The following is a 492,368-nucleotide window of genomic DNA, read 5'->3' as shown; positions in this document are numbered from 1 at the left end:
TTCCGATACATTGATGACTGTAATGGTTCAGTTTCTGGCTCTGAGCTTGAACTGGTGAACTGCAACTTCGTTTTGCAATTTTCACTCTTCACATATTACACCTCTAATACTTCTCTTTCCTTCCTCAATCTGCCAGTCTTGTTTTCTGGAACGTGTGGATCCATGTCTTCTAACAGAGGCATCTTTGCCCACAATTACTTTGAGGGCACTTCCTCACAACCGGCTTCCTGTAAAGTTTACTCTATTCTCTCAGTTTCTCCTGTTCTATCTCACTTGTTCAGACAATGCCAAATTTCTTTACCATAAGACTCTATAGGAGCAGAAACTAGGCTATTCAGCCCTTCAAGTCTGCTCCATCATTCGATCATGGCTCTCATGTTTTTCAACCCCATTTTTCTGTTTTGTCCCCATAACCTTTGATCCCCTTGGCAATTAGGAATGTATCTATCTTGGTCTTAAATGTACTCAATGATCTGGCCTTCTGTGGCAATGGATTCTACAGATTCATCACTCTATGGCTAAGAAGTTTCTCCCTACTGCCATTGTAAAAGGCCTTCCCTCTTCTCTAAAGGGGCACCCTCCGGCCTTCATCTCTCCTGCTAATGGAAACACCTTCCCAACATCCACTCAGTCCAGAATGTTCAATATTCTTCAAGTTTCAATCAGATCCCCCCTCAAACTTCTAAACTCCATTGAGTATAGTCCCAAAGTCCTCAAATATTCCTCATACATTAAATATTTCTTCCCTGGATTCATTCTCATGGACCTTCTCTGGACCTGCTCCAACGCTAATACATCCTTCCTGGCCCAAACTTACTCACAATATTCTAAATGTGGTCTGGCCAGTGCCTTTTAAACCCGTAGAAGTGCATGGTTGCTTTTGTATTCCAGTCTACTCAAGGTGAATGACAATATTAGATTAGATTACTTACAGTGTGGAAACAGGCCCTTCAGCCCAACAAGTCCACACTGAGCCGCCGAAGCGCAACCCACCCAGACCCATTCCCCTACATTTATCCCTTACCAAACACTACGGGCAATTTAGCATGTCCAATTCACCTCACCTGCACATTTTTGGACTGTGGGAGGAAACCAGAACACCCGGAGGAAACCCACACAAACACTGGGAGAATGTGCAAACTCCACACAGTCAGTCGCCTGAGGCGGGAATTGAACCCAGGTCTCTGGCCCTGTGAGGCAGCAGTGCTAACCACTGTGCCCATTGTATTTGCCTTTCTAACTACTGACCCATCCTGCAAGTTTACTTTAAGAGAAACCATGACTAGGACTCTCAAGTCCGTATGTGCTCCAGATTTCTGAATTTTCTCCCCAGTTAGAAAATAATTTATGCCTCTATTCTTCCTACCAAAGTACATGATCTCACACTTTCCCACATTTTATTTCATCTGCCACTTTTTTGCCCACTCTCCTAACTTGTCTAGATTTTTCTGCAGCTTCCCTGCCTCCTCAATGCTACCTGCCCTTCTACCTATCTTTGTGTCATCTGCAGACTTAGCCAGAATGCCGTTAGTACCTTCATCCAGATTATTAACGTATAAAGTGAAAAGTTGTGGTCCCAATACTGACTCTTGTGGAACACCATTAGTCACTGGCTTCCATCCTGAGAAAGACCCTTTTATCTACACTCTCTGCTTTCTGCCCAACAGCCAATCTTCTATCCAAGCTAGTAACATCATGGGCCCTTATCTCACTCAGCAGCCTCCTGTGCGGCTCCTTATCAAAGGCCTTCTGGAAGTCCAGATAGATAACATCCATTGGCTCTCCTTAGTCTAAGCTTAGCTCCTTAGCTCAAAGGCTTCTTTGAGGCTTGTTACCTCAAAGAATTCTAACAGGTCTGTCAGGCATGACCTCCCCTTGATGAAACCATGAAAACTTTGCCCTATTTTACCATGCACTTCCAAGTATTCAGAAATCTCAGCCTTCACAATGCAGTCCAAAATCTTACCAACGACTGAGGTCAGGCTAATCAGCCTATAAATTTTTCTGCAGCCTCCCTGTCTATCTGCCCCTCCACTGATCTTTGTATCAGCTGCAAACTTTTGCCTTACTCCCTTCTTAAACTGGGTGGTGGGAGAGGTAGGGTGATTACATTAGCAATTTTCCAGTCCTCTAGGCCCTCCCTGACTCCAGTGATACCAGAAAGATTACCACTAAAGGCTTCACTATCTCTTCAGCTATCTCCTTTAGAACTCTCCGGTGTAGCCGATCAAGTCCAGGTGATTCATCCACTTTCTGGCCTTTCTCCTGGTTGATGGCCACCATACTCAGTTCTGCCCTCAATTCTCTTGAATTTTTGGGATATCACTCATGTCTTCCATTGTAAAGACTGACACAAAGTACTCATTCAATTCCTCAGCCATTTCCCTGTTCCCCATTACTATCTCTCAAGCATCATTTTCCAACAGTCCAATGTCTACATTTGCCTCTCTTTTGCCCTTTATATATGTAAAGAAAGTCTTGCAATCTTCCATAATTTTACTGGCTCGCTTACCCTCTTTTTGATGTTCTCCCTCTTTATTTCTTTCTTCATTTTCCTCTGTTGGTCTTTGAAGGCTTTCCATTGGCCTTCGCCACATTATATACTTTGTCTTTTCCTTTTATGCTGTCCCTGACTTCGCTGGTCAGCCATGGTTGTCTCACCTCCCCGTACTATGCCTCTTTTTCTTTGGGATGAATCTCTGCTATGTCACCTGAATTACTCCCAGAAAGTCCTGCCATTGCTGTTCCACTGTCTTTCCTGCTAGGCTCCTCTCCCAGTCAGTTCTGGTCAGTTCCTTCCTCATTCCTCTGTAGTTGCCTTTATTCAACTGGAATACTGTTACATCTGATTCCACCTTCTCCCTCTCAAACTGCAGAGTAAATTCTGTCATATTATGGTCACTGCCTCCTAAGGGTTCCTTCACCTTAAGCTCCCTTATCAAGTCTGCCTCATCGCACAATGCTAAATCCCAGTATTGCTTGTTCCCTGGTGGGCTCTACCACAAGCTGCTCCAAACAGCTATCTCAGAGACATTCCACAAATTCCTTTTCTTGTAATCCATTACCAACCTGATTTTCCCAGTCCACCTACATATTGAAATCCCCAATGATCACTGTAACCTTGCCTTACTTACAAGCCTTTTCTATCTCTTGGTACATCTAAATCCTGACTACTGTTTAGAGGCCTGTAGATAACTCCTATAATGGCTTTTTCTTACCTTTTGGCTCATCATCAGATTGTACATCATCAGACCCTAGTTTTGTTATTGCTATTGATTTAATTTCATTTTTTTTATAAAAAAAAACAATCCCTACTCCTCTGTCCACCTGCCTGTCTTTCCAAAAGAGACAAAAAAATGCAGATGCTGGAATCCAAAGTAGACAGGCAGGGGGCTGGAAGAACACAGCAAGCCAGACAGCATCAAAAATCAAAAGGCTGTAGTCCTTCTGAAAAATTAGAAGTCACAGGTTCTCGACCTGAAAATGTCCCGTTATGCCAACCCAATGTCTTTCATTAGTTAGTAAAACCTCAATCCAAACTAGTTTACTGTTTTCAACATCATGGATTCTTATCTTATTAAGTAGCCTAACATCCAGCACCTTATCAAATGCCTTCTAGAAATCCAAACACGTGACATTCACTGCTTTCTGTTGGATATTATGATTCATCAAAAAATTATGTTTCCTAGTATTTACTGTGTAACATGATACTTTCTTTAATAGCTATTATATAAGTACTTTCCAAAATTCCAGTGTTGGATAATAAAGGAAAGAATTACAAGAAACAGAGGTCACCATATCCAATAGAGTACCTTCAAAAAGTTAACTGGTGCCAAATATACCCTATTTTCAATATTTATCATTTTTAAAAATAAGAATTTATTCTGAGGAAAAATGGTAAACTAACCCTCAGATGAAGGTGGGCAAGGGGAAAATGGTCATCCAATGTCAAGAAAGTAACCTGCCCCCATAGAAACAGCATAGGCAGAGGCAGAGGACAATTCTTGTAGGAAGTAGCTCTCATCAGGTGGTCCTCAGGGAGCTGTCCTTTTCAGGCAGTCTTCATTAGACAAATGGAAAACAGACCAAAAGAAACGGAGGAAGACCCAGGCAAGAGTTACCCAACACCTTAGCTAGAGAATAGGATGTTGTCCCCACCATTTTATCAAGACCAAAACATTCGGTGCCAACAGTCTATTTATTGGCTGGTATCAGTGAATCATGCCCAATTCATATCTGACAATTTATTAGAAGACTTTGAGGAGGTAACTGAGGATAGATAGAGGGAAGTGTTGATTTTAGGGGATTTGTGATCACAGTTATCTAATATAGACAGTTAATGATTTTAACAATTTTCTGATCATCTATTGCAAAGCAGTATTTTAGGTATGATACATTAGTTAATTAGATAAATTTTACAAAGTGAGAATTGGGCATGATTCACTGATACCAGCCAATAAACAGACTGTTGCTTTTATTTAGGTTATAGAGTTGGTGTAACTTGGTTGTCTAACGATCTTTCAGAGGCCATTTTTAGATAAGCACATGTTTAGAATAAGCAGAAGAGATCCAGGGGAGGTTTAGTTAATAGACAAATAGGGAAGATGGTGTGCTGGTTACAGTTGATCCAGATGAATAGGTAGTCTCTTAGTGGTAAAGGAGTCCTGTTGAGTTGAAGCTCAATTTGTGGTTCCTTTCAGAAGTTGGACACGAATGGTAATTGGGCACAATTACCAGGCTGAAGCAGATATTGAGGAGCATTGGTTCAGCTATGTGATTGTACCAATCTCAATGCAGAATAGCTTGGCCTCCAATTTGTGGTAAATGAGACACTTGTGATCACATTGTCAAGCAAAAGTCAAAAGCTAATAATTAATTTTCCTGGATTTCTAGGAATTTTCAAAGGACTTCACATTTGATGGAATAAAGTGTCTTTGATCTATAAAGGCCATGAAGAACTCTTTGTGATGTTCCAGACACTTACCTTTGTTACGACACAAGGATAGCAAGCCAGACTAAGCCAGATTTACTAATCATAGATTCACAACACAGCAAAATTAAAACATTTGGTGACCCTCAAAATTATCCATTTGTCCAAAATAGACTTGAAGAATAACTGATATCATCCACCAAGTTTATAACCTCGAAAGAAATCATCAATATGCTATTGTTTAACAGAACATAGGTTAAAAAAAAGGCAACTTTCTTAATATCTATGATTTAAGCCCAATTTTCTTTAACCAGAAAACCCACTCTCACATTGACAGACTGACAGACAGACAGACACAGTTAAGGGATAAAGGGAAGAAAAGAATTGTAATGTGACATACCTTCAGAAATGCTTGGTTAATAGAGATCTTCACAGACAAGTAAACTGTAGGTCTTGCTTGAATTCCAAAGTCACTGATGCATCAAACCAGCTCCAGTAACTTTCCAGAATTATTCACTCACTTCTTACGAAGGAGTATTTTCTTATCAAACAACAATCAATTTGACAATATAGTAAAACCAAAAGACAGAGGGAAGAAAACAAACCAGAAGCTTTTTCAGAACACACTCACAGCTCGAAAGTCCCACTCAGCAGTGATTCGCCCATTATTTCCTCTCTTTTAGCAATCTTCTCTATGATTGGCTGGACAACAACATTCCATTCTTGATTAGTCAACTCAACATCCAACCAGTTGCCAGTCTTGAGTGGAGAACATCTCAGTGCCAAAACAACGTAGGTATTCTTAAGACAATAATTAACCTACAATTATCCTTCCAGGCCAGTTTCCATAACCAAACTATCAGTTTGTTTGGTCTCTCCTCCTTTCCAAAAAAAAGCTGCTGCTCAAAATTCAAAGTTTGATCCTTAATTTGAGTTCCAAAGCAAGAATAAAATAATGAAGGTCTCAAAACCATGGATGGTTATAAATCACATTGGACTTCTTAAAGGTAATGGGTTGGGGTGAAAAAAGGTGTTATTCACTTCATGATATAAACGGTTGAAATTCACTCCCTAGAAGGTTTGAAATCGATAAGGAGGTCATATTGGAAGATCTCATAATGTAGTTCCTCTCACTTTGTTCATGGTGCATGTGGTAGGTGTCATTTCCTTCCTTCCTTCTCATAGATGAAAGTGAGCATTACAGATGCTGGAGATCAGAGTAAAGAGTGTGGTGCTGGAATGATGAAGGTTTTGTGCCCAAAACATTGATTCTCCTGCTCCTTGGATGCTGACAACTTCCTTCCTTCTCCTCCCAAATCAGATTCTGTATCCCAGGAAATACAGGCTGGGCACTCAGAATTCCCATTTCATAAGTTCCAGATCATACAGAGTTGAATACCTTCTCATATGCTAATAAGACTAGAGAGTTTATTAAAACCATAATCAAGCCTAAAAACAGACATGAAACTAAACAGATCTCCTGGCATCAGCTTAGGCACTGAAAGAACAACGGCAAACACATCCCCCTTGAAGCATCAAAGTCCGCTTTCTCAATCTCCTATTGATACAAAGCAAGAAAAATCCAAACCAGCTGGTTACTGCCCCATCAGGCCACCCTAATCATCAGTAAAGAAGGTGTCTTCAACAATGTAATCAAGAGGCTTGCTCAGCAATAACCTGCTCACTGCTTAGTTTTGGTTCCATCTGAGTCAATCAGCACCTGACCTCTTCAGAGCTTTGATCCTGACATGGAAACAATTCAATTGCAAAGGTAAAGTCAGAAGACTGCCCTGAACATCATGGCATCATTTAAGTAATTTTGGCATTAAAGAGCACTTGCAAAATGAAGTTAATAGGAATTGTGGAAAAACTCTCTGCTTGTTGGAATCATAACTGACAGAAAGAAAGATGGTTGCGGTTTTGGGAAGTCAATTATCTCAGTCCAAGGACATCACTGCAGGAGTTCCTCAGGATAGTGTTCTAGTCTAACCATCTTCAGCTGCTTTATCAGTTGTCCTTCCCTTCACCATAAGGTCAGAACCATAGAACAAGAACATTACAGCACAGTACAGGATGTTGGGCCAACCTGTGAAACCAATCTTAATTCCATCTAATCTACACTATTCCATTATCATCCAAATGTTTATCCAATGACCATTTAAATGCCCTTAAAGTTGGCGAGACTACTACTGTTGCAGGCAGTACATTCCATGCCCTTATTACTCTCTGAGGAAAGAACTTACCTCTGACATCTGTCTTATATCTATCACCCCTCAATTTAACGCTATGCCCCGTTGTGTTAGCCCTCACCATCTGAGGAAACAGGGTCTCACTGTCCACCCTATCTAATCCTCTGAAAATCTTGTATGTCTCTATTAAGTCACGTCTCCACCTCCTTCTAATGAAAACAGCCTCAAGTCCCTCAACCTTTCCTCATAAGATATTCCCACCATACCAGGCAACATCCTGGTAAATCTCCTCTGCATCCTTTCCAATGCTTCCACACCCTTCCGATAACGCAGAAACCAGGACTGTATGCAATACTCCATGTGCGGCTGCACCAGAGTTTGCACAGCTGCAACATGACCTCATGGCTCCGAAACTCAATCCCTCTACTAATAAAAGCTAACAGAATGTACACCTTCTTAACAGCCCTATCAACCTAAGTGGCAACTTTCAGGGATCGATGCACATGGACACAGAGATCTTTCTGTACATCCACACGACTAAGAGACTTACTATTAGTCCAGTATTCGTATTCCTGTTATTCCTTCAAAGTGAATCACCTCACACTTTTCCACATTAAACTCCTTTTGCCACCTCTCAGCCCAGCTTTGCAGCTAATTTATGTCCCTCTGTAACCTGCAACATCGTTTGGCACTATCCACAACTCCACTGATCTTAGTGTCACCTGCAAATTTACTAATCCGTCCTTCCACGCCCTCATCTAGGTATTTACAAAAATGAAAAACAGCAGTGCCCCCAAACATATCCTTGCAGTCCACCTCTAGTAACTGAACTCCAGAATGAATATTTCCCATCAACCACCACCCTTTGTCTTCTTACAGCTAGTTAATTTCTGATCCAAACCGCTAAATCACCCTCAATCCCATGCCTCTGTATTTTCTGCAATTGCCTACCTTGGGGAACCTTATCAAATGCTTTACTGAAATCCATATACACCACATCAACCACTTTACCGTCATCCACCTGGTTGGGCACCTTCTCAAAGAACTCAATAAGGTTTGTGAGGCACAACCTACCTTCACAAAACAGTGTTGACTGTCCCAAATCAAATTAGTCCTTTCTAGATGATTATAAATCCTATCTCTTGTAATCCTTTTCAACACTTTACCCACAACTGAAGTAAGGCTCACAGGTCTATAGTTACCAGAGTTGTCTCTACTCTCCTTGAACAAGGGGACAACATTTGCTATCCTCCAGTCTTCTGGTACTGTTCCTGCAGACAATGACGACATAAAGATCAAAGCCAAAGGTTCTGCAATCTCCTTCCTGGCTTCCCAGAGAATCCTAGGATGACTCCCATCCAGCCCAGGGACCTTATCTATTAGAACACTTTCCAGAATTGCTAACATCTCCTCCTCATGAATCTCAATCTTGTCTACTCTAATAGCCTGTATCTCAATATTCTTCTCGACAACATTGTCTTTTTCCTGTGTGAATACTGACGATAAATATTCATTCAGCACCTCTCCTATCTCCTTGGACTCCACACACAACTTCCCACTACTGTCCTTGATTGGCCCTAATCTTACTTGAGTCATTCTTTTCTTCCTGACATACCCACAGAAAGCTTCAGGGTTTTCCTTGATCCTGCCAAAGACTTCTCATGTCTCCTCCTGGCTCTTCGAGCTCTCTGTTTACATTCTTTCTGGCTAACTTGTAACTCTCAATCGCACTAACTGAGCCTTCATGTCTCATCCTAACATAAGCTGTCTTCTTCATCTTGACAAGAGATTCAACTTCTTTAGGAAACCACTGTTCCCTTGCTCGAGCACTCCCTCCCTGTCTGACAGGTACATACTTATTGAGGACACACAGTAGCTGTTCCTTGAACAAGCTCCACATTTCAATTGTGCCCATCCCCTGAAGTTCCCTTCCCCATCCTATGCATCCTAAATCTTGCCTAATTGCACCATAATTGCCTTTTCACCAGCTATAACTCTTGTCCTGCAGTATATTCCTATCCCTTTCCATCACTAAAATAAACCTAAACCGAATTGTGGTCACTATCATCAAAGTGCTCACCTACCTACCTTCATTACCCAGCACCAAATCCAATGTGGCCTCACCTCTTGTTGGCCTGTCTACATACTGTGTCAGGAAACTCTCCTGCACACATTGGGCAAAAACTAACCCATCTAAAGTAGTTGAACTATAACTTTCTAAATATTGATTGGAAACGATAAAGTCCCCCATAACAATTGCCATGTTACTCTCACTCCTTTCCAGAATCGTCTTTGTAATCCTTTCCTCTGGAGGTCTATAGAAAACTCCCAACAGGGTGACTTCTTCTTTCCTGTTTCTAACCTCAGCCCATACTACCTCAGTAGACGAGTCTTCATCAAATGTCCTTTCTGCCACCGTAATACTGTCCTTGACTAGGAACGCCACACCTCCCCCTCTTTTACCATCTTCTCTGTTGTTACTGAAACATCCAAACCCCGAAACCCGCAACAACCATTCCTGTCCCTGTTCTATCCAGTCTCTGAAATGGCCACAACATCGAAGTCCCAGGTACCAATCCATGCTGCAGGTTCACCTACCTTATTCTTGATGCTCCTGTTGCTGAAGTGAATATCTTTCAAACCACCTTCCTGCCTGCTGGTACACTCTTGTGACATTGAAACCTTATTTATGACCTCACTATTTTCAACCTCCTGTACACTGGAGCTACAATTCAGGTTCCCGTTCCCCTGCTGAATTATTTTAAACCCGCCCGAAGAATATTGGCAAATATCTCCCCAGGATTTTAATAACCCTCTGGTTCAGTTGTACACTATCCCCTTTGTAGAGTTCCACCTACCCCAGAATGAGCCCCAATTATCTAGGTCTCTGAATCCCTCTCTCCTGCAACATTCCTGTAGCCACATATTCAACTGCTCCCTCTCCCTTTTCCTCGACTCGTTAGCACGTGACATGGGTAACAATCCAGAGATAACAACTCTGTTTGTACTAGCTGTAAGTTTTCACCTTAGCTCCTTGAATTTCTGCCTTACATCCCCATCCCTTTTCCTACCTATGTCGTTGGTGCCCATGTGGACCACGACTTGGGGCTGCTCCCCCTCCCCCTTAAGGATCCCAAAAACACGATCCGAGACATCAGGACCCTGGCATCTGAGAGGCAACACATCAACCGTGAGTCTCTCTCATTCCCACAGAACCTCCTATCTGTCCCCCTAACTGTGGAGTCCTCAATGACTAATGCTTTACTCCTGTCCCCGCTTCCCTTCTGAGCAACAGGGACAGACTCTGTGCCAGAAACCTGTACGCCATGGCTTAACCCGCTAAGTCCCCCCCAACCAGTAGTATCCAAAGTGGTAGACTTGTTATTGAGGGGAATGGCCACAGGGGATCCCTGCACTGTTTGCCTGTTCCCTTTCCTTCTCCTGACTGTAACCCATCTACCTTTTTCCTGTATCTGAGTTGTGACTACCTCTGAGTAACTCCTCTCAATTATCCCCTCAACCTCCCGAATGATCTAAACCAGGATGCTCTTTGTTAATTGCACAATATTCTGTATGATTTGTGAATTCTCAGATACTGAAGCAGACCAACGTCGACATTGTGTAAGACCTGGGTAACTGTCGAATTTGTGATGATAAATGACAAGTTATATTTGTCCCCTGCATGTGTCGGGCTATGGCCATCACCAACAAGAGGCAATTTTACTATTCTCCCCTTGAAAGTAATGTCATTACCATTTTAAAAATTGGATGTGTCTTGTTTCATTCCCTTTGTTGTTCAACATATAAAAAGGAAAGTTAGCTGTTGCCCTTTCATTCACGGTTATTTTGGTATCCCAGTGTTGAATCAGTCTGTCCATGTCAAATCTAGTTTCACCATACTCTTTCACCATTTAGATTAGATTAGATTACATTCAGCCCAACAAGTCCACACCGACCCGCCGAAGCGCAACCCACCCATACCCCTACATTTACCCCTTACCTAACACTACGGACAATTTAGCATGGCCAATTCACCTGACCTGCACATCTTTGGACTGTGGGAGGAAACCGGAGCACCCGGAGGAAACCCACGCAGACACGGGGAGAATGTGCAAACCCCACACAGTCAGTCGCCTGAGGCGGGAATTGAACCCGGGTCTCTGGCGCTGTGAGGCAGCAGTGCTAACCACTGTGCCACCGTGCTGCCCCACGCATTTTTGGGCACGCAAGATGGGATGCAGTACAAATGTGCTCACGGACATGTGCAAACCTTGTAGAAAGTTTGGCTGTTCTTCATGTTCAAGAAAATATCAGATAGGATTTCACAGACAGGCAAGACACTACTGATTCCAACATGGTTACTTATTTTAGTAAAGCTCCCCAGTCATGTCTTAATGCCAGGACTGGGTTTTGCATGTGTTCCAGAAAAGGAAGCTAAAATCTATAGTACAATAAACTAAAAAAAAGTTATTGGTTATACACATGGTTTAAAAGATACACTGCTGCAGGACTTCACCTGAACTCTTCTTTGCTACATGTGGCCTGGTATCACCCAATAGGACTGATGATGCATCCTGTAGAATAGTAGCTAATAACCCCTTATAAAAACAAATCTTTCACTCTATCCATAAACAGCATACATTTTTATCCTACTGTTATTCCATTGCTCCCCCCACCAACACCAACTGCACCTTCTGTGTAAGAGGTATATCTCTCCAGTTGTGTTCACAGGAGATATGGGTGATGTATGCTCTCTGCTGCCTTTTCTTTGAAGGGCACTGATATTAACAGTCTGAATTTCTGCCTTCTCAATTAATGTAGAAAAATAATGGATGGAGATTTTAATATTTTCTACTTTTTCTTTTTTAAACTTTCTAGAACACTGGAGAAAAGTTAAGCCACTTGCTGTTGCAGTTTGTTCAGCTCATGTGAAGAATTGTACAGCTATAACCTCTACTGCTATAACACGTGAATAGTGAGTAATAATCAGTGAATGAATCAAGTGACTAAAAAGAAGAGGAAAGAATACTCTGGAGAAGAAATGATGATTTCCCACTAATACTATAGCGATCTCTCTTTCTTTAGATAGGTCCTTCTTGCAGACTCTGTTTATAGTGAGTCTGCTCCTCAGTAGGCAATAACACCTCTAAAAGCCCAGCAAGTTGTGTAATGTCATTAAAATCAATGATGAAGAAAGCTTGTAAATTCAAATAAATGTTTTCTTCTTTTACTTCCGTGTCACTAATAAGATTTGGTATAAGCTCCTCTGTAATTTTCTGATCTCCAACTTGGTTGTAGATTAAACAATATCAGGCACTCATCCTGCAATAGTTACCTTGACAATGAAAAGTATCAGTTTTGGTACTTCTTCACATGAAGAAGTTACTACAAATGAAGTTGCATCAAGACACTGTTCAAAAGGGCCACAACACACTGCAGCACACCAGAACTGCAAAAAGAGGAAGAGGAACACCTATACAAGGTATTCGCCAAAAACGGATACCCGCGCAATTTCATCAACAGATGCCTAAGAGAAAGACAACGGAACGAGGACATGCCGCAACCCAAAGGACTAGCCACACTACCATACATCAGGAGCATTTCAGAAATGACAGCCAGACTACTGCGACCACTAGGACTTATAACAGCACACAAACCAACAGCCACCCTCAGACAACAACTCACCAGAACGAAGGACCTGATACCCAGCATGAGCAAAACTAATGTAGTGTACAAAATCCCATGCAAGGACTGCACAAAACACTATATAGGGCAAACAGGAAGACAGCTAACGATCCGCATTCATGAACACCAACTAGCCACGAAACGACACGAACAGCTATCCTTAGTAGCCACACACGCAGACGACAAGCAACATGAATTCGACTGGGACAACACTACCATTATAGGGCAAGCCAAACAGAGAACAGCCAGGCAATTCCTAGAAGCATGGCACTCATCCACAAACTCCATCAACAAACACATCGACCTGGACCCAATATACCGGCCACTACAGCGGACAGCTGAAACTGACAACCGGAAGCGGCAGGGACAGGCCACTATAAATGCCGGAGGAAACACCACAGAAGCGCTTCACAGGAGGCTCCCAAGCACTGAGGATGTCACCTAGACAGGGGACGAAACGTTTGCAACAAAAATTTCCACTCGACGAACAGAACCACAACAACGAGCACCCGAGCTACAAATCTCCCAAACTTTGAGTTACTACATCATGCTGTTGTTGTCACAAGTCATCGATGTCGTTAGTAGAATGAACTAACTGATTTGCATTGTTGATTTTGTGAAAACCTTGCTGATCACAACACAGGAAACCAAACTGACCTCTTCTATGCAACCTGTAAAAAGTAAAGCAAGGTTCAGGATCTCTTCCGGTGATAAATCATCAATTTCAGTGACATTTTGATATTCATTCTCTCCCATTCTTCCCTGAAAAATAAAATTAAAATGTTGAATATTTTCTTGCAGGTGGTCACTTTCATCTTTGTGCACCTCTTTACTGTTTCTTCTAACCTCTACTCAAAGTAATATTCTCCTATGATCCTAAGGATGAAGGTTCTTCACTGGATATTAATTCACTGCATATTTAGTCAACTTGAATTTCATATGCAACTGGTAATTAAGTATGATTCAAAGACACCCAAGCTTCTCTGCTTAATAAAGAACTATTCAGCTAAGAAATGACATTAAGATGATCTCTCTCTACCATTATGTTAAAATGTGACATGTATCTGCCCTTGTACCATGAGCAGAATACAACTTACACCCAGAAATTGAATAGAAAATGGTTGAAGAAGTTTAGGCTTCAATCATGCTTTTGGGAAAAAAATAGTCACTCCTACTCCTGAATCAACTTTAAAATTCATATTCTTAAAAACTATGATAACTGTATACCAGCACAAAGGAATATAGAGTAGGCCATTTAGCCCTTCAAGCCTGTCCCATTGTTATTGATCATGGGTGATCATCTTCTCAATGCCCTTTTTCTGCATTATCTCCATGTCATTTAGTGTAATTGGTTTCCAGAAAGCTATTGAATTCTGTCTTGAGCTTGCTCAACGATCAAGTTTCCACATGCCTCTGGGGTAGAGAATTCCAAAGATTTGTCACCCGCCGAACGAAGAAACATCCCCTCATCTCAGTTTTAAGTGGCCTGCTACCAGCCAGGGTAATACTATACTTACTATATCCACACTGTCAAGCCCTGCATCAATTTTATTAGTTTTATTTGTTGAAACACTACAGAATACCATGAACTAGCTTTCTTAATTACTCCTCATAATGAAAAATCCAGAAATCCATTTGTGGGTCTGCTATTTCTCCTCAGAAGAAAACATCTTTTTCTTTAGTATCATCTACATTTGACACTTACAGATTGAAATGGTCGAGTTTTAAATGCTTGCCCCACAGATGAAAGTTTTCTACTGCTGCAAAGTATCCTTAAACAGCACAGCTGGCACTAGGCATAATGACTGGGACAAGCTTTGTACTGAAGAGGGATTTTCCTGCCACACTGCAGATGTGGAGTAAAATGGTCACTGTGCCTTCTTTCCACTGTCACTGTTTATTGTTGACACATTATTTACCCTCTGATCAACCAAGTCAATGATCAGAGTCAGTGGTGTAGCCTGGGAAGCTTCCCAGCAACCTCCCCCACTCTCCTCCCCATTCCCCCCCCCTCAACCACCACACCACGATCATACAAAAAGCTTGTATTGTCTGTGAAATTCAGCCATGAAATTAGCCAACTGGTGAAACAGCTAAATCTGTTCTTTGCTCCCTGGCTTCTTCTAACTTAATAGGAAACAGTTCATCCAGTGCTGCTGATTTATCAATCTTCAAGGTGATTAATTCTTCCAGTACTCACTGTGTCATTATGCATTGTTTTATCTAATGTTTCACATTCCTCTTTAAATAGAATGTCTGCATCATCCATATCTTTAGGAATGGTAAACGGATTTTCAGACTTAGAAATATCTTAGAAACAGATAGATTGGTATTTAAAACTATATACACAAAAAATACCATTGTTTATTGAAGTCATAACCCAAAAGTTACTCCCAGGTGGGAGTAAAACTAACCAAGAAGAACTGGTTTTAATTTTGTTGTGGGAGTTTCCGTCACAGGGAGTTTGGTCAGTGGATTCAAAATGAGAGCAGAGGCTGCTGGATGTGGAGACAAGCTGCACAAAATGCTTTCCCATCGTCCCAGCATTGTGTTAAGGTTTAATTAAATGAATAAAACTGAAAACAGTTATCTAGACCTCACTCCTCATATACTATTACCCATCCTATGCATCATAGAAGTCCATACATGCCAACCTCTGCAGTGTCATGCCAACCACTCATCCCCATAAACCTTCATACTGAATATGTCATTCATACCTCTCCACAACTCAAACTCCTCATACCATCCATAGCATTCCTTGCACCACCACCCTCTCCACCACAGCCCCTCATTTCCAAACATGGCCCCACTCATCCTCAAAGCTTTTTTTAGTCAACTCAATGCCAGCTCATGCCAACGTGCGTAGTATCTGTCATGGTCATGTCTCAGGAATCACGTTGTCATAAAGGTATATCTCTATCAATGATGTCATTACTGAAATAAGCTCATGGTTTATTTTTAAAAATCAATACACTGAAATTTCTTCAACTAATCTCTTATGAAAACAATCATTTCACTAAATATTTAATCCCTTATTTTATGAAAACAAGTATTTCAAATAAGTGTTTAATCCTTATGAAAAGAAACATTTCTGTTCTATAACCACACAGAGTTATCAACTGAGCAGACTGCCTACTAATAATGTGATATCGGTAAATCATAAAATCTGACATAATGCACAAATTCTATATTGAAAGCCCTTAAGTTACTTAAAAAAGAGCAAAATAAAAACAAACCTTTGTAAAAACAAACCAATTTCTTTTGTTAATTTAAAGCTTAGTACAGCTAGATCCCTTGGCTGATCTTATGGATCCACTGAACTTTGAAAGATCCAATGAGTTTTGACATATCCAATGTCCAATTGACATCTTAAGAGTTTTTGATAACTTTGAAGTTCTAATTAGTTCTTGCACTTCATGCACACATTCATGTTTATTTTTAACAACACTAAAAGGAATCAAAACATAACTTGCCTCTCCAAAATGGTACCTGACATCTTCTAAAAGTGTCCCTGAACTATATATAAAAGGGCACCTTACCTCTCCAAAAGGTTACACTGGTTATCTAAACAAATTCATATGATTCAAATCTGTTCCTACCAAGTCCAATCTGCACACTTTGTGTTTCAGACATATACTACACCAAAGGCAACTGCTGAATTATATGAGCATCTGCTTTCTGGAAGTGAATATGTGAATTTCAAACCTTCCCACTCCCATCCCCTCTCTCCTTGCAGAATTTGTGGTGGCCAAGTTTAGATGGACTTCTTGATTTGGGCTTCTGACATCTTGAGCCTTTGTATCTGCATGTAAATTCAGGCCAATGTTTTCATGCTTCAATTGAACTTTTTACAGTTCCATTTACTGATTTTGTTCTGTATAGTATCTACAAAGGAACACTATATACAAATTGTTATTTCAAAGTCATACAATCATACAGTGAGTGTTAAACTAGGTGATAATTTTCTTATCGCTAGTTTTTCAACCAGCAAAGAAGTTGAAAGTATGTACAATTTATAGATTCAATACATCCAGAGGAAACCATGGTTATGTTAAATACGGAACTGAATATTAATAATTTATTTGTGGTGGATGGTTTCTTGAACTCATACATATTTAGATTATTATAATCAGCTAATCTGTAGTATCTTTATATTGTTCAACCTAGTAGGACATTGGTTAGGTCACTGTTGGAATATTGTGTGCAAATCTGGTCTCCTTCCTATTGGAAAGATGTTGTGAAACTTGAAAAGGTTCTGAAAAGATTTACAAGGATGTTGCCAGGGTTGGAGGATTTGAGCTATAGGGAGAGGCTGAACAGGCTGGGACTGTTTTCCCTGGAACGTCGGAGGCTGAGGGGTGACCTTATAGAGGTTTACAAAATTTTGAGGGGCATGGATAGGGTAAATAGACAAAGTCTTTTCCCTGGGGTTGGGGAGTCCAGAACTAGAGGGCATAGGTTTAGGGTGAGAGAGGAAAAATATAAAAGAGACCTAAGGGGCAACGTTTTCACACAGAGGGTGGTACGTGTATGGAATGAGCTGCCAGAGGAAGTGGTGGAGGCTGGTACAATTGCAACATTTAAGAGGCATTTGGATGGGTATATGAATAGGAAGGGTTTGGAGGGATATGGGCTGGGTGCTGGCAGGTGGGACTAGATTGGGTTGGGATACCTGGTCAGCATGGATGGGTTTGACCGAAGAGTCTGTTTCCGTGATGTACATCTCAATGACTCTATGACTCTAGTAAAAGTATATTCTTCACTTGCTCTAACTGGAACTATCTTCAGAAAAAATTCCTGATGTGAATAATTCCCAGAGAGTTTTCCAGACTAGGACATTTGTACATTCAGTTGACCCTAAATGAGTCTGCACTGCAATGACTGCAGCTGGGTCAAAGCGAAAAAAGTTAGTCACACATCCTGATCAGAATGAAATGCATTTACTGGACAGCATATCTTTGTAGATAGAATTTTAAAATACACTTAAGGTCCAGACTACTATTTCTGCAATTATAAGATGCTATTTCCCCTTTTGCATTCTATCTACAATATCTCTCACTCAATAAGAGATTTCCTAATTTAGAGTGGACAACCTCTATTTTGTCACACTGAAGGTAGTTTATGCAAAGCAAGAAACTTCAGGAGCTGCATTGTGCTTGTCATCTTTAAACACAAAGTTGAACTTCATCTTATTGTGATCGCTTTAGAAGTGGAGATGTTCACTGATGATTACATCATGTTTGGCATCATATTTGCCTCCTCAGACATTGTATACCATGGACTGGAGACAGCATACAATATACAGGCTTAAGTGATCCAATGGATCAGACCTAAACTCTACAGTGCTGCCAGATCCAGGCATGAATGGTGGTAAACAATTAAAAATTAACAGAGAGTGAGGCTCCACGAATAACCCCATCATCCTGAATGATGGGGGAGCCTAGTACCTTGGTACAAAATGCAAAGCTGATCTATTTGCATTCATCTTCTGCCAGAGGTGTTGAATAGATGATCCTTCTCAGACTCCTTCTGAGGTCCCCAATAATACAGATGCTAGTGTTCAACCAATTCAATTCATTACATGTAATATTAGAAAACAACTAAAGACACTAGCTAATGCAAAGGCATACCTTGACAATGTTCTGACAATAATACTGCAGATTTTAGCTTCAAAACTAGCCACACACTCCTAAGCAAGCCATTTCAGTACAGCTATGATACAACATATACTCGGCAATGTGGAAAATTACCAAAGTATGTTCTACCTACAAAAGAGAGGACAAATCCAACCCAACGAATTACTTTTCCATCAGTCTACTCTCAATCATCAGTAAAGCGGTGCAAGGTGTTGTTGGCAGTTCCATCAAGATGCACTTGCAAAGGAATAACTTGCCCACCCACTCAGCTCCTGATTTCATTCCAATCCAACCATAGGCAAATGAGCTGAACTCCAGAGATGAAATGAGAGCAACTACCTTTGACATCAAAGCAGTATTTGACCAAGTTTGACATCAAGGAGTGCAAGCAAAATTGGAGTCAATAGGAATTGGGGAAAACTTTCAACAGTTGGATTCATACATGACATAAAGGAAGACAGTTGTGTTTGTTGGAGATCAGTCATCTCAATCCCAAGGAATGCTGACCAGAGAAGACAGAGTGAATCTTTCATCTGGAGCCTGCAGAACCCTCAACCCAAAGGCACATGGAGAGGTGCCATGCATCTCTTGACTAAACCTTCGGTAATTGGTGGGAGTTTAACAATTATTTTGTAATTCATCACAAGAAGGTTTAACATTGATTGTGTCATATTGAGATTTGTTATTTGTATTAAACACACTCTTTTTATTCATACATCTTAAATCTGTGTTAATTGTATCCTGCAATGTGGTTCGTAAAGCCTAGGTCTTCAACCACAAATAAGTGAGTTCAGCTGTGATCAGTAATAACTCTCATACCTTCAGAAATACTCTTTAGGTTGGCTGATCTCTTTTCTTAAAGGAGATGAATCAACCAGATGGGTTTTTACATTTTACAACTATCGGCAATGGGTTGCACGGTCACTATTACTGAGACTAGTTTTCAATTCAAAATGGAGTGATTTAATGTAAATCCCACGAACAGCTATGGTGGAATTTGAGTCCTGTCCTCAGAACTGGATTACCAGTTTCTTATACCACCACTTCGCCATTGTATGAAGAATGCTCATGTGGGCCTCAGAAACGAATCTGCCCTTTTGGTTTAACATTTTGCTCATATGTTTCTTAATTCTCCTCCCTGGTTTAATACTTTTACATCTTTTAGAGTTAGGGTTACATCTTCAATCCTTTTACATCTTTGGATAAATGTCAGCTTTTGACTGTTACACTACATTTTCCCCTTGACCTGTTTTAATCTGATCCTTTCCACTTAAGTCCAACCATTAATTTAAAGTTAATTTGACCACACTATTTGTCCTTTCCAATAGAATCCTGGTTTCAGGGAAATCATTCCTAATGGTACAGATCCTTCCAATCCCAGTCCTGATGTCACAAACTCACCAATCAGATTTTTTCATTCCAGGCAAAAAAAGTCCAGATTTTCCAGTCTTTCCTCATAACTAACTATTTTGATATTAGGAATAAGCGTTGTGACATTTCTCTTGACTGTTTTCAGTGCATTAATGTCTTTTTCATTTCATTAATTCAAATTGGGCACAGACTTCAAGATGTGACCCAATCAGTTGAATGACTATGAAATTCAACATTCTGTTGCTTTTCTTCATTGCTGCTCTAAATTCGCTGGATAGATTCAAAGCACATATTACAAAGAACAAAGAAATTAGACACTTATTTTTTGTTAATATATCTGCATAAAACATCACCTGTGTCCTTTGTGAGAAACCTATTATGTGGTTCAATGGGCTCTGAGATAACTAATAATCCACTGTACGATCTGCAGACTCTGCCACTCATAAACAGCATCTGCTCGAAGGGCCAGGGAGTTGAGATATTTGATAGCTTCTTTGCTCAGTCCAGAGATATAGATTTCAGCTGTTCCATATTTGATCATGTGTTTGTTAACTCTTTTTGTCTCCATGTGCTGATATCAAATCTGGTTATGGTCACTGAGAAAGAGATGGTAAAAGTAAGCAGGGAACTTATGGCTGATACAGACGTTAAGTAAAGAATTGACTAAAATTTCTGTCCATGTAGAATCTGGTATGTCAATCTCTGTGACATAAAACTGAACAATTTCCATTTCTTTGCAGGGAGATCCATTCACTCTGTGGCATTGATGAATTCCAGGATTCAAGCCCTATTTATTCACTCGGCGTATGAACAGTCTGAATAAAGCAGTGATCCACAAGAAGGCAATACTTGTCTTGCAGCAGCAAGCTAGTGAAGGTTCAAGCAGCTCAACAAGATCCATCTATGTTTAGTATAGTAGTAAGTACTCATGAAAACAATTTAAAACCAAAGGAAAGTGTGATGAAAAACAATGTATATCTTGCTAAAGATTCCAGAGAAATGGTAACCCTAGATTGCAATGTATAACAGCTTTGTGACAATTGGCTTCCATGTAAATTTGGCACATTAAATAACAAACTAGACTGAAAACGCTGCAATTTCATGAAAGTGGCAACACTTCTCATGGAGAATAATAATTTAACCTTGTAAAAAGTGAGGAACTAGGTAGTTCAAAACACATTTCACATGGTTACATAGGAATGCGCCTTCAGTGTCAGGGCGATAGACACAGCTTTCCCAACCATTTCACATGCAAAGGTTATGGATAAAGAGTTCACTGCAGTTTCAAAGAACAAAGAACAAAGAACAAAGAAAATTACTGGCCCGTCAGCCCTCCAGATCTGCGTTAATCTAGATCCTCTATCGACACCCGATGCCTATTTTCTAAGGATCTGCATCCCTCTGCTCCCTGCACATTCATGTATCTGTGTAGATACATCTTAAATAACATAATCGTTCCCGCCTCTACCACCTCCACTGGCAATGCATTCCAGGCACCCACCACCTGCTGTGTAAAGAACTTTCCACGCATATCTCCCTTAAATATTTCCCCTCTCACTTCGAACTCGTGAACCGAGTAGTTGGGTCCTCCACTCTGGGAAAAAGCTTATTTGCTATCCTGACTATACCTTTCATGATTTTGTAGACCTCAATCAGGTCCCCCCTCAACCTTTGTTCTTCTAATGAAAATAATCCTAATCTACTCAACTTCTCTTCATAGCTAGCACCCTCCAAACCAGGCAAGATCCTGGTGAATCTCCTCTGCATCCTCTTCAAAACATCCACTCCTTCTGATAGTGCTGTGAACAGAAATCTATGCAGTATTCCAAGTGTGGCTGAACCAAAGTCCATTACAACTGTAACATGACCTGCCAACTCTTGTACTCAATACCATGTCCGATGAAGGAAAGCATGCCGTATGCATTCTTGATCACTATCAACCTGCATTGCTACCTTCATGGTACAATGGACCTGAACACCCAGAATCCTCTGTACATCAGTTTTCCCCAGGGGCTTTCCATTTACCATACAGTTTGCTCTTGAATTGAATATTCCAAAATGCATCACCTTGCATTTGCCCAGATTGAACTCCATCTGCCATTTCTCTGCCCGACTCTCTATGTATTATGCTGAATTCTCTGACAGTCCCCTTCACTGCCTGCTACTCCACCAATCTTAACGTCATCTGCAAACTTGCTAATCAGACCACCTATACATTCCTCCAGATCATTTATATATATCACAAACAACAGTGTTCCTAACATGGATCCCTGTGGAACACCACTGGTGACAGTTCTCCATTTTTAGAAACTCCCTTTCACTACTATTCTCTGTCTCCTGCTGTCCATCGAGCTAGTATAAAGAGAAAGTGAGGACTGCAGATGCTGGAGATCAGAGCTGAAAATGTGTTGCTGGAAAAGCGCAGCAGGTCAGGCAGCATCCAAGGAGCAGGAGAATCGACGTTTCGGGCATGAGCCCTTCTTCAGGAATGAGGAAAGTGTGAGCAGGAGAATCGAAGTTTCGGGCATGAGCCCTTCTTCAGGAATGAGGAAAGTGTGAGCAGGAGAATCGACGCTTCGGGCATGAGCCCTTCTTCAGGAATGAGGAAAGTGTGTTTCGGGCATGAGCCCTTCTGTGTGCTGGACACACTTTCCTCATTCCTGAAGAAGGGCTCATGCCTGAAACGTCAATTCTCCTGCTACTTGGATGCTGCCTGACCTGCTGCGCTTTTCCAGCAACACATTTTCAGATCTAGCTAGTACACCCTGGATCCCATATGGCTTCACTTTCTCTATCAGCCTATCACGGGGAACCTTATCGAACGCCTTACTGAAATCCATGTATGTAACATCTACAGCCCTTCCCTCATCAATCAACTTTGTCACTTCCTCAAAGAATTCTATTAAGTTGGTAAGACCTTCCCTGCACAAAACCATGCTGCCTATCACTGATAAGCCCATTTTCTTCCAAATGTCAACAGATTCTATCCCTCAATATCTTCCCAAGCAGCTTCCCGATCAGTGATCTCAGGCTCACCGGTCTATAATTACCTGGATTATCCCTGCTACCCTTCTTAAACAAGGGGACAACAATAGCAATTATCCAGTCCTCCGGAACTTCACCCATGATCAAGGATGCTGCAAACATATCTGTTAAAGCTGCAGCTATTTCCTCTCTTGCTTCCCTCAGTAACCTAGGATAGATCCTATCCAGGTCGAAGAATGTGGTGCTGGAAAAGCACAGCCAGTCAGGCAGCACCGGACGAGCAGGAAAATCGATGTTTCTGGCAAAAGCCCTTCATCAGGAATGAGGCTGGTGACCGAAGACATAAATGGAATGGGGCTGAGGCTGGGGGAAGGTAGGTAGGGGGTGATAGTGATAGGTCAGAGATGAGGGTGGAGCGGATATGTGGGAAGGAAGATGGATAGTTCAAGAGGGCAGTGCTGAGTTGGAACGTTGGATCTGTGTTAAGGTGGGGAAAGGGGAAATGAAGAAACTAGTGAGAACCACATTGATCCCGTGTGGTTGAAGGGTCCCAAGTCCAAAGATGAGGTGTTCTCCTTCCAGGCAGTTAGGGTTTTGTAGTGGAGGAGGCCCAGAAATTGCCTGTTCTTGGCAGAGAGGGAGGGGTTAAAGTATTTGGCCACCAGGCAGTGGCATTGTTTAGCGCATGTGTCCCAGAGATGTTCTCTGAAATGTTCTGGAATTTCCCAATGGAGAGGAGACTACATCGGGATCAACAGACACAGTAGATAGCTCACGGTCACTGTTGGGAGGTCTGTAGGACAGTCCCAAAATTGTTTCCACATCCTTCCTATTTCTGAGCTCTGTCCTTTTTGTCTCACTGCCCGAGTCCTCTGTAGTTCCCTCCTTCAGCACAGCTGTGAGCAGTAATACAACTCCTCCACGCCTTTTACCTCCTTCTCCAATCTGCCTGAAGCATTGATATCCTGGGATATTTAGTTGCCAGTCATGCCCTGCTCTCAACCAAGTCTCAGTAATAGCAATAACATCATACTCCCAGGAAATAATCCAAGCCCCAATTCATCTTCCTTACCTACTACCTTCCTCACATTAAAACAAATGCAGCTCAGACCACCTTTCCCTTTGTGTTCATCATCTGCTCCCTGTCTACTCTTACCCTTGGTCACACTGACTTCATTATCTAGTTCCTTACAGGCTTTAGTTATTACCTCCTTCCTGTCCACTAACCTCCCCATTTGGTTCCCATCCCCCTGCCACATTAGTTTAAAACCTTCCCAACAGCGTTAGCAAAAGGACCCCCTAGGACATTGGGTTCAGTCCAGGCCATCCAATTTGTAGTAGTCCCACCTCCTCCAGAACTGGTCCCAATGTCCCAAAAATCTGAACCCCTCCCTCCCTCACCATCTCGCAAGCCACACATTCATCCTGCCTATTCTTTCATTCCTACTCGGACTGGCGTGTGGTACTGGTAGCAATCCTGAGATTACTACCTCTGAGGTCCTACTTTTTAACGCGGCTCCTAACTCTCTAAATTCTGCTTATAGGACTCCATCTCATTTATTTTAGCTAGATCATTGGTGCCTATATGTACCAAGACAGCTGGCTATTCACCCTTCCCCTTCAGAATATCCTGCAGGTGATCTGAGACATCCCTAACCCATGTACATGGGAGGCAAAATATCATTTGGGAGTTTCGTTTTTGGCCACAGAAACCCCTATCTACTTCCCTTACAATTGAATCCCCTATGACTGTAGCCCTTCTACTCTTTTTCCTGCCCTTCTGTACAGCAGAGCCAGCCACAGTGCCATGAACCTGGCTACTGCTGCCTTCCCCTGGTGAGCCATCTCCCCCAAGAGTATCCAAAACAGGTCTCCTTCCTATCGGAAAGATGTTGTGAAACATGAAAGGGTTGGAGGATTTGAGCTATAGGGAAAGGCTTAACAGGCTGGGGCTATTTTCCCTGGAGCGTCGGAGGCTGAGGGGTGAAAACAATGACTGCAGATGCTGGAAACCAGATTCTGCATTAGTGGTGCTGGAAAAGCACAGCAGTTCAGGCAGCAACCGAGGAGCAGTAAAATCGACGTTTCGGGCAAAAGCCCTTCATCAGGAATACAGCATTCCTGATGAAGGGATTTTGCCTCAAACGTCGATTTTACTGCTCCTCAGATGCTGTCTCAACTGCTGTGCTTTTCCAGCACCACTAATCCAGAGAGATGACCATAGGAGACACCTGCACTGCCTACCTGCTCTTTCTCTGCTTTTTGGTCATCCATTCCCTTTCTCCCTCAGCAATCCTTATCTTCATCAACAGGTACCCCATCATGATCTGATACCTTCAAAAATGTGACAAATTATGGAGTTTATTGAGTCACAACAAAATGTCGAGCACAGTAAGGGAAATGATACTTAAAGTGGAATGACTTCAAAAAGCTGTGCAAGCTTTTGAACAAATAGACTTCATTATAGAGTCATAGAGACATGCAGCATGGAAACAGACCCTTTGGTCCAACCTGTCCATGCCGACAAGATATCCCAACCCAATCTAGTCCCACTTGCCAGGACCCGGCCCATATCCCTCCAAACCCTTCTTATTCATATACCCATCAAAATGCCTCTTAAATGTTGCAATTGTACCAGCCTCCACCACATCCTCTGGCAGCTCATTCCATACATGTACCACCCTCTGCGTAAAAAAGTTGCCCCTTAGGTCTCTTTTATATCTTTCCCCTCTCACCCTGAACCTATGCCCTCTAGTTCTGGACTCCCCGACTCCAGGGAAAAGACTTTGCCTATTTATCCTATCCATGCCCCTCATAATTTTGTCAACCTCTGTAAGGTCACCCCTCAGCCTCCGACGCTCCAGGGAAAACAGCCCCAGCCTGTTAAGCCTTTCCCTACAGCTCAAATCCTCCAACCCTTTCATGTTTCACAACATCTTTCCGATAGGAAGGAGACCAGAATTGCATGCAATATTCCAACAGTGGCCTAACCAATGTCCTGTACAGCCGCAACATGACCTCCCAACTCGTACTCAATACTCTGACCAATAAAGGAAAGCATACCAAACGCTTTCTTCACTATCCTATCTATCTGCGACTCCACTTTCATGGAGCTATGAACCTGCACTCCAAGGTCTCTTTGTTCAGCAACACTCCCTAGGACCTTACCATTAAGTGTGTAAGTCATGATAAGATTTGTTTTCCCAAAATGCAGAACCTCCCATTTATCTGAATTAAACTCCATCTGCCACTTCTCAGCCCATTGGCCCATCTGGTCCAGATCCTGTTGTAATCTGAGGTAATCCTCACTCTCTCAGCAGAGCAGGTAAGGGCTGTTTGGCAGTGGCTGCTTGAAGGCTCGGTGACGGTTGTTTAACGGTTTAAATTTGAAAGTTTTTTTTTAAAAAGCGCGGAGCGGACCCGGAAGCTGGTGTAACGCAACCTTACCTGGGTAGGTTTTTTTTCCCTATAAAAGCGCGCAGGAGAGGAACCCGAGGCACTACAGAGGTAGTGCCTCCCACTCTCCCTCCTCCTCTAACCTAATAATAAGACCCGTTGTGGTAAGTAGGTAAGTGCTGCATTTTGCTTGTTCTATTCTTTAGACCTAGTTTTATTTTAAAAGGTTACTTTTAGAGGGATGGCAGTGAAGGCAGTGCAATGTTCCTCTTGCAACATGTTTGAGGTGAGGGATGCCATGGACGTCCCTGCTGATTACGCTTGCAGGAAGTGCACCCATCTCTAGCTCCTCCAAGACCGTGTTAGGGAACTGGAACTGGAGTTGGATGAACTTAAGATCATTCCGGAGGCAGAGGGGGTCATAGATCGGAGCTTTAGGGAAGTAGTAACTCCAAAGATTGCAGACAGATGGGTGACACTGAGGGGGACTGGGAGGAAGCAGCCAGTGCAGGGACCCCCTGCAGCCGTTCCCCTCAAGAACAAGTATACCGTTTTGGATACTTGTGGGGGGGGGGGACTTACCAGGGGTAAGCAATGGGGTTCAGGCCTCTGGCATGGAGCCTGTCCCCATTGCTCAGAGGGGAAGGGTGGAGAAGAGCAGAGCAATAGTTATTGGGGACTCGATAATTCGGGGCACAGATAGGCGGTTCTGTGGGGGCGAGAGAAACTCACGTTTGGTATGTTGCCTCCCAGGTGCAAGGGTACATGACGTCTCTGATCGTGTTTTCTGGGTCCTTAAGGGGGAGGGGGAGCAGCCCGAAGTCGTGGTCCACATTGGCACCAATGACATAGGTAGGAAGAGGGCTGAGGATGTTAGGTAGGCTTTCAGGGAGCTAGGTTGGAAGCTCAGAGTTAGAACAAACAGAGTTGTTGTCTCTGGTTTGTTACCCGTGCCACGTGATAGAGAGTCGAGGAATAGGGAGAGAGAACAGTTAAATGCATGGGTACAGGGATGGTGCAGGAGGGAGGGATTCCGGTATCTGGATAACTGGGGTTCTTTCTGGGGAAGGTGGGACCTCTATAAACAGGATGGTCTACACCTGAACCTGAGGGGCACCAGTATCCTTGGGGGGAGGGTGGTTTAAACTAACTCTGCAGGGGCATGGGAACCTAGACTGTAGCTTTAGGGTGCAGGACCTGGAGTGTAGGGAGGTTAGGAACATGCATCAAACTCAAAGGAGGGTGCCTGTAAACAGGAAAGTGGCTTGAAGTGTGTATACTTCAATGCAAGAAGTATACGAAATAGGGTAGGTGAACTTGCAGCGTGGATTGGTACCTGGGATTTCGATGTTGTGGCTATTACGGAGACATGGGTAGAACAGGGACAGGATTGGCTGTTGCAGGTTCCAGGGTTTAAATGTTTTAGTAGGGTCAGAGGTGGGGGTAAAAGAGGGGGAGGTGTGACATTGCTTGTCAAAGAGAGTATTACAGCGGTGGAAAGGATGATGAATGAAGACTCGCCATCTGAGGTCGTTTGGGCTGAGGTTAGGAATAGGAAAGGTGAGGTCACCCTGTTAGGAATTTTCTACAGGCCTCCTGATAGTCCTAGAGATGTAGAAGAAAGGATTGCGAGGAGATTCAGGAGGAGTGAAAGTAATAGGGTGGTTGTTATGGGGGACTTTAACTTTCCAGATATTGACTGGGAAAGCTATAGCTCGAGTTCGTTCAATGGGTCGGTGTTTGTCCAATGTGTGCAGGAGGGTTTCCTGACACAATATGTAGACAGGCCAACAAGAGGTGAGCCCATACTGGATTGGTTCTGGGTAACGAACCAGGCCAGGTGTTAGAATTGGAGGTAGGTAAGCACTTTGGGGACAGTGACCACAAATCGGGTGACTTTTACTCTAGTGATGGAGAGGGATAAGTGTGCACTGCAGGGCAAGAGTTATAGCTGGGGGCAGGGAAATTATGATGCGGTGAGGCACGACATAAGATGCGTGGCTTGGAAAAGTAGGCTTCAAGGGAAGGGCACAATTGATATGTGGAGCTTGTTCAAGGAGCAACTATTGAGTGTCTTTGATAAGTATATACCTGTCAGGGAGGGAGGAAAGGGTCGTGTGAGGGAGCCATGGTTTAATAAGGAATTGGAATCCCTTGTTAAAGGGAAGAGGGCGGCCTATGTAAAGATGAGGCGTGAAGGTTCAATTGGGGCGATTGAGAGTTATAAGGTAGCCAGGAAGGATCTGAAGAGAGAGCTAAGAGCAGCAGGGAGGGGACATGAAAAGTCCTTAGTTGGTAGGATTAGGGAAAACCCAAAGGTTTTCTATAGGTATGTCAGGAATAAAAGAATGACTAGGGTAGGAATAGGTCCAGTCAAGGATAGTAGTGGGAAGTTTTGTGTGGAGGTTGAAGAGATTGGGGAGACATTGAATGAATACTTTTCGTCAGTATTCACTCAGGAACAGGACATTGTTGCTGATGTGAATACTGAGTCACAATTAATTAGAATGGACGGCTTTGAAGTATGTAGGGAAGAGGTGTTGGAAATTCTGGAAAGGGTGAAAATAGATAAGTCCCCTAGGATTTATCCTAGGATTCTCTGGGAAGCAAGGGAGGAGATTGCAGAGCCATTGGTCCTGATTGTTATGTCCTCGTTGTTTACAGGAATAGTGCCAGACGACTGGAGGATAGCAAATGTGGTTCCCTTGTTCAAGAAGGGGAGTAGGGATAACCCTAGTAACTCTAGGCCAGTGAGTCTCACTTCTGTTGTGGGCAAAGTCCTAGAGAGAATTGTAAGGGATAGGATTTATGAACATCTGGATAGGAATAATGTGATCAAGGATAGTCAGCACGGTTTTGTGAAGGGCACGTCGTGCCTCACAAACCTTATTGAATTCTTTGAGAAGGTGACTAAGGAGGTGGACGAGGGGAAAGCGGTAGATGTGGTGTATATGGATTTTAGTAAGGCGTTTGATAAGGTTCCCCATGGTAGGCTACTGCAAAAATTATGGAGGTATGGCATTGAGGGTGAGTTGGAGGTTTGGATTAGGAATTGGCTGGCTGGAAGAAGACAGAGGGTAGTAGTTGATGGTAAAGGTTCATCTTGGAGTGCAGTTACTAGCGGTGTTCCGCAAGGATCTGTTTTGGGACCATTGCTGTTTGTCATTTTTATAAATGACCTGGAGGAGGGGTTAGAAGGTTGGGTGAGCAAGTTTGCGGATGATACGAAAGTCGGTGGAGTTGTTGACAGTGAGGAAGGATGTGGCAGGTTACAGCGGGATATAGATAAGCTGCAGAGCTGGGCAGAAAGGTGGCAAATGGAGTTCAATGTAACTAAGTGTGAGGTGATTCACTTTGATAAGAGTAACAAAAAAAAGATGGGGTACTGGGCTAATGGTCGGATACTTGGTAGTGTGGATGAGCAGAGGGATCTTGGTGTCCATGTACACAGATATCTGAAAGTTGCCACCCAGGTAAATAGTGCGGTGAAGAAGGCATATTGCGTACTGGCTTTTATTGGTAGAGGAATTGAGTTCCGGAGTCCTGAGGTCATGTTGCAGTTGTATAAGACTCTGGTGCGGCCACATCTGGAGTATTGTGTGCAGTTTTGGTCGCCATACTACAGGAAGGATGTGGAGGCACTGGAACGGGTGCAGAGGAGGTTTACCAGGATGTTGCCTGGTATGGTAGGAAGATCATATGAGGAAAGGCTGAGGCACTTGGGGCTGTTTTCATTGGAGAAAAGAAGGTTTAGGGGTGACTAGATGGAGGTGTACAAGATGATTAGGGGTTTAGATAGGGTTGACCATGAGAACCTTTTTCCACGTATGGAGTCAGCTATTACGAGGGGGCATAGCTTTAAATTAAGGGGGGGTAGGTATAGGACAGATGTTAGGGGTAGATTCTTTACTCAGCGAGTCGTGAGTTCATGGAATGCCCTGCAAGTAGCAGTGGTGGACTCTCCCTCTTTATGGGCCTTTAAACGGGCATTGGATAGGCATATGGAGGATAGTGGGCGAGTGTAGGTTAGGTGGGCTTGGATCGGCGCAACATCGAGGGCCAAAGGGCCTGTACTGCGCTGTATTTTTCTATGTTCTATGTTCTATGTAACCCTCTTCGCTGTCCACTACACCTCCAATTTTGGTGTCATCTGCAAACTTACTAACTGTACCTCTTATGCTCGCATCCAAATCATTTATGCAAATGACAAAAAGTAGAGGGCCCAGCACCGATCCTTGTGGAACTCCACTGGTCACAGGCCTCCAGTTGAAAAACAACCCTCCACCACCACCCTCTGTCTTCTACCTTTGAGCTAGTTCTGTATCCAAGTGGCTAGTTCTCCCTGTATTCCGTGAGATCTAACCTTGCTAATCAGTCTCCCATGTGGAACCTTGTCGAACGCCTTACTGAAGAACATGTAGATCACATCTACTGCTCTGCCCTCATCAATCTTCTTTGTTACTTCTTCAAAAAACTCAATCAAGTTTGTGAGACATGATTTCCCACGCACAAAGTCATGTTGACTATCTCGAATCAGTCCTTACCTTTCCAAATAGATATACATCCTGTTGCTCAGGATTCCCTCCAATAACTTGTTCACCACTGATGTCAGGCTCACCGGTCTATAGTTCCCTGGTTTGTCCTTACCGCCCTTCTTAAATAGTGGCACCATGTTTGCCAACCTCCAGTCTTCCGGCACCTCACCTGTGACTATCGATGATACAAATATCTCAGTAAAAGGCCCAGCAATCACTCCTCTAGCTTCTCACAGAGTTCTCGGGTACACCTCATCAGGCCCTGGGGATTTATCCACTTTTAACCGTTTCAAGACATCCAGCACTTCCTTCTCTGTAATCTGGACATTTTGCAAGATGTCTCCATCTATTTCCCTACAGTCTATATCTTCCATAGTAAATACTGATGCAAAATATTCATTTAGTATCTCCCCCATTTTCTGTGGCTCCACACAAAGGCCGCCTTGCTGATCTTTGAGGGGCCCTATTCTGTCCCTAGTTACCCTTTTGTCCTTAATATATTTGTAAAAACCCTTTGAATTCTCCTTATTTCTATTTGCCAAAGCTATCTCATGTCCCCGTTTTGCCCTCCTGATTTCCCTCTTAAGTATACTCCTACTTCCTTTATACTCTTCTAAGGATTCACTCGATCTATCCTGTCTATACCTGACATATGCTTCCTTCTTTTTCTTAACCAAACCCTCAATTTCTTTAGTCATCCAGTATTCCCTATACCTACCAGCCTTCCCTTTCACCCTGACAGGAATACATTTGGCACAGTCTCTGAAAATGAGACTCAGGATATGTGTAACATCACTGATGAGAAATCACCAGCTCAGTCAAAATTACAGGCATCTCAGTGATGGTGCTCATCAATGTTGGTGTGAAAGTATCTCCAGAGGAACCTCGATTATACGGCATTTGATTATCTGAATATCGAATTATCCGGCAAGATCACAAGGTCCCAATGTCTGGCTAATCTATGTTATCCAGCATTTGATTATCCACAATTCAATGACCTGAATGAAATACTCATCACCCGTGTCCTTCGGATAATCTAGGTTCCTCTGTATTTGAGAGACAAACTCTACAGAGTTTTGTTCTTGCAACTTGTTCACACTCTTGCAACACGTACACATCAAACTTATAAAGACTTAAATTTTCCAACGTTGAGAGTGTTAAAAGTCACAATAGATTATTGTCCAACAGATTTATTTTGAAGTACTAGCTTTTGGATTGCTGCTCCTTGATCAGGTAACTGTGAAACAAGATCATAAGACGTGTTCCACAGCTACCTGATGAAGGAGCAGAACTCCAAAATCTAGTGCTTCCAAATAAACCTGTTGGACTATAACCTGGTGTTGTGTGATTTTGAATTTTGTCCACCCCAGTCCAGCACCGGCTCTCCCCATTAGAACTTTGAGACCGATCACAGTTGCAATGCACTATAAAACAGTCTTCTCAGACAAGTTCCACACAGCCAAAGATTATTATTTGTGGAAGCCTGACTAGACCTGATGTAAACGTGTCACATCAACAAGCCTAGCTTTTAGCTTGAAGACATAATAATTTGTTTTCCATATTTCCTGAATTTGTGAGAGTTAAGGGTACAGGCCTGCTTTTCATGTCGACATGTCAATTGATCTGAAATCAATTGAAGCAGATATTCTCAAAAACCAAATTGACTCATCACGACAGATATCAAAACTAGCTATTGAACAATGCGAAAACAGCAAACTTCAACTATGAATTGACATAAAACAAATTCCAGAAAAATATCCATTTTGTATTATTTCATTGCTATACAGCATTCACAAAGCTTGATATGTGACAAATCAGTATCAGAGCAAAGATGATATCTGAAAGCTCTGTTACTGATGAATATGTCTTTCAATAACTTGGTTAAAAATCACACAACACCAGGTTATAGTCCAATAGGCTTAATTGGAAGCACACTAGCTTTCGGAGCTTTGTACCTTTATAGTGGAGGGCTCAATCCTAACACACAGAATTTATAGCAAAGATTTACAGTGTGATGTAACCGAAATTATACATTGAAAAATTGATTGTCCGTTAAGTCTTTCATCTGTTTGAATACCATGATAGTTTCACTTCTTTCATGTGTAAATCAGAAACCTTTTCTTAAAAAGTTGCATTCTCGGGTTAGCTATTAACAATGGTGATAGCTCAACAATATGTTGAAGATGTTGGCCCCCTGTGTTGTCTGTCTATGCCATGATGTTTAGATTGATTCTAATCTAAAAAGTGAGATAACAGAGTTTTACATAAATTCATGCAGTTTTTGAGCTCAGAGTTCTACATGAATGCATGCAGTTTTTGAGCAAAATACAATGTAACCCTGAAAGTACAAATTTACCCCACAAAATATATGTGTGCATGTGGGTCTTTGTCAGTCTGTGTGTGTGTCTGGACTGGAGGTTGTGAGTGTGAGAAAGTGTATGTATGTGCGTGTAGTGAGTGTAGAGTGTCTTAAGTCTGTGAGGGGGTGCATGTGTGAGTGTGGGATTGTGTGTGTCTGTAAGGGTGTGTGTGGGTGTCTGTGTGTGGGTCTGTATATATGTGCGTCCGTGTGTATGTATGTATAGGAGTGCCTGTGTGTGTGTAGGAGTGTCTGTGTGTATAGTGCAATGGTGACATGAACCCAAGGTCCCGGTTGAGGCCCTCCCTATGGGTACCGAACTTAGCTATCAGCCTCTCCTCGGCCACTTTTCGCTGCTGCCTGTCCCGAAATCCGCCTTGGAGGATGGTCACCCGAAGGCCTGAGGATGAATGTCCTGGACCACTGAAGTGTTCCCCAACTGGGAGGGAACACTCCTAAATTACGTTCGAGACACCACCCAGGCCCTCCACCTCCTCCAAGACTTCCGTTTCCCCGGCTCCCAACGCCTCATCTTCATCATGGATATCCAATCCCTCCACACCTTTATCCGCCATGACCAGGGCCACCAAGCCCTCCGTTTCTTCATCTCCCGACGTCCCCAACAGTACCCTTCCACTGACACTCTCATTCGTTTGGCCAAACTGGTCCTCACCCTTAACAATTTCTCCTTCGAATCCTCCCACTTCCTCCAGACCAAAGATATAGCCATGGGCACACGTATGGGCCCCAGCTATGCCTGTCTCTTTGGTGGCTACGTAGAACAGTCCATTCTCCGTAATTACACCGGCACCACTCCCCACCTCTTCCTCCGCTACATTGATGACTGCATTGGCACCACCTCATGCTCCTGCGAGGAGGTTGAGCAATTCATCAACTTCACCAACACATTCCACCCTGACCTTAAATTTACCTAGACCATCTCTGACACCTCCCTCCCCTTCCTGGACCTCTCCACCTCCATTAATGACAACCGACTTGACACTGACATTTTTTACAAACCCACCGACTCCCACAGCTACCTGGATTACACCTCTTCCCACCCTACCTCCTGCAAAAATGCCATCCCGTATTCCCAATTCCTCCACCTCCGCCGTATCTGCTCCCAGGAGGACCAGTTCCACCACAGAACAGACCAGATGGCTTCCTTCTTTAGAGACCGCAATTTCCCTTCCCACGTGGCTAAAGATGCCCTCCAACGCATCTCATCCACATCCTGCCCCTCTGCCCTCAGACCCCAACCCTCCAACCGTAACAAGGACAGAACCCCCCGGTGCTCACCTTCCACCCTACCAACCTTTGCATAAACCAAATCATCTGCCAACATTTCCGCTCCAAACGGACCCCACCACCAGAAATATATTTCCCTCCCCACCCCTTTCCGCCTTCCGCAAAGACCTCTGTGACTACCTGGTCAGGTCCACACCCGCCTACAACCCACCCTCCCGTCCTGGCACCCTCCCCTGCCACCACAGGAATTGCAAAACCTGTGCCCACACCTCCTCCCTCACCTCCATCCAAGGCCCCAAAGGAGCCTTCCACATCCATCAAAGTTTTACCTGCACATCCACTAATATCATTTCTTCTATCCGTTGCTCCTGATGCGGTCTCCTCTACATTGGGGAGACTGGGCGCCTCCTAGCAGAGCACTTTAGGGAACATCTCTGGGACACCCGCACCAATCAACCACACTGCCCCGTGGCCCAACATTTCAACTCCTCCTCCCATTCAGCCGAGGACATGGAAGTCCTGGGCCTCCTTCACCGTCGCTCCCTCACCACCTGACGCCTGGAAGAAGAATGCCTCATCTTCCGCCTCGGAACACTTCAACCCCAGGGCATCAATGTGAACTTCACCAGTTTCCTCATTTCCCCTTCCCCCATCTCACCCCAGCTCCAAACTTCCAGCTCAGCACTGTCCCCATGACGTGTCCTACCTGCCTATCTTCCTTTCCACCTATCCACTCCACCCTCCTCTCTGACCTATCAACTTCATCCCCACCCCCATTAACCCATCGTACTCTTTGCTACCTTCCCCCACCCTCCTCCCTGACCTATCACCTCCATCCCCACCCCCACTCACCTATTGTACTCTATGCTACTTTCTCCCCACCCCCACCCCCCTCTCATTTATCTCTCCACCCTGCAGGCACTCGCCTCTATTCCTGATGAAGGGCTTTTGCCCGAAACGTCGATTTTCCTGCTCCTCAGATGTTGCCTGACTTGCTGTGCTTTTCCAGCACCAGTCAGCCTAGAATCTGGTTTCCAGCATCTTCAGCCCTTATTTCTACCCTGTAAGAGGAATGTGCACTGCACCCTGTCTGCAAAAGGACATCTTGGTGTTATCAAAATAAAACAATTCTACAAAGTAGTCTGATCAGCAATAAAACTGTTCAGACATTGTCACACATCTCCAGACAGGACTTGAACCCTAACCTCATGATCCAAAGTTCAGGACACTTCCACTCCATGAACGCTACCACATAGCTTATACTTAATGAAAATCTGTTATACCACATCCTGGACCTCTGCAACTGATCGCATGGCTGGATGTGGCATTAAGGGACCATAGTAAAATTTTAAAAAAGGGAATCAGGGATAGCTCTCCACTAATTGGAGTCATACCTGGTCTAATTGTAGGTCAATCATCTCAGCTCCTCAAAGAGGGTTCTTAGCCCAATCACCTTCAATTGCTTAATCAATTATCTTCTCTCCATCATTAGATCAGAAGCAGGGATGTTTGCTTCTCAGTGCACAATGTTCAACACCATTCATGACTCCTCGTAACTTAAGCAGTCCATGAGCAAATACAGCAAGATCTAGACAATAACATTTGTGCCACACAAGTGCCAGGCAATGACCCATCTTCTACAAATGAGAAACTACCATCATCATTTGATGTTCAATGGCATTACCATTGCTGAATTCACAGTTATCAACATCTCAGGCATTAGCATTGACCAAAACTCATCTGGAGCCCCCAGTATAAATACTGTGCTGACAATAGCAGGTCAGAGGCTATGAATTCTGCAGTGAGTAACTTACCCCCAACTCCATAATCTGTGTCCACCATGAACATGGCACAAGTGAGGAGTGGGATGGAATATTCTTTCATTTGTCTGGACAAGTACAGCTCTGACAACACTCAAGAAGCTTGGCAGAAAGCTCCTCAGACAGCATCCTCCAAACCCATGACCATTACCAGCTAGAATGACAAGAGGGCAGATACCGGAACACTTACAATTTGCATGTTCTCCCCCAAGCCACTTGCCATCCTGACTTCAAAATATATTGCCATTTTTTCATTGTCACTGAATCAAAATCCTTCAATGGGTCTACTTATACCAAATGGTTCATGATGTAAATTGACCACCACAATTAGGCAACTAGGACTGGGCAATAAAAGCTGGTCCATCTAGCAACGGCCACATCCTCTAAACAAATGAAATTGTAGTGGAGCTCACAGGTCACCAAGGGTATCATTCTCAGAACAAGGTCCAAGCCATGTAGAATTGGAATTACAAGGAATTTTTTGACTTCAGAGGGAAGTGAAACTTTGGAATTTTTTTTACACCAGAGAGCTATAGAAGCTCAGTCTTTGAGTACTTTCAAGATAGAGACTGTTAGTTTTCTAGATATTAATGATATTCTAGATATTAATATCAATAGCCATGATGTTAATCATCTGTAACAAATTGACTGTACTTAACCACAACCTCAAATTCATAGTCTTGAGTGCCATAGTCAATGATCTTCATATCTCAAACAGTACTTTGTATTTTGACAAAATGGACACTCTGAACTTCAAGTTATGACTTGTTGTAAATAGATGTACAGGATGGCTAATGTATTTTTACTTGTGGGAAATATGTTACAATCAATTGTCCAGTTATCTGGTGTTTGATTATGGGTGTCTGTTAACTCATTTTTGTTCTAAATGCTGCTCATCAAGCTTGAATGTGGTTACAAGGCAAGAGAAACTAAAAGTAATCTGGGAGTTACTGGTTGCTGCAGACATTTGAAAACATTGACTAAAGCCACTGTTCAAACTTATAAATCATGTTTCATCTCTGTACATCTCTGAGGCACAAAACATTGCAGATGCTTAGTTTCACTTCTGTGTGCTCCCAGTGAAGCTTCTCAATATGTTCAGTGCCTAATCTAAATGAACCCTCTCCATTTTGGTTGGCCTCAAGGCCTGATGTTTGACCTGTTCAGAGATGCTTTGAAGGCATCACAAAAGCATTGCCATTGTTTCCTGGGAATCTACTGCTGTGACCAAGTTGTAAGTAGAACAGTTGCTTTGGGAATTTGGTATCGGGCATATGAATGACAAGTCCAGTCCATCAGAGCTGGTTTTGAGAGATTAAGACTTTGTTGTTGTGTTGAGAGAAGATGCTGCTGTTAGATCTATCAATCACATGTCAATATTCTGCCCTCTTACATATTTTGTCCAGTACTTTCTCCTCTGTAACCTTTTCTGATTCAAATACCCCTCCTTGTTTCATATTATCAAACATTTGACCAAAGTATGCTTTTTTTTTCTTGCTTAGGCTTTGCGTGACTGAAATGAACAGTACAGGTGCTAGTTAGAAACTGTGGAGGATTTTATTCACTATTTCCCCATATGTGATGTTCTTGCAATCAGGATCCATTGCTTTCCATTATTTGGCTAATTTCTTATCTCTCCTACTGGAGAAAGAGCAAAACTCAACTTTCTCTTGCAAATTAAGGCAGGGCAAGTGACTAAGGTGTCAGTGGGGGAGCACTTGGGGACAATAGAGTCATAGAGATGTACAGCATGGAAACAGACCCTTTGGTCCAACCTGTCCATGCTGACCAGATATCCCAACCCAATCTAGTCCCACTTGCCAGCACCCAGCCCATATCCCTCCAAACCCTTCCTATTCATATACCCATCCAAATGCCTCTTAAATGTTGCAATTGTACCAACCTCCACCACATCCTTTGGCAGCTCATTCCATACACGTACTACCCTCTGCGTGAAAAGGTTGCCCCTTAAGTCTTTTTTATATCTTTCCACTCTCACCCTCAACCTATGCCCTCTACTTCTGGACTCCCCGATCCCAGGGAAAAGACTTTGTCTATTTATCCTATCCATGCCCCACCTAATTTTGTAAACCTCTATAAGGTCACCCCTCAGCCTCCGACGCTCCAGGGAAAACAGCCCCAGCCTGTTCAGCCTTTCCCAATAGCTCAAATCCTCCAACCCTGGCAATATCCTTGTAAATCTTTTCTGAACCCTTTCATATTCATAATATCTTTCCGATAGGAAGGAGACCAGAATTGCACACAATATTCCAACAGTGGCCTAACCAATGTCCTCTACAGCTGCAATATGACCTCCCAACTCCTGTACTCAATACTCTGACCAATAAAGGAAAGCATACCAAACGCCTTCTTCACTATCCTATCTACCTGTGACTCCACTTTCAAGGAGCTATGAACCTGCACTCATAATTCTATTAGTTTTAAAATGGTTATGGAAAAGAATAGACCTGATCTAGAAGTTAAAGTTCTGAATTGGAGTAAGACCAATTTTGATGGTATTAAGCAGCAATTTTCAAAAGTTGATTGAGGGAGGCTGTTTGCAGGTAATGGGGCAGTTGGAGACCTTCAAAAATGAGATGATGGAAGTTCGAGACAGTAAGATCCTGTTAGTACTGAAAATGTGTTGCTGGAAAAGCGCAGCAGGTCAGGCAGCATCCAGGGAACAGGAGAATCGACGTTTCGGGCATAAGCCCTTCTTCAGGAATGAGGAAAGTGTGTCCAGCAGGCTAAGATAAAAGGTAGGGAGGAGGGACTTGGGGGAGGGGTGTCGGAAATGCAATAGGTGGAAAGAGGTCAAGGTGAGGGTGATAGGTCAGACTGGGGTGGGGGCGGAGAGGTCAGGAAGAAGATTGCAGGTTAGGAAGGCGGTGCTGAGTTCAATGGATTTGACTGAGACAAGGTGGGGGGAGGGGAAATGAGGAAACTGGTGAAATCCGAGTTCATCCCTTGTGGTTGGAGGATTCCTAGGCGGAAGATGAGGCGCTCTTCCTCCAACCGTCGTGTTGTTGTGGTCTGGCGATGGAGGAGTCCAAAGACCTGCATATCCTTGGTGGAGTGGGAGGGGGAGTTGAAGTGTTGAGCCACAGGGTGGTTGGGTTGGTTGGTCCGGGTGTCCCAGAGGTGTTCTCTGAAACGCTCCACAAGTAGGCGGCCTGTCTCCCCAATATAGAGGAGGCCACATCGGGTGCAGAGGATGCAATTACAAGGGGTATGTGTGCTATTACAAGGGGGCATAGCTTTAAATTAAGGGGGGGTAGGTATAGGACAGATGTTAGGGGTAGGTTCTTTACTCAGCGAGTCGTGAGTTCATGGAATGCCCTGCCAGTAGCAGTGGTGGACTCTCCCTCATTATGGGCATTTAAGCGGGCATTGGATAGGCATATGGAGGATAGTGGGCTAGGGTAAGTTAGGTGGGCTTGGATCGGTGCAACATCGTGGGCCGAAGGGCCTGTACTGCGCTGTATTCTTCTATGTTCTATGTGTGTGGAGGTGCAGGTGAATCTGTGGCGGATATGGAAGTGTCCTTTGGGGCCTTGGAGGGAGGTGAGGGGGGAGGTGTGGGCACAAGTCTTGCACCTCCTGCGATTGCAGGGGAAGGTGCCGGGAGTGGAGGTTGGGTTGGTGGGGGGTGTGGACCTGACGAGGGAGTCACGGAGGGAATGGTCTTTACGGAATGCTGATTGGGGAGGGGAGGGAAATATATCCTTGGTGGTGGGGTCCGTTTGGAGGTGGAGGAAATGACGGCGGATGATGCGCTGTACATGGAGATTGGTGGGGTGGTAGGTGAGGACCAGTGGGGTTCTGTCCTGGTGGCGGTTGGAGGGGCGGGGCTCAAGGGCAGAGGAGCGGGAAGTGTATCTCTTCCACTTCCCGCTCCTCCGCCCTTGAGTCCCGCCCCTTAGCCTGCTGGACAAACTTTCCTCATTCCTGAAGAAGGGCTTATGCCCGAAACGTCGATTCTCCTGTTCCCTGGATGCTGCCTGACTTGCTGCGCTTTTCCAGCAACACATTTTCAGCTCTGATCTCCAGCATCTGCAGACCTCACTTTCTCCTCAAAGATCCTGTTAGTATACAGGGTAAGGCTGGTAGGTGTAGAAAATGCTGAATGACCAGAAACATTGAGGCTCTGGTCAAGAAAAGGAATGACACACATGTCAGGTATAGACAGCTGGGATCAGGTTTTTCCCGAGAGGAGTTGGAGGCAGTAGGAATATACTTAAGAGGAAAATCAGGATGGCAAAAAGGGACATGAGATAGCTTTGACAAATAGGGTTAAGGTGAATCCAAACAGATTCTACAAATACATGAAGAGCAAAAGAGTAACTAAGGGAAGAATAGGGCCCCTTAAGTACCAACAGGGCCATCTATGTATGGAATCATAGGAGATGATGAGATAATAAATGAATATTGTGCATCAACATTAATTGTGGAGAAGGACACAGAAGCTAAGGAATTTGGGGAAATAAATATTGCATAACAAGAGTGTTTGAGACCTTAAAATGCACAAAGGTAGATAAATCCCTGGAACATGATCAGGTGCATCACAGAACTTAGTGAGAAGCTAGGAAAAAGATTGCTGAGATACTTGTATTATCAACAGCTATTGGTTAAGTTTGGAAGGCTGAAGGGGGGCTAATGTGATGCCATTATTTAACAAAGGTGGCAGGAAAAAGCCAAGGTGAGTCTGACATCAGCAGAGAGATTCTGAGAATCATAGAATCCTTACAGAATGGAAGCATGTTAATCAGCCCATTGAGTCCACACCAACTCTCTGAAAAGCAACCCACCCAGACCCACCCCATTCCCATTAACTCTGCATTTCCCATGGCTAATCCACCTAGTCTGCACATTCCTGGAAATCATGGGCAATTTAGCATGGCACATTCACCTAACCTGCACTTCTTTGGATTGCGGGAGGAAACCAAAGCATCCAGAGAAAACCCATACAAACACTGAGAGAATGTGCAAGCTACACGGACAGTTGCCCAAGGCTGGAATTGAATCCAGATTCCTGGCACTGTGAGGCAGCAGTACTAGCCACTGAGTGACTGTATCACCCTGAGGGACAGGATTTACATGCATTTGAAAAGGCAAGGACTGATTCGCGATAGTCAACAGAGCTTTATGGATGGAAAATCATATCTCACTAACTTGAGTCTTTTGAACAGGTGACAAAGAAAATTGATGAAGGCACAATGGTAGACATTGTCAAAATGGACTTCAGCAAGGTGATTGAAAATATTCCACATGGTAGACTGGTTAGGAAGGTAAGATATCATGGAGTCCAGGGAGAGCTAGCTAAGTAGATACAAAACTGGCTTCAAGATAGGAGACAGGGAACTGTGCTGGAGGGCTATTTGTTGGACTGGAGGCTGTGACCTGCAAGGATTATTGCTGGATTCAGTGTTTTTCATCATATATATAACTGATTTTGATGTGGATATTGAAGGTATAATTAGTAAGTTTGCAGATGACACCAAAGTTGAGGGTGTAATGGACAGTGAAGTAACTTATCTCAGAGTACAATGGGACTTTGATCAGATGGGCCAAGGAGTGGCAGATGGAATTTAACTTCAACAAATGTGAGGTGTTGCATTTTGATAAGGCAAACTAAGGCAGGACATATACAGTTAATGGTAGGGCCCTGGGCAGTGTTGCCAAACAAAGGGTCCAAGAGATGCAGGTGCATAGTTTGTAGGAAGTGGAGTTGCAGGTAGCTGACGAAGATGGTGAAAAAGGCATTTAGCACACTTGCCTTCATTGGTCAGTGCATTCAGTACAGGAATTGGGACATCATGTTGTGGCTGCACAGGCCATTGGTTAGGTCACTTTTCGAATACTGCATTCATTTCAGGTCTTGGTTTATAAAATCATGAGGGGCATGGATAGCGTGAATAGCCAAGGTCTTTCCCAGGGTAGGGAAGTCCAAAACTAGAGGGTATAGGTTCAAAGTTTGTGAGAAGATTTGTAGCTCGGGTGCTCGTTGTTGTGGTTCTGTTCGCTGAGCTGGAAGTTTTTGTTGCAAACGTTTCGTCCCCTGGCTAGGCGACATCATCAGTGGGAGCTTCGCAGGAGGCTCCCAAGCACTGATGATGTCGCCTAACCAGGGGACGAAACGTTTGCAACAAAAACTTCCAGCTCGGTGAACAGAACCACAACAGAGGGTATAGGTTTAAGGTCCGAGGTGAACAATTTAAAAGGGACCTGAGGAGTAACTTTTTCATGCAGAGGGTGGTACATGTATGGAACAATCTGACAGAAGAGGTGGCAGTGGTACAGTTACAACATTTAAAAGGCACCTGGGGTACATGAATAGGAAGGGGTTGAAGGGATATGGGCCAAATGCTGACAAATAGGACTATATTAATTTAGGATATTGGGTAGGGGCAGACCAGTTAGCCAGAAAGGTCTGTTTCTGTGCTAACTTTTTGACTACAATTCCTTCCAACTACACCGAATCTAGTGAGTTTACAAACCTTTTGGATTTAAATCCAAGTGGTACTAATCCGAAAGGTATAACGCTACCCTCCTTTTTAGACTATTATTTACCTCTTACAGCTGTAGATTTAAGTGCAATTAGTGTTTTGGAAATCAGTTTGCCGTAAAAGTTGTAAGAACCTATTTAGCAAATGAGAGCTTCTTCGAGCGAGCCCTGCAGCCAAGCGTGAGCAATATAAAACTGGCTTCAGAGTGGAAACACGCCCCTTAAATTGTTCACGTGTAACGTGAACACTATACTTCGCCTTTCGCATTTTACTTAGAACACTTCTTGTTTCATATGAAAACCATTGAGCAATTAATCATTCAGCAACTACTTTTTGCTCTTTCCACAAATACTGTCTGACCTGAGTATGTTTTCCGTTGCTTTCCTTTAAATAATAAGCTATCCTCTATCTGTTTACCCATTGGCTATTGCCAACCCACTTGAGGTTTTACGACGCACATAATGTTTTGCAAAACTTGTGTAGTGCTTATCATTTCTGCACTTCGAATTTGTGTGATGGGAGTTGAAAACAAGCGTCCCTGACGCGCTGGTGAAAACCAAATCCTTTGAAAAGTACGTGATAACTAAGAATCAGGTCAAAATCCGCAAAAAATTGACAGGGTATACATTGCGATTAAAACCGATCGGAATTCCCTGCAGTATCGCCATTGGCATTAATAATAATTGGCCTTTCAATCACGGCGAGAGCAGGCGACACTTTGAAAAGTAGTTCAATCACTTCTTTGGCACTTTTTTTTGATTTTATATATATATATATATATATATATATCTGCATATAGAGTTCCTCTGTTATCCTAAAATGGTCGGTAAACAATCCGAGGGGTTGACCTGCAAAGCGTACAAGGGGGATTAAGGCTGCTATGGGAATCTGATGTCTGAAGGGTTTTTTTTTGCCCCTGGAGAGATTTGCAGCCAGCAATGTTACAGCACCTGTCGTGTCGCCAGTTGGCGGCTCAGGAGTCCGAGTAGACCCCAATGAGACTGAACAGAGTCGGCGATGGCCTCGGTGCGGCTTGTAGTAGGGGCTGGTGGGAGCATTAAATGTGTTAAACTGTAACCTTTCGTTGCACACGGCAACAGGCAGCCCTTGGAAGTTTTTTTTTGTGTGTTTTTAGCTGACGTCAAGGGAGAGGGAAAAAAAAATCTTAGATCAGCCCCTTTTCTGTGTTTTGTTTTAAAGGAAGAAAAAGCCACTTGAAAGTACCCGGGAATAATAGAATCCAGCTGTTCGCTGGTAAACTACCTTTTAAAGTAATTTCTCCAAAACGTTTGTTCGAGCAGAAAAACTTCTTGCACTGTCAGACAGTGTCAGGAGAAGGCAGGCAAAGAGCATCAATTTTATACATATAAGCTTTTTCTCTTTTAGAAAAAAAACGCTGGAAAGTTTATAAAAGTTGACAGGTGTGCGTAAGTCCTTAGCTGCGCCTTTAAAACAGACCTTCGGCTCTGGCATCAGCGTCTGTCATTTTTTTTTCCGCCTTACATTAAGCCATTGAGTAGATAAGTGCGATCGGGGCACGTTGGAGAGAGAAGGGAGTGCTGTGGATCGGAATGTGGAAGCCACTGTGTGATTATCTGGTGGAAATGCTGGCACACCAGGGTCCTTGCCCTCCGCATCCTTCATGGTAGGAGCGGCGGCGGCTGTGAGTGAGTCCGTGTGAAAAAGCCCAGTTTGTCTGCTCTGGCCTGATAGCGTGCAACCACTCTGCCCCAAATGTCCTTGTCATTAGTATTACTGCTAATATCGGCTCTCCACTTCCGCCATCATGGATCGGAAGCCCAAATCAACAAGATCCAGCCATCAAGTAACAAGGAGCAGAACGGTAAGTGTGTCTTTGCTTTCTCCCGTTGATGCGGAGAGATTGAGTTTGCAATGCCTGGCGTGTTTCCTTTCTAGCTTCGCTCACTGGCCACTGCTTCCAGGTATGGATTTCAATACACACAAGCGAAAGCACTTCAGAACTTCGGGGATCCTGGCCCTGGCAGGGATATTGTTTATTTAGTAGGAAATGTGGGTTTGCCCGCTGTCAGAACAAACTGTTGCTTCTGAATCCTTTCCATCTCTGAAAACCTGCAGCCTAGACCTGATTTAATACATGACGACTGGCCGGGACGGTTCCGGCTGTGTATCCCTCATTCTGTTTTTTTTTAAAACATGTTTCGATCTTAAGGAAGATCGTGAGTTTTCAATCGAGTGCTGCTGCAGTAGGGCTGATGTGTGTGTGTGTTTTTTTTTAAGCGCTGAGACACGCTGCTTGTAAAAATGCGATGACATCTGGCACCTGCAGGCAGTCAGGCGCTGATCAAAGAGCACCATTAACAAAGCTGGCCTCACAGCCCGAACAAGTTGGAAGAGCCAATGAAAGCGATCAAAAGAGCACTGACATATCGCCACCAGCCCTTACAAAGCCATAACCATCGCATCTTGAGAGTTATTGTGCACTCACACAACGACTCTATAAACTTTCGCTTTTTACTGCACAGAGGGAGCCATTTGGCCCATCGTGTTTCTGCCTTTTGCATTCAGTGTTACTTGGACACTTTTGTTCCGTATCAAAGTTTTCGCCAACTCGAGCCTTTTGCTGAGTGTCACTCTCACATTGCGAAATCATCTATCCGTCTTCGATTTTATAAAGCCATGTTAAGCCACCGGTATCCCTGCATTGTGACTCTAATTGGATGGAAATTATGGCAAGTATTTTGTCTGCAACCCCTAAACATAGCGTTGTGTTTTTAAAATCGAAGTGGAGAAGGTGAAGGTGTTTTGCTGAAGGTGCCCAGCCTTCCTAGCAAAACAAAGCTCGGTACGTTCAAGGCTGTGATAAACTCACTCTCAATTCCCATACATTACTACTTAATTATATAGCTTTGGGACTTGACAGTTTTAGATTACAACTTCGACTAGCTAATAAAAAAGAAGCAAAGCATGACATTCCTATGTTTTTTTTTTAAAGGTGTCCATCCCCCTCAATGAGAAATGTTTAGAATAATCCAGCGCAGACTCGAAACAAAATAAAGGTTGAGATTACTTTAATGAGTACATAAATATGCCCCCGTGTAACCAGATTTATGGACATGACAGAATCTCCTACATTTTGTATAACAATTTGCAGCTGAGATCACAGGATCACATCAAAAGGATTTCATGCTTTAGAAGCCTAGCATTTGTTTGAAAAGTAAAACCGTGAAAGCATTACTTTATGTCTGAATGCGAGGAACACTGGGTATTTATGTTCAGCGTGTGGACCATGCTCAAGAATGAGGAATTTTCTCCGTGGGTATTTCAGCATTGGGTGTGGTCCTGGGAGCTGGCACTGGTCAGTGCACAACAATAGCCCACAAATGGACAGCTTCAGTTCAAAGCACTGCTGCACCACGGAATAACGCGTGACTTTTGTTGTATGGAATATCAAACGGTGTAATTTCTAGGAACATTTTGAACGTTCGGTCGTTATTAGATTTAGATGTTGATTAAGTCGGATGTGACTGTTGTTGAATTTAATGTGTTCAGACCACTCATATACTGCACTTAAAATATAAAACTCAAATGCATATGTTGGAAAGCTTAGATTCAATAATAAAATGCCAAATGGCAGAGCTAGGCCAGTCAGCATCTGTAAGAAGAAAAGATAAGAGACAAAAATTCTACTATCTGAAACAAACAGAAAATGCTGCAGAAACACAGCTGCTCTGATATTATTGTATCCGTTTAAAGAAAAATAAAGTTAATGTTTTGAGTCCAGTGAGCCTTTGTCAGAAACATTCGGATGGGTGTCTCCAGGACTGTCTGTCTTTGTTTCATATTTTCATTATCTGCAATTCTTTGTGTTTATAATTCTACAATATATATCTATGTTGTGCTTGATAAACAAGAAACCAAATATATTTGAAGTTATAGTGATAGTGATATTTTAATACACTTTTTTTAAAGAGAGAATTACTTGCACTTTAGTTAAAAGAAACACGAGTCTTGCCTTTACCACATAAAGCAACTTCCATAAGCTTGAGATGTATTTTTAAGTCATTTTTTTGCCCTTGAGAAGGTGCTGGTGAGCTGCCTTCTTGAACTCAATGCAGTCCAAGTGATAAAGGGCAATCTGCAATGCCCTTAGGTTGGGAATTCCAGGATTTTGACCTAGTGACAGTGAAGGAATGGTGATATATTTCCAAGTCAGGCTGGTGAGTGGAGTGGAACTTGTAGGTCGTGAAGTTCCCATATATCTGCTGCCCTTGTCTTTCTGGATGGAAGTGATCATGGGTTCAGAATGTGTTTTCAAAGGATCTTTGATGAATTTCTGCAGTGCATCTTGTAAAGAGTACATAGTGCTGTACTGACCATTAGTGGTGATGGAGTGGATGCTTGTGGATGTGGTGCTAATCAAGTGGGCTGCTTTGTCCTGGATGGTGTCAAATTTCTTGACAATTGTTGGAGCTGCATCAGGCAAGTGGGGAGTATTTCACCATAATCCTAACTGTGTCTTGTAGATGATGGAGAGGCTTTGAGGATTCAGGATGTGAGTTACTCGCAGCAGTATTCCTAGCCTTTGACCCACTTGTGCCTACTGTGTTTATGTGGTGAGTCCACTTGAGTTTCTGGTCAATGCTGATCCCAAGAATGTTGAGAGTGGGAGATGGTAACACCACTGAATGTTAAGAGGAGGAAGTTGGATTGCCTCTTATTAGAGACATGAATTGCTTGGCAGTTGTGTGATGCAAATGTTACTTGCTACTTCTCAGCTAAAGCCTGGATAATGATCTGATCTTGATACATTTGAATATGGACTGCTTCATTATCCGTGAGGTTGTGAGTTATTGGCGAACCTCCCCACTTTGGATCTTATGATGGAGGGAAAGTCACTGATGAAGCAGCTGAAGATGGTTGGGCATTGGACACTACCCTGAGGAACTCCTGCAGATGTGTCCTGGAGCTGAGATCACTGACCTCCAACAAATAAAACCATCTTCTTCTGTGTCAGAAATGATTCTATTCAACAGAGAGTTTGCCCTGATACTCATTGATTCCACTTTTGCTCGAGCTCCTTGATGCCACACTTAGTTGACTGCAGCCTTGATGTCAAGCGCAGTCGCTCTCACCTCACCTCTAGCATTTAGCTCTTTTGTCCATGTTTGAACCGAGGCTATAATGAGGTCAGGAGTTGTCAGGAGGCTATAATGAGGTCAGGAGAACCCAAACTTGGTAACACTGAGCTGGGTATTGCTGAGCATGTGCTGCTTGATAGCACTGTTGATGTCACCTTCCATCACTTTATTAATTATTGACTGTAAACTGCATGGCGGCACGTTGGTTCAGTGGTTAGCACTGCTGCCTCAAAGTGCCAGGGACCCGGGTTTGACTCCAGCCTTGGGTGACTGTCTGTGTGGAGTTTGCACATTCTCCCCTGTCTACGTGGGTTTCCTCTGAGTGCTCCAGTTTCGTCCCACAGCCACAAAGATTTGCAAATCAGGGGAATTGGCCATTCTAAATAGCCTGTAGCTTAGGTGCATTAGTCAGAGGGAAATGGGTCGGTGTGGACTTGTTGGGCCGAAGGGCCTGTTTCCACACTGTAGGGAATCTAATCAGACTGATGGGATGGTAATTGGCCTAGTTGGATTTGGGCAGTTTTCCTCATTGATGGATAAACACCAGTGTTGTAACTGTATTGGAAGAGCTTGGCTAGGGGAACGGCAAATTCTGCAGCACAAGCTATCAGTACTATTGCTGGAATGTTGTCACGGTCCATAGGTTTTTCAATATCCAGTGCCTGCAATCACTTCATAGAATCCCTACAGCTATTTGGCCCATCAGGACCACACCAAACCTCCGAAGATCATCCCACCACCCTATGCTGTCCCTGCATTTTCCCATGGCTAAACTACCAAGTATTGGTGACATTGGGATAACTGAAGGAGGCCAATTTGATCATCCACTTGGCACTTCTAGTTGAAGATTCCAGTGAATGCTTCAGGCTTGTGTTTTGCACTGATGTGTTGGACTTTTACATCATTGAAGATGGCAATGTTTGTGGAGTCTCCTCTGGTGAGTTGTTTGATTGTCCACCACCATTCACAACTGGATGAGGCAAGACTCTTCTGTTTGTTGAGAGATTATTTAGCTCTGTGTATCACTTGCTGTCCATTCTGTTTGGTAGATGCACCAGGTTGCTGGTAGCAGTTGAGTGGAGGATATGCTGAGCCAAGAGGCTGCAGATTGTACTGAAGTGCCTCATGAATGCCCAGTTTTGAGTTGCTTGATCTGTTCAAAGTCTGTCCTAAAATGCTTTACAACCATTGAAGTACCTTTTAGAAGTGTAATTCCTGTTGTAAATGTAGGAAGCACAAATATATTTTACTCCTTCACATTTTGCTCAATCATTGTTTCTGCAACAGAACTGATTGCTATGATTTACAAAACAGCAACACAAATTTAAATAGCACATTTCATGTAGTAAAACATCACAAAGCACTTCGTAGGTATGTTATCAGACAAATTTAGTACTGTGCGAGATTTAAAACAAGCAAATGTTTGAGTTCTTAGATTAGATTAGATTAGATTACAGTGTGGAAACAGGCTCTTCGGCCCAACAAGTCCACACCGACCCGCCGAAGCGAAGCCCACCCATACCCCTACATTTACCCCTTACCTAACACTATGGGCAATTTAGTATGGCCAATTCACCTGACCCTGCACATCTTTGGACTGTGGGAGGAAACCGGAGCACCCGGAGGAAACCCACGCAGACACTGGGAGAACGTGCAAACTCCACACAGTCAGTCGCCTGAGGCGGGAATTGAACCCGGGTCTCTGGCGCTGTGAGGCAGCAGTGCTAACCACTGTGCCACCGTGCTGCCCACTAAGGTGCTGCCTTAAAGGAAAGAGGGTGTGAATAGCACCATAGAACTATAGAAAGGGGCCATTCAGTCAATTTTGTCCATTCTGACCCGAAGACACCCAGATACCCTTTCTAATCCGATCTCCCTGCAGCCCATAGTCTGCTGTTTACAGTTTAAGCTGCACATCCAGGCATTTTTCAAAAAGGTAAAAGGGTCTCTGCCTCCACTACCAACTCATGCAGCAACCTCCAGACACTCACCACCCTCTGCGTAAAAAAAAGTTTTTCTCTTGTCTCCTCTAACTCATCTACCACTTGGCTAGAATTTATGACCCATGGTTTTTGAACTCTCTGCTAAGGGAAACAGGTTCCTCCAATCTATTTTATCTCTACCTCTCACAATTTTGTACATTTCAATCATGTCACCCCTCAGCCTTCTTTGTTCCAAGGAAAATATCCCCAACCTCTTCAATATCTTCTCGTAGCTACAATTCTCCAGCCCTGGCAATATTGAAGTAAATACTCTTTGCACTCTCTCCAGTGCTATTACGTTTTTCCTCTGATGTGGTGACTGGGACTGCACAACTTGTGGTCTCATCAGTGTCTTATATGGTTCATCATTATATCCCTGAATTCTATACCTCTGCCAATGAAGGAGACCAGTTCCATATGCCTTCTCTATAACCTTATCTAACTGTACTACTACTTATAGGGACCTAGGCACTTGCATGCCAAGATCTTTCACTTCATTTACCCCTCTCAGTATATTCTCATTTATTGTGTATTCCTTTTTACTGTTTGACCTCCCTAAATGCATTAACTCACAATTATTAGAGTTAAACTTTCCCACCCACTCCACCAAGACATCTATATCAGTCCCGAGCTTACAGCTATCATCAACACTATCCACTACATGGCCATTTTTTGTGTCTACACATTTCCAAATTGTTCCCTCCACGTTCAAGGCCAAATTGTTAATCTGTAATGGGAGAGGAGAAGAAACTGAATCCTCAAGAGGTCAGAATCTTTGGAGGCTACAGAGTTAAAGAAGTGCAGGGCTGTGGAGGAATTTAAATAGCATGGTTGAAAGTATTATGTATCTAAGCATTGAAAGATTAGGAACCCAAGACCTCAGCAAGCACACTGTTAGCACACAATCATTGAGATCTTCTCCTCTCGCCTCAGCAGCCCATAAACTGCTGAAGCCCTTGACAATGCTTTAGTCATTCCAGATTTGACTATTCCAATGCTTTCTTGGCCAAACACTCATCCTTTATCCACAATTAATCTGAGCTCATCCAAAAATCGTGTTTCCTTTATTCTAACATCTGCATGTCATCATTGTGTATCAGCCATGATTGAATTGCAAAGCAGACTCAATGGGCTGAAAGACCTAATTTCTGCTCCGATGTCTTATGGTTTGATTGTGCTGGAAATTTTCATTACGCATTTTTCTAAGCTACATTCTTACCATACTAGATCAGTGGGCACTTTTTAGAGATGCTATGGCCATCATTTCTTTGATCAATGTGATATGATGAAAATCTCAGTGGTCACTGTGATACATTTTAGCCTTTCTGCAGGACTGCATGGAGAAATCCACCTTCTTTTTGGGAAATGCAATGTGTTCAGTAGCCAAGTTCTGAACTTCCTAGTTTCACAGATTTGCACCATTTATTGCAAAACTACATTATTATCATTTCAATTTAGCTCCTACTCTGCTCACAGCTTCAAAACATTCATCATAAAAGACAACAATGTCTTATCTAACTGTGCAGTGCATCAATTTGATTTGTTCTCCTTGACTGCAATGAGGTGTTTAACATGATTGTGCTTTTTTCCTCTCCTTGCCTCTTCCTCAGCAATGTGCTGTTTCTTGGTGACATTAAAGTTACAGGCTCAGCTTTCATAGATATGCTAATAACATGTAGCTCTGTGCCTTCACCAATTAGTTTGGCCACAACTGTTTTCACTTTGAGCAATTTTTGTGCCTACACATTTCCCAGTTGTGCCCTCCATCTTGAGCAAGACATGGAAACAACAGAATCACATCCAGCTATATTTGCTGATGTTGAACTAGAGAATGCAAGACCTTGGCATCTTTATTTCAAATCTCACATTTATTGATCAGCAAGGTGGTACATGAGCCACACCCATATCCATCAGATCTGCTGAGATGATTATTTGCACTAGTCAGCTCTGGAACCTTCATAATGCTCTCAACTGGCTTCTTATCTGGCTTTGATATTGACTCCAATTTATATAAATTATATCCTACTGCATCCTTTCCCAGGTTAGATGTAACAAATCTACCATCCTTTTCTTGCTATTTAACATTGGTTTGCTGTCCTAATTTAATTCAAATTTCTTTTCTTTAAATTCTTCCCCTACTTCATCTTACCCCATCATTATAAGCTCCTTGAGCAATGCATTTCTTTTTCCATGCTTCACTTTTGGCTGACACTGCAACCTTAGGAAATGCCTTAATCTGCATGTGGTCACTATCAGTGATGCCACAGTAACTTCGGCATCAATAAACATTGGCTGCCTTCTGATCCTCACCCTACTCCCAACATCTAACCACCTCACTCACTACCTTCTTGCTGCTCGAAACAGTACCTTTGTCTCAATCCTTGACCATTTTGCTTGTGGCCACAGTTCTGATCCCTTTCTATCTTTCCCATGGCATGCAAGATGGAGAAAGGAGCAGCAAGAGGAGACCGGAATGAAGCACGTTCCAGTGAATAATCATTCTGGACTCAAAATGTTAGCTCTCTTTCTCTCTCCACAGATGCTGCCAGATCTGCTGAGTTCCTCCAGAATTCTGTGTTTGTTGTTAGCAATAATTCATTCATTCATTCTTCAACCAAAAAAGAGTTTCACATTTCAGGGTGCCTTGGTGAACTGTAGTGTAATGTTAATTACCATGTGTAAAATTAGGAAATCTTAAATTTGAAGCCAGAAGTCCTTTTTGTTTGGAATACAACATAAACCATTTTGCAGGCTTTTGTACAGACTGCTTTCCTGCCTGTATAAACAAATATTTTAAGCTCCTGTCATTTTTCATTACGAACAAAGTGGCTAAATAAATACATGGGCAAAAGGAAAGCTACTTGTTCATTGGTGGTTTTCATGCTAACGTGAGTCAGAGGAGTTTGCATCTGCCTGTACACTGAAGTCATGGCACACTGTATCCTCAGTTAAAGGCCTTCTTGCAGTATTGAACACTTCACTGCGTTTGCAGTATGATAATGCAGCACCTATCTTACTGTAGAATTAATGTTTTTGTTGGTTTCTGATGAGTTGAAATAATAATGCTATTGTGTCAATAGTTGTAAAATTTGTAACTCGTTATCTTTGAAAGAGGAAGCCTACCTTATGAAGAGCCATCTGTTAACACAGTAGGTGTTATCAGGGACCTTTCAATATTTCCTCCCTTAAAAGGGTGGAATGAATGTCACCTCAAGTAGTTGCTCTTACGTTTTGGATGTTAGTGTCAGTTTAGTGGTTTTGTGTGACCTTAGGACACTCCTTTTGTGTCAGTTGCTGAATGGGGAAGCCACAAATGCCATGTTTTAAAAGAAGAAAGGACTTGGATTTGTATTGTGCCTTTCACATTCACATGACATTCCAAAGTACTTCACAATTTACAAATCACTTTTAAAATCCTGCCCAATTTGTGGATATAGAATAAGTTGATCACCAGAAACAAAATATGTTGGAAAGACAACATTTTTGACAGTTGCTCTTATTAACAGTATGCTTACTAAATGCAAACATTCAAATTTCACTGCTCAAACATGCACGGGGAAATACTATGGCATTAACATTAGTTTTAACGAGGAAATTGTGAAACTAAACTCCACAATCTGTTCCACTGGGGGAACTGACTGAATAAATGACCAGATCGATTCAAACAATTAAAGAATGCAGTAGTATATCAGCAAGAAATAATACATTTTCTTACACATGCCCTTGAGAATGCTGCAGACTCCAATATTTCCTTTATTTACACTTCTGAAACAATGGTGTCCTTATTATTAAGGTCTCCCCATGACAAATATATTCTGTAATTGAGAAGCCAGACAGGCTGCCTGTTTGTAAGTGGCTGCCAATGGTTCTGCAACAACTGCAGAAGGTGTATGTAGATAATCCCAAGGGATTCTACATTTGTTTTTTGCGCTTCTATCTGAGAAAACCTACAGTTTACATCAATCTCAGTACCTGGGGAAAATGAGAGTTCAAAAGTCGTGTGCATCTGTTCAAAATGTGAGATATTGGTGTTCCAAATTAACTTACAATACCACTTCAATGCTGTGGTTCTGTTCGCCGAGCTGGAAATTTTTGTTGCAAACGTTTCGTCCCCTGTCTCGGTGACATCCTCAGTGCTTGGGAGCCTCCTGTGAAGCGCTTCTGTGGTGTTTCCTCCGGCATTTATAGTGGCCTGTCCCTGCCGCTTCCGGTTGTCAGTTTCAGCTGTCCGCTGTAGTGGCCGGTATATTGGGTCCAGGTCGATGTGTTTGTAGATGGAGTTTGTGGACAACACTACCATTATAGGGCAAGCCAAACAAAGAACAGCCAGGGAATTCCTAGAAGCATGGCACTCATCCACAAACTCCATCAACAAACACATCGACCTGGACCCAATATACCGGCCACTACAGCGGACAGCTGAAACTGACAACCGGAAGCGGCAGGGACAGGCCACTATAAATGCCGGAGGAAACACCACAGAAGCGCTTCACAGGAGGCTCCTAAGCACTGAGGATGTCACCTAGACAGGGGACGAAACGTTTGCAACAAAAACTTCCAGCTCGGCGAACAGAACCACAGCAACGAGCACCCGAGCTACAAATCTTCTCACAAACTTTGAATACCACTTCAATTTTATCACAAAACCAGTATTTCAAACAATATTCCCAACATTTCAAAATCTACCCTCAATTGTCTTGCACTGCCATTGTGTGGAGTTATGGTGATCCTACCTGCAGTCTTTAATATAATAAGGAAAATGAAAGTAACTCAATTAATTGACTTCCTGGTGTCCAGAAGTTACTTGGAATGTAAACTTGGTTGCCATATCATAAAGTGGCAACCACCTGCCTGTGCTGTGCACCAATTCAGACACATTAATGTACCACTTGGGGGAAAGCTGATAGCACACCATCAGAACTTTATTGACAGTGGATGGGTCCGGTGCTCAAGTCAGAGCTCAGTGCTTAACTAGTGGTGTTTTCCCAGCAACGGAGATTGGACAATTAGGGCATCGACACCTTTTCTCAGTCATAGAGTCACAGAGATGTATAGAAAGGAAACAGACCCTTTGGTCTAACTTGTCCATGCTGACCCAGATATTCTAAATTAATCTGGTCCCAATTGCCAGCCCTTGGCCCATGTCCCTCTAAACCCTTCCTATTCATATACCCATCCAGGTGCCTTTTAATTACTGTAAATGTACCAGCCTCCACCACTTCCTCTGGCATACACACACCACCCTCTGCGTGGAAATTGTTGTCCCTTAGGTCCCTTTTAAATCTTTCCCCTCTCACCTTAAGCATGTGCCCTCTAGTTTTGCACTCCACCCCCCCCCCCTCCCCCCCCCCCCACCACCAACCCAGATAAATGACCTTGTGTATTTATCCTATCTACGCCCCTCATGATTTTATAAACCTCTATAAGGTCACCCCTCAGCCTCCGACACTCCTGGGAAAACAGCTCCAGCCTATTCAACCTCTCCCTATAATGCAAATCCTCCAACCCTGGCAACATCCTTGTAAATCTTTTCTGAACCCTTTCAAGTTTCACAACATCTTTCCGATAGGAAGAACACCAGAATTGCACACAATATTCCAAAATTGACCTAACCAAAGTCCTGTACAGCTGCAAATTGACCTCCCAACTCCTATACTCAATGCTCTCACCAATAAAGGAAAGTATACTAATCTTCTTCTTCATAATCCTAACTACCTATAACGCAAATCCTCCAACCCTGGCAACATCCTTGTAAATCTTTTCTGGCGCCTCGCAGTGCCAGAGACCCGGGTTCAATTCCCGCCTCAGGCGACTGACTGTGTGGAGTTGGCACGTTCTCCCCGTGTCTGCGTGCGTTTCCTCCGGGTGCTCCGGTTTCCTCCCACAGTCCAAAGATGTGCAGGTCAGGTGAATTGGCCATGCTAAATTGTCCATAGTGTTAGGTATAGGGGTAAATGTAGGTATAGGGGTAGTGTTAGGTATAGGGGTATGGGTGGGTTGCGCTTCAGCGGGTCGGTGTGGACTTGTTGGGCTAAAGGGCCTGTTTCCATACTGTAATGTAATGTAATATAATCTAATCTAATCTACCTGCGACTCCACTTTCAAGGAGCTATGAACCTGTACTCCAAGGTCTCTTTGTTCAGCAACATTCCCCAGGACCTTACCATTAAGTGTATAAGTTCTGCCCTGATTTAACTTTCCAAAATGCGGCACCTCACATTTATCTAAACTAAATTCCATCTGCCCTTCCTCAGCCCATTGGCCCATCTGATCAAGATCCTATTGTACTCTGAGGTAACCTTCTTTGTGGTCCACTGCACCTCCAATTTTGGTGTCAGCTGCAAACTTGCTAGCTATACCTCCAATGTTCGCATCCAAATCATTTATTTAAATGACAAAAAAGCTGTGGACCCTGCACCGAACCTTTTGTGGCATTCCACTGGTCACAGGCTTGCATTCTGAAAAACAACCCTCCACCACCACCTTGGAGCCAGTTCTGTTTCCAGATAGCCAGCTCTCCCTATATTCTATGTCATCTAACCTTGCTAACCAGTCTACCTTATCAAACCCTATCAAACGCTTTACTGAAGTCCATTTAAAGCACATTCACCACTTTGCTTTCATCAATCCTTTTCGTTACTTCTTCAAAAAACTCAGTCAAGTTAGTGAGACATGATTTCCCATGCATGAAGCCATGTTGACTATCCCTAATCCGTTCTTGCCTTTCCAAATACATGTAAATCCTATCCCTCAGGATTCCCTCCAGCAACTTGCCCACCATCGATGTCAGGCTCACTGATCTATAGTTCCCTGGCTTTTCCTTATTTCCTTTCTGAATTAGTGGCAGCACGTTAGCCAACCTCCAGTCTTCTGGTACCTCACCTGTGACTATTGATGATCTGAATATCCCAGCAAGGGGCCCAGCAATCACTTCCCTAGCTTCCCACAGAATTCTAGGGTTCGGGTCCTGGGGATTTATCCACGTTTGTGCACTTTAAGACATCCAGCACCACCTCCTTGGTAAAAAAATGTGGACATTTTTCACGATGTCACTATCTATTTCCCCACATTCTATATCTTCCATGTCCTTCTCCACAGTAAATACTGATGCAAAATACTCGTTTAGTATCATCCCCCATATCGTGCGACTCCACACATAGGCTGCCTTGCTGATCTTTGAGGTGCCCTATTCTCTCCCTAGTTTCCCTTTTGTCCTTAATGTATTTATAAAGTCCCTTTGGATTCTCCTTATTTCTATTTGCCAAAGCTATCTCATGTCCCCTTTTTGCCCTCCTGATCTCCCACTTAAGTATACTCTTACTGCCTTTATACTCTAAGGATTCACTTGATCTATCCTGTCTCTACCTGACACATGCTTCCTTTTTTTCCCTTGACCAAAACCTCAATGTCTCTCATCATTCACTATTCCCTACACCTACCAGCCTCGTCTTTCACCGTAACAGGAACATATAAACTCTGGACTCTCGTTAACTCATTTCTGAAGACTTCCCATTTTCCAGCTGTCCCTTTACCTGTGAACATCTGCACCCAATCAGGTTTTTGACACCGTCAAAATTGGCCTTCCTCCAATTTAGAACTTTAACTTTTAGATCCTGCTTATCATTTTTCCATCACTATGTTAAAACTAATAGAATTATGGTCGCTGGCCCCAAAGTGTTCTCCCATTGACACCTCAGTCACCTGCCCTGCATTATTTCCCAATAATAGATTGAGTTTTGCACCTTCTCCAGGAGGTACACCTACACAGTGAATCAGAAAGTTTTCTTGTACACACTTAACAAACTCCTCTCCATCTCAACCCTTAATACAATGGCAGTCCCAGCCTATTATTCTTACAGATAGAGTCATAGAGATGTATAGCATGGAAACAGACCTTTCGGTCCAACTCATCCAAGCTGACCAGGTATCCCAACCCAATCTATTCCCACCTGCCACCACTCAGCCCTCCAAACCCTTCCTATTCATATACCCATCCAAATGCCTCTTAAATGTCGTAATTGTACCAGCCTCCACCAGTTCCTCTGGCAGCTCATTCCACACACGTACCACCCTCTATGTTGCCCCGTGTTTCTCAATTTCCTGCTGACTATTGGGATGTCTATAATACATTCCCAATATGGTGATCATCTTATTTCTCAGTTCCACCAAAATAACTTTCCTGGATGTATTCCCAGGAATACCATCCCTATGTACAGCTGTAATGTTGTCCCTTATCAAAAACACCACTCTCCCCTTCTCTCTTGCCCCCCCCCCCTCCCCCCTCCTTTCTAGCCTTCCTGTAGCATTTGTGTCCTGGAACATTAAGCTGCCAGATCTGTCCATCCCTGAGCCATGTTCCCAACCATAACCTTAGTTCATCTGCATTCCCTGTTAGGCCTCTTGCATTGAAATAAATGCAGTTTAATTTACCTTGCTCTCTGCTTTGTTCCTGCCTGACCTCACTGTTTGACTTTCTCCTTTCCCCAACTGTACCAGTCTCTGACTGATCTCTTCCCTCTCTATTTCCTTAGGTTAAATTCTCCTAACCTGCTCTAGCAACTTTCCCTGTCAGTATGTTAGTCCCTTTCCAATTCAGGTGCAATCCGTCCTTCCTATACAAGTCACTTCTACCCCAGAAGAGATTTCAATAATCCAAAAATGTGAACCTTTCTCCCCTGCACAAGCTCCTCAGCCACTCATTCATTTGCTCTATCCTCCTATTGCTACTCTCACAAGCTTTTGCACTGGGAATACTCCAGAGATTATTACCCTCGAAGACCTTTTTAAATTCCTGCCTAACTTCCTATATTCTCCCTTCAGAATCTCATCGTTTTTCCTTCCTATGTCGTTAGTTCCAATGACCTCCTGCTGGTCCTACTCCCCTTTGAGAATATTCTGCATTTTGTCCGAGATATCCTTGATCTTGGCACCAGGGAGGCAACACACCATTCTGATAGCTCCCTGCAGAAACGTCTGTCTGTACCTCTGACGAGAGAGTACCCTATCACAATTGATTGCTTGAAACCTGATGTACCCCTCATTACAATAGAGCCAGTCTCAATACCAGAAACTTGGCTGTTTGTGCTACATTCCCCAAGAGTCCATCACCCCCTACAATTTCTATAACATCAGACTTGTTTGAGATGGGGATAGCTACAGGAGACTCCTGCACTACCTGCTTCTCTCTCCTCCCATTCCTCGAGGTAACACATTTACCTGACTGTATCTGCGATTTTTCTCCCTTCCTATTGCTGGTATCCATCACATCCCCTCGCTCTTATAAATTCCTCATTGCTTCTAATAGCTGCCTCAAACGATCTGTGCAATCTGATAAGATTTGCAACCAAGCACACTTACTGCAGACATAATCATCAGTAACAAGGAAATTCTTCCTAACCTTCCACATCTGACAGAATGTGACACATCACTCTACTAAAGGCCATCTTCGCACCTTAACTATCTACAGAAAATAGCACAGTCTTACTGCTCTAAAAAAAAGTGCTTCAGGCTAACTTAGTATCTATGTTTTATATTTTTTAGTTTTAATCAGTTCACAAATCTCAGTAATACATATAACCAAAAAGAATCCACTCTACACACTATTAATAAAAGACAGCAAGGTTATACTTAAAAAACTATGCACTTATCTGTTCCTGTGCTTTGAGCTCTCCCACACAGGTTCCTCCAAGATCAGCTATGGATTTTGCTGTTTACTAATTTTTCTTAGGTGCACTCTGATATCCACGAATACTTGAACTCAAACAGTAAAGGCAGTAGCTGTGCAGATTTACTGCTGTATCAGACAGCAGTGGAGGTTTCTTTCTCTCTTTCTCTCACAGACGATTTTGTCTCTACCTTTGTTCTCTTCCTCCTTTTTAAGGTGCCATTGTTTTGGTCTTTTTTCCCCCCCCCAAAGTTCCAAACTAATGCAACAGCTTATAGAACAGTAATTACTGCTCCTGGAATTCTAGGAAATCAACTCCAACAGCTAAAATACCTCAAAAAAGGAGCAGCTCTTACAACCACAATATTTTCCAGTCCTCCATCTTGGATTACCCAGAATCCTTAAAGACACATTTTAGTAAGGGAGTGCTGGGATGTGCTGGCACAATAATACGGTAATCCTGCATGTTTTAAATGTTTTTTTTCCAAAGCTACATAGATCTTCTAAATTTTGTGTACTCCTAAGATCACCTGCTCCTTAATCTCACCATCTATATTTAAAAGCTGCTTCTGGAAGCCCCTTGTTAATGGCTGCCTCCAGAATGTTGTGATCAACATGGGGGAAGACTAACATGCAGTTGAGGCCAGTGCTAGGATATGATCAAACTAGGAAATTTCAATTCATCTGTCCCTAAAAGAATTGGCTAAAATCAAGTACTAAGAGGAAAATTGTTGGTAAGAAATTTTATCCAACTTTTCAATGGGACTGCAGAGAGACACAGAAAGGTAAGACACTTTTTCTGATTTTTAATCTCCCACTGGGAAGGAATCCTTGTATCACAGTTCACATTGATTACTGGCAAACGTGGGCTCTGTTTTTGATTATGTTTGCAAATAAAACTTTCATCAATGTGCCAGATGCATCCTGGCAAGTAATTAAGGTAAACAGCTACAAATGTTCATGAAATGCATTACAAAACAGGAATAATTGTATGTTTTGAAAAGCTCATCCCATTTCTGCTGTGGTATTATTATAGCAAAGGCCAAAACAGGTATGGGCACAGAAAGCTGAGACTGAGAATGTTTGGCATTTCATCCATGAATTTCCAAATCAAGAACTGTTATGAATGATAAACTGGTCTAAAAATTCTCAGCTTCATTGTTTAGAACTTGTAAGTTGTAAGTCTGTGACACAGCTGAAGCCTTTTCAGAATCCAATGCACAGCTGAAGATTTCAGTAACAATGATGCTGATGGGGTTTGAGGAGGAGAGTGAATGTGCCTATTGTACAACAAGGAAAGCAGATGGAGCATGATACACCCTCCCATCCTTCAGTGCAACATTTAAATTGTGTCAAAGTTAGGAAAAAGATTGTCGAAGATCTAAATTAAAACCAGCTGGTCTGAGGCCACTTACAGAGAGCACTTATGATCGCTAAGCTAATGATGTCATAATCCCCTCATGTATTACGATTGAAAGGAAAATTTCACTCATGTCAATCCCTTTTGGTAACTGAATGATGTCATTAAGTCTTTTTATTTGAGCTTGTCACATCTGGGATGTCATAATTGGCAACACAATAATGTACATCAATCAACGAGAAATGATCTTTTGTCGGTTTGCAATTTGAACTTTTTCTTGTTGGTGAAAATTAACTTGAAGACCATTAGTATATGCTTTATAACAACTACTTAATGGCAATCCTAGAAATTAACAGACCATTCATCTTTCAATTTGTAAAAAGATTCTACAAGGTGTATTTTATGAGGACGCAAAATGTATTTACAAGTTCCAGACTAATTATATGAATTCTTTTGTAATTTTGGTCAGTTTTTAAAATTGGTTTAAAGGTGATGTACAATTTATAGTTTATCCTGGTGAAGAAATCTTTTCCGTATACGCAGGGAAAAAGATGCTAATGTCTATACTTTTGAATCAACTACTTAGCCGAATGAGAATCTTCACTTCCATCTGATGTATCATATTGGGTGACAATGGAGCATGATGCCAAGTCTAAACATTTCTCCTCCAATGCACAAAATTATTTAGAAGGAAGAGGATTCATTCTGAAATTGATAGCAGAAAACATTTTGATCGCCCTTTCAAACTGTTTAGATCCGCACAGCTCCTACTTCTGTACGCCTCACTGTGAAACTTTTTCACCCACTTGTAGTTGACAAACAGAAGAGGCTGAATTCATTGCAAATAGCTGGGAGACATCAGACTGTCATGTAGATTTCTGAAGGACTGTTCATGATTGTTTTTGAGAGTGTTGGCATGAAAGGTGAGATCTAGCAGAAGTTTTAGTTATTCTTTTAAGTGTTAATTGACTTTGTTGCAACCAAAATGTCAATCAGAGGAGGAAAAAAACAAGGAAAAAAAAACTTGACTAACTTCTGCCCTGGTATGATACTTATGTTCTGCCTGTCCTAGGAAGTTGAACAATTGTGAAACAAATTTGCAATTATCATCTGTGCCAAACATCACGGTACTACAGGCAATCACTGCACATAAATATCTTATTAGGAGAACATTTAAGTGCATAATGTTAATGGTAATTTTGGAGAGAGAACAGTGCAGCTGGAAATATAGTATAGTATTCTGCATCCTCAAGTATATGGATGCAATCTTTCCATTTGTGGTAGCATTAAGCAGTATGTTAGTATCAGTATAGTAGTTCTTTTGCAACTATCTAAAAAGTTTATATGTTTAAATCTCAGTCCAGAAATATGTAATCTACTCTGACATTGTAGTTTTATATTGAGCAGATGCCACATTTTTGGAAGTGCAATGACTTGGTTCAAACCTAGATCCTGTCTGTCTATTCAGGTGGAAGTTAACGACTCAATGCCAATATTTGAAGATAGGTTTACTGGTAATCTGGTCAACACTTCTACTTAAATCAGTATTACCAAAATAGAATGTGTGATCATTTATTAATGTGATCATTTATCATGTTAGCTGTTGTGAAACCATGTGTGTAAATTGAATGCCATGCTTGCCTGCAGGTTAATTATACAACTGCAGACCAAATGGGCAACTGCCATGCCCCGTAGTAAATGATAATCTGATTTCTTTCCATTTTGTAGAAGTGACGACTGTTCGAGACAGAACAAATCAAAGTTATGATCACAGAAGTATGTTGCTTTTAGTGTTTGTGCCAAATCCATGGCAGATGCAGTATAACATCGATAAATGTAAAGTTATGTGCTTCATTGTAAAAAAACCAAAAAAACTTATTTAACGAGTAACGGTTTTGGAAATGTGAATGTACAAAGGAATCTGGGTGTCCTTGTACATTAGTCAACAAAAGTAAACAGGCAGATGCAATAATCAATTTGGAAGGTAGGGATATATTAGCCTTCATTGACTTGAGCTCAGAAGGAGGGATGTCTTACTGAGTTATACATGCTTTGGTGAGGAGGATCTGGAGTATTGTGTGTGAAATAACTCCACAGAGGCCGGTATTCTGTTACCAAGTCACCCTTTATTTAAATGTAAGCAGTACTTTACAATCGTCCAGGTTCCTCAGGGCCAGCTATCAGAGTGAACACCTAACACTTCTGTTTATTTTTCTTTTTTTTTGTGTGTTTGTTTTTTTCTTTTCTTTCTTATTACCCCCACACTACCGCCTAACTGCGGTAGTGCTTATTTTTTTTCCCTAGCACCCATGGTGTGTGTGTGGAGGTGTGAGACACAGTGAAAAATACAAGGTGCATGAATCTTTATTCAAATTTCCACCACCAGGAAGAAAGGAAACACCCGAGTGGCCAGTGACAAGCAGTGCCCTTCACATCAAAGGAACACTTCTGTTTATTTTTTAATTTTTTTTTCTTTTTTTTTTCTTTTTTAAATCCCAACACTACCGCCTAACTGCGGTAGTGCTTATTTTTTCTCCAGCACCCATGTTGTGTGTGTGCAGGTGCGAGACACAGTGAAAGACACAAGGTGCACAAATCTTTATTCAGTTTCCTATGCCAGACTCCTGCTCATTGACTGCAGCTCTGCCTTCAATACCATTATAGCCTTTAGACTGATCTTAAAACTCTGTGACCTTGGTTTCAGCTCCACCTTCCACAATTGGATCCTCAGCTTTCTGCCTTACAGACTGCAGTCAGTGAAGATAGGTAACTGCACCTCTTCCACAATAATACTTAACACTGGAGGCCCCTAAGGATGCGTCCCAAGCCCCCATTGTATTCCCTGCACACCCAGGACTATGTTGCCAAATTCTGAATGAATGCCATCTATACATTCTCTGATGACATCACTCATAGTTAGATGGATATCTAACAACATCGGAACAAAATACAGAAGGGAGATCGAGGGTTTAGTGATGTGGTGCAATGACAGTAACCTCTCTGTCAACATCAGCAAAACTAAAGAACTGATCATTGACTTTAGTAAGAAAGGAGTAGGACAAGCCCTCAGCAGTAGAACTGAGATAGAGAGGATGGATGGCGTCAAGTTCCTGGGAGTGATGATAACCAACAACCTGGTCTTCCCATGTAGCCAGTCAAGAAGGCACAATAATACCTCTTCTTCCTTAGGCAGCTTAGGAAATTTGGCAAGTCCATAAAGCTCTCACCAACTTCTACATTCTGTCTGGGTGCTTAATGGCCTGGTATGGAAATTGCTGTGCCCAGGGTCGTAGGAAACTATAGAGGGTGATGTGCACAGCCCAAGCCTTCACAGGAGCCAACCTTCCATCCATGGACTCCATTTACATGGCTGTCTGCTGCAGAAAGGCTGCCAACATTATCAAAGACCCACCCACCCTGGTAGTGATCTCCTACAACCTCTTCCATCAGGCAAACGATACAGAAGCCTGAAAACATGCACTAGTATGTTCAGGGACAGCTTCTTCCCTATCATTATTAGACTATTGAATAGATTCTTTAGCCTCAAGTAATGCTGATCTTGGTAACATTGATCTCTCTTGTACGCCCTGTGCAATGTTACCTGTATGCCTCTGTCTAAGTGTCTTGTTCAGTGCATCATTGCTTACTATGATCTGCCACTACTGCTCATAAACAAAGCTTTTCACTGTACTTCAGTACACGTGACAATAAATAGACCAATCAAGCAATAAGAGGGAATTTTATTGAAACATAAAATTCGAACAGGGCCATTCAGACTAGATACTGAGAGGATGTTTCCTCAAATTGGGCATCTGGAACCACGGCTCTCAGTCTCAGGATGCGAGGTGGATCATTTAAGACTGAAAAGAGTAAAGCCAGCCGGTGGTCAACCTGTGGAATTTGGTACCAGAAGGCTGTAGAAGCTGGTCCTTGGGTATATTGATAAATTTTAGATATTAAAGGCATCACTGGATGTGAAGAGAAAATGAGAATGTGGCCCTGAAATGGAGGATCAGCCATGATCATATTTTATGGTGGAGGAGGCTCAAAAGGCTGAGTGGCCTCATCCTGCTCCTAATTTTCATTTTCCATATTTCAATGGTCTCTCTGAAAGAGTTAGGTTCAGTAATATGCAACTTAGACTCCAATGCATGCCCAACATTCAGTGTTTATTGCTTACAAAACTACGAAAAATATATAATTCTCAAAATACTGGAGCTTTCACACAGGATTAAGGTGGAGCAGGAACTTAATAAAGCAGTCAAGGAAAAGTTTCACCACAGAATGAAAATCCGACACAAATTCAAGCAACCTGATTTACCAGTACTCACTCATTCATGCTCTGATGAATACAATACATTTTTTTTTACTGTTGCCAAAATCATGTTAAATGTGCAACAATTTATGCAGAAAGAGAAGAATGCACACCCAATGTTCTGTTTTGGTTTATATCAGACAGACTTTATTAACTTATAGAGGTGTTATAGTAACATCAAAGTCGCTTAAATTCTTTGTGAAGCATGCAATTATCAAATGCTTTAGGCATGTGTTGATAGAGGATAATAATAATTAACTTGCTGAAGAGTGTTGCCAGTGGAAAGAAGCTCAATAAATAGAGGTTCAGAGTGAACCTGTGTTCAGTACTGTGCAACATCCTTGGTTAGTCAAGTTTAAGACATTATCCAATAGTTCAAAACCATCCTCGAAACTTTGAGTAAATCAGGTCATTTTTGTAAAGAAATGTAAGTTGGGTGTAGAGCTATTAAAAAGACATAACACAGAATGGAGAACAGTTCAGATACAGGTCTGATCCATTGGTTTGTGACTTCTGTACTGTAAGAGTCCAATATATGACACAGGAATTGGCTTTTAAGACGGCTCTTTGGAACTTGAAAGCTGAAGGTTTTCTTCCCTGGAAATCTAAAAAATCAGGTTTATCTATGAATAAATAGACAAAGTCTTTGATAAGGAAAGTAATGGCCGTGAACATATTTGCCTAAATAGCAAAGTACTTAGACATGTCATTGTTCTGTACACCTGTTGAAATCAATCTGGCAGGCACTATAAAAGCAGAATTGAAGGGTTTCTTTACTGAGTCAATGAAAGAGCGTTTTCTAAAGGATGGCGACTTACTGTACAGGCTGCTTGGTGCTGCGCTATAGGTCTGCACTGAAGCAGCCATGGGCACTTTTAAAAACACTGTACCTGAAACAGTGCCTTTGTTCTCCCTCAAAGAAAGCATTAGGGGCCAATGAACCGTTTCAGCAGTTTCAAAGCATTAATCAAACATGACATGCCAAATGCTATCACTACAGCAGCCCACCCAGTACATGACTGTGGTTCATAGGATTTCAGAAAGCAAAATAGTTTAATATTAACAACCTTTTGAAGCATTCCTCCCATAAAGTTAAAATGTAAAACATGAAGCTGGTTTAATAGGAGACCAGAGTAGAATTTTTAAGAGTTTTCTAAAGCATTACTGTCAGAAACTCAGTCTGAGGTTTAGCACCAAACTAGCGCCATCACCTATACATTTTTAAGGGTGAAATAGAATTTTGTTCCAGCAGCAACATGATCATTCCATAGTCTTGCTCTAGGGCACCGAAGACAGCCTTTTTATTGTTAGACCTGACACTTATCTCTTTGCTAAAGCATAGAATTTAAATCAGATGTTTCTTGAAAGACTGAGAGAAAGAAAGATGTTTTATGTGAAAATGAACATTAGAATATATAATGAACTGGCATTATATAGTGAAATTACATAAGGCATATTACAGGAATGTTTCAAAACAAAACTTGACACAATCCACACATTAGGACAGATGGACAAATAGTTTTTAAAAATTCTTTTGTGGGCTGTGAGTATCACTGGTTGGCCAACATATATTGTCTATCCCCAGTTGCCCTTGACAAGTGCTGAGTTCTTCAACTGCAGTCTATGGGATATAGGAAGATCCACAATGCCATTCGGAAGGGAATTCTGGGATTTTGACCTAGTGACAATGAAGAAGCTATGATATAATTCCAAGTCAGGATCATGAGTGATTTGGAGAGGAATTTGCATGTGGTGGTATAACTTGTATCTGGTGCCCTTGTCCTTCTAGGTGACGGTGGTTGCAGATTTGAAAGGTGCTGTCTAAAGATCTTTGATAAAGTTTTGCAGTGCAACTTATAGATTGTACTCCACTCCACCAAGGATATGCAGGTCCTTGGCCTCCTCCATCGCCAGACCATGGCAACACGACGCCTGGAGGAAGAGCGCCTCATCTTCTGCCTAGGAACCCTCCAACCACAAGGGATGAATGCAGATTTCTCCAGCTTTCTCATTTCTCCTCCCCCCACTTTTCTCAGTCCCAACCCTCAGACTCAGCACTGCCTTCTTGACCTGCAATCTTCTTCCCGACCTATCCGCCCCCATCCGCTTTCCGCTTATCATCCTCATCTTAACCTCCTTCCACCTATCGCATTTCCAACACCCCTCTTCCTAGTCCCTCCTCCCTACCTTTTATCTTAGCCTGCTAGGCACACCCTCCTCATTCCTGAAGAAGGGCTTATGCCCGAAACGTTGATTCTCCTGTTTCTTTGATGCTGCCTGACCTGCGCTTTTCCAGCAATACATTTTTAAGCTCTGATCTCCAGCATCTGCAGTCCTCACTTTCTCCTTATAGATTGTATACACTGGTGCTACTGAGTGTCAGTGCTGGAGAGAGTGGATGTTTGTGAATGTGTTGTTCTCACTTTCTCCATTGGTGAATGCATTGTCAATCCAGCAGGCTATTTTATCCAAATTAAATTAGATTCGTAGCCTCTTCGTAGGATATGTGGAACAGTCCATCTTCCGCAGCTACACTGGCACCACCCCCCACCTTTTCCTCTGCTACATCGATGACTGCCTTGTGCTCCCATGAGGAGGTTGAACAGTTCATCCACTTTACTAACTCTTTCCACCCAGACCTCAAATTTACCTGGACTGTCTCAGACTCCTCCCTCCCCTTCCTAGACACCTCAATGTCTATCTTGGGCGACCGAATCAACACGGACATTTACTATAAACCGACCCTCTCCCACAGCTATCTAGACTACACCTCCTCCCACCCTGCCCCCTGTAAAAACGCCATCCCATATTCCCAATTCCTTCGTCTCCGCCGCATCTGCTCCCAGGAGGACCAGTTCCAATACCGAACAACCCAGATGGCCTCTTTCTTCAAAGACCACAATTTCCCCCCAGACGTGGTCGACGATGCTCTCCACCGCATCTCCTCCACTTCCCGCTCCTCCGCCCTTGAGCCCCGCCCCTCCAATCGCCACCAGGACAGAACCCCACTGGTCCTCACCTACCACCCCACCAACCTCCATATACATCGTATCATCCGTTGTCATTTCCGCCATCTCCAAACGGACCCCACCACCAGGAATATATTTCCCTCCCCACCCCTATCAGCGTTCCGAACCGCGAACCATGATGACACCCCCTATTGACTGTCAAAGGCTAGTGGTTGGATGGTCACTTTATTGGAGATTGTCATTGCCTGGTATTTGTGTGGTGTAAATGTTACTTGCCACTGTCTAGTTTTGGTACAATCCCCCAGATGTTAGTAAGAAGGACTTTGCAGGATTGACAGGCCTGGGTTTTAAAGCTATTGTCATTTATGGTATCTAGGTTGATGCCAGGTGGTCCATCAAGTTTCATTCCCTTGTCAAGAATCCATAACAATTGACACAGCTCAGAGGCTTGCTAAGCCATTTCAGATGGCAGTTGACTGTCATATGTAGACCAGATGAGATAGGATGACTGATTCCTTCCCTGAAGGACATCAGCAAACCAAATGAGTTTTTCCAACAATTGTTAGTGGGTTCATGGTCATTATTAGATTCTTAATTCCAGATATTTTATTGAATTCAAATCCTACCATCTGCCCAGATTTGAACCCAGGTCCCAGGTTTTGGACCAGTGGTCGAACAATGATTTCATCAGTCTGTTGCCTCCCAACCTAGTCAAGGAGTTATGTTTTTGGAGTACCTTGAATGAGGAAAGGGAATCAGGAAGATGGAAAGCATTCGGATAGAACTTGGGACCTAGGCTGAAGGTGCAGCCACCAATGGTGGAATGATAAAAATTAGAAATACTTACAAGGCCAGAATTAATGGAATGCAGATTTCTTGAAGGGCTGGAGCAAATTATAAGAACATCAAGAGATGATGAGGTGAGAGGAATTTGAAAACTAGAATGACAACTTCAAAACTGTTTAATCAGGAGTGTATGGATCAGTCAGCATGGAGCTGGTGGGTGAGCAGAATTTTGTGAGAGTTTGGAGACAGGTACCAGAGTTTTGTATAACCTCAAGCTTACACAGTTGAAATTTGGAAGGTGAAGAAGCAGAGGCATTTTTATAAACAAGTATAGAGATGACAAAGGCATGGATGATCCTGAGATGAGGATGGATTCATGCATTGTTATGGAGATCTGAATAGGTGCATATAAGAACAACCACCAAAAAGAAAAGGAGATTTACAATGCAGTGTCTGTTTCGACTGCATTCAATTGATGCAGTTCTCACGTAACCTGCTAACAGCTCTGTTAATTACCATTGACTCTGGGCAAACTGTCAGCAGTTCAAAATGTTGTGTCAAGAAGGAAATGAGGGAAGGATTGCATGACATACTGTCATAATTTGGTGGAATGGAAAAAAAAAGAAGGTTCTTCGTCCAACCGGTTCTCACAGATAAACTGCAGCAAATGGAAAATGGTTTGTTTTGCTTATTACATCAACAACACTTAAAATTCTGTGTGAGAAATAGTAGTAAGAACTCTTAGCATAGAGATCTGATTAATTTGCATGTTTGGAGGAATAAACATGTAACTTCTGGCATCACATCTAATTCTGCTGTGCTTACTGTTAATAATCCTCAGTACTAATCAAACAGTACAGCTTGTAATCCACATGGACAGAAACAAAATTGTGGTTCATGTAACTACATGTTACCTTGTGCTTTGAGCACAAATTGCTGAACAGCGCAAGTTTCAGCAATGTTGCTTTGATAAATGTGTGGAAACATTGGTAAACAGTGCTGAAAGGGATTTATTAGCCATAAAAATGGGTTTCCTTTTGCCTTGGTGAGTCTAACAGCAATTTTTAGAGATGCTTAACATCCTCTGGTGTGGACTGTTCATTTAAGACATACATGCACAAAACAAGATCTAGCAATGTTAATGAGCATTTATCTGCCTGATCTGCTTTCTGTTAGTTGTGATTTCTTTTAAAAAAAAGTCATTTCAAACTTTCTTTAACTAAACATAAGCACATTTACCACAGTGAGTGTGATTACTTCTGCAATTGGCAGGACTCAAAATTGGATCTTGTACAGCGAAAGTTTTGCATTTTACCTTACAAAGGCACTCCAGATTTGGCACTTGACTATCAAAACACTTTCCTGGCAAGCACTGACCTTTTAAATCTCCATGAACTTGAGCTCATTCAAAACTCTGTAGCCCATGTCTAAACTCGCATCAAGTCCCTTTCACCCAATACCTTAGCTCTTGTTGAGCAATAGTATGATTTTAAAATTGACATCTTTGTTCTCAAATCCATCATGACCTTGGACTGCCCTATCACTGTAATCTTCATCAGCCCTTAACACATCTGATTTCTCTGCAATCCTCCAACTTTGAACTCTTATGCATGCCCACTTCTGTTGCTTCAGCCATTCCAACTGTGCCTTCAGTTGCTTAGATTCTAAGCTCTATAATCCTCTCCCAAAATGTATTCACCTCTCATCCTCTCTAAAATTTCTTTAAGATGCTCCTTTACACTTCTTTGCCTTAATTTCAATGTTCAGTGTTATTTGCTATGTTACTTTCCTGAGACGTTTCTTGGGATGTTTTACAAAGATAAGGTGCTCTAAAAATTCAAATTGTTATTGTTCCATTTTTTTCTATAATAAAATAAGTAACTTGCACTAAAAGATGTATGATTTCAACAATTTTGAGTTTGATATTTTTCATTGTGATCGATTCATCTGGCCTACTCTGATGCTGTAAAGTTGCATTTGTCCCACTGAGACCCCAGTGGCTGTTCCTTCTCTGATGTAGAAAAATGAACACAAACAGAAAAAGTGGCAACGTGGCAAGGCACGGAAGGATATGAAGGTTCCCCATCCAGAAACATCGGAGAAGATGAGGACCCAGAGGAAAGTCTCCTTTGGGATGCTAGGACCTGCAATGCACCCAGTATAAGCCAACTCCAAGCAACTGGGAACAGTGATGCCCTTGACTATGATTCAAGTGGAACAGCTGCACCGTCAGATTTGGAGCCTGATATCAAACCTGATCTTCCCAGCTGCATATTTCTTTTGATGATTCCCACATGAGACCGTGCCCTCAGGGGAAACAGTACAGCCATCTCTGCCATACGAGAGTACAGCAGTTTACTGACACCACATCGGTACAGGGACTTATCCAGCAACAGGAACAGGCTTAGACCTTGTGACCTTTGAACACTTGGAGTACTTAACTAAATCTAAACATGGGTTTCACTATTGCAAGTAACAATGGACAAAACATTAAAGCTTATCCATGATGAATGGCAGGTGAACATGGAAGCTGAACTGTTGACCCCCCAAAAAACATTGTGGAACTCCAAAGGGATTTCAAAGGTTGGAGAATTGTGAAGCCCTTCCTTGCGTCTTCAGCGCACTGATGGGAAGCAGCTAAAGTGAACAACAAGAAGTCCTTCTTCTTCAAAGGTATTCAGAAGCAGAGAGAGAGACAGGTGGAATTGGCCTGACTCCAGAAAAGTCTCAGGACCTACTCCTGCTGCAAAGAATACAACCCCTACAGTGTGGAAGCAGGCAATTTGGCCCATTGAGTCCACACCAACCTTCCAAAGAGCATCCTACCCAGACCCACCCTATCCCCATAACCCCGCATTGCTCATGGCTAATCTACCTAACCTACACATTGCTGGACACTATGGACAATTTAGCATGGACAATCCACCTAACCTGAACATCTTTGGATGGTGGAACAAAACCAGAGCATCCGAAGGAAACCCATGCAGATGTATGGAGTACATGCAAACTCCACACAGATAGTTCCCAAAGAGGATGGAATTGAACATGGGTCCCTGCTGCTGTGAGGCAGCAGTGTTACCCACTGAGCCACCGTGCCGGCTTAATAGGATAAGGGTTGATGTCATGGAGGATCTGCAAAATACAAAGAGCCAGTAACGCTTCCTCTTTTGTGGGCAGCACGGTGGCACAGTGGTTAGCACTGCTGCCTCACAGCGCCAGAGACCCGGGTTCAATTCCCGCCTCAGGCGATTGACTGTGTGGAGTTTGCACATTCTCTCCGTGTCTGCGTGGGTTTCCTCCGGGTGCTCCGGTTTCCTCCCACAGTCCAAAGATGTGCAGGGTCAGGTGAATTGTCCATGCTAAATTGCCCGTAGTGTTAGGTAAGGGGTAAATGTAGGGGTATGGGTGGGTTGCGCTTCGGCGGGTCGGTGTGGACTTGTTGGGCCGAAGGGCCTGTTTCCACACTGTAAAGAAATCTAATCTTTGCCTCAGGCCTCCAAGATAATCTTCTGGTCTAGGGTCCTCTCCATGGAGATGTTCTCACATGCCTTCTTTCAGGAAGTGCACAGGGAGAGTTCCCGTTATCAGCATCCTAAGGAAGAAGATGAGTCTGCAGTGTAATCTCTGTCTGACATTTGAAGATCAGCCAATTATTTTGTATGACCTGAAGCCCATAGACAGCATGATCTCTGGTCATTCTTGTCCTGTACCTTAACTGACACAATATGGGAGATTCTGGACACTCTGAAGCGACTGCTCTGTATGAGCATATGCTTTTGGCCATATGCCAGCAAATGGGACGAGACTAATTTAGGATATCTGGTTGGCATGGATGAGTTGGAGTGAATGGCCTGTTTCCATGCTATACCTCTCTATGATTCTATCTGTAAATCCACAAGGAAAGATATCCACACCCTCATCCACCAGTGGCAGGGCGAGAAGGGAGGAAATTAGGAATTAGTCATCATCTTACAGCTGAAGGTAGGTGACAAAATTCTGTCCAAGTCAAGTCTTCTCTGGTGTTGATGATTCACTGTGACCAGATCTGTGTTGTATCAGACAAGATAATCTTTGGTAGGCAATTGTGTTCCTGAATAACATGAGGCTATGTGCAGGACATGGGAGTGGACACCTGCCTCCTCAGCCTGGATCAGGGGAGACCATTGACAGAATATCACACACCCATACGATGGATATGCTGTCCAAAATGGGCTTTCGGGAAAGAATTTACAATTGGACCTGATTCTCCTGCGCAATCATTAGTAGTAAAGTTTCCAACAATGGGTGGGAATCAGAAAGCCTCCTTATCAAGTCAGGAGTCAGGCAGTGCTACCCTGTTTCCCATGCCTTGTTTGTGTTGTTGAATTGAGCCTTTTACCAAGTCCATCAGGAAGTACTTGAGAGGGGGGACGATTCCAGGCAGCGGAGGCCTGCAAGTCAAGGCATCAATGGATGACATCATTGTACTCTGATTGGATCTGCTGTCATGAGCATCTGCTACCTGCTCGAGCTGGGCCTTGGCAGCCAAAGGTCAATCAAGGCAAAATATTCTCAGCGAATTGGGCCAACTGATCCTTTATCCCCTTCACTGTCAGGTCAGATTATCTGCTGCATATGTTACTGAAAAGGAGTACTCAAACCTTTTACCCAGATGTTCTTGTGCAAGGCAGAGAAGCAACTCAGAATTAATTAAACAAACTGCTTTAGTTTAACTCTTTAAATATAATACTCAATATAAAATATACATTAGTAACAACATTTATTTCTTACTTTATTCAACTTCAACTTTCTCACTTAATTTAATTTCCCTTTACCTTACCTGACTTTTCCACATTTAACTCTTAACTTTAAGATTGGCTTGAATCAAATGCTACGACAATTCAAGAGGAATGGCCAACTTTGCTCTTCATAAAGGTCTCAGGTGAAGTCGGGGCATGTACTTGACAAATGTTGGTCTCGAAGGCTACTCCAGAAAATCTTTTGCTCTGCTAACTTTTATGACAAAAATGTATCATAAGAGTCATACAGCACAGAAACACAGCCTTTTGGTCCAGCTCCTACATACTGACCAGGTTTCCCAAACCAAACTAGTCTCATTGACCTGCTTTTGGCCCCTCTAAATCTTTTATATTCATGCACCTGTACAAATGCCTTTTTAATGTTGTAACTGTACCTGTACCTACTACTTCCTCTGGCAGTTCATTCCACATATGAATCACCCTTTGTGAGGAAAAGTTGTCCCTCAGGACCCTTTTAAATCTTTCTCCTCTCATTTAAAAATATGCCCTCAAGTTTTGAACTTCCCTAAGTTCAAAACCCTAAGGAATTGACCTTTTCTATTCACTTGTTTATGCCCCTCATGATTTTATAAACCTCACCCCTCAACCTTCTATACTCCGGTGAAAAATAGTACTGGTCTATCCAGACTCTCCTTATAAATCAAACCCTCAGTCCTGGCAACATCCTTATAAATATTTTTCTGAGCCTCCTCCAATTTAATATTAATCTTCCTAAAGCAGGGTGATCAGAATTGTACAGACTACTCCAAATGTGGCCTCACCCACGTCTCGTACAACTCCAACATGACATCCCAATTCTGTATTTGAAGTCTGACAATGAAGGCAAATGCGCTAAATGCCTCTAACCATTCTGTCTACCTGTGATACAACTTTCAAAAAACTATGTACGTGAACCTCTAGGTCTGTCTGTTCAACAGCGCTATCCTGAGCCTTACCATTAGCTGTAGAAGTCCTACCCTTGATTGTCTTAGCAAAATACAACACCTAGCATTTATCCAAATTAAACTTAATCTGCCACTCCTCAGTCCTTCAAATTAAGAAGTAACAAAGAAGATTGATGAGGGCAGAGCAGTAGATGTGATCTATATGGATTTCAGTAAGGCGTTCGACAAGGTTCCCCATGGGAGACTGAGTAGCAAGGTTAGATCTCATGGAATACAGGGAGAACTAGCCATTTGGATACAGAACTGGCTCAAAGGTAGAAGACAGAGGGTGGTGTTGGAGGGTTGTTTTTCAGACTGGAGGCCTGTGACCAGTGGAGTGCCACAAGGACCGGTGCTGGGTCCTCTACTTATTGTCATTTACATAAATGATTTGGATGCGAGCATAAGAGATACAGTTAGTAAGTTTGCAGATGACAGCAAAATTGAAGGTGTAGTGGACAGCGAAGAGGGTTACCTCAGATTACAACAGGATCTGGACCAGATGGGCCAATAGGCTGAGAAGTGGCAGATGGAGTTTAATTCAGATAAATGCATGGTGCTGCATTTTGGGAAAGCAAATCTTAGCAGGCCTTATACACTTAATGGTAAGGTCCTAGGGAGTGTTGCTGAACAAAGAGACCTTGGAGTGCAGGTTCATAGCTCCTTGAAAGTGGAGTCGCAGGTAGATAGGATAGTGAAGAAGGCATTTGGTATGCTTTCCTTTATTGGTCAGAGTATTGAGTACAGGGGTTGGGAGGTCATGTGGCGGCTGTACAGGACATTGGTTAGGCCACTGTTGGAATATTGTGTGCAATTCTGGTCTCCTTCCTATTGGAAAGATGTTGTGAAACATGAAAGGGTTCAGAAAAGATTTACAAGGGTGTTGCCAGGGTTGGAGGATCTGAGCTACAGGGAGAGGCTGAACAGGCTGGGGCTGTTTTCCCTGGAGCGTCGGAGGCTGAGGGGTGACCTTATCGAGGTTTACAAAATTAGGGGGGGGCATGGATAGGATAAATAGACAAAGTCTTTTCCCTGGGGTCGGGGAGTCCAGAACTAGTGGGTATAGGTTTAGGGTGAGAGGGGAAAGATATAAAAGAGACCTAAGGGGGAACTTTTTCACGTAAAGGGTAGTACGTGTATGGAATGAGTTGCCAGAGGATGCGGTGGAGGCTGGTACAATTGCAACATTGAAGAGGCATTTGGATGGGTATATGAATAGGAAGGGTTTGGAGGGATATGGGCCGGGTGCTGGCAGGTGGGACTAGATTGGGTTGAGATACCTGGTCAACATAAACAGGTTGGACCGAAGGGTCTGTTTCCATGCTGTACATCTCTATGACTCTAAGACCATAAAACATAGGAGTGGAAAGAAGGCCATTGGGCCAATCAAATTTACTCTGCCATTTAATCATGGCTGATGGGAATTTCAACTCCACTTACCCTCACTCTCCCCATAGCCCTTAGTTACTTGCGAGATCAAGAATTTATCAATCTCTGCCTTGACGACATTTAATGTCCTGGCCTCCATTGCACTCCGTGGCAATGAATTCCAGAGGCCCACCACTCTTTGGCTGAAGAAATGTCTCCTCATTTCCGTTCTAAATTGACCCCCTCTAATTCTAAGGCTGTGCCCACAGATTCTAGTCTCCCCACCTAACGGAAACAACTTCCCAGTGTCCACCCTTTCTAAGCCATGTGTTACCTTGTAAGTTTCTATTAGATCTCCCCATAACCTTCTAAACTGTAATGAATACAATCCCAGGATCCTCAAACATTCATCATATGTTAGGCCTACCATTCCAGGATCATCCATGTGAATCTCTGCTGGTCACACTCCAGTCCAGTATATCCTTCCTGAGATGTGGGACCCAAAATTGGACAGAGTGTTCTAAATGGGGCCTAACTAGAGCATTATAAAGTCTCAAAAGCACATCGCTGCTTTTATATTCCAACTCTCTTGAGATAAATGACAACATTGCATTCGCTTTCTTAATCATGGACTCAACCTGCAAGTTAATTTTTAGAGAATCCTGGACTAACATTCCCAGATACTTTTATGCTTTTGGTTTTATGAATTTTCTCACCATTTAGAAAATAGTCCATGCCTGCATTCTTTTTTCCAAAGTGCAACACCACATATTTGCTCATGTTGAATTTCATCAGCCATTTCCTGGACCACTCTCCTAAACTGTGTAAATCTTTCTGCAGCCTCCCCATCTCCTCAGTACTACCTGCCTGTCCACTTAACTTCATATCGTCGACAAACTTTGCTAGAATGCCCCCAGTGCCTTCATCCAGATCATTAATATATAAAATAAACAGCTGCGGCTCCAACACTGAACCCTGCGGGACACCACATGTCACCGGCTGCCATTCCGAAAAAGAACCTCTTATCCCAACTCTCTGCCTTCTCTTACACAGCCAATCCTCAATCCATGCCAGTGGCTCACCTCAAACACCATAGTCCTCACTTTACTCAGCAGCCTCCCGTGTGACACCTTATCAAAGGCCTTTTGGAAGTCTAGGTAGATAACATCCACTGGGCTTTCCTGGTCGAACCTACTTGTTACCTCTTCAAAGAATTCTAACAGGTTTGTCAGGCATGACCTCCCCTTATTAAATCCGTGCTGACTTGTTCCAATCTGACCCTGCATTTCCAAGAATTTAGCAATCTCATACTTTTGTATTTTTAGATAACCTCCTTCACTGTCCACTATACCACCTATTTTAGTGTCATCTGCAAACTTACTAACCATGCTTCCTAAATTCTCATCCAAATTGTTTATATGAATTACAAATAACTGTGAACTCAGCTCTGATTCCTGCAGAGTTCTGCTGGTCACAGGCTTCTGGTCCAAATAACAACCCTCCACCACCACTCCGTCTCCTACTGTCAAGCAAATTTGTATCCAATCGGCAAGATATCCTGAATCCCATGTGATCTAACTTTACTAACCAGTCTGTCATGCAGAACATTGTGAAAGGCTTTACTAAAGTGCATGTAGACAACATCTATTGCTTTGCCTTCAAGTAGCTTTTTAGTCGCATCCTCAAAAAATGCAATCAATTTTGTGAGACATGGTTTTCCGTGTGCAAAGCCAAGCTGACTATCTGTAATCAGTCCTTGCCTTTCCAAATGCATGTAATTCCTATCTCTCAGAATCCCCTCCAATAACTTACCCACCACTGATGTCAGTGTTGTTTGGAACATTGGTCTATTGTTCCCAGGCTTCCCTTTACAGCCTATCTCCAATAAAGGCACAACATTAGGTCCCCTCCAGTCCTCTGGCACCTCATCAGTGGCAGTAGATGATGTAAATATCTCTGCTAGGGGCCTTGCAATTTCTACGCTGGCTTCCCACAATGTCTTGGGATACACTTGATCAGGTTTTATCCACCTTCATGTATTTTATGTGCTTTAAGTGCTGTTTTCCTCGAAACTGCTCTGACACTAATCCAATTAATTGACTAAAATCTGATCACATTGTTCAATCCCAGCCAATGGAGTTTACTGGTAAACAACTCCCAAATATTTACACCAAGTCATGAACAGCCACTACCATACGCCATATAAGGTAATGGCCATATAAGGTAATGGTGGTGTCAGCATGTCTAAATTCCACCGTGACACTTGCCTTATTTGGTCAATACTGGAAACAGCATGTCCTGGCTGCAGTTTTTTAATCAAGGCCATAGTTTGAACTAACTTGATAAAAATTCCCAGCATGCCTGATAGTATGTCTTAACCAGCCTGTTGCCGGTCACTTGACCATAACGGCCAGGGAGCAGAGGTGTATGTTAAAACTTTTCAGGAGCATATCACCAAGGTGAGGCACAAGCTGGGCATGTGGGAGCACCACCCCATCTTCACTGCAGGCAAAAAAAACTGATCATCAGTTATGAGGTGCTTTCAGTGTTGCAGGTCTGATGTCTGTGTGACAGCAGTTGCCATCAGCATGTCTACAGGATCACCATGTCCAAATCTCTGAAGAGACAGAGAAATAATGTACCCAATATTGCCCACATCCTGATGGCCACCTACGTTTGTGGCTGCATCAAGCTGCTTGGTACGTAAGTATCAAGTATCACTACATACTGAGAAGGATAGGTCTGGCCACATAACTGTGGAATGCACCAAGTAGTTGGACCGTACCATATCACAATATCAGAGTGGTACAGAAAACAATTTTGACCAAACATTTATCAGGAATGGTCAGCATGTAACATACTCAAGACCCTGTTAATTCTTAAGGTTAATCCAACCAGATTGCTCTCTGAGCAGACTGTCAATAAGATTTGCTCGAGTGCCTCATCACCAGAATTTTCCAAATAATACAAAGACGTAGTTTGCCTGGTGGTGAGAAGGCAACAGCTCTTTCATGCATGCACAGATTCTCTGCACCAATTCACATTGCCCTCAAGATTGCTGCAGTGGTGAAGAGACGGTTTCACATATCCATCTGAAATGTGCCTTTGCAAAAATTTTCAGGAGAGAGATGCCGTGAGTCTTGTTGTGGTTTGTCCCGAGCAGCTCCTGTGTACTCTGTTGTCTATGGCCTGTTCCCTGCGATGCACACTGAGACAAATATTCATTGTGCCAGGATGACTATCAGCTCAGTGACAGATGATTTTTTTTTGTCTGCCCGAAACTGTTGGCCTTCCAGAACAAAGATTTTAAATTGACCAAGTGTTGCAGACTGAAACGTTCCAACATCCAGGACTATGTGCTCAGGTATGCACTAATGCTTGGGTAGCCTCCATCTGGGCACAGTGCGCATGTCCATAGTCTCAGGTCTTCCATGATGTACCAAGGTTCTATTAACGTTTAGAACCTCTCATGAATTGTAGATATATTTTATTCATCCTGTTCAGAGATGTTATGGCTCACCTTTGGAACAGGTGGGACTTGAACCCACGCTTCATAGCTCAAAAGTAAGGAATCTACCACTGCACCACAAGAGCCCTCCTCATAAGTTATATTTGAATGTAAATAGTCTCTTGACATACTTAGTCTGATGTCCCAAGTTTTGCATTTGGATTCAGGCATCTAAGTGCAAATACTGAAATTAAAAATGTTGTTTCTTCATCAGGTAAAGTGAAGGGAAACACACACGCACATCATTTATAGACAGAGATTAAAAGATTGGACAAATGAGTGGAGTCTCAACAGGTTGAACAGCAAGTCTCTGCGTGTGGTCAACAGTGTCAGATGGTGTAAGTAATGTGTCAATAGCTGAATAGCAAGTGAAGGGATGACCTGTGATCCAATTAAATGAGGCAGAGAGATAATTACAACAAACTAAAAATAAGATGGTGCTGGAGACAAACCAAATGGCTGGAATACCATGATAGATATAAGAGTTGCATGCCGAGGGTCTAACCAAAGTAACAAGTAATCCAAAACTGTACAAACTAACGAAGGTAGAGAGATTATAACAAGTTATCATGGTGCTGGTGTCAAAACAGGACAGTAAGGAAGATTTTACAAATATAAAACAAACATAGAGTGGACACAACGCAACAGTCACTAGACAGGAATTTTCCCTCCCAGTCGAGGAATACTTCAGCGGTCAATGCCATTCGCCCTCCGATCTTTGGGTAAGCATCCTTCAAGGCGGCCTTTGAGATACACAACAACGCAGTATCGCCAAGCAGAAACTGAGTACAAAATCAAGTTCCGTATCCATGAAGATGATCTCAACTGTGACCTTTGGTTCAAGTTGCGCTACACATAATACTGTTCTGAATCTGTCAAATCTTCCCTACTGCCTTGTTTTGACCCCAACAGATTGATAACTTATTATGATCTCTCTACCTTAATTAGTTTATATAGCTTTGAGTTATTTGTTACTTTGGTTAGACCCTCAGCATGCAACTGTTTTACAGAGGAACCTCGATTAACTGAACGACATGGGCAGCAAGTTTTTATTCGGATGATCAAATGCTGGATAACACAGTTTAGCTAAGAATCGGGACCTTGAAATCTTGTTCAGATAATCCAAAATTCGGGTAATCGAATGCCAGATAATCGAGGTTCCTCTGTACCTATTATGTTATTCCAATCATGTGGTTTGTCTCCAGCAACATCATATTTTTAATTTTTCACAACTATTTCTCTACCTCAATTAATTGGATTATCGGTCATCTCTTCACTTGCTATTCAGCTGTTGACACTTTACTCACACCGTCTGACGCTTTTAATCACCCGCGGACACTTGTTATTCAGCCTGTCAACAGTCCACTCACACCATTTGTATGATCTTTTGATCTGTCTGCCTATAAATTCTGTGCCTGTGTGCTTCCCTTTACTTCACCTGATGAAGGAGAATACTGTGAAAGCTTGTGATTTCAAATAAATCTGTTGGACTATGACCTGCTGTTGTCTGACTTCTGACCTTGCCCACCCTTGTCCAACACCAGCACCTCCATATCAATTAAAATATATTACTTTTATTGTATTTTCTGCAACGTCAAGGACTTTCCACATGTAAATGAAGGGTGATTTGGTGACGGAATACCAGCCTCTGTGGACGTGTTTCTACCGACCTGAACGGTTTTGTAATGTACTTATAGATAATTTATGAATAAAGTATATTTTTGCAAAAAAGAAGTGTAACTCAATACAGGTACAGGCCAATCAGCCTATCTCATCTCTGCTGCCATTTGGGCTCCACACAAAGTCGCCACCTATCATATTCAATCTAACTCTACCAGCATATCTTTTGTATTTCTTTCTCGTTCAGGTGCTAATTAAATGTTACCTTAAATACCATTTACATTGATTACTCCTTGAGATATCCAATTTTACTTTTTAACAATGAAGATTTTGTTACTTGAATTTCCTATTGGATTTATTAGTGATTTGCACAAATTTATGTTCAATTGTCTGATTTCGCTGAAAGTAGAAATTTCGACTGTATATCTGTATTTCAAGTCCATCCATCATCTTAAAGAGTTACATCAAGCTGCCCCTCAGCCTTACCTTTCCTAGAGAAAAGTACCTCAATTTGTTGCATCTTTCCTTATAAGTTTAGCCTCTCAATTCAAGGAACATTGGGATAGGAGTAGACTCCGTAGCCTTACACCACACACCTATTTTTGCCCTGTATCTTATAACACCCGTGGTTAACAAAATCAGTATTAAAAGCAACCACTAATTTAGAATCGTGCAAGTGTTCTAAACTGCAACATTGTACTTGTAGAAATGTGTCCTAATTTCACTACTGAGCGGTCTGGTATCATCTTTGTGAATCCTTTCTGGACCTTTTCTAAACTGAAATATGCACATAACTCATATCTGACCTAACTTTGGCTTGATACAAGTTTAACATCACTTCTGTTTTTTTCAAATCTTTCCCTCTAGAAATGTATCCACCAGCACATGCTTTGGTTTACTTATAGCCTCCTTTGCCTGTATTGCTATTTGGGTATCTGTACTTTTGGACTGCTCTACATTCAAATCCAGGTTGTCTAAGCAGTATATGGCTTCCTTTCTCCCCGGTCAAAATACAGAACAACCTCAGTTATCTGAACATCAATTATCTGAATTTCGGATTATCCGAACAAGATCTCAAGGTCCCGTAAAAATGTTACACCAAAGAGGTGTTACTGACGCTGGTGCGATGATTACGTCTTTTGTTTACAATGACTAAAAGTGAATTTGGATTACTGAAATGCTGCCGCGAGCATTCCTGGACATTGATGGGAGCCCAAGCACTGTCTCAAAATCTCTGTCTTTCTCTCTCTCACTCTCTGTTCCATTACACAAGCTTCACATCTGAGTTTTTGAAAATAATAGTTCTGCACTCACAAGAACACTAAAAGTTAACTGTTATCTTTCTTTATCAGAGTTTTTCAGGAATAATTAAAAATGGGACACACACACACACACACACTTTGCAGTAGTCCCCAAACGTTGCAATCGGCAGATGAGAAAACCGTCAGCTCTTTCTGTGAAGTAAGTAGGAATCTCCATCTGATTCACATCACCCCGACACGTGCCTCTGAGCAGTAAACAAGTGGAAAATAAAACACCAGAGGTGGGAACTCCCTTGAACGGTTTGCACTTTTCACGTTCTCTACAGCACCTTTGAAGTCTCTAGATTTGAAAGGAGGTGAGTTTTCAACTGTCCTTTCTTTAAAATAACACAGCGGCTTGGACTAACCTGGAGGTCACAGCAAGCACTGGGGTCTTTCTAGGGATCGAGACATCCCCACTGGCCCCCTTCCCCAGATAATCTCTCCAACATTCTCCTGTCCAGGACAGAGTGGGAACATGGGAACTTGTCAAAAAGTTGCAGTAAAAAGTTGTGTGCGCGCGCGCGCGTGTGTGTGTTCGCTCAGAAACAAATCCTGAGGCAGAGAGAGGAGAAAGGAAACTTCAGAAAACTGAGTCCCAGAGGAGAGGCATTGGATCAGTTATCCAAGCAATCAGTTATCTGAACAAAATACCCTCTGCCTGTCTCGCTCGGATAATTGAGGTTGTTCTGCACGTTACAATTAGTATTGAAATTTATTCGTCAATTACATTACATTCTGCAAATTATTAATGTCTCCTGCTTTTTTTTTTACATGTTTATATTAACCAGGCATTACAATCTGATGTCTCCTGCAAATTTTGAAATTGCAATTGAGATTGGAAATTAACTATGTGCATCTCTGGCAGGTGTGAATTTCCATGTCTCAACCTCAATATACGGTCACAATACTGCATTCACACTGCCTTTATATCATCGAACAGTGAGGAGGTTAGGAGGCTATTCAAACAATGACCTGAATGACTGTTTAATGCAAATAATGCACAGTGGCTCAGTGGTTAGCCCTGCTGCATCACAGTACCAGGGACCTGGGTTGGATTTTAACTTCAGGTGACTGTCTCTCTGGGTGGAGATTACACATTCTCCCTGTGTCTTCATGGATTTCCATCAGCTGCTCCGGTTTCCTCCCATCGTCTAAAGATATGCAAGTTAGGTGGATTTGGTGTGCTAAGGTACCCTTAGTGTTCAAGGGTGTCTCAGTTACATGCATTAGCCATGAGAAATACAAGGTTACAGGGATGGGGATGGGTCTGAATGGACCTAAGAAAGCGAGTTGAAAGCTATTAGCTGCATGTGTGTCCTATGTGCAAGGCGACCTGGCAGAAGCATGCAAATTGATATAATCCCTCAGCTACAAAGTAGAGTAGAAGAGCTGAATTGGTGTCGAGTTCAAAAGCAGACATGGTATGTGGTGAGACTGGTGGTTTGACAATGCTGTCATGCCAAAGGGTAGAGGAGAATGGTGGCTAAGGAGCATGCAAGGACATCGTGGGAAAGACAGAGTTGAATGAATGCCATGACAAACAATTGGTTGGCTGAAAATGCCATGTATCTGCTCTGACTTACATGTGAGGAATTTGCACCATGTTGTGCCTCAGGGAAGGAATTGGGAATTGGAAATACCTTATAAATAAAGTAATTTGGAGAAATAATAAGATGCAAACTCCAGGAAATAAGGTATTATCACACAACAGAGGGATCCTCATTTACTATTTAAAGCTAAAGGGGAAAATTGCAGAACTCTTTCTTGATGTCAGAATTTTAAAATTCTCTCCATACTTTGTGGTAGTAGAGTCAGATGCATTAGGGATGTTTAAGTGACTCTTGGATAGGCACATGGATGATAGCAAAATGAAGGGTGGGTAGGTGAGTTTGATTTTAGATTAGAATAAAAGGTTGGGATACATCGAGGGTTGATGGACCTGTACTGTGCTGTACTGTAATATGTTCTATGTTCTATGTTGACTCTCATTCAGGTTCTATGGAGTCAATGCCACCATAGTGTATGGGCATACTGCATTCACAGGATAGCTAGTGAGTTAAACATACTTTTTCTGACAGTTTTGTCTCCTAATGATGTCTGAATTAGTTTGAAAGACACATATTGGGTCTCTTGTTTTAATGCAGTTTTGTTTAAAAGTCCCGTTGCCGTGAAAAGGCCGCCAACATCATCAAAGACCCCTCCTACCCTGGTCATGCTCTCTTCCAACCTTTTTTTTATCAGGCGGAACATACAGATGCTTGAACACTCAGGCCAACAGGCTCAAGAACACCTTCTACTTTGTTGTTATTAGACTGCTCAATGGACCTCTCCAACTTCAAATAACGGTGATCTTGCTGTTGTGCACCTCCTGTGCAACCGTAACCTTGTGTGCCTCACTCTGTCTAAGGACCCGGTGATCTGTTTGTCCTTGTTTGCTGTTATCTGCCTATACTGCTCGCAAAACATTATCACCATCGCTCACTCTACAGCAAGAAATTTCAAAATCTACTCTATAAGCTCTTGTGCTGCAATATTTTATGTACATCTTGGGATGGCATGGTGGCTCAGTGGTTATCACCGCTGCCTCACAGTGTCAGGAACCTAGGTTTGATCCCAGCCTCGGGCAAACTGTCTGCAAGCAAGGTGGATAGCCAAGGTAGGTATCAGATTATGGGATATGGTGGGGTTTGGGTCTGGGTGGGATGTTCTTTGAAGGGCAGTGTGGACTCAATGGGCTCAATGGTGTCCTTCTGCACTGCAGGGATTCTACAATTTTATTAAGTCTTTTTTGGAAATCCAAAAAAATACACCTACTGATTCCCTTATGCCCACTAACATTAGAACTCCAATAAATTTGTCAAATCTATCTTGATTCTGCCCAATTGTATTCTCATTTTCTATATGTCCTGCTAATATATTGTCAATCATGGATTCTAGCAAATTAGATTAACCGGCCTATAGTTTCCTGCTTTCTATCTCTCTCTTAATTGAGTCATTCATTATGTGACATTATGCTGTTCAACTTTTTCATGCACTTCAGTACTGAGCTACTGAACCTGTAAAGTTACAGGCCTGAGTTCAATGTCTGCTATTGTCACAGTATAAAAGGTAGTATTACACTGTTCAGATACAGAATATTATTATCAGCACCTCTCTAAATTTAGGCAGACGCTAATTTGATTAACACCTTGTTCAGGGAATCTAAATAATAATTTGTATTACTTCTGCATGGAAGTTACAGAAGGTGCACCTCACATGAAGTGAAATTAAAATAATATTTTCCTCCTTCATGAGTTTATGGATTTTCCGCTTGATGCTAAGAAATGTAGACAGTTCTGCTTTTTGAAGAAGTGAGGGGGGCAACATTTCTAATTGTCGACTGTCCAGAGTTGGTCAAAATTAGAAGTCACAACACACCAGATTATAGTTCAAAAGGTTTGCTTGAAATCACAAGCTTTGGAGGGCTGCTCCTTCATCAGGTGAAGTCCAGATTTGAGTTGAGAACTTTATTGTTTGTATGGGAATAGTCTTCATGAATGTAAACTGGGAAGCACTAAAAATCAATGAAAAATAAAATCAGGTGTCACTTCACCATTACATGTTCATTGCTACTGTCCAACACGTTTTACAGTGCCCTATATTTCATTCGTTTTCTGCCAGTGTCATTTGCAGTTTTAAAATGAAGCCATCACTTACCAGTAAGTGGAGTAACAGATGCAAGCTGCTCATGATGCTGCATCTAAATTTTCAGCAATTAAGTAAAGAGCTGGAGAAGAATCAAGGAATTTACTCTCTCAAGGTTGAAAAACTGTTAAGGGTAGTTCAGTTTAGGTGAATGATAAGGTGAAGGTGGTATACTGTTAATGTCTAGGTATTTAGTCAGAGGCCCAGTATAATGCTATGTGAAAATAGGTGCAAGTTACACAATGACAGCTAACAAATCTGGAAGCTAGTGTCAGTAATTGTGGCTGTGGCTTTTGTAATCCAACTGTTGGCTGAGGGACAGAGAATGATGGTTGAGTGGTTTTTCTGACTGAAAGTCAATGTTCAGTGAGATGTACAGGTGTCAATGTTTGCACACTTGTGTGGTTTATGTAAGTGATTTATATTTGAATGTAGAAATGTTGATCAGTAAGTTTGCAGGTGATACAAAAATTGTTGGGGTGGCAAATAATGAGCCTGAGATACAAGAGGATATGGACAGGCTGGTCAGATAGATTGACCAATGGTAAATGGAATTCAATCCAGTTAAATGTGAGGTCATAGCACTTGAGCTGGACAAACGAGGCAAAGGAATACATGATGAATGGTGGGACCATGGGAAGCACAGAGGATCCGGTGGACTTTGGTATGCATTTATACTGGTTCCTTATGGTATCAGATTTGGTGGATAAAATTGTTAAGAAGGCATACAGTATTCTTGCCTATATTAGCCAAGACATAGAATGTAAGAGCGGGGATATTATGCTGGAACTGTCTAAAACATTGGTTCGGCCACAACTGGAGTATTGTGTGCAGGTCTGGAATCCACATGAAAGGAGAGATGTGGAGACTGTGCAAAGGAGATTTACCAGGATGTTGCCTGGGCTGGAGAGTTTCTGTCATGAAGAGAGATTGGACAGACTGAAATTGTTTTCCATAGAACAGAGAATTTAGAAATTTAATTGAGATTTATAAAATTAGAAGGGGCATAGATAGGATAGAAAGGAAGAAACTTTTCTTATTGATGGGAAGGGGTTTCAATGACCAGGGGCATAGATTGAAGGAAAGGGGCAGCAGATTTGAGGAGATGTGAGGGAAACCTTTTCACACAGAGTGTGCTTGGAACCTGGAACTCATTGCCTGTTAGGGTAGTAACATTTAAGAAAAATTTAAATGTGCACTTGCAGTGCCATGACATAAGAGTTTATGGGTAAATAGATGAAAAGTGGGATTAGAATATTTTCAGTGGTTGTTTTTGATCAGCCTGGACATGATAGGCTGAAGGGCCTTTTTCTGTGTTGTAGATCTCTAAGACACTACTAAAAACTCCTCTGGTTCACTACCATCCTTCATGGAAGAAAATCTGCAATCCTTGCTTGGTATTGCCGACATGTGGCTTCAGAACTACTGCAATGTGGTTGACTCTGAAGTGCCCTTTTGACATTGTCAACGGGTCTACTCAGTTCAAAGGCATTATAGATGGGCAACAAATTCTAGGCTTGCCGTAACTCCAGGGAATTATGGGGAAAAAAAGCATGCTGTGTTTGGAATAGTGTAGCAAATTTTTATTTTACGGCTTGCTTGATAATCTGATGGGGTGCAGTGCTTGCTCATGAGGAAATCCAATTCATTTCACTTTTTTGAGGGGATCATTAGCAAGGTCACCATTTATTGTACATATTTAATTACCACGAAGAAGGTGTTGGTGACCATCCTCTTGAATCGATACAGTGCATGTGATGTAGATAGATGATGATGTTAAGAAAGAAAATCCCAGAATCTGGTGCAAATAAAGTGATGGAATAGCAAACTATTTCCAAGTCAGATAGTGTGGACTCAGAATGAAATTTGCAGCACACCTTCTGCTCTTGATCTCCAAAGTGGTGGAGTTCATAGATTTGGAATATGCTACAGAAGGACCCTTAATGACCTGGTACAATACATCTTGTGGGTGGTACATATCATTGTCACTGTGCATTGGTGTTGACAGAAGTGAATATTTAAGGTTGTGGATGGGGTGTCAACCAAATAGGCTGCATTGTTTGAGTTGGAACTTCTTGAGTGCTGTTGCCTTGAGTGTTATCGTGTCTCTACTTATCCAGAGTAAGTACTTATTCAAGTAAGTACAGTAGAGAGTATTCTCTCACACTCTGGATTTTCCCTCGTGGATGGTGAAAAGGCTTTAGGATGTCAAGAAGTGGGCATGGCTGAAGAATGCCCAACCTCTGGTCTGCTATTATAGATATAATTTTCTGTGGCTGATCTCATTAAGATTCTTGTCAGTCATGATCTCCAGATTATTTATGGTAATTCCGTTAATATCTAATTTCTTTTGATATTGTATTATTGAATATCGTCATTGCCTGACACTTTCTGTGGTGTGAATGTTATTTGCTATTTATCAGTCCAAGCCTGAATGAATGAACCTGCAGTGTCTAAGATGTTGAAAGTGGAAACTGAAGATTGCACATTGAATATTCCAAACTAACATTCTGATGGTGGGAGTAGTCAATTAACTGATGATTATTAAGCCCCCAGCACCACCTTGATAATCCTTTAAATTACCATTCAGATTGCATATAACTGTACTCTAGACCTTTGATAGAACTTTTCATGGTAGGATGACTGAGCTCTCAGCTGAAAATGTGTTGCTGGAAAAGCGCAGCAGGTCCGGCAGCATCCAAGGAACTGAGCTTTCAGTATTACCTGCTGAATATGTTGTTGAGCGTATATTTAGTCCTATGTTGCAGTTTCACTATGCTTGTCACTTTATTTTGAGGTGTGTTTGGAGCTTTGCCTGTGAAGGTTTCCTACACTGGTGAAAAGCTTATTAATCCATTGGCTGGACATTTATGGTAGACTGAGGAATACATTGGATCATGAAATTACAGATTACAGTGAAATACAATTCTGTTACTGTCAGTAGTTAACAGTGCCATATGTACTATAAATGTTGATATAAAGAAAAATTAGTCCAAGAGAGGGTGGACTTATACACCAAAAATAAAAGTGAGCTGCCAGTGTTGGTGGTCACAATTTTGAAAAGTCTTTGGTGTCCAATGCAAAGATTGGGATTTTGGAATGACTTAAACTCCTGTGTGCCTTTGCAACACAACCTGAATTACCCGCTTGATTTGTTATGCCCCATTAGAAGGTGCAAGTAAATAAAACATGCATTTGAGCAGTGAAAAAGTGAGGCTTACTACAATGGTTAGTGTAAGAGTTCATAGTTGAAAATAGGTATTGAAGTATACATTGAGCATATGCAAAATTGTCATCTTTGGATCTGGATAAATGATTTATTTTATACAATGGTTGATTTGTAAGCCGTGATATACAGCAAACTGTACTCTGTCTATCCTACTTTGCACAGTGGTATCTCCATGCAATACAATGGAGAGTTCTATCACCATGAAGATTATTGTTAGTCACTTCAAGAACTATACAGTGTTCACTCAAACTGATAACATTAAGGCTGTATGCTTCTGTTTGAGGTGGATTATGAAATTATATTGCCGTGTCAAAATTTCTCATAATAACATTTTTGCTGCACTTACCAACATGATTCAAGAGGCAGTTTGCCATCGCTTTTGCAAGAGCAATTTAGGATATGCGATAGGTGCTGGCCCTGCCAGCAATGCTCATGCCTTTGAGTGAATAAAATGAAAAATAGATTGGTGAGGAAGCTATAAAGTAGGTTCTTTCCCTCCTGTTGATTCTCTTACAAGTGCCACAGCATGAGATTAGATTACCTACAGTGTGGAAACAGGCCCTTCGGCCCAACAAGTCCACACTGAACCTCCAAAGAGCAACCCACCCAGACCCATTCCCCTAAATTTATCCCTGACTAATGCACCTAACACTGGAGGCAATTTAGCATGGCCAATTCACCTAACCTGCATATTTTTGGACTGTGGGAGGAAACTGGAGCACCCAGAGGAAACCCATGCAGACACTGGGAGAATGTGCAAACTCCACACAGACAGTTGCCTGAGGCGGGAATTGAACCCAGGTCTCGTGGCGCTGTGAGGTAGCAGTGAGCCACTGAGCCACCGTGCCATCTGGCAGGTGTACCTTTCATGACTTGGCCTGCTCAATAAGTAGTGATGCTGTAAGCCATTCATGGCAATGGAAACTGATGTCTTTATTGGAGTTTGTATTCCTCGTGGTATTCAACTTGTAGGAATATTGAGTTAATAGCTGGGAAGGGTGGTAGATGATAATTAGCAGGAGGTCTCCTTGTCCAATATGTCCTGGATATTTTATTAGGCCCAGAGTAATTAATCCTGGGGGCACTGTATCCTAATTGTGTACCAGTGTGCTACCATCACTCCAGGTGGGACACAAACCCCCCCCAGACAGTGGTCCAAGTATGCATCCCTGCGGAACACCACTAGAGATGGACCTCCAGCCTGAAAAACATCCTTCCACCATGATGGCAAGCCAATTCTGAATCTACCTGGCCAAGTCACCACAGATCTCATGCATCCCAATCCATTGGATGAGCCTGCCATAAGGGACCTTTTCATAAGCCTTACTAAATCCATGTAAACAACATTCACTGCTCTACCATCATCAATCACCTTAGTCACCTCCTTGAAAAATTTAATCAAGTTAGTAAGACATGACCTGCCCTCTACAATGCCATGCTGACTGTTCCTAATTAGGCCATGCTTTTCCAACATGCTAAGAATTCATAAGAATTCTCTCCAATAGTTTCCCAAACACCAATGTGAGACTCACCAATCTATAGTTTCATGGATGATTACTATTCGCTTCTTGAACGGTGGAACCTATTAGCTCCTTGCTAATCCTCTGGGACCTCACCAGTGGCTAGTGAGGATACAAAAATCTCTGTCAAGGCCCCAGAAATCCCCTGTCTTGCCTTTCTCAATAACTTGGGGTAGATACCATCGGGTCTTAATGCTTTTCAAGAGATCAAACACCACTTCTTACTTCATCTCAAAATACCCTAGAATATTAGCATGCTCCACACAAATCTCACGATCCTCCATACACTTCTCCTGGTGAATACCAATGCAGAGTACTCACTTAGAATCTTGCCCACATCTTTAGCCACCAAGCACAAGTTCCCTCCTTTGTCCTTGCATGGTCCTACCTTTTCTCTAGTTATTCTCTTGTTTTTAATGTGTGTCCAACAAGCCTTGGGATTCTCTTTAAACTTACTTGCCAAGGTCATTTCATGGCCCTTTCTTGCTCTTTTAATTCCCTGTTTGAGTGCTTTCCTACTTTCCTTATATTCCTCTCAGGTGCAATTTTAGCTTCCTAAATCTTACATGTGCATCTTATTTCCTTTTGGGTAAATTCCCAACCTCCCTTCTTATCTAAGGGTCCCTTACCTTGCTATCCTTGTCCTTCCTCCTTAGTGGAGCATGCCGGTCTTGAACTCCCCCCAGTAGGTCTTTAAACAATTCCCACATGTCAAATGTGGACTTGCCTGATAACAGCTCCACCCAATTAACTCTCCCAAGCTCCTGCTTAATACTGTCACAATTTGCCGTCCCCCAATTTAGTACCTTTCCGCAAGGCTTTGACTAATCCTTATTCATAGCTATCTTAAAACTTAGAGTTGTGATCACTGTTTCCAAGATGCTCTCCCATTGAAAAGTCAGTCCCCTCTCTAGGTTCATGAGCCAATATCGGGTCCAGTATGGCCTCTCCTCTAGTTAGACTATCCACATTCTGTTTCAAGAAACCCTCTTGGATTCACTTAACAAATTCCGCCCCATCTAAGTATTTTGCTCTAAGAGAGTCCCAGTCAATATTGGGGAAGTTAATGCCACTCACTGTGATAACTTGTTTTATTGTACCTTTCCATAATTTGCCGACATATTTGTTCCTCAATGTCTCAGTAACTGCTGGAGGGGCCGACAGTATATTCCCATCAGAATATTTTTGAGCTCTAACCATGTTGCCTCAGTGAATGAGCTCTCCAGTTTGTCCTCTGAGTGCAAATGTGACATTCTCCCAAATTAGTAATGCAACTCCTTCACCTTCCTCTCTATCTCATCTAAAACAACAAAACCCTGAAACGTTGAGCAATGAGTCCTGTCCTTCTCTCAACCAAGTCTCTGTAACGGCTGCAACATCATAGTCCCATGTACTCATTCAGGCGTTATGCTCATCTGCCTTACATATAACACTACTCACATTGAAATAAACATACTTCATCCCATTAGTACCATTGGGTTCATTTACCTGTCTCTGCCTGTCCTTTCTTTCTGCTTTACTTGGTCTTAACTTCCACCTTCCCCTCAATTTAGAACTATGCCCCCTCATCCAGCCATTATCATCTGAGAATAAAGGCTCTCACTGTCCATTCTATCTAATCCTCTGATTATATTATATGTCTCAATTAAGTCACCCCTCAACCTTCTTCTCTCGAATGAAAACGGCTTCAAGTCCCTCAGCCTTTCCTCGTAAGACCTACCCTTCATACCAGACAACATCCTAGTAAATCTCTTCTGAACCCTTTCCAAAGCTCCCACATCCTTCCTATAATGCGGTGACCAGAACTATACGTAATACTCCAAGTGCTGCCGCACCAGAGTTTTGTACAGCTGAGCATGAGCTCATAGTTCCGAAACCAATCCCTCTACAATAAAAGCTAACATACCGTATGCTTTCTTAACAACCCTATCAAACTGGGTGGCAACTTTCAGGGATCCATGCACATGGGCGCCGAGATCTCTCTGCTCATCCGCACTACCAAGAATCTTACCACTAGTGCAGTACTCTGCATTCCTGTTACTCCTTCAAAGTGAATCACGTCACACTTTTCCACATTAAACTCCATTTACCACCTCTCAGCCCAGCTCTGCAGCTTAGTCATGTTTCTTTGTAAACTGAAACATCCTTCATCACTATCAACAACTCTACTGACATTAATGTCATCTGCAAATTTACTAACCCATCCTTCTATGCCCTCACCCAGGACATTTATAAAAATGACAAACAGCAGTGGCCCCAAAACAGATCCTTGCAGTACACCACCAGTAACCAAACTCCAGGATGAATATTTCCAATCAACCACCACCCTCTGTCTTCTTTCTGATCCAACTGCTAAATCACTCTCAATTCTATACCTCTGTATTTTGTGCAATAGCCATGGGGAACCTTATCAAATGCCTTACTGAAATCCATATACACCACATCAACCGCTTTACCCTCATCTACCTGTTTGGTCACTTCTCAAAGAACTCAAAGTTTGTGAGGCATGACGTACCCTTCACAAAACAGCATTGACTATCCCTAATTCACTTATTCCTTTCTAGATGATTATACATCCTATCACTTATAATTCTTTCCAACACTTTACCCACAACCAAACTAATTACCAGGGTTGTCTCTACTCCCCTTCTTGAACAAGGGAACAACATTTGCTATCCTTCAAACTTCTGGCACTATTCCTATAGACAATGACGACATAAAGATTAAAGCCAAAGGTTCCGCAATCTCCTCCCTGGCTTCCCAGAAAATCCTAGGATAAATCACATCTGCCCCAGATGTTTTTACACTTTCCAGAATTGCTAACACCCCCTCCTTGTAAACCACAATTCCATCTAGTCTAGTAGCCTGTTTCTCAGTATTCTCCTCGAGATTTTCTTTTTCTAGCGTGAATATTAAGAAAAGTATTCATTTAGCGCTTCCCCTATCTCCTGACACTGCGCACAACCTCCCACTCCAATCCTTGATTGGCCCTATCTTACTGTAGTCGTTCTTTTATTCCTGATATACGTATAAAAAGCCTTAGGGTTTTCCTTGATCCTATCCGTCAATGACTTCTCATGTCCTCGCCTGGCACGTCTTAGCTCTCTCTTTAGGTCTTTCCTGGCTAACTTGTAACTCTCAAGTGCCCTAACTGAGTCATCACATCTCATCCTTACATGAGCTGTCTTCTTCCTCTTGACAAGAGATTCAACTTCCTTAGTAAACCACAGCTCCCGTGCTTGAAAACCTCCTCCTTGCCTGATAGGTACATACTTACCAAGGATCTACAGTGGCTGTTCCTTGGATAAGCTCCACATTTCAGTTGTGTCCATCCCCTGCAATTTCCTTCCTCATCCTATGCATCCTAAATTCTGCCTAATCTCATCATAATTGCCTTTCCCACAGCAATAACTGTTGCCCTGTGATATATACTTATCCCTTTCTATCACTAAAGTAAACATAACCGAACTGTGAACACTATCACCAAAGTGCTCACCTACCTTCAAGTCTAACACCTGGCCGGGTTCATTACCCAGTGCCAAACCAAATGTGGCCTCGACTCTTGTTGGCCTTTCGACATAGTGTGTGAGGAAAACCTCCTGCACACATTGGACAAAAACTGACCCATCTAAAGTACTTGAACATAGTATTCCCAGTCAATATTTGGAACGTAATAGACCACATAACAACAACTTCAAATCCGCTATCATAGAACATAGAACATAGAAAAATACAGCGCAGTACAGGCCTTTTGGCCCTCGATGTTGTGCCGATCCAAGCCCACCTAACCTACACTAGCCCACTATCCTCCATATGCCTATCCAATGCCCGTTTAAATGCCCATAAAGAGGGAGAATCCACCACTGCTACTGGCAGGGCATTCCATGAACTCACGACTCGCTGAGTAAAGAATCTACCCCTACCATCTGTCCTATACCTACCACCCCTTAATTTAAAGCTATGCGCCCTCGTAATAGCTGACTCCATATGTGGAAAAAGGTTATCATGGTCAACCCTATCTAAACCCCTAATCATCTTGTACACCTCTATCAAGTCACCCCTAAACCTTCTTTTCTCCAATGAAAACAGCCCCAAGTGTCTCAGCCTTTCCTCATACGATCTTTCTACCATACCAGGCAACATCCTGGTAAACCTCCTCTGCACCCGTTCCAGTGCCTCCACATCCTTCCTATAGTATGGCGACCAAAACTGCACACAATACTCCAGATGTGGCCGCACCAGAGTCTTATACAACTGCAACATGACCTCAGGACTCCGGAACTCAATTCCTCTACCAATAAAAGCCAGTACGCCATATGCCTTCTTCACCGCACTATTTACCTGGGTGGCAACTTTCAGAGATCTGTGTACATGGACACCAAGATCCCTCTGCTCATCCACACTACCAAGTATCCGACCATTAGCCCAGTACCCCATCTTTTTGTTACTCATACCAAAGTGAATCACCTCACACTTAGCTACATTGAACTCCATTTGCCACCTTTCTGCCCAGCTCTGCAGCTTATCTATATCCCGCTGTAACTTGACACATCCTTCCTCACTGTCAACAACTCCACCGACTTTCGTATCATCCGCAAACTTGCTCACCCAATCTTCTAGCCCCTCCTCCAGGTCATTTATAAAAATGACAAACAGCAATGGTCCCAAAACAGATCCTTGTGGAACACCGCTAGTAACTGCACTCCAAGATGAACCTTTACCATCAACTACTACCCTCTGTCTTCTTCCAGCCCGCCACTTCCTAATCCAAACCTCCAACTCACCCTCAATGCCATACCTCCGTATTTTTTGCAGTAGCCTACCATGGGGAACCTTATCAAACACCTTACTAAAATCCATATACACCACATTTACCGCTTTCCCCTAGTCCACCTCCTTAGTCACCTTCTCAAAGAATTCATTAAGGTTTGTGAGGCACGACGTGCCCTTCACAAAACCATGCTGACTATCCTTGATCACATTATTCCTATCCAGATGTTCATAAATCCTATCCCTTACAATTCTCTCTAAGACTTTGGCCACAACAGAAGTGAGACTCACCGGCCTATAGTTACTAGGGTTATCCCTACTCCCCTTCTTGAACAAGAGAACCACATTTTCTATCCTCTAGTCTTCTGGCACTAATCCTGTAGACAATGAGGACATAAAAATCAAGGCCAATGGCTCTGCAATCTCCTCCCTTGCTTCCCAGAGAATCCTAGGATAAATGCCATTAGGCCCAGGGGACTTATCTATTTTCACCCTTTCCAGAATTTCCAACACCTCTTCCCTACATACCTCAAAGCCGTCCATTCTAATTAATTGTGACTCAGTATTCACATCGGCAACAATGTCCTATTCCTGAGTGAATACTGACGAGAAGTATTCATTCAGTGTCTCCCCAATCTCTTCAGCCTCCACATGCAACTTCCCACAACTATCCTTGACTGGACCTATTCCTACCCTAGTCATTCTTTTATTCCTGACATACCTGTAGAAAGCCTTTGGGTTTTCACTAATCCTTCCAACTAAGGACTTTTCATGTCCCCTCCTTGCTGCTCTCAGCTCTCTCTTCAGATCCTTACTGGCTACCTTATAACTCTCAATTGCCCCAATTGAACCTTCACGCCTCATCTTTACATAGGCCGCCCTCTTCCATTTAACAAGGGACTCCAATTCCTTATTAAACTACGGCTCCCTCACACGACCCTTTCCTTCCTGCAAACTCATCTAGTAGCTACCATGGACAGAACGCAGGACCTATGCAAACATTAGAAAAATGTTCTATTAAATAAACTGAGTTTATTACAGACCACATTGTATTGCGAAAAACACTAATTCATAAAACATGTTTATTACCTTTAAACTCCTTCACCTCAATATATCTTTAGAGAGCAAATATTTAATTGTAGTGCAATAAGCATTGAAATTCATAGTTTGACATCAAAGAGTCTACAACCATTTTTAACTGTCTATAAATCTGTGAAATTGAATTCATCTCATGGTAAAAATGGATTTTACTGAAAGCTGTCTGAAGTGCTTAGTAATAGAAATTTTCAGGTGTGTGTCAACAGAGTGAATAGAAAGTATTTTTAAACTCACCAGACTTTGCTCACATACTGAAACAAGTTTTATATATCTTTTATAATCTTGGCTGGTCCTTTGACTTGGCTGGTCCTTGAAAGTGCTTTGACAGTCCTAATGGGTTTATCTACTTCTAATATACAAGCATGTCTACTTTTAACAATCCCAAAAGATACCTTACCTCTTCCAGAGAGTGCCTTACTGGCAACATAGGGTAGCTGATTTCTTTGAAATGTGTGTTAGGAGCAAATCCAAAGAGTTAATTTATTTCTCCAGGGTACCTCAGTTATCTGGATGAGTTCACAAGGTACATACTTGCTCTTATTGGGTCTTATCTACACTCAGAGTTTCAGACACTTTCCCATCGGATGCAAAAGTAGAGGCAGCTGACAATTTAAGTGACCAGCTGCCTTTATTAGTCATGCTTTCAGGAATCCTGATTTGTCTGCGTTCCCATCCCTGTAAAAACAGGAAGTGCTGGGTATGATTTCCAGCCACCTCTGTTGTTTTCACCAGGATAGTGAAGCTCCCAGGATAGTGAAGTGTTGAAAATCTGTGTCACGGAGTTACTACTTCATGTCCATTTGACTGAGGACTAGAATCCTTGGTATAGTAATTACAATTTGTTAAAATAACAAGGAACACCACAATGTAGGTCTTAATACAGGGATCATACTCAAATATTTAAGAAGCACATTTTCTCGTATCATTCAATGCCTCTCTTCCAGAATTCTGTAATGCTTAATTGTCAATATGTTTATGGGTCTCTAAATTCATTTTTGCAGATTCAGTTTCTCAAAATTCAAAATTCAAATCCCATCAAATAACAAGCAGGGCTAACTCCACATTTCCTGCCAATAAGACAGGAAAGAATAACAATAGGAGAGGAAGGGAAAAAATGCTGATCAGGAGCACAGAATTATATACTTTTTCTTTTATTATCCAGTATGATATTTTCCAGTTTTAATAACAAAATTTGATAAATGTCAAAGATTAGGATTTCTGTTCAGTTGCACTGCTTTTTTCAGTGTAGCTCATTCCAACACAATAGAACCTCCAGAAGCAGGTAGAGATAGTGAGGGAGGGCAGCTGAAATGGTCAAATGGACCTGTCCTGGAAAAAAAGGGATTTTTGGTAAGCTGGCCTCAAGGGAAGAAGGAGCAAACAAATATCTGAACCTGATGTAAAACAGAGGCTTCATTCCATGTGAATACTTCTTTGATTAATCTTAATTTGCTTTCATGATTCTAATGATCCAATGCCAGTGGAATAAAGGATCCCTGCCTTGTGATCTTTCATCTATTTCATTCAAATCTCATGTTACATTATTGCTGTAATCAGCAGGTTTCTACAGCACAGATATCAAGTCATGCCAGATGAATTTGAAAGATACCTGGCTGAGATAGAGAAGATGATGGAGGAATTGTGGAAGGAGGAAGAAAACAATACTCCTGGTTGAATATTCTATTGCCTATGAGTAGGAATATGGTAGATTCAGGAGAAGATCAGAAACATTGAAGATTCAGTGATTGAAGACTGGACCGAGGATGTACAGATGATCAAAGTGTCCAGGAGCCTAGATGTGAGAATTTTTCTGTTGGAACGTGGAATATGTAAGATGATTGTAAGACCATAACATCTGTGCTGGAAAACCTGTTGTGAAATACTAGGAAGAGGTACAGATATTTCAAGAAATCTGCAGGAAATACAAGGGTTTTAGACAACAGCAGTAACCATGACACAGCTATAGCAGAGCTTTTGTGAGTTTAGGCTTGCTGAAGTGGAGGACCTTGTTTCTGTATCCCTTGATGTGGTCAAGTTGTATGCGCACATTATCCTCCTGGATCGCTCCTTGAAATCAACCAGGGCCAGTACACTGAAGGACCACTAGCAAACGCCATGAGGTTTGATAATGTCCAGATAGAGTTGAGGAGGCTTCGTAGTAATGCATTTCAATTATCACTCTTTAAAATGTGGCATCACTTTAAAACATGCCATCATTGCCATAACCGGCAAAGACTCCTTCCAGAGTAATGGTCTTCCCTTCTCCATCGATGTTAAACGAGTTGGGTTTCCCACCGAGAACCAGTTGGTGGAGGCAAGATTCCTTTAGGAAAAGGTTCAGACTTGTGTAGTGTGATAGGGATTTGCCCGACAGTGAGTGTGAAATTTGACAATGTAGAAGTAGAGTAGAGATGACAATTATTATTCAGCAGTTTTTCTGTGAATATCTTGCTGAGGAGTGTGAGCTAATTGATGTCTTTTACCTTATCTGTGCCTGCTTTGCAGGGGTCAGACATTCCTTATCATGGCCACACCAAACTCTCTGTATCTGTGCTTAATAACATTTTTCATAGCCTGTCATTTCTGGCAGATTGTGACAAGATCGATACTTTAGTGGAAATGAGGAAATTGAAAACATCCATGGTGTTATGAAATTGAAGGCAGATATTGTAACTTTAAAAGAGAGTAAAAACTGTTCTGAACTGAAAGCTTACAAACACCTGTGTATATGAATAGATGGCAGTCCCAGAGTGTACTGGAAAATTGAAAATATGTTACTTTTGTCTGTGAATGGATACCTGAGTTTTGGTTGCTGTTTTGACAACAACTCAAACTTAACCAATCAGTTTAAATTATGCCCCAGGATACATATTGTTAGAGTTGGAGGCAGGTAATAGCCCTTTATTACTTAAACCAGCCACCCAGAAAGGCACACCTCGCCTTGTAATCTGTTAAAACATGAGGGACAGAGAAGTCCCAAATTCCACTATTTAAAGAAAACATAATCAATTTATGATTTTGAGATGTTGGACTGGGGTGTACAAAGTTACAAATCACACAACACCAGGTTATAGTCCAGCAGGTTTAATTGAAAGCATTAGCTTTCAGAGCTCTGCTCCTTCATCAGGTGACCCACAACCACCTGATGAAGGAGCGGCGCTCCAAAAGCTAGTGCTTCCAATTAAACCTGTTGGACTTTAACCTGGTGTTGTGTAATTTGTAACATCATCAATTTAGGTTTTTTAACTATACAAGTGAACACTAAACAATAACTATTCACAACTCTAAGCCCCCTTTTTCTCTTAACTGCTTATTACCTGCCTCCAAATCTATAACAATGTATTGTTTCAATAAGACACTAATTAAAATTACATCAACTTAATTTCAAAACCACACAGTCTCTGTCATCTTCTTTAACTTCACTCTCCCGGTATGGAAAACTGAGGGGATTTATATCAAATGTTGGGTTGTCAATGCAAAGACTCATCAGGATCTCTGTCTTGGAATGAGGAAACATCGCAGGTTCTCAAAAATGTAAAATATTTCTGCAGATTTTATTTGACCCACAGTTATAAACCAGTTACACATCGCTGACCAAACATTGAAAAGACAGCATTCTGAACAGGCTTTGGGGGACTTTGAGTATATTAGAATGTCATTAAGACTCTGTAAACACTTTTAGATGTGTGATGGATAAAACTTTTGCCAATCGTAATTTCCAGTTTTGACTTGTGTATTGGACACCAAACTCATTTACAGCTGAACATTTGAGGAGAGGCTGGCAAGACCAGACACTGTCTTAATTCCCTTGTCACAGTTTAAGTTGAAACTCAAACCAGAGAAGTACCAAACTTTCTGGACAAAAAGTAGCTAACTTGGACACTTCATTGCCAAAGAAGGCATTATAGCTGGTGAGAAAGTCCAAGTGGTAAAGGAGTAGTCCCAGCCTAAGATGGGAACAAAACAGCATGGCCTAATAGGTTACTATAGAAGATTTGTGCAAATTGGCTGGTGCATTCGATGATTTTTCTGAGGAATTTGGGCAATGCTGAGGGAACGGTTGGGAAAGGAGGGACATGACACTTCATGATACTTCATGGAGCATCAGAAGGAATTGTACCAGAGAATGTGAAGACTCCTTTTGCACACACAAGCAGAAGCTCATCTCGTCACCTGTCCTTTGCTCCCAGATTCCCGACTCCCTTTTATATTGCAACATAAGAGGACTGATAGGTAAGGCCGATGAACTCAGGGCATGGATAGGTACGCGGGACTGGGATATTATAGCCATTACAAATTCATGGCTAAGGGAGGGACAGGACTGACAGCTTAACGTGCTAGGGTCCAGGTGCTTAAGGAAAGACAGAGGTTGTGGATGAAGAGGAGGGGGAGTTGCATTTTTGATTAAGACGAAACTCACAGCAGTAATCAGCGATGAAATAACTGAAGGATCATCCAGTGAGGCTTTGTGGGTGGAGCTAAGAAATAAGAAGGGCATGATGATGTTGTTGGGGTTGTACTATAGGCCCCTAAATAGTCAACAGCAATGTGAGGAACAAAAATGCAGGAAGACTTGGGAATCTTGCAAGAGCAATAGAATTGTCATAGTCAGGGATTTTAATGTTCCTAACATAGACTGGTACTGCTGAAGTTTTAAGGGCTTAGATGGGGTGAAATTTGTTAAGTGCACTTAGGAAAGTTTCCTCAAGCAACATATAGAGGGTCATACTTGGGGAGGGGCAAAAGTTAACCTGCTGTTGGGAAATAGGGAAAGATAGGTGACAGAGCGCTTTGGGAACAGTGACCAAATTTTATTAATTTTAAATTTGTTATGGAGAGGGACAAAACTGGCCCACAGGTTCAAGTTTTAAATTAGGGCAAAGCAAATTTTGATGGAATTAGACAGGAGTTTGCACGGGTTGATTGGAGTAGTTTGTTTTCAGGCAAAGAAACATCTGGCAAGTGGAAGGCCCTTAATGGTGAGATAGTTAGAGTTCAAGGTCTATTTGTTCCTGTGAGGATGAAGGGCACGGTTGGCAGGCATTGGGAACCCTGAATGACAAGGGATACTGAGGCTTTGACTAGAAAAAAAGAAGGTGGTGTGGCTCAGGTAAAGAAAGTTGGGATCTCGGGAATCCCTGGAGGTATACAGGGAGACAGGAGTTTACTGAAGAAGGAAATCTGGGGGGCAAAAAGGGGGCATGAGATAGCCATGGCTGAGAAGACTAGGGGGAATCCAAAGAGGTTCTTTAAGTATATTAAAGGAAAAAGAATATCTAGAGAGAGAATAGGACCCCTCAAGGACCAAATTGGACATGTATGTGTCGAACCCCCGGAGATAGGCAAGGCCATCGATGAATATTTCTCCTCTGTGTTTATCACGGAGAAAGACATGAAGACTTGGGAACTTGGGGAAGTTAGTGGTGATATCTTGGGGACAATCTTTATCACAATAGAGGAGATGTATTAGAATGTACGAAGGTAGATAAATCTCCTGGCCCCAACCAGATACAGAGGGACCTCGATTATCCGAATATCCAATTGTCCGAAAATCGGATTATCTGAAGGAGAGCTCGAGGTCCCGATAGAAACATCATATCAAAGACTTGTTTCCAACAGTGATTGCTTCTTTTGTTTACAGTGATTAACAGGCACCACATGAAGATTCTGAGAGATAAAATGTACATGCATTTGGTTTGATTAGGAACAGTCAGCATGGCTTTGTGTGTGGGAGATCATGCCTCACAAATTGGTTAGAGTTCTTTGATGAAATGGCCACGAAAATTGATGAGGGCATGGTGGTGTATGTAGTCTATATGGATTTCGGTAAGGCCTTTGACCAGTTTCCACATGGTAGGCTGCTCTGGAAGGTTAGATCACATGGAATCCAGGGGGAGCTGGCAAATTGGATACACATTTGGCTTGATGGTTTAAAGCAGAGGGTAATAGTGGAAGGATGCTTGTTGAACTGGAGGGCTGTGACTAGTGGAATGCCTCAGGTTTCATTACTGGGCTCATTACTGTATGTTATCTATATCAATGATTTGAATGAGAATGTACAAGGTATGATTCGTAAGTTTGCTGATGACATTGAAATAGGTGGTATTATGGACAGTGGGGAAAGTTATCTGAAATAGCAGCAAGAACTTGATCAGCTGGGGAAGTGGCTGAGAAATGACAAATGGAGTTTAATATAGATAGGTGAGATGTCTTGCAATTTTGAAAGTTAAATCAAGGCAGGAGTTTCATGATGAATGATCGCTCCTCTGGAATGTTGTGGAACAGAGTGACCTTGGAGTTCAGGTGCTCAGGTACTCAGAGCAATGAAGAAGACTTTTGGCACACTGGCCTTCATCAGTCAGGGCACTGAGTATAGAAGTTGGGAAGTTATGTTGCAGTTGTACATGACGTTGGTGAGGCTGCACTAGGAGTATTGTATTCAGTTTTGGTCACCATGTTGTAGGAACAATGTTATTAAACTGGAAAGAGTGCAGAAGAAATTTACAAGGATGTTGCCAGGTCTCAATTGTCTGAGTTATAGGGACAAATTGGACAAGCTAGGACTTTATTCTTTAGAGTGTAGGAGAGTGAGAGGGGATCTCATACATGTGAATAAAATCATGAGAGGCACGAATAGGTTGAATGCACACAGTCTTTTTCCCAGGGTTGGGGAATCGAGGACTAGAGGGCATTAGTTTAAGGTGAGGGGGAAAGAATAAAATAGAACCTGAGGATGGTACACATATGGATTGAGCTGCCAATGGAAGTGGTTGAGGTAGGTACATTAACAACATTTAAAAAGGCATTTGGACAAATACGTGGATAGGAAAGGATTAGAAGGATATGGCCCAAATGCAGGGAAATAGGGTTAGCATGGATGGACATTTTGGTCGACATGGACCAGTTTGGGTCAAAGGGCCTGTTTCTATTCTGTAGGACTCTATGACTGAAAATGAGTGTCAGTTTTCTTGGTCCAGGAGCAATTCTATCACATGCCCAAGGACAGAAAACAGTGGTTTTACTTATGACAGTCAGAGTCTCGAGCCTAACTGAAGAAAAATGGGGATTCACTCATGTACAAACTCTGAACTGTTTGTATGGAGGTGGGCAATTTCTAAGATGTTAAGTGACATTCTGATTAGTTCTGAGTTTGGACTGATGAGTGACAACATTAGAGACAAAAAAAACTGCAGATGCTGGAATCCAAGGTAGACAAGCAGGAGGTTGGAAAAAGACAACAAGCAAGGCAGCATCAGGAGGTGCATCCTTTGAAGAGACTTAGCTGTGGTACAAACTCAGTTAGAGACAAAAAAACTGCAGATGCTAGAATCCAATGTAGACAATCAGGATGCTGGAAGATGCTGCCTGACTTGCCGTGTTCTTGCAGCCTCCTGCTTCTTTAATAACAACACTACCCTCGGTTAGCCAAGTTTGAAACAACAGAGACCTAATGGACCACTGGACCTTCTCAGTTTCAATTCCACCCACCCCTTCCCATCTGTCCAGATCAGACGTAGTAAAAAAACACATTCCATAAATGTGAACGTGAACATACTAGCCACCAAGGTGTAAGCGAACTTGCTAATCATACAACCGCTTAGCAAATAGTCACTCTGTGCCTTGTGTAGCTGCCAGGATGTCAAGATGGAAACAGAAAAGGATATTACAGAATTCCCAGTAGCTGATGACTAAGCTGGAAGAGGGTTCCAAGATGGGAGTTTGAGCAGTTATGTGAGGACATATTGGTGAGGACATTCACCAATATGCAGGGTGTTGAGGGGGTACAGCTTGATCAGTCAAACAGACCCTGTCTGGATAAGAGAGTGTCTTTGGGGGAAGGAGGCCCCTGTGGGAAGAAGGAGTGAACAAGCAAAGGATTTCTGAACCAAAAGTAAATTATAAGATTCAGTTCACGTAGGTACTGTAAATACTTCCTTGTTTAACTTTAATTTTCTTTCATGTTTGCAATTACCCGATGCCAGTAGGATAAACAATGCCTCCTAGTGATCTTTTGGTCTTCAGTGTGTTCAGGTCATGTCACACCAAATCAGTGTAAACTAAATACGGGTAAGGAACTTTCAGCATAAATTACAATGGGCACAAGTTGAGTTTCATGATCCTTTACACTATTTTAAAACAAAACTGTGCAGAGAGCAAGTGTTGCCCACAAAACTGGCCACGTTCTCAGGATAAATTGATCACAACTGGGAGTTTTTGTTAATTGCGGAACTTAAAGGAGGGTTTAAAAATTAAGCTGGTTCTTTTGTGAGCAAGGATAACAACAGGCTTCCTTCAGAATAGGCATTTAAAACATTGACAAAAGTGAGGACTGTAGATGCTGGAGATTAGAGTTGAGAGTGTGGTGCTGGAAAAGTATAGCAAGTCAGGCATCATCTGAGGAGCAGGAAAATCAACATTTCGGGCAAAAGCCCTTCATCATTTGTGATGACCTGCTGTGCTATTCCAGCAACACACTCTCGATTTTAAACATTGCCTGATTGCACTGGTACATAGAGCTATTAAGATTGGTATTATGTAATAAGCTTAGCAGAGTCCTGAGAAAAAAGGCAGTTCACAGAATTGATGCAATTTATGCTTAGATTGCCCATTGTGCTCAAAATGGACAGCTCTGCACCCAGAAGCTGGTTGACAAATTAACTTAGCCAGTTCTCTGTTTAACTAGAACGTGCCAGATTTCTAAGTAGCTTAGACTATGATTACACAAAACTTGTCTTCTTTTGGTATTGGGTGCCAGTGCGTGACAGACATGTCTCGAAAGAGCATAGTGCTTGCTGTTGTTGGAGCCTACAGCTGTGAGGGAAATTACTTTGTAATTTCTGAAAATCTGCACCATGTCTGTCAATTGCTGGAGCATAGCCAGGCTGTGTGTGTGTTAATTGTGTCGCAGCCTTCTGATGAAACAATTGCCATATACTGCAAACCATGAAAGTTTACAGTAAATACACATGTAGGCTATAAAAATCCAGCATTCTTGGAAAGAAGGATGTTGAACTCATTGTGAGCTTTTAAAATATTAGGTTAGATAGTTGTTTCGGAAAAATAGGAGAAAAGGACAGGCACAAGACATTAGCATTATTCTTCAAAGGCAGGGTAAGCACCAAAACAACTAGTTAAATAATATTATTTCAGTGCAATAATATCTGTTGAATTCTGTGGAATTGGTGAATGCAGCTCAACGTAATTTGTGTCTTAACTGCAGACCGATAACTCATTGCAGACTGATGGATACTGCTGTTCAGCTTCTTGGAATCATGTCACAGCTAAACTTCTTGGAGAGAAAGATATTTAGGAAGGATGAAATATGCCTACTTGCTTCTCTGAACTATGTTGTGTTGCTCCTTTTGGATAAACATTTATTTCCTTGTTGATTCCTGTTGTGTTACGCACAACTCTCAAGTACACATTGGGAAGCATACTGTTATCAGAATACATCACTAACATGACATGTAAAACAATCCTTCAACATTTTAGGACATTCATTTCATTAGATTATGCTTCATATTATATGCTTTGATAATGATTAAGTACTGATGAGATAACGTGCTACTTCATGTAAAAATGAATCAAGTCTAGGTCTTGCTCCATGTGTTTAACCAATTAATAATGGACGGAAAACATAATTCTATACTGAATCCAGAGAGTTCATTATTTTGTAAGTGTTGAGTTTCATACATACAACACACTATTTCAACACTCTTAGTAATCTGATCATCTGTTATTTTAAAATGTATGCAATTTACTAGAAACGTGACCATGAAAAGGCATTTATTCAATTTTAGGAGAAAGGACCTCTTACTGCAATGTTGTGATCTACCACTCTGCTTTAAATCTATCTCATAGAAACAGAAAATAAAAGGAGGAGTAAGCCATTTGGTCTCATTGTCAGCTTTTAAAGCATTAGGTCCTTGAACCTGCTCCACCAATCAATATGATCATGGCTGACCATTCAATTTAGCATTCTGTGAACACTCTGTGATCCCTTTAGTCCTATGAGATATATTAAACTCATTCTTGAAAACATTCAGTGGTTTGGCCTAAACCACTTTCTGTCGTAAACAATTCCACAGATTCACTTCTCTCTGGGTGAAGAAATTTCTCATTCTCTCAGTCTTAAATAGCCCAACCAATATCACCAGCCTATGAACCCTGGTTCTGGACTACGTAGTTATCAGGAACATCCTTGCTGCATTTATCCGGTTGAGTTATGTTAGAATTCTACAGCTTTCCATGAGATCACTCCCTTCATTCTTCTAAACTCCAGTGAATATCATCCAAACTGATCCAGTCTCTCTTCATTCACCAGTCTTGCCATCCCAGGAATCAATTTGGTAAAGCTTAATCTGTCCATAGCCAAAACTTCATTCAGATAAGAAGATCAAATAGAAAATAGAACATAGAACAATACAGCACAGAACAGGCCCTTCGGCCCACGATGTTGTGCCGAACATTTGTCCTAGCTTAAGCACCCCTCCATGTACCTATCCAATTGCCACTTAAAGGTCGCCAATTATTCTAACTCTGCCACTCCCACAGGCAGCGCATTCCATGCCCCCACCACTCTCTGGGTAAAGAATCTATATACAATGCTCTAGCTGCAGTCTTAGCAAGGCCCTGTAGAATTGCAGCATAACATCCCTGCTCCTGTATTTGAATGCTCTTGCTAGGAAGGCCAAGATAGCGTTTCCTTCTTCACTGCCTGCTGTACTTGCATGCTGATTTTCAGTAATAATGTATAAGGGCACCCAGGTCTTGTGAAAAGGGCAGCTTCAATAATCTATTGTCGTTCCAGTAATTTTGTGCCTTCCTAATTTTGCTACCTCACATTTATCTACATTATACGGCATCTGCCAAATGTGACATAGAGACTTATAGCACAGGAGAAGGTCCTTTGGCCCATAAAGTCAGTGCGAGTCAAAAACAACACCTGGGTCTTCTACTTCCATTTCCAGCACTTGACCCATAGCCTTATATGGAAATGTGTTGCTGGAGAAGCGCAGCAGGTCAGGCAGCATCTAGGGAACAGGAGAATCGACGTTTCGGGCATTAGCCCTTCTTCAGGCTAATGCCCGAAACGTCGATTCTCCTGTTCCCTAGATGCTGCCTGACTTGCTGCGCTTCTCCAGCAACACATTTCCATCTCTGATCTCCAGCATCTGCAGACCTCATTTTCTCTCCATAGCCTTATATGCCTTGGCTTTGCAAGTACATATCTACATATTGTTTTTTTTTGTGTGACTTCATCTGATGTGCTATATATGGTTTTGGACTCTGCACCTGAGAGAGGCTGTGCTTGCTGAAAGGAGTTGCAATTGATTCATTTCTCAGATGAGATGGTTGTCTTCTGAGGGGAGAGGGAGAGAGCATATAAAGGGCCCATATACCCTGGAATTTAGAAGATGATCACAAGTCAGTTGAAGACTCTCAATGTGATCTCCATTGGGGAAATAAAATGCAGGCTGGGTGACCACTTGTAGGAACATGTCCACAAAACTGACCCAGAGCTTCCAGTTAGCAATTGGCTTCCCATTATCAACAATTGATTCCTTTGTCTATTCAATTGCTGTTCTCTCTCTCTGCGCTTTATGTCCACCCATTGTTTATTCTTTCCACTCTCGCCACCTCATCTTCAGCATATATACCAACCTAACTACATACCTAGCTACATACCTAGCTATATACCTATCTACAGCCCGAAAAAAGCTCAGTGGTCCCGAAATGTTACGTCTGCTTTCTCTCACAGATGCTGCCTGATCCTGCTGAGTTTTCCCAACAATTTCTGCTTTTGTTTCTGAGCTTCCAGTTGCTTGCCACTTCGATACACCCCATGTTCTATGCTAATCTTTCTGTCGAAGGCTTGCTGCAGTGCTCCAGCAAGGCTAAATGCAAGCGAGAAGAGCAAAATCCCATCTTCCACTTGAGGACATTACAGCCTTCCAGACTCCATATTGAGATTAATAATTTTAGAACATGAACACATCTTTCCATTTCTATTATCCACCTTCACACCCCTCACTCCAGGTCCTGCCATGACATAAGTTGTTATTCCTGATGAAGGGCTTCTGCCCGAAACGTCGATTTTGAAGCTCCTTGGATGCTGCCTAAACTGCTGTGCTCTTCCAGCACCACTAATCCAGAATAAGTTGTTTTCAGCACAGCCAATCCATTTTCACTCACTGCAGTCCAGATTATCACTTGTTCATTTTTTCTTCCTCCCTGGTTTACTATCAACAATCCCTTTGTTCCTACCCCATTTTTCTGGTTTTTAAAATCTCTTTCTGCGCTCCCTTTCCACCTATCTGATCACTCGTTTCTACCCCGTCATCAGCATAAGTACCCCCTGCCAACAACTCTGAAGGGTCACTGTTTTGAAATGTTAACTTTGTTTTCTCTCCACAGATGCTACCAGACCTACTGAGTTTCTTCAGCAATTTGTTTTTCTTTACAAAGTGAACTTGATGTTTAGGTTCAGCCATGAATGCATGGTGCACTCTTATTTTTTAAATTATTGTCGACTTGCATAGGGCCAAAAATGACTAGCAAATTTTCAGAAATTGTGTTTACTCATTTCATTAGTGTTGGCACTCCCCAAAGATTAATCCTTAACCCCTCCCAATAATGTACGTAATTAGAGCAGGAATAGAGAATATGACTCTTTGAGTTTGCTCTGTCATTGAGTGCAACAAAGGTTGATCTTCTGTTTCAACTTCACTTTCCCACGTCATCATAGAGTCCCTGAGAGACCAAAATAAATGTACTGTACTTGAGCTTTAAATAGATTTAGTAATGGAGCATCTACAATCCTCTGGGATAAATATTTCCAGTAAATCATAAGCTGCAGAGTGAAGTCATTTCTTCTTAAGTTAAATCTCAAATATTTAACTCCTTATCCTGAAGCTGTGCTTCTATGTTCTTGATTCCCCAGCCAGGGGAAACAAATTCTGTACCTGTATTGTTTGGCCTCGTCAGAATCATGTTTGTTTCAATAAGGTCCCCTCTTATTTTTCTGAACTCCAGAGAATAAGGATTGAGTTTTCTCAGCCTTTCATTACAGTGCACCCTCTCATCCAGGGCACCGTAAGGGCCAACATGTAATTTCCTTGCTCTTTGCTTGCTGTGCCTGCATACTAACTTCCTTATGTTTGTGAACCCAAGTCTTGGGCAACAACATTTAAAAGTTTTGCTGCTTTGAGGAAGCATACAAAAATAAATAAGTTCACACATGTTTTCAGTCAATGTCTTCCAAATGCCATCATGGTTTCCTTTTACTTGGTCTTGTATATATTTTCACAGTCTCTTTATATTCTTGCTTAGCATAGCACTGTGAGTAAACCTTCAAGATATTACTGTCAGTCCCTTTGTATAAGTCATTAAAATAAATTGAGGTCCCAGTAGTGATCCTTGCTTCAACCAAAAGTTGCAATTTGCGTGGCATGATGACTCAGTGGTTAGCACTGCTGCCTCACAGCGCCAGGGACCCAGGTTCGATTCCAGCCCTAGGTGACTGTCTGTGTGGAATCTGCACATTCTCCCCGTGTCTGTGTGGTTTCCTCCGGTGCTCTGGTTTCCTCCCACAATCCAAAGATTTGCAGGTTAGGTGAATTGGCTGTGCTAAATTGCCCATAGTGTTCAGGGACGTGTAGGTTAGGTGTATTTGTCAGGGGTAAATATAGGGTAGAGGGAATGTGTCAGGGTGAGTTACTGTTTGGAGGGTCAGTTGTGGACTTGTTAGCTGAATGGCCTGTTTCCACCCTATAGGGATTCTATGAACTTGTCATCTTGAAAGTGCCCTATTTTCTTTGCTTTCTGGTGATTAACCATTCCTCCCTCTCCATGCCGACAAATAACTTGCAACATTACAGGCAGAATTTATAATCCTGAGGCAGGCAGCAGGAAAGTAATTTAATTAGTTGGGGTGGTAGCATCCCAGAATTCCATCACCTTCCTACCTTCTCCTGAAATAGTAGGGTCTGGGTGCAAAGGGTAAAGTTCCACCTTCCTGTCCTGTTGCCAGTTGGGGCTGACCTTAGGGCCAGTTAAGGATCTGTTTCCATTTGGACTTCAATGATCTCAGCTTCAGCCTGGATAAAATCATTCGGCACAAATTTATTCGATTGAGGACATAGTGGAGGATGGCTGCTGAAAGCCCAATGCTTACTTTGGAATGCCTAGTTCTCCTCTACCCATAACCCCAATCCCAGAAATACACCTTCCTACTTCAAACAACATGCAACAGGCACCTTGGTTCTTGCAGTTCTGGTTGACCTTCTAGCAGTAGCTACAACCTGTTTTATGGTTCTGGCTTCTGTGAGTTAGTGATCTCTGACTGGACAAAAGCTACTGCAGAGCAGAAAATTCTGCTATCAGGAATGTGATTTCCAATAAAAGCCTGCAGCTGCCCTCCCAGCTGCCTGATTGTAGGAAAAATGTGCGGGTTAGATAGATTGGCTGTGCTAAATTGCCCTGTAGTGTCCGGGGATGGGCAGGTTTGGTGGATTAGCCATGGTAAATGTGGGATTGTGGAGTTAGTGTGGTGGGGTGGGTCTGGGTATGATGCTTTTTGGAGGGTTAGTGCGTAGTTGGGCTGTAGAGCATCTATGATTCTAAGGTGTGGTGGACCTTCCTCCGACGAGTTAGCTTAGTTGTCTTGCAATCTTTTCAGCAAACGAGACACACCCGACAAGAGTAACAGATTCCATCTTTACATATGGCACATTAATAAATCCCTTCTGGAAGTCCTGTATCTACATCTGGCAAAAACAATTCTCAGATTTGTCATTTTGGCATAAGGACATATAATGGTGAATGTGGTAAATCTGACGAGGGAACGGTAGACCATAGTGTTTTCTAAGTATTAGTGCAAGAACCACCTTTTAAATAAAAAATTCCTTTGGATATTGGAATACACAGTTACACTTTGGAAATTTGCCAATGATATCAAACTTGGAGATGTGGATAAACTGTGAAGATGATACGAATTTGACTATGATACAACATAGATTGTCAAGCAGAATGGGCAAAAACAAATAGAATTTAATATAGGGAAGACAAAGCTTTTTTCTTGACAGTGAAAGAAAAAGAGAACACAGACTTAAGGGTATTGTCCTAAAGGGTGTGTTGGGACAGACTGATCTGGGTTTTTATCTTCATAAATCTGTCAAGATGGCAGGACATATGGAAAGATTAATTAATAAAGCCTAAGTTATATTTGACTTCATAGACATAAGTACAAAAGCAGGGAGGTTATGCTGAACATTTGTAAAGCTTTATTGAGGAACATTTAGAGTGTTGCATTCACTTATAGAGTCATAGAGATGTACAGCATGGAAACAGACCCTTCGGTCCAACCCGTCCATGCCGACCAGATATCCCAACCCAATCTAGTCCCACCTGCCAGCACCCGGCCCATATTACTCCAAACCCTTCCTATTCATATATCCATCCAAATGACTCTTAAATGTTGCAGTTGTACCAGTCTCCACCACTTCCTCTGGCAGCTCATTCTATACATGTACCGCCCTCTGTGTGAAAACGTTGCCCCTTAGGTCTCTTTTATATCTTTCCCCTTTCTCCCTAAACCTATGCCCTCTAGTTCTGGACTCCCCAACCCCAAGGAAAAGACTTTGCCTATTTACCCTATTCATGTCCCTCATAATTTTGTAAACTTCTATAAGGTCACCCCTCAGCCTCTGACGCTCCAGGGAAAACAGCCCCAGCCTGTTCAGCCTCTCCCTATAGTTCTAATCCTCCAACCTTGGCAACATCCTTGTAAATCTTTTCTGAACCCTTTCAAGTTTCACAACATCTTTCCGATAGGAAGGAGACCAGAATTGCACGCAATATTCCAACAGTGGCCTAACCAATGTCCTGTACAGCTGCAACATGACCTCCCGACTTCTGTACTCAATACTCTGACCAATAAAGGTAAGCATACCAAACACCTTCTTAACTATCCTATCTATCTGCGACTCCACTTTCAAGGAGCTATGAACCTGCGCTCCAAGGTCTCTTTGTTCACTCCCTAGGACCTTTTAAGAGTATAAGTCCTGCTAAGATTTGCAGGACTTAATACCATTAAGAGTATAAGTCCTGCTAAGATTTGCTTTCCCAAAATGCAGAACCTCACATTTATCTGAATTAAACTCCATCTGCCACTTCTCAGCCCATTGGCCCACCTGGTCAAGATCCTGTTATAATCTGAGGTAACCCTCTTCGCTGTCCACTACACCTCCAATTTTGGTGTCATCTGCAAACTTACCTCTTATGCCCGCATCCAAATCATTTATGTAAATGACAAAAAGTAGAGGGCCCAGCACCGATCCTTGCGGCACTCCCCTGGTCACAGGCCTCCAGTCTGAAAAACAACCCTCCACCACCACCCTCTGTCTTCTACCTTTTGAGCCAGTTCTATATCCAAATGGCTAGTTCTCCCTGTATTTCATGAGATCTAACCTTGCTAATCAGTCTCCCATGGGGAACCTTGTCAAACACCTTACTAAAGTCCATATGAATCACCTCTACTACTCTGCCGTCATCAGTCCTCTTTGTTACTTCCTCAAAAAGCTCATTCAAGTTTGTGAGACATGATTTCCTATGCACAATGCTATGTTGACTATCCCTAATCAGTCTTTGCCTTTCCAAATACATGTACACCCTGTCCCTCAGGATTCCCTCCAACAACTTGCTCACCACCGAGGTCAGGCTCACAGGTCTATAGTTCCCTGGCTTGTCCTTACCACCTTTCTTAAACAGTGGCACCACGTTTGCCAACCTCCAGTCTTCTGGCACTTCACCTGTGATTATTGATGATACAAATATCTCAGCAAAAGGCCCAGCAATTAGCAGGACATGAAGATCCTTGACAGTGTGTGGAGGGGATTTCCCAGAATAGATAGGGATTCGGAATTTTAATGACAAGGTTGTTCTTGTTGAAACACATGAAGTTAAGTGAAGATTTGATAATGGGATGATGACAAAGCAGACAATGAAAAGCTGTTCTTGTTGTGTATGTTAGAATGCATACGACACACAAATTTAAGATTTTGGGCAAGCGATGCAGGGGAATGCAAGGAAGAATTTTTCCCTGCAGCAAATAGTAATCACCTGGAACACGCTGTACCTGAGGGTAGTGGAAGTGGCGAGGATTTCTGATTTATGAGGAAATCGAACGGCTCTTGAGAAAGTAAACTTTCATGGAGGTAGAGTGGATTGGGACTGCCACCATAGATGACAGAGAATTGGCACATACACTGTAGGCCCAGTGGGCTCTTTCTGTGGTGTAATCACTCAATGAATCTTTTTAGCTTCTTAATTACACTCTTTCCAACTCAATCTTTTATTGTGAAGACAAAAATCTTCTTCTATATTTAATATCTATTTCTTCCATGATAATTTTTCCTGTTTCTGCCTCTAAGGGACAGTGTTTTTTTTAATGCTAGAGTCCTTCCTAAATATTTATAAAATAGATTGCCAGTGCTTTTGCATTCCTGACTAGTTTAATCTCATTGTCTTTCCCCTTCTTTTAACTTTTTGGACAGCCTTTGCTGATGCTTACAATCCTAAGGCTAACTACTATTCTTTACAATATTGTACACCTTTTCTTTTAATCAAATGCCATCCTTAACTTCCCTAATAAACTATAAATGAATCTTCCTCACTTGGGTCTGTGCTTCTTAATGCAATAAATCTTTGCTGATCTGTATGCTATCTATCATAATCTGCAAGCATATGCATCACCTTTCCCTTGGATACCTATGACACATAGTTCTACCTCTCTTGTTCTTTCCATTGCTTCCATGTTGTCAAACTGATTGTCTGATACCCAATTTTGGAACTACTGTAATTTTCCTACAATAAATATTGGGAGGCTGAATAAATTTACTTTGGCCCCAGTCTGTACTACTTACTACTGATTTTTTTCCCTCTCTAACCACTGTCTCAGTTTAGGCCAGATATTTCCAACATCTGCATGAGATTTGATCCTGCGTAGTCTTCAAACCCTGGTGAACGTTATAAAGACCATCTATTTGCCTTTCAGTAACATTGCCTGACACTGCTCTTGTGTCAGTCTCAGCTGCTGACCATATCTTTATTTCCTAGACCCCTACATTTTGGTCCTTAATCTATATTTCACTAAACCATACTCTTCAAGCTTTAAATTAACTTACAAATTTTCAAATTAAAATCACCATCCTCATAAAATTCTCCTTCTGTTTATCTATATTACTATTAGCTCTGGACTTGGTTCCTCTGACTCTGATCTCGTATGTTTTATCCTATCTTTGCCCTGCCATTACTGTCTGTGTTTTGAGCTGCCCAGGCTCTTTATTTTAGAATTCTTTCCTGAAAATTCTTTGCCACTCTGCTGCTTTATCTTCCTGTAAACCTTTCATTAAGTCACCACTTTCACTCGGTTTTTGGTCTCCGTATATAATATCTTATTTGATCTTTGAAGTTTTTCAGGGTGCTTTTTTTTCTGCATTAAAGGCAAAAATAGTTGACGCACAGGGGCATGTTCTTAAATTTTTATCAATACCAAATGATGCAAACTATTTACTAACTGTTATGACCAATTAGGTATCTTCATATTAGGCTTCCTATGTGTAGTTTTAATTTTGGATTATAGTGTTCTGAATTTGGACAGTATCCTGAATTTTATTTTCATTAATTTCTCTGAAAAATATGTTATTGAAATCAGCAAAAGAGGACAGCAACTTTAACAAGAGGAAAAATAAAGTGAGAGTACAATTGCAGGGAATATAGAAACTGATTGTAAAAGCTTCTCTAAATGCTTGGAGAAAACAAGATCTGGGAAATAATAATAATAGACTACAAAGAAATGGTAGAAGAATGGAAAACATACTTTGTTTCTCTCTTCACAAAAGAGGGCAGAAACGTTGGGGAACCAAGGATCAAGTCAGAGGGTGGATTTGCAGGAAATCAGTTTGAGGAAGAAAACTTTGCTGAAGAAATTGTGGGATCAACAGTTGACAAATCATCAGCTCTGATAATCTACATTCCTGAGTATGAAAGTGAATGGCCCTGGAACTATTGATTGTCATCTTTCAAAATTCTTTAGACTCTGGAACAATTCCTCCAGATGGAAGGGTGGCAAATGTAACTCCAACATTTAAAAAGTTAGGGAGAGTGAAAAACAGTGCAGACCAGTTAGCTGAACATAAGTTAGGGGAAAATGCTAGAGTCTTATTACAAAAGCCATGATAACAGAACATTTGGAAAACATTAGTAGATTTGGGCAAAACTAACATGGATTGATGAAAGACAGTCATGCTTAAAAAATCTAATAGAGTTTTTCATGATATAATAAGTAGAAGAGATAAAGTAAAACGAGTGGATGTGGTATTTTTGGATTTTCAAAAGACTTTTAATAAAGTTCTGCACATGAGGTTGGTGGGAAAAGTGAAAGATAAAGGATCAGACATTAGTAGAGATCAGGAATTAGTTAACAGAGTGGGAATAAATGGGTCTTTTTCTGAGTTGCAGGCTGTGACTAGTGAGAATCTGCAAGAATGGGTGCTTGGGCCGTAGCTATTCACAATATGTACAAATGACCTGAACAAGGAAACGAAATACAATATTTCCAAGTTTGCTGATGACACAAATCTAGATGGGATTGAGAGTTGTGCAGACAAGACAAGGAGTCTTCAAGGTGGTGAGCTAGTTGATTGTGTGGGCAAACACTTGGCAGATGCAGTATAATGTGTCTGAATGTGAAGTTATACACTTCACTTCCTTGAAGGAATAATATTATTTAAATGGTGATATTTTAAGGATTGTGAATGTATACCAAAGAGATTTACCTGTCCAATCAATGAAAACAGCTGGGCAAATGCTGTGAGTAATTCGGGAGGCAAACTGTATATTGGCCTTCATTGCAAGATGATTTGAATTCAGAAATAGCGATGCCTTACTGTAGTTCTACAGGGCTTTGGTGAGACCACAGTTGGAGAGTTGGGTGCAGTTTTGGTCTCCCCATCTAAGAAAAGATGTGCTTCCTATGGAGGGAATGCAGCAGTTTAATATTGCGAATGGCAGGACTGTCCTATCAGGAGAGAGCATTTTGACTGGGCTAGTACTCACTCAGGTTTATTAGGATAGGAAAGAATTTGATTCAAACATATAAAATTCTAACAGGGTTTGAGCTATAGGGAGAGGTTAAATAGGCTAGAGCTGTTTTCCCTGGAGCATCGGAGGCTAAGGGGTGACCTTATAGAGATTTATAAAATTCTGAGCAGAATGGTAAATAGACAAGGTTTTTTACCTTGGTTGGGCGAACCCAGAACAAGAGGGCATAGGTTTAGATTAAGAGGGGAAAGATTTAAAAGGGACCAAAAGGGCAACTTTTTCACGCAGAGGGTGGTGCATGTATGGAATGAGCTGCCAGAGGAAGTGGTGTAGGCTGGTACCATTATAACATTTAAAAGACATCTGGATGGATATATGAATAGGAGGTGTTTATAGAGATATGGGCCAAGGGCTGGCAAATGGGACTAGATAAATTTAGAATATCTGATTGGCACAGACGAGTTGGACCGAAGGGTCTGTTCCCATGCTGTACATCTCTATGACTCGATGTGCGAGGATCACCGGCTCTACCAAGCAGGCCCACCATTGGTGGGAGTCTTGGTGGATTTACCATGGCATGCAGCGGGTAGCATCTGTAATTGTGAATCTTTTGTAACCCGTACTCATTCTAAAATATGCAGCATTATCCAACCCGTGAACAGCGATCTATTGAATGTATAAAAGAAAAGGATGAGTTTATATCTATGGCACCAATTTTGACTTCAGGACATCCTAAAGCACTCCATAGCTAATGATGTACTTTATAGTTTCACCACTGTAAGAAATATTACTTTTGACAATGTAACTGGCATTTAAGATTTCATTGTCGAGAGCGTGGTGCTGGAAAAGCACAGCCAGTCAGGCAGCATTTCGAGGTGCAGGAGCGTCGACATTTCGAGCATAAGCTCTTCATCAGGAAGAAGAAGATAAAGACTTTATGTTTAAATATCGATTCTCCTGCGCCTCGGATGCTGCCTGACTGGCTGTGCTTTTCCAGCACCACACTCTTGATTCTGATCTCCAGCATCTGCAGTCCTCACTTTCCCTCTTTATGATTTCATTGCTAAGTTATGTCGGAAGCTTGTTAATGTTTATTGTTACTCTTGGTAATTGTACAATTGGAACTTATTGGTCAGCATACCTGGTTTCACAGGTCAGCATCGAGGGCCGAATGGCCTGTATTGCACTGTAATGTTGTATGTTCTATGCAGTTTACATATTTAACACACAACATTGGCAAGGATTAATCAATGAATAAATTGTTTCCAAATCATTCCAGCTTGCCGATATCAGAAAACAACAGTTTTCTAAAAAATATGGCAAATTTTTTTCTAAATGCTGATGTGACGAATTTGTTTGGAGGTCGGGGGGAGAGGAATGGTGGAGGTAGAAAGTTGGGCAGCAGTGGAGATTGATGAACTCCCCAACCTCTGACCTTTGACAGTAATTGGTTTGTACTTGCAGTAAAACTGAAAAAACCAACCTATCAAGAAGAATTCTTTTTGATTAAAAATATTAAAGAATTTTGTAAATTCAATTTGTCATAGAATAAACTGAACATGTGGGAACAAGATAGACACTTTCACCTAAGTTACTACGACACCACTGTACCCATGATGTGATAGGAATGGCACTCAGACCAGTACAGGCAAACAGATTATGTATTGGCTCCCCATGTTTCTTTTTAGAATCTGATCTAACTTTTGGTTTCTATAACATCAAACAGTTTGCATGAAAGAATAAGTTGGCACAGATTTGCATCAGATGGATAGCGTGTGGTTAAATGTGTGGGTGAGCTAATTGTTTGGAGTAAAGTGCACTGTGCAAATATGCCTTGATCAAATAGGTAAAGAATTACAAAGTAGAATACTGACAGGTCAAAATTAAACCTCTTTAGTAGACAGAAAGGCATTATTAATAATGGCTAAAAATGATAGCAAATTAATTTAAAATGAATCTCACAACTGCAAATAAGGGGCGTTTGAAATATTAGCATAAAATGGTGGAGATACTCAATGAGTTGTGTGCCATTTGTGGGGCAATAAGCAGGATTAACATTTCAGTTGATTAACTCTTGAACTTAGTTTCAGTTTGTTACAATGTCACATGTGGATTAAGACCTGTAATGAACCTGCACTAAAAACAGTACATATCCTATTATAATAGATGCTGTTTTGTATAAATTAATATAAATTAACGATTTCATGCATTCTTCAAGTAAACACGGATTTCACAGTTAGAATATACATTAACATTTTTAACAAAGTCAGGCAATGGTTGTTATGCAAGTGCACGTTCTCGTTCCAAATTCTCACTGAATTTAAAAACTCAAATAGAAATTTGCAAGTGGTGGCTGGTCTAATCTCACTTGATTGATGGCACTGGCGACTAGCCATTCTTACAATGAAATGAATTGCTGTGATTAGAAAAATAAGACTTTAAATTACAGTGTGGAATTAGAAAGATGGAAATTTTTTTATGCTTGTTTAGTGATACCATGCATGTTTTGTCATCAGTTCAAAAACTGGAAGTAGTTGGAGTTGCAGTTTAGTTGATTTTAATATTGAGAGATTGTGGAAAGCAAAACTCCCTGTCAGTTTGAAATACAAAGCGTAATGACCATGCTACTTTTGAGAAGATCAGGATTGGGCTGTTAAAAGTTTGAAAAGTAGGAAACATATCCTCAGCCTGTCATGTTTGCAGCTGCAGTCGTCATGTTTTTGAAAAATTAGGCAATTCATTCATCTAAAACATTGTTGGAGCCAGTTGGGAACCAAGGATTTGGAAAACTTGGTTGTGAAAGACTGGCAGGAGTTGACAGTTGAAGACAGTATATGCCACTCAGCGCACCCAAGGAGCAGCAGTGATTCTTTCTGTTCTAGAAGAAATGTTAGCCTCTCCTCTAACAATCATTGCTCCTCCCACATGGCAATCTCTTTATTCAGTACCTTTCCCTTCCAGCTATGATTAAAAGAAACCTCTACCCAATCCTTCCTCTGTCACATATCTTAGGGACTGATCTCTTGTGCTGTCCACCCTCTTTGTTGTTGGGAAGAGACCAGGGGGATCCCTTAGATGCTACTTTCATTCATTTTTTTCCTGCCTCGCTGTGACCAATATTTCAATTTGGCCAGCAGTTTGGTGGGAAATAGTAGAGAAAATTTATAATAAGGTCCTGACATTAAATTTGGAAGGGCCTCTGACCTTGTTGGATTTCCTTGATACTCCCCTGCTTTCTCACAGCCTTCCTGCTTCAATTGTGTAGGAGCTTGGTTTAACTACACCTGGAGTAGACTGTCCAGATTTGATCTTCTTGCCTTAATAAGAATATTATTCCCATAGAGGGAGGGCATGTAAGACTACCCTACAAAGAGAAGTTTGGGAAGCTGGACCTATATTCTGTCGGGTTTCAAAGAATGAGAGGTAATCTCATTGAAGCCTATACAACATTTAAAGGGATAGATCGGGTTGCTGCAGATAATGTTTCTCTTGTTTGGGAGTCTAGAAGGGAGAAGCTATAAAAGACTGGCATAAGGAAGAATTTCTTCATTCAGATGGTAGTGAATCTTTGGAATTTTCTATGCCAGAAGGCTGTGGAAGTTCATTTATTTTAATATGTTTAAAATACATATTGATAAATTTCTAAAAACCAATGATGTGTTGGGGAAAGGCAGTGAAATGGATGTTCATCCGTGATCGAATTGAGTAGTGAAGCAGACTCCTTGAGCTGAATGTTTGTTTTTGTTATTCTCTGCTAACATTATAGTCTCCCCACTCCCTGGTAATAGAGAAGAGATGTCGACGAAGAAAGAGTAGGTGGGTATGAATAGTAGATACTAGGTTAGCTCGACTAAGAACACACCCATGTAAAAAAGACAAGGTTAAGGGGACAGTGGTGGGTGGGTAAGGGAATGTGTTTAAAATTGAGGATAGTGTTCACAATCTCAAGTTTTTGAACTCAGTGTTGAGTCCTGAAGGCTGTAAAGTTCCTGACTGGAAAATAAATTGCTGCTCCCTCAGCTTGTGTTTGGCTTCTTCGGAAGACAAAAGGCTAGGGCAGAAATATGAGCATGAGAACATAATGATATATTGACATGGCAAGCAACCAGAGGTTGTGGTCATTCCAGTGGATCATGTTTTGAAAAGTTTCACCCAGCACTTCATTTGGTCTCACTGATGGAGTGTAGACTGCATTGTGAGCAATGAATACAGTGGACTAGATTGAGAGAAATAAATATAAAACACTTTCTCATCTGAAAGAAGTGTTTGCGAATTGGACAGTGGGGAGACGGGTGGTGAGTGTTACACATGGGCCAGGAATCCATGTAGGAAAACAAACACTGAAGAGATCAATGAATGGAACTTGGTGCCATTTGGGGATTGTGCAGCACAGTTTTTGATGACCTCAAGTTATGGAGCATGGATAATAAAATATCATGCAGATAAGCATCTGAATATTCAGGTTTTGAGTTTCAAAATAAAGACAATCATGAGGGTTTCATAAGCAGATGAGCTGCAGCAGGTGAGGAGTTGAGTGCTATTACAGGAATGCCATGTTAGTAATTATGTTATTATGTGGTTGAAGCTCATCCTGCATGAATTAAATACCAATCTTTGGCAGACTAGTAGGGGTAGTGTTCAAAGTACAAATAGTGAATTTCATAGACAAGATGTGCTTGGATTGGTCATGAGGGGAGTTGGGACTTAAATTTTGAAAAATGTAAATTCAGAGTTGTGGAAACAGTGGAGAAGGTTTGGCCTGATGGATTAGGGTGGATAGAAAAATCAGAGATGGCTGAACAGATGGCCTAAATCTAGTGGTAAAGAAGCTCCTCATACTTGTTGGATGAACAAAGAACAGTATGACATAGGAATAGGCCCTTCGGCCTACCAAAACTATAGACCGGTGAGCCTGACATCGGTGGTGGACAAGTTATTGGAGAGAATCCTGAGGGACAGGATTTACATGTATTTGGAAAGGCAAGGGCTGATTAGGACTAGTCACCATGGCTTTGTGCGTGGGAAATCATGTCTCATGAACGTGATTAAGTTTTTTGAAGAAGGACCTCAGAGGATTCATGAAGGTTGAGCAGGTGTGCTGATCTGTATGGACTAGAGTAAGGAGTTCAACAAGATTCCTCCTGGTAGATTGGTTAGCAAGGTTCGATCTCATGGTTTGGAAGTAGGACTAGCTATTCAGATACAGAACTGGCTCAATGGTAGAAGACAGAGGGTAGTGGTGGAGGATTGTTTTTCAGACTGTAGGCCTGTGACCAGTGGAGTGCCACAAGGATCGGTGCTGGGTCCACTACTTTTTGCCATTTATATGGGCATGAACATGGAATTGTTTGGTTGTTAAGTTTGCAGAATAAACCAAAATTGGAGGTGGAGTGGACAGTGAAGAAGGTTACCTCATATTACAATGGGATCTTGATCAGATGGGCCAATGGGCTGAGGAGTGGCTGAGGTGCTGCATTGTGGGTGGCACAGTGGTTAGCACTGTTGCCTCACAGCGCCAGGGACCCGGGTTCAATTCCCGCCTCAGGCGACTCTCTGTGTGGAGTTTGCACATTCTCTGTGTGGGTTTCCTCCAGGTGCTCCGGTTTCCTCCCACAGTCCAAAAATGTGCAGGTTAGGTGAATTGGCAATGCTAAATTGCCTGTAGTGTTAGGTGAAGGGGTAAATGTAGGGGAATGGGTCTGGGTGGGTTGCGCTTCGGCGGGTCGTTGTGGACTTGTTGGGCCGAAGGGCCTGTTTCCACACTAAGTAAGCTAATCTAAAAAAAAAATTTTGGAAAGGCAAATCAGGACAGGACTTATACACTTAATAGAAAGGTCTAGGGAGTATTGCTGGACAAAGAGACCTTGGAGTGCAGGTTCAAAGTTCCTTGAAAGTGGAGTCGCAGGTAGGTGAGATAGTGAAGAAGGCATTTGGTATGTTTTCTTTTATTGGTCGGTGCATTGAGTGTAGTAATTGGGAGGTCATGTTGCACCTGTACAGGACATTGGTTAGGCCACTATTGGAATATTGCATGCAATTCTGGTCTCCCCGCTATAAGAAGGATGTTGTGAAACTTGACAGGGATCAGAAAAGGATTTACAAGGATGTTGCCAAGGTTGGAGGGTTTGAGCTATAGCGAAAGGCTGACTAGGCTGGGGCTATTTTCCCTGGTGCATCAGAGGCTGAGGGATTACTTTGTAGAGGTTTATAAAATCATGAGGGGTGTGAAGAGGGTGAATAGCCTGGGGTGGGGGGCATTCAAAACTAGAGGGCATAGATTTAGGTTGAGAGGGGAAAGATTTACAAAGGACCTACTGGGCACCGTTTCCATGCAGAGAGTAATGTGTGTATGGAATGAACTGCTAGAGGAAGTGGAGGAGGCTGGTACAGTGACAATGTTTAAAAGGCATCTGGATGGGTATATGAATAAGAAGCGGGATGTGGGCCAAATGCTGGCAAATGGGACTAAATTTATTTAGGACCTGTGATTGTTATGGATGCATGGGCAAGTTGGACTGAAGGGTCTGTTTCCATGCTGCATTTTTGTGTGACTATGTGACTCTATGATTCAAATGCTGAATTTGAGCAATTCAGAATGAAAAACATGTTGTAAGATTGATGGTTAGTTAAGTACTCTCCACTGCACAACAGAGAGCTATATGCTGAGCTGCTGTGGTTTTGTTTTTGGCTTTCAATGAGAACAAACTGTTGTTCAATGAAAAGATTATCTAGGAATATGAGTTTGTTTCACATTTGTTTGGAAATTACAAAATTTGAGGAGGTAACGCATCATGAAGCAATGATTTCACCATTAAAACATGATGGGTCATAGATGCTAAGGAAATAAGAGAAGCAAGGGATATGCTTTGGACTGCATTCATATTATCAGAGAGGAGGTATTTGCAGCCTTAATGTGCATTAAGTTGGATAAATCCCCTGGGCATGATCAAGTCCATCCTTGGACATCGCGGGAGAAATTGCAGAGGCCCTTGCAGAAATTTATGCTTCACCTTTAGCCACTGGGGAAGTTCCAGAAGTCTGGAGGGTGGCTAATGTTGTGTCATTGAATAAGAAAGGTGGCAAAGACAAGCCAGGGAACTACAGGCCAGTGAGTCTGAACATCAGTTGTCAGCAAGTTGTTAGAGAGGGTACTGAAGGACAGGATCAACTAACATTTGATTAGGGATAGTCAGCATGGATTTGTGTATGGGAAGTCATGTATGGCAAATCTTGTGAAGATTTTCCAAGAGGACAGATGAGGGTAGGCTGTGGATGTTGTCTATATGGACTTTAGTAAGATCTTTGACAAGATCTGACAGGCAGGCTAGTCATGAAGGTTAGGTTGCATGAGATCCAGGGAGAGCTAGCTAATTGTATTCAAAATTGGCTCGATGGTAGGGTAATGGTTGAAGATTGTTTGTCACTTGTGGTGACTTGTGGTGTGCCACAAAAATGATGTGGACTTGAATGTACAAGGCATGATTAGTAAGTTTGCAGATGATACACAATCAGGAGGTATCGTTGAAAGTGAGGAAATCAAACATTACAGATGGGGATGTGGGCTGAGGATTGACAAGTGCAGTTCAATACAGATAAGTGCGAGGTGTTGCACTAGGGAAAGTCAAGCAAAGGTAGGTTTTCCACAGTAAATGGTAAGGAGTGTTGTGGAACACAGAGACCTAGGACTACAAGTACATAGGTGTCACAGGTAGACAGGATGGTGGAGAAGGCATTTTGCATGCTTGCCTTTATTGGTCGAGGCATTGAGTATAGGATCTGGTACATTATGTTAAAATTGTATAATTCATTGGTGAGGCCACACGTGGAGCATTGTGTACAGTTTTCATCACTGTGTTATAGGAAAGACATAGTTAAACTGGAAAGAGTGCAAAGAAGATTTATGAGGATGTTGCCAGGGCTACTAGTCCTGAGGTATATAGAAAGGACATAGAAGCACTCTTCTTAGAATGTAGGAGAATGAAGGGTGACCTTTATTAAGGTGTATAAAATCATGAGGGGCATAGATTGGGTAAATGTATATTGTCTTTTTCCCAGGGAATGGTGGAATTGAAAACTAGAGGTTTAAAGTGAGAGGGTAAATATCTAAGAAGGACCTGAGGGGCAATTTCTTCACAAAGAGAGTGGTGGGATATGTCAGATAAAGTGGTTGAGGCATGTACAATAGCAACATTGAAAGAAACATTTGGATAGGTACATGGTTGAGAAGGGTTTAGAGGGACATGGACCAAATGCGGGCTATTGAAATTAGCTGAGTGGGCACCAAGGACTGCATACATAAGTCCCTACACATGGACCAGTTTGGACCCAAGGGCTTGTTTCCATGCTGTATTACTCTATAACTGTGTGAATAGTGTCAACAACAAAGAAACGGAAATAGCACCCCAGGATTGAATTTTCATCTCCCTCGTGTGTGCACATAATAATGAGAAAGCTGGGGAAGTATAGAGAATGGAAACAAAAAAAAACAATGTTTTTGCAATTTTCCCTTCAAGCCTTGAATGGTGTCTTTAGAAGCTTGCCATTGAGCTCCAACTTCCCTTATTCCCATAGATTTGCATCTTATTAAAGCTCCAACTTGCCTTATTTATATACTACTTCCAATTATGCTTTCCTTTCCTAGATCATGCACATTTATGACACGTGAATCTGGGCATGTACTTGGTGACTGCAGCTTGCTGTTTCCTCACAACATCTCTGCATGCTCCCTGATTACTGTCCTCTTGAACTTTCATCCACATAAGTTGGCATTGACAAACTGCCAATCTGACCATATTATCATGTCTGCTCCCAGTGCAGCTCACGTGTCACACATGAGGCTTGGACCTTAGGGACACCTTATGATCTGCATACTTCTGCCAGGTTTCTTTGTCTGCAGGGAGACATGCACATCTGATGCATTTGCAAAGGTTGCATCCTTTGTGGGTTTTGGCTGCAAGGGTCTTCAGTGCTCTGTTACAGTCTGCCAGTCTCTGTGTCTTGCATTGATGTTTAACTCATAGAGTGAGGACAACTGAATAGTTGAGGAGCTAGAGATGTTGCCATTTGGTACCACCTTAGTCACAGTCAGTCAGGCATATGGTTCCCACCAGTGTCCAGAGTCACAGAGCCATGGAGTCCTACAGAACAGAGACAGGCCCTTCGGCCCAAACTGGTTCATGTTGACCAGTTAGCAGTGGTTAGCACTGCTGCCTCACAGCGCCAGGGACCCAGGTTCAATTCCAGCCTCAGGTGACTGTCTGTGTGGAGTTTGCACATTCTCTCTGTGTCTGCGTGGGTTTACTCCAGTTTCCTCCCACAGTCCAAAGATGTACAGGTCAGATGAATTGGCCATGCTAAATTGCCCGTAGTGCTCTAGTCAGAGGGAAATGGGTCAGTGTGGGTTACTCTTCGGTGTGGACTTGTTGGGCCGAAGGGCCTGTTTCCACACTGTATGAAAGAAGAACATCCCTGCATTTGTCCTATACCCTTCTAAACCTTTCCTATCCATGTATTTCTCGAAATACCTTTTAAATGTTAATATACATGCTGGCAGCTCATTCCAAGTGCATACCACCCTCTGTGTAAAAACATTGCCTTTCAGGTTCTTTTTTATTCTTTCCCCTCTCACCTTAAACTGATGCCCTCTCGGCCTTGATTCCCCAACCCTGGGGAAAAGACCGTGGGCATTCACCCTATCCATGCCTCTTATGACCTTGTACACTCGTATTAAGATCCCCCTTCAGTCTCCAATGCTCTAAAGAAAAAAGTCCTAGCTGGTCCAACCTCTCCCTATAACTCAGACTGTTGAGTCCTGGCAACATCCTTGCAAATTTCTTCTGCACCTTTTCCAGTTTAATAACATCCTTCCTATAGCACGGTGACTCAAACCGAACACAATACTCCAACTCTTCACCAACATCCTGTACAACTGCAACAAAAGTTCTCAACTTCTGTACTCAATGCCCTGACTGATGAAGGCCAGTGTGCCAAAAGCCTTCTTCACTGCCCTGTCTCCCTGTGACTCCACGTTCAGAGAACCATATACCTGAACTCCAAGGTCCCTCTGTTCCACTATACCCTTTAAGGCCCTACCATTCACCATGAAACTCCTCCCTTTCCAAAATGTAAGACCTCACATTTTCCTATACTAAACTCCATTTGCCATTTCTTGGCCCACTTTTCCAGCTGATCAAGGTCCTGCTGCTGCAATTTCTGATAACCTTCCTCACTGTCCGTGATATCACCTATCATGTGCTTGCAGTCCAGGGATTGGTCCACAGTAAGTCAAGGGATAACTGAGGTGTTATGGTGACATCAGTCCAGAGGGTATGCCAATTCTTTTCTGCAATGAGTCAAAGCGAAGGATTCAGTGAGATGGAAGCAGCTGGAAAAGCAGTAGATGACAATAAAGGAGCAGGAGAGATGATGAGGCATCCCCAGTGAGTAGGAAGTGCAAATGGAGCCAGAATTAGCAGTTTGGGTGAATAAGGTGGGTGAAAGCTATTGAGTGGGCATGATATACAAAATATTGAGAGTTGCGATCCTTGAGCCTCATTAAGAGGCATGTGCATTGTCAGATTGAGAATGAGTGGTGATCCTGTAAATGTGAACTAGCAGAGAGATGATGATGGCACTTAACCTTTGGAGGGAAGAAAGTCATTGAAAATCTTTCTGCACTGCTGGTGTTCCACCTTATCTGGGACCAAGCACTGGCTATAGTTTGGGCACAGGCTGGCTGTGTCTGGTAGTGTGACCTCTTTTGGTGGTCAGCTGAAAACAAGATACTCTTCTCTCCATTACCTTGTCCACTGATACCTCCAGCTCCCTGCACTTGAAGAAGCAGTGAATATTCCTTCCTTCTTGGCCCTGTTCTTAGTGATAACTGTCAACAAGGGTCACTCCTGGCTGTCAGTTTTTGAAGTGATATGGAGCTGGGCTTTAACTTTGCTTCCAATGGTGTAAATACCAGAATCTACTGGCAGTGTCAAGCACTTCCACCTCTCCACTCACATGATCCCAGAGAAAGGTGCCCAAGAACCTGGTTGCATAATTGAAGTGAAAGTGGAAGATTGCATGAGAGGATCACTTTGAACCATGACAATTTACAATAATGACTTGGATGCACCAAATGTGCAGGTGGCACTAACATCAGGCGGGTAAGTAAGTTGCACTGAAGAAATAAAAAAATTACAAATGAATAGGGATAGGTTAAGTGAATGGAACAAAATCTGGCAGATGAAGTTTAATGTGGTTAAATGTAAGGTTATCCATTTTGCTCAGAGGAATAGAAAACAAACTTATCTGATTGGAGAGAAACTTCAGAGTGCTTTAGTATAGAGGGATCTGGGTTGGCCTTTTTCCATGAAATCATAAAAAACTAGTATTTGGTTACAGCAGGTAATAAGTACGGCAAATGGAATTTTGGCATTTATTGCTAAAGGAATTGAGTATAGAAGTAGGGAAGTGTTGCTGAAACTCAATGCATAAGACATTAGCAGATTGTACCTGGAGTAATGTATACAATTTTGGACCCTTCACTTGAGGTGGGATATAGCTATGTTGGAGGAAGTTCCAAAGAGGTTCACTCAGTAGATTCCATGAGGTGAAAGATTTGTCCTTAAAGAGAGATTGAGCAGCTTAAACCTGTACTCTCAGTTTAGAAGAATGCGAGTTGATCTAATTGAAGTATATAAAATGCTAAAGGGAATTGACAAAATAGACATAGAAAGGATATTTCCTCATGTTAAGCAATCAAGAATGAGAGGTCATAGTTTTCAGGTAAGGAGAAACAGTGCTAAAACAGAGAAACTGCTTCTCTCAAAGGGCTGTGAATCTGTGGAATTCAATAGCCAAAAGTGTGGTTGAATGAGGGAGATGGAGTCTAATAAGTTAAAGGTGAGATAGACAGGTTTTTAATTAGCAATGGTTTGAAAAGTTCTGCAGAGTGGGCAGGAAAGTGGAGTTGAGACAGAGATGAGATCATGTGTGATTGTTTCAAATGGCAAAGCAGGCTTCAGAGGCTGAATTGCTTACACCCATTCCTAGTTCTTGTGTTCTTAAAACCTATCTCTTTGTCCGTGCGTTTGATCGTCTGTGGAGAGCTTGTCATGGAGTGGTGAGAATTCTTGCCTCTGAACCCGAAGCTTAAGGTCCAGGACTTGGTGACCAAGGAAGATAACTCAGCCAAACAATTTGATTATCAATTTAGAAACTTTTCCAATGTATGGCAGTGGTAAGAATGAAAAATATTCCTGGAACTAAAATTGAAGCCTCTACCATCACTATCTATAGCTCCTGGCTATTTTACATGCATGGAAAAGTGCCACAGCATTTTGGAATTCTTTGGATACACAGATGTCTAACTTTGGCTGGATAGTCGCTGTTAATCAAATTGGTGTCAGTGGTATGAGGTTTGAATTCTTTACCTGGCTTGGATTTAGACTTGACCTGTGTTGGATCTCCCTCAGACAGTGAACTGAAAAAGAAAATTTGTCTAATATCTTTGGTAAAGCATCTTGGTAGCAAATTTTGTTTGCTAATGCTCCTGTGAAGTGCCAATGGACATTTTTCTCCAGAATTGCTGCACGCAGTGAACAGAAATTTAATCTTTAATCCATAGTTGGCAATCCTATTTAGTATTCAGCAACTTCAGATGCAGAGAACATGTGATGAGTATATGTGTGAGAGCAAGAATTATGAGCTGTGGTTAAATGTCCCATGTGATTTGAGGTGAAGCTTGTCAACAGGAGAGGGTAGGATAGATCATTCTGGAGTTGTGGAGAGAGTAATAGAGATGTGAAGTGGCGCCTCACTTTGGCATTCCAGCTAAGGTTATTACATTTCTTTTCTGCCAGATTTTTGAAATGAAATTCCTGGTATTGACCTGGCCAGGCATTTCTCTGCTTTGCTTCTGACTTATTTGATGAGGCATCTGTCAAACACGTGAAGGATTTTTTTTATTCCTTGGGATGCCCTGATCAACATGGTGCTCCCCACTGATGCAATAAATGCTCTCTACTGATCACCTTTGTCAAGTGACCCACCCCTTGAACATTTTCAGGTTTCCTTTGAGTGGAAGCAGCCAGCAGAATTACCTGCCCTGCCAAATGGCGAGATGCCTAGAAGCAATGTGACTCCAACTGGCAACTTGCCTTTGCTATTTAAACAAAACTGGGCTACCAAAGCTGAACAGACCTTCTGCCAGCAACATCAGGGAGTCAAAAGGGGCATTCCATTCCAGGCCACTGGCAAAAAAAATCACCACATTGTTTATGGGACACAGCACAGCTCGTATTTTTGATATGGACGTGGAGGAGATAGGTCCTCTTTAAACATTAATATGATAACAAAAAGCTGCAGTTGTTAGATTTCAGAAGTAAAAGTACAAAAGCTTAAAATATTCAGGTCAAGCAATGTCTGTGAGAAAATAAGTAGGTTTGTAAACGTTAATGGCTTGTTAGTGTTTTTACTTTTGATTTAAAGTCTTCACAATATTTACTTTATGCAGAAATATCATGAAACCAGCCGCAGTGGAATAGCAGTCAGCAAGGTTAGTATTTGAAACTTCCTTAAAAATGATTAGTTTATGTTCTTTGGGTCATTGAAAAATAAGAATTTGAGAATAGATTCATCTAGACTTAACAATCATAATCTTCTATTTTGTACTTTTAAAAATAGTCTATTTTATCAAAACTTCCATGCAGATTAGCATCTGCTCTAGTTTGAGTATCCAGCCAGTTCAACTGCTTAATCAGGTTTCCAAATGACTCTGACTCTTTGTAAACTTTATAGGTAGTCCTTGGGTTATGAATGAGTAAATTTCTTGAGTACATTCGAAAGTTGATTTCTTTATGCAAGTTGGAACATTATAGTATACAAAATAAAATAACAGTGCATAAGTACAAGAAAGCATTCATATGTCAAATCTTTTACTATTAATATGGGATCTCGTTTATAAGATAAACAGAGGCTGAATTGCTTACACCCATTCCTAGTTCTTGTGTTCTTAAGTTGCATGTTTGCAATCAGGGACTATCTGTAACATCATCTTATTGTGATGATGTAATGCAATTAAAAAAGACTGGTGTGACCCTCTCTACAACGAATTGTCGATTTAACACTGTTGCAGACATGCTCCACTTATTGTAAAAGCCAATGTATTTACAAGGTTGATTCCCAGTTTTAAATTCTGCTCGAATCTTAATAACAGATTTCTCAAATTCTGCATTGCACCCCTTAATAAATCGAGAACATGCATAAGAATATAACAGCGTAGGATTTGCTTTAGACAAATGGAATCCTTTAAGAGATTTAACACATTTAATTCTCTTTTCTAAGCTTTGAATATTTTTCATTAACTACATCAACATTCTTTAGTAGGATTTACTTTCAGCTTTGACAACAAATAGACTGAACAAATTGTCCTTTGTAATTTTGAGATTTCTTTTTGTTTGGGTCTGATGCCATGTGTATGTGTCCAATGTCAGGCTTTATTAAGGGGTGCAATGATATCCTGGAAAAGCGCAGCAGGTCAGGCAGCATCCAAGGAGCAGGAGAGTCGACATTTCGGGCATGAGCCCTTCCAGCTGCGCTTTTCCAGCAACACATTCTCAGCTCTGATCTCCAGCATCTGCAGTCCTCACTTTCTCATGCAATGATATTCTGACTGGATAACTTACAGATAAACTGACCTGCCGAAATTAACTGTCATATCATGGTTTACATCAAGGTTCATGCATGCCTTTTCTATAAAGTATTTAAAGATGACCTCACTGCTTATGAAATGGATTATTGCTCTCTATAATGACCTCAGTGTTGTTATCTGCAAACCTAAAGCAAGTTGTATTATTTTATTTCTTAAACTTCTGCAACATGCTCTGCTAAGTGAAGCAATATAAGATTTTAATCAACCTGTTCCACATACTTTTGGAGTAGAAACACTTCCTATAGTAAAAAGGATTCTGCAACTAACACATTGGTCACAAAGAGTTTTAGTGGTGTGACCAATGTAGTTCTTCTGGTTGATCATCTTCCTCCACTTCCTCAGAATGCCATTCATGTATGAGTTTAAAGACCCTGGCCTTTGTTTTAGTTATTCATTGAATGGTTGAATGATACAAATTCTAGTCATACCGGAAACAGTTATTTACTGTTCTTTGAATATTTCTGGGGTTCATTTGGCAAGTATTGCTCTTTAAATTCTTTTTAAACTTTGGCTGTAATAGCCACACCTACCCAATTGTTTTCATCCTCATTCTGCCTGTCTAAATTTCCATGCGTGCCTGCATCATTACTTGGGCTTCTTTAAAATCTGGAATCTTTTATTGTTTGTGTCACTGCAGCATATCGCATTAATTCCATGATAAGGGAAATTCCATTTCAAGAAAATGACTCTTTCCAGGAATATTTTGAGTTAGCAGATATCTGATCCAACAGGATATTTTCCTCGAAGAACTAAACACAAGAAGTTTGTTCATACCACAGAATGTTCTAGTAATGTAACCACTAGCACTGGTCCAAGAATACCCAAATTGAATTTTAGTCTTCAATGCATTCTCATTTTTCTGTCATTACAAAGGCCCAGCTTTTTGCCAAGACCTATTAGGTACTCATCATTTTCAAAGATTTCATCCGTAAGCTCACATAGAAAACCCAAACAGGTAAACATATGATTCAGGAGCATGAGTCAGCCATTCAATCTCTTGAGCCTACATCACCATTCAGTAAGATTGCTTATAACATCAACTTCACATTTGCAACTAACCTTGATTTTCATCCGAATGCTCACCAAAAATTGATCTATCTCTATTTTTAAAAGCTGCAAAGACATTGCTTCTATCATCTTTTTAAAAAATGAGTTCCAAAGACTCATGACCCTCTGTGAGAAAAGAATTCAAATCATTTGAAAACAGTGACAGAATTATACAAAGGGAAATTATACTTGACAAAGGAACTCTTTGAGGATACAACTAGTAGATTTGAAGAAGGGGAGCCAATGGATGTTGTTTGTTTGGACTTTCAGAAGGTTTTGACAAAGTCACACAAATGTAAACAATGTGTAAAACTAAAAGGTATGATATTGGGAGTAGTGTATTGAGATGAATTGAATATGGTTGGCAGACAAAGAGTAGAAATAAATTGGTCTTACTGAGTTTTGAGAAGATTTGTAGCTCAGGTCAAGGTTCTACATGTAGTTTGCTCGCTGAGCTCGAAGGTTCATTTTCAGAAGTTTCATCACCATAACAGGTAACATCATCAGGGAGCCTCCGATGAAGCATTGGTGGCATAGCCCATTTTCTATTTGTGTTTAGGTTTACTTGGGTTGGTGATGTCATTTTATGTTGTGACAGCATTTTCTGTTCTGATGCCATTTCCTGTTCTTTTTCTTAGGGGGTGGTAAATGGGATCCAAGTCAATGTGTTTGTTGATAGAGGTCCGGTTGGAATAAATTTGTCTTTTTTCAAAATGGCAGGCACAGCAGGGATCAGAACCAGGATCCCAGCTACTCACAATATAGATTAAGGATTTAGATGACTAAATACAATATCTCCAAATTTGCAGATGACACCAACCTGTGGAAGGGTGAGCAGTGAGGAGGATGCAAAGATGCTTCAGTGTAATTTGAACAAGCTGAGTGGGCAAATGCATGATAGATACAGGATAAATATGATGAATGTGTGGTTATCCATGTTGGTAGCAAAAACAAGAAGCCAGATGATTACGTGAATTGAGAGAGGGGAATATGCAACAAGACCTGGGTGTCCTCTCACTGAAGGTAAGTATGCAGGTGCAGCAAGTGGTAAAGAAAGCAAATTATATGCTGGCATTCATAGTAAGAGGATTTGAGTATAGGAGTGGGAATTATACAGAGTCTTAGTTTGACACAGCTAAAAAACTATGTGTAGTTTTGGTCGTCTTATCTGAAGAAGGATGTTGTTGTGATGGAGGGAGTGCAGCAAAGATTTACCAAGCTGATTTCCTTAAATGGCAGAACTGATGTATAAGGTAAGGTTGAATTGGTTAGGATTATGTCAGAAGAATGAGGGGAAAATCTCATAGAAATCTGAAGATTCCTGACAGGACTAGACAGGATATACATGGAAATATGTTCCCAATGGGAGGGGATACCAGAACTAGTGGTCTTCACCAAGGAATATGGGTAAGCTATTTAGGACTGTGATGAGGAGAAATTTCTTCATTCAAAGTGGTATGCATAGAATTTACTACAACAGGAAGCAGTCAAAGCCAAAACAGTATAGTTTCAAGAAAGTGTTGAATATAACCTTTGGAGCTCATGGGATCAAAGGATATGGAACAGGAATAGGCTATTGAGTTCAAGTGTTCAGCCATGATCATAATGAATGCTGGAGCATGTTCGAAGAGCTGAATGGCCTATTTTAGATTACATTACATTACATTACAGTGTGGAAACAGGCCCTTCGGCCCAACAAGTCCACACCGACCGCGCCGAAGCGCAACCCACCCATGCCCTTACATTTACCCCTTACCTAACACTATGAGCAATTTAGCATGGCCAATTCACCTGACCTGCACATCTTTGGACTATGGGAGGAAACCGGAGCCCCCGGAGGAAACCCACGCAGACACGGGGAGAACATGCAAACTCCACATAGTCAGTCGCCTGAGGCGGGAATTGAACCCGGGTCTCAGGCGCTGTGAGGCAGCAGTGCTAACCACTGTGCCACCGTGCCGCCCCTTTCTGTGTTTCTATGTTCCTGCTTCCTCTGTCTTAAATGAATAAATAGATGACCCCTTATTTTTAAACAGTGACCCTTCAATTTTTAGATTCAATCACAAGCAGAAAAGCCTTTCCACATCAATCCTGTCAAGCCCTAAGAGGATCTTACATGTTTTAATCAAGTCATCTTTTAGTTTTCTAAACTCCAATGAATATGAACCTAGCCCGTCTAACCTATCCTCAAACGACAACCCACATATTCCTGGTATTAATCTAATGAAGCTTATCTGAAATACTTCCAAAACATTTACATCCCTCCTTAAGTACTGGTACACAATATGCCAGATATGGTCTCTCCAATGTCCTGTAATGACTGAAGCATAAACGTTCCTGTTGTTTCCACACACAATGAATGATAACATTCTATTCACTTTGGTAATTGCTTTGATTCACTAACTGATACACTGCTATTCCTCTGCAGCTCAGAGCTCTGCCATGCCTCTTTTTCAATCTTCCTGCTGAGATGTGCAATTTCACATTATAATCCATTTTTCCCACTTGTGTATCTGTATATGTTGGTAGTATTGTCTTGTCCTCTTCACAATGTACCTTCCTACCTACATTTGCATCTTCAGCGAATTTGGCCAGCTTATCTTCTGTCCCTTTATCCAAGTAATTTGTTCTTATGAAGCAGAGATCAATCTCCCTCTTAAGTAAAACTGAAACACCCAGAGAGGCTTGCCTTGCCTTATAATCTGTTATAAGAAGTGGGAAAAGTGGAATAACCTAATTCTCACCTCCAACACCGCGCCCCCGCCCCCCCCCCCCACCCCCCGTCTGTTATAAAGGAGTGATTAAATGAAATGAAATCGTTTCACTCAGTCTGTAATCAACGAGTAACAATTTATTTATGTAACTCAACAGTGAATAGATTTACAGAACCACTAACAAACTGAACAATTCTCCTCTAACTACTAACTATTCCCAAATAAAACAAAATCCTAATGGTATGCTGTTCCAACAAAATACACATCGGTCTTATATAACAAAACAATAGAATTTAGTCTCTCAAAATTACGGCTAGGATATGCCTTCTGGAATGCTCTGCGTCTTCTCCACTGATCTTCTTTCAGGAATGCCTCCTCCTTCATATTCTTGTATCAGGAACACCTCTCCCATTTCAGTCAGGAATGTTTTTTTTCTGTGATTTCTGCTGTCTAGAATATTAGCTAGGAGTGCCATGGTACCTTTATTAATTAGATGGTGTTTTATCAGAGAGCTGAAAGTTGTTATCTCTTGGCAGATGGCAGTTGGTTCTCGCTGATTTTCCAAATGCCCTTATCTTTTATATCCTTTATGACATATCAATAGTTTTACAATCGTATTCTATGTTGTCAAAACCATCAGATTTGAATTTACTAGGTTTTTGGTAGCTCAGTGTTTGGTTTAAATTGATTGGCTAAATTTGAAAAGACTTGTCTTGGTAAAAATTCTGCTTGACTGTTCGGTACAAAATGTTTCAGTATGGGTGTTCTCTGTACCCTTCACTTTAAGCTGCTGTTCAGACATCTTTTAAAAGGACCACGCAATGCATTCCCCCATTTTAGTATTTTTCACAATTTTACACACACCAACTTCGCAACAACATAAATTGTAAAAGTTGAGGTCCAAAGTCCTGATTGAGGTGGCAGACCACTTATTACATCTTGGAAACCAGATAATGACTCTTTTATGGTGACTCTGTTTTCTATTAGCCAGCTAGTCTTTTATCCATGCCATAAAATTAATCTTTATATCATGAGCTTTAATTTTCCACAATAATCTTTATAACCTTATCTAAATATATGAAATGTGCCAGTTTTGCTTTATTTACAGCACATGGTACTTCAAAGAACACAAGTTGTTGAACGTAACTTTCACAAAACCATATTAACTGGTTCCTCATTGGAGACTGATTAGCAAGGTTAGATCTCATAGAATACATTTGGATACAGAACTGGCTCGAATATGGAAGACCTGGTGGTGGAGGATTGTTTTTCAGACTGAAGCCTGTGACCAGTGGTGTGCCATAGGGATCAGTATTGGCTCCACTGCTTTTTGTCATTTATATAAATGATTTTGATGTGAACATAAGAGGTATATTCAGTAAGTTTGCAGATGACAACAAAAATGGAGGTGTCGTGGACAGCGAAGAAGAAGGTTACCTCAGATTACAACGGGATCTTGATCAGATGGGCCAATGGGCTGAGGAGTGGCAGATGGAGTTTAATTTAGATAAGGTACTGCATTTTGGAAGAGCAAATCAGAACAGGACTTATACACTTAATGGTAACATCCTGAGAAGTATTGTTGAACAAAGAGACCTTGGAGTGCAGGTTCATAGTTCCTCAAATGTAGAGCCACAGGTAGATAGCTAGTGAAGAAAGCGTTTGGTATGCTTTTCTTTATTGGTCAGAGCATTGAGTATAGGAGTTGGGAGATCATATTGTGACTGCACAGGACATTGATTCGGCCACTTTTGGAATACTGCGTGCAATTCTGGTCTCCCTCCTATCGGAAGGATGTTGTGAAACTTGAAAGGGTTCAGAAAAGATTTACAAGGATGTTGCCAGGGTAGGAGGGTTTGAGCTATAGGGAGAGGCTGAACAGGCTGGGGCTGTTTTCCCTGGAGCATCGGAAGCTGAGGGGTGACCTTATAGAGGTTTACAAAATTATGAGGAGCATGGTTAGAATACATAGGCAAAGTCTTTTCCCTGGGGTGGGGGTGTGGGAGTCCAAAACTAGAGGGCATAGGTTTATAATGAGAGGGTAAAAACAATGATTGCAGATGCTGGAAACCAGACTCTGAATTAGAGGTGCTGGAAAAGCACAGCATCTGAGGAACAGCAAAATTGACGTTTCGGGCAAAAGCCCTTCATCAGGAATAAAGGCAGAGAGCCTGAAGGGTGGAGAGATAAATGAGAGGAGGGTGGGGGTGGGGAGAAAGTAGCATAGAGTACAATAGGTGAGTGGGGGAGGGGATGAAGGTGATAGGCCAGGGAAGGCGGCGAAGTGGATAGGTGGAAAAGCAGATAGGCCGGTAGGACAGGTCATGGGGACAGTGCTGAGCTGGAAGTTTGGAACTGGGGTGAGGTGGGGGTAGGGGAAATGAGGAAACTGTTGAAGGCCATATTGATGCCCTGGGGTTGAAGTATTCTGAGGCGGAAGATGAGGCATTCTTCCTCCAGGCGTCTGGTGGTGAGGGAGCGGCGGTGAAGGAAGCCCAGGACCGCCATGTCCTCAGCAGAGTGGGAAGGGGAGTTGAAATGTTGGGCCACAGGGCGGTGTGGTTGATTGGTGCGGGTGTCCCGGAGATGTTCCCTAAAGCGCTCTGCTAGGAGGCGTCCAGTCTCTCCAATGTAGAGGAGACCGCATCGGGAGAAACGGATACAATTAATGATATTAATGGATGTGCAGGTAAAACTTTGATGGATGTGGAAGGCTCCTTTAGGGCCTTGGATGGAGGTGAGGGAGGAGGTGTGGGCGCAGGTTTTGCAATTCCTGTGGTGGCAGGGGAAGGTGCCAGGACGGGAGGGTGAGTTGTAGGGGGGTGTGGACCTGACCAGGTAGTCACAGAGGGAACGGTCTTTGTGGAAGGCGGAAAGGGGTGGGGAGGGAAATATATCCCTGGTGGTGGGGTCTTTTTGGAGGTGGCGGAAATGTCGGCGGATGATTTGGTTTATGCGAAGGTTGGTAGGGTGGAAGGTGAGCACCAGGGGGGTTCTGTCCTTGTTACGGTTGGAGGGGTGGGGTCTGAGGGCGGAGGTGCGGGATGTGGACGAGATGCGTTGGTGGGCATCTTTAACCACGTGGGATTGGAAATTGCGGTCTCTAAAGAAGGAGGCCATCTGGTGTGTTTTATGGTGGAACTGCTCCTCCTGGGAGCCGATACGGCGGAGGCGGAGGAATTGGGAATACAGGATGGCATTTTTGCAGGAGGTAGGGTGGGAAGAGGTGTAATCCAGGTAGCTGTGGGAGTCGGTGGCTTTGTAAAAATGTCAGTGTCAAGTCGGTCGTCATTAATGGAGATGGAGAGGTCCAGGAAGGGGAGGGAGGTCTCAGAGATGGTCCAGGTAAATTTAAGGTCAGGGTGGAATGTGTTGGTGAAGTTGATGAATTGCTCAACCTCTTCGCAGGAGCACGAGGTGGCACCAATTCAGTCATCAATGTAGCGGAGGAAGAAGTGGGGAGTGGTGCCAGTGTAATTACGGAAGATCGACTGTTCTATGTAGCCAACAAAGACACAGGCATAGCTGGGGCCCATACGGGTGCTCCTGGCTACCCCTTTGGTCTGGAGGAAGTGGAAGGATTTGAAGGAGAAATTAAGGGTGAGGACCAGTTCGGCCAAACGAATGAGAGTGTCGGTGGAAGGGTACTGTTGGGGACGTCGGGAGAGGAAGAAATGGAGGACTTGGAGGCCCTGGTCATGGCAGATGGAGGTGTAGAGGGACTGGGTATCCATGGTGAAGATGAGGCTTTGAGGGCCGGGGAAATGGAAGTCTTGGAGGAGGTGGAGGACGTGGGTGGTGTCTCGAACATATGTGGGGAGTTCCTGGACTAGGGGAGATAGGACAGTGTTGAGGTAGGTAGAAATGAGTTCAGTGGGGCAGGAGCATGCTGAGACAATGGGTCAGACAGGGTGGTCAGGCTTGTGGATCTTGGGAAGGAGGTAGAACCGGGTCCCGGACTATGAGGTTGGAAGCTGTGGGTGGGAGATCTCCTGAGGTGATAAGGTTCTGTATGGTCTGGGAGATGATGGTTTGGTGTTGGGGGTGGGTGAGAGGGGAGAGGGACCCAAGGGGCAACCTTTTCTCACAAAAGGTGGTATGTGTATGGAATGAGCTGCCAGAGGAAGTGCTAGAGTCTAGTACAATTACAGCATTTAAAAGGCATCTGGATGGGTATATGAAAAGGAAGGGTTTAGGGATATGGGCCTAATGCTGGCAAATGGAACTAGATAAAGTTAGGTTATCTGGTCGGCGTGGACGAATTGTACTGAAGGGTCTGTTTCCGTGCTGTGCATGTCTATGACTCTGCCTAATTGTCTTGAAATTTTCTACATGTCCTGTTATGATGTATTAGAGTTGTAGAATCATTGAGTTATGCAGCATGGAGCCAAACCCTTTAGTCCAATGTGGAGGAAGTGAGGATTGCAGAAGCTGGAGATCAGAGTCGAAGTGTGTGGTGCTGGAAAAGCACAGCTGGTCAGCCAGCATCCAAGGACCAGAAGAGTTGATGTTTTGAGCATAAGTTTCATTCTTGATGAAGAGTTTATGCTCGAAACGTTGACTGTTCTGCCCTTTGGATGCTGCCTGACCAGCTGTGCTTTTCCTGGGCCACACTCTTCGACTTTCGTCCAACTTCCATGTTGATTAGATTTCCTCAACTAACCTAGTCCCATTTGCCAGCATTTGGCCCAAATCCCTCTAAACCTTTCCTCTTCATGTATCCATCCAGGTACCTTTGAAATATTGTAATTGTACCTGCTCCCACCACTTCTCCTGGCAGCCTGGTCTGTGTATGTACCAACTTGTACATGAAAAGATTGCCCTTCTGGTTCTTTTTAAATCTTCCCCTCTCACCTTAAATGTATGTCCTCTAGTTTGGGACTCCCCCTACCCTGAGAAAAAGATCTAGTCTATTCACCCTATTCATTTCTCTCATGACTTTAAAAAACTGTGAGGTGACCCCTCAACCTCCAATGCTCAAAAGCCTCAGTGTGTTCAACCTCTCCCTGTGCCTCAAACCCTCCAACTCTGGCAGCATCCTTGTAAATCTTTTCTGAACCCTTTCAAGTTTCACAACGTGCGGCACGGTGGCACAGTGGTTAGCACTGCTGCCTCACAGCACCAGAGACCCGGGTTCAATTCCCGCCTCAGACGACTGACTGTATGGAGTTTGCACGTTCTCCCTGTGTCTGCGTGGGTTTCCTCCGGATGCTCCTGTTTCCTCCCACAGTCCAAGGATGTGCAGGTCAGGTGAATTGGCCATGCTAAATTGCCCATAGTGTTAGGTAAGGGGTAAATGTAGGGGTATGGGTGGGTTGCGCTTCGGCGGGTCGGTGTGGACTTGTTGGGCCGAAGGTCCTGTTTCCACACTGTAATGTAATCTAATGTAATCTAATCAAAAATGTCTTTCCCACAGCAGGAAGACCAGAATTTAGTGCAGTATTCTAAAAATGTCCTAACCAATGTCCTGCGCAGCCACCACATGACATCCCAATTCCTGTTCTCAGTGCATTGACGAATGAAGGCAAGGATTCCAAATTCCTTCTTCACTATCCTAACTATCTGCGACGTCACTTTCAAGGGACTATGCACCTACTCTTCTAGATCTCTTTTTTTGGTAAGACTCCCTAGGGCCCTACCATGAACTGTGTATGTCATGCCCTAATTTGCCTTTTCAAAATGCAACACTTATCTTTGTTAAACTCCATCTGCCACTCCTTAGCCCATTGGTCCATCCCAGTGTACTCTGAGGTAACCTTCTTCGCTGTCCACTACACCTCCAATTTTATGTCATCTGCAAACTTGCAAACATTACCTCCAATACTCACATCCAAATCATTTTCATAAATGATGAAAGGCAGTGGACCCAGCACAGATACTTGAGGCACACTACTAGTCACATGCCTCCAGTCTGAAAAAAACAACCTTCTGCCACTACCCTCTGTCTCCTACCTTCAAGCCAATTTTGTATCCAATTGGCTGGCAACCCCACATTTCATATTGTCTAACATTGCAAACCCGTTTACCAAGTGAACATTGTCGAACATATTTATGAAGTCCATGCGGACAATGTCTACTGCTTCATTAATCTTTTTTGTTGCTTCTTCAAAAAAACTCAATCAAGTTAGTGAGATATGATTTCCCATGCACAAAACAATGTTGACTGTCCCTAATCAGTCCTTGCTTCTCCAAATGCATGTAAACCCTTCAGAATCCCCTGGCTTTTCCTTGCCATCTTTCTTAAATCATGGCATCACATTAGCCAGCCTCCAGTCTTCTGGTACCTCACCCATGACTATTTTGATGCAAGAGGGGCCCAGCAATCTCTTCCCTAGCTTCTCACAAAATTCTGGGGTACACCTGATCAGCTTTCAGGGATTTATCCACTTGTATATGTTTAAATACATCCAGCACCTCCTCTTCTGTTATATGAACATTTTTCAAGATATCACTGTTAATTTTCCCAAGTTCTCTAGCTTCCATGTCCTTCTCCACAGTACATACTGATGCAAAATATTAATTTAGTATCTCAGTGTCTTTGTGGTTCTGTGTGTAGATCCCTTGTGATTCTTTAAGGGATCCCATTTTCTCACTAGTTACTCTTTTGCACTTCATGTATTTGTAGAATTTCTTTGGATTCTCCTTGAACCTGTTTGCCGAAGCTATCTTGTGTTCCCTTTTTGACCTCCTGATTTTTTTCCTTCATGTCTACTCCTCCTGTTCATTATACTCCTTGAGGAATTCACTTGATCCCAACTGTCTATACATGTCATATGCCTTCGTTTTCTTTACCAGAGCCTCAAATTCTCTAAGTTATAAATCACACAACACCAGGTTATAGTCCAACAGGTTTAATTGGAAGCACACTAGCTTTCGGAGCGACGCTCCTTCATCAGGTGGTTCTGACCACCTGATGAAGGAGCATCACTCTGAAAGCTTGTGTGCTTCCAATATAACCTGTTGGAATATAGCCTGGTGTTGTGTGATTTTTAACTTTGAGAAAGCTCAAAGTTTTAACTTAGAGCAGATGCTGGAGATCAGAGCTGAAAAATGTGTTTGTATATCCTAGTCCAACACCAGCATCTCCAAATCATCAAATTCTCTAGTCATTCAGCACTGTTAAACCTCAGGTGTGGCATGGTGGCTCAGTGATTAGCTCTGCTTCCTCAAGGCGCCAGGGACCTGGGCTCGATTCCAGCCGAGGACATGTGTATGGAGTCTGAATATTTTCCCTGTGGGATTTCTCTGGGTGTTCTGGTATCCACCAACAGTCCAAAGCTATTCAGGTTGGTTAGATTAGCCATGTTAAATTATCCATGGTGTCCAGGGATGTGCAGGCGAGGTGGATTAGCAATGAGAAATGGAAGGTTACAGGGTTAGGGTAGGGGGTTGGTTTGGGTGGGATGCTGTTCAGAGGGTCATTGTGAACTCGATGGAGCAAATGGCCTGATTCTACACAGTAAGGATTCTATGATTGGGGACCTATTGTACAATCCAAATAAGGTAATCATCCCTTTCTTATTTCTCAGCTCCACTCACACAGCGTCACTGGTGTACTCCTCGGATGTGTTCCCTAAATACAGCTGTATATTATTTTTACCCGAAAACACTACTTCCCTTCCTCTCTTGCCCCCTTTTCTGTCCTTCCTATAGCATCAATCCCTGCAGCATTAAGCTGCTAGTCCTGCTCCCTGAGCCATGTTTCTGTAATAGCTGTGATATCCCAGTCCATGCTCCCAACCATACCCTGAGTTCACCTGCCTTATCTGTCAGGCCTCTTGCATTGAAATAAGTGGAGTTTAAATGTATCAGTCTTACTTCATTCTCTGTCTTGCTGTTGTCTACTTTAAGCTTTTAATTTGCTCCCCTTCTTTACTGTTCGAGCCTCAAACTTATCTCTTTTCTCATTACCACTTTGGGCCCAAACCCCACCCCTACCCTCCACCACCATCCAGCTCCCATTTCCTCCTTTCAAGATTAAAGCCTGGTAGCACTACTACCAAATCTCTCGCACCTGAATTGGAAGGGGACCAATATCCTGGTGAACAGGTCACTTCTGCCCCAGAAGGGATCCCAAAGATCCAAAAATGTCAATCACTGCTCCCTGCACCAGCCATGCATTCATCTCCCCTATTCCCCTATCCTGATAGCAGGAATAATCCAGATATTACACTACCCTCAAGGGTCTACTTTTTAAATTCTTGTCTAATTTCCTACATTCTCTCTGCAGAACCTCATCCCTTTCTCTTCCTATGTTGTTGTGTAGTGTTGTACAATGGTCATTCTCCCCTTTGAGAATATTCTGCACCCTCTCCGCGACATCCTTGACTGCAGCACCAGGGAGGCAACACACCATTCTATTGTTTTGTTGCTGGTCACAGAAATGTCTGTTTGTGCCCCGACTAGAGAGTCCCCAACCACAATCGATTGCTTGCAATCTTACAGAACCCCATTATAGTATAGCCAGACCTGGCCCCCTGGCTGTCAATTCCAAATCCACCTGAATTTCCCAATATCACCTATCGACCCTACATTTTTTAAAACAGCATACTTCTTTGAGTTGGGGTTAGTCACAGGAAACCCCTGCACTACCTGCCTACCTCTCCTACCCTGCTTAGCACTAACTTATCTAGCTAACTGTATCTGCAGTTTTCTACTTTCCTGAAACTGCCAACCATCACAGTCTCTGGGTCCTGTAAATCCTTCATGGGCTCTAACCGTTACTCCAACCAATCCATGTGTTTGCATCCAGGCACGATTCCTGCACACTTAATCTCCATGAACTTTGAAATTCTCCCTAATCGCCTACATCCGACAGGAGGAGTACATCAGTACTAAAAGCCATCTCTGCACTTTTAACAAGCTACAGACCCAGAATATATCCCAAAAACCCACTTTCTCATAAACTCAGCATTAGCAGAGTCTTGCTACTCAAAAACACTGTTTTTAATACCTCTATATTTTATGATTCGGAAGTGTCAGTGTTGGACTGGTGTGGACAAAGTTAAAAATCACACAACACCAGGCTCTAGTCCAACAGGTTTATTTGGAAGCACTAGCTTTTGAAGGTGGTTGTGGAGCAGGACCAGAAGACACAAAATTTATAGCAGGCAGGGATGCTCTGAGGCATGGTACATTGGCGATACCGAGCAGACGCTATAACAATGGATGCATGGATACCACACAATTATCACCAGACAGGAGTGTTCTCTCTCAGTCGGGGAACACTTCAGCGGTCTGGGACATTTGGCCTCAGACCTTCAGTTGACTGTCCTCCAAGGTGGACTTTGGGTCAAGCAACAATGCAAAGTGGCCGAGCAGAGGCTGATAGCCAAGTTTGATACCCATGGGGTTAGCTTCAACCGGGAGCTTGGGTTCATGTCACACTACCACTGCACTACACACACTCTCTCACGCATATTCACACACACTCATGCAAACCCTCTCTCATGCACAACTCTCTCATTTGCACAACCATGCACACACCCTCTCACAGGCTTATACCCCATCACACTCACACACATACTTGACCAAGCTTAAGCACACACTTTCTTTCACTCACACCTACATGCACACACTCACATACACAAGCTCACTCTGTCTCTCCTGCACACGCACACATAAAAGTTTATGGGGTGGATCTGTAGTTGCAGAATCACATTTTATTTTGCTCAAAAACTGCATATATCGATGTAGGATTCTGAAAGTCCCACGTTAGAAATAAAACTGACTCAACATTTGGACACACTTTAAGTTCACACCTTTTTAATACATTATCTGAGCTAAGATAACACCTACTGTTAGATAAACTGAAGCCACTTGACAATATAACTTAAAAGGAGTTTTCGAATTTACATATTAAAGACCCTAAACCAGTGTATCCCACCCTAAAAGATGCAAGACTTAATCTAAGTTTGTTTAATTTATCATTACAACTCTGTCACACTGTAACCCTTTTGTTATAAATTCTGTCTCTTCTCGTCTTGCTCCACAACCATCTGAAGAAGAGGCAGTGCTCTGAAAGCTGGTACTTCCAAATAAACCTGTTGGACTATAACCTAGTGTTGTGTGATTTTTAACTCTATATTTTATGTTAAACATTTAACCGAGACAGATTTAAGTAAAACATGTTAAAAACAAACTCACCCTACTCACAGATTTATAGATTTACAAATAAAGCAACTTAACTTATAAATCTTTTAAAATCAAACACTTAGTAGTCAGTGGTAGTTTCAAACTTCTTCTCCATGACTTATGTTAATCTAACTAGCCTCTGATTTTCTGCTTTCTGTTTCAATAAAGGAGTTGTATTCACTATTTTCCAATCTAATGGCACCTTCTTCAAGTCTAAATGGTAGTAATTTCTTTTAGCTCCTCCCTCCCTTCTAGCCCCTGTTGCACAACTATTTCTGGGATATTATTTGTATTCTTTATTGTGAAGATCGCTGCAAAATACCTGATCAACTTATCTGATATGTCCTTATTTTCCTTTTTCAATTCAGCAGACTTATTTTATATATAACTGATGCTTACTTTATTAGGTTATTTCTTTTTTCACATCTTTATCTTTATATTTCCAGCTAGCATTTTTGTGCACTCTAATTTTCCCCTCATTAAATATTTTACTCACTCTTTGCTGTTCTCTCTGCACTGTTGAATCTTCTGACCTGCTACTCTTCTTTGCACAAGTCAACATTTTTTCTTTAGGTTTGATATTATCTTTAAACTTTTAAATTGATCAAGAATGGTGCAGTTAGAAATTATGCTTTTTGTTGAACTGGATCTTTTCTGTGAATTCTAAACTATTCCCTTTAATGTCTGCCATTAAAACTTTATTGACCTATGCCTTATTCTAATTTGCCAATACATTCTTGCTAGCTATGCTTTTATACCTTCATAATTGTTTTTATTTAAGTTTAAAACACTAGCCTTAGACCTACTGCTCCATCTCTTAAAATTAATATAAGATTATACTACGTTATGATTGCTGCCACCAAGAGGCACCCTCACTTTGAAGTTATTAATTAAACATAGCTCATCTGAGTGCACAATATCAGGTCTAGTATAGCCCGATTGCTGGTTGGTTCCAGAATAGGCTGTTCTTAGAAACCATCCCAAACAATATTTACTTTAAATTCTGTCCTACCTAGTGGTTACTGTTTTGAGGGCCTGTACACCACCCCCACAAATGTTTTTTTTGCATTTAGTATAGTAATTTGTTGTTACTTGTATTTTTACAAACAAAAAATACAGTGAGAAGTGTTGGTATAGAGCCTTATCCTTTTAGTATTATCATGCCTTATCTTAGATTTACACTCTCTATGGCATTTTTTCATGATCTGTCTATCATTTTCCATATTAATATGTTTCCCTATAGCTTTGACTTTACTATTTGACTTCCCATAACTTTCAAAATGTAATCTCTTGCTTTACTATTTAATTGAAAACTCTGTCTACCCGTGTAGCAATATAGCTTATTAGAACCAGCCAATCATACACATGTTTTAATGTCTTTAGGTAGTGAAAATGAAAGTATAAATGTCAACTTCAATGCTAAAATGAGATGAGATCACAATAGCCAGGTGGAGTAGCAATGACAGCATGTATTTATTTGTAATCTTTGGGTCATAAAGCATTGCAGAGCTTCACAAGACTGTTGTCAAACAAAATTTGACAGCATACATCAGAGGAACAAAGATAAGAAACTAAAATTTTGGTCAGAGAGGTCAGTTTTAAAAGATGAAATGTGGGCCTAATAATTTAAAGAGACAGTTGTAGAGCAATTTCTGTTTTTAAGGCAGAACTTAAGGTTAGGTAGCTGAAAGCACAAAGCACTGAGTGACTACAAATGTGGATACCTAAGAGAATTGCAAAATGCAGGAGATCTCAAAAGGTTAGAGGACTCAGAGGTTAGAGCAATAGTGAGAGTAGTGGACGTAAGGAATTTGGGAAGTCGGATGGGAATTCTACGATTGAGTTTATACAGATAGGTGGCAGTGAGGGCAGGGATGATAGGTGAATAGAACCTGGTGTAAAAGTTAAGTGTAGATCTAAATAATGTCAACAGGAATTGAGCTATGGAATGGTTAGATGCAGGTTATGTAATAAAGATTGATGTGATGGATTTGGAGATTATGGATATGGAGTTGGAAATGTAGTTCTGGTTTGAGTCATGTGCTATGGTTACAAACACCGCAGTTCAATGTCAGACAATGGGCAGGACTGAAACTGAGGACTAAGATGATAAATCATTCAAAGAATTGCAAACCTTTTGAATTATCTACCCCAAAGACCTGTTGTTGCTTCGTAATTCAGAAGTGGATTTATTTTTGGATACTAAAGGAATCAAAGGATACAGGGATAGTTCAGGAAGGTGCAGTTGAGTTGAACGATCAACCATGATTCTATTGAATGATGGTCAGGCTTGAGGGACCAAATGGTCTACTTATGATCTAATTTGTTATATTTATATGTTGATAGAGCACCATGATGTCAATGGTGAGGAAACAGAGTATGTGGCAAGGACCAAAGAGAATTGCTTCTGCTTGTTCAACAGACTATTACACAGTAGATTAAACTCAAATTAACTTGGTGCTGCATAATTCTGAACAAAATTATGAAATATCTCCCTCAATAAAGTTCATGTTAAAACAGATTCTTTAATGATTTGATTAATTGACTTGTTGCAGTTTGTGTAAAAAGTTAGAAAACGTAATACTTTAAAATGCACTTTTAGAAGGCTAATCATTCAAACATGTTTTGTTTCAGTCCAAATATTCATTCTTTGTGTGGTCTAGCCCGACTTAAATCTTCAAATTGTTTAGCAATACTCGTATAATGTGACAAGCCTTAAATGGAATAGTTCTCAATATTTTGGAATCTTAGATTCAGCTGCATAGGACACACACTGCACAAGTCACATAAGGGGCCTTATATTTTATTGTGGATTGCTGTTTATTTGGTAAATATATTTTCTGGTATTGGATACCTGAGACAATTTTCATTGTAACATTTCTGTTTGACATGATCATTAGTTTTATCCCATAACTTGATGGGATAAAACCTGGGCTACGTGGAGATGAAGATTCTGAAAATATTCCTTGTCATCTGCAATTGAATTTCTCAATAAACTTATTTGGACACTAATTTAAAAAAATACAGAAGTAGCACAATCAGGAAAAAAGACTGACTTGCATTTAAGTACGGCCTGTCAGAATCATTAGTCATTTTTAATGTTTGTTACAGCTGAAGTATTTTTGAATTGTAAAATTTTGTAATTTAGGGTATGTAATGACTGATTTGCCACAGCATTCCACAAACCAGATATGAGGCCACTATATTCTTCTTTGAGGTGGTGCCATGGAATCGTGTAAATGTGACTGCTTTCTGAGGTAAAGCTTTATTTTGAAGTTCCAATGAGGTGTATTCTGCCAGCACTGCTGTTTGGAGTGAACACCTTGTTTACAGTGGTCACAATTGTTTATAGTGATCATTGTTTGATTACAGTGATCAATTGTTTAGAATCATCACTATTGCTCACTAACCAGTCTTTGCAATGGCTACCATTGTTTACAATGATCATTGTGGTTAAAGTTGTTTGAGACAATCATATTTGCAGTGATATGTTACATTTGTCAAATCTGTTTTTATACTAATGAATTGAACTAAATTAGCTTTATTGTCACGTATACTTAAATGAGTACAGTGCAAAGTTTACAACTCGCCACATTACGGTGCTTTCTTAGGGACAAAGGTACCTAGTACAGATTCTTAAGAACAAATTCTTAAGGGGAAAGACATGGAAAATAAAGAAATAAAAATTCTAATGTTACATATCATAGGAATAAATTAGAAAAATAAAGAGATAAAAGTTTCAGAATGACAGTCTTTCCAACCGAGTGCATAATGGCACCTAGCCTTCACTGACTGAAAGAACAATCACTTCTGCCTTGGCACTACCTGTGCTGGACTCACCAATGTTGGAGTCACCACACTCTTTGCTACTGGGCCCACCTTGCTGACTCTATTGAACCCACACTCGCCATGCACCCAGGAGTCCCCAGCTCCACTGCTGCTGCTACCTTGCCGATAACCAAAGTCCCTGCTCTGGGCCTACATTGACTGTAACCGGAAGTCCCTGGCTCCACTGCTGCCTTGATGATGTCAGACATCCCCGCTCTGGGTAGAACATACTGCTGCCGCTGCCACACCTGTGCTAGGCCCTGCTCTGGGCCCACTGCAACCAGGAGTCCCTGGCTCCACTGCCAGGCCAGGCTGCTGCACTAAGAGTCCTACTTCAGCTGTAGATGTCACCTTGTTGGCACTGCCATCTTTCAGAGGCCGCTGTCGCCACCACTGCTGCCCCCAATAATTGGAGGAGCTCTGTTACCACTGTCGCCGGTCCAAAATGGCAGGTGGATGTCCTTGCTGCCACTGTCTCCAGTCGCTGAAAGAAGCCACATCCACGCAGTCTGCTCTTGCTACCATGCTGATGCTGCCGACCAACCTGCCATAGAAAAATTTAAAAACAAAAATGGAGAAATAAATTAACAAAAGAAAGAAAAAAAAAGCAGAAGCAAAAAGAAAAAGAAAGCAGCAAATGGGAGCAGATGACCCCGGCACAGCCCGACTATGCTGCCGCCATCTTTAGTTGAAAGGTTCGTGCTCAGGAAAGCTGATCCATTTCAGTATGGAGGGGAAATCCTTTGCCTGTTTGTAGTATCAAAAACATCACAGACACGTACATATACACAGCAGTGACATATCTCTCAAATATACCCTAAAAATCTGTTGCTGAAATTCAGCATGTTTGTCCTTTATGGTGCGCGTATTTGAATCACAGTGGGGGAAAAAAAATGGTGAAGATAGTGGAAAGTTTAAGAAGTCAGGTTTCAGTGATCCATTTGACTTTCCTTCCCTCCCATTTATTACCTAATGTTTATCTGCACAGTTTTTAAATAACAAACGAATTTACTTCAGAATATTTGTTCAAAATGCTATGAAAGGTATGGCATCAATTTAATATTTTTAACTGAAAATATATGTTATGATTTTAGATGGTGACCTTTTGGTTCTGCTTTGATAAGGACGATCATGCACTGGGCCACAGTTTGATTTATATAATATGTGGTGATGGAGTGGCTAGGATTCATGACGTAACTTTCTCATCTTAACAAAGTTGTCAAGGTGATACATTCAGATATGGAAACAGACAGCAGAGAAAAAGATGTTTTGTTTCTGTGAAAAAAATGGAAGTTAATCATATAAATGTAGAAAATTAAAGATGCCTGCCTGTTAATCACGTCTCAAATAATTTGATGTGCCAGTTAAGCTGTGGCATTGGTGGAGGCTGGGGTTAGAATTACTTAAAGATTCAAGGACATGCTGCATTTTAATTGTGTTTCTCATGGAAGAGCAACATTAGCAGATGCTAAACAGGAAGGAAAACCAACGGAATTGGTGAGTAATGAAAGAGGATTTTGAAAGTGGAAATAGATGTGGCAAGTTGGAGGGAATCTTGAGAGAACATTATCAAGCATGGCATTAGGCTCTAAGAAGTGTGTTTAACTTAGAATTTAGAATCCCTACACTGTGGAAACAGGCCTTTTGACCCAACAAGCAAATGCGAGGTCTTGTACTTTGGAAAAAAGAATACAAGCATGGACTACTTTCTAAACGGTGAGAAAATTTGTAAAGCCAAAGTACAAAGGGATCTGGGAGTGCTAATTGAGGATTCTCTAAAGGTAAACATGCAGGTTGAGTCCGTGATTAAGAAAGCGAATGCAATGTTGTCATTTATCTCAAGAGGGTTGGAATATAAAAGCACCGTTGTGTTCCTGAGACTTTATAAAGCTCTGGTTAGGCCCAGTTTGGAGTACTGTGTCCAGTTTTGGTCCCCACACCTCAGGAAGGACGTACTGGCAGTGGAGCGTATCCAGTGGAGATTCACACGGATGATCCCTGGAATGGTAGGTCTAACATGTGAGGAATGGCTGAGGATCCTGGGATTGTATTAATTGGAGTTTAGAAGATTAAGGGGAGATCTAATAGAAACTTACAAGATAATACATGGCTTGGAAAGGGTGGACGCTAGGAAATTGTTTCTGTTAGGCGAGGAGACTAGGACCCATGGACACAGCCTTAGAATTAGAGGGGGTAAATTCAGAACAGAAATGCGGAGATATTTCTTCAGCCAGAGAGTGGTGGGCCCGTGGAATTCATTGCCGCAGAGTGCAGTGGAGGCCGGGATGCTAAATGTCTTCAAGGCAGAGATTGATAAATTATTGATGTCACAAGGAATTAAGGCCTACGGGGAGAATGCGGGTAAGTGGAGTTGAAATGCCCATCAGCCATGATTGAATGGCGGAGCAGACTCGATCGGCCGAATGGCCTTACTTCCGCTCCTATGTCTTATGGTCTTATGGTCTAAGTCCACATCGATCCTCTGAAGAGTAACCCACCCAGCTCCATTCCCCTACCCTCTCATCCTGTATTTACCCCTGACTAATGCACCTAACTTACACATCCCTGTACACTATGGACAATTTAGCATGGCCAATTCACCTAACCGCACATCTTTAGATTGTGGGAGGAAACCGGAGCACCCAGAGGAAACCCATGCAGACACGGGGAGAATGTGCAAACTCTATACAGTCGCTCAAGGCTGGAATCGAACCTGGGTTCCTGGTGCTGTGAGGCAGCAGTCCTAACCACTGAGCCACCGTGCTGCCCTAAATTAAAGTTTAGATCTTTAATGCATCACTAAATTGCTTAGAAATAGGTACAGTACAACATTGAATTTGAATGGTTAACTCTGTTTCTGTATCTACAGAACCTGTCAGACTTCCTGAGTTTCATTAGCACTTTGTTTTTATTTCAGACTTCCGGCATCCACTGAACTTTAATAAGGCTATACATGGCTGTGTCCACTTGAGAATTCAAAATTCCAAATAACAATGATAAAATATTTTGAACCTTCATCATAGATGTAGAATCCCTCCAGAAAGATGGGTCCATCTGGTCTACACTGACCCTTCAAAGGGTTCAAAGCCCTTCAAAGGCTACTCTCTGAATGGAGACTTCCATGGCTGATACACCTAACCTGCAAATCCCTTGGATACTTTGGGGCAATTTATCATGGTCAATCCACCTAACTTAAAAAGGGGGAGAATGTACAAGGAGTTCACATAACTGGGGCAGCAATGATTAACACTGCTATCACACATCAACAATAACCCAGGATTGATCCTAGCCTTGGGTAGAATGCTCCTTGGACAGTCAGTGCAGACTTGATGGACTAAATGGTCTCATTCCACAGAGTAGGGATTCCATGAAGTGTTATTTTGTAAGAAGCAGCCATTTGGCACATTGTATCCACACTGGCTTAAGAAAAAAAATAAGTGAAGCTAACAAATGCATGAGAGATAATTTTGTTTTTTGTGGACATTAAAACCAGAGAAATGGGCATCATTTGTTGTGGGTTTAGAAGAAGTCAGCATAGTAACAACTCTCAGATTGGTCAGTTCTCAATTCAACACAAATCCTATGAAGGGAGTGAAACAGAGAAGCAGGAAGTCCTCTAGAATTTAGCTGCGTAAAGTTATGCAACACTGATCCTGTAAATTTAGCTGCATAAATCTCTCTCCTTTCTTCATAAAGTGGAAACAGGCGATTTGGCCCATCAAGTCCACACTGACCCTCTAATGAGCATCCCACCCAGATGTGCACCTCTACCCTATCCTTGAAACCCTGAATTCCCCATGACTAGCCCACCTACCTTTTACTATAAATTCTGTGTCCTATGATCCTGCCCTATGAGCTGCCTGACAAAGGAACAGCGCTCCTTTGTACTTCCGAATAAACCTGTTGGACTATAACCTAGTGTTGTGTGATTTTTAACTTTGCCCATAGTGTCCAGGCTAGATGAACAATTTAGCACAGCCAGACCATGTAACTGCACATCTTTTGACTGTGGGAGGATATCAGAGGAAACCCATCCTCATGGGAATGTGCAAACTCCACACAGACAGTCACTCAAGGGTGGAATCAAACCCAGGTCCCTGGTGCTGTGAGGAAGCAGTACTAACCCATGAGCCACCGTGCTGCTGTAGATAGATGATCCCTTGTTCCATTGTTTTTTTTTAATTTGTTCTGATCCGAATGGACTCTTGTGTTTCTTTTATGTAATGTTTATGTCCTCATAAGTCTCACAGGTTCATGCTTCATTGACAACAAACTTCTATTAGGTTAATCAGACTGTGATCTCAGAACATCCCTGTCGAGGAGAATTATAACTTTTGAAATCCAGTCAAACATCCATCATGACACCATGGAGAAACGGTAACAAAATCTTGAGGGAAATGGCATGACCAGATACAACTTTTCTTCTTAACACACACCTGTCCATAAAAGCCGTCCAACAATTATTTTCTTGCTTGAACTCTTACTGACATCTACAAACTGCTTTATTTTAAAGCTATGATGAGGAAGTGCTGGTATTGGACTGGGGTGGACAAAGTAAAACATCACACAGCACCAGGTAATAATCCAACAGGTTTATTTGGAAGCACTAGCTGTCGGACTGCTGCTCGTTTGTCAGGTAGCTAGTGGGGCAGGATCATAAGACACAGAATTTATAGCACAACATCATAGTCTCATGCAACTGTTACAATAAACCTAGATTGCTGCTCAGTCTTTCATCTTTTAGAATGAGCTGCAGGTTTTGATAAATTAATACGTAAATCCCAAAACTTCTTTCAAGTCACATTCCCGAGATAACTTATGGTTTAATTTTGAAAAAGTGACATCTCAACTCAGGCAATGCATGAAGGGTGTAAGTTTAGAATCTGGATGTATGCCAACATTGAGTCCGACTGGTTCTATTTCCAAAGTAGGAAATGATAAAATGGCACATGGATTGACTGCCTGCAGATTGTGTGCATTTTGAGCAAAATAGAATGTATCTGCAAATACAATTCTGCAAATGTAAATGGTGTGTGTGTGTGTGTGTGTGTGTGTGTGTGTGTGTGTGTGTGTGTGTGTGTGTGTGTGTGTGTGTGTGTGTGTGTGTGTGTGTGTGTGTGTGTGTGTGTGTGTGTGTGTGTGTGTGTGTGTGTGTGAAGAGAGCACGCATGGGTGAGAGTTTGGTGGGGTGTGTGTGCTTGTGTCTGAGAGAGAGTATGTATATGAGAGAGGATCTGCATGAGTGTGTGAGGATGTAAGGGTGTGTGTGCATGTGTGTGTGAGAATGTATAATGTAGTGGGGTCACCTGTAGTGTGACACGAACCCCAAGTCCCAGTTGAGGCCATCCTCATGGGTATCGAACTTGGCTATCAGCCTCTGCTTGGTCACTCTGCGTTGTTGCGTATCCCGAAGTCCGTCTTCGAGGATAGTCACCCAAAGATCCGATGTCGAATGTCCCTAACCACTGAAGTGCTCCCTAAATGGGAGAGAACATCCCTGTCTGGCGATTGTTGTGCAGTGTCATTCATCCGTTGTCGTAGCGTCTGCTTGGTTTTGCCAATGTACCATGCCTCGGGGCATCCTTGCCTACAGTGTATGAGATAGACAATGTTGGCTGAATCACATGGGTACCTGCTGCGTACAAGGTGGTTGGTGTCCTGCAACCCATTCTAAAAGATGAAAGACTTAACAGCAATCTGGGTTCAATATATTATAACAGTTGCATGACATTATGATATTGTGCTATAAATTCAGTGTCTTATGATCCTGCCCTACGAGCTACCTGACAAACGAGCAGCACTCCGACAGCCAGTGCTTCCAAATAAGCCTGTTGGACTATAAGCTGGTGTTGTGTGATTTTTAACTATTTTAAAGCTGAAAGAGTGGACCTTAAAAAAAACTTTTAAATCATGACAACTATACAAATCTTATCCAACTTTCAAGGGCAATTTTATATACCTGCTCAATTTCTGATTCCCACTTTGAGGCCTAACAACACCGCAAATGCCTGTTTGACTAAGCACTAAGCCCAAAACTGCTGGCTGAGTTCAGGTTTCCTATCGATGTTAGTCATGTTCCACCCTTCCCCTATTGTGAAAAACTGGATCTATCAGAAATAGGAATGCGACTTATGCAAGGAGACTCTGCTTGCCATTTTTACAGATATGTAGAGGCTTCCTAACTCTGAAAATTCAGTCATGAGTTACTTAGATTAGATTACATTGCAGTGTGGAAACAGGCCCTTCGGCCCAACAAGTCCACACCGACCCGCTGAAGTGCAACCCACCCATACCCCTACATTTGCCCCTTACCTAACACCACAGGCAATTTAGCATGACCAATTCACCTGACCTGCACATCTTTGGATTGTGGGAGGAAACCAGAGCACCCGGAGGAAACCCACGCAGACACGGGGAGAACATGCAAACTCCACACCCGGGTCTCTGGCGCTGCGAGGCAGCAGTGCTAACCACTGTGCCACCGTGCCGCCCACAAAATGGAGAGACCATTCATCCCAACCCCCAGCTCTATTTACAGAAACTGAGTCAGTCTCATTCTACTGCTTGATCCCTGTAGGCCATGCAATTGATTTGCATTTCCACCACCCTTATCACGGACAGGGTTTTCCAAGTCATTGCCACTTGCTATGTTATAAAAACGTTTTTACAGTTCCCCTGAATCTCTTGCTCAAAATCTTAAATCTGTGCCCCCTATTCCTTGTAGCATAAGCTAAGAGAAACAGATTTTCCTTTCTACTCAATCCAAAGTTATCACAATCTTGTTCAGGTGTCTCCCCGTATCTGCGGATATGCTTTCCAAGACCTACCGTGATGCCTGAAATAGCAGATAGTAGCGAACCTATTCATTTAAATGGGAAACTTACCTCACTGGCAGCCCCCTGGTTCCTGATCCTGGTATTTTCCATGTAATATTTTCCGGCCACAGCAAACCGCGGATAACTGAAACAGTGGAAGCTGATTCTGTAGATGCGGCAATAGCCCTGTACATCACAATCAAAATACTCTGCTGTCTCTTTTGCTTCCAAGAGAATATTCCCCGCTTCTCCAGTCTTAAACTCCCAATTATAAACTTGCAGCCCTGGAACTATTATGATAAATTTCTTCTGCTTGGTGTCAAGAGCCCAAGAATTCTTGACAAAGCTGAGCAGGATTGAGTTGCCAGGAGAAGATAACACTTCAAGATGATTTTGACAAGTTGAGTGAGTGGGCAAACACATGACAGAAACTGTATGACGTGACTAAATGTGAAATTACACACTTTGTGAAAAACAGAAAGAAGGAGTATTATTTAAATGGTGGTTTATTGGAAAGCATGGATTTACAAAGAAATCTAGTGACTCGTGCACCTGTCAATGAAAGACAGACAGAGCAACAAACAATTATGAAAGCAGATATGAAAGCAGATAGTACATGGGCGTTCATTGCAAGAGGATTTGAGCTCAGAAGTAGGGATATCTTACTGCATTTGAGAAACAACGGCTGGATTACTGTGTGCAGTTTTGGTCTCCCTATCTCAGAAATGATATGCTTCCTATAGAGAGTGGAAATCTGCTAGACCAATACTGGGGGATAAAAGCAGCTTTGACAAAGAGTCAGTTAGACTCGAAACATCAGCTCTTTTCTCTCCTTACAGATGCTGCCAGACCTGCTGAGATTTTCCAGCATTTTCTCTTTTGGTTTCAATACTGGGGAATGTCAGGATTGTCTTTCAAAGGAGAGATTGTTTCAGCTGGGCCGCTATTCACTAGAGTTTAGAGATGAGCAGGGATCTGATTGAAATGTCTAAAACTCGAACAGGGATGGACAGAACAGATGCAAGGAGCATGTTATCCCTATTGGGCAGTCTAGAACCAGGTAGCAGTTTCAGGAAAGGGGATAGATCATTTAGAACTGAGATGAGGAAATGTTTCTTGAGTCAGCGTATAATTAACCTGTGGAATTCCCGACTGCAAAAGGCTATGAAAGTCAAGTCACTGAATATATTCAAGGCAGATAGATTTTAAAGGCACCAAAGCATATGGTGGGGGAGAAAGTGGGAAATTACATTGAAACAGAGAATCAAGCATGGTCATATTGAATGGTGAAGCAAGATTGACAGGCTGTATGGACTACTCCGGCTCCGAGTTTCTATGTTTTTATGACAGGCCCTTCTGAGCGAGCCTATCTTTTGTATATCATGCACTTAAACAAGGTTCCCATAGTTTTTTAGACAATCCTTTCATTCTCTGGAACTACTCTTTTAACAATTTATTCTAACCTGTTAAGTCCCGTGGAAACTCTGATGTTTTGCCAGTTTTTCCAGTTCCAATGCATACATCTGTTATCTCCAAGCCATGTAGATAAGGCTGGCCTGATTGAACACAGACAGGACAGTGCTGCTAAATATCTTTACTTGATAGGCCCCTCAGGAGTTTCCACCAAACAAATTCCCAAGGAAAGGAGAAGTGTTAGAAATTTTAATTCCCAAATTGGGCAGGTGGGCATTGCATTCTGAAAAACTGAAAACTCACCTGGGCCGTTCTTAACTGTGATACATTCTTTCCTAAACCCTCCTCCCTTCAATCCTCGTCCTCCCTCTTCCCTGTTCTCCCCTCTCCCTTTTGCTGACTTCTGCCGATGATGGTGTTTATCGTGATTTTACTGTGCGAACTGTTATTGAACAAGGGCATGAGGAGCTATGTCACAGTGACATCAGATCACATGACAGTGCAGCCCGAGTCTGTAGGGTACAGAAGATGTCCTCTGTTACAATCTCTTGAATATTATTACTCTTTTCAAAGCTTGTTAAGAGAGTATTGACCTCGTTTTAGTACACAGTGGCAATGGTGACCAATGTAACTGGAGGTAAGTGACAAGAAATATCCTAAATGAAACATAGTTACATCATAATCCTACAGGTGAAACATAAAGCTAGTGATGTGTAGAGAGGAACATCCTGTACAAAACCTGAAGTCACATGAGAAAGCCATAAACCAAATCAATCATGATGCTTATGAAATTCTTCTTCATCAGAAAGAGAAGGGGATAACCACACAAAGAAACATAGCAGAGAGAAAGACCCAATACAAATGGTTACAAATGAAGTACCTCATTATATATACAATAATGATGGTGAAGGTCTTGCTTTTAATGGACCCTCTGGAAAACACAGACAGTTCAGACCAGGCAGTCTGCTGCGTCCTAATACACCAGCAATTTCAGAAGCCATTTTGCTGCACATGTTGAACCCAGACAAAGACTAGATTCCCTACAGTGTGGAAACAGGCTATTTGGTTCAAGAAGTCTATACCGACCCTCCGAAGAGTAACCCATCCAGACCCATTCCCCTACATTTACCCCTGACTAATGCACCTAACACTATGGGCAACTTAGCATGGCTAATTCACCTAACCTGTACCTCTTTGAGTTGTGGGAGGAAACCCCTTCAGACACTGGGAGAGTATGCAAACTCCGCACAGACCGTCGCCCGAGGCAGGAATTGAACCCGGGTCTCTGGCACTGTGAGGCAGCAGCACTGATCCACCATGCCATCCCACTAAATCCCCTACTTCTAGAGACACTTCCTTAAATACTCTGGGAGGTAAATTTATGGGACCTGGGAATTTGTTAACATTTAATCCCACAAATTTCCCCAACACCATTTCCCTCCTACTGTTTTCCTTCAGTTGGGACATCTGTGGCACAGTTGAAGAAACTGCAAAATACCAGGATGTAATTAAGGCCTTCAACGTCTATTTCAGCTGAAAATGAAATTCCATTCGACGCAAATTCTAAATATATGCAAATTTCATTAAGTATAAATTCTAATTATTGCAACCAAGAGCAAGATGATTCTCCTATGAAGAAGTTATGTTATTTTGCAGATAATTGAATCTTGAAAGAGGGCATCAAAGAGTATCATTTTGTAGTGGGAATGCCAAAAGAAGCTTTATCAGAATCTTTACAGCCTAAACAAGAAGCTTATTGAATCACTAAAGGCGCAGTTTATCAGACAGGCTGAACATCATAGGCAGAACAGACTTCTTGTCCCAGATAATTGGATAAGATCTTTTACTCCAGCCCACTGACTCAAATTCAGTTAATCTTAGGTCTCCTAAAGGGCCAGGAAAATAGTAGCCACAAGGGGAAAAGAACCATCACTCTCACCACTGCTTCTTGCCTGCATCCTGACAGAAAGCTCCACACTGACACCAATATTGTCCAGCCAGCAATGCTGAATGCCACGCATTGGCGCTGAATGTGCCATGAGGTAGACTAATTTCAAGTGGGTTGTAAAAGCAGGAATTGAAGGTTTCAATCGAGAATGAGAAAGTTTCTGAACAAATCACCTCAGTCAGCAACTGTCAAAGAGGTACATGATACTGAGGACCAAGAGATGTTCTACTTAGGGGAAGTAGTAGGTAATAAAGTGTAGTAATCGATTAAAAGCTATCCAGGAAAATATATATGTATAAGTCCAATTTGTTTCATGCCAATATCTGATATTCAACAGCATCTTTATTTTCTGTGTAGAGTGAGGAAAGCTCATCTCCTACCATCCATCCTCCCCACATTCTACAGAGGGTTCATTGAGAGTACACTGAGCAGCTCATCACTGCTTGGTTTGGGAATTGCACCGTTTCAGATCGTAAGACTCTACAATGGATAGTGAGGACAGTTGAGAGGATCATTGGGGTCTCTCTCCCCTCCATTACAGACATTTATTCCACATGCTGCATCCGCAAGGCTAAGAGCATTGTGGAAGACCCCGCACACCCCTGACTCAAACTCTTCTCCCGCCTGCCATCTGGCAGAAGATACCAGAACATTCGATCTCTCATGACCAGACTGTGCAACAGTTTCATCCCACAAGCCATCAGGCTCCTTAACACTCGATGATCATACTCTATTCTATCTGCAATTCTTTGCATGACTTTTCAAATTGTTACTAAAACAATGGTTTGGTAATTCATTATTACATTAATTTTTCCACAATGAAAAGACACATTGATGGAGGAGTGAGCAGTTAGTTGATGAAAACTTTTTTTCAATTAAAGAGTGATGATCTTAAGTGTGAAAACAACTATGTTGAGTTAAGGGAAATAGATTAGATTAGATTACATACAATGTGGAAACAGGCCCTTCGGCCCATCAAGTCCACACCGCCCCGCCGAAGCGCAACCCACCCATACCCCTACCCCTACATCTACCCCTTACCTAACACAACGGGCAATTTAGCCTGGCCAATTCACCTGACCTGCACATCTTTGGACTGTGGGAGGAAGCCGGAGCACCCGGAGGAAACCCACGCAGACACAGGGAGAACGTGCAAACTCCACACAGTCAGTCGCCTGAGGCGGGAATTGAACCCGGGTCTCTGGCGCTGTGAGGCAGCAGTGCTAACCACTGGGCCACCGTGCCGCCCATAAAAATAAAAAAATCTTTATTCACATATTCAGCAAAGATGGTAGTAAAGATGTTAAATGTTCATGATTCAATATTAACTGCAAAAAGGTACCATGAAAGAACTTTGTGGGGGAGGGTGTGTAGGGTGAAGGGTTAATTATACAATGCTTTGTCACAAGGAGCTATTTCACAGTGTTGTGGGATTATATGGCACTAGAGCCTGAAGGTGTTCTCTGTCTGTGTCAAAAGAGAGGGTAATTGGCTCAGAAAGACAGGAGATAGGGGTGGGAGGAAGTACTGTCATGTTGGGAGAATAACAGTAACTGAGATGGGCTATGTCGTGTTGTTTGGAAACATTGATTAATGCCAGTGATGGTTCAGGATGGGTTAAGATCATGATTAGGTGAGAGGATGGAATACAGGCCAGCAACTGTTCATGTGTTTAAAATATGAGACCTTGAGGAACATTTCTACTTCTCATGGTTCACGTCTGAGTTGGAGGCATATGTATCTTTTTAGAAACCATTGACTTTGACTGCAGCTTGAAGTGATTCCTTTAAAAGCTGCCTATTAATAGGCATGTTTTGTCCTGACTTCAGTTGTGGCTAGTTTTGTTTACGGAATGTATTAGTGTCCAGTTTTGCAGAGGGGACTTCAAACAAGCATTCTGCCTCTTAAACTATGCCATAGACCTTCTGCCTCTGTTAGTCTCAGTCACTGGAAGCTGATGTTTCTGCAAAAACCAGTGTGGAGGGTGAGGCATAATGAACTTGTGCATCCATTCTGCAATTGGAGATCATGCAGCATCTGAAAATGGGTGCTGTGTGGACAATCATCTGCGCTAGTAAATTTTTATTATGCAAACCTTACTGTCAGATTATTAAAATGTAGTATCATGGGAGTTGACTTGTTATAATTGTTACATGTTTCATTTTCCAATCTGGGGTACATTGCAGTGGTAGCAAGTAGAGAATGTTGTGTTTCCTCATGTGGTGTTTCGACAAGGAGAGAATTTAAAAGGTAATACTTAACCCCATACTTTGGTTGAGTTCAACTTAAGAAACATAAGAAAACCAGTTTTCAGTCCTCTCTGTCAGTATTTAACAGACTCGGGCTGATTTATACCTCTACTTCATTTACTCTCCTTTGTTTCATATCCATTGACACTCTTATTGAAGAAGAATCTATTGCTCTTAGTTCAAGCTATCTTGGTTGACCCAGCATCTACACCCTGATTCAAGAAAACTGGAAGCAGGTTTGTTGACCCTGTTCCTGGGCACTAGAAATCATGACTGCCAGCTAAGCACAGATCCAGCAATAAACAGCAATGGTGCCCTGAAATGAAGAGTACTAAGGGTCCTTATCAGACCAAATCATGTGAACTGCAGGATCCATTTAAACGCCCAGCTCAACTCATGTCTCTAGGCTGCTAGGATTTTGCCCTTTCCAATGTTCAGATGTCGATTCTGGAGGGAGGGATGTCTTTTTGGATGGGAATGACAAAGGGAATCCATGACTTTCTGACTGTAATTTGGAAAATTTTGAAAGTATTCAGGCCACTTTTTGAGTTGTCACTAACAGTCTTGTTAAGGACTGCTGATTAGGCATCTCAAGATGCCAGTTAGATCACATGCTAAGATGAGAGCAAACAAATTTAGAAGTCTGTGTCTGAATTTAGTGCAGGAGTTTCATTGCGATACCAATATAGCGTTGACCTGAAACCACCAACACAAGGATTTTGCCAGTGTTAAATGATTATTGCTGTGTCCCTTTTAGATGCAGCGATGTTAAACTTAGTCCCTACACAGTTTTCATGGACATTTAATTAATATTTCATTGTGATGTAGCAGAAGTTAGAATTTATTACAATACACTGAAGACTCTTTGCACTTTAGTTTCCTTTTCTTTTTAATAGCAAATTTAGCTGCAGAGTTCCATTGCTCGCCATCTGATTTCACCTCTATTTGGGGGTGAGTTCATTGCTGACTAGGAACCTTGTCAGCATTGCTTTGTGAAACCAAACATAAAAAATTATGTTAGTCAGCGTTGATACGGAAGATGAGGGAAGTAAACTGATACAAAGAGATAGACTACTATTTTTAAGCAGACTACAGAATAACTTCCTGCTGTATCAAGATTGGTTCAATCTACTCAATTTCCATGATGTGGAGGTGCTGGTGTTGGACTGGGGTGGAAAAAATCAGAAGTCACACAACATCAGGTTATAGTCCAACAGGTCCATTTAAAATCACAAGCTTTCAGAGCGCTGTTTCTTTGCCAGGTGAACGCCATCTGATGAAGAAGCAGTGCTCTGAAACCTTGTGATTTTAAATGAATCTGTTGGACTGTATTAAAAATCACATAACACCAGGTTACAGTCCAAAAGGTTTAATTACAAGCACAGAGTGTGAATATGTTCATAGTCCAACAGCTCTGGGAATGAAAGATCTCTGAAAACTGGCAGAGCTCAGAACAGCTGCTGCAAACCGTGTTCATGAAAGCTAGTGCAGGCAAGAAAATCCAAAGAAGATTCAGGCAGGCTGCTCCTCCTGTCCCATCCAGAGGTTATGTTTGAACCAGTGAGGGCCAGAAGGGATTTGCTGTTTTTTTGGTATGAGAGGAAGAAGCCAGCAATCAAACACATGGTGGGAAGCAACGCAAACAAGCAGCAGGAATGTGGTGGCCAGAACCTGGATATAATGGCAGGAGCTGTTTATTGGTCTTGCGAAGTCAGGAAAGGTGGATGATGTGTCACTTCTAGTTGTCTGGTGCCATTCGTAACATTCTCCTGCACAGACTCCTCAGAACAATGCACCGAGCAATTCCGAACATTTGTTTCTTTCCAGACTTGTGCTTAAGTATCCATTAGAACAGCCAAAATTCTCATTCACCCTCAGTGCTATCTTGAACCCACCTCTCACTATCACCTACCACAAGTTATCAATCTTTCACATCCTCATTATACCTGTCACACTCAACAGCTCCACTTTCTGTCATTGCAATGCACAAGTCCAGTGAGTGAGAGAAGAACAGAAGGATCTGCAGCAATAGTTGCCCTGAATAAATTGGAGAAGGATGACATTGAAAAAACTCTGTTGAGGGATGCAGATCACTCAGCTGGATGCTAAGCCCCAGATGTTGTTCTTGAAAGTGAACATATGCAGCCTATGTGTGCTTCTGTCATCAGTCAACATTTCCAGAAACAATGTGTACCCTTGGAGCGAGTGAAGGAGTTCATCTTTACCATATACGCCACGATGTCTCAGGCATTTGACATATGATGAGAGATTGAATCCATTAGGATTGTACCACGGGTGTTTAGAAGAATAAGAGGGATCTCATAGAAGCCTATAAAATTTTAACAGAACTAGACAAGTTAGATGTTGGGATGATGTTCCTGATGGTGGGAGAGTCCAAAAACAGGGGTTATTGTTTAAGAATAAAAGATAAAGCTTTTATGACTGACTTGAAGAGAAATTTCTTCATCCAGAGAGTGTGCAGTGTGTAAAATTCACGAACACAGAAGGTGGTTCAGGCCAAAACATTGTGTTTTAAAGAAGGAGGTAGATATGACTCATGTGGCTAAAGGGATATGGGGAGGGCAGGTTTAGGATATTGTGCTGAATGATCAGCCATGATGATATTGAAGGCGAGCTGAAAATGTGTTGCTGGAAAAGCACAGCAGGTCAGGCAGCATCCAGGGAACGGGAGAATCGACGTTTCGGGCATAAGCCCTTCTTCAGGAAGAAGGGTTTATGCCCGAAACGTCGATTCTCCCGTTCCCTGGATGCTGCCTGACCTGCTGCGCTTTTCCAGCAACACATTTTCAGCTCTGATCTCCAGCATCTGCAGACCTCACTTTCTCCTCAAAAATATTGAAGGCGAAGCAGGCTCAAGGAATTGAACAGCCTAATCCTGTTTCAGTCTTCTATGTCCCGATGTTTACTCTGATGACGACCATCATAGAAAGAGTGGTCACCTCTATGAAAAATCAGATGTGGTAAGCAACTAGATTCATGTTTGCCTTGCCTTTTGCAGTCATTGATTTAATGAAATACAACAAAACACTGCTTATTCCTTTGCTCACCTCCAAAGACTTATGACAGACCCAATATCTCCTGCCCTGATGATCAAATGTGTTTCAGCATGATGTAGGTGAGGAAGTTTTGTGCAACTGTCTTATGCTATATTATCGAGGGGATATTGTTGAGGCCTTCATTATTTTATTTTTATATTTTTATCAGTTTTAGTTTGGAGTTATGAACTGTGAGCTGAGAGTTGAAAGTGACCTTTGTACTGTGAGCAAAAGCTTCTTTTCTTTAAAAAATTCAGAAAAACTAATACAGACGAACCTGGATTATCTGAAGGTTGCGGGTAGGGAGTATTTCATTTGGTTAGTCAAATTCCGGATAACATAGTTTAACCAAGCATTGGGACCTTGTGATCTTGACAGATAATCTGATATTCAGATAATCAAATGCCAAATAATCGAGGTTCCTCTGTATTTGCTTGTGAGGCCAGGCCTGGAAGTTGGTTGCAGTTCTGTTGATGTTTCAGTTCCGATGATGCATTATGCTCACATACATGGCAGATGTTAAATGTTAACTGGAGCCTCGAGAGACGAACTAAGATTGAACTGGTTTGAGATGTGTTTAAGTCAGAAAGGTTGTGGCTGTGAAAGCTAAAGTGTGGAAATTTTGATTGCTCCCTGGTTATTCCCTCATTATCAACTCATTGAAAGTTTGGAGAATGGGATTGGTTGTAAGCATGAAGTGAATACTCCTCCTAGTCTGGAAGCTAATTGCATGCATTGGTATCTTCAGAAACCAAACAAGTTGCAATCCCATGTGTGTGTGAGATCACGGATCATGAGTCTGCATAAGTAAACCGACCAATAATATCTCTTTCTTTTCTGTTGATTTATCCATTGACTGTGTCTGTTTATCTGTCTGTCTTTGTGTGAGTGGAGATTAAAATCAAAGAAGACTGCTTTTAAATCATAGATACTAATTGCATTATCTTGTTGTTTACATTTGCTTTGCTAAAACTACAGCAGCATTGATAAATTGTTAATTACTTTGTTTAAGCTATTAATTTGGTGCTTAGTATCAGTTATTCACGAAGCCTGGTACTGGTTATTGAAGGGGTCTGGTTATAAATCATTGAGGTCACATTGGAAGATCATTGAATGTTTGAGTTTTACTGTATTGTGAATACAAGAATAGGGAGGTGATTTAAATTGGCTGTCTTTTGTGTTGTAAACTGTCCATCACAAGTATGAGCATGTTAGAACAGGGGAAGAAACAGCTGCCTTCTGGCTCCTCGGCAGCTCCAAGGCCTGTACTATGTGGAAGCATTAGGAAGTGAATGAGTGACATAATTGTTCTACAATGCTATTCGCATTAAACTGATGTCTATGTCTATGTCTATGTCTATGGTATGATGATGTTCATTTCAACTAATGAAAGAATTTATTTGAATTTCTCATTCACTTGGCCTCTACTTGGTTGAATTCTCCATTCTCTCTGACCAGTGGCCTGCAAGTGATTGATATGATTGAAACTGGAGTCACAGGTGGACAAGATAGTGAAGAAAGCACTGCTTGCCTTTATTGGTCAGTGCATTGAGCATAGGAGTTGGAAGGTCATGTTGTGGCTGGTGGTTAGGCCACTATTGGAATACTGCATGCAATTCTGGTTTCTCTGCTATAGGAAGGATGTTGTGAAATTTGAAAGGCTTCAGAAAGGATTTACAAGGATATGGCCAGAGTTGGAGTGTTTAAACTATAGGGAGATGCTGAATAGACCAGGGCTATCTTCCCTCGAACGTCGGAGACTGAGGAGTAATGTTATAGAGATTTATAAAATCATAAGGGGCATGAATAGAATAAATAAACAAAGTTTTTTTCCCTGCAGTGGAGGAGTCCAGAACTACAGGACTTAAGATGAGAGGGGAAATGCGTATATGGAATGAGCTGACCGAGGAAGTGATGGAGGCTGGTACAATTACAACATTTAAAAGGCATCTAGACGGGTACTTGAATAAGAAGGGTTTAGTGAGATATGGGCTAAATACTGGCAAATGGGAATAGATTTATTTAGGATATCTATTTGGCATGGATGAGTTAGACAGACTGGTCTATATATCCCTATAATTCTAATGAGGAAGAAAAGTTGTGAATGTTGGCTTGTTGACTGTTGGAATGAATTTTGTTTGAGGCGAGACACAAGCAGGTCTCCAGTGGTGCTATTAGATAGTTTAACACACACCAGTAAGGTAAAGATGAGGTCATTGCAGGCTTTTCTGGTATACCATAGCCACATTGATGCTGATTTTCACTGTTCTACCTTCCCTTTCTACATCTGCTAAGAGTCTGAAATACTCCTTGCCAACCCCATGGCTTGCTCATTCACTGCACTGTCCTCATGCTGCTCTTGTTAAACAACCTCCTTTCTGTTTCTGGGAAGGTTCCCCACAAGAATCTTCAAACAGACCATCAGAGGGTAGTCAAGGAGCCTCTCACTGGCATTCTGTGGAGGAAATTAAACCTGTGGGCCATTTTTCTGTCACAAGGTGAATGCTTCATCTCTGTTTCAAGACTATCAAGCACAGACATACATGATCACCTTCTGATGGTTGCAAACTGTTTGAACACAGAGGAGTGAAATCCATTGTGATTGATGAAGACTTCACGCTAGCATATTAATTGCCATAGGCATACATTCAGTGACTTGCTGTACTTATAGGAACTCAACCATTGAAATGCAAACAACAACCCTCTGTGTTTCACTGACCTCATCTCTGACAAAGTGGCTATCAGCAAATACTTAAAAACAAGGCATTGTGACCTGGGACATGCATTTATGAGGAGCAGATTGTGAAATCATTAAGCTGTCACTAGAAGTAAGGAGCTTGGGGCAAAGGAATTCAGGCTGTGGTGAATTTGATGGCCACTGGTTATTCATGCTCAACTGGCTGTTTTAGAACAAAGTCTTGTTGCAGGCAGTTGTAGATATCTGTTATTACCTACCTTGAAAACTGGGGCTTTATGAGGCATTGTTGTCCTGTCATGTCAAGGAATCTGATCTTCTGTCTTTTTATCTTATGCTGTATGTGTCCCTTCCTTTGAACTGGAACTTTGAATTAATCCCCTTGACGTATGTGGCTATAGTAACAGTGGCTGCTGTTAGTGTTGTTGTTCCTCTAGAAGTCCCTCCCAAACCTCACTACCTCTTTACTTCACTTTCCTTCCTTAAGATGGCAATTAAGACCTACCTCTTTGACCGAACTTTTGCCAACCAGCCTAGTTTCCTGTATATGGCTCATGTCTGTTTTTTTAAAGTGTTTTGTTTTATTAAAGCTGCTATATAAATTCAGTTTATGGTACAATTTAAAGAATTCAGTAGTGCACATCATTGGCAGAATTTAGTGCCCTCTCCCTGAGGTGACTGATACTTAATCAAGTGACATGATGCTGGGAGGGGAACCTGCCGCCTTTTCACCTCTGTCTCGCTTCCACCTTGGTGCTGAGGCTTGTGGATAGCGTTCCTGCATTGGCACAAATTAACATTCAATAACCAGTGTGTGTGACAGTCACCACAGATGCCCATCATGCAAATTCTTTCACAGGAGTACATCTTGTTGAAAATGTCCAGTTGCAGGCCCTGCCACTGAACGGGAGGTGGGGGGAGGGCTGCTGAGAGCCAGCCTCACTTTCCTTTGATCCCTACCCCATGATGGACGGTTTCATCCTCTGCTGGATGCATGAACGGTGCCTATAACTGCTTCTACTGGTGCTGCCAGCAGTAGACAATCACCACCCTCCTATTGGGAAGAAAGTGAGGTCTGCAGATGCTGCAGATCAAAGTTGAAACTTTATTGCTGGAACAGCACAGCAGGTCAGGCAGCATCCAGGGAACAGGAGATTCGACGTTTCGGGCACAGGCCCTTCTTCAATGCCTTTAGGTGGTGGCAGGATTTCTACTCCCACCGTCTTTAATTGTACAGTAGTATGTTCAGCAGTTAATTTAGCAGGCTTCTCTGAGAGGACATGATACCAAGCTCCTGTTGAGTTGACAGCCAATTGCTGAGAACTCCATCACCTCGATTACACCCTGCACATGTTTAATCTATGTGTAATCATGGGTTGATTTTTTTAGATATGCAGTGACAGGTTTGGGGCTGGGGAAAATATTATGGAGCTTCATAAGGTATCGTCCCCACTGCATTCCCAGAATTGGGAAATTTTTCCATGGGAAGCAGATAAGACCATAGGAGTGGGCCATTCAGCCCTTTGAGCCTGCCCCACCATTCAATAGCATCATGGCTGACACAACATTTCCTTCATCAACCTGCCTGCATTTTCGCCGTAATGCTTGATTCCCCTTCTAATCAAGAATCTATTTCGGCCTTAAATATACACAGTCTCTGCCCCACACAGATTACTTCAAGTAGGAAATTTAAATAGTTAAGGCCCCAAATAGGGATTCTTTTGTGACACTGCTGCTATTTTGTTGATGGCGGAGCAATCCCTGCCCTCTGTGTCAGTCACCAATTTCCTACTTAAAAGGACTTACCTCGAGTATTAGTGGCCTTCATTTTCAGTAGCAGCGGGAGTGGTGTGAGTGAGGAGCTGAGGGGGAGCGGTGGAATTGTGCTCTGGGAAGGTGAGTGAACTGATATATTTGGGCAGCAACAGAACCCGAGACACTACACGTATCTCCCACCCACCCTCCTCTAACCAAAGGAAAAGGGACTCTGTGATGTGTTGTTAAGGTAAGGATTTTCTATATTTGTTATCATGTGATTGGTAAAAAGTTTTTTTATTTCCTTTCTCATTCATCTAAATTTAGCTTATGATTAAAAATAGCAGGAGATCTCAGACCTCTGTTATGCTCCTGTTGCTCAATGTGGGAGCTCAGGGATACAGCTGATGTCCCTGACTCCTTCATGTACAGGAAGTGTGTCCAGCTGCAGCTCTTGTTAGACCTCATGATGGCTCTGGAGTTGTGGATGGACTCACTCTGGAGCATATGCAATGCTGAGGAGTCCAGGATAGCACGTTTAGTGAATTGGTCACACCGCAGATTAGGATTACTGAGGGAGAAAGGGAATGGGTGACCAAAAGGCAGAGAAAGAGCAGGAAGGCAGTGCAGGTGTCCCCTGCAGTCATCTCCCTTCAAAATAGTTTTGGATACTGTCGGGGGGAGATGGCTCACCAGGGAAGGCAGCAGTAGCCAGGTTCATGGCATCGTGGCTGGCTCTGCTGTACAGAAGGGTGGGAAAAAGAGTGGAAAGGCTACAGTCATAGGGGATCCAATTGTAGGAGGAGTAGATAGGTGGGTCTGTTGTCAAAAACAAGACTCACAAATGGTATGTTGCCTCCCAGGTGCATGGGTCAGGGATGTCTCAGATCGGCTGTAGAACATTCTGAAGGGGGAGGGTGAACAACCAGCTGTTGTGGTGCATACAGGCACCAATGATATAGGTAATAAACTGGATGAGGTCCTACAAGCAGAACTTAGAGTGTTAGAAGCCAGGACCTCAGAGGTAGTAATCTCCGGATTGCTACCAGTGCCACGTGCTAGTTAGAGTAGGAATGAATGTATGGCTTGAGAGATGGTGCAGGAGGGAGGGGTTCAGATTTTTGGGACATTGGGATTGGTTCTGGGGGAGGTGGGACTATTACAGATTGGACAGTCGACACCTGGGCCGACTGGAACCAGTGTCCTTGGGGGTGCTTTTGTTGACGATGTTGGGGAGGGTTTAAACTAATGTGGCAGAGGGATGGGAACCAAATGGGGAGGTTAGTGGACAGTAAAGAGGTAATAACTAAAGCCTGTAGGGAACTAGATAATGAAGTCAGTGTGACTAAGTGGAAGAGCAAGCAAGGAACAGATGATGAGGTACCCCCAGTCATAGTTTGTGCTTTGTTTAGTACATTTAAATATTTTGTCACACTCTAAATTCTGCTCATTTCTGTTTTTTTTTTTACCTTGGACGTTATAGTCGTAGTGTCGTAGAGTTATATAGTACGGAAACAGACCCTTCAGTCCAATTCATCCATGCCAACCAGATATCCTAAACTGATCCAATTTAAATTGCCAGCAATTGGGCCATCTCCATCTAAACCCTTCCTATTTATGTACCCATACAGATGTCTTTCAAATATTGTAACGTTCTTTACCCCATTCCCCTCAATCCGTCACTCTCTCTCTCTCTCTCTCTCCCCCCCCGCTCCTCCACCTATCTTATTCTCCTCAATCCCATGTGCCCTATTGGGCACACCCTACTGCCATTGGGAAGATTCCCTCCCTCACTGAGTCAATTGAATGACCACCCCCCAATGATTCTGAACACCTCGATTCAATCCGCCCCCAATCTTCTCCACTCGCAGGAGAACGTTTCTGGCTTCTTCCAGTCTTTCCTTGAGAACTGAAGACGAGAATCATAGAGAGGAAGGGTGCTTCTATACAAGGTGTGACTTCACTCAGACACTTGACACTTTCTCAAAGTTTGTTCCCTCTAATCTTGAAGGGGGCATATTTCTGACCAGGCAAGCAAAGCCAAAGGCAAATGGCAACTGTGGCTGAACAGCTAATGTGCACAAACTATCCTTTCTACACACTAGTCTTGCGTCTCTTCTCTGAACTGCTTTCAACACATTCACATTCTTCCTTAAATAAAGAAATCAATGCCATGCAATACTCCAAATGCCATGTTAAGATGATCTGGGGTATCTTTGTCACACAGAGTGTGATTTTGCTACACACAATGGACTACCATGTTTCCCAAGTTGTAACAGTGTTGTCATTTCAAAACAGCTTTGATGCTTGTTACACATTCCCGGGTGTACTAGATTGATCAATAGGATTTTGTATATGAAGACAATTAGGGACATAGAAAAAATGTAGGAAGATGCAGCTGAGGTAGAAGGTCAGCCGTGTCATACTGAGGGGATGGGTCAAAGGGCCTAGAGTAACCCTGGCTCCAGGTCCTGAGATCTCCTCATTTTTCTCTATCAAGATCCAACATAAACCTAACACCTTTGAACAAGTGTTGTTAGCCGTCACAAAATCTCCTCCTTTGGGCATTCACTTTCAGATTATATGCGATAGTATTGTGGACCTTTCAGGTTGAAGTAGAAATGTCAAAGCATGTTTTTGTTTGTTTTCTTCTGAGGGTTGTTAGCCTAGCCAACCCAGGATAATGTTAGGAAATGATAAGTTGGAGATAATTAGAAAATATAGTGCACTTAGTTTTCAGCAAACGTATACTTTAAGTGAGATATCAACATCAATTGAAATAGAAACTTCTGGTGCGACTTTCCTCCCACAGTCCAAAAATGTGCAGGTTAGGTGAATTGGCCATGCTAAATTGCCCGTAGTGTTAGGTGAAGGGGTAAATGTAGGCGAATGGATCTGGGTGGGTTACGCTTCGGCGGGTCGGTGTTGGGCCGAAGGGCCTGTTTCCACACTGTAATTAATCTAATCTAATCTAATCTAATCTAATCTAATCTAATCTAATCCCGTTTCTTAATATGCCATTAGAAGACCAATGCATTCAGTAGTTGAACTACTCAAGTTCAAAACTTTGCAAGTAGCGGTTAATATGTGTCAGTTATTTTTGTATTCTGTTTGCAGTTAATGATGCTGTGCATAGAATAGTGCCTCCATGGACAATATTATGAAAAGTGTTTACCTTGAGCAGCAAGTATACTATTGCATTCAGAAGTACATTTTAACCTAGTTATCCAAATTTTGACATAACAATTTAAGCAATACTTTTTAAAAATCTGTTATATACTGATATACTGTCTAAAATTTTGAACAGGTAGCTGGTTAACAATCACGAGTCAGAATAGCAAAACTAAAACTTCCCTTTGGTCTTAGATGAGTCCATATATCACAATTTGTCCTGCACTGGTCTTCAGTATGCCCACCAATTGGGTAGTTCAATATAAAGTTTATCACTTACTGCTTTGACTAGATGTCTCTCAATATCCCTTGCCCTATCAGCAATTCCAGGGCTAATCATTGTCAGACAGGAAAACTTAAGTAGTATTATATTTCCTTCCATATACAACCTATGTTGTTTCACTCACTGCAGACTATCTAAATCTTTGGTTAATCTTATGAGATGCTACATTTCTTGCTAGTGACAATATAGGACACGAAGTAACGTACAGAGGATAGATCCGTTTGCATTTGGGCCAATTCAGAAAAGGGTCTATCAGCTGATTGCTGGGATGGGGGTTTGCCTTCATAGGTGTGCTTGAGCAGAGTGGGCCTATCCTGATTGAGGTTTTGAAAAACAAGGCGTGATCTAATTGAAACAAAGATTCTGAGGTAGCCCCACAGGGTAGACACTGAGAGGATATTTCCCTGTGGGGAAGTTGCACAATTTTAAAATAGTGAGTCTCCCATTTAAGATGGAATTGATGAAGAAGTTCTTCTCCCAGAGGATAATTATGTTTGGAATTCTCTTTCCTGGAGAGCATTGAAGGCTGGATCATTGAGTCTGATATATCTTTTGTTCAGAAGCAGCATCGTGAGAGGTAGACAGGAAAGAAGACCAAGACATATTGGCTATGACATCATGGAATGGTTCAAGGGGTCAGAGGCAGGGCCCTGTTACTTACTATTTCTCCTGTGATTGAAGATGATGCACTAATCTGCTTTGTACAATGATGTATTTGGAGATAACGGAGAAAAATTTAGAAAGAATGAGAAAGGAAAGGAAAAGTGAACGCTCTTCAGTTTAATCTCAATCATCAGATGGGAATCTGTCAAGATGAGTGTGAATGCCCACTAATACCCATCTAATTCTGTCCATAGATGTTGATCTGATTACAGTCATTTCCCACTGGGCAGTTGTTTCCAAAATGGGCACCAGGATTATTCATCTAATAGAGAACAAGAGAGAGAGAGCAGCACCAAACAGTGTTCAGAGGCTAGAGAGGGATTACAGAGTTTCCCCTCTCAAAGTATGTGAGAAGTTATAGTCAAAAATAATTTAGGGTCTTCAGTATTCAGAAGCAGAAGAGATTTCAGTGAGAAAATCAAGCAAATTGCAAAAGCAGAGACAAGAGAGACATTAAATTCACTCTGTTTTTTCAGTTGTAGTACTTCTTTGATTTTCAGAAGATCTTGATCTGATTCTGACATAGCTTCTCAACTAGCTTTTGAGTTCTTAACACTTTTACTTAGATTAGATTACTTAGATTACTTACAGTGTGGAAACAGGCCCTTCGGCCCAACAAGTCCACACCGACCCGCCGAAGCGCAACCCACCCAGATCCATTCCCCTACATTTACCCCTTCACCTAATACTACGGGAAATTTAGCATGGCCAATTCACCTAACCTGCACATTTGTTTTTGGACAAGGTGGCCAGACAGGAAGAAAACGTGGAGGCGACATTGGTCTCAAAGCAGCCATACACTCACTACCCAGCAGGGGGCAGTGGATGGAAATCAGGAGCAGGTTCCCAAGTTGGTTTCATCCTGACAGAGATGAACACAAAAACACAGCTTGCAAGTGGGACATGTCATCTGTGTGGATCAGTGTGCCATCTGTTGCAGAACTCAACCATCAAGGTAGTTATGGAGCTGGTTTGGTTTTAACGTGGGTTTGAGCTCTGTAGCACAATTGCACTGTAGCCACTGTTAGAGAATCTCAGTCACATTAGGAGGAACAGATTCCAATAATAAAATTGACAAGTAGATGGGGAGAGGTCAACAGAAGGACAAGAATCTGTTAAGGTAATCTCTTTAGTTTGGCAATTGAAGAATTTGGCTGGAGAATGCCTACTGTAGCACATTGTTTAGCAATGACTGGTTCTCAGCTTATATGCCTGGGATATTAAATATGATCAGCAGCATCTACATTGTCCCAATCACCATCATAATCTTTTGAGAATTGATGAGAAATGGTCAGAATTTCTCATGTTACAGTACCAACCAATATACACAAGATGTTACTACACTGGTAAAATTAAGCCAAATGGGTCAAATTCACCTTATCTTCCTCACACCCTGCCACCTGTAAAAACGCCATCCCATATTCCCAACTCCTTCGCCATCGCCGCATCTGCTCCCAGGAGGACCAGTTCCAATACCATACAACCCAGATGGCCTCCTTCTTCAAAGACCACAATTTCCCCTCAGACGTGGTTGACGATGCTCTCCACCGCATCTCCTCCACTTCCTGCTCCTCCGCCCTTGAACCCCGCCCCTCCAATCGCCACCAGGAACCGAACCCCACTGGTCCTCACCTACCACCCCATCAACCTCCAGATACATCGTATCATCCTTCGTCATTTCCGCCACCTCCAAACAGACCCCACCACCGAGGATATATTTCCCTCCCCACCCCTATCAGCGTTCCAGAAAGACTACTCCCTCGTCAGATCCACACCCCCCACCAACCCGACCTCCACCCCCAGCACCTTCCCCTGCAACTGCAAGAAATGCAAAACCTGCGCCCACACTTCGCCCCTCACTTCCCTCCAAGGCCCCAAGGGATCCTTCCATATCCGTCACAAATTCACCTGCACCTCCACACACATCATTTACTGCATCCGCTGCACCCGAGGTGGCCTCCTCTACATTGGGGAGACAGGCCGCCTACTTGTGGAACGTTTCGGAGAACACCTCTGAGACACCCGCACCAACCAACCCAACCGCCCTGTGGCTGAACATTTTAACTCTCCCTCCCACCCCGCCAAGGACATGCAGGTCCTTGGCCTCCTCCATCGCCAGACCATGGCAACACAACGCCTGGAGGAAGAGCGGCTCATCTTCCGCCTAGGAACCCTCCAACCACAAGGGATGAATGCAGATTTCTCCAGCTTTCTCACTTCTCCTCCTCCCACCTTTTCTCATCCCAACCCTCAGACTCAGCACCGCCTTCTTGACCTGGAATCTTCTTCCCGACCTCTCCGCCCCCACCCCCTCTCCGGCCTATCACCCTCACCTTAACCTCCTTCCACCTATCGTATTCCCAATACTCCTCCCCCAAGTCCCTCCTCCCTACCTTTTATCTTAGCCTGCTTGGCACACCCTCCTCATTCCTGAAGAAGGGCTTATGCCTGAAATGTCGATTCTCCTGTTCCTTTGATGCTGCCTGACCTGCTGCGCTTTTCCAGCAACACATTTTTAAGCTCTGATCTCCAGCATCTGCAGTCCTCACTTTCTCCTGCTTAAATTTATTGTTAACCAGTATTTAGAAATGCAAATTCTTGGCAAACATTTGCAACTTCTTGCAAATAATTTCTTTTATTTGTTTCAGTCATATATTTCAACTAAATTATCATGAGTTATCATGAGTCAAGTCCTTTTGCAAAAGTCTACCAGTGTTTGGCCTTTTTTGTTTTTCTAATCCAATTGCTCTTCCCACTCTCCTGTCCAATCAGGATTAACCTATTAGTTTTAAGATACCAAGCCAGGACCAAATGATTGTCTGAATTCCACAGTTGCCAGTGCCGAACCACCAGAGCTATTGTACTAGATGATTTCCTAATTGGCAACCTTCACTGTCACCATCCTTAATGTTTTTCAGTACTACATAGTTCATCAACTTCCTTGTCTGTATGTTTGCTTGTCAGCAAGTATATCTGAATGATGATCAGGGAGATGAAGTGACTAAGAAGACATGTGGGATACTCGTCTTCATTAGCCAAGGTCTAAAGTTTAAATGTAAGGCGGCTATGTGGCAACTGTATAAAATGCTGATTAGGGTGAATGTAGGGTATTGTGTGCAATCCACATTATAGGAGGGATATGATTGCACTGGGAAGGAGCAGGGCAATTTATCAGGATGTTGCCTGTTCTAGAGAGTTTGTTAGGAAGAGAGATTGGATAGAACAAAGAACAAAGAAAATTTACAGCCCAGGAACAGGCCCTTCGACTCTCTAAGCCTGGGCTGATACAAGCCTGTACTGTCTAAACCTGTCAGTCAATTCCTAAGCATCTGTATCCGTCTGCTCCCCACCTACTCATGCATCTGTCCAGACGCATCTTAAATGAATCTACCGTGCCTGCCTCTCCCACCTCTGCTTGCAACGTGTTCCGGATGCCCACCACCCTCTGTGTGAAGTACTTGCTGCGTGTATCCCCCTTAAACTTTCCACCTCTCACCTTGAAAGCGTGACCTCTGTTACTGAATCCTTCACCCTGGGAAAAAACTTGCTTCTCTCCAACCTGTTTAAACCCTTCATGATTTTGTAAACCTCAGTCAGGTCCCCCCTCAATCTCTTTTTATCCAGTGAAAATAAACCTAACCTAGTCAACTCTTGATAGCTAGCACCTTCCATACCAGGCAACATCCTCGTAAACCTTCTCTACACCGTCTCCAAAGTGTCCACATCTTTTTGGTAATGTGGCGACCAGAACTGTACACAGTATTCCAAATGCAGCCGAACCAACGTTCTGTACAATTTTAACATGACTTGCCAGCTCTTCTACCCAACACCCCGTCCAATGAAGGCAACATACTATATGCCTTCTTGACCACTCTATCCACCTGTGTAGCAACCTTCAGGGTACAATGGACCTGCATTCCCAGATCTCTCTGCTCATCAACCTTTCCCAAGGCTCTTCCATTCATTGAATAATTCGCTGTAGAATTAGTCTTGCCTAAATGCATCACCTCACATTTGTCTAGATTGAAAGCCATCTGCCACTTTTCCGCCCAACTCTCCAGTCTATCTATATCCTCCTGCATTCTCTGACAGTCCCTTATGCTTTCTGCCACTCCACAAATCTTTGTGTCATCTGCAAACTTGCTGATCATACCAACAGTGCCCTCTGCCGGATCATTTATGTATATTACAAACAACAGTGGCCCCAACACTGACCCCTGTGGAACACCACTGGTCACCTTTCTCCATTTCGAGAAAATGGAAAATATCAGTTAGGAAGAAAATGACATACATGATGAAATGCTGAGGAGCACGAACAAACAACAAATTTGCTGAATTAAGTAGAATCAGCCAGTGTCTGATTTGGGTATACATAAGCAATAATAGACATTATGGAGGGAGGGTTTCAATTAAAAAGAGGAATGCAAGGAAAGAGAATATCAATGATATGTGCCTTAAAACTTAAGGAGATTATTGGGAAATGAAATGACAGACACAGGACAGTGGTTAGCACTGCTGCCTCACAGCACCAGAGACCCGGGTTCACTTCCCGCCTCAGGCGACTGACTGTGTGGAGTTTGCACGTTCTCCCCGTGTCTGCGTGGGTTTCCTCCGGGTGCTCCGGTTTCCTCCCACATCACAAAAGATGTGCAGGGTCAGGTGAATTGGCCATACTAAATTGCCCGTAGTGTTAGGTAAGGGGTAAATGTAGGGGTATGGGTGGGTTTCGCTTCGGCGGGTCGGTGTGGACTTGTTGGGCCGAAGGGCCTGTTTCCACACTGTAATCTAATCTAATCTAAAAGGACAATGAGACATGGAGAAAATAATGAGCCAAGGACATACCTTTAGATAACGCATACATTTATCACATCATTTTGAAGATTATGGGCATATTGTAACAACTTTGAAGACAGGTATCAAGAACATTTCAAAATTGTATGTTAAGATGGCTCCATAATATGTTTATGTATGAGCTATCTTGCCTAGGATGGGATGACGTTGTTGTGCAGCCGCAATTAGACACTTTTCCATTGGCCTTTTTGCCTGTTCAGCCTTTCCACCATCACCTCCACTCCTTCCTTAATTAGTCAGGATTCACAGAAATGGCTTCCTAATGAGCTACCTTCCTTAAGAATGCTCAGATGGGCAAACTTCAAAAACCATCATGGTGATGAGGTAGAAAAGGTCCTGAATGCTAATAAAAACTAGGTTGGCAAGATTCTGAGCTGCCCATGGTATATTCTGTACATGGTTAATGATATCACTTGGCCAAATTAAAAAAAAAATATTCAAAACGACTTTTATTCTTAAGAACTGATATCACTAAATAACCATCTTGTTGTTATGTCATTGATAGATGTGTAATAAAAATTTAACATGTGGATGCAACTTGTAGCTTATAGCAACAGAGCAACCATTTCTGTCATGTATTTTTACTCTTGGAGAATATTCAGCAATCTTTGCCAAAGTAGAATTTCCAACTCCATGGTAATAGTAAATAGAAGGAGCTTTTGATTTGTTCAAGGCGTAGGGTATTGGCCATGTAGGGAAAATAGAAGGTTAAGATTTGGAATGAGTCCAGCGAAGTGGCTCTAAAACTTTGTATGACACATATCAAAAAAATTCCATGGAACTCTGATCTCAATCCTAAAGGATTCCATGATAACCTTTGGGGTCTTTTCTCTCCATTTGTCACTTGAAAGAAAACATGGATTTTGGAACCTATAAGATGTTCTCTGTAATTAGATTTCAGTTTTCCATTGGCCCTGTCAGCATTATGGCCACAAGGGCTAAACAGAAGCTTTGCTACTGATCCACTGTAATGTTTGCCTTTACAGTATTGTCAATGCTGGCACTCACTGTGAAAGTAAGTGCTGGATTCACTTTGCAATACACTTTATTCCATTGCCAGCTTTAGCAGTGGCACTATTTGTAACATTCTGCCTGTGGTATTAGTCAGCTGACAGTGGAAATGCACATATTACATGTGGTTATTGTCTAAACCACAGTAATTTTGAGTTTAGGTTGATTACATCATCTCTGTAAGAAAGCTGCTTGTAATTTAAGAACAAAAATGCCACAAATTATGTATATATGGGTGTTCCTTTTAAAATCATATTTAATTACAGTTGAGAATGTATTTCAATATTAAAGTTGTATAGTTCGTTTTTGATCTCTGCGTATACATGTATCTTAACATTCCAAGGCAAGATCTCATTGTCATTTTTGTTTGTGGAGAATTTTAAAACCAAAAATCGCAAGAAAGAATTGCACCTGCCGGAGTGATGATCTTTGAATAATATGTTTTTATTGGACAAATTAAAGTGCATTATTTGTGAAGCATAGGAGGCTATTAAGTATACAAGTTAAGTCTTTACTAGGGTCTACTTTCAATTTTGGTGCAATCAGCTATTCTGCTGTTTGATGGCAGTATCAACATTCATGAATAGAAGAGTGGCAAGCTGCAGCACTTGCTGATTGTGGTATTGAGGGATTGAATTTTGGGCTCTTCTGCAGAATTTGGTATATGAAAAGGATAAAGTTTGGATTATGTGGTGCCGTTCCTGGTTTCAAGACATCCAATATGATTTAGCAACCAATAAAGTACTTGTAATGTGTGATGACAACTTGTAATACAGAGAATCTTGGCAACCATGGGAGAGGCAATGATGTGGTGATATTTTCATTGGATTAGTCATCCAGAGATCTATATAGTGTACTGGGGGCTAGAGTTTGAATCCCATCATGGTAGCTGTGAAATTTTAATTCAATAAAAACATCTAGAATTAAAGATTCAATTCGCTCACCTTTGATTTGCGGTTTCTGAAAGGAAATCTGCTTTCCTTAACTGCCTGGCCTACATGTGACTTGAGACTGACAACACCATAGTTGGCTTCTAACTGCCCTCTGAAATGGCCTAACAAGCTACTCATTTATTTCAGACCATTCAAAATAAGTCTTAAAGAGATCGACATAAACACTGGAAACAACAATGGGCAAACTCAGCCCCGTTGGCCCTACAAATACCTTCTTAAGAACTTCTGTGGGTAGGCCGAAAAATAGGAGAGCTGTTTCACAGACTACTCATACCCGTCATAGTCATTCTCACAGAATTATACCTAACAGTCATCACCACAAACACTATTGTGTTCGGTGGCACTATCATGATTTTGAACAAATTTAGCATTTCAACGCAGGGCATGCATGAATCGTTCTGGGCCATCAGCATCCATGGAATTGTACTCACACACAGTCTGCCACCTGATGGCCTGGTATATCCTCCAATCTATCATTATCATAAACCTAGATAATCAACCCGAGTTCAATTAAGAATGCAGTCAGGAGCAGCACCACAGAGCCCTAAAAATGAGTATCAACTTGATGAAGCTAAAAAAAGGACTAATTTCTTGTAAAAGAACATAAGCAGCAAGAGACTGACAATCTCAAAATCAATAAATCAGACCTCAGCTCTGCAGTCCTGTCTCATCTAACAATGATGGACAATTAAACAAATTGCTGGAGGAGGCCAAATCCAACCCAGTCAATTACCATCCGATCAGGTTACTCTTAATCGTCAACGAAGTGGTAGAAAGTGTCATCAAGGTACGCTATCAATAGCACTTGCTTAGCAATAACCTCACTGACAGTTAGGTTGGGTTCTGCCAGAGCAGTGTATCTGTTGATCTCATTGTAGCCTTTGCTCATAGAATATAGAACAATACAGCGCAGAACAGGCCCTTCGACCCTCAATGTTGTGCTGACCTGTGAACTGTTCTAAGCTCATCCTCATACACTATCCCATTATTATCCATCTGCTTATCCAAGGATTGTTTAAATCTCCCTAATGTGGCTGGGTTAAATACATTGGCAGGCAGGGCATTCCATGCCCTTACCACTCTCTGAGTAAAGAACCTGCCTCTGACATCTGTCTTATATCTATCACCCCTCAATTTGTAGTTATGCCTCCTCATACATGCTGACATCATCATCCTAGGAAAAAGACTTTCACTGTCTACCCAATCTAATCCTCTGATCATCTTGTATGTCTCTATCAAATCCCCTCTGAGCCTTCATCTTTCCAATGAGAACAGACCCAAGTCTCTCAATCTTTCCTCATAAGAGCTTCCCTCCAGACCAGGCAATATCCTGGTAAATCTCCTCTGCACGTTTTCCAATGCTTCCACATCCTTCCTGTAATGGGGTGACCAGAACTGTACACAATATTCCAAGTACGGCTGCACTAGCATTTTGTATAGTTACAGCAAGACATTGTGGCTCCGGAACTCAATTCCTCTACCAATGAAACCTAACATACCGCATGCCTTCTTAACAGCACTATCAACCTAGGTTGCAACTTTCAGGGATCTGTGTACATGGACTCCAAGATCCCTCTGCACATCCGCACAACCATGAATCTTTCCATTGACCCAGTACTCTGTCTTCCTGTCATTCTTCCCAAAGTGAATCACCTCACATTTAGCTGCATTGAACTCCATTTGCCACCTCTCAGCCCAATTCTGCAGTTTATCCAAGTCCCCCTGCAACCTGTAACATTCTTCCACACTGTCCACTACTCCACCAAGTTTACTGTCATCTGCAAACATACTAACCCATCCACCTGCATCTAAATTATTTATAAAAATCACAAACAGCAGTGGTCGCAAAACATCTTTGTGGCACACAACTAGTAACCGGACTCCAGGTTGAATATTTTCCATCAACCACCACTCACTGCCTTCTTTCAGAAATCCAGTTTCTAATCCAAACTGCTAAATCACCCTCAATCCCATGCATCTGCATTTTCTCCAACAGCCTACCATGTGGAACCTTATCAAAGTCCATGTACACCACATTGACTGCCCTATCCTCATCTACATGCTTGGTCACCTTCTCAAAAAACTCAATTAGGTTTGTATTACACAACCTGCCCTTGACGAAACCATGTTGACTATCTGAAATCAAATTGTTGCTTGCTAGATGATTATGTTTGGTCATAGAAGACAAAGAGTAGCAATGGTCTGTTAAGTAGTCTGTTGTCTACCTCATTAGGAAGAAAGCTGATTTGCAAATGCATTTTTCCCTCCGTGGAACAAATGTTCACCATGCAAATCATAAAATATTGAGATGTCGATGTTTTCTGATGTAAGTTGTGATTTTAGTGCAAAAAATAAGTTTTCTGATGTAAGTTGTGATTTTAGTGCAAAAAATATCACTGTGCCAAAAAGGCTTTAGAACATTCCATGCAGATTTTAAGGAAGAACAATCTAAATTTAAAAAAAAATCTTGTTATTTAAAAGGTGGAATAAAAACCCTCAGGAATGCATTTGAGATTAAACAATGCACAAATTAGTTTTAAATGGTTCTTATTGAGTAATGTATGTTTAAAAAAATTAAATCTATTATTAAAAATATTTACTTCTAATGTTTACAGTCAATCTTCAAAACAGCAGGAAGAAGAATTTTTTTTTTCCATTTGAAACCTCTAACGTGTCTAGTTCTTAGTGATGGCAAACTCTGAAAATCCTAACAGCACGTGTTATTTATTTTTTCAACGTTTTTGCTTTTGCCAAGTATGTGATAAAAGTTTAGGCCCCATGCCAATCACTAAGAAGGAACTTTATACCTGGTAAAAATATTATAGCATAGAGGATGGTTAAATACACTCCAGATTACAAATATTTCAATGTAGGTCTGGTTCTCTTGTGTTATTATCATTTATTGGATAGCTGTTGTGAGATTCATGTTTGTTATACCAGACTAATTTATAGCTGACAAATGAAGTAAGTAATATCCATTGGTCATGGCTGAGATTTAAGACCCCTCTGTTTTGCATTACAATTACATTGGCCTTTTTTTTTAATTGAATTAGGAGTACATGATCATCAGCATGAAAAAATTATCACAATATCAGAGGATGGATTTGTGCAGAGTCCACGATTTCCTCAGAGTTATCCGCGAGATGTGGTGCTGCTGTGGAGATTAATAGCAGCTGATGAAAATATGCAAATACAACTAACCTTCGATGAAAGATTCGGACTTGAGGAACCAGAGAACGGATTGTGCAAGTGAGTGTCTCCTTTCTCAGATATAGGTAGACCAAACTATTAGTAAAGAAAATTATTGCTTTTGAGATAGGAGATGAATGAAGAACAGTAATGTAATTTAATATACATTGAATGGATAGTCAACTGTGTGTTCCTGCAGAGATTCTGGATTGTTTATAAAAAAAATTCATAATGGCAATGATCACTTTAAGAGAATTGCTGATTAACAAAATTAAAACCAGAAGCCCAATCTATGTTAGTACACTTTCTTCTAGTAACATAAGTAATACTGGTTATATTTTACAACATCACAATGAGGTATTTCAAGGATTGAAAAATTTCCTTGATTGCGCTTTTTGAAATATAATGCCTAACAGGCATAAAAAGCTTCAATTTTCAAGCATAAAAGAAATTCCATGCTTTCTGTGGTGCTTTGTTGTTTACACTCGTTTCTGCTTGTTGCTTACAGACTTTGAGAATAAGTTTGATGTACCATGATGTTTTTACCATGTTGGAAACTGATGGCCGTAGAATCATTGTACATTTTACCTGTACAAGATTTTTGAAAGATTATCCATTTAGTCCCATTCACCGGCCCTGTCTTTGTAGTCCTGAAAGTATTTTCCCTTCATATTTTTGTTAATTTCTCTTTTAAAAATTACTATTGGAATCTGCTTCCTCAACTTTTCCAGGTAATGCTTTCCAGATCATAATGTCTTGATGCATAAAAAATTGCTTCTCAAATTTTTTTGTTCTTTATCATCCATCCATATCTTCTGATTTTTGACCCTTCTGCCTTTCAAAAATATTTTCTCCTTATTTATTCTATCAGAACCCTTCTTGATTTTAAGCACCAAATTTAAGCACCATATCTCATCTGCTGTAAGGACATCAACTCTACTTTTTCTAGTCTGTCTTCCGAATTGTAGTCCCTCATTCCTGGCTTTACTTTGGCAAATCTTATCTCCACACTCCCTGAAGTCATGGCATCCTTCCTAAAGAATGGTGCCAAAATTGTAAACTGTGCTCCAACTGGGGATCAATTAGTCATGTACAAAAGTTATCAAATTTTGTCCAGCATTTTTTATTTTCTGTACAGATTCCAGCATCTAGTTGCTCCTATATCACATTTTTCTTATTGCGTGCTCTTCTTCTTTGGTTCCTTTCTGCATCAAGTGGCATGTGAGGCAAAGAGAGCACTTGTTTATGCCCATTTCTGTGGTTAGATATCCTGCCAGCTTTTTCACTCTATCCCTCTGCTTATGATATCAAGGCCGTCTTTTTTTCTTACTGCTTTCTCAACTTGCCATGTACCTGTGTATATACACACACACACATCTCCTGAGCCTTTTGTTCCTGTATTATTAGTTTTTAATGCCTCTGTCATACCTTCTATCACAGTTCCCTTAAATTGCATGTTCCCTCCAGCTTCTCATTTCCAGTCCATGCAGAACTGATGTATGTTTCAATCCTTCTCATTGTTTTTTATATTTTCAAGTTTCATGTTGTCTGCAAATTTTGAGACTATGTGCTGTGTAGCCAAACCCAAGTTATTTGTATCAAAAAGTGCTCCCAACATCAGCCTCTGCAGAACAAAACTGCAAACCTCCCTCCATCAGGCTAACAAATGATAAGCTGAGAAGCAGGCAGAGGTGGAATCAGAAGGCGAGGACAAAGAAGGGAGCATGATGTATATATAAAGGACTTAGGCATGTGCTGTAATATCAGTAAGCACAATTCTGTCTTTGCCCATTCACCAATAGACTATTACTATTAGCATTGACTAAGAGCACACACCTGGATCCAGATTATGCAGTAGATGTGGTGTCCTGTAGTCTTTGGGCATGGGGGACAGCAGTTAGCTTGGCTGATTGACAAGAGCACTAATGGAATGGTAGGTATGGAAGACAAATGATGCATTCCTGTGAGACAACTGCAGACCCACCTTTCTCAGAGCCACTTACACTCCTGGCCCTGAGGTGGTGCCTCAGTAATCCTAGTAATCATCTCCAGACACCCTCCAAGCATTTTTGAACAGTTATTTGAACCTATGATAACAGCAGACTGAGTTCAACACACATTAAGTTGACCCTTATGTGATTCCAGTGTAGCACTCAGATCTTTGATGGAATTGAGTTGTTCCACAGTGGAAGCTGAGATATCTGTCATCTGCAGTATGTATCAGCAAAATACTGCAGATGCTTGCAACTTAAAATATAGGACAGAAAATCCTGGAAAGATTCAGCATGTTTGGTGACCTCTGTGGAGAGAAAAACAGTTGACATTGTTGGTTGCTGACGTGAGTTCTGCTGAAAGGTCAGTAACCTGAAACATTGGCTGAGAGGTCTAGGCCTCCAAGCGCTGCACAATGACTGGTGTCAAGTTGCTATGGAGCTCCTTCATGCTCCATTACATTAAATGCAAGTTTTCTGATTGGCTTTTCAATTTGTCAGGCATTTTGCTGTGAACGATCATCAAAGTGCTCATCTGAATCCTCTGTGGCAGTTCCCACATATGTTAAAATAGATTCTCTACAGTATGGAAACAGGTCCTTCAGCCCAACAAGTCCACACTGACCCTCCAAAGAGTAATCCACCCAGACCCATTTCCCTACCCTATACTTACCCCTGACTAATGCACTAACACTATGGGCAATGTAGCATGGCCAATTCACTTGACTTGCACATCTTTGGATTGTGGGAAGAAACTGGAGAACCCAGAGGAAACCCACGCAGACACGGGGAGAATGTGCAAACTCCACAAAGACAGTTGGCCGAGGCGGGAAACGATTTTGGGTCCCTGAAGCTGTGAGGAAGCAGTGCTAACCACTGAGCTACTAGCCCCCCCAACGCCCCAACCCACCCCACCCCACCCCACCTACTTCCGTGTTCTGTGAAGTAACCTTCTTCACAATCCACTACAACTCAAATTTTGGTGGGATATGTTGAAATATTTTTACTCATTCATGGAGATAAGTGACTTTGGTAGGGGCAACATATTTTATCCATCCTATTGCCCTTAAACAGATATTGATGATCCAACTTCTTGAACTGCTGCTGTCGATGGTGGTACATCCACAATATTGTTAATGATTGGAATTCCAGACTTTTGACTCAAGAAGATTGAAGAAATAACTGCACTGTTCTATGTTCGGACATAATCTGCTGTTCTTCTTTTTGATGAATAGGCCACGGGATTGGATGCGGCTATTGAAGGAGGCTTTGTGAGTTGGTGCAGTGCACCTTCAGTGCCACTGAATTCAATCTGGCAAACACTGCTTGATGCTGTGCTGGGTCAAACGCTACTCTAGTATCGAAAGCTCAGCTCTTGAATTCAGTCAAATGACACTAAGGCAGGCAGAGTTGTGGATAGTGTGGAAAGATGTTGTGGGTTACAGAGGGACATAGATAAGATGCAGAACTGGACTGAGAAGTGGCAAATGGAGTTTAATGTGGAAAAGTGTGAGGCAGAAGTAACAGGAATGCAGAGTACTGGGCTAATGGTAAAATTCTTGGCAGTGTAGATGAACAGAGAAATTTCGGTATCTAGGTGTGTAAATCCCTGAAAGTTGCCACCCAGGTTGATAGGGTTGTTCAGAAGGCATATAGTGTGTTAGCGTTTGTTGGGAGGGGGATTGAGTTTCGGAGCCACAAGGTCATGCTTCAGCTGTTCAAGATACTGGTAAGGCCGCACCTGAGTATTACGTGTAGTTCTGGTCACCGCATTATCGGGACGATATGGAAGCTTTGGAAAGGATTCAGAGGAGATTTACTAGGATGTTGCCTCATATAGAAGGAAGGTCTTACAAGGAAAGGCTGAGGGAACTGAGGCTGTTTCATTGGAGAGAAGAAGATTGAGAGGTAACTTAATTGAGACATATAAGATAATCAGAGTGTTAGATAGGGTGGACAGTGAGAGCCTTTTTCCTTGGATGGTGAAAGTGAAGAGAGATAGCTCTAAATTGAGGGGTGATAGATTTAGGATAGATATCAGAGTAGTTTCTTTATTCAGAGAGTAGTAAGGGCGTGGAACGGCCTGTCTGCAAGAGTAGTAGACTCGCTGATGTTAAGGGTATTTAAATGGGCATTGGACATACATATGGATAATAATGAAACTGTGTAGGTTAGATGGGCATCAAATTATTTTCACAAGTCAGCGCAACATCGAGGGCCAAAGGGCCTGTACTGCGCTGTAACATTCTATGTTCTATAAGTCTTCTGTACGAGAGCCAGGATGTTGCCTGAGGTCATAGTCTTGCGGTACTCAGTACCTTCAGCTGTTTCTTGATTCAAATTTTTTTCTATCACTTGAATGAAATTATATTGCCTGAAGAGTGGTATCTTTGATGCTTGGGACTTAAGGAGGCAGCCTGTGTGATCAAGTTGAATTTTGTGTTTTTTTTTAAATCATTGTTTTTATTCATTGGGACATAGATGCTGATTGGAGAATCTCCTTTGTTAAAAATCAGCCAGGAATGTGAAGAGCCTGTATTCTTGCCTTTAACAATCAGTGCACCACAGAAAAAGAGGCAAATGTGGTGTGAGAAGTAAACCTTTTGCACAGTTAGTAACTGATTGATTTATCATTAGTCACATGTACTGAGGTACAGTGAGAGGTGTTATTTTTCATGCAATACAGGCAAATCATATCGTATGAAGTGCATCAGAGTAACAGACCATACTGCAGAATAAGGTATCACAGTTGCAGAGAAGGTGCAGAGAAAGAGAGCTGAATTAACATTTCAGAGATCCAGTCAGATGTCTGCTAACAGTGGGAAAGAAGCTGTCTTTGAATCTATTTGTATTCAAACTTCTTTGTCTTCTGCCTGACGGAAGAGGGTGGATTATGTTGGAGTATGGGGTGGGAGGTGTTTTGATTATGTTGGATGCTTTCCCGAGGTAGTAGGAAGTATAGATGGAGTCACTGGATGGAAGACCAGTTTGCGTGATGATCTGGGTTGTGTTCACAACTCTCTGTAGCTTCTTGCAGTCTAGGGAAGAGCAGTTACCATGCCTTGCTGTGGTGCACCCAGATAGGATGCTTTCTATGGTGCAACTATAGAAATTGGTAAGAGTTCTTGTGGACATGCCGAATATCCTTAGCCTCCTGCGGTAGAAGAAACATTGTTGTGCTTTCTTGATTGTTCCAGGACAGATTGTTGGTGATCATCACACCCAGGATCTTGACACTTTGAACCATCTCTACCTCAGCAACCTTGTTACAGATAGGGGCATGCCCTCCATTCTGCTTCCTGAAATCAATGACCAGCTGTTTCGTTTGGCTGACATTGATGGAGAGATTGATGTCTTTACACCACTTCTGCCAAGCACTCAATCTCTTTCCTGTACTTTGTCTCGTCATTGTTTGAGATCCGATCTATAATGGTGGTATTGTCAGCAAACTTGAAAATGGAATTCGAGTGGAATTTGGCCACACCATCGTGAGTGTATTAGGAATATATAGGGGGCTGAGAACATAGTCTTGCAGGGCACAGGTGTTATGATGGAGGGAGTGTTGTTGCCTAATCTTACTCATTACGGTCTATAGATCAGAAATCGAGGATCCAGTTACAGACAGGAGAGTCGAAATCTAGGTTTTAGAGTTTAGAGATGAGTTTGTTTGGAATTATGGTGTTGAAGGCTGAACTGTCATCAATAAGTAGGAACGTGACATAGGATACCTTGTTACCCAGATTTTCCAGGGATGTGAGTAAGGCCACAGAGATGGAGTCTGCTGTGGACCTGTTGCGTCCGTTGGCAAATTGCAAAGGATCAAGGCAATTTGGTAGGCTGGAGTTGATATGAGCTATGACTAATCTCTCAAAACACTTCATAATTATGAAGGTCAAAGTCACTGGGCAAAGTCATTGAGGCATGCTGCATGATGTTTCTTTGGCACTGGGATGATGGTGGTCCTCATGAGGCATGTGGGGACTGCATGTCATAATAATGAGAGGTTAAAGATGTCTGTGAGTACTCCTACCAGCTGATTCACACAGGATCTGAGTGCACAACCAGGGACTCCATCCTGGCCTGTCATGATTCTGTTCAACTTTGCTTTGTAGTCCAGTATATGTAAGCCTTGCCACAAATGATGGGTGTCCGTGTGTTTGGTCTGGGTTTCAAGCTAAGTTTGGTATTTCCTTTTGGCATCTCTGGCTTTACGAAGGTCGTACCTGGATTTCCTGTTCAGGGTTACCTGACTTTTATGCCTCAGATCTGGACTTCAGTAGGGAGTATATCGACCAGTTCTTCTATGGTTTCTGGTTGGGGAATATTCAGATTAATTTCTTAGATTAGATTAGATTACTTACAGTGTGGAAACAGGCCCTTCGGCCAAACAAGTCCACACCGACCCGCCGAAGCGCAACCCACCCAGACCCACTCCCCTGCATTTACCCTTTCACCTAACACTACGGGCAATTTAGCATGGCCAACTCACCTGACCTGCACATTTTTGGATTGTGGGAGGAAACCGGAGCACCCGGAGGAAACCCATGCAGACACGGGGAGAATGTGCAAACTCCACACAGTCAGTTGCCTGAGGCGGGAATTGAACCCGAGTCTCTGGCGCTGTGAGGCAGCAGTGCTAACCACTGTGCCACCATGCCGCCCATTTCAGCATGCTTATGAATAAAGTCTGTGATGGCAGACTCATTTAGTTTGGCTGCTAAATTCTTGAATATGGACCAGTCCACTGACTCGAAGTCCTGTAGAAATCCTTCCATTACTTCGGACCAATGCTGCACTACTTTCTGTATGGTGTCCTCATGCTTCAATTGATGCTTGTAAGGAGGAGGAGGAGCACAGCATTGTGACCTGATTTTGCAAAATACAGACGGGGATTGAGTGGTTGGCATCTTTGATGGTTGTACACCAATGATTGAGGGTGTTTGGACCTCTAGTGAGACAATAAACCTGATGATAGTATTTTAGTAGCACATTCTTGAAGTTGACCTGGTTGAAGTCACCATCTACGATGAACAAAGCCTCAGGATATTCTGTCTCGTGACTGCTTGTAGTATTGTGTACTTCTTCAAGTGCACAAGGGGTGGTATGTAGACGACTGTCAGGATAATGGAACTGAACTTAGAGGCATAGAATTACACAGATGTACAGCACGGAAACAGACCCGTCAGTCCAACTCGTCAAAGCCAACCAGCTATCCTAAATAAATCTAGTCCCATTTGGCTCATATCACTCTAAACACTTTCTATTCATATATCCACCCAAATGCCTTTTGAATGTTATAATTGTACTAGTCTCCACCACTTCCTGTGGTAGCTCATTCTGTAGACGGTGACTTCAACCAAGTCAACCTCAAGAATGTGCTCCAAACACACCAGCCTCTCAAAGTGTGAAAAAAGTTACCCCTTAGGTCCCTTTCACATTTTTCCCCTTTCACCTTAAACCTACGCTCCCTAGTTTTGGACTCCCACAACCTGGGGAAATGACCTTACCTATTTACCCTACCAATGCCCCTCATGATTTTATATAGTCACCCCTCAGTCTCTGCCCTTCAACAGAAAATAGCCCCAAGTCTATTCAACCGCTCCCGACAGCTCAAATCCTTCAACCCTGCCAACATCTTTGTAAATCTTTTCTAAACCCTTTCATGTTTCACAACATCCTTCCTGTGGCAGGGAGACCAGAATTGTATGCATTATTCCAAAACTGGCTGAAGCAATGTCCTGTACAGCCACAACATGACCTCCCAACTTCTTTACTCAATGCGTTGACCAATAAAGGCAAATATACTTAATGCCTTCTTCACTATATTATCTACATGGAACTTGACTTTCAAGCACTCCAAGGTTCCTTTGTTCAGCAACACTCCCCAAGACCTTACCACTAAGCATAAAAGACCTGTCCTGATTTGCCTTGCATGGCATGCCATAGGGATGTGCACTTTACTGTGAGATATTCTAGGCTAGGGGAACAATAACATTGCCATGGTTACCACATCTGAACACCAGTTGGTATTGATTAGAATGCAGACCCCTCTGCCCCTGGCCTGCCCAAGGATGCTGAGCGGTCTGAACTGAGGAACACTCAGGTTGCAAAAGCAGGAAGGCAGATTATTTTCTGAATGGTGGGAGTTTAGGAAAAGGTGAGGTGCAACGAGACCCAGATGTCATGGTCGAACAGTCGCTGAAGTTTGGCATGTAGATGCAGTAGGCAACAAGGACAACTAATGGCATGCTGGTCTTCATAACGAGAGAATTTGCGTATCAGAGTAAGGATGACTTGCTGCAGTTGTGCAGGGTCTTGGTGAGGGCAAACCTTGAGTATTGTGTGTAGTTTTGGTTTCCTAGTCTGAGGAAGGATATTTTTACTATTGAGGGATCCCAGCAAAGGTTCACCAGATTGATTCCTGGGATGGCAGGACTGACATAAGAGGGAAGACTGATCAACTGGGCATGTACTCACTGGAATTTTGAAGAAAGAGGAGGAGTCTCATAGAAACATATAAAATCCTGATGGGACTGTACATAGAACATAGAACATAGGAGAATACAGCACAGTACAGGCCCTTCGGCCCTCGATGTTGCGCCGATCCAAGCCCACCTAACCTACACTAGCCCACTATCCTCCATATGCCTATCCAATGCCCGCTTAAGTGCCCATAATGAGGGAGAGTCCACCACTGCTACTGGCAGGGCATTCCATGAACTCACGACTCGCTGAGTAAAGAACCTACCCCTAACATCTGTCCTATACCTACCCCACCTTAATTTAAAGCTATGCCCCCTTGTAATAGCTGACTCCATACGTGGAAAAAGATTCTCACTGTCGACCCTATCTAAACCCCTAATCATCTTGTACACCTCTATCAAGTCACCCCTAAACCTTCTTTTCTCTAATGAAAACAACCCCAAGTGCCTCAGCCTTTCCTCATTCGATCTTCCTACCATACCAGGCAACATCCTGGTAAACCTCCTCTGCACCCGTTCCAGTGCCTCCACATCCTTCCTATAGTAAGGCGACCAAAACTGCACACAATACACCAGATGCGGCCGCACCAGAGTCTTATACAACTGCAACATGACCTCAGTACTCCGGACCTCAATTCCTCTACCAATAAAAGCCAGTACGCCATATGCCTTCTTCACCACACTATTTACCTGGGTGGCAACTTTCAGAGATCTGTGTACATGGACACCAAGATCCCTCTGCTCATCCACACTACCAAGTATCCGACCATTAGCCCAGTATCCCATCTTTTTATTACTCTTACCAAAGTGAATCACCTCACACTTACCTACATTGAACTCCATTTGCCACCTTTCTGCCCAGTTCTGCAGCTTATCTATATCCCGCTGTAACCTGACACATCCTTCCTCACTGTCTACAACTCCTCCGACTTTCGTATCATCCGCAAACTTGCTCACCCAACCTTCTAACCCCTCTTCCAGGTCATTTATAAAAATGACAAACAGCAATGTTCCCAAAACAGATCCTTGCGGAACACCGCTAGAAACGGCACTCCAAGATGAACCTTTGCCATCAACTACTACCCTCCGTCTTCTTCCAGCCAGCCAACTCCTAATCCAAACCTCCAACTCACCCTCAATGCCATACCTCCGTATTTTTTGCAGTAGTCTACCATGGGGAACCTTATCAAACGCCTTACTAAAATCCATATACACCACATCTACCACTTTCCCCTCGTCCACCTCCTTAGTCACCTTCTCAAAGAATTCAATAAGGTTTGTGAGACACGACCTGCCCTTCACAAAACCATGCTGACTATCCTTGATCACATTATTCCTATCCAGATGTTCATAAATCCTATCCCTTACAATTCTCTCTAAGATTTTGCCCACAACAGAAGTGAGACTCACCGGCCTATAATTACTAGGGTTATCCCTACTCCCCTTCTTGAACAAGGGAACCACATTTGCTAGCCTCCAATCTTCTGGCACTACTCCTGTAGACAACGAGGACATAAAAATCAAGGCCAATGGCTCTGCAATCTCCTCCCTTGCTTCCCAGAGAATCCTAGGATAAATGCCATCAGGCCCAGGGAACTTATCTATTTTCACCCTCTCCAGAATTTCCAACACCTCTTCTCTACATACCTCAAAGCCATCCATTCTACTTAATTGTGACTCAGTACTCACATTGACAACAATGTCCTGTTCCTGATTGAATACTGACGAAAAGTATTCATTCAGTGTCTCTCCAATCTCTTCAGCCTCCACACGCAACTTTCCACTACTATCCTTGACTGGACCTATTCCTACCCTAGTCATTCTTTTATTCCTGACATACCTATAGAAAGCCTTAGGGTTTTCCCTAATCCTACCAACTAAGGACCTTTCATGTCCCCTCCTTGCTGCTCTGAGCTCTCTCTTCAGGTCCTTCCTGGCTACCTTATAACTCTCAATCGCCCCAATTGAACCTTCATGCCTCATCTTTACATAGGCCGCCCTCTTCCCTTTAACAAGGGATTCCAATTCCTTATTAAACCACGGTTCCCTCACACGACCCTTTCCTCCCTGCCTGACGGATACATACTTATCAAGGACACTCAATAGTTGCTCCTTGAACAAGCTCCACATATCAATTACGCCCTTGCCTTGAAGCTTACTTTTCCAAGCCACACATCCTAAGTCATGCCTCACCGCATCATAATTTCCCTGCCCCCAGCTATAACTCTTGCCCTGTAGTGCACACTTATCCCTCTCCATCACTAGAGTAAAAGTCACCGAATTGTGGTCACTGTCCCCAAAGTGCTCACCTACCTCCACAAGTTAGATGCAGCAAGAGTGTTCCCAATGTTGGGGAAGTCCAGAACAAGAGGTCACACTCTAAGAATAAGGGGTAAGCCCTGGTTCAGGACTGAGCTGTGGAAGAATTTCTTCACTCAGAGAGTTGTGAACCTGCAGAATTCACTCCCACAGGACGCTGTTGAGGCTAGTTCATTAAATATATTCAAGAGGGACATGATGCTTATGGCTAAAAGAATCAAGGGGTATGGAGAGAAAGTGGCAATGGGATACTGAAATTGCATGTTCAGCCATGATTATATTGAGTGGTGGTGCAGGCTTGAAGGGCCAAATAGCCTACTCCGACATCAATTTTCTGTGTTTCTATGTAAGGCACAGTCAGGTGCAGTAGAGGTGAGCAGTGTTTCTAAAACAGAGCACACAGCGGTCACTCACTTCCCTTTCAGTTCATCCATTTTATTCTCAATGGATCTCCGGTTTAACAGTCCAGTGACAATACCAATAGCCTTCCTCCTTGAGAGAAAGCAACTGCCATCCTTACCCAGTCTGGCTTACATGTGACTCCAGACCCTCAGCAATTTAGATGACTCTGAAGTGCCCTCTGGGCAATTATGGATGGACAATAAATGCTCACCTAGACTATGACATCCTCATCCCATGAAAGAATAAATGAAATGAAAAGCAGATGAGTCTCCTGTAAACTGCTTGAGTAGTCACTTGTCTTTAGCTTTGAGATCAGTATTTTCTTATTCATTTTTGGGATGTAGGTATTGCTGGGCCAGTATTGCTTGTGCCTAGTTGGCCTTGAGTAGGTAGTGGTTACCTTCCTTCTTAAATTGAAACAGTAGTAGGCAATGTCACTTAGGAGAGTGTTCTACAATTTTGACCTTGTGACACTGAAGGAGTGGTGATATTTTCCCAACCTCAGATCGTGAGTCACTTGAAGTGGAATGTGAAGGTGATGGTGTTCCCACGTATCTACTTGCCTTTTTTTTCCTAGATGGTAATGGAATTAGAAGAAGCCTTGGTGAATTTCTGCCTTGCATATTATATAAAGTACATACTGACTAGACTACAGGCTATCTTAGACTGGGTAATATGCAATGGAAAGGAATAATTGGTAATGTAGTTGTGAGAGACCCTTGGGGATGAGTGACGATAACATGATAGAATTCATCATCCTGATGGAGAGTGAGGTAGTTCATTCTGAAACTAGGGTGCTGAATCTGAGTAAGGTAAAGTATGACGGTATGAGGTGTGAGTTGGCTATGCTGGATTGGAAGCTATTAATGAAAGGAATGACAGTGAATAGGCAATGGCAAACATTCAAAGATCAAATTGGTGAACTGCAAAAATTGGTCTGGCGCAAGAGTGCAGTGAGAACAATGGCCAAACTGTGGCTTATGAGGGAAGTTAGAACAGTATCAAATGCAAAAAAAAGCATACAAACTGGCAAGAAAAAACACAATAAGCCTGAGGATTGAGAACTGTTTAGAAATCTGTGTTGTTATAGGCGGCACGGTGGCACAGTGGTTAGCACTGCTGCCTCACAGCACCAGAGACCTGGGTTCAATTCTCGCCTCAGGCGACTGACTGTGTGGAGTTTGCACATTCTCCCCGTGTCTGCGTGGGTTTCCTCCGGGTGCTCTGGTTTCCTCCCACAGTCCAAAAATGTGCAGATGAGGTGAATTGGCCATGCGAAATTATCCGTAGTGTTAGGTGAAGAGATAAATGTAGGGGAATGGGTTGCACTTCGGCGGGTCGGTGTGGACTTGTTGGGCCGAAGGGCCTGTTTCCACACTGTAAGTAATCTAATCTAAGTCAGCAAAGGGAAACAGATTATGAGAGTGAGTTTGTGAGGAACATAAGAACTGACTGTGAAAGTTTCAAAAGGTATGTAAAGAGAAAAAGATTGATGAAAGCCAATGGAGGGCTCTTACAGCCAGAAACAGATGTAAATAATAATGGGAACAAAGAAGTGGCTGACAGAATAAGTTCATATTCATTACAGCCTTCACAAAGAAGGGAACAAAAAAGTAGCAGAAATAATGGGGAACACAGGGTTAGTGAGAGGGAGAACTGAAGCAATTCTATATTAACAGAGACATGGTTTTGGAGAAATTTATGGGTTTGAAGGCTGATAATTCCCAAGGACCTGATAACTACATTGTGGAGTACTTAAGAAAGTGGCCCTTGAAAAAGTAAATCTGTTGGTGATCATCTTCCATGATTCTTTAGACTCAGGAATACTTCCTACAGATTGGTCAATAGGTCACCCTAATATTGAAAAGGGAGGCTGAATCCAGGGATGACACTAATTCAATATCAAAGATTCTATGGCAGTGCACTTAGAAAAAAATAGTGTAATCTGATACAGTGAGGATAGATTTACAAAAGGGAAATCATGTTTGTCAAATCTATTGAATTCTTCGAGGATACACTAGTAGAGTAACTGAGAAAGCTATTAAATATGGCTTGCTTGGACTTTCACCAGGCTTTTGTTAAAGTTTCATAGAAAAGATTAATGTGTAAAATTAAAGCTCATGGGACTGGATGTAGTGTATAGAGATGGATAGATAATTGATTCGCAGATGGGAAAAAATGAGCAGAAATAAATGTTTTTTTTTTCTGAATGGCAGGCAATGACCAGTGAGTTACCATAGACCAGGAGAAAATGAGGACTGCAGGTGCTGTAGATCAGAGTCAAAAACACAGCAAGTCAGGCAGAATCCAAGGAGCAGGAGACTCAGCGTTTCAAGCATAAGCTCTTCGTTCCTGATGAGGCGACTGTCCTTCTCGAATGCCGCCTGACCTGCTGTGCTTTTCCAGCGCCATACTTTTTGACTACCACAGGCTAGGACCCCAGCTATTCACAATGTATGTTAATGATTTAGATGAAGGAACTAAATGTAACATCTCAAAATTTGCAGATTACACAAAGTTTGGAAGAGTTAGCTGTGAGGATGATGCAGAGATATTGTAATCTGATTTGGACAGGGTGAATGAGTGGGCAAATGCATGGAGGGTGCAGTAAATGTGGATAAGTGTGAGTTTATTCACCTTGGTAGCAATAATAAGAAGGCAGATTATTGTTTAAATTTCTGTAACATGAGAGGGGAAGGTCCAATGAGACCTGGGGATCATTGTGTTTCAGTGACTGAATGTAAGTGAGTAGGTGCGGCAGGCAGTAAACAAGGCAAACTGTACGTGGCCCATCATAGCAGGAGAATTCTTACAGGAATAAGGATGTCGTGCTGCAACTATATTGGGTACTGGTGAGGCACACCTGGAATATTGTGTGCAATTTTGGCCTCCTATTGGAGGAAGGATGTTCTTGCTGTGGAGAAAGTGCAGCGAAGATTTACCAATTTGATTCCTGGGATGCCATGACTGTCTTATGAGGAGAGATTGAGTCAGTTAGAATTGTATTCGCTGGAGTTTAGAAGACTGCGGGAATCTCATTGGTATCTATAAATATCGAACAGGCCTAAATATGATAGATGCAGGAAGGATGTTCCTAATGGTGAGGGTAACGAGAACCAAGGACCACAGTTTAAGGGTGAGGGTAGACCTTCTAGGACTGAGATGCGGAGAGATTTCTTCACCCAGAGAGCAGGGAGCCTGTAGAATTCACGACCGTAGAAAGTGGTTGAGGCCAAAACATTAATTTTTCAAGAAGGGGATGGATATATCTGTTACGGCTAAAGAGATCAAGGGATGGAATGGAGGATTGGTTTAGGGTACTGACCTCAATGATCAGCCATAATCATAATAAATGATGGTGCAGTCTTGAAGATTGACTGACTGACTCCTTCTCCTATGTTCTATGTGTTTCTGCTGCTACTATATGTTGTTGGTGGAGGGATGTGTTGCCAATCAAGTAGACTGCTTTGTCCTGGACAGGGTGTCAAACTTCATGAATGTTGTTGGAGCTGCACTCATGCAGGCAAGTGAGACTATCTTACCACACTGCTGTCTTGTGCCTTGTAGATTGTGGACAGTCTTTGCAGGGGCAAGAAGTAACTTAATCCCTGCAGAATTCCTAGCCTCTGACCTGATCTCGCAGCCACAGTACTAGTTTGAGTAACATCTTCTTGCGGGTCATTTTGACATCTGTCCACCATCAGTCATCATTCTGAACTATCTTGAACCCTGAAATCCATCAATCACACGGCATGGGTGGACCTCCCAGCCCAGAAAGAAAAGGCATTGGAGGTAGTAAATTCAAACTGTTCTCCATCTTGTCATTCATTGTTGTGGTTTGTGTCTCAGAGATCTGCAGAGATGAGACCAATTCCTATACGTAAATTAGAACTTTATCAATGCTTTAAAATATCTGCTGTCACAAGCTTAAGCTTTTTGCATTAGGTTAGTTTCTCATTCCATTTCATCACACTCAAGTTTGAGTAAATACACATTGAACAGTGAACATATCAGCATTTTTAACATTAAACAATTGAATGTTACTGTTATGAAGGTGTAAGGGGTACTGTACCTTTTAAGAGAGTTAAAAGCTAGCAGAACGACCTGACACAGCATCAAGTGTTCTGAACAATTTCTGAACAATGTAACATTTGGTCGAACAGCTAGAGTAGCTGTTTCCCAGAGACAAAAACAAATTCAAATTCAGCCAATCCGTTTAAATTATGCCCCAAAATACCAAACTCCAATCAAGTTTGAATTTAGTATTTTGACAATATTGACACCAATGAAACAATCTGATGCTTTGGGGTTTAAAACCGAAAACAAAATTGAACAGTTGGAGGAGAACTGCCAAAACACCAACACCAACACCAGTAGGCCACTGGTGAGAACTCTCTGAGAGCTACCTGTCGAGAGAAGGAGTTTGCACAGAGGAAAAAAGCATCGACACTGGTCTGGAGTGCAAATCTACAGAGGAAGATGCCAAGAGAAGATTCGATTGGTTTTGAAATTTGAATTTTTCCATAAATCTTAATCAGGGTTTTTATCGGTCTAGTATTGTAGAGGGAATGGTTTCGAGAAAGGAGTTGTAAGTAGTTGTTAATTAATTATTATCTGTTAGACTTGTAAAAATTAACAACTTTTTTTTAATTTAAGTAGTGACTTTTGGGAATAGTGCCTTGCCTCTCGAATTTTCACAGATTACAGCATGGGTTGAATCATTTCTGTGTTGCAGGTTTAAATCAGCAGGGAGGTTTACCCATGTTGTAACATTACATATTAGTTAACTTACCACGTAACAGCTATTGAAAGTAAAGTACTGGGCGGCTGGAGATCGGAAAGTCTGGGTGAAACTCTGGGTGAATTATGTGTTCTGAAGAAGAGCCATTTTGGACTCTGTTTCTGTGTTCAAAGATACTATCAGATTTGTTGAGTTTCATCATCATTTTTTGTTTTTTATTTTGTAGAATAGGCTGATCAGCAAATTTGGGAAAGGACAGTGATAATATGAATACAAAATTGTTTGGGTGCAAAAGTAGTAAAGAATGACAGTTTTGTTTTAAGATGGCAGGTATGCATATATTGGGTTCCCCGGGGTTGGTATTAGGATCTTAGCTTTTCTAAGTAAAACAAAAATTAAAAACATAAGGTTGGGTGTACAGGAATCAATTGCAAAATTTACAGATGATATGAAACTTAGAAATAATGTATACCATGAGGAGGGTAGTTATAAACTTCAAAAGGAAATAGAATGGATGTTGGAATGGCTGGACAAGTGATAGATTAAATTTAGTACTGTAGAGAGAACAGTGAAATGAGGCATTTGTAACAAGGTCAATGAGTTAACGACACAAATCATCGCGAATGAATATGATGTAGTTGCCATTACAGAGACATGGTTACAGGATGGTCACAGCTGTGAGTTAAAATTCCAGGGATATCAGACTATTTGGAAGGACAGACAGGAAGGTAAGGAAGCTGGTATAGCTCTGATATTCAAGGACAACATTAGGGCAGTGCTGAGAGATGATACAGATGATGGAGAATAAGGTTGAATCCATTTGGGTGGAAATTTGAAATTCTAAGAAGACAAAGTTACCGATAGGCATAGTCTCTTGGCCCTTCCACATCCATCCCCCAAAGGAGCCTTCCACAACCACCAAAGCTTCACCTGCACTTCCGCACCTGTCATTTACTGTGTTGCTCCTGATGTAGTCTCCTCTACATTGGGGAGACTGGACATCTACTTGCAGATTGCTTCAGAGAACATCTCCAGGACACCCGGACCAAGCAACCACACTACCCCATTACCGAACATTTTAACTCCCCCTCCCACTCTGCCGAAGACATGCAAGTCCTGTGCCTCTTCCATTACATTCCCTTACCACCCAACACGTGGAGGAAGAACGCTTTGGAACCCTTCAACCCCATGGTATCAATGTGGATTCAGTTTCCTCATTTTCCCTCCCCCCACCTTACCCCAGTTCCAATCTTTCAGCTCAGCACTGTCCTCATGACCTGTCCCACCTGTCAATCTTCCTTCTCACCTATCTGCACCACCCTCCCCTCTGACCTATCACCTTTACCCCCACCTCCATCCACTTATTGCACTCTCAGCTACCTTCCGCCAGCCCCACTCCCCTCCCATTTATCTCTCCACCACCGAGGCTCCCAGCCTCATTGCTGATGAAGGGCTTTTGCTTGAAATGTCGATTTTCCTGCTCCTCGGATGCTGCCTGACCTGCTGTGCTTTTCCAGCAATACTCTAATCTTGACCGTAGTCTATAGGCCACCAAATAATAACATCACATTGGAGTGGGCAATAAACAAAGAAATAACTAATGCCTGTAAAAATGGTATGGTTATTATCATGGGGGATTTTAATTTGCATGTCGATTAGTCAAACCAGCTTGGTCAGGGTAGCCTTGAGGAGGAGTTCATTACATTCTTGCACAGTATGTAATGGAACCGGCGAGGGAGCAAGCTATCCTCGATGTGGTCCTGTGTAATAAGACAGGAATAATTAATGACCACATAATTAGGGATCCTCTTGGAAGGAGCAATCACAGTATGTTTGAATTTAGAATACAGATGGAGAGTGTGAAGATAAAATCCCACACCAGGGTCCTGTTCTTAAACAAGGGAGATTGCAATTGAATGAGGGAGGACTTGACTGAAGCAAACCGGAAACAAAGATTTTATGGTGGGACAATTGACGAGCAGTAGAGGACTTTCAAAGCAACTTTTCAAAGTGCTCAGCAAAAGTATATCCCAGTGAAATGGAAGGACTGTAAGAGAATGGGTGTTTCAGGAAATGAAGTAGGCTATCAAAGTAAAAGAAAAGGCATACAAAGTGGCCAAGATCAGCGGGAAACTAGAAGATTGGGAAAACTTCAAAGCTCATATACAGGCTGTAAAGAAAAGTATGATCAAATATAAGAAAAAAAACTAGCACAATATAAAAACAGATAGCAGAAGTTTCTGTAAGTATATAAAACGAAAAAGAGTGATTAAAGTAAATGTTGGTCCTTTAGAGGATGAGAAGAGGCATTTAGTTTTGGGATATAATAAAATGGCTGAGGCATTGAACAGGTATTTTGTATCGATCCTCACAGTAAAGGACATTAATAGCATGCCAAAAATTGACAATGAGTTGTGTGCGAGAGTGTGTGTGCGAGAGAGTGTTTGACTAACAGAAAGCAAAGTGGGATAAATAATTGCTATTCTGGTTGTCAATCAGTAACTAGTGGTGTGCCTCAGGGATCAGTGTTGTGACCGCAAGTATTCACAATTTATATAGATGATTTGGAGTTGGGGACCATGTGTAGTGTGTCAAAGTTTGCAGGTGACATGAAGATCAAAGCAAAAGCAAAGTATGCAGAGGACTGTGAAACTTTGCAGAGGAATATAGATACTTAATTGAGTGAGCAAAGGTCTGGCAGATGTAATACAATGTTAATAAATGTGAAGCCATCCATTTTGGTAGGAGTAACAGTAATTACTTGAATGGTAAAAAGTTGCAGCATGCTGCTATGCGGAAGGACCTGGGTTGGTCTGCAGGTACAACAAGTAATTAGGAAGGCAAATGGAATTTTGTTCTTCATTGCTAAAGGGATTGACTTAAAAGCAGAGAAGTTATGTCACAGCTGTACAGGGTTCTGGTGAGGCCATACCTGGAGTACTGTGCGCAGTTTTGGTCTCCTTACTTGAAAAAGGATGCACTGGCACTAGAGGGGAAGCAGAGGAGGATCACCAGATTGATTTCAGAGTTGAAGGGATTGGCTTATGAGGAGAAGTTGAGTAGACTGGGATTATATTCATTGGAATTTAGAAGAATGAGGGGATATCTTATAGAAACATATATAACTATGAAGGGAATGGATAAGATAAAAGTAGAGAGGATGTTTCCACTGGCAGGTGAAACTAGGACAAGACAGTGGAGCCTCAAGATTAGAGGGAGCAGATTTAGGAATGAATTGAAAAAGAACTTCTGTGGAATTCTTTGCCCAGTGAAATAGTTGACGTTACTTCAGTAAGCATTTTTAAAGCTAAGACAGATTTTTTTTGGAACAATAAAGGAATTATGGATTACGATGAGAGGGCGGGTAAGTGGAGCTGAGTCCACGAAAAGATCAGCCATGATCTTATTGAATGGCAGAGCGGGCTCAAAGGGCCAGACGGCCTACTCCAGCTCCACGCTATGTTTTTATGTTTGGTGTGAAGATTGAAGAGAGGTAGTTCAAAATAAGGAGTTTAATTGTGTATGGACTACAGGAGCAGAGAGATCTGTGATATATGTGCATAAATCAGCAGGCCATGGGCACATTGAGAAAGAATTTTATAAGGCATATGAGGTCCTGATTTTATAATTTGTGACCTAAAGTACAAAAGCAAGGAAACTATGATGAATTTTAAATGTTGGATCATTTTTGTGATTTATAGTTCTTCGGGCTAAAGTGATCAAAGGATATGAGGAGGAAGTGGGAACAGGTACTGAGTAGGATGATTAGCCATGATAATAGTGAATGGTAGAGCAGGCTCAAAGTGCCAAATGACCTATTCCTATTTTCTATGATGAATCCACACACTGTTGTGTATGAGCTAGCTGGATGCTTGGACACCTGAAGGAAGATTTTGTTGCTCCTATCTTCCTTTTAGGTTAGAATCTACAGAACCTACTTTATCTAGTGTGGTTGAGAAAAAGGACCAAGTAGATTTAACAAGATGAGGTTCTTGCATTGGAGAAAGTGAGGACTGCAGATGCTGGAGATCAGAGCTGAAAATGTGTTGCTGGAAAAGCGCAGCAGGTCAGGCAGTACCCAAGGAGCAGGAGAATCGACGTTTTGGGCATGAGCTCTTCTTCAGGAATGAGGAAAGTGTGCCAAGCAGGCTAAGATAAAAGGTAGGGAGGATGGACTTGGGGGAGGGGCGTTGGAAATGCGATAGGTGGAAGGAGGTTAAGGTGAGGGATCTTGAGGGAGATAGACTTACCATTGAGGTTGCCTCACTATATTAGCAACACAATCTTTCATATCAATCTAAATGTGTTTTATCATCATGTTTAGACAAGTCATGACATGCCTTGGTATATTTGGACTTGAATTCAAACCTTCTGTTTCAGATGTGGAACATTACCACTCCTTCCACCTATCGCATTTCCAATGCCCCCCCCCCCCCAAGTCCCTCCTCCCTACCTTTTATCTTAGCCTGCTTGGCACACTGTCCTCATTCCTGAAAAAGGGCTCATGCCCGAAAAGTCAATTCTCCTGCTCCTTGGATGCTGCCTGACCTGCTGCGCTTTTCCAGCAACACAGTTTCAGCTCAAGGCTCTTGCATTGATCAACATGTTATTTATTGCACAATAACAGTCATTTACAGAATTAGGGATGACAGGATGGGATAGCCACATGCTTCAAGTGCAGTGTGGTGACTCAGTGGTTAACACTGCTTTCTCATTGCACCAGGGACCTGGGTTTGGTTCCACCCTTAGGTGACTGTCTGCATGGAGTTTGCACGTTCTCCCTGTATCTTACATGGGTTTTCTCCAGGTGCTCTGGTTTGCTCCCACAGTCAAAGATGCGCTGGTTAGGTGTATTGGCAATACTAAATTTCCCATGTATTGTCCAGGAATGTGCAGGTTAAGTGGATTAGCCATGGGAAATGCAGGATTCTGGGGATAGAATAAGGGGGTGGGTCTGGGTGGGATGCTCTTTGGAAGATCAGTGTGCACTCGATGGGCCAGATGACCTGTTTCCATATTGTAGGATCCATATTCCATATGATTCTGTGAAGTAATAGTTTAGGAATCCACTGGGGTCTCCCCATGCAGATTTGACTATGTTTGTCAGTACTCCTGCCCCTAAACCTGCTCCTGTAGAGTTAATTATCAACAGCAGGGAACAAAACTCGGATCTTGTGAAGTAGTGGTAATGTTCCACATCTGAAACAGAAGGTTTGAATTCAAGTCCCAACTATACAAAGGCATGTCATGACTTGTCTGAACATGATGATAAAACACATTTAGATTGATATGAAAGATTGTGTTGCTAATATAGTGAGGCAACCTCAATGGTAAGTCTATCTCCCTCAAGATCCAGAGCTATTTACCTTCCCAAGTACTTATGATATCATCCCATTGGGTAGAGCTTAATAAATTTCTCAGAATTAACACTTTCAAAATCCAAACACCTTATACAACAGTTACTGTTACTGGTGTACTTTGTCCATTTCTGGGCATTACAGTTTTAGAAGTATGATAAGACAGAGAGAGGTTGCAGAAACAATTTACTTGGTGCAAGAGATCAGAATTTTCAGTGACATGGATAGGTTGGAGAAGCATGTCCTATGCCCTATAGAAAAGAAAGGATTCAAGTTCATTCAAGGTCAGAAGGAGACAAGATAGTGTAGATACGGAACACTTTTTATCACTGGTGGAAGTGTTGTGAACCAATGGGTGAAGGTTTAAGATGCTTGCCAAAACAAACAATGGTATCAGGAGAATGTTGGGGGCAGATCCAAATGATGCCTTCAAAAGATTATTCGAAGAGAAAGCATTGAAAGGGGCTTCAGGAAAAACACAATAGTGGTAATGATTTGTACATAGGCCAAGATGATCTAAATAGCCGCCTCTGGTGATACAGTGTTTTGTATTCTGTGCTGTTATACTGCTTGCATGTTAAAGATGTTTGCTCAGATTGTAGCATTTAGTTTAAAACAAAATATATCGGAGTTCTGGCTGTTGTCCGTGTCTTCAGGTAAGGTGCCTGCATGGAGAAACCATTGTTCACTTTATACTTTTTACTGAATGTAACAGGGAGTTTCTTAAATGATTCAAGGCAGGTGAATCTATGAGGATATTCTAGGGTTGGCACTGAATAAAGTCCATGATTGTCTTTGTGCCCATTTAGATCTGATGCTGGGAATTTGCCAAAGGGAGGGAGCATGAAATGATGTAAGTGAGCAGACTATAAAGAGCTTCTGGAAACAGTTAAAGGGATGTAACCACAGAAAGAAAAATGCCAACACATGGAGCAAAGATTTCTTTAGACTTTACAAACGCTTTAAATATTTAAAAGATATGTTTCAACATTTCCAAAGCGAATAAGTGGCCGTCGGAATCCAGTGTATCCAAAATAAATTTAAGGCAGAAAACAAAGTTTGAGGAACTGAAGAAGTAGCACAGTGTCCAAGAAGTAGCTCTCTTATGTCTTTCCCTGTTGAAACAGCTTCATTACCTCAGACACTTGTTCCCTGTGACATCGGCAACCTGCATTTTGCCTCTGCATTGTGCTAAATCCTCTGTGTTTGTTACATGGTCAAATTAGGAGGTGCCACCATAGCTCGTGGTACTATTTAAAGTCGAGGGAACCTGAATGGTGCTAATACTTTGAGGGACAAGTGCCTGTAATGTTACTGATACAGGTGAGGTTGCTAACTTAATTTTATTTGAAGTTCTTTCAAATAGTACAGATGTTGCTGGCAAGGCAAACATTTACTTACCATTCATAGGTGCCCTTGACTGAGTGGCTGATTAGGCCATTTTAGAGGACAATTTAGAGTAAAAATCATTCCATTAATCTAGATAAAGGAGAGCTGGTCTCCTTTCTTAAAACCATTAATGAATCAGATGGGTCTTTATAACAATTGATAGTTACATATCATTATTGACAGAAGCATAGAATTTTACTGTATAGAAAGAGCCCATTCAACCCATCTTGTCTGTACTGGCTCATGAAAGAGCTATCCAGTAAGTCCCATTGTCCATCCCAATCTCCTTACCCCTGTAACATGTAAGAGAATGGTTTTGATCCATTGACCTCTGGGTGAGGGGCCCAGAACACACTACTCGCTTTGATGTGGTTACATCAAAGTTCAAAAATATGTGTAGAGAGAGGGAGGCAATCGGAGGGCATCACAATCTGTAGGGGCACATTTTCTCCTATTAAAATTAAATTTAAAGTTTTTTGAATTTATTGCACAAAGGAAAACTTGATGAGAATTATACATGTACATTGGAGTTTGCCAATATTTCCACACATTTAAATAAATCCTGTCTGGGCAGGTTTTCTTCAGGATGTCTCAACTTCTTTGCTCGATATCTCTTTGTGCCCTGTGCCCAGGCAGTAAGCCCAGGAAACATGTAAAATTCATAATATGTCTTTACATTTAAAAAACAATTAAACATGGCTAAATGTCAACCAAGGATATATAGAGAAATGTTACGCTAAGCACTCAGAAACATTATTCCAGGTACAGAGAATGCACCAGATTTGAAGAACTCCTGAATTTCTAGTTATAAATAGAACAAAACTTCAAATCAGGAATTCTGAAATGTACCCATACACTGTAGTTGGTTATTGCAGCATTGCCAGTATAACTTGAGTGTTGAAAATTGATCACTAGCCAATTAAAATTAATTTGTACTTGGACCTGAATTTGGACATGTCTCCTTGCTGTATTTCAAAAGAAGTAATTAATTTCTAACCAGAAGCATGAGCTTTATAAACAGAATAATTAATGAAGATTAATAAAAGTGTCACTCAATTTTACAATATCCACTCATGGCAAGGAAAATTACATTTCTCATACAGCTCACTTTATTATTTTCTTTGTTTTCCATCACCTCAGCAAACCAAAATTCTGGCTATTACTGTGCTGCAATATCTAGAACAGTACTTGTTCATGGCATTCCAAGGTTAATACATTAAACATTTGTGAGTAAAATCATGGTATGATTTGATGACTTGAATAGGGGACTGGGATTAAACGATAATGCTGTTAGAGCTAACAAATTGGTTGGAACAGCCCCAGTGGGTCAAGGGATCTAAGCATTTCCTGCAGACTGAGTTCCTATTTCCTTATATTCCTTGAAGGGAAGACTGAATTTTCCCTTCCTTTCCCCTAGAAACAGCAGTAGGCCTTTTGTTTATTTGCGCCAATTCCACCATTAAAGAGGATCGTGGCTAATCCTACACCCGTTCCATTCACTTTCCTACCCTTTTTCCTTAACCCTTGATTTCCCTGTGGTCAGGGATTTGAAGAGAAATCCACATTTGAGATGTGGAAGGCTTTCAAAGATAGTGCAGGATAGGCATGTCCCATTGAAGGCAAAGGATAGGAAGGGCAAGATTTGTCAACCATGGAAGACAGGAGAAGTTGTACTAGCCAAGAGGAAAAAGGAAGCGTACATAAGGTCTAGGCAGCTAAGAACAGAACGGGCCCTGGAGGAACATTGGAAGAGTAGGACAAGTCTTAAATGAGGAATCAAGTGGGCTAAAAGGGATCATGAAATAGCTTTAGTGAGCAGAATTAAGGAGAATCCTAAAGCATTTTATTTTTATATAAGAAGCAAGCGGGTAACCAGAGAAAAGATTGGTCTACTAAAGGATAATGAAGGAAGGCTGTGTGTCGAACCTGAGAGAATGTCCTTTGTTTTTTTTATCAAGAATCTATCCACCTTAGCGTTAAATATACATAAAGGGCTCTGGCCCCAAAGCTGTCTGTGACAAGGAATGTCAGAGACTCTCAACCCTCAGAAGAAATTCCTCTTCCTTAAATTGGCCGCCTTTACTTTGAGACAATTTACTCTTGTCCTAGCCTCTCCTGCAAGGGGAACATCCTCTCAACATTTACCCTGTCAAGCCCCTTAAGAATCCAACAAAATCAGAAATTGCTGAAACATCAGCTGGTCTGGCAGTATCTGTGGAGAGAAAGCAGGGTTAATGTTCTTGCTTGAGTGGCTCATCTTCAAAACTGATTATAGCTAGAAAAAGATTGGTATACAGAGGAACCTCAGTTATCCGAAGGCGTGTGTATTTCTTTTGGTTAATAGAATTCTGGATAATTGAATGCTGAATAATTGAAGTTCCCCTGTATATGCTTAGTGGAATATGAGGTGGTGTTCTTCCAGTTTACGTTGAGCTTCGCTGGAGCACTGTAGCAAGCTCAAGGAAGAGATGTTAGCTTGGGAATATGGTGGTGTGTTGAAATGATAGACAAGTGGAAGCTCAGGGTTATATTTGTAGACAGAACGTAAGTGTTTTGCAAAGAGGTCACCCAGTCTGCACATCATCTCCCCACTATACAGGAGACCAGACAGTGAGCAGTGAATAAAGTAAACTAGATTGAGTGAAGTGCATTTGAATCACTGCTTCACCTGGAAGGTGTGTCTCGGAGCTTGGATAGTGAAGATGGAGGATATAAACAAGTATGTGTTACACCTTCTGCAAATACATGGGAAGGTGCCATAGGGAAATATTGGGAGTGGATCAAGGTATTCTAGAAGGAATGGTCCCTGTGGAGGACTGGCAAGGGAGGGAAGGAGAATATGTATGTGGTGGTAGTATTCCGTTGGAAGTGATGGAAATGGTAGCTAATGATCCTTTGGATGTGGATGCTAGTGGGATGGTCGGTGAGGATAAGGTGGGACCATTTTTCTGGTTTGAGAGGGAGTAGAGGGGATGAAGGCCAAAGTGCAGGACATGGATTGCACATGGATGACAGACTGGTCAACCAAGGGTAATAAGGAATCCTCGGTTAAGAAAGAAGGTGGACATTTTGGAGGCACTGTTGTTGAAGTTGACATCATCGGAACAGATGTTGTGGAGACAGAGGAACTCGGAGAATGGAATAGAGACTCTGCAAGAAACAGGAAAAGAGGATATGTAGTCAAGGTAACTGTGGGAGTCATTGGGAATTTGGCAGCCAGCCTATCCCCAGAAATGGCAACAAATGTCATGGAAGGGAAGGGAAGAGCCAGGGATGGACCAAGTGAAGGTGAGAGCAAGATAGAAATTGGAAGCAAAGTAGATAAACGTTTCCAATTCTGGACAAGAGAGCGACTCAGCACCTGATAATGTCATTGATATACCAGAGCAAGAGTTGTGGATGGAGGCCCAAATAGCATTGAAACGAATGTTCCATGTACCCCACAAAGAGATAGGCACAATTGGGGCCTATGTAGATACGAATGGCCACCCCTTTGACCTCAATAAAGTGGGAGGAATTAAAGTAAAAGTTATGCAAAGTGAGGGTGAGCTTGGCCAGGTGGAGGAGGTGGTTGTGGATGAGGACAGATCAGGCCTTTTTTTCCAGGATGACATGAAGAGCCCTGAGACCATCCTGATAGGGGATGGATGTGTAAAGAGATTACACTACTTACAACAATGTCTTCTTTCTCCTGTTGTTTTTCCATCTCTGCGTAAATGGAATCGACATCAACTGAGCTGCACATGTACTGAAACTGCATCATAAAAATTTGCAGTTGACAGCTACATTACTGTTTCCTTGCTATTCATTGTTTAACTTATAATGAAAAATAAAAAAAGAACTGTGATCACTTGGTGTTTATTGCTTATCCCTAATTAGTCTTCAGAAGAAGATGGTGAACTGTTGCAGTGCATTGGCTAGGGGGGTAGGAGTGCTATGAGTGTGTGCATGTGCATATGTGTGTGTACCACAAGCACAGAACTGTTAGGAAAGGAGTTCTATGATTTTGATCCCTCAACAGTGAAGGCCTGACAAAATAGTTCCACATCAGTATAGAGTGCGGTTTGAAAGGGAACTTCTTCATGGTAAAGGTCCCATACATCTGCTGATCTCATCCTTCTTGATGTTAAGAGGTCATAGGTGTGGTGGGTACAGTTGAAGATACTTTGATGATTTACTGCAGTAAATCTTGTAGATATTATGCAGTAGTGCCTCATTTCATGACCAGACTCAGGCAATGTTTTTTCATTACATTATGCTTCCAGATGGAATACCCCAAACAATAAGCTCCTGTGTAAGGAGTGACAAATTGTTTCCCATCCCCTTGTTTGATTGCAACAAGGTAATTTTTAAAAGTTGTCTTCCCTTGTGGATGGTTTTCTCCCAAATCCAAATAAACTCATGTTTTAAAAAGAAATAATTTAATCAGGCTTTCTTGGATTAAAGCAAAATTAGTAATGCAACACAAACACAGATTAGAAATGAGTGATTCCCAAAGGATAAAACTTTTTAAAGAAAGATATAAGTATCAGTCTCTGAATTGTTTATGAAGGGAGGATAGTTGATCATTGTAGCTATTGCAGTGTAGCCCTGTTACTGTTTGACCTTGATCAACTTCCACAATTCGGGATGGAGAGAATCCTTTACTGTCCTGTTTTTTTTATTAGGTATGGAGCAATCAGGTTGGATTTTTACTGATGATACAGGAGTACCTAATGTTTTGTCCCAGTGTCCTGTTGCCATTTATGGAGCTCAACAATTTCTGAACACTGAATATTGGCATGATTCTTTTTGAAGGAGAAAGTGAGGACTGCAGTTGCTGGAGATCAGCGCTGAAAAATGTGTTGCTGGAAAAGCGCAGCAGGTCTGGCAGCATCCAAGGAGCAGGAGAATTGACATTTCGGGCATGAGCCCTTCTTCAGGAATGAGGAGGGTGTGCCAAGCAGGCTAAGATAAAAGGTAGGGAGGAGGGACTTGGGGGAGGGGCTTTGGAAATGCAATAGGTGGAAGAAGGTTAAGGTGAGGGTGATAAGCCGGAGTGGAGGTGGGGGCGGAGAGGTCAGGAAGAAGATTGCAGGTGAGGAAGGTGGTGCTGAGTTCGAGAGTTGGGACTGAGACAAGGTGGGGGGAGGGGAAATGAGGAAACTGGAGAAATCTGAGTTCATCCATTGTGGTTGGAGGGTTGGTGGGGTGGTAGGTGAGGACCAGTGGGGTTCTGTCCTGGTGGCGATTGGAGGGGCGGGTCTCAAGGGCGGAGGAGCAGGAAGTGGAGGAGATGCAGTGGAGAGCATCGTCGATCATGTCTGGGGGGAAATTGTGGTCTTTGAAGAAGGAGGCCATTTGGATTGTTCGGTATTGGAACTGGTCCTCCTGGGAGCAGATGCGGCGGAGATGAACCTCTCCACCCCTCTCACCCACTCCAACCTCTCACCCTTGGAACATGCAGCCCTCCACTCCCTTCGTTCCAACCTCAACCTCACTATCAAACCGGCAGACAAGGGAGGCGCGGTAGTAGTTTGGCGCACCGACCTTTACACCGCTGAGGCTAAACGTCAGCTCGTGGACACCTCCTCCTACTGCCCCCTTGACCATGACCCCACCTCCCACCACCAAACCATCATCTCCCAGACCATCCATAGCCTCATCACCTCAGGGGATCTCCCATCCACCACCTCCAACCTCATAGTCCCACAACCCCGCACCACCCGTTTCTGCTTCCTGCCCAAAATCCACAAACCTGCGTGCCCCAGCCGATCCATTGTCTCAGCCTGCTCCTGCCCCACTGAACTCATCTCTGCATACCTCGACACAGTCCTGTCCCCCTTAGTCTAAGAACTCCCCACTTACATTCGGGACACCACCCACGCCCTCCACCTCCTCCATGATTTTCGCTTCCCCGGTTCCCAATGCCTTATCTTCAGCATGGACATCCAGTCCCTATACACCTCCATCCCCCATCATGAAGGACTCAAAGCCCTCCGCTTCTTCCTTTTCCGCCGTACCAACCAGTACCCTTCCACTGACACCCTCCTTCGAACCGGGGAAGCGAAAATCATGGAGGAGGTGGAGGGCGTGGGTGGTGTCCCGAATGTAAGTGGGGAGTTCTTCAACTAAGGGGGACAGGACTGTGTCACTCACTCTGAACAACTTCTCTTTCCAATCCTCCCACTTCCTCCAAATCAAAGGAGGAGCCATGGGCACCCGCATGGGCCCCAGCTATGCCTGCCTCTTCATAGGATATGTGGAACAGTCCATCTTCCGCAGCTACACTGGCACCACCCCCAATCTTTTCCTCCGCTACATCGATGACTGTATCGGCGCTGCCTCGTGCTCCCACGAGGAGATTGAACTTCTCATCCACTTTACCAACACCTTCCACTCCGACCTCAAATTTACCTGGACCGTCTCAGACTCCTCCCTCCCCTTCCTAGACCTCTCCATTTCTATCTCGAATGACCGAAACAACACGGACATTTACTATAAACAGACCGACTTGCACAGCTACCTCGACTACACCTCCTCCCACCCTGCCCCCTGTAAAAACACCATCCCATATTCCTAATTCCTTCGTCTCTGCCACATCTGCTCCCAGGACGACCAGTTCCAATACCGAACAACCTAGATGGCCTCCTTCTTCAAAGACCACAATTTCCCCTCAGACGTGGTTGACGATGCTCTCCACCGCATCTTCTCCACTTCCCGCTCCTCCGTCCTTGAACCCCACCCCTCCAATCGCCACCAGGACAGAACCCCCACTGGTCCTCACCTACCACCGCACCAACCTCCATATACATCATATCATCCGTCGTCATTTCCGCCATCTCCAAACGGACCCCACCACCAGGGATATATTTCCCTCCCCTCCCCTATCAGCATTCCGAAAAGACCACTCCCTCCGTGACTCCCTTGTCAGGTCCACACCCCCCACCAACCCAACCTCCACTCCAGCACAATCCCCTGCAACCGCAAGAAATGCAAAACCTGCGCCTACACCTCCCCCTTTACTTCCCTCCAAGGCCCCAAGGGATCCTTCCATATCCATCACAAATTCACCTGCACCTCCACACACATCATTTACTGCATCCACTGCACCCGATGTGGCCTCCTCTATATTGGGAGACAGGCCGCCTACTTGCAGAACGTTTCAGAGAACACCTCTGGGACACCCGGACCAACCAACCCAACCACCCCGTGGCTCAACACTCCAACTCCCCCTCCCACTCCACCAAAGACATGCAGATCCTTGGACTCCTCCATCGCCAGACCATAGCAATACGATGGCTGGAGGAAGAGCGGCTCATCTTCCGCCCAAGAGCCCTCCAACCACAAGGGATGAACTCAGATTTCTCCAGTTTCCTCATTTCCCCTCCCCCCACCTTGTCTCAGTCCCAACCCTTGAACTCAGCACCGCCTTCTTGACCTGCAATCTTCTTCCTGACCTCTCCGCCCCCCACCCCACTCCGGCCTATTACCCTCACGTTAACCTCCTTCCACCTATCGCATTTCCAACACCCCTCCCCCAAATCCCTCCTCCCTACCTTTTAACTTGGCCTGCTTGGCACACTCTCCTCATTCCTGAAGAAAGGCTCATGCCCGAAATGTTGATTCTCCTGCTCCTTTGATGTTGCCTGACCTGCTGCGCTTTTCCAACTCATTTTTCAGCTATGATTCTTTTTGAACCAAAGTATCTTTTTTTTTCCCTCTGGTTAGCTTTTTATTAGCTACTTATAGTTATTGCACCACAAGTTGATGAGCTATTTCTAGGGTTTGAAGTTTTTCCCTAATTATGTCAAGTTCATATTGATGTTGTCAGTGTGTATATAGAGGTGGAAGCTGCCAATGCAGATGAGGCAATCTCCACCCTTCCTGAAGCTTCAATGTGTTAGAGCTGCGACATGTTGCATGCATGTTCCCTTTCTCGCTCTATTATCTGAGAGATTTCAGATATATTCCTGACTGTGCAGGAATTTTTAAAACTTCACATGTTTTGAGTTGTGATAGAATTGTAATTGAATTTTCCTCTCATGGCCTGGTGGCCTTCATGAAAGGAAAGAATTGCTTCAGCCAACTGCAGTTGAAGTTATTGTTGCTGCATATCCTTGGAAGGTTTGACAAAAGAAGTAACTAGATCAGGAGATGGAAGGGATAGAAGGAGTTGGTGAAATTACAATCACTGGGAAAGTAATATCATGAATCACTGGGGTAAGCACCCTAGAAGTCAAGCCCTATTATACTCAGCGTTATCACAAAAGTTAAAGGATATAATAAGCAAAATTCCCAATTTAGACTATGGTTGACAGAAAGCATGGACTACGTTTTGTAATTAGCAAAAATCACTGTTTATTATAAGAAATACGACTTCAGCTACGGGTAAGTACTTATGAACCATCAGATGATTGTTTTTGACTGGCATGGATTCAATGGGCTGAATTGGGTCAGCAGCACATAAGAGGAGTGCCTTAGAGAAGGGGTACGTATTTAATGAAGCCAGCTTGGGACAACAGCATGAGAAAATTAACTAGGTCTATTGCGCAAAATAGAGAGGCATGGGATTGAGGGTGATTTAGCAGTTTGGATCAGAAATTGGCTTGCTGAAAGAAGACAAAGGATGGTGATCGATGGGAAATGTTCATCCTGGAGTTCAGTTACTACTAGGGTATGCAAGGATCTGTTTTGGGTCCTTGCGTACCCCATTTTTATAAATGACCTGGATGAAGGCGTAGAAGGATTAGTAAATTTGCTGATGACACTAAGGTCAGTGGAGTTGTGGATAGTGCCAAAGGATGTGTAGGTTACAGAGGTACATAGATAAGCTGCAGAGCTGGGCTGAGAGGTGGCAAATGGAGCTTAATTTGGAAAAGTGTGAGGTAATTCACAGGAGTAACAGGAATGCAGAGTACTGGGCTAATGGTAAGATTCTTGGTAGTGCAGATGAGCAAAGAGATCTCGGTGTCCATGTACGTAGATCCCTGAAAGTTGCCACCCAGTTGATAGGGTTGTTAAGAACTGAAAATGTGTTGCTGGAAAAGCGCAGCAGGTCAGGCAGCATCCAGGGAACAGGAGAATCGACGTTTCGGGCATAAGCCCTTCTTCAGGAATCCGAAACGTCAATTCTCCTGTTCCCTGGATGCTGCCTGACCTGCTGTGCTTTTCCAGCAACACATTTTCAGCTCTGATCTCCAGCATCTGCAGACCTCACTTTCTCCTCAGGGTTGTTAAGAAGGCATACGGTCTGTTAGCTTTTAATGGTAGAGGTATTGAGTTTTGGAACCATGAGGTTATGTTGCAGCTGTACAAAATTCTGGGGCAGCTATATTTGGAGTATTGTGTACAGTTCTGGTCACCGCATTATAGGAAGGATGTGGAAGCTTTGGAAAGGGTTCAGAGGAGATTTACTAAGATGTTGCCTGGTGTGGAGGGAAGGTCTTACAAGAAAGGCTGAGGGGACATGAGGCTGTTTTCTTTAGAGAGAAGGTGGTTAAGAGGTGATTTAATTGAGAAATATAAAATAATCAGAGGGTTAGATAGGGTGGACAGTGAAAGCCTTTTTCCTCGGATGGTGATGGCTAGCATGAGGGGACATAGCTTTAGATTTTGGGGTTGATACATATAGGACAGATGTCAGAGGTAGTTTCTTTATTCAGAGAGTAGTAGGGGTGTGGAATGCCCTGCCTGCAACAGTAGTAGACTCGCCAAGTTTAAGGGTATTTAAATGATCATTGGAAAGACATATGGATGAAAATGGAATAGTGTGGGCTTGATGGGCTTCAGATTGGATTCACAGGTCGGTGCAACATTGAGTGAAACACTTCATGAAACTCAACAGAGTCAACACTTTCTAAAAACAGAAGATTCATCCAAGATTTGAACACTGAGTCTACTATCAAGAGCCAAGCAGTAACTCCCAGTTTAAGCAGACACAATGGATATGGATTTCTGATGGGTTTGACATGATTTTGCTGAGCTTAATGATGTTTGTAAAAGCGATTGTTTGGATCATAATGTAGTTTCAGAAAAGAGTCTGAAATGCATCTAAAGCAGAATTGAGAAAAAAAAAGCGGAATCATTCTAACTATCTTCAGCCAGTAGTAACCATTGGATAATCCATTGTAGCTTTTTCCTGAGGTCCCCAGAATTACACTCATCAATCTTAAATTAATTTGCTTTACAACATGTTATATTGATAAGTGGTTGAACACATTGAATGCTGCAAAGGCATTGACCATGACAAACCCTGGCAATCGTACTGAAGGGGGAGGCGAAGTGGACGGGTGGGTGGGGTGGAGGAGGAAATCAGTTAGCTCAATTGGCTAGGTGGAAGGCTTATGTCACAGAGTAATGCCAACAGCATAGGTTTAGTTCCCACAGTAGCTGAGATTACTATGAGGGACTGACCTTCTAGGTCGTCAAGTTAACTCACTATCAGTTCTCTCTCACTGATGAGATAGGAGCCTCATGGTCCAGAGTTGAAAAATGTGGTGCTGGAAAAACACAGCAGGCCAGGCAGCATCCGAGGAGCAGGAGAATCGACGTTTTGGGCATAAGCCCTTCTTCAGGAATCCCCAGCATCTGCAGTCCTCACTTTCTGCCTCATGGTCTAGTAAGACTACAGCGACTTTATTGTTATTTTGTTGAAGGATTGTGCTCCAGATTTGACTATGCCATAGCCAAGCTGTTCCAGTACAGCCACAACACTAGCATGTACCAACAAAATGGAAATTTGTCCAGATATGCCTTTCCACGAAAAAGCAGGACAAATTTAATTTGGCCAATCACTACTCCATCTAACTCCTCTTGATCATTAGCAGTGTGATGAGGAGGTTATGAACAGTATTGTCAACTGGGAATTACAAATTAATAACCTGCTCAGTGATGTTCAGTTTGGTTTCTGTCAGGGCAACTCAGTTCCTGGCCTTCGTCCAAGTATGGGCTAAAGAACTGAGCAGAGGTGCAAGGGACTGCCCTTGACATCAAGGCAACATTTAACTGTGTGTTACATCAAGGGGCTCTAGCAAAATTGAAACTGGGGAAAAACTCTTTGCTGATTGGAGTCACACATAGCAGAGAGGAAGATGGCTGTGGTTGACTGAGCTCAAACACAGCTTAAATATCAATGAGCTGCTTAATCAATGACTTGCCTTCCATCATGAAGTTGAGCTGGGGATATTCGTTGATGATTGCATAATGTTCACAACCATTTGTGACTCCTTAGATAATGAAATAGTTTGTGTCCATGTGCAGCAAATATGCCCCAACACTGACTTCACCACCATCAGCATCTTGCTGGTCACTATTAACCAGAAACTGAACTTGAGCAACTGACTTGTGGCTGTCTGTGTAGATCAGACATTGGGAGTTCTGAGGTAAGTGACTCACTTCCTGATTTCCTAAGGTCTCTTCATCAATAATGAGGCACAATTTAGGAATGTGATGGAATACTCTCCACTTGCATGGATGAAGGCAGCTCCAACAACAGACAAGAAGCTCAACACCATTCTGGACAAAGAGATACACTTAGTAGGCAAACTTTTCACCAACTAAAACATTTGCTTCTCCAGCAAAACGGCCCTAGCCTATAGGTCCAAACTTATGACCTATACAATTAAGAAGGCCAAAGGCAGCTGATGTCTGGGAACACTATATGTGTCCTCCAGGACACACATTAACCTGGGGACTTGGAAATAGTTTGCCACCCTTAATTGTTGCTGTCTCAAAGTCCTGGGACTCCCTCTGTCACAGCGCTGTGGGTGTACCTTCACCAGATGATAGCGATGGTTAAAGAAGGTGGCTCTTCCCAAGAACAATCAGGGATGATCTGATCAAAGTCTTCAAAATAGTAACAGGAAAAGACAGATAGGTAAAGATAAACTATTTCCACTGATTGGGGATTCTAGATCTCAGGGACGTAGTTAGAGAATTAGGGTCAGACCATTAAGAAGAGATGTTAAGAAGCACTTCTACACACAGAGGATGGTAGAAGTTTGGAAATCTGTTTCACAAACAGCAGTGGATGTTGAATCAGTTATTAATTTTAAATCTAAGATAGCTAATTCTTTGTTAAGCAGAGGCATTAAAAGACAGATATCAGGGCTGGTACATGGGTTAGGCCATAGATCAGCACAATCTCATTGAATGGTGGAACAGAGTCGAGGGAGTGAATAGCCTACTCCTGTTCCTATGAATGGGCAATAAATTCAGGCCTTAGATTAGATTACTTAGTGTGGAAACAGGCCCTTCGGCCCAACAAGTCCACACCGACCCTCCGAAGAGCAACCCACCCAGACCCATTCCCCTACATTTATCCCTTCACCTAACACTACGGACACTTTAGCATGGCCAATTCACCTAACCTGCACATTTTTGGACTGAGAGGAAACCAGAGCACCCGGAGGAAACCCACGCAGACACGGGGAGAATGTGCAAACTCCACACAGACAGTTGCCTGAGATGGGAAATGAATCCGTGTCTCTGGCGCTGTGAGGTAGCAGTGCTAACCACTGTGCCACCTGTGTGAGCAATGTCCACATCCCATGATAAACCTTTCCAAAACATTAACCTGAAACCAATGAAATCACTCGACATGCTGAAAATTACCTGGAAACAATTACACCAGCATCAAAACCAGAAAGCTGGTAAACTAAAAAGAAATGTTTCTTTTGTAGTTACTTGCTGGCATAGCCATTGATAATTGGTGTAAGAGACAACTGGAATGATAGAAAGTTGGATTGCTCATGAAAGGAGACAATTGTACCAGGAGAAATTTTAAAAAGCTGATCATGCAGAACAGTTTTGTGCTCAATTGTCCAATTTGGGTCAGCTGAAAATTATATGAACTAATCTGAATTGTCCCACTTTTAAATTATATGTTAATTTGTGGCAGAAGCATTATTGTATCTGGGAATACAAACCATCCAGTAAATTTCATTTCATCCATTATATATAGTTTTCTATCCTTATTACATAATTCTGTGTTATAAGTAAAGCCAGATGCAATTAGTCGTCAAGTACGCAAAGACTCCACTAGTTGGGCAAAGAAGCTAGGTGGTTTATTTTTTGGAACTGATTACTGCTGTTTGTTGTAAAATGCATTTTAATAATGTGCTTAAATCACCAATGCTTCAGTCATAGTACTGTCAGAATAGCCATCTTTTAACAATTTTCAAGTTGCTATTTGCAATCAGACAGCATGCAATAAACTGAACTAGTATTTTAATTTGAGGACCAGAAAACCATCAGTAGAAGATCTTTAAATGCTGGTAGAGATCAAAACTATTGAGATTGATTTTTAAAAGACAGAAGAGCTTTTATTACTTCCTTGGTTGAAAACTCCTTTCATCCTGTAAAGAAGAGAAATTAATTATGGGAAACAAGGAAATGCCCGAGAGTTTCTATCCATCTTTAGTGCAGGAGGTTTGTAAAATATATATGTAATTAAAACAGTAGTAGCAGCAAATCATGGGGCAAAAGAGATGGAGACCTTAAAATGATTATTATTGCTGGAGAAGAAGTACTAGGAGAAAACTAATGGAACTAAAGGCTAGCAACTCCCATGAAACTTTTTTAAAATTTATTTTTGAGATGTGGTATCACTGGCTGGGCAGGCAGTTGTTGCTAGTCCCTAATGCCATGTGAACGCAGTGGTGAGCTGCCTTCATGAACTGCTATGGTCCACTTTATGCAGGTAGATCCACAAAGCTGTGAGGCAAAGAGTTCCAAAACTTTAACCCAGTGACACTGAAGAAATACTGATATATTTTCACATCACGATGGTGTGTGGCTTGGAATGGAGCTTGCAGGTGGTGGTGTTCCCATTTGTTTTTTTGCCCTTGTCTTTCTAGATAACAGTGGTTGTGGTTTGGTAAGTTGCTATCTAAAGAGACTTGGTGAGTTTCTGCAATGCATCTTGTTGCTGGTACATACTGCCCCAACTGAGTGTCAGTGGTGATTGGAAGTAGACACTTATGGATGTGTCGCCAATCAGATGGGCTGTTGCAACAAAAACAGCAGATATGGCACCATCTGTAGAAAGAAGACAGAGTTAACATTCTGTGTCCAGTGACCTTTCTTCAGAACTGATAGATACTTGGAAAATATGCTATTTATGCTGGTGACAGTTAGTGGGAGAGGGTAGATGGCAGAGAGAGAAAGTTTAAAAAATGTGTTGCTGGAAAAGCGCAGCTGGTCAGGCAGCATCCAAGGAACAGGAGAATCGATGTTTCGGGCATAAGCGCTTCTTCAGGAATGAGGAAGGTTTGCCAAGCAGGCTAAGATTAAAGATAGGGAGGAGGGACTTGGGGGAGGGGCATTGGAAATGCGATAGGTGGAAGGAGGTTAAGGTGAGGGTAATAGGCCGGAGAGGGGGTGGGGGCGGAGAGGTCGGGAAGAAGATTGCAGGTCAAGAAGGTGGTGCTGAGTCCGAGGGTTGGGACTGAGATAAGGTGGGGGGAGGGGAAATGAGGAAACTGGAGAAATCTGAGTTCATCCATTGTGGTTGGAGGGTTCCTAGGCGGAAGATGAGTTGCTGTTCATCCAGTCTTCGTGTTACGATGGTCTGGCGATGGAGGAGGCCAAGGACCTGCATGTCCTTGGTGGAGTGGGAGGGGGAGTTAAAGTGTTGAGCCACGGGTCGGTTGGGTTGATTGGTCCGGTTGTCCCAGAGATGTTCTCTGAAATGTTTCGTAAGTCGGCGGCCTGTCTCCCCAATATAGAGGAGGCCACATTGGGTGCAGCGGATGCAATGAATGATGTGTGTGGAGGGGCAGGTGAATTTGTGGTGTATATGGAAGGATCCCTTGGGGCCTTGGAGGGAAGTGAGGGGGGAGGTGTGGGCGCAGGTTTTGCATTTCTTGCGGTTGCAGGGGAAGGTGACAGGAGTGGAGGTTGGGTTGGCGGGGGGGGTGTGGACCTGATGAGAGAGTCGTGGAGGGAGTGGTCCTTCCAGAACGGCTCCCCTATCAGTGTTCCGGAAGGACCACTCCCTCCACAACTCCCTCGTCAGGTCCAAACCCCCCTCCTACCCAACCTCCACTCCTGTCACCTTCCCCTGCAACCGCAAGAAATGCAAAACCTGCACCCACACCTCCCCCCCTCACTTCCCTCCAAGGCCCCAAGGGATCCTTCCATATACACCACAAATTCACCTGCACCTCCACACACACCATTTACTGCATCTGCTGCACCCGATGTGGCCTCCTCTATATTGGGGAGACAGGCCGCCTACTTGCGGAACGTTTCAGAGAACACCTCTGGGACACCCGGACCAACCAACCCAACCACCCCGTGGCTGAGCACTTTATCTCCCCCTCCCACTCCGCCAAGGACATGCAGGTCCTTGGCCTCCTCCATCGGCAGAGCATCGCAACACAACGCCTGGAGGAAGAGCGACTCATCTTCCGCCTAGGAACCCTCCAGCCACAGGGGATGAATGCAGATTTCTCCAACTTTCTCATTTCCCCTCCCCCCACCTTATCTCAGTCCCAACCCTCGGACTCAGCACCGCCTTCTTGACCTGCAATCTTCTTCCCGACCTCTCTGCCCCCACCTCCTCTCTGGCCTATCACCCTCACCTTAACCTCCTTCCACCTATCGCATTCCCAATGCCCCTCCCCCAAGTCCCTCCTCCCTACCTTTTATCTTAGCCTGCTTGGCACACCTTCCTCATTCCTGAAGAAGGGCTTATGCCCGAAACGTCGATTCTCCTGCTCCTTGGGTGCTGTCTGACCTGCTGCGCTTTTCCAGCAAAACGTTTTTCACCTCTGATCTCTAGCATCTGCAGTCCTCACTTTCTCCGAGAGAGAAAGTTACCCAATTTGCTTTTATCTTGCCAATCTCGAGGATAATAAACTGTGGGCAGTGAATACTATACTGTTGTTTGACAGTAAGTACGAGTAAGTCACCATTTTGGGGCCCTACACAAAGAGGATGAAGAAGGCAATGCATTGTGTTTCACCTGTTGCAATTACATTGGAAGATGCCAAGGGAAGGGAGTGGTGTTGGGGATGACAGAGGAATATCAAGGGAAGTGTTTGAGGTGATAGAGGAGTGGAACAGGGTATCACAGAGGGAGCATTCCTTTTGAGGTACTGACAAGGGAAATGGGGAAGATGTGTCAATGTGGCATTGTGCTAGAGACGGCAGAAATGACAGAGGATTATCCTTAAATGTGAAGATTGGTGGGTTTAAAATGAGGTAAAGGTGAACCATATTGGAGCTGTGACAGGGAGCAATCTCTTTTTTGTTTTTCTTAAATCCATTCATGGAATCACGGCATTGCTTGCCCATCCCACATTCTCCATAAGGTATCTCAGAGTCAGTCACATCATTTTAGCTTGAAGTCACATGTAGACAAGACCAGGTAAGAATGTCAAATTTATTTCTCTACAGGACGTTAGTGAATCAGATGGGCTTTTGCAACAATGGTTACATTGTTCACCAATAGTGTAGCTTTTTATTCTTTTTTTTTAACTGAATTCAGAATTCACCATCTGCCATGGTGGGATTCAAAATTGTTCTCCCAGAACATTAGCCTAGGATTCTAGGTTACGAGTCCTGTGACATTGCACTTGTGTGATCACTTCCCCTATGAAAAAGAGTTGAACAGTTGGGGGTAGCACAGTGGCTCAGTGGTTAGCACTGTTGCCTCACTGCACCAGGGACCTGGGTTCAATTCCAGCCTCGGGCGACTAACTGTGTGGAGCTTGCACATTCCGCGTGTGTTTCCTCCAGGTGCTCTGGTTTCCTCCCACAATCCAAAGATGTGTAGGTTAGGTGAATTGGCCATGCTAAATTGCCCATAGTGTTAGGTATATTAGTCAGGGGTAAGTGTAGGGTAGGGGAATGGGTCTGGGTGGGTTGCTGTTCAGAGGGTCAGTGTGGACTTGTTGGGCCAAATGGCCTGTTTCCACACGGTAGGTAATCTAACCTAATGTAAAATGCCCTATCCACCGCAGTGCTGGTGGGAGAAGTTGTCAGTTGGGGGTGGGGGGAAAGAAGACATTTTCGAAAAACCATTGTGGAAGTGGTATCATTGGAATAGATTCATTAGAAATATAGAAACTGGCAGAAATGTAATGCAATCCTTGCAGGATGTAGGTTGTGAGGAAACATAGTGGAGGCATTTGTGGGAGTTAGTGGGTTCATGATGAATAGTGGTAGACAGCCTATTTCTAGAAATGGAGAAAGAGAGGCCAAGAAAGGGAAAGGAAGAGTTGGAAATGGACCATGTGAAGAGGAGATGTCTTTGATCACACAGGTAATGAAGGTTAAAATAATCATCATTGGCTCAAATCTTCTAAAGTACAGCAATGATAAATAGATTACCGCTATGCTCTAATACTTCCCTGCTCGATATTGGGATACATTTCTTCTAGATCCCGGCTTTCAAAGAAATGTGGAGTACTGCATCCTTCAGGAAACTCTTTTGGAGCAGAGTTGATGAAAAAATGAACATGTGTCTTTTTGAAAGACAAGCTACATGTGGTAAATTTAAAGATCCAGTCTTTGAATGTTTGTGAATGGGTGAATACATCGTGGGTGGATGGCAGGGGTTGGTCAGTGGGTTATTGGGTAGATGTGAGTTGATTAGGTTGCTCAATAGGTGAGTGATAGCATAGATGGTGGACAGGAAGAATGTTCTGGGAGCTGAGTTGTTGATGTGAAATTGAAAAGTAGATAAGTGGGTAATCAAATTGGGGTAGCTGGGTCAGGATGTTGTCTGGTATGTGGGTGTATGCTCAGGCAGTCTGGGGAAGGGGAGAAGATGGGCACAGGCAAAGATTGTTGGGTAGCAGTCTATAGTACACAGTAGTTGGTGAGGTCATGGGTATAGTTGGGTGATTGGAGGGCTGTCCAGTTGTCAGTGTGGTGTAGTTGTAAATAGTCAGAGGTCTGATCGGTTAGTTGGGGGCTTGGAAGATAGTATTAAATTGAATTGAATTCATTGTCACGTGTACTGAGGTGCAGTGAAAAGCTTTGTCTGGCAAGCTATACAGGCAGATCACACAGTTAAATAGCTTGATAAGTAATTTATAGGTAAACAGCAGCAAAAACCAAAACACAGGTACAGGCGAATGTTGAGAGTTTGTGAGTCCATTCAGTATTCTAACAACAGTAGGGTAGAAACTGTTTTGAAACCGGCTGGTGCCTGTGTTCAGGCTTCTGTACCTTCTCCCTGATGGTAGAGGTTGTAGAAAAACATTGCCGGGGGATGGATCTTTGAGAATGCTGGTGGCCTTTCCTTGACTGTGAGCCTGGTAGATGGATTCTATGGATGGGAGGTTGGCCTTTGCGATTGTCCGGGCCGAGTTCACCACTCTCTGTAACCATCTCTGATCTTGAATGGTACAGTTGCCATACCAGATAGTGATACATTCAGACAGAATGCTCTCGATGGCGCACCTATAAAGGTTGGCAAGGGTATTAGCCGTCATCCAAATTTCCTCAGCTGTCTGAGGAAGAAGAGACCTTGTTGGACCTTTGTAGCCAGTGGGTCCACATGAAGAGTCCAAGAAATCTTGTTGTGGATGACCACTCCCAGGAGCTTGACACTCTTCACTCGTTCCACCTCTGTGCTGTTAATGTGTAGAGGGGCATGAGTAACATGCTGCTGAAAGTCAATAATGAGTTCCTTGGTTTTGCTGGTATTGAGAGCTAGGTTGTTCTCAGTGCACCATTTTTCTAGTCTTCTACCTCCCGTCTGTAGTCTATGTCATCACCATCTGAGGTTCAACTGACTGTGGTGGTGTCATCATGGAACTTGTAAATGACAGTCTGATATTTGGTGACGCAGTCATGGATATACAGAGAGTACAGTGGGGGGCTGAGTACACACCTCTGGGGAGCTGCAGTGTTGAGTGCTAGTGAGGATGAAATATTGCCCACAGTTTTCACTGATTCTGGCCTATGGGTCAAGAAACTGAGGATCCAGTTGCAGAGAGTGGGGCTTAGTCTGAGATCACTAAGTTTAGTAATCAGTCTTGAGGGGATAATAGTGTTGAAGGCTGAACTGTAATCAATGAGTAGGGTTCTTCCGTAGTTATGGGGAGTAGGAGAAACATATCAGACCTGACCTAGTGATGGAGCAAACTCAGTGAGCTGAATGGCCTGATTCTACTCAATTTATTTTATAGTCTTATGGTCCTACACCCCAAAGGGCTCAATAGTTTCAGAAGGCAGCACACTCTAGGACAATTAGGGATGGACAAGAATTTTTAACCTGGCCAATAATGCCCATATCTTATTAATAAATTCATGAAGGGATGAGTTTGCCAGGAGATGGTAGAGCTGATGTGTTTTGTTTTCAGTTCTGGTGAAAACTTGATCAATTATGAATAAATGTGCGCTCCCTTTTCATGTTTTTATTAACTGTGGTTCTCCTTTTCTTAGTTATCTTATTGGACTTTGGTGTAGAAGGCTGTAACCAATTTGCCTGAAACTTTCTTCATCTGTTTATTTTAAATGAGTGTCTGTCCATATTAAAATAAGATTTAGGAAACTGAAGACAAACTGAGCCTTCAAAGAATACAAAAATGGCAGGAAAAATCTCAAACAAGGAATTAGGAGGGCTAAGGGGGCTATGAAATGTCTTTGGCAAACAGGATTAAGGAAAATTCCAAGGTGTTTTATGCATGTATAAGGAGCAGAAGGGTAGCTAGGGAAAGGATAGACCCACTCAAGAACCAAATAGAGAATGTATGCATGGAGTAGAGGAAGTGTGTGAGGTTCTTAAGAATGCTTTGTGTTGTTATTCACAAAGCAGAAGGACATTGTGACTGGTGAGTCTCAAGAGTGGTATGTTGATATTTTAGGTCATGTCAATGTCATAAAGAAGGGCATGTTGGGTGTTTTGAAAAGCATTAATGTGAACAGGTGCTTAGGACCTGTTGGGACCCCTACAGAATACTGAGGGAGGCAGGTGAGGAAATTGCTGCGATCTTATATGATAACAATATGAAATAAATCCACAGAGGCCAGTATCCTGTCACTAACACTATTTATTTACATGTGGAAAGTTCTTGACAGCGATGTAGCTTTCTCAGAGCCAGCTCCTAGAGTGAGCAGAACCTCTGACAGTTATGATTACGTTTGCCAGCCAGGGATCCCTGACTGGACCATATTAACAGCCCCAATGTATCATTTTTAGTCACTGGAGAATAGCCAATGTTGTTCCTTTGTTTAAGAAGGGCAACAGGGATAATCTTGGAAATTATAGGCCAATGAGCCTTACCTCAATGATAGGGAAATTATTGAAAAAGGTTCGTAGAGATAGGATTTATTCGTATTTGGAATAATATGGACTTATCAATGTTAGGCAGCATGGCTTTGTATGGGGAACGTCATGTCTCACAAATGTGATTGAGGTTTTTGAAGAAGTGATAATGATGATTGAGAGTAGGGTAGTAGATGTCTGTTTGGACTTTAAAGAAAGGCCTTTGAGAAGGCTGATACAAAAGGTGAAGTCACATGGGATCCACGAAGAGCTGATAAGATGGATACAAAACTGGCTTAGCCATAGAACATAGTACTGTGTGGAACAGGAACAAGCCCGTCGCCCCACAGTGTTGTGCCAAACCTAATGTCAAATTAAACTAATCCCTCTGCCTACCCTTGGTCCATATCCCTCCATTCCTTGCATATTCATGTACTTACCTAAAAGTCACTTAAACATCCCTATCCTATCTGCTTCCACAACCATCCCTGGTAGCACGTTCCAGACTCCTACCACACTCTGTGTTTAAAAAAAAAACTGCTTGTCACATCTCCTTTGAACTATTTTCCTTTCACCTGAAATGTATACACATTTCAACTATGTCAACTCTGTCTACGCATCTCATAATTTTATAGACTTCTATCAAGTGTCCCCTCAGCCTCCACCACTCCAGAGAAAACTACCCAGGTTTTTCAAGTCTCCCCTTATAGTTCCTTAAAGAAGATAGAGAGTTGTGGTAGAAGGACGTTTTTCGCACTGCAGGTCTATGACCAATGGTGTTCACAGGGATCTGCGCTGGGACCTTGTTGTATTTATTATGTATAAATGATTTAGAGGAAAATGTTGGTGGCCTAATTATTAAGTTTGCAGATGACAAAGGATTGTGGGAGCTGCTGATAGTGAGAAGAATTGCCAGAGGATACAGCAGGATATAGATGGGCTAAGATTTGAGCAGAGAAATGGCAAATGGAGTTTGATCTGGACAAATGGGAGGTGATGTATTTTAGAAGGCGTGATGAAGAAGGGAGGTCTACAGTAAGTGGCAGCACCTTGATAGCGTCAACCTATAGAGGGATTTAGGCATACAGGTCCACAGTTCCCTGAAAGTGGTCAAGATAGCTTATGATATGTTGCCTTCATTAGTTGGGACATGAAGAACAAATATTAGCATTTCTTGGTGTGGTGGTTTTGGAGAGGGTACAGTATTGGTTAACAAGGATATTGCCTGATTTGGAGAATATTAGCTGTGAAGAGAAATTGGATAAAATTAATTTGTTGTCGTAAAGGCTGAGGGGCAATCTGATAGAAATTTAGGGGTAGGATTAAAATTATGAGAGGAATAGATCATTGGAATCTTTTTCCCAGGGTAAAAATGTCAATTACTAGGCAACATAAGTTTAAAGGAGATGGTGAGTGTCTGGAATGCCCTGAGAGAAGAGGTGGTAGAGATGGATACAGGAGCAACATTTATGAGGCATCTTGATAGATATATGAATAAGGAGGAATAGAGGGTTACAGATTGTGTGGAGGCAAAAAGTTTTTGGTTTAGAAAGGCATACTGTATGGGCACCTGCTTAGTCAGCCAAAGGACCTATTTTAGTGCTCTATTGATACTTGTCTTATCCAGACTCGCTGGAAATAATTCCCAGCTAATGATCTCATGAGGCAACTTCGGCTATCCCTTTAAACATAATAGTCTTCCCCGGTGACAAAGCATCTGAAGGACCTTTTTAATAAGGAACTAACCTGAAATTAACTTCCAGGCTTGGCCTCAGGAATAAACAAAAGCTTGTTGGTCTGCTTTCCCGTTATTACAAGCTGTTATCCAGAGTGCAAAAGTTATCTTTAGCTCTCAGTTTCCAGTTCATAGCTCCAAACCAAAATTACCCAAAGAATAAAACACAAAGAATGAAAAATCAGTAAGGGATACAACACAGCTATTTACAGTGCACTGAACAAGTGGCAGGCACATTAATCACCTGCATTAGCAGTTTCAGCTGCTGTACATGGACAATGGTAGCAACATTTTAGAGTTGAGATTTTCCCAAGGTTCTAAGAAATTGTGGGATTTCACCCTTCTGACTGTGTGTTCCCTTGCCATTACTTGCTGAGAGGACTCTGTTTTCACAAAGAGCAGTTTGGATAACTTGTAGTACCAAGTTTTGAGGAGATTTGTAGCTCAGGTTGAGGTTCTGGATGTAAGTTTGCTCTCTGAGCTGGAAGGTTTGTTTTCAGACGTTTTGTCACCACACTAGGTAACATCATCAGTGAGCCTCCAATGCAGCGCTGGTGTTATGTCCCACTTTCTATTTATGTGTTCAAGATTCCTTGGTTTTCTGATGAGAAATCAGCAGACAGCGTATTCAAAAAGAACAGGTACCCAATGGACACAGTCCAATCAATTTCTCAGCAACAAACCCAAACAAACAGACACAATGCGTCCAGAAACCCTAACCACTCTCCCCTACATCAAAGGCATCTCAGAAATGATTGCCTGACTACCCAGACCTCTTGGCATCATGGTAGCCCACAAACATACCAACGCACTAAAACAACAGCTAATGAACTTAAAAGACCCTAAAATGACAAAAAACAAAACAAACGTCATTTACAAAATAGCATGCAAGAACTGTAACAAACACTACATTGGACAAACAGGCAGAAAACTAGACACCAGGATACATGCACATCAACTAGCCACAGAAAGACATGACCCACTTTCCCTAGTATCCTTACATACAGAGGAGCTCATCCATCCTAGGACAAGCCAAACAGAGACACTCACAAGAATTCCTAGAAGCATGGTATTCCAACCGGAACTCTATCAACAAACAGATTGATTTGGATCCCATTTACCACCCTCTGAGAAAAAGAACAGGAAATGACATAACCACAGGAAATTACATTAACCCAAGGAAACCTAAACACTTAAATAGAAAGTGGGACATAATACCAGCGTTTCATCCGGAGGCTCACTGATGATGTTACCTAGTATGGTGAAGAAACCTCTGAAAACAAACCTTCCAGCTCAGCGAGCAAGCTTACATTCAGAACTTGTAGTACCATTTAATGTTCATTCTCTAGCAGTTGGTATTATGCATTCACTTTAAAGCAAACCATGATGTCACCATCAAAAGGAAGCTTTGAGATGGCCCTTACAAGGTCAAGGATATGCTTTACAACTCTGGCTGATGATGCTTGCATAGAATTCCAAAATGTAATTTCAGTGCTGACTAGTTGCTGTTTGGAACCCATTATAATGTACCATTATTATGAAAACAGTGTGCTGTCTTATTTGATTTGGGGAAAATTAATCTAAAGTGTCATGGTAGTTTTCTGCTTTCTTCTTGCTTGCAAAGAGGAGAGGAAGCCACCCAGAATTTAGGAGCATAGGAACAGGAGTAGGCCGATCACAAAATCTACCTACTCTGATACAATCATGGCCACTTGAACATGTCAATGCCTTTTACCCAACCCATCCTCATATGCCATCAAGGATCAAGAATCTTATCAACCTCTGCCTTAAACATACTCAAAGTCTGAGTTTCCACTGCCCTCATGGACATATAATTCCAAAAGATCACAGCTTCTGATCAATGAAATTTTCATATGTAGGTCCTAAATGGTGTCTGCATTATTGTTAAATTGAGCCCCTAGTTTGTGATGTATTAACCAGATAAAACATTTTACCTGCACCTATCTTGTATATACCTTCAAGAATTCTGTAAGTTTCAATGAGGTCACATCTCATTCTTCAAAAGTCTGCAGAATACAGACCCAGTTTTCCTAATCACTCAAAATAGAGCAGTCTAGCCATCCTGGGAATAATTTTGGTGAACCTTTGTTGGCCTCACTTTCTTGCCCTCATTGTAGTCATATTGTTCCTGAAATAAGGAGAGCAAAACTATACTCAGTCTAACCAAATTCCTACACGATTGAAGTAAGACTTCACTTCCTGCACTATCATCTTCATTCAATAAAGGTTAACATTCCATTAGCATTCCTAAGAGCTTGCTGCATCTGCATGTTGGCTTTCAGTGACTTATCAACAAGGACACCTAGGCCTCTTTGTACATCTACACTTTTAAGCATCTTAACATTTAAAAAATATTCTGCACATTTGTTGCTCCTACCAAAGTGGATAGCCTCATATTTTTTCCAATTATATTCCATTGTTACCTTGACCACACCAACCGTCCAAAATCTTCTTTAAGCTTCTCCAAATCTCCCTCACAGCACACATTCCCACTTAGCTTTGTGTTACATTTTTGAAATGTCACATTTGGAGCCAACCTTCAAATCTTTGATATAGATTGTGAATAGCTGGGCCCAAGTATTGATCTTTGTCGTACTCAAGTCAGAGCTGCCAATGTGGTATAGATTCATTTATTCCTTCTATCTGTTTTCTGTCCATTAGCTAATCATCACTTCATGCTAATATGTTACCTCCTATTCCATGTACTTAAATTTTTCAAACCAACCTCGTGGGGATTTTATCAAAATCCATCTGAAAATCCATTCGCTTTCCATTATCAATTAGAGTAATGTCTTCAAAAACCTCCAAGAAGTTAATCAAGAATGGCTTCCCATTTGCAATCCATGCTGAATCTTTCCAATGTGATTGTTATTTCTTAAGTATCTATTTGTCGCATCCTTTCTAATGAATTCTCATGTTTTCCTTCCTACTAACAAGTCTTAGTATCCCTGTTTTTCCTCTTGTTCCTTTCTTAAATAATAAGTGCATGCTATCTTCCACTCCATGGGAATTATTCCAGAATCAATAGAGGTTTTGAAGATAATCATCAATGCATCCAAAGCCATGGCTTCCAACAGTTTGGGATGCAGAATATCAGACCCTGACGATTTTCTTAACCTTTAGCTCCATTAATTTTTCCAGTACGATATTCCTACTGCTAATTTCTTTCAAGTCTTCATTCTGCCGAGCCACTTGAATGTCTACTTCTGGGAGATTTCTTCCATCTTCTTCAGTAAAAACAGAGAGATTGTAATAATTTTGTTTCACTGCCATTTCTCTATTCCACATTTTAAATTGCCTTGACTCTGCTTGTAATGAAGAGAAAGTGAGGTCTGCAGATGCTGGAGATCAGAGCTGGAAATGTGTTGCTGGAAAAGCGCAGCAGGTCAGGCAGCATCCAGGGAACAGGAGAATCGACGTTTCGGGCATTCCTGAAGAAGGGTTTATGCCCGAAACGTCGATTCTCCTGTTCCCTGGATGCTGCCTGACCTGCTGCGCTTTTCCAGCAACACATTTCCAGCTCTGCTTGTAATGAACTCAGGTAAAAACAATGACTGCAGATGTTAGAAACCAGATTCTGGATTAGTGGTCCTGGAAAAGCACAGCAGTTCAGGCAGCATCCAAGGAGCAGTAAAATCGACGTTTTGAGCAAAAGCACTTCATCAGGAATAAAGGCAGAGAGCCTGAAGGGTGGAGAGATAAATGAGAGGAGAGTGGGGGTGGGGAGAAAGTAGCATAGAGTACAATAGGTGAGTGGGGGGAGGGGATGAAGGTCATAGGTCAGGGAGGAGGGTGGAGTGGATAGGTGGAAAAGAAGATAGGCAGGTAGGACAAGTCATGGGGGCAGTGCTGAGCTGGCAGTTTGCGACTGGGGTGAGGTGGGGGAAGGGGATAAGAGGAAACTGTTGAAGTCCACATTGATGCCCTGGGGTTGAAGTGTTCCGAGGCGGAAGATGAGGCGTTCTTCCTCCAGGCGTCGGGTGGTGAGAGAGCGGCGGTGAAGGAGGCCCAGGACCTCCATGTCCTCGTCAGAGTGGGAGGGGAAGTTGAAATGTTGGGCCACAGGGCGGTGTGGTTGATTGGTGCGGGTGTCCTGGAGACTTTCCCTAAAGCACTCTGCTAGGAGGCGTCCAGTCTCCCCAATGTAGAGGAGACCGCATCGGGAGCAACGGATACAATAAATGATATTGGTGGATGTGGAAGGCTCCTTTAGGGCCTTGGATGGAAGTGAGGAAGGAGGTGTGGGCGCTGATTTTGCTATTCCTGCGGTGCCAGGACGGGAGGGTGGACCTGACCAGGTAGTCACGGAAGGAACGGTCTTTGCGGAAGGCGGAAAGGCGTGGGGAGGGAAATATATCGCTGGTGTTGGGGTCCATTTGGATGTGGCGGAAATGTTGGCGGATGATTTGGTTTATGCGAAGGTTGGTAGGGTGGAAGGTGAGCACCAGGGGCTTTCTATCCTTGTTACGGTTGGAGGGGTGGGGTCTGAGGGCGGAGGTGCGGGATGTGGACGAGATGCGTTGGAGGGCACCTTTAACCACATGGGAAGGGAAATTGCGGTCTCTAAAGAAGGAGGCCATCCGGTGTGTTCTGTGGTGGAACTGGTCCTCCTGGGAGCAGATACGGCGGAGGCGGAGGAATTGGGAATACGGGATGGCATATTTGCAGGAGGTAGAGTGGGAAGAGGTGTAATCCAGGTAGCTGTGGGAGTCGGTGGGTTTGTAAAAAATGTCAGTGTCAAGTTGGTCGTCAAGCTTTAATTACTCAGAGTGGACTCAGATTTGTTTTAACTCAACCTTTCCTTTTTGCTTACCCATTGAAGTTTTTACAGTCCATTTGCTAAATTGTATCCATATTTTATTCACCCATTCCTTATAAATTTCTTAAAATCATTTTCATTGAAAACTTCCCATAAATCATAAGCATATTATACTCTAATGCGGTTGGATTGGTCTCCACTGTGAATGAGCAGATATCGAACAATGTTTTTGTGGTTTCTTTGCAGTGTCAGTTGATGACAGTTACAAGTAGAATTCAATCTCTTTGGATGATGGCATGTTTCTGTGACTGTGAAAATCTGACCATTTATTTGAGTTTACCTAAAAATATACCATTTGGTAGAGGAATAAAGTGGTTTCCTAGATGTGTCATGTATTTATTTTTTTGTAATTAAAACTTAAAACCTGGTGGCCTCTTCATGTGTGTGATATCTCTGAATAGCCTTAACTCTGAAATGACAGCAGATCATAGAATTTAGCTATAAAATAAAACTGCATAATTCCAAGACCTTGCAGCTCTTCAAAGTGTTAGTGATGATAGGGTTGTAGAGGAGATCACAGGAACTTGGATCAGAGAAAATAAAATCAGTAATAGGCCATTTTATCCCTTAAGCCTGTTCTGCCATTCAACATGATCATTGCTGATAGTTTCTCTCAATGCTATACTTGTGCTCTTGTCCTACATCCTTGGATGGAGGATCACACAATCCCTACAGTGCGGACAGAGGCAATTCAGCCCAGCAACTCTGCACTGCCCTTGAGGAGCATCACGCTCAGACCCAACCCTCTACCTATAACCTTTGCCATGGCTAAATCTGCCTATTCTGCACGTAACTGGACATTATTGACAATTTAGCATGACTAATCCAACTATCTGCACATTTCTGAACGGTGGGAGGAAACCAGAGCACTTGGTAGAATCCCACAAAGACACATGGAGAACATACAAATTCCATCTGATAATCATGCAAAGTTTGAATCGAACCTGGTGCTGTGACTCAGCAGTGCTAACCACTGAGCCATTGTGTCACCTCGAACATTTAGAAATCCAACTAGCTCTTTCTTAAATATTCTGAATGACGTGACTCTCACATTGGTAGAGATTTCCACTACAGTACCGAATTTCATTGGTTCACTACACCCTGTGTTAAGTCATATCTCCTCATCTCAGTCCAAAATGGTCTACTATACATCCTGAAACCATTACCTCTTGTGCCAGTCCGCCAGTCTCTCATTTTAAAATTCTTAACTTAATTTTGAAATCCTTCCATGGCTTCACGCCTTTCTATCTCTTCCAGCCTTACAAACCTCCAAGATATCTAAACTCCTCTAATATGGCTTAATGAGCGGTCTGCATAATAATTGCTCCACTATTCATAACCATGACCTAAGCTCTGGAATTTACTCCTTAAATCTCTCACCTCTATATCTGTATTTCTTCCTTTAAGAAAAAATCTACTCTTTAACCAGACGTTTGGTCATCTGGCTTAATGTCTCCTGACTTGACTCAGTGTCCTGCTTTTGCTTTCCAGCACTCCTGTGCAATGCTTTAGAATGTTTTATTATGTTAAATACAACTTTAGAATGTTTTATTATATTAAATACAACTTTTTCTTGCTGTTATGTTTTTCTTTTTGCTTTCAGCACAATACATTTGACAGAAGAAACCTTACTCAAAACAGAGGAAATTGCAAAAGTGATCAGTCAGTTGTCATACAGCATAGAAACAAACCCTTCAGCCCACCATGTCCATGCTGACTAACAAGCACCAAAGTCTTCTAATCCAAAGTGCCTGTACTTGGTCCAAAGCCTACTGTGCGCTGGCATTTTCAGCACTCAACTGGATGCTTCTTCAATGTTATGAGAGTACCTGCCTCCAAAACGCACTCTGGCAGCATGTTCCATACTTCTACCACCCTCAGGTGAAAACAAAATCCTCAGATCTCCTCTAAACCACTTATTCCTACCTTAAATTTGTGCCCTCTGGCCTTAGATACGTCTGCCATGGGGAAAAAAAAAATCTCACAATCTATCCTATCCATGCCCCTCACAGTTTTGTAAATCTCAATCAGATCCCCTCCTCAGCTGCGTCTGCTCCAGGGAAAACAAATCCAACCTGTCAGTCTGTCCTCATAATAAAGACAGCTGTCTTAACTCACTGACATCAACTTGTTTTCTGTTTGGTCACTTGTTCTGCCAGTGCAAAGGGTATAATTACAGCCTGGTAAATCACAAAAACCCTCCTTATACTCATCTGCACTTTACCGATTATCCATCTGAGTATTTATGCAAAAAGTGTATTGAATGTCAGTGACTTTAGTCACCTCTATTGTCCATAATGTGGTTTTGTTTGGTGCCCCATACCCAGCATAAGACACAAGCCAGTAAAATAGGAGTATAAGTTTGTAAGCCAGAATGAGTGGAAAAAAAGAATCCATTGTCAATAAATTTGAAATCTCTAATGTGATTTTATCAGACGTGTGTCTTAGCTAACTGCAATGTAGTGCTGCAGCCAAGTGCGTGAGTTGGGGTTACATGCTGATTCACCCCAAAATATAAGGGTAGAATATTTATGTAGTTAGATGATACTCCCAGAGTCTCATGTATAGAATATTGGAAATTTGTTAAGGAATTGAAGGATTTTTCAGTTTCAACAGCTGTAAAAAGAGCTGCACCACCCCTTCAGAAGTAATTTTCCTTTTTGTTGGAAAATGAATGAGAACAAAATAGTGCCATTCTGCAGTTAGATTTTGAAGGTCTTGTTTATGGAAGTCCTGTATTGACGGGTAGCTAAATATGGAACAAAGGCTCTTGGACCACAATCTGTAGCAGTCTGTTTTGTCCCTATTCAACTTATTGGAGAATCAGCTGGAGACAATTCAGAATGCAGAATTTTTTCAGCCTTATTGCTGTGGTACAGTCCGTGTTTTCAGATCTCTAGCAATGCTGTATGGGTGAGAGTATTTCAGGCTGCCAGTCTCGAGGGACATGCACAGTTTGAGTGACAAGTAAAGAAAGGAAAATTAGTTGAGATTCCATTAGGGTTTCACCAATGCCCTACTGTAACTCTGGTGAGAAACTGGTCAAGCCTTCTGCTTTCAAATTGCTTTTGACTATTTGTTTGAATGTTAACTTCAATGTTTTAAATGAAAACTATATGCTAATCAGGTGGGATTGTGATTGGAAATGGAAAGCAGGTCACATCTTGTACAGTGAATTGCAAAATGCTTTTTTCTTCTGTTCCTTTATATTAGCACAAGTATAAATCACTGTCTATATCATTTACCCCTCAAGTATTAACTTATTACATTTTTACTTGAGACACTTGTATAAGGATCACACTAATTAGATTACTTACAGTGTGGAAACAGGCCCTTCGGCCCACAAGTCCACACCGACCCGCTGAAGCACAACCCACCCATTCCCCTTACCTAACACTACAGGCAATTTAGCATGTCCAATTCACCTGGACCTGCACATCTTTGGACTGTGGGAGGAAACCGGAGCACCCGGAAGAAACCCACGCAAACCCACACAGTCAGTCGCCTGACGTGGGAATTGAACCCAGGTCTCTGGCGCTGTGAGGCAGCAGTGCTAACCACTGTGCCACCGTGCCGCCCACCGGTGGCACCGGTTGTCAACTAATGTTGACAAACATGAAGTTAAACTAGAAAGGTTTTAAGTTGGAATGAGTTTTCAACAAGGCTGAGAGAAGTTAAAATTTCCTATCTTTTTTATTACAAATGTGAGACCAAATGGTCATTGCTCAAATGCCTCTTTGAATGGAGGTATTTCCTAGAACATTGATGAATAAATCATATGCAAGTTTGTTTAAAGAGAACAAAGTTTAAGACTTTAGCTAATAGATATAGAATGGGCACTGTGGTGAAATGTTATGATTTTAATCATTTAGAATGTGTGTATTACAAAACCTTATTAATTTTTGATAAGTTGGTTACCTGTTGTGGAGAGATTTCTTTCAAATCATGGTTGCACAGTGCAAACATTTTTAATTACTTCTGCTCTTAGTGTTGTGCTTTAATTTATACCACTATGCACACAACAGATATTAAAAAAGGGTTGAAATAATAAAGCTTCATAAAATCCCTATGCGTTAATCACAGAAAGGAGACCAATATATTGTGTTGACATGAAAATGGGGCTGCACTGGCTATAGTGCACAGTGAATAGGCTCAGCAAATGCTCTGCAGACTTGATTTTGTGCCATTGTCTGCTCTGTAATATAATACTGAAAAGTAGTTTATAAGCATTGGAAGACTTCAGCAATTGCTGCCTGGGGACTTGCAATGTTTTGTTTATTGCCCTGTGTAATTTATAGCTTTAGCTCTCCTTTTACTTCTTCCTTTGATTTTCTGCATTGGTTATCTGATTGCTACCTTTCAACTGAAAATTCTACCTTCCTCTTCCTGAATAATTTGAGGTCACTAGGGATATTTTTATTTTAGACAATAGGTTAAATGGCTAATATTGATTTAGCTACTCCTCTCCTGATTTCATTTTCACAATGTTCCTTCTCTAGTCAGAAATTCATGATAAATGCTGCTCTGTGACTAGTGACTAAGAACTGTGTGAGAGTGATCTGTAAAGGCTAGACATCTGATTTAAGCTGACTCTTCCTGTGGGAAAGCAGGTGGGGGATCATTTTAACTTTATGCAACAGTGTAAAATTGATGATAACCAATTGGCAGTCATCTTTACATCTCTCTCAATTTTATTCAACGTTGTCGGCGGCTGCCACAACTTGCAGCATGTCCTGTTTAAGCATTATTCAAATGCTTATTGACTTATTATATTGGCTCACAATTGGACAGCACATTGATTTTGAAATCCTTATCCTTGTTTTGAATCCCTGTGTTGCCATGTCCCTTTCTATCCCTGTAATCTCCTCCAGATCCGGTGTCTTTGCTTCTGTAAATCTGAGCTGTTCAGCAACTTTGATTTTAATTGCTCCATCGCTGTCAGTGGGCCTTGTCTAAGCTGTAGTATTCCCTTCCTATACCTCTCCATCTCACCTCCCTTCTTTAAGACACTTTTAAAAGTCACCTATTTGACCTTTTTGTATAATAGTCCTAATTTCACTTTCCATGGCTCAGCGTAAGATTTTATTTTATTTTGCTCTTATGACTTCTCTTGAATGTTTTATTGCATTACAAATGATAAATACATGTAGGTTGTAATCACCTACAATCAAAATTACCCTGAAAAATTTAAAACCCTTCAGAATTTCAATTTAAAAAAAATGTCCACATCTACAACATTTGTTTTAAGTTCAACTGAATTGTATAGATTTCACAGAAAACAGTGTGCTGTGTGTTAAACATGGTATAAGGATGAAAATCCATTTAAAAGCTACATGCAATTTTGAAAGGAGGGAAACCCTTTTACAAATTAAAAAATAGTGTCAGATGTTTAACCTCAGATTAATAATGCCTTAAATTCACTGAAATTTGCTACTACTGGAACTGTCAGTTTTCCCAATCAGCCATGAATTTTATTTAGTTGAGCTGATGCATTGGATACTTCAGTACTGGCAGCATTTGTTACAACCTGTACTCACTCAGCAAATCATCCAAAAATGTTGGTGGTTGGCACCTTCCAAATATAATGTAAAATATTTAGGAAATGCTAATGTTCCATAACTATAATATCTGAGAAATATTGCCTTGTGCCTGTGATGGATATCTGTTCATTTTCTTTAAATAGATTCAACAGACAGAAGATAAAATTGGCAGCACATCCATGATCTTACGAGCAACTATTAAAATACTAACCCTGATACACAGATTAAGACTAATCCCCATGGTTACAAACAAGAACATCCTACTATATTTGTTTTACTGTCAAAGACTTTAACAATTGTGGTAATGATTTGGCTTTCTTGAAGTGATTAAGAGCCTTTTCCAGGCTGAAATCTGTTTTGTAGGTAGAGTTGTTTTTCATACCTTCCAATTAAAGACAGGTCTGCAATTGGAAAGCTGTCAAATCTGTTTGCAAAAATGTGAGTAATTAATTGGTAGTGTCCCTATTTTAACATTTTGGAAGTTTTCACACATTATGTTTTTGTATGTTTATACATAAACGCTTAAAAATGCACACAAGGTCAGAAATAATACTTGGACAGTATTTCTTTACCAATGACTCAAGGATTTGTGTAGTAAAATCCAGTTTGTAAAAAAAAAAATCATAGCAGTCAGCTAACGTTTGGTAAATGTTATTTGAAAGATATCTCCCTCTGCTTCATCTCCTCTTCCTTGTCATTCCACCTTCCAATATGCTTTGCTGCAACTAGTAACCAAGAGAAAAGCTGATTTGAATCTTTCTTTGAATCCATATGAATCCTACTTTAAATGAGTGAGAGAACCTGAAAGAACACGTTTTCCCCCCTGGAAGGAGGTTATTGGTTTCTGCTTAGTACATCCCTTAGTATGTTGGTGAGATTGCAACCTTATTTGGAGTGCATATTGGGTGTATGGACAGAATTGCACTGTTTTTTGGCTCTGCATATTGTGCTGACTTTTTTTGAAGGGTTTCTTGAAATGAGGCACAGTGAGACCCAACTGTATCTTACCCAATGTGCCTCATTAACTACCTACCTTATCCCTTTGGCAACCCCTTCGATCTCCATGTCACCATGTACAGTTCCCAGAACAGCTCACCAATCAATGGACATTTGCTGAGAAACTGGCATCACTTGTGCCCATTGGGTGAAATCTTTAAAAGGCTGATGTGCACCTGGATAAGTACTGCAGCTCCCTTACACAGTTCCTCACATTTGCGGTGGATATGGCAGACTTGGGATCATTAGTGTCCCACTTTGCAGGCAGGATCCTGGAGGATCTGCTAGAAAGTGTGTTAGCCAACATCCAGTCCTCTAGCATTTCACCTGTGATGATCCAAATATCTCAGCAAGGGGCCCAACAATCACTCCCCTCGCTTCCTATAGAGTTCTAGTGTACAGCTGATCAGATCCTGGGAATTTATCCGCCTTTGTACATTTTAAGACATCCAGCACCTTCTCCTCTGTAATATGGATATTTTTCAAAATGTCACCATCTATTTCCCCACATTCTGTATCTTCCATGTCCTTCTCCATAGTAAACACTGATGCAAAATACTCATGCAGTATCTTCCCCCATCTCCTGCAGTTCCACACTTAGAATGCCTTGCTGATCTTTGAGGGGTCCTATTCTCTATTTAGTTACTCTTTTGTCCTTAATATATTTATAAAATCCTACTGCAGCTGCCTTATGGAAACTGGCAATTAACCATTTTATGAATGCTGATACTCAGAGCTGATTCCTGCAGGTGTGCAGTTATTTGGATACATCATAGGTGATTCTGGAGCGAATTCTGGCTGCCATCTGTGAAATTCAAGTCACAAGGCATGGGTGAAATCCATCACAATCTGCTCCTTTTTCCATAGAATCCCAGTACTTCGGGGAAATGGAAACATACAATAATGAATGTGCTGTCATTGTACTCCTAACTTTGCTTTTCCACTGAGGTGGATACTTGGCTGAACTACTGTCATGAATTTTGCAAGCAACAAAATTGAAACTTAGCATCCTGCTTTATACAGTCTTACTCAAAAACTATTCCCACTTGCCCTGATCCTGAATCTGATTTAATCATGTTCAAATCCTAGGGCACAACCCATCAGGTCCACTGGGCCTTAACTATTTACAGTCATAGAATCATACAGTACAGAAGAGGACCCTTTGACCTCCAGGTCTGTACCTCCAAAAGTACACCACTACCTATACTAGCCCCATTCTACAACACTATGCCCATAGTTTTGAATATTTTGACACTTTAAGTACGCATCTAAGTACTCTTTAAACGTTGTGAAGTTTCCCATTCTACATTCCAGACTCCCCCTACCCTCTGGGTGAAAATGTTCTTTCCCTCAAAATCCATTTAAACATCCTGCATTTTACTTCAAAATTGTGTTTGACGCTTCAATCTAGAGGAACAGATGCTTTCTGTTTCCTGGCAATGCCCTTCATGATTTTATACACCGCCATCAAAGTGCTCTCCTCTGCTGCAGAGAAAACAACCCAAGCTTATCCAGCTTCTCTCCATAGCTAAAATACTGCATCACAGACAACAACTTGGTAAATCTCCTTTTGTACCCCCTCCAGTGCAATCCCATCATTCCAATAGTGTGCTGACCACAACTGCGCACAGTACTCCAGTGTGGCTTAACCAAACATCTCAACAGCTCTTATAATCTATGCCATGACTGAAAAAGTGTCCCATCTGTTGTCTTAATGACCTGTCCTGGCATCTTCAGGGATATGTGGACAAGCAGTCCATGATCCCTCTAATTCTCTGACCTTCTTGTGCCATGTAATACTCCCTTCTTGTTCCTTCTTCCAAAGTGCATCAAATCAAAACCAATCTATGGGATAGAAAATATTATAAGTAAAATTTGCAAATGATGGTAAAATAGGTGGGAAAGTAAGCTGTAATGCAGAGATAAGAAATTTATAAATGGATATGGATAGGTTATGTGAATGGCCCAAAATTTGGCACTCAAAATTTAACAGAGGTAAGTGTAAAGTTATGCATTTTAGTTGGAGGTAACCAAAAGGCAAATTATTATTTAAATGGGAAGGAACTTCAGAGTGCTTCAGTGCAGAGGGTGTCCTCTGACATGAGTCACAGAAAATTAATATGTACGTATTACAGGGAAAATGGAAGCTATATGGAATTTTGACATTTATTGGTAAATAAATAGAGTACAAAAGTGGGATAGTTTTGTTGTAACTGTACAAGGCATTAGTGAGTCCGCACCTGGAGTATTGAGTATACTTTAGCTCCTTACTTGAGGAGAGATGTAGTTGTTTCAGGGGCAGTTCAGAGGAGGTTTACTGGATTGATTCCAGAAATAAGAGATTTGTCTTATGAGAGAGATTGAGCAATTTAAGCCTGTACTCTGAGTACAGGTCAGACTAGTCATGCCAGTGGGCTGATTGGAGAGATCAAGGATTCAGAGTCTTTAAACTGGTCAATCTGGACTCATGAGTGTTTGGGATATACATCAATGGGAGTGCTTGGAAGGATTAGGGCTGGTGGACGGTCATTGGGATGAGTCGCCAGAATAATTTAACATCTAAGAGGCAGTATACATGGACCTGAAGATGAAGAAAGTGGTGATCTGAATCAGAGAGATTGAGATTGCTTGTTGGGGAGTGTTTCTTTGTGAGCATCAATGTCAATGGAAAGTTTTAAAGAGCTAAGAGATAATTTGGGCACGGGGAACACCAGTGGGGGATTTGTGAATACACAAGATTGGGTTGACGAAGATTGTGAGAGTCAATAGCAGTTTAGGGAGAACATTAACAGAGCATTGGGTCATATGGTAGTGGAGGGGGGTGGGGAAGGTTGGGGTAAGTGAGGAGCAGTGGATTCAGTCATTACGGAGGACAACAAGGACACTCAGGGAAGTTATCCATTCCTTTGTGCAGTCCTCATCTGCTTTCAGTTGTTTATTTTTCTGAGGCCTAGGAAACAGTGCTGACCATTGTGCGTAAATAAACACTCACGCACATATTATAAATGTTTATATAAACGACTTGCCTCCTGAGGTTTGGTTAGTTTCCTGTTTTCTTCACCTACTCTGTCTGCATTTCCTCTATTAAAATTGCAATTTCCTACATAATAATCCACTGTTTCTCCAGTTAATTCCTTTAATATCCTAGGATGCAAACCTTCAGGATCTTATTATTGGATATAATTTAGTTCCATTAATTTCCCAAGTATTTATTTTCTCTCGTGATAGTCATTGTATTTATTCATGTCCCTTCTAGTTCCATTCACTCCCTAAATAACTATCCTGAAATGCCGCCATATCTTTTGTAAACATAAGTATCCCCTTGCCTGAAAACTTCCACCTCTGTTTATTTTATCGTCTTCTTTGTAGGTCGAGTTGGTCATTTAACTCACTAGGATACTGGTCCCTACACAGCTGAAGTGAAGCCCATCCTTTTGAAATAGCTCCTTTCTACTCCAGTACTCATAAACTGAAACCCATTTTTCCCAAACTAGTCTTTGCACTATTCATTTATTTGCCTATGCCAGTTTGGCCTACGCAGATAATAGCCCTAACACTATTACCTTGGAGATTCTGCTTTATATTTTAGCTCCTAACTGTTCAAATTCTTGCAGTGGCAACCTTTTTCTAGCTCTAACAATGGCAGTTGGCTTTCTCCCTTATCACTCCAAGTTCCTTTCCAGCCCAAGAAAGTGTCCTTAACTCTGATATGTTCCTATTTCCTTCCCCAACTTGAGTAACTTCCTGTATCATAGTCAGTTAGTTTTGCACCCTTGCATTCTCCACTCTTATCTGCATATCTCTTATGAGAACTTTGTAACTGTTGGCCAACTGCAGCCTAGAGTTCTGAAGATTTTTCTTTATTCATGCATGGGATGTGGGCAATGCGAGCTAAGTCAGTTTTTATTACTATGCCTTAAGAAGGCGGCGTCTTCTTGAATTGCCACAGCCCGTAACCAGACTCACAACGCTGTTCGGAGAGAGTTACAGGATTTTGATGATGAATGAATGATGACATATATCCAAGTCAGAATGGTGACTAGTTTGGTGGCTACTTGCAAGTGCTGTTTTCTGCCCTTGTCCTTCTTGATAGTAGTGGTCATGGTTTTGGAAGATAGTGTCTGAGGAGCCTTGGCGAATGTTTGCAGTGCATCACATAGATGGCAGTGGTAGAGAGAGTGGATGCTTGTGGATTTGGTGCCAATCAAGCAGGCCATATTGTCCTGAATGATTTTAATTTTCTCAAATGTTATTGGAGCTGCACTCATTCAGGCAAGTGGAGACTATTCTACCATACTCTTGAATTGTACCTTTGGATGGTTAGTAGGGGTGCCAGGAGGTGTGTCACTCACTGCAGGATTCCTTTGACCTGCTGTTGTACCACAGCGTATATATGACTAGTCCAGTTCAATTTCTGGTCAGTGGTAAGTCCCCAGCATGTTGATAGATGGAGATATAATGATGGTGATACCATTGACTGTCAAGGGATGATGATTAGATTCTCTTCTATTGGAGATGGTAATTGCTAGGTGTTTGTGTGGCATAAATGTTACTTTCCACTGGTCAGCAAAAACTTAGATTTATAAATGACTGGGATGAGGAGGTTGAGGGGTGGGTTAGTAAATTTGCAGATGACACAAAGGTTGGAGGGGTCGTTGATAGTATAGAGGGCTACTGCAGGCTGCAGCGCAACTTAGACAGGATGCAGAGCTGGGCTGAGAAATGGCAGATAGAGTTCAACCTGGATAAATGTGAAGTGATGTATTTTGGAAGGTCAAACTCGAATGCTGAATATAGGATTAAAGGCAGGATTCTTGGCAGTGTGGAGGAACAGAGGGATCTGGGTGTGCAAGTACATAGATCCCTCAAAGTTGCCACCCAAGTGGATTGGGTTGTTAAGAAAGCATGTGGTCTTTTGGCTTTCATTAACAGGAGGATCGAGTTTAGGAGCCGCGAGGTTTTGCTGCAGCTCTACAAGTCCCTGGTGAGACCACACTTGGAATATTGTGTCCAGCTCTGGTCGCCATACTATAGGAAAGATACAGAGGCTTTGGAGAGGGTGCTAAGAAAGTTTACCAGGATGCTGCCTGGACAGGAGGACTTGCCTTATGAAGCAAAGTTGAATAAGCTTGGACTTTTCTCTCTGGAGAGAAGGAGGAAGAGAGGAGACCTGTTCGAGGTGTACAAAATAATGAGAGGAATAGATAGAGTCAATAGCCAGAGACTTTTCCCCAGGGCAGGATTGATTGGTACGAGAAGTCATAATTTGAAGATATTAGGAAGAAAGTACAAAGGAGATGTCAGAGGTAGATTCTTTACACAGAGAGTTGTGAATGCATGGAATGCGTTGCCAGCTGTAGTGGTGGAAGCAGAGTCATTGGGGACATTTAAGCGACTGCTGGATATGCACATGGATAGCAGTGAGTTGAGGGGTGCGTAGGTTAAGTTACTATATTTTACATTAGAATTAAATCTCGGCACAACATTGTGGGTCAAAGGGCCTGTCCTGTGCTGTACTTTTCTATGTTCTATCTAGTTCTTGCTTAATTTAGAAGTGGACTGATTTAGTATTTGAGGAGTCACAAATGGTGCTGGACATTGTGCAATCATCAGCGAACATCCACTGACCTTATGGAGTGAAAGATGTGCATTCCAATTGCCTGAGCTGACCTGCCATAATGTAACTGTGCAAAATATTTATTACAATTAAAATAATTCATAAATCAGCTTGTCCCTCTTTGCCAAAATAAAACACAGTTACCGGATACTGTAATAGACAGAAAAAGAAAGGTGCACCTTCTCTCCTACTCCCTTCCAACTCCTACAACCTACCCTACTTGAACTCCTTTATTCACCAACTTGCGGCTAAAATATCTATGCACCAGAACAACACAAGGCAGTGTATATTTGTATTTTATTGGCTGGAATAAAATGTAACTTTTTAAAAATGAGAGTAAATTTTATGTAATTGCTATATTATAGAAATCTAGACTGTGTGGTTGTGTCCACCAGAACTGTCTGATATTCCTTGCGTAGATTCACTACTACCAATTCTTATTAGTATTTGGCTAAGATACTGATACCGTGTGGAAAGGAGGCTTGGCCTTCGTGAGTACTGCAGATTTATTACATAGTACTGTACATAATAGAGAGTTACATTATGTCTGAGTTATACGACAGTTCCTTTTGAGATCTTAGGTTAGACAATACAGTAGTGAATAGTTACTCTCTAGCCACAGAACTTAGCTTTAGCATAACTCAAATGAAATGGAGAGAAAAGCATGCACTAGTTACCTCCTCTCAGGAATAGTCCTTTACATCCTGATGTGTGGAACTTAGTATGTGATGTTAGTTAACCCTTTCATGTACTCATTACCTTATGCTTCACACAGAATGTGACAGAGCAGAGCTGAAACAATGCTTTCACTGTCTGGACTAAATGTGAAGATTTGTGGCAGTTTCTTGTATATCAAGCAGGGTAATGCAGAGGAAGCAGAATGGACAAGGTAATTTAGACAGCCCTTTTCAGCCTAATTTGTCTGTGATTAATTAATTAACCTTTATAGTACTGCAAAAGGAGGGGACTGTTTTTATGGTATGGGCTCCATCTGAGCGAAGCTGGGACCTGAGTCTTGGTGAATTGCATAATTATGGCCATGGATAATATGTACAGATACATGTCTTATTGAAAGGACGGGCAGCTAGGCAAAGGGGTTGTCTTGATAGTAAGAAATCAAATTAAATCAACAACAAGAAGTGATATATTGAGTTAGAAACCTTAGAATCTGCATGGGTAGAGTTGAAGAACTACAAAGGAGAAAAGATACTAATGGGAGCTGTGTACATGCCTCCTAGCAATAGTCAGGAAGAAAGTAAATCAGGAGATAAAATATGCATGTAAGAAAGGCATTATTACAATAATTATGGGGGACTTCAATTTGCACTTGGACTAGGAAAATCAGATTAGTATTGGATTTCAAGAAAAAGTATTGATGTAATGTCGACAAGATGTTTTCTTTTAAACATCTTGAGGTAGATTCTACTTAAGGTATTATTAGTAGTAATGGTAATTAAAAAGACATGATGAGGGAGGAGCTGTCCAGAGATGGTTGGAAGGGGAACCTAGCAGGGAAGATGGTGGACCAGCAATGGCAAAGTTTTCTAAATGGTGAAAGACTTAGGAAATCTGAAGTACAAATACTTAGGAGTCCTAGTTTAGCATTCTCTTAAGATTAACATGCATGTTCATTTGGCAGTTAGGAAGGCAAATGCAATGTTAGCATTCATTTCATGAGGGCGAGAATACAAGAGCAAAGATATACTGCTAAGCTCTATAAGGTTCTGATCAGATCACGTTTGGAATATTGTGAGCATTTGTGGGCCTTATATCAAAGGAAGGATGTACTGAAATGGGAGGGTTTTGCAGAGGAGGTTTACAAGAATTATTCAGGGGTTGAAGGACTTGTCATAATGAAGAGTGGTTGACGACTCTTGAGTCTGAACTCGATGGAGTTTAGATGGATGATAGGGGATCTGTTTGAAGCGTACAGAATACTGAGAGGCCTGGAGAGAGTGGATGTGGAGAAGATGTTTCCATTTGTGGCAGAGACTAGAACCAAGGCAACAACCTCGGAATGAAGGGAGAACTCTTTTTAGAACTGAGATGAGGAGGAATTCCTTCAGTCAGAGGGGGGTTAATCTGTGGAACTCATTGTTTTGGAAGGCTGTGGAGGCCAAGCACTAGAGTGTATTCTTAGTTGTAAGGGGATCAAGGGTTACAGAGAGAAGGCAAGACAATGGTATTGAGAAACATATTGGTTGCGATTGAATGGTGTCGTAGACTCAAAGGGCCTAATTCTGCTCTTATTTCCTACAGTTTTAGCAGAAACTGTAATATCAAATTCCTCTTCACCAATGGCCGCATAACTTACCATCTTTCTGTCACTGACTGTCACAACATTCAATACAAAAGAAAAGGCACAAGAAAATAATCTTTCCAAATTTATGAATTAAAATGTAACAACTTATCAACAAAATCAAGCCAAATTTGTGTACAACATAAACTTATAGTCAGAGAGTTATAGAGATGTACAGCATGGAAACAGACCCTTCGGCCCAACCTGTCCATCACGACCAGACATCCCAACTCAATCTGGTCCCACCTGCCAGCACCCAGTTCCTATCCCTCCAAACCCTTCCTATTCATATACCCATCCAAATGCCTCTTCAATGTTGCAATTGTACCAGCCTCCACCTCTTCCTCTGGCAGGCCATTCCACACACACACCACCCTCTGCGTGAAAACTTTGCCCCTTAGGTCTCTTTTATATCTTTCCCCTCTCGCCCTAAACCTATGCCCTCTAGTTCTAGACTCCTCCACCTCAGGCAAAGGCCTTGTTTATTTACTCTTTCCATGCCCCTCATGATTTTATAAACCTCTATAAGGTCACCCCTCAGCCACCGACGCTCCAGGGAAAACAGCCCCAGCCTGTTCAGCCTCTCCCTATAGCTTAAATACTCCAACCCTGGCAACATCCTTGTAAATCTTTTCTAAACACTTTCAAATTTCACATCTTTCTGATAGGAAGGAGACCAGAATTGCATGCAATATTCCAACCATTCCAAGACATTAGCCTAACCAATGTCCTGTACAGCCGCAACATGACCTGCCAACTCCTATACTCGATACTCTGACCAATAAAAGAAAGCATACCAAATGCCTTCTTCACTATCCTATCTACCTGCGACTCCACTTTCAAGGAGCTATGAACCTGCACTCCAAGGTCTCTTTGTTCAGCTACACTCCCTAAGACCTTAACATTAAGTGTAAAAGTCCTGCTAAGATGTGCTTTCCCAAAATGCAGCAGCTCACATTGATCTAAATTAAACTCCATCTGCCTATTGGCCCATCTGATCACGATCCCATTGTAATCTGAGGTAACCTTCTTCGCTGTCCACTACACCTCCAATTTTGGTGTCATCTGCAAACTTACTAACTATATCTCTTATGCTCACATCCAAATCATTAATAAGTAAGTAGTGAGCCCAGCACCAATCCTTGTGACACTCCACTGGTCGCAGGTATCCAATCTGAAAAACAACCCTCCACCACCACCCTCTGTCTTCTATCTTTGAGCCAGTTCTGTATCCAAATGGCTAGTTCTCCCTGTATTCCATGTGATCTAACCTTGCTAACCAGTCTCCCATGGGGAACCTTGTCGAACGTCTTACTAAAGTCCATATAGATCACATCTACCACTCTGCCCTCATCAATCCTCTTCATTACTTCTTCAAAAACTCAATCAAGTTTGTGAGACATGATTTCCCACACACAAAGCCATGTTGACTATCCCTAATGAGTCCTTACCTTTCCAAATACATGTACATCCTGTCCCTCAGGATTCCCTCCAACAACTTGCCTACCATCGATGTCAGGTTCTCTGGCTTCTCCTTACCAACTTTCTTAAATAGTGACACCACATTAACCAACCTCCAGTCTTCCGTCACCTCACCTGTGACTATCGATGCAAGAGGCCCAGCAATCACTTCCCGAGCTTCCCACAGAGTTCTCAGTACACCTGGTCAGGTCATGAGGATTTATCCACTTTTATACATTTCAAGACATCCAGCACTTCCTCCCCTGTAATATGGACATTTTTCAAGATGTCCCCATCTATTTCCCTACATTCTATATCTTCCATGTTCTTTTTCACAGTAAACACTGATACAAAATACTTGTTTAGTATCTCCCTCATTTTGTGCGGCTCCACACAAAGGCTGCCTTGTTGATCTTTGAGGGACCCTATTCTCTCCCTTGTTAACCTTTTGTCCTTAATGTATTTGTAATAACCTTTTGGATTCTCCTTAAGTCTATATACCAAAGCTATCTCATGACCCCTTTTTGCCCTCCTGATTTCCCTTTTAATATACTCCTACTGCCTTTATACTCTTCTCGGGACTCACTTGATCTATCCTGTCTATACCTGACATATGCTTCCTTCTTTTCTTAACTAAACCCTCAATTTCTTTAGTCATCCAGCATTCCCTATTACTACCAGCCTTTCCTTTCACCCTAACAGGAATATATTGTCTCTGCACTCTTGTTATCTCATTCCTGAAGGCTTCCTATTTTCCAGCTTTCCCTTTACCTGCAAACATCTGTCTCCAATCAGCTTTTGAAAGTTTGACCTAATACTGTCAAAATTGGCCTTACTCCAATTTGTCTGTCTTTTTCCATTACTATTTTAAAACTAGTAGAATTATGGTCGCTGGCCCCAAAGTTCTCCCCCCACTGACATCTCAGTCATCTGCCCTGCCTTATTTCCCATGAGTAGGTCAAGTTTTGCACCTTCTCTCATGGGTACATACACATATTAAATCGAAACATTTTCTTGTACATGCTCATCAAATTCCTATCCATCTAAACCTTTAACATTATGGCGGTCCCAGTCTATGTTTAGCAAGTTAAACTCCCCTACCATAACCACCGTATTATTCTTACAAATAACAGAAATCTCCTTACAAGTTTTTTTCTCAATTTCTCTTTGACTATTAGGAGGTCTATAATACAATCCCAAAAAGGTGATCACCCCTTTCTTATTTCTTAGTTCCACCCAAATAATTTCCCTGGATGTATTTCTGGGAATATCCTCCCTCAGTACAGCTGTAATGCTCTCCCTTCATAAAACTACCATTCCTCCTCCTCTCCTGCCTCCCTTTCTGTCCTTCCTGTAGCATTTGTATCCTGGAACATTAAGCTGCCAGTCCTGCCCATCCCTGAGCCATGTTTCTGTAATTGCTATGCTATCCCAGTCTCATGTTCCTAACCATGCCCTGAGTTCATCTGCCTTCCTTGTTAGGCCTCTTGCATTGAAATAAATGCAGTTTAATTTATTAGTCCTGCCTTGTTCTCCACTTTGTCCCTGCCTGCCCTGACTGTTTGACTCGCTCCTTTTCCCAGCTGTACCAGTCTCAGATTGATTTGTTTCCTCACTATCTCCCTGGGTCCTATCCACTCCTCCACCACCACCACCTTACTAGTTTAAATCCTCCAGAGCAGCTGTAGCAAATCTCTCTGTCAGTATATTAGTGGAGAAAGTGAGGTCTGCAGATGCTGGAGATCAGAGCTGAAAATGTATTGCTGGAAAAGCGAAGGAATCAGGAGAATCGACGTTTCGGGCATAAGCCCTTCTTCAGGAATGAGGAAAGTGTATCCAGCAGGCTAAGATAAAAGGTAGGGAGGAGGGACTTGGGGGAGGGGTGTTGGAATTGCGATAGGTGGAAGGAGGTCAAGGTGAGGGTGATAGGCTGGAGTGGGGTGGGGACGGAGAGGTCAGGAAGAAGATTGCAGGTTAGGAAGGCGGTGCTGAGTTCGAGGGATTTGACTGAGACAAGGTGGGGGGAGGGGAAATGAGGAAACTGGAGAATATTAGTCCCCTTCCAATTTAGGTGCAATCCATCCTTCTTGTACAGGTCACTTCTACCACAAATGAGCTTCCAATGATCCAAAAATGTGAATCCTTCTCCCATACACCACCTCCTCAGCCATGCATTCATCTGCTCTATCCTCCTATTCCTACCCTCACTAGCTCATACAGTAATCCAGATATTACTGCCCTCAAGGACTTCCTTTTTAAATTCCTGCCTAACACTCTGTAATCTCCTTTCAGAATATCATCCTTTTCCCTTCCTATGTCATTGGTTCTAATGTATGCAATGACCTCCTGCTGGACCCTCTCCCCCTTGAGAACATTCTGCACCCTTTCTAAGACATCCTTGATCCTGGCACCAGGGAGGCAACACACCATTTTGATTTTTCACTGCTGGCCACAGAAACATCTGTCTCTGCCTCGGACTAGAGAGTCCCCCAAATGAATCGATCTCTTGGAACCTGACATACCCCTCATTGCATTGGAGCCAGTCTCAGTACCATAGACTTGGCTATTTGTGATGCATTCCCCTGAAAATCCCCCTGCATTTTCGAAACGGCATACTTTTTGGAAATGGGGATATCCACAGAAGACTCCTGCACTAACTGCCTTCCTCTCTAACTGTTCCTGGAGTTAACCCATCCATGTGACTGTATCTGAGACTGTTCTCCCTTCCTATGACTGCCATCCATCACACCCCCTTGCTCTTGAAAATTCCTCATTGGCTCTAACTGTCGCTTCAACTGTTCCTTTCGATATTATAGGATTCGCAGATATAATCCTCAGTAACACGTAAAATCTCCCGAAACTCCCACATCCGACAAGAACAGCATATCACTTTTCTCAGGGCCATTTTTGTTTCTTCCAATCTACAGTCCCAGAAAATATCCCCATCTTATCCCTCTACAAAACACTGTTCCAGGCTAACTTAATCCTTACGGCTTATATTTTTAAGTTTAATCAAGAGACGTATCCCAACAAAACAAATAATAAAGAAAGAACCCACTCTTCACTACTGCAGATTCCCCAAGGCCAAACTTAAAACTATTCACTTATCTGTTTCTGTGCTGTGACCTCTCCCAAACAGGATCCTCCAAGATTAATTGTGAATTTCACTGTTTGCTTTTTTTTCCAGTTGCACTCCGATGTTCAGCGATACATGAATTCAAACAGCAAAGGCAGTAACTGTGCAGGTTCGCTGCTGTGTCAGTTAGCAGTGTGGGTCTCTCTCTCTCTCTCTCTCCCCTCTCTCTCTCTCATCGTATACTGCCTTTGTCTCCTCTCCCTTTTAAAAATGCCCTTATTTTGACTTTTTTTTTCAAAGTTCCAAAACAATGCAACAGCATTTAAAACAGTAATTGCTGCTGCTGGAATTCGAGAAAACTGATCATTTTTGTGCATTTTCTTTGTGCCTGTTTTCCATGTGTCTTTGACTACCCGAGTGTTTCTGTGCAGTGTTAATCCAGTGATTGCTACTAACCTTTAGTCAAGGAGACTGTAGTTAGCCTTACAAGATGACCAGCTCTGGAACCAGAAAATCTGATTGCAGATGGCATTTCCTTGGCCACCCCTGCTCCTTATAGGATCTGTCATCTGATTATGTGAGACTCCTAAACCAACTTGCAGTCACAGCTGCAGTGTAATACATTTTAAAGCAGCTGCTGATGCTGTGCCACTTTTCCTAGTGGCTTCTAGGTCTAAGACCTGGCATCTTCTGATTGGTTGTCAACAATTTGAGATGGGTTTTCCATGCTGAGTGGAGCAAAATCCACCTCAAGGCAATTAATGACCAGTCAGCTGTTAGAGGCAGCCACCCAGAGCCAGGATGGGATTCCACTCTGACGTTTTAGCAAGAGGGTGCAGGGTGCTCAGTACCCCTATTTAATCCAACCCATGTTTACTATCTGCAGGTTCTGGGCTAAGATATGATGTGAGAAGGAGAATTATTTATGAGGACCTCATTATCTTCAATAATTTCAGTTCTCCCAGAAAATACACAGAAGTTTTAAAATCAAACTGATCATAGTCATTATTACACATCTCTGAAACAGATGGAATTTGGATCCAAGTTTCCTCGTCCATGGTATGGACACTACCTCTGCATCACAAGAACCCTTTGCAGGAAATGTATATCAGTTGGGACTCAATTATATTTAGATGATGAATATTAACTGGGCAATTAAAAAAGGGGGTTGTTGGCCTGCTGGAATTGTTGCTACACTACAATTCTAGAGACTCAGGTAATATCCGCCATGACAGATGGTGGAATTGGAATTCAATACAAATATGGAATTAAGAGTCTGAGGATGAACACAAAACCACTGTTGATTGTCTTAAGAACCCTTTAAGGAAGATAATCTGCCATCCTTCCATGGTCTGGCCTACATGTGACTCCACCTTCTCAATTTCCATCAATAACCTTCATGACTATTTGCTGTCACAGCCTTTTCTATGTTGGAGAGTTTTGTGTCCATCTATGGAGACAAGTCATTACTGCCACCAAAATCAAAACCTTCAATGCAGCATTGAAAATCCTTTCAGCTTACCTTCTCCCGAGGTGTGCTATTCCCCACTTATTCCCAGTACATTTCCTGATGAATTTCTACTACTTATTTCAGCCACAGTTCACCTACCTCTTAAGGGATGTGTTGGAGTTTTAAGCAGTGCAAGCTAGTAATGTTAGAAGGTTATCGCTTTGGGCCGCCTCCTGACTGCTGCAAGCAATGAACAGCAAGGGTAGCATTAGCTGCATGCACAAATTATTACAGCAAGCACACAGCTCAAAATTGGTGTGGTGCCTGTGGGAAATCAAATGTAGCTTAACTCAATATTATGTACCTAACCAATTTAATAATTTAGTAGTAATTCAAAAGTAATTACTTGACTCTGAAGCATTTGGATGATGTGCTGTGAGGGGCTGACGTTTACTCTGGAAGAACGTGCTGGTTGAATGGTAGTAACAAGTTTAGAACCAGCAAATTGGAAAGATGGTTCCAACCTGCTGACTTCCACATTTAACACCAGTGTGTTGGGCTGCCTGCATTCTATCCCTTAGAAAAGAGAGCTTGTCATTTAGTATATTCAAATTCATAAATTGGAGCAATATTGAAACACTGCTTTCAATTAATATTGTCCTCATTATTTCCTTCACATTTTGGAAATCACCAGTAAAAGCAAAATTAAATGTACATCAGGAACTGAGGACCCCAAAATTAACCTCGTGCAAAGATGCCAATAGATATTAAGCATTCACAGTTGCTTTCTTACTTGTCAGAACGGGTTTGTTCAGAATGATTTTGCTGAAAGGACACTTCGTGCAATTTAGAAGAAACTTTCTATATTTCGACCTCAGTTGAAGACCAATATGATCACAGACTTGTAGCTGTATAAAATAGAGAGGGGCAGCTCGCAGGAGGCACTATCATTAATACAGAGTTTGCGGACATGGGATCAGGTGTCTTAAGATCCGAAAATCAGTATCTCAGGAAGTGCCACATTACATCAGGTGGAATCAGCCATCTATAGCTGCCTGTTGGACCTGGTAGCAAATAATTATCTACAGCTGCTCACGCCACTATCATCATCAATTTTGCCTCCAGATCATTACCGAGTTCTGTTGCAAACCTGATCTCTCAGTTGTTGGGTCATAAGAGCAAGAAGCATGTTGTGCAGTAAATGGGTTGTTTGCCTAGTGCAGCAATTATGTTGAATTTTACATAATTAAAATAAATCAGATTGAGTGCTTCCTAGCTTTGAGGCTTTTGAGTGATTTCCCAAAGGAGCATGAAACCACTGGGTGCAGGGAAGTGAGAATTCATGCATGCCTGAAATAAATGGGAATCTTTGTAAATCCAAGGGCTCCCATTGAATCAAGGTGCCACTGATGCAACAAAATTGCTTCAGTGCAAGAGAGTACTAGGGCTATTAGCTACATGGGATTCCAATGGAAAATATTGCTGCTGATACTTGTCAGAAACCCAACAACATCATAGTGAGTACCATATCACCACTGGACATGCTGAAGATCATTTTTCATACCTGGACAAATGTTTTTCTGCATACCCAAGCAGGTCTTCCAAAATGGTTGTATCTTACTATTCTGTGCACAACATTGCTTTGCTGTGAGTTTTGATTATAAAGAAGAGCTCAAACCTTCTTGACTTGATGGGGAATAGCAAAAGAAAAAGGATAAGTGATGAAGACAATGCACCCACAGCTGCTCACATTTTGCTCAGATGACAAGAATGCCCCGATGAATAGGCTGCCCCCTTGGTGCGGCACAGTGCTTCAGTGGTTAGCAATGCTGCCTCGTAGTGCCAGGGACCCAATTTAGTACCATCCTGGGGCAACTGTCTGTGTGGAGTTTGCACATTCTCCCATGTCTGCATAGGTTTCCTCCAGATGCTCTAGTATTCTCCCACAGTCTAACGATGTGCAGATTAGGTGGATTGGTCATGCTAAATTGCCCATAGTATCCAGGGATGTGCAGGCTAGGTAGAATGGCTGTGGGTAATGCAGGGTTGCAGGGATAGGGGGGTTGGGGGTGTGTGCATGGGTCTGGGTGGGATGTTCTTCAAAAGGTCAGTGTGGACTTGTTGGGCCAAATGGCCTGCTTCCCCACTCGAGGGATTCTATAACTATATGATTTTATGAATACAATATTCACTTGGCCTGCACCATCGCATTTGTGACACCAGGAAATGCAACAATCAAGCTTCCACCATTTCCCTGATGCCTGGGATAAGAAGCAGTTGTTCAGACAGTCAGCCCTTAAACATGCCCCTCCCCCTCTCAATATCTCCACCAATTAATATCATTAATTATTAGACAAGTTAAAAGGTGGCTCAAGAATGGACAAGATGGGGAAGTGGTTAAAAAAGTTACTCTGTTCTAAGTAACTAAAAAGTATATATCAAAATTGTACAATAAGATGGAAGTCTATGTAATAGAACACAGAACATAGAAGAATACAGCGCAGTACAGGCCCTTTGGCCCTCGATGTTGCGCTGATCCAAGCCCACCTAACCTACACTAGCCCACTATCCTCCATATGCCTATCCAATGCTTGCTTAAATGCCCATAATGAGGGAGAGTCCACCACTGCTACTGGCAGGGCATTCCATGAACTCACGACTCGCTGAGTAAAGAACCTACTCCTAACATCTGTCCTATACCTACCCCCCCCTTAATTTAAAGCTATGCCCCCTTGTAATAGCTGACTCCATACGTGGAAAACGATTCTCACTGTCGACCCTATCTAAACCCCTAATCATCTTGTACACCTCTATCAAGTCACCCCTAAACCTTCTTTTCTCCAATGAAAACAACCCCAAGTGCCTCAGCCTTTCCTCATACGATCTTCCTACCATACCAGGCAACATCCTGGTAAACCTCCTCTGCACCCGTTCCAGTGCATCCACATCCTTCCTATAGTATGGCGACCAAAACTGCACACAGTACTCCAGATGTGGCCGCACCAGAATCCTATACAACTGCAACATGACCTCAGGACTCCGGAAGTATCCGACCATTAGCCCAGTATCCCATCTTTTTGTTACTCTTACCAAAGTGAATCACCTCACACTTAGCTACATTGAACTCCATTTGCCACCTTTCTGCCCAGCTCTGCAGCTTATCTATATCCCGCTGTAACCTGCCACATCCTTCCTCACTGTCAACAACTCCACCGACTTTCGTATCATCCGCAAACTTGCTCACCCAACCTTCTAGCGCCTCCTCCAGGTCATTTATAAAAATGACAAACAGCAATGGTACCAAAACAGATCCTTGCGGAACACCGCTAGTAACTGCACTCCAAGATGAACCTTTACCATCAACTACTACCCTCTGTCTTCTTCCAGCCAGCCAATTCCTAATCCAAACCTCCAACTCACCCTCAATGCCATACCTCCGTATTGTTTGCAGTAGCCTACCATGGGGAACCTTATCAAACACCTTACTAAAATCCATATACACCACATCTACCGCTTTCCCCTCGTCCACCTCCTTAGTCATCTTCTCAAAGAATTCAATAAGGTTTGTGAGGCCCGACCTGCCCTTCACAAAACCATGCTGACTATCCTTGATCACATTATTCCTATCCAGATGTTCATAAATCCTATCCCTTGCAATTCTCTCTAAGACTTTGCCCACAACAGAAGTGAGACTCACCGGCCTATAGTTACTAGGGTTATCCCTACTCCCCTTCTTGAACAAGGGAACCACATTTGCTAGCCTCCAATCTTCTGGCACTACTCCTGTAGACAACGAGGACATAAAAATCAAGGCCAATGGCTCTGCAATCTCCTCCCTTGCTTCCCAGAGAATCCTAGGATAAATGCCATCAGGCCCAGGGAACTTATCTATTTTCACCCTTTCCAGAATTTCCAACACCTCTTCTCTACATACCTCAAAGCCATCCATTCCACTTAATTGGGACTCAGTATTCACTTTGACAACAATGTCCTGTTCCTGAGTGAATACTGACGAAAAGTATTCATTCAGTGTCTCCCCAATCTCTTCAGCCACCACTAGCAACTTCCCACTACTATCCTTGACTGGACCTATTCCTACCCTAGTCATTCTTTTATTCCTGACATACCTATAGAAAGCCTTAGGGTTTTCCCTAATCCTACCATGCTAATATGCTAATAAGACTATATACCAAGGGAAGTGATGCAGTGCACTCTTGTGAAAAGATGTAAATATAATCCTTTCCTTCCCTTAGTAGATTCTGACTTTTGTTTTAAAAGCAGAGTAATGTACTCAAGAATGTTGTAAAAATTGATTAGATATCTTTGCTTGCTTCATTGTATAATTAGGTTTACTCTTTTTGTACTATGCCTTCATGTTAGATACTGTATGGCTTCAGTAGAGATGGAGTCCGCTGCTTACACCCTTACTCTGACTGCCATGATGCTGTTGGCCAATGTTCCTTATGTTTTGGGGGTCTCCGGACCCAGTAAAGGCACATTTCACCTTCTTCTGTGTGGGGGAAGGTCAAGGCAACCTGTGGACTAACTGTAAGTGAGAAGCCCAATTATTCTGCTGAATCCATAGACATAGTACTCCTGGAGGAATGCATCATCTCAGTATTCTGAGCATCAAATCATACAGGCATGAGGTGGACTCTTCCAATTTCACTGCAATCATGTGAATTTGACTTTGATGACCTATTAATGCATTGTACATTGTCTGCTGTTTCGTTAATTGTGGTATTGTGCACATGGTCAGTTGATTAGAGTTTGACATCTCTGCAGTTATTCATAGAATCATAGAGCATAGAAACAGGTCTTTGGTCCACTATGTCAATGCCGATCATCAAACACCAAACTACAGTAATCCCACTTGGTAAATAGCCTACTACTCCCTGGCATTTTAAGTGCTCATCCAGATGTTTCTTAAATGTTGCGAGAGAACCTGCCTCCAAATCTCTCTCAAGCAATGCATTCCAAGTTTCTACCACTCTCTGGGTTTAAAAAAATGTTACATTTCCTCGAAGCCATGTACTTCTCTTGCCTTGTGACCTATCGGTCTTAGCTGAAAATGTGTTGCTGGAAAAGCGCAGCAGGTCAGGCAGCATCCAAGGAACAGGAGAATCGATGTTTCGGGCATAAGCCCTTCTTCAGGAATGACCCCACCTCCCACCACCAAATCATCATCTCCCAGACCATCCAGAACCTCATCACCTGAGGGGATCTCCCATCCACCGCCTCCAACCTCATAGTCCCACTACTCCACACCGCCCGCTTCTACCTCCTGCCCAAAATCCACAAACCTGACTGTCCCGGCCGACAAAAAAATAAAATCATTCCTGAAGAAGGGCTTATGCCCGAAACGTCGATTCTCCTGTTCCTTGGATGCTGCCTGACTTGCTGCGCTTTTCCAGCAATACATTTTCAGCTCTGATCTCCAGCCTCTGCAGCCCTCACTTTCTCCTCGAAGATTTTAACCTATCGGTCTTAGACATGTCTGTCATGGGGAAAAACATTCTTACCATCTGCCCTGCCTATGCTTCTCATAATTTGGTATATCTCAATTAGGTCTTCCCTCAGCCTCCTCTGCTCCAAGGAAAACAAACCCAGCCTATCCAGTCTATTCTCATGCTGATTCTCTCCTGCTTGACCTTGCTCAGACATCTTCTCTTGACCACTTGTGAAGTGTCAGTCATCAGGTGAAAATTCAATTGTTTATTTTATTGGTCCCATTGAAATGTGAGGACCTGAGCTGATACTTGATATGTGTGTATCTTGTGATGGTACACCTACATAAGCACTCAGCTCCTTTGAGGAATTGATAGCAGTGACTTCCAACAGCTGCTGCTGCTCATACGAAAGCCCTGTGGGACAGGAAAGTCACAAATTAGTCCTGGTAAGAAGAGGTTTCCAATTACCATCATCAAGATAATCCTATTCTATTTACTGTTGAAATAAAACCAACATGGTTGACTGCTACATGAGATCTGGGTGAGTTTATTTCATAGTGTAGACAGTGAGCGGGGAGCTCTCCATCTCAACATCCCCAGCCACTTGAAAGGGTGAGAGGAAATTCCCCTAGTTTCCAGGCAGCTCCTCCCCTGCCATAATCAGTTGGGAAATCCACAAATTTCTGTTTTCTTACATTCTCTGACATCCGTGCTACTATTTCCATCAGGAAGAAAGAGGCATGTGAATGAGTCTAATTGCATGAGAGTGGATTTGAAGCATAGAATCCCTACAGTATGGATGCAGGCTATTCCTGATGAGGAGCTATTTGACCTATCAATTTCAAACCAACCCTCCAAAGAGCATGCCACCCTATCCTTATAACCCTGCATTTCCCGTGGCTAATCTACCTAGCCTGCACATCCCCGGACATTATGGGCAATTTAGCATGACCAATCCACCTAACCTGCACATCTTTGGACTATGGGAGAAAATTGGAGCACACAGAGAAAACCCATGCAGACATGAGGAGAACTTGCAAATTCCATTCAAACAGTCATCCAAGGGTGAAATTGAATCTGGGTCCATGGTGCTGTGAGGCAACAGTTCCATTCCACCATTCACCCATTGCATTCAGGAGCAGGGTACCACACGCCTGATCTGTACTGTATCTGGAACTCTGAAATGCTGCTCCTTTGTCTCTGCTGTGGACATGTTTCTTTTGTTGGTTGGAAAACACTTATATCTCCTTACAGACATTATAGAAATAATTAGCAATCTATGCCTGTCTAAATGTCATTTGTACTTTTACCTTAAAGAGACCTTTAAGGTATATTGGTTGAAACTCTATGTAGAGTCAATGTGACTGAATATGCTAGCAGTACTCACTGAACTCAATTGCTTTGTTGTAACGTTTATGTCATAACTTGTTTTGCTATGTAACCAAGTACAGTGGCACGATGGCTCAGTGGTTAGCACTGCTGCCTCACAGTGCTAGGGACCCAGGTTCATTTCCCGCCGCAGGCAACTGTCTGTGTGGAGTTCGCACAATCTCCCTGTGTCTGCGTGGGTTTCCTCCGGGTCCTCCGGTTTCCTCCCACAGTCCAAAGATGTGCGGGTTAGCCATGCTAAATTGCCCATAGTGTTAGAGCATTAGTCAGGGGTGAATGTAGGAGAATGGGTCTGGGTGGGTTGCTCTTCGGCGGGTCGGTGTGGACTTGTTGGGCCAAAGTGCCTGTTTCCACACTGTAAGTAATCTAATCTAATCTAATCTAAAGTCACACAATTGAACCTTCTCGAAGGAGTGACTGCATGTTGGACCAATATCATGACAGACACTTGCTAATCTTCAGTTCCTGACTCCAAATTAGGACCATTTTTATGTTTGGATTGTCTCTTTACATATTGGAATGAAGATTTTACCATGTGGGTCCAATTCACACTTGCTGCTGCTGAGTAGATGGTAACCCAGAAACCACAGAATAAAAATTCTGTGTTACGTTATCAGAGTCACTGTTCCCAGAATATCTCAGAATTAAATTTGGTGCAGCATTCTGGAAAGTTAATTTATTTCCTCTCAAAAAGCCCACAATGGTGTCACTAGTGGAAGCTCTTGGCAACAATACATATACATCCAACTAATTGTGTATATATAGACATCAAGATATTTATATTTCTGACAATAATTGCTGATGTGCTGCGCTATTGGTGCTCTCTGAGCTAAGAGATTGTATTGCCATAGACACAACAATAACCAAATGCAGCATGCAGCAGAGAAACGCATTCACTTATTGCAAAAACAACTTCAATTCAGTGTTATAAAACAGTAAGCACATCTAGGAGCATTGTCAGAGGAAATTTAACAAACCACAAAAAATGAAATTAGGTCAAGTGTACAAACGTTGGTCACAGGTATAGATTCAAAGGACTAAAGTAAAGCAGCAGTAAGAGTTAGAAAAGACAAGGGAGAGGGCTCGAGAGATTTTGGCAGATACAGCTGAAAACATGGCTGCCAATAATAAATAAAAGGTGAAACAAATCAAAGTAGGGAAGAGACCATGAATTGATCTGAACACAGTTGTAAGAATGTTAATTTGAAGTGTATGTGTGGACCAGGAACCAAGAAAGGTCAGTAAGAATAGGGTGATAGATCCCAACATGTGTGAAGAGAATTTTTTTGACATGCACCAAGAGAATTTCCTCCTTATCAATGTCCACAGTGTTTTTCTCAGAAGACTGTTCCCCTTCTCCTAGCTCCTCAGCATCCAGTACATTGCCAGTCCCAATTGTGCAAATGTTGTAACATATTCTGTCAGGAATATGTCTCTGTCCCTCTCTTGCACTCTCTCTCTCTCTCTCTCTGTCTCTCTCTGGGTCTCCCCCACCCCCCTCCCTCTCACACGCGCACACACACACACCTTCGCACACATGTAGCATCCTTTATCTGGTTCACCACAATGCTGGTTGAGGCACGTTCAGCATTGCGCCTGTACTTTGCACCATTCACAGACTTGCAGAATGGCGTCGTCAACCAAGGTTGAGTTGATAGTCCTTGTCTCCCATGTCTGACAAATTTTTTTGAGTTTTTCGAAGACGTAACCAAGAGGATAGATGAGGGTAGGGCACTGGATATTGTCTACATGGACTTTAATAAGGCCATTGACAAGGTTTCACAGGCAGGCTAGTCATGAAGATTATGTCGCATGGGACCCAGGGAGAGCTAGCTAATTGGATTCAAAGTTGGCTCAATGGTAGGAAGCAGAGGGTGATGGTTAAAGATTGTTTCTCAGACTGTAGGCCTCTGATGAGTGGCGTGCCACAGGGGTTGGTGCTGGGACCTGTGTTATTTACATAAATAATCTGGATGTGACTGCGCAAGGCATGATTAATAAATTTGCAGATAATACAAAATTAGGAGGTATCGTTGATGGTGAAGAAGGTTATCAAAAATTACAGAGGGATCTTGGTAAGATGGGGAAGTGGACTGAGGATTGGCAAATGCAATTCAATACAAATAAGTGTGAGGTGTTGCACTTTGGAAAATCAAACCAAGGTAGGACTTAGAGAGTAAATGGTAAAGTCCTGAGGAGTGGTGTGGAACAGAGGGACCTAGGAGTACAAATGCATAGGCGTCACAAGTAGATAGGGTGGCGAAGAAAGCATTTAGCATGCTGGCCTTCATCAGTGGAGGCATTGAGTATAGGAGCTGAGACGTTATGTTACAGTTGTAAAAGTAGTTGGTGAGGCCGCACTTGGAATATTGTATGCAGTTTTGATCACCCTGTTATAGGAAAGACATAGTTAAACTAGAAAGAGTGCAAAAACTATTTATGAGGATGTTGCTCAGACTAGTTGGCCTGAAGTAGAGGGAGAGATTGGCCAGGATAGGACTTTATTCCTTGAAACATAGGAGAAGGAGGGGTGAATCATAGAATCCTTACAGTGTTGAAACAGGCCTTTGGCCCAACAAGTCCACACCGACCCTCCGAAGAGTATCCCACCCAAACCCATTTTGCACGGCCAATTCACTTGACCTGCACATCTTTGGATTGTGGTAAGAAACCGGAGCAGCTGGAGGAAACCCACGCAGATACGGGAAGAATGTGCAAATTCCACATGGACAGTTGCCAGAGGCTGAAATCAAAACCAGGTCCCTGGCACTGAGAGGCAGCAGTGCTAACCACTGAGCCATTGTGCCGCCCATGGTGATCTTATTGAAGTATATAAAATCATGAGGGACATAGATAGAATGAATGCATTTAGTCTTTTTCCCAGGGATGGGGAATTGAAAACTAGAGGGCATAGGTTTAAGGTGAGAGGGGAAAGGTATAAGAAGCACCTGAGGGGCAACGTCATCACACAGAGAGTGGTGCATATATGGAATGGGATGCCAGGGAAAGTAGTTGACGAAGATACAATCTCAACATTTAGAAAACATTTCGATAGATACATGGATGGGAAGGCTTTAGAAGGATATAGATTAAAGGTGGGCACTTGGATCTTGTTGAGTGGGTACTATGGTCAGATTGGACCAGTTTGGGCCCAAGGGCCTGTATCCATGCTGGATTATTCTATGACTCTAATAACCAAATTTGTAAGGTTCCTAGACCTTCAAAAGCTTGGAGTATACTTGAGTGCTTCAGAAAGTGGATAGTGTCATTGCAGTGGGTAGTGTAGCTCCAGGAAGTAGAACATGTGATTGCAGATCAGCTAAACATTTATGAAATAGAAGCCCTTCCTGTTTATTAACTCTCCTGCATTGTGATATAGCTCTATCAGTGCCATGTGTGTGCAGTCAATGGTATCCTGCACTTGTGGAAATCTAGCTTTTCTTCCAAAACTTTACAGCCTGAGCTGCAGTGTTAGTCAGGTCATTGGGAAACAAAATGAATAAGTGTGATCTTGCATAAATAGCATAGGTCGCTGTCCTGGGTGACTGGTGGGATTACTGAGCAATCCCGTGTTAGTCCCTCAATGCTTCCTGGAAGAAGCTAGTTGCATGGAAATTCAAAGCAACTTTATAGAGTATGGCCTTGATTTTTGCAACCCTCAGGTCTAAGGTCCGCACTTCTTTCACGGGAACCGAGGACATACTGAAACAGGAAAAACTGTAGCATGTCAAGGAAAAAGCCCATCACTATTTTCTCGATGACAAATAGGAATAGGCCATAAACTTTGGCTTTGTTTATAGCAACACATACCAATCTTAAAAAAGATTAATTGAACTTGGGCTGGAATCTCTGTAATTGGGTATCTTTGTGGTGTTGTAGCAGCAGCTGCTCAATACAAGATGTTCTTACAAACAAAAGGTAGTCTGAATATATGAATTGGTTATTCCTGTTTTGTATGTTGGGAAATGAAAATAGAAGATAAAAGGACAATTAATTAAGGAGAAGTATACAGAGGGTTGGGAGGCATGTTATTGGATTATTAATGGTCCAGCTTGAAAGAGACATTTAATGATACTAGTGATGGTTTAAGAGTTAGAATCTATACATTTACAATGCTTCACTTTGTGCAGGAAGTGCACCCATCTCCAGCTCCTCCAAGACCGTGTTAGGGAACTGGAGCTGGAGTTGGATGAACTTAGGATCATTCGGGAGGCAGAGGGGGTCATAGATCGGAGCTTTAGGGAAGTAGTAACTCCAAAGATGGCAGATAGATGGGTGACAGTGAGGGGGACTGGGAGGAAGCAGCCAGTGCAGGGACCCCCTGCGGCCGTTCCCCTCAAGAACAAGTATACCGTTTTGGATACTTGTGGGGGGGACGACTTACCAGGGGTAAGTAACGGAGCTCAGGCCTCTGGCACGGAGCCTGTCCCCGTTACTCAGAAGGGAAGGGTGGAGAAGAGCAGAGCAATAGTAATTGGGGACTCAATAGTTCGGGGCACAGATAGGTGGTTTTGTGGGAACGAGAGAGACTCACGTTTGGTATGTTACCTCCCAGGTGCAAGGGTACATGATGTCTCTGATCATGTTTTCCGGGTCCTTAAGGGGGAGGGGGAGGGGGAGGGGGAGCAGCCCGAAGTCGTGGTCCACATTGGCACCAATGACATAGGTAGGAGGAGCGCTGAGGATGTTAGGCAGGCTTTCAGGGAGCTAGGTTGGAAGCTCAGTTAGAACGAACAGAGTTGTTGTCTCTGGTTTGTTACCCGTGCCATGTGATAGAGAGTCGAGGAATAGGGAGAGAGAACAGTTAAATGCGTGGCTACAGGGATGGTGCAGGAGGGAGGGATTCCGGTATTTGGATAACTGGGGTTCTTTCTGGGGAAGGTGGGACCTCTATAAACAGGATGGTCTGCACCTGAACCTGAGGAGAACCAGTATCCTTGGTGGGAGGTTTTCTAGTGCTCTTGGGGGTGGTTTAAACTAACTCTGCAGGGGCATGGGAACCCAGACTGTAGCTTTATGGTGCAGGACCTGGAGTGTAGGGAGGTTAGGAACATGGCATCAATTTCAAAGGAGGGTGCCTGTAAACAGGAAAGTGGCTTGAAGTGTGTATACTTCAATGCAAGAAGTATACGAAATAAGGTAGGTGAACTTGCAGCGTGGGTTGGTACCTGGGACTTCGATGTTGTGGCTATTACGGAGACATGGGTAGAACAGGGACAGGATTGGCTGTTGCAGGTTCCAGGGTTTAAATGTTTTAGTAGGGTCAGAGGTGGGGGTAAAAGAGGGGGAGGTGTGGCATTGCTTGTCAAAGATAGTATTACAGCTGTGGAAAGGACGATGGATGAAGACTCGCCATCTGAGGTAGTTTGGGCTGAGGTTAGGAATAGGAAAGGTGAGCTCACCCTGTTAGGAGTTTTTTACAGGCCTCCTAATAGTCCTAGAAACGTAGAAGAAAGGATTGCGAGGATGATTCAAGAGAAGAGTGAAAGTAATAGGGTGGTTGTTATGGGGGACTTTAACTTTCCTGATATTGATTGGGAAAGCTATAGCTCAAGTTCGTTAGATGGGTCAGTGTTTGTCCAATGTGTGCAGGAGGGTTTCCTGACACAATATGTAGATAGGCCAACAAGAGGTGAGGCCATACTGGATTTGGTTCTGGGTAATGAACCAGGCCAGGTGTTAGAATTAGAGGTAGGTGAGCACTTTGGGGACAGTGACCACAATTCGGTGACTTTTACTCGAGTGATGGAGAGGGATAAGTGTGCATTACAGGGCAAGAGTTATAGCTGGGGGCAGGGAAATTGTGATGCGGTGAGGCATGACTTAGGATGTGTGGCTTGGAAAAGTAAGCTTCAAGGCAAGGGCGTAATTGATATGTGGAGCTTGTTCAAGGAGCAACTATTGAGTGTCCTTGATAAGTATGTACCCGTCAGGCACGGAGGAAAGGGTCGTGTGAGGGAGCCGTGGTTTAATAAGGAATTGGAATCCCTTGTTAAATGGAAGAGGGTGGCCTATGTAAAGATGAGGCGTGAAGGTACAATTGGGGCGATTGAGAGTTATAAGGTAGCCAGGAAGGACCTGAAGAGAGAGCTAAGAGCAGCAAGAAGGGGACATGAAAGGTCCTTAGTTGGTAGGATTAGGGAAAACCCTAAGGCTTTCTATAGGTATGTCAGGAATAAAAGAATGACTAGGGTAGGAATAGGTCCAGTCAAGGATAGTAGTGGGAAGTTGCGTGTGGAGGCTGAAGAGATTGGGGAGACACTGAATGAATACTTTTCGTCAGTATTCAATCAGGAACAGGACATTGTCAATGTGAGTACTGAGTCACAATTAAGTAGAATGGATGGCTTTGAGGTATGTAGAGAAGAGGTGTTGGAAATTCTGGAAAGGGTGAAAATAGATAAGTTCCCTGGGCCTGATGGCATTTATCCTAGGATTCTCTGGGAAGGAAGGGAGGAGATTGCAGAGCCATTGGCCTTGATTTTTATGTCCTCGTTGTCTACAGGAGTAGTGCCAGAAGATTGGAGGCTAGCAAATGTGGTTCCCTTGTTCAAGAAGGGGAGTAGGGATAACCCTAGTAACTATAGGCCGGTTAGTCTCACTTCTGTTGTGGGCAAAATCTTAGAGAGAATTGTAAGGGATAGGATTTATGAACATCTGGATAGGAATAATGTGATCAAGGATAGTCAGCATGGTTTTGTGAAGGGCAGGTCGTGCCTCACAAACCTTATTGAATTCTTTGAGAAGGTGACTAAGGAGGTGGACGAGGGGAAAGCGGTAGATGTGGTGTATATGGATTTTAGTAAGGCGTTTGATAAGGTTCCCCATGGTAGACTACTGCAAAAAATACAGAGGTATGGCATTGAGGGTGAGTTGGAGGTTTGGATTAGGAATTGGCTGGCTGGAAGAAGACAGAGGGTAGTAGTTGATGGCAAAGGTTCATCTTGGAATGCCGTTACTAGCGATGTTCCGCAAGGATCTGTTTTGGGACCATTGCTGTTTGTCATTTTTATAAATGACCTGGAGGAGGGGTTAGAAGGTTGGGTGAGCAAGTTTGCGGATGATATGAAAGTCGGAGGAGTTGTAGACAGTGAGGAAGGATGTGTCAGGTTACAGCGGGATATAGATAAGCTGCAGAACTGGGCAGAAAGGTGGTAAATGGAGTTCAATGTAGCTAAGTGTGAGGTGATTCACTTTGGTAAGAGTAATAAAAAGATGGGGTACTGGGCTAATGGTCGGATACTTGGTAGTGTGGATGAGCAGAGGGATCTTGGTGTCCATGTACACAGATCTCTGAAAGTTGCCACCCAGGTAAATAGTGCGGTGAAGAAGGCATATGGCATACTGGCTTTTATTGGTAGAGGAATTGAGTTCCGGAGTACTGAGGTCATGTTGCAGTTGTATAAGACTCTGGTGCGGTCGCATCTGGAGTATTGTGTGCAGTTTTGGTCGCCATACTATAGGAAGGATGTGGATGCACTGGAACGGGTGCAGAGGAGGTTTACCAGGATGTTGCCTGGTATGGTAGAAAGATCGTATGTGGAAAGGCTGAGGCACTTGGGGTTGTTTTCATTGGAGAAAAGAAGGTTTGGGGTGACTTGATAGAGGTGTATAAGATGATTAGGGGTTTAGATAGGGTCGACAGTGAGAATCTTTTTCCACGTATGGAGTCAGCTATTACAAGGGGGCATAGCTTTAAATTAAGGGGGGGTAGGTATAGGACAGATGTTAGGGGTAAGTTCTTTACTCAGCGAGTCGTGAGTTCATGGAATGCCCTGCCAGTAGCAGTGGTGGACTCTCCCTCATTATGGGCATTTAAGCGGGCATTGGATAGGCATATGGAGGATAGTGGGCTAGTGTAGGTTAGGTGGGCTTGGATCGGCGCAACATCGAGGGCTGAAGGGCCTGTACTGCGCTGTATTCTTCTATGTTCTATGTTCTATGGATAAAACTAAAACTGCGTAATGATGGAATTCTGGTCTTCTCTGTCATTAACCGGCTACAACTCATGGGGTGGTAATGTGTTAATCCAAGTGTGCAATGTATGAAATGGTGAAGAAGCACAAAGAGGTTGTACAAATACTAGGACATGAGAAGATTATATGGTGTGAAGAAAGGAAAGCAAAGACTGAGTGTGGAATGAAAAAGGGTGGTACACAATGTACCCTTGAAATCATAAAACCAAAAGAAATGGGAATAGACGTAAGCCATTCAGCCCCTTGAGCTGTTCCACCATTCAATAGGACTGTGGCTGATTGAAATTCCTCACATCCACTTTCCTACATTTCCCATAACCCTTGATTCCCATTCTGATTAATAATCTATCCATCTCAGCCTTAAATACACAAAAGAACTCTACCCTCACAGCTCTCTGTGGCAAGGAGTTTAAAAGACTCTCAGCCCTCTGACTAAAGAAATTCTCCCTCACCTCAGTTTTAATTTGGTGCCTCTTTTTTTTGAAGCTCTGCCCTCTGGTCCTAGACTCTTCCATGAAGAGAAACATTCTCTCAGCATTTACCCTTTTATGTCAAACTTCTTTGTTTCAATGAGATCACCTCTCATTCTTCCAATTCCAGTGAGTAGAGCCCCAACCTGTTTAGCCTTTGCTCATAAGTCAATCCCTCCATATCAAGGATCACCCTAATGAACCTTCTCTGAACTTCCTCTTTCCTTAAATAAGGGGAGCAAAATATCTCTCAGTCCTCCAGATGTTGTCTCAGTGTTACAATGTGCTGTAAGACTTTCTACCACAAAGAACAATACAGCCCAGGAACAGGCCCTTTGGCCCTTCAAGCCTGAGCTAACACATTTTGTGAAGTATGAACCATCCTTACTAAAATTGTCTTCACGAACAGAATCCCCAACCTGCTATTCCCTTCCTATTCCCGTTTTCGTCCAGGTGATTCTTGAATGCTGCTATTATGTCTGCTTCCATCATCTCCTCTGGCAGCTCATTCCAAGCACCTTTATGTGATAAATGTGCCTTGTACATCTGTTTTTACCTCCTCCCCCTGCCCCCAACCCTGGAACCTTGAACTGCGTCATGGGTCACCTAGTAACTGACCCCTCAAAAAGCCTCATGCATTCCACTCCATCCATGCCATTCATAATCTTAAACATCTCTTGGGTCACCCCTCAACCTCCTGAGTTCTAGTGAAAACAAACCCCAGTCCATCCAGGTTTTCTTCATCGCTAAAATCCCCCATACCAGGCAACATCCTGGTAAACCTTTTCTGTATCGTCTCCAGAGCATCCACATCCTTCTGGTAGTGTGGTGGCCAGAACTGTTCGCAAAAGTGTGGTCGAACTATAGTTCTATAAAGCTGCAGCATAAATTGTCTACCCTTATACTCAATGCCCCTTTGAAAGAAGGCAAGCATGCCATAGGCCTTTTTTAAACTCCCTTAGATACCTGCCCTGCCACCTTCAGTGATCTGTGGCCCTGCACACCCAGATCCCTCTGCATATCAATACTCCGAAGGATTCTGCCATTCAATGTAGGATTTCCACCTGTACTTGACCTTCCAAAATGCATCACCTCACATTTGTCCAGATTAAACTCCATTTGACATTTTTCTGTCAATGCTTCCAACTGATCAATATCCTGCTGTGTCCTCTGACAATCTTCCTCACATTCTACAACTCCACCAATCTTTGTATTGTCCACAAACCTATTAAATAGAGTAGTTACATTTTCCTCCAACTCATTTATGTAGACCATGAGCAGCAAATGTCCCAGCACTGATCCCTATTGAACAACACCAGTCACAACGCCCCATTCCAAAAAGCATTCTTCCACCGCTACCCTCTGTCTCCTATGACTAAGCCAGTTCTGTATCTATCTTGCCAGCTCACTCCTGATACTACGTGACTTCACCTTTCGTGCCAGTTATCTATGAGGAACCTTGTCAAAGGCTTTATAGAAAGCCATGTAGACAACATCAAGTGTTGTTGTGGTTCTGTTCGCCGAGCTGAGAATTTGTGTTGCAGACGTTTCGTCCCCTGTCAAGGTGACATCCTCAGTGCTTGGGAGCCTCCTGTGAAGCGCTTCTGTGATGTTTCCTCCGGCATTTATAGTGATTTGTACCTGCTGCTTCAGGTTGTCAGTTCCAGCTGTCCGCTACAGTGGCTGGTATTGGGTCCAGATCGATGTGCTTATTGATTTGAATCTGTGGATGAATGCCATGCCTCTAGGGATTCCCTGGCTGTTCTCTGTTTGGCTTGTCCTATAATAGTCCTATAACCAACAGCCACTCTCAGACAACAACTCACCAGGACGAAGGACCTGATACCCAGCATGAGCAAAACCAATGTGTACAAAATCCCATGAAAGGATTGCACAAAACACTACATAGGACAAACAGGAAGACAGCTAACGGTCCACATCCATGAACACCAACTAGCTACGAAACGACATGACCAGCTATCCTTAGTAGCCACACACTCAGATGACAAGCAACATGAGTTTGACTGGGACACTACTATTATAGGGCAAGCCAAACAGAGAACAGCCAGGGAATTCCTAGAGGCATGGCACTCATCCACAGATTCAATCAATAAGCACATCGACCTGCACCCAATATACCGGCCACTGCAGCGGACAGCTGGAACTGACAACCAGAAGCGGCAGGGACAGACCACTATAAATGCCGGAGGAAACATCACAGAAGCGCTTCACAGGAGGCTCCCAAGCACTGAGGATGTCACCTAGACAGGGGACGAAACGTCCGCAACACAAATTCTCAGCTCGGCGAACAGAACCACCACAATGAGCACCCGAGCTACAAATCTTCTCCCAAACTTTGAACACCTACGGGCGAGAGACGCTAAGATAAGCCAGGAAATGGGAATCCTGTGCCAACCGCCTAAGCACCACATACAAACAACTCCGATTCCTGCACGAATGCCGAAAGAATCAAATCCTTCCACCATGTGTCAGATACAGACCACCAGTCAACAACCCACAAGCCAGGGACCCAGCCAGACGGAACGGATTCAGGATGATCCAGGTAATGATTACAGACGCACACAACAGACTACACAAATACAGACAAGAAATTGCGTGCCAAAAATCATTAATTTCAAAAACCACCAATCAGGAATGGACCCAGACCATAGAACAGGCCGTCACCATAGTACAGAACAGGACCACACACCGCAAAAAGACGGTACTAAAAGAAAAAATGGCCAAACTAACACACAACAGAGAAGACACCACAACACACTCCTGGATTAGAAACCTCTCCCACAGACAGCTCACAGACACGGAAAGAACAATACTGGCCAAGGGACTCAACCACAATCACAGGGACGCCAAGACAGCAGACTTCCTAGCAGCACTAGAATGCACACTTAGAAACAATGGACTGACAGATGAGACACAACAAACAATGAGACAAAGTATCGTACCCCTGATAACAAGGAAAAGACAAACACATAACCTCAACACCAAGGAGAGGGAAGCAGTAAAATCACTAAGAAACGATAAGAACATAATCATACTACCAGCAGACAAAGGCAGAATGACGGTCATCCTGGACAAAGCAGACTACATCCAAAAATCACAACAACTACTTGCAGACACCAACACCTACCAAAAGAGGGAGTTTGACCCCACCCACAGCTCACCAATAGGATAAACAACACACTGAGGAACCTACAAAAAAATGGACAGATAACCAGGTTTGACCGACAGAGAATGAAACCTGAAAGCAACAACAGCCCCAGATTCTATGGACTACCTAAAGTCCACAAACCAGACATCCCACTCAGACCCATAGTATCACTACCAGGGACACCATCACACAAACTGGCTAAAGAACTACATCAGAAACTGAAACAGCTGATCAGCAGATCCAGACACTCTATACAATCAACACAGGAATTCTTGGACATCATCAGAAATATACACATAGACAAGGAAGAAACTATGGTCTCATTCGATGTAACGGCACTATTCACCTCTATCGATAAAACCCTAGCCAGAGAAACAATAGCCAACCTGCTGGACATACAGAACAGACAACAAGACGGTGAACCTATCAACAAAGACTGCATACTCAAACTACTGGACCTGTGCCTCACAACACACTTCAGATTCAACAACCAAATATATGAACAAATCAACGGCACACCCATGGTCTCACCCATCTCTGGACTCATAGCAGAAGCGGTAATGCAAAGGTTAGAACAAACAGTCTTATCGCAAATTCAACCCAAACTCTGGGTCAGATATGTGGATGACACCTTTGTAATCATTAAAAACACTGAAATAGAGAACACACACTGGATCATCAATGCCACACTCACAGGAATCCGATTCACTAGAGAGGAAGAAAAGGACAATCAACTCCCATTCCTAGACGTGATGGTACAGAGAATACCGAACGGAGAATTTACCACAAAGGTATACAGGAAAGACACACCCACAGACCTAGTCCTAAACTACGAAAGCAACCACCCCAACTCACACAAAAGAAGTTGCATCAAGACACTGTTCAAAAGGGCCACAACACACTGCAGTACACCAGAACTGCAAAAAGAGGAAGAAGAACACCTATACAAGGTATTCGCCAAAAATGGATACCCCCGCAATTTCATCAACAGATGTCTAAGGGAAAGACAATGGAATGAGGACATGCCACAACCCAAAGGACTAGCCACACTACCATACATCAAAAACATTTCTGAACTGACAGCCAGACTACTGCGACCACTAAGACTTATAACAGCACACAACGCAACAGCCACTCTCAGACAACAACTCAGCAGGATGAAGGACCCGATACCCAGCATGAGCAAAACCAACGTAGTGTACAAAGTCCCATGCAAGGACTGCACAAAACACTACATAGGACAAACAGGAAGACAGCTAACGGTCCGCATCCATGAACACCAACTAGCCACGAAACGACATGACCAGCTATCCTTAGTAGCCACACAGTCAGATGAAAAGGTGACGAAGGAGGTTGATGAGGGGAAAGCGGTAGATGTATATATGGATTTTAGTAAGGCGTTTGATAAGGTTCCCCATGGTAGGCTACTGCAAAAAATACGGAGGTATGGCATTGAGGGTGAGTTGGAGGTTTGGATTAGGAATTGGCTGGATGGAAGAAGACAGAGGGTAGTAGTTGATGGTAAAGGTTCATCTTGGAGTGCAGTTACTAGCGGTGTTCCGCAAGGATCTGTTTTGGGACCATTGCTGTTTGTCATTTTTATAAATGACCTGGAAGAGGGGTTAGAAGGTTGGGTGAGCAAGTTTGCGGATGATACGAAAGTCGGAGGAGTTGTTGACAGTGAGGAAGGATGTGGCAGGTTACAGCAGGATATAGAGAAGCTGCAGAGCTGGGCAGAAAGGTGGCAAATGGAATTCAATGTAGCTAAGTGTGAGGTGATTCACTTTGGGAAGAATAACAAAAAGATGGGGTACTGGGCTAATGGTCGGATACTTGGTAGTGTGGATGAGCAGAGGGATCTTGGTGTCCATGTACACAGATCTCTGAAAGTTGCCACCCAGGTAAATAGTGCGGTGAGGAAGGCATATGGCGTACTGGCTTTTATTGGTAGAGGAATTGAGTTCCGGAGTCCTGAGGTCATGATGCAGTTGTATAAGACTCTGGTGCGGCCGCATCTGGAATATTGTGTGCAGTTTTGGTCGCCATACTATAGGAAGGATGTGGAGGCACTGGAACGGGTGCAGAGGAGGTTTACCAGGATGTTGCCTGGTATGGAAGGAAGATCGTATGAGGAAAGACTGAGACACTTGGGGCTGTTTTCATTAGAGAAAAGAAGGTTTAGGGGTGACTTGATTGAGGTGTACAAGATGATTAGGGGGTTAGATAGGGTTGACAGTGTGAACCTTTTCCCGCGTATGGAGTCGGGTATTACAAGGGGGCATAGCTTTAAATTAAGGGGGGGTAGATATAGGACTGAAGTTAGGGGTAGGTTCTTCACTCAGCGAGTCGTAAGTTCATGGAATGCCCTGCCAGTAGCAGTGGTGGACTCTCCCTCTTTATGGGCATTTAAGCGGGCATTGGATAGGTATATGGAGGATAGTGGGTTAGTATAGGTTAGGTGGGCTTGGATCGGCGCAACATCGAGGGCCGAAGGGCCTGTACTGCGCTGTATTCTTCTATGTTCTATGTTCTATGACAAGCAACATGAGTTCGACTGGGACAACACTACTATTATAGGACAAGCCAAACAGAGAACAGCCAGGGAATTCCTAGAGGCATGGCACTCATCCACAGATTCAATCAATAAGCACATCGACCTGGACCCAATATACCGGCCACTGCAGCGGACAGCTGGAACTGACAACCGGAAGCAGCAGGGACAGGATTTGAACCCGGTTCCCTTAACATTATCTACGTATCTCGATTAATAGTCCAACAATAATACCACTGAACTATCACTTCCCCTAACGTAACTCTCTATATTAATGCTGGAGGAAACATCACAGTAGCGCTTCACAGGAGGCTCCCAAACACTGAGGATGTCACCTAGACAGGGGACGAAACTTCTGCAAAACAAATTCCCAGCTCAGTGAACAGAATCACAACAACGAGCACCCGAGCTACAAATCTTCTCCCAAACTTTGAACCTCAACTGTTTTTCACTCATCAATCATTTTCATGACCTCAAAAAAAAATCAAGTTAGAGAGGCATGACCTCGCCAGCACAAAACCATCCTGTCTATCGCTAATAATACTTTTAAGCTTCAACCCACTTGAAATAAGTGCTAACGTTTCAATAGCCTTCCTAATTACCTGCTGTATCTGAGCTTGCTTTCTGTATTTTATACATAAGCACCCAAGTTGTGTGCAGCTTTCTGCAATTTCTCTCTGTTTAAATAATACTCTTCTTTTGTTCTTTCTTCCAAAATTAACAATTTCACATTTTCCCACATTATACTGCATTGCCAATGTTCTGCGTATGTATTCAGTTATTAATATTATCAATAACTCTGTTAAAGGATGGAAAGGGGATGAGATTAATTGAGAATGTTGACCATGTGTGTGAAATGAATGTTATGAAAGCTTGTTGTTTTAATTCATTCATGGGATGTTGAAATCACAGGTGAGGCCAAAGTTTCTTGCTGAGAGGGCAGTTCATATTCAACCACATTATTGTCGTCTTGAGTCTCATGTTGGTCAAACCCAAGTGAGGAAGATAGTTTCCTTCCCTATCAGTGAATCAGGTGTATTTTTCAGGCAATTAGCATCATTTCTAGATTTTTATCTGATTCAAATTAGATTCATGGCAGGATTTGAACCCGGTTCCCTTAACATTATCTACGTATCTCGATTAATAGTCCAACAATAATACCACTTAACTATCATTTCCCCTAACGTAACTCTCTATACTAATCTTGTGAAATTTTGAAACCAGAACTGAGACATCTGCCTCTTCTGCCTGACCTGCAAATGTTTTGTTCTGAATATGTAGCAAGAGGGCTGGAGAACAGAACCTTTTTCCCTGTCCTTATTTCCTTCAGCAAGATCCTTAGGAAGGCATCAGAAAACATGGGTGTGGAAAGGAGAAGGATTCCTCTGACTCATGTCTGTTCCACAATCATTTCTGGTGTTGTTTAGCCATAAATTAATGCAGGGACTGCAACTTCAGTTTAAATTTTGCATTCCACTTTGAATAGGCGCGTGGAAACAATAATGGAAATTTTGATGTCCGTAGCTGGGCTGTCTGTGTTCCCATTGCCATCAGAGAGACAGCCTGCCGTCAGAAGGAAACTGAGAACCAAGTATAAAATTGCTCCTCTGGCAGCATCTGGGGAGAGAATACGGTTTCTCTCCACAGATGCCAAACATGCTGAGTTTTTCCAGCATTTTCTGTTTTTGTTTCTTTCAGACCTCCAGCATCTACAATCTTTACATAACATAGAACATTACAGCACAGTACAGGCCCTTTGGCCCTCGATGTTGCACCGACCTGTGGAACCAATCTGAAGCCTGTCTATCCTATACTATTTCATTTTCATCCATATGCCTATCCAATGACCATTTAAATACCCTTAAACTTGGTGAGTCTACTACTGTTGGGGGCAGGGCATTCCACACCTGTACCTTTCTCTGAGTAAAGAAACTACCTCTGACATCTGTCGATGTCTAACACCCCTCAATTTAAAGCTATGTCCCCTCATGCTAGCCATTACCATCCGAGGAAAAAAGACTCTCCCTGTCCACCCTGTCTAATCCTCTGATTATCTTATATGCCTCAATTAAGTCACCTCTCAACTTTCTTCTCTCTAATGAAAACAGCCTTAAGTCCCTCAGCCTGTCCTCATAAGACCTACCTTCCATACCAGGCAACATTGTAGTAAATCTCCTCTGAACCCTTTCCAAAGTTTTCACATCATTTCTATAATGCAGTGACCAGAACTGTACGCAATACTCTAAGTGTAGCCGTAATAGAGTTTCGTACAGCTGCAGCATAACCTCTTGGCACAGAAACTCAATCCCTCTACCAATAAAAGCTAACACACTCTATACCTTCATAACAACCCTATCAACCTGGGTGGCAACTTTCAGGGATCTATGTACAGAGATCTCTCTGTTCATCTACACTATCAAGAATCTTACCAGTAGCCCAGTACTCTTTATTCCTGTTGCTTCTTCCAAAGTGAATCACCTCAAATTTTTCTGCATTAAACTCCATTTGCTACCTTTCAGCCCAGTTCTGCAGTTTATCTATGTCCCTCTGTAACCTGTAACCTTGAGCACTATCCACAACTCACCGAACTTAGTGTCATCTGTAAATTTACTAACCTATCCTTCTATGCCCTCATCTAGATCTGCTACTGAACTTGATTGGCCCTAATCTTTCTCTCCTCATTCTTTTATTCCTGATATACTGATATAAAGCTTTAGTGATTTTCTTGATCCTATCTGCCAATGACTTCTCATGTCCCCTCCTGGTTCTTCTCAGCCCTCTCTTCAGGTCTTTCCTGGCTAACTTGTAATTCTCAAGCTCCCTAACTGAGCCTTCAAATCTCATCCTCACATAAGCCTCCTTCTTTCTCTTGACAAGAGATTCAACTTCCTTAGTAAACCATTGCTCCCTCACTCGAGCACTCCCTCCCTGTCTGACAGGTACATACTTATCAAGGACACACAGTAGCTGTTCCTTGAATAAGCTCTGCATTTCAATTGTGCGCATCCCATGCAGTTTTCTTCTCCATCCTATGCATCCTAAATCTTGCCTAATCTTTGTTTTATTCTAAAAAATTGTTCGGCCTCACATTCATGATATTATGGGGTCTGCCCACTTTTTGCACATAACTGTTTGGAACTGAATGATAACAAAGTGTAAGTAGTACAATAACTCCCAATGATCTGGAAAAGTGAGTGGTTTGTCAGATGATTTCCACTTAAATGCATGACCGCATGCATTTTGTCTTCAGCCATACTCATCACTTCCTTTTTTTTTCCCTGACCTAATGCTGGCATTTGATTCAGCACGCAATTCATTCAAGGCACACCCAGCTGTTACAACTGTGATAAACCAGTTGTTAACTTGGAACTATTTCAAATATGGATTATTTATCTTCTGTTTTGAAATTATGAGTGCAACTTCTGCTCATTTTGTTAATACATGCTTTAAATTTATGCATTTTTTGATAGAGTCCTATGAACGATTTAAACCATGAAGCTTCGTTTTTCCACAAAATTAGTAATATTTAATTTCTGAATTCAACAGTTTAGACATTTTTAAGAAATTGTATATTATTCTATTGTGGAAACCTTTCTTGGTGATGTCACCATAAAACCTCCTTCATGGATTTATATCATGTTTGTCTCACTGAAAACTGTCTGACATTATTTTAATAGTTGCTTGGTAGTGCATTTTGCCTTGCTTATTGTCTTGCACTCAGCAGGGCAAGAATGGTAAATTTCACAAAGAATCACAATTTATACTCCATGAGAGAAGCTGATTGGTTGGCAAGTCAACTCTGATCATTTGGGACATTCCATGTGGTATATACTAGGGAATTATTGCACCCCATCCTTTTGTTCATTTCGTACTCAGCAACTTGTTACAGTTAAGTTGGCTAATGCTGCCATTAAAATATGTTACGACACGGCGGTGAACCCCTCTGTTAATTAAGCCAAACACCCAGAAAAGCTCACCTCATCTCATTATCTGTTAAAGTATAAGTGACAGAGAACTTCCCAAATGCCACTATTTAAAGAAAGAAAATCAACTTATTCTGTAACTCTAAAGGTGCATGTAAACAACAACTATTTACAACTCTGAGTCTCCTTTCTCTCAAAGGTTTGTTATCTATCTCCAACTCTATAACAATATACTGTTCCAAAAAAAAACCTATTAAAATTCCATAACTTAATTTCAAAACCACATAGCGGCTATTGTCGTCGGTGTTTGTCTTCCTCTGGTTGAAGATCTCCCTGGGTCGTCTTCCTCTGGTTGAAGATCTCCCTGGGTCATCTTCAGTCTTTTGCGGCAAGGATGTTTCATATGAAAAAGGTACCTTTGATAGAGAGTGTTTTGCTGGCAGTTACACTGATGATGGCAGTTGGTCACTCTCTGTGGCTAACTCTGAAAATGCCAGCTTCTTTCTACCGCAAACATCGGATCATCTCATTGGTTAAATGCTGTCAAAACAATAAAATTCAGATTTGATTGGGTTTTTATATCCTGGGATGACATTTAAACTTATTGGTTCAATTCAAACTTTGTGCACATAGCAGCCAAATGTTAAATATTTACAATTTTCCAGTACACTCTGAGACTGCCAGTCAGTCAGATGACGGGTGCCTGCAAGCTCTCAGTGCAAAACAGTTTTCACTCTCTCTTAAAGGTACAGTACACCTCTTCAACTTCATACAAATAGTGGAGAAGGATTTGATTTGAGCATGTTACTGTCATGTTGAACTATAAATTATACCTTCAAACTTATCTATTAATTGTTAAAGGTTAATTGCTCATGGCAATGAACAATTGAAGCAAAGTGGAAAAATAATGAAAATATGCATGATGGTTCAAAAAAATGAATGTTTTGGTGAGGAGATAACTGCAGAAGCATGATTGTCTGTGGAAACCATTCTTTTATGTAGTTAACATGGAGCCATAGTGATCTTTTCAACTTGTTTTCTGCACAACAGAATGTCTGGAAAAGTACTGATAGTAAAATAAAATGATGATACAGTACATAACCAGAATAGTATTCATATCAAGGACATTGTCCCACTCATTGAACTATTCAGCATCAGGTGAGAGTTCACGAGACCAATGCCGTGGAATTTAAGAAAGAGCTCTGATTGCCACTGTCACTGAAGTTCCCGATGGATGCAATGCAGTGTGAGGCTCTTTCTTCATATTAATGTGCACGTCTTGTATTAATTTTGATCAGACCTCAAAGAACTGATTAGGGACTTTCAGCCAAACAATGCATTTACTGACTTGTATGATAAGTGTTGTCATCATTAGAATAGTAGTAAATTGAAAATGCCTGGAAGTTTTCTTTGTTTGTTATTTCGTTGGATCTGAAAACAATTCATCTGCATTTACTTTTCTTCTTTAGGTTTGATTTTGTAGAAATTGAAGATCCAAGTGATGGTACAATTATTGGACGGTGGTGTGGCTCCACTGTGGTCCCAGGCATACAAATATCGAAGGCAAACCAAGTGCGGATACGGTTCCGATCCGATGAGTACCTGCCGTCAAAGCCAGGCTTCTGCATTTACTACTCCCTTCTGGAATCTGTAAGTCAAAGAGAAAATGCTCTTATTTAAGGAATATATGTGTTCATTTGGAAATCATTTGGTGAATTTTAAATCACTATAAAGTATGTTTAAATGGCATCTTGAAACATTTCACTGTGTTAACTCTAACATGTATAAGTTTTAGCATTGTAAGTTAGTCATCTGTTACTAGGGCTGGGCTACAAGAAAAAAAAATGCCTCATGGTGCAAATTTCAAAAGATAATTTGTTAGAGATGTGCAAGACTCACACATGAATATATCCTCAACATAAGATATGCAAATAAGACAATGCAGTATCTTGGCAAATGTACAACCATTGGCATTTTTAGGACATACAGTAAGACTTTATTAATTAGGGAGCATTGATATGAAATTAGGAATGGACAGATAGACCCATGAAGAAATTGCTACAGGTTTTGAAAGTATTTTGCAAGATCCCAACAACATTGTGCAGAATAGCTCTCTGTTTGAAAACATATCTATTTCCTATTAGATGCTCAGTGCTCAATGCTTGATGTACCATCACTTATTAGGACACCTCTCCCTCCAGTTGTCCTGAAGATTGGATGCATTCTACTAAGTTGGGTTGAACTGGAAGAATGTATGTGTGATACCTAAATTTGCTGCTTACTATTTACCACGCTGAGATTCCGGTAATTAACGTATAAAATTTCATGAACTCTTACAGTGACTTTTAACAATAAGTGCAATGGAAGAAAATGTAGCCAGACAAGGAAAGCAACAACATGCAAATAAAACAAACATTTACCTCAGGTTTATAAGTTATGCTTGAATGAATGAAAACAATTTGGTTTTCACTTTTAATTACTGCAACTACTTTTTACCCTAACTGAATTCTATAAAACGCATAATGTCTGCAATAAATCAGGTTATCAATTATCCACATATAACCAGAATATCACCACAGGAACATTTTGTTGTAGGTAATAAATATCTTCCTTCCAGAATTTGACTTGTGCAATTGAATTGGAGATAGGTGAGCACTTCTGTGAGAGTGATTACAATTCTGTTATGTTTACTTCAGCAATGCAAAGGGATAGGTATGTACCGCAGGGCAGGAGTTATAGCTGGGGAAAAGGCAATTATGATGTGATTAGGCAAGATTTAGGATGCATAGGATGGGGAAGGAAGCTGCAGGGGGTGGGCACAATTGAAATGTGGAGCTTGTTCAAGGAACAGCTACTGCATGTTCTTGATAAGTATGTACCTGTCAGACAGGGAGGAAGTGGTTGAGCGAGGGAACTGTGGTTTACTAAAGAAGTTGAATCTCTTGTCAAGAGAAAGAAGGAGGCTTATGTGAGGATGAGATTTGAAGGCTCAGTTAGGGAGCTTGAGAGTTACAAGTTAGCCAGGAAAGACCGAAAGAGAGGGCTGAGAAGAGCCAGGAGGGGACATGAGAAGTCTTTGGTAGGTAGGATCAAGGAGAACCCTAAAGCTTTCTATACGTTTGCCAGAATAAAAGAATCACTAGAGTAAGATTAGGGCCAGTCAAGGACCATAGTGGGAAGTTTTGCATGAAATCTGAGGAGATAAGAGGGAGGCACTAAATGAATATTTTTCCTCAATATTCACACTGGAAAAATAAAGTGTTACCCAGGAGAATACTGAGATACAGGCTACTAAGGAGGAGGTGTTAGCAGTTCTAGAGAGTGTGAAAATAGGTAAGTCTCTGGGCTGGATGGGATTTATCCTAGGACTCTCTGGGAAGCTAGAGAGGAGATTGCAGAACCTTTGGCTTTGATCATTATGTCGTCATTATCGACAGGAATAGTGCCAGAAAACTCATGAAGAGCAAATGCCCCTTCATCAAGAAGGGGAGTAGGGACAACCCGAGGGGTAATTATAGACCAGTGAGCCTTACTTCGGTTGTGCGTAAAGTGATGCACAAGGTTATAAAAGGCAGGATTCATAATCATCTAGAAAGAAATAAGTTGATAAGGAATAATCAACACGATTTTGTGAAGGGGTAGGTTGTGCCTCACAAACAGGTGAACGTGGCTGAAGCGGTTGATGTGGTGTATATGGATTTCAGGAAAGCGTTTGATAAGGTTCCCCATGGTAGGCTATTGCAGAAAATACGGAGATATGGGATTGAGGGTAATTTAGCAGTTTGGATCAGAAATTGGTGAGCTGAAAGAAGACAGAGGGTGGTGGTTGTTGGGAAATGTTCATCCTGGAGTTTGGTTACTAGTGGTGTACCGCAAGGATCTGTTTTGAGGCCACTGCCGTTTGTAACTTTTATAAGTAACCTGGATGAGAGCATAGAGGATGGGTTAGTAAATTTGCGGATGACACTAAGTTCGGTGGAGTTGTGGATAGTGCCGAAGAATGTTGTAGGTTACAGAGGGACATAGATAAGCTTCAGAGCTGGGCTGAGAGGTGGCAAATGGAATTTAATGTGAAAAAGCTTGAAGTGATTCACTTTGGAAGGAGCAACAGGAATAAAGAGCACTGGGCTAATAGTAAGATTCTTGGCAGTGTGGATGAGCAGAGATATCTCGGTGTCCATGTACATAGATCCCAGAAAGTTGTCACCTAGGTTGGTATGGTTATTAAGAAGGCATACGGTGTGTTAGCTTTAATTGGTAGAGGGGTTGAGTTTTGGAGCCATGAAGTCATGTTGCAGCTGTACAAAACTCTGGTGCGGCCGCACTTGGAGTATTGCGTACTGTTCTGGTCACCATATAATGGAAAAGATGTGGAAACATTGGAAAGGGTGCAGAGGAGATTTACTACAATGTTGCCTGGTATGAAAGAAAGGTCTTATGAGGAAAGGTTGAGGGAGTTGAGGCTGTTTTTGTTAGAGACAAGATTGAGAGGTGACTTAATAGAGGTATATAAGATGATCAGAGGGTTAGATAGGGTGGACAGTGAGAGCCTTTATTCCTTGGATGATGATGGCTAGCAGAAAGGGACATAACTTTAAATTAAGGGGTGATAGGTATAGGAAAGAGGTCAGAGATATTTTCTTTACTCGGAGTGCAGTATGGGTGTGGAATGCCCTGCCTGCATCAGTAGTAGACTTGCTAAATTTATGGGCATTTAAATGGTCATTTGATAAACATATGGATGATAATGGAATAGTGTAGGTTAGATGGGCTTCAGATTGATTTCACAGGTCAGCGCAATATTGAGGGCCAAAGGGTCTGTACTGCGCTGTCATGTTCTGAGTTCAAATACTATTTCTTCTTTTGTGGATTTATAACATGTTGTACTTTAGCTGGGCAGGGATATATCAGCTATGCCAATAAGATGTGGCAATACTCTAATATATGTCAGAAAGACAGCCATTGTGTTCTTCACTTACACAAATGAAAAAAATAATACTTGGCAATAGTGGTGAGATAATCTGTTTGCTCAGTGAGTATCTGATTCCTAACACAACCCCAGGCATTTTCTGAAATAGCCTTACTGCTGACTGCTAACTTTTGTGCATTATCTTTTTAGCTCTTTGATTAGCCATCATACCCTACCCAGGAATGTGGCAAAGCAACCTGCTCCCAGGCCTCTGGTCACTTCTCATTTCATACAATCACTGCATCAGAAAATTGTGGAGCAATTAACTCAACATTTTTCATTGTCTGGCTGTTTTGAAGTGCCTGGCGTATCTTTTCAGCATCTCTTTAAGAACTTGTGGGCGGCACGGTGGCACAGTGGTTAGCACTGCTGCCTCACAGTGCCGGAGACCCGGGTTCAATTCCCGACTCAGGCGACTGACTGTGTGGAGTTTGCACATTCTCCCCGTGTCTGTGTGGGTTTCCTCCGGGTGCTCCGGTTTCCTCCCACAGTCCAAAGATGTGCAGGTCAGGTGAATTGGCCATGCTAAATTGCCCGTAGTGTTAGGTAAGGGGTAAATGTAGGGGTATGGATGGGTTGCGCTTTGGCGGGTCGGTGTGGACTTGTTGGGCCGAAGGACCTGTTTCCACACTGTAATGTAATCTAAACTTGCTCTCAGAATTAGGTTCACATTCAAGGAGATAAAGCATACTGTCATTCAGTGTTGTAGCAAAGTGGTCCTGAGGCAGACTCTCTCTGCTTTCATCTTCAAGATTGATTCTGTGGTTACTGACTTTGTATTCAATAAGGACTGAAAGCTGTGTGAGTGAGGAGAACTCCAGAGCAGGATGTTTTCTCTTCTGTGCTTTACAGTGAATTGTAGCTGAAAGTTGCATCAGTTGTGAATCAAACAATCCTGAATGAAGACTGGGATTTTCCTGATTTAGGACTGGTGGGAGGGTGTCCAGGAAAAAAACTTGTTGCCAGATCTTCTGGAATTTAGACAACTCATTAGCTGTTGGTGGGCTTTCTGTTGGATTACAACCTAGATTAGGAAGTCCCACCAATCAAAAAGCTGTCAGCTCCAGAATCTGGCAGTGCTCATGCAGACCCTATGGCTTCAGTTAGAATAAGTGGACTCCCAGATAGGGTGGCATACTGGTCAGCACTGCTGTCATACAACACCAAGGACCGCTGTTCAGTTCCAGCCATTGGTGTCTGTGTGGAGCTTTGTCCCCATGTTTGCGTTGGTTTCCTCAGGGTACTCTGGTTTCTCAAAATGTCCTTGGATGTGCAGGTTCGGTGGATTATCCATGTTAAATGCAAGGTTATGGAGATAGGATTGGGAGGCTTGGTCTAGGTGGTATGCTGCTTGGGGGTGAATGTCGACATGATGGACCCAATGGTCTCTTGCTGCTCTATAAGGATTCAATGCAAGAAATTTCTCAGGAGAGAGATGATATTTGAGATTTGTGGGAGAGGCTGCAGGTGATTTGTATTGAGGGCTGGTGTAGTTCAGAGGCATAGTCCTAGGTGCAGTCATATTGAAGCAATCCCTTCCAAACTGACAACCTGCTAGCATTTGTATTTACAAATGAGAGGGACCGTATTGTTGAAGAGGAGAGTATGAAACAGACTGGTAAGCTAGAGGAAGGAAGATGTGTTGGGCATTTTGAAAAACTTGAGAATAGACAAGTCCCCTGGGCCTGACGGGATATATCCAAGGATTATATGGGAAGCAAGAGAGGAATTTGCAGAGCCGTTGGCAATGATCTTTTCGTCTTCACTGTCAACGGGGGTGGTACCAGGGGACTGGAGAGTGGCGAATGTTGTGCCCCTGTTCAAAAAAGGGAATAGCGATAACCCTGGGAATTACAGGCCAGTTAATCTTACTTCGGTGGTAGGCAAAGTAATGGAAAGGGTACTGAGGGATAGGATTTATGAGTATCTGGAAAGGCACTGCTTGATTAGGGACAGCCAGCACGGATTTGTGAAGGGTAGGTCTTGCCTTACAAGTCTTATTGAATTCTTTGAGGGGGTGACCAAGCATGTGGATGAGGGTACAGCAGTGGATGTAGTGTACATGGATTTTAGTAAGGCATTTGATAAGGTTCCCCATGGTAGGCTTATGTGGAAAGTCAGGAGGCATGGGATAGTGGGAAATTTGGCCAGTTGGATAGAGAACTGGCTAACCGGTCGAAGTCAGAGAGTGGTGGTAGATGGTAAATATTTAGCCTGGAGCCCAGTTACAAGTGGAGTTCCACAGGGATCAGTTCTGGGTCCTCTGCTGTTTGTAATTTTTATTAATGACTTGGAAGAGGGAGTCGAAGGGTGGGTCAGTAAATTTGCAGACGATACGAAGATTGGTGGAGTTGCGGATAGTGAGGAGGGCTCTTGTCGGCTGCAAAGGGACTTAGATATGGTGCAGAGCTGGGCTGAGGAGTGGCAGATGGAGTTCAACCCTGTCAAGTGTGAGGTTGTCCATTTTGGAAGAACAAATAAGAATGCGGAATACAAGGTTAGCGGTAGGGTTCTTAGTAAGGTGGAGGAGCAGAGGGATCTTGGGGTCTATGTTCATAGCTCTTTGAAAGTTGCCACTCAGGTGGATAGAGCTTGTAAGAAGGCCTATGGTGTATTAGCGTTCATTAGCAGAGGGATTGAATTCAAGAGTCGTGAGGTGATGTTGCAACTGTACAGGACCTTGGTAAGGCCACATTTGGAGTACTGTGTGCAGTTCTGGTCGCCTCATTTTAGGAAAGATGTGGAAGCTTTGGAGAGGGTGCAGAGGAGATTTACCAGGATGTTGCCTGGAATGGAGAATAGGTCATACAAGGATAGGTTGAGAGTGCTAGGCCTTTTCTCATTGGAACGGCGAAGGATGAGGGATGACTTGATAGAGGTTTATAAGATGATCAGGAGAATAGATAGAGTAGACAGTCAGAGACTTTTTCCCCACGTACAACAGTGTTACAAGGGGACATAAATTTAAGGTGAAGTGTGGAAGGTATGGGGGGATGTCAGGGGTAGGTTCTTTACCCAGAGAGTGGTGGGGCATGGAATGCGCTGCCTGTGGGAGTGGTAGAGTCAGGATCATTGGTGACCTTTAAGCGGCAATTGGATAGGTACATGGATAGGTGCTTAAGCTAGGACAAATGTTCGGCACAACATCGTGGGCCGAAGGGCCTGTTCTGTGCTGTATTGTTCTATGTTCTATGTTCACTGGTTGACCAGCTGGAATGGCCAGGTCTTTCTTGTCCTGCCTGGAGCTGAAGTTATTGCAGCACAGGTAAGGTAAGGCCTTAACAAGTCAGAAAGTGACCATGTAAAATCCTCAATATGACGGGACAGGAAAGTCAAACTTGGGCTTTCCTGCCCAGAACTGATTTTCTGTAATGGCAAGAAGGTGGTTGGTGTCTCACCAGTGTTGATCTGCCCAATTACCTTCTCCTCCTGTCACCTCTTTGGCTGTTTATCAGGGTAAGATTCTGTCCTAACTATACACTTATTTGAGGACTTAATATGATTTTTCACCTTGATAGATTAATTTGAAGCTGTCAGCCATGACCACAATGATTGATTTCTGTTTTTCACATTGAATTTGACTTAGTGCAGTCTGTGCAAGTGAATAGTAACAATTCGTGAATACACAAAAGTGGAAGGAAAAGACCAGCTGCTTTATTGAGTCTGACATTTAGAGTAATGGTGCAACTGAATATCCTGATCAGAAATTCTTCTAAAATAACAAACTACAGGGATTAAAAAATCTGATTTTAAAAATCCCAGGCAAATTTAGGGAAACAAAATGTGGAAAATTTTGCTTTGACCCTTGATGGTGACAAAACGAATTCCAGATCACCACAGTGACTTAAGCACATTCTCCAACACTTCACTAATCTTGTATGCATTTGCATTAATCTTCATCAGGAGCTCATCAAGCTTAACATTTGAACACATGTAATGAATCCCCACACACTGTATGAGCCAGAAATTTGTTCCAAATGTTGATGCTAAGCAACAAAAAGAAAACTCCCCTTCTATCTACCCCTGCTCTGTGCTCATGTGATTGTATCATTGTCTATCTCTGTCACTTATATAACTTACATGCTTTATCCACAGAGATGCAGACTAAGCATAGAATCACGAAAAGCGACAGCACAGGAAGGTACCCTTTGACCCATCAGATATGGTGTGTTCTTTGAAGAAACAGTCTGCTTAAGCCTACGTGTCAACTTTTACATTCTTCAGTTGATTTGCTCATGCTAATAGGGGAGGTTTAAATTATCCAAGTGGAGGTGTGGGAATTGGGAGGTAATATTAGAGAGGAATACCAAAATAAACAGAACACTGAGAGAAACAGGCAGCATTATGTCAGTAAATAAAATGATATCAGGTGGATTCAGAGTAAGGTGGAAATAATCAAGTCTAAATTAAAGTTAATGTGCAACTATTTACCTGAGTGAAGAGTGTTAAGGTTAGTGTGTTGGAAAGCCAAGTGTAAATATGATGTGGCAAGAATGAAGAACTGGCTCAAAGAAGGACAGAATTGAGCATTAAATATTATTAGATGCAATATACTCAGGAAAACAAGGAGTGGGAGAGGAGTGGTGGTATTGACTAAGGAGAACACTGCAGTGCAGGAGAAAGAAGGTCACCAAGAGGGGTCAAGGACAGAAGTTCAGTGTTGTGAAAAATTCCTGGTTTCCAAACCTGACCAGTGAGAAGGTTCCCCAGAACTTTGGATTGTCATTCTGAGGGATGCTGTGGCATCTGGGAATCATGCTCATGCTAGAAATCCTGCTGTGACACAGGGACTTTGTCCAGGCTTTTCTTTAAAACAATAAGTTAAAACAGCAGACCAGTCTCACTGTACAGAGCTACTCTTCTCCAACATCATGGAATACCTACTCTCGTATACTCCATGGCCCTTTACACCTTCCACACTGAACAATGTTCGCTGTACCTTCTTCATAGCCCATTATATCTCTTGTGCCACTCATGCCAACCCATGCTCCCATATACTACCTTTTGCCTTTACCATGCCGAGTCACCCAGTATCCACCATATGCAAATGTCAGGACTCATGCTGAGATGAGATAAAGACAAATTCTTCACTGAAATTGGAAGAGTTCATTACTCAAAAAAAGAACCACTCCCTATGATTGAAAATATACTCAGTATGTTTAATTTGAACATTGTTAAAAGGAGACTAGAAGTTGAAACGTTTTATCTTGCACTCATCAGAACTAGGACTCGAGAAAAAGACTTGAAAAAGATACCATTTTATAAGCATGAGAAGAGGGTATTGATTGGCTGTTATTGGCATAGAGAATGCAGCAAGAGCATCAGAAACCATGAAAATGGGGAGGCGATGACCTAGTGGTATTATCATGAGACTATTAATCCAGAAATTCCACAAATCCTCGCAGGAATCATATTCAAATCCCACCATGATAGATGGTGGAATTTGAATTCAATATAATATCTGGAATTAAGAATGTAATGATGACAATGAAACCATGGCCAACTGACAGAAAAGCCCATCTTGTTCACTAATGTCCTTCAGGGAAGGAAATCTGGCATCTTTGTCCGGTCTGGTCTATATATGATCCAGAGCCACAACAATATGTTCACTCTGAACAGTTCTCTGAAATGGCTGAGTAAGCCACACAGTTGTATTAAATCAGTATAAGTCACAATACAGATATGAAACTGGACAGGCCACCTGGCATCGAGCTAAGCACTGGAAGGTACAATGGCAAAAACAGTCTTCCTTAGGAGCACTGAGGGCGTGCTAGTGCCAAACGTAGGAGACCTGTCTCATAGGTTATTTAAGCAACTGTCTGACATAGTCATATTCATGGAACCATACTTTACAATTGCCCAGACACCACCATCACTGTCCCTGGATATGCCCTGTCCCACTGCAGTACAGAGGTGGCAACACCATCATATACAGTCTGGGGAGACTTCCCCTGAGAGACTTCAACATTGACTCTGGATCCCATGAAGTCTCATGGCATCAGGTTGAACACGGGCAAGGAAATATCCTGCTGATTAGTATGTATTGTCCGACCTCAGCTGATGAATCAGTAACTCCTCCATTTTGAATAACACTCGAGGAAGCATTGAGGGTGGCAAGAGTGCACAATGTTTCTGGATGGGGGCTTTCAATGTTCACCATCACGAGTGGCTTGACAGCAGCACTACTGATCGAGCTGGTCAGATCCTAAAGGACATTGCTGCTAGACTGGATCTGCAGCAGTGATGAGGGAACCAACAAGAGTGAGGAACATACTTGACCTTATCCTTACCAATCTGCCAGGTGCAGATGCATCTGTTCATGAAAGAATCAGTAAAAATGACCATTGCATAATCCTTATGGAGATGATGTCCTGCCTTCATATCGAAAGTACCCTCCATCATGTTGTGAAGCACCATTATCGTGCCAAGTGGGACAAACCTCGGCGTGATCTAGCAACTCAAAACTGGGCACCTATGAGGCACAGTAGGCCATCAGCAGCAGCAAAACTTTACTCCAATACAATCTTCACCCTCATGGCCCAGCAGATAAACCATTACCATCAAGCCATGGTTGATCCTATAGAGAGTAGAGGAGGCCATGCCAGGAGCAGCACCATGCATACCTAAAAATGAGGTGTCAACCAAGGGAAGCTACCAAACAGGAAAACCTGCATGTCAAACAGTAAAAACAACAAATGATAGACAGAGCAAAGTGATCCCACATTAATCATCAAATCTTAGCTGTCCCATCTTGTATACCTCATTGTGAATAGTAGTGGACAATTAAACAACTCACTCGATGAAAAGTCTCTACAAATATTACCATTCTCAATGATGGAAGAGCCCAGCTCCTCAGTGCCAAAAATAAGGCTGAAGCATTTGCAACAATCTTCGGCCAGAAGTGCTGAGTAGATGATCCATCTCAGAGGTAAAAACAATGACTGCAGATGCTGGAAACCAGATTCTGGATTAGTGGTGCTGGAAGAGCATAGCAGTTCAGGCAGCATCCAAGGAGCAGCGAAATCGACATTTCCGGCAAAAGCCCTTCATCAGGGCTTTTGCCCGAAACGTCGATTTCGCTGCTCCTTGGATGCTGCCTGAACTGCTGTGCTCTTCCAGCACCACTAATCCAGATGATCCGTCTCAGCCTCCTCCAGTGGTTGCCAGCATCACAGATGCCATTCTTCAGCCAATCCATTAACTTGATGTAATATCAAGAAATGCTTGGAGGCACTAGATACTGTAAAAAAGCTTTGGGCCCAGATAACATTCCGGCAGTAGTACTGAAGACTTGTGCTCTAGAACTTGCCGTACACCTATCCAAACTATTCCAATACAGCCACAACACTGACACCTACCTGATAATGTGGAAAATTGCTCAGAGAAGTCCTGTATGTGAAAAAAAAACTGGACAAATCCACCCCAGCCAATTACTGAATGAATTGCGGATGCTGAAATCAGAAACACAAACGGAAGTTCTGGAAAGCTCAGCAAGTCTGGCAGTATCTGTGAAGAGAAATCAAAGTTAACGTTTCTGGTCCAGTGACCCTTTCTCAGAACTGTTTAGAAGAAATGTCACCGGACCCAGAATGTTAACTGTGATTTCTCTTCACAGATGCTGCCAGACTTGCTGAGCTTTTCCAGCAACTTCTGTTTTTGTTTCTAGCCAAACAAAACTGGAATTATTGGGAATCAGAGGGCAAATTCTGTGCTGGTTGGAGTCATATCTTTTTTTTTAATTTGTGGGATGTGGGCATCACTGGCTGGCCAGCGTTTATTGCCTGTTCCCCTTCCCCATGACAAGGTAGTGGTGAGCTGCCTTCTTAAACCACTGAAGTCCACCTGCTGTGGGTTGACCCACAATGCCTTTAGGGAGGGAATTTCAGGATTTCAACTCAGCGATAGTGAAGGAACAGCAATATGTTTGCAAATCAGGTTGGTCAATGTCTTGGAGGGCAACTTGCAGGTGGTAATGTTGTTATGCATCTTTGTCCTTGTCCATCTAGATGGAAGTGGTTGTGGGATTGGAAGGTACTTGCTGAGGATCTTTGGTGACTTTATGCATTGCATCTTGTAGGTAATACACACAGCTGCTTCAGAACGTCGGTGGTGGATGGAGTGGATGCTTGTGGATGTAGTGTCAATCAAGTGGATTACTTTTCCTGGATGGTGTAAAGCTCCTTGAGTGTTGTTGGAGCTGCACCCATCCAGGCAGGTGGGGGGTATTCCATCACACTCCTGACTTGTGCCTTGCAGATGATGGACAGATTTTAGGGAGTCAGGAGGTGAGTTAACCATCACAGTATTCCTCGCCTCTGACCTGCTCTTGTAGCCACTGTGCTTATGTGGTGACTTCAGTTGAGTTTTGGTCAATGGTAAGCCTTCAGTATGCTGATATTGGGAGATTCAGTGCTGGCAACACCATTGAATATCAAGGAGTGGTTTTTAGATTGTCTGTTATTGGTGATAGTCATTGCCTGGGAATTGTGTGGCATGAGTGTTACTTGCCATTTGGCAGCCCAAGCCTGTATATTGTCCAGATTCTTGTTGCACTAATGTGGAGGGCTGGAGAGGGCAGGAATTGGGAGATAATGGACTTGAATGTGTGGGTGAGTAACTAGTGCAGGAAGCAAGGATTTAAAATCTTGGATCACTGGGTATGTTTTTCAGTAAGGATAAATTATACAAGAGGGATGGGTTACACCTTAATAGGTGGGGGACCAGCCTTCTGGCAGGCAGGTTTGCCACTGCAACACAGGCGTGTTTAAACTAATTAGTGGGTGGTGGTGGGGGGAGAGGGGACAAACTGGAAATTCAAGAAGGAAGTTAATGGGAAAGTGAGAATAAGAGAAGTTAAGAAAGACAACAGAATGGAGCAGAAAACTCAAGAAGGGATCATACAATATGGTCAAGTGAAATTGGGATTGATAGGAAAGGTGAGTGGAGTAACAAATTAAGAATATTACATGTGATTGCACAAAGCATAAAAAATAAGGTGGATGAGCTTAAGGCTCAGTTGGAAATTGGCAGGTACGATGTTATGGGGTAACTGAGACGTGGCTTCAAGTGGATAGGGCCTGGGAAATGAATATTCAAGGCTATACATGCTTTCGAAAGGACAGACTGACGGGCAGTGGGGTCAGGGTGGCCCTGTTGGTGAGGAATGATATTCAGTCCCTTGCGAGAGGGTATATAGAATCAGGAGTTATAGTCAGTTTGGTACAGCTCAGAAATTCTAAGGGTAGAAAGACCCTAATGGGAGTTATCTACAGGCCCCCAAACAATAGTCTGGATGTAGGGTGTAAGTTGAATAAGGAGTTGAAATTGGCCTGTCACAAAGGTATTACCACAATTACTATGGGGGATTTCAACATGCAGGTAGACTGGGAGAATCAGAGTGGTACTGGACCCCAAGAAAGAGAGTTTGTGGAGTGCCTCCGAGATGGACTCTTAGAACAGCTGGTGCTGGAGCCTACCAGGGAGAAGGCAATTCTGGATCTGGTGTTGTGCAACGAACCGGATTTGATCAGGGACCTCGAAGTAAAGGAGCCATTAGGAGATAGTGACCATAATATGATGTTTTAATCTGCAATTTGAGAAGGAGAAGGGAGAATCGGGAGTGTCAATATTGCAGTTGAACAAAGGGAACTATGGAGCTATGAGGGAGGAGCTCAATGGTTCAATACCCTACCAGAGATGGCAGTGGAACAACAATGGCAGGTATTTCTGGATATTATGCAGAAGGTGCAGGGTCAGTTCATTCCAAAGAGGAAGAAAGAGGGGAGACAGGGGCGGCCGCGGCTGACAAGGGAGGTTAAAGACTCTATAAAGATAAAAAAGAAGTATAAAATAGCAAAGGTGAGCGGGAAGCCTTAGAACTAGGAAACTTTTAAAGAGCAACAGAGGATAACTAAAAAGGCAATACACGGAGAAAAGATGAGATACGAAGGCAAACTGGCCAAAAATATAAAGGAGGATAGTAAAAGCTTTTTTAGGTACATGAAAAGAAAAAAAAGGTTAAGACTAAAATTGGGCCCTTGAAGACAGAAATGGGTGAATTTATTATGGGAAACAAGGAAATGGCAGAAGAGTTGAATAGGTACTTTGGATCTGTCTTCACTGGGGAAGACACAAGCAATCTCCCAGATGTAATAGTGGCTAAAGGACCTAGGGTAATGGATGAACTGAAGAGAATTAATATTAGGTAGGAAAGACTGTTAGGTCTGAAGGCTGATAAGTTCCTGGGACCTGATGGTCTGCATCCCAGGGTACTGAAGGAGGTGGCTCTAGAAATCGTGGGCGCATTGGTGATCATTTTCCAATGTTCTATCAAATCAGGATCAGTTCCTGCAGATTGGAGGGTAGCTAACATTGTCCCACTTTTCAAGAAAGGAGGGAGAGAGAAAACAGGGAATTATTGACCGGTTAGCCTGACATTAGTGGTGCAAAAGATGCTGGAGTCAATTATAAAAGATGAAATTACAATTTATTTGAATTGCAGTAACAGGATAGGTCAGAGTCAGCATGGATTTATGAAGGAGAAATTGTGCTTGACTAGTCTTCTGGAATTTTTTTGAGGATGTAACTATGAAGATTACATGCTCAAAACTAAGGGTGGCACAGTGGCTCAGTGGTTAGCACTGCTGCCTCACAGCTCCAGGGACCCAGGTTCGATTCCAGCCTTGGGTGACTGTCTTTGTGGAGTTTGCACATTCTCCCTGGGTGTGCTCCGGGCGTCCTCCCACAGTCCAAAGATGTGCAGGTCAGGTGAATTGGCCATTCTAAATTGCCCGTAGTGTTAGGTGCATTAGTCAGGGGGAAATGGGTCTGGGTGGGTTACTCTTCGGAGGGTCAGTGTGGAGTAGTTGGGCCGAAGGGCCTGTTTCCGCATTGTCGGAATCTATTCTAATCCAATCTAATCAAAAAAAGGTGGACAAGAGAGAGCCAGTGTACCTGGACTTTCAGACTCCTTTGATAAGGTCCCACAAAGGAGATTAGTGATAAAATTAAGGCACATGGTATTGGGTCCCTTTCGGAATGGCAGGCAGTGACTAGTGGAGTACCACAAGGTTCGGTGCTGGGATCGCAGCTGTTTACAATATACATCAATGATATAGATGAAGGCATTAAAAGTAATATTAGCAAATTTGCATTTGACACAAAGCTGGGTGGCAGGGTGAAATGTGAGGAGGATGTTATGAGAATACAGGGTGACTTGGACAGGCTGGGTGAGTGGACAGATGCATGACAGATGCAGTTTAATGTGGATAACTTTGGTGGCAGGAAGAGAAAGGCAGATTACTATCTAAATGGAGTCAAGTTGGGAGAAGGGGAAGTACAACGAGATCTAGGTGTGCTTGTACATCAGTCAATGAAAGCAAGCATGCAGGTACAGCAGGCAGTGAAGAAAGCTAATGGCATGCTGGTCATTGAGTAAAGGAGAAAAGAGGTCTTTCTGCAGCTATACAGGGCCCTGGTAAGACCGCACCTGGAGTATTGTGTGCAGTTTTGGTCTCCAAATTTGAGGAAGGACATTCTGGCAATTGAGGGAGTACAGCATGAGTTCATGAGATCAATTCCCGGAATGGCGGGACTATCATATGTTGAAAGATTAGAGTGACTGGGCTTGTGTAGACTTGAGTTTAGAAGGATGAAAGGGGATCTGATTGAGATGTATAAAATTATTAATGGATTGGACACTCTGGAGGCAGGAAGCATGTTTCCGCTGATGAGTGAGTTCAGAACCAGAGAACACAGTTTAAAAATAAATGGTAGGCCATTTAGAACAGAGTTGAGGAGAAACTTCTTCACCCAGAGAGTAGTGGATATATGGAATGCTCTGCCCCAGAAGGCAGTGGAGGCCAAGTCTCTTGATACTTTCAAGAAAGAGATGGTTAGAGCTCTTAAAGATAGTGGAATCAAGGGTAATGGGGATAGGGCAGGAACAAGATACTGATTGTGGATGATCAGCCATGATGATAATGAATGGTGGTGCTGGCTCGAAGGACCGAATAGCCTACTTCTGCACCTATTGTCGATTATCTATTGTAACTGTGTCCCACAAGGCAATAAAAAAAGTTAACCATAAATCTAACTTCAGAATTACTGTAACAGTTCTTTCAAATATATCAAAAACACTAATTTCAAAAGTCTTGATAACTTGATTGTTTGCTTTAATAGCTCTGTTGACAATTGGGTTTTGCAGCTTTATTCTCTAGTTCCTTTTGTCTACTTTCCAAACAGTTCCAATCAGTTTATGCATTTTTTTTCAAAGATTCATGTCTACATTTAACCCTGCTTCCAAGTAGTTAATGTAGATTGTAAATAGTTTGCCCTGAGGACTGAATCCTGTGGCACCCCACCACTTACATCTTGCCAAACAAAAAAAATCCATTTATCTGACACATTTGGGGGCAGCTGCTGTCTATAGGAAGCTGCCTCCATGAACCAAAATACGTGATTTGGGGCACACCCCCTCTAACCCCCAAACCATAATTATCCCCATCCCCCAGTGAAAACAGTGGATGCCATGTTCAGGGGGACCCTGTCATTGCAAAAAATCAGATTGAAGTGTGATGAGGTGAATGTTTAGAGGGCAGTAATATCAAATATGTGTATGTACCACTGGGCAGCAGAGTGGCTCAGTGGTTAGCACGCTGCCTCACAGCGCCAGGGATCCAGGTTCAATTCTAGCCTTGGGCGACTGTTTGTGTGGAGCTTGCACATTCTCCCTTTGTCTGCGTAGGTTTCCTCCAGGTGCTCTGGTTTTCTCCCACAATCCAAAGATATTCAGATGGGTTAAGCTAAATTGCCCATAACGTCAGGTACATCGGTCAAGGGTAAATGTAGAATAATAGGGTACGGGAATGGGTTACTCTTCAGAGGGTCAGTATGGACTTGTTGGGTTAGTATATTAAGTATCACATATTTAGGTTAATTGACAAACAGGATAAGGAATAATAAGGTGTTAGAATAATGTTCGGATCAAGATTGTAATGAGGTTAGGGCTATAATAATAACCCAAACTGACTATCAGTCATAAGATTATTCTTAGTGGATTTGCCAAATCTACTCAAGCACTGTCAAGTGCCACTCCCATCAATTTGTTGATAATCAAGAGTGGAAATAGAAACTGAACTGCATGGCCAGACAATGGTTGAGTAGTATTATCAATGGACTATTAATCCAGAAACTCAGCTAGACTTCTGGGGACTTGACTTCAAATCTTGCCATCACAAAAGGTGGAACTTGAATTCAATTAAAAAAATCTGGAATTGAGGGTTGAAGAATGATAATGAAACCATTGTTGATTGTTAGAAAAAACTAATCTTGTTCACAAATGTCCTTCCTTTGTTTTAGGGAAGGAAATCTGTCATCCTTACCTGATCTGGCTTACATGTGATTCCAGATCCATAGCAATGTGGTTAATTTTTATCCCACTAGTCAATAACTGCTGGTCTAGCCAGAGATACCCACATTCTGTGAGTGAATAAAAGTTTAAAAAAACTCACGCTAGCCAATTCTTCAAATATTCAAATGCAAAAAAAGCAAAATGCCTCAGTGGTTAGCACTGCTGTCTCACAGTGCCAGGGACCTTAGTTCAATTCCACCCTTGGGCAGAAGTGGAGTTTGTTAGAATAATCAACATCGATAGGGAAAAGGTACTAAGCAAACTATTAGGATTCAGTTAAAAATCACACAACACTAGGTTATAGTCCAACAGGTTTATTTGGAAGCACTAGCTTTCAGAGCGCTGCACCACCTGATGAAGGGCGGCACGGTGGCACAGTGGTTAGCACTGCTGCCTCACAGTGCCAGAGACCCGGGTTCAATTCCCGCCTCAGGCGACTGACTGTGTGGAGTTTGCACGTTCTCCCCGTGTCTGCGTGGGTTTCCTCCGGGTGCTCCAGTTTCCTCCCACAGTCCAAAGATGTGCAGGTCAGGTGAATTGGCCATACTAAATTGCCCATAGTGTTAGGTAAGGGGTAAATGTAGGAGTATGGGTGGGTTGCACTTCGGCGGGTCGGTGTGGACTTGTTGGGCCGAAGGGCCTGTTTCCACACTGTAAGTAATCTAATCTAATCTAATCTAAAAACCTGTTGGACTATAACCTGGTGTTGTGTGATTTTTAGCTTTTAACCTGCACTTTTACTTCCTCCTCTAATTTGGGTTTTCTAATTTACCCGACAATTGAACCCTCCTCCCGCAGCCTCTATTTAATTTAAATTCCTGTCTATAGCCCTGCTTATCCGATTTGCCAGGAGCTCCTCGAGAAACCAACATTTACTATAGACACAGTCTCTGGGAACCACAAGGGCAGCCACATCATGCAAGAACAACACATCACCTGACCCTCTCTCCTTATTTATTTATCTAGTTTTGAATTTGGTTTTTAAAAGAATTTTAAAACTTATTTGTATCTCTGCTTATTATCTCAATCTGACTGCAAGTTAAAACCAATAATTTAACACAGATTCCAATTTAACATACATTCCCTATTAGCCAATCAAATCACAGTCTTCCTGTGATGTCACTTTTCAAATCCCTACCCCCAGTTGAAGCCCTCAGAATCAGAAAGTCTCACTTTCTCAGGCTGCCCTCCAACTTGGTCCCACTCAGCTCCACTCCTGAGGTGAATGTTTGCCTTAATTGGGTTTTTGGAACCAGGATACACAGTTTTTGAAGCACAGGCTAGCCATTTAGGACTGAAATGAACATTTCTTCATTTGGAGGGTGGTGAGTCTTTTGAATTGTGTGCCACAGAGGACGTTGGAGACTCAACCATTAAGTATGTTCAAAACTGATGGATTTATAGATATTAAAAGCTTCAGGGATACAGGTACAGTGCAGGAAAATGATGTTGGAGCAGGGCTAAAGCTCCTTTTGCTATTTCTCGAGTTACTTTTTGTTTTTCAAAAGTTATCTTTCAGCTTCCCTAACTCCTCCTTCATTAGGTGATGTCATCACTTGGTAACAATACATTTTATATTTGCGTTAATATATGGGGACTGTCACAGGCATAGAATTAGAAGAATTAATCAATATTCCCAATAATCATCACTCATTGTTTAAGATGAAAGCCAAAACAAACAAGGAAAGAATTAATTTCCTGGACACCACAGTATTTAAATTGGCATAACAGGCATAAATTAGTAATGTATTCAGTTTTATAAAAATAACTGATACATTTCTATATGCATAAAACTGTCACAGCTAAACTGTTGCATGTTTGTTTCTAACAAGCCACTGCACTTCAACTCATTGATAATATGTCAGACGTTTGAAATGTGACGAAAGTAATAGTCCATAGCCTCACTGGCTTTGCTCTCCATTGCTTCCCATTCCTGGATCTACTTTCTCGTGTCTCACTGTATGCTGCCATGTACTCACTCCTCCAATCACAGCTGATTCTGTCTGAGATTTGCTGCTGAAAGGCTCGCAATAAACCTCTTAATGGCATACACGTTAGAAAACTGCACAGTAACTCAGTGGTTAGCACTGTTGCCTCTCAGCCCCTGGGACCCAGGTTTGATTCCAACCTCAGGCAGCTGTCTGTGTGAAGTTTGCATATTCTCTTCATGTTTGCATGGGTTTCCTGTGGGTGCTCTGATTTCCTCCCACAGTCCAAAGATGTGAATTGGCCACTCCAAATTGCCCACAGTGTTCAGGGATGTGTAGGTTAGGTGCATTAGTCATAGACAATGTAGAATAGGGGAATGGGTCTGGGTGGGATACTTTTTGGAGGGTTGGTATGGACCTGTTGGGCCAAATGGCCTGTTTCCACACTGTCGGGATTCTATTCTAGGAAAACCAGTCTGCAACTGGAGCAGTGGCTCATCATTATTTTCTTCCATTCTATTTGTAGAAACCCGTGGAAGTATTTTCAAGGGTGGTTTGTGGATTTTGGGATGGGTGCCCCCATGTGGCCAGTGGCAGAGTGGGCTCAAAGGACTGAATGGCTGACTATTGTTCACATTTCTTATGTTTTTGTGTAATGGTAGGAGAAACAATCCAGAGCTCTCTGGACAACAAAGGAGGTGGAGATTAGTATGAAGAAGAATCTTTGGTTTGGACAGCTCTCAGGTGGATAATTTTCACAACTGAAAATTGTGCTCAAAATCAGAGGTTCTGAAAGGAATTGAAAAATTAAGAGAAACAAACAGACAATGTAAAGAAGAGTCTGGCAGCTACATGAAATGAGGTCAAACAGCGTGTTAATAGTCAAAGTGTCATGAAAGCAGGAGTGGGGCTGATTGGGGACCAGAAAGGAGGTTTCTAACATGCATGTGGGCACATGGCTAAATTATCAAATCAATGTGTTCTAACTGTCTTTACACAGGAAAAAGATACTGTGTAGATTATTGAGAAGGTGAGGTATTTCAGACCTTGAAGAGTTAGAAATTGTTAAGGATGATTATAAGATGACAAAACCCAATAAGATGCATCTAAAATTGAGAGCCAACATAGCAGAACCATTTGCCTTTTTTTAAACTTGTGTAAACTCAGATGTGATGTGAGAAAATGAGACAATTGCAGATGTTACACACTTGTCCATAAAGTATGTAAAGGTAAAGCCAGTTTAGGCACAATGGTGAAAAGCATTCTGAATAGAATTCATAGTTAATTAGCTCAATGTAGATTAATTAAGGAAAGCCAGCATGAATTTATTAAGGAAAACTCATGCTTAATTAACTTGCCTGAGCTTTTTGATGAGATTTCAGGAATGGTTGCTGAGGTTAATGCTTTTGATGTGGCGTGCATACATTTGAGAAAGTGCCACAGGACAGACTTGATAACCAATTTAGAGCTCACGGAAAGAAAGGGCAGTAACAGCATGGATATGAAATTGGCTGAATGAGAGGAGACAGAGAAATGGGTAATAGAACTGTTCTTGTAGCCATGTTATTATATGGCTAGTCCATTTCCAATTCTGCTCTTCGACAGTAAAAATAGATAAGTCCTCTGGGCCGGATAGGATTTATCCTAGGACTCTGGGAAGTCAGGGAGGAGATTGCTGAGCCTTTGGCTTTGATCTTTATGTCATGATTGGCTACAGGAATAGTGTCAGAAGATTGGAGGATAACAAATGTCCTCCCCTTGTTTAAGGGGAGTAGAGACAACCCTTGTAATTATAGACTTGAGCCTTACTTTGTTTGTGCTAAAGTATTGGAAAAGGTTATAAGAGATAGGATTTATAATCATCTAGAAAGGAATAAGTTGATTAGGGTAGTCAACACAGTTTATGAAGGGTAGATCCTGCCTCACAAACCTTATTGAGTTTTTTGGGAAGGTGACCAAGCAGGTGGATGAGGGTAAAGTGGTGTATATGGATTCTCCAGGGTAGGCCATCACACAAAATACAGAGACATGGGATTGAGGGTGATTTAGCGGTTTGGATCAGAAATTCGTTCTCTGAAAGAAGACAGAGGAAGGTGGTTGATGGGAAATGTTCATCCTGGAGTTCAGTTACTAGTGGTGTACCTCAAGGATCTGTTTTGGGGCCACTGCTGTTTGACATCTTTATAAACGACCTGGATGAGGGTGTAGAAGGATGGGTTAGTAAATTTGTGGATGACACTATGGTTGGTAGAGTTGTGGACAGTGCAGAAGGATGTTGTAGGTTACAGAGGGACATAGATAAGCTGCAGAGCTGGGCTGAGAGATGGAAAATGAAGTTTAATGCAGGAAAGTGTGAGGTGATTCACTTTGGAAGGAGCAATAGGAATAAAGAGTACTGGGCTAATGGTAAGATTCTTGAAGTGTAGATGAACAGAGGGATCTCTGTGTTCATGTACATAGATCTCTGAAAGTTGCCACCCAGGTTGATAGGGCTGTTAAGAAGGCATATGGTGTGTTAGTTTTTATTAGTACAATTACACTTTTGGAACAGCTGTACAAAACTCTGGTGCTGCCACACTGGGAGTGTTACGTACAGTTCTGGTCTCTGCATTGTAGGAAGGATGTGGAAGCTTTGGAAAGAGTTCAGAAGAGATTTACTATGTTGTCGTCTGGTACGGAGGGAAGGTCTTATAGAACATAGAACGTAGAACAATACAGCACAGAACAGGCCCTTTATCCCTCGATGTTGCATCGACCTATAAACTAATCAAAGCCCATCCCCCTACACTATCCCATCATCATCCAAGTGCTTATCCAAGGATTGTTTAAATCTCCCTAATGTGGCTGAGTTGACTACATTGGCAGGCAGGGCATTCCACGCCCTTACCACTTTGAGTAAAGAACCTGCCTCTGACATCTGTCTTAAATCTATCACCCCTCCATTTGTAGTTATGCCCCCTCGCACAAGCTAATGTCATTATCCTTGGAAAAAGACTTTCACTGTCTACCCTATCGAATCCTCTGATCATCTTGTATGTCTCTATCAAATCCCCCCCTTAGCCTTCTTTTTTCCAATGAGAACAGACCCAGGTTTCTCACCCTTTCCTCATAAGACCTTTCCTCCAGACCAGTCAGCATCGTGGTCAATCTCCTCTGCACCTTTTCCAATTCTTCCACATCCTTCCTGTAATGGCGGGACCAGAACTGTACACAATATTCCAAGTGTGGCCGCACTAGCATTTTGTATAGCTGCAACATGATATTGCGGCTCCGGAACTCAATCTCTCTACCAATAAAATCTAACACACCATATGCCTTCTTAACAGCACTATCAACCTGGTTGGAAACTTTCAGGTATCTAGTCTTGTGAGGAAAGGCTGAGTGACTTGAGGCTGTTTTTGTCAGAGAAAGTTGACAGGTGACTTGATTGAAACAAATAAGATAATCAGATCCATCTACCTGTCTCGATACGTGCCACCCCCGACCACTAGCCAAGTTTGGGATTGTTAATCTAAAGGGTGTGAATGTCTTCTGAAGCACAGTGTCCAGGGAGCTCTCCCTTCCCTAATCCAGCTCATCAACTCTTAGTCAGAGTTTCTCAACATTTGCTACAGAAGTCACTGTGAACCACATATGACCACCAGCTCCCACATCATGCAGTTACAACACATCTCCTGGCCTGGCCACTCTGTTTAAAAATTAAGTAATTAAAATATTGAGTTGAAAACTTTGAACTGTTCTTCTAGTTTGTAGTTTGCAAAGATTTCCCCTATTTGCCTTCAATCTGAAAGTAACCTAAAATAGATGGGAACCCTGTAATCATTCCGGAAGATCTCCTCTGCACCCAGTCAAGGCCTACATCTTCCCTAATGTAAAATGAGAAGATCTGGAAACAGTGATCTAAGTGTGACTTAACAGAGCTTTATAAAGTTTCACTTTAAGCTTCCTGCATTTGCACTCAGACCTCTATTTATGAAGCCTAAGATCCAATCTGCTTTTCTCTCTGTCAATACATCTCTCTCAATATATACCGTCACTTTCAAAGAGCCATACACCTGAGTATTCAGATTCCTGAGCATGTCCATGCATTCTTTACAACTTAGCTGTTAAGTCTATATTACCTCTGCCCATCTCTTCGATGAAAATGTACAACCTATTGCTTCTGTATTCGGTTCTGTCTCTTGCTTGTCTGCTGAGCCTGCCCCCTTCCTGTTGCAACCAATTAATGTCATCTGTTTACGAATCTCCAAGTTTTGCATCATCAAAAATCTTTGTCACTTCATTCTGGATTCCAACAACCAAGTCATTTAATTATACTTCGTCAAAGGCTTTCTTAAAATCCATGTAAGAAATACCGGTGACAATTCCAGTATACAATCTGTGACAGTCATCATTAATTTATGTTAGGCATCAAAATAATTCAATGAGACTCATAAAATACAATTTGCCTTTAGTGCATCCATGCTGGCTAAATTAAATAATTTAAACCTCTCGTTTTTTTTTTCTCTGATTATCATTTCTAAAACCTTGCCCACCACTAATATTAAACTAGCGAATTCATAGTTACTAAGAATGTCTTTAACCTTTTTATAAACTTTCTTTTGTGAGATATTGACTTAATTTGCAAGTTTTTGCTTTTCATTTGTTGCTGATCCTTTGTTTCATTTGCGAAGATTTCTTAAGCAGCTGTAATGTGTCTGGCATAGTCACATGTCTAGCTCTGTTAAGAAGGAGTTCCAGGACTTTGGCTCATCAACAGTGCAGATTGCGATATGATTTCAAGCCAGGATAGTGCATGGTGTAGAGGAATCTGCAGCTCTTTTCCTTCTAGGTTGTTGAGGTTGTGGGTTTGTCAGGTAAGTCAAATGTATCTTGGCAAATTACTGCAGTGCCTCATGTAGATGACATCCATTGCCGCCACCAGGCGTCAGTGATGGAGGGAGTGAATGTTTAAGTTTGGAGGTAAGATGTCAATAAAACAGAATGCTTTGTGTTGGATGATGATGTTGAATAGCTTGCATATTGTTGGACTGCTTGTATCTTGGAAATTAGAGAGTATAGTTTCATCATACTTCTGACTCGTACCTTGTTAATGATGGACAGGGTTTGAGTGAGGAAGTGAATTAGAATCCCCAGCTTCTAATCTGTTCTTGTCAGCACATTGTCTCTGTAACTGGCCTAGTTTAGATTCTAGTCATTGATACCCCCAGGATGTATGACGGGGGATTCAGCATTGATTATGCCGTTAAAAGGGGAGATTGTTAAATTCTCCCTTGTTTACCTGGTCATTGCCTGACATCATTGTAGTATGGTTGGTGATTGTGATTTATTAGAACAAACATGAATGCTGTCCATATCTATTCGTAGTATGTTCTATGTGATAGATGTGACGCCAACTGATGTTTTCCAACTGATGCCCGTTGACTTCAGTTTTCCCGGGCTGTTTAATGTTGAATTAAATTAACCCCATTAAGCATTGCCGTAATGTTAAGGATGGTTACTCTCACTGAACAAGTGTCACTTTTGCTACTGTACAATTCATTGACATCTTTTCTGTATATAGAAATGAGTTGAAGATTATCACACATCATTCCCTTATCTGCATCCATATTCCCTTAGGAACCTAGGGTCCAAGCTATCAGACCAGGTGACCTAAATACTCTGAGCAGAGTGAATCTGCTGAGTAAATCCTGCCTATCAATTTTTCTCCAGACATCCGTTTCCTTTACCATCTCCATTTCTATCAATATTGTGTCAGCATCCTCTTCCTTTAGTAAACACCAATCCAACTTACTATGTAGTTTGCCCTTGTGCAACTCTAAGCATATGTCACTGTCTTTTTCTCTAATAACACACTCCAACTCTTACTATTTAGATGTTGCTTGGGTTTTTTGGGGTTTCTTTCATGTTTACTGCCATTCTGTTCTAATATTCTCCCTTTGCCAAACGTATTTTATTTGTTTCCTTCTCCTCTCAATTTATTGACCCAAATATTCAGATCAGGGATAGGACCCCTATGTATGAGGCTAACTAGACTGAAAATTACCCATATTTGCCAGCATACAATCTCTGTCCATTTAAGTAAGGAACCTGAAGAACTTCCTTAAAATGGTAAATCTTGGAGACAGCAGCAAAGAGAATTCATGTACACTCTCTGTACCACTCTGACTACTTAAAAGGTACCGACCCTTCTCAACGTGTTACTGAATGAATGAATGAATGGATGATGATGTAATTGAATAGATGGGTGAGGTAAGTTGGTAGGTTGGAGGTGGGTAGGGTGGCAAGCCTGGTTGAGCAGGAGGTGGACAGGATAACAGGTGAGGTTGTAGGACAACATGTGGATGAAGTAAGGGGGGGTGAATGGGTATGTGGGTTGAGATGTAGTCAGGTCAGTAGCAGTTCTCAGGGCATGAGCTGTTGGGGGAGGGATGAGTGAGTGGTGGGAACATTTTGTGGGTGAGTCTAGTTGGATAGAATTTGGAGGTCGGTTTAAGAGACGACTGGAATGGATGCCAGAGAAATTGATGGGTAACAAAAATTTGATTCTACCAATGTGATGGACTAGACTCTTTCTGTATAATGTTTCCTTGGTAACTATTCAAGTAAGTAATTTGGAACTATCCAATTTTCAGAAGTCCCAGGGAGCTAGGCATTCCCCTTTAGAAGTTTACACTTCCTTGGCAAATCCTACAGACTGAGTGTGTCAGAACCTCTGTGGGGTCACAATGTATATCGTGGGTCAAATGTTTGGTCTCAGACTGTTTGGAGGCTGGAAGATCAATCATTGTAGTTGACAAGGTTCTTGCATGAAGAATTAACTAGACATTAGATTAGATTAGATTCCCTACAGCGTGGAAACAGGCCCTTCGGCCCAACAAGTCCACACCGAACCTCCGAATAGTAACCCACCCAGACCCTCTGACTATGGGCAATTTAGCATGGCCAATTCACCTGACCTGCATATCTTTGGACTGTGGGAGGAAACCCACACAGACACAGGGAGAATGTGCAAACTCCACACAGGCAGTCACCCAAGGCTGGAATCGAACCTGGGACCCTGGTGCTGTGAGGCAGCAGTGCTAACCACTGAGCCACCATGCCACCTTACAAACCTCATTTGCCATATTCTTTCCTTTCTCTTCCTTGTTAGAAGGTACTGAACCAAATATCTGATTTCTAAAGGACACTTAGTATTCCAATACCATTTTTTTTTGTCAGGTTTTGCTTCCATTTTACCTTGGTTAGACCTCCACTCTTGCCCTGGAAGTCCGTTCTAATCCAAATTTAGAAATTTTACTTTAAAATTGTTCCTTGATCTTCTCCATTTTCCACAAAAAAACTTTGGCTCATATCAAGCTTTAAAATTCAGACCCCGCTAAGCTTCTTTCACAATTGATCTGGAAATGTACATAGAACATAGAACATAGAACAATACAGCACAGAACAGGCCCTTCGGCCCACGATGTTGTGCCGAACATTTGTCCTAGCTTAAGCCCCCATCCATGTACCTATCCAATTGCCGCTTAAAGGTCACCAAAGATTCTGACTCTACCACTCCCACAGGCAGTGCATTCCATGCCCCCACCACTCTCTGGGTAAAGATCCCACCCCTGACATCTCCCCTATACCTTCCACCCTTCACCTTAAATTTATGTCCCCTTTTAACACTCTGTTGCACCCAGGGAAAAAGTTTCTGACTGTCTACTCTATCTATTTCTCTGATCATTTTATAAACCTCTATCAAGTCACCCCTCATCCTTCGCCGTTCCAACGAGAAAAGGCCTAGCACTCTCAACCTATTCTCCATTCCAGGCAACATCCTGGTAAATCTTCTCTGCACTCTCTCCAAAGCTTCCACATCTTTCCTAAAGTGAGGTGACCAGAACTGCACACAATACTCCAAATGTGGCCTAACCAAAGTCCTGTACAGCTGCAACATCACTTCATGACTCTTGAATTCAATCCCTCTGCTAATGAACGCTAATACACCATAGGCCTTCTTACAAGCTCTATCCACCTGAGTGGCAACTTTCAAAGATCTATGAACATAGACCTCAAGATCCCTCTGTTCCTCCACCTCACTAAGAACCCTACCGTTAACCCTGTATTCCGCATTCTTATTTGTCTTTCCAAAATGGACAACCTCACACTTGACAGGGTTGAACTCCATCTGCCACTCCTCAGCCCAGCTCTGCATCATATCTAAGTCTCTTCAGCCCTCCTCACTATCCACAACTCCACCAATCTTCGTATCATCTGCAAATTTACTGACCCACCCTTCGACTCCCTCATCCAAGTCATTAATAAAAATTACAAACAGCAGAGGACCCAGAACTGATCCCTGCGAAACTCCACTTGTAACTGGGCTCCAGGCTGAATATTTGCCATCTACCACCACTCTCTGCCTTCGACCGGTTAGCCAGTTTTCTATCCAATTGGCCAAATTTCCCTCTATCCCATGCCTCCTGACTTTCCGCATAAGCCTACCATGATGAACCTTATCAAATGCCTTACTAAAATCCATGTATACTACATCCACTGCTCTACCCTCATCCACATGCTTGGTCACCTCCTCAAAGAATTCAATAAGACTTGTAAGGCAAGACCACCCCTTCACAAATCCGTGCTGGCTGTCCCTAATCAAGCAGTGTCTTTCCAGATACTCATAAATCCTATCCCTCCGTACCCTTTCCATTACTTTGCCTACCACCGAAGTAAGACTAACTGGCCTGTAATTCCTGAGGTTATCCCTATTCCCTTTTTTGAACAGGGGCACAACATTCACCTGGTACCACCCCTGTTGACAGTGAAGACGAAAAGATCATTGCCAAAGGTACTGCAATTTCCTCTCTTGCTTCCCACATAATCCTAGGATATATCCCGTCAGGCCCGGGGGCCTTGTCTATCCTCAAGTTGTTCAAAATGTCCAACACATCTTTCTTCCTAACAAGTATCTCCTCTAGCTTACCAGTCCGTTTCACACTCTCCTATTCAACAATACGGTCCCTCTCGTTCGTAAATACTGAAGAAAAGTACTCATTCAAGACCTCTCCTATCTCTTCCGACTCAATACACAGTCTCCCACTACTGTCCTTGATCGGACCTACCCTCGTTCTCGCCATTCTCATGTTTCTCACATACGCATAAAATGCCTTGGGGTTATCCTTGATCCTATCCGCCAAAGATTTTTCATGCCGTCTCTTAGCTCTCCTAATCCCTTTCTTCAGGTCCCTTCTGGCTGTCCTGTATCCCTCCACTGCTCTGTCTGAACCCTGTTCCCTCAACCTTACGTAAGCCTCCTTCTTCGTCTTTACAAGACATTCAACCTCCCTACTGGCAGAAAGTTCCTGATGAAGGGCCCGAATCGTTGATTCTCCTGCTCCTCGGATGCTACCTGACCGGCTTCACTTTCCCAGCACCAAACACTCGACTCTGAAAATGTACTGGTCAAGGAAGTTATCTTGAACATGTTTCTTCTTCCTGTCCTACACACGAGATCCTCAAGACCTGTGAAGTACCCTTATGTTTCTACATGTTAGAGCAAGTGCAAGCAATATGTATCAGTTGTGCCCCATAATTTTAAGAAAACTCCTGTTTCCTTTTTTGAATGTAGTACTAAATACCTTCTTTAACTATTATCAATTTTATGTCATACCTCCAGACCTGCTCTATAGTCATACTGTTGTGTTTAGCCAACTTGATTGTTTTTACATTTTGAGTTCCAGTTCAAACTAATTACCTAGTTTTCAGGGAAAGCAGACAACTACTCATCAATCATTCACTTGCCTGCATTCCAGTATTGCCACACTAGAATTTTGTTTCCTTGGAACTGGTTACTGACTCCCAACCTATTTATTGTTGCTGTCCTTGTTCACCTCCCAAAGTAACAAAGAAAGTTGAACTCTTATCATTAATTTTTGAATAAACTCCATCTTCTTTCCAATTCTGTAACTTTCTTTCTTTAGTTTATTTTATCACCTTATCTTCCATTCTACAAACACTTCCCAATCATTGTTGTCCGAGAATGCTATGCATTAGCCACGATACCCTGTTGCCTTGTCCGGCTGTGGCCTCTTTTTCCTCACGTTGAGATTTTTCTCTCGTACTTGTATCAAGAATTTTAGAAGAAATCCTCTCTACTGTGCAGCACCTTTTCTTCCTCAATTAGTGCTGAAACAGAGATTTCTAGTTCTTTACTCTCTGCTTTCAAACCATTGCCCTCACTTCTTGTCCCTTATCTTGGATTTTTAGCTGGTTTTAATATTTTCTTGCAGACTTGAGCACATCCCATTATCATGGCCGTCTAAGTCTGCTTGCTGGTAAACTACCTGTGAACTTTAGACAAATGAAGTAAGTATTTTTCATGTTTTTTCAGAGACAGTATGTATTTCCTGAGCTCTTAAGTCCTGCCCCAGTAGTTCCAAATTGTTGAACTTGTGGAAATACAAAGTATACAAGATAATCAAAGGATTAGCTAGAGTGGACAGTGGAAGTTTTTTTTCCTAGGATGATGACGTCAGCTTGCTACAAATTGAGGGGTGATAGATTTAAGCCACATCAGAGGCAGGTTCTTTACTCAGAGACAGCAGTAAGGGCGAGGAATGCCATGCCTGCCAATGTAGTTGACTCAACCACATTGGGCATTTAAACAGTCCTTGGATAAGCATATGGATGATAATGAGATAGTGTGGAGGGGGCGGGCTTAGATTAGTTCACAGGTCAGTGCAACATCGAGGGCTGAAGGGCCTGTTCTGCGCTTTATTGTTCTATGTTCTATCTGGTGCCTTGTTAACACTTTGTCACATTTTTTGAGACTAACAATTCTTAACTTACCTCCACCACTAGTGAGGAATGGATCTTGATAGTCTAATTCTAACATTGTATTATGATAGATTCCCCATCATGTCTTGGCCTTTTCCATTCTCTGTGACCTCTCTCATAGAAAACCAAGTCACTAGATCTGAAATCTCCCAATGATGTTCTGATGTGATGTCTTAATTCTCCCAATTCTTTCTGACACTTGATCCTTAATGAAATCTGTCCGACCATCATGTCAGACATTTGGATGGGTGTTTAAAACAAACGTCATTGTTGTTTTTTCCAGTGCTGAGGGTTGTCATGCAGTATTGAAGGCAGTTTTGGGTTCTGACCACAGACTGATTGGGATGGATTTTATCCCGAGGAGAAAGTGAGGGCTGCAGATGCTGGAGATCAGAGCTGAAAATGTGTTGCTGGAAAAGCGCAGCAGGTCAGGCAGCATCCAAGGAGCAGGAGAATCGACGTTTCGGGCAGAAGCCCTTCTTCAGGAAGGGCTTCTGCCCGAAACGTCCATTCTCCTGCTCCTTGGATGCTGCCTGACCTGCGCTTTTCCAGCAATGGATTTTATCCCCCCCAATTACCTGTAAAGAATCTTTTGCATTTACTACACATGTCAATGCCATTTGTAACTCAAAATTTAACTTATCTGCTAGTATTTTATGCAACATCCCAAAAATACTGCATGCTTCCTTTTGCACAAACAATTGCTGAATGGGCTTTCTGTCACAGAATGTATTACTTTAACATTTAAGTTCTTACACCTGCCCTAATATTTATTGTTCACAAATTTACATTCATTATCTGTTCAGGATTTTATTGGTGACCCAAGGCCTGGGTGTGTCCACTTTTTCATAGCTTTGTTCATTATACTCGATCTGCACTTGATTTTTATTATAGTGGATGTGCTAAACCTTGTCAACAAATCTACAAAATGTAATCAGTAGACCTTCCAATCTTTATTCCAAATTTTCAGATTCTTGGATACCACGTGTTCAATTTCTGTACTAAAGGAACACTTCTAACGGATGTTGTAGTATCTTAAAATATTAAATATACATATCGCATTGTGATGTAATCTATTCCACAAAGGATTCATGTTCTTTATCCACAGCTCCAGCATCCCTTTAATGGTGTGTTTTTGTGTGGAGGTACACACAAATTCTTTAGTTGTGTCAGCCAGACTTCTATCTACAAAGGTAAATATTACCTCTTGGATCTCTTGACAAGGAACTCCAGGTTTTTTTTTTATTTACACACGTAGGATATGGGTGAGCATGAGTTGCTGTCCCTTGATGCCCTTGAGGAGGAGGTGGTGATTTACATTCTTCAACTGTGCTGTAGGTGGACCCTCAGTGCTATTCGGGAGGGAATACCAGGATTTTGACCCACGGACAAATAGCAATGTATTCCATATCAGGCCGGTGAGGGGAACTTGCAGATGGTGGTGTGCCAATGTATCTGCTGCCCTTGTCCTTCAAGATCGAAGTAGTTTGGAAGGTGCTTTCTAAGGAACTTCAGTGAATTTCTGCCGTGCATCTTGCAAATATTACATACTGCTACTGAAAGTCAGTGGTGGAGGGAGTGGATGCTTATGGATGTGGTGTCAGTCAAGGTGAGTTGCTTTGTCCTGGTTAGTATCAAGCTCCTTGAATATTGTTGGAGCTGCATATCCAGGTAATTGGGGAGCATTCCATCACACTCCTGATTTGTGCCTTGTAGATGGTGGCCAAGCTTTGGGGAGTCAGGAGGTGAGTTACCTGCCTGAGTACTCCTAGCCTCTGACCTTCTCTTGTTGCTGCTGTGTTTTAATGGAGAGTCCAGTTAAGTTTTTGGTTGATGGTAACCTCCAGGATGTTGATAGTGAAGGATTCAGTGATGGCAGCCCCATAGAATGTCAAAGGGCAGTGGTTAGTTTGTCTCTTATTGAACATGATTAGATTAGTTTTCCTACAGGCCCTTTGACCCAACAAGTCCACACTGACTCTGTGAAGAGTAACCCACCCAGACCCATTTCCCTCTGACTAGTGCACCTAACACTATGGGCAAATTAACATGACCAGTTCACCTGAACTGCACATCTTTGGACTGTGGGAGGAAATCTGAGCATCCGAAGGAAACCCACACAGACACTGGGAGAATGTGTAAACTCCACACAGACAGTCGCCCAAGGCTTGGAATTGAACCCAGAACCCTGATGCTGTGAGGCAGCAATGCTAACCACTAAGCCATCGTGCTGCCCATTGCTTGCCATTTGTGTGGTGCAAATGTTACTTGTCACTTATCAGCCCAAGCCTGGTTATTGTCTCAATCTTGTGTATTTGGACATGGACTACTTCAGTATCTGAGGAATCGCAAATGGTGATCCATATTATTGCAATCATTGATGAATATCTCCACTTCTGACCTTATGATGGAGAGAAGTTCATTGATGAAGCAGCTAAAAATGGTTGGGCCTGGAACACTGCCCTGAGGAACGCCTACTGAGATGTCCTGAAGCCGCGATGACTGAACTCCAACATCCATGACCATTTTTTGCTGTGCTAGATATGACTCCAACAGTTTGTCCCCCAATTCCCATTGATTCCTGTTTTGCTAGGACTCCTGGATGCCACACTGGGTCAAATGTAGTCTTGATGTCAAGTTCTGTCACTCTTGCCTCACCTCTGCATTTAGCTCTTTTGTTCATGCTTAAACCAAGCCTGTAAAGGAGCTATGGTTCTACCCAAACTGGGCATCGCTGAGCAAGTGCTGCTTGATAGAACTTTGAGGACTCCTTCCATCACTTTACTGATGATCAAGAGTATTCTGATGGGGAGATAATTGGCTACGTGGTATTTGTTCTGCTTTCTTTCATACGGGACATAGCTGGGCAATTTTTCACATTGTCAGGTGCATGCCAGTGCATTAGCTGTACTGGAAGATCTTGGTTGGAGGAGCAGCAGGTTCTGGAGTACAAGTCTTCAGTCCTATTGTTAGAATATTGTCAGAGCCTGTAGCCTTTGTAGAATCCTGTGCATCCAACATTACTTGATATCACATGGAGTGAATCAAATTGACTAAAGACAAGCATCTTTGATGCTGGGGACTTCTGAAGGATGTTGAGATAGATTATCCACTCTGATCTGCTGTCTGAAGATTGCTGCGAATGCTTCTGCCTTGTCTTTTGGACTGACGTGTTGGCTCTTCAATCATTAATGATGAGGATATTTGTAGAGGCTTCTCCTCCAGTGAGTAATTTCACCACCATTCATGACATTTTCTCCACAGAATAGATTATACTTGCAGTTCACGATCTGAAAATTACTGCTTTACCAAATACAAACGTTTTATAATTCTCCATGTGCAAACCTATTATAATTTATTTTTAACCAAAGACTTACTGAATAATAATGATATGCTACCCTGGATGATGTCAGCGTTTTTAAGGATGGTAACAGATTATCATTATTGATTCAAAAGCTGGTAGAGCTTTTGTGTTCTTTGATGTGTTTTTTTTCTGCCTTGTTCAGGGTTCCCAAATAACAGGAGAAAGTGAGGTCTGCAGATACTGGAGATCAGAGCTGAAAATGTGTTGCTGGAAAAGCGCAGCAGGTCAGGCAGCATCCAGGGAACAGGAGAATCGACGTTTCGGGCATAAGCCCTTCCTGAAGAAGGGCTTATGCCCTGGATGCTGCCTGACCTGCTGCGCTTTTCCAGCAACACATTTTCAGTTCCCAAATAACAGTTCACCAATGGACACTATATACTGTTGAGACGCAACTACAATCAACAAAATGCCCATTGGTCAACTTAAATCTTCGGCCAACATTTTCTTGCTGTTCGCACTTATCGTATTCATCCTCAAAGCCATCGGTTTCATGATCTAGTTCAAATACTTGATTGCTCATCCTCAGACAATTCCTAATGTAGTGATATTTGAAGTTTCACTGGAAACATATATTAACTATTCCATTGACCATAAAAAGTAGGTCCAGGAGTAATCAGCTTGACTTCTTGGCCCAGCACCTGCCACTCAATCAGATCATGGCTGATCAAATATTGCTCATGTCCACTTTCCTGCACTTTCCCCATAACCTTTCATTACCATACTGATCAAGAAGCCATCTATCTCAATATTTGCAAGGACTTTTTCCCCCACAGCTCTCTGCGGCAAAGAGTTCCAAAGACACTCTTTTAAGAGAAGAAATTCTTCCTGCTCTCAGTCTTAAATTGGTGCCACTTTTGTTCTGAGAATATGCCCTCTGGTTGTAGACTCTCACATGAGGTGAAGCAGCTTTTCAACATTTACCTGTTAAGCTTCTAAGAATCCTATATATTTCAATAAGATCACCTTTCATTCTTCTAAACTCTAGTGAGTAGAGCCCTAACATGTTCAGCTTTTGCTCAGAAGACAATCCTCCATACCAAGGATCATCCTAGTGAACCTTCTCTGAACTGCCTCCAATGACCTTTGCAATAAGCAGATCAAACCTGTTCAGCATTCATGATGTGATCTCACCAGTACCTAGTACAGTTGCAGTAAGACCTCCCCACTTTTATACTCCAACCCCTTGAAATAAGGGCCAGCATTCAATTGTTTTTATTCATCCATGGGATATGGGCATCACTGGCTGGGCCAGAGTTATCACTCATCCCGAATTGCCCAGAAGGAAGTTGAGTTAACCACATTGCTGTAGGCTAGACCAGGCAAGGATGGCAGTTTCCAGGTCTCTTCTGGAATACTGTGTCCTGTTCTGGTTACCCAGTTATATGAAGGATATTATTAATCCTGGAGAGGGTTCAGAAGAGATTCACCAGGATGTTGCCAGGTATAGGAGGTTTGAGTTATAAAGAAAGGCTGGATTTGTTTTTTGTTTTCTGGAACGTAGGAAGTTGAGAGGCGACCTTACAGGAGTTTATAATATAATAAGGAGTACAGATGGAGTTAATGGTAATTGTCTTTTCCCTAGGATGGGTGATTTCAAGGACTGTGGGCACATTTTTAAGGTGAGGGGAGAGAGATTTAAAAAGGACATTGAGGCAAATTTTTCACACGTATGTAGTTCACGTGTGGAATGAACCTATTGAGGAAATGGTGGATGTTGGTAAAATTACAATATTAAAAAGATATTTGGAAAAGTACATGAATAGGAACAGTTTGGAGGGATATGGGCCAGGAGCAGGCAGGTGGAACTAGTTTAGTTTGGGATTATGTTTGGCTTGGCTTGTTGGACCAAAGGGTCTATGACATTTGTGAACCAGGTGGATTTTTCTTGACAATCGACAATAGTTTTGTGGTCATCATTAGACTCTTATTTCTAGATAATTTAATGAATTCAAATTCCACCAGCTGTCATGGTGGGATTTGGACTCAGGTCCCCAGAACATTACCTGGATCTCTAGATTAATAGTCTAGCAATAATGTCAGTGTCACATTAACCTTCCTGATTACCTGTTGCACCTGTGTACTAGCTTTCTGTGTTTTGTGCACTTGTATCCGTGAGTCCCTTTGTACTCCTGCTTTAAGCAGCTTTTCTTTATTTAAATAATACATTCTTTTGTTCTGTCTTCCAAAATGAGCAACTTCCAATTTTCCACAATATATCCCATTTGCCAATTTTTTTTGTCCATTCATTTAACTTATCAATACCTCTGTATACTCTTTGTACTACGTTCACAACATGTCTTTCCCCCTTTTTTGTTGTCTGCAAATTTGGTTACAGTACATTTTCACTTCCTTCCTCCAAGCATTAATATATATTGTAAGCAGCTGAAGTCCCAGGGCATTGATCCATGTGGACCCCAGTGGTTTCAGTTTGCAAACCTGAAATATAACCGATATCCCCATTCACTGCTAACTGTGAATTTGACAGTTCTATATTCATACCAACATGTTATCTCCACATCATGGGTTCTTGTGACAACTATTTGCGAGTTACCTTGTTGAATGTTTTCTGGAAGTCAAATGCAACACATCTACTGGTTCCCCTCTACCCACTCTTAAGACTTCCTCAAAAAAACTCTAGTTTGTTCATTGTTGGCTGTCACTCCAAGCCAGCATGTTCCCTTCATTTGGAAATCTACTAAAGAAATGACTTTTCTCAAAACCCTTTTCAGCAATTCCATCCTTATATCGACACCTGCAACTAAGCGCCTTCAACTTTGAGAATCAGTAATCATGTAATCTTCATTTCTGCATATCATTACAGAGCATAGAACAGTACAGCACAGTACAGGCCATTTGGCCTTCAATGTTGTGTTGACCTTTTATCCTACTCTAAGATCAGACTAACCTACATATCCCACATTTTACTATCATCCATGTGCCTATCCAAGAGTTGCTTAAATGTCCCTAATGTATCTGACCCTACTAAAAACTCCAAACATGTCTTGCAGAGGTACCTAGAAATATTGTGTCCTGAAAAATCATTTAGGGCAGCAGTCATTTGTTCAAAATGAGAGTCATTGCCGTGAAATTAAATACCTGGCAAAACCAAAATACTTCATACAGGGTTTGTGAGTGATCTAATAGTTTAAACACCAGCACACATTCTGGAAATTCTGATTTGAATTTCTTTAACCCTTTATATATCGCCTTTCAAACTCCAGGATGTAATCCTCTCAACTGATTATCCATCTTATTAAATGTATCAAACATTAAAATACCTTAGTGGTGGGCGGCATGGTGGCACAGTGGTTAGCACTGCTGCCTCAACAGCGCCAGAGACCCGGGTTCAATTCCCGCCTCAGGCGACTGACTGTGTGGAGTTTGCACGTTCTCCCTGTGTCTGCGTGGGTTTCCTCCGGGTGCTCCAGTTTCCTCCCACAATCCAAAAGATGTGCAGGTCAGGTGAATTGGCCATGCTAAATTGCCCATAGTGTTAGGTAAGGGGTAAATGTAGGAGTATGGGTGGGTTGCGCTTCGGCGGGTTGGTGTGGACTTGTTGGGCCGAAGGGCCTGTTTCCACACTGTAAGTAATCTAATCTAATCTTAGGTTCCCAACCAGTCATCCTTTAGTAAATTCTGTCCATATATTAGATTATTATGTTCAGTTCCTCATTGGAATCCAAGTCTGTTAAATCCAGTTCTGAAAATATTTATGGTTCACTTCCAGTGGGGAACAACTCAGCTCTGTTTCTTGGCTGCACCAACCACCAAATCACCCATTTAACGAATTCAACAAATAAACTACAAATACTGCCCACCAAAGGCAAAAGAAGAACTCAGATTTTTTTTTCAGACACTTTTATTCAATCTGTTCAGCCATGTTATGATATTGCTTTGGAGCAGGTAAGCCTTGAGCAGGTAAGCCTTGAGCAGGTAAGTCTTGAGCCCAGGCCTTCTGGGTCAGACATACAGACACTACCATTGTGTCTCAAGAGCCCTTCGGAGAACTCAGCTCTTAGGTACAAAAGTCCTGTTCTCAATCAATCCTGGAGCTAATCTGTTTGATCCTTAAAGAGACCTGCATTTCTGTTGAGAAATATCTTGTACAGAGTGGGAGAAAGGCAGAAAGGAGGGAATAATAAGGTGTGGGGAGATCATGGGAGGAGGTCTGGATGGATTAGAAGTCTGTTTCTTTGACTTGGTAGCTTCGATGTTTGATAGGTCGGTGTTGAAAACACTCCAGGCTCACATCGCGAGTGCTGTAAATGCACTTACCTTTCAGATCCCCCGCTTCTGACCAGCTTTTATCTGAGATTTACTGTGATAAGGGAAACTGGAACATATGGGCATTCGGCTCTGTTACCTTTTCTAACAACGAATGCAAACACAGTTACCATTTTAGACCACTAGCTCGCCTACTCCATCATCATTAAAACATTTTCAAATGTTCACTTCGCTCTCTGTCAGTTCACTCATTGTTGGATATTGAAATCCTCTCATTTCTCTTGATCCCTTCTAGCAAGTCATTTGTTGCTGAAAGCATGCTAATCACCCTACAAATTCCTGGATCTGATTTGTTGTCCTGTTTGCTTTCTTGCATTTTTCTGATAATATTTGGCTATGGTATATCAGTGTTTTAATATGTTTTCTATATTTATATTTAAGTTATCACCTCTAGGATAACCATATGGTAATAATGTGCAAACCATGTTTGAGGGGCATGCATAAGTGAGTGTGTGGAGTTTGCCCATTCTCCCCGTGTCTGCATGGGTTTCCTCCGGGTGCTCTGGTTTCCTCCCACAATCCAAAAATGTGCAGGTTAGGTGAATTGGCCATGCTAAATTGCCCGTAGTGTTAGGTGAAGGGGTAAATGTAGGGGAATGGATCCGGGTGGGTGGCTCTTCGGAGGGTTGGTGTGGTGTTGGGCCGAAGGGCCTGTTTCCACACTGTAAGTAATTTAGTAAGTAAGTTTGTTTGCAAATGATGAGGTGAGATTAAGATCTTTGGTTAATTTTTAGTACAACATTCCAAAATAATGTTGAATTTGGTTTCTTTTAATTCTAGTAGATTTACCAATGTAATAATTAAATAACAGATCAAAAGCTTATTTGCATGAGTTCAGTGATTGAGAATTTAAATTGAGTATTTAATTGCTTGCTCTTGAAGAAAAGTCTATCGAGCATTAGAACCTTTTCCATTCCATTTGGTAGATAAGGCACCAACCTCTGTAAATGAACAGCCTTGAACATTAGAACGGGGTTTATAAAGAGGTCAAAGAGCTTCAAGTTCAAAGGCACAAGTATTGAAGTCAGCTACTTACTGCTATTAACTTTGAGGCCACTAAACCCATGCCACACCACCTTCTGTCTCACACCTCACCCCAGACATTGCTGCCCAGGGAACCATGACACATAGAGTCTCACAATCCCCTTAGAAGTCTGCAACCTTCCCAAGGTTTTCAATTTCTAAGAGTCACTGCAGTATTAGTAGTGATACAGTCTTTCTCCACCCACAAGACCATCCCCAGATGAGTGACTTATGAGCTGCAATGTCTTCGAACATGTCCATTCTTGGTCAGAGTTAAGTACAAATAATGGCTCTCATGGATTTCTAGGGCTGTGTTTTAATCAAAACTTTAATTGTTGGCCATAACAAAAACAGAAAGTGCTGGAAAAGCACAATAGATCTGGCTATACCTGGAGAGAGAAACTAAATTAACATTTCAAGTTTCTTCTTCAGAACTGAAGGACACCTTTGTTCCAAAGAAATCATATTTGGCTTGAAAGGCTGTTTGTTTTTCTCATCGTAGACGCTACCAGATCTCCTGCACTTTTCCAGTACTTACTGTTCTCATTTCATATTTCCAGCATCCATCGTGTTTTGCTTCTAACTGTTGGCTGCAGGGTGTTTTCCATGAATGGACCAGGTGGCTCTTCCTCTTATAGTCTAACTGGTTTATTTGGAAGCACTAGCTTTCAGAGCACTGCTCCTTCAGGTGATTGTGGAGTATAAGATCATAAGACACAAAATTTATAGTGAAAGTGATGTAACTGAAATTATATATTGAAAAATATCTGGATTGTTTAAATCTGTCATCTTTTAGAATGAACGTGTTGGTTTCAGTTCTTTCTTATGTAAATTGCAGAACTTTTTTAAAAGTTACATTCTCAAGTCAACTTTAACAATTGGTGGCATGTCGGCCCAGATAATGCATTTTAAGGTGTGAGTTGCAACACTACAGATTTCTTGCAGAAACTCAGCACCCACGGACCAGTTGAATCTGGAATATCCCTTGTCATAAGGGATGTGTCAGCACTCAACACCAGCATCCCCCACAATGATGGCATTGCGGCAACAGCCTCAGTATTGAACTCCAACAACTGCCAATCTCTGAGCACCATCCTACAACTTATCCGTTTTATCCTCGACCACAACATCTTCACCTATGACAACTAATTCTTCATCCAGACACACGGAACAGCCACGGGCACCAAACTTGCACCTCAATATGCCAACATCTTCATGCACAGGCTCAAACAAGATTTCTTCTCTACACAGACCTCCAACCAACACTATACATCAGGTACGTTGACAACATTTTCTTCCTCTGGACCCCTGCTGAGGAGTCAATGAAACAACAACACAGTGATATCAATGAGTTTCATCCCACCATCAAACTCATCATAGACTACTCTCTGCTATGTGTCTCATTCTTGGACACACACATCTCCATCAAGGATAGTCACCTCAGCACCACACTCTACTGCAAACCCATGGATAACCTCACAATGCTACACTTCTCCAGCTTCCACCCAAAACATATTAAAGCAGCCATCCCCTATGGACAAGCCCTACGCGTACACCGGATCTGCTCAGATGAGGAGGAACAGGATGGGTATCTGGAAGTACTCAAGGATGCCCTCCTAAGAATGGGGTATGATGCTCAACTCAACGACCGCCAGTTCCGACGTGCCACAGCGAGAAACCATAATGACCTCCTCAGGAGACAGGCACGAGCTGCAACCGACAGTTGTCCAGTACTTCCTGGGAACTGAAAGACTACACCATGTTCTTTGCAGTCTGCAACACATTATCAATGAGAATGAGCACCTCATAGCATCATAGAGTTGTATAGAATGGAAACAGACCCTTTGGTCCAACCCGTCCATGCCAACCAGATATCCCAACCCAATCTAGTCCCACGTGCCAGCACACAGCCCATATCCCTCCAAACCATTCCTAGTCTTATACTGATCCAAATGCCTTTTTAAATGCTGCAATTGTATCAGACTCTACCACTTCTGCTGGCAGCTCATTCCATACATGTACCACCCTCTGTGTGAAAATGTTGCCTCTTAGGTCTTTTTTTATATCTTTCCCCTCTCACCCTAAACCTATGCCCACTAGTTCTGGACTCCCTGACCCCAGGGAAAAGACGTTGTCTATTTATCCTATCCATGCCCCTCATGATTTTGTAAACCTCTATAAAGTCACCCCTCAAGCTCCACTCCAGGGGAAAAAGCCCCAGCCTGTCCAGCCTCTACCTTTAGCTCAAATCCTCCAACCCTGGCAACATCCTTGTCAATCTTTTCTGAACCCTTTCAAGTTTCACAACATCTTTCCAATAGGAAGGAGACCAGAATTGCGCACACAATTCCAACTGTGGCCTAACCAATGTCCTGTACAGCCATAACATGACCTCCCAACTCCTGTACTCAATACTCTGACCAATAAAAGAAAGCATACCAAATGCCTTCTTTACTATCCTATCTACCTGCGACTCCACTTTCAAGGAGCTATGAACCTGCACTCCAAGGTCTCTTTGTTCAGCAACACTCCCTGGGACCTTACCAATAAGTGTATAAGTCCTGCTAAGATTTGCTTTCCTTAGTGGGCGGCACGGTGGCACAGTGGTTAGCACTGCTGCCTCACAGCGCCAGAGACCCGGGTTCAATTCCCGCCTCAGGCGACTGACTGTGTGGAGTTTGCACGTTCTCCCCGTGTCTGCGTGGGTTTCCTCCGGGTGCTCCGGTTTCCTCCCACAGTCCAAAGATGTGCAGGGTCAGGTGAATTGGCCATACTAAATTGCCCATAGTGTTAGGTAAGGGGTAAACGTAGGGGTATGGGTGGGTTTTGCTTCGGCGGGTCGGTGTGGACTTGTTGGGCCGAAGGGCCTGTTTCCACACTGTAATCTAATCTAATCTAATCTAAAATGCAGACCTTGCATTTGTTTGAATTAAACTCCACCTGCCACTTCTCAGCCCATTGGCCCATCTGGTCCAGATCCTGTTGTAATATTAGCTGTCCACTATACCTCCAATTTTAGTGTCATCTGCAAACTATACCTCTTGTGCTTACATCCAAATCATTTATGTAAATAACAAAAAGTAGTGGACCAGCACCGATCCTTGTGGCACTCCACTGGTCACAAACCTCCAGTCTGAAAAACAACCCTCCACCACCACCCTCGGTTTTCTTCATTTGAGCCAGTTCTGTATCCAAATGGCTAGTTCTCTCTGTATTCCGTGAGATTTAATCTTGCTAACCAGTCTCCCATGGGCAGCCTTGTCAAACACCTTACTGAAGTCCAAATAGATCACATTTACTGCTCTGCCGCCATCAATCCTCTTTGTTATTTCTTCAAAAAACTCAATCAAGTTTGAGAGACATGATTTCCCATGCACAAAGCCATGTTGACTATCCCTAATCAGTCCTTACCTTTCCAAGTACATGTACATCCTGTCCCTCCGGATTCTCTCCAATAACTTGCCCACCACTGATGTCAGGCTCTCTGGTCTATAGTTCCCTGGCTTGTCCTTACCGCGCTTCTGAAACAGTGGCACCACGTTTGCCAACTTCCAGTCTTCCGGAACCTCATCTGTGACTATCGATGATACAAATATCTCAGCAAGAGGCCCAGCAATCACTTCTCTAGCTTCCCACAGAGTTTTCGGGTACACCTGATCAGGTCCTGGGGATTTATCCACCTTTATGCATTTCAAGACATCCAGCACTTCCTCCGTAATCTGGACATTTTGCAAGATGTCACCATCTATTTCCTTACAGTCTATATCTTCCATAATCTTTTCCACAGTAAATACTGATGCAAAATACTCATTTAGTATCTTCGCCCATTTTCTGCGGCTCCACACACAGGCCGCCTTGCTGATCTTTGAGGGGCCCCATACTCTCCCTAGTTACCCTTTTGTCTTTAATATATTTGTAAAAACTCTTTGGATTCTCCTTAATTCTATTTGCCAAAGCTATCTCATGTCCCCTTTTTGCCTTCCTGATTTCCCTCTTAAGTATACTCCTGCTTTCTTTATACTCTTCTGAGGATTCACTCGATCTATCCTGTCTATGCCTTACATATCTTCCTTTTTCTTAAGCAAACCCTCAATTTTTTTAGTGATCTAGCATTCCCTATACCTACCAGCCTTTCCTTTCAACCTAACAGGAATATACTTTCTCTGGATTCTCGTTATCTCACTCCTGAAGGCTTCCAATTTTCTAGCCGTCCTTTGCCTGCAAACATTTGCCCCCAATCTGCTTTTGAAAGTTCTTGCCTAATACCATCAAAATTAGCCCTTCTCCAATTTAGAACTTCAACTTTTAGATCTGGCTTATCCTTTTCCATCACTATTTTAAATCTAATGGAATTATGGTCGCTGGCCCCAAGGTCCTCCTCCACTGACACGTCAGTCACCTGCCCTGCCTTATTTCCCAAGAGTAGGTTAAGTTTTGCACCTTCTCTTGTAGGTACATCCAAATATTGTATCAGAAAATCACCCATACCTCCACCTCTCACCTTGAAACAACCACCAAACGTCAAATAGATCATTGTTTGCAGGAAAATGCCCAGCCTTCAAGGCAACACCATACAACCTTGTCACGGTAGATAGAACATAGAACATAGAAGAATACAGCGCAGTACAGGCCCTTCGGCCCTCGATGTTGCGCCGATCCAAGCCCACCTAACCTACACTAGCCCACTATCCTCCATATGCCTATGCAATGCCTGCTTAAATGCCCATAAAGAGGGAGAGTCCACCACTGCTACTGGCAGGGCATTCCATGAACTCACGACTCGCTGAGTAAAGAACCTACCCCTAACATCTGTCCTATACCTACCACCCCTTAATTTAAAGCTATGCCCCCTCGTAATAGCTGCAAGACATGTCAGTGTGGACATGGATACCACCATTACGCGTGGGGACACCTCCCACCATGTACATGGCAGGTACTCATGGGACTCAGCCAATGTTGTCTACCTTGTACACTGCAGGCAAGGATGCCCCGAGGCATGCCATATTGGTGAGACTGAATAGAGGCTATGACAGCTGATGAATGGACACAACAATCAACAGACAGGAGGGTTCCCTCTCAGTTGGAGAACACTTCAGTGGTCCAGGACATTCGACCTCAGACCTTCGGGTGACCGTCCTCCAAGGCGGACTTCGGGACAGGCAACAACGCAAAGTGGCCGAGCAGAGGCTGATAGCCAAGCTCAGTACTCATGGGGATGGCCTCAACCAGGACCTTAGGTTCATGTCGCACTACAGAAGGCCCCATTGCACTATGCGCGCACACACGCTGGCACTCCTGTACACGCACACAAATGCCTGCAGACCCATTCGGTCACACAAACCCTCTCTCATGCGCTGACACATACACTTCCACACTCAGACACGCACCCTCTCAGTCTTATACCCCTTTACACTCCCACTCTCTCTCAGACGCGCAACCCCTGCCCCGGTGTTGTAAATCTTAAATTCTTCTTCTTTAAATATTTGGATTCTTAATTATGCCATAGCCATGCTAAACAACTCGGTGTGTGTGGGTTCAAAAATGGTACACTTGTCCCATCATATGTGGTCCATCATACTGGAATTCAATGGAATATGCTACTGTGAAATCCAGTAAGTAGTTGGTGACAAGGAATTTAAGGAAAATAGAAATTCTCTATTTTTAATCTTCTCTGGTTTATGTGGTTTGAAGTCAATTTTCCTTCGGTCTGTGTGCAGCATTATGTGAATGGTTGTTACATGTCAGTTTTTATGTGGTCGTTTGATGTAACTGGATTGTTGTTGACTTGTGATTAAATATTACCATTTAAAATACATTCTATTGTTTATTTTCATATCATTCTCTGCAAGGCTATTTTGTGGATAGTCATCAGTAACTATTCCTGTCTCATTTCAAATCGAACCTCAGCACAACCTTGGTGCTGTATTAATCCTGAGTTGAGCCACATATTAGCACCATCACTAAGAAACTCACTAATTTCCCCTTTGAAATATCGTCCAACTCAATTCCACCCTTAGCTCATCTGCTGTGAAGCCTCTAACCTTGAATATTCGAACATACTCTTGATTGGAGATAGTTTTCCCACTATACATATCTTAACCTCATCAACTTTGCTCCACATTATAAGTCTCACAAAGTCCCCTTCAATAATCATGTCAGCGCTTGCTGACATATAGTGGCCCCTCCCAGTTTGGCGAAGACACAATTGTAAAATCCTCACAAAATAAACCAAAGAACTGTGGATGCCAAGGATCTGAAACAAACAAAAACACATTGTTGAAGACACTCAGCAGATCTGGCAGCATCTATGGAGAGAAACCAGTGTTAACAAGTCCAGTGACCATTCTTCAGAACTGGAAGCAGCTAAGAAAAGGTTGGATTGATGCTGGTGAAGGGTGGGGTGAGGAAGAAGTGATTGGATGGGTGGAGATGAAACCAGGAGAGAGAATGAAAAAAGGGTAGGTGGACAAAAGAATTGTTGATAGTAAGCTAGGGAAGAATAGACGTGTTAGGTGATAATGGAGACTGAGTAGCTGAAAAAGGGTTGACTGTGCTGAAAGCAACCCATTTCATGTCAGGACCTGGGTTGTGAGGGTAGGAAATAGACCAGGAAGAAGGTGTTCATGCTCTGAAATTGTTAAGCTTTATGTTCAATCCTGAAGGCTTGAAGATGCCAAAGCAGGAAATGAGGCGTTGTTTCTCCAGCTTGTGCTGAGCTTTGATGGAGCACTGGACTTGGCCTGAGACAGGGCAGCTTTGGACAGAGAATGCTTGTCTGAATGTACAAAGGACATTAAAGATCATACAGGACGCTGTTGTGGGAATAGCATGTGGTAAGGTGAAGTGGAAATTGAATGTGAGAAGGGTGGTGGTGCGATTATATTACTAACACGGGTAGTTTGATTAAGTAAAGTGAAAGAACTTATTGGCCTCATGGCTGCAAAACCTCCAAAACCTTGACTCAACTCACACTAAACTGATAAAAGCAAGATTCATTCCATACATACTAATGATTTTTAAATTCAAAGGACCTTTCCATGCTAGCCAACTGTACAATGTGTCAGAAATGCTGAATAACAGGCAAGCTACAATGGCATGCAGAGAAAGAAATATTCTTAACAAAGAACTGTTTTCTTCCAACCTTCTCTGCCCCCGACTCTGCAATTCAATGTGCCATGATAGCAAAAACAAGAATACAAAGCACGCATTGGAACATTACTTGTGATGTTGAAGAAACTGCAGAATTCAGGATCAAGAATGACTTTCCTGCACGGCTCCATCACAGCCGCCAGAATATAAATGATTCATAGTTTCATTTCTGCTAATAGTTAAGCAGACATGCTCAACTAGTGCTGCTTAAATAATATAGTAAATGCTAACCATGTTTTGACACCATTTAAAAATAAGAATTCATTACTGTTGATGAAGGTAATCTGATAAAATGGCATTGTCCATTGATGCTTAACTGATAACTTATAGCCATTTGAAAACGAGCATCTTCCAAACAGAATTGATTGTGAACTAGAAAATTGAAAGATAATATCAAACTAAAAGAAAAAGCATATAATTGTGCTAAAGCAGGTGGGCAAGTTAGAATATTGGATAGCATTTAAAACAAAACAAAGAATAGACAAAGGAGGGAGAAGAGCAGACAAACAAAGCACATGGTGAGGACAGTGCAGGAGAGAGAGAGAGAGAGACAGAGAGAGAGAGAGAGAGAGAGAGAACCTGCACAGTTACCGCCTTTGCTGTTTGAATTAGTGTATCGATGGACATCGGAGTGCATCTGGGAAAATTAACAAACAGTGAAATTCACAACTAATCTTGGAGGAACTGTTGGGCGAAGCTCACAGCACAGAATTAGATAAGTTAATTGTTGTTTTAAGTCTGTCCAAGAGAGAGGCTGCAGTAGTGAGTATAGTGGATTCTTTCTTGATTATATGTTTTTGGAGATAAGTCTCTTGATTAAACTTAAAATATAAGCCATAGCTATTAATTTAATCTGGGACGGTGTTTGTACAGGAATAAGATGGTGTTATTTTCTGGGTCTGTAGATTGTGAAGGAGCAAAAATGTCCTTTGCAGTGATATGTACTTCTTGTCAGATGTAGGAGTTTAAAGAGAGTTTAAGGGTTACTGCGGATTATATCTGCCATAAATGCTGTTGGATGCGAATCTTATCAGATCGAGTGGATCGGTTGGAGAGACAGATAGAAGCAATGAGGAATTTGCAACAGCAACAGTATGTGATGGATGGCAGTTATAGGAAGGGGGGAAAGTCTCAGATACAGTCACATCGATGGGTTAACTCCAGGAAGGGTGAGAGAGGTCGGCACCTAGGGCAGGAGTCTTTTGTGGATATACCCATTTCAAACAGGTATGCCATTTTGGAAAATTTAGGGGGTGATGGATTCTCAGGGGAATGTAGAACGAACAGCCAAGTTTCTGGTATTGAGACTGGCTCGAATACAATGAGGGGTACATCGGTTTCCAAGAAATCAACTGTGTTAGGGGATTCTATAGTCAGAGGTACAGACAGGCGTTTCTGTGGCCAGCAGAGAAAAAGCAGAATGGTGTGTTGTTTCCCTGGTGCCAGGATCAAGGATGTCTCAGAAAGGGTGCAGAATGTTCTCACGGGGGAGAGGGGCCAGCAGGAGGTCATTGTCCACATTGGAACCAATGACATTGGTAGGGAAAAGGTTGAGACTCTGAAGGGAGATTACAGAGAGTTAGGCAGAAATTTAAAAAGGAGGTCCTCAAGGGTAGTAATAGGAGGATAGAGCAGATGAATGCATGGCTGAGGAGCTGGTGTATGGGAGAAGGATTCACAGTCTTGGATCATTATAAGCTCTTTTGGAGTAGAAGTGACCTGTACAAGAAGGACGGATTGCACCTAAGTTGGAAGAGGATTAATATACTGGCAGGGAAATTTGCTAGAACTGCTAGTAAGGTGAGGGGGATTGGGACCCAGGGAGATAGTTAGGAAAGAGATCAATCTGAGACGGTAAAGCTGAGAACAGAAGTGAGTCAAACAGTCAGGGCAGGCAGGGACAAGGTAGGACAAATAAATTAAACTGCATTTATTTCAATGCAAGGGGCCTAACAGGGAAGGTAGATGAACTCAGAGCATGGTTAGGAACATGAGACTGGGATATCATAGCATTACAGAAACATGGCTTAGGGATGGGCAGGACTGGCAGCTTAATGTTCCAGGATATAAATGCTACAGGAAGGATAGAAAGGGAGGCAAGAGAGGAGGGGAGTGACATTTTTGATAAGGGATAGCATTACAGCTGTGCTGAGGGAGTATATTCCCGGAAGTACATCCAGGGAAGTTATTTGTGTGGAACTGAGAAATAAGAAAGGGATGATCACCTTATTGGGATTGTATTATAGACCCCCAAATAGTCAGAGGGGAATTGAGAAACAAACTTGTAAGGAGATCTCAGCTATTTGTAAGAATAATAGGGTGGCTATGGTAGGGGATTTTAACTTTCCAAACATTGACTGGGACTGCCATAGGTTTAGATGGAGAGGATTTTCTTAAGTGTGTACAAGACAATTTTCTGATTCAGTGTGTGGATGTACCTAATAGAAAAGGTGCAAAGACAAGCCAGGGAACTATAGACCGGTGAGCCTGACCTCGGTGGTGGGCAAGTTGTTGGAAGGAATCCTGAGGGACAGGTTGTACATGTATTTAGAAAGGCAAGGACTTATTCAGGATAGTCAGCATAGCTTTGTGCATGGGAAATCATGTCTCACAAACTTGATTGAGTTTTTTGAAGAAGTAACAAAGAAGATTAATGTGGGCAGAGCAGTAGATGTGATCTATATGGACTTCAGTAAGGCGTTCGACAAGGTTCCCCATGGGAGACTGATTAGCAAGGTTAGATCTCATGGAATACAGGGAGAACTAGCCATTTGGATACAGAACCAGCCCAAAGGTAGAAGACAGAGGGTGGTGGTGGAGTGTTGTTTTTCAGACTCGAGGCCTGTGACCAGCGGAATGCCAAAAGGATCAGTGCTGGGCCCCTCTACTTTTTGTCATTTGCATAAATGATTTGGATGCGAGCATAAGAGATGCAGTTAGTAAGTTTGCAGATGACACTAAAATTGGAGGTGTAGTGGACAGCAAAGAGGTTTACCTCAGATTACAATAAGATCTTGACTAGATGGGCCAATGGGCTGAGAAGTGGCAGATGAAGTTTTTAATTCAGATAAATGCGAGGTGCTGCATTTTGGGAAAGCAAATCTTAGCAGGACTTATACACTTAATGGTAAGGTCCTAGGGAGTGTTGCTGAACAAAGACACAAGATTCATAGCTCCTTGAAAGTGGAGTCGTGGGTGGGTAGGTAGGATAGTGAAGAAGGCGTTTGGTATGCTTTCCTTTATTGGTCAGAGTATTGAGTACAGGAGTTGGGAGGTCATGTTGCGGCTGTACAGGACATTGATTAGGCCACTGTTGGAATATTGCATGCAATTCTGGTCGTCTTCCTATCGGAATGATGTTGTGCAACTTGAAAGGGTTCAGAAAAGATTTACAAAAATGTTGCCAGGATTGGAGGATCTGAGCTACAGGGAAAGGCTGAACGGGCTGGGGCTGTTTTCCCTGGAGCGTCGGAGGCTGAGGGGTGACCTTATAGAGGTTTAAAAAATTATGAGGGGCAAGGATAGGATAAATAGGCAAAGTCTTTTCCCTGGGGTCGGGGAGTCCAGAACTAGAGGGCATAGATTAGATTAAAGTTTGTGAGAAGATTTGTAGCTCGGGTGCTCGTTGCTGTGGTTCTGTTCACCGAGCTGGAAGTTTTTGTTGCAAACGTTTCGTGAGGTGACATCCTCAGTGCTTGGGAGCCTCCTGTGAAGCGCTTTTGTGGTGTTTCCTCCAGCATTTATAGTGGCCTGTCCCTGCCGCTTCCGGTTGTCAGTTTCAGCTGTCCGCTGTAGTGGCTGGTATATTGGGTCCAGGTCAATTACTTACCATGTGGAAACAGGCCCTTCGGCCCAATAAGTCCACACCGACCCGCTGAAGCGCAACCCACCCAGACCCATTCCTCTTCATTTACCCCTTCACCTAACACTACGGGCAATTTAGCATGGCCAATTCACCTAACCTGTGGGAGGAAACCGGAGCACCCGGAGGAAACCCACGCAGACACGGGGAGAAAGTGCAAACTCCACACAGTCAGTCGCCTGAGGTGGGAATTGAACCCGGGTCTCTAGCGCTGTGAGGCAGCAGTGCTAACCACTGTGCCACCGTGCCACCCACATAGCTTTCGGGTGAGAGGCGAAAGATATAAAAGAAACCTAAGGGGCAACTTTTTTCACGCAGAGGGTGGTAAGTGTATGGAATGAGCTGCCAGAGGATGTGGTGGAGGCTGGTACAATCGCAACATTTAAGAGGCATTTGGATGGGTATATGAATAGGAAGGGTTTGGAGGGATATGGGCCGGGTGCTGGCAGGTGGGACTAGATTGGTTTGGGATATCTGGTCGGCATGGATGGGTTAGACCGAAGGGTCTGTTTCCATGCTGTACATCTCTATGACAAAGCATTATATTGAGGGCAAGGAAAAAAAAGCGTATGAGACAAAGGTAGCCAAAAACAAAAAGATAATAAGAGATTCTACAAATATTCAAAGAAGAGCTAGTGATGTGAGTGTTTATCTTATAGAAAATGTGCCTGGAAAATTAATGATAGAAACTAAAGTGTTGGCAGATGGATTAACAATCTAGAAGTAGTCATAAATCAAGAAATGGAAGGAAGATTGGAACTCAGGAAAATCACAGTCAGCAGAGACAGGTTTCTGAGTGAGTTATTGGAGATGTGGGCTGACATGTATTCAGGTCTTGATGGATTTCATTCTAGGATCTTAGACAAAGTCCCCTTTGAGAGATTTGATGCATTGGTTTTAATCCTACAAAATTCTGAGGATTTGCTGAAGATTGTGTTAGATTAGCAGATAGCAAATGTAACTATTTAAAAAGGGAAGGATACAGGGTTGTTAGCTTAACAGTCAGAATGAAAATATTAGGAGATATTATTAAACAAGTTATCACAGGACGCTTAAATAAGTTCATCAGGCAGAGTCAGCATGGTTTTGTAAATGGACAAACATGATTTCTTGATCTGTGAGAATTCTTTGAAGAGGTGACACGTTCTGTGGATGTGTTATACTTAGACATCCAGAAGGCATTTGATAAAGTGTTACATCAAAGGTTATTGCAAAAAATAAAAATTCCAAATGTGAAGGATGGCATGTTGACAAGGTTGGAATATTAGCTATCTAATAGGAAGCAGAGACTAGACATATGAGTCTTTTTGAAGTTCGAAAGATATGAAAATTGGTGTGTCATGAGGATCGGTGCGGGAAATTTAATTATTTACAATTTATGTAATTGACTTGAATGAAAGGACATAAGGTATGTTACCAAATTTGCTGATGACTCAAAATTAGACAGGAAAGAAAGCTGGAAAGAGGTCATTAAGACACTGGAGAGGGATCTCGGCAGGTAAAGTGGGCAAAGACCTGATAAAGTCATCGAGTTATATGCATGGAAACAGACCCAACCACTCCTTGCCAACCATAATCCCAAACTAAGCTAGTGCCATCTGTCTGCATTTGGTCCATATCCCTCCAAACATTTATTATTCATATACTTACTCAAGTGTCTTTGAATATTGTAACTGTGCTCATATGCACCACTTCCTCTGAAAGTTAATTCCACATCAACTCTGTAAAAAAAAAAAAGTCCTTCATGTCTTTTTAAAATCTTTCCCCTCTCACCATAAAAATATGCCCTCTAGTCTTGAAATCCCACATTCTAGGGAAAAGACACCTGCTATTCACCTTATCCATACACCTCATGATTTTATAAATCTTTAAGGTTACTCCTCAACCTCCTATGTTCCAGTGAAGAAAGTCCAGCCTCTTTGGCCTCTCCTTATAACTCAAACTCTCAATTCCTGGCGACATCCTGGTAAGTCTCTTCTGAATCCTTCCTATAACAGGGCAACCAGAACTGCACCCATTACTCCAGAAGTGGTCTCAGCAACATCTTAGACAACCTCAATATGAAGTCCCAACTCCCATACTCAAAGATCTGAGCAACGAAGACAAGCATGCTAAATGCCTTCTGAACCAGCCTGCCTGTACATGAAGGCATCGCCATCGCCAGACCATGGCAACACGACGGTTGGAGGAAGAGCACCTTATCTTCTGCCTGGGAACCCTCCAACCACAAGGGATGAACTCAGATTTCTCCTGTTTCCTCATTTCCCCTCCCCCCACCTTGTCTCAGTCAAATCCCTCGAACTCAGCACCGCCTTCCTAACCTGCAATCTTCTTCCTGACCTCTCCGCCCCCACCCCACTCCGGCCTATCATCCTCACCTTGACCTCCCTCCACCTATCGCATTTCCAAAGCCCCTCCCCCAAGTCCATCCTCCCTACCTTTTATCTTAGCCTGCTGGACACACTTTCCTCATTCCTGAAGAAGGGCTTATGCCCGAAACGCGATTCTCCTGTTCCTTGGATGCTGCCTGACCTGCTGCGCTTTTCCAGCAACACATTTTCAGCTCTGATTTCCAGCATCTGCAGCCCTCACTTTCTCCTGCCTGTACATGAAGCAAACTTCAAAGAATTATGCACAGGACCCCTGGTTCTCTGTTCTGCAACACCACCCAAGGCCGTACTTCTAATTGTATAAGTCCTGCCCTCCTTTGTTTTACCAAAATGCTATTTATCACATTTATCCAAATTAAACTCCATCTGCTACTCTTCGGCCCATTGACCCAATTGATCAAAATTTCTTTGTAATTTTAGATAACCTTCTTCACTGTCCACTTTACCTCCAATTTTGGTGTCATCCACAAACTTAACAGTACATTCTACATTCTCATCTAGATCATTTTGGAGAAATAACAAAAAAAAGTGGACCCAGCACTGATTGCTGTGGAATACTGCTGATGACTGGCCTCCGACCTGAAAAACAACTGTCCACCACCGCCCTCTGTCTCCTGCTGTTAAGCCAATTTTGTATCCAATTAGCAAGCTCACCCTAAATCCCATGTGATCTAATTTTACTAATTTAATCTGCCATGTGGAACCTTATAAAAGGCTTTACTAAAGTCCAAGTAAACAATGTCTACCTCTCTGCCTGCATCAATCTTAGTTATTTCCTCCAAAAACTCAATTACCCTTGTGAGACACGGTTTCCCTCGTACAAAACCATGCTGACTATCCCTAATCATTCCTTGTGTTTCCAAATGCATATAAATCCTACCTTTCAGAATCACTTCCAACAACTTACCTACCACTGAAGTCAGACTCACAGGTCAATAGTTCCCAGGCTTTTCCTTATATCCCTTCTTAAATAAAGGACCACTACCACTCTCCAGTCATCTGGCACCTCACGGTGTGTTCGCTTTTATTAGTAGAGGGACTGAGTTTCAGAACCATGAGGTCATGCTGCAACTGTAGAAAACTCTGATAGGGCCAGACCTAGAGTATTGCATACAGTTCTGGTCACCACATTATAGGAAGGATGTGGAAACTTTGGAAAAGATTCAGGGGAGACTTACTAGGATGTTGCCTGATATGCAGGGAAAATCTTACAAGGAACTGTTGAGGGACTTGAGGCTGTTTTCATTAGAGAGAATAAGGTTGAGAGGTGACTTAATTGAAAAATGTAAGATAATCAGAGGATTAAATAGGGGGACAGTGAGAGCCTCGGATGGTGATAACTAGCACGGGGGATAGAGCTTTAAATTGAGGAGTGATAGATATAGGACAAATGTCAGAGGTAGTTTCTTTACTCAAAGCGTAGCAGAAGCGTGGAATGCACTGCCTGCAACAGTAGTAGACTCACCAATTTAAAGGCATTTAAATGGTTTTTGGACAGACATAAGGATGAAAATGGAATAATGTAGCTTTGATGGGTTTCAAATTGGTTTCACATGTCAGCGCACTATCGAGGGACAAAGGGCCTGTACTGCACTGTAATGTTCTATGTTTTATGTTCTCACCTGTGATAGGTGATACAGTATTTCTGCAAGTGGTCCCATAATTTCCTCCCTAACCTGCCACAATGTCCTCTGAGATGGTAAATCAGGTCCCAGAGATCTATCCACCTTTATATTTCTGAGAGCTCTAACATTTCCTCTTCTGTAATATGAACGTTTTTGAAACCATCGATAATTACTTCTCTGAGTCCTCTCATCTCCGTTTCTTTCTCCACAGTAAAACCTGATGCAAAATATTCATGTAATATTTCTCCCATCTCCTTAGGTTCAACACAACTCTTTGATCTTTATGGCACCCGACTCTCTCTCTCATTGCTGTCTTGCTGTTAATGTATTTGTAGAATCTCTTTGGATTATCCTTAACCTTATTTGCCAAGGCTATCTCATTTCCTCTCTTTGCTTTCTAAATCTTCTTCTTAAGAATGCCCCATACTTTTTATACTGTTCAGCCCAGTTGTCTGCATCTAATATAAGATTTTTTTTATTCTAGACTAGAGATTCAATATCTTTATTCATCCATTGTTCTCTAATCCTACCAACCTTACTTTCACTCTAACAGGAACTTAATGACTCCAAATTCTCGTTATCACACTTGTGAAAGCCGCCCACTTATCAGATGTCCCTTTACCTGCAAAAAGTCTACTCCATCAACTTTTGAAAGTTCTTGTCCAATTCCATTAAAATTTGCCTTAGTCCAATTAAAAACTGTAACTTTTATAGAAGGATAATCCTTTTCGATAACTATTTTAAAATAAATAGAATGATGATCACTCGATTTAAAGTGTTCCCCTACTATCACTTCAGTCACTTGCCCTGTCAGGTTTTGTTCTTTCTCTAGTAGGAACATTTACATATTGATAAAGAAAGCTTGCTTGAACACATTTTAGCTGATTCTTCATCATCCAAACCTTTAACGCTGTGGTAATCCCAGCTAGTGTTTGGAAAATTAAAATCACCCGCTATTGCAACCTCAATAATCTTACATATATCTGGGATCTCTCAACATATTTGTTTCTTAATTTACCTGTGACTATTGAGGGTTTAATAGTACAATCCCAGCAAGGTGATCATTCCTTTTTTATTTTCTAATTTCAACCCAGGTATTTTCACTGGATAATTTTTCAGAAATATCTTCTCTAGTTACAGCAGTAATGTTTCCCTTATACAAAAATGCCACTTGCCCTCCCTTTCTATCCTTCCTATAGTATCTGAAATCTTGAACATTGAGCTGCCAGTCCCGTCCATCCCTTAGCCAGTTTCTGAAATAGGTATGACATCCCAATCCCATGTTCCCAAACATGCCTTGAGTTCATCAGCCTTATCTGAAAAATCTGTAAGAAATAAATGCAGTTTGATTCTTCAGTTACTTCATTCTCTAAAATGCTTTTGTCTATCTTGTCTAACTAACTAATTGTGGGCGGCACGGTGGCACAGTGGTTAGCACTGCTGCCTCGCAGCGCCAGAGACCCGGGTTCAATTCCCGCCTCAGGCGACTGACTGTGTGGAGTTTGCACGTTCTCCCTGTGTCTGCGTGGGTTTCCTCCGGGTGCTCCGGTTTCCTCCCACAATCCAAAGATGTGCAGGTCAGGTGAATTGGCCATGCTAAATTGCCCATAGTGTTAGGTAAGGGGTAAATGTAGGGGTATGGGTGGGTTGCGCTTCGGTGGGTTGGTGTGGACTTGTTGGGCCGAAGGGCCTGTTTCCACATTGTAATGTAATCTAATCTAATCTAAAAAAAACTTGTTCTTTTCAGATTCAAAACCATCCTCATCAATCCTTCTGCGACTTAAGATCCCTCTATCTCTCTATAATAGTTTACAATCTCCCTTAATAGAGTTAACAAATCTTTCCACTAGGATATTGGTCCCTTTCCCATTTTGGTGAAACCCATCCTTTTTTGAATGTGTCTTTTCTGCCCCAGAAGGGATCCCAAAAATCCAAGAACCTGAATCCCTGATCATTACACCACTGCTTCAGCCATTGATTTATCTCCTTTATCCTTTTATTCTTACCCTCATTTGAGTTTGGCACAGGGAGTAAACCAGGGATTATTACTTTTAAGGTTCTGCTTTTTAATCTTCAAACTAACCTCTCATATTCACTCTGTAAAGCTTTAATCTTTTCCCTATCTATGTAATTCCTATCAATGTGAACAATAACTTTCAGCTTCTCACTCTCCCTGTTGACAATATGCTTCAAACATTTTGAGACATCCTTAATTCAGGCACTAGGAAAGCAACGTACTATCCTAGATTCACACTCATTGCCACAGAATCTTCTATCTATGCCCTTGACAGGAGAGTCCCTATAATAATTATGCTTTATTTATTGTCAAACCGCACCGAACATAAGATTCATTTTTAGTGCCCAAGCTCTGACTGCCTGTTCTATTTTCCTCTGAGTGACCATCCTTTTCAAAGTACCCAGAAAAATGGAATATAATGTTTGGAATCACTGGAGTAATTAAAAGAAGCACGTTATTTAAATAGTGAGAGAGTCCAGAGCTCTGAGATCTATAAATCAAAAAGGTTTGTTTGGAGGTACTGCAAGTATTTAGGAAAGCCAAAAGAAAGTTTTAGTTTATTACAAGGGGAATTGAATTCAAAAGTAGGAGGTGCTATACATTAGCCACACAGAAAATTGTTGAGACCACGCCATAGTCATAGAATCCCTACAATGTGGAAACAGGCCGTGTGGCCGAACAAGTCCACACTGACCCTCTGAAGAAGATCCCACCCAGATCCATTCCCCTACCCTATAACTCTACATTTCTTATGACTAATGCACCTCATCTAATATCCCTGAACACTATGGGCAATTTAGCATGGCTAATTCACCCTTTGGACTGTGGGAGGAAACCAGAGCACCCGGAGAAAACCCACACAGATACTGGGAGAATGTGACTATACAGAGTCACCCGAGACTGGAATTGAACCTGGGCCTCTGGCGCTGTGAGGTAGCAGTGCTAACTACTGAACATAGAATATTGCAGCGACTATGCTGGACATTGGGAGGAAAATGGAGCACCCAATGGAAACCAATGCAGACTAGGTGACATCCCACTACATCTGCCTACTGTGCATAGTATTGGTTACCTTATTTAAGGAAGAATGTAAATGCATTAGAAGTTCAAAGAAAGTTAGTAGACTAATACCTGGAAAGAAAATATTATCTCTTGAGGAAAGGTTGGACAAGCTTAGCTTGTATCTGCTGGCAATTAGAAGAGTAAGAGGCGACTTGATTGAAACATTTAAGATCTTCGGGGGACTTGATCGGATGGATGTGGAGAGGACAATTCCACTCATTGGAGAATCTAGAATTAGAGTCAGTATTTAAAAAGTCAGGGGTGCCCATTTAGAAAGAAATTAGGCAATTTTCTTTTGTGATTCACGAGTCATTGGAACTCTACCTAAAATGTTGGTGGAAGAAGGATCTTCACATATTTTTAAGGCAGAGGATGGAAACTTCTTGCTAAGCAAGGAATGAAAAGGTTAACAGGGATATAATTGTAAATGGTTATCAGGGCTACAAATAAGTAGTTAGCACTGTGACCTTACAGAGCCAGGGACTTGGGTTAGATTCCAGGCTTGGGTGGCTGCCTGTGTGGGGCTTGCATGATCTCACCGTGTCTGCGCAGGTTTCTGCCAGGTGGTCCATTTTCCTCCCACTATCCAAAACTGTGCAAATTACATGGATTAGCTCTGCCAAATTGCCCCATAGTTTGCAGGGATGTGTAAGCTAGGAGAATTTGTTATGGTAAATGTGGAGTTACGGGTAGGCTTGGGGGGGGGGGGTCGGTCTGGGAGGGATGCTATTCGGATGGTCGATGCGGACTCGATGGGCTAAATGACCTCTATCTGCACTGAAGGGTTTCTATAATTCAACATGATCAGTACCTTATTTTGAGACTGTCCCCACTTTTTCGATTCCCACTCAGTGGACATAATCTCTTGACATGTACTCTGTTAAGTTTCTTCAGGATCAATTATGTCTCAATGAGATTGCCTCTCATTCTTCTAATCTCCAGACAATATAGAACAACCCTCTTTTTGTTTTATTCATTCATGGAATGTGTGCATCACTGGCTTGATCAGCATTTATTGTCCATCCATAGTTACCCTTGAGAAGGTGATGGTGAACTATGTTCTTGAGTGACTGATGTCCATTATGGTGTAGTTAACCCCATTATGCTGTTGAAGACGGAGTTCTAGGACTTTGACCCAGCAACACTGAAGGAACAGTGATATGTTTCCAAGTCAGGGTATTGAATTGCTTGGAGTGGAATGTGCACATGATGGAGTACCAAATATTTGAGCTTGATCCTTTAGATGGTAGTGGTCTTGGGTTTGAAGGGTACTAGTTGAATTTCTGTACTGCATCTAGTAGGCAATAAACACCACTACTGGTGGAAGGAGTAAATGTTTGTAAATTGGGTGCCAATCAAATGGACTGCATTGTATGGAGGCTGAGGATTATAAAAATTGTGCCAAATATCTTTAGTGTTATTGGAGCTGTTCTCATTCAAGCATGTGGACAGTATTCCATCACACTTCTAAGTTGTGTCTTGATGATGAAAAGGCTTTGGGAAGTTGGGAGATGAATTACTTGCTTTGGGATTCCTAGCCTCTGACCTGCTCTTGTCGCCACAGTATTCATATCACTGGTTCAGTTCTGTTTCTGGTTAATGGTAACCCCCAGGAAGTTGCTAGTATGGGATTCAACAATGGCAATGCCATTCAATGTCAAGGGGATGATGGTTAGATTCTCTCTTGTTGACAATGGTCATTGCCTGTTCATCTCAGCTTCTCATCCAAGGATCAGTTTAGTTAGCAAATCCTTCCATAAATGTGGAGATCAAAACTGTTCATAGTTCTCCAGATATTGTGTCACCAAATCCCTGCACAATTTTGATAAGACTTCTATATTCCTATAGTCCAATCCCTGTGAAATTAAGGCCAACATACCAGTTGCCTTCCCAACTGATTGCTGCACCTCTTTGACTTTTTGAATTTCTTGTCTCAGAACATTACCCAGCAATACTTAGAGTCAGTTAAAGAGATATTGAAGTTATTGAACTTGAGACCATGTAGAAATTCAATATGAACATGAGAATTATAAATCTATAGCAAATGAATAATTGTAGATCAGCAATTACAGATAGTTGGACTGAGAAATAATGGATTAAGATACAAACATCAGTGTGTGCACTAAATGTATTTTATGGAGGCTGCAAGTTGGGAAACTGGTGAAATATTCATTGGTCATTCCCAGATTTGACTATTCTAAAACTTGAATGAGGGTGTCAGCAGCTCATGTCCTGAAGCAGTTGTGGGAGCAGATGATATCTCAAAGATTCAACTTCTGTCTTCGTAGTGGAGAGAATATAAGGTAAGCAGCTCATCATAGGGTCAATGGATTGGATAGATTCTGTTTGAAACTGAGACAGTGATTGGACAGGAGTATGGAATCTGTGGCAAAGACTGCAGTCAGTTACTTCAGTCTTGTCAATACTCACATCAATCAAATTGGAATTTATCCAAGATTGAGGTATGCCTCAAATCACCGAGTCAGTGGAAGGCTGATATAATGTGATGGGAAAGTAGAACTATTTTATCATTATAAGTGGAATATGATGGTGTACAAAAGTAGAACAGGGAGGGGCTTATGGATAGAATATTAAGAGTCTAGAAATAATTATTTATGATCTGCAAAGAAATGATTGTTAGGGAAGTTCAATCTGCAAATTGATAGGAAGGAGATGACTGAAACAAGGACTACCCTACTGAACTGGAAATATGGAGGGGAACTGTTGGATGAAGATTATGTGACCAACTGTGTCAAAGGCTGAATGGAAGCTGAGAATGATAAAGATGAATAATATATTGGGAACATATCACAATACACAATTTGTTCTGGTAATGTGAATCAGGTAGAAACCTGGCTGGAGTGATGGAAAGCATGGATTTCAATGAAACTTAGTGTTGTTTTCAGGGGTAAAAAACAGATTGAAGGACTTTAGCGAAGAAGTAAACTGGAGAAGCGACAGAAGTTCTGTGGAGACTGAGGTTTTCTTTATTTGCAAAGGCAATGAAGACTTTTTTTTTAAAAAACGTGAGCAGGATGTCTGAGAATTTACTGTTTATAACAACACAATGGCCAGAAGATGATTAGGTGGTAGAAATTTTAGTGGGAATAGGATTAAGAGAATGGGACAAGTTCAAATTAGGGCAGGCACTTATTAGAGAAAGGTACAAGTTCATAGCAAATGTGAGCAGAAAATACGGTTTGGTAGGCAAGGGAAGGGAGGGATGTGTTAGAGACAGCTGACTGGATGGACTGCTCAAGCTCCAACACAGCAGCAGAGTGAACCTGAGAGATCAGATCAGGTGGAACATGGTAACCAAGAAAAGTTAAACTTAAAGCCTGAATGACTTATTGGCAGAAAGGTGTTGAAGCAGTAAAGTTGGCCATATCAGTAGAACAGTATAATTTTGATGATAGAGGAATCCAGGAGTCTAGAATAGAATTTGAACAAAGCTCCTGATGTTGGAGAAAACATGATTTAAAAACACGAGAATAAGCAAGGACCTGTAGAGGTGGATTAAACTTGTAGTTTGAACTTAATTCAGGTGAACTTGTAGTTGAACTTATAATTCCTCCTCTGTAGGGAGAAGGAATTCTTAAGTGCAGAAGAAGAAACTAGGCAGAAAGGCCAATGGGTTGATATGGATAAAGTTGCAAGGGAGAGAATTTTAAGAAGAGAACATTAGCACAGGTGTCATTTTGGGAAATCCAACCCTGAGAGAAATTTCTAGGGGCTGTGTGCATTACTTAAATTATCCAGTTTTTTCCAGTTGAGGACAGAATCATGAAGTGGGAGAAATAGAGGAAGATAGCTGGGAGGAGCAAACAGAATGTTAAAGTGAAGTTTTGAAAGTTCAGGAATACTGTCTGTGTGATGTTGTACAGTGCACACCAGAGGAATGCAAGTAAAAAAGGCCAGTTTGAAAGGAAGTGCCTTGGCTTTGGTTGTACATTCCTTTTCGGCAGGAACTCCAACACACAGCTGCCTTTTCCTTTTCTCTTTGTAGTAAACTAACTGGTGCAGCTTGGTTCACTAGAATAATTAGGATCACAAAGCAGTCGGATTTTTCCCGAAGATACTTCCTTTGTGCGAAGATATCACGGAGACTTCACGTTCAGCACATTGCAAGTACCTCAATAGCACAGTCCAAGCATTTATTGAATTATGTTTACAGGTAAACTTAAAACAAGAGTTTAGACGACAGCAATGTCACAGCAGAGCAACTGTTGAACTTCTTTTTTCAGATCGGCAACTATGTCTTGAAAGGCACTCCTCACAGCCCTGTTTAATAAGTCAATTTCAACAGTGTTGCATCATAATCATTTTAAGCATGAGTCTGCTTCAGTATTAACAACAATCTGAAATTTATATAGCAGCTTTAATATTTTAAAGGCTGCCAAAGTATTTTACAAGAGCATTTCCAAACTAAGTTTGACATTAAGCACCAAGAGGAGATATGATTTTTTTTAAAAAGTCATCAATGGCTAATGTGGGTGGATAGGAATGTGGAATTAAAAATGTAAACACATCATCCACAATCCTATTGAAATACAGAGTGAACTTATTGGGCCGAATGGTCTACTTCTGCATTTCTGTGTGTTAGTATGTTTACAGTATGTCTCAAGGGCAGGCAAAGTGGCAAATAGATGTAGAGAGAGAATTAATATTTTTCTGATTAACAATTTGATTTTTTTATATTTTTAATCTTTCATAATAGAAAAGATCCGACTTTTAGTACATACTAAGTTGGGCAAATTTCAGAGACCTTTTAGAAAGTCCATTTTTTTAAAAAAATTCATTCACGGGATGAGGGTGTCGCTGTCCATCCCTAATTGCCCAGAGGGCAGTTATGAGTCAACCACATTGCTGTGGTTCTGGAGACACATGTAGTCCAGACCAGGGTAAGTATGGCAGTTTCCTTTCCTAAAGGGCATTAGTGAACCAGATGGATTTTCCCCGACAATCCAGATTCTTAATTCCAGATATTGATTGAATTCAAATTCCACCACCTGCCATGACGGGTTTCAAACCCAGGTCCCCAGAACATTTTCTGGGTCTCTGGATTAACAGTCCAGTGATAATACCACTAGGCCATTGCCTCCCCTCAGGTGAGACCTGATGTGTTCTTCCATTGGTGGATTACCCCAAGCTTTTCATCGCCATGTATACTCCCATCCTCCCCATGACCAAAATTCTTCTCCTAATGATTGGTTACCCCAGCCTCCCAGTGCAAGGACCACTCCTGTCTTTCTGTTGACATGCCATTTCCAGTCTCACTGGCCCACCTCCAGTTACATGTCACCAAGGCTACCCCCAGTCTCCCCTGCCCTTTCATTATCAGGGCTGCCCTAGTCTCCTGTCTCCAGACCATTGTGCCCCCCTCCGCCTCCCTTCCTTCCTGTTGCCTGACCTGTTTCCCACAACCAGGCCTACCCTCAGCCTCTCATTATTGAGCCATCACTGGCCATATCTGGCCTCTGATCCCCAGACATACCTTATTATGATGAGAAGGTCATCAATGAAGGAACAGAATATGGCTGACCTAAGGCATGATTTTAAGATGTTTTGAAACAAAGATGATTCATTTCCAACAATCACAATTATCATCTTTTGTGCTAGACATGACTCCAAACATTGGAGGGCTTTCCATTAACCAGTCAATTCTCATTGACATCAGGTTCATTAACGTTTGTCGCATTCAATGACTTCACATGGCATGCATCAAATTGGATGCAGACTGGCATTAGGATGCTAGGATCTTCAGGAGAAGGAGAATCGTAATTGAAAAGGCAGGGTTACAGAATTCAGTTTGATACATTGGTTTTGGTGTTGCTTAGCCCTGTCTCTGGCATGTTGCTAAGGGTTTGTGTCGTGTGACTTTATTTTGCTCAAGCTGATAGTGAATGTGCTGTTTTGCTAGTATAGGGAACATGACTTGAGGTCTGGTTGCTAACTCTAATCCAGTGTATGTTGGTGAGGTGAGTGCATGTTTTGGACTATGGGTGGGAACATGATTTAATTCATAGTGTCTCCACAGATAAACTTACTTTGGAGAATGTGTATTAGGGTGTAGGTGGAAGATGCCCCCAAATCAATGCATTGACATGAGCTAGGGAGAAAACTGCAGAGAATAATATGGGAACAGAAATAGACCAAACTGGGGGTAAATAGTTAACTGTACTCTAATACCAATACTTTATTGCATGTGCGCAAGGAGCCATGTCATTGAGATTTCACCTGACATAGAACTGTGACCTAGTGGAATAAGGCAATGAGTGAAACCGTGCTGTACCTTGTGTGTGTACATAGCTTATAGGCAATTTGCGCTGTTTTTTGTTGAGCCCATGTCTATTCAAAGTTTCTAGAAATGCTGAATAATATTCCTACACGTTTGGCCCATCAAGCCTGCTCCACCAGTCAGTATGATCACAACTGATCCTGGGCTTCAATGCCACTTTCGCATCTGCTCCCCATATGGATAAGAGGAAAATATTTCTGAAATCAGTAATCCCTTTGATCAAGCTCAAGATTCATTCTGAACAATTTCTGCTTTGAACCATTCTATGCATCTTTCTTTGAATCTCTGACAATTCAATGCGGCAGCAAAACTGTCATTTTTTTAAACGAGCAGTTATAGTTTTCTTCTTTTTATAATTCATTGAAGTTGTGTCAAGATAAGATGCATTGAGTATGCTATCTGCATCGATTAACACAATGTAAATATTTTTAATATTCTGTACACATGTTATCAATTAATTTGTTCTGGAAGAGTGTATTTGAGGTTGTGTATGCTGAGAACAACTTGTTCCTGCTACTAAACCTAGTCTTTGATCATTAAATCAGATGTATGCTAAACACTGATATGCTTTAGGCATAATCCTCTGTTGGAAAGTTGAACATGTAAGCTGAGATATAGTGCTCCATCAACCAATTCTGATGATGGCTATCTTCAGAGGCCTAACTTTTCCCACCCTCACCGCCCCTCCTTCCCAGGGAAAGGTTTGTTGGTTTGAGCTCCAATCTGTCATTGATTGGCTTGATAGTGAAGTCAAACTCCACAAGAAGTATCAGTTTCTTATTCATAGAGATCCCCATTGGAGGCCCAGGCTGTAGGTCTTTAAATATCAAGAAGTTAAGTGTTTTCCTTTGGGTCTGGTGGGTGAGGGCTGACAGAAAATGAGTTGAATGGAAGGGCAAGAGATTTCCTTCAGTGGCTCCCACGTTGTCCCTTCAATCTGTCCCCAGTTGGCCTCAGATTAAGGCAGATAGTCTCCCCCCCACAACACGGAATGCAGCTGATCTGATTTCCCAGTCAGAAAACCAGCCTCCTCTCTTAGGGTAGTTGGACAAGTGGTGAACTGAGGCGCCAAAAATAGCCACTAATTGACTACTCAGGGTTCATAATTGTTGGCAAGTCAAACAGTTACCCATGGACCCTCTTAGCAAGCATATAATTGCTGAAGTGGGAAGAAAGAGGCAAATATTTATCCAGCGTCAACTGGACCAATTATTTACTTGTCACCTTCCTTACTTCCTCCAAATAGAGGATACTCACCACCATAGTTTCTAGATTAAGCAATCATTATCTGAATTAGCATTGAGGCATTTTTCACTAATCAGGGAGAACTCAACAACAATTTTGTCTTTGCCAAATTGTTATTGCAAGGTGATAAAAATCTCAAATGCAGTTGTTAATGTGAGTTCCACACATGTAGTGTGACAATTAAATCACCCATTTATTTCAGGCATTAGGTCCATTTTCAATGCAGTGCAAAGTCCTTTATAAGACCAACATCCTTGATTATAATTTTGAGAGGCAACTGTTGAGTACTCCTTTGGCTGTATATAAAGAAAGGTGTGGGTTGATTCACCCTGTGAATGGAAGGAACTGATGTGCTCTGCCAATCAGTCATAGAATCATAGAGATGCACAGCATGGAAATAGACCCTTCGGTCCAACCCATCTATGCCGACCAGATATCCCAACACAATCAAGTCCAACCTGCCAGCACCAGTCAATATCCCTCCAAACCCTTCCTATTCATATACCCATCCAAATGCCTCTGCGTGAAATAGTTGCCCCTTAGGTCATTTTTATATCTTCCCCCTCTCGCCCTAAACCTATGCCCTCTAGTCCAGGGAAAAGACTTTGTCTATTTATCCTATCCTTGCCCCTCATAATTTTGTAAACCCCTATAAGGTCACCCCTCAGCCTCCGACACTCCAAGGAAAACAGCCCCAGCCTGTACAGCCTCTCCCTGTAGCTCAGATCCTCTAACCCTGGCAACATCCTTGTAAATCTTTTCTGAACCCTTTCAAGTTGCACAACATCTTTCCGATAGTAAGGAGACCAGAATTGCACGCAATATTCCAACAGTGGCCTAACCAATGTCCTGTACAGCCGCAACATGACCTCCCAACTCCTGTACTCAATACTCTGACCAATAAAGCAAAGCACACCAAACGCCTTCTTCACTATCCTACCTACCCGCGACTTCACTTTCAAGGAGCTATGAATCTGCACTCCAAGGTCTCTTTGTTCAGCAACACTCCCTAGGACCTTACCATTAAGTGTATAAGTCCTGCTAAGATTTGCTTTCCCAAAATGCAGCACCTCACATTTATCTGAATTAAACTGCATCTGCCACTTCTCAGCCCATTGGCCCATCTGGTCCAGATCCTGTTGTAATCTGAGGTAACCCTCTTTGCTGTCCACTACACCTCCAATTTTGGTGTCATCTGCAAACTTACTAACTGTACCTCTTATGCTCGCATCCAAATCATTTGTGCAAATGACAAAAAGTAGAGGGCCCAGCACCGATCCTTGTGGCACTCCACTGGTCACAGGCCTCCAGTCTGAAAAATAACCCTCCACCACCACCCTCTATCTTCTACCTTTGAGCCAGTTCTGTATCCAAATGGCTAGTTCTCCCTGTATTCCGTGAGATCTAACCTTGCTAATCAGTCTCCCATGGGGAACCTTGTTGAACGCCTTACTGAAGTCCATATAGATCACATCTACTGCTCTGCCCACATTAATCTTCTTTGTTACTTCTTCAAAAAACTCAATCAATTTTGTGAGACATGATTTCCCACGCACAAAGCTATGCTGACTATCCCAAATCAGTCCTTGCCTTTCCAAGTACATGTACATCCTGTCCCTCAGGATTTCCTCCAACAACGTGCCCACCACCGAGGTCAGGTTCACCGGTTTATAGTTCCCTGGCTTGTCTTTACCTCCCTTCTTAAACAGTGGCATCACGTTTGCCAACCTCCAGTCTTCCGGCACCTCATGTGTGACTATCGATGATACAAATATCTCAGCAAGAGGCCCAGCAATCACTTCCCTAGCTTCCCACAGAGTTCTCGGGTACATCTAATCAGGTCCTGGAGATTTATCCACTTTTAACTGTTTCAAGACATCCAGCACTTCCTCCTCTGTAATCTGGAATTTTGCAAGATGTCACCATCTATTTCCCTACAGTCTATATCTTCCATATCCTTTTCCATAGTAAATACTGATGCACAATACTCATTTAGTATCTCCTCCATTTTCTGTGGCTCCACACAAAGGCCGCCTTGCTGATCTTTGAGGGGCACTATTCTCTCCCCAGTTATCCTTTTGTCCTTAATATATTTGTAAAAACCCTTTGGATTCTCCTTAATTCTATTTGCCAAAGCTATCTCATGTCCCCGTTTTGCCTTCCTGATTTCCCTCTTAAGTATACTCCTACTTTCTTTGTACTCTTCTGAGGATTCACTCGATCTATCCTGTCTATACCTGACATATGCTTCCTTCTTTTTCTGAACCAAACCCTCAATTTCTTTAGTCATGAAGCATTCCCTTTCACCCTGACAAGAATATACTTTGTCTGCATTCTTGTTATCTCATTTCTGAAGGCTTCCCATTTTCCAGCCATCCCTTTACTTGCGAACATCTGCCTCCAATCAGCTTTCAAAAGTTCTTGCCTAATACCGTCAAAATTGGCCTTTCTCCAATTTAGAACTTAAACTTTTAGATCTGGTCTATCCTTTTCCATCACTATTTTAAAACAAATAGAATTATGGTCGCTGGCCCCAAAGTGCTCCCCCACTGATCACCTCAGTCACCTGCCCTGCCTTATTTCCCAAGAGTAGGTAAAGGTTTGCACCTTCTCTGGTAGGTACATCCACATACTGAATCAGAAAATTGTCTTGTACACACTTAAGAAATTCCTCTCCATCTAAACCTTTAATACTACGGCAGTCCCAGTCGATGTTTGGAAAGTTAAAATCCCCTACAATAACCACCCTATTATTCTTACAGATAGTTGAGATCTCCGTACAAGTTTGTTTCTCAATTTCCCTCTGACTCTTCGGGGGTCTATAATACAATCCCAATTATTAATTACAATCCCTTTCTTATTTCTCAGTTCCACCCAAATAACTTCCCTGGATGTATTTCCAGGAATATTCTCGCTCAGCACAGCTGTAATGCTATTCCTTATCAAAAATGCCACCTCCTCTCCTCTCTTGCCTCCCTTTCCATCTTTCCTGTAGCATTTGTATCCTGGAACATTAAGCTGCCAGTCCTGCCCATCCCTGAGCCATATTTCGGTAATTGCTATAATATCCCAGTCCCATGTTCCTAACCATGTCCTGAGTTCATCTGCGTTCGCTATTAGGCCCCATGCATTGAAATAAATGCAGTTTAATTTATTAGTCCTACCTTGTCCCTGCCTGCCCTGACTGTTTGACTCACTTCTGTTCTCAGCTGTACCCATCTCAGATCGATCTCTTTCCTCACTATCTCCCTGGGTCCCAACCCCCACCTTACTAGTTTAAATCCTCCCAAGCAGTTCTAGCAAATTTCCCTGCTAGTATATTAGTCCCCTTCCAATTTAGGTGCAATCTGTCCTTCTTGTACAGGTCACTTCTACCCCAAAAGAGATTCCAATGATCCAAAAATGTGAATCCTTCTCCCATACACCAGCTCCTCAGCCATGCGTTCATCTGCTCTATCCTCCTATTACTGCCCCCACTAGCTCGAAGCACTGGGAGTAATCCAGATATTACTACCCTTGAGGACCTCCTTTTTAAATTTCTAACTCTCTGTAATCTCCCTTCAGAATCTCAATCTTTTCCCTTGCAATGTCATTGGTTCCAATGTGGACAATGACTTCCTGCTGGCCCCTCTCCCCCGTGAGAACATTCTGCACCCTTTCTGAGACATCCTTGATCCTGGCACCAGGGAAACAACACACCATTCTGCTTTTTCTGTGCTGGCCATAGAAACGTCTGTCTGTACCTCTGACTATAGAATCCCCTAACACAATTGATGTCTTGGAAGCCGACGTACCCCTCGTTGCAATAGAGCCAGTCTCAATACCAGAAACTTGGCTGTTCATGCTACGTTCCCCTGAGAATCCATCACCCCCTACATTTTCCAAAACAGCATATCTGTTTGAAATGGATATATACACAAAAGACTCCTGCCCTAGGTGCCGACCTCTCTCACCCTTCCTGGAGTTAACCCATCTATGTGATTGTATCTGAGACTTTCCCCCCTTCCTATAACTGCCATCCATCACATACTGTTGCTGTTGCAAATTCCTCATTGCTTCTACCTGTCTCTCCAACCGATGTACTCTATCTGATAAGATTTGCATCCAACAGCATTTATGGTGGATATAATCTGCAGTAACCCTTAAACTCTCTTTAAACTCCCACATCTGACAAGTAGTACATATCACTGCAAAGGCTATTTTTGCTCCTTCACAATCTACAGACCCAGAAAATAACACCGTCTCATTCCTCTGCAAACATTGCCCCAGGTTAAATTAATAGCTATGGCTTATATTTTAAAGTTTAATCAAGATACTTATCTCCAAAAACATATAATCAAGAAAGAATCCACTGTACTCACTACTGCAGCCTTTCTCTTGGACAGACTTAAAACAACAATTAACTTATCTGATTCTGTGCTGTGAACTTCGCCCAACAGTTCCTCCAAGATTAGTTGTGAATTTCACTGTTTGTTAATTTTCCCAGATGCACTCCGATGTCCATCGATACACTAATTCAAACAGCAAAGGCGGTAACTGTGCAGGTTCTCTCTCTCTCTCTCCTGCTCTGTCCTCACCATGTGCTTCCTTTGTCTGCTCTTCTCCCTTTTAAACTGCTGTTGTTTTGACTTTTTTTTCCAAAGTTCCAAAACAATGCATCAGCATATAAAACAGTAATTGCTGCTCCTGGAATTCGAGGAAATCACCTCCAACACTTAAAATACCTAAAAAAAAAGGAGCAGCTCTTACAGCCAGAAATTGTTCCCGTCCTCCATCTTGGATTACCCAGAATTTAGTTCTTTTCCTGGAAGTTAAAATTTACCCTTGAATTTTAGCAAGATCAGGGATCAACTCATATGATTTCTCTTTGTTACCTAACATGTTTTGGAACTATTTTATTCATGCTCCTGTCTTTTCCAAAGACAGCTGAAGTATAGCTTCAAAAGTTTCAGTTCCCTTCTCACACCTTACACCAATGATCATTTTCCATTTGGGAACCTAAGTTCAACTTTTGGCAATGATGTAAAGTCTAATAATGTAATTTGCGGGCTGGGAAGGGCAGTACTGGATAGTAATGAGCAATGACCATTTTTGTGCAACTTCCCACTTACATTGTGGATACTGAAGTTAATTATAATGATTCTGGTAGCACACTTTCTGATGTCAGCTAACTTGGAACAGTCCAATCATTAAAACTGGGACATCCTTTATCTTTGTGGTTTTCTTTGGCTGCTTTTATAATGTGCCAGGCTCATACTAACAGCTCTAGCTGTAAGCCAAAAGTAAGCCTCCTTAGATTCATTAAAGATGTGTGGCTAAGGAGATCAAATCTTGCTTTGTTTGCTCAGCAGCCAACCTTAGAAAGTTACATTTTTCTTCGAGTTGCAGTCATTTTTATGGAAAGTGAATATGAAGTACAACTTAAAATATCCTAATGCAAACCCAACAGTGAAACCATATCAAAATAACTCATTAGATAGGAAGTGCTTAGATTGTTTAGATTTAGATTACTTACAGTGTGGAAACAGGCCCTTCGGCCCAACAAGTCCACACCGCCCCGCCGAAGCGCAACCCACCCATACCCCTGCATTTACCCCCTACCTAACATTACGGGCAATTTAGTGTGGCCAATTTACCTGACCTGCACATCTTTGGACTGTGGGAGGAAACCGGAGCACCCGGAGGAAACCCACGCCGACACGGGGAGAACGTGCAAACTCCACACAGTCAGTCGCCTGAGGCGGGAATTGAACCCGGGTCTCTGGCGCTGTGAGGCAGCAGTGCTAACCACTGTGCTACTGTGCCGCCCCCTGTGCTACCGTGCCGCTTAATTCACCATAATGACTTGCAAGGGACTGATTTAATAGAATTATGTTTGTTAAATTGTTCTTTTGAATATAGATGAGCGAACCATGAGGCAGCACTATTTTCTTCATTTAAAATGTTTCAGATCAGTAGATGCCAAGATAATCTGCTTGTATATGCACTGAAACCATCAAATGCACAGTCTCGCAGCCATGTGTTACATTAATTAATATATAGAATAATTATCAAGTTAAGATTGCGATTTTGGTTTTTGCTGGTAATACCAACATTTGTCGCCCATTCCAAATTGTTTTTAAGGTGATGATAAGACACTGCGGCCTGTGCTATGAAGGTCTGTCTACAGTGCTCGAAGGTAAAAAGTTCCAGGCTATTGACCCAGTAACAATAAAGGAATAACAATATATATGCAAATCAGAACAGTATGTATGTTGGCAGACGAGCTGGAAGTAAGCTCTCATAAACCTCCTGACATTGTTCTTCAAGCAGTGAGGTCCTGTGACTGAAACATGTTGTTGACGAGGACCTTGCAAGTTTATGCAGTGTATCCTAAAGGTAACACAATGAATAAAAACCAGACTCACTACCTGACATTAACCTCAGTAATAGACACTTGAAAATAACATTCAATTCAATCAGCCCTTCCCTTCTCACTAACATTTGCAAATATGTGCCAAAATTAGATGAACTGATCCACAAACTGGTCAACTGGTTTAGGCGGATATGGGGCAAATGCTAGGATTAGATCAGTTTAGGATATCTAATTGCCATGGATGAGTTGGACTGAAGGGTCTGTTTCCATGCTGTATATTGTTATGACTCTATTATGTGCAGGAAAGACCCTCAACTTGGGAGCGAGTGGCCTGTGAATTTTAACATTGACTCTGAACCCCATTAAGGAGTGTGAGTCTTGGGGAGTCAGGTGATGCAGAAAACAAGACAAATGTGGTCATCATCAGAACCAGAGGGGTACCAAAATCCTGGGGTGAGCTTTGCTAATGCTTTTCGGGTGTGTTTAAACTAATTCAGCAGGGGATGGGAACCGAAATTGTAGTTCCAAAACGTGTTAGGTAACAAAGAGAAATCACGTGAGTTGATCCCTGCTCTTGCTAAAATTCAAAGGTAAATTTTAACTTCCAGGCAAATAATTGGCAGAGCACATCAGCTTCCTTTCATTCACAGGGAGTTTGAGAGTAGTGAAGTCAGAACTAAGATTTTAAGATCGCAAGGAAGCATCAGCAAGCAAGAAGTTGGTTTGAAGTTTGTCTACTTCAACGATAGGAGCATCCAGAATAAGGTGAGTGAACTTAGTGGGTGGCACGTTGGCACAGTGGTTAGCACTGCTGCCTCACAGCACCAGAGACCTGGGTTCAATTGTCTGCGTGGAGTTTGCACATTCTCCCCGTGTCTGCGTGGGTTTCCTCCGGGTGCTCTGGTTTCTCCCACAGTCCAAAAATGTGCAGGTGAGGTGAATTGGCCATGCTAAATTGCCCGTAGTGTTAGGTGAAGGGGTAAATGTAGGGGAATGGGTCTGGGTGGGTTGCTCTTCGGAGGGTCAGTGTGGACTTGTTGGGCCGAAGGGCTTGTTTCCACACTGTAAGTAATTTAATCTAAACTTGCAGCATGGGTTAGTACCTGTGATTTCGATGTGGTGGCCATTCGGAGACATGGGTAGAATAGGGACAGGAATGGTTATTGCAGTTTCTGGGATATAGATGTTTCAGCAAGAACAGAGAAAATGGTAAAAGAGGGGTGGTGAGGCACTGTTAGTCAAGGACAATGTTACGGTTGCAGAAAAGACATTTGAGGACTCATCTACTGAGGTAGTTTGGGCTGAGGTTAAAAATAGGAAAGGAGAGGTCATCATGTTGAGAGTTTTCTATAGGGCTCCAAATAGTTCCAGAAATATAGAGGATAGGATAGCAAAAATGATCTTCAATAGGAGCGAGAGTGACAACATAGCTGTTATGGGGGACTTTAACTTTCCAAATATTGACTGGGAATACTATAGCTCAGGTACTTTAGATGGGTCAGCGTTTGTCCACTGTGTGCAGGAGAGTTTCTTGACACAGTATGTAGACAGCCCAATAAGGGCAAGGCCACATTGGATTTGATACTGGGTAATGAACCCGGCCAGGTGTTAGATTTGGAGGTAGGTGAGCACTTTGGTGATAGTGACTACAATTCAGTTATGTTTACTTTAGTATGGAAAGGAATAGGTATATACCACAGGGCAGAAGTTATAGCTGGGGAAAAGGCAATTATGATGCAATTAGGCAATGTTTAGGATGCATAGGATAGGGAAGAAAACTGCAGGGATGGGCACAGTTGAAATGTGGAGCTTACTCAAGGAACAGCTATTGTAGGTCCTTGATAAGTATGCACCGGTCAGGCAGAAAGTAAGTTGTCAAGCGTGGGAACTGTGGCTTACTAAGGAAGTTGAATCTTTTGTCAAGAGGAAGAAGGCAGCTTATGTTAGGATGAGATGTGATGGCTCAGTTCGGGCACTTGAGAGTTACAAGTTAGCCAAGAAAGACCTAAAGAGAAGGCTAAGAAGAGCCAGGAGGGGACATGAGAAGTCGTTGGCAGATAGTATCAAGGAAAATCCTAAGTCTTTCTATTGATATATCAGGAATAAAAGAATGACTAGAATAAGGGCCAATCAAGGATAGTAGTGGGAAGTTGTGCGTGGAGTCAAAAGAGATGAGGCAAATGCTAAATGAATATTTTTTGTCAGAATTCACACTAGAAAAAGACAATGTGGTCAAGGAGAATATTGAGATACAAGCTACTCGACTAGATGGATTGAGGTGCATAGGGAGGAGATGTTATCTATTTTCACACTTTTCAGATTTGCTAAATCCTCGTCGCTGAGTGGGATTTATCCTCGGATTCTCTGGAAAGCCAGGAAAGTGATTGCAAAGCTTTGATCTTTATGTCGTCATTGTCTACTGGAATTGTGCCAGAGGACTAGAGGATAACAAATGTTGCTCCCTTGTTCAAGAAGGGGAGTAAAGACAATCCTGGAAATTATAGACCTGTGAGCTTTACTTTGGTTGTGGTAGGGTGTTGGTAAAGGTTATAAGAGATAGGATTTATAATCATCTAGAAAGGAATAAGTTGAGAAGGTGACCAAACAGATAGATGAGGGTAAAGCAGTTGATGTGGTGTATATGGATTTCAGTAAGACGTTTGACAAGGTTCCCCACAGTAGGCTACTGCACAAAATACAGAGGCATGGGATTGAGGGTGATTTAGTGGTTTGGATCAGACATTGGCTAGCTGAAAGAATACAGGGTGGTGGTTGATGAGAAATGTTCATCCTGTAGTTCCGTTACTAGTGGTGGACCACAAGGATCTGTTTTGGGTCCACTGTTGTTTATCATTTTCATAAACCACCTGGATGAGGGCAAAGAAGGATGGGTTAGTAAATTTGCAGATGACACTCAGGTCGATGGAGTTGTGAATAGTGCAGAAGGATGTTGTAGGTTACAGAGGGACATAGATAAGCTGCAGAGCTGGGCTGAGAGGTGGAAAATGGAATTTAATGCAGAAAAGTGTGAGGCGATTCACTTTGGAAAGAGCAACAGGAATAAAGAGTGCTGGGCTAATGATAAGTGTAGATGAGCAGAGAGATCTCTGTGTCCAGGTACATAGATCCCTGAAAGTTGCCACCAAAGTTGATAGGATTGTTAAGAAGGCATACAGTGTGTTGGTTTTATTGGTAGAGGGATTGATTTTCGGAACCATGAGGTCATGCTGCAGTTGTGCAAAACTCTGGTGCGGCCGCACTTGGAGTATTGTGTACAGTTCTGGTCACCACATTATAGGAAGGATGTGAAGCTTTGGAAAAGGTTCAAAAGGGATTTACTAAGATGTTGCCTGGTATGGAGGGAAGGTCTTATAAGGAATAGCTGAGCAATTTGAGGCTATTTTTGTTCGAGAGAAGAAGGTTGAGAGATGACTTAATAGACACATAGAAGATAATTAGAGGGTTAGATAAGTTGGACAGTGAGAGGCTTTTTCTTCGGATGACGATGGCTAGCACAAAGGGCACATAGCTTTAAATTGAGGGGTGATAGATATAGGACGATGTCAAAGGTAGTTTCTTTATTCAGAGAGTAGTAGGGGCGTGGAACACATTGCCTGCAACAGTAGTAGACTTTCCAACTTTAAGGGTATTTAAATGGTCACTGGATAGGCATATGGATGAAAATGAAATAGTGTAGGTTAGATAGGCTTCAGATTGGTTTCACTGGTCAGCGCAACATCGAGGGCTGAAGGGTCTGTACTGGCTGTAACGTTCTGTGTTCTAAATGGATCCAATGGAAAACCGTAAAAGTGAACCTGTGGAGAAACATCAGCAGAGACCAACAGGTAAAAATGGCAGTGAAAAGTCAAAGAGAGGCAGAGAACAAGCAAGCCTCAGGGCAAGTATCTTTGGAGACCAACAATGCAATGTGCCATTTTGGAGTCGGAGGCAATATCTGAGAGCTAATCAACAAATTGAGTCAAGGACTGACATAACAGGTCATGGTGACTTTTGCTAGAGACCACCCTCAACCTCCCAAATAAAAGTTTGTGAGTGGTGTAGCTGAAGGAATCTGGGAAGGAACATGGTCAATGTGCAGAAGAGATAAAAATGTCAAATATTGCCATTGGAAATTTGGTTCAAAGTGGGAATTTGACGCAAAAGCATGTAGACAAGCTTTAACAAAGGCATAATACAAGACGTAAATTCTCCAGTGAAAGATGAGTGGGAAAGGATTAAAGATGTGGATCAAGAAACCAACCTACAGTGACACCAACAGCTGAGTGACATCACAAACCAGAAGTACAAGAAGTGCAAGTACAAGCAAGGGAGCTGATTGGTCAGTAGGATTGGTATTTCTAATTTTTAAAGTAAAAGTAAAGTCTCCAATGCTTTTCCTTTTTAAAAAAAGTGGCTGATTAAGTATAAGATTGACATTGATGATATTTTAAACATAAAAACAAAATATCATTTAAGTATAAAGAGCATGGAATCTTGACTGATTAACCTACAGTTTAAATCAAATATGATAGTGATGGCAGGTTGAGTGATGTGTTGCTGCTGAACACCAATGTGATCCTGACTGAACACGTCTGTAGTAAGTGTTTGCAGCTCAAGGTACTTCCAATCTGATGTTGATGGGTTGGTGTCTCATCTGCACGTGTCATATCAGGAAAAAGGAGAGTTACTTGGACACTTTGCTTCAAAGGGAAGTCACACCCCGCAGACCAAGTAATTTGAAATTGAACTGTGATCAGGGACAGGAGGGTGTGAAAGCAGGTGAGGCAGGTGAGGACCCAGTGAGTAACAATTAAGGAGCCTCAATCCCTGCAATTGTTCAGCAGTTCAGAGGTACTTGCAAACTGTGTGGATGAGAGTGGAGACTGCAGGGAGAATGAGTGAACTTACAATAGCACATTGCTACAAGGAACCGTGCAAATGTTTAGAAGAAATAGGAATGTAGATATAGCAGGGGACTGTAAAATTAGGGGGAATAAATACTGTTCGGTGAAACTGTGAGCAGAATTTCTGAAGGCTGCATTGCTAGGGTTAAGGACATCTCACTGGGGCTGGAGAAGTGCGGAAAGTGGGAGAGCAGGATTCCAGTCAATATTATTGTCCATATTGGTGTCAACAACAATGATATTGTCAATGTTGTCATGAATAATTTTCTGAAATGCCATTATTCCTTGTCTGTGTTTGCTGCTCACCCACTTTCCCAGTCCTGCTCTCATTGCTTTTTAATTAATCTGAGCACAGTTGTCACTGACCCAAGTCCCTCCCCCTCAAACTAAATGTTAAATTCTTCCATGTTATGGTCATTGTTTCTAGAGGAAATTTTACTCTGACATCATGTATTGAATTTGCTTAATTAAATATCACCAAATTCAGAATCGTCTGATCCCTGATTGGGGCCACAACATACTGGTTTAGGAAACTATTCCAAATATACTCAATGCACTGTTCCTGTGGCTGCCCCAGCCATTCTGAATATCCCAATGTGCATGAAGATTAAGGTTACCCCAGATGAACGCACTGCCTTTTTTACATGCCCTCATTATCTCCTGGTTTATTCTCGTTCCCACTGTCAGCATACGTTTAGGTTACTCCTACTAGATTCTTCTTTCTCTTTTTACCTCCATCAACATCTTCTGGTTCAAGATCATTTCTTGCTATCATTCCATCTACCTGCCTGGCTTTTTGAAGAGTCACATATCCCTGAATATTTAGTTCTCAGCTTTGATCATCTTGTAATCATGTCTCTGTAATATGGTCATATCCATTAACGTGTATTTGTGCCATTATTCATCTACTTTGTATCGAATACTATGCACATCCAAGTAAAGAGCTATTAATTATATTTACCACTGTTCTTTGAGAAGAGATTAGATTACTTACAGTGTGGAAACAGGCCCGTCAGCCCAACAAGTCCACACCGACCCTCCAAAGAGCAATCCACCCAGAACCACCTCCCTACATTTACCCCTTCACCTAACACTATGAGCAATTTAGCATGGCCAATTCACCTAACCTGCACATCTTTGGACTGTGGAAGGAAACCGGAGCACCCGGAGGAAACCCACGCAGACACAGGGAGAATGTGCAAATTTCACACAGACAGTTGTCTGAGGTGGGAATTGAACCTGGCTCTCTGGCGCTGTGAGGCAGCAGTGCTAACCACTGTGCCCATATGGTGTTTGTATACTCTACTCCATTCTGTTCAACTTCTGTTCAACCCTAGCATTGGGCAGGCAACATAAACTTTGGGCCTCCTGTTCACGTTCATAATCTAGTAGAATCTGTAGTGGTTCTGTTCGCCGAGCTGGGAATTTGTGTTGCAGACGTTTGGTCCCCTGTCTAGGTGACATTCTCAGTGCTTGGGAGCCTCCTGTGAAACTCTTTTGTGATGTTTCCTCCGGCATTTATAGTGATTTGTATCTGCCGCTTCCAGTTGTCAGTTCCAGCTGTCCGCTGCAGTGGCCGGTATATTGGGTCCAGGTCGATGTGCTTATTGATTGAATCTGTGGATGAGTGCCATGCCGCTAGGAATTGCCTGGCTGTTCTCTGATTGGCTTGTCCTATAATAGTAGTGTTGTCCCAGTCAAACTCATGTTGCTTGTCATGTTGCTTTGTGGTATACAGGAAAGCCACACACACAGACCTAGTCCTAAACTACGAAAGCAACTACCCCAACTCACACAAAAGAAGTTGCATCAAGACACTGTTCAAAAGGGCCACAACACACTGCAGTACACCAGAACTGCAAAAAGAGGAAGAAGAACACCTATACAATGTATTTGCCAAAAATGGATACCCCCGCAATTTCATCAACAGATGCCTAAGGGAAAGACAACAGAATGAGGACATGCCACAACCCAAAGGACTAGCCACACTACCATACATCAAAAACATTTCTGAACTGACAGCCAGACTACTGCGACCACTAGGACTCATAACAGCACACAAACCAACAGCCACTCTCAGACAACAACTCACCAGGACGAAGGACCGATACCCAGCATGAGCAAAACCAATGTAGTGTACAAAATCCCATGCAAGGACTGCACAAAACATTGCATAGGACAAAAAGGAAGACAGCTAACAATCCGTATCCATGAACACCAACTAGCCACGAAACGACATGACCGGCTATCCTTAGTAGCCACACACACAGATGACAAGCAACATGAATTCGACTGGGACAACACTACTATTATAGGATAAGCCAAACAGAGAACAGCCAGGGAATTCCTAGAGGCATGGCACTCATCCACAGATTCTATCAATAAGCACATCGACCTGGACCCAATATACTGGCCACTGCAGTGGACAGCTGGAACTGACAACCGGAAGCGGCAGATACAAACCACTATAAATGCCGGAGGAAAGATCACAGAAGCGCTTCACAGGAGGCTCCCAAGCACTGAGGATATCACCTAGACAGGGGACGAAACGTCTGCAACACAAATTCCCAGCTCGGCGAACAAAACCACAACAACGAACACCCGAGCTACAAATCTTCCCCCAAACTTTGAACATCTAGTAGAATCTCTTGATTGTATGGTATGACTTTTGTTTCAACTTTAAAGGGGAATTCTCTCAGAACTCAACTTTTTCTTGTGTCCAACAGAATGGTTGATCTGTTTCTGTGTTGACATACAGGCTGTTTCTGTAGCTGTTTACAAAAACAAGTTCCCACTTTACATTGTGGAGAGTTCTTTTTAAGTCTTAAAAATGATTTAACAAAAAAAAATTATCACTTCTCTCCTTAGCTTTTCATCATTGAATCCATCAGGGTGAGGCTGTTTGCTGTAGTCTGGTTTCTTACAGGTGTTTGGCTTTCTTCCAACAGTAAAACATGCAGGTTTTTCTGAGTTCCTCTGCTGTTGGTGCTGTGCAACCTTCTTTTCAGCAAAGATTCAAATGTTGTATAATGTTTTTGAATAGTCCCTTGTATTAATTTAGTTAACATTCAATGACATCATTAAAATGATCACTTCTTTTATACCACAACTTTTCAATGCCAGATATGTTGGTGGAGAACGTTGTTCTTCTGTTGACTAGTTACTTTGCCCAAACAGAGCTGATGCTATATATGAAGCTTTGCCGATCTGCAAAGCTTACCATACTTAAATCCAACCTCAGTTGGTGTGAATAAAAGACACAACTCTCATTGAAGCAACGAGAATTGGGATGAATAAAAATGAGAGGCTTGTTTATTTGACACTGAAATTAAGTGACATTATAATCAAGAAGGAGCCTCTGAATCCAGTTCACCCTCTGGATACTTGCATTTGAGTTGTTTTAGACTTGTTTCAAATCTAGTACTATCATAATATAAAATAACTCCTCTCATAATTCATCATAACAAGCACAAACTCAGAAATGTTTGAGAAACATTATTAATATAGCTATTTGTAAAGATAGTGCCAAGAGTTTGGAGGGAAGGGGAGGAATCCAGAAATCATCATCCATATTGCTACCAATAGCATTTGTAGGATTAGAAAGGTTTTGCTGAAGAACTTTGTCAGGAAAACATAGTTGGGTTGAGATTAGGGCACATTTGTTTTACACTCTAACATTTTTTTCTTACATTGCCTTCAATGGAAGGTAAAATCAGGTGCGCTGCAATATTATGTTTTGTAAACAAGCCAACAAGGGGCAAGGCCACATTGGATTTGGTACTGAGAGTGATCACAATTCGGTTAAGTTTACCTTAGCAATGGAAAGGGATAGGTATATACCACATGGCAAGAGTTATAGCTTGGGGAAAGGCAATTATGATGCAATTAGGCAAGATTTAAGATGCACAGGATGGGGAAGGAAATGGCAGGGTATGGGCGCAATTGAAATGTGGAGCTTATTCAAGGAACAGAGTGGTGGTGGAGGGTTGTTTCTCAGACTGGAGGCCTGTGATCAGTGGAGTGCCATAAAGATTGGTGCTGGGTCCACTACTTTTTGTCATTTATATAAATGAATTGGATGTGGACATAAGAGGTACAGTTAGTATGTTTGCAGATGACACCTAAATTGGAGATGTAGTGGACAGTGAAGAAGGTGACCTCAGAATACAACAGAATCTTGATCAGATGGGCCAATGGGCTGTGAAGTGTCAGATGGAGTTTAATTCAGACAAATGTGAGGTGCTGCATTTTGGGAAAGCAAATCTTAGCAGGACTTATATACTCAATGGTAAGGTCCTAGGGAGTGTTGCTGAACAGAGAGACCTTGGAGTACAGGTTCATAGCTCCTTGTAAGTGGAGTCACAGGTAGATAGGATAGTGAAGAAGGCGTTCGGTATGCTTTTCTTTACTGGTCAGAGTATTGAGTACAGGAGTTGGGAGGTCATATTGCAACTGTACAAACATTGGTTAGGTCACTTTTGGAATATTGCATGCAATTCTGATCTTCCTATCGGAAAGATGTTGTGAAACTCAGTCATAGAGATGTACAGCATAGAAACAGACCCTTCGGTCCAACTCGTTCATGCCGACCAGATATCCCAACCCAATCTAGTCCCACCTGCCAGCACCCGGCCCATATCCCTCCAAACCCTTCCTATTCATATACCCATCCAAATGCCTCTTAAATGTTGCAATTGTACCAGCCTCCACCACTTCCTCCGGCAGCTCATTCCATACACATACGGAAAGGGTTCAGAAAAGATTTACAAGGATGTTGCCAGGGTTGGAGGATTTGAGCTATAGGGAGAGGTTGAATAGGCTGGGGCTGTTTTCCCTGGAGCAACAGAGGCTGAGGAGTGACCTTATAGAGGTTTATAAAGTGATGAGGGGCATGGATAGGATAAATAGACAAAGTCTCTTCACTGGTTTGGGGGAGTCTAGAATTAGTGGGCATAGGTTTAAGGTGAGAGGGGAAAGATATAAAAGAGACCTAAGGGGGGATTTTTTCATGCAGAGGGTGGTACATGTATGGAATGATCTGCCTGAGGAAGTGGTAGAGGCTGATACAATTGCAATATTTGAAAGGCATCTGGATGGGTATATGAATAGGAAGGGTTTGGAGGGATATGAGCCGGGTGCTGGCAGGTGGGACTAGATTGGGTTGGGATATCTGGTCAGCATGGACCGAAGGGTCTGTTTCTGTGTTGTATATCTCTAAGACGCTATGACTCAATAACAGCTACTACATGTCCTTGATAAGTATGTACGTGTCAGGAAGGGAGGAAGTTGGTTTACTAAAGAAGTTAAGTTGAGGGCAGCATGGTGGCTCAATGGTTAGCACTGCTGCTTCACAGCGCCAGGGACCTGGGTTTGATTCCATTCGTGGGTGACCATCTGTGTAGAATTTGCACGTGTTCCCTCTGCGTGGGTTTCCTCTGGGTGCTCCGGTTTCCTCACATAGTACAAAAATGTGCAGCTTAGGTGATTTGGCCCTGCTAAATTGTCCATAGTGTTCAGGGATGTATGGGTTAGGTGCATTAGTCAGGGGTAAATATAGAGTAACAGATTCGGGGAATGGATCTAGATGGGTTACTCTTCGGTGTGAACTTGTACTAATTGGCCTGTTTGCACACTGTTGGGATTCTATTCTATTCTATTCTAAGTTGAAGCTCTTGTCATAGTGTCATAGAGATATAAAATTGGTGACAAAAAAGAAAATCCATGAGTGAAGAAAGGGGCGTAACTGAATTACTTTGCATCTGCCTTTACCAAGGAAGCTGATGCTGGCCAGGGCTTGTGAAATGAAGTAGTCATTCAGACACTCTGGTTTAAAATTGAGGAAGAGGAGGTTCCAGATAGGCTGCATGTATTAACGCACTCAGACAGGATGAAAAGCATCCATGGATACTGAGACATGAGAATGGATTTGTGGAGATACTGGTCATGATTTACCAGTTTTCCTTAAACTCTGGAATTGTGCCAAAGGACTGGAGAATTGTAAATGGTAGTCTCTTCTTCAATAAAGAATGTAAGCATCAGCTCATCAACTAAAGGCCAATAAGTTGAACTTCAGTTGTAGGGAAGCTTCTCGAGAAATCTACATAAACCTCCAAATGGAATTAGCTACACAACAAACTGGTGAGCAAAGTGAGAGCTCATTCAGGCAAGCGGGTGGTATTGTGGTAATATCACTGGACTAGTAATCCAGAATGCTAAGCTAATATTTTAGGGACTGAGCTAGGGATCCCACCATGGCAGATGGTGAAATTTGAGCTAATTAAAAATTGGAATTAAAAGCTATCCTGATGGTGACTATGTAACCATTGATGATCATTGTAAAGTCCATCTAGTTCATTAATGTCCTTTCGGGAAAGGCAATTGCTGTCCTCAACTGATGTGGCCTACTTGTGACTCCAAACCCACACCAATGTGGTTGACTCTCAACAACCCTCCAGGCAATTAAGGATAGGTAATAAATGCCTGCCTAGCTAGTAATGCTCATATCCCATGAAATGACCTTCTTTTTAAAACTAGGATTTGAAATTGTCTGAATGACAAGAAGCAGAGTGAAGTGGTTAATAAATTTTATTTAGATGGTAGGAAAGTATATAGTGGAGTGGTTAGTCTTTTGGGACCTTTAGTCTTTCTGATCTATATCAATAGCCCAGGCCCTTCTGTAGGGTTTATTCTAAGCTTTCCTGATGATAAAAAAAATCTTGGAATTATTGTGAAGGGTGAGGAAGAACTTAAAAAATGGTTCAGATTAGTTGGAGGAATGGTTGGCAAGTGGCAGATGAAATTCATTGCAGAGAAGTGTGGAGTAATTTATTTTGATTGGAAGAACACAGAGAGATAATACAAAATAAAGACTGCAATTCAAAAGAGAGTGCAGGAGCTTAGGGATCTGAGTTTACATGTGCATGAGTAATTGAAGGTTGTAGGATAGGTTGAGAGAGTGAATAGTAAAGCATTCAGTAAATTAGGCTTTAAAAATAGAGTACAAATGCAAGCAGGCCTTCAAGTTTGCATAAAATATTGGTTCGGCTTCAATTGGCATATTGTCTTCAATTGATTTCAAAAAAAATGTGAAGGCATTAGATAGGGTGTAGAACATATTCACAAAATTGATTCCAAGGATGAGAAACTTCAGTTATGAAGATAGACTGGAGAAGATGGAACGGTTTCTTTAAAGGGGGATAAGAGGAGATTTGAGAGAGGTATTCAAAATCGTGAGGAGTCAGGATAGAGTAGATGGAGAAAAGCTTCCCACATTGATGCAGGGATCGAGAATGAGGGGGAAATAGATCAAAGATAAATATCAAAAGGAGCAATTGAGACATGTTTACAATCTGGAGTGGTCTGCTTGTGACTGTGCAGAAGGAGATTTGATTGAGGAATTCAAAAGTAAACTGGATTATTACTGGAAAGCAAGATTGTTCAGAGTTACAGGCAAAAGGTTGGTGAACGACACAATAAGTAATCATCCAAACACTGAGTACTTTCTTGGTATGAGGTTGTATTTTAAAGTTTTGAAGCCTTATTTCTGTAATTCAGTCTTGTTTAAGTTATTGTCAAGTGGAAAGTAACAGCTTGGCATGAAAGCACACTATATTTTCAAACATAAGTTTCATTTTCAATGCCCGTTTAACTTAGTGACAAATTCTTAACCAATTGAATTGAAAATTGTAATTGAGCTGATCGTTGCTCAACTAATGAGTTTGATAAGGCAAACAAAGTTGCACATATTGCATGCAGTAAAGGATCTGACAACTTTGACAGGGATTTGATATTCTGTGCATACCACAGGTTATATTATCCTTTTTATGCAGCACTATGTTTTAGCTAAGTAAGTTGATATTGGGGCAGCTCCTTGAGTTTCCCTGAAGTGAGTTGTCACAGCTGTTGATAAGATAGGGGGAAAACTTTCTTTCATCTGCACTGGAAATAACTTGCATTTGCTCCCTGATTAGTTTGAATGTTGCTTGAGCCTACAATTGTTTATCTTTGCCGCAGTCAGTACTGCAGAAACTGTGTTTGGATTTGACACAATGGTAACTCTTGAAAATGTTTGATGTATTCCAAATGGACAATTTCCCTTTAGGTTGATAACTAAAAAAGACAAAGTAATATCAGACGAGCAATTAAATCCCAATTTCATTTATCAGTAATGCATTTTCTCCTTTTACATACTGAACAAATACTTTTAGTCACAAGGTTATCTAATTTAATGTATTTAAACCAAACAACTTAGTACAGAGAAAAGGTAGTAATAATATTGACACAATATCGCCTCTCTGAGGCAAAACCTGATCCTCCTATTAGCCCACTCTTGCTCAAATAATTCTGTATGCCATGGGCTGTTGTCTCTTTGTTTTGATGTCTTAAATCACAGAATACTTCAAGAAGAAAAAGCAGAAAACAGGGGGAACTGGAAGGGTTAAGGAGTATGGGCTGGAATATGAATCCGCCCAGGGAATTAGTCTATTCAATATTCTTGAAAAGTTGTCTAATCAGAGGTCGAAAGAGAGTAAAGATTGATATCAACAAAAAATGGTGAGGGTCATTAGTTAATTCTTTTAGGTACATTCTCCGATGACATCTGGGTTTAGTTTCTGATTCAGGCTATGGTGCTCCTTAATAGCCTAATAACTAAGGTTAGAGTGTGGAGTCAGTGGGTGAGTTGCAAAGTAAATGCTAGGTAGAGAGAAAGTAGAGAGTGGGAACATTGTAGTTCAGAGTGGCAAATGATAAAAAGAAGGGTTAGTATGGCGCAGCTGCTGTTGTCAATTTGCACATAAAATTTGGACTTCAGAATCAAAAACACAATTTCTAAACTTGTAGATAATATCAATCTTGAAGGGATAATACTGAGGAGGACTGCAACAAATTACTGAAGAACATTAATAAACTTTTAGAATGGAAAAATAAATGACAAAATGAAGTTCATCACTGCTAATTGTGAAGTATTATATTTTAGTATGGAGAAAATGATGGTCACATATTATGTGGAATGTGCATGTCTAGGCAGAATAGATGAACAAAATAACCTCAAAGTACATCAATAGCTACAAGTTGCACTGTGGTTAGCAGGCTTATAAAAACTGCAAGTTGAAAAATGTGGTGCTGGAAAAACACAGCAGGCCAGGCAGCATGCCCGAAACATCGATTCTCCTGCTCCTCGGATGCTGCCTGGCCTGCTGTGTTTTTCCAGCACCACATTTTTCAACTCTGGTCTCCAGCATCTGCAGTCCTCACTTTCTCCTTATAAAAACTGCAAACCAAGCACTGGGCTTTACTATTCAAGGGATAAGATTGCAAAAGATGGAAGTTATATTATACCTGTATTGAGCCATTATTAGATAACAGTAAGAATACTGCATACATTTCTGTATGTCATGTTATAGAAAAAGATTTTGAAGCATTGAATAGGGTAAAAAAAAGATTCACAAGGATAAGACCAAAAATGCGTGTGTAAATGTATCGGGAAAGACTGATAGGATCGTCTGTCTTGAAAACAAAAAACTGAAGTGTTAACGAATAAAGGTCTTTAAAGTGATAGGATATTTTGGTTGAGTAGATGCAAGGAAAATGTTTTCTCTTGCATGGAAAAGCATTATGGAGGGTATTAACATGACGTTGTCACCATGAAACATAATGCAGAATTTAGAAGAAACTCTTCACCAAAAATTGAATGTGGATTCTGCTATCACAGGGAGTGGTTGAAGTCAGCATTGTAAATGCATTAAAGAATAAAATAGATTAATATTTGAGGGAGAATGAAGCAGATGATTAAATAGGAGATTTAGATGAGCGAAAGTAAGAGGAAGCTTGAGTAAAACATAATTGCCAATAATGGCTTGGTTGGACCAAATGGCCTGATTCTGCTTTAATTATCCTATGTGACTAAACTTTAAATTTATTCTTAATCAGAAAAATAAAGGAGGCAAGGAGTGGCAAAAACATCATCCTTTACTGCATGGAAACTCCTATAATAAAACAAAGGACTGCAGACATTGGAAATCTGAAAGAAAAACAGCAATTGCTGGTGAAACTCAGTAGATCTCTCAGCATCTGTGGAAAGAAAGTGGAGTTTGGTGACTCTTTATCAGAAGCTCCTAATTGTATTCAAAAATATGAGTTAATATACCCATATGTTTGCATATATGTTGCTGTAGGTGGAAGGTGCTGAGGAACATTATTTGCAGAATATTTTGCTTATTCTAGTGTCAGTCTCCTTTTAGGAGAAAGTGAGGACTGCAGATGCTGGAGATCAGAGCTGAAAATGTGTTGCTGGAAAAGCGCAGCAGGTCAGGCAGCATCCAGGGAACAGGAGAATCGATGTTTCGGGCATAAGCCCTTCTTCAGGAAGGCTTGATTCCTGAAGAAGGGCTTATGCCCGAAATGTCGATTCTCCTGTTCCCTGGATGCTGCCTGACCTGCTGCACTTTTCCAGCAACACATTTTCAGCTCAGTCTCCTTTTAGTAGACTGTGGCAGGCAATAGTCTCATGATATTATCACTAGACAATTAATTCAGAATCACTACTGATGTTCTGGGGACCTGGGTTCAAAATCTGCCATGGAAGAAGTTGGAACTTGAATTCAATAATTAAAAAGAAAGTCTGGAATTGAGGATCTAATATAAAAACATTGTTGATTATTGGAAAGACCCATCTGGTTGGCTAATGTCCTTTCTTTCCTTTAGTGAAGGAAATCTGTCATCCTTATCTGGTCTGGCTTACATGTGATTCCAGATCCACAGCAATATGGTTGACTCCCATCTGCCTCCTGGGCAATGAGGGATGGGCAATAATTGCTGGCCGAACCAGAGATGTCCATATTCCACGAGTGAATAAAACAAAAAAAAACTCGCACGATATTTCTTCAAATGTTCAAATGCAAAATTGTCTTATTAGATTGAGATGAATTTTATGAGCTAGCACTTCAGTTTACATTTTCTCCAACATAATTTATTTATTTTAGTCACATGATCAATCAGACGCTTTCTTCTCTCTGTTACTTTGAGAAACAGTAATACTTTTTAAACTTATTTTGTGACATTGAACTTAAGAAAATGTCTTTATATTTTTACAATTGCTTCAATATTGTTTCGGAGAAAAGGAACATTTTATTGAAGCTTTTTGCCTGACATCAGTAAGAATTTAGGCTAATGACTGGCAGATTGTATCAAAAAGCATAGCCCATTGCCTGCGTGCAATAAGCAAGGTACTGACTGCACAAAACCAGCCCACTACTGCAAAATTCACAACAATAGAGGCAATTCTGCTATTGGATTACATTTCCTGAGTGTGAACAAATTACACTGACAGCCCAGTTGGGTTCTTTGCACAAGTATCTATGTATTTTAATTCACAGAGCCTTTTTATTTGCACAAAAGACATGTGCCTCTTTCAAATCAACCAAATAGGTGACAGCTCTTTGTTAGTTCATTTCTCGGAACAATGCCCTGATACATCTGAGCCAATCAACCTGGTTTACAGTTTAAATAAAGCCTGCCAGTTAACTACCAATCAGCATTAGTTGATGCATTCTCCAGCCAATTTTACCAAACAGAGTCTGCTTGCCAGCCAATCAGTATTCCCCTCTTATGCAGCACTAATGTTGGTTTTTCCCTTGGATTGGTATTCTTGTGAATTGTCTTGACAAAATGTATTTTTTTCAACGATATTCAAGTTCTATGCTACCACATGAGTACTAATATTATGCTGATCCTAGTTGATGGTAATACTGGACAACCAGATTGCAGAATGAAACCTGACTTGATAGATTATATGTTTAATTGTTTTTCAGTTGGCTTTGATAGTAGCTCGATGATGAAACATATTTACGGGAGACTGCAGATATTTGTTAGATTCCCTACAGTGTGGAAACAGGCCCTTTGGCCCAACCAGTCCACACCAACCCTCTGAGGAGCAACCCACTCAGACCCATTTCCCTCTGACTAATGCCCTAGCATTACGGGCAATTTAGCATGGCCAATTCACCTAACCTGCACATCTTTGGACTGTGGGAGGAAACTGGGGCACCCGGAGGAAACCCACGCGGACACGGGGAGAATGTGCAAACTCCATACAGTCACCCGAGGCTGGGATCGAACCTGGGGCCCTGGTGCTGTGAGGCAGCAGTGCTAACCACTGAGCCACCATGTACTGCCTCCATGGCTCCAATCATCCTCCATTCCTAGATTACATTAGATTAGATTCCCCCACAATGGATACTCCTGATGAAAGGTTTATGCCTGAAACATTGATTCTCCTGCTCCTCAGTTGCTGCCTGAGCGGCTGTGCTTTTCCAGCACTATATTCTTTGACTCTGATCTCCAGCATCTGCAATCTTCACTTTCTTCTATCTATAGCTAATGCCAAGTAGTGGTAAATATTGTTGATGGCCTCAAAAGCTGTGGATAAAAGAAGTAGGGGAATCTAATCTAATCTTAATAAAAGAAGTAACTGGTGAAAAGCAGTGAACAAAAAAAAATGCAGAAGCAGGAACATAGTCTGTTCAGTGATAGAACCATGCAGCACTCAACCGTAGCTTTCTCACATCTGTTAAAATGAAGTTGCTGTTGTGTAGTCAGAGTGTCTTTCTGTGTTTGGACAGTTACATGGATAGGAAAGGTTAGAGGGGTATGGGTCAAATGCAGGTAAATGAGACAACTTCAGCTCAGGAAACTTGGTTGTCATAGATGAGTTGGGCTGAAGGGCTTGTTTCGTGCTGTATGACTCTATTTTCACACTCTACAGCTGTTTGCTTTTGCAAACAATGGAACATGCTTGGCAAGTATTGCTCTTCAGTCAGCAATATGTATTTCAACTGCAGAAACTGGGAATGCTTGGAGAAGAAGAACTTAAGGCAGCTGTCTTGGCTAAAATTTCATGAGGCAAAATGTTCCCTGTTACACACACGTTCCTATATCTTTTAAAAGGTCCCACACAACCTGTAGTAACTCTGTCACTTTGTCACCATGCCTCTCTCCACAGAAACTACCTGCTGAATCTTTTCAGAATTTTCTTTTATTTCTGTCCTGACCTGGCAGAAATCTCAAAAGATATCTCAAAGTTCTTGAAGAATTCTGTCAGCTTTTGATTTAACAGGTTCGAGTCAGCAAATAAAAATATCTTCTGAGTTTCATTCTGTTATCATCTCATACTGCCATTTTTACTCTACTGGTGAGATCCCACAATCCCTATAAATAATTTCCTTCAACTCTGAGATCTCAGAGATTCCTTTGATTTTGATTTCAGTGTTATTATCATATGCTTCTCCAAACCTGGCACCTTGAGCTTTCCCAATTTCAATATTTCTACCGCCAAGCGTCCATTTGACAAATCTTTAAGCTCTGGATTTTCTTCTCCCAAAACCTTTCCATATTTCCCTTCTCCTTTCTTCCCTTCCTTTATGTTGCTCCATTAAACACATCCCTCTGTCCTTATATCTATTTATGGGACCAACGTATTTCATCAAAGTTTGTTTGTTAATGTACATGTGAAATATGTTAGTGCTGTATAAATAGCAAGTATTGTTGCTGCAGTGCACATTGTCACTGAAGGAAAACATATCTTAAAAGACAACAGACAAAAATTTTCTACATCTGATACTTTGGTCTTATTGTAGTTCTGAAAGAGCATCCTGCCAACTCTATCATTGATTTTTAACAGCACTCAACATTATTCTCACCAGCGTTTGTTGGCTGTAGCATAGCTATGCATACCATGGAAGCTGTTGTTGAGAGGATAGTAATGTGGCAAGAGAAATGTAGTTAACTCCTGCAACAGCTGGGAGATTGACTGTCATTACTTGCCACATGTAATTTGTAGAAAATGGCACAAAGGTATGTGTTATGTTACTGTTTATAGAACATAGAACATAGAAGAATACAGCGCAGTACAGGCCCTTCGGCCCTCGATGTTGCGCCGATCCAAGCCCACCTAACCTACACTAGCCCACTATCCTCCATATGCCTATCCAATGCCCGCTTAAATGCCCATAATGAGGGAGAGTCCACCACTGCTACTGGCAGGGCATTCCATGAACTCACGACTCGCTGAGTAAAGAACCTACCCCTAACATCTGTCCTGTACCTACCCCCCCTTAATTTAAAGCTATGCCCCCTTGTAATAGCTGACTCCATACGAGGAAAAGGATTCTCACTGTCGACCCTATCTAAACCCCTAATCATCTTATACACCTCATTCAAGTCACCCCTAAACCTTCTTTTCTCCAATGAAAACAACCCCAAGTGCCTCAACCTTTCCTCATACGATCTTTAAGGTCCTTTTCAGTGGAAAAGGACCTGTAAGAACCACTAGTTATGGCTGAAAAATGTACGAGTCACTTGCTTGAACCATGTGTGACAGGTTTGTAAGAATACTAGCATGTCAAATTTATTCTGCCATTTAATGAGACATTATAGATTCTTAACTCCCTCCACCAGCCTTCATTTATATATATCTAAGTAGTAACTCAGTTAAGTATTTTGACAGGTTACCAGAATATGTTGGTAAGGACAATACAGTTGATATCATGTATATGGATTTTTAAGTGGTGCTTACCAAAAATGGAATTATCATCAAAGTTGGGGCCTCCGGACTAAAAAGAGCTAAGAGGCATGGGTGCAAAACTTGTTAAAGAACAGGAAAGTGAGTGGTTATTTTTCAGGTTGAAGGTTTCAAGGGGTCAATACTGGAGCACCACTTTTAATGATCTGTATTAACATATACTTGAGAGTACAGGCACAATTTAAAAATTTGTAGACAATACAAACTTGCAAGTAAAATGAACAGTGAGGAGGATAGTGATAGGCTTAAAGCGGATGTAATTTAGCAGAATATGAGACTGAAATCTTTGCCCTATCATGTGACATGGCAGGTTATCTTTAATGTAGAAGTGTAAAGTGATATGATTTGATAGGAAGAAAGGGAAAACATAAACTAAAGGAAATAATTGTAAAGTGAGCATCAAAACAAACCCTCATGTTATATGTATCCAATGTATTGAAAGTGGCAAAGTTGGTTGAACATGGTTAAAGTGGCCCATGGGATTCCAGGCTCTATAAATTAAAGCAAAGACTGCAAATGAAAGGATGTTATGGTGAACCTTTATAGTTCAGTCACAGAGTACTGTATTACATAAAATTCTGCACATTACAGTTGACAAGGATGTGAAGGCCATAGGGAGGATGTAGAAAAGATTTACCAGAATAGTCCAGGATTTAAGGACTTCGGTTGCAATTATTGGAGAAACTGAGATTTTTCTTCTGAGAACAGAGGAGGTTGAGATGAGATCAGATATTGAAATTGATGGTGGGACTAGATAAAGAAAAAAGAGGACAATGTTTCCAATTGGCAGAAGGGTCTAAAAGGGACAGTAGTTGGAGATAAATGGAAAATGAAGCAAGATGATATGAGGAACAATATTTTAATACAGTGAGTGTGTGGGATCTGGAGTGTCTTTCCTAAGAATGCAGTTGAATACTCTGACAGGAAATTAGATAGGTGGTGCATTACAACCCATTGACAATGAACTGCTGTGGTATAATATATATTTGCATGCATATTTAAATGGTGGCAGTGTGGTAATATAGCAATCTTGAGAGCAGAATGATGCTCCAGGGACATAGATACAAGTCTCACCTTAGTAACAAGCGGGATTTAAGTTCAAGTAATGGATCTGGAATATAAATCTAGTCTTAGTATGAAACCATTGTCAATTATAGTAAAATAAAAACCCACCTGATTCACTTCTGATGTTCATGGGAGAAAGTCTTCTGTCCTTACCTGGTCGAGCCTACTTGTACATCCAGAGCCACAGCAGTTAGAAATGAGAAACAAGTTGTGACTTCATCAGTGATGCTCACACCCCCGTGAAAGAAGAATGAAGCCTGGAGTTATGACTTGACTGACTAGGAATCTCTCCTGTTCCTTCCATCTGTTATTGATATGTATTGAAATAATTTGCAGTTTGATATTCAAAGTGTCATAGAGATGTATGGGTACAGATAAAGGCCCTTTGGCCTATCATGGGAGCAAGAGAATCGATGTTTCGGGCATAAGCCATTCATCAGGAATGAGGCTTGTGTGCTGGGGCTGAGAGATAAATGGGATGGGAGTAGGATTGGGGGGGAAGGTAGCTGAGAAAGCGATGGATGGATAAAGATGAGAGAGAAGGTGATAGGTCGGGGGGTGGGGGTGGGGTGATGGACAGTTCCAGAGGGCGATGCTGAGTTGGAGGCTTGGGAGTGGGATAATGTGGGAGGAGGGGAAGTGAGGAAACTGGTAAAATGCACATTTATCCCGTGTGGTTGCAGGGTCCCAAGGCGGAATATGAGGCTTCTTCCTCCAGGTGTTGGGTGGTAACAGTTTGGCGGTGGAGAAGGCCCAGGACCGGCATGTCCTTGACGGAGTGGGAGGGGGAGTTAAAGTGTTCAGCCACAGGGTAGTGGGGTTGGTGGGTGCAGGTGTCCCAGAGATGTTCTCTGAAATGTTCTGCAAGAAGGCGTCCTGTCTCCCCACTGTGGAGGAGACCACACTGGGTGCAACGGATGAAGTAGATGACAATGGTAGAGGTACAGATAAATTTCTGACGGATGTGGAAGGAACCCTTGGGGCCTCGGATGGAGGTGAGGTTTGTGGTGTGGGCGCAGCTTTTACACTTCCTGCAGTGGCAGGGAAAGGTGCCAGGAGTGGGGTGTGGGTTGGTGGGGAGTGTGGACTTGACGAGGGAGTCACAGAAGGAATGGTCTTTCCGGAATGCTAATAGGGGCAGGGAGGGAAATATACCTTTGGTGGTTGGGTCTGTTTGGAGATGGTGGAAGTGGCGGATGTGTGTGGATGTATGTGGAGGTTGATGGAATGGAAGGTGAGGACCGGGGGTTCTGTCCTTGTTGCGTTTGCACCACCTCCCTTGAACCACACCCCTCCCAACACAACAATGACAGAACCCCCACCCTCCCATGTCCTCACCTTCTCCCCAACCTAACCCCCTCCTATTTATCTCTCAGCCCTGGTGCACAAGCTTCATTCCTGATGAAGGGTTCTTCCCAAAACATCGATTCTCCTGCTCCTCAGATGCTGCCTGACCTGCTGTACTTTCCCAGCAACAGACTCGCGACTCTGATCTCCAGCATTTGCAGTCCTCACTTTCTCCTTTGGCCTATCATGTCCATACTGGTCAAAAACAGCTAACTATTCTAATCTCATTTTGCAGCATTTGACCCGCAGACTTGTTGCTTTGGTATCATAAGTGCGCATCTAAATACATTGTAAGTATTCTGAAGGTTTCTGTCTCAGTCACTCTTTATACGCAGTGAGTTCCAGATTCTCACCACCCTCTGGATGAAAATGTTTTTCCTCACATCTCCTCAAAACCCTTGGCTTAAATTAGTGCCCCTTCAAAATTGATCCCTCCTTCAAGGGGAACAGACTCTTCCTGTTTACCCTATCTCTGGCCCTTTATAATTCATAGATCTCAGTCCTGTTCCCTCCTCTGATCCATTGAAACAACCTCAGTCAATCCAATCTCTCTTCATAACTGAACCTATCCAACCTAAGCAACATCCAGATAAATCTAGTGTTATCACATCTCTTCTATAATGTGCATATAATGCTCTAGCTGTGGTCTCACCAATGTTTTATAAATTTCCAGCAGAACCTCCCTGATCTTAAACTCTTTGCTTCAAATAATAAAAGCAAGTATATGCCCTCTTAACCAGCTTATCCACTTACCCTGATATCATCTGTTCTTGTGTTTCCAATTTTGACAATGGGGCCTCTGAAATTCCTCCTTCTTTATCAACCAAGGATTCCCCATAGTTGGCAGACCCCGCAGCTGGGTCCGACCAATCTCCCGCACTCTGGCCTTCTCTTCCCCCCTCACAACAGCAAAATAGTCCTCCTTGTCCTCACCTACCATCCCACCTGCATCTACATCCAGAGAATCATCAGCCACTGTTTCTGCCACCGCCAGCAAGATGCCCCCACCCACACATATTCACCTCCCCTCCCACGTCATGATATCTTGCTCTAATCCTCCTTCACTCCCAACATGTGTTTTACCTGCACTTCACTCAATCTAGTCTACTGCATTCACCCCTCACAATGCAGTCTCCTCTACATTGAGGAAACAAAGTACAGATTAACTGACTCCTTCATAGAGTGCCTACATTCTGTCTGCAAAAAAGACCCAATGTTTCCCGGCCCATGCCTCAGGTTAACTTCAGTGCTCCAGTGAAGCTCAGTGCAAGCTGGAAGAACAGCACCTCATTTTCTGCCTTCTGGACTTCATTTTGAATTCACCAATTTTAGGCTTAAACATCTATCGTTATGGTTCCCCCCACCCCCATGCACCAAGCCTTACCAACAAATAGGCTGCTACCACACACTACCATTGTCAGCTCCTAATTATTCCCATTAGCAACTGTTCATTCTCCTAGGCTGAGCTTTATCCACTCCTTTCAAGATTAGAATGGTACTGGAAAAGCGCAGCAGGTCAGGCAGCATCCAAGGAGCAGGAAAATCGACATTTCGGGCAGGAGCCCTTCATCCACTCCTTTGTCTGTCCAACTATTTATTTCTCCCTTTGGGCTCTACCCCCACCAATTGTTTACTCCTCCCCCTCCCTTCTGAGCTACAATAAGTTTTGAAGAAGGGTCACTTTAAACATTACCTTTGACTTCTCTCCACAGATACTGCCAGACTTGCTGGGTTTTTCGAGCAATTTCTGTTTTTGTTTATCCTGATACCTTAAAGAACTGGTGTATATGCACACCAAGCCCTCTCTGAGGTGCTTCCTAGCATTCTAACATTCATCATGTATCTCCTTGCCTTTTTTGTCATAGAACCATAGAGATGTACAGCATGGAAACAGACCCTTCGGTCCAACCCGTCCCTGCCGACCAGATCTAGTCCCCCTGCCAGCACCCGGGCCATATCCCTCCAAACCCTTCCTATTCATATACCCATCCGGATGCCTTTTAAATATTGCAATTGTACTAGCCTCCACCACTTCCTCTAGCAGCTCATTCCATACACGTACCACCCTCTGTGTGAAACGTTGCGCCTTAGGTCTCTTTTATATCTTTACCCCTCTTACCCAAAACCTATGCCCCTGAACTCCCCCGCCCCAGAGAAGAGACTTTGTCTATTTATCCTATCCATGCCCCTCATGATTTTATAAAACTCTGTGAGGTCACCCCTCAGTCTCCGATGCTCCAGGGAAAACAGCCCCAGCCTATTCAACCTCTCCCTAAAGCTCAAATCTGCTGATCCTTGTAAATCTTTTCAGAACCCTTTTAAGTTTCATAACATTTTTCCAATAGGAAGGAGACCAGAATTGCACATAATATTCCAACAGTAGCCTAACCAATGCCCTGTACAGCCACAACATGACCTCTGAACTCCTGGACTACTTAGCAAAAGTTGTCCAACTTGTTTGATCACATTTAGAATGCATCTTTCTTGAATATTCCTAGAGTGAGATTCCAGTCCAGAGCTTTGACGTGAACCTAGGGATGCGAGAACAATGGCACCAGTCCTTGCAATTAGATCAAAAGTTGAATAGATTAAAATTGAAGGGCTTTGGAGAAAAGGAAGGGAGCGGTACTAGCTAGATTGCTCATGCTAAATAGTTTGTTCTGTGTTATAAGCATTCTATGATTCTTCGATAGATTTTTATTAACTAAAGGTATCAACATCATATTTCAAATTTGAAATTAACCTTGCAACAATCACTGTTTGTAGAAGAGAGTTGATGGACAGGTAGCTGTAGCTGTTTCAGCAGTGCCAGAAATACAGCAGAGAGCACTGCTGGGACTGCAAGGAGGCCCTGGGATGAAGACAGCCATGTCACCTAGATCCAGGCAGTTCCGAAGTTTGGGATAGGAAAGCAGTGAGGGACCCCGGGGGCCAATTTGAGAATGGTGAAAATTGGGTTTTGTTGCCAAGTTAGAAATAACAAAGCGAACGGGGAAATGGCGTTTTGAGGGATTGACCCCAATGAACACAGGTGAAAGACGCAACTTCCCTCCCCACCATCTTTTGGCTTGTTTACAAAATCACTTGGCCATTAATTATCTTTTTATCAACACGCTTGGGCTGCCAGTTTTGCACTACCCACCCACTGTGTTGTGGGAAATAAGTCAGGCATGGTGGCAGGCTAACCATTCATTTTATTTTATGGGTGTACTGCCCACTGAAAACACACTTGGCACTGTCCATAAAATACAGTTTATTGTTCCAGCTAGCCAGGAGGATATGTCATGCAATTCTCTCTTGGCTGAAGAAAAATTATATTTGGGCCCATTATTATTTATTTCTAAATGCAAACAAATTTAATGAAGCTGCTTACATCTTGTGCAAAAGGTCTTGCAATAAGTTGAACAGTAAAATCAAATTCTATGCTAATTGATCCAGACCCGAAGAGAAGGAAGAGGACGCATGATTTTACTCACATGTAAAACGTACCACTGGGACATTTCCACTGATAGGAAGGTATTTCTGTAATTGTATAAAGGGAAATCAATCATGTGGCCTAGCATGAGAAACTGCCAGAAAATGCCTGCTTCAATAGACTACAGCAAGTTTGATATAACTTGGTTAAAGGTATAATTTGATTAGACCAGGCCTGATTCAAATTAAAAAGCATAATCTCTGGGTTTTTTTCTCTTAAAAATGTAAAACAATGAGGGCTTCTGTCATTTTATCTCCCATAACATTGGTGTACTTTTGATGAAACAGAAAGAGACCTTTGAACTTACTCCATCTGATTATGGCTGATCTTCCAACACAGTGGGAAATGACCCAACAAAAGTGAAAGCATCAAAAAAGATGAAATAAGAAATCATGTAAAGGTAACATCCATCTTGGATTTTAAAAAATTGAGATTCTAGGGAGAGAGGAACAGTAAAAAATGAGTTTCTCAAGACTTCATCCCAGATTTTCTGATAATCATTATTTATTTTAAATGGCTAACAACCAACGTTAAAATAATGACACTTCAACTTGTTAGGCTTTGAGGTCCTGGGAAAAAAAATGATGTGATGGCATTTTGGAATCAGTTGGGATCACTGGATTCTGGACTTGTCCCAACTAAAAATACTATGTGAAACAAGCTTTATAATGTTCCTCTGGGGACTAAGTCTGCAATTGACTGGAATATTCCACTCAAGGCATTCATTTAGGTCAGTCAGAAAAACTGACCAGGGTCTGGATCATCACTTGGTGGTGTCTGTGTCAATCATTGTCTTACACACTTTTTCCTAATAGGAAAAAACAGCTTGAATTGATTTGATTTTTGATTTTGTTTGATTTATTACCGTCACGTGTACTGAGGTATAGTGAAAAGTGTTACCTTAGTGCTTTATAGGCAAGTCGTACTATGCAAGTGCAACAAGGTAACAAAACAGAGTGGAAGCTATAATGTTACAGCTGCTGAGAAGGTGCAGAGAGAGATCAACATTAATGTTAGAGGTCCATTCAACAATTGTGGGCGGCACGGTGGCACTGTGGTTAGCACTACTGCCTCACAGTGCCTGAGGTTCAATTCCCGCCTCAGGCGACATGTTCTCCCTGTGTCTGCGTGGGTTTCCTCCGGGTGCTCCGGTTTCCTCCCACAGTCCAAAGATGTGCAGGTTAGGTGAATTGACCGTGCTAAATTACCCGTAGTGTTAGGTAAGAGGTAAATGTAGGGGTATGGGTGGGTTGCGCTTCGGCGGGTCGGTGTGGACTTGTTGGGCCCAAGGGCCTGTTTCCACACTGTAATGTAATCTAAAATCTAATCTAATTCGATAACAGCAGGGAAGGAGCTGTTTGTACTTGTGTATAAACTTTTGTTCAACAGATGAGTTTGAAAGAGAGTATAACTTGGATGGGAGAGGTCTTTGCTTATGTTAGTTGCTTTCCTGACATCGCAAGAAATATAGATGGAGTCAGAGGATAGGAAGCTGGTTTGCCTGATGGACTGGGCTGTGTTCACAACTCTGTCATTTCTTTTGGTCTTGGGAAGAAAAGTTGCTGTGAAGCATCCAGACTGGATGCTTTCTTTGTTGCATAAGAAAGTTTTGATGGACATGCAAAATTTCCTTAGCCTCCTGAGGAAGTAGAGATGTTGCTGTGCTTTCTTAATCATAGTGTCATAGAACATAGAACAATACAGCGCAAAACAGGCCCTTCGGCCCTCCATTTGCGCCGACCTGTGAACTATTCTCAGCTCGTCCCCCTACACTATCCCAAAATCATCCATGTGCTTATCTAAGGATTGTTTAAATCTCCCTAATGTGGCTGAGTTGACTACATTAGCAGGCAGGGCATTCTTCGCTCTTACCACTCTCTGCATAAAGAACCTGCCTTTGACATCTGTCTTAAATCTTTCACCCCTCAATTTGTAGTTTTAACCCCTCGTACAAGCTGTCAATGTGGGTGGATCAGAACAGATTGCTTTGAATGTGAAATGTAGCTGAGAAATCTGGATATGGGATAATTGGTATTGAACAAGACTCAGAAGAGCTCCCTTAATATTTGTCCTGCAAAAGCAGGCTGGGATCTTGTGCTACAGTGAATTCCTGCATCTTACATATGTTCTTGATTTGAGCAGACCTTTCTAAATTTGAATCTCTTTCATATATGGTCTGGTGGAATCCTTGGTGTTCCAACCTCTGCATTTGATTTGTATAGGCAGTTTTTTAATTATTAAAAACAACCTGTTGTCGTAGAAACTATTAGTGCCAGAAATGTACTGGGGCACTGATGGCAAATGTGTTCAATGCTGTATTAATATCATCTGTGGCTATATCAATGTTTGATATTTCCAGAACTGTTGGGACAAAGGGGTTTGGTTTAGAATTCTATAGAAAAGCAACTCAGCTGAACTGTTGTGCAATTATTTAATTAATCCTTTGCATTTCTCATTGCAGGGTCTAATGCAGCCTTTTTTCCCCATATTTCCAGGTTGTGTCCTTCACTATTTGTTTCTCATCTGATAAGCATTTGAATTGTACATCTATCTCCTCTGGATGCTATTGTTTTTGGTTGACTAAATTCTAGTTGAAAGTGAGGACTGCAGATGCTGGAAATCAGAGTCAAGATTAGAGTGGTGCTGGAAAAGCACAGCAGGTCAGGCAGCATCCGAGGAGTAGGAAAATCGAAGTTTCGGGCAAAAGCCCTTCATCAGGATTCTAGAGGATCACAATGATGTGGGAGACACTCTAATATATTTATGAATCCTGCTTTAGGTTCAGCAATCTCCCTCATGTTGGTTTGGCTGTCATTGCATTTGACCTGCTTCAGCATTTTGGGAATCTAAAGGAGTGTCACGAGTGAAGGAAGCATGATGTGGTTCTTTTCCTTTCAATAATTTTGACCTGGTAGATAGGTTAACTGCTGCAGGAAGAATTAATCCAATCCCGTTTCAAGGATTCATCGAGGGCCGAAGGGCCTGTACTGCGCTATAATGTTCTAATGTTCTATGTTTCCTCCAAACCAGGGTCATTCTTTTGGTCTGATGATATACTATCTGTACATTCATGAACTGAAACCCCTTGTAATTAATACAAGCTGGTGGGTTCATTGTGCGATGGCATCAATGACAGCATAAGTGCTGCCAATTGTCACATATTTCTTAGGGAAAGCAACCGTTGCTACAAGCCCCAGGACACTCTTGTTCTGAGTAGTTTCATCAGCTTGGGTGGAAATGCAGCAGTTTACTCTAAGAATTAAGGGTTTGTAACTTACTTAATGCACTTATTGGATAACAACTCAAAGATACAGACAGCTTTAGTGTCCTGATCGGTATTTATCCCTCAACTAACATCACAATAAAAGACTGATTTGGTTGTTACATCACTCCTCTTTGTGGGACATGGTTGTTTACCAACTGGATACAGTGTCCCTCTACATTACACTTCATTTTTTTGTGAATCACTTTAAAACATTTATGGTGAAATTAATTTTGTTTATCTATTGTCCTCTTTGACAGCCTGTTCCTGAAATGGCCTTAAGGCAAAGAAACTCAGAGGAGTAATCAGTCAGCTTCACAGCCATAGGAATGTCAGGGCTCCCTAACACAGCAGGGTGCAGGTCTTGTTACATTAGTTTGCATTGTTTGAATATAGTCGAAGAGTGTGGTGCTGGAAAAGCACAACCGGTCAGGTAACATCCGAGGAGGAGGAGAATTGCCGTTTCGAGTATAAGCCCTTCATCAGGAATGAGCTCATTCCTGATGAAGGGCTTATGCTCGAAACATCGATTCTCCTGCTCCTCGGATGTTACCTGACCGGTTGTACTTTTCCAGCACCACACTATCGACTCTGATCTCCAGCATCTGCAGTCCTCACTTTCTCTTAGTTGATTATTCGACTGCAGTCTGCCATGATGCTTCCACCTCCTGATGCATGTTCAGAAAGTTAAACCTCTGCCTGTCAAAGAATATGACCTTTTGTAAACAACTCTCCCACCTCCTCTACCAAATGCTATATTCTCTAAGGCCACCTTACTACTCCAAACATTTTGAATGAAGTTCCCCAGACATGTTATGATGCATCTCTGGAGCAGGTGGCACTTGAACCCAGATCTTTTGGCCCAGAGTAGGATCTCTACCACTGAGCCATAAAAGCCATCACTGCTGCTACAGATATTTTAATTAACTTGTTCAATGATATTATGACACACCTGGAGTGGATAGGACATGAACCCAGGCTTCCTGGCTCAGACTAATGGATATTACCATTGGTGAGGTTGACCAGCTCCTGATGTTGCTGTTAACATTACCTCTATTTCCTGTACAAGACAATGTGTGCACTCCCCCATCCCATCTTAAAACCAGTAGCATCAGCTTCAGTGTCAATAGGCTAAAAAGGCTACTGGGAAATAGCATGAATGGAGTGCACAAGCTCTAAGGGCAGAAGCATCACTGACTACAGCTGATTTAAATTACTGTTACCTCTATAAATCCTGTAGCTTGAAGGGGCCCTTTTGTGGCGCAATGGCAGCCTTGGATTGGGAGGCCTGGGATCAAGTCCCACATGCTCCAGGGGTGTTTATTAACATCTCTCTGAATAGAATGATTCGAAAAATAGGTTAATAAAAACAAAAGAAAACCTATAGTCCACTCAGTCTCCCACCAATCCCAACATGTTTTACCTTCAGCCATATTGGTGGGCGGGATCTTTGTATGCCAGTGTAAGACTGTTGGAACTCAATTTCATGGCTGCATGAGGTTTCTGACTTCCTGCAGTACAAACATCAGCTCACTTAATTGGGCACAAAGTAAGTGGGAACAGAATGATAAATTTGCCATTCCAATTTCTAGGATTCACAAATTTTGTTTCTTTCTGGCAAGGAAGGAGTAAAACCCCTAAGGCTCAGAAATGATGTCATGGAGCTAATGCACAAATATTTCATGAGTTCTTCTGACATTTCACTCTCTGCCCTCAGACTGTTTGATCATTTATTTGAAGTGACTTAACAGCCCTTTAAACAGGGCAACAGAATATCAGATTAACTTGCGCAGTATCTCGAGACTGGAATCTCCCATTTCAAGAACTAAAGGCAATCTTCAATAAGGAGCAGCATCAAAGAGACTCGCAGCTTGAGAATTATTCAGTGTGCAGAACAGGATTTTTCCATCAATTAAAATTTTAATGCACAGGTGATCACGGTGTATGCAGCTTCCATTTAGCTACACATGTCCCCTGCCATTCTGCTTGAGTTGTGACATTTTATCCATTCTCTGGTTGAGGAAATTACTGACAAGACCAGCATTTATTGTACATCTCTCATTACCATTGAATCTGTTGCCAGTTGCCTTTTTGATAACTGAATGGCTTTCTAGACATTTCAGAAGCAGTTAGAATTCAGCCATGAGAAAAGGAACATTAGTGAGGCAAATTGGATTTTTACAACAATCCAGTATTCACATAGTCACAATTCCAAGTCCTAGCTTGGTCATTGCATATTTATTTAATTAACTGAATGTAAATTCTTTAGCTGCTGGAAGGATTTGAACTGGTACCTTAGATTGTCAGTCCAAGCTTCTGCATTAATATTGCAGGAACATAATGCCTCTGCTACTGTCCCCAGGAAATAATTACTTCGTAAATTTATTATTGACTTTAAAAATAAATGTGTATGTAATTTTAAATATAAATATGGGGATGTATTTTTGGAAACAAAACTCAGAAAATTATATTCTGGCATTTCATTTTAATGAGATTTTATGCACAAGTTTTTCACACTGACTGACAACAGGTGTAGACGTTTGTAAAAGAGGAACCCAGCGCCATCATCCAGAGCAGAATGTAGCCAAGCTGTTGCTGGAGGCCCCCGACAGGGATGGAAAGGGTTGAGATTAATCTGGTTTGGCATCTGGTAATTAGGTTTCTAGCAAGCATCAAATATCCGTCATAACATTAGTGTGTAACAGGGACACTATCATTTTTACTGCTAATACGTGCATCAGATTAATATTTGCATATTTAACATTGCATTACAACCTACCATTGACTCCACCCCCCTCCCCATGCAGCACTTTAACCAGATGCCTGACTTTGCAGCATGCATTTAATTGGGCTGCTGACCAATGTCTTCTGCTTCTGATTTTGGCAGAAGCAAGTGCAAAGTATGGAAAGTGTTTGATCTATCACTCCAGCATCAAGTCATACTTCACATTTCTGCTCTTTGAATGGAAAATTACCTTTTGGAACTGGTTTTACCCCCTCTGGAACAGGCTTTAAGTGATGTGATTCCCAGCTCTGAAGCAGGTTGAGTAGAGAAAAATGCTAATTTTACTATTGAAATATATAAATGATAAAATGTCTGTGGTAAATAATAAATAGCAGGAAGCAGCTATGCGGAAGTTACATTTAAAGAATGAAAGGAAAAAGGTAGTAATTTCATGATATTAGAGTTGGAAATTATTACAACAACTTGCATTGAGTTGATAATACAGTCAGACACAGTAAATACTCAGTGTGGGAGAAAAGAAACAATACATAATTTACATGGACATATCACATTTCATGACCTAAGGGCATCCAAAGAGGCAGCACAATGGCTCAGTGGTTAGCACTGCTGTCTTACAGCACCAGCGACACGGGTTCAATTCCAGCCTCAGATGACTGTCTGGAGATTGCATGTTCTCTCCACGTCTGCGTGGGTTTCCTCTGAGTGCTCCGGTTTCCTTCCCAGTCCAATATTGTGCTTGTTAAGTGGGTTGGCCATGTTAAATTACCCAAAGCGTCCAGGAGTATCCAGGCCAGGTGGATTAACCATGGGAAAAGAAGGGATAGGGTTGGGAGAACCGGTCTAGGTGGGATGCTCTTTGGAGAGTCGGTGTGGATATGCTGAATGGCCTGCTTCCACACTGTAGGAATTCTATACAGATGAAGTATTTTTGAATAGTTGCCACTGTTGAGATATAGGAACAATGTCGATTAACTTGCGCAGATAGTCTCGGACGTACGCTCACTTGGATTTGCTACTGGTGGATCGACATACTGGGGAGGTGGCCCCAGACCTGACTTTTTGTTTTCTCCAAATTGACAAGCCCCAATAGATTGCACAATCCTCTGTGGTTCCAACATTTCATGGAATTGAGTTGCAGAGATCTGCAGCATGGAAACCGGCCCTTCAGCCCAACTTATCTATGCTGATCAGTTTTCACAATTTAAATTAGTCCCATTTGCCTGCATTTGGTCCATATCTGTCCATACCTGTCCCATCCACGTACCCGTCTAAATCTTTCTTAAATGATGAAAATGTGCTCACTTCCACCACTTCCTCTGGCACATCATTCCAGATACTCCCCACCCTCTGTGAAAATAATTGTCCGTTTTAACCCTTTTGTATTTCTTCCCTCTCACCTTAAAATTGAGATAACTCAAAACTTACTGACTTTGAGAAAATCCATGTGAAATGCTAAAGACTCTTTCTTCTTAAGATATGGAGAATAAAATTTGAATTCATCTTTTTAATACATAATGAATTGAATTTTCATAAATGTTAAAATATTTCAAAAACTAGCAACAGGCAGTTAGTGTCATTCCTCTCCAGATAAACAGGTGCTTTTGCAAGTTGTCTGCACTCTCATATAGGACATCCATTCTATGGATCACTTTAGATTAACTTTTATTTGTTTATGCTCTAGAATGGAGTTTTGTACACTGATGTTTATTAAGCATTGGAGTACAGGTTTTGTAACATATTTCAACCCTGGTGATGCTGTGCTGGATGTAGTGTTCATGCTGAGCTTCATATGTGCCATTGCCTTCAGGAACACATTCTTTCAAAGCTCTTCATATACTAAGGCATAAGTCAAAATAAATAGACAAAACGTAATTATTTGAAAATAATTGTCTACATTATCTATTATTTACCTGAAAGAATAATGAAATGCACCCTGTAGTTCACCCTTTCATATAGTGCTAATATTGCTCTATAAGAACTGGTGGAACTTAATGATTGTAGAGCACTGGTCTCACCAAGTATTAGCCAGAGTAATACTTCCCAAATGCAGGTAAGTTCTGGTCTAAGTCTCAGTGCCAGGCAATGAAAATCAGTCTATTGGAATTTTAAACTAAAGGCTGAAAGTGCTGGAGAAACTAAGCAGGCCTGGTAGCATGTGTGAAGGGAGAAACAGAGTTACCATTTTGTGTCCAATATGACTCTTCTTCAGAATTTAGAAGTTTAATAAGGGCACATGAGCCCCCCTGAACTTCTGAAGATGCGAATCTCCAACAATCCACATTCTGTATGATTTGTGCCGGTATTTACCCCAAACGTGCAATGTCACCAACATAACTTTAGATATTGAAGGACAAAGAAAGTGGCAAATGTGATGGGTAGCGTTGCTGGTTAAAGGGAGAATTAACATAATAGTGAGGAAGGATATTAGCTGAATTCAAAGTTGAATCTGTATGGTAGACCTCAGAAATATTGAGGCAGAAGGCAATGCAGGAAGTTATACATAGATGCCTAACTTGTCGTAGTAATGTTGGGATGGGCATTAAACAGGAAATTAGAGACATGGTGACACAGTGGTTAGCACTGTTGCCTCACAGCGCCAGAGACCCGGGTTCAATTCCCGCCTCAGGCAACTGACTGTGTGGAGTTTGCACATTCTCCCCATGTCTGCGTGGGTTTCCTCCGGGTGCTCTGGTTTCCTCCCACAGTCCAAAAATGTGCAGGTTAGGTGAATTGACCATGCTAAATTGCCCGTAGTGTTAGGTGAAGGGGTAAACGTAGGGAGATGGGTCTGTGTGCATTGCTCTTCGGAGGGTCGGTGTGGACTTGTTGGGCCGAAGGACCTGTTTCCACACTAAGTAATCTAATCTAATCTAATCACTAAAGATGCAACGTAATTGTAGGTGACTTTAATCTGCATAAAGATTGGGTAAACAATGCAATAGAGGAGGAACTACTAGAGGATGTCCAAAATGGTTTTCTGGACCAATTTGTTAGGAACCAACTAGAGAACAGACTATCCTAGACTGGGTAATGTGTGACAAGTAAGGAATAATTGACAATATAGCAGTGTGAGACCCTTTGGGGAAGAATGATGTCAGTATGACAGGATTCTTCATTCAAATGGAAAATGTTATTGCTGGTTCTGAGTCTGGGATCCTGAATCTAAACAAGGAACACTGTGATAGTATGTGATGCAAACTGGCGTTAATAAGTTAGGGAACATTACTTAAATTGGATAGGCAATGACAAATATTGAGAGCGTGCATGGAGGAAGGACAATAATTGTCCATTTCTGTCTGGCACAAAATAGAATAGGAAAAGTGGTCTAACCATGGCAAACAAGAAAAATTTGGGAATACTACTAAATACAAGGAAGGGAAGTACAAATCAACCAAAAAGAGGAGCAAACCTGCAGATTGGGAACAGTTTAGATTTCTGAGAGTATGGACAAATGGATTGAATAAGAGGGCGAAATAGATTATGAGAATAGGCTTGTGAGGAACATGAAATTGATTGTAAAAGCTTCAAGCGGTACATAAAGAGAACAAAGATGATTGAAAACAGTTGTGGGTAATTGAATTTCATATCGCACAATACTCATTTTTGTGACAGTCAGAATGTCTTTTTGGCTTAACTGCAGTACCTCCTTGGTGGAAAATGGCATTAACGTTGCTACTGTATCACAAAGAATGAAACAGCTAGCTTTACTGTTGCTCAAATATCATCCTTTTAATACTCCAAGGGCATCTCCAGCTTGAGGTACCTCATGTTTATCTATATACCTTATGTATTGGCAACATCTACCTTTCTTAGTGGGACTGCCACTGCTTTAGAATTGCCAGTTCTTCTACTAGACAGGCAGCATCAGGAGACTTCTTGCTATCTTTAATTTTGTGCAGAAGGAGACAGTTCAGAGGTTGTCACGAAGAAAATAATGCCCCCGCCGCTCCTTCCTGCAACTGCAAGTTTGGACCTTCACATGGGTCAGATTTCAAGCAGTAAAGCCCATTGGAAAATCCTGCCTGTAACTGCTAAGTATAAGGATGGACATCGAGTCTGTAGGAAATAGGGGAAGTGGTTGTGGAATGTAGAATGTTAAACATTGACACAGCGAAAAGTTACACTTCCAGTAACACGTGGAGGTAGTGTTATGTGTTGACTGTTCAATGAAGTATTATTGGGTTAATTGTACTTTGGCTCTCCCAAAGACTTATTCAAACAACGGCAAGACTTTTTGCCCATACTTCGACCTGTAATTACAAGAAAGGTCCAGGGAAGGGGTCGCACCCTGGTATTTTGCAGTTCCCAAAATTACCAAAAGCTTAAATCTAATCTGTCAGCATATTTCTTGTTCTTGTTTAGATGATATTGTACCTTTTGTTGGGTTGATATAACATTCAGAAACTGTACAGTATGATGTGTGTGTTTAGGTCGTCACCATTTCTGACCAGGCTTTAGATCAAAGTTTGGTTCTCGCCTGGAAAATAGACCTAGTTTTAATTCCATCCTTTTGAAAACTAATGATGTGTAAAATTTACTGAGACAACTTGCATATTTTGGTGATACACAATGTTGTATATAAAATATGCAACTCCCTGCATTTGATATCTTGACACAAGTTAAAGCATTCCTGTTTGTCTTTTTTTTGTTAGAATCAGTGATGGGACTATGCCTTACATTACAATGAAGTAGCGAGCTGCCCCAGATGCTTTATTCCAGATGGTTTAGAATCTAGATCATTCAAATGAAAAAGAGCCAATTTGAAATCAGAAAGAATCCAAGTGTTTTTCACAAGGGATGTTTATACCAGATGATGTCTTGAGCTAAAAGCAACTGTGTTGGCTGGATACTTGAACTGCTGTCACAGTGCCATGATTTATGTGTACATTAATTCATCTGGGAAGCAATTAGATTGAAGGCAGAGTGAACTGACCAATAAGAGATGGAGAAACAAAGTGAGTAGGTTTACCAGAGAAGAGGATTTTTAAAAATTATAGAAAGCAAAAGGAAGAGAATTTGAAAGAGAGCTAAGTGCCTGAGGAAAAAAAGAGGGAAAAAGAGTCTCAGAAAAAGGGAAAAAAAATGAGAAATTAGTCAATATCCAGCAATTTACTGAAGGAACGTTATGTACCGATCTACCTGATGTAACGTTCATTGTGATACACTGCCTGGGTTTTGTTGTTAGTGAGTATCAATATAGTTTTAAGTACTCAGAGAATCTTGCCAGAAAGACTCAATTTTTTTGGCTTGCTGTCTAATACAGAAGGTTGCCTGTTTCCTTAGATCCCAGTCCATTTAACTTTGTGGCCTATATCAATAGCAAAAAATGCTGAGATATATGAGTGTACAAACCTATGAACTAAGAGCAGAAGTGGGCCATTTGGCTGTTCATCATGCTCTGCTATTCAATAATACCTCACCCAATTATGTTTCGAATTTCACAATCCTATGTAACCCCAAAAACATTTGATTTCCTTGCCTAACAAGAATCTCTCTATCTCTCCCTTCACAATATTTTATGATCTCCCCTCCAGTACCTTATAAGTTGCATACCACTGACAGAAAACATTTCTTCTTGTCTCTATCTGAGAAGGACAATCCCTAATTTTAAGTGACTAAGGTTCCACTTCATAGGAACAGAAGTAGGCTATTCAGCCTGTCAAGTCTGTTCCACCATTTAATATAGGCTTTTACCCGAAACGTCAATTTTCCTGCTCCTCGGATGCTGCCTGACCTGCTGTGCTTTTCCAGCACCACTCTAATCTAGACTCTGATTTCCAGCATCAGCTGTCCTCACTTTGCCACCATTTAATATGAGCATGGCTGATCAAACACTTCAAAGCCTTTGACCCTTATAGCCATTCAGCCATTTGTAATCAGAAATCTATAAATCTCTAAATATATTCAAAAACTGAGCTTTCACAGCCCATTCAGGTGAAGAATTCCACAGATATACAACCCTCTGAGAAAAAACAAAACTCCTTATCTCAGGCTTAAATGCCATTTCCCTTATTTTTCAATCTCTGGCTCTAGCCTCTTCACATCTTATCTGCCTTTAACACCTGTTCCTTTTAATATTTTGTAAGGCGATTACCACAATTCAAAATCTAGAGAATAAAGGCCTAGTTTGCACAATTTCTTTTCATAGGACAGGACTGCCTCTATGGTACTACTATCTTTGTTGAGTTAAAGTGACCAAGAGTACTCCAAATGTGGTCTAACCAATTAATGAAACAACTCTTCACTCCTTCAACAATGCTCATTCTCCACACACACCCAAAACTGTTCCCTACCACTCCACTCCCTTAAATAGTTTATTGCCCCACAGCCATTCCCATATTCTGCTCCACTACCTGAGAATACTCTCCTCCTTTTCCTCTGCCATACCCTGCTGGAAATGTTCTTCCCTCACCCCACACTACTCCCCTCCCCAAACTCCTGACAGTTCTCACCCCTGTGCCACCCAGCAACATTCAGCCCAACTCCCTACCCCTGCTTGCAATTTATAATCACTGCCTCCTTCCTTCAGGTGCTGGAATGGATTCAGCACCATTGGATGCTACAGTAGAAGGTGCTGAGCAGTGTCTCAGGGTGAGTGGTGTCAAGTGTTGTTGGATGCATTACTGTGTGGTTATCAGGGTGCAGGGTAGACTGAATATTGTTTGGGGATGTACTGGGAGGTGTTGAGAAGGAGGCTGACCAGTGTCAGGAGTGCAGATTTGAAGCAGAAAAGAAACCTTAAAAAGACAGTCCATTTAAAAGCAGTGTAATGCAATGAACTGAAGACAGATCTCAAGGAACATTAGTTCATAAGACCGTAAGATATAGGAGCAGAATTAGGCCATCCAGCCCATCGAGTCTACTCCACTATTTAATCATTGCTGATATGTTCCTAAACCCCATTCTCCTGCCTTCTCCCTGTAACCCTTACTTCTGGCTGAAGAAGTTCCTCCTCATTTCAGTTCTTAAACTGTCGTGCATTCATTCTGAAGCTGTATCCTCAGGTCCTCGTGTCTCTTATTGATGGGAACATATTCTCCATGTCCAGTCTCTCCAGGCCTCTTAATATTCTGAACAATTCAATGGGATCCTCCTTCATCCTTCTAAACTCTACAGATATTTGATTTGATGAATTGTTATCGCATGTACCTAAGTACAGTGAAAAGTTGTGTTTTTCATGCAGATCATAATATACAAGGACAAACAGATCATAGGGTGATTGAACAGAGCAAGGTGTATAGAGTTACAGCTACACAGGAGGTGTACAAAAGCAAGATCAACATTAGATTTGAAATTTGAGAGACTCTTGTGGGACATGGGCATCACTGGCTGGCCAGCATTTATGCCTGGCCCTTGTTTCTCTTAAGAAGATAATGGTAAGTTGCCTTCTTAAACTGCTGCATTCTACAGGCTGTAGGTTGGCCTATGGGAGGGCATTCCAGGATTTTGACCCAGCATAGTGAAGGCATAGTGATATATTTCCAAGGTAGGATGGTGATTGGCTTGGAGGGGAATTTGCATATGGTAGAGTTCCCATTTATCTGTTGTCATTGTTTGTAGTTCTAGAAACAAACTTACATCTGTTTCCAGATGTAAGTGATTATAGGTTTGGAAGGTGGTGTCTCAAGATTTTTGTCAAATTTCTGCATCTTGAATATAATACACTGTGCTGCTGTTAAATGTTGGTGGTGGAGGGAATGAATGCCTTTGTCATTGTGTCATAGAATCATGCGGAAGACCTTCGGTTCAGTGTATCCACGCCAACTAGACATCCCAATGTAATCTAGTCCCATTTGCCAGCATTTGGCCCATATCCCTCGAAACCCCTCCTATTCATATACCATCTGATAAGATTGCAGCAGATTAGAAAGCTCCAGCTGGAGCTCCTCTGCTCTATTCATTCTTTTTCTTTTTTTTCTCTCCTTCTCATCCGTTCTCTTGGTCATGGAGACGTCTAAAGTGGGCTTGGCAGTTAGCAGAGACAAAGATGCTGGTGACCAGCAGCCTGTGCCGGGGGTATCCATGACCAGAACCACACGCGGTATTCTATTTGTGGCCTAACCATAACTCTATAAAGTTGCAACAAGACTTCTCCGCTTCTATATTCTACACCCCGGAGAATGAAGGCAGGAACCTGTATGCTTCTTTCACTACCCTGCCTGTGTTGAGAGTCGGAGGGTCAGTACAGACTTGAGGAGGTGAATAATCTCTTCCTGCATTGTCGGGGTTCTATGATCCTAAGATCAATGCCCTCAGTTCTTTCATCCAGATCATTAATGTATAACATGAATAGTTGTTCCAACACTGACCCCTCAGAACTCCAAAAGTCACCGTCTACCAACTTGAAAAAGACCTCTTTACCCCCAACTCTGTGCCTTCTGTCAGTCAACCAACTATCTATGCATCTTATAATTTGATATACTTCACACACCCCCTCAGCCTCCTCTGTTCTCAGGAAAACAAACCCAACCTACCCAGTTTCTCCTCCTAATAAGACTTTTCATCTCAGGCAACCGTCTGTTGAATTTTCTTGATAACATGGTGACTACAGTTATACACAGTATTCCATCTGTTGCCTAACCAATACTCTATCAAGTTGCAGCAAGACTTACCTGTTTCTATCTTCTACACACTGGATATTAAAGGTGAGCATCTCATATGCCCTCTTCACCAGCTACCTGTGCTGAGACTTTCAGGGACTTGAATACGAAGGTCCTTTTGTTCCTTAGTACTCCTTCAGGAATTCATTTCTTAAATCCTTCCCTCAATGGACCTCCCAAAATGCATCACCTCACACTTATCAGGATTAAATTCCAAATGCCATTACTCTGTGCAATTTTACCAGCTGATGAATATAAGACTGTAGCCTGGGACTATTGTTCTCACTATCAAACACCACCACCAATTTTTGTGTCATCTGCAAACTTATGAATGATACCTTCTACATTTGTACCCAAGTTGTTTATATACATAGCAAGCAACAAAGATATTAGCACCAATCCCTGTAGTATACTGCTGGTGACAGGCTTCCAAACAACCCTTCACCAATGCCCTCTGCTTCCTATTTGCAAGCCAATTTTGAACCAGGTTTGCCAACCTGTCTTGGACACATGGATTGTTGATTTTTCAACCTGCCTTCTGTGTTAGACCTTGTCAAATACTTTTCTGAAGACCATAAAACCATATCAACTGCACGACCCTCATCAATATATTTCATCACCTTTTCAATAAAACTCAATTCTTACCAATCAAATTATTTAATTTTATTTCTGGGCACCCATCATTAATATTTCTCAAGTTATTTTCAACTTTAAATCAACATTTTCACAGCAATCCATTTAGTAACTCATCGGTTTTTATTTTTAAAAGAGCCTTCCTATTGAAACTTTTGCAGCTTGAGATCGAAGTGATGCTGAAAGTTTTTAAAGACTCTTAAGTCTACGCAGTCATTCTTTTGAAGAGAGACATTTGAACGAATGGGGAGAATTGACACATTAGTATTAGTAGATGTCACAACTTCCGAGAAGGGAAAAAAATTGTGATTTATACATTTGATTTTATTTTTGCAGCCTTAGATTAATAGGACCAAACTATTGTCCATGGCAATTGCATTCAAAATGTTAACGCTGTCATTCCCTATTTTTGCACTTGGGTATACATAGCACGTCCTGTCAGTTATTCCTGGCAAGTTCTATGTGCACTGTCTGCACTTTAAGCCATTTTCCATATAAAAAGATTGACACAGTTTATCATATATTTTAGCTGATACATAATAAAACAATAGTAACTGTTATTCATTGGCTGCCTTCCCTTCTTAGTCACTTTAAGGACAGATCTGCTATGCATTCCTATATTTTTTTTCCTGTACTGGATCAAGTATTCCTGAGGTGAAAAGTCCAAATGAGGTTTTGAAACATACTGTTTGAGTTTGGCTTTGAACAGATTGGTATAAATCTTATGTAGAGTGGAGATATAATAGTTTCTTAAAGATAATGGAGATGTGTTTTAAATATTATAACTATATACATTTATATATTGTGTGTGTAATATATATACACACACACATTATAGTAATGGACCATATTTTAATAGACACATGTTCCAAGACTAAAGTGATTATATATCACAGGATGAAACAAAATTAAATTCAACGTGTCTGTCAAACATCTTTTATTCTATGAAAAACTGATTAGAGCAATGAAAAAACATTGAGGCAGTGTGTTCTTGCCAAAGGATGGTCTTGTGAAATGAGATAATATAATTATAATCCATCACAAGCGCACACACAAGGACAACTGTACTTAAAAGGAAGACAGAAAATATACTGCAAATTAATTTTAAGATGTTCTACATCTCCCAAAATATCCTTCAAGCCAACAGAACAAAAGCAAATGAATTACTCCAGCTGTCTGGAATTTCAGAACAATAGTTTTCCCTTGTAAAATACTTTGAACCTGAAACCTGTGTAAAAACTTTTATCTCTAAGAAACCACATGCCTGTCGCAACCGTAACTGCACTTATCGGGGTTAGGTTTGAAATTATTTAAAAACAAAACTGCTTAATCCTCGGAGGGCTGCAGGACCATTTTGGCAAAAACTATTTTTAAAATATTAGCAGAACAAAAATCATTTTTAAGTGATCCAATTATAATAATTTTATATTTAGAGGTACAATTCTCCATAAAGGGAAAAAAATGAATAACTAAATCACACATGCATCTGAGATTTTATATGTGCTTCACTGTATAAACCAGAGGCAAATAAGTTGTTTGTGTGCACCTGTATAGTTTTACTGTTGGACCCAACTGAACCATTCCCACCTATTATGCTTGTTAGTTAATGCCAATTAGCTTAATCAGCAAGAGTCCGAACATGAACCATATTGGACAATTCCATGTGTACATTATACAATGGCATGTTTGAGCTGATGGACTTGGTACAATTAGTGCGATGACCAAAGTGAGTAATTAAAGTAAAGCACCTTTTGGATGGTGTTCCTGCAGTTAATAATACGCATGATCTAGTGACAGACACAAATTGTTCGATTACAAAAATAATATCCAAATTACATCAATTTTCATTCACTGTAATGTTGAAGGTTAATGGCTTTAATATTTCATGTTTGAGCTATTGGTCACTGCCTTCAATAGCAGCTTGCACACTGCAAAATTGCCTCACCGACAAAACCTCAAGGCACATCCTGGAAGGGGAATTAAAGGAGCAATTGCAACCAAAGGTGGAATATTCCTGCAGTCTTATATTGTCACCCATTGGGGTTATAGGACACTGCTCTGCTTACTGTTAACAAATTACACACCGGGATCTATCAAAAGCTCCCTTCTAATTGTACATTCAAGGGACCTAATGCCTGTTTCAAGTGTTCAACTGCAACTTCTACAAAATTAGCCAAATGAAATTGGCAGTTCTCTGAATGCTTGCGTAGAATAGATGTAGGTCATTCACTGCTTCTGGACAATATATGCAACAAAGTTTGTTAGAATTGGTCGAAGAATGTGAGCCATGTTTAACAAGTCCAGCAAAGGGATGATTAGCTGGATTGGGGTACCTTTGATTAAATGCACAAACATATGAACAAGTGTAGGCCATGTAGCCCTTCACCACCATTCAGTATGATGATAGCTGATCTGATTTTATTCAACACTATATTCCAGCACATCACAATAATCGGCTATCTCTTGGCAAGCAAGGATTTTTCTATCCTTCTTTAAAGATATTTGAAGTGTCTGTATCCTCTGCCTTTTGACAAAGGGAATTCCAAAGAGACTCAATCCTCTTGGAGGAAAGAAATTCCTCATCTCTACTCTAAATGGGTAATCTTTTATATTTAAACTATGACCCCTAGTGACCCACAAGAGAAAGCATCCTTTCCACATCCACCAGGTCAAATCCCCTCAGGATTTTATATGTTTCAATTAAGTCACCTCTGACTCTACTAAACTCCAGAGGATACAAGCTTGGCCTTTTCTGAGAATTCAATCCACTCATTCCAGGTATTAGTCTGGTAAATCTTCTCTGAACTGCTTCCAACATTACTAATGGTTACTTGGAAATTTTGAAAGCTGCAATAGTCATCATTGCATTACTGTGATTTTCTTTAATCTCTTTTTGCCAGATTTCTGCAGCAAACTTCTGATTGCTCCAGTAAAATGTCTAGAAGCAAAAACTTGTCTGTCTCTCTCTATTTGTGAATTAGAATCAAAGTAAGTGGATAAGGGAAAGATTTAAGGCACATTTTTATACCAGGGATTAGCTAGCATTACCTACACAGATATAACTATGGATTCAGGTAATCTGCCTAGGAATGCCTGAAAATAACTATCTTCATTAGTTCCATTTCACTGAGAAAGCAACAATAAAGCTGTGCTATTCACTTGTAGGCAAACCCAAACACTAGCAGGAGTGAATGTAATCACAGACCTGAACTTCGTATAATTTAGTTGCAGCTAAGATAATTCAGAGAACAGTCCAGCTTTGCACATAACTCAATCCTCTCAACCTTGGAACCATTCCTGTCTTAGAGTGACTACCTTCACTACTTTCTCGAAAGCTGCCTTGTCCTTCCTAAATGTGGTGCCCAAAATTTGACATCATAATACGGTTAAGACCAAACAAGTGTTCTATAAAGAATCCTTGATAATTTAACTCACTTAAGTTGGTACTCCATGCCTCAAAGTACTAGGATTAAATAGAGCTTTTTAAACACTTCCACAGCCCGTCAGACACATTAACTGATTTTTGTAGATGGGAACAAAATCAAATGGACAAAGTTATCAGTGAGAATAGTTTATTCAGAAGAGTTTCTTCAAACAATTTGTGTGGAACCAACCAGGGAAAGGGTTGTTTTAAGTATGGTAACATGCAATGAGACAGAATCAATTAATGATCTAATGGAGAAAGATGAGTGAACATTAATCAATTCAATTTCACTTTCAGTGTTAGGATGAGAAATCTGGGTCTGAGACTAATATCTTAAACTTGGTAAAGGCAATATAAAGTTATAAAAACAGAACTGGTTAAAGTAAATCAGAAAATGAGTTAAAATATATAAGAAGCAGTGAAAAATGTTTGAGGATATGTTTCATATCTGAAAGATAAACCACCCATGGCTGACTGAAAAAGTTATGATGGCATCACATTAAAAGAAAAGGCATATGCTGTTATAAAGATTTGTAGTGGACTAGAAAATTGGGAATTTCTGGGATTAATCAAAGGATGGTTTAAGAAAAGGAGAAATTAGCATAAGTCAAAGCTAACAATAAATGTAAAATTACACTGGAGGTGTAATAGAAAGGAAAAGCATTGATAAGGTACCTTGGGTAAGAACATAGAACAGTACAACCCAGGAACAGGCCCTTCGGCCCACCATGTTGTGCAGAACATAACGCTAAATTAAACTAATCCCTTCTGCCTGCCTTGATTCCTTCATTCCTTGCACATGCATGTGGTTATCTAAAAGTTTCTTAAACACCCCTATCGTATCTGCATCCACACCATCTCTGGCTGCACGTTCCAGACTTCTACAAAAACTTGCCCCTCACACCTCCATTGAACACTCCCTCTCTCACCTTAAATGCATGCCCCCACTAGTTTTAGACATCTCAACTCTGGGGAAAAAATATTCTGGCTGTCAACCCCATCAGTGCATCTCATAATTTTATAGATTTCTATCAAGTTCCCCTCAACCTCTGCCCTTCCAGAGAAAACAAATCAAGTTTTTTCTCACCTCTCCTTATACCCTCTAATCCAGGCAGCATCCTGGTAAACCTCTTCTGCATCCTCTCCAAAGCCCCCACATCCTTCCTGTAATGTGGGGACCGCAATACTCTAAATGAGGCTTAACCAAAGTCTTTTAAAGCTGCAACATGACATCCTGACTCTTGTACTCAGTTCCTTGACCAATAAAGTCAAGCATGCCATACCCCATCTTCATTACCCTATCTACTTGTGTGGCCACTTTCACGGAGCTATGGATTTGAACCCCAAGATCTCTCAGGGACCTGCCATTAACAGTATAGTTTACCTTAACATTGATTTGATAGAGGTTTATAAGATGATCAGAGGAATAGATAGAGTAGACAGTCAGAAACTTTTTCCCCGGGTACAACAGAGTGTTACAAGGGGACATAAATTTAAGGTGAAGGGTGGAAGGTATAGGGGAGATGTCAGGGGTGGGTTCTTTACCCAGAGAGTGGTGGGGGCATGGAATGCGCGGCCTGTGGGAGTGGTAGAGTCAGAATCTTTGGTGACCTTTAAGCGGCAATTGGATAGGTACATGGATGGGTGCTTAAGCTAGGACAAATGTTCAGCACAACATCGTGGGCCGAAGGGCCTGTTCTGTGCTGTATTGTTCTATGTTCTATGTTCTATTTGATCTCCAATGTGATCTCACACTTCCGGATTCAACTCCATTTGACATTTATTGGCCCATATCTGCAACTGATCTGTATCTCACTGTATCCTTTGACAACCTTCTGCACTATCCACATCTACACTGATCTTTGTATTGTCTGCAGATTTACTAACTCACCCATCTACATTTTCATCCAAGTCATTTATATATATCTCAAACAGCAGAGGTCCCAGTACGAATCCCTGCGGAACACCACTAGTCACAGACCTACAGCCTGAAAAACACCCTTCCACCACCATCCTCTGCCTTCTTTGGGCAAGCCCATTCTGAATCCATGCAGCCAAGTCACCATGGATCCCATGCATGCCGTGGTAAGTGGCAATTATAGGATGAAACTGGGCTATCATTGTTGGAAAACAACCAAATGGCTGAACATTTGAATATGCATTTTTTACCTATTAATCCTAAAAGAGACAAAAATCATCCTATGGTAGCAGAAAGTCTTAAGAATAAAAGGGAGGGTGAAGCTTAAAGTAATTATTGTCACAAGAGAGAAAAGCATAAGAAAAGCTGAAGGCTGATCAGACCTCTGGACCTGATAGGCTGCAATCAAAGGTGTTAAAGGTATTAGTGAAGAGATAGTGGATGAGTTGATTCTAATCTTCCAAAGTTTTGTCAGTTACAAAGCCATAGAGTCACAGAGATGTACAGCATGGAAACAGGCTCTTTGGTCCAACTCGTCCATACCGACCCGATATCCTGAATTAATCATGTCCCATGTGACATCATTTGGCCTGTATCCCTCTCAACCCTTCCTATTTTTATAGTTCTGGAAAGCTTTCAGGAGATTGAAGATCTAAAAATGTAGCATACCTATTCAAGGAGGAAAGGAGAGAGAAAACAGGAAACTATAAACCAGTTACCTCAACAGCTGTCATTGGGAAAGTAAGAATAATTATGTTTTTAATTTAAGAAATATATACACAGACTGAGGCTGAATTACACTACAGCTTACATTGGAAAGTTAATTAAAAAGTGCAGTAATCAGGGTAAGAATATGTAATCCATCAATCATATATTAACTAAAATAAGCAAACAAATTCAGCAGATAATGTAGAAGTGTTGAACTGGAGTTAAAAGAAGAAAATATCTATTTCCATAGCTAGACTTGCCTGGAACCAAGAAGCAATAGCTTGAAGGACACCATGCTGCATCAACCAAAGCTGACAGAGCAGGATTTTCACTTCCCTGGAGTGGTATGGGCAATAATAGAGTCATAGAGATGTATAGCACGGAAACAGACCCTTCGGTCCAACCTGTCCATGCCGACCAGATATCCCAACCCAATCTAGTCCCACCTTCCAGCGCCCGGCCCATATCCCTCCAAACCCTTCGTATTTATAATACCCAAATGCCTCTTAAATGTTGCAATTGTATCAGGCTCCACACATCCTCTGGCAGCTTATTCCATTCACGTACCACCCTCTGTGAGAAAAGGTCTCTTTTATATCTTTTCCCCTCACACCCTAAACCTATGTCTCTAGTTCTGGACTCCCGAACCCATGGAAAGACTTTGTCTATTTATCCTATCCATGCCCTTCATAATTTTATAAACCTCTATAAGGTCACCCCTCAGCCTCCGACGCTCCAGGGAAAACAGCCCCAGCCTGTTCAGCCTCTCCCTATAGCTCAACTCCCCCAACCCTGGCAACATCCTTGTAAATCTTTTCTGAACCCTTTCAAGTTTCACAACATCTTTCCGCTAGGAAGGAGACCAGAATTGCATGCAATATTCCAACAGTGGCCTAACCAATGTCCTGTACAGCCGCAACATGACCTCCCAACTCCTGTACTCAATACTCTGACCAATAAAGAAAAGCATACCAAATGCCTTCTTCACTATCCTATCTACCTGCGACTCCACTTTCAAGGATCTTTGAACCTGCACTCCAAGGTCTCTTTGTTCAGCAACACTCCCTAGGACCTTACCATTAAGTGTATAAGTCCTGCTAAGATTTGCTTTCCCAAAACACATCACCTCACATTTATCTGAATTAAACTCCATCTGACACTTCTCAGCCCATTGGCCCATCTGGTCCAGATCCTGTTGTAATCGCTGTCCACTACACCTCCAATTTTGGTGTCATCTGCAAACTTACTAACTGTACCTCTTATGCTCGCATCCAAATCATTTATGTAGATAACAAAAAGTAGAGGACCCAGCACCGATCCTTGTGGCACTTCACTGGTCACAGGCCTCCAGTCTGAAAAGCAACCATCCACCACCACCCTCTGTCTTCTACTTTTGAGCCAGTTCTGTATCCAAGTGATTAATTCACCCTGTATGCCATGATTAACCTTGCTAATCAGTCTCCATGGGGAACCTTGTTGAATGCCTTACTGAAGTCCATATAGATCACATCTACTGCTCTGCCCTCATCAATCTTCTTTGTTACTTCTTCAAAAACCTCAATCAAGTTTGTGAGACATGATTTCCCATGTGCAAAGCCATGTTGACTATCCCGAATCAGTCCTTGCCTTTCCAAATACATGTACATCCTGTCCCTCAGGGTTCCCTCCAACAACTTGCCCACCACCAACGTCAGGCTCACTAGTCTATAGTTCCCTAGCTTGTCTTTACTGCCCTGCTTAAACAGTGGCACCACGTTTGCCAACCTCCAGTCTTCCGGCACCTCACCTGTGACTATCGATGATACAAATATCTCAGCAAGAGGCCCAGCAATCACTTCTCTACTTTCTCACAGAGTTCTCGGGTACACCTGATCATGTCCTGGGGATTTATCCACCTTTAACAGTTTCAAGACATCCAGCACTTCCTCCTCTGTAATCTGGACACTTTGCAAGATGTCACCATCTATTTCCCTACAGTCTATATCTTCCATATCCTTTTGCATCGTAAATACTGATGCAAAATATTCATTTAGTATCTCCCCCATTTTCTGTGGCTCCACACAAAGGTCGCATTGCTGATTTTTGAGGGGTCCTATTCTGTCCCTAGTTACCCTTTTGTCCTTAATATATTTGTAAAAACCCCTTGGATTCTCCTTAATTCTATTTGCCAAAGCTATCTCTTGTCTCCGTTTTGCCCTCCTGTTTTCCCTCTTAAGTATACTCCTACTTCCTTTATACTCTTCTAAGGATTCACTTGATCTATCCTGTCTATACCTGACATATGATGGCAAAATATAATAAAAATTAAATAATTAAAATCTCAATGTTGAGGAAAAACAGTTTCTAAATTTTTTCCTTAACCTTCAAATGGTGACTTAAGAACCTCAGTATTATTGGCAACTACCTTGTCTCCCTGCATTTGAATCTCATTAAATCCTCAGTTTGTCTCATTTCAAAGCTACTTCCAATTTTCTTGTTTCCTGCTAGATGGCGCAAATTCCTGACTGTCACCTGTGTGTGCTGGTGACTCAATTTGCTGATTGTTTGGCCTTCATTCAACTCTGTTGTCTCAACAATGTCCCATGGGCACAATCCTCATTGATCCCTTCATCCATCCAATCAGCATTGATTAAACCATCAACCTCACTGCAACACCATGCCTGGTCTCAAACCAACTCACACCATTTTAGTCTTTCTGGAGTTCAAGGGCACTAGCAACTTGCAAGCTTCTGCCATGTCACTTTGTACATAGCCTCTGAGCTGGTGGACAGTGCAGGTGAAAGCCCTGCTGGTGCATTCTCTGAAGGTTCAATGTCTTCCTCCTCTGAAGTGGAGGTGGAACTGAATGGTCTCTGGCACTGACATCTTCTTTGGCTGACGCTTATGGGTTGTCACTAGTGTCTACATAGGAGAAAGAATTAGTTGAGTTGTGCAAGTTAAAAATGAATGAGAGCTGCTGGTAACAGCAAACAGCACAGCACAATGGGAAGACAGTGTGTCAGTTGGACATCAAAGTCTCCTGATCCCATATGAGTGAATATACTCTTCTCTAGATAGCTTGCGACTTTTCGCTTCACATGGAGGAAGGAGCCTGATATCTCCCCTCCCCCCAAAAGTCTTTGCTTTCTCACCTGATTGTGGGTCAGTCTTTCTTGTAATGAGACAAAGGGAGGATTGAGATGATGGAAGTGAATGCAGGAGAAGTTATTGGTGATGCGGCAGCAGACTGAATGTTGAAAGGTCTCAAAAGTGGCAAGCACTTCCTGCTTAAGATTCCATGAGGTGGGGGCCATAGAACTCAGAAGCATAATTTATGGGTTTACCTGTGTAAGATTGTATGAGAAAATTTGCTCTGAGCCATGGAGGACCCTCTGGGTATGAATCTCTGGGAGGAGGATCACTTAGCCTCGGATTTTCTCTCACTATGTTCACACCTCCCTAGGGTTTTATGTGGATCTTTTAGATACATGCCAATGCTTCAGAAGAAAACCTGGAAAAGAAATCACATGAATGTGCCTCTTCTCAAGACTTCTGTTGATCTAAAGGTGCTGTTATCTTTATAGAAATTGCAGTAACTGCTTTTTGATTGAGAAACAAAGGACGAGCATTTATATGAAATATTTCTGTAATGTGTTCCATTGTATGTCAGAAATCATTTTAGTGGTAGAAACACTGTTCTGGTCAAATGCCTTTAAAGTGACTTAGTTTGCTCATATCCTACCTTGACTCAATCTTCATTCCCCTGGTCCAGTCTCTGCCCACGTACATCTGTGATTCTTCTAACGCTTTATGCCAGTTTCAGAATTTCCAGTTTGCAGGTGCAAGCTGTTTACTTCTTACCATGGACATGCAGTCCCTTTACACATCCATCCCCCAACAGGATAGATTCAGGGCTCTGTGCTTCTTCCTGGAGTAAAGTCCTGAACCGTCCCCATCTCCACCCACCTCTGCTTGACCGAGCTTGTCCTTACCCTGAACAACTTCTCTTTTAACTTCTCTCATTTTCTTAAGATCAGTGGGATGGCCACGGGCACCCATGTGGTCCCTAGTAATGCCTGTTTCCTCGTGAAACACTCCTTGTTGCAGTCATATTCTGGCTTCCACCTACAACTCTTTCTTCAATATATCGATGATATCATTGATATATGCTGCCCTCTCACATCTGGAATTAGAAACATTCATCAATTTCGTTTCCGATTTCCACCCCACCCTCACTTTCACCAGCCCTATCTCTGACTCCTCCCTTCCCTTCCTCAACATCTCTGTTTCCATTTGTGGGGATAGACTGGCCACTAATATCCACTATGAACCCAGCATTTCCCAGAGCTACCTAGACGACACATCCTTGCACCCTGCTTCCTGTAAAGACTCTGTTCCATTCTTTAGTTCCTTTATCTCCATTGCATATGTTCCGATGAGGCCAACTTCAACAAGGGAACCTCCAAAATGTCCACCATCTTCTTCAACCGAGGATTCCCCAGCACCGTTATTGACAGGGCCCTCAACCAAGTGAGACCCATCTCCCGCACTTCCACTTTCAACCCCTCTCTTCTCTTCCGCAAAAGTGATAGGGTTCCCCTTCTCCTTACCTACCATCCCACCAGCATCCACATCCAGAAGATCATCAGCCAGTATTTCTGCCACATCCAGCAAGATAACACCAGCAGGCGCGCATTATCCTCCACTCCCTTGTCTGCCTTCCGCAGGGACTGTTCCCTCCAGAGCACACTGGTCCACTCCTCCTTCAATCCAACAATCCCCGCACAGCTCGATGGCTCCTTCACCTGCAACTGCCAAAGGTGTAACACCTGCACATGTACTTCCTCCCTCTTCAGTATCCAAGGCCCCAGTCATACCTTCCAGGTGAATCAGCATTATACCTGCAATGTGTGCAGTTTGTCCAATGTGTGCGGGAGGGTTTCCTGACACAATATGTAGACAGGCCAACAAGAGGTAAGGCCATACTGGATTTGGTTCTGGGTAACGAACCAGGCCAGGTGTTAGAATTAGAGGAAGGTGAGCACTTTGGGGACAGTGACCACAATTCGTTGACTTTTACTCCAGTGATGGAGAGGGATAAGTGTGCACTACAGGGCAAGAGTTATAGCTGGGGGCAGGGAAATTATGATGCGGTGAGGCATGACTTAGGATGTGTGGCTTGGAAAAGTAAGCTTCAAGGCAAGGGCGTAATTGATATGCGGAGCTTGTTCAAGGAGCAACTATTGAGTGTCCTTGATAAGTATGTACCCGTCAGGCAGGGAGGAAAGGGTCATGTGAGGGAGCCGTGGTTTAATAAGGAATTGGAATCCCTTGTTAAATGGAGGAGGGTGGTCTATGTAAAGATGAGGCGTGAAGGTTCAATTGGGGCGATTGAGAGTTATAAGGTAGCCAGGAAGGACCTGAAGAGAGAGCTAAGAGCAGCAAGGAGGGGACATGAAAGGTCCTTAGTTGGTAGGATTAGGGAAAACCCTAAGGCTTTCTATAGGTCTGTCAGGAATAAAAGAATGACTAGGGTAGGAATAGGTCCAGTCAAGGATAGTGGTGGGAAGTTGCATGTGGAGGCTGAAGAGATTGGGGAGACACTGAATGAATACTTTTCATCAGTATTCACTCAGGAACAGGACATTGTTGTCGATGTGAATACTGAGTCACAATTAAGTAGAATGGATGGCTTTGAGGTATGTAGAGAAGAGGTGTTGGAAATTCTGGAAAGGGTGAAAATAAATAAGTCCCCTGGGCCTGATGGCATTTATCCTAGGATTCTCTGGGGAGCAAGGGAGGAGATTGCAGAGCCATTGGCCTTGATTTTTATGTCCTCATTGTCTACAGGAGTAGTGCCAGAAGATTGGAGGCTAGCAAATGTTCCCCCTTGTTCAAGAAGGGGAGTAGGGATAACCCTAGTAACTATAGGCCGGTGAGTCTCACTTCTGTTGTGGGCAAAATCTTAGAGAGAATTGTAAGGGATAGGATTTATGAACATCTGGATAGGAATAATGTGATCAAAGATAGTCAGCATGGTTTTGTGAAGGGCAGGTCGTGCCTCACAAACCTTATTGAATTCTTTGAGAAGGTGACTAAGGAGGTGGACAAGGGGAAAGCAGTAGATGTAGTGTATATGGATTTTAGTAAGGCATTTGATAAGGTTCCCCATGGTAGACTACTGCGAAAAATACGGAGGTATGGCATTGCGGGTGGGTTGGAGGTTTGGATTAGGAGTTGGCTGGCTGGAAGAAGACAGAGGTAGTAGTTGATGGCAAAGGTTCATCTTGGAGTGCCGTCACTAGCGGTGTTCCGCAAGGATCTGTTTTGGGACCATTGCTGTTTGTCATTTTTATAAATGACCTGAAGGAGGGGTTAGAAGGTTGGGTGAGCAAGTTTGCGGATGATACGAAAGTCGGAGGAGTTGTAGACAGTGAGGAAGGATGTGGCAGGTTACAGCGAGATATAGATAAGCTGCAGAACTGGGCAGAAAGGTGGCAAATGGAGTTCAATGTAGCTAAGTGTGAGGTGATTCACTTTGGTAAGAGTAATAAAAAGATGGGGTACTGGGCTAATGGACGGATACTTGGTAGTGTGGATGAGCAGAGGGATCTTGGTGTCCATGTACACAGATCTTTGAAAGTTGCCACCCAGGTAAATAGTGCGGTGAAGAAGGCATATGGCGTACTGGCTTTTATTGGTAGAGGAATTGAGTTCCGGAGTCCTGAGGTCATGTTGCAGTTGTATAAGACTCTGGTGCGGCCACATCTGGAGTATTGTGTGCAGTTTTGGTCGCCATACTATAGGAAGGATGTGGAGGCACTGGAACGGGTGCAAAGGAGGTTTACCAGGATGTTGCCTGGTATGGTAGAAAGATCGTATGAGGAAAGGCTGAGGCACTTGGGGTTGTTTTCATTGGAGAAAAGAAGGTTTCGGGGTGACTTGATAGAGGTGTACAAGCTGATTAGGGGTTTAGACAGGGTCGACAGTGAGAATCTTTTTCCACGTATGGAGTCAGCTATTACAAAGGGGCATAGCTTTAAATTAAGGGGGGGTAGGTATAGGACAGATGTTAGGGGTAGGTTCTTTACTCAGCGAGTCGTGAGTTCATGGAATGCCCTGCCAGTAGCAGTGGTGGACTCTCCCTCATTATGGGCATTTAAGCGGGCATTGGATAGGCATATGGAGGATAGTGGGCTAGTGTAGGTTAGGTGGGCTTGGATCGGTGCAACATCTAGAGCTGAAGGGCCTGTACTGCGCTGTATTCTTCTATGTTCTATGTTCTCACAATCTAATCTACTGCATTTGCAGCTCACAATGTGGTGTCCTCTATATTGGGGAAACAAAGCGCAGACTGGGTAACCACTTCGTAGGACATTTGCCTTCTACCTGCAAAAAAGACCCTGAGCTTCGAGTTGCTTGCCACTTTAACACACCACCCTGTTCTCTGGCCAACATCTCTCTCTGAGACTTGCTGCAATGTTCCAGTGAAGCTCAGTGTAAGCTGGAAGAACAACATCTCATTTTCCACTTGGGGACTCTGCAGCCCTCCAGACTCAATATTGAGTTCAATAATTTTAGAGTCTAAACTCTCCCTCAACGTAGCCCCCTACCCCACACACTAGGCCTTGTTATCACTTAGTCTGCCATTACACGCTATCTATTGTTAGCTACTAACAGTCTCCGTTAACAGCTGTTCACCCTCTTTGCCAGGTTGTTATCAATTCCTTTGTCTGTCCAACTGTTCTTTTCTCTCTTTGGGCTTTATCCCCACCTATCGGTTAGTCCTTAACCAACCCCCCCACCCCACAACCTTCTTCTGCATATCGACCGGCACTTTCCTAGTTACCATCAGTTCTGAGCAAGGATCACCGGACGTGAAACATTAACTCTGATTTTTCTTCACAGGTGCTGCCAGATCTGCTGAGCTTTTCCAGCAGCTTCTGTTTTTGTTTCTGATTTGCAGCATCCACAGCTCTTTTGGTTTTGATTTAGTTTGCTCCTGCTCTTGGCAATTTTTAAAGTCGATTCAAAAATATGTATTTTATACAAAGTTTAACTTTGCATATGATCCAAAAGGCAATTGAAGTTGTGGAAAAACCCATTATAGTACATGGCTGCTTAGGAAAAATGATTGGCTTTTGAGTAAATAATATGTGGTGTGTTTCAGTGTTTGTCAGATTGGGCCAAAGTTGAATCTTGGTAAAAGTAAAGCTGAAATTTTTCTTCAATGACGGTGAATCTGCAATGTTTTTTTTCTACCCTGCTTGCATTTCTTTTCGACTGAACATAGTAGAAGTTTCTGCAGTTTAAACAGTGACCCCTCTGACTGAGGATGTTTTCAGGACTGTAACATCTATGAATAGCTAGTAAAAGTCACCGAAAAGTAATTTGGAATCTCTTTTCAGAAGACCAAATTCAAGGTTCATTGAAGCCTTTCTTTCTTATTGATAATGATGTTGTGAATCACCAATAAATAATTTTCCACATTAAAGTTGGTCCTTTAAAAACAAGGTGTTATTCGTGAAAAAACTAATTGAAGGAATTAACGCATCATGCTGGCCATCAAGGCTGAAAGAAAGACAGATCTAACAACAATAATTTTTAGACATTAAAGATAGGATTTAGATGCTGAATTTTGTAAGAATAACAGAAACCTGTTGGAGACAAAGACCAGGGAGAGCACTATATCTTTTCCCCTTTCAGTCCCTGCAAAGCTAGACAGAAAGTGATGAATTTTCATTTGACTATAGCGACAGGTCTAAAGATGCATAAGCCCATATTTTCCTACATCTGGTTTAACATGCAGGCCTTCCGCCCAAAATCATTTTGACTTTCAAAAATTGCTTTTCTGTTTTGATGGAGGTAAGATTGGGTGATGGGATGTCAAGCCCAAGTAGCCTTATGGAGGTGTCCCACCCTCCAAACACTATAATGATACAGTGATTGCTCTGCCATTCCAAACTTATGGAAGCCAGCAGAGAGCATCTCTTTCCTGCAAGCATCAGCACTCATCTCTCCTGATGAAGATACTTGCTGTCCACAACTTTGGGAACTCTGGGTTTCTGCTTCAGAACCTCATGCTGTCATTGGACAATGAACATTGTCAGTGTCTCCTAGAAAATCATGACATCATCCAGCCAACAACATTGGGGTCAAGACATACCTTTGATCCCAACAGCAGGAAAAAAATCATAGATGGTAAGATTTCCACTGTGGACAGCAAGGCAGCCATGCTGTCCACCCAATGCTGGCATGCAGAGTCTCAAACTATTTCCCATTGAGCATTATTTGATTGTTTTCGGTATACTGTCAACCCCAGTGAATCTGCAGTTATGAGAGTATTTTTTTTGGCTGGCAAATCAAGCCTTGTTTGTCACGTCAGTCCTAGGGTTAACAAAATGAGTGTGCAACCCTTGAATGGGGCTGAGATGAGTCATTACAATGGACTTGAGTAGAATGCTTGTATCCCTACTCCTGGCCTGATCAGAAAAATGTTTTACATTTCCAGAACCGTTATTTTTATCAACTTTTTGCTATCCATACAAATTGCAAATAGAGATCCTATGCTTAATTTGGTTACTTCAGCCTGTTTCGGAATATGAGAATGTGTGATGAGGTTTGATTTCAAAACAATGAAGATGCCAAGACATGGAGGAATTTGTAGAATGCTATTTATGAAGCAAGAGGTGAAAACCCAGACAAACAATCACAATGAAGTTTTTCAAACTAGAGGTGAAAGGAAGAATGCAAATTGACAGTGTGCTTTTCTTTTAAAAAGATGCATGAAATATCGTATTCAACAAAACCGTAGGGATAAAAGATATCAGCTATTATTTGTCAGGTTTATTATTCTGATTTATTCAGCAGCAGGGATTGAGGTGGGGTTTGTGGAATGACCAACATAGGAAACGACAGATGCATCTTAGAATATAATTAGTCCTCGATGTAATAGGGTAGACTGCTAGCTATGCCATGCTCTTTGTTAGTATTAGTCCAAGCTAGTACTTATCAAGGAATTTTAAGTACAAAGTATGTTTGGTACAAATGCAGTTTTCATGACCTTTTACACAGATTTTAAAAATATAGTTGTGGAATTAACCTCTCACATACAGTTTGTCATGCCTTCAGAATGAGTTACACACAATACGGCAAGTTTTTACTAATTGCATCTGTTGGTAGTCCTTAGGGGGACAAACTAAACCCTCAAATGAAGGTTTCTTGCACTAATGTGCAAGGACACTGGTAGCCATCTTTCAAAGTGTCAAATTTTGAAAATATTTATTTTATCAAAAAATAACTACATGCACAAATGAAACTAGTAACACTGCTTAAACCAAACTACACAAAAGAATTTGAGCGCCTTAAAATCAGGCTACTCAAAGGTAATGGACTGGGCATTCTTACAAAAAATACTCCTTTTTTGATAAATTCATTTCCAATAGCTTTAATTTAAATAATATATAACTATTCAGCATGGTTTTGTGAAGGGCAGGTCGTGCCTCACAAACCTTATTGAATTCTTTGAGAAGGTGACTAAGGAGGTGGACGAGGGGAAACCAGTAGATGTGGTGTATATGGATTTTAGTAAGGCGTTTGATAAGGTTCTCCATGGTAGACTACTGCAAAAAATATGGAGGTATGGCATTGAGGGTGAGTTGGAGGTTTGGATTAGGAGTTGGCTGGCTGGAAGAAGACAGAGGGTAGTAGTTGATGGCAAAGGTTCATCTTGGAGTACCGTCACTAGTGGTGTTCCGCAAGGATCTGTTTTGGGACCATTGCTGTTTGTCATTTTTATAAATGACCTGGAGGAGGGGTTAGAAGGTTGGGTGAGCAAGTTTGCGGATGATACGAAAGTCGGAGGAGTTGTAGACAGTGAGGAAGGATATGGCAGGTTACAGCTGGATATAGATAAGCTGCAGAACTGGGCAGAAAGGTGGCAAATGGAGTTCAATGTAGCTAAGTGTGAGGTGATTCACTTTGGTAAGAGTAATAAAAAGATGGGATACTGGGCTAATGGTCGGATACTTGGTAGTGTGGATGAGCAGAGGGATCTTGGTGTCCATGTACACAGATCTTTGAAATTTGCCACCCAGGTAAATAGTGCGGTGAAGAAGGCATATGGCGTACTGGCTTTTATTGGTAGAGGAATTGAGTTCCGGAGTCCTGAGGTCATGTTGCAGTTGTATAAGACTCTGGTGCGGCCGCATCTGGAGTATTGTGTGCAGTTTTGGTCGCCATATTATAGGAAGGATGTGGAGGCACTGGAACGGGTGCAGAGGAGGTTTACCAGGATGTTGCCTGGTATGGTAGAAAGATCGTATGAGGAAAGGCTGAGGCACTTGGGGTTGTTTCATTGGAGAAAAGAAGATTTAGGGGTGACTTGATAGAGGTGTACAAGATGATTAGGGGTTTAGATAGGGTCGACAGTGAGAATCTTTTTCCACGTATGGAGTCAGCTATTACAAGGGGGCATAGCTTTAAATTAAGGGGGGGTAGGTATAGGACAGATGTTAGGGGTAGGTTCTTTACTCAGCGAGTCGTGAGTTCATGGAATGCCCTGCCAGTAGCAGTGGTGGACTCTCCCTCATTATGGGCATTTAAGCGGGCATTGGATAGGCATATCCAATTGGATAGTGGGCTAGTGTAGGTTAGGTGGGCTTGGATCGGCGCAACATCGAGGGCCGAAGGGCCTGTACTGCGCTGTATTCTTCTATGTTCTATTCTTAAATGTATTGAGGAATATTCTTAATGCAACAGCAATAGTGACTAAATCTCTGCCCTGTGCCCTGATTTGTGAATGATTCAAATTTGTGATAATGTAAGTGAGTTGAAGCAGAAATCTGAACTCCAACAGAAATAGCTAGAGTTCTTGAACATAAAAATAATAATGGAGTTGGCAGTTTGTTAGATGAAAGGAAGACTGTTGTTCAGTGGATTATACTTAGTTTAGTTCATTCCAAAGAAATCTTGAAACTTCCATCAATGCATAAAATATACACTTTTAAAGTTGCCTTATTTTGACGACCTCAAACTAAAAAGACAGAACCATAAACCTCTAATCATTGTATTCAATTTGCTTTTTAATACAGGCCCATTTTGAAAGCCCAACACTCGTGCCGCCTTCTCCTCTATCTTTGGATGGCTTAAATGAGGCTGTCTCAGGCTTTGACACTATAGAGGAGCTGATCAAGTACTTGGAACCAGAGAGGTGGCAGCTGGATTTGGAAGATTTGTACAAACCAACCTGGCAGATGCTTGGAAAGGCTTTTGTGCATGGTAGAAAATCCAGAGGCAAGTGTTCTCTTTCATTTTCAATCTTGCCAAACATTACTTGATTTTTACATGTGCAACAGTGTAGCTCGGGCAATAAGTATTCCAAAGAAAATTATTCCCAATTTTGATCAAGATAGTAAGTCTGTGAATCTAGTTAAATATATTTCACAAATTAAAATTCAGTGAACACTTTAAGTTTTTCATAGGACTCTATCTAATTTGTTGAATCATGATTCATCTCACTTGGTTCTTTCAGAGTCCAATTTATCTGTTGTTAGTTATAGTTCATAACTAATATTTCCATTTGGCATTTTTATGCATGTTCCTTCAAGTTTTCATATCAAATACAGGTACACATACCTATATCTGAAACACTGAGGACCAGCTGTTTCGGAATTCTGAATTTTCTGAATTTTAGAATAAGTGACAGTTCAACAATGAAATTTTAAAAAATCTTACCAAACAGCAGACTCACTGTGAGTACTACGGCCCCTGATGCAGAATTGAGGGCTGCCAGTGCTGGGTCATGCCCACCACGTTGCACCTGAGTGACATACATCGAGTGGGTATGGAATTGAGTTAACTGTTTGCACATCAACCTTTTGAATGATATAAAAACGTCACAAAAAAACCTTTGGATTTTGGAGCTTTTTGGATAAAGGGTTGTCTACCTGTATAAGCTTTATAAACTGTAGGTGTCACAGTATATGGACAAACATCCCAATTTCAATGAACAGGTTTTGATAAGAGTCGCTATTACAACTGGGACATATTATAAGAAATGCCCAATTTATTTGGTAATCAGTAAAGCAGAGCAACACACTATAACGCAAAAATAGTAACAGAGCATGCCTGAAACGCTTAATAGGTCAAGCAGTTTCTGTAAAGACAGATTCAGAACTAACTGGGTGGATTTTGACGACCAAGGCAGATGGGTTGAATTGAGTAATTTTTGAATAGCTGGACCACCTATTTAAGAATCATGAGATTCATGACAAAGTGTATTCAAGATAGCTGTAGCAGTTGATGGCTTTGTAATACATAGTAGTAGACAGTTTATCTACTGAAGCAGAGACAGAGAAATTGAAAGAGGCGATGCAAGAGTCAGGGCCAGACCATACGAAGATGGGGGAAAGTAGAGATTAGAGGCAAAATTCTTTTTCATTCTGGATTTTTCTAATTCTAGTTCCAAAGGAAGAGGCACCAGTACAGATTGAGATGTGCTGGAGAAAAAGTTATAGAAGGGACCCAAGTAGATCTGGAGCACAGTGTTCCTTAAACTCCACAAAAAGACATCTGTAACCCCACAAGGGTAGTCATGGCCCATCATTTATTTGGGAGAAGTGAGAAAAGTTAAAAGAAAAATTGCTCAATGAGAAAATGAACGGAGCCAGACGGAGGAGGTTGATATCATGGCGACTGGTTCAGTCCTTCATTTGAGAAAGAAGCAGAAAACACTCACTGAATGCTTTGGGAGATGAACCTCTGAAATTCCTTACATCCTGCTTCCTGTAAGGATTCCATTCCATTGCTGTGCTTCTCTATTTCTTTTGCATCTGTTTCAGAGATGCTATCTTTTACAGTGTCGAGTCCAACATTTCAACCCAAGATACCATCCCACCCCCAACTCCTTGACTGTAATGGACAAGCAAACAATCATAACCAACACATTTCCTGTACTTCTCCCCTCACCATTAACTCTCCTTCTGAAAATCCTGTCAAGGTTCCCATTGTCCTTATTTTCCACCACACTATCCTCCATATTCAAAGGATCATCCTCTCCTATTCCCATCACCTGCAGCATGATGTCACATAACAACACCTCTTTCCCCTCCCCCTCCCCTGTCAGTCTAATCCTCTATTGTTCCCAACATCTCATTTCCCTTTCTCCAGGCTCCTACTCACATAATCACGGAGTTGCCTTTTATTTAATCTCCTCCCTCCTCCGCATCCTTCCAGATGAAGCAACAATTGTATTCCTTTCGATCTAGTATACCATATTCACTACTATGTTTTCACCTCAGTTGGAGAGATCAACCGCAAACGGGGTGACTGCATTGTGGAATCCTGTCAATAAGCATGACCTCCTGCCATCTGGTTGTTCGCCATCTTAATACATCAGTTTGCCTGATACAGTTTTCCATTAAAGCCCATAAAAGGGGAAGGAGCACCGTCTCATTTTCCGGTTTGGCATTTCATAGCCTTCTAGAACCAATGTTGAGTTCAACAACTAGATCTGGAAGTGCAGATGTCTAGTTCCTTGAAACTGAAGTCACACGTACACAGGGTGGTGAAGGAGGCTTTTGGCACACTTGCCTTCATTGATCAGAACAGAAGTTAGAAGGATTTATTGCAGCTGTATGGGATGTTGATGCGGCCACTTTTAGAATACTGCATACAAGTCTAGTCACCATTTTATAGGAAGGATGTTATTAAACTTGAGAGGGTGTAGAAAATATTTACAAGGATGTTGGCGGGACTGGAGGGTTTGAGTTATAGGGAGGGATAGAATAGGCTGGGGCTTTTTTTTCCCCTTCAATATCAGAGGCAGTGGGGTGACCTTATAGACATTTTATAAAATCATGAGGGTCACAAGGTGAATAGCCAAGGTGTTTTCCCAGGATAGGGCAGTCCGAAGCTAGACGGCATAGGTTTAAGTTGAGAGGGTAAAGCAACAATTGTATTCCTTTCGATCTAGTATACCATATTCACTACTATGTTTTCACCTCAGTTGGAGAGGATCTGAGAGGTAACGTTTCCATGCAGAGGGTGTATGGAATACGCTGCCAGAGGGAGTGGTGGGGGTCGGTGCAACTGCAAATTTCTAAGGCATCTGAATGGGTTTGTGAATAAGAAAGGTTGAGAGGGATCTGGGCCAACTAGGACTAAGTTAGATTGGGATGTCTAGTCAGCGTAGACGAGTTGAACTGAAGCGTCAGTTTCCATGTTGTATTAATTTGATGGCTCTTTGCATGAACAATATCCTCCATTTTGTCTGGGGAAAGGTCAGCAAAGAATTCTCTGAAACTGTTTGAATAGGTGCACCAGTGACTGGCATATCACTGTATGCACTCCAGCAGATTTTAAAAAAGCACTGACAACGTCAGCAATTCCTTTTATCGCGTAACGAGTGAGGATGTTAAAGTAAATTGCAGATGATGATTTATGTCTCCCCAAAATTTGTGACTCTGGCACAATAGGTTAATGTCCATTTAACTGACAAAATGGGTTATTTTTACCTTGGCATTAAGCCCTGTTGAGTATAAATTGTCCTGCTGTATGACACAAGCCTGCTCCTGTTCTCCAGTGGCAAAAGTAGGACATACAGGTAATTCTTCTATAATGCCATGATTGCCTTCTTATGCAACACCACATTATACAAAATTCTCACTTTAGATATAGCACTTGAAGTGTTGGCAATGTAATTGTTACAGCCAACATACACTTTAAAAGTTTGCGCTTTAGAAACAGTGTCCCCAGTTAGTCTATGGTGTTACAGCAAATTTGCATTAACAAAATGCACGTTATAGCAGAAAAACCTGTATAAGAAATAGAAGACTTCAAAACCTGGTCTCACCTGACATTTTTAATGGGCTCTGGGTTCTTGTGGACTTGGGGGTAATCTAGCCCAATGCTTCATTTCAATCTTTAATTGGAACATGAATATATTTAGAACATAGCATGCTTTAAGTTTGGACAGGACACTGATACACATGATACACTGATACATATCTGAGGCCTCATTTAGTACACAAATGAGAATCAGGACCTACACATAAATGGCTTGAAAAATAGTAGCTGCCTCTCTCTAGCATTCAGATGGGGGAAGACAACATAACAGATTCAGGAGCATTGTCCTTCATCAAGCTCCAGGCGCCAGAAAAAGGACACACGAAGTAGGATCTGCCCCCTAATGCTGTTTGTTGCCATTCAAAATTTCATTACATTACATTGCTTATTGAAGCTTGAAGCCTGGAGGTAGATTGTTAGTGAAGCAGCACATCTCTAACAGGTGAAAAAGTATTGTTAATTCTGAGTCCATCATCATGGTGCTGCTAATCAGGTCACTCCTCTGTAAGTTTTGGCTTTTTTCTGTCTATCAAACAAGAAGCCAAATCTGATGTAGACAAACAGGAGCCTGGGAGAACACAGCAAGCCAGGCAGAATCAGGAGGTGGAGAAGTCAGTGTTTCAGATATTTTACCCTTCTTCAGGACTAAATGTGGGGTTAGGGGGAGCTACGGATAAACAGAAAGAGGAAACGTGGAGGGGGGAGAGTAGTGGAATGGTGACACTATCATTACCTCACCATTCTGCTATTCTCCCCATCCCTGTCCACCCTTTATGTGTGGCTCCCCCTACCCCCACATCTAGTCCTGAAAAAGGGTTAATATCCAAAACATTGAGTTCCTCCACCTCCTGATGCAGCCTGGCTTGCTGGATTCCTCCAGCCTCCTGTTCGTCTACTTTGGATTTGAGCATCAAAAGATTTTCTGTCTTAATCCAAATCTGATGCTTTTAAAGGACCCTGAAAGGTTAATGGCCATTTTCATAATGAGGAGGTTAGTGTCTGGAACAAAGGGGGAGGTAGAAATGTGTTTTCACATTGTTGTGACTGAAAAATGATACATGTGGGATAAATATTTCGGAACACCTCAACTCTAGGTGCTAGACTCAGTAATGCAGTACTTTGACCATGGGTAAAAAAATGAAATGAATAAGTTAACAGCACTCAGATTTGGTGGCTGCTGAGTAATTGCACATTTTGTTTCTAATCCCTATTTTAATGAGCATTTATGCATTAACATTTTAAGCTTTAACTTTGGTCTCTGTACTCTAAATTTTTTTATCGCCCCTTGAAGAAGAAAATGTTGCTTTATCCTCCAGAATAACTACCCAGTAATTAGCATGTTAAAGTATTTTATTTTACCAGCTGAGTGAGTGGAGAAAGGGATGGGGACAGAATGTGGGAAGTGGACATAAACCAAGTTGTAGGAAAAGGAAATCTACTGTTGATGAAAAAGGAAGATATGCCAGATCCATTGATTGTAAAAAATTGCATCCTCTGAACAGATGCAAGAGGGATGGAGAAACTGGGAGGATAGAATTGAGTCCTTACTGAGGAGTGTGAGGAGATGTAGCCAAGGTAGATGAAGGCGTAAGTGTGCTTATTGTCAACATTAGCCAATAACCCTTATCCAGAAATGGAAGTCCAGGGGAAAAGACTATAAAAATGCAGTTAAATTTGGAAATAAATATACCAGTGTGAGCTAGAATTTCATTTTCAATTATACAAGACAGGTTTTTTTTCACCAGATTGCATTATTTCCAAATTTTACTGGTTTTGGGTCAAGGAAGAGAAAGGAAGAATAGAAGATGAGAAGATGAAGAAGGAATGGAAGTTGAAAACAAAGTTGAGGTGTTTTGCAGTTTAGCATTATAGCAAGAAATAACAATAATTTTGGAAAAAGAGATGAGGGACAAAACTCTGAGTAGGACTTACAAAACATGCACATATTTCTCAGAGAAAAATTCACAGAAGGGGAAGCCCCAATTTTTATTTGAAAAATTAAGTTTTTTTTAAATTCACTCGTGCCAGCGTATATTACCCATCCCTAATTGCCATTACAGAGGTAGTGGTAGTCTGTCTTCTTGAACTGCTACAATCCATGTGTTATAGGTCAACTATAATGCTGTTAGGGAGATTGACCCAGTGACAGTGAAGGAACAGCAGAACATTTCTAAGTCAGGATGGTAAAGTGACTTGGTGGACAACTTAAAGGTGATGTTGTTCCCATGTACCTGCTGCCCTTATCCTTCTGGATGGAAGTAGTTATGGATTTGGAGTGTGCTGTCTGAGGACCTTTGGTGAATTTCTGCAGTGCATCTTGTAGATAGTACACACTACTGCTGTTGAGTGTTGATAGTGGAGGGAGTGGATGTTTGTGAATGTGGTGCCAATCAAGCAGGTGGGTTTGTGTTGGATGTTAAAAACAATGACTGCAGATGCTGGAGACCAGATTCTGGATTAGTGGTGCTGGAAGAGCACAGCAGTTCAGGCAGCATCCGAGGACAGGCAAAATCCGAGGACAGGCCTGTCCTCGGATTTTGCTTGTCCTCGGATGCTGCCTGAACTGCTGTGCTCTTCCAGCACCACTAATCCAGAATTGTGTTGGATGTTGTCAAGCTTCTTGAATTTAATTGGACCTGCACTCAGGGAAGTGGGGTGTATTCCATCACACTCCTGACATGTGCCTTGTAGACAGTGAACAGGTTTTGGAGAGTCAGTTATGGAATAAGATATTACACAGTATAAGACGGAGTTAAAAATGTGTTCAATGAAGTCATGAATAAAAGGAATGGTTACAAAGGGAAACAAAGCTAGAAATAGGTAAAGGATGAATACTGCATTTGAACTAGTGAACATGATGAATGCCTAAATAAATATTTGTACATCTAAGTACAGTGGCGGAGTGATTATATTACTCCACTATAATCCATTGTCTATGCAGAATGTGTAGAAATCCTACCATAGCAGTTTGAGGATGTAAATTCAGAATGAAAAATTTCAAAATGTAGAACTACCTTTAGTAAAGACTAGCCACACTTACAAAAACCTAAATGCTTCATTAATGTCTTCTTGGTAAGAAAACTTGCTGACTTGCCCAGTCAGTCCTTCATTTGGCTCCAGTTACACATGAAGGTAATTATCTCTTTGTGAGCCATTTACTTCTGTGAGAAGTTCTATAAAAGAAATTCTCCGAACACCTCAGGAAAACGGGAGATCGGAAATAAATGACAGCTTGTTAGTAACACTCCACAACCAAAGAATAAATGAAAATAAAAGCATCAGTTTACTTGAGGCAGGATTCATGTTTGAAAAATAAAAATGCAAGGCTGAAAGACTAACTACAACTGCTGTTTCAAAGAGCCAATACAGTCATCATGGGCCAAATAACCTTGTTCTATGCTGAGTACTTTTGTGATTCCAAGATAAAACCAATAGTGTACAAAGAGCGTTAAAACCAAGGTTTCTGACATCATTCCACATTAGCCTAAGCAAATTGGATGCTCTTTGCTATTTTATAGCCAGAAAATGGTATAACTACAGTGCATTTGAATTGAGCGGTGGTACAATTGCTCAGCAACTGGTTAAAGTTCAGCAAGAGTCTACAGCTATCACAAGACCTTCTCTTGCATTTATTAATGTGGCTGTCACTAAATTTCAGCAGGAGCCTTTTCAGCTGCTAAATCAGAAGTGTTAAGTTGCAAAATCACATGAACTGAGTCCAAGGTGGAGAGGCTGCTGCCCTGCTTTATTTCTGCTGGTCAGGAAATTTTAGAAACCTTTTTACAGTACAGAGGTATGCTTAACAGCATTCTTAAATTTAAGAATGTTAATTCTCTGCTTTATTAATTTATTTTTTTTCTGTTGTTGGAACATTTTAACTTAGGCTGTCAGATGATTTGATAGTGAGTACAACTAGGTTTAACTTTACTGTATGATTCAAGAGAACTTCAGACGTTATACAGAGACTGCAGGAGAAACTCAACAGGTCTGCCAGCATATGTGGAGAGAGAAACAGAGTTAATGTTCAAGTCCAGTGTGACTCTACTTCGAGCTGCTAGGGCTAATGAATTCCTCCAGCATTCTTGGTATTTTGCCTTTATTTGAACTTAAGAACTTGTACAATGTCTTTACAAATAATGTTTTCACACAGTGTGTCGGCAATGTATGAGAAAGTTATCTATTAAGTTTGCAAAGAGATTTAATTATACAAATTAATTGCCCCCTTCCGTGGAGTAGACAGCCAATACATAGGCTAACTCACATCCTGCCTACTATTGCTGAAGTTTTCCGGGCACAAGACTTCAATTCCTGCAAAGTCCATCTTAGAAATATATTGATCTGGATATTGCTCATTCAAATATTCCATTCTTTACAGAAGATGATCTGGAAAGTATTCTGTCAAGATGAAGTACGATTAACCGCTTGATTATTTTATATAAAAGTTTGAACGTACATTGTACCAAAACCACAATGAAAATATTCCATTTTTTGTTGTCTGCAATATAGAAATATAATGAGTTTGCTTCTCTTCATTTTGATTTAATTAATGTTTCATTAAATCAAGAACAGATACTGCTGAAGAAATTCAGTAGATCTGACAGCAACTGAGACAGAGGGTTAATAGACTAAACCTTGGATTTTTGGTTAAGATTTAGGGCGGCACGGTGGCTCAGTGGTTAGCATTGCTGCCTCACAGCACCAGAGACCTGGGTTCAATTCCCACCTCGGGCGACTGTCTGTGTGGAATTTACACATTCTCCCCGTGTCTGCGTGGGTTTCCTCCGGGTGCTCCGGTTTCCTCCCACAGTCCAAAGATATGCAGGTCAGGGTGGATTGGCCATGCTAAATTGCCCGTAGTGTTAGGTGCATTAGTTAGGGGAATAGGTCTGGGTGGGTTGCTCTTCGGAGGGTTGGTGTGGACTTGTTGGGCCGAAGGGCCTGTTTCCACACTGTAGGTAATCTAATCTAATTTGTGTTAAGATTTTTGAAAATATTCTCACTGGGAGGCCCAGCAAGATTTGTTGCCCTATCTTACCAAATACTCCACTGCCTGCGCAGCCCCTATTGCATCTCTCAAGTCTAATTCTCTCCTTATCTTACCATGAACTGTTCCTGGAACAATTCACAACTCACCAAAAATACACCAAAAAACTAGCATCACTTACACCAGTGCCATCTTTAAAAGCTCATTACACACTCAGACAAGTACTGTCAGTATGGAGCTGCCCTGCATAGTTCCTGCTATTTGCCATGGACATGACAGACAGGAAATCGGTGATGAACTTTGCGGGTAGGAACCTGGAAACCTTGCTGACAAGTGTGATGCCAATGCAAGACTTTCTTCTCCCTCAGAACCAGCTGTGGAGGCCATTGCTACGCCAACCTCATCTGGGGTTACCACTCGGATTAACACAGTCTCAGCAATCTGTAGGAATGCTCAGCAATGTAGGAAGAAGATCAATGTTCTTCTTCCCTCCTTCAGCTTCGTTTCCACCATGTTCTCTATGATCGATCGCCCTAACTCTATCTCTGCTGTGGTGCTCACTTCCCACCCGGGCTCATGCTCTTCCATTTTCACTATTTCATTCAACATCTCCTTCATTTGTTTTCACCCTTCTAAACCACTGAGAGCAGAAAGCCAGCCTGTCCTCAGCACTGCCTAATCATTCACTCAGGGCACCTCGCCACATTCACCAAAAATAACATTTATGCCACTCACTTTCACCTTCAGTAATACCTGCCTACCTCTCATTTCAGAACGAAAACATTAGGGCAGAAAAAGTCAAATATGGTGGTACACTGCCCGATATTCAGCTCCTGGTCCTTTCCATGGTGAGAATCCTGACTGTCCAACCTGTGCAGCTGAATGACCATCTTCAAGCCCCTGGACTGCTATTGGAGGCAGTCCTTAACTTACTGTTTTGGGATACCTGAACAAAGGCCATCCTTTGACTTGACTAAGGCCTACTGGCAACAATGACAAGTTTCTTGGCTTTGTGTCTTTATAATATGGCGAGGCAAGATAGAACTAATATAGGCCTGGTAGCTATGGTAGAGGATGGAAGATGCAAGGCAGTGATGCTGTGAGCGTTCTGATCAGAGGGAAACTGAAAACTTAGGGTGGTGGAGTTCAAGATTTAGAGACATTTTTAAGGTGAGAGGAGAAAGATTTAAAAAGGACGAGGGTCAACTGCCAGAGAATGTGGTGGATGTATACAGTTACAAAATTTAAAAGACATTTGGATAAGTTCTTAATAGGAAATGTTTAGAGGAATATAGGCTAAACAATGAGATTAGTTTGGCAACTTGGTCAGCATGGACCAGTTGCACCAAAGGGTCTGTATTCATGCTGTATGACTCTATTTCAGAGTGAGCGAGCCATGTGACAATGAATGAAAAACACAGAAATGCAACTAAGTGCCAGTCCATGAGCTGAGTGCATGTCACCAAGTGCACAATGCTCTTGTTACAGCATTACAATGATTTTCAGCGGTGGAGCCTGAAGTACAGCATTGAAGTGCAGGAGTGTAGATGGATGTGTACGTCATGAGGGTTCTTAGAGATTGGTACATGTCAGATACCAATGATTGTTGATGGAGAACCTTCATGAATTCTGCAGTCAGGACCTGTCGACTATGCAGTGAGATGTTGGTGCTAGTTATCCAATATTGAGGCTGGTCGCAGTCAGCAGCAAACTGAAGATTAACTTCAAAGCTGACAGTTCTTGATGTCTGGCTTGTTTAGCATGTTTAGTAAGATGGGAAAAATGTGATGAATATTAATATTTTGGATTGTGCCATTAATGAGGCAGTTAACATGCTATAATCCCTCTTAATTGGCAACTCATTACTGTCTAGCAAGAAACTTTTTGAGATTGGCCTTGTCCAATGTTACAATTACATTACCATTGCCTGCATCACCCAGACTCCTGTAAGATTCCGCCAGTGTTTCCAATCCAACATGACTTCTTCTGAACTTAAGTTCTTTTTAAATCTCTTCTGTCTTCACAGATGCTGCAAGACTTACTGTTTCTCTAGCATTTTTTGTCGTTATCTCAAATTTCCAGCATCCAAAGTATTTTGCTTTCGTTTCATTCTAATGTTGATGATACAATAGGAAACATATTTTTTAACTTTGCACCATTTACTAATGCATCATTTATTTTGAATTTGTGCTGATTGTTCCAACTTTCGAGTAGGTTTTATTACAGTGAAAATAAATAGATTCCAGTTTTGGTCAGAGTTAATTGATGGACCAAGTTCCATTCACATGAGGATTTAGTTTCAAACTTAACTGAATAAGTATGCTAAAAATTTAATACGTTTGAAACTGATGCGCATGAAACATGTAAAACTGCCCTGTCATTCATACTCAAACTGAGAGCTCCCTGGGGATGCAGACCCTTGCAGAAAAATCTCCAACACAATCCAACTGTGTAATAGGTAGCTTTGTGTCTGGAGAATCAGGAGGCCAGGTGTCGACGCAGCTTGACAACTCCCAGCTAAGCTATTCAAAGCTGGCTGCTCTAGACTTCCTGTAGCTAACTACGAGGGCACAGCTCACCTACTTTGTCTGAGGACTGAGAGCTATATAGAGTGCTCTCCTATTATATCAGTGTGGTGGGAAAGGAATGGGAGGAGAGTGCTCTGGGCCCCATCAAGCTGCCAATCAAAGTCACAACTTCAGTAGAACACCTGTTCATTATGGACATCTGGACTTCCATAGATCTGACAGAGTTAAGCCCCTGGCCGTATAAATGAAGTAGAATTACACCTGGTCTTCGAGGTGTAATAGTGGAGCAATTTGTTTCACAATGGCATTGAATACTAAAGATTCTACACAACAATACTACTTTTGTTTACTGTTGCACCACCGGAACTCCCATGGTCCTGTGGTTCATCATTCCCACACCTGTGGGAGAAACATTTATGGGAAACGAATAGCAATTTAAAAACTCTTCTGTACATGTTCCACCCACCATACTCAAAAATGGTAGAGCAGATGGTGGAAACCTCAGTCTGGACAGCATTTTGAGCTGAAAAATGTGTTGCTGGAAAAGCGCAGCAGGTCAGGCAGCATCCAAGGAGCAGGAGAATTGACATTTCGGGCATAAGAAGGGCCCGAAACGTCGATTCTCCTGCTCCTTGGATGCTGCCTGACCTGCTGCGCTTTTCCAGCAACACATTTTTCAGCTCTGATCTCCAGCATCTGCAGTCCTCACTTTCTCCCAGCAGCATTTTGATCCAAACACAAAGGTGCATAAGCTGCTAACAAACCTCTGTTCAAGAGCGTGGGATTCCTTGAAGGTAACTATGTGCTCAAAGACCTTATTGTCTTTGTAATTAAAGCTTTTGTATAGTGTGTATGCCTGTTATTGGTGAAAAAGAATATGGGGTACTGATGAATGCCACAGGATACACTTGCTGGAAGATGAGGCCTTCATTCTAAGAGCCATGGATTCCTCTTGTGGGTCAGTCCGTAACTAGAGATCATTGTTTCAAAATTAAGGGTCACCTTTTTTAGAGCAGAGATTATCAGAACATTTTTCTTTCAGAGGATTGTGCCTCAGGAGACACTGGAAGCAGAGGCGTCACTGAATATTTTTAAGGCTGAGGCAGATAGATTAATGTTAGGCAAGGGGTTATGGAGGTTGGATGAGAATTGTGGAATCTGAAAGATAAGCATATCAACCATAATAATAGTGGAGCAGGTTTGAGGGGCTGACTGGTCTTTTTTCCTCCTATTTCATATGTCCACACGTAAATGGAAGCCAAAAGCTTGGTGGCTTCATACCCAAGATGTTCTCAAGGAATCTTCAGACCAGTGATGAAGGAGATATTGGGCTGATACAGGAGTAAGAAATAACAGCATCTATCTTTTGGGAAATAACAAAATATTAATTCATATCAGCCAGAAATGAGGATGTACTAATTTCAATATTCAGTGGAAAATAACGTCAGAAAAAAAAAGGATCAGTGTTACTTGAGCTTTTATCTTTGTTGGAAAATGTTAGAATGACAGAAATAAATGTATTTTATTTGAATGCTTGCAGCATTCATGACATTGATGAGTTGATAGCACAAATAGAAATAAATTAACATGATATGTCAACCAACACAGAGATGTGGTTACAAGATGACCAAGGCTGGGAACTGATTATCAAAGTAGTATCAAGTGATCCTGCTTTAGAGGATCAAAATGTAGAATATTTTTGGATAGAGATGGGAAACAGCAAAGGAAAGATGTTCACAGGTGGGAGCAGTTTTTAGGGCCCTAAAATTAGCCTCACTGTAAGACTTTGTAAATCAAGAAATATTGGGGCTTGTGAGAGATATAGTAAGAATTATGAAGTGATTTTAATTTTTATAAATTTTGGTGAAGCAAATTAGTAAAGGTAACCTGGAAGATAAGTTCAGAGAGTGTATTCAGAACAGTTTCTTGGATTAGTGCATTCTGGAACCTATAGGAATAGGCTGTATTAGATTAATAGTGTGTAATGAAATAGGATTAATTAATTACCTCAAAGTAAAGGATCCTTATATCATGGTAGACCTTCACATTCTGTTTGAAATTCAAAAGTGTGGATCTAAATCTAGTTTCAAACTAATGTCTTAATAACTGTGAGGGTGTGAAGACAGCATTGGCTAAAGTAGAATGCAAAAATAAGTGGAAATATATTATGACAGAGGAGCAGTGGCAGACATTTAAAGAGATATTTCTTAACTCTCAATAGACATCTATTCTGTTCAGAAAGAAAAAGTCTGTGAGAAGGATATACAATCTGTGGCTAACTAAGGAAGCTAAGAATCATTTCAAAGTGAAATAAAATCATACCGTGCTATAAAGATAAGTGGTTAGCCAGAAAAGCCATTTTTTTGAGCAACCAGCAAAGGGTGGCTTGAAGAAAAGGAAAATTAACATATAAGGGAAAACTATTGGCCATTTAAAAACAGACAATAAAGGATTCTGCAAGTATATAAAAAGAAAAAGGGACTATTGTTCCCTTAGAAGGTGAGGAAATAATGGGAAACAAGGAAATGGTAGGGATTTTAAACAGGTATTTTGTATCTGTTGTCATAGTAAAATATTAGGAGATAATCAACATGCCAAAAGCGAAGGAAAAATCCAAACAATCACAATCACTAAAGGAACAATAATGGGAAAACCTGACAAAAGACTGAAAAGTTTCCTGGACAGTTTGTCCTGCATCCCGGCATCTCAAAAGTAACCTAAGAAGGGAAAGTGGATACCTTGACTGTAATTCTTGAAGTGTCAGCAGGTTAAAACCATAACTGTAACAGTTCTATTTAAGAAGGGGAAGAGCCAGAAATTAAGGGACTGCAGACTAGTTAACATAACATCTGTCCATTAGAAATGGAGTCGTAACAGGACATATATAAAATGGCATCCCATGCTGCATTTGTAAAAGCAATGTGTATCACCTTAAAAACTCATGGTATTGACTCCCCATGGATTCCTCAACAGCTTTTCCCTACATGTGATCATTACCAACTGGAAGGACAAGAAAAAATGTTTATGCAATCAGCACCAACTGTAAGTCATACGTAATCCTGACTTGGAAATAAATCAACATAATTTCTATGTTATCGGGTCAAAGTCTTGCAACTCCCTTCCTGCCATTGTGCGTAAATCTACAGCCCATGGACAGCAACTGTTCAGGAAGGCAATTCATAGCTACCTTTTCAAAGCCAGTTGGGGACGATCCAAAACAAATGCTGTCCTAGCCAGCGGCACCTACATCCCATGAATACAGTTTTAAAAAGTACTATCAAGCAGAGGCGACATATGAGAGGAAAATTACATTTGACACAGTTTTTGGAGTTCTTTGAAGATGTAACAAATGGCTGAATAGGGTGGAACTAGTAGGTGTAATATGTTTGGATTTCAAAATTGTATTTGATAAGATGTCACATCGAAACATAGACACATAGAATATAGAAGCAGCAGTAGGCCATTTAGCCCTTCAAGTCTGCTGTACCATTTAATATGATCATGTTTGATTATCCAATTCAGTACTCTGCTGTCCCTTCTCTTCACCTCCTTTAGTCCATTTAGTTCTAAGAATTATACCTGCATTGTTCTTGAAAGTATTCATTGTATTGGCCTAAACAGTTTCCTTTGGCAACGATTTCCGCAGGCTCACTACTCTCTGGGTGAAGAAATTTCACCTTATCTTTGTCCTAAAAGCCTACCCCATATCTTTAGATAATGACTTCCAGTCTGAACTCCCCAGTCATTGCAAATATCCTTCCTGCATTTACGCTGTCCAATCCTACTAGAATTTTATATATTTCTATGAGATCTCTCCTCATCAGTCTGGCTATCCCAGGAATTAGTCTGCTAAACCTTCTTTGCATTCCCTCATCCTTCCTGAGATAAGGAGACCAACTGGACATAATACTCCTGATGTGGTCTTACCAATGCCCTATATAATTGCCGCAAGACATCCCTACTCTTGTACCCAAATCCTCTTGCTATGAATGCCAACATATTATTGTTTTCTTCACTGCTGCTGTATCTGCATGTTTGCTCTCAGTGTTTTTGTAAACAAGTCACCTGGGTCTTGTAGCGCCTCCCCCTTTTCCAAGCTATCACCACTCAAATAACAATCTGCTTGCCTGCTTTTGCTACTGCAGTGGATAACCTCACCTTTATCCATATAATACTTCATCTGCCATGCATTTGCCCAAACACTTAACTGAGCTAAATTATGCTTTTCTGCATGCTCCTCATAGCATACGCTCCCACCCAGCTTTGTGTCAGCTGCAAACTAAAAAATATGATATATCATATTCATCTAAATCATTAATATATTGTGAACTGCTGAGGCCCAAGCACCAATCCCTGCAGTACCCCACCAATCACCACCTGCCACTCAGAGAAAGATCCATTTATTCCTCTTCTCACATAAAGGGTTACTGTGGAATTTAAGAACACACAGCATTAAGTGTGATATATCAGTGTGGTTAGAGGATTGACTAACTAACAGGAAACAAAAAAAGGTGGATTAAAATTGGTCATTTTTAACTTAGCATAGTGGAGTGCCAGAGGAATTAGTGTTAAGCCTCAACTATTTATGGTTTATATTAATGACTTAATGAAGGGACTGACTATCATGTTCACATTTACTGATGATATAAAGATGGGTGGAAAAGCAAGTTGTGAGGAGGATATAACAAGTCTGCAAAGTGACAAAGATAAGTGGATTTGGTTGATATACTGTGGGAAATTGATAGGAATAATATAAAATCAAGGATATTATTTAAATTAAGAGAAGCCGTAGAATTCTACGGTATAGAGATTTGGGTGTCCTTATAAATGAAGCACAAAAATGTTAGCATGCAGATACAGCAAGTAATTAGGAAGGCAAATGGAGCCTCGGCCTTTAATGCAAAAGGATTGATGTATTGCTGTAACTACATATGGTATTGATTGGACCACATAGAGGATTGCATACTATTTTGGTTTCTAACTGTTGTGGACAAAAAGGGAATGAGGGTGAATTTTAAACTATGATTGCTTGCCTCCCTTTAAGCCATGACAGTGAGGTGTTTTTTTTATTTTTCTTTTGTCTTTTTACTCCCATCCATTACAGAGATAATCCGAAAGGTGTTCCCAAACCCTTTTTTTTTAAAGTTTCTCTCTTTGAAAGAAACCCACAGTAAAACCCTTTAATATGAAATCAACGACAGGCTTTATTAATAAAACATTCAAAATGCAAAATATTTCTTCACTACTTTTCATTCATACTCAGTCTTATAATGTAGAAATAAAAGAAAGGGAAGCTATGGACTAGATGACCACACATGTAGGAAGTGTTGTCAGCTGCACAAGTGTAAGTTCTAGGTTTCAAATCTTGAGCAGTGCCTAGAGTGACTGTGACACACTCACAAGGCTAAGAGTTACCACATTAACATACTCAGAGAGGTGGCCACACCACAGTTGGTTAGGAAAAGCTGCCGTGGAAATTTGAAAGGTAAAACATGTTGACTAACTCACTGAAGTTTTTTGAAAAGGTAACAGAAAGAGTTGATGAGGGAAACACTTCATTGAATGCCACACAACAAATTTAAGAAAATGTGTAACTTGTGAAATGAAACAGACTGCAATAGCATATATGCAAAATTGTCTTCGTGAAGGAAACATAAAGCTTTGGTCAATGTATATTTTTCAAGCTGGAAGAAAGTTTATATTGGCATTCCCCAATGGTTGGTATTCAGATCGTTGTTTTTCCTGATAATACATTGGTGATCTCGATCTTGGTGTGCAGGGGTGAGTTTCACAGTTTGTAGATGATATGAAAATTGAAAACATTGTAAGCTGTAAGGAGAATAGCATGGAACTCCAAAAGGACAGTGGCAAATTAATGATAGACAGATGATAGATGAAGTTCAATGCAGAGGAAAAACATGGACAGAGAGTACAATTTGAAGTGCAGTGCAGGAGAAGAATTACCTGAGTACATATGTGCAAAGATCATTGAAGGTGACAGGACATGTGGAACATACAATAAATAAAACAGACAGTATGCTCGGCTTTATTAATAGGGACAGAGTACAAAAAGGAACATGACAAGTGGAGTGGGCCATTCAATGTGTTGACCTTGCACTGCCATTCAAAATGATCATGGCGGATTGAAGACTTTGATGCCTTGTACCCATCCCATCCCGATTCCCAGTGGTATAAAGGGTCATCAGAAATCTCTACCTTAAACATACTCAAAGGCTAAGCTCCACAGTCCTCCATGGTAGAGATTTACAAAGGTTCCTGTGTATCCTCTCTCAGACCTAAATAGTATCCCTCTTATTTTTAAATTGTGCTCCCTGGTTTTAGACACTCTAAATAAAGGAAACATCTTGCCTGCATTTACCCTCTCTATTCCTTTAAGTATTTTGTCAGTGTAATGAGACCACTCCAATTGTTTCTGTAGTTCAGTGGAACCATAAATAGAACATGAGGTATTTGGAAGATAAACTACAACAGGGAATACCTGCTTGTATAATGCTGTCAACTCCACTGTTGGGTTCAGGGACCTGCTGTCTTACAGGGGCAACACACGTCCAACTACATACATAACACCACCTCTTCCCCCCCAACTTTATTTCCATACTCCCCTTACCAATTTATGTATACAATCATAGTTATAAATATTATATGTCTACCCTGGCTGACAGTTGTAAACAGAAGTGTCAGGGGTCCTGTTCTGTCTGAGAGCTGGCTCTGAGGACGCTGGACCAATGTCAAGTACTTGCATGTGTAAATAAAGAGTGGCTTGATGATGGGATACCGCCCTTAGTGGAGTTATTTCATTGGCAATGAGAGCGAAAAAAAATGTTCCTGAAAAATTTCTCTCTCAGCAGTTGTCTTTGGGGATAAGCATATCTAGCATCATGCCATTATTTCTGAAGCTTGACTCGTTCGATCCTGCCGTCGAGGACTGAGCCCAGAATTTGGAACGATTACTTTTTTTTACTAGGCAAATGACGTTGAGGCAGATGAAAAACAATAAGTAATTCTCCTAGCATCTTGTGGACCTGCAGCTTTTTCAGTTATTAAGAGGCATCTGATACGAAATCTTTTCAAAAATTAGTGAAGGAATATTATGACCCCAAGATTCCTCTAATTCTGAGACACTGTTGGTTTTACTCGAAAGTTTGATAACCACAGGGATCCATGTCAGGATTTTTGATGACATTAAGATGACTGGTAAAAGCATGTGATTTTGGTTTAACCCTTCATGAGATGCTGAGAGACTGTTTGTTATATGCGATTAATGATGTGACCATTCAAAAATGCCTACTTGCTGAAGCCCAACTGGACTTCAAACAGGCACTGCAGCTAACTTTGTCATGAGAAAATGCGGCAAGTTGAGCATATGAGTTACAGGGTATGCTGATGGATGTGGACACCCTCGCCAGGCCGACCCAGCTTGGGGGTTGCCACTTGCATAAACTCACTCAGGACATGCTAAGTGAGTATTTCGCATCAGTGTTTACTGTGGAGAAGGACATGGAAGATATAGTATGTGGGGAAATAGATGGTGACATCTAGGGAACTATAGACCAGTAAACCTGACATCAATGGTGGGCAAGTATTTGGAGGGAATCCTGAGAGACAGGATTTAAATGTATTTGGAAAGGCAAGGACTGATTAGGGATAGTCAGCATGGCTTTGTGCATGGGAAATCATGTCTCACAAACGTGATTGAGTTTTTTGAGGAAGTAACAAAGAGGATTGATGAGGGCAGAGCGGTGGATGTGATCTATATGAACTTCAGTAAGGTGTTTGACAAAGATCCCCATGGGAGACTGGTTAACAAGGTTAGATTTCATGGAATACAGGGAGAACTAGCCATCTCGATACAGAACTGGCTCAAAGGTAGAAGACAGAGAATGATGTCGGTGGGTTGCTTTTTAGACTGGAGGCCTGTGACCAGTAAAGTGCCACAGAGTTAAGTGCTGGGTCCACTATTTTTTGTCATTTATACAAATGATTTAGATGTGAACATAGGAGATATAGTTAGTAAGTTTGCAGATGACACTAAAATTAGAGGTGTAGTGGACAGCGAAAAAGGTTCTCTCCAGAGTACATCGGGATCTTGATCAGATGGGCCAATGGGCTGAGGAGTGTCAGATGGAGTTTAATTTAGACAAATGTGAGGTACTGCATTTTGGGAAAGCAAATCAGAGCAGGACTTATACATTTAATGGTAAGGTCCTAGAGAGTGTTGCTGAACAAAGAGACCTTGGAGTGCAGGTTCATAGCTGCTTGATAGTAGAGTTGCAGATAGATGGGATAGTGAAGGATGTGTTTGGTATGCTTTCCTTTATTGGTCGGAGTAGATTAGATTACTTACAGTGTGGAAACAGGCCCTTTGGCCCAACAAGTCCACACTGCCCCGCCGAAGCGCAACCCACCTATACCCCTACATTTACCCCTTACCTAACACTACGGGCAATTTAGCATGGTCAATTCACCTAACCTGCACATCTTTGGAGTATTGAATGTAGGAATTGAGAGGTCGTGTTGCGGCTGTAGAGGACATTGGTTTAGCCTTTCTTTGAATATTGCATGAAATTCTGATCTTCCTATTGGAAGGATGTTGTGAATCTTGAAAGGGTTCAGAGTAGATTTACAAGGATGTTGCCAGGGTTGGAGGATTTGAGCTACAGGGAGAGGCTGAACAGGCTGGGGCTGTTTTCCCTGGAGCATCGGAGGCTGAGGGGTGACCTTATAGAGGTTAACAAAATTATGAGGGGCATGGATAGGATAAATAGATAAGGTATTTTCCCTGGGGTGGGGGAGTCCAGAACAAGAGGGCATAGTTTTAGGTTGAGAGGTGAAAAATATAAAAGGGACCTAAGGGGCAACTTTTTCACGTCGAGGGTGGTGTGTGTATGGAATGAGCTGCCAGAGGAAGTGGTGGAGGCTGGTACAATTGTAACATTTGAAAGGCATCTAGATGGCTATTGTGTAGGAAAGATTTAGAAGGATATGAGCAAAGTGCTGGCAAATGGAAGTAGATTAAGTTAGGATATCTACTGAACAAGTTGGACCAAAGGGTCTGTTTCTGTCGTGTACATCTCTATGACTCCATGATATACCCCAAACAGAGGGACTCTAGGTCAGCCCACAGCAAAACTCCAAAACAAAACAAAGCCTTGGCCAAACAGTTAACATTTTCTTTCAGTAGTTGCTGCTGGTAAGCGGACTCAAGACAGCAAAAAAGTCTTATTAGGCCTGAATCGAGTAAGAAATCTCATCAGCTGATGTCCAGGAGAGTGCACACCATAGAAAGCCCTTCTACATCTGGCTTTGAACAGTTAAATTGCTTAGCTATGTCCAAATAAGAGCCAATCAAAATTAACATCTGTTTAAATAGTCGGCTGGTTCTGATCGAGGTTGATACTGATACTGTTGTATCAATGTTTGCAGAACCAGTCTTTCACAAAATTTACTCTGAATTCCAACACTTAAGTTTACGTAAGAACTTGACTGGACTGAGACCCTCTACCAGATTAAGGACTGAGACCCTTTACAGATTAAAGATACAACTTCAGTTCCACTATCATTTGAAAAGCAGCCGGTTCATTTATCACTGATTGCAATAAAAAGCTCAGGCCAAATATTGATGGGGTGAGATTGGTCGATAAAGATTTATCTTGACTGGCTCAACATTTTTCAATTAGAAAAGGGCTGTCTGAATGAAATCCTAAATAAATATCTGGATGTTTTTGAGGAAGGTCTAGTCACTATCAAAGGAGCTGAGGCCACTTTACATGTTTACCCAGAAGCAATCCCACAATTCCGCGAGGCCTGCCAGTCTCATTTACCTTCCATGCAAAAGTGGAGGCAGAAATCTCGAGGCTGGAAAGTGAAGGAATTATCAAACCAGTCTGGTTTACAGAATGGGCAGCACTCGTCCTACCGATTGATGAGCTGATTCACTTTTGTGGAAAGGTTGCAGCTGGATAAATACCCAATCCCTCGCATAGATGACTTAAACACAAAGCTGATTTTGGTTGGTGGCGGGGGGGGGGTGCGGTTTTGTCCTTCATGAAGCTGGATATGAGTCATGCATATCTGCGGTTGCAGTTAGATGAGGATCCTCAGAAGTATGCCAGAATTAATACTCATAACTGTTTGTACTAACATGCCAGGTGGAATATTTTCAAACTTCGTCAATTTTCATCAGACGATGGAGAACATTTTACAAGTTCTGCCCCAGGTCACCATTTATCTCGGTGACATGCTAATAGCAGGGAAGACCAGTAAAGAGGACTTGGAGAACTGTTTCTCCAAAATCTGTGTTCTTGCACTACAGAGATTGAGCTACACCCGTAGGAAGATAAAGTGAGGCTGTACTGGATGCTGGTTAGGACAGTTTTGGAATATCGCATGCAATTCTGGTCTCCTTCCTATCGAAAGGATGTTGTGAAATTTGAAAGGGTTCAGAAAAGATTTACAAGGATGTTGCCAGGGTTGGAGGATTTGAGCTATAGAGAGACGTTGAATAGGCTGGGGCTGTTTTCCCTGGAGTGTCAAAGGCTGAGGGGTGACCTTATAGAGGCTTACAAAATCATGAGGGACATGGATAGGGTAAATAGATGAAGTTTTTTTTCCTGGGGTGGAGTAGTCCAGAACTAGAAGGCATAGGTTTAGGGTGAGAGAGGCAAGATATAAAAGGGACCTAAGGGGTAGCTTTTTCATGCAGAGGGTGGTACATATGGAATGAACTGCCAGAGGAAGTGGTGGAGGCTGGTACAATTGCAACATTTAAAAGGCTTCGGATGGGTATATGAACAGGAAGGTTTAAAGAGATATGGGTCAAGTGCTGGCAAATGGGACTGTATTAGGTTGGGATATCTGGTCGACATGGACTAGTTGGACCAAAGGGTCTGATTCCATGCTGTAAATCTCTATGACTCTAAGTGAGGATGATCAAAGGTGCCCCGACTCCCACATCTGTTCCGGAGCTTCGGTCTTTTCTGGGAGTAGTGAATTATTATGGAAAGTTCATATGTAACCTGGCCACTATCCTGGCATCTTTATATTTGCTATTGAAGAAGGGCCAGCCTTGGAAATTATCTAAAAGCCAAGACATAGCCTTCAGAAAAGTAAGGAAGCGGCTGTCATCATTTAAGGTTTTGGCACACTTTAATCTATAGCAAGATCTGGTGCTGGCATGTGATGCCTCCCCGTATGGTGTCAGGGTAGTGTTGGCTGATGGATGTACCAATGGAGAGCAATGCCCAATAACATATGCTTCCTGAACTTGAGTTGAAGCAGCGCACAAATGTGCCCAGATAGAGAAAAAATGGTTTGGTGCTCATTTTTAGTGTGAGAAAGTTTAGTTTGGGAAACTTGGTCAGCATTGATGAGTTGGACAGAAGGGTCTGTGAGCGTGCTATTTGACTCCCTGACTTTGAGTGCTGACCCTCCTTGTCAGCAAGTTTGATTAAAAAGTCAAAGATTTTTTGTATCTCTCTCCCTAGATGCTCCCAGACCTGTTTTATTTCAGATTTCTTGATTCCATAATTGTTTTTGCTTGAGAATTCAGGTCCAGTTTTCCTAATTCTCTTCAGAGGATAAACCTGCTATCGTGAGAATAAATCCAATGAACCTTTTTTTGCACTCCCTCTACAGCAATAATAACTGGAGGATTAATGTTCTGAATGGTTAATCATTTGTTAGAGATTAATGATAGATTTATTACATATAGGTGCAAATATTGCACTTTATAACACACAATAAAAAAGTTACTTAAATTACATTGGAACGTTTTGAGGCCTTTCACCAGGTGAAAACAGAACTGCGACATCCTAAAAATGTTGGGCAATATTTCGTGTTGTGTTCTGGTCGCAGTAAACCTTCTCTTGGCTGGCTGCTGGGTAACCGGAGCACACCCCAATTTCTGTCGAATGATTTAGACAAGAGATGTGCAATTTGAGGTGCCGTGAGATTTATATTACTTCAGTAGTCAAGAACTGTTAAAAGTTGAGCTATCCAGTTCTAGAATGTGGTCAAGCCAAAGAGTTATCCATAGGTAAATAAAGTCTATGCTTATTTTTATGATTTTTGTCGGGGTGGAATATAACATTCATCCATCTGAGAGCAGGTGTCCAGAGCCAGTTGGTCTGCTAATAGTTAACAGCTACCTCCAAGTGATGTACTGTGCTTGAATTATATTAAGATTTCAGTTTTAAAATAAAATTTGTGGATTCCATTGCTGCGCATTTGTGTAATGTGTGGTCCCTTTAAAGAATTGAGCATTATCTCTTGTGAAGTTTAAATTACATTTTCAGAATGTAACCCTCTACTGGGAATGAATGTTCACTCAACAGCAATTTGGTTCATGTTATTTTGATAAACTATCTATCAATTCCCAGTGCAGTCACACATTCTTAAGCTGTAATTTAAATATAATTCAGAACAGTGCCACACACAGTGTGAACAAAATCCCACAGCATGCAAGTTAAAAAGTATGTATTATCAGCTATACGTTATAGTATAGGCATGTGAGCGTTTAGTTTCCTAATAAGAATTGCTGAACTACTTAAAGTATGAGGTTATCATTGTGTCTACTAATCAAATTGATATTCCTTATTTTGGCTAAAAAATGTGAATGTGATTGTTCCAGTGATGAAAGCCTACTGAGGCAAGCAGAAATTTAAGAAGGAACATGTGAGAGGAATCAATCCATCGTTAATTGATGTAACAAAATGTTATCTGAAGTTAAGCAAGATGGGAGGAGAAGCAGCTACCAAATTGTAAAATATAGAAAAAGAGAACAACCAATGCAGGAATTCTCAGCGAATGTGGTGCTCATGTATGTTATAGAGTAATGTCCTGAGCATGGCACCTTGTGTCAACAAACTGCCCAGGGGACACAGCAATTCTGGGATTGTAGTATATTGACCAATGATGGAAATACACGGGCAATTCAGTAATTAGATTAGATTACTTACATAGATTAGATTACTTACAGTGTGGATACAGGCCCTTCGGCCCAACAAGTCCACACCGCCCCGCCGAAGCGCAACCCACCCATACCCCTACATTTATCCCTTACCTAACACTACCGACAATTTAGCATGGCCAATTCACCTGACCTGCACATCTTTGGACTGTGGGAGGAAACCGGAGCACCTGGAGGAAACTCACGCAGACACGGGGAGAACGTGCAAACTCCACACAGTCAGTCGCCTGAGGCGGGAATGGGCGCTGTGAGGCAACAGTGCTAACCACTGTGCCAACGTGCCGCCCAGCAATGTGGGTTAAACGTGGTGTATTGCCTCCCTGATGCCAGGATAAAGGAGATTATGGAAAGGAATACCGACTTTTAGAGTCATAGAGTCATACAACATGGAAACAGACCCTTCATTTCAATTCTCAGAATCACAGAAACCCCACACTGGAGAACATCCCACCATGACCCATTCCGTCCTACCCTATCCCTATAACCTAGCATTTCTAATGGCTAATCCACTTAGTCTACACATCCCTCGACCCTATAGGCAATTTACCGTTGTCAATCCACCTAATCTGCACATCTTTGGACTGTGGGAGAAAACCAGAGCACCCGGAGGAAACCCATGCAGACACGGGGAGAATGTGCAAACTCCACACAGACAGTCGCCCAAGGCTGGAATCAAACCCTGTCCGTGGTGTTGTGAGGAAGCAGTGTAACCATGGTGCTAACAACTGAGCCACCATGTTATCCACTGGTCTATGCCGACAAAGTTTCCCAAACTAAACTAATTCCATTTGCCTGCAGTTGGTCCACATCCATCTAAACCTTTCCTATTCATATACCTGTTCAAATGTCTTATAAATGTTGTAATTGTGTCTGCATTTACTACTTACCCTGACAGTTCATTCCACATATGAATCACCCTCTGTTTGAAAAAATGTTGCCCTCAGGTCCCTTCTAATATTTCTCCTCTCATCTGCCCAGATATTGTGATTTATATTGAAACCAGTAGTAAAGAAACCATTGAGGTCCTACATTCGAAGAATTTTGGAAGCTATGGAGAAGTATCTCAAACAGGCAGGGAGGAAGTGATAAGGTAAGGGAACCATGGTTTACTACAGAAATTGCATCTCTTGTTAAGCAGAAGAAGGAGGCTTGTGTGTTGATGAGGCAAGATGGTTCAGATGAGGCGATGCAGATCAGTTAGGAAGGATTTAAAGAGAGAGTTAAGAAGAGCAAAAAGAGGACTTGAGCAGTCTTTAGCAAACAGAATAAAGGAGAACCCTAAAGCTTTCTATAGGTATGTGAGGGATAAGAGGATGACTCGGATAGGAATAGGGCCAGTCAAAGGCAGAAGTGGGAAGTCGAGTGTGGACCCTGTGGAGATCGGAGAGGTGCTAAATGAACATTTCTCATCGGTGTTCACTCAGGAAAAGGAGAATATTGTTGAGGAGAAGAATGTGGTACAAGATATTAGACTAGAAAGGTTCAAGGTTAGTTATGCACAGGTGTTATCAATTCTAGAAGAAGTGAAAGTAGACAAGTCCCCTGGGCCGGATGCGATTTATCAGAGGATTCTCTGGGAAGCTAGGGAGGAGATAGCAGAGCCTTTGGCTTTGATATTCGAGTCGTCATTGTCTACAGGTTTAGTAGCAGATGACTGGAGGATTGCAAATGTTGTGTTCTTGTTCAAGAAGGGCAGTAGAGATGACCCAGGTAATTATAGAACAGTGAGCCTTACTCCTGTTGTAGGAAAGGTTTTGGAAAGGATTATAAGAGATAAGATTTATAATGATCTAGCAAGCAACAATTTGATTTCAGATAGTCAACATGGTTTCGTTAAGGGCAGGTCGTGTCTCACAAACCTCATTGAGTTTTTTGAGAAGGTGGCCAAGCATGTAGATGAGGGTAGGGCAGTTGACGTGGTATAAATGGACTTCAGTAAAGCCTTTGATAATGTTCCACATGGCAGGCTGTTGGAGAAAATGCAGAGGCATGGAATTGAGGGTGATTTAGCAGTTTGAATTAGAAACTGGCTTTCTGAAAGAAGGCAGCGAGTGGTGGTTGATGGCGTCCGGTTACTAGTGGTGTGCCACAAGGATCTGTTTTGGGACCACTGCTGTTTGTGATTTTTATAAATGACTTAGATGCAGGCATAAGTGGATGGATTAGTAAATTTGCAGATGACACTAAAGTCGGTGGAGTAGTAGATAGTTTGAAAGAATGTTACAGGTTGCAGGGGGACTTGTATAAACTGCAGAATTGGGCTGAAAGGTGGCAAATGGAGTTCAATGCAGATAAATGTGAGGTGATGCACTTTGGGCCACACTTGGAATATTGTGTACAGTTCTAGTCCCCATATTTCAGGAAGGATGTGGAAGCATTGGAAAAGGTGCAGAGGAGATTTAGCAGGTCTGGAGGGAAGGTCTTATGAGGAAAGGCTGAGAGACCCATTCTCATTGGAAAGAAGAAGGCTAAAAGGGGATTTGATAGAGACATACAAGATGATCAGAGGATTAGATAGGGTAGACAGTGAAAGTCTTTTTCCTAGGCTGATGACGTCAGCTTGTACGAGGGGGAATAGCTACAAATTGAGGGGTGATAGATTTAAGACAGAGTCAGAGGCAGGTTCTTTACGCAGAGAGTGGTAAGGGCGTGGCATGCCCTACCTGCTAACATAGTCAACTCAGCCACATTAGGGAGATTTTAAAAATCCTTGGATAAGCACATGGATGATTTTGGGATAGTGTAGGGGGACGAGCTGAGAATAGATAGCAGCCTCTGCATTACTCCTAATGTCATCTGCTCAGTATTTGGATGGGCTACACTTAAACAGGACTGGTTCTGTCTTTTCTGGAATGTTAACTTAGTGAAGCATTTATTCTAATTTCGCACAGGGAGAAGTATCATGGTAAAGTATTATAAAGGAGAAACCATGTTCCGAGAGGACTGACAGAGAAAAATTATATTAAAATAGAGATGTAGCTAGAATCAGGATAAATAAGATGGGAAAATATGAGACAATCTGGAATGGTTTGGAGTATGTGTGTGTAATAAAAGAACTGTAGTAAGAAATGTTCATGAGCTGCAGGTAGAAATTGGGATTGTGGTACAGCGGCATGTTAATAAACCTGACTACAAAGTATTCAGGAAATGTAGAAAAGGGCAAAATACGATGTGAGATGGCAATATTAATCAAAGATGCAGGACAAAATCTTGCAGAGGCTTGGGCAAAATGGGTGGGCTGTGGTTGGAACAATTACACGTAACATTGGTGGTGCTAGAGCATGGTGGAATTACAACTGTCACACGCTCCTTTAAAGAGGTTGTAAGGATAAACACAACAACGAGAAACCAAACAGAACAACTTAAGTGGTGGGAAAACATTTTTTTTCTTGAACCATAGAATCCCTCCAGTGTGGAAGCAAGCTGTTTGACCCATCAAGTCCACACTGACCCTTTGAAGAGCATCTACCCAGCAGCCCCCCCCCCCCCCCCCCCCCCCCCCCCAATCCCATGGCTTATCCATCTAGCCTGCACGTCACTGGACACTATGGGCAATTTAGCATGGCCAATCCACCTAATCTACACATCTTTGGACTGTGACAGGAAGCTGGAGCACCTGGAGGAAACCCATGCAAACACAGGGAGAATGTCCAAATTCCACACAGACAGTTGTGCAAGACTGAAATCGAGCCCGGTGTAAGGCAGCAGTGCCATACCTGGAAACATCGCTAGGATTCTTCATCCAATGGAATTTATTAATTTACAATCATACAGGAAATATCAACAAAGATGATCTCTTTCTTTGTGATGATTATTAATCTTTTGTTGATTTCATCACATCTCAGCTTCTCAAATTTAAAGTCTGGGAATTTGGTGAGGTTTCTTCCCAGAGAGAGCCACTACAGTTTGGCAATCTCTTCATCCATTTTGTTCTGGTATTCTGGAGCAGCATCAACAGGACTACCCACTTTCTTGCTCTTAGTGTCACAGCCATGGATCTTATCTAATGAAGACGTTTTGAATAAACTGAAGTTCTTGTTCATAATAAGCACTGCCTGCCACAAACCCAATGGTTTGCTGGAGCTCCACAGAAAGTGGAAATTGCAGGAAAAGTTGGACAAGCACTCAGCTTGCTATGCAAATCAAGATACTATCTAATCAACCCGTTGAGAAATTATACACTCTAGAGTAGGTGCGACTTGAAGCTAAGTCTTCTGGCTCAGAGATAGGGACACTACCACTCACCACAAAAGCCCCAATCAAAGGGACTACTTAAGGCAATAACTTGAACAAAATTAACATTTACTTGGACAATTGTGGATTAATCAAAGGAAGCTATCATTGCTCTAAGGTAAATTGTATCTAACTAGTTGATTTATTTAATGAGGTAACAGATGATTGGCAAGGGTTGGTGAGGGCAAATAAATTCATTGTAGTATTCATTGGCTTCCAAAAGGCATTTGGCAATGTGCTATAGAATTGACTGGCCAGTAAAGTTGAAGCTCACGGAGTAGACAAGGTGGCTACAACATAGGTTGGTTTAGTCACAGAATGTGGAGAATAGTGGTGAATGGTTGTTCATCAAACTGGAGGAAGTTGTACAGTGGGATTCCAAAAGGGTCAGTACAGGGATCACAGCTTTTCCTATACGGGGTGAACAGGGCACAGTTTGAAAATTTGCAGATGGCATTAAAAGTACTGTCATCTGTTGAAGGATAGTGATAAACTTCAAGATGACATTGTCAGAGGGAATAGGCAAACATGGATTGGATAAAATTCAATGCAGAAAAATGTTAAGTGGTACACTATGGTCGGAAAAATGAGAAAAAAAGTGAAATAAAGGGTATCTATCAAAAGAGGGGCAGAAGCAGATTCGGAGACCTATTTCCTCAAACCACTGAAAGAGAGAGGGCAGACTGAGAAAGGTAGTTTTATAAATAGGAACATAGTCCTACCCAAAAACCCAACAGTTTTGGGGGTTGAAGTAGGGAAAGTCGAATGGACAGGAGGCATTTCAGACATCCATGCCCCTGCACCAAATTGACTGCAAGAGTTCAGGAAGGCAGCTCAGCAGAATGGGCAATAAACACTGGCCGAGTCAATAGAGCCCACTTCCCATAAAAGTAAGACTGACTTAAATCAGAAGCTATTTTCATTTCTGGCATTTCCAAATGCAACGTCTGGGTTTAACACATTTTACATTGATTTAAAGCTACCAAAGTTCTTTGAAGAGGTCAGATTCATTTTTTAAAAATTAGCATACTCTTTTAATATGGTAAGAGCCCTTTGGGAGAAATCAGGTGTACTTTTAGGAGGAGAACTACAAGTGCTGTAAAGCATTGAATGATGGTCATGGTTGAAATGAATTGGCACCAGGTTGGCATTGGGCTGATTATGGTTACGGGAATGAGTGGGAGTTTATGATGAGGCCCTAAGGTGTCTTGGAAGCTATGTAGCAACATTGAGGTGTGTAGATGATCATAAGTTGGAATGGAGAATATGAAGATCATTGGAGGGTAAGGGAGTTTGAGGTGGCATAGTTGGAACATGGGAGTGTGTGGTGGGTGAAGGTAAAGGTAAGAGTTACATGACTATTTTCTCCTCTTCTGCTTTTATTGTAACTAGAATGAGGATGGAGAACAACAAGGAGAACTTTTGAACAAGATAGCTTCTGTGATTGTCTTTGCACTAGATCTGGGGACAGTGGGCTGGACTCGAGTTAGCATCCAAGAGACTCTGTCCCTGAATAAAAATCAGAACGTTTGATTATTTTTCTCTTGAGTTGGGTTTGAGGGCTTGGATATGTTGCTGGATCTCTGCACACTGCAAGATTGTGTATTACAAAAGTAAGTAAGTTGAAATGTACCTTATTAAATATTAGTTTGAAGACAGGAGGCATATTGTATCCAATTTGACATTTTAGAATGATGTCAAGGATTTAGAGAGGGTAAAGAAAAGATTCACAAACAGTTTCAAGAATGAGGAACTGCGGTTATTGGATAGACAGGAGAAGTAGGGCCTGTCCTGGTTAGAGGAGAGCCTTTTGAAAGAGGTTTTGAGAGAATTAAAAATCATGATGCATTTTGTCAAAGTTGGTGGAGAGAAACTGTTCTCTTTGGTAGCTGGGCCACAAACCAAAGAATAACAATTTAAGGTGATTGGCAAAAGACCAGATAGCAACATGACAAAAATCTTCATGTTTTTTAGTCACTCGTGGCATATGGATGCTGCTAGCTAGTCAGCATTTATTGCCCTTTCCTCGTTGCCTTTGAGAAAGTGATGTAAAGCTGACTTTTTTATCTGCTGCAGTCCACCAGCTGCAGGTAGACTCCAATGCCATTAGGGTGGGATCTCCAGGATTTTGACCCAGCAAACAATGAAGGAACAGCAATATATTCCAAAGCAAGATGGTGAGTAGCTTGGAGCAGAACTTGCAGCTGGTGGCATTCCTATATATCTGCTGCCCTTGTCCTTCTGGATGGAAATGGTCATGGGTTTGGAAACTGTCTAAAGAACTTTTGTGAATTTCTGCCATGTATCTTGTCAACAGTACATACTGGTGTTACTCAGTGTCAGTGGTGGAGGGAGTGGATGATTGTGGATTTGGTGCCAGTCAAGCAGGCTACTTTATCCTGGATGGTGTCAAGCTTCTTGAGCAGTGTTGGAACTACACTTGTCCAGGCAAGTGGGGAGTATTCCATCACGCATCTAACTTGGTTTTGTAGATGATGGACAGACTTTGGGAGTCAGGAAGTGTCTTCCTCACCACAGTGTTCGTAGCCTCTGATCTGCTCTTAGCGTCATAGAGTCATACAGAATGGAAACAGATCCTTCAGCCAAATTCATCCATGCTGACCAGTTCCTAAATTGAACTAGTTCCATTTGCCTGAGTTTGGCCCATATGCCTCAAAAGCATTTCTATCCATGTACATGTCCAAATGTCTTTTAAGTGTTGCAATTGTATCTGTCTCTACCACCTTGTATTTAGATAAGTACAAAGTGTTGTATTTTGGTGGGTCAAACTTGGGCAAGACTTAAACAATCAATGGTCGGGCGGTGGGATTTGTTACATAACAAAGAGATCGAGGGATAAAGGTTCATAGCTCCTTGAAAGTTGAACCACAGCTAGACACGATGGTGAAGAAGGCTTTCAGCATTGTTTTCATGAGTCAGAGCATTGAGTATAGGTGTTGGAACATCTTGTTGCAGCTGTACAAGATGGTGAGGCCACATTTGGAGTGCTACATGCAGTTCTGGTTGCCCTATTATATTAAACTGGGAAGAGTGCAGAAAACATTTCCTGGGATATTACTTGACTAGAAGGTTTGAGTTATAAGAAGAGGTTGGATAGGCTGGGACTTTTTTCCTTGGAGCATCAGAGACTGAGGGATAACTTTTTAGAGGTCTATAAAATCATGAGAAGTGTACATAAGGTAGATAGCCAACAGCTTTTATCCATGGTAAGGGAATCTCATCCTAGAGGTCATAGGTTTAAGGTGAGATGAGAGAGATATAAAAGGGTCCAGAGGGGCAGGTTTTTTCACACAGTGGGTGCTGACTGTCTGGAAGGGGCTGCAAGAGGTAGTGATGGAAGTGAGTACAATTTCATCATTTAAGGTTTAGACAGGTACATAAATGGAATAGGATGGAGGGATATGGACTAAACACAGGCAAATGAAACTCATTTAATTGTGAATTCTGGGCAACTTGGGTAAGTTGGTTCATAGGGCCTGTTTCCATGCTTTAGACTCCATGTCTCCATTCAGAAGTCTAATAATAGTGGGGAAAAAGCTGTTCTTGAATCTGTTAGTATGTGTATTTAAGCTTTCGTACCTCTACCAGATGGAAGAGATTGGAAGAGATTATAACCAGGGTGGGAGGAGTCTTTGATTATGTTGGCTGTCTTTCCAAGGCAGTGAGGGGTATAGATGGAGTCAATGGATGGAAGGCTGGCTTGTGTGATGGACTGGGCTTTGTTCACATCTTAGTTTCATATGGTCCTGGGTAGATCAGTTGCCATGTTTTCTATGGTGCGTCTACAAAAATTGATAAGAGTCTTTATGGACATGCTGAATTTTCTTAGCCTTCTGGGGAAATAGAGGTGTTGATGTGCTTTCTTGACTGTCTCAGAACAGATTGGTTGGTTGTCGTCACTCCGAGGAAGTTGATGCTGTTGACCATCTCTACCTCAGCTCCATTGATGTAGATCGGGGGCATGCCCTCCACTTTGCTACCTGGAGTTAATGACCAGCTCTTTAATTTTGCTGACATTGAAGGAGAAATTGTTATCTTTATACCATGTGTGGAAGAACTGGGCAAGCCATTTTGTCACATACTAAATTGTGTGGAAACCATTTTGCCTCATATTCAGTGCCTACCCTGAACAAAGCTTGTTTTCCCCTGTCTGCCTGGGCAAATAGTTGGCCTTGCAGCTGTGCAGAAATACAACTTCTTCTCTTTGCATGAAGCCATTGTGTGCTAACACCTGCTTATCAGCTACTAACTGTTGCAATCCATATGCTACGTGACTGGGGCTAAAGTTATGCAAGTTGCCCTGTGCTTGCTTTTTATCCTGTAGTTAACGGTCAGTAAATTGTACATTATAAAGTCTGGTGAATCTCTCTAACCTGTTGGAGTGATTCAGAACCATCAATCGAGCTGGTCACCCTTTCTCTCCCTGCAATATATCACAAATAAACTTGTGAGTACTCAAGGCTTGTGTGCGTGATTCATTCCAAAACAACTATTCTCCAACACCATGCCACTAAGTGCACTATCTCTTTCGCAAATTCTATCTTGTCATCTGGCCTATAACAGTAGTGTTATCAGTGATTTTGGAGATGGAATTAGGATGAAATTTGGTCTCACAGTCATGAGTGTAAGGGGCTGAGTACACAGCTTTGCAGGGTGTGAATGTTGAGGATTGTCATGACGCAAGTGTTGTCTATTTTTACTGATTGCAGTCTGTGGGTTAGGAAGTTGAGAATCCAGTTACAGAGGGCGAAACAGAGACTTAGGTCTTGGGTTTTGGAGATTAGTTTGGTTGGAATTATAATGTTGAAAGCGGAGCTTGTAGTCAGTGAGTAGGAGCCTGACATAGATAACCTTGTTATCCAAATGTTCCCGGGATGAGTGTAGTGCCAGGGAGATGGTATCTGCCGTGAGAGTGGGTGAGTTGCAAAGGAAAGCACTTAATAATTATGGAGGCTAGGGCTGCTGAGTAGTAGTCATTGTGGCACAGTGCATGGGTTTTCTTTTGTACCGGGGTGGTCATCTTGAAACAGGGGGTCTTCAGACCAGAGTAAAGTGTGGTTAAAGATGTCAGCTGTGACAATTCTGTTCCTTTGACAAGGTTGAACTGGCCTTGGGTTTTTTTCAGAGAGGTGCTAAACAACCCATTGTTCCGTCCTGTCTGAAGCCTGACTGGTTCATTGGGGCCTTTTTGTTTACCCTGAAGAGATAATGCCTCTGGCCTAAGCCTTTCATGTCTTTTAAAAAAACCTGTCAGGTGGCACGGTGGCTCAGTGGTTAGCACTGCTGACTCACAGCACCAGGGTCCAAAGTTCGATTCCAGCCTCAGGCAGACTGTCTGCGTGGAGTTTGCACATTCTCCCCCTGTCTGCGTGGGTTTCCTTCGGGTGCTCCGGTTTCCTCCCATAATCCAAAGATGTGCAGGTCGGGTGGATTGGCCATGCTAAATTGCCCATAGTGTTAGGTGCATTAGTCAAAGGGGAAATGGGTCTCGGTGGGTTACTCTTCGGAGGGTCGGTATGGATTTGTTGGGCCGAAGGGCCTGTTTTCACACTGTAGGGAATCTAATCTAATCAAAGGGGAGCATCAATCTAGCTGTGTTTTTGATTCAGTTCAGCGGCAGTGTGTGTTAAGAAAGGCTGCTGGTTCTCTCCCTCTTTCTGCCCCTCTGACCTCATAACCTAAGCCTGGTTTGATTCATTTTTTATCTTTGTGCTAAGGGATGTGTTTGTTGAGGATTGTTGCAAGTATCTTTGGAAGAGCATCATTGAGTCAGGGATAGTCTGTCAAGTTTGGATAGGATACATTATCCAGTATTCTATTTTCTGTTCTTTGTGTTTCATTCTGTAATTTTGGAAATAAATTCTGTTTGTTTAAAACTTGGCAGTCAGACCAACTCATTCACTCCGGGAATATCCACTATATCCTTATCAAAAACAAACAGCAAAATTATGGTCTGGGTTACCTGCTTAAAAATGATTTTGAGGGGTCCATAACACAGCCAATACTCCCACCAGCTGGTGTGCACAGGAGAAAGTGAGGTCTGCAGATGCTGGAGATCAGAGCTGAAAATGTGTTGCTGGAAAAGCGCAGCAGGTCAGGCAGCATCCAGGGAACAGGAGAATCGACGTTTCGGGCATAAGCCCTTCTTCAGGAAGGGCTTATGCCCGATCTGAGTGCACAGCCAAGGATTCCGTCTGGACCAATCGCTTTCAATGGGTTTACTTTCAAATGGCCAATCTAATGTCTGCAGTGGTGACTGAGGGAACAGGTGTATCCAAGGCTGTCAGGACAGGTGACACCATTTTGCTGACCTTCTGTTCAAAATGAGCAAGCTTAATGGCAGCAAAACGTAAAATGCATTGACCACATCAGGGAGTGATGTATTTTTGTTACATTCCGTTTTGCTTTTTTTTTAGCCCGTTATGCTTTGTGGACCTTGCAACAAACAGGGAGTGTCCATGTGTTAGTTTGGGTCTCTAGCTTAGTCCAGGTTTGCCTCTTGGCGTCTCTAATAGCCTTACAGATGTAGTATCTGGGTTTCCTGTTAAGGTCAGAGTGGTCTGACTTGAATGCTACATGGACATATGCTAGGAATATGCTGAGGAGGTGAAATTGAAACCAAGTTGTTCCAGTCTCACCTGCAGGCCATTGCATCTCCCATGTTTTGTGGTAAGGTAACTACTTGTGATCGATCCAGGGCGTCGGTAATGGAAGTCTGCTGCTTCAGAATGGGCTGCTCCTGATGGGGTCCTGGCTATGGGTCATGGTCGCGGGCACTCCAGGGGTCCTCAGAATCAGTTCCACCAGGATTCCACATTGTCCATTTCCCTTAAGGTCAGTTACCATTCGTGGGCTGTTTGGGCCTCCTCAGAGTTGGATCATTGCGGGGTCATGTACTGCTCCTGGACTGGTCGGGCCTCAGTTCTGGGTTTCCTCAAGGTGAAGAAGGTCAGGCCCGCGGGCTGCCATTAAGCTTGCTCTAGGCTTGCTGATCCAGAGTCGGTAATCTGTAGAACCTTCAGACGTGAAAGTAGATTTAAGAGAACATTGGTAGAAATTTTAACAGACTTAGAATTGAAGTTGAAAAGAGCAGAAGGATTGCAAGATATGAAAGAATAAGATTTGCTGTAGAGAGCTTGCAAAGAGTTGCCACATGTTGGCACCACCTTGAATCCTTATTTTTATTTTACCTTACAATTTTGTTAAAATATAGGCCAACTTATGTAACACCAACTTGTCCTCAAATCTTCAACCTAATCTTGAAACAGACTAACTCATCTTATGCCTATTCTTTTGGCTAAAACTACTCCTTAACCCCCAATGTTGATTTGAAATCCTAATAAATTCTAATCAAATTCTACTATAGCCCTGCCATCCTATCCAATCTTCTCTAAATTTTGCCACCCCTTTCATTTTTCCATTGCCTCCCAATTCTCCATCAGTGACAAGGCTTCAGTTTTCTGGGCCTCATCTGTGGAACTCCACCCTCAAAACCTTGTTTTTCTCTCTCTCTCTTTAAAAGTCTCTTCAACTAAGTCACAAGGCAAAATTAGAAGGCATATTTTTAAGGTGAAAGCAAGATTTATAAGGGACCTGAGGGGCAACTTTTTCGTATGGGGTGGTTCATATACCGAATTAACTGCCAGAGGGAGTGGTAGACAGTGACAACATTTAACAGGCATTTGGACAGGTAAATGAATAGGAAAGGTTTGAGGCATTTGGGCCAAATGCAGGGAGGTGAGAGACATTTAGTTTGGGAAACCTGGTCAGCATGGACAGGTTGGACCAAAGGGTCTGTTTCTATGCTATATGATTCAATGACTCTATAAAAGCAAAGAATTGGCTTAAAGGTAACTCTAATGAAATGCTTAACAAAATAATAGATTAATCACTATAAATTAACTATTCCCATATAGTATCATCTATTTTCAATGCCCTTATCCACTGATCAAAATTATAGAGTCGTAGAGTCATAGATCCTCCAGCTGGTGGTGGAGACAGATGGCAGATCACCACCAGCTTCTCAAGGGTGGGCAATAAATTCTGACCTAGCCAGCAGTGCCCATATCCATTGAAATAATGTTTTTAAAAATTCCTAATCAGTAAATGCTCTATTCTGAGGCAGTCTTAAGGCTCTGTCAAACTGATTGCAAGTGAGATGACCTATACCTTACGTAGTTTGCTAAGAGTTGTTACATCACTCTCTGGTCTGCCTCATGGACTGAATAGAGAGGGTGAATATTTGAGAATGTGAGGGTGGATCAGAAGGAGGGCTCTTTCAGTTTTATTACAAAATTTGACAATATAGTAAACAATATTGACAGTTGACTTTAGGAGGGCATAGACTGATTTGTTTTTAATGCTTATTCATGGGGTGTGGTTATCATTATAGAAGCAATCATTTATTTCCTCCATAATTAGCTTCTTAGAAACTATGTGGTGCCCTTCCCTCATCATGGATATGGTGGTATGGGGCATTTAATAGATTGGGTGGGTGGCAGGTATGGACCCTAAGACCTTCCTGCCCCCACCTGGATTAAACTCCTGGTGAAGAAGCCCATGGATGGCCTTCCCACTTTTTGAACCCTTCAGTCGGTCAATGAATGTCCACTTCAGCACCTCATCCCATTGCCACTGATAATAACCCAACAGCACATCAGAGTCTTGCCAATCAGTTGAGCGTGGCAAATAAATCCTGGCATGTTTCCTCGTAGGATCCCAAAGAAGGTGGGGACAGTGACGATGTTCCTGTTAAGTGCTTGAGTGTCATGAGATGGGGGATCATGCTGGCTATCCAGCTGATGGTCACCACCCTTGTCATCACCACCAGAATTCCACCCATAGACTCAGTTCAGCACAGCAAGTGGTTATTTGATCCATTAACTCTGTGCCAGCTCACTGGAAAACAAGTGAGACAATACTATTCCACTGTGTTATCCTATAGATCTTCAAGTTTATTTTGTTCAATTGCCCATCAAGTTTCCTTTCAAAATCATTTGTCATCTCTGCTTTTGCTCTCCTCCTAGGTAGACCATTTCCACTCATTATTGTTCTACCTCACAGTTCCCTGCATCTCCTGCCCAATAACTTAAATTTGTGTTCCCTGTTGTTGTACCATTACCCAATTAGAATAGCCTTTCTTAGTCTATCTTATCTAAGCTGTTCATATCCTTCTGCACCTGCATCAAATCTTCTCTCAATCACCTTGGCCCCTTTCTTAACCACAAATCAGTGTAGGTCAGCAAGAACAGGGGTAATTGCTCAACAAGATGCTGTGCAATTTCAGGTAGGAACATGACACCAGGTTTGCACACAGTTTGGTTTAACCTCAAACTGTTAAAAGGCAGAGGGACGGCAGTCATTATTATATAAATGAATTAGAAACAGGAATGAAAAACAGTGGCTTTGCTTTTTCCAATAATTTTTGAAGAAGGTTTATGTTCACCAAGTACTTGACATCAGATAAGCTCTTTGTTTTAAAATGTCTTCATGGGATGAGGACATCATTGGCTAGGCTAGCATTTATTGACCATCCCTAATTGCCCAAAGGGCAGATGAAGACTCAACCACATTGGCTGTGGAGTCACATGTATGCCAGACCAAATAAGGATGGCAGTTTCCTTCCCTAAAGGACATTAGATTTAACTAAGAAGAAACTGTTTCTAATGTCAGAAATGTTGGTGGAATAAGTACTTTTTAGGAACTAAACCAATGAGGTGGCATGGTGGCTCAGCGGTTAGCACTGCTGCCTCACAGGACCAGGGACCTGGGTTCAATTCCCGCCTCGGGCAACTGCCTGTGTGGAGTTTGTACATTCTCCCCATGTCTGCGTGGATTTTCTCTGGGTGCTCTGGTTTCCTCCTATAGTCCAAAGATGTGCAGGTTAGGTGAATTAGCCATGCTAAATTGCTCATAGTGTTAGGTGTAGGGGAAATGGGTCTGGGTGGGTTGCTCTTCCGAGGGTCGGTGTGGACTTGTTGGGCCAAAGGGCCTGCTTCCACGTTGTAGGGAATCTAATCTAAACATTTTTACTCAGTGAGTTGTTATGATCTGAAATACAGTGCCTTGGAAGGGGGTTTAATATTGAGTTGAAATATCCTGGTCTCTCGGAGAAGTCTAGGAGATTGGAAAGCTGGCTTGTGATCAACAAAAACAGTGGAGGTAGACTTGGAAAGGCACTAATTGCCATGAGAGACTTCGTTGATCACTTTGAGCTGAAGGTCCACAAAATTTCAAACACTTCATCTGCCTGCCTCTTCAGGCCTTATTTCCCGCTGCAAACTACGATGTTTGCCAACCAGATATATTGATTTATCTGTCTTAAGTACTGTTAACACTTCTAATACTTGTATGTTATTGTTTTTTTTAAACTCACCCAGTGTACCAATTAGCTCCTCATTTACTTTAGCTTGATCAAGCTTCTAATCCTTGGGAAACACTAAACATAAGCAGTATGTCTCCTAGTTCAGCTTTCCTCATCCTCCTCACTAACTCCTTTGTCAAGAAGAGAAATCTGGCATTGTTTGCCCTTGTCCCCTAAGGGTGGCATAGTGGCTCAGTGGTTAGCACTGCTGCCTCAGAGTGCTAGAGGCCCAGGTTTGATTCCAGCTTTGGGTGACTGTCTGCGTGACAGATCTGTTTTGCATGTTTTCTTTGTGTCTGTGTGGGTTTCCAGCCGCTGCTCTGGTTTCCTCCCACAGTCCAAAGATTTGCAGGTTAGGATGATTAGCTACTGTAAATGCAAGGTTTCAGGGATAGGGTAAGGAGCTGAGTTTCAGTGGGATGCTTTTCAGAGTGTTGGTGTAAATTCGATGGGCTGAATAACCTCTTCCCACACTGTAGGGATTCTGTGATTCCTTGTGGGAATGCACTTTGACTGTATTTGAACAATTTTCTGTTGTTTCCTTTCTGTTTAATTTCCTTTTATTTATTTCACTCATGAGTTGGGGCCCTTAAGTAGTCCCCATTTATGAATTGTTTGAGGTCTATTCCCATCTGTCTTCAAATTATCAAGAAGTGTTAGGATGTGTGACCAAAGGTTAGTAATTTTTAAGGAGAATGGTAAAAGAAGTGAAAGAAGCAAAACAGATTTTTCAAGGAATGAGTTCAAAGCTTAAGACCTCGAGGGCTGAAGGTGCAGCCACTGGAGCTGAGGTGAAAGACACTTTGGTGCACAAGAGACAATGACTGGAGACACAGAGCTTTGTGGGGATAGAATGGATTACAGGACAAGTGGAACCATGTAGGGATTGAATAGAATAGGAGGAGAATTTTAAAATCCAATGCGCATTGCGGTTCTGTATCTGCTGTAGATTTATGAAGGCACAGATCATAAGCCACTCAAAACCAATGCCCAACTGAAGCTGAATGCTTTTTTTTGTATCTCTTCATTATAGAATTGGAAACTCAGAACAGATAAAAACACCAAACAGAGAGAAACACCGCGCAGACAGAAACACTTGAGCTTGGCTATTAACATTTGTTGTAATTCTATTGGAATACATGCTACTGCAGACTAAGAAAAATAAGCTAATCCAGTATAAATCTCTGCAGAAGCAAGCTATTCTGGTAATGAGGTAGTTTTCCAGCTTTACGTTTAAGACTGACAGCAGTACTTTTACCTTGTTTTCTACAGCGTTTTAGGGATAGGGCAAAATATAGTTGAAGTGCGGGGTGGGGGAACAAACAGTGGAGGTAGACTTGGGTGCTCTGGTTTCGAAAGACAAATAAAATAACATTCCATGCTTACAGTGACACTAAATTACTTTTGGATTTATGTCTGTTGTTATTGAGCAAAAGTTTCAACATGTATATCTATTTAGACACTTAAGTTCAGATTTGCTCAGGCATTTGTTGAAGTCAGCCACATATATAGCATTGCACGGTTGACATTTTTCCACATGGATATACTATACAGATTCCATTGCTGCTACTTCTGGTCTGATAAGTGGAAATGCTTGCCAGAGGCTGGAAGTTTCCTATCAAGAAGTCTGGGACTAGACCACTTAAACAATGCTAGATCCTCAGGCCCAATGGTACTTTATCAATCCAACATGGACTTCTGGCTCAGATCCCAGTTTGAGCAAACGTCAGTGGATACCAAAGGGGTACTTAATGTACTCTGATAGATTTCTCTTCTTCAAATGTAATTAATAAACATTTTTCAGAGGAGACTGCTGCCTGCAAGTATGTTTTGATTTCTACATTGCTTTTCTGAGTTATGACGTCAAGCCTCTGTTATCCAGCCTACCACAGAGCTTACACAAGGGACAACTGCATATTTGAACAAGTTAAAAAGTGTGGGTCCTATTTTCCCATATGTTACTGTATCATTTTGTCTTTTTGACTCAATTTTAAACTGATCAATTAATCACAAATAGGCGAACTCATGTCTGGGCTGGCACCTGAAGAATGTTTACATGGACAGGTCTCTGTGGAACTCCATCTCACAATGAGGTCTCAACTATTCTGGTCCAATTAGTGTATCCTCATCTTAAAAACAACATGCCTGAGAAAGGCAGCAGCTGTCAGCAGGATTCAGACTGATCTACCAGCTTCATTGAGTTTTACTCTTCCATTTCAAATATTGAACTGATTGGGTAGAACTCAGACCACTGAGGATTGAAGGATATGTCCCAGCTTGTATGGAGAAAATTGACCTATCCTCTCAATGATTCACTCTCATTCTCCTATTCCAGGAATTCCTAATGAAATGATGTCTTTATTAGCACACCAAATGATTTATTGTTGTTAATTAGTGATATCCATTGAGCATTTTTTGTACTTCAGTACAAGAAATAAATTCTTTGTTCACTGTTATGTTTGTTTATGTTTCAACTTGATTCCAATAAAATACACTAGTCATTGGAAATTTTAGAATCTGTAATTTATGCAAGATGATTGAGCAAAGTATTAGAAATGAGAAAAAAAGGCCTATGTTTTACTAAGGAGATACTTTTAAAAATCAGGAGCTACTTTTTAAAACAGTTAAGTTATTGAATTATGTGAATTATTATGCTTCTTCAGTAATTCCAGTTTTAGTATTGTGTCCTCATTCCGTGAGGTGGCTACACTGTGGTTTTACTAAGTATTTTCCTTTCATATTGATTCATGGGGCTAAAACATCCTACTGACTCTGTGATTCAGTGCAACAGTATTTGCTTCTTTGATCCAAAAGAGGTTTGCACAGTTTATTTTTCTTTGTTGCAGTCTTAATTTTCAAAATGGCAGTCAGTTTGTTGCTTCACAAACTTTTCTCATGCCATAAAATTGAATTTAAAGATGATTCTTCCACACCCTGCATACGCACTGATGGGTCACAGACACAGTAAATCTAATCTAGTCATGTCTTTGTTGTCTCTACAAGCAAAATTTCTCCTGAAACATTGGGTCACCAAATGTTTTGTTTAAATGAATGATCTGAAAAATGTGGCAATGTTACCCACGAGCAACAAATATCCATAAATATGGCTGGATTAACCACTTTCCTTTACATTAAAATCATGGAGTATGCAACAACTTCCTGATATGCATTCCTGCTGGGTGAAGTGCTGTGCTGAAACTGCACATACCTTAGGCAATGTGAACAGAATCAAAGAAAAATCATCAATTTGAAAGTCACACAGCAGCTCACCCAATGACCTCTGTGACATCCACAGAGAATTTTCAAACTAATCCCCATTCTTACACACTTCAAAGATATAGGTCTCACCAGAGAATGCAATGTATTACCAAAATTACCACCTTACTGTCTCAGAGGAAGAATCAAAGCTGTTAGATACTTTGATTCCAACCGGTAAAATTCAAAGGCCTGACAAGCACCTACAATGAATCTCGACTATGCGGAAAGAGGTCATTCAGCCCATGGGTCTGCACTGACCCACTGAAGGGCATTCCATTCACTGCTCCCTACCCTATCCCCATAATCCCACATTTACCATGGCTAATCCACCAAACCTACACATTCCTGGACAACAAGGAACAATTTATCATGGCCAGTCTTACTAACCTGCTCATCTTTGCACTGTGGGAGGAAACCAGTGCACCCAAAGGAAACTCACATAAACACGGGATGAGAATGCGCATACTCTATATACAGAGTTGCCCAAGATTGGAATTAAACCCAGGTCCCTGTGTTGTGAGGCCGCTGTGCTAACCCACTGAACTGCCTTGCCTCCCTATGCTCAAAAGCCTTAACAGTTTTCCTGCTGAGCTCGACAGAACCACAGTTCCCATACTCCCACCCTACTTACTTAAATATCACACTTAATTTTGACTCCCAGATTAATTGAAGAAGGTTTTTAAAATTTCCTCCAAAATGGGTGTGAAGTTAGTGGAGCCATCAATTGAAGCAACCATTTGAAGGTCAAACTGTTTTCAGGTTCAGGCATGACTGGAATGAGCAGTGAAAGCCAAACAGGCAGCTTGGTGGTGCCATATCCAGCTTGGTCAGGGGAGGAAGCCTATTGCAGAGGGGTTGAGGACTTGCTAGTAAAAGGATGTCTGTTGTTCCTGGTCACGGAAAAATGATTCCACCAAAAATTCTTGGCTATTTGTTGAACATTTAACATCAATTCCTTTTAAATGAAAATTTTGTCCATTTGTAACAATTGTGAAGGGTCTGATAACGAATGTAGGACTCCTATTTTCCATTATCAACCATCAGAAACAGACAGACTTGATTCTCATTCATTTATAGGGCAGATTGAAAATTGCATCAAATTAGAACAAAAAAAATTGAATGCTAGAAATCTGAAGCTGGAGAAACAATTTTAAAGAAGGGCGGTAGACTCAACATTAATCTGTGTTTCTCTCCACAGATGTTCAGACTTGCTGAATTTCTCCAGCAATTATTGTTTTTTGTTTGATAATTGCATCAGATGGATTTTCACTGTTAATGGGACAGCAAAGCCAAAAAATTCCACACACACAGCTGCTGTAAGTGATACTGTGGGATGCCCATCATCCATTATGTGCAACAGTCCTCTGCTCTGACCATGTAACGGCCTTTTCTGGAACTTGAGAAAGGTAGTTTTGAGCATGTTTCTGAAAAGAAACAAGCAAGTAGGATTCAAAATGGACAGACACTGAGGCCCAAAATGGAGAAATAATAAAGCAGGAGGGATTGAAGAAACTAGTGGGTCTGAACTGAATGGGAGGTGAAACAAAATTATTAAGTGACAAAATCAGAAAGAGGAGCAGAAATAAGCCATTCAGCACATCAAGTACTAGGGAAGCTTGGTGACTCAGCGGTAAGCACTACTACCTCATAGCACCAGGAACCTGGGTCCGATCCCAGCCTTGGGTGACAGCATGTGAGGGTTTTGCATCCTCCAGGTGCTCCAGTTTCCTTCCACAGCCCAAAGATGTGCAGGTTAGATGGATTGACTATGATAAATTGTCCCATAGTGTGCAGGTTGAGTGGGTTAGCCATGGTAAATTACAAGGTTAGGGTGGGGGCATGGGTCTGGATGGGTTGCTGTTTTGGAGGATCATTGTGGGCTCAATGGGCTGAATGGCCTCTTTCTGCAATGTATGGATTCTATGATTCTAAGCCTGCTCCATCATTTCATAGGATGCTGCCTGATCATTCACCTCATTACCCTGGTACTCCTTTCTCCCCATATCTTTTATCCCTAAATACTATATCTAACTCCTTCTTGGAGACATTAAATTTTTTGGTCTCAAACATGTTTTCTCTGTGAAGAAATTGCTCTTCATCTCATTCCTAGATGCCCTTTTCTGTATTCTTAGACAATGAGCCTTAGATTTGGTCTCTAGTCATTAAGAACATCCTTCCTCCATTAGTTCTGTTAGAATTGTATTGGGTTCTATGAGAAATTCCACCCATCCCCCCACCAAATTCCAGTGAACATAGTCCTAGCCTATGCAGGCTCACTTCATATGTCGATACTGCCGACCCAGGAACCAGTATGGTAAACCGTGAACAGCTAGTACATCCTACCTCAGACAAGGAGATGGAAACCACATATAATCTCCAGATGTGGTCTCACCCAGGCCCTGTTCAATAGTAACATGACATCCTGCTTCTCCATTTGGATCCTGTTATGAATGTCAGCATACCATTTGTCATCTTCACTGCCTGCTATACTTGCATGTTTACTTTCAACCACTGGTGTACAAGGATACCTTGCATTCCCCTGTTTCCCAATCTGTTACCATTCAGGTAATGGTCTGCCTTCCTGTTTATGAAATCAAAGTTGATAATCTTATATTTATCCACATTATACGTAATCTACCTTGCATTTGCCCAATCACTCAATTTGTTCCAATCACAATGAAGCATTTCTACATCCTCCTCACAATTCACCCTCCCCAACCCACTTTGCAAACTTGGAGATATTGCATTTAGTTCCCTCATCTTTAACATATATTGTGAAAGGTGGGATCCCAGTAGTTACTGCATCACTTGGTAAAAGACACATTCACTCCTATTCTTTGTTTCCTGTCTGTCAACCAGTTCTCTATCCTTATCACCACACAACCTGCAATCCCATCCACTTTAATTTTACATGCTAATATTTTCTATGGGACCTGATCAAAAGCCTTCTGAATTCAACGAGCTCCCCTTATTTACCCTATTAGTGTCCCATCCTGTCACTGTTTGCAAGTGCTTTGTTATTAAATCTTTTACAATTAATTCCAATGTTTTCCCCACTACTGATGTAAGGCTAATGGTCCTTGTTTTCTGTTTTTTTCTCTACCTCCTTTTTTAAATAGTGGAGTTTCATTAGCTACCTTCCAATCCGTGGAACTGCTCTCGAATCTTAAAAGATGACAATTAGTGAATCCATTATTTCAAGAGCCACTTCTTTAAACATTCTGTGATATAGATGATCAGGCCCCAGGGAGTCATTGGTTTTTAATCTCATCAATTCCCCAAAAAACTAATTTCCTACTAAAACTGATTTCTTTCTTAGAATCACAAAATCCCTACAGAGCTGCAAGTTTTTAAATATTTAAAAGATATTTGGACAGGTACATAAATAGGAAAGTTTAGAGGTCTATGAGCCAAATGCAGGCAAGCGGGACTAGTTTAGTTTGGGAAACTTGGCCGGCATGGATATATTGGATTGAAGGGACTGTTTCCTGCTGTATGACTCTATGATTCTGCACCGCCCCTCTGAAGAGCATCCCACCTAGATCCCCATCGCCATTCCCACATTTACCATGGTGAATCCATTTAGCCTGCATATATTTGGACACTACTGGGCAATTTCTAGTGACCAGTCCACCTAACTGGCACAACTAATTTCCTACTAAAACTGATTTCTTTCTTAGAATCAAAAAATCCCTACAGAGCTGCAAGTGGCCATTTGGCCCATCAAACCTTTTCACACAGAGGGTTCTTATGTGAAATTAACTATCAAAGGATGTGGTAGATGCAGGCACAGTTACAACATTTAAAAGATATTTGGACAGGTACATGAATAGGAAAGTTTAGAGGTCTATGAGCCTCTATGAGCCACTGTCAGAGGAAACCAGAGCACCTAGCAGAAACCCACACAGACATATGGAGAATATGCAAATTCTGCACAGTTACCCAGGGCTGGAATTGAACTGGGCCCCTTGCTAACCACTGTGCCACCGTGCCGCCCGTTACGCTTCGGCGGGTCGGTGTGGACTTGTTGGGCCGAAGGGCCTGTTTCCACACTGTAAGTAATCTAATCTAATCTTCTCCCTCTCAGTCGATCTTGTGTTCCCCAGCATTTTTAGGACATTATTTGTGTCCTTCCTAATGCAGTCAGAACCAGAATTGCATTTAATTACTTTTCTATTTCTTTATTTGCTATAATAACTTCCCAGTTACTGACTGTAAGGCACTTACATTTGTCTTAACTAAACTTGCTCTCTTCACATACCTATAGAAGCTTCTACAATCAGTTTGTCTGTTCCCTGAAAGTTTACTGTCATGCTCAGTGATTCCCCCTGCCACCTTATCAATCCTTCTGCCTTTCCTTCCTGAAATCAAAACCATTCTTTTTTTGGCCAAATTTTATGTCCCTTCCTTGGATCTAATACTTCCCAAATTTCCCTTGTTAGCTATGGTTGGGCTACCTTTCCCATTTTATTTTTGTGTCGGACAGCACAGAGCAAATTATGAGCTTAGACTGATTAGGGATAATCAGCATGGATTTCTGTGTGGAAATTGTGACTCATAAATTTGATTGGGTTATTTGAGGATATGACCTCAAATGAGGGCAGAGTTCTAAATTTTGTCAATACGGACTTTAGCAAGGCCTTTGAAAAGTTTCTGCAGGGTGGACTGATTAGTAAAATTAGATCAAGTGGGATTCAGAGAGAGTTTGCCAATTAAATTAAAAAATTGGCTTGACAGTAGGTGATAGAAGTTGGTAAAGGAGGGTTGTTTTTCAGACTGGAGGCCAGTGACCAGTGATGTTCCACAGGGATTGGTGCTGGCTGCACTGCTGTTTGTCATTTATATAAATGATTTTGGATGATCATATAGGAAGCATGGGTTAGTAGGTTTGCAGATTGCACCAAAATTGGTGGTATAGTAGACAGTGAGAAAGGTTATTTAAGAATACAAAGGGATCTTGATCAGGTCGGCCAATGGGCTGAGTAGTGGCAGATGAAGTTTAATTTAAGTAATTGCAATGTGTTGCATCTTGGTAAGATGACACGACTTAAACAGTCAATGGTAGGGTCCTGTGGAGTGTTGTCGAACAGAGAAACCCAAAGGGTTCAGATGCGTAGTTCCTTGGATGTTGCGTCACAGGTATACAGAGTGGTAAAGTAGGCATTGAGTATAGGAGTTGGGACGTCATGTTGCAGTTATAAAGGACTGGTAGACAACATTTAATACAATTACTCAATTATTTGATTAATTAGTACAAAATTAAAAACAGTTTCCTAATTTATCATATACATTCTGTTCTGCATGTGTTTCTTCAGCGCGAATTGGCTTTAACACAATTGAAGAATTTAGGCCATTATTTGTAGAACGCAAACTTTCCTTATGTATATTGGCTATAATGTGATTCAGCCCCCATTAGTCAAAATGATGTGGCTATTGTGCAATTTTCTTATAATGTGAGATCGCACAAGAACAGAGCTATCGTGTTATATCAGAACTAACTGTAGCTAAAATCAGTGCTCAGTTTCTATGAGATATCAGGGATAAAGATAGTATTAAATAACAAGGGATTTTGCCTTTTTTTTTGCTGAAATCTAAACTGCTTCCAATTCTCAGATTTTTTTTTGGTCAATTTGTATGCCCTTTCCTTGGATCTTGTCACATCTCTGATTTCCCTTGTTTGCCGTGGTTGGGCCACCTTTCTCATTTTATTTTTGTGCCGGACATCACAGAACAAAGTGTAAGCTTCAAATTCAATTTGAATTGGCCAAGTACTAAACAAAACCTGATCAATTGATACAAAAATTAAAACCGCTTCCTAAGTTATCATGTAATGAAAACCAGTGCTCAGCTAAATAATGAGATAGAGGGGATAAAGATAATATTAAATTACAAGGGATTATAATATTATAACTGTTGTAGTTCAGAAGCTTTGGGTAGATCAATGCCAACCACCTTCTTGCTGATTTCCGTCTAAATTGTTGATGCCAAATGGGGAAGGGTGCCCACATGCCTCGACAGAAGGTAAACTTAATCTTGATGAACAGTAAATAGATTTATCACATATTGCTTACTAGCTATTTACATTACGTTAGAGATGATGGTCTCCTCTGAAACTCAGACTCAATTAAAGAGTTCACATCACTGCAATTGAAACATTCTTGTACATAATTGGTAACAAACAGAACTGGTTAGCTCCTCCAGGAACGGTCCTTTTTATTATGATGGATGGAGCTTATCTCATGATGTCATGATGGACTCTCTTGGGTACGAAATGCCTATATAATGAGTCACGCAAAAACAGTCTGAATTTTAAAATCTGCAGTTCTTTTTTGATTATTTTTATTCATATGACTAGGCAACAGTAATTGTTTGATACTGAAGTTAACAATCTGCTGAATGGCTTTAACTGATGTCATTATGAATGGTTAAGATGCCACCAGGGGTTGAGTTCAGTATGGAGTTCAGTATGTACATGATGGGTTGACTTAGAACATAGAACATTACAGTGCAGTACAGGCCCTTCGGCCCTCGATGTTGTGCCGACCTGTGGAACCAATCTGAAGCCTGTCTATCCTACGTTATTCCACTTTCATTCATTTATTCCATTTTCTTCCACACTGAAAATATGGATGGACAAAGACACATTTGAGCTGTTTATTTTTTGTTTTATTTGCAGGCAAATGGTTACATCCTCCTGGCCCATCTTGACAGTTGTCCAGATTTTCCATGAAGGGTTAAAACCTGGGACTTCATCATTGATGTCAGTTACCAGTTTTGTGGTTGGTGATATTTTCATTCAACCAGGAGGGATACCATTGAGAGGAGGAGCTGTTGGCCTTTGTAGGCTGTGGAATGTAGCAGCTATGGATTTTTGGATGCATGCTTTTGGTTTTACTGAGATTATGTGGGAATAAGAGTGATTTGTTAGCTGTCAGACATGGCATACTTTCAGGGGGCTCTTTTCTCTGCAGATATCAGGAAGTTCAGGTTGGGAAGCTGTATTGGTCTGATATACCTAGAAATAAACCTCATCACAACATAGACTTAGATATCTACTGACTTTATGTGGAGGCTCCTGAGCCAGGTTGACCAGCAGTATTTAGCTGCTGGATAGACAGGGTAAGTGAAACAATGCTGCCCATTAGGTGAAGAATGATGAAAGGATATTTTGACATTGGTGAGTGGTTGATCGCAGAACCAGAGATAAATTTATTTTCTGGACTTCTAGTTCTTCAGGTGGAAGTCTGAAACTACATTATTGGCAGTTTTTGCTTTTAGTCTCAATTTTTTGAAAAAGATTTCCAGAAAACATGGATCTTTGTTTCGTTGAGACATTTGCCTTATAAAAATTAATGGTTAAATAAAACATTTCGGTTAACATGCCTAAGTACAGGAGAAACAGTTGATTGGTGAGTTGTTCCTGAGACTTCCTTTTAAATGTAGTATTTAAATATGGAGGCAGTGTAGCACATTCCCATGGAATGCCTCTCCTTTCGCATAGGAACTGTAAGACACTTCTTGAGCAGGGAATGTTACTAACTGCAGGAGCTAAAACTCTGGGTTTCAGGGTTTAGGTGACAGCTGCTGTGATTATGAAACATCTGAAATGCTGAGTTTTGAGGGTAGATATGGTCAACCAACAGTTTAAGGGCATACAGAAACAGATTAAATGGGTAACTACCAGACAATCAAAGAGGACCGGGAGAATTGGACATGCATCACTTGAGTGCATCTCACTCACCAAACAATATGCAGTTCTGATTATTGGTAAAGATGGTGGTTTGCCAGGCAGAGTTCAGGGAGCTGGGAAAGAAACTCAAAAGTAGTAATCTCAAGATTACTGTTAGTGCCTTGTACTATTGAGTGTAGGAATAAGGATAGAGCAAATTAATATATAATTTAATAGATTGTACAGTTGGGAGGGTTTCAGATTCCTGGGACACTGGGGCCAGTTCTTCAATATACAAGCTGAAGGGAAATACGGAGTCATTAAAAAGGTCATGAATGGTGCAGGGTGATATGCCGTGGGAAATAGCAGGAAAGAATCTAAAGATGTTTTGTGTTCGGAAGTTGTAGGAATTACCGATAAGGGTTGGAGTACCAGTGCCCAAGAGGTTTGTACTACTCAAGGGAATCTGTTACCATGTAAACCACAGGATAATCTGCAAACAGAAACCCAATATCAGTAACATTGAGAATCACCACAACATTAATTGCTACATCCCTGGCTGTATCCCAAGTGTGGGTTTTCCAAGGCAACCATATATAGTTACAATAGGAAAGTGGCCAAAGCACTGTTTAGGAAGGCTGGAGCGTTTCTGATCTGGCTTGAGTAACCAAGCTGTGAAGTCAATTAGCTTTGTCGTCATTGTAAGTTTTCCACATTTGAAAGGTGGAAAGGATTACAGATGTGACCATCAAATTCCAGCTGAATGCAAAATAAAAAACAAAAGATGTGTGGATTGATGTAAATCAGAAACAAAAGTAGAAATTGCTAGAGAAGCTGAGCAGGTCTGGCAGTGTCTATGAAGAGAAGTCAGAGTGAATGATTCAGGTCCGGTGACTTTTCCAGCCACTCTCACGCCTCCATAGCTGAATTTTGGTTTCGGGGCAAGTCTGTCCAGTGTGGTTAATGATGCCAGTGAGGAACCCTCAGATTGGAGCTGAAGAATGGTTCAATGCTTGCCACAGCATAATTAGACTACAAGCAAACAGATATCGAGCTGCTTGAAATGAGATTCCATTGTCAGGACCATTCTTCATGAGTTCTGCTACATAGTAAAAATTTCCAGAACCGTTGTTATCTGCTGCGTTCCTCAAAACTTCCTTTAGCAGAGGGGTGCTGCTTTGCATCGTGAAGTGTTAGAGGATACTCTTTCTGTTTCTAATAAGGGGAAGGCTGAAGAAATAGGTGAGCAGCAGCTGGTGCCTGCACCTTTTGGATTGTGCACCAGGGAGGTTCATAATAAGCTCACTCAGGCGAATGAGCTGGCTACTACTCAACATTAACAGGACACATCTCCTGCACATCTCAACATACATATGACATACCACTGTTCATTGTGTAGCCTCTCTAAACCCTGTGCCTCAAACAAGGTATTGTAAAAATCTAGTTCATGGTTCATAGTAATATTTTAGGAAAACTATTTATTTCTGGGAAGATTATTTTTGCTAAGGTAAGGTAATTAGAATTCTGTGCTTTAGTAGTCACCAGAACCCCTCAAAAAACAGCAGTTCTGAAAGTTATCCATGTTTGTTTAATACTCTCAGAATAGAAGACAAGGAACTATAAAATATCCGAGGTTGCAACCTTCCAAAGCTATCAGCTTATTGGTTCACTTTCTTCACTCAAGGCTGAAGTCACTGAAGATACAAGGTGCAGGTCTAGTCTTGATTCTGGATTGTCCTTTCCATGTATTTCTAGCTTGGAGCTGGAACCTGCAGTTGTGGACTGCATGAAGGTTTCTCTCAACTGCAGGCTAAAAATACTCAGAGACATTGGAACTACTGCAGACAGGTGTGGCTGGTTTTTCAAAACGAGACTATGAATAACTGACACCAAGGCCTTACTGCCTTGCACTTGCGCCTACTTTGCACCATGCCTCTATCATACCAGTTATCCAGCTGCCATGTGATCATATTCAGCTTGTATCTCCCACCCAATTGGAAAGACCACTCATGTTCAGTGATTCACCCTGTGCTGACCTTGTCTCTTTACATTCCTTTAAAATCTTCATCTTGGAACAGCTGCTAACTGAATGGAAGTTCATGCGATCATACATCCTCAGTACTCTTGTGGAGTACTCTTCTACCTGCTTCGACCTGACCAGGCACCAGTACTTTGTACACCCAAAAGCATACTGGCAGTGGAGAAAAACTGATGTGTGAGGACATGGATGGGAGGCAAAACAGGAATTCCATGAGAGCAATGTCCAGCTTCCCCTTGCTGCTGTAATTTCAGGGTGAGATGATGATGAAGTTATAAAGGGCTTAGCATCACCCTGGATGGCTTTTTTGTTCCAAAAATGCCTCAGATCCGCTTGTTTTAATAGACCACCAGATAGAGTCAATGCCCTAGAACATTGCAAACAATCCACAGTGTAAATCATATGATTTCCATTCTCTCAATAATTGAATATGTGTAAAAATGTTTCTTAAAAACATATACGCCTAATGATACCAAATAAGCTTGAAAAACAAAGTGCCCCACTATGAGTGCTTCATTTTCTTCAGAAGATGGGATAAAATGCATCAAACCACAAATATAAACCTTAAGTAAAAATTGATACAAACCTATATAGATTCCAACTTCAAGTAGCTGCACATGAAAGGAAAAGCTAGTTAATTAATTGTTTTGTAGCTAAAATAGTAACTGGATTATTTATCAGTTAAATTATAGATGTATAAATTTAACAGACTACAAAAAAAATCCTTTCAGAACTTTCTGGTTTTTCTCAGCAGATTATACAAAGCAACACCTTAAACTTCACAATACATCTTTTTAAACAGAATTAATAGCACAGAAACAAACCATTTGATCTAACAGAGCCATGGTAGTATTTATACATCACATAAGTCTCCTCCACATTAACATGCTTCTACTTCTTTTTCCCCTCATAAACCTGAAATGGCAACTCTACATGACCAGATGTTTTTTGAGGTAGAAAATTAATGGTCAAAGCATGTGCAACACTCAGACATTGTACCATAACCTTGTGATCTTAATCTAATGTTCTTGTTAATGCAGTTGATCTGAACTTGCTGAAAGAAGAGGTGAAGCTGTACAGCTGCACACCACGCAACATATCAGTGTCTCTGAGAGAGGAACTCAAACGGACAGATACCATCTACTGGCCAGGGTGTCTACTGGTAAAACGCTGTGGGGGAAATTGTGCCTGCTGCTCCCTTGGCTGCCAAGATTGTCAATGTGTTCCTATCAAAGTGTCAAAAAAATACCATGAGGTATCTGGTAGCTTCTTCAATGATTTTTCTTTTAAACTTTTACTGTAATAATCAAATGCTATCAACAAACGTTTTCTTTGTTGGGAAAGAAGTGTTGGAGTGTAAACTTTAGTAAGACAGGATATATTTTAATCCTCAGACCCTGTGTGTGGGTATCCAAAGACTTACCCGAAAGAACTTATTATCTCATAAAGTATGGTTGCAAATTTAACCCAGTAACTTTCCAACAGGTTTTTACAAGGAGAAAGAGAAGTCATTGTCTGATTAATCTGAATTCATGGGCTTTTGGCAGATTCCAACACCTCAAGTTGTCATACTCCATAATATATTACTGAATAAAGGAAAAGTGCAAAGAAAATAGCATATTATACTTGTTACATGACACCAGGTTATCGTCCAATAGGTAAATAAACCGGTTGGACTATAACCTGGTATCGTATGATTTTTAACTTTGTCCATCCCAGTCCAACATCAGCACCTCCACATCATATTATAATTGGAATAGTTTAAAGTTGTACAATTCCCATGCATTAAAAAAACACAGAATAGCACAAATGCTGAAAATCTGGAATTAAAAACATAATAACTGGATATGAATTTCAGGCTCAGAATCTATGTAGGGAAAGGAGTAGAGTTAATATTTCAGGTTTGAGACTTTCATCAGAACTAGGAATCATTAGAGGTGTCAAAATCAATGCATTGATTTAGATTACTTACAGTGTGGAAACAGGCCCTTCGGCCCAACTGACCCACCAAAGCGCACCCACTCAGACCCATTCCCCTACATTTACCCCTTCACCTAACACTACGGGCAATTTAGCATGGCCAATTCACCTAACCTGCACATTTTTGGACTGTGGGAGGAAACCGGAGCACCCGGAGGAAACCCACACAGACACGGGGAGAATGTGCAAACTCCACACAGTCGCCTGAGGCGGGAATTGAACCCGGGTCTCTGGCGCTGTGAGGCAGCAGTGCTAACCACTTTATTTGTACGTTCATTGCATGCCACAATGTTTTCGAAAATAATTCAATGGCAATGATATTTTTCAGATCAAATAAGGTTGGGCAGGTGGCAGAGGCTGGGGAAATTTACAATGGGACCAAAACAAGAAAGAGAAAAAAGTGCAATAGAATGGAACTGGAGATAAGGTCAGGAGTAGGAGTGAGAGGACAGGAATCCCAAAGGAGATGGAAAAGAGAATCAAAGGTACCTTTCTGTAATGCAGTTTCCTTGCTAAACATTCCACATTCCTGAAGAAGGGCTCATGCCCGAAACGTCGATTCTCCTGCTCCTTGGATGCTACCTGACCTGCTGCGCTTTTCCAGCAACACATTTTCAGCTTCCACATTCAGTGCCAAGTTTGGGATTCAAAACCAATGTGCCAACACTTTTGCCATTGGCTGTTATTTGTTGAATGCTATATTCCAAATGGCTGTGAGAATAAGGAGATCAATGGATAAAAGATCCGTCATGAATTGCTAATGTTTTATTTCTTTATGAGATGTCGGCATGAGATTCAACATGTTGACATTTATTTTCCAGCCATTATTCTTCTCAAACACAATACAAGTGATGAAGTCATAAGTGTGTAATATTCATGTGGAATACTCAGCTGCGAACACAAAATTGCATCATCTTTTGTCAATTTAGTATCCAATTACTTAAAAATGAGATTTTCTTTAGTTGCTGATTTTATGATATTGATATTCTTCTTTAGAGTTCTAGCTGACATATGCATATCACTGCCATAATATGCTGTTTGAATTTCAAGAAGCCCAAGTAAGAATTTGGATGATGTCGCACTGATGTCAAGGTCACTTATTTTATAAAGACAGCTTTACAAGAGAGATTTATTGTATGGACAGAATCCCCAATGATGTATTTGGACATATTGTTTGTATTTTAGTGTGTTAGTAATGGAAGATTCAAAGTATCTGGTATAATCTATTTAGTGACAGGAATAAAGCTCCTTCATCTTTCATGCTGTTTTAACTTAATGGCTTAAACTTTTTTCAGGTTCTTCAACTACGATATAGAAGTCCTGGGAAACCATTGCAGAAATCCCTGGCAGATGTGGGATTGGAGCACCATGAAGAATGTGGCTGTGTGTGTAAAGGAAAAACAGAAGGTTAAGCTAGTTTGCCCTTTTACCTTTCAAAGACTTGAAGCATTGAAAAATGGGGCCTGTGTGCATTATCTTGTTCAGAGATCACACTCATCTCAGTTTTCGACTTTCCACTTTCTAGCTTTTTGGTGGACTTTGGTGTAGACGTGTAGCTCTCCTGCCTATAAATGGACCTGAAAAGTATGAAACAGGGGACGAGCTCCATTCCCAAAAAGGTTTGGATATCTAGATGACGGCAAAGAAAATAGCTCATGCATTGAACTCTGGGTTCCCTTTCTTTCTCACCTGTGGAAGGATATAAATATTACTTAATTTACTGTTCCAGTTCTGAACCAAGTAAAATTGCAGAAAATAGTTTTCAAGAGAAAGGACTACTTCTGGAATCAACTACTGCTTACCACCATAAGTGTTGTGACTTGCAGTATTCCTCGCCATATGGCTGAAAACTTCCAAGAAAATCTGCTTATATTGTGCTGCTTGTCCTCATGTGATATCACTTCCTTTGTGCATCATTTTCTTCCATACACAATTTTTAAAGAGAAATCTGCATGTTTATCTGCAATTTCTGCTACGATATCCTAGCAAATGTGTCACAGTGACAATATACTGGAGAGATACAGAATTTGAGGAGAGTAAGGACTTACCAGACTTTTCTGAGGGCATTGCCTGAAGTTGTGTACATTTTTTTATATCTTCTCATTTAGGCTAATATGACTAAAGCTTTTTTTTTTGTATTACATTAAATGTATCTATTTTGTACCAAACCTATTTAAGAATTTAGCTTTTGCATTGTCTGAGATGACTCATGATTTACAACACTTTAAACAAAAGGGAAATGGGTAGGTGTGATCAAAAGCACAGTCATATCATTGCACTGTCAGTGTTGGTGCTTTGTGTAATGTACTGTATATATCTTTTTCTACAGTAGCCACTATTTCAAAGGTCGAATTAACCAGAACGTCTACTTAATTGTCTACTTTGTTCATAAAATAGTTGTACCTGTATCTTAGTTTGACTCGGTCCTTTCTCTTTTTCAATACAATGTCATAAGGTAAAGAATATATAGTTTATGGGCAACTTGTATCTACGCAGACTTTCATTGGTGAATTTACTAACTGAGCTAGTAAGTGCAAGATGTTCTAACTAGAGCAGCTGCATTATTAAAGGCTTCGCTACAAAAAAAGCTAGTTTTCCAGAAAGTTAGTCTTTCTCAATTGAAAATATTTGTTAAAAATATCTGAAAAAAAAAACACGTTGGTTACATATTTGTATTTATTTAATTTTAAATGAAATGTTAAAAACTCACTTGTGCCTATAAATGAGTTAATGTAACAGCAGCTAAATCTATAAAGGTTACAAATATTTCTATACCAGTTATCTTTTATCTTTAACCACAAGATACTCCATTAACTGCAGTTAATTTGAGTCACTGTGCCACCCCTGATTTTTAAAAATCTTGCCAATTATGTGTTTAGTTGTCCCATATCAAGTTGACATTCACTGCCAATTATTATAGTGCATTATATGTACTATTAAATGTACTGGATTGTTTGGTGCATGGGTGCTGAGTTCATACCCATTCAATTCACGCCAAAGGAACCTCAGAAGACAATATATAATAAAAAGGGTCAACGCACATCTGTCCTGTATTAGCCCATAGTTATTTGTAAAATAGTACGTCAGTCAAAAGCAAACAGTGCAATCATCACATATTGCTGATTTATGCAATGGCAAGATTAGATTCTCAAATACAATTTGATGTGGCTTCCTTGGAGTATTTCTTTAAATATCTTTGTTATTTATTTTAAAAAGGGTCAACCAGCTAGGATTTGAATTTTCAACTTGTGTGACACTTAACTAGGTATCACTGATTTCTGTGGCTGTTGGATGATTACCAGCTGACCTTGAAATCCCAAGTTAGAACAGCTAATGTGAAGTGAACTTCCATGAAGTTTAAAGAGATTATTCAGTTATTATGATACAATACATTTATTTTGTTTCACAGGTGTTATTTCTTTGGGATGAAGGGCCTGTTTCCTTGCTATATACCTCCAAGAGAATACAAGAAAGGTTAGGGTGAGAAAAATCCATTCAGTCTATCCAAGTATTGTCAGTGTACTCTTCAAGTCTTCAAGACTTTGGAAAGGACATAAAGAGTGGAGGCATTGACTTTGCTTCCAATATTATGCAAATCTGAGATGTAAAATGTTCAGTCTTTACCCATTCAAGTGCCATAGACAGCACTTCATTATCAACAACTACATGAGCAGGAAGAGTACATGTTAATATGAGTACTGATAAGTCAGGGTAATATGCAACATAATAAAAATTAATGCACTTTGACCATTACAAGGCACACAGTAATTATCTATGCTCTGGTTTACATTTCCTATCCTGTTATAAATAATGTGGCACCACAAAGACACTGATTCTGTTCAGTTTTGAGAGAGTAAGCAGGTCGTAAACATTTCAGCCATCTCTCATTAGCAATCATGAGGAAGAGAAGTCCCACACCACTGACGAAAGCAACTGAATACCAAGATTCACAGGAAGGTGGCATGTTAAAACAAACATTGAAAACCACAATAGATGAGGTACAATTTAATGAGGGAAACTAATTCACTACTAATCTTTAGATCTGACAGTAGAGGAAAAGCTGGGTTCAACATGGAGTGTTCCCTAGCTTGTGCTGTTCATGGCCAAGGCCAGAAAGTTAAGCAGTGTTTTGTTGCTCTGTAAGAAGTATCTGGTCTGATCAAAATACTAACAGTTTAGTCAGTTTTTTACTTGTTTGTTTATGGTGAGCCCTAAACTTGTTCTCAGTGTGGTTTGTCAGTAGTTTATATTAAAAATGTCAAAAGGTGGAGTACTGTCCTCATCCTACTGTACTGTTCCAGTGAGGCTCAGTGTAAGCTTCAGCATTTCATAGGCTTTCAGAGTCAGCAACTGGTTCAGCAGTTTTAGAGAATAAATTCTTGTCGCTTTTTTTTCATGTTCTTGGCTTGTTCTGGTTTTCTCTTCTTTCAGATAGAAGCATATCTTCATGTAGGACGATGATTCCTCACCACAGTCACCTCAGCATAAGGTACATCAGGTAGATTGGCTACCACCACCCTCATTCCAGTAGGGATCCATAGGGCCTGATTGACCCAGTGTGGTATTGGAAACAGTCTAACAAGAAGACACTGTTGCACAAAATAAAATGTTGTTTATTGCAAGACAGCAACCAAGGTCATTGATATGATAGATATTCATTACAATGATCAGGGAGACCTCAGGAGTAGGTCTGTCTTGTTTAAGATCCAAAGTTGTTCTTCCATTCAAGTCTGTATGACATCGTTGTGCATTACTTAATACATTAGATTTAACACTTTCTAAGGCAAACATCATACTTCCTTTTTTTGTGTCTTTTCTTGCTTCTTTGGGACTGGAGGATTATTTTTTTTCCCTGTAATTCACTCCTGTCTGCCACTCTATCATAGAGCTTCTTTTATTCTTGTTCTATCCACTTCCTGCCCAAAACCTAAAACATCCCTAACTTTTTCCAGTTTTGGTGGAGGGTCACATACCTGAAACATAATGGTGAATGTTTCTATATTTTGGCAGCATCAATGTCAAGAGTTTCGTGGATGGATTTTCCTATGTGTGCCTAGGTGACTTTTCTCATACAATCTGGTCACCTCATTAGTTACAAATCTGGGCCCTATACTGCCCTTCTTTATCAGTCATGTGTTCACAGCATCGGAACTGCTCCTCACTGACAAAACTTTCCAGCAGTGAAGCTGTAGGTACAATAATTAAATCCCAGCTAAACACCAGTTCAAACACTGGAACCCAGGAATGACCATTGCAAGTGTGTTGCCCGACTGAAAAGGAGATGGCTGAGAAAGGGAAGGTGACACTCTGGTCCATGCACAGGGATCGAGAAATCTTGGTCGAGGAGGACCTTCCTCTGTTTCCAGGACTGCGATTGGAGATGACAGCAGCAGATGCTGTCAGCCTGGATGGAGAGAGCCACCTGAGTCAATGCAGTTTCCACAAAGAGAAGACATGCGCAACAATGCAGTAAGAATGCTAGTCACAATCTACTACTCCTTCTTGCCCTCTGTACATCTCACTCTACTCACTCACTCATGTAACCTTATCAATTGTCCTGTTCCTGTAACACCACTAATGCCTATTCCAGCACTTTTCTAGAGTCGTAGAGGTGTACAGCACGGAAACAGACCCTTCGGTCCAAATCATCCATGCTGACCAGATATCCTAACCTAATCTAGTCCCATTTGCCAGCACTTGGCCCATATCCCTCTAAACCCTTTCTATTCATACGCATATCCAGATGCTTTTAAATGCTGCGATTGTTCCGGCCTACACTAATTCCTCTGGTAGCTCATACCATATGCGCATCACCCTTTGCGTGAAGAAGTTGACCCTTGGGTTCCTTTTATATCTTTCCCCTCTCACTGTAAACTTATGCTCTCTCATTCTGGACTCCCCCACCACGGGGAAGACACCTTGTCTCTTTACCCCATCCATGCCCCCCATGATTTTATAAACCTCTATAAGGTCACCCCTCAGCCTCCGACACTCCAGGGAAAACAGTCCCAGCTTATTCAGCCTCTCCCTATAGCTCAAATCCTCCAACCCTTGTAAATCTTTTCTGAACCCTTTCAAGTTTCACAACATCCTTCCAATAGGAAGGAGAGCAGAATTACACACAATATTCCAACAGTGGCCTAACCAACATCCTGTACAGCCACAACATGACCTCCCAACCCCTATATTCAATACTCTGACCAATAAAGGAAAGCATACCAATAAAGGAAAGCAGTCGAGCAACACACTTGCAATGGTCATTCCTGGGTTCCAGTGTTTGTGGGCGGCACGGTGGCACAGTGGTTAGCACTGCTGCCTCACAGCGCCTGAGACCCGGGTTCAATTCCCGCCTCAGGCGACTGACTGTGTGGAGTTTGCACGTTCTCCCCGTGTCTGCGTGGGTTTCCTCCGGGTGCTCCGGTTTCCTCCCACAGTCCAAAGATGTGCAGGTCAGGTGAATTGGCCATGCTAAATTGCCCGTAGTGTTAGGTAAGGGGTAAATGTAGGGGTATGGGTGGGTTGTGCGTCAGTGTGGACTTGTTGGGCCGAAGGGCCTGTTTCCACACTGTAATGTAATCTATGCCAAATGCCTTCTTCACTATCCTATCTACGTGTGACTCTACTTTCAAGGAGCTATGAATCTGCACTCCAAGATCTCTTTATTCAGCAAACACTCCCCAGGACCTTACCATTATGTGTATAAGTCCTGCTCTGATTTGCTTTTCCAAAATGCAGTACCTCGCATTTATCTAAATTAAACTAATCTGCCACTCCTCAGTCCACTGGCTCATCTGATCAAGATCTCATTGTAATCTGAGGTAACCTTCTTCGCTGTCCACTACACCTCCAATTTTGGTGTCATCTGCTAACTATGTTCATATCCAATCATTTATATAAGTGACAAAAAGTAGTGGACCTAGCACCAATCCTTGTGGCACTCCCCTGGTCACAGACCTCCAAGCTGAAAAACAACCTTCCACCATCACCTTCTGTCATCTACCTTTGAGCCAGTTTTGTATCCAAATAGCTGGTTCTCCCTCAATTCCATGAAATTTAACCTTACTAAACAGTCTCCCATGGGGAACGTTGTTGAACACCTTATTAAGTCCATATAGATCACGTCCACTGCTCTGCCCTCCTCAATCCTTTTTGTCACTTCATCAAAAACTCAATCAAGTTCGTGAGACATGATTTCCCACGCACAAAGTCATGCTGACTATCCCTAATCAGTCCTTGCCATTCCAACTCCATGTAAATCCTGTCCCTCATCAATAAGTTCACAAAGTTCCTCCTTCCAGGAGGTAAGGAGACAAATATTGGCCACCCCCATGTTTGTCTTGGTCCTTTCAGCCCTGTTATGCAAAGTGGTAAAGGAAGGGATTGTATGAGGAGGAGGTGCTGGATGTCTAAAAATGCATAAAAGTGGATAAATCCCCAGGACCTGATCAGGTATAGCCTGGAACTCTGTTGGTACCTAGGGAAGTGATTGCTGGGCCCCTTGTTGAGATAGTTGTATGATCGATAGTCACAGATGAGGTACCAGAAGACTGGAGGTTGGTTAATGTGGTGCCACTATTTAAGAAAGGTGATAAGGAAAAGCCAAGACCAACAACCTGCCCACCACCAACATCAGGCTTTCTAGTCTATAGTTCCTTTGGTCTGCATGGTGGCTCAGTGGTTAGCACTGCTGCCTCATCAGCACCAAGGATCCGGGTTCAATTCCAGCCTCAGGTGACTGTGTGGAGTTTGCACATTCTCTCCGTGTCTGTGTGGGTTTCCTCTGGTGCTGTGGTTTCCTCCAATGGTCCAAAGATGTGCAAGGTTTTGTGAATTGGCCATGGTGAATTGTCCATATTGTTCAGGGATGTATAGGTTAGGTGCATTAGTCAGGGGAAATATAGGGTAATGGGTCTGGGTGGGATGCTCTTCGAATGGGCAGTGTGGACTTGTTGGGCTGAAGGGCCTGTTTCCATAATGTAGGAATTCTAATTCAAGTCGGATCAAGTCCTGGGGATTTATCCACTTTAAGCATTTTAAAACATCCAGCATCTCCTCCTCATCCAATGCCTTCCTTTGTCACATTGCAGAAGATCATCTTGCATAACAGGACTGAAAGGACAAATTCAGACATCAGGGTGGCCAATATTTGTCTCCTGAGCTTGGTGACGATGCACCTGTTGCACCACCATCAGATTAATTCTGTTGTTCTGCACTGCTCCCCCATTACCAATACCGAATGTATCCTGACTTTCTATTCAAACCTTTTTCCCTGTTATGTAAATAATTCCTTCTCTTAGGCAGACACATGGCATCCACATGGCCTCTGCGCTAAGAGGCCAGTACCTGACCCCATCAGCTCCTCCTTTAGCTCTGAAGTAAAAAAAATCACAGATCTCTCAGAGGATGCACTCGCAAGGTTTTCTCCTGCACCCTCCACAACCTTGGTGGCTCATTTATCTAGATTTGAATTGGGAGTGGAATCTGGTGGGTGCATCATTGGCATGTTCCTGCAGCTGGTTGAGGAAAAAATGTCCAAGCCACTAGCACTTAGTGAACCTTAAGAAACCAGGCACCTGCGCAAATCCAGGAAGAAGGCAAGATGGATACAGAACTGTCTTAATCATAGGAGACAGAGGGTATTGGTGGAAGGATGCTTTTTGAAATGGAGGGCTGTAACTAATGGTGTTCCACAGAGATCAGTGCTGGGACCGCTGCTGTTCATAGTGTACATAAATGATTTGGTGGGAAATGTCTAATTAGTAAGTTTGCAGATGATACATAGATTGGTGGTATTGCAGCTAGTGAGTAGCTGCAGCCAGAGGATATAGCAAGCATGCGCAGAAAAATGGCAGATGGAGTTTAATCTAGACAAATGTGAGGTGATGTATTTTGGATGGTCAAGTACAGGTGGAAATCCTACAGTGAAAGGCAGAACCCTTAGGAGTATTGATATGCAGAGGGATCTGGGTGTGCAAGTCCACAGATCACTGAAGGTGGCAGCGCAGGTAGGTAAGTTGGTAATAAAAGGCCTATGGCATGCTGGCCTTCATTGGAAGGGACATAGACTATAAGGAAAGACAAGTTATGCTGCAGCTCTATCGAACTTTAGTTAGGACACGCTTGGAATATTGCGTACAGTTCTGGTCACCATGCTACTGGAAGGATGCAGATGCTTTGGAGGCAGTACAGAAAAGATTTACCAGGATGTTGCCAGGTATGAAGGATTTTAATGATGAAGAAAGGTTGGATAGACTGGAGTTTATTTACACTGGAACGCAGGAGGTCGAGAGGCAAACTGTTAGAAGTTTATAAGATAGTGAATGTCTTCGATAGAGTGGAAAATATGAGGCTTTTACTAAGGGACACAGGTTCAAGATATGGGGGCATGTTTAAAAGAGTTGTGCAAGGCAAGTTTTTCACACAAAGGGTGGTGACTGCCTGGAACACACTGCGAGAGGAGGTGGTGGAAGCAGATACAATAGCAGCTTTCAAGAAGCACCTGGAGGAATACATGAATAGGAATGAAATAGAGGGATATGGATCCTATAAGTGAAGACAGTTTTAGTATGGAAGGGCAAAGTGGAAAGCAGTAGGGCCTATTCTTGTGGCTGCATTGTTCTTTGTTCTAAGAAGATGACTCCATAGTGTCAGGTTTTATAACTTTGTGCGACTGTCTGTGTATTTACACAAACAGCAGGCAGGTCTGGTAGAGACACTCAGTAAACTAGACTAAAAGTTGGAGTCCACTAACATGATCAGTGCCACATTGGCTCCAGCAAGCCTATATCTGCCATGGACAGGTTGGCATCTGCCAAAGAGTGCCAAGTTCAGCAGAACACTCAGTGGCTGCTGGAAGTGCACTCGGATCTGCTTTCTATTGCTTTAGCCATTGGTGTTCAGCATCAATGACAGGGGGACGAAGAACCTTAACTTTGCTCCAGGTGCCCCTTCCTTTCAAGGTGACAGGGTAGTGCTAGCAGGTACCCAGGTGAAGGAGGAAACAAGCAGAGTAGCTGCTTCCAACCCTTCTCTTCCACTTCTCCTCCCCCACCGTAAGAAGACACTTCAGAGATGCCGAGTGCCCAAGTTCACCCTGCCTGTGATCCCCAATGGTGTAGTAGCTGCAGCTGAGCTGAGCTGAGCCAATGTCTAGATGGGAAACATGCAGCATGTCTCCTCCCTGCACTCCACAAGCATCTCTGGGGTCATCTGCTCAAACTTTCCAGGCAAAACGTTTCCATTGCAGATCGGGCTCCCTCCACTCCGGTTGCAGACACCCTTTGGTCTGCACATAAATATAGAGGGAGAGCAGGGTCGAAGAAACCTCTCAGAGGACAAATTGGTGACACAGATGTTTCAAAAATGTTATAAATAGAATCTCAAATTTGTAACATACATCCACTTCAAATCATCACTTTAGCTGTAGGCCTGGTCCGTTGACTGCCATGTCAGAGTTGAGCAGCCTCCATGTATCTCCAAGGAGGATAGAAGTTACAACAGTGATGCATTATTTGTCTCTGGAAGCATCCTGGATTGCAATAGATTTCACACATCTTTCAAAGCTTAGGTTCATGACTACAGCAAGACTTAGCACTGAGGAGGTTACTGATTGCAAAGCTAATGTGAATGCCTTCTAAAATATTCTTGCCCATGTTCATGTTCCACACTATTGCCACTTTGGATGTGTGGCTAAATGATCATTCTGGACACAGGTTCATTCTATCTTTATGCTTTACAGGGGAGCAGCATTAATTTAAGGATGAGATTCAAACTCAGCCTCATAGTACAGCGTTCTAGTGAAAATAATGGTTTTGAGTGCAAATTCTGTAATATTAGATCTTGGATTGAAGTGTACTTAAGCATCACATGCTCATGTAGCAGTTTGTGAAATCGCAGACTTTGAAAAATGATGGTGAGTGATTAGGGTTTGCTTATAATTCTGATATTGGCCGTAGCAGAACTGATTGTGCAGCTGTCAGATACCTCATCATGATGGATACCTAAGAAGCTAACTTTTCCTTTGTGCCATGAGATGTTAGAACCCTAATATCATAATGCTGTCTCTTCTTGTACATGTTAGAGAAAATGGTGTCCTTGAAACCTGACTAGTTCTGACTAGCTTGTTGTAGCTGACATGGCATTGCTCTGTCTCTGTCTCTTGGTTAATGTCCTCATCATCTTCCTCAGAAGACTGTTGCTCCTCTCCTGGCTCTTCAGCATCAATTACATCCTGCCTTTGCCTACCGCAGTTGTGCAGGGCACAGTTTGCCAGGATTAAGTAATACATTCTATCTGAAGTATATTATAAACCGCCACAGACTGATCCAAATATTGGATTCTCATGCTGAGCAGCCATCATTTCTTCCACAATAACCCTGCTGGAAGTATGGGTTGCATTATATATTGCCTAAGCCTTGGTCAAGAGTTTCATAAAGAAGTCATCAATCATTGCTTGAGAAGGTAACCTTTGTTTCCCAGCAGCCAACCATGTATAGCATTTGGCACTTGGAGCAAGGCAGGAAATTGAAAGAAATCAGGAACGTAGGCATCATGGCAGCTTCCAAGATATCTGGCACAGATTTCTACATAAGCCATCCCCACCTTCAGAGCACAAGTCCTGCTGTAACACAAGACACCATTCTGTTAGTGTTCTGGAATATCCTCAGCCTCAGCCATTGCACTTCACTGTCTAGGGGAAATGACAGTGAGGACGGTAAATTCTAGGCCTCCTAAATCTCCTCTACATCTTGAGGACAATGTCTGCTGTGGTTTCTCCATAAGAGTGGCTATTCAGCAACTGCTGTTGGTCTGGACATTCAGATGCCCTTGTATTTCAAATCATCTGTATTGTCTTTGTATGGCTCTGGCAACAACAGCAACTGTTGCTGGTTCCATCCAGGACGGGTGGAATGAATGCATGTGGGGCATATCAGAACCAGAATAGTGATGTGATTGCTGAGCAGTTGAAGGAAATATAGATCAGGCTTTATCACAGACTGCAGTACGGTCAGACATGAAGCCATTCCAGAAGGAGGGCCATAAAATGTCTCTACATGGTCCTCTAAGACAGTGCACATTTCATCTTATACAAATACATGCAGTACAAGACACATTGTGCAAATAATGTGTGGTCTAATAACTGTGGTAGGAATACAACCATCTTGCCCTCACCACCCCCAAATCATCAAAGAAATGAAACATTGGCTAAAGTCCTATGTTCTCACATCCTGACAGTTCACTTTGAGAGAAAAGCAGCTCCATGCCCATGTATAGTTATAAGACTTTTGGAATAGAGGTATCAAAGGGTTGAATGGGAACATGGACAGCCTCAAAGCAGAAGGCTTGACAAGAACAGTGACACAAAACGTACATGAAGAGCAATGGAGGCATCTTGACTTTCAGGAGCATGAATTTGGATATTGTTCCATCTTCCACCAAATTTTTATTGTGCAAAATGGATGGAAAATAGTTTTTAGCAGATTTACAGAGAGGGCAGTCAGTTTGTTTTGCAGACTTTTGGAGAACACAACAGACACTTTTAAGGCCACCTGTAATCATTCCTGCTTCTCAGGTGACGAGAATTAATTTGTCATGATCAATGCCATGGTCAAGATTGCTTATGACCAAAGTTTGTAATATGTATTATTTGGTCAATAAATGAGCTGCACATGAAGAGTAATTTAATGGAAGATTTGAGTCTTCACTCAAATCTTAGGATGCTTGATTAATACAATTGCTCCTTCCCTCGCAAAACCCCAAGTGCACTCTGCCCCCACAAAAGAACTTATCCTGTTTTGCACCCCAGTTTCCGATCACTTCACATCTACAGTGGTCAAATCATACCTACAAACAAGTGGGACCTCTGTATTTATAAATTTGTCAATCAATTTTTATGATCCGTTCTTTTCCTCATTTATTTTATCTTGTTCTGCGCAATCCAGGGCAACTAATGCTGTGGCCATAGTAAGTAAAGAGGAACCTTGACTATCCGGCATTGGACTATCCAGCAAGATCACAAGGTCCCAATGCTTGGCTAAACTGTTATCCGGCATTCAATTATCTGGAATTTGATTAACCGAACAAAATACTCCCTATCCATGTCCTTCAGACAATCGAGGTTCCTCTGCACCAGCAAAGCAAATGACTAGTAGGAAAAATGCTTGTTAAATCTCATAAAATGCCAGGACAATGACAAAGCAAAATAAGGAGAGAGGATGAAGGATTTTGACAGTATTAGGTAACAACTTTCAAAAGCTGATTGGGGGGCAAATGTTCACAGGTAAAGGGATGACTGGAAAATGGGAAGCCTTCTAAAATTAGATAATAATAGTCCAGAGACAGTATATTTCTGTTCAGTGAAAGGAAAGACTGGTAGGAGTAGGGAATGCTGGATGACCAGAGGAATTGAGGTTTTGGTTAAGAAAAAGAATGAAACATATGTCAGGTACAGACAGCACAGATCGAGTGTATCCTGAGAAGAGTATTGGGCGGCACGGTGGCACAGTGGTTAGCACTGCTGCCTCACAGCGCCAGAGACCCGGGTTCAATTCCCACCTCAGGCGACTGACTGTGTGGAGTTTGCACGTTCTCCCCGTGTCTGCATGGGTTTCCTCCGGGTGCTCCGGTTTCCTCCCACAGTCCAAAGATGTGCGGGTCAGGTGAATTGGCCATGCTAAATTGCCTGTAGTGTTAGGTTAGGGGTATGGGTGGGTTACGCTTCGGTGGGTCGGTGTGGACTTGTTGGGTCAAAGGGCCTGTTTCCACACTGTAAAGTAATCTAAAGTATAAAGGCAGTAGGAGTATACTTAAGAGGGAAGTCAGGAGGACAAAAAGAGGACATGAGCTAGCTTTGGCAAATAGGGTTAAGGAGAATCCAAAGAGATTTTATAAATACATTAAGGACAAAAGGGTAACTAGGAAGAGAATAGGGCCCATCAAAGATCAGCAAGGCGGCCTTTGTGTGGAGCAGTAGGAGATGGGGAAGATACTGAAGGAGTATTTTGCATCGGTGTTTACAATGGAGAAAGTCATGGAAGATAGAGAATGTGGGGAAATAGATGGTAACATCTTGAAAAATGTCCATATGACAGAGGAGGTGGCACTGGATGTCTTGAAACACAGAAATGGATAGATCCCCAGGACCTGATCAGGTGTACCTTTGATCTCTATGGGAAGCTAGGGAAGTGATTGCTCAGCCTCTTACTGAGATATTTGTATCGATAGTCACAGGTGAAATGCCGGTAGACTGGAGGTTGGTTAATGTTGTGCTACTATTTAAGAAAGGTGGTGAGGAAAAGCCAGGGAACTATAGACCAGTGAGCCTGACCTCAGTGGTGGGCAAGTTGTTGGAGGGAATCCTGAGGGACAGGATGTACATGTATTTGGAAAGGCAAGGACTGATTAGGGATAGTCAGCATGGTTTTGTGCTTGGGAAATCACGTCTCACAAACTTGATTGTGTTTTTTGAAGTAACAAAGAGGATTGATGAGGGCAGAGTGGTTGACATGATCTATATAGACTTCAGTAAGACATTCGACAAGGTTCCTCATGGGAGACTGGTTAGCAAGGTCAGATCACATGGAATACAGGGAGCGCTAGCCATTTGGATACAGAACTGGCTTGAAGGAAGAAGACAGAGGATAGTGGTGGAGGGATGTTTTCAGACTAGAGGTCTGTGACCAGTGGTGTGCCACAAGTTTCAGTGCTGGGTCTACTGCTTTTCATCATTTATATAAATGATTTTGATGTGAACATTGCAGACATAGTTAATAAGTTTGCAGATGACACCAAAATTGGAGGTGTAGTGGACAATGAAGAAGGTTACCTTCACTTAGAACTGGATCTTGATCAGATGGGCCAATGGGCTGTGAAGTAGCAGATGTAGTTTAATTTAGATAAATGCGAGGCACTGCATTTTGAGAAAGCAAATCAAAGCAGGAATTATACATTTAATGTAAGGTCCTGGGGAGTGTTGCTGAACAACGAGACCTTGGAGTGCAGGTTCATTGTTCCTTGAAAGCAGAGTCGCAGATAGATAGTGTAGTGAAGAAGGTGTTTGGTACGCTTTCCTTTATTGGTCAGAGTATTGAGTACAGGAGTTGGGAGGTCATGTTTCGGCTGTACAGGACATTGGTTCGGCCACTTTTTGAATGTTGCATGCAATTCTGGTCTCCTTCCTATTGGAAGGATGTTGTGAAACTTGAAAGGGTTCAGAAAATATTTACAAGGATATTGCCAGGGATGGAGGATTTGAGCTATAGGGAAAAGATGAATAGGCTGAAGCTGTTTTCCCTGGCATGTCCGAGGCTGAGGGGTGACCTTGTAAAGGTTTATAAAATCATGAAGGGCATGGATAGGATAAAAAGGCAAGGTCTTTTCCCTGGGATCAAGGAGTCCAGAACTAGAGGGCATAGGTTTAGGGAAAGAAATAAAATGGAACAAATGGGTCAACCTTTATATGCAGAGGGTGGAACATGTATGGAATGAGCTGCCAGAAGAAGTGATGGAGGCTGGTACAATTACAGCATTTAAAAGGCATTTGGATGAATATATGCATAGGAAGGATTTAGTAGGATTTGGGCAAATGTAACTAGATTATGTTGGGATATCTGGTCAGCATGGATGAGTGGACCGATGGGTCTGTTTCCATGCTGTACATCTCAATGACTCTAATTAGATTAGATTACATTACAGTATGGAAACAGGCCCTTCGGCCCAACAAGTCCACACCGACCCGCCGAAGCGCAACCCACCCATACCCCTATACCTAACACTACGGGCAATTTAGCATGGCCAATTCACCTGACCTGCACATCTTTGGACTGTGGGAGGAAACCGGAGCACCCGGAGGAAACCCACGCAGACACGGGGAGAACGTGCAAACTCCACACAGTCAGTCGCCTGAGTCGGGAATTGAACCCGGGTCTCTGGCGCTGCGAGGCAGCAATGCTAACCACTGTGCCACCGTGCCGCCCGTATGACTCTATGGCTCTATCACTTGTGTATTATATTCAGAAAATCAGTACAGAAAATAACCCTCCTGATCTTGGTGAGAGAACACTATTCCACAGAGATTACCTCAAAAACACTTTGAATCAGCAGAAAGCAGAAGATAGGCAATCTTCACTTTTCTTGTAAGGCTTAATTGAAATGTTTGCAAGAATTTTTTTGATTTGATGCTGGTTACAATCTGTGAATGTTGGTAGTTTTTATGCAGTAAGGTTCTCACGTCCACTTGTTGCTGCAGTCATCCACGCACAAAGGCTCTTCTCTACAATGTATATTTCTCACTAAGGATGGTGTCATTTCCTTATTTATCGTGTCAGCCTGACCTGAAAGCCATTTAGGCAGCATTTCCAGGCTTACTGTGCCTGAAATGCCATTCAGCTGTGTTTAACTGTGATTCTTCCATCTATATTCATGCTGCATGCAGTTGAAGTTTCTTCAAGAATTTTGCTTAAAATATTTCTAATGTATCTCCACTTTCCAGTTTAGTATGTTTCATGCATGTTAATAAAAATCCCTTAATTAACAACAATTAATGGTAGATAGTGACACTATTCTATAAGGTGCCCAATCCATCTTTATGCATTTGCCTTAACATGAGTATGCATGCATGTGTATTTGAGTTGCATTTGGAAAATATCATACATTGTCTGATTAATCAGAAAGTGATAAACTATTGGATAGTAGTTAAGACTTTTGAGATGAATTTATTTAATGACAGCAGGCATGATGGACTGAATGGTCTCCTTCAGTACTCTACCATTTCTGTGAATCTGTGATAGGTTGAGTACAGTGAGTGGCGGGAAAGAGTATGGCATTCCAACTCAATTTCCTACAGGTCTCCACTTTTCCTCATACAAGGTGAGGAAAACCATCCTAGCAGTGGTTTAAATTACCTCTTTCATGTTGACTTGCATAATTTCTCCAGAGTACCTGTCTCTTATCAGAAACAAAAACAGAAATTACTGGAAAATCTCAGCATTCTGTGCAGAGAAATCAGAGTTAATATTTTGCGTCAAATGACCATCCCTCAGAACTCAATGCAGCTGGGAAAGTTCGGTTTATATGCAGAAAATAGGGCAGGGGGTGGGGGGAATAAGGAGTAAACAACAGGTGGAGACAGATCCCAAAGAGAGAGTAGAACAATTGGACAGAGAAAGGACTGGATAACAATCTGGCTAGGTGAGTGAATAATTGTTAATTGGGACAGTCAGTGGCTAACAATGAGTTGTGTGTAATAGCAGACTATGTGATAACAAGGCCTGATGTGTCGGGGTAGAGGCAAGGACATGGGAGAATTTGAGCCCTATTGAACTCAATATTGAGTCCAGAAGGCTGCAGGATCCCCAAGCAGAAAATGAAATCTGTTCTTCCAGCTTGCACTGAGCTTCACTGAAGCACTGCAGCAAGCCCAAGACGGAGACATTGCCTAGGGAACAGAGTGGTCTCTTAAAGTGATAGGCAACTGGAAGCTCAGGGGTTTTGTTTTTGCAAGCAGAAAATAGATGTTCTGCGAAGCAGTCACCCAGTCTGCACTTTGTTTCCCCAGTGTAGAGGAGACCACATTGTGAGCAGCAAATGCAGTAAATTAGATTGTGAGAAGTGCAGGTAACATGCTGATTCACCTGGAAGAATTGTTTGGGGCTTGGATACCGAGAAGGGAGGAAGTAATTGGGCAGGTGTTACACCTTTGGCGGTTGCCAAAGGAATATGCTGTGAGCCTGTGGAAAGGGTATTGGGAGTTAAGTAAGAGTGGACCAGGATGTCCCAGAGGGAACGGTCTCTGTGGAAGGCAGACAAGGAAGAGGAAGGGAATATGTGTCAGCTGGTGGCATGTCGCTGGAGGTGGCAGAAGTAGTGGCTGATGATCCTCTGGATGTGGATGCTGGTGAAACAGTAGGTAAGGACAAGGGGAACGCTATTGCTGTTGTGGGAGGGTAGAGAGGGCATGAGGGCCGCAGTGCAGGAGATGGATCAGACCTGGTTGAGAGCCCTGTCAACAACGGTCCTGGAAAATCCCCAGTTGAAGAAGAGGATAGACATTTCGGAGGCTCCTTTGTTGAAGTTAGCTTCATTAAAACAGATGTGACATGGACGGAGGAACTGGGAGAATGGAATAAAGTCTTTACAGGATACAAGGTGCGAGGATGGATGGTCACAGTAACTGTGGGAGTCAATTGGTTTACAGTGGATATTGGTGGCCAGCCATTCCCCAGAAATGGAGTCGATGGTAGTCATGATTTGAAGGTGCCAGTGTTGGACTGGGGTGGACAAAATTTAAAATCTCACAACACCAGGTTATAGTTCAGCAGGTTTATTTGGAAGCACTAGCTTTTGTGGTGCTGCCTCTTCATCAGAAAAATGACCACAAGATGCAGAATTCATAGGAAAAGGCTTACAGTGTCATGGAGCTGTAACAAATTTAGATTCATCTTTTAGAATAGGATATGCTAGTTTCAGTTCTTTAATATATAAATCCCAGAACTCCTTTGCAGTTACATTCTCAAGATAACTTCAGCTTTTCTAACAACAGGTGCCATCTCAGCTCAAACAATATAGTAAAGGTGTGAGGTTAAAGTCTGTCTATGTCCCAATGTTTATGGAACATCAACACCATCAGGTCATTATGCCAACCACAGTCACCAACCCAATTTCATCTGATGATCTCCCTGCCCTCCCTCAATTGCCTCCAAGCTCAAAGTATCCCAATCACCTCACAGCTTGCTTCTACCTCCTTTCCAAAATCCAAAAACAGTATGCCCAGACAGAAATATTGTTTCAACCTGCTCCTGCCCCAGAGAACTTATCTCTTCCTACCTTGACTCAGTCCTTTCCCCTCTGACACAATCCCTGCCCACTTACATCTGTGATCCCTCTAACACTTTATAGCAGTTTCAGAATTTCCAGTTTCTGGGGTCCAGTCACCTTCTCTTTACAATCCCATCACCCATTAGGATGGTCTCAGGGCTCGCCACACTTTCCTGAAAAAAAACACTCTCTTGCAGCTGGCTGAGCTCGTCCTCACCCTGAACAACTTCTCTTTCAACTCCTCTCATTTTCTTCAGGCTAGAGGCGTGGCTGTGGTACCTGCATGCACCTCAGTTATGCCTGTTTCTTCGTGGGGTACATAGAACATTCCTCATTGCAGTCCTATTCCGGCCTTCACCCACACCTCTTTCTCCAAAATATTGAGATAGTAGTGCTTCCCTCTCCTGTCCAGAATTAGTAAAGTTTATCGATTTCGCTTCCAATTTCCACTCTGTCTTCACTTTCACCAAATCCCTCAGACTCCTCCCTTCCCTTCTTTGATATATCTGTTTCCATTTCTGGGTTAAAAATAGCACAACACCAGATTATAGTCCAGCAGGTTTATTTGGAAGCATTGGCTTTTGAGGCACTGCCTCTTCATCAGGTGGTTGTGGAACGTGACCATAAGACGCAGAATTCATAGGAAAAGGCTTACAGTGTCATGGAGCTCTAATGATATAGTAAAGAAACTTACATTAAGTCCTTAAGCTTTTAGAATGGGATATGTTAGTTTTGGTTCTTTAATATATAAATCCCAGAACTCTTTTTAAGTTACATTCTCAAAATAACTTCAGCTTTTCTAACGATAGGTGCCATCGCAGCTTAGACAATGCATAAAAGCTGTGAGGTTAAAGTTTGTCTGTGTCCCAGTGTTGAGTCAGATTGGTCCTATTTCTAAAGTAGGAATCTTACATGGATTTATGCAGTTTTTGAGCAAAATAAAATATAATTCTGCAAATACAAATTCACCCCATAAACTTATATGTGTGTGAATACAGGAGAGATAGAGTGAGTGTGTGCACATGTGAAAGAGTGTATGTAAATGTGTGTGTGAAAGCTTGATCAAGTATGTGTGTGAGTGAGTGTGATGGGTTTCAGCCCTGTGAGAGGGTGCGTGCGCAGGTTACATGTGTGTGTGTGTGAGGGGAGAGAGAGGGGGAAGGGTGAGGAAGAGAGAGAATGGGGGGAGAAGAGAATAGAAGAGAGAGGAGAAGAGAGAGATGCAGTGGGGTCACCAGTAGTGTGATATGAACCGAAGATCCTAATTGAGGCCATCTCCATGGGCACCGAACCTGGCTCTCAGCCTCTGCACAGCCACTTTGTGTTGTTGCTTACGTTGTCCCGAAGCCCGCCTTGGAGGATGGTCACCCGAAGATCTGTCCCAGACCCAATTGAAAGGGAACACTCCTGCCTAGTGATCGTTGCCTCGTAACCATTCATCAGTTGTTGTAGCATCTGCTCAGTCTTGCCAATATCTATCGCAAACCCACGGATAACCCCATGATGCTACATTTCTCTAGCTTCCACCCGAAACAGCCATCCCCTACAGACAAGCCCTACGCTATACAGGATCTGTTCTGATGAGGAGGAACGCGACGGACACCTGAAGGTGCTAAAGTATGCCCTCATAAGAATGAAGTAACATGCTCAATTCATCAACTGCCAGTTCCAATGTGCCACAGCGGGGAAACTAGTAATGACCTCCTCAGGAGAGAGACACATGTTGTAACAATAGGGTACCCGTCGTTGTCCAGTACATCCCGGGAGCCAAAAGGTTACGCCATGTTCTCTGCATCACATTATAAATGAGGATGCGCACCTCGCCAAGACCTTCACCACGCCTCCACTTCTCTCCTTTAAACAACCAACAAACCCACTCATACCCATATGCACACACTCACTCTGTCTCTCCTGCACATGTACACATAAAAGTTTATGGGGTGAATTTGTATTTGCAGAATTATGTTTTATTTTGCTCAAAAACTGTATAAATCCATGTAAGATTCTGTCAGTCCTACTTTACAAATAGAATCTGTCACTAAATTGAAGTAGCACTAACCAGAATTACAAATGTGTCTGTGACTGTGATCATGGTGAGAGAATCCTTCCTTGACTGTCCTGCAGCTTTTGTCATGATTATCCAACTCACCTCCAACACTTTTCTTTTGTTGTACAATAGGCTATGTCTCACTTGGCTTTTTCTCTAAACTACACAAATATATCCATAAAACCATGAACAATAGTGATAATGATTTTCCTTTTCCTCATCTACCAGCTTCCCTATGGTATCATTTTCTGCAGGTATCAAGTCAGTTTCTACTTATACACTGATAATATTGAGCTCTGCATCTGCTCCACATTGCACTCTCTGTAAGTTGAAAGAATTCTTCCATGACATTCAGTATTTCATTTCATTTTCTCCAGTAAATAGTGGAGAAGGTTTTGATTGGGATCTTCAAACTGTGTCACAAACTCCATTCCTTAACCACCAATTTCAACCCCAACCTATCTGCTCAAGGTCAATCAAATAGCTCAACCTAACTATATGCAATCTCATTAGAAGAAAATGAGGTATGCAGATGCTGAAGATCAGAGCTGAACAATGTGTTGCTGGAAAAGCACAGCCAGTCAGGCAGCATCCAAGGATCCTTGCTGAAGAAGGGCTTATGCCCGAAACGTCGATTCGCCTGCTTCTTGGATGCAGCTTAACCTGCTGCGCTTTTCCAGCAACACATTTTTCAGCAATCTCATTAGATTCAACTGTAATGAGCTAATGCCTGACAAAAGAGACCACACCCATTTTTAAACAGGTTAACATGTCAGGGGGTTGATACAAGTTCTCCAACATATAGATCCACTTCTGCCAAACAAACAGAGTGACCAAGTCGGCTGGGGATTGTCATGCCTCAGATTTTATGGGTGAGTTCTACATTACATAATCAAAGCTCAGAATGTTTACTAAGATTCATAGAAGGTAAAAACAATAACTGCAGATGCTGGAAACCAGATTCTGGATTAGTGGTGCTGGAAGAGCACAGCAGTTCAGGCAGCATCCGAGGAGCAATAAATCGACGTTTCGGGCAAAAGCCCTTCATCAGGAATAAAGGCAGAGAGCCTGAAGGGTGGAGAGATAAGCTAGAGGAGGGTGGGGGTGGGGAGAAAGTAGCATAGAGTACAATAGGTGAGTGGGGGAGGGGATGAAGGTGATAGGTCAGGGAGGAGAGGGTGGAGTGGATAGGTGGAAAAGAAAATAGGCAAGTCGGACAAGTGATGGGGACAGTGCTGAGTTGGAAATTTGGAACTAGGGTGAGGGGGAAGAGGAAATGAGGAAGCTGTTGAAGTCCACATTGATGCCCTGGGGTTGAAGTGTTCCGAGGCGGAAGGTGAGGCGTTCTTCCTCCAGGCGTCTGGTGGTGAGGGAGCGGCGGTGAAGGAGGCCCAGGACCTCCATGTCCTTGACAGAGTGGGAAGGGGGAGTTGAAATGTTGGGCCACAGGACGGTGTGGTTGATTGGTGCGGGTGTCTCGGAGATGTTCCCGAAAGCACTCTGCTAGGAAGCGCCCAGTCTCCCCAATGTAGAGGAGACCGCATCGGGAGCAACGGATACAATTAATGATATTAGTGGATGAGCAGGTAAACCTTTGGTGGATGTGGAAAGCTCCATTAGGGCCTTGGATGGAGGTGAGGGAGGTGTGGGCGCAGGTTTTGCAAATCCTGCAGTGGCAGGGAAGGTGCCAGGATGGGAGGGTCGGTTGTAGGGGGGCGTGGACCTGACCAGGTAGTCACGGAGGGAGCGGTCTTTGCAGAAGGCGGAAAGGGGTGGGGAGGGAAATATATCCCTGGTGGTGGGGTCTTTTTGGAGGTGGCAGAAATGTCGGCGGATAATTTGGTTTATGCGAAGGTTGGTAGGGTGGAAGGTGAGCACCAGGGGCGTTCTGTCCTTGTTACGGGTGGAGGGGTGGGGTCTGAGGGCGGAGGTGCGGGATGTGGACGAGATGCATTGGAGGGCATCTTTAACCACGTGGGAAGGGAAATTGCAGTCTCTAAAGAAGGAGGCCATCTGGTGTGTTGTGTGGTGGAACTGGTCCTCCTGGGAGCAGATACGGCGGAGGCGGAGGAATTGGGAATACGGGATGGCATTTTTGCAAGAGGTAGGGTGGGAAGAGGTGTAATCCAGGTAGCTGTGGGAGTGGTGGGTTTGTAAAAAATGTCAGTGTCAAGTTGGTCGTCATTAATGGAGATGGAGAGGTCCAGGAAGGGGAGGGAGGTCTCAGAGATGGTCCATTTGAATTTAAGGTCAGGGTGGAATGTGTTGGTGAAGTTGATGAATTGGTCAACCTCCTCGCGGGAGCACGAGGTGGCACCAATGCAGTCATCAATGTAGCGGAGGAAGAGGTGGGGAATGGTGCCGGTGTAATTACGGAAGATCGACTGTTCTACATAGCCAACAAAGAGATAGGCATAGCTGGGGCCCATACGTGTGCTCATGGCTACCCCTTTGGTCTGGAGAAAGTGGGAGGATTCGAAGGAGAAATTGTTAAGGGTGAGGAACAGTTCGGCTAAACGAATGAGAGTGTTGGTGGAAGGGTACTGTTGGGGATGTCGGGAGAGGAAAAAATGGAGGGCTTGGAGGCTCTGGTCATGGCGGATGGAGGTGTAGAGGGATTGGATATCCATGGTGAAGATGAGGCGTTGGGGGCCGGGGAAACGGAAGTCTTGGAGGAGGTGGAGAGCGTGGGTGGTGTCTCGAACATATGTGGGGAGTTCCTGGACTAGGGGGGATAGGACAGTGTCGAGGTAGGTAGAGATGAGTTCAGTGGGGCAGGAGCATGCTGAGCCAATGGGTCGGCCAGGGTGGTCAGGCTTGTGGATCTTGGGAAGGAGGTAGAACCGGGCAGAGCGGGGTTCCCGGACTATGAGGTTGGAAGCTGTGGGTGGGAGTTCTCCTGAGATGATGAGGTTCTGTATGGTCTGGGAGATGATGGTTTGGTGATGGGGGGGTGGGGTGATGGTCGAGGAGACGGTAGGAAGAGGTGTCTTTGAGTTGGCTTCAGCGGTGTAGAGGTCAATGCGCCAGACTACCACTACACCCCCTTTATCTGCTGGCTTGATGGTGAGGTCGGAATTGGAGCAGAGGGGTTGGAGGGCTGCGCGTTGTGAGGGTGAGAGGTTGGAGTGGGGGTGAGGGGTAGACAGGTTGAGGCGGTTAATGTCCCGGTGGCAGTTGGAAATGAAGAGGTCGAGGGCAGGTAATAGGCCAGTGCGGGGTGTCCAGGTGGATGCAGTGTGTTGGAGGTGGGCGAAGGGGTCCTCGGAAGGTGGGCGGGAGTCCTGATTGTGAAAGTTAGCTCGGAGGTGGACGAGGCGGAAGAAGTGTTCGACGTCACGGCGTGTATTAAATTCATTGATGAGTGGACAGAGGGGGATGAAGGTGAGTCCTTTGCTGAGGACTGATCGTTCGTCCTCAGTGAGGGGGAGGTCTGGAGGGATGGTGAAAACCATCTCTTACCTGGACCATCTCTGACATCTCCCTCCCCTTCCTGGACCTCTCCATCGACTTGACACTGACATTTTTTACAAACCCACTAACTCCCACAGCTACCTGGATTACACCTCTTCCCACCCTACGTCTTGCAAAAATGCCATTCCGTATTCCCAATTCCTCCACCTCTGCCGTATCTGCTCCCAGGAGGACCAGTTCCACCACACAACACACCAGATGGCCTCCTTCTTTAGAGACCGCAATTTCCCTTCCCACATGGTTAAAGATGCCCTCCAATGCATCTCGTCCACATCCCGCACCTCCGCCCTCAGACCCCACCCCTCCAACCGTAACAAGGACAGAACGCCCCTGGTGCTCACCTTCCACCCTACCAACCTTCGCATAAACCAAATTATCCGCCGACATTTCTGCCACCTCCAAAAATACCCCACCACCAGGGATATATTTCCCTCCCCACCCCTTTCCGCCTTCTGCAAAGACCGCTCCCTCCGTGACTACCTGGTCAGGTCCACGCCCCCCTACAACCGACCCTCCCATCCTGGCACCTTCCCTGCCACTGCAGGATTTGCAAAACCTGCGCCCACACCTCCCTCACCTCCATCCAAGGCCCTAATGGAGCTTTCCACATCCACCAAAGGTTTACCTGCTCATCCACTAATATCATTAATTGTATCCGTTGCTCCCGATGCGGTCTCCTCTACATTGGGGAGACTGGGCGCTTCCTAGCAGAGTGCTTTCGGGAACATCTCCGAGACACCCGCACCAATCAACCACACCGTCCTGTGGCCCAACATTTCAACTCCCCCTTCCCACTCTGTCAAGGACATGGAGGTCCTGGGCCTCCTTCACCGCCGCTCCCTCACCACCAGACGCCTGGAGGAAGAACGCCTCACCTTCCGCCTCGGAACACTTCAACCCCAGGGCATCAATGTGGACTTCAACAGCTTCCTCATTTCCCCGTCCCCCCACCTCACCCTAGTTCCAAATTTCCAACTCAGCACTGTCCCCATCACTTGTCCTACCTGCCTATTTTCTTTTCCACCTATCCACTCCTCCCTGACCTATCACCTTCATCCCCTCCCCCACTCACCTATTGTACTCTATGCTACTTTCTCCCCACCCCCACCCTCCTCTAGCTTATCTCTCCACCCTTCAAGCTCTCTGCCTTTACTCCTGATGAAGGGCTTTTGCCTGAAACTTCGATTTTACTGCTCCTCGGATGCTGCCTGAACCTCTGTGCTCTTACATCACCACTAATCTAGAATAAGAATCATAGAAGCCCTACAGTGTGGAAACAGGCCATTTGGCCCATTAAGTCCACACCAATCCTCCGGAGAACATCCCACCCAGACCCACCTCCCTGCCCTAACCCCATAACCCTGTATTTCCCATGACTAATCCACTTAGCCTTCACGTCCCTGGACACTATGTGCAATTTAGCATAGCCAATCCATCTAACCTGCATTGGACTATGGCAGCAAACCCAAGCAGGCACGGGGAGAATGTACAAACTCCACAGAGTCACCTGAGGATGGAATGGAATCCAGGTCCCTGGTGCTGTGAGGCTGCATTGCTAACCATTGAAGCACTATGCCACCCTTACAGCATTGCACTTGGTAATATTAAATATCAGAGGTGGAAGTTCGTAAAGTTGATTTGTATCTGATTCCGTAGTCTGACTTCTCATGATCCAAATCTTAGCATACGACTAACTGTCCAAAATTCCTATTAAACAAAGTTCCTCTGTGATGTGGAGTCTCTAAAATTGACTCATCCTAATTTTGACGAGACATAGGAAAATTGGTGGCAAAATAAAACAGGCTGAAAGGGATTTACCACATCAAAATATTTGATAGTGCTTGGAGATTGGGGCAATGGTACTGAAATAGCTTAAAACTGGGCTTAACAGAAACAGTTGGATCTACAAAGATTATGAATACATTATGAATACAGGATATTTTGATAACCATTGTCAGTATTATAGTAAGTATGAATATAACAATTAGAATAACAATGTAGAGAGTAAATAAACATGAGAAGTTGGTAAACATGAAGTTAGTAAAGATTCAACAAAAACTTCTCAATAAAACGTACTATGGAACCTTGACAATTTTCCATCTAATTGATTCAATGTTAGACAAATTGAATAAGTTGCATTACAAGGATACAATTTTCACTGCCTATTTTTCTTCATGCTCCAGGCACACTTCATATTTCATGACCAAATACACTTAGTGGAAAATTTGACCTGTCATCTTTGTAACTACTCCTTAAAAACTTGGACACAAATGAAGTGTTAATACATAGATTGTGTTCCTTAAATCACAAAAGATTTTTTCTTAACTCCACACTTGAGATGTTGGGGAACCATTTTGGCAGCTTTAGGGTTGCGCACCTGCTGCATAAGGACTCAAAAGCTGAGATGTATATTTAATTTGAAGAAAATTTTCAAATGGTGTTGCCATGGTGTTGACAGATTGGCAAGTATCATGCCTCAGTAGGACATGGGATTTTGCCAGTACTCCCACACAGAGAAATCCAGATGTAGGAAAGGCCAACAAGGATTTGGCCAAGCAGAGGACTGGCTTCCTCTGCAGAGAAGTAAAAGATAGCACCAACTCCTTCACCCGGAATTGAATTTCACACACCATTTTCTAGGTGTAGAGAATAGATTATCCTAGCTATGGACTCAAATAGAGATGGTTCCAAAAATAAACTACTGTGAAAAGATAATTCAGGTCTATTTGACGCCTGTACTTTAGAGTTATTCTTAAAAGAGGGAGGAAAGAACAATTTTAAAAATTATTAATGGACAATAGCAATTATTATCTCCAATATGTCCATAGCTTCTACCTCTATCGCAATAATTTGACTTAACTAAATGGAAAACTGAACTAAAAACATATTTGTCAAGTGCCATTTGCCCCATGTATAAGCTATTCCCTCGTAGTAAATGGAGTTTGATTAATTATATAATTGAAATGCAGGATGTCTGTTGATGGTGGCTCAGTGGTTAGCACTGCTGCCTCATAGTGCCAGGGACCCAGGTTAGATTCTGGCCTTGGGCAACTGTCCACGTGGAGTTTGCACATTCTCCTCGTGTCTGCGTGGGTTTCCTCCGGGTGCTCCGGTTTCCTCCCACAGTCCAAAGATGTACAGCTTAGGTGAATTGGCCATGTTAAATTGCCCATAGTGTTCAGGTATGTGTAGGTTAGGTGCATTAGTCAGGGGAATTGTAAGAGAATGGGTCTAGGTACGTTACTCTTTGGAGGGTCGTTGTGGACTTGTTAGGCCAAATGACCTGTTTCCAAACTGTGGGGAATCTATGAATTCTGATTCATCAATTCAACACAGACAAACTGATCCAAAAGACGTTTATCTCTTTGAGCCAAATTCTTCTCTTCACTTCTCTAATGGCTACTGCTGAGGAGTGTACAAACAGGAATAGACTATTGGTCCTTTGAACTTGCTTCTGTGTGTCAATGCTGGCATTTGGTCTCTGGGCCAACCCCATTTCTTCTTCCTGTGTAGGTACCACCACGTTGATCTCCAGGGTTTACTTGTCTAATAAGGCTCATACAGCAGCTCTTTGCCCCTTGGGCTTCTCATTCCATCTGTAGTTATGGGGTGTCTTCTCCTACAAAGATTTAGAAGTGTGAAAAATGAGCTAATTTCTCAGACTGCACTTTGAACATTTGAGAATAGTGAATGTGAAGGATAGGTGCAAGCACATGCAAGGCTGGTGTTGAATATCAGAGTTGTCTTTTGAAATGGAGTTTGGAGGAGCAGGTTGAAGGCAAAGAAACGTGTGTGAACTGCAAGCAGCATCTGGCAGAGGAGTGCTTCAAAGGAGATTGCAAAAGAGGTGAGAGGGTGATGGCTGAAAGCTAAGTAGTGTAGGCTACCTTCCTTGCACAACCTCATGATACAAACAAACAAAGAACAAACAAAATTACAGTGCAGGAACAGGCCCTTTGGCCCTCCAAGCCTGAGCTGATCCAGATCCTCTATCTAAACCTGTCACCTTTCTAAGGATCTGTATCCTTCCGCTCCCTGCCCATTCATGGGTCTGTCTCGATATATCTTAAATTATGCTCTCATTCCTGCCTCTACCACCTCCACTGGCAACACATTCCAGGCATTCACCACTGTCTGCGTGAAGAACTTTCCATGCATAGCTTCCTTAAACTTTTCCCCTCTCACTTTGAACATGTGACTCCTAGTATTTGAGTCCTCCACTCTGGGAAAACGTTTCTTGCTATCCATCCTGTCTACATGATGTCAACTATCTTTACAGCATTGGATGCAGGTCCATGGAACCACACTTTAGCTGTTGGCAGACTTTAACTTAAAACCATACCTCCTTATTCATATTAATTTGCCTCCTCCATCTTTCTTGAGGAGAGAAGACTTCTAACTGTACCTATCAATACATCAATCATTACCTCCAGGGACAGATGAACTGGGGAGTAAATTGAAAACAGCAGGTGATAGGGGTAGCCTTTCCGCATCTCCCAGGAGAAAGTGAGGACTGCAGATGCTGGAGATCAGAATCAAGAGTGTTTTGCTGGGAAAGCACAGCAGGTCAGGCAGCATCCGAGGAGCAGAAGAATCGACTTATCAGGCATCATGAATTCCTGATGAAGGACTTTTGCCCGAAACATCGATTCTCCCGCTCCTCAGATGCTGCCTGACCAGCTGAACTTTTCCAGTAACACACTTTCCGCATCTCCCAGCCAGGTTGAGTCTTTTACCTCCCTCATGCTGATTTTCTTCTTCCAAAACACTGCTACCATTGAGCTTTCTTCAGGGAATCCTTCAATATAGATCCTTCATTGCTGCTTTAGGTGTATGATCTCACCCACCTGGATTGACCATGTAACCTGAAGTTGATGCAATAACTGACTTGCTGCAGAAACCACAAGGTATGCTAATTGGAGAGTCATGTTCTCAATGCGTAAATGATCCAGCCATTCTGGCCATGATTAAGATGAGAAGATATCACTCAACATTCCAATCAAGGAGCCTTGCTGACAGATATAAACAGAAGCCACAGGGATCCTCCTCACTCCCGGGACTGGTTCTGAGCGAGCTGGTCAGACTCCATGTACTGTACACGTAAATAAAATAAATGATGGGATACTGGCCTCTGTGGAATTATTTCACAGGGAACTAAATTTGCAAGCAACCAGGGGTTTAGTCCAGACACGTTAGGCAAATGGTATACCCAATCTATGTGTGATCTCCTAATTGTAGTGGCCAATGCATCAAAAAGAGCAAGTACTGCATGTTATATTGAAAGGAGTACAAATAAATCAATGTTTCCCTAGAAATCATAGTTTGGGGCCCCTGGACAGAGAGGGTAAAAGGGGAGGTGTTCTCTTGCAGTTTCCAGAGATCGGTACTATAAGAAGGCAAACAAGGGTTGATGGTGAAAGAAGAGTGGAGTTTGGCACTACAGAGGAAATGGTCCCATGAAAATTCTGAAAGGGAATTGGAAAACATATTTGTTAGTGACATCAAGTTGGATAAAATGGAAATGGTGGAGCATGATCAGTTGAATCTGCAAATTTGTATGACTTGTGTTTTAATGAAGTTGAGGGAAGAAG

At 42.1% G+C, this 492,368-nt stretch overlaps 1 protein-coding gene across 2 annotated transcripts; it reads left to right on the top strand.

Moving 5' to 3' along the window:
- The first annotated feature begins 43,732 nt into the window (after positions 1 to 43,732).
- On the top strand, positions 43,733 to 464,856 carry pdgfc (platelet derived growth factor c). 2 transcript variants are annotated; one of them, XM_043708811.2, is made up of 7 exons: positions 43,733 to 44,503; positions 174,003 to 174,212; positions 183,126 to 183,321; positions 279,560 to 279,740; positions 408,628 to 408,829; positions 461,504 to 461,718; positions 463,739 to 464,856. In XM_043708811.2, the coding sequence occupies exons 1-7, from the start codon at positions 44,395 to 44,397 to the stop codon at positions 463,853 to 463,855; spliced, it is 1,230 nt and encodes a 409-aa protein (XP_043564746.2). In that variant the 5' UTR covers positions 43,733 to 44,394; the 3' UTR covers positions 463,856 to 464,856. The 2 variants fall into 2 exon arrangements, with proteins under 2 accessions (XP_043564746.2, XP_087836266.1); XM_087980140.1 differs by lacking the exon at positions 174,003 to 174,212 and having other exon boundaries at positions 43,753 to 44,503.
- Positions 464,857 to 492,368: the final 27,512 nt, after the last annotated feature.

This window comes from Chiloscyllium plagiosum, unplaced genomic scaffold, assembly GCF_037043375.1.
Source record: "Chiloscyllium plagiosum isolate Xiang-an unplaced genomic scaffold, Cpla_swu_hap1 HiC_scaffold_36, whole genome shotgun sequence".
In the NCBI taxonomy this organism is placed as follows: Eukaryota; Metazoa; Chordata; class Chondrichthyes; order Orectolobiformes; family Hemiscylliidae; genus Chiloscyllium; species Chiloscyllium plagiosum.
The sequence above is the reverse complement of the archived record's forward strand: the minus strand, read 5'-3'. Positions and strand labels throughout refer to the sequence as shown.

Coding starts and splice junctions, on each gene's coding strand:
- pdgfc (XM_043708811.2), top strand. CDS start 44,395: ATGTCCTTGTCATTAGTATTACTGCTAATATCGGCTCTCCACTTCCGC. Junction 183,322..279,559: donor CCAGAGAACGGATTGTGCAA/GTGAGTGTCTCC, acceptor TTTCTTCTTTAG/GTTTGATTTTGTAGAAATTG. Junction 461,719..463,738: donor TGTCAAAAAAATACCATGAG/GTATCTGGTAGC, acceptor AACTTTTTTCAG/GTTCTTCAACTACGATATAG.